Consider the following 576,716-nt stretch of genomic DNA (forward strand, 5'->3'; position numbering starts at 1 on the left):
TTATTAAGTATCAGGGGAACAGAATCCAAATGCTCTTTCTCTGAAAAGTCCAGTGAAGCAAGTTCCTGACAAGCACAATATGCAAAAAAGACAAACCCAAATACACAAAATTAAGAAAGGGAAAAAGCATAATATTTTAATTTCCCTAAGCTTATAATATTAAAAATGTCTTTTGAAAACCTGGAAGATTTTTCTAGAAAAATTACAAATGTTGAAAGTTGAAATCAGTAAACAAATTTTTTTAGGCAAAGCTACAAAAACCAATGCACAACTTTTCAAGGTATTTTTTCTCAAAAAAGCCTAAAATATAAGAGCAACAGATAATTCCTGTGCTACAAAATCTTTTCCAGACATTTTAAAACAAGATAGTTTTCTAGTTAATTTTATAAAAATGCATGATCCTGATACCAGAAGCTGACAAAGATAGCAAAATTTTTAATAAAGAGGAGGATAAAATTTTGTTTTCCAAATATATTGTATGGAAGATTAGTCAGGTCCAAGACTTGTTAATAAAGCAGTGGATTTAATTCCAAATAAATTTGAAATGCACACTCCCTTTAGGAGATTGGCAATCTACAGCATCACATTGCGAACATATGAGAGCTAACATTAAATATTCCAAAATTATTCAAACATAAAACACTTTTAAACATCACACTTATTAATATTTAAATATGCTACCATTAGGCTGGTTCATAGTAGGTCCACATTAAATATATTTTTCCTTCTTTTTAATTTTTTTTCTAACAGTAAATTTCATGACTTCAACAGTAGATGGCATTGACATTGATCGTGATTGTAAACTTCAAGCCTTTCCTAGATGTAACAGTTGCAGAGTTGACTGAAATTGTCATCATTTTAACAATGTGAAAGTAGAGATACAGCTAACAGAAACAAGAAGATATACCAGAGTTTGCAGACATAAAGGGAAGGGAGGGGATCTCTAAGGTCTTCATTTTGTAGAGTGGGGAAAATTATAGTACTCAGTGTTTATTGAATAAGAAATGAAGGTATCAATGTGCTATTTGATGAAACTAGAAAAGTGACCTCACTATGTAGAGATCACTGAGGGATGAGTAAGTTAAGTTAGTTCTAATCTAATAGAACACTGACATAATCAGTCAACAAACATTGCCCGTGATAAAAATTAAGAAAGTGGTGTGTGCATACTATTTAAAGATAATGGAAGTGACCATCAGAAAAATGAACAAACCAAACTGGTTAGAAGTAGTTCCATTGAGGAACAGAAGTGGAGGTGGTGTGGAGGACTGTTTACTTCTAATTTTTAAATCATTTTGCGCCATTTGATTTTTTTAAACCATGTGCATGATTTAGTATCCTAAAACTTCTCTAACATTCATGTGCAAAATTGACTTTCAGCAAAGTTAGTGGAAGACTACAATTTAGGATCTGAGAGAGTCAATTCCTAGGCAGATTGATAAGCCCAGGGTCCCCAAGGAGGAGAAAGGGGTCTGGGGCTCTCGAAGTGGAGATAGGGGTCTGGAATTCTCAAGGAGGAGGAAAGGACAAACTTTTTTTGGTCTACATTCCTTAGTCTTAGTAAATAGCACAGCTCAGTTTAAACTCTGTACTAGGGATTATACAACCACAATGTGTCCTGCTTGAGGACAGTTTCTCCTTCCTGAAAACCTTCTGGCTAATCCTGTTATTTTAAAATGTAAATTATGGGAGTGGGTCTAGTAAGGTCTTTACAACCTCCAGACATTCTTTTGATTCATTGTAATAACTAATTTAAAGGTATATAACTGCATTGCTATCACTAGCAAGGGGGGGTACTCTTTCTGCCTCCATCTGATGTCTATGTTAGAAGATTTCTCTATCCCTTTTATGCTTTAATAAAACCCTATTGCACAAAAGCTCTGAACGATCAAGCCTCATCTCTGGGCCTGGATTGAATTCTTCTCCTCCGGAGGCCAAGAATCCCAGCATCTTTTTATGGTTCAGCAACAGCCTTTCAGATCTAGATTAATACGGGCGTAACATAGCTGTTTAAATTTGATCAACCTCATGTTTAATCTTGGCTTTACCATCTATGAGAACACCTTGCCCTTGGAAGAGTCACTAAAACTGTCTAAGCTTCCTGTGAAACTTCATATCAGTATTCACACCTAACACATAAGTTATTTTGACCTTTGAAATTGAGATAATGTGTCTAAAGCATTTAGCACAGGTAAAGTGAAGTGAAGTGAAGTCGCTCAGTCGTGTCCGACTCTTTGCGACCCCATGGACTGTAGCCTGCCAGGATCCTCAGTCCGTGGGATTTTCCAGGCAAGAATACTGGAATGGGTTGCCATTTCCTTCTCCGCAGGTAAAGAGAGTGCTTAATTAATTAATATTAATTATTATACTTAAAATTGTTATAATAATTATAGCCTGACATGTTACAGTCAATTTATGCTTTCAATCTCCTTTTATGTCTGAGTCTACAAATTTATAGTAAGTGAAGATTTCTTAAATGTGCATGGTCACAATATTCTTCCAGCTGTTTTTAGGTGTTTTATATTGTTTGCCTTTATTACTTGCTTTAGAGGTATCATAATATAATGAAAGAGGCCAGCATTAGTGTGACTGCCTCCACCTTGAGCAAGTTATTTAATCCAATTTAAGTCACTCCATTTATAAAATTATACTGCTAGAGCATTGCCTGTCTGAAGGTTAGAGTGAATCAGATGTTCTTTTGAGGTGCTGGTGACCTCCAGGGATTCATGAATGTACAGTAAATGAATAAAGTGGTGCAATTGTGGGATCCCTCATGTCTGTCAAGGTCTTACCTCTAATATTTGGCCCTGGGGCTGAGGGAATTTTTTTGACCTCTGAAATGGGGTTTGCTTTGTCAAAAAAAAATTAAGCATTTATTTTCTGAGCCATAAAAAATTCCCTTTACTTCTGTCAGGTGCATTTACTCATCTAAAACATCAAGCTTCCTTTTGCTAAATTCACTTTGACCCTAAATGATACCCTCCTATACCATACAGCTGAATTTAGTATGTATAATTCCACTGTTCAATTAATGGGTATGCATAAAAATATGCTTTTCATTGACGGTGTTTTTATGAAAAAGTCATTATAAATATCCTTTATGCTAATTTTTATTTTTCAGGTCATTCAGGACATTGGATAGGATCCTGTTTAGAAATTTACTTGCAAAGAAGTTATTTTTCAGGATATTGCTACAAAGACTTTGAAAAATAAAGAGGATGTGGGAGACAGGATGAGGAACTTGAATTTTAATTACATCTCTACAAAGAAAACTCTTGACAAGTGTACCTACTCACCCATTCAGTAAATATTTGTTATGGGTAAGACTGATACTGAGATAACAAAAGGGATTTTTGCTCACAAATTAGTGCAGCAGCAGCAGGTTTAAAGTAGGCCTTCTAGAAACAAAACAAGTCTATGTTCATTTTAAAAAATAGCAAAATAGGAAATAATCTTGTACTACCAATTCAAATGAAAGGGGAAAATTAATATATATTTAAAAAAGTTTTTTCTCTTCTCCATCCTCACACTTTTCATTTCTGGTTTTTTCCATTCATTGTCCACTCATCGTATTCTCAGGACTGGTATATAAGGGGGGAAATTTAGAGACTATAAACCCTTTTTACTGTGCTATATGATCCTTGAACTATGTGAGTAAGGTGACTGCATTTTTCAGCTGGACCTTTTTGTTTAACTTGATTTCCTAAGAAACACCTCAAAAAGACATGCTGTTGGGAGTGTCCTGTTGGTGTTTTCTGAAGGCTGCTCAGAATTTTGGCATAATTTTAAGACTTTACTGGTGGGGAGGGGTGGATCTACCTAAGTCTGGGAAGGTCAGGGTCCCTCCTAGGGAAGAGTTGTGATAGAGGAAGAAAGACATGACACATGGGAGAGCTGAAGATTAACAATGGCGGACTGCTGAATCTGCTAGTTTTAGTGAGAGCAAGACCAGGAAGTCAGTCAGGAGGAAATGCCTGGCTTGACTTTTTCAGTTGCAGACAGAGAACTATATGGCAGGGTGTACCAGTGGTACCACCCCATCCAGAAACCTTGAGACAGATGCCAGAAGGACACCAAAAGGGACCATACCCACCACCACTCAAGCCATCACTCTGTGTTCCTATCATAATATATAAGTTCATTGTAGATTTTCAGAAATTCACTTTCAAATATATATTAGTACCATGTCACAGTCATAAGTCTGGAGCTACTTATATACTTTAAAATGTGAGCAGTATTAACAATATTTTTTACTCCATTGAATTCATAAAAGGACAGGAAAGCATATAAATTTTATTACTTCACAACTACAGTCACTTAAAAAAATTTCACAGAAAAAGTAGAAATGATGAACAGCAGAAGAGTTAGTAATTCAAAATTTGACTCCTCCAAGATCATTTGCAATGATAGAGCATATAGATAATATATAGATTGATATAGTAATCTATATCAGTTACTATATTTCAAAAGAAAGGAGCTTAAAATGAAATCTTCCTCTACATGTTCTTACTCTATCCAAACATCATCATTAAGTTGGTATTTGAAGGAGGATGTCTCCTAGGTGGGTGGTGCTAGTAGTAAAGAATCTGTCTGCCAGTGCAGGAGACAACAGAGACACAGGTTCAGTCCCTGGATCAGGAAGACCTCCTGGAGTAGGAAATGGTAGTAACCTATTCTAGTATTCTTGCCTGGAAAATTCCATGGACCAGAGGAGCCTGGCGGGCTACAGTCTGTGGGGTTGCAGAGAGTCAGACACAACTGAGTGACTGAACACACACACAAGACGTTTAATTTTTTTTCCTTAAGTATTCTATTATCCTAGGCAAGTATGTCAGTTTGGAAATTACATACAGCCATTAAGTTATATTGACAACTGTTCTACTAGAAGTACAGCTAATATATCAATGGGCACAGGCAAAATTCAGCAGAATGAGTAAATAATATAAGGAATTTGTTTATAAATTAAAATATTTATAATTAACTTTACCATCTACATCTTCTATAACATGATTAATTATATTTGTTATCAGGTACAGTATCAAAAACAAAGTAGACAGCTTTTTGAAAGGAGAAAGAATTCACACATTTAAAACCCTTCTGACTAATATTGGTTTGCAGAATTTCCAGCAATCAGAAAACATGGCTTCAAGGGACCATTTTTCTAAAGTTGTGTTTCCTTGCCTGGCCAATAGCTGGGATGTAGCAAATGATCACTTGTAGTCCAATTCTCCTTCCTGATTCTTGCTGACACCATTGTTCTTTCTCTCTTGGTCCTGAAGCTTCTGTGTTTTGAAACAGAATTTTTCTTTAAAGTGAAAAGCACTGCAGTACTTAGGAAAATGGACATTATGCCAAGCATCATGGTTAGTCCCAGATATATGTGTCTAGAAGAAGACAGAAACTCAGTCTTAATTATTGTAGCTATGCAATTTTAAATAAAATGTAATAACATCCGAAAATATCAATATCAATGAAATCAATCAGTATCAATGAAATCAATCAATATCAATAAAACTATCATGAGGATGGTTTTCTTTAAGAATGCAGATTCAGTGACTACTAAAGGCCTTTCTGTGAACATTTGACAGACTATTGAAGGCAGTAAGCTAATATAAAGCAAATTTTCAGTAGTGCCATCATTTTCAGTTACTGCTAATTATATAATCCTTTCCATCCTCTCTGTAATTTACTTCCTTAGACCAGGAGACTATAGACCTGTTTGCTTAGAACAGTCCCAGCATAAGCTAGCATAAGCTAGTGTTGTCCCAGGGTAATCTGCCCCCTTTCCTTGTCAAAAATATCCAGATTTGAATGATAAATTATATGTTTATCCTCCCCTTGAAACTTGCCCAGATTCACTCCTACAGAAAAACTACAAGAAGTAACATTAAGGAGGAATTGGAGATCTCAGTACACTAGAGGTTTACATCAGTGTCTTCCACGAGAAGCCTTTAGTTCTATTAGATCATAAGACATGAAGGCCTGGAAGCACAGGTTGAATGATTCATGCTGGTCACCTTGTACATATACTCATAGTCTCTGAGTTACATTGTCTTTACAGTAAAATACAGCCTGAGTAAATGTGAATCAAGTGCCAATTTTCCTCATAGATCAGGCCCCTTTCAAAGACCAACATAAATTTCTCACATGTCATCAAAGCCTATTAAGTCAAGCAAATTTATTTGAGATGGTCAGCTCAATTCACATCCAACTTACAGGGTTTAGCACTAAGTTTATTTTTCTAGAGAATACTCAGCTTGTACATTGAAAAAAAAAGTCCTTCTTGTTTTTAAGCCATTGAAGCATTGCTTTAAGCAATAAGGGGACTAAATGTTGGCTGAATTGCTCTGAATGATACCATAGTGAAAAATCCATGCCCTTAACCCCATACACACATAGAGAAAATCTTTTACTTTTATGCATTTCAAGTACTGGAATAATTGAACATCAGTTTGGCAATAAAGACCGGACAGATTTAGAGCCAAATCCAAATCTTGCCCAGGGGGATTATAGCTGACGTAAATGGGACAGTTTGGCTCAGTTTGGAAAAAAAAAAAATAGAATTAAACCCCAAGTGTGACCTAAATCTAAATGCTTCTGAGTTTCAGGGAATTAACTCAGTTGTGTGCATAAACTTTCAAAATCCTACTCTATTCTGAAATCTTCTGTCTTATCTTTTTTAAATGATGGGAGTCAAGATTAAGAATGGGGGAAATGAAAGATAGATAGCCAAATGGTCAGATAATAATAGAATTATTCCATAAAACAGAACAAACTTCTGGATTAGATTCTCTTTTACTTTACAAGTGATGAAACTATGTGAGGATTATTTGTGCCAGTTGCCTCTTGCAAACCTGCATGTGGTAGCAATGAGATGTAGGAAAGAGTTTGATACAGTACCTGAAAGCATTTGAATCATACAATCTACAGGATCCTTTACTTCCACATCTTTTAAATCCCCACTTGAGGCATGAAGTATCAATCAAAACTCCAAAATATATGGGAGATGGGATTCCTGCTGTGAGAAAAACAAATAATTGCCACTAAAAATATATGCATAGCTTTTTGGTTAGCCTACGAAGAATGACTCTCAGAAACTACATTCTGTCCAAAATTCACTTCTTTGGAAATAGCAGGGCCTCTCCAGGAGACCAGAATATGCCACCCCCAAGCATGCCTCTGGCATAAAGGTTATTTTGAGCTGATAATTTTGAGAAATAGAAGTCATAGAAGAAGCTCTGAAGACAGAGCATAAGCTTCCCTTTTGTAAGGAAAATGTACTTTACAAAGGAAGTTATTTGCAAAAGTTTCTCAACTCTTTGTAAAGGCTTCCCTGGAGGCTCAGTGGTAAAGAATCTGTCTGCCAATGCAGGATACACAGGTTTGATTCCTGGGTTGGGAAGATCCCCTGGAGAAGGGAAATAGCAACCAACTCTAGTATTCTTGTCTGAGAAATCCCATGGACAGAGGAGCCTGATAGGGGTTGCAAAAGAGTCAGACCTGACTCAGCAACTAAGCAACAACTCCCTCTTTGTACCAAGATGAGAAGAATTCCAGATTCAAAAAAGAACTAACAGCATAAACTTTTATTTTCCAAAGAGTCCCATAAACAAGATCATTAAAAGCTATATGGTAAAGCTTATATTGATAAAGTTGAATGGTTAATTTGGATTACTTGACATCATAAATAAAAATTCTTTTTATATACATTCTCTAACTGAACAGATTATCACCTAAAAACATTTAGGTGATAACTATTAATAACTTTACATTGCTCCTAATAACGTGAAGACATTCCTCAGTACTCAAATACTTACCACCTTTTGTATGTTTTAAAATTTTCATAATGGCAAAATTTCAGACCTTCACAAAATTAGGATGATATGGTGCAACTTTATGTACCATCACTAACTTTAACAATTTTTCAAATTTTGTTATTTCTGTGTCATATTTCTTCAATCCCTCAATCTATTGTCCATCCAGAAACTTTTTAAAAGTAACATTTAAAGAGATATCTCAGATATTAAATAATTCTCCTTACATGTATTTCAGAACACATCTCTGATAGGATTTTTAAAACATATCGCTATGGGGACTTCCCTGGTGGTCCCGTGGTTAAGACTCTGCGCTTCCAATACTGGGCTTGTGGGTTTGATCTCTGGTCAGGGAACTAAGAGCCCACATGCTGTGTAGGTTGGCCAAAATTAAAAAAAAAAATATATATATATATATATATATAAATACAATAAACATAAAATAAAAAAAACCATAAATTAAAAAATATCGCTATGCCATTTAACACATAACACATATTAAAATAATTTTTTAATCCTATTGAACTCATATTCAAACTTTTCTAAATGTCTTCAAAGCATTGCTTTAGAACAGGTTCATTCTAACCAGAATTCAAACCAAGTAGACACATTAAATTTACCTAATGGTAAATAATAGTGGTCTTTATATCAGCTTCTTTCCCAACTTTTTTTTTATAGTAATGATTTTTGAAACAAGACATTTGTCCTGTAGAATGTGCCATAGTCTGGATTTGACTGATTGTTTCACAGCATCATTTGCTTTGTTCTCCTATCCTTCATTTCCCCAATAATTTGGTAGGGCCTGCACTGACTCAGGCGGGAAAAAGACATAGGTGGTTTGTGTTCAGACAGGAGACACTTTCTGCCTACTTGCCACTCTCTGTAATGTTAAAATGAAACTGAGGTTCATGCTATGCCCTCCATTATTAAGTTTTTCATTCATTTTCACTTATAACTTTTAGCAAATATTGATAAGGTTGCAAAACAGATTTTTCAAAATTGCATTATTTCTTGTGTAAATAATTTAGGATTTCTCTATAAAAGAACTTATCTTCATCATTATTTACTTGGTTACTTTGAAATACAATTAGTAGAAGGAAGGCAGGGTAAATGTTCAATTCTTTCCCGTTTTAAGAATAATGAGTTAGTGTCTTAGTATTCTTCAAAACTACTTAGGTATCATTACAAATTTATATCTTTTTTATATTCAATGTATTTTGAGACACTGCAGCTATTATAATGACTGTTATATATTAATAGAATAGTATTTTTATTTATTATTTTCAAATTATCTCCCCTTGGACCAAAGTCCTCAGATTGTTCCTGTGTCATTTTGATATATCCCTTTGAGAGCTTTCTCACTTTCTTGCACCAAAAGGTATCCCACAATCATGTTATATATTTTCTAATCTAGACCTTGGTCAGTTTTCCGAGGTCCTATGGTTCCTTATTGAGGAATGATATTTAGATACCACGGATTCATTGCTATGGGTGCTCATTTCTCCTGGGTTAAATAGATTCTAGAGTTTTCAGGAGACAGAGTTGTACAATACACCTTATTTTAAAATATGAGTTCATATTGACATTTTAAGTTTAATGAATTTTACTTACAATATTTTATGCTTTTATCACTTTTCTATTATGCTGAAAATATTGATTCCTGATGATATTAACATAGCATCTCATCTGCTTTACCTTAAAATATATAGTAGCTTTAACATCACAATGCTAAAGTTACTATTAAAAACAAAACTATAAAATGTACTGAAGCAATGGGGAATTCATAGTAATTCTGTTTTTCATGTAGTTTAATGTTTTTTCTGTATGGTGTGTTACCCCTGTGATATACAGTTAGTTTTGATTTGTTTTAAGAATTTCTTTGTTTCTTTTAATTATTTAAAACTATATAAAATTTTTGCATTATTTCAAACTAAAGATTATACAACAGTTATATTTACAAAGTCTCATTTCCATCCTGTTCTCTCCCCCTGTTTTTTTCTTTCTTCCCTAACAGGCAACTTAAAAAAATATTATTATTCATTTTTGGTTTATGCTTCCATTGTTTCTTGTTAACAAGAGCAAATATCAATACCTGTGCATGTATATAATATTTTCACCTTTCAATACTTACACCAAATGCATCATACTGTATACAATTTTCTACATTTTGCTTTCTTAAACTTAGTTGCATATCCTGGAGATCATTTGATATGAACTCTGTCCCTCTACAATTTATAAGTTGGAGCCCTAACTCCCAATATGATTGCATGTGAAAGCAAAATAATTAAGGAGATCATCAAGGTTAAATGAGGTCGTAAGAGTGAAGCCCTAATCTGATTTTTTTAATCTGCCATTAAAAAAAAATTATTATATAGTTTCTTTACAAAGTTGTGTTAATTTCTGCTGTATAGCAAAATGAGTTAGCTGTTTGTGTACATACATCCCCCTTTTTTTGATTTTTTCCCATTTAGGTCACCGCAGAGCGCTGAGTAGAGTGCCATACAGTAAGTTCTGTGTTATACAGAATATACAGTATATCTGTATATATATCTGCTATACAGTATATCTGGGCTATACAGTAAGTTCTCATTGAAAGTGAAAGTCATTCAGTCATGTCCTACTCTTTATGACTCCATGGACTACAGTCCATGGAATTCTCCAAGCCAGAATGCTGAAGTGGGCAGCTGTTCCCTTCTCCAGCGGATCTTCCCAACCCAGGGGTCAAACTCAGGTCTCCCACATTACAGGAGGATTCTTTACCAGCTGAACCACAAGGCAAGCCCAAGAATACTGGAGTAGGTAGCTTATCCCTTCTGCAGCGGATCTTCCGAACCCAGGAACTGAACCGAGGTCTCCTGCATTGCAGGCAGATTCTTTACCAACTGGACTATCAAGGAAGCCCTGAGGTTCTCATTAGTTATCTATTTTCTACATTCGTGCATGCTAAGTCCTTCAGTCATGTCTGACTTTTTGTGACCCTATGGCCTGTAGCCTGCCAGGCTCCCTTGTCCATGGGATTCTCCAGGCAAGAACACTGGAGTGGGTTGTCATGCCCTCCTCCAGGGGATCTTTCCAACCCAGGAATTGAACCTGCATCTCTTATGTCTCCTGCATTGGCAGACAGGTTCTTTACCACTAGCACCATCTAGGAAGCCCATTTTATGCATAGGAGTATATATACTGTCCTTACAAAGAGGAAGGGACACCAAAGACTGCTCTCTGTGCACAGAGAAAAGGTTGTGTGAATGCACAGTGAGAAGGTGCCCATCTACACATCAGGAAAAGAGGTCTCACCAGACACCAGTCTGTTGGCACATTGATCTTGGACTTGGCAGCCTTCAGAACTACGAGGCAGTAACTTCCTATTGTTTAGGGCCCTCAGTCCATGGTGTATTGTTATGACAACCTGTACTGACTAATAAACTTGGCAACATTAGAGATTTTCCCCCGTTTGTCCATACAGCTGTAAAGTATTCCCTTATGTGGGTTACTATAGTTTACTTAACCAGTCTCCTATTGATGTACATTTAGACTGCTTGTAGCCTTTTACTGTTATAAATAATGCCACAAAGACTGGACCCTCCATAAGATTACAGTTCAAACTTTTGCGAGCTCATTTTTGGCATCAATTACTAGAAATAGGATTGCTAGGTCAAAAGATAAATCTAGAGGTAATTTTTTAAGTAATTGCCAAATGTTCTTCTCCAGCAATAGTATAATTTTCACAATAGCAATATATGAGTGTATCGATTTTCTATTTGTATTATAATACATAAGAAGCATTTGGTAATTTTCCTGTCTGTTAAGTAAGAATCAGTATCTTAGCATAGGTTTAGTTTGTACTCTTCTTCTTATGAGGGGCCTTGACCATCTTTTTCTATATTAAGACATATCCATTTATTTTTCCATAAAATGGCTGTTATATCTTTTACCCATTTTTGGGCTTCCCTCACTGCTCAGTCAGTAAAGAATCTGCGTGCAATACAGGAGACCCAGGTTTGATTCCTGGATTGGGAAGATCCCCTGGAGAAGGAAATGGCAATCCACTCCAGTATTCTTGCCTGCAGAATCTCATGAGCAGAGGAGCCTGCAGGCTACAGACCATGGGGTCACAAGAGTCAGACGCGACTTAGCGACTAAACTGCTGCTGCCACTTTTCTCTTAGAGCTTTGATCTTTTCGTTTTTAGTACCTAGGCATTCTCCACATAATAGGATGTTAGCCACTCATCTGTTATATAGATTGGAAAAAAACACTATATGTAGTTTTTCATTTGCTTTATGATATTTTTTTCATTTTTAATTATATTTTTATTTTTTGAAGGTTACTTTTCATTTACAGTATTTACAAAGTATTGGCCATATTTCCCATGTTTTACAATAGATCCTTGAGCCTATCCTATATTGAGTAGTTTGTACCTCACTCCCTCACCCCAATATTGCCCCCCACCACTGGCAACCATTAGTTCTCTATATCTGTGAGTCTGCTTTTTGGGGGGTTATATTATCTAGTTTGCTGTATTTTGTAGGTTCTATATATAAATGATACATGGGGCTTCCCAGGTGGGTTGGTGGTACAGAATCTGCCTGCCAATGCAGGAACATGGGAGACATGGGTTCAGTCCCTGAGTCGGGAAGATCCCCTGGAGGAGGGCAGGGCAACCCACTCCAGTGTTCTTGCTGGAGAAACCCAGGGGCAGAGGAGTCTGGTGGACTACAGTCCATGGGGTCACTAAGGAGTCGGATATGATATAGCAACTAAATAACAGCAATAAATGATAGCATATAAGATTAAATGCATTTTCATTTTTATGGGGTCAACGTTATGAATTATTTATTTTACTTAAGATATGTTTCACACTGTGGTTACATCTATGCTCGCAAAAGGAGGTAGGTAGACTAATTACAGCCTGGGATGTACTTCAGACTCAATAACCTTTTTTCTAGATAATCTCTGTGTTAATATTGTAGAATTTGAGCCAACTATGATGGCATAGACCTCCATTTTTATTGTTTTCCCAGGATTATATTGCATCTTTGCATATATCCCTTTATATATCAGATATCCTCTTATATTCCAAGTTACATAAACCCATTTATTTAAAACTCTGAATTTTTATTTTTTTCCCAAGTAGCTCCTCTCTGTCAAATTGCTGTGCTGTGCTTAGGTGCTCAGTCATCTCCAACTCTGCGACCCCATGGACTGTGGCCCACCAGGCTCCTCTGTCCATGGGGATTCTCCAGAAAGGAATACCGGAGTGGGCTGCCATGGCCTCCTCCAGGGATCTTCCCAACCCAGGGATCGAACCCAGGTTGCCCTCATTGCAGGCAGATTCTTTACCGTCTGAGCCACCAGGGAAGCCTAGAGGAACATTAGAGTGATTTCCCTTTCTTCTTTAGAATATAAACTCTTGAAGGACAAGACCTAATCTGACTTATTCACTCTGTTTTCTATAGATTTTAACTAATGAATATTGAAAATTCTGATAGTCATAAAAAATCACTCCAATTACATTTAAGAAATGTTTAACTTTAAGCCATCCTGCTTTAACTGTTTGATCTTTCTACCAGTGATATATCCTAGCATTGAAAGTAGCTCAACAGAATTCCATCCATTTAATCATTTAAGAAATTAGACTTTTGATTTTCTTACTGATTCATTTTTTTGCTTTCCTCTCAGAGGGCTCTTTTATAATAGCAATGGGTTTTTGGAAACTAGATCAGTACTAGAAGAGGCAAGACTGTTATAAAAAAAATGTTATTACTCTCATAAGATCACTTTATTATGGGTACATCATTGATTCTCAATAAATATTTCTGGAAAAAAGGAAGAATATTCAAGGAAAAGAGGGAGGGAAGAAAGACATAAAGGAGGGAAGAAAATTAAAAGAACATGAATCTACTACCTACAGCATTGAGTTATGTGTCATAATTCTGTAAAGATATTTAGAAGACTATTAAAATATACTTATAATGGCTATCATAATTTAAGCATAGATTATACTTACCAAGAACTCTCACTGCTAAGGTGTAGATACCCAGGGCAAAAGACTTAAGTTGTGGTTTAATGCACCTAAAAACAATAAAAAGCACTATCACACAAAAATAGTGCATTAAAGCATATAGTGAAGTCAGTTTATTATAAATCAGTCTTTAGTGAGGTGGATTAGGTTACTTTGAAATTAATTCACATGTCAAAGGATGACTGTTAAGTTTCTCTAAAATTAAAGTAATCAAAATATTGTATATATTTTTAATTTCCCAAAGCTTATATAATAGAAATTGGTTAGGAAAGATCTACAGAAAATAGGGCCAAACATTTACAAATCTTTTTTGTATAATTTTTTTTTTCAAATTTAGTTATTTTTTTTTTTTTGGCTACTGCATGTAGAATCTCAGAATTCAAGTAGCATTTATGGAGAAACCACATATTCTAGCATAGGGAAAGCAAATTATGTAGAAGCCATGTTCTATTATATGCAATGTATTGGGTTTTTAGTTAATATTTCTAAAAGATTAATCTCTTACATGACATAGTCAAACAGTGTAAGGTAAAGTAAAATCAAATTTTATCAGTAAAGTAGCAAAGACAGGGAATAATTCTAACAATTTGTAAGAATATGAGGCACAATAAAGGATTAATGACCTATAGCTAGTTTTTTGGGTTTTGGTCTAAAACCATGGCACCCTATTGAATTAAGTTGAATTAAAATCACTGTGACATGCTGAGTGCTTTTGGTAAGTACTGTGGATCTGAATTTACCAGCCAAGTACAAGATTATCTAAAATAACAAGAGCATCTTTAATAAAATGACTGGATAACTTGAACTGGGACTTCCCAGGTCACTCAGTGGTAAAGAATCTGCCTGTCAATGCAGGCGATACTGGTTCGATCCCAGGCTTGGGAAGATCCCCTGGAGAAGTAAATGGCAACCCATTCCAGTACTCTTGCCTTGGAACTCCCATGGGCAGACAAGCCTGTTAGGCTATAGTACATGAGGTGTCCAAGCTGGACACAACACAGCGACAGAGTATGCATGCATAGCTTGAACTGATGGATTTTAATAGCAATAATCATGAGGATATATAATAACTACTGAGTGTTAACCATGGTAGTAAATTCTTCATAGGCATAATATTTAATCTCTGCTTTAAAATGATCAACAATTACAGCTTTTCTCCTTTAAGCAAACATGGTTCTTTCTGGCATCAAAATAAAGTGTGGTTCATTTATGGGCTAATGGTGAGGAAAACTTGTCCTTTGTTCGCCTGTTTATTCACGAGGCCCAGGTGCCTACTTGGCACTACGTAAGAAAATGTTCAAGAAATAGGTACCTGCTGAGAATGATCCCAGTCTGAGAATTCTGGTGTAATGCTTTCCCACTGAACCTATGCTTCCATTTGAAAACATCAATATCTCATGTTCCCATTAAATCCTTTTATGAGGGATTTCCCTGGTGATCTAGGGAAGGGGATGCATGTTTGGGGAACTAAGATCCTGCATGCCTTGTGCCACAGCCCCAAAATTTAATAGCTAGTAAATCATTTTTTAAAAACCCTTTTATGAAAGCAGATTTGTGGATGTTTGGTCCTATTTTCTATAAATATTCCTAATCAATTTCTATAATATGAAAGTGCAAGTAAAGTTGCTCAGTCATGTCCGACTCTTTGCAACCCCATGGACAGTAGCCTGCACCAGGCTCCTCCGTCCATGGGATTTTCTAGGCAAGAGTGGGTTGCTATTTCCTTCTCCAGGGAATCTTCCTGACCCAGGGATTGAACCCAGGTCTCCCGCATTGTAGACAGACACTTTACTGTCTGAGCCACCAGGGAAGTCAATATAAGCTGTGGGAAATTAAAAATATATATACTATTTTGATCAACTTCATTTAGAAAAAATAATCCTTTGATGTGTGAATTAATTTCAGTTACCTAATCCATCTCATAAAAGATTGACTTACAATAAATGGTGACTTTTCATGTTTAACAATTTCATCAAAATTTGTAGTATCTTTAGGTGATTTTGATCAGTTGTATAACAGTAATAATTGCAATACTAATTCAATGAAAAGGAAACTTTTACCACTGAGAATACTCGTTAGAAAACTAGTATTTTAACATTTGAATTTATGTGTGTATTGCATCGACTTGTGAGAGGAGAGCCAGTAAAAAGTGTTCAAGCATAAATTATATTACAATAGAAAAATTTCTATCCAACCACATTTTTGTATAAAAGCCTAAAAAGAGAAAAGCATAAAAGTGGAACAAGTTTCCTGAGAGTGCTGTAAGGAATCGCAATGACTCCACAGAACAGAGTCGGAAGTCACTGCTGTAGATGGTCACAGTGTGTCTTCTGTTAAAATTGGGGCAGGAAGATTCAAGGTTCACCTCAGAAGCAAGATGTATCCAGGTATCCCGCCTACAGACAAAGTATAGGAGGTGATGACTGCAATCACGAGGAAATACAGGAACATTTTGGCGCATCCATTATCTTTTTGACATCTGCCCACCATGCCTGAGGACTTTCCTAATTTTGAGGCTGCAAGTCCCACACAGGTACAGTTATTAAATATCTGTAACACAGCAGGGAAAAAATCCAATTATTGAGGTAAATAGTATATAGCATTAAACACAAATATTTATTTTAAATGATATTATAGTATATATTTGTAACACAAACAGTGGGGAAAATTTTATTTTTCTGTGTTAGACTGTATCAAGCAAAGTGAACTCGAGAAAGAAAACATTTTAGTACCCAAAGAGCAGATGGTCTACACACTATTGATCCTACAGAACCATCTCTAAGCAAATCTCACCAAATCCAGTGCTACCTTACCTTCTTCCCTACCACATCTAAATCTAAGCCACCATGGTCTATTTGTGCTTGACCTGTCTCTACTCTTACCTGGCTCTGGTCTCTCTTCTGCAATAACCCAACTGAGCCTTTAAAAATGGCAGTCAGATTGCATCAATATTCTCAGCTTTCCAATGGTGTCTCATTGTACTGGGATAAAATCCCAAGTCCTTAGAGCGGCTTCCACACTATCCATGATGCATCTCCTGAATCCCACTCTGATCTCATTGCTCCCTGATCCTCCCCTTCTCTCTCTACTCGTGAGTTCCCATGGGACCCTTGCCAACCCTCAAACGTGGTAAGCCCAGTCAGGCCTCATGGTCTTCCTGTTTTCTCTGCTGGGCAATTCTTCTAGGGAGAATTGGTTGGCAAACACACTTCATGTCTCTGCTCAGATACTTCATCAGAGAGAGCTTTCAAAGCCACCCATTCAAAACAGTACCTCCATCTCTCCACACTGTTATTCTAGCTTGTTTTCCTCACAGCATTTATTACATTTTATCAGGATATTATATAATCATTTAATTCTAAACCACATGTCCTCACTAGAATGTAACCTCTGGCAGAAACTCTTTGCTTTGTTATCATTGTACATGTAGGCTTAAAAATAGGCCCTCAATTTAAGTGCTTAGTAAAAATTTGTTAAATAAATGGGCACAGTTTGAAGATATGAAAGAATATATAGTGATTATGAGAAGGAAAGAAAAACCTTGATAAGTAAAACCCAACTAAATCTTGGATAAAGGGGCAACTTTCATAATCCCTCATCAGTTTATTTCTATAAGTTTCATGTGTGAATGTGTCCATGTAATGAGTTGTCATTTTTATTGCAAAAGACTTTGTGAATTTTTAGGTAAAAAATGAAATGAAAGTGGCATTTCCTTTCAGAAGAGGAGCAGCAATATAGGATTTTTTATTTTGTTTTGAGTGTCAGGTAAAAAGCTTTTGAATCTTGACTTTGCCTCTCACCACTTACATAAGTTTAGGCAGATCCCTTGTATCTTAGTGCTTTAATTCTCACATGAGCAAAATAAGTAAAATAATACCCAATTTCTTGAGTATCATGATGTCTAAATATTCCTTTAAAGTACTTCCCTTAGTCCCTGGCATGCAACATTTTCAATAAATGGAAGCTCCGGTTAAGAAAGACCTTTCAGTGCAACTAGAGATTATCACATTAAGTGAAATAAGTCAGAAACAAAGAAAAGTACTATATGTTACCACTTACATGTGGGATCTAAAATGTGACACAAATGCAGCTATCTATAAAGCAGAAACATGGACATTGAGAACAGCTTGGCAGTTGCCAAGGGAGGAGGGTGTTGGGGAAGGCATAGAGTAGGGGCTGGGGTTAGCAGATGTAAGTTTTTATATATAGAGTGGGTAAACAACAAGGTCCTACTGTATAGCGCAGAGAACTATATTCATATCCTATGATAAATCATATGGAAAACTTTTAAGAATGTATATCTAACTGAATCACTTTGCCGTACAGCAGTAATTAACACAACACTGTAAATCAATTATACTTCAATTAAAAAAAAAAAGCAAATCCAAAGTAAAAGAAAAAGAAAATCCTTCAAGTGGTTTAAGCCAAAGAGTATAGTGGTCAAAGTTGGGGGTTGGGTGGAGGAAAGACAAGAAGGAAAAAAAAGAATAGAATATTAAAGCTCAGATTTCAGATGGGTGGGTGGTCTTAATATCCGTGTTGCTAGAGACCAATCCATTCTTCTCTGAATAAAGTGTCAAAATAACAGTAAACGGAAAATCAACAAGCACGAGACTGTCTATAGAAGTGGTTGCCCAAGCATTCTTAATCTAGTGGATAAGAATACATAAATATGTGTGTGGTTTAATTTTCAGCTCTCTGGGGCTGTCAAATACAGGTAGATTTCATCAGTCACAAGCAGAAAGCCATCTGACCCCTGTGCCTTATACACAATGAGTATAAGAAAGAGTTTGTTAGGGACAGGGCTATAAAGGTGTGATTAGAAGAATGAATCTGTTAATAAAGTACATAGTACTCTTAATTGAAGTACATGATACTCTTCACAACTGGTTTTCTACCTTTATTTCCAACCCTGTCTTCCTCTTACATCCTATAGGAATCCTTGATTCCAGCCATCTACTCTTTTCTTCATTACATAAATTGGCTTGATATCTCAGGCAGAGCTGTCTCAGAACCATCAACCTCCTCTGGATCTCTGAGCCCTGGGTCTAGACCTTTTGGGCTAAACTGCCTTATACTGGCCTCTATTTGTCCTGTCCTCCAAAACCTGCAAGGACCACTGGTTATGGGATCAGGAGAGATGGAGCCCAAGGTAGATGTTATTAAATGATCTTATGACTGGGACTTTCTCACTTGAGGCTAGTATTCCTTACTAGTAAAATAAGAGAACTAGACTACATAATCACAAAGTTCCTCCAGCATGTTTCAGCATTCTCATTCTGATCCCAATTCTTCCAGCAACTGTAGCTCTGCTAGTGATGCTTTTATTTCCTGTTGCCACACAAAACAACAACGGCAGAGTAAACGCCATGGATTCTATCAACATGGTCTGCTCCTGGGTTGCCCCTGAGACCCCATAGGCTTGTATAGTTAAGCACTGTTGCATGCCCAGGGCACACACTTTAGAGAAGCTTTCTTACAGTCGTCTTTCCACTCCCGGTGGAGGTTTGACAACCAGCAAGACAAGCCGATGCATACGTGATTCCATTCTCACCACATATGGGTTCCCATTTTGTCTCTGAACATCTGCATCTTGAGTTGCAATCTGAAAAGAGAGCTCGTTCATGATAAGAGACAGGTTTGGTTCTGGAAAAAAAAATGTAACGATATAAAATGTTACCTCTTAGTAGGCAATACCCTAGTACTTTCAAAAATCAATGTTCTTGGGTATGTAAATGGAAATGCCAACAAAGTTTGCCTGGGAGGAACACAGTTGTCATCAGAAATACCAGCTTCTCATCATTAAATGTGAATTCACTCTTAGACATCTTCCTTTTGATAATTACCTTTAGAGGTTTACCACTTTACATGATATCCTGGTCTTGGCTGATGGGTTTTATTAACATCTACAGCAGATGACACCACCCTTATGGCAGAAAGTGAAGAGGAACTAAAAAGCCTCTTAATGAAAGTGAAAGAGGAGAGTGAAAAAGTCGGCTTAAAGTTCAACATTCAGAAAACTAAGATCATGGCATCTGGTCCCATCACTTCATGGGAAATAGATGGGGAAACAGTGGAAACAGTGACAGACTTTATTTTTTTGGGCTCCAAAATCACTGCAGATGGTGATTGCAGCCATGAAATTAAAAGATGCTTACTCCTTGGAAGGAAAGTTATGACCAAACTAGATAGCATATTAAAAAGCAGAGACATTACTTTGTCAACAAAGGTCCGTCTAGTCAAAGCTATAGTTTTTCCAGTGGTCATGTATGAATGTGAGAGTTGGACTGTGAAGAAAGCTGAGTGCTGAAGAATTGATGCTTTTGAACTGTGGTGTTGGAGAAGACTCTTGAGAGTCCCTTGGACTGCAAGGAGATCCAACCAGTCCATCCTAAAGGAGATCAGTCCTGGGTGTTCATTGGAATGACTGATGTTGAAGCTGAAACTCTTAATACTTTGGCCACCTCATGCGAAGAGTTGACTCATTGGAAAAGATCCTGATGCTGGGAGGGATTGGGGGCAGGATGAGAATAGGATGACAGAGGATGAGATGGTTGGATGGCATCACTGACTCGATGGACATGAGTTTGGGTAAACTCTGGGAGTTGGTGATGGACAGGGAGGCCTGGTGTGCTGTGATTCATGGGGTCGCAAAGAGTTGGACACGACTGAGTGACTGAACTGACTCTAGAATGTTACAATATTTTTTTATATTATTATGCATTTGAAAAAAGCTATCAAAGTATAAAAACAGAATAAACTTCAAGAGCAATTTATGACATTACTCTTACTATGTATCAATATAATAACAAACTCTCATACAATATTCCATCTTGTAGAACTACTATGGATTTGGTTACTCCAAATGTAAAGACAAAAAACCTTTGAGGTATCTTCTAGCAGAATGAGAGGCTATTTAACTAAGCCTCCTACAAAGTCACCCAGGAATATTTTATCTTATTCTCTTCTCTAAGACATGAAGTTTTAATTGAGACTGTTTTGCTGTATCTGAAAGTACAAATGTGTGTCTTTGAAAGCTTAGAATCAGGTCACTATGGATACTGTAGAGCCGAGATTATAGAAGATTAGAGCTAAAAGAACAGAGGGGATGATCTAGGTTAACTTCTCATTGGGAAAATCAGGAAATTCAGGGCCAAAGTAGACAGATTACTTGCTCAAATTCACAATGTTTGTCAGTGACAAACCCAGAGTTAGAACCCTTCCAGGCCTCTGGATTCTAAGTTCTTGTCTTGGGCATCAGACTTAATTTTCATCATTGCAGAAGAGAAACTTTTGCAACATCATGTCTAAAGCTTCTCTATATTGATCCTGAATGAATGTCTGGAATCAAACCAACATTGTGGAACAAAGAAACTCTGGACAAACCCTGGAGAGCATGGTATTTTATATAGTCAATTCTTTTATATTGCTGAAGGTAACATTAAATTTATCACTTAGGACAATCTTGAAGCAGAAATTAATTGCATATATGTTTCCTGAAGGATGTGTTGACAGTAGAGTCATTATTTAAATTTTTAATTATTAGTTTTATCAAATATGCTAGAAAGTTTATATTTATGAGATTTTTCTAAAGATTTAGATTCACCCAGTGATGTTGCCTTTTCTTTGGTTGCTTCCAATAACAAAGCTACTCTTAGAGGTTAAATCTTTGCCATTGTCAAGAATATTCTTAAAAATTTGGAAAGCAATTTCAAAAGAGGTGTTTTAAACAATGATAGCATTATTACATTGTAGTTATAGTCTTTCAAGGTGAACTGCTTTCAGGGACCTAGTATTCAATGAAATTTTTTGTTTGTTTAAGAATATTGAATCTTTTATTATCATCTGAGTATACTTTTAATGTAAATCTCAAAATTTTTCTGTTGTCTACTTCTGTATTTGCTTTTGGCTTAGAGATAGCACAATGCAGTCGAAAAAAACATTATACTGGAAGGAAGTTAACTGACCTTTCTAATCTCAGTTCTTTAAATGATGGTAACAAAACTTCATAAAGGCACGTTAAGATAGAAGTGAGATGATTAAAAAGTAAGGTGTTTTCTAAATTGCAAAATATAAAGTACTTGACCACTGTCCATCCACCATGAGGAGCTTAGGGGTAGGAAATCATGGCACAGGGCTTCTACTCTCTCCAGAATCTTCTTGCAATTCCTGTTTATAACTAACATTCTTGATCTATATTGTTCAATGTTATCAAGGCAACGATACACTCTGTTAAGTCTAACTGTTGCTGTGACAACTCCCAGAAGCAATGTTATATGAACTTTGCACTCACTAATTTTCCTGAACATGTTAGAGGACAAAAGGCATAATTGATGTGGGCTTCCTTTGTGGCTCAGTGGTATAGAATCTGCTTGCAGTGCAAGACATGTGGGTTCAATCCCTGAGTGGGGAAGATCCCCTGGAGGAGGAAATGGCAACCCATTTCAGTATTCTTGCCAGGAAAGTCACAAGGACTGAGGACCCTGGTGGGCTGTAGTTCATGAGGTTGCAAAGAGTCAGACATGACTGGGCATGTGTGTAACAACAGGAGAAACTAGGTTAATGAAGGTATTAGAACATGAACACCAGACAGATAAATGTGCACAGAGGCTGGGGGAGAAGCAGTGAGCAAGAAGCAACTGAATCATCAGGAAACAACATATTGTCAGGATGGTTGACCTTTGAGCCAACAGGTAGAGTTTTAGGCAGCCAGGCAGATAAAATCAGGGAGGCTGGCCTGGCAACCTGTAGCAGCTCAATAACTTTTTTTTTTTTTTTTTTAAAAAAAACAGATGATATATAGATAGGTAGGAGGATGAGCAGAATTGTCTCTGGGAACTCAGGTGCAGAGACAGAGTGATAGCGAGGACTCTTGAAGGGGAAGGATGAAGTAATTTCTTCAAGACCCAGCCTTTAGACTACTCTGGAAACTAAGAAATCTAATCATTACCCCCACACAGGATGGCATAAATCTAAAAGCATCAGTAAATCCTCCTGTGATCAACTGCAAAGAGCTGCATGTTCGTCACCATGTTGAGGGATAGCCATTTTCTCCTTCAATTTCCCTTGACTTGAATGACAAAGACTATAAACTGTAGCATAGAAACCATTCCAGTTTTCTAGGTATCTAGTTTTCAAAGAAAATAAACTACAATTGTTTCCAAGAATGGCGCTTCTATTTTGTACTGGGTAAGTGCTAATCCCTTTCATGTGTATTATCTTGCCTTACAAAACCTTATTATTTCTGGTTTTAAAATACTAACATTGAGGCTAGATTAAATAACTCATACAGTATCACTTCACTAAGAATGGAGAAGCAAAATTCAAGGTCTGTATTTTCTACTATCAGGTTACTTCCCTAAAGAAAGATATGGATTTGGTATTTTTTAACATTTTCAGATTCAAAGAAAATGACAGATTTTGGTGACAATAACAGCTTCACGTCATAAGCATTGTCTATTCTTCCACAATAAAACAATAATTCCTTTTCATAGGTATGTTCTTAATAATTTAATTATCTTATCTTGAAACAAAATAATTAATTTGGTTAAATAAACGGATCTCCTCTGATTACTTAATGAGTAAACATACCCTTGGTAGGAGATAGTTAATCCTGCCACATCAGAGTTTTCACAGCCCAGTGCAAACAGGGAAAGGAATAGCAGGTACCCAAGGACTGATGATCCCAAGTAAAGTTTTGCAGCACCACGAATACTGATTCTGAATTTTTTCATAACTATTCCCCCAGAGAATATTCCAAGGGCCACTGCAGGTATGTTGATGAGCCCTGAGGAAAAAGAAAAATGTGTCATTTTTGTGAACCTCTAAAAGAAATCTGAGTACATTCACCCAAACTTTCTAAGGGATTGTGTGAAACTGTGTAATAATAGTTTTTAACTTATTATTAGACTACTTGATCCATTTAAGTTTATAGAACTATTCAGCCACTAACATCTAGGTTTTAGATTAATGGTAACACAGCTGACAGACCTAGGGTTCTGCCTATCACAATGTCTAGCGTAGGGTTTGAAATCAATAAACACTGAATCAACCAATGAATCTGCTGTTTGTGGTCTATCCCCAGAATAACAGGTGCAATCTGGTGGCAATTAGGTGATTATAATGCTTTTTAAGGCTGTGAATGAAAGAAGAATAGGCACATAGACTGTAAGGAATAAACAAACAAGCACAAAAACAGTCCTGGTTCTATTTTCTGACACCAACAATATTTGCTTTTATTGCCCAGCCTCTTAGTTTGATATGCTTTCTTACAGCATGAACAATAATAACATATTATTAGGCACCTTTCATATTTTTTTAAATTTGCTTACAGTGTACCAGTCACTTAGTTAAGCATTTGATATACTATCTATCACATCTACTCTTCACCACAACCTTAGAAGATAGGCATATGTTATCTTTATTTCAGAAATTTGTTGATGGTGGTGGTTAGTAAGTGGAAAAGCCAGATATGAATCCAGGAAGGCTGTTATTAAGTTAAATGCTTTCAATAACTATGTTAAACTGACTCTCCTTCAAGAGGATTTGGGAGATATAATTCTTCATAAATAGATGTTCAATCTCACTAGTAGTCAAAGAAGTATGACTTAAAAAGCAATACTAGGAAGAAGTTCAACAAAGTGATTAAGAGTTTGGATCCCAAAGACCCAGCTCCATGTCTTTGAATCTCAGTTCCACAATGCAAATAGCTGTGGAACTGCTGGTAATTCTCTGAGCTTCTCTAAAACTGTCTCCTCGCATATAATATGGAACTAATAATAGTGTCCTTAAAGTGATTAAATGGCGTGAAAAGTTATTAGCTTAATATCTGGCACAAAACATCATTCAATTAGGTTATTATGAACATTTCCATCTATGAGGCAAAGATGAAAATGTTGGGGTTGGGGGAAGTGGAACACCTCTGTGTTAGGAAAGATGGAGAAGGAGGCTCTTTGGTTGGATTGTGATTGGTAAATAACTGTAGGGAAAGGTAATCAGGTACCCAATGCTAAACTTCTCCGTGAGTTAGAAACCATTTCTCATATTGTCTACTCATCAATTACTGATGTAAATTGAGATTTTGAGATAACACATTTCTTTCACGTAATAAAAGGGCTGAAGTTTGTATAAACCTTGGCCAGCATCTGCTCAGGTACACAATAATTACAAGTATCCTTTTCTGACTCACACTGAAATTTGTGTTAAAAAATTAAAAATACTGACATACAGTGATAATAGATGCAAAGTAGCTTCCTTTCTTCCTTTCTTTATTTTCTGATTTATATATCTAGTCACAAGTTTCATAGGGTCTAAAACATCAAATATATAGTGATAGTTGGTTAGCTATTACATTATTTTAAAAAATGTTTTCATCATGTATTGATAGATTATTTTTAAAAGGATATTTTGTTTCATCTCTTCGTGACTATGCATTGTTAGCATTAAGGTGATCACATTAGAAATTAACCCACCTAGAAGGCGGCATGATCATGAAATTAGTGAAATTGAAATAAAAGATATTCAGTTTTGCTTCTTCAGCTGAGCTGAGGTTTGTGGGTGTGCAAATGGCAGAGATTGTGCATTGGGCTCCTGAAGAGCTGAACATCAGCTAAGAGGCACCGGCTGTGGATGATGTTGATGATTTTAACTTGAAAGCTTATTTATTTGAATTAAAGAGTATTTAAATTCCATAGTGCTTTACAATTTTTGAAAGGTTCACACAATGTGATTTCAGATAGCCCCATAATAATCCCCCTTTTAAAAAATTCCTTATCTCTATATTGCTCCTACCCCTTTCCCTCTCCCCACTGGTAAACCATTGGTTGGTTCTCTGTATCTGTGACTCTGCTTTTTTTATTTCATTCACTAGTTTGTTATATTTTTTAGATTCTGCAGATAAGTGATATCATACAATATTTGTCTTTCTGTCTGGCTTCACTTTTTAGCATGACGTCCTTCAAGTCCATCTATGATGCTGCAAATGACAAAATTTCGTTCTTTCTTATGACAAATGGGCTTCACTTGTAACTCAGCTGGTAAAGACTCTGCCTGCAATGTAGGAGACCTGGGTTTGATCCCTGGCTTGGGAAGATCACCTGGAGAATGGAAAGGCTACCCACTCCGGTATTCTGACCTGGAGAATTCCATGGATCGCAAAGAGTCGGACATGACTGAGCTGCTTTCACTTTACTTTTTATGACATACAGCTCAATATTTAAAAAAAAAAAACAAAACCCAAACGACCCAATCAAAAAATGGGCAGAAGGTCTAAACAGACATTTCTCTAAAGAAGGCATGCAGATGACCAAAAACACATGAAGATATATGCTCCACATCACTAACTACTAGAGAAATGAAAATCAAAACTACTATGAGGTATCACCTTACACTGGTCAGAATGACCATCATCAAATAACACATGCTGGAGGGGATGTAGAAAAAAGAGAACGCTCCTACCCTGTTGGTGAGAATGTAAACTGGCATATGGAGAACAACATGTAGGTTGCTTAAAATCTAAAAATAGAGCTACCATATGATCCTGAAACTCTACTCCTGGGCATATATCCAGAGAAAACCATAATTTTAAAAGATACATTGCTCTCCAGTATACATTGCAGCACCATTTATAATGGCCAAGAAATGGAAGCAAACTAATTGTCTATCAATGGAAAATGTATAAAGATGTGATATAAAATATATATATACACACATACATACGTACACACACACAGAAAAAAAACATGAAATACTATTGCTCAACCATAAAAAAGAACAAAATAACGCCATTTGCAGCAACATGGATGGACCTAAAGATTATCACACTAAATGCAGTAAACCAGACAGAGAAAGCTAAATATCATACAATATCACTTGTATGTGGAATTTAAAAGAAATATACAAGTGAATTTATTTCCAAAACAAGCTCACAGACATAGAAATAAATTTATGGTTACCAAAGGGAAAAGGAAAGTGAGGGGAGGGATAAATTAGGAGGTTGGGATTAACATATACGTACTCCTATATGTAAAATAGATAATCAAGGACCTAGTTTTTAGCATAGGGAACTATATTCAATATTTTATAATAACCTATAGGGAAAGAGAATCTGAAGAATATATACACATAACGTATAACTGAATCTCTGTGCTGTAGAATCTCTGAAATTAACACAGTATAAAAAATCAACTATACTTTAATAAAAAAGAAAGAAATTTATTTTGTAAAGTACCCATCCTGCCTGGGACATCAGAAGAAATGGCACAAAATACACTCTTTGGCCTGAGCAACATGTTGTGCTAAACTCCACTGACTTCCCAGCCCTCCATCTGGCTTAGAATAGCCTGAGAATAAAGGAATTCTAGGGATATTTCTCCCTCAGAACAGATTGTTAATAATCAGGAATATCCTCTCTAGACTGACCTCTTTTTCAGAGACTTATGTTCTCTTGAAATTTGCAGAGGATTTAAAGTGTTCTCTTGCTTGTAGGTCTCTCTGCTCAAGAATATTTGCTATTTCTGCCAGAGAGATAGCAAGATATTTGCTATCTCTTGTCCTCCCCAACTTCCATCCCTGTTCTCATGCATTCATCTTTTAACACCTCCCTGTCGTTTTGCTCTTAATTCAGATAGCATCATCTCCCAGATAATTCTTTCTGACTTCAAGGGTGTGCTTGCTCATCCAGAGCACCCTGCATGCGTGCATGATCAGTTGTGTCTTTGTGACCCCACTGACTGCAATCCACCAGGCTCCTCTGTTCCTAGGATTTCCCAGGAATACTGGAGTGGGTTGCCATCTCCTTCTCCACCAAAATCCTCTGGGCTTCCCCTAATTAGAGCACCTATCACATCCTCTCCCAGCCATATCATGCCTCCAGAGGATGCATCTGATACCAGGGCGCATGACTTGCTCATCAGAACCCCCTTTCTCCCTCAGTCTGCGGCCCTTGTGTGGGGTCCTAGAGGCAGCCTTGGTACTTATCAAAATTGCCTGTTAGTTTGTTTGTTCATCTCTCTCACCCTCCAATCAAACCTTCAAGGGAAGAACTATGCTCATGATAGAATCCTGTGTTTCTTACATAGGTGGATTTCTCTTAAAATGTGCATAAAACCCATTTCTCCAGAATATCTTTCTCAATTTCAGGATGACTAAATTATAACATGATTCAAAAAAAGATTAGGAGGGCTTTTCAAATATATTGTCAATTTGGTTCTCCCTTTCAAGTTCCCTAGGATCTGTATATCATCCATGCAGGGCCAATTTGGTGGCAAAGTTCCTGAAAAACAGATGAGATGTGCTTCTCACCTCCCAAAGCTTTTTTTCTTTCATCTTAGGTATTTTTGAGCCATTCAATGAGATAGAAATTTCAGTCTGATTTCTTCATTGCTTTCATTCACTTTTTCCACTCACGTTGTAAACTGTGCTGCTCTTAAAATGTTTACCATCTGAATATTTCAGATGGAAATATAAGCCATAATTTATGCTGGCATCTGTAATTTATTTCAATTTATTTTGTATATTTTCTCTTGAATTTAACATTTATATTTATCCAAATATCAGGCAAGCTGAGCTTATCATTGTTCAGTCACCAAGTCGTGTCCAACTCTTTGTGACCCCACGGACTGCAGCATGCCAGGCTTCTCTGTCCTCACCATCTCCCAGAGTTTGCCCAAGTTCATGTCCAATGAATTGGTGATGCCATTCAGCCATTTTTTTCTCTGTCACCCTCTTTCCTTCTGTCTTCAATCTTTCTCAGCATCAGGGTCTTTCCTAACGAGTCAGTTGTTCACATCAGGTGGCTAAAACATTGGAGGTACAGCATCAGTCCCTCCAAAGAGTATTCAGGGTTGATTTCCTTTAAGATTGGCTGGTTTGATCTCCTTGCTCTCCAAGAGACTCTCAAGAGTCTTCTCCAGCACCACAGTTCAAAAGCACTAATTCTTTCGTGGTCTTCCTTCTTTATTGTCCAGCTGTCACATTCATATGTGACTACTGGAAAGACCATAGTCTTGACTGAACAGACCTTTGTTGGCAAAGTGATGCCTTTGCATTTTAACATACTGTATAGGTTTGTCATACATAACTTTCTTGCCAAGAAGTGATCATCTTCTAATTTCATGGTTGACGTCATAATCTGCAGTGATTTTAGAGCCCAATAAGAGGAAATCTGTCACTTCTTCCATGTTTTCCCTTTCTATTTGCTATAAAATGATGGGACTGGATACCATGTTCTTAGTTTTTTTAATATTCAGTTTTAAGCTATCTTTTTTACTCTCTTCCTTCACCTTCATCAAGAGGCTCTTTAGTACTTTAGGATATTTTTAGAGATTTTTTTCCCCAGTGAAGTAAAAGTTCTGGTTACATCATGGACCTTCACAATATTACTCTAATATTAGAAGACAAAATATTAAGATTTGAATGTTGCAAAGAGAGAAAAATGTAAGTAAAAATGTACACTTTCATATACCTGTTCAGTGTAGACAAGTAAACTTAGCCATCCTTCTTGGGGATAATAACAGTTTTTCCCCCTCACAAATTAAGATAGTTTTCCATCACCTCACAAGTTTTTAATGTAACTTTACTTAATTCTAGAACACATCATATTACTATTCTAAATTTGCTATTCTAGCTTAGCCACAAAATAAAGCTTTCTATTATAATTATTTTTTCTCAAAGGATTTTAATTTTTCCTTATTTGTTTAACATCTCCAAAAATTGAGAATGATAATCATTTTTGTCAATTACAGTCAGTATTGTTATATCTTGTCTACTAGTTACTATTTTATTTAATCAAAAAATTTCAAGAAATTAAGCAAAAAATAAATAATTTCAGTCTGAGTTATAAGAAGGGGAAGAAGAGATCATGTCCATGTACCTTCACAGTGATTAAAAAAAGGCTTAAATGAAAGATTCACCTGCTAGTCAAATTTCTTTCAGTAGAAGTTGCAATGGAAATTATTTTAAAGCTCGCACCGTTTATAAAAAAGTAGAATCATTTTGCAATATACTATCTAGTCCCTGAATTTGAAATATCTTTATCTTTCTTTCATTTTCATAATAAAAAAGTCATTAATATAAGAAAATACTATTTCTAGACTTTAGAAAGAATGTGACCAACATATAAAACCACATACAGTAAAATAGTCACTGGATTAGTCAGCCCTTGAACACTTTAGAGAAATTCCTGTTTATTCTTTCATCCATGTCATATCAAATATTTTCTCTGAGAGTAGAATGGAAATGTGTCTTCTTTGGGCCTTTCTCATATTTTATCACAGAAAGGGTCATTCTCCCACAACCCAAAGGAAAAAGATGGAGAAAAGAGCCAGGGGTGGGAAAGAAATGAAAGGGAGAAAGTATTTGTTGAATGAGAATTATGTGCATTTCCAATCCATTTTACATGTCTTTTCCCATCTTTATTTTAACCCAGTGATGCATTTCTTTTCACCATTCTGATTAAAATAAGTGTTAGGGATGTCAGATAATTTACCCACTTCCCTTACTCTGCTGTATCCTATACTTACTAAGGTAAAGTCACACCACTCAGGAAAGTATCCTAGTTATTTCACGCTTATGTTAGTCACTCAGTTGTGTCTGACTCTTTGCGACCCCATGGACTGTAGCTCACCAAGCTCCTCTGTCTATGGGATCTTCCAGGCAAGAGTACTGGAGTCAGTAGCCATTTCCTTCTCCACGGGATCTTCCCAACCCCTTGCGGGCAGATTCTTTCCCTTCTGAGCCACCAGGGAAGCCTAACAACACTGGAGTGGGTAGCCTATTCCTTCTCCAGTGGATCTTCCCAACCTAGGAATTGCATTGCTGGTGGATTCTTCACCAGCTGAGCTGCCAGGTATGCCCTATGAAAGTTGCTCAATTGTGTCCAACTCTTTGTGACTCCATGGGCTGTAGCCCACCAGGCTCCTCTCTCCATGGAATTCTCCAGGCTATAATACTGGAGTGGGTAATGATTCCCTTCTCCAGGGGATCTTCCCAACCCAGGAATTGAACCCAGGTCTTCTGGCATTGCAGGCGGATTCTGTACTGTCTGAGCTACCAGGAAAGCCCATCCTAGTTATAAGGATGTGGAATTACTAAACATTTTCATTTATCTCTCACAAAAGTACCTGAATTATCTATAGATATGTCAGAAACATGAGGAATTAGGGTTCTAGGCAACCTTTGCTAAATGGCTCAAAAAAATCTGATGATGAGTTTGGATCTCAGAGTCCCTTTTAGTATACAGCATAGGGTCATAGATTAAAAGAAATCAGCTAGCCATAGATAAAAAGATAATTATTAATCAGATTCTTCCTGTCAGTTTTCCAAAAATAATTATGCCCAGTGAGGAAATACAACTCAGAAACTCACATAAAATAGTTTCATTCCTGGCTATAACATTATGTATGTATGCTATATAAGCATGAAATTGGGCAGGTCATTAAATCTCTCAGAATCTTACATTCTTCATCTGTGCTAATTACCCTTAAAACAATTTTATAGGTAAAGCATATTTCATTTATTACCCACTTAATAAAGGAATGAGATTACATATAGTTTCATTTCTATTCTAAGTAACTTCCCCCAAATGCCCTTAACTTTCCTTTATGAAATAAACTTTTCAATTTGAAAATGGTAAAAAAAAAAAAAACTTACGCATCATTGTAGTGAGAGCAAAATCAAATGTGTTATGTATTATGCACATATTGAATCTCTAAGTATCATGCACATATTGAATAATGAGAAGTAAACATGTATTAAAGGTGTGTTCCTTTACTACAATTCATGGGGAAAAGATAGTCTCTTCATTTTGATAAGTGAACCTTGACTTCCTTCACATAATACAAGAAATAATAACTTGAAGTGGATTATAACATAAACATGAAAGTTAAAACAATCTACTAGGAGCAGTTTTATTTTTCATAACCTTGGGGTTTGATAAATATTTCTAAAACAGGCTCAAACTAGCACTAATGAAGAAGCAAAAGATTAAAAATGGACTGAATTAAAATTAAGAAGAGCGAAAAGGAAGGTTGAAGTCTATGAGAAAGTATTTGCAAAATACAAAGAATTTGTATCAGGAAAAATCTATAGTACTCCTACAAATCAATAAGAAAATGACTAGCAATCCAAAAAAAATGGGCAAGCCACTCAAACAGAGTTAACAAAAGATAATGCTGAGATGACCAATAAGCTTGGGAAAACATGCTCAGTATTGCTAGTCAGCAGGTTAAGCCACAGGAAGATACCATCAGACCCCATAAGAATGATTACAATGAAAAAGACTGACAATACCAATCAAAAGAAGGATATGAAACAACTGGAGTCTTCTTACATTTCTAATGAGAGGAAACATTTGCACAACATTTTAATGAAATATTTTGGCAATATCTACCAGATCAAAACATACACATGCCATAGGATCCAGCAATTCTACTCCAACATATAGCCAAGACAAAGGACTGAATCTGCCTACCAAATACATGTGGAATGTTTGTGAAGCATTATTTAGAATAGCCCAAAGCAGTAAACAGGCTTTCCAGGTGGCTTAGTGGTAAAGAATCCTTCTGCCAATGCAGGAGATGCAGGTTCACACCTGGGTCAGGAAGATCCCCTGGAGGAGGGCATGACAACTCACTCCAGTATTCTTGCTTGGAAAATCCCATGGATGGAGGAACCTAGTGGGCTACAGTCCATGGGGTCACAAAGAGTTGGACATGACTGAGCAAGCATGCAAAGCCAAAGCAATAAACGACCCAAATATCCACCAGCATGAAAATGAATAAACTGTGGTGTATTCATATAATAGGATATTGCACAGCAATGAGAACAAACCACCACTGCATGCAATAACACGAATGAATCTTGTAGATTTCACTTCCATTGGGAAAAACCTAGACACAAAGGAGTACATAGCTCATTATACTATATATACTCATATACTATACTATTATACTAATTCAGAAACAGGCAAGGCTCGTCTATGATGGTGGACTTCAGAATAGTTATTAGTTTGGAGAAGAATGTTGGGTAGAAGGTTTGAGGGAGCCAACTGGGATACTAAAGTGAGCTACAGGTTCTGGATAATGATTACTACACACGTATTTTTGTGTAAATATTTGTCTTGCTGAGCTTACATTTAAGATCTGTAGACTGAACTGCTGCTTGCAAGTTATGTCTCAATAAACAAACAAAGAAAATATTAAAAGTTTTAAATGTTTCAAACTTTCATTTCATACATTGATTGGCATGGGTGGAATATAGGTTTGAAAAATGCTAAAAAATATTTCTTCAGGTCAACCATTAAATAATAAAATTAGTTTGAACCAATTAATGTTGAATGTAAAACTTCAGTGGTATGTGCTAAGTTGCTTAGTCATGTTTGACTCTTTGCAACCCTGTGGATTATACCCTGCCGGGCTGTCCATGGGATCCTCCAGATCCTCCAGGCAAAAATACCAGAGTGGGTGGCTTTTTCCTTCTAGAGGGGATCTTCCTGACCCAGGGATCGCACCTGTGTCTCTTATGTCTCTTGCAATGGCAGACGGGTTCTTTACCACTAGTGTCACCTGGGAAGCCTCTCAATGATATAGCCTTAGCAGTTAAAATTTAGGGGAAGAGCAGACCAAAGAGTCAATTAAAATTGCATATGCTAAGTGTCCATTGTCTAGGATTTTACAGGAAAACTATATGTCTTAAAATATATGCTTAGCTGTTTCCCCACTCCTCATCCCCCAGGTTTCTTTCAGAGATAGATGAATAGAGCAATATTTAAAATGTTTGTGAAGGAATTATTCTAAACCACTGGAATCTCCTGTCATAAAAGAACATGTCCAAAGGAATAGAATATCAAACAAAACATTAAATGACATCTTCACGGACTTTGGGGCTTCCCTGGTAGCTCAGCTGGTAAAGAATCCAGCTGCAATGCGGAAGACCCCAGTTCTATTCCTGGTTCAGGAAGATCTCCTGGAGAGGGGATAGGCTACCCACTCCAGTATTCTTGGGCTTCCCTGTTGGCTCAGCTGGTAAAGAATCCACTTGAAATGTGGGAGAGCTGCGTTCGATCCCTGGGTTGGGAAGATCCCCTGGAGGAGGGCATGGCAACCCATTCCAGAATTCTTGCCTGGAGAATCCCCATGGACAGAGGTGCCTGGTGGGCTACAGTCCATGGGGTCTCAAAGAGTCAGACACAACTGAGCGACTAAGCACACAGTCCAGGTTTTAAAGGGTACAGTTGCTTGCAGGACCGTGGTTATGTATTTGGCGATTCTGGTTCTTCTTCATTCATCTTTTCATATTTTTCTTTGCCTTTGAATATCTTCCTCCTAAATGGTTGCTCTGCTGTGCTAGAAACACAGGCCTTTTAAACAACCCCAAATGTCAGAAGTCAGAGAAGTCTTTCAATCCTGAGCAAATACAAACTTTGCTTTGCAATGCATACCTTCTAACCTGTTTGAATACTCACCTTTTGTAATCCCAGAAACTCTTCAGGTAGAAGAGGCACTGTTATGAGGTTTCAGCTACACTTGAAAGTCAGATAGCCAGTGTTAACAATCTCCTAACAAAATGCATGTTTAGTCTACATGGTATGCTCATGGTCATTCACACACTGTTCTAAATAATTTTTGACTCAAAGTTGTACCACAGATTTTCTAAATATCTTACTCTGCTAGATTTTTTCACTCACTTTCTAAAATGTCATAAATTGCTTTCAGTCTAAATATCAGAACAACTTTAAAATTACTAAGGATCAACAAGACACAGAGTTAATAATACCTATTGGAAAGCAGGAAGGACAGAGAAGCATACCGATAACAAAGTTGGCCTTAGAGGCTGACTGCCCATACTGTTGCTCAATGTACTTCGGTTTGTAAGTTACCATGCCAAATAAAGAATTGAACTGAACGGTGCTTGCACACAAATATAAGAAGTACACCGGATTTCCAAAAAGACTCTTCAGTGATGGCAGAAAATCTATAAGACAAAAGTAGCATGGAGTAATTAAAGACAGGGTCACACTTGGCAGAAGATGCAGCCATAGCCTCAGAGCTGAATGGTTGAGTCCTATTGTCATGGTTCCCAGGAGCGTTTATAGAGTGGTACACCCACACACTGAATGTTAAGCCAGTGACACAAGACAGAGTTGAGATCTGACCAGGTTCAGATCCAGACATAGGTGCTCACTTCCACAGCCATAAGATCTAGATTATAAATTAGAATCAGTCAGATGAGAACAGATTCCTCTGATGTGGTAAGAGATATGAGTATAAGAAAACTCCCTCCCCATCAAGCTGAAAGTCATAGGCTGGACATCAGAAACTTGAGTTTTTGGTCTCTCTCCTTTGAACTTAGGTCACGGAAGCAGAGAAGAGAATGTGAAACTTTTCTCCAGTTAATTATTAATAGAAGGAGCTTTGGCATTCTCTCTTCTTCCTTTTATGCAAGCCAAATAGAAATTTGAAGATTTTCTGTAAATGTCAATATTGCTGGGCCAGTTGAAGGGGACCAGTCTTTCTCATGGCCACCCATTCTCACAGGAAGGGAATTCACTAGAACTTGTCTGACCTTTGGCGCCACACCACACTCATTCCTTTGATCATTGGTGGGACACATGCAGTGGTGCGCATTCTCAAGTGGGTGGATGTTATCTGTCAATTGCCACAAGCCCTGAAGGTTTTTTTCTGACCACGCAGACTAATGTGAAACAGCCCTCCCAGGAGGGCTGTTTGCAAGGTCTACACGGAGGAGGTGTAAGGGCGGAGATGGCAGCAAAGATTTTTTAATAATCTTCATTTCTTCTTCCTGTGCTCAGTTGCATCCAAATCTTTGCAACCTTATGAACTGTAGCCCAACAGGTTCCTCTGTCCATGGAATTTCCCAGGCAAGAATACTGGAGTGAGTTGCCATTTCTGCCTGTAGGGGAGCTTACTGATCCAGGGATCAAACTCTGAAGTCTCCTGAGTCCCCTTCATTGGCAGACAAATTCTTTACCACTGTGCCACATGGGAAGCCTGGCTTCCTGTATAGTTTCTCAATTTTTTTTTCTGAACACATGAAGTGGAGAGAGTAGTATTGTTTATAGATCACCTCGAAAGTTTCAACAGGAATATGGAAAGTGCCTCAGAACCAAAGAGAATCGGGCTTACCTCTTGCCATTTCCATGATTTTTGCTTTTTCCCCAGGAGGTGTTTCGTAGTCCGTGTGATCATCCATAATAAACTTAGATTTCTCAGAGGAGGAACTGGAGTCCTCTCTGCTCCTGGGTCTTGGTAGAGTCCTTGGTAAACACCAGAAAGGCACAGCTGCCAGAAGGGTGATGCTGCCTGCTATGAGGTAGCCAAGCCACCAGGCACCCACCCACTGCGGGTCCTTTGGGGTGATGGTTATATGATCTGAAAAACAGGCAGGGTGGTTAGAGAACATGTACAGCAAAGCTAATGCATTAAATAAGCCTCTTAAAATCCTAGCACTAGCTCTATCACATCATAAAAATACATAATAATTCATACATGACAACTTCTTTTCTAATCTGAACATATGCCTGATGAACTATGGACGGAGATTCATGACATTGTATAGGAGACAGGAATCAAGACCATCCCCAGGAAAAAAAAATGCAACAAAGCAAAATGGCTGTCTGAGGAGGCCTTACAAATAGATGTGAAAAGAAGAGAAGTGAAAAGCAATGGAGAAAAGGAAAGATATTCCCATTTGAATGCAGAGTTCCAAAGAATGCAAGGAGAGATAAGAAAGCCTTCCTCAGTGATCAATGCAAAGAAATAGGGGAAACAATAGAATGGGAAAGACTAGAGATCTCTTCGAGAAAATTAGAGATACCAAGGGAATATTTCATGCAAAGATGGGCTCAATAAAGGACAGAAATGGTAGGGACCTAACAGAAGCAGAAGATATTAAGAAGAGGTGGCAAGAATACACAGAAGAACTGTACAAAAAAGATCTTCATGACCCAGATAATCATGATGGTGTGATCACTCACTTAGAGCCAGATATCCTAGAATGTGAAGTCAAATGGGCCTTAGGAAGCATCACTACGAACAAAGCTAATGGAGGTGATGGAATTTCAGTTGAGCTATTTCAAATCCTGAAAGATGATGCTGTGGAAGTGCTGCACTCAATATGCCAGCAAATTTGGAAAACTCAGCAGTAGCCACAGGACTGGAGAAGGTCAGTTTTCATTCCAATCCCAAAGAAAGGCAATGCCGAAGAATGCTCAAACTACTGCACTGTTGCACTCATCTCACATGTTAGTAAAGTAATATTTAAAATTCTCCAAGCAAGGCTTCAGTAATACGTGAACCATGACCTTCCAGATGTTCAAGCTGGTTTTAGAAAAGGCAGAGGAACCAGACATCAAATTGCCAACATCCACTGGATCATTGAAAAAGCAAGAGAGTTCCAGAAAAACATCTACCTCTGCTTTATTGACTATGCCAAAGCCTTTGATTGTGTGAATCACAATAAACTGGAAAATTCTGAAAGAGATAGGAATACCAGACCACCTGACCTGCCTCTTGAGAAACCTGTATGCAGGTCAGGAAGCAACAGTTAGAACTGGACATGGAACAACAGACTGGTTCCAAATAGGAAAAGGAGTACGTCAAGGCAGCATATTGTCACCCTGCTTATTTAACTTATATGCAGAGTACATCATGAGAAATGCTGGGCCGGAGGAAGCACAAGCTGGAATCAAGATTGCCAGGAGAATTATCAATAGCCTCAGATATTCAGATGACAGTACCCTTATGGCAGAAAGTGAAGAAGAACTAAAGAGACTCTTGATGAAAGTGAAAGAGGGGAGTGAAAAAGTTGGCTTCAAGCTCAACATTCAGAAAACTAAGATAATGACATGTGGTCCCATCACTTCATGGCAAATAGATGGGGAAACAGTGGAAACAATGACTGACTTTATTTTTCTGGGCTCCAAAATCACTGCAGATGGTGATTGCAGCCATGAAATTAAAAGACGCTTACTCCTTGGAAGAAAAGTTATGACCAACCTAGACAGCATATTGAAAAGCAGAGACATTACTTTGTCAACAAAGGTCCATCTAGTCAAGGCTATGGTTTTTCCAGTGGTCATGTAGGGATGTGAGAGTTGGACTATAAAGAAAGCTGAGTGCTGAAGAATTGATGCTTTTGAACTGCGGTGCTAGAGAAGACTCTTCAGAGTCCTTTGGACTGCAAGGAGTTCAAACCAGTCCATCCTAAAGGAAATCAGTCCTGAATATTCACTGGAAGGACTGATTCTGAAGCTGAAACTCCAATACTTTGGCCACCTCCTGCGAAGAGTTGACTCATTGGGAAGATGCTGATGCTGGGAAAGATTGAAGGCAGGAGAAGAAGGGGACGACAGAAGATGAGCTAGTTGGATAGCGTCACCGACCAAATGGACATGGGTTTGGGTGAACTCCGGGAGTTGGTGATGGACAGGGAGGCCTGGCATGCTGCGGTTCATGGGGTTGCAAAGAGTTGGACATGACTGAGCGACTGAACTGAACATTATTATGATCTTGCTTTTTAAAGGAAAGAAGATGCCTTCAGAGCACAATTATTTCTCTTTTGTTCCTTAGATTAAAAATATAGAATCCACAGTCCTGAAGGGGTTCTCACTCTGCTCTGGGCTTCTGCAGAGGGACCCCCGGACCTATGACAGGAGGAAAGCAACATGCGAGAAAGACTTAGGAGGGTTTAAAGCCTTCTGCTACCTCTCCCACATGAGTGCCATTTTCATCTGATTTACACATTGAATGTCTAGAATTTTACTGAAAGAAAAAGACCCTATATGCTTAGGCCCAAGTCTAGTCTGAGCCACTCAGAATGCTATTTATTAAATGATGATCAGTAATATTTCAGAGATATTCTAGTTCTGAAAGAAGATTTGTATATGCTTTAATAATTAAAACATCAATATTTATTCATTATAAAATTTTGATACTGTTTCTTATTTGACTGAAATGTAAGCATTGACAAATGTATTTTAAGCAAATAAAGTTTTTTTAAAATATATAAGAACGTATGAAACATACTATTGTACTCTATTACACTCTATGAGAATCCTTTGACAATTAGGCTTGATCAGCACTACATTATACTCAGTGAAATGTTTGATTTAGTTATCACTGCATGTTCATTGCTTCCTTTTCACAATTTTCCTTGGTACCTGTCATCATGCCAACATGTTCTTATCTATATCAGTCACCATGACCAGATTTTAAACGTCATGAAGTCAAGGAATCAACTGTTTTGTTCACTTTGGTAGAACATCACTTGAGTTAGAGTAGACATGAAATAAATGTGAGGAGTAATAAATGAATCAACAAAATTTCTGGAATGCATATTCCGGTTATTTGATTAAAAAAGAACAGCTAGCTCAAGTGTTTTGCATTATATTGTAACACATAATAATCACTTGTAGCACACACTAGTGACAAGGCGATTCCAAAATTTTTAAAACTGAAATTTGTTTTCTTGTTTTTAACTGCTTTCTAGGAATTCTTCAGAAAAACAGATAATTTCTATCTATGTCTAGGGCCTACATCTAATAAGGGAAGAAACGAATTAACAGCTATGGAGAGATGAAGTCCTCATTTATTCCCTCCACAAGCATTCCTCCAGAAGGAAAGTTAGTCTCACTATAAAGTTTCTTCAACTAAAAAAAAATTTGTATATTAAAGAAAGGAATTTTAATTGCCAGAGACTTTCAATTGTTGGCCTTTTTGGAAAGTCCAGAAATATGTTATTAATTGATGTGACTACAGTAAATGTTGATTCACCTGAAGCCTGTAAGAAGCCACAGTTGTTAGTCTTAACTAAGCTTGAATGCCTTTAAACTGGGAAAGCAGAAGTGGGAAATGATACAACTGATAAACAAACTATGGTTCATCTGGTTATAATCACCACCTATTTTTCATGTTCCATTTATTAATGTGTGTGATAATTGTATAAGCAGTAAGTTTTCAAGGATTATTTTCATTTTATGAAAGACTACCATCCTATCATTTTATAAAAAGACAATTTGATATTTTTGACACTTTTCCCATTAAAAATTACAGTAACTAAAATAGATGAAGAAATAGAAATAAACTTCCTTACCTAGATTTACAAAGCCAATGTCAACATACAGTTTGGCACATAATGAGCCTAACAGGAAGCCAAAGATTGGTCCTATAATTGCAACTGTCTGCACACATCCTACAAAATACAAAAGTACCATTTCTTTGCTTTTGTACATTAATAAAATTTTAAACAGGAAACATGCATGAGATCCAGTTAGTCACTGAAAATATTTCATCAACTCTTCCCTTAAGTGTGCTTAATTTGTCAACTTTTCAACCTCACTGAATTCGGAAATAACTTCTTCTCAGTGTTGGAAGAAGAATGAGCATCTTTAAGGCATTAATTACCTTTTAGTATGATAATAACACTAAGACTCAGCTAATTTTGGCAAATGGAACAAACTTTACTCCCTAGGATTAGATTCCCCCTAGTGATAAAAATCAGAATTATACTGTTCTGACAGACTTTCGAAAACCTTTTATGGTCAGTTGCTTAATTGACCGTAAGACTTGTTTCAACATTAAAGTTGATTTCTTCCATCTTAATGGGAAAGAGCTTGTGTTAGAGCTTCCAGGGGATCACCTGTGAACACAGTAACTATGCAGCTCATGCAAAGGAGCTTGACTTGAGAGAGGGAAGAGGGGCACTCTGCAATGCTCCTGACCCACCTGGGGAGCTCCAGGTAGCTGGAGCAGATCTCCTCAATGACATCATTTCTAGTAACCAGAAAGTCTGCTATCCTTGCAAAATATCACCCATCTGCCTTTTATTTCATCACAGACTGTATTGCGCATATACCTGGGAGATTAACTGGAGGAGTAAATAGCAGTTGAGTGTATGCATGTATGCTCAGTAGCGTCTGACTCTCTGTGACCCCATGGGCTGTAGGTGGAGGACAGGACATATTGAACAGTCCAGCTGAGCAGCGGGTCCCCACAGTGTCACACTGTGCAGTGGAAAAAGAACCACATCTGGGCTAAGGGCTGAGTCCTCAGTCTTGTGGTCTTTGGCACCCTTCTTAAACTTTCTAGACCTCAGTTTTGTTATTGTTGTTTAGTCACTAAGTCATATCCAACTCTTTTATGACCCTGTGGCCTGTAGCCCACCAGGCTTCTCTGTCCATAGGATTTCACATGCAAAAATACTGGAGTGGGTTCCATTTCCTCCTTCAGAGAATCTTCCTAAACCTGCAATTGAACCCACATCTTCTGTGGCTCCTGCCTTGGCAAGCAAATTCCTTAACACTGAGCCACCTGGGAAATTCATACTGGATCTTTTACAGAATAGAAAAGAGGACGAAGGAGAGAGAGCAGCCTCTGAGCTCCTGGACAGAACAGGGACACGATGACACCTATGTGCATCTCCTGGCTACAATCTTTCTTCCGGTCCCGAGTAATGGCCTAACACATGTGTTGGAGCTTCTGTTCTACATCCTGATCTGTGCTGCAGCTTCCTATTAGAACAGGTGCCCTGTTTTTAACTACATACAGCATTCTTGGCTGTCATCAGAACCCTCTGGAATTCCATGTGACTAGCCAGGACAGAACTATACCTAGCTATAGTTAAGTGAGTGACATCGCTCATCATGTTCAACTCTTTGCGACCCCATGGACTGGGGCCCATCAAGCTCCTCCATTCAGGCACAGTGCCCCCCCACCCACCCCCACTGCCTTAATGAATTTAAATCTTGTCCTTCTGTCTCTGAAGGTGAAACCCTCAGAAGATCAAAGCCCCCAGAAACCAAGACTAATGTGTGAAACAGAACAAATTTAGCGTCTAGAACATAAGAGGCACTCAATAAACGCTGCTTTGATTCACCTGGCTTTGGAATTGCTATATTTTTGTTTTGGGTCAGGAAGAAATCCTGGAGGAGGAAACTGCAAACCCACTCCAGTATTCTTGTCTGAAAAAGCCCCAAACAGAGGAGTCTGGCGGGGTATAGTCCATGGGGTGGAAAAGAGTTGGACATGACTGAATGACCGAACACACATATTTTTGTTTTTGAGATTTTAGCCACTATTCTATGCACTGGGACTTGTTCTAGAAGAGTGACTCAGGCCTGGCTCTTGCCCTTCTTCTGTATCCATAAAGGTACAGGTCATACACCACAGCAGTTGAGCTCACAGATAATTTCTTTTAATTCGATTTTCTTTCCCTAATGCAATAGGTCCTTTTAACTGAAGTTTCTTCACTATCCAAACCCTCAGTGTGAACTTCAGAAAAGTGTGAACTGAATAGAGGAGTTATATATGAAATATAAAACCTTCCACACATTAGTTGAGAATAGAGTCGAGAAAACCAGGTATCCTGCACCCCAGAAAGATGAATGAGGCGGGAATTACCAATGTAAAAAGCCGCATTGTCCTGGCTAGCAAAATCATCCAGGTAGGCAATGCCTAGAGGCTGAATGGGAGTTTCTCCAAATCCACGAAGAAGGTTTCCCAGGAAGACGTAAACCCACATGGAGGAGCTGGCATCAATTTGGCATTCTTAAAAGGAAAACAAACAAGAGGGTTGAAATTCAATCACTATTGAAGTTAAACATTTATTCTGCATGTCTACAAGTTGTCCTAAAGATGCACGAGAATGCAGAAGTGAAATCAGCAATAAATCGACTGATAGGAGTTTGAGCAACATATTTTAGGTAGTGTAAATCCCCCAGAAACTGACAAAGGAAATCTATTGTTCTCCTTATTTCTTATTTTCTTTCTTTTTATCTCATATTTCTACTGAATTATTTGAATTCCTGTACTTCAGTAACATACAATGTCCAGTCTGGGACAAAAATAGAAAAATTTGAACAAAGGCTTTTCTTGCCTTAATCTTTAAACTTTCTATTTTGCAACAGAAATCACCTGCAATTTTATTGGTGATGAAGGTTTATCTGAATTTCAAACTTTATATGGGTGATACTTCAAATTTTAGCATTATTGCCTACAACTAAAATTCTTTGATAGTGAACAGACATGTTAAGGGCTCACATTTCAGAAACAAATTCATATAAAACTTAAAAACCATACTTGGTGGGTCAGACAGTAAAGGATCTGCCTGCAATGCAGGAGACCCAGGTTCAATCCCTGAGTCTGGGAGATGCCCTGGTGTAGGGAATGGCTCTCCACTCCAGTATCCTTGCTTGGAAGATTCCATGCACATTGGAGTCTGGAAGGCTACAGTCCATGGGGTTGCAAAGAGTTGGATATGACTGAGGGACTGACACTCTCATGCTTTAGTGGTATAACAATTCCAAAAAAAGGAGAAGTTTCTGATATTATTTTTAGAGGGAAATTCAAAGCTAAAATGTTTAAAATGCTCTTATAAAAGTCATGTCTTAATATGATCATGTGAAGTAGAATAATTACTCCCCGTCATACAGTTAGGTGACTTTAACAAAAAGTGTCAATATTAACTACCTCCAACAATCACTACTTATGGAAGCTCCCTTTCTGGCAAGCACTGAGCTAAGTGGTTTGCAGACTTTTTCAAATTGAATTATCCTAAGAATCTTATGAGGTAGGAAATATTTTCTCTTGTAGTAATTTTGAAAGTAATTTTTGAAAGTGAAGTGTGGGTTATTAAGAACTGGGGTGAATGCTTTTGTGTGGATGAATCAGACTTTGTGACATAAAAGATTATTGTGTAATCATGTGACATTTGGTTCCGATTTTGCCTTTCCTAGAAATGTAGCCAAGTGACCAGGGATATTTCACTTAACTTCTCTGGATTTTTATTTCACTCTCCCAAATATAATGGGACTTCTTTTTCAACATTGATTCCAGTGTCAATTTCAGCCCTGCCTTTGGGGGATTCTATTATTGTTGATAGAGGAGTCTTGTAGATAAGTGTAGACACTTTAGCTCTGGGCTTTCCAATACAGTGGCCACAAGTCACATGTGGCCACTGTAACTGATTAATTAAAATTACATGAAATTAAAAATTCAATTCCCCAGTCTCACTGGCTATACTTTAAGTACTCAATAGTCACATGGAGCTAATAGCTACTATGTGTATGTGTATGTTTTAGTCACTCAGTTGTGTCCAACTCTTTGCAACCCGATGAGCTGTAGCCTGTCAGGCTCCTCTGTCCATGGGATTCTCCAGGCAACGATACTGGAGAGGGTAGCCATGCCTTCCTCCAGGGGATCTTGCTGACCCAGGGATCGAACCTGGGTTTCCTGCATTGCAGGCAGATTCTTTACCGTCTAAGGCACCAGTGGATACCATAGATATAAAACATTCCCATCACTACAGAAGTTCTGGTAGACAGCTCTGCTCTAAAATATTTGGAGGAAATGGGGTTTGCGTGCAAAGCATCTCTGAGATGAGTCCTCTATTTATCCCGCTAACCCCTTTAGGATATACTTGTGTCCACTGTATCTAAGGTTTGTATATATCTATGACTTTAAGGGAATAGGATTTCATTTAAAGGAAAGAAAAGCATTGATTTATGAGTCATATATTATGTACCTGCCTAATAATTTTGTATCTTTACATTAAAAAACTTCATCCTCCACCCCTAAACCCTACATTTCTCTTTTTAGTATGAAAGGTTTAAATATTAGTTGTATTGTCATTTATGGGCTTCCTGGGTGGTACAATGACAGAGAAACTGCTTGCCAATGCACGTGACACAAGTGATGCAGGTTTGATTGCTTTTCAGGAAGATCCCCTGGAGAAGCCAATGGCAGCCACTCCAGTATTCTTGCCTGGAAAATTCCAAGGACAGAGGATCCTGGCAGACTACAGTCCATGAAGTCACAAAGAGCGAAAACAACAGCACACAAACACGCACTCATTGTCATGTATAACATGTCTTTCCCTTGACTGTCAAAACCAAACCCAAAATATCTTCAATGACTGTACATTATGTACAGACCAAAGTCTAAATCCTCTAGTCTGTCTCCTTGCTTCTTTGTGTGGATCTGAATTAAACTGAATTAAACTTTTGTTGTTCAGTGGCTAAGTCATGTCTAACTCTGCAATCCTGTGGACTTCAGTATACCAGGCTTCCCTGTCCTTCATTATCTCCCAGAGTTTGCTCAAACTCATGTCCATTGAGTCGGTGATGCCAGCTTACCCTCTTTTGCCCCCTTCTTCTCTTGCCCTCAATCTTTCCCAGCATCAGATCTTTTCCAATGAGTCATCTTTTCTCATCAGATGGCCAAAGTATCGAAGCTTCAGCTTCAGCATCAGTTCTTCTGGTGAACATTCAGGGTTGATATCTTTTAGAATTGATTGGTTTGATCTCCTTGCTGTCCAATGGACTCTCAAGAGTCTTCTCCGGCACCAGAGTTCAAAAGCATCAATTATTTGGCACTCAGCCTTCTTTAAGGTCCAAATATCTGTTATATTCTTACATGAACAATCCCTCTGGTCTCATTCACTGATTTATATACATGTATATATTGTATCTATTGCCTTCTTTCATGCTTTGCTTTTCTTCTAGAATACCTTCTTTTCATATAGCAGGATAGGATAAACCTTTTACTTGTATACGACCAGCCCCATTTTTCTCCTCATATTTCAGTATTTCTTTTAATTCTCCTATCCTTGCTTTCATTCAGAGTCAGACCTCTCTGGTTCATTGGCCAGAAAAAGGACATCTCAAAGGAAAGTATCAATGAGGACATCAGGGGAGTGAGAAAGTTTTATGGTGTAGATAAAAGATTTAGATGGATAGCAAGTATATAAAAGAAGGGCTTCCACACTGCCTCTATAGAAGTGGATTCCGCAGCCTAGGAGTAGGAGAGAGATGAGGGTAGGAGAGAGAGGGAGGGTTGAGCCTACTGATGCTAAAGGTTGTGGGAAGAGAGGATTTGAGTGTCCACCAGTGCAGCATCCCAGAGACATGGCAAAGACCTGTGAGTAGATTCATGGACTCCATGAGTGAGGAAACCTGTGCCACCATGGCCAGGTAGAGCCAGGGAGATAACAAGATCCCAAGGATGAAATGCAGTATCACTAAGCATCCTTGCCCCTGCCTCTTCACAGGGCTTCCAATGCCTGCAGTAACACAGAAGAGATGGTTCCCATGCTCCCAAGCATGGCCCACACATAGCCTTGCTGTGCAGCGTAGGTCAGCCATGTGGAACTCTGGGTATGTTCACAAAATTCCCCAAATCCTATCTTGGTGGAAAGTAGAATTATTTCCATGTTTCCATGATGGTCACTTTTGCATCAAAGAGCTGCTATGCTAAAAAGGACACGAATGTGTACATAAGATGACCCCAAGATGACGTATATGAACAAACACTGTGGACAGAAGGATTTTAAATATTTAGGCTGACAGAGGGCTGATAACAGCAAGACCTCCCCTCCCACAATTTCCCCCTTTACCATTACATAAGCTCCTTAGAATGTAAGCTACCCCTGGGGACATGGGTAGAGATTAGGGACAAATTGACTGACATCATGTTTTTTGCCATTTTGATGAAAAGGGGCTGAACACAAAAATTAAACTGTGTTTGGGGAAAAAAATAAATACTTTATATGAGATTTGTACATGTTCAACTTGTTTTACCCTGTTTCACAGTACACATTATTTAGAACTGCTGTAAACTTTCCCAGTCACTAGCAATTAATGTGTCATCTTTCCATAATATTTGATTTTCTGAATATTTTCTTAAGATCTCATCATATACTGCTTTTGTTTTTGCTGTTCAGTCACTAAGTTGTGTCTGATTCTTTGTGATGTCATGAACTGCAGCACACCAGTCTTCCCTGGCCTTCACTATCTCCCAGGGTTTGCTCAAACTCATGTCCATTGAGTTGATGGTGCCATCCAACCATTTCATCCCCTATTGGCCCCCTTCTCCTGCCCTCAATCTTTCCTAGCATCAGGGTCTTTTCCAATGAGTTGACTCTTCACATCAGGGGGCCAAGACATTGGAGCTTGAGCTTTATATTCTATGATTTTTTTAAATGGTACTATAATATCTCAATTTAAGTAGTAAAGTTTTTGACAGCAAAAATCATATACCGCATGCTAAGTCACCTATAAAGACTAAAAGTACTTGTTTATTCAAGTCAAAAAATAATTATCTTACCATTATTTATTTTGGATTGTGATTTTTCCACAACTGGAATTGGTAGTGAATTGTTTGAATCCAGGAGACATGGAGAGATGCTGAGAGTGGAATTGGAGACAGAATACCTTTCATATTTGTACCTGTATAAAAAGAACATTTTCTTAGCATCTTGTGAAAAATATTATAATATATAATAATATAATATAAATATTATATTTATAATATAATATATAATAATAAATATTATATAATAAATATAAACTAGGACACCTGTTTGAATCTACAGCTCTCCCTGAATCTATATCACTAAATCAAACCAGCATTTAACAGTACAGTTTTCTGAAGAGAGTGCTAGAAATATATGTGAAACAGATGTTTCACATATATTACACTATATCTGAACCAACTGCCCAGTGTCATGAAAGATAATAAAAGAATGATTTAGAGAGGCTCATTTTAATATAAAATAATAACTATAAATCACCTACTCTGTGGGTGAAAAAATATCGAACATTCTATAAAATCATGCTTATCTCTGAAAGCAATAATGAACAATTATGGTTATTGATATACTGTACTTGGAGTTGTAAATTTAGTAGAACACTTGGAATGTTGATTCTACAGAACTGAGAATGATACTTGGGCTTTTTGAACCCTTTATCCAGACAGTATCCTATTCTTCATTTTATTAATCTGGCTATAAGTTATTTCTAATGTTCTCTGTTTATAAGATTACTATGGCAGCTGGATTGAGGAGCCAATGCCAGATGGTAAGATTGTGATCATTCCATCTACGGCTCCCTAGCACCACTGTTGTTTTTGTTCAGTTGCTAAGTTGTGTTCAACTCTTTGCAAGCCCATGGACTGTAGCATGCTATGCTTTTTGTTGGATCTCCTTGCAGTCCAAGGGACTCTCAAGAGTCTTCTCCAACACCACAGTTCAAAAGCATCAATTCTTTGGCATTCAGCTTTCTTTATAGTCCAACTCTCACATCCATACATGACCACTGGAAAACCACAGCTTTGACTATATGGGCCTTTGTTGGCAAAGTGATGTCTCTGCTTTTTCATATGCTATCTAGGTTTGTCATAGCACCATACTGCTTCTCAAGTTACCCTTCAGAAGTTGATTTTTCTGCTCCACAAGCACTATTCAGGGCAGAGGTAACTGATGAAAGGAATCACATCACTTTGATTCTCATTTTGTTCAGGCATTATGTGACTAACGGCTAATCATCATAATAATGCTTAAAATAGTAATAGTTTAAAGCTGTTTAATACAGTAAGGTCAAGATATATTGACTTGTTAACATATTCAGGTTGATAAAGGTCTTATCTCATATCATGGCTTCCCTTGTAGATCAGATGGTAAAGAATCCGCCTGCAATGCGGGAGACCTTGGTTCGAACCCTGGGTTGGGAAAATCTGCTAGATGGGGGCATGGCAATCTACTCTAGTATTCTTGCCTGGAGAGTCCCGTGGACAGAGGAGCCTGGAAGCCTACAGTCCATGGGGTCACAAAAAGTCGGATATGACTGAGTAACTAAGCATACAGTGAATATCAGTGTCGCATAACCTACACCTCAATGGGTCTATGAACCCCATTGGAAAAATAAAAATATTTTTGTATATATGTATTTAAGGGAAGAGGTTCAGAGTTTTGGCACTTTTATCAAATGAATCCTTGACCAAAATAGGTTTCCTAAGTTACAAAGACAAGTAACATCTCAGGTGTTGGGTGTACGGATGTTCCTGTGCAATTCTTTCATTTTTTATATGTCTGAATATTTTTATAATAAACCTCGGAAAAATTTAAAAAAAGAACTATTTAATGAGAACAAATTTTAAAAATTATTAGCTACACAGGAGAACATTTAGCATTAAATTCATGGTAAATTTAATTTTCTTTCATTAATATAATTCCAAAGATACCAGGGATTATTATTGGGTTGGCCAAAAGTTCATGTGAGTTTCTTCATGAGATGGTTACGGAAAAACCCTAATGGACTTTTTGACTAACCCAATATAAAACCTAAATGCTCTTAAAATGACTATCAATAGCAATTAGGTAGTATTTTTGAAAGTTTTTAGTTATTTGAGCTTTCTGTTTATCAGAAGTCAACTGCTGCATATAAAATTATTTAGATCTTGAATAAATAGAATTTTATGTAAGTGAAATTTTTGTCACTAAATACTATGACAACTTTTTCAAATTTCAGTTTTCTTAGTTATAAGATGGGGGCTATAGATGTGGTCTGTGCTTATTTAGGCTCTATTGTATAAGGAAACAAAGAAGTGTTTGAACAGGGGGCCAGTGGTATTCAGTTCAGTCACTCAGTTGTGTCCGACTCTTTGCAACCCCATCAGCCACAGCACACCAGGCTTCCCTGTCCATCACCAATCCCCAGAGTTTACCCAAACTCATGTCCATTGAGTCAGTGATGCCATCCAACCATCTCATCCTCTGTCCTCCCCTTCTCCTTCCTTAAGTCTTTCCCAACATCAGGGTCTTCTCAAATGAGTCAGCTCTTTGCATCAGGTGGCCAAAATACTGGAGTTTCAGTTTTAACATCAGTCCCTCCAATTAACACCCAGAACTGACCTCCTTTAGGATGAACTGGTCGGATCTCCTTGCAGTCCAAGGGACTCTCAAGAGTCTTCTCCAACACCACAGTTCAAAAGCGTCAATTCTTCTGTGCTCAGCTCTACATTTTACCAAGAGCTTCAGGCAATTTAAATGTCCATCATGGTTTGAGAATCAACTTGAAGTCTCCTTCTATACCCACCCTCCCACACACACACTTTCCTCTTGCTCATCCTTGCAGCAGACATCATGCCTGACTCCATCCTCCTGCTATAGAAACATTCACTGTTCATTTAACCTGGAATCTTCTTCCCCAGATGTCTATGTGGCACTCCCCTCATCTCTTTCAGCCTTTCCCAAAAGTCATCATCTTGGTAAATCATCCCCCGACAATGCTGCTTTAAACTGCAACCCCTCACCGACTCTTGTGTGTCTTCCCTGGGTTATTCTTCTCTATGGCACTTAACATTTCCAGCATATGTCATTATTTATCTGTTTGTTTACTTTCTATCTCTTTCTAATAAGATCCATGACAGCAGAGATTTTTGTCACTATTCCTGTTACCTAGAACACTGATCAATATATATTTATCAAATTCATGAGTCAGATGAGCTAACACACATAAAACTGAACACAGTCTGTTGGGAGTAGGCCCTTAATAATTGATATCTATAATTAATATTATATTTTCTTGACATCAAGGGAATTTCTGCTAAGCAGAGTATAGTCATCGTTGAAAGAACAAAAACTAACATTTTGAACAGGTGTCCAATTAGTGACTAATGCTGTGAAAGGTTGAAAAGAAATTATTATAATAATCCTCAGTAGGGATAAGTTCATGAGGGAAAGAATTGTGTGTATGTGTTTAGGAAGGGGGGGGGGGTGTTTTGGTTTTCTTTCTTTTTGATTTTTCTCCATTGTCTGGCATGGTACCATCTGAGCTACCAAAAAAACCCACTAGGCAATTTGCACACACTAAATAATTAATGAAAAAATGCATCTTTCAACATATAAAGGTGGTTGATAAGAATCTCTTTATTTTTTAAGCATGAGCCTGATTGACTTCTTAGATATACTTCTCCTCTGATTTTCTTGTATTGGTATATTTGTCATTAACTTGAAGCGACACTCAGCAATGGCCACAGGACTGGAAAAGGTCAGTTTTATTCCAATCCCAAAGAAAGGCAATGCCAAACAATGCTCAAACTACCTCACAATTGCACTCATCTCACACGCTAGTAAAGTAATGCTTAAAATTCTCCAAGCCAGGCTCCAGCAATATATGAACCGTGAACTTCCAGATGTTCAAGCTGGTTTTAGAAAAGGCACGGGAACCAGAGATCAAATTGCCAAAATCCAGTGGATCATCGAAAAAGCAAGAGAGTTCCAGAAAAACATCTATTTCTGCTTTATTGACTATGCCAAAGCCTTTGACTGTGTGGATCACCACAAACTGTGGAAAATTCTGAAAGAGATGGGAATACCAGACCACCTGACCTGCCTCTTGAGAAAGCTATATGCAGGTCAGGAAGCCACAGTTAGAACTGGACATGGAACAACAGACTGGGTCCAAATAGAAAAAGGAGTACGTCAAGGCTGTATATTGTCACCCTGTTTATTTAACTTCTGTGCAGAGCACATCATGAGAAACGCTGGGCTGGGGGAAGCACAAGCTGGAATCAAGATTGCTGAGAGAAATATCAATAACATCAGATATGCAGATGATACCACCCTTATGGCAAAAAGTGAAGAAGAACTAAAGAGCCTCTTGATGAAAGTGAAAGAGGTGAGTGAAAAAGTTGGCTTAAAGCTTAACATTCAGAAAACTAAGATCATGACATCTGGTCCCATCACTTCATGGCAAATAGATGGGGAAACAGTGGAAACAGTGGCTGACTATTTTTCTGGGCTCCAAAATCACTGCAGATGGTGATTGCAGCCATGAAATTAAAAGACACTTGTTCTTTGGAAGGAAAGTTATGGCCAACCTAGATAGCATATTAAAAAGCAGAGACATTACTTTGCCAACAAGATCCGTCTAGTCAAGGCTATGATTTTTCTAGTGGTCATGTATGGATGTGAGAGTTGGGCTATAAAGAAAGCTGAGTGCCAGAGAATTGATGCTTTTGAACTGTGGTGTTGGAGAAGACTCTTGAGAGTCCCTTGGACTGCAAGGAGATCCAACCAGTCCATCCTAAAGGAGATCAGTCCTGGGTGTTCATTGGAGGGACTGATGTTGAAGCTGAAACTTCACTACTTTGGCCACCTGATGCAAAGAGCTGACTCATTGGAAAAGACCCTGATGCTGGGGAAGATTGAGGGCAGGAGGAGAATGGTACAACAGAGGATGAGATGGTTGAATGGCATCACCGACACAATTGACATGGGTTTGGGTGGACTCCGGGAGTTGGTGATGGACAGGGAGGGCTGGCGTGCTGCAGTTCATGAGGTCACAAAGAGTTGGACACAACTGAGCAACTGAACTGAACTGAAGGGACACTATTCTTAATCTGAATGCAACAGCTTTAAGATAAATCATTGCCATCTCTGGTTAAAACCAGGTGGCTTAATTATCTAAGGAGGATTGATAATAATACACGACAAGAATGACACAGCTGTTAGCTATGTTAGGAAGCTTGGCAAGCATTTTACCTGTGTCATTTCACTGAATATCTTCAACAATATTACAAGCTAACTATTGTTTTATTACCTATAATATGTATTTTAAGATGCATAAACTGAGGTCTAGGCAGGCTAGGTAATATGCCCAAGGTCACGTTTCTTCTGAGCTACTGATGCCCTTCAGAATGAGTTAGGTCAAGGATTTATCTAGTTTCTGTAACTGCTTTCAAATTTTTTAATATTTTTAGTGGAACTCTTTTTTTTCCCCCTCTGAGCAAATTGCTGCATGGAGGTTCAATGACTAGAATAGATAACACAGAAATGGATCAAGCAGGGGTTAGGGGGATTGCAGACTATTTCCTCAGCCCTCTCCTTTGCCTCCTCCTCACCCACTGGCTGCATACAATACCTTTGTAGAATCTCAGTGACCTAAGGACACTTCTGTCCCATGGAAAGGAGGTTAGATATGTGTCTAAAGAGTTGGCAGAAATCTTGAAGCCATACAGACAAAGGGGTCACAGAAACCATCCAAATAGGTAGGAAAGATTCTACACAAAGGATTCTGTGAGCTGTCTTTATAGATCGGATATGGATGTCAAAATCAGACTATATTTATATAAGTGACTTGGGAAACCAAGAAAAAATTTGGACCAGATCATTTGTGGGCTTCTCAGGTGACACTAGTGGTAAAGAACCTGCCTGCCAAGGCAGGAGATGTGAGAAACACAGGTTCGATCCCTGGATCAGGAAGATCTCCTGGAGGAGGGCATGACAACCCACTCCAGTATTCTTGCCTGGAGAATCTCATGGGCAGAGGACCCTGGCAAGCAAGTCAATAGAGTTACAGACTCAGACATGACTGAAGCAACTTAGCACACACAGATCATTTGTAAATCTCTCCAGCTTTAAAATGTCATGGTATGGTGGTCTGGAGTGGGCAGTCATCAAAGATTTATCTGATACATAATTTCGTAAAATATTCTCTTGCTTTAAAACCTCTTGCTTGTCACTTGGCTCAGTAGGCAATGGGCAACCACAGAGAAGAGAGGCAATGTGTATATGTATGAAGAAGATATCAGAATGCCTGTTTTAAGGATCCAGTTCTGTAATTATAAGACACCTAGACTTGGAAGGTCACCAGACTCTCTAGGTACGGTCCTTAGCTCTAAACTAAGAAAAAAAGGATAAACTATGCTCTCCTGCCTCATGGGTTATCATGAAGATGAAATGATATGATGAAATCTTTGGAAGTACTAAAGTTGTATGCAAGTACTGATAAAATTACTAACAAAAGTATCAACAGGAAGCATCAAGTTTACAGAATACAAACACTGAACTTCTGTTGAGAAAGCTCTGTGAGACAATATTTGAATACTGAATAGTTATTTCAGTTGGTAATGTATCCCTTAGTCAATGATACCTGTCAGTTTTACCATGATCCAGCATACTGTCTGTAGCATTCATTTATTACCCATTTGACACTCATTTGACGCTTATTACTTTTTCTTTACTTAGAACTTTGCCTCCACAGCTGTATTAAATCATTTGAATGAACACATATTTGTGAAAATTTCCCTTAAATAATGTTGACATCCATACATACTGGTATATTGAAAAACATTCTTTTACGGTTTATTAAATCATAAGTAAAATTGTAAGCATTTTGAAATTTTGCCCAAAGTACATGTAATAAAATAAGATGTAAATTATCATGGTTATCATGATACAAACTGTCATGGTTATTGTAACGATCAGGAATTATTTTCTCAAATTTAAATAATTAATTGTATTCATTAAAAGAGAGACAATACAGTTGTTGGTTAACACAAGAAAAAGATGTTTGCTTTAGACTTACTGCTCCATGAAGAACTGAGGCATTGCAATGAGCAATGTTCCAACTCCCATGATCAGGCACCCAGCTCCAATTATTTTTGGCCTGTGAAGCTTGGCTCCAAAGTAGCTAACAAATGCTATAACTAAGAGATTCCCTTCGGGAAAAAGAATAAAATGTTCATAAATTAGAGAACTTAGAAAGTCATCACCATAACTAAATGACTATAACTGAATGAATGAATGTCTATGGCAAATCGGGCAATGTTTGTTTTGACTAAACCATCTCCCACCATCTTTCCCATCATTTGTCTTTTTTTTTGCTTTAATCTGAAATGACTGTTGAAACAGTCCTGAGATTCATTACTTCAATTATCTCATCCCTTTATCAAAATACTTTAATAACTAACTGTTCTACCTTGTTTTCCTCCACCTTAATTATTTGCCCTTTTAAAGTGTTTTATCAATAAATAAAATTGTAGAAGGCTCCCTATAGTTGCACTCTTAAATTTTCCTTGGTGATTTTGAAGTAAACTTTATGACTCTCTTCATTTGTTAACATTTTCTATTAAAACCTCTATTTGTTTCCCATTGCTCATATAGTCTTGCTTTAGCTGATATTCCCCAAAGAAAAAAATAAACAGAACAGTTTCACTTTAAATGAATTCAAATTATGAAATGCTCAGTTGTGTCCAGTTTCAGACACCATGGACTATAGCCCACCAGGCCCCTCTGTTCATCGAATTTTTCAGGCAAGGATCCTGAAGTGAGTTGCCATTTCCTATTCCAGGAGATCTTCCTGATTCATCTCTTCCACCTCCTGCTTTGGCAGGTAGATTCTTTACCACTACACAACCTGGGAAGCCTGCTTGCTTACACACTTTTTACAAAAATAAAAGGTTCAAAATAGAAATGAAAAATTATTCCACATAGCTTCATAAACACATCAATTATATTTATATAATTATATCAATGTATGCTCAGAATACAAATTTTATTAAATAGAAAGTCTCTGTAAGATATAACCATCTCTTTTTAAAAAATAAAGAAAAAAAAGTTTTGAAGGTAGGACTTAAGGCTTTCTAAAATATCGCCAGTGAAGTAGTCGATGATGGTGATAACTGATTAAACATGCTTTAGGCAAGATTTTCTCATGCCTTGTTGTGTAGAAAAATTACTGGAAAGGAGTGGCAAGGTAAATACCCACAGAAACATTAAAAATGCAGAATCTTGGCAGCTCTCAACAGTTTCTGATTTCATGGATAGGGGAGGGGATGCAGGCCAAGAAATCTGCATTTTTAATATTCATTCAAACGTGTTGATGGGGATAATTCCTGGAACATGCTTTGATAAACATTGCTTAGGGTCTTAGATTTCAAGGGACTTTAATGTTTTAGCTATTTATATTTGGAGTATTTATTTTTTTAAAGATTGTGGTGCTAGATAAAGTAAAACTTAGCATTTCTCCAGCAATTGATTGTGGCGTTTGTTGGGTGGCCTAGGTTTGAAGTTGTCGATGTTTTCAATTTTCCAACAAGAGTGAGTTTCCTCACATCTGTAAGCAATCATCTAATTTACTACTGTCTATTCACATTGCCAGCTTAAGTGCAAAAACAGCAGCAATTTTTATCATTTTGAGGATAGTAGTGAAAAAAGTAGCTTGCTTCTGGCTACAATTCTTCATCAGGAAGAGTTGAGCTCTTTCTAGGTTTTGTATAAAAAAAGCTTAATTCGGTATGAGATCTCTTATTTAATATTTAAGTATTTAGTAGAAGAAACATTGTAACATATATATTGATAATTAGGTCTGTAATTTTGCTAATGTGTCACAGTAAATAAACAAAACTAAATCAAAACCTAACTTTTAGTTTATAGGTAATGTGCCCCCCATCACCACCATTACCTCCTTCCCAAAGTCCCATATCACAAATATGTCACAAAAGAGCACTCATGTTTACGGGCTGTTTCTGTGTTATATAAGTGGGTATGCCAGACACTACAAAATACCATTTGAACTTCTGTAATATCTGTAGGTTTTGCTTCCTTTATTTAGTAAGATTTCTGAGTTCTCACAAGATAGACTTAGAAAATAAATGGTGATATATAATCTTTAAAAAATCAAATTGGATATCAAAATTCTTTCACATCTACCATTACTAACTTCTGAAAAAACAACAGGTCCAGAGAGGTTTACAAATGTGTTTTTATCAAATTTTTGAGTGCTAGATTTTCCTGCTTTCTCTCTTCCTCTCTTTTCCCAAACACAGTACTTCAAATAATAGAAAAGAAAGCTACCTAACTCATGCCTATAAGACTAATACAACCTTGTAATCCAAACTAGATGAAAACAGTGAAAGAGACCAAATGCAGTTTATTCTAGGAATGGAAGTGAGTGAAGTTGCTCAGTCGTGTCCGACTCTTTGCGATCCCATGGACTGTCACCTACCAGGTTCCTCCATCCATGGAATTTTCCAGGCAAGAGTACTGGAGTGGGTTGCCATTTCCTTCTCCAGGGGATCTTCCCGACCCAGGGATCTAACCCAGGTCTCCTGCATTGTAGGCAGATGCTTTACTGTCTGAGTCACAAGGGAAGCCCAGGAGTGGAAGGGTACCACCAAATAAGAAACAAATCTGTTAATTAAAGCTGTATATAAAATAATGGAAGGAGAAAAATTCCATGGTTATATTGTGCTCAGTCACTTCAGTCATGTCCAACTCTTTGCGACCCCCTGCACTCCTGCATCCATGGGATTCTCTGGGCAAAAATACTGGAGTGGGTTGCCATTTCTTATTTCAGGGCATCAGACATATAAAAGCACTTAATATAATTAACCATTTATGATGAGAAAAATGTGGGCAAATTAGCTTTTAAAGTGTATCTATCAAACTGCATAGCTCATAGATTGTTTAATGGTGAAATTTTAAAAGTATTTTCATTAAGGTAAGATGTAAGACAAGGATGCCCACTGTCACTGCTTCTATTCAATGTAGTACCGAGGCCAGTGCAATAGCACAAGAACAAGAAATAATATATCTAATAATGGGAAAGAATGATATAAAATTACCTTCTGTTTCAGACAATACAATTGTTCAGGAAACTCTACAGCATCTATAGACGATCAATTAAAATGAACAAATTCAACAAGATTGCTGTATACTTGTAACATTAGATGTTAATACTCTTCCAGTACCCTAAGAATTACTAAATAAGAAATGTAACAAAAATTCCTTTCACAACAACATAAACTTTAAAAATGTAGGAATAAATATAACAAAAAATAGCTAGTATGTTTATAGTTTGTAAACATAATATTGAAAGCTATAAAAAGATCTAACTAAATGCAGATATATGCCATGTTCTTGGTTGAAAACACTCACTAACATAAAATGCCAGTTATCTGATTTTTTATATAAATTTTATGCAATTTCAACCAAACCAAAATGGGATATTTCAGAAAACTATTCCAAATACAACCAAGAAAAAATTTGATAGATAAGTTGGAAATTTTCCTACCTAATTGCAGAGTTAGTTATAAAACTATAAACAAGAAGATAGTCTTGTATTGAGTTAGGGATCAACGGACTTATGGAAGAGATTTACACTTAAGAGATAAGTTTTTATGTGATAAAGAGGGTATTTCAATTACCTGGGTTAAGTATATATTGAATTAGTGCTGATCGGACAATTTGTTATGATAATATAAAGAGGCTGCTACCTGGCTTTGTATTTTCTTTTAAATTCTATTTTAAGAATGCCTCTTTTGATTCAGCATATAAGAAGCTAGAAGAATCCTCTTCATCCTGCTGCTGCTGCTAAGTCACTCCAGTCGTGTCCGGCTCTGTGCGACCCCACAGACAGCAGCCCACCAGGCTCCTCTGTCCCTAGGATTCTCCAGGCAAGAATACTGGAGTGGGTTGCCATTTCCTTCTCCACCTCTTCATCCTAACACTAAGTAAAAAGCTGAAAAATCAACAGATCTTCTTAGATCTGTCAGACAGGTGGGGTCATAAGGTAAATTGCTGTGCTTCCAATTGGAGAGACCAATAGGCAAATGCAAAGAATTGTGGCCAGCTGGAAAAGAAATCCACAACAATAAATCTCCTTGGGAACAAGTTCTATGGTAAGAAAAACCTGAACTGTACCTGACAAGAGGCTCAGCATGGACAATTCTGAGGGATGAAAATTCCAGAGGGATTGAGGGATTGAGGGCCCCCACACTTCTGTGAGCTTTACTTCAAGAGCTCAATTAGGTTTTCACAGTGATATCGGAGAATAAATTTTTTGTGCTTCCAGCATGGGGAGGGGAAAGGGAACCATTTTGAAATATGCCAGGGCACTCTGTTTATCTTAAGAAAGCCTGCTTTTAGGGGGAACTAGGAACCAAAGTCTAACCTGCTGGGGCATTATCAGAGCCCAGCTGACCTGGGGGAAGGGTAATACCCAACTCTAGCCATTCTAGCTATCCTGTCCCACCAGTGAGGGGTTGGGGACTAGAAAGCACACCTGAAGTCCAGAAGCATAGACTCACTAACAGCCTAAGACACATAGGACCATAGAATGTGTTCTCTCCCTCACATATCACCATCAGATTACTAAAGGCCTATTTATAGCAGTTCCTTTCACCCAGTACATCTTTTCTGGCTATGAAGGAAGACAAAAAAAAGGACATACTGAAAATAAAAAGAAAAACTTTTGGAAGAGGCAGAGCAACCATCAGAACCAGACATGGCAGAGATTTCAGAGTTGGTAGACTAGAAATGTAAGACAACTATAATTAAGATGCCAAGATCTTTAATGGAAAAAGTAAACAGCATGCAAGAACAAATGGGCAGTGTAAATCAAAGAGATGTAAATTCTGAGAAAGATCCAAAAAGAAAAAGTTCTAGAGAATAGAAACACATTAACAGGAGTAAAGAATGCCTTTGACTGGCTTGCTGGACACAGTTGAGGAAATAATCTCTGACTTGAAGATACATCAATAGAAAACACCAAAAGTGAAAAGTGAAGGGCAAAAGACTGAAAAAAAAATTCCAGAATATCCAAGGATGTGAAACTATAAAAGTTGTAACATACAGGTAATGGGAATTCTAGAAAGAGAAAAAAGAGACAAAGGAATAGAAAAAATATTTTAAAAAAATAACGACTAAGAATTTCTACCAAATTAATGTCAGACACCAAACCACAGGTCTAGAAAGCTATGAGAACAATAAGCAGGATAAATGACAAAAAATATAAACTAGATATGTCATTTTCAAACTACAGAAAATAAAATATGAGATAATTTCTTAGAAAAATCCAACCTTACCTATAGAGGAGGAAAATAATGATATCTTACTTCTCCTCCAAAACCATGCAAACAAGAAAGGAGTATAGAAATAATTTTAAAGTGTTGAGAGAAAAAAATCCACCAACCTAGAGTTCTGTACCCTGCAGTTATCCTTCAGAAGCAAAGAAAAAATACTGTATCAGGCAAATATTGAGAAATGGTTCCAGTAGACCTGCCTTGATGAAATGTTAAAAGAAATTATTTAGATAAAAAAGAATAATAAAGTTCAGAAACTCAGATCTCAGATAAAGAAAGGATGAGCTTCAGAGAAGACATGAGTAAAGATGCGCTTCCCTCATAGCTCAGTTGGTAAAGAATCTGCCTGCAATGCAGGGGTCCGGGGTTTCATTCCTGGGTCAGGAAGATCCCCTGGAGAAGAAAATGACAACCCACTCCAGCACTGTTGCCTGGAGAATCCCATGGACAGAGGAGCCTGACAGGCTACAGTCCATGGGGTTGCAAGAGTCGGACATGACTTAGTAACTGAAGAGATAAATGAAGACAAATTTAAAACTTTTATTTTTCTTATTTGTAATAAGTCCAGCAGATAAGAGTTCAAAATTATAATATCAAAAATGTGTTCAGTGATGTATTCCTATGTATGCATGTTTTGTTATATATAAGTGAAATAAAATGATTAATAACAGTGATTCAAAGGATAAGAAGGAAGAATTTAAATCGAAAGATACAATCTAGAAAATATCACATCCAGATAGATTCACTGTGAACTTTTCCAAACAATTAATGAAGAAATTATACTAATTCTCTACAACCTCTTTCAGAAGACAGAGAGGGAATACCTCCTAATTCTTTGAGGGTAATACTGCCCTAATACCAACACCAGAAAAGGCATTACAAGAAAAGAAAATGAACTAAAGCATCTCCTGAACATAGGGGCAAAAATTGTCAACCACATAATAGCAAATCAAATCCAACAATATATAGAAATAATTATACATTAAGACCAAGCAGGACTTATCCCAGGTATTCGGGGCTCTTTCAGCAATAGAAAATCAATTAATGTAATCCATCACATCAACAGGTTAAAGAAGAAAAATCACATGCTCCTATCACTATGTATAGAAAAAACATTTGGCAAAATTCTACAACCAATCATGATTAAAAAAAAAAACCTATATGAACTTGACAGAGGAATGTCCTCAAGTTGATTTTTTAAAAAACTACCAAAAAGTATAGCTAATATCATAACTAATGGTAAGAAATCCAAAGTTTTTCCACTAAGATCAGGCACAAGGCAAGCATGTGTCCTCTTAAAATTGTTTTCAATATTGTACGGGGAGTCCAACTAAATGCAAAAGAACAAGAAAAGGAAGCAAAAGTATACAAATTTGAAAGGAAGAAATAAAACTGTCTTTCTTCCCATAGGACATGATCATCTTTATAGAAAGTCTGAATGAATTAACAAATGAACTCCTGTAACTAATATGTGACTACAGAAGGGTTGTAAGATACAAAGTTAATACACAAAAGTCAATCATTTTCTAGTATGCCAGCAGTGAACAATTGGAGTTTAAAAACATATCATTTACATTAGCACCTCCTAAAATAAGTATAAATTTAACAAAATACATACAAGACCTACATGAAGAGAACTACAAAACTCTGACTAAAGAAATCAACTAACTCAATACATGGAGAGAGATCATATCCCACATCCACAGATAGGAAGACTCAGTATTGTCAAGGCATCAGCTCTTTCCTATTTGATCTATGTATTCAATGCAATCTCAATCAAAACCACAGCAAGTTACTTGTGGATAGTGACAAACTGATTCTAAAGTTTACATGGAGAAGTAAAATACCTAGGCAGCCAGAAGTAAAATACCTAGAACAGCCAACAACATATTGAAGAAAAAAATGTTGGAAGACAGACACCACCCAATTTCAAAACATGCTATAAAGCCATAGTAATGAAGACAGTGTGACATTGGTGAAAGAATGAAAAACAGATACATAGAACATAACAGACAGCCCAGAAAAGACCTACATGAATTATAGTTAACTGGTCCTTGAGAAGAGAGCAAAGCAATACAATAAAGCAAAGATAGTCTTCTCAATCAATGGTTCTGGAAGAACTTGACATCTACATTCAAAAAAACCAACAAAAATCCTGAATCTAGACACAAACTTTAGTTTTCAAAAAAATAAACTCAAAATGGATCACAGATCTAAATGTAAAATGTAAAACTATAAAACTTCTAGAATATAACATAGAAAACCTTGATGACCCTGGGTTTAAGTGTTAGCTACTCACTTGTGTCCCATTCTTTGCGACCCCATGGACTGTAGCTCATAAAGCTCCTGTGTCCATGGGATTTCCCATGCAAGAATACTGGAGTGGGTTGCCATTCTCTCCTCTAGGGGATGTTCCTGACCCAGTGATTGAATCTGGGTCTCCTGCATTGGTAGGCAGATTCTTTATCATCTGAGCCACCAGGGAAGACCCTGGGTTTGGAGATAACTTTTTAGAAATAACACCAAAAGCACAATCCATGAAAGAAAAAAAATGATAAGCTAGACTTTATTAAAATTAAAAATTTCTGCTCTCTGAAAGATAATGTTAAGAGACTTAAAAGATAAGCCACATACCAAAAGAAAATATTTGAAAAAGCCATATCAGATAAAGGACTATTATCCAAAATACACGAAGAACGCTTAAAATCTAACAATAAGAACACAAACAACCTATTTAAAAGGTGGGCTAAATACCTTGACAGAACTCCAAAGATACGCCGATGGCAAATAAACACAGAAAAGAGATATTCAAGTTTGTTTGTCATCAGGAAACTACAAATTAAAAAAAATGAAACACCACTACATATCTATTGAAAGTGAAAGTGAAGTCGCTCAGTTGTGTCCGACTCTTTGCAACCCCATGGACTGTAGCCCACCAGGCTTCTCCGTCCATGGGATTTTCAAGGCAAGAGTACTGGAGTGGGTTGCCATTTCCTTCTCATTATTAGAATGGCCCAAATCTAGAACATTAAATGGTGCTGAGGGTGTGGAGTAACAAGAACTCTCATTTGTTGTTGAGCTCTCATTCCAAATGGTATAGCCACTTTGGAAGACAATTTGGCAGTGTCTTACAAAACTAAACATATTCTTCCCATAAGACCCAGCAAGTATGCTCCAATGTATTTCCCCCAAAGAGTTGAAAACTTATGTCCACACAAAAATCTACACATGTTTATAGTAGCTCTATTCATAATTGCCCAAACTTGGAAGCAATCAAGAAGTCCTTTAGTAGATGAATAGATAAACTAAAGTACATCTGGAAAATGGATTATTATTCAGTGCTAAAAAAATTACTTACCCAGTATGAAAAGACAGGTAAGAATATTAAATGCTTATTGTCATGTGAAAGAAGCCAATCTGAAAAAGTTACATACTGTATGGTTCCAAATATATAGCATTCTGACATAGGCAAAACTTTGGAGTTAAAACAGCTAAAAGATCAGTAGCTACCCAGGAATAGCAGGTAGGGATAGATGGATAGGCAGAGCACAGAGGATTTTTAGGGCATTGAAAGTGCTCTGTATGATACTATAATAGTGGATACATGTCATTATACATTTTTTTCAATCCCATAGACTACATAACACCAACAGTGAACCTTAATGTAAACGCTGGACTCTGAATGATAGTGATGTGTCATCGACTATAATGAATGTCCTACTCTGGTGGGGGATGTGGATAATGGGAGAGACTATGAATGTGTGCAGATAGAGGGAGGGCATATGAGAAATCTCTATCTGCTCACTCTTGTTGAGAACCCAAAACTGCCTTAAAAAGCAAAAGCTTTTACATATTTAGAATAAAACACCTGGGAAAATATTTGTAACAAAGAATTAATATCTAGAAATATTAGTAGGTCTTGATATAGAAAAAAATTTACTTTCCTGGCCATTGTTTGAGAAAGAGTCCTTTGGGAAAAAAGTTTACTTGGGAAGAAACTGAATGTCCAGTATGTGGATATTAGATAATAATGACAACTGATATTAGAGGATAAATGAAATTGTTCTCCAAAAAATGATTGAAGAATTTAAAGCTAGAGACAGAGGGTGGGAATGGGTCCAGAACACTGGAAGGAAGGAATGTGGAGAGAGACAAAGGAGTAAATTAAAATTATGGTCAGGAAACCCACTTTTCTGGAAAACTAGGGCTTGCAATTAACTAGAGCAATCCTGTGATGTTTGGGATAAAGTTTTGCAATGGAAATAAGAGGACTTTTATTGCATCTAATCCAGTAAACAATTTCTATCCTTAGAATGCTCTGGAAGGGTTAATATGAATTTAGACTCAGGGTCCTTTTTCACTTCCTGTGTAACATTCAATTCAGTTCAGTCGCTCAGTTGTGTCCAACTCTTTGCGACCCCATGAACTGCAGCACGCCAGGCCTCCCTGTCCATCACCAACTCCCATAGTTTACCCAAACCCACGTCCATCTAGTCAGTGATGCCATCCAACCATCTCATCCTCTGTCATCCCCTTCTCCTCCTGACCTCAATCTTTCCCAGCATCAGGGTCTTTTCCAATGAGTCAGTTCTTCACATCAGGTGGGCAAAGTATTGGAGTTTCAGCTTCAACATCAGTCCCTCCAATGAACACCCAGGACTGATTTCCTTTAGGATGGACTGGTTGGATTTCCTTGCAGTCCAAGGGACTCTCAAGAGTCTTCTCCAACACCACAGTTCAAAAGCATCAATTCTTCGGTGCTCAGCCTTCTTTATAGTCCAACTCTCACATCCAGACATGACCACTGGAAAAACCATAGCCTTGACTAGATGGACCTTTGTTGGCAAAGTAATGTGTCTGCTTTTTAATATGCTGTCTAGGTTGGTCATAACCTTCCAAGGAGCATAAGTCTTTTAATTTCATGGCTACAATCACCATCTGCAGTGATTTTGGAGCCCAGAAAAATAAAGTCAGCCACTGTTTCCACTATTTCCCCATCTATTTGCCATGAAGTGATGGGACCAGATGTCATGATCTTAGTTTTCTGAATGTTGAGCTTTAAGCCAAGTTTTTCACTCTCTTTCACTTTCACCAAGAGGCTCTTTAGTTCTTCTTCACTTTCTGCCATAAGAGTGGTGTCATCTGCATATCTGAGGTTATTGATATTTCTCCTGGCAATCTTGATTCCAGCTTGTGATTCCTCCAGCCCAGCGTGTAACATTAGTACCCTATATTAATTATAGATCCTCTCCAGTTTTGCACTGGGGTCTGGGAATCTAAGAGTAAGTTTGGACCAGATTCTAAGTTTCTTCAGCTCTAAAATGTTTTTATACTATAACCTAGCATAAGCAATAATCAAAGAAATATTTCATGTATAATTTTCTATCTGTGTATTTCTTCTTCTTTCTGTAAATCTAATTTATTCTTTTGATCTGCATCAGTTTCCTATTTGTACTTGTTTCTTCTTTTGATTCAGTGTTACCTTTACCTTGACTCTCCGTGGCCTTTTTTGTAAGCAAAAATTATTTCTTTTTGGCAGTCATTACTATGTGCCGGCTTTCTCTAACTGCAGCAAGCAGGAGCTACTCTCTAGTTGCAGGGCACAGGGTTTCTCATTGTGGTAGCTTCTCTCATTGTGGGTCATGAACTCTAGGGCATGCAGGCTTTAGCAGTTGTGGCTTGCAGGCTCAGTTGCCCCAAGGCATGTGAAAACTTCCTTGAGCAAGGGTCGAACCCATGTCCCCTGCAGCTTAACCACTGGATCACCAGGGAAGTTCTCTCCATGGTTTCTCATTCTGTTTGGAGTTGTCGGTAGGGCAGGCATCAAAGAATACATCTACTAACCAGACCTATCTAAGGCAGGGGTCCTAATAAACCCCAGGGCCATGGACCAGTGCTAGTCTGTGGCCTATTAGGAAAGGGGGGACATAGCAGGAGGTGGAACATTGGACAAGTGAGTGAAGCTTCATCTATATTTACAGGAAGCTCCCCTTACTGCCTGAGCTCAGGAAAACAAGCTCAGGGCTCCCATTGATTCTGCATTATGGTGAGGTATATAATAATTTCATTATATATCACAATATAATAATAATAGGTATAAAGTGAACAATAAATGTAATGCACTTATTGCAATGTAATCATCTCAAAACCACCCCTCCCCACCATGCTATTCATGGAAAAATTGTCATCCATGAAACTGGTCCCTGGTGCCAGAAAGGTTGGGAACCACCAATCTAAGGAGTTTACACAAGGGAGTGATACAATCAGATGTTTTATAAACTTGTTACACAGATTGCAGCCCATTGATGAATAGCATTAACATTGTATTGGAGCTTGTTAGATATGTGGGACCTTACTTCCCTTCCTGCAGAATCTGTCTATGCATTTTAACAAAATTGTCCAGTCATTCATGTGAATATTAATGTTTGACTAGCACTGATCCAAGACATTTTTTCTGATAAGGTGATGAAAGATGGAGTTGGGAAGCAAAAGTGTGAAGGTCAGATTACCTAATACTCTCCATTCTTGTGTTACATAGGGTGCATGCTCAGTCACTAAGTCGTGTCCAACTCTTTGCAACCCCATGGATGGTAGCCCATCAGTCTTCTCTGTCCATGGGATTTTGGGTGGCCATTTCCTTCTCAAGTTATTTAGGGTAAGATTGAAATACACAGTATGATCAGGCCACCCAAGATAAACTGTTCTCTTGCTCTCTGTACATCCTCTGTCTAACCATGGCTTGCTTCAGTTACACCCTACTCTCATGACTGACCTTCCTATATACTTGCCCCTCCAGCTACTGATTGTTCTAACTTCAGATCAGAACATCTCCACAGAATAGCTCATCAAAGGGGCAATGAGGGCGGCGTGTCTCCTACTGGTCCTGGGAAACAAATGAGCCAACCTGAAACAAATTCCCTCTGTGAATGGTAAGCTCCCCCCTCCTCCCCTGGAGCCAAGACTACCACCGGGTCCTCCTGCCTGCCCTCCTTCTCACACAGGGGGAGGGGGGGATGTTGCTCCAGGGCATTGCTTCCCACGGCTAAGGCTTCTCAGCTAAACCATTGATGTCTCTGTCATCCAGGCTCTATGTCTTCAATTAGAGACTTAGGAACAGGGTGGGGGTGGTGGGGTGGGGGGAGGAAGGCGAGGGTGGGATGTATGGAGAAAGCAACAGGAAAACATATATTACCATATGTAAAATAGATAGCCAATAGAAATTTGCTTTATGATTCAGGGAACACAAACCAGGACTCTGTCACAACCTAGAGGGGTCAGATGGGGAGAGAGGTGGGAGGGAGGTTCCAGAGGGAGAGGACGTATATATACCTGCGGCTGATTCACATTGATGTATGGTAGAAACCAGCCCAAGACTGCAAAGCAATTATTCTTCAATTAAAAATAAATAATTTTTTTAAAAAAGGCTGGGCCAAGTACAGGGTGTGCTAGGCTGTGACCCAACAGAAGGAAAAAAATAATTGTTGAAGAGTTGAAAAATATTTCTTCACTCTTCTAAAGTTTCAAGTGAAGCTGAACCTGGAGTCATTATTATAGCACGTTACTTGAATTTCAACAGGCAGTAAAGACCACAGTGGCTTCTAATTTATTTCAACCAAAGATTGAAGACTCTTAGTTTATCAGTTTAGGAAGATGACTAAGTGGAATTACACTCCTTAAAATACTTCCAAAACAATGACTAAAATCTCTTGGTCTTTTCAAGTCCTAAGAGGAAGTATAGAGTTGGTAGCTAACCAAAGACCCCAGAGAGTAGAATTTTTGTTTCCTGCTTTGCTCTAGTGTTGTTATTATTAGAATTCCTTTATCTTGTTTCTAGGCCACTGGGCAGAAACACTCCTTTTACAGCTTAACTTTCTCTTAAATTATTACAATACATTTTTATTGTAATAATTCAAAGACCTCCTTTGAATTCTTCCAAATTTTGAATCACAGGGCTTCCAGAATATAACTTTTGTAAAGATGTTTCCCACATACTTCTAACTCAACATACCAGCAGCATTTCACCCTCTCTCCTTGAAAAAACTCACTCTGATTGGAAATTTGTGTAAGTCATATGATAGAGAAAGTCTGGGACAGGACGTTAATTGTTTACTTGGAGAGAACAAATTGCCTCTACTATAGCACAGGGCTTCCCAGGTGGCTCTGTGGTAAAGAATCCACCTGCAATGGGATCCCTGGATTGGGAAGATTCCCTGAAGAATGAAATAGCAACCCACTCCAGTATTCTTGCCTGGGAAATTCAATGGACAGAGGAGCCTGGTGGGCTACAGTCACTGGAGTCACAAAAGAGTTGGACATGACTGAGCACATATGTACAGACGGTAGCAAAAGGCCGTGGCAAATTATGTCCAAATAAGATTTTACACATGGAGTCTGATTTTACACATGGAGCAGATAACAACATGCAGTGAGGATGTCCTTCAGTCATGCCTAGAAACTTTGTACTTAAAAGTAAAGTCAGGTATCTGTAATACATACCAATTTCAAAACTACCATCAATAATGCCCACCAGTGAAGAAGGGATATCAAACCTTCTCTCTATCTGAGTGATGGTGCTCTTCAGATAGCCTTCTGCCAGTGCTTTGGCAAAGTAAACGAAAGACAAGGCACCCAAGAACACCTGGAAAATATGACAGGTCACACTTACTCTAAATCCAGCCTGACCTAAAACGGGAAATTTGGTAAGCAAAGAGACAAACACAAACCAAGAAGCATGGAACAAAGTTGTTAATATCGAAGATTTCATTCAAGCACAGTAATAGTCTTCTTCCCACCTCAAGCTCATGGGAAGTTCTAAAAATTCAAATTTTCTTAGAAGTAATAGATTTTCATTTATAATGTATATTGAATTTCTTTTTTCCCTTTCTCCTCCCCTCCCCAAAGGATATTTAAAGGAGTCTTGGCTTTGAAAAGAAGATCCATTGCTTGGGGAAGCAGAAGGAGGAAGGAGCCATTGAAAGGTAAGAAAATAAAAACCATAAACCAGACACTTAACATCTTATCCCAAGTCTATTACTCATGACTGTATTTCACAGGGATGGTGCATGTTCCAGCAGGGAATGTAATAGACTGAGAAGTAGAACTACTATTCCTAGTGATTAAGGTCATATTAAAGTTAAATCAACACTCAGATTCTTATTCAACGAACACAATATTTGTTTGACATCTGACTTGTGTGTTTCGGTAGACCTGGGTCTGTGACGGAGTATCCCTAGGTAGATTATATGGAAAAAGCATTGAATATGTTTGATGTGAAGAAGATTCAGGAACTTGGAGTCACATTGAGTTCCATTTAAAAGGGAATTCTGTCCCTTACTATGTGGGTAGGAAAGTCAAAATTTTTGTTTATAGAACAGGAATAAAATGGATGTTTTGTAGATTAAATGTTGCAACTGCGCATAGCATAGTAACTGACCCATGGTAGATATTTAATAAATAATAGTTTCTTTTACCTCGCTTCTTTCTGTTTAGGAGGGACATTCAAGTGAGCCAGAAAAGTAATACTTAGAAATTTAACCTGCATGATCAAACAAAGATTGCTTTCACTGTCTGGCAAAATGTGATTTTCATAAATTGCATCTAAGATCACTTTTCATTTTTATTTTTTTCCTTTTAAACCTTGTATTTTGTATTGGGGTAGAGCTGATTAGCAGTGTTGTGATAGTTTCAGGTAGCGAGCAAAGGGACTCAGCCATGTACGTATTCTCTCCCAAACTTCCTTCCCAACCAGGTTGCCATGTAACATTGAGCAGAGTTCCATGTGCTATAGAGTAGGTCCTTGTTGATTATCCATTTTAAGTACAGCAATGCGTACATGCTCATCTCAAACTCCCTGACTATCCCTCCTCCCATCCTTCCCCCTGGCAACCATAGGTTAAGATCACTTTTTAAAATGGAAAAAAATTTCTCACTTGTAGTTACAATGTGTAGAAAATATCTGGAGCCAAGAGCATGGACTCCATCAAATTCTCTGACACTCTTCAGTTAAGCACTTAGGGTTGTTAATCACTTAATTGCTTGTTACCTTTAGTTGACCACAGCAGGGTTGTTTTTCCTCTGAGGAGGGATATTCTGTTTTAAAAGAAAGCCTCCCAACAGGTTGCATGGAATTTTTGCTGAATAACCGGATATTTTCTTTGGATGAAGTGTCCATTTTGAAAAAGTTCCTTGATTCTGATCTGTCAAAGTTGATTTTTAAAGTAAAAAAAAAAATATATTTAATACACATCCAATTTTAATTTCCATGCAGTTTGTTAAACTATGTTTTTATTTCACAGTAGATCACAATTCTGTAGACATAGCATTATGTGAAGCTCCCTTATTTTACCACAGTAAGTTGGCAAAGTTTTTCAATTAAAATTGACCAGGATAACTGATTAAGCAATCCTGCTATTGGGAGTCTGTAGCCAGCACTCTTTCTCAATCCCTCCAGTAAGCCTCATTATAGCAAAGAATAAATTTAAATGTTGCCTTTGGAATAAATAAAGAGGGAGAATTTTGCTGACTTTGTGGTCTTGCCAACTAAAACTAGAGGCAAGCAGGAAGTGAGGAAGAGGAATTCAGCTATTTGAATATTGATTCATTGGAATTAAGTCTTCAAAACCTTTAAATCTATTATCTTTGTGGAATGAATAGAAAAGATTGATGCCCCTGGTAGATGCCTATAATACACCATGACTCCTATAGGGCTGCAGCATCCAAAGTAAGTCTTAAAATATGGGTTGGGGGAGAAGGGGACCACTCTGTGTAACATTTTAGTTTGACAAATAAGGAAGCAGCATGATTTATGCCTCAGGCTTAGTTTTCATTCAGGCCCAAGTAGTCTTTGCTGTGCCTTAAAGTGAGTAAGATGCCTCCTTTCCTGGGTCTAATTTCCCACCCTGCTTTGCCCTTACCAAGCTTTTCATAGGTTCATATACACTAAACTTCTTTTCTTTTGATTCTCATCAACATTTACATATCCTATGCCCCGACTTCTTTGAATGAATGAGTCAAGTCGCTTAGTTGTGTCCGACTCTGCGACACCGTGGACTATAGCCTATCAGGCTCCTCTGTCCATGGGATTCTCCAGGCAAGGATACTGGAGTGGGTTGCTGTTTCCTTCTCCAGGGAATCTCCCCGACCCAGGGATCGAACCCTGGTCTCCCGCGCTGCGGGCAGACGCTTTACCGAGTGAGCCACCAGGGAAACCCGACTTCTTTAGGATTCCATATAGCTCACTGCCTGCTTGCTATAGTAATCTTAGTGAAGGGATTTAGAAATAAAATAACTTCTGGATCACCCTAATGTTTATTAGATGATGTATTTATACATTAATAGAGATTTTCTATGTTCTCATCACACTAAAAGAATGACATTAGGGATAAAACAACGTTCTGTGGTAGAAATTTAAAATGATTCTATGTGTATATTACCTTGCCTTTATGTAATGACTGTTCTATGTCTATTCAACCTCATCTTTCATAGTTTGAATTCATAGATAGTATCTCCAGCTGACTTAGTGGTAAAGAATCTGCCTGCCAGTGCAGCAGATGTGGGTTCAATCCCTGGCTTGGGAAGAGCTCCTGGAAGAGGGCATGGCAACCCACTGTAGTATTCTTGGCTGGAGAATCCCATGCACAAAGAAGCCTGGTGGGCTACAGTCCATGGGGTCTCTGAGCCAGGTGAGCCATAGTCCATGGTGCACTGCAGTCCATGGGGACACAACTGAGCTACTGATCACACACATGCATGTGTGTATTACCTTGACTTTATGTAATGCTTATTCCGTGTTCACTCAGTCTCATCTTTCATAGTTTGACTTCCTAGGTAGTATCTCAAATGGAAAAATCAGGAAATGGCAGTGAACAAATTGTATTTTGAGATATGGAGTTAAATAACAGAAGATAGACCTAAAAGATTTAAAAGTGGAGGGGTTTTCTCCAGGGAATGAGAAATGGGTTGAGAAGGGTTGATCAAGGACTTGTTTTCAGTTTTAAACTTGCTATTACACTTTTAGATTATTCAATTTCATAAACATGCGTAAATTTAACTTTTTAAAAAAGAATAAAAGAAAGTGAGGAAAACAAAAAATTTTAAAGCCAGAAAATAAACAAAGAGCAGAGAATTCTAGACAGGAGCCAAAGACAAAGACACAAGAACACAATATTAGTGACATCTGAACACAGATGTTTAGGAGAATATAAAATGAAAATTATGGAAAATATTTAGAAATCACTTTAAGGTCTTTCCCAAATGGATAACTTTCTAGCAAATATAAGTTGCTATATTGATACAAACCAGGAGAAAAACACGGCTAAGGAAGACAGTAACAAAAATACTCTAAACCTATCCCCTAAATAAAAATAGTGAGACTAGATGATGTAACAGGTGTGCTTTATCAAGGAATATCCTGTAAGGAAAATTAGTAGATAATGGAAACGATGCTAATAGTCTCCATTCATTTGACCAAGACAGAATTATCTTATAACAAAATCTCATTAAGATAGCACCAAAAATGAAAAGAATCAACCTAGAAATGCTAAAATCCTAAATAAAATACTAGAAAATACAACTAATTAAAATTCTATAATTAACATTTATATATATACATATATAACAATTGATTAATATTAGGAACTTTTCACCTAAATCATCATATTAAAAATTCAAAAGGTTACATGTATAATATATCAAGACATCACATTGTATACCTTACATATATACAATTTTTATTGTGAGTCATATTTCAATAAAGCTGAAAAATTCAAAATAAAAAATAATTAAACTTCAGAAGATGCAGCATATCAGGTGATAAATTCAACAGGCATTCATGATTTTAAAATTTTTAAGAAATTGAGTAAATAGATATTCTTTTTTACCATTTGATACCAACAACCAACTTCTTATAACCACTGAATCATTAAAACTAACTTTTCAGAATGATATTTTGCCAGAACAGTGAAAGAACATTTGGGAAGCACTGAGTTCAATAGGTATCTTTACTACAAAGATAGCTTTAATTAAACCCCTGTAGAGACATATTACTTATAAAAAATTACCTAAATGTCCACATATTTTGGTATACTTACATAGGAAATCTTTGAAATCATTAGAAATTAGTGTAAAGAAGTGAATATAGAAATATATAACTTTTTATTACAGAGTTGATTTTAAAAACACAATGCTTAAAAACTATATATATATATGTATAAAAAGCTATTTTATAATAGAAACACATACATTCACTGGTGTGTATACATAGAAACAAAGCTACAGAAAGTTTATAAAGAACAGGTTAGGGAGAGAAAAGATGGCAGAGGAGTAGGTAGACAGAGAGTACACCTCTTTTCATGAATGCATCAGGATACACCTTCAGACGCAGATCTTGCACAGCACTGTCTGAGAACAGGCAGGAGTCCTTGACCACCAGAAAGGAATATATAGATCCATGCAAATCTCAGTCATATGAAGGAAGGAAGGGAAAAAGAAGAGAAGAGTGAGCGAACTGGACCTGCACCGAGGGTGTGGGGGAGCTGAAAGCAGGGGTGAGATCCCCACTTCGAGGCAATAGATTGGAACCAAGGGGAAGGCTGTTGGAGAATAGAGGAGCTGACCTGTGACAGTCTGAATGGAGTGAGAATCACATAGACGATCTGTGCGCAGTCCTACATACCTGGTCAAGGCTACAAGTCCTCTGGAACACGCAGCAAGTTGGGCGCTGGAACACAGGGACTGGAGAACAATCCCAGGGTGAGGACTGCTGTTGACTGTGGGGAGATGGCCTGAGGGAATGAGAGGGAGATAGCGGCAGGGAATACCTTTGGAGGAAAGTTGGGCAGCCAATGGGTGCAGGGTGCTACTGCTGAGTCATAGGCAAGGATGGAGCCATCGCTGTAGCCTCTGGTTGGTTTCCTGACCAGAGATCAGGCCTGAGCCTGTGGCATGGGAGCGCTGAGTCTGAAACAGTGGACTGCCAGAGAACTCCAGACCCCAGGGAGTATTAATTAGTGAGAACTCTCTCGAAGACCTCCACCTGTATCCAAGACCTGGCGGCACTCTGTGTAGGATGCCTCACCCAAACAAGGAAGGCAAGAATACAAACCCAATAGTCAGCAGATAGGCTTCCCACAGACACCCCAAAACACACCACCTCACACAGTGCTGCCCATCAGAGGGAAAGAAAACCCTCTTCCCATCAGAACACAGGCACAAGTGTTCGTGAAGCCCAAAGTGAAGCCTTCACAAACCATTAGAACAGCCTCACTCACTGAAGGGAGAGGCCAAAAACAAGAGGAACTAAGACCCTAGAGCTTAGGGAAAGGGACAGTGAAAACTGAAATTGAAGTCGCTCGGTCGTGTCCGACTCTTTGCGACCCCGTGGACTGTAGCCCACCAGGCTCCTCCGTCCATGGGATTCTCCAGCCAAGATTACTAGAGTGGGTTGCCATTCCCTTCTCCAGGGGATCTTCCCAACCCAAGGATCGAACCCAGGTCTCCTGCATTGCAGGCAGATGCTTTAACCTCTAAGGCACCAGAGAAGCCCAGAGACCTAAAACAGAGTAAGACAGATAAAATGAAAAAGAAACACTGTGTGCAAATGAAGGAACAAGGTAAAAGCCCACAAAACCAAATAAATGAAGGGGAAAAAGGCAAACTAGCTGAGAAAGAATTCAGAGTAATGAGAATAAAGATGATGCAAACTCTCAAAAGTAGAATGGAGAAAATTATTTAACACATTTAACAAGGACATAGAAGAAATAAAAGAGTGGACAAAGAGTGACAAACAACACAATTACTGAAATTAAAAATACTCTAAAAGGAATCAATAGTAGAATAATTAAGGCAGAAGAATGGATAAGTGAGCTGGAAAATTTGCTGTTGTTCAATTGATAAGTCATGTCTGACTTTTTACAACCCCATGAACTGCAGAATGCCAGGCTTCCCGGTCCTTCACTATCTCCCTGAGTATGCTCAAACTCATGTCCATTGAATCAGTCATGCCATCCAACCATCTCATTCTCTGTCACCCACTTCTCTTGCCCTCAGTCTTTCCCTGCATCAGGGTCTTTTCCAATGAGTCAGGTTTTTGCTACAGGTGGGCAAAATATTGAAGCTTCAAAGTATTGGAGCTAGAGTATTCAAAGTATTTAAAGTATTGGAGCTGGAAGATAGAATATTGGAGATAACTGCTGAAGAGCGGAATATAGAAAAAAAAAAGAATGAAAAGAATTGAGGATAGTCTCAAGAGCCTCTGGGGCAATATTAAACAGACCAACATTTGAATTACAGGGTCCTAGAAGAAGAGATGGAGAAGGAAATGGCAACCCACTCCAGTACTCTTGCCTAGAGAATCCTGTGGACAGAGGAGCCTGGTGGGCTGCTGTCCACAGGGTCGCACAGAGTTGGACATGACTGAAACGACTTAGTATGCATGCATGCATTGGAGAAAGAAATGGCAGCCCACTCCAGTATTCTTGCCTAGAGAATTCCTTTGGCAGAGGAACTGGCAGGTTAGGTCCATAGGGTTACAAAGAGTCAGATATGACTGAAGTGACTTAGCAAGGGTACAGACCAATGGAACAGGATAGAAAGCCCGGAGTTAAATCCATGGGCACCTTATCTTTGTTAAAGGAGGCAAGGATATACAATGGAGAAAAGACAGTCTCTTCAATAAATGGTCCTAAGAAAACTGGTCAACTATATATAAAAGAGTGAAATTAGAACACTCATAACAACTTACATAAACATAAGCTCAAAATAGATTAAAGATCTAAATATAAGACCAGAAGCTATAAAACTCTTAGAGGAAAACATAAGCAGAACACTCTTTGACATAAATCACAGCAAGATTCTCTACAACTCATCTCCTTGAAAAATGGAAATAAAAACAAAAATAAATACATGAGACCTAATTAAACTTAAAAGCTTTGTACAGCAAAGGAAACCATAAACAAAATGAAGACAGCCCTCAGAATGGGAGAAAATAATTGCAAATAAAGAAACTGAAAAAGAATTAATATTCAAAATATATAAGCAGCTCATGCAGCTCAATATCAAAAAACAACCCAATCAAAAAATGGGCAGAAGACCTAAACAGACATTTCTCCAAATAAGACATACAGATGGCTAATAAACACATGAAAAATGTTCAACATTGCTTATTATTAGGGAAATTCAAGTCAAAACTACAGTGAGGTATCACCTCACACTGGTCAGAATGGCTGTCATTAAAAATCTGCAAACAAATGCTGGAGAACATGTGGAGAAGAGGGAACACTCTTGCACTGTTGGTGGGAATGTAATCGGATACAGCCACTATGGAGAACAGTATGGAGATTCCTTAAAAAACTAGGAATAAAATTAGCGTATGACCCAGAAATTCCACTGCTTGGTATATACCCTGAGAAAACCATAATTGAAAAAGACACATGTACCCCAATATTCATTGCAGCACTATGTACAATAGCCAGGGCATGGAAGCAACCTAGATGTCCATCAACGGATGAACAGATAAAGAAATTGCCGTACATATATGCAATGGAAAATTACTCAGCCATAAAAAGCAATGAATTTGAGTCAGTTCTAGTGAGGTGGATGAACCTAGAGCCTATTATATAGAGTGAAATAAGTCAGAAGAAGAAAAACAAATATCATATATTAACACACATATACGGATTTTAGAAAAATGGTACTGCTAAACATATTTGCAGGGCAGGAATAGAGATTCAGACACAGAGAACAGATTTACGGACACAGCGGGGAAAGGAGAGGGTAGGACAAATTGAGAGAGTAGTCTTGAAATATATATAAATACATTATCATATGTAAAATAGATAGCTAATGGAAACTTGCTGTATAGTACAGGAAGCTCAGCCTGGCTCTGTGACAACCTAGAAGGGTGGGATGGAGTGAGAGGTGGGAAGGAGGTTCAAGAGGGAGGGGACATATGTATACCTATGACTGATTCATACTGATGTATGGCAGAAACCAAACAACGCTGTAAAGCAATTATCCTCCAATTGAAAATAAATAAATTTTAAAAAATAGGTTAACACTTTAGTTTTGACTGGTGGCATTGCAGATGATTTCTTAAAATGTTTTGTACGTTCATATTTTCTAATTTTTCTATAATGAATATATATTTCCTATATGGAAAAATATTTTAAATATTAAAGATATAGACATATCACCCAGCAAGAAATATATACCAGAAAGATTTTAAAATACAAAATAAATAATATCACATTTACCATGTAAAATGCAATTCTCTTCCACTAACTAAACTCTGTAATACACACTGGACTACTGTTTTAGGAGTTCATGTATATTTCTGATCAGTCATAATAGTAAAGTCAGAAATAATAAATTATTTAATAATAAAATACACTATTAGTTATGCTAAACATACCTTTAAAAGCCTCAAAGGGTCATATCTAGAATGCTAATGCTAAAGAGGGAAAAATGCTGAAAATAATATTAAAAACTTGGGACATCAAAACACACTGTCTTCTCTTTAGAGATGTTGACACAAAAATCACTCTCACTAGACTCCAAAGGGAACACAGAACAAGAGAACTCCTAACTGATGTTGTATTAAGGCAAAATAACATCTAGATCAAAATATTGACACTGCATAGATTTACTGAAAAGACATTGTCATCTTGATTGTTAATTTGCATATCCTATCAAGTATAGTATGTTTCAAAGAGGCTACATTATTGAGCAGTGAGCTTTTCATCTGTCTGTGAAAAGAAGAGGAAAGGCGACGCTCAGTGACATGAATGGAGAAATCCTCTGGGCTTCCCAGTGCACTTGCCCTTGCCATCTCTCTCTCCATTAGCAACTGCAGAAGTAGACTGAAAGTAGTTATTTAGCAGGACTTGCAGTTGGCAAATCCTTACTCTTTCTCACACAAACTTGAACAGATTTCTGCAACGTTTCCCTTCAACACTCTGAGTTGGAGTATAACTTACTCTGGAGGCAAAAAAAAAAAAAAAAAAAATGCTAAACAGTTTCTCTTCATTTCAGTTCCAAAAGTGGAATTCTCTGTTCAGAGGTTTGGAAGGTAATCAGTACTCCCATCTTGAAAAAGTGCAGGTGCGCTAGGAAGGTTGTAGCTGGATCCTGCAAATAGCCTGACCGCTGTGCCCTGATCCTGTTAACAGATTCCGTCCAGTGGTCGGCCTCCGCCGACCCCACAGAGAGAGCCAGAAAGGCAGCCACTCCCATCACTGTCTTGTCTTAGTCATCTCCCATGAGGAAAATCCTTGCCCTAGCTTGTCTGGTGGACACCAGGATACCTTCCTTCAGGAGGGAAAATAACCTCTAGGTACTTTCTAAGGAATATGCATTGTTTAGAAAGTTGATCCCCTCACCACAAGTAACTGTGTCAGATGCAGATTTAATAAGTACTGTTTATGTTCCAGGTGATTTATATACTTTGTGCTAATCCTTAAAACAAAGTTAACACTTTAATTCTCACTTTATAGAAAAATCATATGACTCAGAGCAGTTAAGGGACTTGTCCAAAACAACCCATAAAACATGCATCAGAGTCCCAATTGGAACCCAGGTCTGAGTTTCTGGGTTTATCTTCTTTAACCACTATCCTTTCCCATTTCCACCAGCCTTACAAGGGCCCCCACAAGTTTCTTGAGAATGTTATGAGTAAGACATGTGCAGTGCAGAACACAAGGTTTATTGACCTCTGTCCTGTGAGACTCTGATATGATCATCATGAAATATGAAAGCAGAGAACCAGATCTTACCTTGGAGGTGGAGATCAGATGGCCATTTCCCCTCCGTGTGCCCAAGAGGCTGGACCACACTCAAGAACCTGAAAGAAGAAGCAGGTGGATCCTACAGCAGCTTAGAGCAATTTTGTCAGGTGGGGAGAGCCTCGATGGACACAGAGCAGATCAGGGCAAAGTAAAGATACAGGGCATGGTCTCAGCCCTGGCCAGTTTCTTCTCTTTTCTCTTTCCTCTTGGCCTCTTTTCTCTGGCAGTCTGCAGGGAGCAGGCCACGCTGGCAAAGCCACTGACGTGCATCTCAGCTCCCAGGGCACAGAAAGAGCTGAAGCCTTTGAGCCATTTCTTTGCAATTTGCTGCAAGTTTAAGGCCGCACGTGATAAAGCTTTCTTTATGGGAGAGAGTGAAAAAAGAAAAGACTACTTGTGATCTTACTTGCTGATTCCCAGAAAACAGAACTCTGCAGGGGGCAGAGGGTAAGGGAACAGAAGCAGGAGGAGGGACGGAAGTTTGTAACAAAGATCTCTCCTTCTCCTTCCAAGAAGTTTTTAAGCCAGCCGCTCCTTGAGGACATCACTGGAATTTTTTTATTTTTTTAAAAAGGTCCATGGTCTCAACCTCTGTATGGTCTCTTTCCCTATTGGGATTCTTTCTAGAATCTTCAGGGACCACGTATCAAGCCAGGATTAAGTCTCTGCAGAGTTCTTTCCAGAAAGAGTTAATTCTCAAAGAGACATGATCAGTTGCTTAACACCCACAATTTTTATAAATCTTAAAAGTAGGGGAGAAAAAGAAAAACATTGAATTTTTGGCATTCAGGAGTACATTCTATATAAATTCCAAAGAACTCTTTGCACTGAGAAATTTTACAATTCTAATAAATTCTTTTTTCAAGAGAACCATTTTAGAGGATTTTGAGCAGTATTAGCTTGCATGTGCTTTAAACAATAAATGAATTTGTTACCAGAATTATCCAAGATCTGCCATTTTCTTAAATGGCAGTGACCCTGGTCTGGTCACCCACCAGGCTCCTCTGTCCATGGAATTTTCCAGGAAACAATACCAAAGTGGGGTTACTATTTCCTTCTCCAGGGGATCTTCCCCAACCCAGGGACTGGACCCGTGTCTCTTGCATCTCCTACATTGCAGGCAGATTCTTTACCACTGCACTTCTTAGGAAGACCCTGGGCACTTTACTGAGTCTCAATTTCTTCCTTGGTGAGCAGAATTTAAAAAAAAAAAAAAAGATTCAGAGGGCGTTTTTAAGGATTAAACTCCTGTGTATTCAAACATACATTTCAAATAACAGAGTACTGAATGACAAAGTTATCATCATTATGTAATTTCAGTTCACATAATGGTCAGGATCATTAATTAATAGTCAGATGTTATTATAAGGCATTTTACTATAAAAGAAAAAAGAAAGATACAAGGAAGATAAATAAATATTTTAATGAAGAAATGGTGTATCCAGACTCTGTAAGACCAAATACTTTGTTTTAGCAATCAGTCAGCATTTGCCATCAGAAACAGTGAGTAAACATCTAACAAGTTATAGACTTTTCAATGCGTCCGACAGGTGGCCATTGGTTCATTGAAGGGGAGACACTGTTTACAGCCAAAAAGGGCTACATTTTCACAATTCTCCCTCAAGAATGTAACTTGGTCTATTTTCAACTTGCTCAATTTCACTCTCTAATATGATTTCTGAACTGTTCAGTTCATACTTCACACAAAATGTTCCTATTTTGAATGTACATCATACTTATTTTACATGCTATTCAGAGTTTCTCACATACAGCCTTGCATGGGATTATATTCTACTTCCATAGCATAGACCAGGGTTCAGCAAACTTCCTGTAGAATGTCAACTAATAAATATTCTAGGTTTTGCAAGGCCAGTCTCAGTCACAGACACTCAACTCAGTCCCTGTGCTGTGAGGTCAACCATAAATGAGTTAACCATGAATGAATGAGTTTCCTGGGATTGTGCAACAAAGAACCACAGACTGGGTACTTAAAAGAGCAAGACTTCATTATCTCAGTACTAGAGGCGACAAGTCCAAAACAAAGGTGTGGGCAGAGCCATGCTCCCTCTGAAATGTTTCCTTCTCTCTTATACCTTCTAGCAGTTACTGGCAGCCATTGGCATTCTTTGGCTTACAGGTGCATCACTTTAATCTCTGCCTCCATTGTCAACAGTCACCTCCTTGTGTCCCTTGTCTGTCTTCTGTTCTTTAAAGGACACAAGTCACATTGGAGTAGGGTCTACTCTCAGGACCTCATCTTAACTTGATTATATCCACAAAGACTTCATTTCCAAATAAGGGCACATCCACTGATACAGGGGACTAGGATTTCAGTATATCTTCTGACGGAAACACAATTCAATCCATGTTACTTATAGTCTCATTTCCTTCCTTACCTGAGTTTCACACAATTATTTCATTTATTTGTTTATTTATATTAAAGGACAGTTGATTTATAGTATTGTGTTTCGGGTATACAGCAAAGTGATTTGGTTACATATATACATATGCGTGTAAGTCACTTCAGTCAAGTCCAACTCTGTGCAACCCCATGAACTGTAGCCTGCCAGCACCCTCTGTCCATGGGATTCTCCAGGCAAGAATACTGGAGTGGGTTGCCATGCCCTTCTGCAGGGGATCTTCCCAACTTAGGGAGTGAACCTATGTCTCTTATGTCTCCTGCATTGGCAGGAGTGTTCTTTACCACTAGCACCACCTGGGAAGCCTAATATAAGTAGATATACATATATATATATACCTATATTCTTTTTTTTTGGATTCTTTTCAATTAGAATTTATTGCAAGATATTGAATATACTTCCCTGTGCTATACAGTAAATCCTTGCTGTTTATCTGTTTTATATATGGTAGTATATATCTGTTAATCCCATACTTCCATTTAATGCCTCCTCTTCCCCCAACCTTTCTCCTTTGGTAGCCATAAGTTGGCTTTCTATGTCTGTGAGACTTCCTGTTTTGTCAATAAGTTCACTTGTACTATCTTTTAAGATTATACAGTGGTATTAATATCATATAATATTTGACTTTGTCTTATTTCACTTAGTATGATAATCTCTAAACCCATCCATGTTGCTGCAAATGATGTTATTTTGTTTTATTTTATGGCTGAGTAGTATTTTGGTGTATATGTCCACATCTTCTCTATCCAGTCATCTGTTAATGGACATTTAGGTTGTTTTCATGTTTTGGCTATTGTGACTAGATCTGCTATGAACTTAGGGCTGCACATATCTCTTTGAATTAGAGATTTTTCTGGATATATGCCCTGGAGTGGGATTGCTGGATTATGTGGGTAACTTTATTTTTAGTAGTTTTTAGGAAATGCCGTACTGTATTCCAAAATAACTGCACAAATTTACTTTCCCATCAACAGGGTAGGAAGGTTCCTTTTTCTCCACATTATCTCCAGCATTTGTTTTTCATCTTCCATTTTTCCTATCAGTGTCTTATAGTTTTCAGAATACAGATCTTTTGCCTCTTAAGGTTGGATTATTCCTAGGTATTTTATTCTTTTCAATTTGATGGTAAATGGAATTGTTTCTTTAATTTCTCTTTCTGATCTTTTACTGTTAGTATGCTCAGTGGTAAAGAATCTGCCTACAATGCAGGAGACCCAGGTTTGGTCCCTGGGTCAGCAAAATCCCCTGGAGAAGGGAATGGCAGCCCACTCCAATGTTCTTGCCTGGAGAATCCCATGGACAGAGGAGCCTGGTGGGCTACAGTCCATGGGGTCTCAAAGAGTCGGCCACAACTGAGTGATTAACACACACATAGAAATACAAAAGATTTCTGAGTATTCATTTTGTATCCTGCAAATTTACAAAATTCATCGATGAACTCTAGCAGTTCTGAAGATTTCTGGAATCTTTTGGATTTTCTATGTAGGGTACCATGTCACCTGCAAAGAGTGACTGTTTTACTTGTTCTTCTCCAATTTCAATTCTTTTATATCTTTTCCTTCTTCATTGCTGTGGCTTTTGTTGTTGTTTAGTCACTCAGTTGTGTCTGACTCTTTGCGACTCACTGGACTGCAGCATGCCAGGCTTCCCTGTCCATCACCAACTCCGAGAGCTTGTTCAAACTCATGTCCATCGAGTGAGTGATGCCATCCAAACATCTCATCCTCTGTCGTCCCCTTCTCCTCCTGCCTTCAATCTTTCCCAGTGTTAGGGTCCTTTCCAATGAGTTTGTTCCTCACATCAGGTGGCCAAAGTATTGGAGTTTCAGCTTCATCATCAGTCCTTCCAATGAATATTCAGGACTGACTTCCTTTAGGATTGACTGGTTGGATCTCCTTGCAGTCCAAGGGACTCTCAAGAGTCTTTTTTCCATCATCACAGTTCAAAAGTAACAATTCTTAGGTGCTCAGCTTTCTTTCTGGTCCAAGTCTCACATCCATACAAGACTACTGGAAAAACCGTATCTTTGACTAGATGGACCTTATCAGCAAAGTGATGTCTCTGCTTTTTAATACACTGTATAGGTTTGTCATAGCTTTTTTTCCAAGAGCAAGTGTCTTTTAATCCCATGGCTTTAGTTGCCATCTGCAGTGATTTGGAGCCCCAGAAAATAAAGCATGTCACTGTTTACATTGTTTCCCCATCTATTTGCCTTGAAGTGATGGGACCGGATCTCGTGATCTTAGTTTTTTGAATGGTTTGGCAATTCTGAATCTTTTATGTTTCATATAAATATTTGTATTATTTGTATTACTAGTTCTGTGAAAAATGTTATGGGTAATTTAATAGAGGTTGCATTATATCTGTAGATTTCTTTGGATAGTATTGCCATTTTAACAATATTAATTCTTTCAATCAAAGAACGCGGGCTATCTTTCCATTTCTTTGAATTCTCTTTAATTTCCTTTTTTAATGTTTTATTGCTCTCAGTACACAATCCTTTCACCTCCTTGGTCAGATTTATTCCTAGGTTGTTTTCCTATTTGGGGGGTGTGGTTTTAAAAGTGCATTTTTTAACATTCTTTTTCTGATATTTCATTGTGAGTGTTAAAAAAAGGCAAGTGATTTCTATATGTGTTAATATTGTATCCTGCTACTATGCTGAATTCATTTATTAGATCTAGTAATTTTTGTGTGGATTCCTTAGGTTTCTCTCTCTATAGTATTATGTCACCTACATATAATGACAATTTTACCTCTGCCCTTCCAATTTGAATACCTTTCATTTCCTTTTCTTGTCTGATGGCTAGGACGTAGCCATGGATAGAATACATCTATGTTGAACAGAAGTGGAGAGAATGGGGTTTTTGTCTCGTTCCAGATTTTAGCAGGAATGCTTTCAGCCCTTCTTCACTGAGGATTATGGCTGTAGGTTGTCATTAATGGCTTTATGTGTAGATATGTTTCCTTTTTACTCACTTTCATAAGAGTTTTTATCGTGAATGGATGTAGAATTTTGTCAAATGCTTCTCTGCATCTATTGAGATGATCATGTGGATTTTGACATATCTTTTTTAATGTTGTATATTATCTTGATTTGAATATGTTGAACCATTTTTGTGACACTGGTATGAATCTAGCTTGGTTGTGATTTAAAATATTTTTTATGTGTTGTAGGTTCAGCTTGCTAATATTTTGTTGAATTTTTGCACCTACATTCATCAAAGATATTGGCTTGTAATTTTCTTTTTTGGTGGTGTCTTTGTCTGGTTTTGATATTAGGGTGATGGTGGCTCCATAGAATATCTTTTGGAATATTTCCTCCTCTTCTTCTGGAAGAATTTGAGAAGGGTCAGTGTAGGTTCTTTTTTATATGTTTTGTAGAATTTGCCTGTGAAGCCATCTGGTCTTAGACTTTTATTTGTAGGGAGATTTTTATTTTTAGTACAGGCTTTATTCCATTTATAATGATCAATTTGTTCAAATTATTTGTTTCTTGTTGTTTCAATTTTGGTAAACTGTATGTTTTTGGAAACTTGTCCATTTCTTCTAGGTTGTCTAGTTTGCTGTCATGTAATTGTTCATAAAATTCTCTCTCTCTCTCTATTTTTTTCTATTTCTGCAATATCAGTTGTGGTTTCTCATTTTGTTTATTTGGGTCCTCTTTTCTCTGTGAGCCTGGTCAGAGGTTTATCATTTTGTTTTCCCTTTCAAAGTACCAGCTCTTAGTTTTATTGATTTTTTTCTAATGTCTTCTAATCTCAATTTTATTTCCTTCCTGACCTTTATTTATTATTTCCTTCCTTCTGCTGACTTAAGGTATTGTTTATTCCTCTTTTTTCAATTTTAGGTAGTCGGTTAGGTTGCTTATTTGAGATTTTTCTTGCTAGTTAAGGAAGGCCTGTAAGCTGAAAGTCCAATTCTTTGGCCACCTCATGCGAAGAGTTGATTCATTGGAAAAGACCCTAATGCTGGGAAGGATTGGTTGCAGGAGGAGAAGGGGATGACAGAGGGTGAGATGGCTGGATGGCATCACCGACTCGATGGACATGGGTTTGGATATAGACTCCAGGAGTTGGTGATGGACAGGGAGACCTGGCATGCTGGGGTTCATGGGGTCATAAAGAGTTGGTCACGACTGAGCGACTGAACTGAACTGAACTGTATTGTTATGAACTTCCCTCTAAGAACTGCTTTTGCTGCATCCCATAGATTTTGTATGGTTGTGTTTTTTTGTGTGTTTTCATCTCAAGGTATGTTTTAATTTCCTCTTTGATTTCTTTGTTGATCCACTGGTTATTTATAGTAGCATGTTGTTTAGTCATCATGTAATTGTGTTTTTCTCATTTCTTTCCTTGTGGTTGACTTCTAGTTTTATGCCATTGTGGTCAGAGAGATGCTTGAGATAATTTTTTTTTTTATTTTTATTTTTTAAATTTTTCAGTGGGTTTTGTCATACATTGATATGAATCAGCCATAGAGTTACACGTATTCCCCATCCTGATCCCCCCTCCCACCTCCCTCTCCACCCAATTCCTCTGGGTCTTCCCAGCCCACCGGGCATAAAATACTTAGGAGTATATTTACCTAAAGAAACGAAAGACCTATACATAGAAAACTATAAAACACTGATGAAAGAAATCAAAGAGGACACAAACAGATGGAGAAACATACCATATTCATGGATTGGAAGAATCAATATTGTCAAAATGGCTATTCTACCCAAAGCAATCTATAGATTCAATGCAATCCCTATCATGCTACCAACGGTATTTTTCACAGAACTAGGACAAATAATTTCACAATTTGTATGGAAATACAAAAAACCTCGAATAGCCAAAGTAATCTTGAGAAAGAAGAGTGGAACTGGAGGAATCAACCTGCCTGACTTCAGACTCTACTACAAAGCCACAGTCATCAAGACAGTATGGTACTGGCACAAAGACAGAAATATAGATCAATGGAACAGAATAGAAAGCCCAGAGATAAATCCACGAACCTATGGACACCTTATCTTTGACAAAGGAGGCAAGGATATACAATGGAAAAAAGACAATCTCTTTAACAAGTGGTGCTGGGAAAACTGGTCAACCACTTGTAAAAGAATGAAACTAGAACACTTTCTAACACCATACACAAAAATAAACTCAAAATGGATTAAAGATCTAAATGTAAGACCAGAAACTATAAAACTCCTAGAGGAGAACATAGGCAAAACACTCTCTGACATAAATCACGGCAAGATCTTCTATGACCCACCTCCCAGAATATTGGAAATAAAAGCAAAAATAAACAAATGGGACCTAATGAAAATTGAAATAATTTTTGTATTCTTAAATTTGTTTAGTTTTGTGCTCTAGTATGTGATCAATCCTAGAGAATATTCCATGTGCACTTGAAAAGAATGTCGTCTTTTGGTTTTTTGTTTGTTTGTTTGTTTTTTGCTGTTGTTGTGTCTGCTTTTGTTTTTGCATATAATGTACCCAAAATATTCATTAAGTTTAACTGTTCTATTGTATCATTTAGGGTCCCTATTGTCTTGCTGGTTTCCATCTAGAGGGTATGTGCATTGATGGAGGTGGCATGTTAAATTCTGCTACTATTATTGTATTCCCATAAATTTCTTCTTTTACATCTGTTAGCATTTGTTTTATGTATTTGTGTGTTCCTATATTAGGTGTATATATATTGAAGATTATAAAATATTCTTTATTTATCTTTTCCCAGTGTATAGTATCCTTCTTTATCTTTCTTTATGGCCTTTGTTTTAAGGTCTTTTTTGTCTGGTATGAGTATCGCAACTCCCATTTTCTTGTCATTTCCATTCCCATGAAATATTAAATATCTTTTTCCATCCCCTAGCTTTCAATCTATGTGTGTCCTTTACCCTAAGGTATGTCTCTTGTAGACAGAATATTGTAGGCTCTTGCTTTTTTAAAATCCAGTTTGGCACTGTGCAACTTTTGATTGGAGCATTTGGCCCATTAATATTTAAGGTAATCATTGATAGATATGTATTTATTGCCATTTTAAAGCTTGTTTTTTAGTTGATTATGCACTTTTTCTTTGTTGCTTTCTCTCTGTCTCTCTTTCTCTCTCTTTTTTCTTCTGCCTTGCTGATTTCCTTTTATGCTTATGTTCTCTTTCTGGCTTTTGTGAATCTATTGTCCTTTTCTGATTTGTAATTGTACTGTTTTTCAATGTGTTAACCCCTTCCTATATATACACAATTTAGACTGCTCTGATACATTCTAAAACAAACAAACAAATAAATTACATTGTCTACTGTTCTTCCCCACATTTTATGGTTTTGCTCTCCTATTTTACATCTTGTTGTTTATCCTTTTACTGTTCCTTGTGTTTATCATCTGCTTTCACAGATAGGTTTTATTATTTTCTTTTTGATTTGTATACTGGCTAATTTAAGTCATTTGCTTTCCAATTGTGATTTCCTCCTTCCTATATCTTCTTGCTCATTTTCTATTTAGAGAAGACCTTTCAGTATTTCTTTTAGCGTAGGTTTAGTATTTCTGTGCTCTTTTAGTTTTTGCTTATCTTAGAAATCCTTTATTTTTCCTCCTATTATAAATGATAATTGTGATGGATAGAATATTCTAGGTTTAACACTTCTCCCTTTCAGGACTGTTTTTTTTTTTTTTTTTTTTTTCCTTTCAGGACTTTGAATGTATTTTGCCACTCTCTTCTAGCCTGCTGTATTTCTGTAGAGAAATCAACTGAGAGTCTTATGAGTCAGTTCAGTCGCTCAGTTGTGTCCAACTCTTTGCAACCCCATGGACTGCAGCATGCCAGACTTCCCTGTCCATCGCCAACTCTCCTTGCTCAAACTCATGTCCATCGAGTTGATGATGCCATCCAACCATCTCATCCTCTGTTGCCCGCTTCTCCTCCCACCTTTCCCATCATCAGGGTCTTCTCCAATGAGTCGGTTCTTCACATCAGGTGGCCAAAGTATTGGAGCTTCAGCTTCAGCATCAGTCCTTCCAATGAATATTCAGGACTGATTTCCTTTAGGGTGGACTAGTTGGATCTCCTTGCAGTCCAAGGGACTCTCAAGAGTCCTCCAATACCACAGCTCAAAAGCATCAATTCTTCAGAACTTAGCTTTCTTTATGGTCCAACTCTCACATCCTTACATGACTACTGGAAAAACCATAGCTTTGACTAGACAAATCTTTGTCAGCAAAGTAATGTCTCTGCTTTTCAGTATGCTGTCTATGTTGGTCATAGTTTTTCTTCCAAGGAGTAAGTGTCTTTTAATCTCATGGCTGCAGTCACCATCTGCAGTTACTTTGGAGCCCAAGAAAACAGCCTCTCTCTGTTTTCATTGATCCAACATCCATAAATGGCCTCTCCCATTCAGGAGTTATTTCACTTGTTGGCTGGTAAAAATAGTTAGTTTGTCCCTAAGAGAGTGTTTTAAAGCATCTTCTATCAGGACTGCAATAGATGCAAGATTTCAAAGGCAGGGAAAGATCTCTTTCCAATAAGGGAGTAGGACACTCAGGGACCACCAGAAACTGCTGGGAAAATATTTGTCCATTCCAGCAACAAAGAAGTCCTCCAGTGAATCTTTTTGTAATTGTTTTACCTGTAGCACCCCAAATCATATAGGTTTGGGAGGAGAAGGTTCAGAGTAGAAGGTCAGGACAGAGTAGGTAGCCCCTGTGTCAACCAAGAAATTTTTGGACCTACCTGCTACATCCAGTTGCACCCTTGGCTCCAGCCTCATGATGGTTATCTGTGACAGGTGGGCTGGCTGGAGCAGGCTGCTTCAGTCCTGTTGAACCACTGTGAGGGAAGGCTTGGCGCTTGACCTTGAGCCTCTTGGGTACCCAGGGCAGAGTGCCACCCAATGACCAAATTGATGGCACTTGTATCATGCTGTTTTAGGAGATTTGCCATCGTTTGGACACTTGTTGACCCAATGTCCCATCTGCTTACAGATTAGGTATTTTCCTTGTGCCTTGTCCTTGGGATTTGCCATGGGTCTTCCCTGGAGGGTGGCCAGCATCTGGGCAAGCCTTGTCTCTTTCCTTTTCTCCCTTTCCTGGGCCTTGGCCTCCCTCTCCTGTTTTCTATTATAAAAATGTATTGGTGGCTGTCTGGACCATCTCATCTAAAGAGGCAGCAGGGTCCTGCTGCTGTAGCTATTGTAACTTTATCCTGATGTTTGATGCACACTGAGACAGGAATTTGTCCTTTAAAATCACCTGTCCCTCATAAGAGTCTAAATCTGGATTGGTAAACTTTTGAAGGGCCTCTTTTAGATGTTCCAGAAAGTCAATGGGGTCTCATTGAGTTACTGCTGAGACTGTGCACACTCCCACAACTAATAGGCTTCCTTCTATTTCCATGGACTTCCTTAGGGGTGAGTCTTTCTGAAGCTTATCCTACCCAGTATTGTTGCAACCTGAGAGCTGGGCGTCCCCGGGTCAGGGTGCAGATCCCCAGGCAGGCTGAGGGGTGACAGCCTCCTGGAGATCGAATCCCTAGACTGGTCGAGCCATGTCGGCCTCCCAAGAATTGGGTCCCTGGGCAGGTCAAGGCATGTCTACCTCCTGGAACTCTGGACTGGTGGATCTTCTTTTTCTTGACTTGTTTTATGAGTATTCCTTTGTAATTAATTCTTTGTTTTTACCTTATTGCCTTTAGAATTCTCTATTTAACTTTTGCCATTCTTATTATTATCTGTCTTGATGTAGATCTGTTTGAGTTCATCTTGTTGGGATTCTTTGTGTTTCCTGTACCTGGATATCTATTTCTTTCTTTGGGTTTGAGAAGTTTGCAGCAAAAGTTTCTTCAAATACATTTTTAATCCCCTTTTCTCTTTCTTGTCCGTCTGAAATCCCTGTTATGCTTTGATTGGCACACTTTATATTGTTCCATAGTGAAAGTGAAGTCACTCGGTCATATCTGACTGTTTGTGACCCCATGGATTGTAGTCTACCAGGTTCCTCCGCCCATGGAATTTTCAGGCAAGAATACTGGAGTGGGTTGTCATTTCCTTCTCCAGAAGATCTTCCTGACCCAGGGATTGAACCCAGGTCTCCCACATTGCAGACAGATGCTTTACCATCTGAGCTACCAGGGAAGCATATTGTTCCATGGATCTCTTTAATTGCTTTCATCTTCTCATTTGGTTTTCTGTCTGCTGTTATGATTGGGTAATTTCCATTATTCTATCTTCCAGATCACTTCTTTTTTCTTCTGCATTATTCATTCTGATATTCATTGCCCTTAATTCATCTTTTGTATCCGCAAATGAATTTTTAAGTTTTTCTTGCCTCTTCCTTTTTATAGTAATCTGCATCTCTGTTGACAGCCTTTCTTAATTCCTTCAATATTTTCATTGTGCCCTTTTAGAACTTGGTATCTATTACACTGAAGGGGTCTGTTTCGTTGTTTGTGCCTTCAGGAGAATTCTCTTGGTTTTTTAACTGGAGTAATTCTTCTGCTTCATCATTTTGATTATATTTCTCTTAGCATTATACATTTATTAGAGTGACTCAAATCCATAATGCTGAAAACACCAAACGCTGAAAAGGATGTGGAGGAACAGGTACTTATATTCATTGCTGGTAGGAATGCAAAATGGTACAGCCACTTTGGAGGAGAGTTTGGTGATGTCTTATAAAACTGTATTTACCTGTCCCATATGAACCAGCAATGATACCTCTTGGTATTTACCCAAAGGAACTGACAAAAATTTTGTCCACTCAAAACCTGAACATAGATATTTATTGTTGTTTAGTTGCTAAGTTGTGTCTGGCACTTTTGCAACCCCATGAACTGTAGCCTGCCAGGCTCCTCTGTTGATGGGATTTCCATGCAAGAATACTAGGGTGGGTTGCTGCTTCCTTCTCCAGATCTTCCCCACCTAGGGACTGAACCTGCATCTCCTGCATTAGCAGACAGATTACCACTGAGCTACCAGGGAAGACCACACACATATTTATAGTAGCTTTAACTGGTAAAGAATTCACCTGCAATGCAGGAGACCCTGGTTCGATTCCTGGGATGGGAAGATCTGCTGGAGAAGTGATAGGCTACCCACTCTATTCTTGGGCTTCCTTGGCGGCCTGCAATGTGGGAGACCCAGGTTTGATCCCTGGGTTTGGAAGATCCCTTGGAGAAGGGAACAGCTACCCACTTCAGTATTCTGGCCTGGAGAATTCCGTGGACAGAGAAGCTTGGAAGATTACAGTCCATGAGGTCAAAAGGGGTTGGATATTACTGAGTAACTTCACTTTCACATTGTTCATAATTGCCAAAAGTTGGAAGCAATCATATTCTTCAGTAGGAAAATGGATAAACTGTGGTCCAACCAGACAGTGGAATATTATTCAGTGTTAAAAAGACATGCATGCATGCTAAGTCACTTCAATTGTGCCTGACTCTGCACAACCCTATAGCCCATAGCCTGGAGGCTCCTCTGTCCATCAGATTCTCTAGGCAAGAATACCAGAGAGGTTTGCCATGCCCTTCTCCAGGGGATCTTCCTGACTCAGGGATCAAATCCAGGTCTCTTAAGTCTCCTGCGTTAGCAGATGGGTTCTTTACCACTAGTGTCACCTGGGAAGCCCACTGGGGAAAAAAAAAAAAAAAACATGGAGGAATTTTAAATTCTATTTCTAAGTGAAAGAAGCCAAGTTGAAAAGGCTATATGATTCCTACTATACAACATTCTGGAAAAGTAAAATATATGACAATAGTTAAAAGATCAGTTAGAGTTGCTAATGGTTAGAGTTGGGGGGAAGATGAACAGACAGAGCACAGAGTATTTTGGGGGGTAGTGAAACTACTCCATCTGATGCCATAATGAGGAATACATGTTGTGTATTATACAATCAATCAGCTAGTTGAGGTATTGTTTTTCTTTTACTGATGATGTGACCCAAAATTTCAGTCTTGAGGTCCAAGGTTCTTCATTGGACCTGCCTTTATTGGGATTCTCTAGTTTTATACTACATTTGCTGTTTGACATGAAAGTACTAAAATGCTCAATAGAGAATCCTCTGTGCTTGAAGTACAATCTTGCTACTACACTGTAGCAGAAATCATATTTCAACTTGATAAATTGGGATCAATCACTTCCTCTCTTGTTGAGAGAGAAAGTGAGAGGATAAAATGAGTAAATGATAGCATTAATTCTAGATAATGGAAACATCTTGTCCTCTGGTCAGAGTATCCCTTACTCAGAAACCATTTTATTTCAACAAGAAAAACCAACATTTTAAAGCATAGATAGAAAAAAATAACAATAATTAGGTATAATAATGAGAGAAACAATTCTATTCCTTTTTTCTTTAATTCCAATATGTATATATTCTGGCTATAGGATAGACAACAACACATAACGGTAGGTGGTCAAGCGTATAAACTGCATTATGTCATACCACATCTCAACAGCTTATTTTCTTTATTATTCTTTCAATTTATTTTTTTAAGTATAGTAGATTTACAATGTTGTGTTAATTTCTTCTTTACAGCAAAGTGATTCATTTTTATGTTTATATATTCTTTTCCATTATGGTTTATCACAAAATATTGAATATGATTCCTTGTGCTATATAGTAGGACCTTCTTGTTTTCTGTTCTGTATATAAAGGTTTCATCTGCTTATTCCAGACTCTTAATCCATTCCTCCCACAGCCCCCATTCCCTTTGCAACTATGAGTTTCTTCTCTATGTTTGTGAGTCTGTTTCTGTTTTATAAATAAGTTCACTTGTGTCATTTAAAAATATTCCACAAATAAGGGATATCATATATTTGTCTTTTTCTTTCTTCACTTAGCATGATATTCTCTAGGTCCAACCATTTTGCTGCAAATGGCATTATTTCATTCTTTTTTATGACTGAGTAGTATTCCGCTGTATATGTGTACCACATCTTCTTTTTTCCTTCACCTGTCAATGGACATTCAGGTTTTTTCTATGTCTTGACTTTTATAAGTAGTGTTTCTATGAACATATGGATGCAGGTATCTTTTTGAATTAGAGTTTTGTCTGAGTATATGTCCAGGAGAAGGATTGCTGGATCATGTGATAGTTCTACTTTTAATTTTCTGAAGAACGTCTATATTGTTTTTCATAGTGGCTGCACCAACTTTTATTCCCACCAACAGTGTAGGAGGGTTCCCTTTTTCCCACATCCTCTCCAGCATTTATTTATAGACTTTTTAATGATGGCCATTTTGACAGATGTGAGCAGGTACCTCATCATAGCTTTTATTTGCATTTTTCTAATAATTATTGATGTTGAGCATTTTTTCATAGGCCTGTAAACTATCTGTACATCTTCTTTAAATAAATGTCTGTTTAGGTGTTTTGTGCATATTTTGATTGTTTTCTTTTTAATTGAGCCACATGTTCAGTTCAGTTTAGTCACTCACTCATGTCTGACTATTTGTGACCCCATAGACTGCAGCACACCAGGCTTCCCTCTTCCTCACCATCTTCTAGAGCTTGCTCAATCATGTCCATTGAGTCGGCAATGTCATCCAACCATCTCATCCACTGTTACCTCTTTCTCCTCCTGCCTTCAATCTTTCCCAACATCAGGGTCTTTTCCAACGAGTCAGTTCTTCACATCAGGTGGCCAAAGTGTTGGAGTTTCAGCTTCAGTATCAGTCTTTCCAATGAATATTCAGGACTGATTTCCTTTAGGATTGACTGGTTTGATCTCTTTGCAGTCCAAGGGACTCTCAAGTATTTTCCCCAATACCACAGTTCATCAATTCTTTGGTGCTCTGCTTTTTTTATGGTCCAACTCTCACATGAGCCGCATGAGCTGCTTGTAAATTTTGGAAACCAATCCTTTGTCAGTCGCATTATTTGTAAATATTTTCACCCATTCTGTGGGCTGTCTTTTCATTTTGTTTTTGATTTCTTTTGCAGGGCAAAAACTTTGCATTTAATTCAGTACCATTTTTAAAAAAAATTTTACTTTTGTTGCCTGTGAAACTGACATAAGAAAACATTGGTATGGTTTATGTCAAAAAGTGTTTTGCCTATGTTCTTATCTTCCATGAATTTTATGGAAGTTTTATGCTATAAGGCATAACTATTTTGAAATTTTTTGCGTGTATGGTATAAGGATGTGTTCTAACTTCATTGATGTACAAACAGCTGTCCAACATTTTCAGCACCACTTCCTTGAGAGCCTATCTTTTCTCCATTTTATATTCTTGCCCCTTTGGTTGAAATCTAGTTGACCGTACGTGTGTAAGTTTATTTCTGGACTGTATATTATGTTCCATTGATCCATAAGTCTGTTTTTGTGTCATTACCTCACTGTTTTAATTACTTTAACTCTGTAGTGTTGTCTGAAGTATGGCAGGGTTGCACTTCCTGCCTTAATCTTTTTTCTTAAAATTGCTTTGGCAATTCTGGGTCTTTTATGGTTCCATATAAATTTACGGATTATTTGTACTAGTACTGTGAAAGCTTTCATGTGAATTACATTAAATCTGTAGATTTCTTTGGGTAGAATGGCCATTTTAATAATAGTAAAACAATAACAACAAAAATTCTTCAATCCAAAAGCATAGGATATCTTTCCAGTTCTTTGAATCATCATCAGTTTCCTTTATGAGTGTTTTATAGTTCTCAATCTGCAAGTCTTTCATCTCCTTGGTCAAGTTTATCCCTAAGTTATTTTGTCTTATGTGATCTTAAGAGAAATTATTTTATACTCCCTTTCTGATATTTCTTTTTTAGTGTAAATAAATGCAACCAATTTCTCTGTTAATCTTGTATCCTGCTACCTTGCTGAATTCATTTATCAGTTCTAGTAGTTTTTGTGTAGATTCTTTAGGGTTTTCTATATATGGTATCATGTCATCTGCATATAATGCCAATTTTACCTCTTCCCTTCCAATTTAGATACTTTTATTTCTTTTTCTCATATGATTGCTATGACTAGGAATACCAATATTAAGTTAAATAAAAGTGGTGAGAGTAGACATCCTTGTCTTGTTCCTGATTTTAGCAGGAAGACTTTCAGTCTTTCATTGTTGAGTACTATATTGGTTGTGGGTTTGTCATAAAGAGCTTTTATTGAGATATGTTTCCTTCCTACCCATTTTGGAAAGAGTTTTTGTCATGATGGGAGGTTAAGTTTTATCAAATGATTTTCTGCATCTATTGAGATGGTCCTGTGTTTTTTTGTCTTTATTTGATGTGGTGTATCACATTGATTTATTTCCACATGTTGAATTATTCTTGTGACCCTGGGATGAATCCAACTTTGTCATCATATATGCTCTTTTTCATGTGTTGTTGGATTTGGTTTGAAAATATTTGTTGAGAATATTTGCGCCTGTATTCATCAAAGATGTTGATTGATCTGTAATTTTCTATTTTTTTGTGGTATGTTTGTCTGGTTTTGGTATCAGAGTGATGGTGACTTCATAGAATGTCTCTGGAGTGCTCATTCCTCTTCAGTCTTTTGGAAGAGCTTTAGAAGGATTAGTATAGCTTCTTCTCTGTATGTTTGGTGGAATTCACCTATGAAGCCAAAAGTCCTGGACTTTAGTTTGTGGGGAGTTTTAAGTCCAGATTCCAATTTATTTCTAGTAATCAGTCTGTTCAAATTGTCTTTTTCTTCTTAATTCAGTTTTGCTGGGCTGTATGTTTTTGGAAGGGGCTTCCCCGGTAGCTCAGCTGGTAAAGAATCCACCAGCAATGCAAGAGACCCCAGGTTGATTCCTGGGCCAGGAAGTTCTCCTGGAGAAGGGATAGGCTACCGACTCCAGTATTCTTGGACTTCCCTGGTGGCTCAGATGGTAAAGAATCTGCCTGCAATGTGGGGGACCTCGTTCGATCCCTGGGTTGGGAAGATCCCCTAGAGGAAGGCATGGCAACCCACTGCGGTATTCCTACCTTTTGAATACCCATGAGCCGAGGAGCTTGGTGGACTAGAGTCCATGGGGTTGCAAAGAGTTGGACACAGCTGAGTGACTAAGCACAGCACAGCACAAGTTTCTCAAAACTTCTCCATTTTTTCTAAGTTCTTGAATTTTTTAGCATATAATTATTCACGGTATTCTCTTCCAGTTTTTGTATCTCTGTGATATCCGTTATTATTTCCCCTTTTTCATTTCTTATTTTGTTTATTTGGGTCTTCTCTCTTTTCTTCTTGGTTAACCTCCTCAGTGGTTTGTCAATTTTGTTTACCCTTTTCAAAGAGCCAGCTCTTGGTTTTATTGATTTGTTCCCCCTATTTTTTAAAAAGTCTCTATTTCCTATCTGACCTTTACTGATTTTTCTTCCTACTGACTTTTTATTTTGTTTGTTCTTTTTTTATTAATTCTTCTAGGTAGTGGGTTAGGTTTTTCTTGTTTTGAGATTTTTGTTTTTTGAGTAAGGCCTGTGTCCCTACAAATAGATTTCTTTCTAACTACTGCTTTCGCTGCATCCCATAGATTTTGTATGGTTGCATTTTCATATCATTTGTCTCAGGCATCTTTTGCTTTCCTCTTTGATTTCATTGTTGGTCAACTAGTTTATTAGTAGCATACTGTTTATTCTCCATGTGATCTTGTTTTTCTAATTTATTTTTCTGTAGTTGACTTCTAATTTCATGCTGTTGTAGTCAGAAAAGATGCTTGAAATAATTTCTATACTCTTATATTTGCTGGACTCTTTTTGTGCCACAGTGTATGTTCAGTTCTAGAAAATGTTCCATGTGCACTTGAAAAGAATGTGTATTATGCTTTTTTTGGATGTAATGTCCTAAAGATATCAGTTAAGTCTACCTGTTTTATTGTATCATTTAGGATATCCGTTACCTTGTTGATTTTCTTTCTAGAAGATCTGTCCATTGATATGAGTAGGGTATTAAAGCCTCTTACTATTATTATTGTATTCCTGTCAATTTTTCCTTATACCTGTTGTTTTGTGGATTTGGGTGCTCCTATATTGGGTACATATAGGTTGATGAGTGTAATGTTCTCTTCTTGTATTGATCCTTTTATCATTATGTAGTGTCCTTCTGCATCTTTCTTCAGCAGTTTTGTTTTAAAGTCTACTCTGTCTGATGCGAGTATTGCAAGCCCCTTTTTTTGTCATTTCCATTTGCATGAAATATCTTTTTCTACATGTTCCCTTTCAATCTATGTGTGTCCTTTGCCCTAAAGTGGGTCAATACACTATACAGCATGTTGAAAACTCTTGTTTTTTTAATCCAGTCTTCTACTCAGTGTCTTTTGATTCAAGCATTTAATCCATTGACATTTAAGGTAATCAATGATTGTTGTTGGTGTTCAGTCACTAAATAGTGTCCGACTCTTTGCAACCCATGGACTGCAACACCCCAGGCTTCCCTGTCCTTCACTAACTTCAGGAGTTTGCTCAAATTCATACCCTTTGAATTGGTGATGCTATCAAACCATCTCAACGTCTGCCACCCTCTTCTCCCTTTCACCTTCAGTTTTTCCCAGCATAAGAGTCTTCCAATGAGTCAGCTCTCCACATCAGTTGGCCAAAGCTCTATTAGAGCTTCAGCATCAGTCCTTCCAGTGACTATTCAGAGTTGATTTCCTTTAGCATTGACTGGCTTGATCTCCGTGCAGTCCAAGAGACTCTCACAATTCTTCTCCAGCACCACAATTCAAAGGCATTAGTTCTATGGCACTCAGCCATCCTTATGATCCATCTCTCACATCCATACATGACTACTGGAATAAAACAAAGCTTTGACTATATGATCCTTTGTCAGCAAAGTGATCTCTTTGCTTTTTAATATACTTTCTAGGTTTGTCATAGCTTTCCTTTCAAGGAGCAAGCATCATTTGCTTTCATGGTTGCTGTTACCATTTGCAGTGATCTTGGAGCCCAAGAAAAGAAAATTGGTCACTGCTTCCATTTGTCCCCCTTCTATTTGCCATGAAGTGGTGAGACTGGATGCCATGATCTTGGTTTTTTGGATGTTAAGTTTTATGCCAGCCTTTTCACTCTTCTCTTTTACCCACATCAAGAGGCTCTTTAGTTCCTCTTTATTTTCTGCCATTAGAGTGGTATCATCTGCATACCTGAGGTTGTTGACACTTTTCCCAGCAAGCTTGATCCTAGTTTGCGATTAACCCAGCTTGGCATTTTACATGATGTACTCTGCATATAAGTTTTTTAAAAAATGGGGTATAGCTAATATACAGCCCTGGCATAATCCTTTCCCAATTTTGAACCAGTTACTTGTTCCATGTAAGGTTCTAATTGTTGCTTCTTGACCTGCATACAGGTTTCTCAGGAGACAGGTAAGGTGATCTTATATTCTTGTCTCTTGAAGAATTTTCCACAGTTTGCTGTGATCTACACAGTTAAAGGCTTCAGTGTAGTCAATGACGCAGTGGTAGATGTTTTTTTTTGGAATTTATTTGCTTTCTCTATGATCCAATGAATGTTGGCAATTTGATCTCTGGTTCCTGTGCCTATTCTAAAGCCAGCTTGTACATCTGAAAGTTCTCAGTTCATGTACTGCAGATGCCTAGCTTGAAGGATTTTGAGCATGACGTTAGACTAACATGCAAAATGGGTACAATTGTTCGGTAGCTTGAACATTCTTTGCCACTGCTCTTCCTTGAGATTGGAGTAAAAATTCCTTTTTGAGTCCTGAGGCCACTGATGAGTTTTCCAAATTTGCAGGCATATTGAGTGCAGCACTTTAATAGCATCATCTTTTAGGATTTGAAATAGCTCACCTGGAATTCAATTACCTCCATGGTCTTTGTTTGTAATAATAATTTCTAAGGTCCACTTGACTTCACACTCCAGGATGTCTGGAGTGACCAGATCTACTCTAGGTGAGTAACCACATCATTGTGGTTATCTGGGTCATTAAGACCTTTTTTTGGTACAGTTCTTCTGTGTATTCTTGACATCTCTCTTAATTTCTCCTGCTTCTTTAGGTCATCACTGTTTTTGTCCTTTACCATGCCCATGTTTGCATGAAATGTTCCCTTGATATCTCCAGTTTTCTTGAAGAGATTTCTAGTCCTTCTCATTCTATTGTTTTGCAATAAGGAGCTCATGATCTGAACTACAGTCAGCTCCAGGTCTTGTTTTTGTTGACTATATAGTGCTTCTGCATCTTTGGCTACAAAGAACATAATCAATCTGATTTTGGTACTGACCATTTCATGATGTTCATGTGTAGAGTCATCTCTTGCATTGTTGGAAGATGCTCGCTAAGTGTTGAGCTCGCTATGACCAGTGCGTTCTCTTGACAAAGCTGTTAGCCTTTGTCCTGTTTCTTTTTGTACTCCAAGGTCAAGCTTTTCTTGTACTGTGGGTACCTCTTGACTTCCTACTTTTGCATTCCAATCCCCTATGATGAAAAAGACATCCTTTAATGGCGTTCTAGAAGGTCTTGTAGGTCTCTGTAGAACTGTTCCAACTTCATTTTCTTCAGCATCAGTGTTGGGCATAGACTTGGATTGCTGTGATGTAGAATGGTTTGCCTTGGAAACAAACAGATCGTTCTGTCGTTTTTGAGATTGCACCCATGTACTGCATTTTGGACCCTTATGTTAACTACAGGGGCTACTCCATTTCTCTAAGTGGTTCTTGCCCACAGTAGCAGATATAATGGTCACCTGAATTAAATTTGCTTATTCCCACCCATTTTAGTTCACTGATTCCTAAGATGTCAATGTTCACTCTTGCCATTTCCTGCTTGACCACCTACAATTTACGTTGGTTCATAGACCTGACATTCCAGGTTCCTATGCAATATGGTTCTTTACAGCCTCAAACTTTCACTACCGGATCCATCCACAACTGAGCATCATTTCTACTTTGGGCCAGCCTCTTCATTCTTTCTGGAGCCATTATTAATTGCCCTCTATTCTTCCCCAGTAGTATATAGGATATCTTCTACCCTGGGGGTCCCATCTTTCATTGTCAAATCTTTTGGCCCTTTCATACTGTTCATGGGGTTCTCACGTCAAGAATACTGGAGTGATTTGCCAGTCCCCCTTCCAGTGAACCACATTTTATCAGAACTCTCCACTATGACCCGTCTGTCCTGGCTGGCCCTTCATGGCATGGCTCATAGCTTCATTGAGCTACGCAAACCCCATTGCCAAAAGGCTGTGATCCAAGAAGGGGACCATTGATAGATATATATTTATTGTCATTTTAAACCTTGTTTTCCAGTTGATTTATATTTTTCTTTCGTTCATGTTTCTTTTTGTCTTTTTCCTTTGTATTATGCTTGTGTTCTCTTATTTTGGTTTTCGTGAATCTATTATATGCTTTCTGCAGTTATTCCTTTTTACAAGTATGACTCCTTTCTATGTCTACTTTGTTTAGACTAATAGTCATAAAAATTAAAACACATTCTATAAACAAAATCTACATTTTTTACTCTCCTTCCCCACATATATGATATATTTTATGCCTTCTTTTACATCTTCATGTTTATGATTTTGTTCTTCATTATGGTTATCATCACTTTCAAAATTTTTTTTTTTTTTTTAATCTATACTGGTTTATTTAAATGAATTACTTTCTGATTGTGGCTTACTCTTTTCTATGGATTCTTGGTTCTTTTCTACTTAGAGACGTCCTTTCAATACTTCTTTTAGGATAAGTTTAGTATTCCTGTATGCCTTTAGTTTTTGCTTGTCTGAGAAATAGTTTATCTCTTCTATTCTAAATAATAGTTTTGCTGGTTACAGTAGTCTTGGTTAAAAATTTTTCCCTTTCAAGACTTTGAATGTATCTTGCTACTCTCTTCTAACCTGCAACATTTCTACATAGGAGTCAGCTGATAGCCTTATGGGGGTTCACTTTTAATTAACTCTTTTTTGTTATTGCTGCCTTTGAATGTTGCCTTTGTCTTTAACTTTTGCAATTTTACTTATAGTATGACTTGGGGGACTTCTCTGGCAGTGCAGTAGTTGAGACTGTGCTTCCAGTGAAGGGGTTGGGAGTTCAATCCCTGGTCAGAGAAATAAGATCCCATATGCTGCGTGGTATAGCCAATAAATAAATAAATATTTTTTAAAAATTGAAAAAAATATCCTGGTGAAGGTCTGTTTGGGTTCACTTTGTTTAAGATCCTCTTTTTTGCTGATGCCTGGATATGTTTCCTTCTTTAGGTTTGGGAAGTTTTCAGCAATAACTTCTTCAAATACATTTTTGATCCCCTTTTTCTTTCCTTCTGGAATCCCTGTTATGCTTAGACTGGCATGCTTTATATTATTCCATAGGTTTCTTATATTGCTTTCATTGTTTGCATTTGGCTTTCTGTCTGCTGTCCTTAGTTGCAGTACATGGGATCTTTAGTTGTGGCATGCAGGATCTATTTCCCTAACCAGGGATCAAACCTAGGTCCATACATTGGGAGTTCAGAGTCTTAGCCACTGGACCACAGGGAAGTACCTGTCTGCTCTTCTCATTGGGTGATTTCCATTATCCTATCTTCTGGATCACTTATTTGTTTTTCTGTATTATTCAATCTGTTATCCATTACCTTTAGGTCAGCTTTTGTTTCAGCAAATAGATTTTCTAGTTTTTCTTGATCACTCTATGGTTTCTAGTTTCTTTTTAGAGTAATCTGCATTTTATTAATATTCTTTCTTAAGTCTTTCAGTATTTGCGTTATCTCCTTTTTAAAAAGTGCCTTAAGTGAAAGTCTCTCAGTCATGTCCAACTCTTTGCAACCCCATGGACTATAAGCCAGAATACTGTAGTGGGTAGCTGGTTCCTTCTCCAGGGGATCTTCCCTACCCAGGGATTGAACTCAGGTCTCACACATTGCAGGCAGATTCTTTACTGTTGAGCCACAAGGGAAGCCCAAGAATACTGGAGTGGGTAGCCTATCCCTTCTCCAGTGGATCTTCCTGACCCAGTAATCGAACCTGGGTCTCCTGCATTGCAGGTGGATTTGCTACCAACTGAGTCATCAGAGTAGCCTTCTGTCAAGGGTGGTTAGACTTAAGTGGACTGTTTTATTCCTTCTTTCAGGCATTTGCTTGATCTTGTAATATGGAGTGGTTCTTGTATTCGTGCTTACTATATGTGTTTAGAAGAAAAAAAATTACTGTTCTTAGAGGATTGTCTTTATATGGGAGCATCCCAATGTAGCCTATATGGGGTTAATATTTTTGGTGTGAGGTCTGTTTTTAGTGTGGATGCCTTCCACCTCTTTCCTCAGTTTGTGCTGGCTGTTATCCCCGTCATAAGGGGTGCGACTTGTGTTGTGAACAAAAGCCTTTACTGGATGTTGAGTGAAGCCTCTTCTTTGCTGTGTGATTGTAACAGCCCTTTCAGGGGAAGGGTCTTCTCCTTAGCTATTGGAGTAGAAGTCTCCAGATCTGTTTTTGAGCTGCAGTGTGAGGTGGGTGGAATATTGGAGTGCTCCCACTGGGAATGGAGCTACTGAGTATCCCTCCACTGAAGCTGTCTACCAGGACGTGAGCTTTATGGTGTTGTTGCCCATCACCCATTGCATGGGCTCACAAAATATACTGTTTTGGACGCGGCCAGCCCCACCTCAACCATGGGAATGCTGGCAATTGGCCCTGGTGTCCCTAAGGCATTTTACAAAGCCATAATGTACATCTGTAGGCTCAGATCCACTGAGGTCAGATTACTAGGACTGTTTTCAGTAGTCTCACATCTGGACCCTCCTCGGGAGTTATGGAGACAGCCCAGATCCTGGCCCAGCCCTGCCTCCATGTGCATGCACCCATGAAATCTATAGCTTCTAAGATCTGAGCTGTCTCAATCATGGGAGCACCCACTGTTCACAAGGATGTCCTGAAGATGCTGAGTTTCCAAAGCCAGCAGTGGTAAATCTGTAGATCACCCTGGCTTAGGGAGAAGCCTCAGATTTCTGCTCTGCTTCTTAATTTGCATGGCCCCTGGGGACCAGTTCTGATTTCAGCCCTGCCTATGTCTGGGTCACCCACTGGGCACTTGCACATTCTCAGAGCTCATAGAGGTAGCGCTAAGCCAGATGAGAGTGCTTGGAGAAAGAGGTTGCTATGGCAGGCCCATCCTTTCTCTGCTGGAATGTGCACTAACAGTAGGGTTTCAGTGGTTGCACCACGCCCACTGTGAGCATCCCTGGAGTGAGACTGCTATGGTGGGCTCCACAGCTTCCTTCGCGTGCACCTCAACAATGGCCCTTCGCTTCTGTGGCAGGCCCTGGCTTCTTCTGTGTACACTCTGGGTTGCAGCGCTACCACTCTCTAACCCCTTTAGGCTGTCTCTGCACAGCTACCCCCAGTCCTGTCCCGGATCTGTCTTTTACACCTTGAGTTTCAGCACCCGGCCTCTGCCTGTACCAGTAGATGCACGTCTCAGGTTTGGGGATGCAGGGCGGGACCATCTGTGTAGGTCTTCCTCTGCTTTGTCTGCTGCAAGCCATTTCTGTGCTCTCCTCTAAGCTTCTGAAGCTCCCTTTCTTTCCCAGTGTATCTCCACATGGTGAGGGGGTCTTCCCAGGGTGCAAGAATATTTCCTCTTTTGTAGCTCTCTCCCAGTGGGGCAGGTCCCTTCCCAGATTTTTTTTTATTTCCTCCTACCCAGTTATGTGGAGATCATTCTTGCACTTCTAGGCTTCTGAGATCTTCTGCCAGTGTTCAGTAGGTATTCTGTGAGAACTGTCCCATGTGTAGGTGCATTTTTTGATGTATTTGTGAGAGGAAGTGAACTCTGTGTCCTTGTAACCCACCATCTTGATTGGAGTCCCCCCAACAGCTTATTTTCAATAAACTATTCCAACGTTCCCAAGACTGGGCCTGTCCCTCTTTCACCATTATCACTGCTGGCTTTTTACCAGTTTCATTACGGACATGAGCGTCTGTGATTTGGAACAGCTGTGTGTTCCATATGCCTTCCTTATCTTAACTGTGTTCCTCGTTCTTTTCATGATTTGTGGAAGATAAAATTATAGCCACCAAAGATACCTACCCTCTAGTCCCTAAGAAACTGTAAATATGTTAAATGGTAAAGAATCTGCCTGCAATGCAGACTACTGCCTGCAATGCGGGAGACCCAGGTTTGATCCCTGGGTTGGAAAGATCCCCCGGAGAAGGGTATGGTTGCATGACCCACTCCAGTATCCTTATCTGGAGAATTCCATGGGCAGAGGTGCCTGGTGGTGCTATAGTTCATGGGGTCACAAAGAGTCAGACCCGACTGAGCCACTAACACTCATTTCCACATGGCAAAAGGGTTTTCAGGTGTAATTCATGTTAAAGATCTTAATATAGGGAGACGAGCTTGGATGATTTGGATCTAAGGTAATCACATGGATCCTTAAAAGCAGAAAACTTTCAGGAGCTGGAGTAAGAAAGAATGCAACAGCAGCAGCAGAAATTAGAAAGTTGCAGAATATAAGATGGAATCATATGCCACTGCTAGTCTGACGGTAGAATGGGAGCTGGGTGAGAGGGGAAATGCTCAGAGGAACTTAGAAGCGAAGATAAGTTCCCAGAGGAATGTCAGCAAAGAAACGGAACCTCAGCCCTGTAATTGGAAGGAACTGTATTCTGCCAACAAGCTGAATGATTCTAGACACTTCAGAAAAGAGGCCAGGCTGGCAAACCCTTGATTTCAGTCTTGTGAGAGACCCAAAGTAGAGTCCAGCCGAGCCCATCCGGACTTCTGACAGAGCTGCAAGCTAATAAGTTTGCCTGGTTTTAAGTTACGAACTTTGCAGTAATTTCTTATGGCAGAAATAGAAAATGAATATATCATCTTTATGTACTTTGAAGTCCCTGAAGGATAGAGTCCAGGCCTTCTATGAATTCACCTTTGGCATCCGGTGGGGAAAAGCCAGTCACTCTGACAATGGAGAAGGAGCTATTCCATCTCCTGACTGTAACTACAAAGTGTGAAGCAACTTTCCCCTCTCCCGTCCAGCTCTGTCTGGTCCTAGTAGCCCAGATGATCCCAGAAAACAGCACGGGCCACTCAACAACTCTTCACATCTGCCAGATTACAGCAGAGGTGGACCTGGGTCTTTATTTTTTTAAGAGCTATTTATTATTACTGTTATTATTATTTTTTGGCTGTGCTGGGTTTTTGTTGCTGCAAGGGTTTTTCTCTAGTTGCCACGAGTGGGGGCTATTCTGTAGCTGCAATGTGCAGGCTTCTCATTGTGGTGGCTTCTCTGGTTGTGGAGCATGGGCTCTAGGGTACACAGGCTCTGCTGCATGTGAGATATTCCTGGATCAGGGATTGAACCTGTGTCTCCTGCGAGAGACAGGGAGAGAATTGGCAGAATTCTTTACCGCTGAACCACCAGGAAAACACAGGGTCTCCTTTCTTAAGCCAGTAATGGTGTAAGAAAGAATGACCTGGACATGGAGTGGTTCCAGGATTTAAAAGCAGCAAGACTGTTGCTTAAAACCAGTCAAATGGGCAGAAGTTTTTCTAATTACGAAGAACTAATTTTATTTTTTCATTGGTCAGGATGTGGTCCCCATTTCCCAAGCTCCACCTCATGTGGCTCAGTGGCAGCAGGAGTGAGCTGTAGAGATGAACCAGGTGTGGATTAGTATGCCCACATACTGAGCTGCTCTCTGAGGCTATTTGAGGCTGTGACCTTGGCCAACCCTCTCCTCTGGCTTGGATCTCAGGCTTCATTATAATTTACCTATCATCCTTACCCCATCATATAAATTAACTTTTCCTTATCTAAGGCCAGTTTGGTAGCACCTAATGCAAGAAGAAGATGAAAGTTAAGATTGGACTACCTACTTATTATCTCCTTTCTGTGAGGACCAGAGTATCACCAGAAGAGAATTGGGAGAGGGATAGAGTACAGAACTCAAAAAAACATAGTCAATCTAGTCCTGTTGTGTTGTGTGTAGTTGGAAGAATTTGTGTGTGTGTGTTGTGTATGTGAGCGTAGGCATAAAGGGAGAAAGATAAAGTATCTATACAGAGTGTGAAAATACTCTGCTAAGTTGATGTGCCTAAGATGTAGAAATATAAATAATAAATAGCTTGTTCCTTTAAATGGGGGAAAGGTTTGAGGCCAGAGTGAAGGGAGCTTTGAATATAACAGGCTTAGACATTTGAAGTTTGTTTCATAGGTAATGGGGAAGTTGATCTGTATAGATTGAAGGATTGATTCCTTGGGAACTTTGAATAGAAATTGCATTTTGCTTTTGTTTGTTCCAGAGAACTCTATTTGAGTGTTTTCAAATCATTCAAAGTTTTGTAAACTTTTCATCTACACAGAACAAAACCAATTCTGAATCTGTACAACAAATACTCCCATATACTGGACATTCATAGACAGTCTAGGGTAAGTTGTGGCGTTCATGGTATAAATGGCAGCACTGTGTATTTTATAGGACTCGGAAGCTAACTATCAGAAATCTGGTTATCTTGGTTTTGGTGCTAACTATTCAGTTAGAGAAAGGACACAGTAATTTAACATGTTTACAGTTTCTCAGGGATTAGAGGGTAGATATCTTGGGTGATTATAAGTTTAGCTGAAGAAAGTTAGATGAAGATTAATGCAGCCAAGAATTCATCGCTGTTAGGAAGAGGTATGTGACCATGGGAATGGAAGTCTCCAGGAGTCCTTGGAAGTTATAGGAAGGTTAAATGCATCATTACAGTGTAGGCTGGGTACAGGCTACTGCGTTTGAATATGAGAAGAAAGGATGCCTTTGAAACTGAATGGAGGGCTTTGGTTATAGAAATGACTACATCATACATGATACCACAGAATATTTATATTATACATTGTCTTCACATTGTAACATCCATATCAATCATCTGTGACACAATTCTAATAATTTTGAGTATATATTTACTATAACATTTATATATATATATATAAAACCAAGAGGCACTTCCAGTAATTCTGGCCAAAAAGGAGCATCATTATAGTGTCTAAGCTAAAAAATAATAAAAATAAATACAATTTATCTAATTTTTTTTCTGTACAGATTCTACTTTTTACAAAACATTTATCAGTCATTAACTAAGTCACTTAACAAATAATTGTAATAGGACAATACAAAGTATTGCTACATATATTAAGTGCAAGATACAGGTGAGAAGACAAGATTTATTTCAACTGCAAAATGATCACCTAAGTTCAATGCCTCATTCTCTTGTTTTTAAAAGTTGATAAATTTGGAAAGTTATTAACAAACATATTCAGGTTGGTCAAGATTGATGAGCATTACATTGTTAAAAATCATCATGTACAAATGACATCCCTTATAGTGTTACTTTGGTAGTTATTTGAAAATATTGCTTTTTAGGAATACTAAATTAAATTAATCCAATACTCTCTGGTTTAAAAATAATATGGAGACAAATACTTGGGACATGCTAATTTGAACTTTCCAATGAAAGTTTTTGTCAGGAAGAGGTAATGACTGATCAGAGCAACTGCCCCACCAAGAATCACAACATATTTTAACACCAAAACCCAAATCAATTTAACCAAACCAGTCAAAACCCAAAATACTCTGAATTAAAGTTCTTTGAGTTGCATATCTTAATATTATTTTAAAAAGTCAGGGAGAGTCCTGTTTTCATTATTTTGCATTGTGAATTTCAGAATATCTGAAAGAGCACCAATTTCATTTTGTGATTTGTATGACAAAAAAACCTGTAGGAAGAAATATAAGGGGGTAATTGGAATTAGAGATAATTTATTTCCAGTGCTTGTCAACTAACACACTATTCTTGTTGAAATAGAAATGGTATGCATTCTTCTGTGAGAATGTATTAGGAAATGAAATGACATTCATAAATGGCAAAAACTGCACCAGTTAAGCAAATATAGCAAAATATCCCATGCACATATTTTACAGAGTATTAAAATAGTGATTTTTTTTAAAACTAATTAACAAATATATACTTAACGTCAAGCCATTGAAACTCCACTGACAGGTGATAAATAGGTATGTCAGGGTTGTTATTTAAAGATAGAAATACTGTAGTACTGGATTATGCTTATACATAGCTAAAATGAAATATCTGGTATAATATGCATTTTTGAGTCATAAATATGATCAATTTTCAAAAGAAAAGTGATGGAAAATTCTATCAACTAACAACTGATATACACAAAGAAAACATCTTTAGATAATTACTTTCAATTTCACATTAAACTATATGAATATTCTGTTATTATATAGCAAGAAAAATTACTAGAATAAAAAAAAAATCCCTCCCTTCAAAAAGTATTCAAGCAGCTAAGGGCTAGTTCACATTGTAAAATGCGTGTGTAAGTGCTAGTTGTGAAAGGAAGTCAGGGTTGAAATATGGATCCATTAAGTCCCTTTGCTCTAGAGTAACTAAGAACTAAATTGGTTTGCCACAAAAAAGATGGAGAGGGGTCCTGGGATGAGCCTTCAAGTTTTATGCAGTGTTCACTCCCAATCCACTGCTTTTTTTTTTTTTTCGTTTTGGTTTTCAGTACCATTGGGCTGCAAGATGAAACTAGGTGTGGTGCATTAAAATGAGGTGAAAGTACTCTTTCTCCTTATCATGGGAGAAGAGAATTTCTGATGGATTTTTCCTGTGCAAACTTTGAGTTAGACAAGTAAAATTGGAAATAAGTTTTACTTTTCCCCTATAATTTGACCTTTTTTGGTCAAAGAATTTGTGTGTTTCATCTGAAATGGGTATTCCTACTGACACCAAAATTTTAAAGCATTTATGCTTTAAAAATATTTTTTAAATTACTTTTATATTTGTGAATTTCAAATTTTAACCTACCATTTGATCAGTCTTGGCAGATGAATGTAGTGTGTGTGGTTTATTGATTGGTCAGTGCTTGCTCTGTGAAAGATTAGTAAGATTTAATTTTTCTCAGTAATGAAGATAAGTATTTGGGTTCTTAACTGTGTTAGAATTTAGTGAAATACAATCTACATTGGTAAATCATTTATCTTAAAACTAGGACTTCCCTCCTAGCTCAGTTGGTAAATAATCTGCCTGCAGCGCAGAAGACCCTGGTTCGATCCCTGGGTCAGGAAGGTCCCCTGGAGAAGGAAATGGCAATCCACTCCAGTATCCTTGCCTGGAAAACCCCATGTACAGAGGAGCCTGGTGGGCTGCAGTCCATGGGGTCGCAGAGTTGGGCACGCCTGAGTGACTAACATTTATCTTAAAACAACCTAAACCACGACAAGTTGCTAGATAATGCATTTCTCTTTCTTGGGATAATTCAGACTCTATACCCTAAATCTAATTAAATTATGGGAACTAAATTTATTTTTATCTATTTCATGTGTTTATTAGACTCTTCATAAAATATTTTCCTCCCTGAGGCATACAGGGTATTAGAAAAAGAATTAAATATTTTTTTCTAGTTTTCTGTTACATAATAGTAGTTCTGATTATATCAAAACATTTAGCATCTCTACACTATGAAATATCATTTTGTGGGTTTCATTTTAATTGATTAGAAGTGTTAAAGGCTTTGTTTCAAATACTGAAATTTAATATTCTTGATGGTATGTATGATGATTTAATATTATTCTCTTTGAAACATTTTTTGTTTAAATTATGTGCATGATTAAAGAATCACTTCTTAATGTGAAACAATTGAGAAAATTTGTCTGAACGTGGACATATTCAGTATTCTTATCAATAATAAGGCCTGCCTTTTCTTCTTTGCTCCACAACTCCTCAGGGACGTAGAAATCCATGATAGCAATGCCTATCAATATAATCAACCTTATAAGTATGACAGGGAAAATAACTAGCTGCCTTTAGATGCGGAATTTGGATTCATAAGAGCCCTAAGCACGTGTCAAAATTCTGTATAGTCTTACCATATGGAATATAAAAACAACTTATACCAGATCAGTATTTTTTGGATCATGATATTGAGTTTCACCAACTAAATAATGCCTTAATCTTCAGTTTTCTATATTCAGACATATTTAACAACAAAACGTTCAATTATTTTTTGTCACCATTGTTAACCTGCTGTTAGAATGATTTGATAGTGTGAACATAAAGATCAGTTCAGATGAGGTAAAAGCAGCATCATTTTAACAAATGAAATATGTTACATGGCCGCATAAATTAGCTAACATCTCTGGTGCATAATATAGATTGAAAAACACATCCTTGTTCTTCTCAAGCCATGGCTCACTAGTGAGAAACCACAAATACTTATGCACACCTCAATTTAAATTCATTATCTAATGCACTGCTTATAGTTTGACTCAGTGCTTATAGTTAATTACTTTATCCCCAAATTCACAATAAGAATTTGAGTATTTTCTGGAGGAACAAATGAATATAAGACCTAAAACTGGTATAGTTCCCTCTGATTAGAAATGCTAAGCATAGTTTAATTCCAGAATGTCTGTCACCTAGAATGGCCAATTGTTCTATTTTGGCAGGGGGTAGGGAGTGTGTGGTCATGCAGGGCAGCACGTGGGATCTTTCTTTGCCGACCAGGGAATGAATCCACACCATGCCCCCCTGCATTGGAAGCATGGGGTCTTAACCACTGGATCACCAGGAAAGACCCTGGTCTCCTAGAGTTCCATTTGTGTGGACAGACAGTATCAGCAAGCTCATGCTTTTATTTCATAGAGAAATCATGAGAGAAATGAATGACCTAGAACAATGGTTATGCAGTATTCTGCTACATATTAGGACAGAAGGCAGATGAAAGGAATTCAGCTTGGTCTGAGAGTATATAGACATTGTAGTACTCAGATATCGGGAAGTGAGCTATTAGCATTAGAAATTTTATTGATTTTTTTTTCTCCACATTCACTAGCTGATTATTATATGGAGAATTATATTCACTCTAGACTATGAAAGTGTACAGACTCTGTTTTACTGGAGTCTTCTGCCAGTTTGAAAAACGGAAAAATATTAAGCAGGAATCAGACTTAGAATGGAAGAGTAGGATTATAAGACCCTTATTGTGGTTTTCACTATTATTTTAGAAATTTTGTAAATGACAAGGACAGTGGAGATCCCTATAATAACATGAAAGCATCCAAGATACCTCCTAAAGCAGAAAAGTTTTTTTTTTGACTCATCATTTGCTAGTTGTCCATAACACAAATAGTTCACGTTTGTAAAGCACTTGTTTCAAACTTTAGACTTTATTTACAATGATAATTTTCATATCTTTATTACTTAGAAAATAATTTATATTTTTTCATCATTTAAACAAAGAATAGGCCTGAGTCTCATGCCTTTTGCACAGCTTTTACCTTCAGTGAAAGTTCTCTGGGAAGGTGACAGGGACACTGCAAATCTTTGAGAGGCAAGGGCGTGAGGAAATGGCAATACAGACACGCAATGAGCCTACTTGACATACAATGCCTTATCTTTAGTTTTACTGGGACTGCAATGGTTAGGATTTGTTCTGGAATTCCATCAAAACAGAATAGACATAATGGGGATTTTTGGGTTTAGAAAGTAGATATTTTCTTAAACATAATATGAGGAAATTCCTTCACTTCTCAGATGAAGACCAACATAGATAAATCCCTATACAGAGCTACTGTCTTCATTTTCGACTAAGAGCAAAACTTATGTAAATTACAAAAACCAAATTATAGTTTTAAAATATGCTAACATGGCGTTTTCACTAAGAAAACAATATATCCTCAGGGTTGGCTTAGATTGATAACCAGAAAGACATTCTATCAGCATGCAGGAAATGATATTGGTGACATTCAGTATACCTGGTCTTTTACTGAACAGAGAGCAACCACAAACATCAAGGTCACCAATTCCTACTTTTCCTACCAATAACTTCATGGCTGTCCATACAATTCTCCTTCTCCGTAAGAGGGCTAGACATTCCTTCCTTTGTAAGACCTGAGTTTATCTAATGGCACCTATAATTAGGCTCATATAAAAATGTAGTAAATCGCAACAAATACACTGGCACCACAGGAAGTAAGCTTTGGAGTGGAAGGGAGCACTGCAATATTGCTGTTGCCAAGGACAGGGAGACCATCACTAGCAGAAAGTATCTTTTCACGGCCCTCGGCATCCTTTGGGATGTAGGTGGGGGGTGTATGAAAGTCACACACTTGATGAATCTCCATTCCCTTTTTTGAACTGACTTTTAGCTTTAACACATGGGCAATTTATCTTGAAAGAACAAATGGTTAATCTGCCTGGACTGATGAGCACATTTCTGGAATGAAGAGGTTCTCACTGCTTTGGCTATCATTATTTCACGTACTTCAAACAAAGGAAAATCAGGCCACGTGCTTAGACTTCTACTCTGGCAGCCAAGTTGGCTCCTACTTGGGGTTACCGAGCTTTGATGAAACCACCAATACATGGTAATGGATTCAGAAGTATTTTACTGCCGTTCAACCTCCTCAGCACCTATTTCCTTCCCTTTACTTTTATATTTATGGCATTTGGAGTGGGGGAAAAGATTAGCTTTGTTAAGTAATTAGATACAAGAGGTATGGGAATATAAGTGCTTTTCTAAATCCTTCTGTTATTTGCAACGAAAGGAAAATAGTTAAATTTGCTTGGCAAATGTATTTGACTCACAGCAAGTTTTGCAAACATAGGGACAGACAGGCAATACAAGGGGGAAAAAAAAATTCAGTAAGTCCTAAATAATGAAGACCTGGTATTAACTGGAAAAAAAATCTCATTTAGGTAGCATCTACATCCATTTGATCATTTTCTTATTTTCCTACTTATTGGGAAAATTGCCTTGAAACTTTATTTTTGAGTGTACTATCTTTGCCTTACTTTAAGAATGCCATGGATTATTGTATAATCATTGTTTTAGAAGGGAAGAGCATCCATTCATCAGAAACAAAGGCATTTCAATGTAAACACTCTTTTCTATGATTTTAGAAGAAATAAAAAGTAGAAGTTACAAGTTAGATTGACTTGAAGCTAAGGTTGTTTAGATGATGAACAGGCTTGACTATAGTACTGTACTGAAGGAAAAGTACTGAAGCAAAAAGTCTTGGGAAGAAAGGGACATTGATTATAAACATTCAGGATTAAGACGGTCTTTTGCTAGGGAGACACGGATCCAAGAGTTACCCGAAGTTACTTACTAGTGAAAAAACGTTGTTTGCAGCATCCTCATTTAATTGGCATAAAATAACTGTATCAGATGATTATTTAAATTAGAACAGGTAGATGAGTGGGTGTTCATAGACCTCATGCAAATGAACCATCACTCTTACTGGGCTTGGAGATAGCTACAATGTATAAAAATGGTGATTAAAATAGAACTTTATAAAATTGTTTCCCTTTTCCCTTTAAAAAAAGTTAACTATCTACAGAAACACAAACAAATCTTTATATTTACATCAAAGTAACTATTAATGACAAATATATAATAATATGAAATAAAATATTGAAAGTGAGTATCAACTTTTTAAATAGAGGTTTGGCTCACAGCATAAACAAGTGTAGATAAACCAAAAATAAACAGAAAAAGACTTTCAATGATAGGCCCAATCCCCCCAAATCCCTCTTGAGTCCTCCCTGCCAAAAGAAACATGACAATGGGCCAGGTTGCAGACATAAGCCACCCCATCACACCCCTCATGGAATACAACAGGGTTGTCTGTGGAACTTTAGCCAACTAAAAGCCAACCTTCAACAGCCGCCAAGAATCAGGCTTTCACTATGTCAATAAATACCAAACCCTAGGTTAAAAAATTTCCCCTTCATCTCTCACCATCTATCCCAGAGTGGGTTTCTGTTTGCCTTCCTTTCTTTTTCTACCACACATTTTGCAGCAAATTAAGACATGGGAGAGCCCAGTGAAGAGTCATTTCCCAGGTCTTCTCTGACTACCTTTTAGAATTCTCACCTGATGAAAAGACCTGACCCCAGCTCCTTCTGAGGTGTTTCTGTGTAAAGAATGCCATCCCCTTCCATGGTGAATTGATCTTAGGTGAATGACAGACATACTCACAAACAGCTCCTATACATTCATTCGGCGACTAGACTGGAAAATGCCTCAGTCTTCCGGGCTTAAGGCTGGTGACGGCAGGAGAACTAGACCTGTGGCCCTGTCCCTCATCCTGCTAATTCCCTCCGTCTGCAAAGGGGCTTCAGCTGAAGCCAAATAGAGGCGGAGACACTCCAGAGCACACTTCATCCTGTTTGTTCACCTGTGCTGAGCTGTCTGCTGCACCCACGCTGTGAACGACCAAAGCCCATTCTCTCCTCAGGTGCACACAAGCGTACATACACCTGAGCATCACTTCTATCTCACACACACGCCTACAATGTTGGCAGGATGTATCAGAATTCAACCAGCGCTCTGGAACTTTCATCCCTCAGGACTAAGAGCAAACGCTCCTCAGTCATAACTTCATTTGCTGTACTGAGGGCTAAGCCGCACAATCTCCTTTGTGATTTGCTTTCCTTCATTTTTTTCCTTTATGATTTATTATATCACAGTGACCACTATATATCTTAATATGAACGTTACTAAATTGTGGGGCCAGGAATCCCAGCTTTCAGAGTGTCTGTGTGTTTGCATGTGTGTCTGTGAGTATGTTTTACATGGATCTACGTGAGAGATTATATACACACACACGTATATACTTCTTCCTTTTAAAAAAAAAATCCTTGGAAGCTGGTGTTACAATGTGAAAGCTTCTCTGAGCAAGAGTTTTTTAAATCCTGTACCTCACTGTAAAAATAAACACATAAAACGCGAAGAATCCCAAAATGCCGTAGCCATTTGCCCATCTTCTTGTATTTCTACAGTGCTGTGTCTAAGTGTTGTGCTGGCTTGAAAAGAGTCTGTGTGACAAGTAACTCTGTTTGGAGACATAGCTCATTCTATCCATTGTCACTGGTTTGGCTTTGGGGCTGGGGTCTCCTCTCCTTTCTGCTTCCCCTTTTCTTCATCTTCTTCCCTGATGGCCTGGATCTGTTCTGAGGGATGCTGCTGGGGGGACTGGTCCTCTATGCCCGCCAACCGCTGCTCCTCCTCAATGACCTTCTTCCACATCTTGTGGTTCTGCAGGAGGTGCTGAGTTATTTGACAGTAGACTTTCCTCCTCTTGAAAATTTTCTTTCCTGAGAAAGCACCAAATTAGACTACTTATTTGTGTGTTAAGTACATGGCAGTTTTTCCATCTTATTCATAGGAGTTAAGTACCAAATGATATGTATACACTTGACATGTGTATCATCATAATTATTTTTGAGGATGGGGAAATAAGAGGAAGGTGGCAAGAAGCATTAATGTATCATTGAGACGTACTGTGAACAGCATTTAACATCTGGTAATATCCAATACAAGGTTCTGTTTGTATCTTGGAATTATTACTCCCACCCCATTCAGGCTCTCAAGATTTCCACCTAGATTATTGGGATAATTTCTTGTCACATCATTCTTTGCTTTGTCAACCAATTCACCTCATAAAAGTTTTTTTTTTAAAGACACTTTTGATAGTACTGTTATGCTTCCTGTGGACTAAAAAAATTAATTTCGAGCTCTTCAAGCAGCGAGCTTTGAGTCCAGTGGGAAGATAGAGAGTAAGCACATAGGGACAATTATACTGAGTTGTACAGTCTTTGAAACATGGCAGGAAGAGAGGGAAATGACTTAGCTGGAAGGATGTTTCATGATGATGGTGGCTTGGACTAGGATGGGGATAATGGAAATGAAGATGCATCGGTAAATGTGAGATATATTTGTGAGGTATAATCAATAGGACTTGGCAACTGTAAGGGAAAAAGGGAGGAATCATAGACAACCCTGAGCTTTATGATGTGAACAGGTGAGTGACAGGATGAAAGGCGAAAGGGGACAACAGATGAGAAGCAGATTTGAGGAGTATGTTGAAGATGGAGGGACTGGCAAATCTCCAAGCAGAGACTGCAGGCAGCTGTTCTTGTCTAAGCAACCAGATTATAATGTGCCTTCTTTTGAGTGATCATTTTAGACACAGGCTGAGAATTTGGAAGATAGGCAAAGATTCTCACGTTGAACTGTAAACTTCTCCATGGACAGAAGTTTTACTAAGTGAATTATGTTCTTTCTAGTTTCTGTTCCATAGTACCAAGTAAATGGTAAAGTGTTGACATAATAAAGTGATAATAAAGGTAAGAAAAAGTGATTCACAGGAAATTCTGATTTAAGACTATATTAAAGAGTTAACAATACAAGTTACCAGGATGATCTGCAAGCAACTTGAGAGTACTTAATGAAATAGTAATGATTTACCATGTATAATCTGGAAGGAAAAAGAAACAAATAGTAACAACAGGCAAAGCCGATGGCTACAAGATATGCAATCAACCAAAATTTTTGTGGAAATGCTGATGATTCCTTCAATAATTTTATTATACATTTTTTTCTTGTACTTTATAAAACGTTAAGATCAACTTTAAAAACAGTTCAGAAAAAGGACATTAAGTTGCTTTTGAACCATAGAGACACATAAGGAAATTAGTTGAATGAATGACAGGGGGAATGGATACAGGTAGCCATAAGCAAGAATTTAAAAAAATTTTCTATATTATATTATTCATGATAAAAATAAGCTTATATTTACCACCTACTAACTGACAAGCAGGGCTTCCCTGGTGGCTCAGTGGTAAAGAATCCCCTGCAATGCAGGAGACGCGGGAGATGTGAGTTTGATCTCTGAGTAAGGAAGATCCCCTGGAGAAGGAAATGGCAACCCACTCCAGTATTCTTGCCTGGGAAACCCCATGGACAGAGGAGCCTGGAGGGCTACAGTCCACGGGGGCCGTAAAGAGTGTAACATGACTTAGCAACTGAGCACAACACACAGGAACTGATAGGCAGTTTTCTGGATGCTATAGAAACAAACACCAATGAGTCTCAGAGTTTGCCTTAAAGGCGCTTACCATCTATAGGAGAGAGGACCTAGAAGACCGAAACTGAAATACGCATGCTACGTTTTATGATAGACCTATAGAGATCAAGAGAGCCTTAATGTTTCCCTCAGGTTCATTAAACTTTAGACAGATTTCTTCCAGACTCTAGGACCCAGATCTCTTTTTTTCTTAAAGCATCTACTTTATACAACTTGTAATTGCAATTTCTTGCTCTGCTCTTAGGTAGTGTAGATAAATTTCCCAGCCTCACTAGTTTGACAACCCAGGAAACTTTTTTCTCAAGAACCTGAAAGCCAATCCTTTGAAATGCAATTTTTCAGAAATACAGGGTCCCTTCCCTCACATCTCCATGGGAGGGAAGGAGCCTAACTTCAATAAGAATCAATTAACAGACACAAGTGGCCGAATCACATGGACCAACTCCCCTCTAAGGTCCTCCGGTACTTTTATCACCACCTCATCCCAGTGTGTAAAAACTCTCCCGCCTCTGTTTCAATCCGTTGAGTCTAACGTCTCTTTCCTATTACAAGAGTCCTGAAGAAAGTCTTCCTTGTTATTTTTAAGAATATGCAGCACAATTTCTCTCTGACACATCAAAATATGGCAACATCAGATACTCAGCCTGTGAGGGAATAGATAAGACTTTCCCCAAAGGATGTGTAAATTATGAGAACGAAATATACTGGGTGAGTAAGCATTCCAGGTAAGTGACAGGCAGATGGCATGGAGTATAATATCACTTTCTTCAATTATAAGATTCTTAACAAGGGAAATAAATAAACTAAAATTTAAAACAATCTCAACTGTTTCTATAGAAACCAATAACATATATGCATCTATTTAATATTTAAAAGTAAACCTTGAAGATTACTCTTCTACCAAAGTTATCTACTCATCTATTTCTACATCGTTTTTATTGCAGTTAAGTTCAGATCAGTTACTGTTGAGAATCTTTACATGTTAACATTCTTTTTAACCTAATCCTTTGAGTCAAGATATTTACAGGTCAATCACTGGCTGAAGGATAGACTTGAATCAGACATAGGACATACTCTACTGCTCAAGGTGATTATTCAATCTGAAAGTTATACACATTCATGGCAGTGAATTCACAGGGAAGAAGCTAACAAAAGCTCGTTTTTTCTCTTTTTCCTTTCAGGGCAGCCCCCATGAGAGCAGCTGTTCTCTTATTAAGGCTGCTCAATGTTAGCAATAAACCTCTCTGGAATTAAACTGAATAAGGTGACGTAGAAGGGAGTTTGTACCAAATAAATTTGCGTAGATTAGAGTCCGCAGGTGGTCTAAAACATGCCTGTATTGGGAGCCAAATTGTTCAGCACTGGAACCTTTTGAAATGAGAACAAAGGTCCTTTCATTGCTCAAATTCTAAATGCAGCTTAGTACTTCATTAGAAACCTCTTAGTTCACTGTAGGAATCTTTCAGATTTAATTATGATGTGGGGGAAAAAGCCGTCTTTCCCTAGGATACCATATTGAAACATTTTATTCTGTATTTCCTGAGAGATCTACAAGTTATGCAGACTGATGAAATTATCAATGCATATTTAATTTACATTTTTTCTGAAATCTAAATTTTAGGATAAATCAAGTTAACCATCTCAGTCATTATGAATCCTGAAATTAAAATTACTAAGAGTCAGTAATAATAGAGTTAAAACTGAGGAAATCTGAGTTTCATTTCTGGTTCTGCAGAAACTATATACACCTTGGGATGTCTGTTAAACTCCTGAGCCCCTGTAGAATTTTGTAAAATGAGGCTGCTGAACTGGGTGGTCACCAATTCCATTTCTAGAATTCCATGTGGCCAAATTTTACTAATGCTGCCATTTTCTTGGCTATAATGGGAAACTTCAAGGGTAATTTTTCAAAAGCTATGGTTATCAAATCATTGTTGATGGTGTCTTAAATTTTAATGTAAGGTGTCCAGTTGACATTTAGAAGCCATTAGTAAACAGAATCCACAGAATTCTCATTCCCGCTTTAGTGAGCACGATTAAAAAAGGGAATGTCAGGAGAGTAACACATTAGAATCTGGGAGTCAGTATGGCCACCCAACTCTACAGAATAGAGACAGAATGAATATTTAGTGTTTGCTACTAAAGCCAATATTGACCGGTTGAGCCTGTTGAATTTCCTAACGTAGGTTCTTTAATTTTTGATGCATAGATTATGTGTGTGTTGTTTCAATGTATTTGAGTTCAAATAGCAATCAGGCAGGGTCCATGGGAACAAAGCTTTTCCAGAGGCTAAGCTGACCACACTTTCCAATAACATTCAGTGGAAAAACTGCCCAGTCCTTAGTCAGACAGCAAATTACCTGGCTCTCTGAGTGATAAAGAAAATCATGCATGTTTACTAAGTGAGAAAATGAATAAATAATCCATGAATCCCATCTTGGCTCCTAACTTTGAATGCCAAGGTCAGCACAGAATTTTTAATAGAAATCTTTTTATAAGCATCAGAGGAATAAAATAAAATTACCTTGAGAATAGAACACTGAAGAAAAACAACATCTGGTTTTCCTCTCATTTTGTATCAACATTAATATATGGGTAAGAACTTAAGCAAAAATCTGACCAAAAACCAAATTTGCTCCTCTTTACCCAGCCTATGGTTAATAATGAGTTCTTTTTCTCTGCTTTTGTGAGCTTACAACAAGGCACTTACATGAGGGTGAAATAGGTTAATAGCCACATTAGACTATCTCTTTACTAGATGGCCAAAATGAACTATGTCATGCATTTTCCTGACTGCTAAAAACAGGAACAGATGATCATGGTGTCTTTCACTGGTAATATTTTTGGGAAGGGCTTCGAAAACTACCAATAGTAAGATCGTGTTTGATGAAGGTAGGTAGAAACTGCACACTCTATTTCCATGAAAACAGGAACAGTATTTGTGCAGTGTCACTATAAAGGTTATGGGTTTTCCTAATTGTCCTTGTCCCCATGGCAGGCGTAACAGCAGAGAATATTTCAAGAGATGAAGAGATCGGAATGGCTGTTTGATACACCGCGAAACCAATGACCAGATGTGACCACTTCTCACCATCCCTACTCTCACTGCCCTGGCCCAATGCCTCAGTCATCTCTCACTTGGATGATTTCAAGAGCCTCTTAACACACTGCCCTGCTTACACCTTTGCTCACCCCAAACTCCAGAAGATTTTCCATGCAATAGTTGAAGCAATCAAGTTAAAACATTAAGTTGAATCAACTAAGTCTTCTGTTCAAAACCTCTGATGGCTTCCCATCTTATTCAGAGAAAAAGCCAAACTCTATTCTGCAGAGCCCTACCTTCTAACCCTCTAACACCTGGGTCCCCACCGTCTCCCCCTGCTGCTCCCCACCCACCTCCTCCACTTCAGCCTCCCAGCCCTCCTGGTGCTTCCTGAGACCCAGCCAAGGCCCACAGCAGAACCTTGTGTGGCTGGCTTTCCTCTCTCCTTGAAATGAGTTGTCCACAGCTATTTCCATGGATCACTCCCTTGCTTCTTTCAAAGTTTTGGTTTTTTTTTTAAATACCTTTCTTATTTAGACCTTGCATGGCTATCTTGTCTATGATTTTAATCTTTCTGTGCAATATTTCATATTCTCTTTAACTCTAGCATTTATCAGCATCTAACATATTATAGATTTACTGATTAGTCTTCCCTAGTGTCTGCTGACCCCATTGGAAACACAAGTCAAAAAGGGCAAGGACTGAATGATTTTTTTTTTTTTTTGGTCTGATTTGTCCGTGGTTCTATGTTAGGTACCTGGAAAAATGCCTGGCACAGAGTAGGTGCTTAATAAACATTTGATGAGTGACTGATTACTACCTCTTACCACTTCAGCATCTCTTCCCAACCAAACCAGTAAAAGCCTATGTTGGTCTAGACGGTACCTGAGATTCCTTTCACTGCTAACTCATTAAGATACTCTGAAAAGTAGACTTTGACTACTTATTATTATTTTTTTTAATTCATGACAGAGAACATACTTTTGTATGAACATGATATTATAATAGATTATATATAATATATATATATATAATATATATTATAATAATCTGTAATTTCCATTATGATGATGATATTTGGGAAGGGGGGAGTATCCATAATCCAGGCAGTAGACGATGTGAGAACTCAACTAGGTAACTCATGAGAAGCATCAACTTTACCAGAACCTAAGTAAGAAAACAATCCTAGGAGAAAGACATTCGAGAAAGATTCTATGACTTACTTGGAGATTCTTTATTTTCACAGGTTTCCTCTTCATTTGGTGCTTCCTCCTCCTCCTCTTCTGGGTCATCCGTGTCTCCTGACTCATCACTGTCTTCCACCCATTTCCCTGGCATGAGTCCTGCTGAATCGTAGGAGTTGCACAGAGGACCCACGATGTGCGAGATGAAGGATTCCTGAAGGTTGGCCAGCTGAGGAGCAGAACGGTCCATGAAGGGGCTTATTGGTAACCCAAGGCTGGCCTCTTCATCACCCTGGAAATAGGAATGTAGCAACATGGTTAACTAGAAAGGTACAAGGAAAGGATAAAGTACAAATTAAGTCACCATTCACCCGGCATCTAAAATGTGCAAATATGCAAGAACCTGGGCATTGATGTGTGAACTCTCTCTGTCCTTGATTGCTAAAAGATTTTACCCAAATTACTGATTCCTGAGTGAGTGAAGTCACTCAGTGGTGTCCGACTCTTTGCGACCCTGTGGACTGTAGCCTAACAGGCTCCTCCGTCCATGGGATTCTTCAGGCAAGAATACTGGAGAGGGTTGCCATTTCCTTCTCCAGGGGATCTTCCTGACCCAGGGATCGAACCTGGGTCTCCCGCATTGCGGGCAAACACTTTAACCCCTGAGCCCCTAGGGAAGCCCATTAAGTTTCCTATAGGACTGCTTTGTTGCTACTTACTCTTTGGTAATCTTGAGGGTTTGCTTTTCGATCAGGGGAGCTACCAGAAGTGGTTTATGTCTCAGTAGATGATCTCTGTCATCACACTAGTCACTGTTCCTTATATTAGAGTGTAAGTTAGAATGTAAAAGCATCTTAAAAGGCAATGCTGGTCATAAATATCTACCAGATAATCTATTCTGTTTGCCTTTTTTTTTGTCTTGTATGCTAGAAAATTTAAAATAACTTATTCCTCAATTAAAGAGTTAAGAGTTTATCCCAATTTTGGGTTGAATTATGTCTTCTGTGATTATAGTTTCTGATATTATTTTTCTATGTTTAATAGTACTACTATGTAAGTGTTTTTATTTTGAACTAATTCATCTTTCAGAAAAAAAATCAGATTGAAAGCCCAAAATTACCTAGCAACATTAATGAAGGAATTATACCAAAATATCATCACTGGTTATGTCTATATATGTAATGGAGTTATTACAAGTTTCTTTTCTTTACATTTTATCTATAGTCAATACTTCAGGACTATCAATTAGTGCCAAGAAAACAGAATCTTTTCTAGAAATTATAAACTTTTTTTTTTTAATGAGTCCTATCTACAATACTCAAAAAAATTATTTCTTTAAATATGTTTGGTGAAAGGTGATTTATCACTTACTAAGGGGCCTCATCTTATTTCTGGATGACATTGGGAATACAAATTTCTTTTTGACATTGACCTAAAATCTATCTCCTTATAACATCCATAGACTGGCTATAGTCGTGTCTGTTTTTAGGGAATTTTTTTTTTAAATCAAATCCTGTGGTATCTTATATAATTTATCTTCTTTAAGCTGTACAACATCATGATACACCTAATCCTAAATTTGTATGTCAGTCTTTTAAGTATCTAAAGAGAGTTATTACCTCTGTTTTTCCTTAGGGTACATATTTGTACTTCTTTCCTGGCCTTTAGGTCACTATTGATGCCTGTCATTTACCCATCTCTACTACCTCGAGATTCCTCTTATAAGAGACGTTTACAGCACCAAACACAAGGTTTCAAGTATGGTTGGGGTAAGGTCATGTGGGGAAGATCCCTTCATGTTCTGTTGGTAATGTGTCAAATAAAATGCTATTTTTATTAGCTTTTTCATGTACTGCTGTTATAAACTGTTAGAAAAGTAAATGAACTTAATTTGATATATATTCATCCATATAAATTTAAACCTAGCTTCTATTATGATAAAACTGATGAGTATTTCAATGGGATTCCTAATTTTTCTGAGGTCATTCCATTATCTTAACACCTTTTCCCATCAAAATACTTAATAACTTTACCTTAAGAGTTTTATGTTTATAGTTAGTTAAGTCGCTCAGTCGTGTCCGACTCTGTGTGACCCCGTGGACTATAGCCCACCAGGCTCCTCTGTCCATGGGATTCTCCAAACAAGAATACTGAAATGGGTTGCCATTTCCTTCTCCAGGGGATCTTCCCAACCCAGGGATCGAACCCAGGTCTCCTGCATTGCAGGCAGACGCTTTAACCTCTGAGCCACCAGGGTTTGGTTCAATTTTTGTCATTTTTTTAAAACTCAGATTAAATTTGGCCAGTGCCTTTTCTCATGGTATCATGAATATAAAATGACTAATCACACTTTTACAGCCTTTGGAAACTTTAGAGCAGGGGTCCCCAACCTCCAGGATCAAATGCTTGATGATCTGAGGTGGAGCACATGAAATAATAATAGAAATAAAGTGCATGATAAATGTAATGTTCTTGAATCATCCTGAAATCAACCCCCCTACCCTATCTGTGGAAAAATGGTCTTCCATGAAACCAGTCTCTGGTGCCCAATAGGTTGGGGATTGCTGCTTTAGGGAATCTATAAGCAGCCTCAATATGGATTAAGAAAAATAGTTAAATTAGTTACCTGTTCATAAAACTCATTGACAATACCCTCCGTCCACTGAAGGTGGAGCTCTTTACTCTTAGCTGGCCCATTGATATCAGCCAACTTTATACACATTTGACAAACCAGTAGACGATCATTTTCATTGGTCCAATCTATTCCAACTTCATCATTCACCTGTTTGAAGGACAAAGTTTAAATGAATGCACAAGTTGAACGGGAAAACAAATCACAGAATTCTGATCACCTTGTTACTATGTATTCTGATCTGTCTACCATGTGCAGATAGGAATACCAAGTAATGAGAAACATCTCAGCTGTTTCAAATAACGTTATTTGGCTTGTATAAACTAGTAGTGAAATAGCTCACCTAAAAAAATAATAACAAATGATGGATCATTATGGAATTTAAAATAATTGCTATTTAATACTAGCATGTATTATAAATTACTATTAAAATACTGTAGCTACAAATAATAAGAAAATTTCTTGAGTTACTATTTGAGCATTTATTATATGTTTGATGTATTAAATTCTGCTTCAGGTTTTTGACCTTTACTACTACAAGGTAATTAGTATTCCACAGAGATGAGAGAAAAAAAAAAAAAAAACAAAATCACAATGATAGTTAGAATTCTATTATTCTTCTGCTGTACAAGGTATAATATATACCGACAGGACCTCAATATATTAGGTTTCCAGGTTGGGCCCAATGCCTAAATAACTGCTTCTGGTTTAACACTGCATTGCATTTCATTTTCACATTCCACATGTATGAGGTGGCAGCAATGAGTTTTGTTTAACACTCTCATTCCATGACATCTTTTAATGTGGCCAGAAAATGAGGACTGGTACAAATCTAGTTACCTTGGCATTAAATTTGGCAACAAAGTCGAAGTGCTTCTTCAGGTCAGTGGCCAAAATTGCTTCAATGACAAGGAAACGGAAATGCTTAAATTCCACGTGGTCAAGGTTAACTAAGAAGTTATAATCTGGCCGGGACATGAAAAGGTTCCATGCGGCAGCCGCGTGATGATTCTCCAGGACTGAGCGATCATTGTAGAGCACCGCCTAGGCAAAGATGAGAGTCAGGAGTTCAGCTTTTTAAATTAGAAACAAAAGTAAATGAGAATATGCAAAACATTTGGAATCATCTTTTATCATAGAACATATAAATGCAACGTTGTGACAGCTAGTTATTAAGAATTACTTATTACTGTACATTGTTTACTTTTCTTGGTTATTTTTTCTTTTTTTGGTAAGATAAAGTTCATTTCCTTGAAATTTTATTTCAAATTCTTGTAAGTGAAGGGTGGAGACTTAGCTTATTTCAGATTACTCTTTTTTCAAAACACAGGAATTTAACCATAAAATATGCAAATATATTAATATCCCTAAGAGGTAACTCAGTTATTGCCCACATCTAAAATAAGAATGACTTTCTTTTAATTAAACACATGTAACTAATAAAGAGGGATGATATCCCTGAGAAGCTCATAATTCAAAATATTCTTACCTCACAACCAGTCATAGGAAATATTACCCTCTGTCTAGTAATTGAAAGTATATAGTAAATATCTACTTGTTTGAATAACGCTGAGGGAAGCTGTGAAGGAAAAGAAAGTTGCCTAAAAAAATGCCTGAAGTCTAGTGTGGCAGATTGATGATGGAAGGAAAAAAAGGTATAATGACAAAAAGGAAAGACCAAGCACATGAAAATTAATATTGAGGTAAATGAAAATTCATGGACACATAGGAAAACTGAATGGTAAAATGTGCTGGTCAAAGGATATGCTTATATTTAGGGAAAATATATAGTGTATGGAGGAAACAGTGAAAGAAATGTAAGTAGTCAGAAAAAAATCAGGATATTTGTGCTGTATACAGATGAAAGGAAAATTACTTAAAGGAAATTAATTTTAATTAACTAAAGGAACACTCTAGGCTAGTCTATAAGAGAGAGCGTGGAAACAGATAAAAATAGATGAGAAGAGAGTAAAAGACAAAAAGCAAACATGACAAAAAAGAGTAATGGATCAGATTAGTCTCTAGAGCCTTTAGAAAGAAAAATAAGATCATGGGATCTTTAGTAAAATAGGTCCATCCATTTGATTAAACCAAAGTTTAATTATATAGATGGAGATTCCTAAATACTTAGTGATTGCTATTTGACTTAAATTTAAGCACATGACCAGAGGAACTTCTTTAAAGTTGCTGTTTTTGAACTTATTGTTTTTGTCAGGTAAAAAATTTACCTTGAATAAAATAAATCAATCTTTAATTCTTCCTAAACAATAAAGATGCCATAAGAATGATATTTGTTATAATGCATCTCAAAGGAACTGCATTTATATCCAAAGAAGCCTCTAATTCTTAAAGAACCGAGAAAGATTTGGTTCTCCAATCTTTTCAGAAAGAAAACTTTCATATAGGTCAGATATTCTTTATTGAGGAAATTGATTAACATGAATTCAAGCAGTTTTTCTTCCTCAAAAGAAAACTGAGAAAGGATCTCCATAGGTGATAAATGTAGACCTATCATTAATAACTTAGAACAAGGCATCATATCTTTTCAAAATGAGCATGGTCTCTAAGAATTTTATCTCAGGTCTAAATATAGTTTGTTCATATTCGCTTGGTCAATTCACTTGGCCTGCTATAAGTCAAATTTATAAAATTAATGTTCTTCAGAGAAACCTCAAAATTGAACTACTTCCCTAGGCAAAATCGAAAGGTTTACCTGAGGGGCGCTCGTTGCAACCAGGAAAGCATTAGTCCTTCCTGGGTGATCATAGTCATGCATGGCTGCAGCCACATACAAGGCCATCAACTCCAAGGCAGGGATATTTCCAGACAAACATCCGTATTTATCATCAGGCACATTATACATTTTTGAGAATACATATCCCATATGGCCATGTGTAAATCCACTGTCAGAATCTGAGAAGAGATGATGAAAATAATATAGCTTTGAAGAAAGTAGTAAACTGATATCAGTTATGCTCACTTCCTTATTTACAAAGCCACTCTTCCGTTCCCATAGTTTACAATGGAGCACAGAGAACTTAATATGTACCTGAATCGCTTGCTGATCCGTGATCATTAATCACAGTTGAGAGGCCTGGAATAGGTTGTGTCGTGAGATACCAAACAGCATGCAAGACATCCGTGGCATGGATTCTGTTGTGGTCTGTAACCAATGCAAAGGACAGGCATTCAGCTGTGAACTCTGGGGTCCAAGGACTAAGAGTGCCACCTACTGGACAAACGGTTTAGTCCTCACATTTAAATAACCTGGGTGAAAGACAGCCAAACATTCTAGAACAAATACTCTGTGATTCCTCTTCCATTTCTCTATAATATTCACAGTAACAAGAAAAAAAAAAAAGCTTACAACATTCACACACGCAGATGTCTGAAATGAACTAAATCTGTGTTCAGCATCCACCTAACATAAATTTCACTAAATAACCCAACATATATAAACTCACTGTGCGAATCCACTGCAATGTTTACTCTTGTCCTTATGCCCATGTTCCTGTGTAAAACTATGCAGAGGACTAGAACAAAAGACCCATGATACACTCAACCTAGGTCAGACCAATGGTCCATACCACCCAGTGTTTCATCTCTGATAAACAGCACTCAAATATAACCTGTGAATTGAAAATAGTGTTATTCTTCTGTATCACACTTAAAAATGCAAGAAAATGAGTAATGTTTTTTACATGTATTAATAGATAAAATCCACAAAGCAAATCGAAACCAAAATCGATAATGTTCTCTGATCTAGAAATTCTGGTTTGGGAATAAAGTTCTAGGAAATACAGAAAGAGAAAAAATTAAAACCTCTTTGTACAATAACATAAGGGGCTGAGCCATCCCGAAGTGCATAAATCTACAGGGCAACCAAATCCTCCAGTTAAAATGCCCTTATCATAGGAATGGGGCTCTATTTCTACACATGTGATCTAGCCTCTATGGAACCATGACCAAAGGCCCACTGTGTTCCTGGCTCACCTTCTTTCTCAGTCCATTTTTTCCATGTTTTTCTCTTATCTGGCCCTTCAGAATACTTCACTGATATGGTATGATTTATTCTAGGTATGCTAACTTCATACATTTTATTCCTAATGACCAACCATGGTATGATTTCCTTCTATAAGGTAATAGATGACATCTGTGAATAGCACTCAACAGATGAGGAGAAGCAAAACAGAGAGAACAAGCAGAATCATAATGAAAATTTGAGAGGAACACCTGTTCTCCGATCAGGGAAGAAAACAGAAATTAGGACACCTGTGGTGTTGGCGGCACACAGGAGCACGTAGGAAGATGGTGTGTGTTTTCCTACATGTCTGGCAACTTTAAGTGAAGACACATAGGTAAATCTTGGGTAAAAACTCCAGAAACTCAGTGAAGGGTTCAGGGAGGTCTTGAGAGGATGTTTTCAGAAGAGCTTTGAGAAGCAGACCTCCTAGGTTCTGGAGCGGTAAACAGCAAACCTTGTTCACTGTATCATTGCCAAAGGTGAACACTGATATTACCTAGTCTCCAAAGAACACTTCTATTCAAACTGGGGTCTCTGTCTCCATGTATGGACTATCACAAATGATTTAAGACAATTACATTTAAAATCTATATCTGTGCCAGTGTACAAAGTTGATCATGCTACAAGTCTCAGGGTCTAGGACATACCTATCTCTGCTCTGACATTTATTACCTGTGTTACTGAGTCATTTAAAACATTGTCTCATTTCATTATCTTAAAACCATGTAGACAATAATAGTGCCTATTTCATACTACAACTTTGAGAATTACAGAAGGGGACTTATTTTAAAGTGGCTGCTATATAGTAAGCTTGTGATTGATGTAAATATCATTCACGTAAAATACATGATGAAATGGTTGGATGGAATCACCGACTTCACGGACATGAGTTTGAGCAAGTTCCGGGAGTTGGTGATAAACAGGGAGGCCTGGCTTGCTTGCAGTCCACGGGGTCACAGAGAGTCATATACGACTGAGTGACTTTGTGGAACTGAACTGAAAATACATGATTGCTTTTACAATGCAATGATGAGTTAGTGCAGATTACCAGTTTCCTTTCAAAAATCAATGCTGGACTTGTAAAAATAGAATTGAAGAGCTAAAATAAAAGCTAAGCTAAGCCATGGAGGAGGGAGAAGGCAGTGATGACCCACCAGAAGAACATGCAACCTGGTCAGAGGGGTTCCGGGGCTATGTTGGAAGAGAGTTTCTGGGTTAAGTTCTTTACTCTTCCCTTGTGACAAGCTGGGGAAATTACTGTGTGATGTAACTACCATTACTACTACAAGTCAGAGAAACCTGGGCCTGCACCCAGCATTACAAGGTGGGTGGAAGCGGTATCAGGGTATTGACTGTGTCTCTTTGGGGTGAAAAATAGACAATACCAAGTCAGGTGAGCTTGTAGCTCTTGAGTTATACTGCTTCCTGGCCTGTCCTGCATCCCAAGGTCCAAGTCCGGAAGGCTTTATAGGGTGTGTGTGTGTGTGTGTGTGTGTGTGTGTGTGTAGACCCAGGTTTGATCTCTGGGTCAGGAAGATCCCCTGGAAAAGAAAATGACAACTCACTCCAGTATTTTGGCTTAGAGAATTCAGTGGACAGGAAAGCCTGGTGGGCTTCAGTCTATGGGGTCTCAAGAGTCAGACATGACTGAGCAACTAACACCTAACTTAGTTTATAATCATTTTAAGTAGATACACGTATATGTATAACTGAACCACTTCGCTGTACATCTGAAATTGACACATTGCTAATTGATTCTACTCCAACATAAAATAAGAGTTAAAAATTTTTTTCTATGTCTGTTTTGCTTTTTAGAGATTAACATCATCTTGATTTAAAAACTAGGTATAAGAGTATATGGGGGAAAAAACCCTCCTTTTGCTTTTGAGTGTAGGTTCACAAGTGCTAAAGAAAACAATAGCTAAAAAAACCTAACTCCTTTAATATATATAGCATATATTTATATAGCTACAGTTATGCAGGTGTAACTCTAAAAGGATTACATTGTCACTATCACTTAAGCAGGATGGAAAAATTATCTGCCTTTAAGAAGTCATTAAGATATTTATTAAACACATACTCAAACCTACTATGAGAAAATATTGTGCCGAATGCTGGTGGCACTGTTGTTCTTGCCATTAATTCTCTGGGGACCAACTCAGGTGTAAAGACACCTGAGTCAACATAGAGGATTGAGAAGTTTCTATAAGACAGACAAATATGCTCAAAGACTGCTCTTCTTTTTTGACCTTGATAGGCAACTGACAGAGCTGAGGAATAAAATCAGAGCGATCCTTATTTTATCATTATTATTCTCATCCTCTTCATTCATCTCTGCATTTTGGACAAATCTCTTAATAATTCTCTCACCCACCTGGCAAACACCCACCCCCCACCCCCGCCTCTTGGACAACACATAAACACACGTGCACATCCTAATAACATCACCCGCCTTCCCCTTTCCCAGAACCTGCCTAACCCCTCTTCTGTCTAAATAGACTTGTTTTCTCTTTTTCTCCTTTTCCTCAAGCACAGGGTTGAAATAAGCTGCTATGGAAGACTGAGGTTGCATATAAAATTTATAGGTTTTTTAGAACTCAATTTACAGATTTTCTATTTAAAGTTCTCTATGCTCCTATTCACCAATGAATGAAGCAAAGTACTAGAGAATAGAAATTAGACTTGAAACACTCTTTTCCCCACCTTTGAAAAGGAGCTAATGGCGTAACAGTTCTGCCCTTCTAGCTTGTTCCATGGCACCTCAGGGTCTACCTTTAAAATCGGTGGGCACATCACATACAGCTTAATCAAACTGAGCTAAACAAAGGTCGTGCTGTCTCCGCTGTCACGCTGACTCTGGGTCACCCCATGGATGGTAGCCCGCCAGGGGACCTTCCCAGCCCAGGGATCTAACCTGCAGTCACTTCACGTCTCCTGTTCTGGCAGGTGGGTCCTTTAGCAAAGGTTCTGGGCATAAATTTATAAGCTTTCATACTTTCCCTCTTCTCTTGGCAATTGCTAAAAAGTGTAATTAAAACTGTAGTAAAATTTAGTTTCTAACAGTTTAGCTCATTGTCATATTAAGGCTAATCTAGCCCTATTTTGGTTACCTTTAGGCTTTTTTTGTTTAGTTAAGGGTTTATACAGAGACATTAGAGACAGTTCTCTAGGAATAAATGTTAAATTTTTGCACATGTTAATTTTAAATAATGATAAGTACAGCTTTTAATAAATATCCATCTTGGTCTAAATTTATAACCTTATAACATGCACGGTATTATGATTTAAAAGTGATCATGAATTAAGTTAAAACTTTTCTGTGAGAAGATGTAAATAAATTCCCTTTCATGTCTAACAGAACAAGCAAAGATATAACAAATTCTTTTCACATGGAATGAAGAACCTGGTATTTCAGGAAAAATATCTGGTTACTTGCAGTATATAAATAGGTAATAATAAAATTTAGAATCTGCAAACTTTTTACACTTAAATAAATACTGGTCAACTTTATGAGTTAATGGAATACTATCTAGAGAAAAGTTGAAAGATAGAGACTTGAACTCAGTGGAACCTGGCAATAGCTGATTATATTATATGAAAATTTAATATTAGTGTTATTTATAAACTTAAATTTAATTCATCAATTAATATTACTTGTAAATTTAGTCTGATGACTAACTATTGTTTAGTGTTTGCAGTGGCTTCCTTTTGGTAAAAGCTTATTTATGTAATTCCTTAAGCTTCAAGAAATCACTAACACTTAGGTCAATCCCTGGCATTCAACCAGAGTAGCCCTGGGAAAAATGGTATTAAAAAAAGCAAGGCTTATCTTAAGATCCTTTCAAACTACCCTTTTTTCATATCTCTCTCTCCACTTCCATGGCCCCATCTGCCAGACTTTCCCACGGCACCCAGAGCGCTTAAATTCCCCTCTCTACCCCACCGTCCTATTTTGTCTGCATTTAGTCCCGTATTCTCCCACAAATATCATTTGTAGATTTAATCTTGATTCTCCTTTTCTACCACACAACTTGTAAATTCAATAACTCATTCCTCTTTTCTATCACACATCAACTGTGAATTTTTATCTTAACGTAGCATGTGATGGCATTTTCAAAACCAGCATCTTAATAATGGATCACTTGGTTAATGCACTACCCCACCCCTTCTGAACACACTTGTTCTAATCTCCATTCAGCTTTTACTTAAGCTCTCTGCTACTAGAAATAGACATGAGTTCTGGGGTTCCAAAGTTCAAAGTAGGTAAAAGCAAATTTAGAAACTTAAAAGTTAAAATGTGATTTAAGTAACACAAGCTCTAGTCAACATATTTAGCTATTTTTTTCTTTCTATGTGTTTATTTCTAAAGTTCCATGTGATTTCTGTATACTTCTGATTAGATTTACAGCCATTTCTCCAGTTTCATATATTTTGTAGCATGTAGGACAATGCTACTTACATGTTCTGATGATATGGAAATGCCACATATTGAAAATTTACTATCTCTTCTGTGTTCCAGTTCCTCATGATTACAAAGGACAGATTTGTTCTCGCAATATTCAAAGTTCATAAGCTTGAACCCTTGGTTGTGTCTTATCCTTTGGTCTTCACATTTTATCTTGATTTTTTAAAAAGTTCCTAACAATTTCTCCACAACCACTTCCAGTTGCCTTTTCTTTTTCTGTTTTATTCACTAGACCATCATCTTCCTGTCCCTCTATTCCCAGCTAGCCTTATCTTGTACTGAAAAACTTTAATTGTGAGTTAACTTGGCAGATGCTAGAGCAAAGGTTGAGAATTCTACCCAGTAAGAGGAGTATGTTATAAAATGAGCAATAAATTAACATGTATTTATTTAGTACACACTTAAATTGGAGTTACTTATGTGCAAGGTACTATTATTACCCTTTAACAATTATTACATTACTTTATCCTTGCAACAATCCTGTGAAGTAGTTATTATTATATCCATTTTACAGATTAAGAAATGAGGCATTTAGAGGTTAATTAAGACCAGGGTGTCCTATAGCTGATTTGTAAAGGGACCAGGATGCTAACATAAACTACTATCTCCTAATCACTACACCAGGTGACCATATAGGATGCTTACAATGTGTAATTCTGTGCTAGCTCTCAATTCAATGTCCCATTACCCATAGCAAATTTAATGGATTTCAAAAGTATTAATTCTTCTACTTACAAGGAATTTCCCTGTAGCCAGTCTCCAAAGCATGAAAGTAATTCATGAATTCCCTAACTGGAATTTTAAAAGCTTCAAAGAGGCCCATGTCTTCAAAAAGTCTGTATGATACCTGTAAAAGTAAAAGTCAAGGTCTTACAAAACATCCCTTGATGTGTATTAGACATAAAGAGAAAAATGGGGAAAAACCTATACATTCTATCAACCATATTAATGTATTGCCTATAGAAATCCTTACTGGAAACAACAGATCAAATAGATATTGAAGACCTCTATGTCCTAGCCCTATATATAATCTATTTTTAAAGGTAGAGACATAAACCCAAGAAACAGCCAATGAAAAAATCCAGTATATACTAAAGAAATATAACAAGGTACTAAATTGTGTGTGATATCAATAATAAGAGAACGATACTGAGTAAATTGCTAACTGTATAATATATGTGCTAAATAAAGAATGAGAGAAAGCTTTCATCTGGACTAATTTTATAAATTTAAAAAAGCTTTCTAGAGGATAAAGAACTGTGCCTTAATGAAGAATAAGGGAATAGAATTACAAGAAAGAAAAGGTTGTCTTGACTGAAATATATATAGAAAAAAAAATTTGTGGACATGGAAGCAACCTAGATGCCCATCAGCAGATGAATGGATAAGGAAGCTGTGGTACATATACACCATGGAATATCACTCAGCCGTTAAAAAGAATTCATTTGAATCAGTTCTAATGAGATGGATGAAACTGGAGCCCATTATACAGAGTGAAGTAAGCCAGAAAGATAAAGAACATTACAGTATACTAACACATATATATGGAATTTAGAAAGATGGTAACGATAGCCCTATATGCAGGGCAGAAGAAGAGATGCAGAAGTACAGAACAGACTTTTGAACTCTGTGGGAGAAGGGGAGGGTGGGATGTTTCGAAAGAACAGCATGTATATTATCTATGGTGAAACAGATCACCAGCCCAGGTGGGATGCATGAGTCAAGTGCTCAGGCCTGGTGGGCTGGGAAGACCCAGAGGAATCGGGTGGAGTGGGAGGTGGGATGGGGAATACGTGTAACTCTATGGCTGATTCGTGTCAATGTATGACAAAACCCACTGAAAAATAAAAAATTAAAAAAAAAATTTGTTCTAATCCAGTATAAATAAAAATTTTTGAACTATTTTTCCTCATTTGCCATCTCTTTCCTTTGAATATCTATTCTCCTTCTAATTACTTTCATAGCTCTAGAGACTCAAATCAACTAAATATCTTTGGATGTGACTGGTATCTTTGATATGCAAATTGTCAAGAATAAAAAAAAATGATAAAGGCACAGAAGAGAGTAACTGGGAGAGAAATGGTTACTCACATGGCAGGGTGGAGAGCAGCACCATTTATAGTGACCGCACTTTTATCTTTAAAATACAATGTGTAAATCAATGATATTTCAATACAAATTTTTTAAAAAGTGGTCTCGCTTTATGTCACAAAGGCACAGTACTGGTTATAATTCAGGAGACTTTGAGAAAGAATTATTTATCCTTTCAGTTATTTGCATTCTTGCTTAAAATTCTCAAACTACTTCTAAATGTTTGATAACATCATAGTTAAATTTCTATTTTCATTATGAACCTTACATCTACTCAAGTTCACTAATATTCTTTTATTTAGATATTTAATTTCCATCAATATCATATATTATGTTTATATTTGTGTACATACATACATACACATTTATGGGACTTCCCTGGTGATTCAGACAGTAAAGAATCTGTCTGCAGTGCAGGAGACCCCAGTTCAAATCCTGGGTCAGGGAAGATCCCCTGAATAAGGGAATAGCAACACACTCCAGTATTCTTATCTGGAAAATTCCAGTGACAGAGGAGCCTGGTGAGCTATAGTCCATGGGGTCACAAAGAGTTGGACATGACTGAGTGACTAACACACACATACACATTTATATATAACTAAAAAGAGGGATTTATTCATTCAGCATATGTCTACTGTCTCCTTCTGTTTAAGACAATTTCCATATATAATGCATATATATGCATAACATATGTATACACACATATAACATACATGTGTGTATATACACACATATACATATATACACATGCATGTGTATATACACATATGTACACACACACACACACATATATGAAAAAACAAGGAAGCTTTCCTTAAAAGAATTGATGGTCCAGCTGGTGAGGGCAGTAAACTATAGACATAATTAGTAAGGTTCACACTCTGACTGAGCTTCCTGAGTGGCTCACTCCACAATGCAGGAGACGACCTGCAGCACAGAAGACGTGGGTTCGATCCCTGGGTCTGGAAGAGCCCCTGGAGAAGGAAATGGCACCCCACTCCAGTATTCTTGCCTGCAAAATCCCATGACCGAGGAGCCTGGTGGGCTATATTCCACGGGGTCAAAAGAGCCGGCCAGAACATAGCAACCAAACCACCACCACACTATGAAAGGGATGTTATGTGATAAAAGAAAAAGGGAAGCAGGAATAGAGCTCTGAGTCCAGAAGGACGTGGCAACTGCTGTTTTAAATACGGTGGTCAGAAGAGGCATATTCAGGTGAGTTTCAGCAAAGAATTGAAGGAGACGCAGAGTGTGGTACAGGAGTATCTAAGGAAAGTTTTCTAAATAGAAGAGAAAGATGGTGCAAAGGCCCTGAGGCATGTCTGCTAGACTCACAAAACAGCAAGAAGACCAACATGGTCAAAACAGAATGAATGAGGACAGGAGTAAAACTTAAGTTAATGACTATAGAGGGGGATTGCCTGGGTTGCAATCCTGTTCCACAGCCAGATTGACCAGTGTTAGGACTTTTATAGAGTGAGGCAGGGAACGTTGGAAGCGTTGAAGCAGGGAAGGTGTCTTTATTTGACTTATGTTTTCAAAGGAGTACTGTGGCTGCCCATTGGGAATAGAGTATGCATATTATTTACACGTGCTTTTTTCACTTTGAGAAAACTATACAGGCCAGTGTACTTAATTTTGCCCCTTTTTCTGTGTTACATAACATCTCAACCTCCTCTCTTTAAAAATGCAGTAGAAAGTTAAGTTTGTGGTTTCTGTCATATTTCGTAGTTCTTCCAGTTATTTTCTCATTATTATTGCTTTAAGCTATATTTGAGTTCTTGTTTATAAATACCCAGTGGATTTAACTATACATGTTACTGCCAAAAAATTATTTATAATAGCAGCAGCTATTGATACACACATATACTCACTATTTTGTGTAGATATATATGGAATTTAATAAGTTTGATGCCTCCTCCAAGTAGTTTACATATATTAATTACTTACATTAATTAATCTATACAGCATCTAATGAGATAGACACTGTTACTTATTACACTTGAAAGCAGAGGACTCTAAGGCACAGAGAAGTTGAATGACTTGTAAAACATCACACAGCTGACACATTATCAGACCAGAATTCAAGTCCAGCATTATGGCTTCAGACTGTGTGCTCTTAACTGTTTCATATCCTATCACTATTACTTGAAAAGCAATATTGTTAGGACTGTAAATGACTAAAGTTTCCTATTATTTTCTTTAAATATTTTAAAGATGAATTGAAAAATTCAGACAAGATATTTTTAGGGTATGATTTTCAAATAGGAAAATTTTCACCAAGAAGCTGTTAGAAATCAACAGGCAATGATCCAAACTCATAAATAAAGAAAAGTCACTGTTAACTGGGTAAATATTGGTAACCAAAAAAAGTAAATACTCTTCTCAAATCTGAATGATGTCCTTTTAAATTTGTTAAAATAAACATGATAATCATCAAAAAGGCAGGCAGTACATTAAGGCTGAGAAGTCATTTCCATTGCACATATGTCTCTTTAAAAGTCTTTTGAAGTGAAACTTTTGCTGTGTAGTCTCAGCCAGAAGGTGATTTCTTGGAATGTTCAAGTTAATTCATTTCAGCTGTCCTAAAGCCTTATAAAGTGCAAAAAAAAAAAAAAAAAAAAGCCTTTTACACCCTGAAAATTTCATGGTTTTTGTGCTTATAAACTCAAATCAGAGAAGAAATATCATAAAGTTCTACTTAGCAGGGCAAATAAAGTTGGCTTTTCTCAAAGTTCAATAATTGGTTTTTTAGAAAAATAGTGACATTGTAAATCATGTAGTTATGTATTTATATTTGAAAGATAAGTGGAAAAAAGATACAAAAATCTAATTGCTATTTATATCTAATCTTTCCATTGTCTGTTTATATTCACAAGTTAGAAAATGTTTTGTGGCAAAACCTGTCAAGTTCCTCTCTTCTGTCCCTCCCCTAACCCCCATCCCCACCACTCACTGAAATTCAAGGGGGTTAGGTTCCTGCAATACTATTTAGTACAGTCACTTGTACTGGAAAACCAACTGCTATAATGACAACTTTCTGTTGCTCAAACTTTCCATTCTGGGTTTGAAAATATAATAAACAAATGCATTGGGGGGGGGGTGCTGAAAATAATTTGAAATAAAGGTAAAAAGCCTGGACTTCCTATATATAGATACATCAAATCCTGGGCCCAATGTTTACCATATGACTTTGGATGGGCAGTATCATTTCTCTTTTAAGTCTCAGTTTCTCCTTCTGTCAACTAGAGATTTAAAAAAAACAAAATACCTGCATCCAAATTACTCTGAAGACAAAATTGTAAAGTTTTGGGACATCTGTGACATATATACCAAATACAAAAGAATTTGAGACTTTCCTTCCCATACCAGGGATCACACTCTTCAATAGAAGAGAAAAAAGAATTCCTGGCCTGCTGCCACCTCTTCTTGTGGCATCACTTCAGGCATTTTCCCAGGTAAAATCACACCTTCAGAGTTCTGGTATGCAATGAGTTTCAGGGATGGGACACGACACCTCCCTGGAGAAATCTTGAGGCATGAAGTAGAGGCTGACTGAATAAAACTGGGGTCCTTTTAGACCTGCCTTCAAGCTCAGCCAGTGGAAAAAGATGCTAAAGATGCTGCTCCGGATCAAGGAGAAGGGAAGAGAAGAATGGCACTAGTAATTTGCAAAAACACGCATGTATCTTGAGGATATTCTGCCAAACGAAATAAGCCAGACAGAGAAAGACAAACACCATATGATTTCACTTATATGCGGCATATAACAAACAAGATTAGTGAACAAACCACACAAAAAGAAACATATGTAGACATAGGGAACAGAGCAGAGATGAGGGAGCGCAAAATAGGTGAAGAGGGTCAACTGTATGGTGATGAGAACATTTTCAGCGGTGGCACCCAGTAGGGTCTACAGAAGAACAAATACAGTGTGCACATGAAACTTGTATAACACCCTAAACCAATGTTACCTTAATAAAATTTTTTTAAGAAAAAAAAAATGGATAGTACCTCTAAGTCAAAGTTCAAGGGCTACCACTCTGGTTCTCAATGTGTTCATGGTTAGAACAGAGACCAATAGAGGCTATGACCATGTGTTATGGAGACTCTGTTCTTATTTTGAACTTCACAAGCCATCCATCATTTGAACATACCTCTGTGTGTAGCAAGTTGAAGTGTCATTATTTGGATACATATCTAATTTCCCCATTGGAGCAGAAGTTCCTTGAAGGCAGGGACACATTTTTTGTCTTGAAGACTAGCCTAGCATTCATGTTTGAGGAACAGTAGAAGAAAAGTTCTCTCTATTCCTTCCTTTAAACTTTCATGGATCAGTAACCCTCACTTTTTTTTTAAATTTTGGTGTCACTGTTTTAATTTTATTTTATTTTATCTTTAAGTTCTACAATCAGATACTTGCTCAGAGTTCTGAAGAAAGCCCGTGTCCACCACACAGAGTAGGAATCAGTCCAGCAAATGATTTCTCTTCTAGCATTTTGCAGGCAAGGGTTAGTGGTCCTGAATTCTCACCTAAGTCTGATATTAACAAATCTTTTAGTCTTTAGTATCTCCACTGTGATATTTCTCCATTCTCTAAGAACTCACCTAAAACATTTTAAAATAAGCTGATAACTGTCATTTCAAGATAGCTCAGTTGGTAAAGAATCTGCCTGCAATGCAGGAGACCCTGGTTTGATTCCTGGGTCGGGAAGATCTGCTGGAGAAGGGAAAGGCTACCCACTCCAGTATCCTTGGGCTTCCCTTGTGGTTTAACTGATAAAGAGTCTGCCTGCAATGTGGGAGACCCTGGTTTGATTCCTGGGTTGGGAAGATTCCCTGGATATGGGAAAGGCTACCCACTCCAGTATTCTGGCATGGAGAATTCATGGACTGTATAGTCCATGGGGTCACAAAGAGTCGGACACGACTGAGCCTATTGTTCAGTCACATCCAACACTTTGAGACCCCATGGACTACAGCACACCAGCCTTCTCTGTCCTTCACTATCTCCCAGAGTTTGCTCAGATTCATGTCCATTGAGTCAGTGATGCTATCTGACCACCTCATCTTCGGTTGCCCCCTTCTCCTCCTGCCCATGATTCCAACTGATTAAGAGTGTGCATTTTAGTAGGGGCTAGATAATGAAGCCCTCTAATGGAGATAGATAATGGAGAAGGAAATGGCAACCCACTCCAGTACTCTTGCTTGGAAAATCCCATGGACGGAAGAGACTTGTAGGCTACAGTCCGTGGGGTCACAAAGAGTTGGACATGACTGAGCGACTTCACCTCACCTTAGATAATGAAGCAAATCCCTATTGTTTTATTTATTGAGAACAGACATGTTCAAATTCTTAATTTCTGTATGTTTTCTCTCTACCTCTGTGAAATGAAACATTATTTGGGAAATCTTGTAACTGGTCAAACATAAGGAAAAAAAGAAAAAGACTTTTTATGTAGCAATAGTTTTATTTTATATTTCTTGTGATACTTACTGAAAGATGTTTTTCACATTTATATAAACAGAGCTATATTTTATGCTTCTCACAGATTGAGGGAAGCATACTTTTAATATTTTATTTTTGATAAGGACTAAAGTGAAAGAAAGTAAAAGTGTTAGTCACTCAGTTGTGTCTGACTCTTGGGGACCTCATGGACTGTAGCCCACCAGGCTTCTCTGTTCACAGAATTCTCCAGGCAAGAATACTAGAGTGGGAAGCTGTTCCCTTCTTCAGGGGATTTCTTAACCCAGGGATTGAACCCGGGTCACCTACACTGCAGCTGGATTCTTTATCTGAGCCACCAGATAAGGCCTACACACTGTACTACTCAAAAGTTAAAAAAAAAAAAAAAAAAAAAGCCATTGGAAATAATTAGACAATAAGTTAGTGTTTATAAATTGGCAGCTTTCTTCTTTTGAAGGCTTGGTTCAGCTTTCATTAGTCGAATTCTATGAATTTAGATCATTTCTTCACTACTTTTGTATCCCTGCTCCCTCCATTTTGTCTTAGAATATATATATTTTAATTGTAGAATACAATATTCTACTGACTTAAAGTTCTGATTTCTTTTGCTATCCCACCACCAAGGATTCTACAGAATGCTGGGTATTCTCCACCTAATGCTCATCAATGGTGTTAACCATGTACAGAGCTTTAAACAACTAAGGAATATTTTCTCTACATTTAAAATCATATGCATGAATGCATTTCTTACCTGACTAAGAATACGGCCACATTTTCTTCCTATTTTTTCCACCAAATCAAAAATTGGAAAATTCCAAGTATTCAGTTGCTCCATAATTGAGTCCAAGTTATCCATGACAAGAGGTTCAGGAGCAAGAATTGGTTTGTCCTATAATGAAGATAAAAATATTTTAACAATGTGCAGTTTTTCTACACTGTTCCTTCTTTGGTAAGTTCAACAGTGGAGTTTACCTGAAATAAATGACTTTGGGGTGAATGAGTGATCTTAAAAAAAAAAAAAGTCAAAAGAAACAAAATATCAACCCCAAAGTAATGAGAAAAGGTCTTAATGATTCAGACCATGAGTTTTGCATTATGTGCCTGCCTATTGCCGGTTCATCTATGCTACAGAAAAACTGGATGCTTCTTTCATACATTAACATAACTGCTTTTTAGTCTTCTGTGGAATTCTTAAATAAAGATTCAAGGACTTCAGAACACTCTGAAATTGTATGTAAATTTATTGCTATATATTTATGTAAATTCTTCTGAGATGAGGATTCCTGGCTTATATTGAACTCTTAAAAGAAAAAAAAAAAGCCCTGAGTAGGGAGAGGGAGTAAATCACCCTTATTTTAATTGGCCAATTTATATTATTGCTTCAAAATCAGCATTCATCCTATAGAGTTACAATTACTACAATTTTCAGGTATTTTATTTAATTCATGTGATGCGTGGTTTCCAAAAAACATGCACAAATATATGTAAAGACAAAAATTTATAATGGGTACCAAATGACATTCTTAAGAGTTTATTTACCAGAAAAAAAAATAATGAGGATAAAGAAACACCTAAGTTATTTTATCTGACAATTTTAAACTATAAATAGTAGGACGGGATATGTATACATATATATATTCATAAATAGATAGATAGATAGATAGATAGTTAGGGAAGAGCCAGGTAATGCTAGTGGTAAAGAGCATGCCTGCCAGTGCAGGAGATGTAAGAGATGCAGGTTCAATTCCTGGGTTGGGAAGATGCCCTGGAGAAGGAAATGTCAACCCACTCCAGTATTTTTACCTGGAGAATCCCATGGACAGATAGAGCCTGGCAAGTTACTGTTCATAGGGTCACAAAGTTTTGAACATGACTGAAGCAATTTAGTACGCATATGTATAGCTATGATTTGCATTGTTGCATGGTAAAAACCAATACAACATTGTAAAGCAATTATTCTCCAATTAAAAAATAAATAAAAAATAAAAGTAGAAATGGTAAATTAGGTAAAAGAGAAATAATAAAAGCAGCAATGGAAAATCACATTATAGTCAACTGTTTTCTGCTATTTATTGCCTCCCCCAAATGAACCAGACTCAATTGTATGCTTCTGTCCTCTTTATGTGGAGCTCTTTAAATACACGGAATAAGTCATCACTAAAAAATATTTTAATGGGGAGCAAATGTCAATGTCAACCTGGTTTAATATAACAATGAAAATAAACAATGGCTCACTCCCTTAATCAAGGAGGTGCTAGAAAAAGCCAAAAGAAGTCCTAAGATAATAAATAGATTTCATTTTGATTGATTTTTATAAAATTTATCTTCCTGATTGAAACAGTTAATTTTCCTAGGCATATTTACATTTTTAGATTGGGTTAAGAAATATTGTAATCAGATGTGGAGATGAACACTTAAGTTTTTAATCATTAAATAATAGAACTGACCCTACGGGCTGTAGCCTGCCAGGCTCCTCTGTCCACAGGATTCTCTAGGCAAGAATATTGGAGTGGATTGCCATTTCCTCCTCCAGGGCATCTTTCCTACCCAAGGATCAAACCCACATCTCTTAATGTCTCCTGCACTAGGAAGTAGGTTCTTTACTACTAGCGCCACCTGGGAAGCCACAATAGAATCTTGAGACCAATAAGACTGAGATAGAGAAAAATAATACAGATATATATAGGAAGGGCTACAAGATACATATAACCCAAGTAAGACATGATTCAGGGATATATTTCTAAGTCAATTCCTGTCACAGAAGCCAATTTTTCAAGTAAATGAATGAGATAAGTGATGGGTGCTTACTAGGAACATCATGGTCTCTGGAGCATAGGAGCTGCAAGCTGACGTCTTTCTCAGAGCCTCTCTGGGGCCCTCGGTCTCATCTTCATTCTGTACAATATCACTGCTATCACTGTTGTTATTGGTTTCATAATCAGAGGTAACTTGAGTGATGTCATCTGTAATTAAAAGGCAATAGCTTATTATGAAACTTGCAATGAAAAAAGGGGTCCCATTTAAGCAAATAGTCCTAAAACACATAGTACAGATATCATAGTTAGGAAAATACCATTTTCCTGAGCTTACACACCAAGAACATAGGATCATAGGGTGGGCGAAAGCACACATTTTTGTTGTTGTTCAGTTGCTAAGTCATGTCCAACTATTTGTGACCCCATGGACTGCAGCACCCCAGGCTTCCTTATCCTTCCTATTTCCCAGAGTCTCAGCATACACATTCATTTTAACCCAATAAAATAGATGGAATTATAATCTGTGATTTATATGACATTTAATAATCCCTCAATAATAATGCTCAGGTCAGTAGTTGATACTTCTTTGTGATCCCATGGATTGTAGCCTGCCAGGCTCCTTTGTCCATGGAATTCTCCAGGCAAGAATACTGGGGTGAGTGGCTGTTTCCTTCTCCAGGGGATCTTCCTGATCCAGGAATCTAACTCAGGTCTCCTGCATTGCAGGCAGATTCTTTACCATCTGAGTTACCAGGGATGCGAATCCCCAAATTCCACTTTCTCTCTCCCTCACACGCTTTCCTCTTTGGTAACCATAAGTTTATCTTCTATGTCTGTGCATCTACTTCTGTTTTGTAGATAAGTTCACAGGTGTCATATAAACTCCTATGACTTTATATTTCTTTTTCTTTCATGCATGCACCAACACACTAAATTACCAAGCAGCTGACTAGAACCCTAACTCTAGAAATGTCACATGGGCAAGACAATTTGAGGTGATATCCAAGAACAAAGCAACCTGTAGAATATAGAAGCCGCAGCATGTGTCAAAGAGCATGGCAGGTCCTTGTATCCAATCTTGGTCCCTGGAGATCTGTGCTTCCTTCCTTCCTTCCTTCCCCATCTCCACTGTCTTTCATTGCAGTCAATACCAAACTGTGCTAATCAGAAAATGCACCAGGTAATGTCCAGAGTCTGAAGAACATGCTTCTGGGGTAAAGACCTCAAGAAGCTTCTTGTAGCTGAATAAAACACCTGTCTGAAATTTATGGGGTGCTTGCTATGTGGCAGATACCACAGAAAGCACTTTGTTTGTACAAACATGCTGAATCCTCTCAACAATCCTATGAGGCAGGTATTATTGCATCACTGCATTACTATTATGCTCATTTTACAGACAGGAAACTGAGGCACAGAAAGGCTTAAATTGCCCAAGAACCCACAGCTGGTACATCCTACCACCAGAAGCGAACTTATGAAATCTGAGTTGCTATATTCTACTTCTGATGAAATCCAGCTTTGTTTAAAATGGTTATTGCTTTCCATGACCTATGAAATCTTCACCTTTCCCTAAGTCACAAAGATATCTTCCTGTGTTTTCTTTCAGAAGTTTTACTATTTTAGCTTTTACCATTGGGTCCGTGCACCATCTCAGGATAAAAGTTGCATATGGTGTGAAGTAAGGGGTGAGATTCATTTTTTTCCAGCCCCTTTGGCTTGGAAAAGTGGATCTTTTTTGAAAGTTCAACAACTGAATAGGTGTGGGTCTAATGTGGCACTTTCTACTCAATTCCATATGATTCTATTTGATAATCTTTACACCAACACCATACTTTCTTCATTATGGTGGTTTAAGTCTTGAAGGAAATTTTGTTCTTTTTTTCCAAAACTGCTTAAATAGTCTAGGTTTGTCACATGTCCTCATATTGCTGGTGAATAATGGCTTTTATTATGTAGCCTATTCTGATCAGGAGTATCCTGTGGCACATTTTCAAGAACCTGTCTTTCTTTTATCTTTCTCATGCAACTGCTTCTATGTTAGAATCAGACACAGTAATTATAGAAAATATAATTGATAAGTTTCAATCCCAGAATCTGCAGAAAAATGAAGAAGCACACTCAAAGGCCACATAACTCTACAGGAGACCAAAGGTGATAAGGAAACACTCCTTATTCTATCAGCCCCAGTAGAGTCAGGGAAGATCAGGGATATAGAAAAGAGAATATTCTGAGTCTTCAGTGTACCATATCATATAATGGCCACACAGAGAATCCCCCTTTTAATTTCTTCTTGCCTATGTCCCTGGACCTTTGTCCACTGCCATAGCACATCATTCTCGTAGGCAAATAATCAGTATTTGCTGCATGTTAAAAGATGCTGGAGCAGATAATTAAGACCCATTCTTAGATCACTCTATCATCATAAAGTCTAACGTTCGTGTGTGTGTGTGTGTGTGTGTGTGTGTGTGTGTGTGTGCGTGCACACGTGCTCAGCTGTGTCTGACTCTTTGCAATCGCATGGACTACAGCCTGCCAGGCTCCTCTGGCCATGGAATTTTCCAGGCAAGGATACTGGAGTGGGTTGCCATTTGCTACTCCCAGGGGATCTTCCTGACCCGGGGGTCAAACCCTGGTCTCTTGGGTCTCCTGTATTGGCAGGCAGATTCTTTACCAGTAGCGCCACCCGGTTTCCTATCGCAATAACAAAAGCAAGTCCCTAGGGTTACACCAATAAAAGTAAAATAATAATTATTACAATAATTATGGCAGCAAACACTTACTCCTTACAGTGACCCAGAACTGTAATGAATGCTTTATGTACTTTAGTAATTTAACTATCTATAATCCTGTTCCAGTAGGACCTTTATTATCTCTATTCTACTGATGAAAGAACTAAGACACAGAGATTACAGACAGGTCAGAAGCAGAATCAGGATATAAACCAGGCTGCAATGCCTATTTTTTTGTAATACTGCCTCAAGAAAAACTATGGTTTTTACCTCCCAAACTCACAGTAATCTAAGCAGGGTCAATTCTCAGGCTCTGCGATGGAGATCTCCAGAACGTACCCTAAGATAGATGACCCTCCCATGTCCAAGATAAAATAGCATTTCTATAGCATTCTATACATTACAGAAAATGGTGTCTTATTTAAAAATATATTCATTTGTGTATAGACACAATAAACATTTTTGATAGCTTTGCATCAAAACGTAACCCATGATTAACTCTAGGTAGTAGGACTATGGATAATTTTGATTTCCTTCATTGTCTCTTTAAACTAGCAATCTAAAAAAATCAGAAACATATGTTACCTTTTTCTGATCAGAAAGATAAAAATAAAAAAATCTAGCAGAGCAATTTCCACTTTGAGGAACAGAATCCAAAGAAGAATTACCTGTTCTGCTTGGTGTCCGAATGGCTGCCCCACTTCTTTCCAGGGGCCCATCAGCAGAAGTCCCTTGGGAATATGGTCTGCCACAGCTGAGAAATAATGGAACAGCTGTAAGTAGGTCCTTTCTTTTCAGAAAATTATAGGCACACACCACGTATGTATACATTAAGATAAATAACAGTCAAATATTCTGGCACTCTACTTATTCCTTTGATGGAAAAAAATCATTTTGTCTTATGTAAGGACATTGATATGTGGGATACTGTTTTGGGCAGTGGTAAGGAAAGCATGTTAAAAAGCAGAGACATTACTTTGCCAACAAAGTTCCGTGTAGTCAATGCTATGGTTTTTCCAGTAGTCATGTATGGGTATGAGAGTTGGACTATAAAGAAAGCTGAGCACTGGAGAATTGATGCTTTTGAACTGTGGTGTTGGAGAAGACTCTTGGGAGTCCCTTGGACTGCAAGGAGATCCAACCAGTCCATCCTAAAGGAGATCAGTCCTGGGTGTTCATTGGAGGGACTGATGTTCAAGCTGAAACTCCAATCCTTTGGCCACCTGATACGAAGAGCTGACTTATTTGAAAGGACCCTGATGCTGGGAAAGATTGAGGGCAGGAGGAGAAGGGGACGCCAGAGGATGAGATGGTTGGATGGCATCACCAACTCAATGGACATGGGTTTGGGTGGACTCCGGGAGCTGGTGATGGACCGGGAGGCCTGGAATGCTGTGGTTCATGGGGTTGCAAAGAGTCAGACACGACTGAGCAACTGAACTGAACTGAGCTGAGGGAAAGCATAATCAATACAAAGGATCAGATACTCTGTTCAACTCTCATGCTCTTCCACAATCAAGATCATATCTGAGGTGAAATGAAACTGTTGGTAACTTTCTCTCAGGTTATTTAGAGAATCCTGGGATAGTCGGCTACATACTTACAGCAGTGATTTTAGAAGTGCCCATGTGTATTTGGTTAAAAATATCTTTCCCAGTGGAATCACTTTGTGTCTGCTAAAAAGCTTCATGATTAGATTTATTTCTGTGGGTTATGTCCAAAAAGCCCTTTAAAAAATGACTGCAAACATGAAAATTAAAAAAAATGGTAGATTATTTTTATTTTTTGCCATAAAATTTAATTACTTGTTTTCAGATGGATCAGTTCACCTGTTAAGGCCCTATGGAAATGAATAAAGGATACATACATTTTGATAAACAGTGGACGTACACCTGACCACACAGGATGCAAGTTGAGAAAAACAGATCAAGGGAGTATACTGTGGGTAACGGAGAAAAAGGGCTTCCCTGGGGGCTCAGTGGTAAAGAATCCTTTTGCCAATGCAGGAGATGTGGGTTCTCTGGGTCGAGAGGATGTCCTGGAGAAGGAAATGGCTACCCACACCAGTATTCTTGCCTGGAGAATCCCATGGAGAGAGGAGCCTGGAGGGCTACAATCCATGGGATTGCAAAGAGTCGAATATCAACAATGGAGAAAAATGAAGGTCCTTGAGAGATGGGCAGGGTTCTTTAACAGAGGAAGTTGGAGAAGGCAGGCTACTTTTGCTTTCTCAACAGTTTTGACTATTTAATAAATTACAAAGTAATCCCACAAATGGTCTGGCAAATTTCTTCTCTCACTTATCTTGTTTAGAGACTTGACTAGGTTTTAATTCTGTATTTTGTTTCTGGGTTCTTTCATTCTGCCTAATATTATTCATACAAGGGGTCTCAGAGAACTTTTGTTTATTTGCTATTTAGCCACAAATTACTCACTCTAAATGGAAAAGAGAAGAATCATGGTTTATAATTGAATATATTAAATATCTCATCACTTTTTCCCCTTGAATTGTGTTTATATGTGTAGTAGAGATAAGCATTTCCCAGTTAGAGTGTTTTCATCCAAAGCAAATTTATTTTTCAAGCCTTGAATGTCAGTGGAAAGCATCACATACAAAATATTTCTAATTATGAAATCCCGCCAGTCTGATTTAGGGACTCAAAAGAAAATGACATAACCGAAGGAAAAAGCCCATAGATGTAAATGATGGGTTTATGTTCTGGGATGAAACTTGGTAAAAGTAGTTTACTAGTCTGAAGATTTTTCTTTGCAAGATAATACTTGAAAGGAACATTTAAATTAGGAGTTCAAATAGACTACCTCTCCTGCCAGAAAAACAGCTTGTTGCATAGACATCACAGCAGCCAAGAGACCCGGATTCAACGCCAAGCCCTTCAAGTTCAGCAGGAAAAACCACAATAATTAGTCGTGTGTTTCTGGAGCTCTCTGTGCCTACATGGGTGGCTGCCTTGAAGGCAATAATAAAACATGGTTTGAATTATAGATTTATAAAGCCCCAGCAAATAAAACACACACTACTGGATTTATAAACATTACTGAACAAGTAGGCAGTGAAATTCCCTTGTTTTTCTCCAAAACCTCTTTTATAAAAATCCCATTACATTCTTTCTGCTAAGAATACAAAAAAAAAAAAAAAAAAAAAGTCTGCGGTGAGCAAAGCTACGGGAGTGGTATAATACATCTTTTCTGGATCCCTCGGTTCTTTCTATAGGCAACTGATTTCTCACAAGTCTGAGGCTCACAGTGGGAGTGTCTCCCTAGAAATGCTGAAAGCAGATGTCATTGAGTCTGGGGACTCCCTTGGGTTTCATCTGGGCCCAGGACGCACGCCACAAAAAAGTGTTTCTTCAGGGTGTTCCCCCAGACACTAGTTCCATGGGCAATTATTGGGTGTTAACCTAAAGAAATGGGTTCTGTGGTCAAGTAAAGTCAGGAGATGCCAGAGGAAACAAAACTCAAGGCGTTTTCTTTTTGCAGGACTTCTCAGAGCTTCCAATAAAGTGATGTGTGTTGTAAATCACTAAACGGAAAATACGATAGGCCTGTTTAAACACAGAAAAAGATGGGATTAACATCCCAAGGGAATGATTGTATTGAAAATGGTGTTATGCAGAGAGCAGCAGAGTAAGTTTTGAATGGTGGAATAACTTTTCACTCCGGTCCTAACCGCACACAAATTATCTTCCCTTTGAAAGTATTTGTAAAGAAAAAAGAAGCAAAAATAAAGATTATAAAAATAATTATTTAACACAGAATTTATGAACAAAGGGTAAGAATATGAAATTTGTGAGGCTTAAATTTGAATTCACTGGTCAAATCTGGGTCTGTGACCCAGTATTTAATATAAGAAGACCAACATGTAACTTATTTATTCAAACAGTTATCGTCATTCATCTTAGGGGGGAAAATAACATTTTATTCAAGGCACTCTCATAATTATGCTTAATTTTAAAACACTCAACTCTTTTCTACTTAAAAAAATTGCAATGCTTTAAAGCAGCTATTCAAGATGAAGCTATTGCTGAAGAGCAATAGTATGTTAATTGGTAGAGGAGGTATTCCTTTTTTAGTGACAATACAACAAAATAATTAATCTTGCCATGTTAGATCCTTTTTTCTTATCCCCTGTAAGAGACAACACTTTGTCTCTCTGTTTAAACATGACAGGGCAGCACAAGCAATTGCTTCATTGTATTCAGAGATCCATTTGAGAACAGTAGTTAAGTAGTTTACTTAAGACTTAACAATTCTCTCTTTCTTTATTAGGTTCCCTAGTGAAAACAATGTGCCACATGTTATCCGCACATTTTTTAAGTGTCACAATGGGAAATGCAAACTTAAAAAAACGGTACCTTTAAAATCGGTATAAAATTCTCCCTGGAGAACAAGTAAAAAAATATCCCAATAAAATACCAAATTATACTGAATGACTCGATAGGAGTTTTTAATTAGATGTTTTATGCATTAGATGTTTTAACAGCAAGCAGATAAAATATACAACTAATTATTTTATATCAGCACCAAAGACATGTATGGAACATAAGGTCTCTAAAATTCCTAATAATGGAGAAGCACTGAAAAATTAAGTTTCTATTCCAGCGTATTCAGCACAGACCACACTATCTTGTACTTTCTTGTCAACTACTTAGGCAACTTACACAAAGCCATGTGGCCTGTGGTGGGAGTTCCTAAGAGGAAAACCAGTGTTAGTTTTATTATTACCTAGACTCCAGTGAACAACATAAATTCCTTACCTGCTGCATATGACAGGTGGATTCAGGATCTGAGGAGAAAGATCAGGGGCGCTCTGTGTGTAAGTTAAGGCCCGGTGAGAACTTAGGCCTGATTTGGCAGTTGCCTCGGAAGACTCTGGAAACTGCACTGCAGAAATTTTGCTGACAGGGCTGCTGGCGGGGGTCCCGTGGAGAGGTGAAGAACAGGGTGAGGAAAGAGGTGAAATTTTCACTAGGGAACCTGATAAAGAAAGAGAGAATTGTTAAGTCTTAAGTAAATGTCTTTGAAAGTCAAACTTGCAGCTCTTAGCCTTCCCTTTGGATTCCTTTTGACTCAGGAAGGACCATGTGAGTCCTCAGACCACAGGGCCAGCCTTCTCTGCAGACAGGCTGCTCAGCGGGGGCATCACCGCAGCATGAAATATGAGAAATGAATCATCATGAAAATTCAGTGGCAATGCTGGCAAGTTCAGTTAAAGCCCTGGTGTCCTGGAGTAACTTCAGGACAGAAAGATATTATTTTCTAATTTTTATTGGAGCATAGTTAATTTACAATGCTGTGTTAGTACATCAATGTGAATTAGTTATATATATATATATCCACTTTTTTTAGATTCTTTTCCCATATAGGCCATTGCAGAGTATTGAGTAGAGTTCCCTGTGCTATATAGCAGGTTACTATTAGTTACCGATTTTATATATAGCAGTGTGTATATTTTGATTCCAATCTCCCAATTTATCCCCACACCCATCACTTATACTCTGGTGACCATAAGGTTTTCTACATCTATAACTCTACTTGTTTTGTAAAGATGTTCATTTGTAACCTCCCCCCGCTTTTTTTTTTTTTTTTTTTTTTTTTTTGTAGATTCCACCTATAAGCGCTATCATATGATATTTGTCTTTCTGCAGAAAGGTACTATTTTCTCCTTTCATTTTTGTTTCTTCTTGGCATTATGACCTGATGATAATAGTTAAAAATTTCTCATATGTTTGCCTTCTCTTTGGTTATGAGGTTTTTAGTAGCAACAGGATCTGCCGTAGTTTTCAACATTATTGTATGTGGAGCAGAGTTTTTTGGCAGGCATTGGTTGCTTAGTGGTGGTGATGGTTTAGTTGCTAAGTCATGTCTGATGCTTGTGACCCCGTGGACTGTAGCCTGCCAGGCTCCTCTGTCCATGGGATTTTCCAGGCAAGAATATTGGAGTGGGTTGCCACCTCCAGGCAATCTTCCTGACCCAGGGATCAAACTTGTGCCTCCTGCGTCACAAGCAGATTCTTTATCGCTGAGCCACCCCTGGTTGCTTAAAATATGTCAATGAAGAAGATCCATTCTTGAGAGGCTTTCTTAACCATCCACATTTTCAGTGAAACTAACTTTCGTGTGTCAGAAACTGTTTGGATCAGCATCGTTTCTGAAGAAAACATTGAAAAACGTAACATGATCCTTTTCAGATGAAACGATGGCCTCAAGCTCAAATGATAAGTGTGGACATTTGTGCCAAACTGTGTTTACTCTCGGTTGTGAAAATTTTAAAGAGCACTGGCATCGATTTCCAAGTGCTGACGTCTGAGGACCGGGATGATGTCTTTTGAAGTTACTCTCTCCAAATACAGAGAGAGCAGTCTGCCCTAAAACTGAAGGAGAGAGAGACAAAAAACTTCTAAACAGCCTCCTGCTTACTATTTCTCATGACTACATGGCTAAACAGTCTACTGTAAAGCAAATAAAATGAAATCCTTAAAAGTCATTTTTCTATTGCTCATCACTCTGGGGAGATGTACAGCTAGCGATATTCACATCACTGAATAAGATGTCTGGTGACCTGGCAGTTGGCCTAGTTTGCTTCCAATGTCCAGTTCTCTCAAAAGCTTTATTTGTCACACCCAGAGGTTTTCTGGTCCACTGAAAGGAATATTAGGCTTGTTGACAGGCTTTTATAATGTTTAAGTTTCTTGTTAGCACTGCTATTTCTTGTTTTGTCTACTTTAAAGGATAAGAAATTATACTCTTCTTTTGATTAAATGTGGAGGCCAGTTACCCCTCCAAGTCCTTTTCTCAATATTTCTATGGATTCCTGATCAACAGCTCAATGCCAGCCTATGTTGAACAAATGAAACCACTTTGACCCAGGAAGATTAAATAACTTCCCCAGTTTTACAGTGAGAGGAAATAGAACATGGAGTGGGCCTAGCATTCTTGGTAGATTGTGCTTTATTAGCACATTATTCTATCAGAAACTACCCAACGAGGAAGGAAAATTTATTACCTGCTAGGTTGCATCTGTTTTGCTCTTCACAGTCACATACCTTATGGCTTTCATTTTGATTTCTATTTCTATTGAAAAGATTTATTTTACCAAAGAAAAATCAAAGTGTTAGTCATGTTTTGACTCTTTGTGACCCCATGGACTGTAGCTCACCAGGCTCCTCTGTCCACTGGATTCTCTATTCAAGAATATTGGAGTAGGTAGCCATTCCCTTTTCCAAGGGATCTTCTTAACCCAGGGATCGAACCTAGGTCTCCAGCATTGCAGGCAAATTTTTCACTGTCTGAGCCACCACTGACAAACTATCTCATTATGTAATTTCATGAACCAAAAGACAACTAAGTGCACTAGATTTTTAACTCACGGTTTCCCAACCAACCTATCGTGTGCAGCAAATAAGTTACAAGTGTTCTGGAAGTACTAATGGTTGTACATTTTTTATCAATTTGAGTGCTCCAGGATAAATTAAATTTTACTATGATCACTAATATAATTTGATTTTCTTATCATTATTATAAAATAAATACAATTTTCACAAACCTCTCAATTCTTTTCATTTCACCACAGCTATATAACATCGTATTTGCACATATCATTATACAAATATATAAGCTCTCATTTAAGAAAGGTTAGAAAATGTTAGTCTAATTTATACTGTTTATTAAATTAAGGCTGACTGAGTCTCCAGATAATCTTAGAAAAGCAGCTTAACCATTAAGGAGCTGGATACAAGTTTGATGTGGTTTAAAGGTTATCAAGGTATTTGCACAGAGTAAGTATCCCAATGATTTATTCATTTAACAAATATTGATTGTGTGACCCATTCCAGGGAGTAAAGGATACGGTAGTGAATGAAAGAAAATTCCCTGTTCTTGGAGCTTTCAGGGGAGACAGAAACTAGAGAAAGAAGAGAAGGAGGAAGAAGAAGAAAGCAGGGTGAGGAAGAAAAGAAAGTCAGGGAATTTTAACTGATACAAAGAAACTATTATATAGAGTGAAGTAAGTCAGAAAGAGAAAGACAAATATTGCATATTAATGCATATATATGGAATCTAAAACGATAGTACTGATCACCCTACTTGCATAGTAGCAAAGAAGACACAGACACGTTGGATACAGTGGGGGAAGGAAGAAGTGGGATGATGAGAGAACAGCACTGAAACATAAACATTACTATATGTAAAACAAATAGCCAGTGGGAGTTCAATGAAGGGAACCCAAAGTCAGTGCTCAGTGACAACCTAGAGGGGTGGAATGGGGATGGAGGTGGGAGGGGGGATCAAGAGGGAGGGGACATATGCATACGTATGGCTGATTCATGTTGATGTATGGCAAAAACCATCACAATATCATAAAGTAATTATCTTCTAATTAAAAATAGATAAATATATACACACACACAAATAAATATATTTCATCCCCAGAAAACAAATAATGCAGAGGGTAGAGGATTGAGAAGGACAGAATGCACTAAGGGTAACATTTGAACAGAGACTTGATAAAATAAGGAAGACATTTAGATAAGTATTGGGGAAAGCATGTTCCAGAAAGAGGGACCTACCCGGGGGTTGTCAGAGGATCAGTTAGGAGGTCAGTGTGACTGCAGGTTAGCAAAGAGGAAGGAGGGGCAGGGAACATGGTCAGAGAGATGGAAGGGCAAGGCTATGTGGGGCTGGCCAGGTCATGGCAAAGTTTTAATTGCTGCATCATTTTTTTTTTAAAGGAATTATCTTTTTTGTGGTGGTTGTTTTTTGTTTGTTTTGTTTAGTTGCATTGCAAGGCATGAAAGATCTTAGTTCCCTGACCAGTGATTGAAACCGTGGTCCCTGCAGTGGAAGCATGGTGTCTTAACTACTGGATCACCAGGAAAGTCCCAATTGGGTGGCGCTAAGTGGTAAAGAACCTGCCTGCCAATGCCAGAGACATAGGAGATGTGAATTCGATCCCTGGGTCAGGAAGACTCCTTGGAGGAGGGCATGGCAACCCACTCCAGTATTCCTGCCTGAAAAGTCCTATGGACAGAGGAGCCTGTTGCCTACAATCCATAGGGTCACAAACGATCCATACAGTCCATAGAGCAGGACTTGAAAGAATGACAGGGCACGCACAGGCACACCAAAGAGACTCCTGACAGGCGCCTGGCTGGAACTGCTGAAATTCCGCGTTAGGCAATTTCTTAATTATCCTGATAACTAATTGTGAGTTTGGGGATAGTTTCCTAGCACTTTTTAAAAGCAGTTGAAAGCCTGTGGGAACATGATCCATTTCTGTCTCCACACAATATATTTTCTGAAGGCAATTTATGAGAGGAGTGATTTTCTTCATTGTTGATTTTTAATAGCTGCCAGCTGATTCTCCCAGAGACACGCAATTCGCTCTTAAAAATACAAATTTAAAAATCCACTCAACGATTAGGGTTCTTGGAACTCAGGGATTAACAAAATGTAAAACAAATAAGCAGAACTAAAGACTCCAGACTTACTGCCTGGGATGAAATTTAAAATGAACCTTGCAACAGAGGAAAAACACTTTGCTTCTGCAGGGCTGTGAGGTTGCATATTTTGAACTATCTGAACAAGCAGGGGTCTTGGCAACTCCATGAAAAGCAAGAATATTTTTATTCTACAGGTGAGAAGATAAAGGCATAAACATATCAATTTCTTTTTTCTCAAGCCAAACTATTTCTCATAGTGTGCCTTATCTTGGTTTACTTAAAATTTTAAAAGCATAAATGGTTAGGAATGCTGTAGAAAATGGCCATATATTTACATATATTAGTCTTCAAATAGGAGAGATGACAAGTATAGATAATAACCAAATAAAAGAAATGAAAGTGAAAGTTGCTCAATCATATCTGACTTTTTGTGATCCATGGAATTCTCCAGGCCAAGATACTGGAGTGGGTAGCCTTTCCCTTCTCCAAGGGATCTTCCCAACCCAGGGGTTGAACCCAGGTCTCCCACATTGCAGACAGATTCTTTACCAGCTGAGCCACAAGGGAAGCCCAAGAATACTGGAGTGGGTAGCCTATCCCTTCTCCAGTGGATCTTCCCGACCCAGGAATCCAACCGGGATCTCCTGCACTGCAGGTGGATTCTTTGTCAACTGAGCTATGAGGGAAGACTACTCTTTCTTAAAAGGAGAAACTGCAAATAAAATTATTTCACAGAAAAAGGATATTATTGTATGTCATCAGAAACAAATTACTTTATAAGATTATTTAAAGTGTAATCATGTCTAAAGTTAGAGGGATAGAATTGATAACCTCTGAAGTCTCATCCAATCTTATGTTACACAAATACACACACACACATACACATGAAGGGACTGAGATAAATATGCATGCTTTCAAACATATTTATCTTCATTTTTTTTGAATAATTTTAAGAGACTCCAGGAAAAAGACCCAGATCATGAAACACAATTCTTTGGAAGATTCAGACCACTCTACTCTAAAATACTTAAAATTAAAAATTTAAATATAAAAACATAACTTTAAAAAGTTCTAAAGTACCAACTCCTTTGAGTAATTGAGTCTTTAGTTCTTTGCTCCTGAGAACATGAGAAAATGTGTGTCAAGACACAAGGAACTTTGGGCAATCAAAAGAAGATGATAAACAATACTGGAGGGAAATGATTTAAATGAATCCATCTGTTTGTGCTTTAAAATTCTGTTTAATTTTCATTGAACAAAAAAGGGACCAGCCTGTCTGATAAATACATGCCTCTTCTCCACACCCACAGGAAAACAGCTCCAATATTTTTCCAAAACAAAAAGTAAAGTTACACAGATGCAAAAAGGAAAAAAAAGAAAAAGAAAAAAAAACCCAAAATCACAATGCCATAATTCAAGTTCTCTCTCATTTCAAATTTTCTATAGGGAAAACTCAGTCTAACTTTCAGGTGTAGTGATATCTGTAATCATTGCAATAGGATTATCAGAATGATAAAATTTATAAGAATCTGGAAAGGGAACGACTCACTGCAGCTGTGATAAGCATGAATCAGAGAGATTTCAAAAGGAGAATGACAGGCATTTTTACATATTCAGTGGCTCAGAAAAGCAACACAGAAATATAAATTATATTTATATCTCCTGTTTTCAGGCTTTAATCAAAGGACTCATATGTGATTTCATCCATTTATTTTATATTAGTAACTGCATACTAATTGGTTGTGTTTCAACTGTTTAAATGAATACTGATGGATGGAGCCAGAGGACACACTGTTTACTTGATTTGCGCAAAGAACAGATTTCATTAGTCCCATCTCAAAACAGGTCATTTATCTTCCAGTGTTTCTGTACACTAAGTTTACACTTGCATCCCCCTATCTATTTTGCCTACTGCTTCTTACTTTCCTCCTCACACTTTATTTAATTCCATTTCCTTACTCTCTTGGACATATAAAGGGGCTTCTCTTGGCCTCTTTCCACATTTTCTTGAAACCCGGGGCAGGGGTGGGGGCTTGGGGACGTGGGTGTAGCAGGGCATCACGTTCACTTAAATCACATCTATTTGGCAAATCAACCCCAGCCTGCCGTCCATGCAGGGAGATGAGTTCCCAAACAGAAGGGCCCATCTGATCAGGTAGAACTGTACTTGAGTTTCAGTTCTCTTGATTCTCGATGGATAGTTCTCCTCCTTTTGGCAGACTTTCAGGGATTTAAACTGAATTCAGCATACACAGGATACAGGCTACTTTGCAAACATTTAGCTCTGCTGTGAGAGCAGTCTAAAGATGGAACAATGTGAAATCCTTCCCAAAGCAATCAATGACAGAGATGTTTTATGTGCTTTAAGATAAGAATGTGGGAGGGTCTTGCCGTTACTGTGACTCTGTGTGTGTGTGTGTGTGTGTGTGTGTGAGAGAGAGAGAGAGAGAGAGAGAAAGAGAGAGAGAGAGAGAGAGAGAAAGTCAGTAGTATCTGACTCTTTGCGACCCCATGGACTGTAGTCCACCAGGCTCCTCTATCCTTGTTACCTTCCAGGCAAGAATATTGGAGTGGGTTGCCATTCCTTTCTCCAGGGGATCTTCCCAACCCAGAGACTGAACCCACATCTCTTGCATCTCCTGCATTGGCAGGCAGATTGTTTAACACTGGGCCACCTGGGAAGCCCAACTCTCATCTCTACCTTTGTGGTATCTTCTGTGGAGCCTCTTTCGTTTCACATGTTGCCCTTCTTAAGCACGGGCATATTAAGTCAGGAGCAGGACACAGAATCTGAGGTTGTTCCTCAAGTCTGTCTCATCATTTGTTCTGTTATTTCCAGGGAATACACTAACCATTAATTTCTATCTTCTTGATTTTATCATGTTGGTTATCTTAAGAATTTTAATTTCGTGACCCAATGAAGAAACCAAGAAACAGAAAATCGAATCCTGCCATTATCTTATCCTCAGCTAGGGGCAAGACCAAAAAAAAAAAAAAATCCTAATTTTAAGTTATCTCAATTTGTCATCCTCAATTTTTTTCTAATAAGTCTGTAGGACAAAAGAAAAAATTCTGGATTAACTGTGTGTCCTTGGGCAAGTTACTCAATATTTCTGCCTCAGTTTCCTCATCTGAGTCTGTTTCCTGAGCAATATAAGAGTGCAGAACACTTCAATTGATCCTTCATCCCTTGAGTTACTTGTTATTATTGTCTCATATTTTAATTCTTTTCCTTAAAAATCTTTTTTAAAAATACCTACAATCGGAAAACATTGGGTTGGCCAAAAAGTTCGGGTGTTTCTGTAACATCTTACGGAAAAACCCAAACGAACATTTTGGCCAACTCAATACTATTATTTATGCATATGATGTTTGTTTGAATGGAATCATGATTTCCTAATTTATCTGTTCATCATTGCTATTATACCTGACAAATTTTCCTCTGCTCTTCTTTTTCTTTCTAGAATACATCCATCATACACTTCTTTAGTTAAGATCTGGTAGGTTGGTAAAGTTGTGACTTGCCTGAACATGTCTTTAATTTATTTCTACTCTTTTGAAACAGATTTGCCCAGTGCACAATTTTAGGTTGACTATCATATTCTCTCAAAAATTTAAAGAAAACATTTTTTCTGTCTTCTGACTCCGTTTATATACAACAGTTTTGCTCACAAACTGACTGAAGGGACTTTTCTCTGGCTAACTTCAAGATTTTTTTCATCTCTGGCATTCTGTGGTTTCACTATTCTGTGTCTATGTTTAAATTGTTTTTTTCTTTGTCCTTTCCTTTTTAAATGGTTTATGTTTCCTATCCTCTACTAAAACTATGATTATGTATATTAGACTTTCTAATTACTCCTCCTATGGCTCTCAGAATCTATTACATTTTCCAACTTCTCATCTGAGCTTCATTCCGGACACTTTCTTCACAGTCTCTGCCAGTTTACTAATTCTCCAAAATTTTAATAGTCTTTTATGCCATTTAACTTATCATATTTCCCTGAATATATTTCCAAAAGTCATTTAGCTTCCCTGCAATCCCTCATTTCTAGCCTTTATTCCCTCGTGTTTTTCTTCAAACACCTGAGTATTTTTGTCACTTAAATAACTTAATATTTTTTAAAAAATTATTTGGCTACACAGAGTCTCAGTTGCAGCATGTGGGATCTAGTTTTCTGACTAAGGATCCAACCTGGGCCCCCTGCATTGCGAGCATGGAATCTTAGCCACTGGACCACTAGGTACATCCCACTCAACACTTTTAGAGATCTGTACAGTTGTTTTCCTGTTTTTTCTAACTTGTGTTATTTCCTTGTACATTTATAGAGATCTGGTTTGTAAGTTCCAACTGGTTTGAACTTTATATGTTGAAGCTGCATGGCTGTTAACTGCTGATGCTTTCCTCCAAAAATTACCTATACATATTTTGTAGGGAGCCAAGGGGTCCTTCCTGACCTGCCTCTTAGGAAATCTGTATGCAGGTCATGAAGCAACAGCTAGAACTGGACATAGAACAACAGACTGGTTCCAAATAGAGAAAGGAGTATGTCAAGGCTGTATATTGTCACCCTGCTTATTTAACATGTATGAAGAGTATGTCATGAGAAATGCTGGGATGGATAAAGCACAAGCAGGAATCAAGATTGCCAGGAGAAATATCAATAACCTCAGATATGCAGATGACACCACCCTTATGACAGAAGCAAAGAAGAACTCAAGAACCTCCTGATGAAAGTGAAAGAAGAGAGTGAAAAAGTTGGCTTAAAACTCACATTCAGAAAACTAAGATCATGGCATCTGGTCCCATCACTTCATGGCAAATAGATGGGGAAATAATGGAAATAGTGACAGACTTTATTTTCTTGGACTCCAAAATCGCTGCACATGGTGACTGCAGCCATGAGATTAAAAGACTCTTGCTCCTTGGAATAAAAGTTATGACCAACCTAGATAGCATGTTAAAAAGCAGAGACATTACTTTGCCAACAAAGGTCCATCTAGTCAAGGCTATGGTTTTTCCAATAGTCATAAATGGATGTGAGAGTTGGACTATAAAGAAAACTGAGGGCTGCAGAACTTATGCTTTTGAACTGTGGTGTTGGAGAAGACTCTTGTGAGTCCCTTGAACTGCAAGGAGATCCAACCAGCCCATCCTAAAGGAAATCAGCCCTGAATATTCATTGGAAGGACTGATACTGAAGTTGAAAGTCCAACACTTTGGCCACCGGATGCGAAGTACTGACTTATTTGAAAAGACCCTGATGCTGGGAAAGATTGAAGGTGGGAGGAGGAGGGGATGACAGAGGATGAGATGGCTGGATGGCATCACCGACTCAATGGACATGAGTTTTAGTAAACTCTGGGAGTTGGCGATAAACAGGGAGGCCTGGCGTGCTGCAGTCTATGGGGTCGCGAAGAGTCGGACACGACTGAGCGCCTGAACTGAACTTAACTGAAGGGGTCCTTTTGAACTAGGGTCACTTGTTATTGTTCACTCACTCAATCCTATCTAACTCTTTGTTATCTTTGTTATCTTCCACCTTGCTTTTCTGCATTTCTGAGCTCATCTGAATTTACCCTCAATGCAATCTCTATTTAAGTATTTTCCCACACTGTCCTGTTTCTGACCCTCATGAAAGATAAATTCTAATCCTCAGGTCATGAACGATTTGTAAGATACAAAAGAATAATAAATATTTCTAAAGAGCAGAGAGGACCAGATTAATTTCTGGAAAACCAGATTGCCTTTTGTGATTTCTTTCAGCAATTCAATGCCAATAAAATGGTATTTTGTGAAGGAAGTGTCTTCGTATGCTCACCAGTAGAGATTTAAGAAAAGTATTTGTCACTCAGTCATGTTCAACACTTAGCGGCCCCATGGACTGTAGCCTGCCAGGGTCCTCTGTCCATGGAATCCCCCAGGCAAGAATACTGGAGTGGGTTGCCATGCCCTTCTCCAGGGGATCTTCCCAACTCAGGGATTGAACCCAGGTCTCCTGCATTGCAGACAGATTGTTTAATAGCTGAGCTACCCAGGAAGAATAGTTTCAACAGTTACCAGTATAAACTAGGTGATCAAAGGGGAAAGAAAGTACTAAATTTTCTCTTCTAGATGGAAGAAACAACAGAAGTCCTTCCTTAAGTTATGCTGTTTAAAATTAAGCTTATATTCCAAGGTTGCCTCTTAAAATATTAGTGGAATGTGAGTACTGGCTCTCTAACCCTCATAGAAACACTACCATTTCAGGACTTCTGCTTCTGGCTATAATGCAATAATTTGTAGTAAATCCATCTATTTGTTCTTTGAGAACAAATAGAAAAGCTGAATTAAAAATAAAAAAAGTTATCACGGCAAGGCAACCAGCTTGGAGAGATAGGTTTCCAAATAGAAGAGACCCTCAGAAGGGTGAGCCGAAATCCTGCAAGATGTTCTTCCATCCAGAGCATTATTTATTGACCACTGGCAGGGAACAAAAGGCTAAGAATCCAGGCAGACTGATGCAGCTATTAGGAAGGCAAGCCAACAGAGCTTTTAGTAACGTCATAAGGCTGATGACACAAATCCTGGAGTTTGGGGCTGCCATGGCAGTCAGGACTTGAATGTCTAACAGCCCAGTGGGAAGAGGGCAGCTTTCCCCTTGAGCCATTTGGTGAATTCGTGAGCTGTGATAAAGGCAGGAGATTAAGAAGCTAAGCAGGGAGCTACTGAAAAATCTCAGCAAGGCTTTCTACAATGCTGAGAGATGAAAACGTGGAATGAGAACATTCCAAGGAGGAGTTGCTGTTACTGTTTAGTCAGTAAGTCACGTCTGACTCTTCTGCGACCCCATGGACTAGAGCCCACTAGGCTCCTCTACCCATGGGATTTCTCAAGCAAGAATACTGGAGTGGGCTGCCGCTTCCTTCTCCAGAGGATCTTCCCAACCCAGGGATAGAACCTGTGTCTCCTGCATTGGCAGGCATATTCTTTACCACTGAACCAACAAGGAAGCTACCAGGAAAGAAAGGTCAGAGGAAATACCCCAGACTCTCAATAGGGATTTAAGGATGAGGCCAATTTGGAGACAGAATCTGACAAACTATTTCAGTTTTGAGTCATCACAGATTCTGATTAAATAAGGTCACCTTCCCTGAAATTATTCTATAGATACATTCCTACCTGAAACTTCACTGATACCTAAACTCCGTGCCAAAGCTCCTGGGTTCCATCTTGCCTCTGTCTACGGACCTGCTTTTATCTCCCTCTCTGCATTCACAGCCCTCCCTTTCTGCTTGATGGCTTTGCCAGTCGTCATTTAGAATCTTCAGTTGTTGAAGCTTTCCATCCACACGTTGGATCCTATATCTCTTTAATTCTTGAAAGTTTTCCCTCACTTTCTTATCATAGCCTTTAGCACACTGCATATACACCAATAGTTTATACTCTGTATCTGTTTATACGCTCCACTTGAATGTAAGTGAGAATTCTGTGAAAGGAGAAATAGGGTCTGGCTTCATTACGGCTGTATTCCTCAAACTATTTCAGTGTCAGATAGTATCTCTGGACAGTGAACACTCCATACATATTTATTAAGTGACGCTTGAAGGAAAGAAAAAACTGATACTTAGAAGCACAGAGGGTACATTGACACCAACCTGAAAAACCCCATGCAGATCCTAGACAAGAAATCACAGTAAGTTTCATTCTGTACCTGGTTTAAAAGAGAAGGAAAACCTCTCACCCATGTTACTCCTGGGTTTTTTTGGTTGCTGATATTCAAGGTTTTTCAAACGGCTGTCAAAGGTCCTGAATTGTATTTTCTCTGAATTTACATACCTCTTCTTTTTGTATTTTTATATTGGGGGTGTGTACAGGTAAGTGACATGGAGCAATAATTTCTTTGAAAAATTATAATGTGTATAGTAAATGAAGAATTTCCTAGAACTTATAAATATCATACTTCTGGAAAATATTTTTTTAACAGACACTAAAAATAAAATTGAAATTTCATAAGTACTTCATTAGCTTTTATATTAATAAGATAAAGCTTGCCTACTCAATAGTTACACTGGTTTAATATTCATCCAGTAAGTTCAAGATGGGATATTTAGTGCAGCTATCTTAAAAGAATCTGCATCACCCTATAAAGTGGAAATTTCAGTAACTAATTGGTTAGTGAGGGTTTTTGTTTTTAGAAGAGTCAAACCAAACACATCTGAGTGTTGCAACACTTAAAGCTTAGTTCATTCCATGATGGCACACTCAGTGAGTGTCAGCTCTTTCCTCAGTAGGTTCTTTACCTGGTCGATTTTGCTTTTTAGCCTTTACATGGTTAGAGGCAGAAACAGCGTAGGATGAAGTGAAGGATCTGCTTTTGGTGAGAGTCATCATCACTGGGTTTTTCCAAGAATCTGGATTAATAGCACTGCAAAGACAAGGTATAAAGAAAAATGAAAAAACTATCCTTTGATTATTGGGGCAGACCTTACCAGAACCCAACCATTATTTTCATAATAGACGTTCCAATCTGAGTCATGGTCCAGGTTCAGTGACAGAACCACTTGACTTCCAAGTGACAAACTAGGTTATCTGAATTCAGTCTGAGTTACAGGGTCACAGGACACACTCTTCAAGGATACTGGGTTAACCAAGACAAAAAGAGAGCTTTACTGTTCATTCAATTACTCAGTATGCAACACCTTCTCATTCTATTTCCATAATCATGTTCCTCAAAGATCTTCTAAAAACATGGCAAACTAACTTTAAGATGCAGGTGAACTTACATTAGGTATGAATGACATGATGCTTTCTTATATACTTTATAATTTATTATTCTTGGTGTAACTAAATTAAGAAATTCAAGTACTTATCATTCAAAGACAGTATTCTTGCAGTATCTTGAAGGAAAAGATTAATAACTGGACTTTAACCAACCATTTCTTTTACTGGTGATACCCTGTAAAGAATGGAATGATGAGACAAATTCCTTTGTAGATACTAATGATACTAATGGACCTACTACTAAAGGTAGCACTGATGCTGTTTACTAGGAGAAAGGTAATCACAGTGAGTCTTCACTCGAGGGAATGCTTTTAGCAGGATATCCTTGCTCTGTCTAGGTATTATTGTAAATAAACTTGGAATCAATTTAAATAAATTTAAATAAATCATAAATCAATCTGGAAGGTTGGGATAGAGAACACTTCAAAAAATCCATGTAACTAATGGATATAAATTTTAGAGCTGTTTCAAACCAAAATTTATCTGTAGGCACTGCTCAAAACCTTACATTCTGAATCTGAAACATAATCTATTGTAATTTGAGAGAAAAAAATATTCAGGAAGTCATATAGACTGTCTTGGTTTGCTCCAAAGGAAATGTGTGTAGTCTACAGCCATAACACCCTAAAACACTTTGGATCTTGTCTGATCTCAGAAGCTAAGCAGGGTAGGGCCTGGTTAGGACTTGGATGGGAGGAAAAGTATCTGCTTTATGTTTTGGTTTGTGTTTTGCTATCATTGGTGTGTTTTCAAGCATTAGTAAACTTGGTAATGCACAAAATTTATAACTTGTGTGAGTGTAATTGGACAATTTTATCCTTGGCCAATCTTAGATTGGCAGTGTAAGCAGGATGTACCTGGTCTCTCTGGGTGGCTTATTGTAAAAAAAGCAGAAATGGATGGAATTATGGGGTCATTAATGAGTAGAGATTGTCATGTAAGCTATATAGTTAATGAGGTATAATTTGGAGGTGTTCTATAATCAAAATAGTCAAAGTTATGGTTTTTCCAGTAGTCATGTATGGATGTGAGAGTTGGATCATAAAGAAAGCTGAGCACCGAAGAATTGATGCCTTTGAACTGCGGTGCTGGAGAAGACTCTTTAGAGTCCTTTGGACTACAAGGAGACCCAACCAGTTCATCCTAAAGGAGATAGGTCCTGGGTGTTCATTGGAAGGGTTGATGCTGAAGCTGAAGCTCCAATACTTTGGCCACCTGATGCAAAGAACTGACTCATTGGAAAAGACCCTGATGTTGGGAAAGATTGAAGGCGGAAGGGGACGACAGAAGATGAAATGGTTAGATGGCATCACTGACTCAATGGACATGAGTTTGAGCATGCTCTGGGAGTTTGTCATGGACAGGGAAGCCTGCTGTGTTGCAGTCCATGGGGTCACAAAGGGTCGGACACGACTAAGCTACCGAACTGACCTATAACCAAAATGGCATCCTTTGTGCAAGCATCATGATGTGTGTATTGCTTACAATTCTGCATATTAAGTCCAAACCAGAACACGTGCTAAGGTGAAATGACAGGACTTTTAGGGTATGCGGCACTACCAGTTTGAGACCTCTCAAAGGGGAAGATGCTGAGCATTTGCTTGGCTACTGCCTCTGTCCTTTGATTATTAATAAATTTGCTGATGGGAAAGATCTGTTACCTGTGTTCAGTCTTATGTGACATTCTGCTACTAATTACCTCATTTCATCTCTTGTATCCTTTTCAGAGAGATTTTTCTTCAACTGTTGACCCAGGTATTTTAAAATTTCATCTTTTCTCTTTACTTTAAAAAGCATTTTAAAAGTGGAATGAGTTCCAGCAATTATCAAATACAATTAAAGATAGCCTACAAGATAATATTTGTTTCATATCCTTCTTGGAAATCTCATTCTAGGCAATTCACAAATGTCTGGAATTCTGAAACAATAATATCAAAGAAAACTTTGAATCTGAGATAGATAACTATATCAACTATTTCCTGATACCACTATTCCCTGTCAACTACTTTTGCGGGATTGATTGGTGTATGAGACTTACTGTGAAGACATTGTACGTAATATTTATGTGGCCTACCTGTCTTCTCAGCATACTATATAATAAACAGATTGTGACTTTTCTATGTAGGCTTCTAAAAAGATCTTAACATTAACGGAATTTATTTTTTAACACTTTAAAGAGTTATATTATTAGAAGTGTGTTAGTCACTCAGTCGTGTCTGAGTCTCTGTGACCCCATAGATTATAGCCTGCCAGGCTCCTTTGTCCATGGAATTCTCTAGGCAAGAATACTGGAGTGGGTAGCCATTCCCTTCTCCAGGAGATCTTCCTGATCCAGGGACCAAACCTGGTTCTCCTGCATTGCAGGCAGATTTCTTTACCATCTGAGCCACCAGGGAAGCCCTCTATATTATTAAAGCTAGCTCAAAACTGTTTGCTTCTATTTTATATATCTTTAATAAAAACATTTAAGATAGGCTGACTTTGAGAAATTTCATAAAATGCAATAATGGAGCATCTTTAATGTGTGGGAAGTTAACGAACTTCAAGATTAATAAAATCCTAGCCATATATCCTTTCTTAATACAATAAATATTAATTTCTTAACAGACATCGTCAATAAAAATGACAAATCAATATATATCTGTGTATATGTGTATGTATATCCATATATACACATACATTCACACTGTATAAATTACAGGTACTTTCAAATTTATTCCTTTGTGTGAGTCTTCAATAGTTTTCAGCTGTCTATTGATCTTTGCCTTTGTGATTCCTATTTAGATCTTATTAATATGTAACGATTTGAATTCCAGTGAGAAAAATGGCTTAGGGGAACATCTACTTGGCCTTCCCACACTAACACAGCATGCAAAAACTATCTATGTGTTTGCTGTGGGAGACCTCAACCCTCTTCTACAAAAGTGGATTTTATCACCTTAGTTTTACTCATTAAAACTTCATCCTTGGTCTTTAAAAGTCTTACCAGGTCCTAACAGTTTCTTTTACCGAGTTTACCGCCTGCTGTCATTTCCATGGCCAATGTGGAAGGCTTAGGTTATGATTCATTTCAGACTTAAAATTTCTCTCAAGATTACTTTTTTAAAAAAATAAAGCACCTATTGGTATTCTTCCACTTAATTTTATTCCATTTGTCTCATCATTCCTGCTTTCCTGAAGAATTCCTTCTGGTGGGTACCAAGGCTCTGGCTACACATCTCTGAGTGGTGGGGTCAAGATCCTTCAGACTCTCAGTCCAGTGTCTTTTGACTCAGCTGGATTTAAAACCACCCAGGAGTAAATCACCCAGCTATGTACCTAAAGGAACATAAGTCGAGGACAGTTTCTACTTTTCACTTCCTACTCTTGTTCTTCTTTTGATCACTGCAGTCCTCAAAGAGCCTCAATAAAAAGACAGACACGGGAAGGAAGAAATAAAAGGACTGACAGGGAAGAAGCTTCAAAGATTAAAACTCAAGTCAGTTTTGAAATCAGTCAGTTTTAGCAACAGGTCTTCTAACTGAAGAAGGTTTTAACTTTGGTTTATTGGTAGGCCTGGAGATGTTCTGGGGCCATCTTTTCACTATTTTCACCCACAACAAAGGATGAGTCAACCCAAACTAGCTGTGTTTAATGGTGGTACCATTGCTACTTACTGACATATGGTTTTCCCTTAAAGGGCTAAATTCTCTTCAGAATGAATCTTATTAATATGTTTTTATAATGGTGAAAAAGTTGTATTACTCTCAGACGTTATATCAGGACTTTTAATAGGATAGTGAAATAAAGGAAGAGTAAGTTAGTGGAAAAAGCATACCTAGGCAGGACATCTATGAGTACTTCTAGGACAAAGGGGATGAGTGGGATTGTATGCCATTCCTTTTCTATTTTGAAAATAGTTGAGAAGGAGCATTTATTTCATAAAACAGAATGACAAAATCCTTAGGAGTTAAGCTCATAAAAGTTTTTGAAAGCCTCTTCCTCATGTTGATTTCAATTTCAGCCTCTAATCTCATTTAACTAAGAGAAGAGAGGAGTAGGAGAAATGAAATTTGATGAGAAGTAACAAATAATAATAAAAAGAAAGGAGACATTTAAGAAAGCGTGAATGGATTTTTGATAGAATCATCCTATGGATAGTAAATAAAGGAGCATGAACTATACTATGACAGGAATCTTGGCAAAGTGCCCTGGTAAAATAGACAACCTCTCTAAAGATATATACCAAGAACATAAAATTCATGTTTTTAAGCGACAATTACATAGCTATAATTTCCTACCACTTATCAGTATTTGTTGGTGTAAAAGTCAACAACAGTCAATATTTTCATGGGAAAATACAATTAGTGACCTATAATTTTGAATTTCAGGAAATTGTTCATGAAACAGATTAACATCCTCCTATGGTGATGTTTCGAAGTTTCACAAACATCTAGGTGATAAGACAGAGTGAAATTATGTGAATTCATGTAAAAGAAAGAGTCATTCATGCTTGCTTCTGATTCCTATAGGTTTATTAAACCATCAATAATATTTAACATGAAAGAAACCAATTGTGTTTTTAAGTGAGAAAGCAAGAAAAGTTAGCAGTCATTAAAAATTCTTAGGATTTGAAAGGTTTCCATTTCTCTGCCAATTTCAGAATGGGGCTTTATAGTCAAAGCCAAAGTCAAAAGAAAATCACTTCTAGTATAGTCATCACATAGTTCAATAAAGATGTGGTACTTTTTCAGTCATCAGATCATTAATAAAACTGATGTAAATGTTTCAAAAACCTGAAATCATATATGGTAAATGTTCTCATAATTATTATTCACATAAAGTATGCTATTTCTATGCCAAATAGAAAAGGACAGACAGTAGTTTCTCTGAAAGAATTTCTCTCATGATGATGTTTTCTTCAAAACTCTTTCTAGATCTTAGTATTATTTTTTCCTTAGCTTTGGTAATTCTGATTTTTCAACCACTTTGTAAAATTAGAATTAATATTCTAAGTAAATTATATTCTATTTATTTTTATTGAGGTACGATCAAAATATAACATGATATTTGTTTTAGGCACCTAACATAATGATTTGATATTTGTATATACTGTGAAAGGATCACCACAGTGTGCTGTATGCTCAGTTGCTCAGTTGCATCTGACTCTGTGACCCCATGGACTGTAGCTCACCAGGCTCCTCTGTTCATGGGGATTCTCCAGGCAAGAATGCTGGAATGGGTTGCCATTTCCTCCTCCAGGGATCTTCCCAACCCAGGGATCGAACCCAGGTCTCCTGCATTGCAGGTGGATTCTTCACCATCTGAATCACCAGGGAAGCCCAAGAATACTGGAGTGGGTAGCCTATCCCTTCTCCAGGGAATCTTCCTGACCCAGCAATAGAACCAGGGTCTCCTGCATTGCAGGTGGATTCTTTACCAGCTGAGCTATCTGGGAAGCCCAATACGTCTAGTTAATATCCATCTGGTGGCTTAGATGGTAAAGAATCCACCTGCAATGCGGGAGACCTGGGTTGGGAAGATCCCCTGGAGATGGGAATGGTTACTTGCTCAAGTATTCTGGTCTGCAGAATGCCATGGACAGTCCACGGGGTCTCAACACACATATTTGTACATTTTTGTTTCTTCTGATGAAGACTTTTAACATATATTCTCTTAGAAACTTTCAAATATACAATACAGCATCATTAACTATATTCACCATGCTGTACATTCCCACAACTTACTTATTTTATAACAAGTTTTGATCCCCTTCACTCATTTCGGTTACCCTTGACCTCTGCGTCTAACAACCACCAATCTGTTCACTGTCTAAATAAAGTTTAAGTTAAAAACTGTTTGAATATATTTAGTTGCTCTCAGAATGATCTACCTTTGATCTGATTTTCTGCCCTTCAAATAATGCCAGGAGAGCTGGTCTGGTGAACTTGGGGAAATCTAACAATCATTTGCAAATGTTAGGTTGGATACCTTTGATGTAAAAATCCAACACAGATCTCAGTCCAGGTAAAATCTAGTCTATCTTTATTCTGGGTTCAACTCTACCCATCCAAATTTACAGTAGCAGACATCACTTCAAGTCACTGTCCCCATTTGTACTTAAGGCCATATAATGCCATTTAAGCATAATTATCTGATATCAATCCTTATACTGCTCTGGATTTAAACCAAACACTTTTTTCATTTTCAAAGCTGGCCTCAAACCACTATATAATCTGTAGGGCCTCCCTTCCCCTGTAATTTTTTTTGCCATATATTATAAATCTTTATTAATGATCATTTTTCATAATTAAGTAAACAATCATTTTGGATGCTACTATATTTTACTTTATATATATAGATATATATTTTTTTAACTTTTCATTTTGTACTGCGGTATAGCCAGTTAACAATGTCGTAATAGCTTAGGTGCATAGCAAAGGAACTCAGCCATGCATATACTCATATTCACTCTTCCCCACGCTCCCTTCCCATCCAGGCTGCCACATAACACTGAGCAGAGTTTCCTGTGCATGCAGTACGACCCTGTGAATTATCCATCTTAAGTACAGCAGTGTGTACCTGTCCATCTGAAATTCCCTAACTGTCCCTTCCTTCCATCCTTCCCTGCCCCCTGGAAACCATAAGTTCATTTTTTAACTCTATGAGTCTATTTCTGTTTTATAATCTCCTGTAATTTATAATTAATTTTTGATAAGGAACTTCTCCCAGAAACATGAACCCAATAGGAACATCACCTAACCTGGATGAAGGTGCTTCATGCAGCTTGATGCTGGCACTTCGGTCCCTCCGGACAGGGGCAGGCTCCAAAGTGGGCAGGCCTGTGGCAGAAGTGGTGGTGGTCCAGGTTGATGAAACTCGTCTCAGCAAACCGGGGGGCAAACTCCTCCTCAGGCGCTGGGAAGAAGGAACGCTGATTTTATTACCAAGCATATTTCCTATCACTACCTTCTATGTAATATAATGAAAGAAAATGAGTTTTTAATTAGCAATGAATATATTAAACTATATTTGTTGAATATCATATCTCTAAAATTTGGGCACTCAGAAATTTAATAAGGAACTCTGGCCAAAATCAATGAATATTATAAAAATAACATTTTGGGACCATCATTTCAATGATTATATAAAAATGGGATTATGGGAAATGAGAATCATTTACTTTTGGGGCTAATTTTATTGTCATATTCATCCAACAGGGCCTAAATATCTATAAATATTAATATATAACTTATTATGAGCTGCATTTCTATTAACTAGCACAACTGCTGTTATAGCAAAGTGTTTACTGATTTAATTGATTTAATCCTTGATTTAGAAATGACGGGACCTAAGGGTAAGAGTGTAACTCACAAGATGTACCACCTCTCATGGTTAATTTGACTTAAGACAGACAGGCATTTGGGTAATGTCATCAGGACGAACATCTTTTATTTTTTGAAAGGAAAGTATAATTTCTACATACAACCAATAAACCTGATACAGAAGAGGCAACTGGGACAGACCAGGAGTGGATGTGAAGAGATGGGGAAAGGTGCAAGAAAGTGAAGGAGAGCAAAGAGGAACTGGGGGCGCTTCACCAGGCAAACCACTATTTTCCCAGCCCCTCCCAGGGAGGAGAATGCGCCCAAGTCTCCCCAGCCTGCCCTCCACTCTTTTTCTCTGGTCCCAAAGGAAAAGTAGTCTGCTGACTAGGCCTCCTCCCTGACCAGCTCAAGTTTAGTCCATAACCAGGTCTTCGGGAGGGAGGGGAGAAGTCCTCCAGGAACCTGAGTCCCTGGAACTGGGGGTTCCCCTCCACGTCTGGTGCACTGTGAGGATGAACGCCTCTTAACAGAAGACTCTGCTAGTCGACCTGCGATTCCCCTCTTTGTCATTTCTTCTCCTACCATAACCTAAGTGGGATTCGTGACACCCTCAGCACTCAGGCATGACTTTGAGTTCACCAACATGGACAATGACCCTCCAGAGAGAGTCTTAACATTAAAAATGAAAGGGAAGGTAATCTAATACAAATACAGCAATAGTGATGAGGTAGGAGCTCATCATTTTATTTGTGACTGGTGACTCCAAGAAGAAAAATTGTGCAAGCAGAGTTTAACAAAGAGTCTGCTCTTCCTGAAGACAGTAAAAGCTTTGAGAATTAAGTATATGGCACCTTGGGATTCAAGGAGAACTCTGATATTAAATAGTTTCCAAAATCTCTTAAAGATATATACCTTAGGAGGGAATTCAACAGGAAGAGAAAATGTCAAGTGATGTAAATAACAGGATTCTTGTCTGTAAATCTGTCACTGACTCTGTGCCTATTTTGAGACCCAAGGGTGTTAGAAAGTGTTCTAGTTTCATTCTTTTACAAGTGGTTGACCAGTTTTCCCAGCACCACTTGTTAAAGAGATTGTCTTTTTTCCATTGTATATCCTTGCCTCCTTTGTCAAAGATGAGGTGTCCATAGGTTCGTGGATTTATCTCTGGGCTTTCTATTCTGTTCCATTGATCTATATTTCTGTCTTTGTGCCAGTACCATACTGTCTTGATGACTGTGGCTTTGTAGTAGAGTCTGAAGTCAGGCAGGTTGATTCCTCCAGTTCCATTCTTCTTTCTCAAGATTACTTTGGCTATTCGAGGTTTTTTGTATTTCCATACAAATTGTGAAATTATTTGTTCTAGTTCTGTGAAAAATACCGTTGGTAGCTTGATAGGGATTGCATTGAATCTATAGATTGCTTTGGGTAGAATAGCCATTTTGACAATATTGATTCTTCCAATCCATGAACACGGTATGTTTCTCCATCTGTTTGTGTCCTCTTTGATTTCTTTCATCAGTGTTTTATAGTTTTCTATGTATAGGTCTTTTGTTTCTTTAGGTAGATATACTCCTAAGTATTTTATTCTTTTTGTTGCAATGGTGAATGGTATTGTTTCCTTAATTTCTCTTTCTGTTTTTTCATTGTTAGTGTATAGGAATGCAAGGGATTTCTGTGTGTTAATTTTATATCCTGCAACTTTACTATATTCATTGATTAGCTCTAGTAATTTTCTGGAAGAGTCTTTAGGGTTTTCTATGTAGAGGATCATGTCATCTGCAAACAGCGAGAGTTTCACTTCTTCTTTTCCTATCTGGATTCCTTTTATGTCTTTTTCTGCTCTGATTGCTGTGGCCAAAACTTCCAACACTATGTTGAATAGTAGTGGTGAGAGTGGGCATCCTTGTCTTGTTCCTGATTTCAGAGGAAATGCTTTCAATTTTTCACCATTGAGGGTGATGCTTGCTGTGGGATGGGGAATACGTGTAACTATATGGCTGATTCATGTCAATGTATGACAAAACCCACTGAAATGTTGTAAAGTGATTGGCCTCCAACTAATAAAATTAAAAAAAAAAAAAAAAAAAGAGACCCAAGGGAATCAGTTTCTCTTTCTACACCCATTTACTTTCATATCATGCTTAGCCCTATCTTTCTCAGAGAAGTAGAAGCTCCAAGGAAACTTAAAAACACCTAATTGACAAAGTTATCTGAAGGACACAGTCCTGAGTCCAGAGACCCACAATGGCAAGAACACAGATGTTACTGACTAACCATGAGCTCCAGGGCACAGCTGCTTATTCACCAAATAAAGAACTGCTCTGGATATACCTGAGACCACTGAAATTCTGATTATCTTCCTTGGTTTTTTTTTTTTTTTTCGGTCCTTAACATGACTTGTTTTCAACTAACACTGAACTCTAAACTGGAGGTAGAATCCTACTCCCTACAGCTCACTTTTGTAAAACTCTCATATCTTATATGTGAAAAGAAGAAAATACATGAATCACTAAGGCCAACTTCTACTTTAAATAATCGAAAATCAAATAAATTCTTCTAAATTAAAAACTTGTTGGGCTTGGGAAAGACCTGAGAGTACCATGAAGGCTACCATACTAAAAAATCAAAGAGGAAAGGAATCTCACATTTTAGAAGGCAGTGAATTTTTAACAGAATCCACAAAAGTGGGAGCAGGGGGTTTTGCCTGCTTTTATTTCCCACTGCTATTATTTTTATCCCACAGACTAAGGCCTGATATATAGAGAAGAAAAAATCTGAACACATGAATAAAAAAAGTTAATGTAAATCTTTTTGTTTACAGAAAGCTATCACGTATAAGGATGGAAGTCTTCATGTTTACTTTTTATTACTTTGGTCACCATGATTGACAAACACTTCTCAGGGGAAAGAAAGTGGAAGCATTAGTCACCGAGTTGTGTCTAGCTCTTTGTAACCCCATGTACTTAGCCCACCAGGCTCCTCTGTCCATGGAATTTTCCAGGCAAGAATACTGGAGTGGGTTGCCATTCCCTTCTCCAGGGGAACTTTCTGACCCAGGGATTGAACCCAGGTCTCCCACACTGCAGGCAGATTCTTTATCATCAGGTAAGACTTCTTGGTGGGGAGGGGCTCACTGATATGAACCCCTGGGTGGGCCTGGAGTGATAAGGAAAAGGTCTAGGAGAAACAGTTTCACCCTTTCAGGAGCATGTCATTAACACCTACCTTGGGAATAGCCAGCTTATCCTTTTCAGAGCTTTCTTCAGAATCAGAGCAGGTGTAGTTTTCACTGAAGGACACGATGGGGTTCACCCTGGGCTTGTGAATGGCCTGGATGGTGAGCTGCGTGCTGAGGAGGTTGCTCACTGCCCTTAATGACGTGCACACGTTGGGGGGCAGAGACGGGTCTGCCAGGAGGTCAGTGATGAGGCCGTGAGCCTCTCCCATCACGGCAATATCCACAGTGATGCTGGTTCCTGAAGACTGAGACATCAAACACAGGAGGTTGGCTGAGAAAGGCCTGAGGCTGGAGGCGCAGGAAGGGAAACTGGGCTTTTTTGAAAAGCTGGACCAAAGCGACACTAGGCTGATAGTAAAGTAACATTCAGATCACATTTCTGTGTCAAATTTTGCCCAAATTTGCCATATCTTTTTGCTATTTTTGTGTTCATAGCACATTTTTTACTGCTAGACCCTGTAGGCTTTGGAGACAAAAAGACAAACTTTTTTTTTTTTAATGAAAAGCTTCAGGAAACAAAAAAACATATTCATATCAATCATTCCTTATGAAGATCTCAACATTTTAATGTACTTCATATAGTAAGTGTCCATCAATAGATGAATTGAAAAGATGTGATAAGATATATATATATATACACACACACATATACTCACATATATATATATATATATACATACATATATACAATATATATGGTTGGCCAAACAGTTTGCATTTTTCATATAATCTTATGAATTTTATATAGACACACACACACATGTGCATATATAAATATAAGCCAGGCTTCTCTGTCCATGGAATTCTCAATGCAAGAATACTAGGGTGGGTAGCCATTCCCTTCTCCAGGGGATCTTCCTTATGACCCAGAGGTTGAAACCTGGTCTCCCACATTGCAGGAAGATTCTTTACTCTCTGAGCCACCAGGGAAGCTCAGACACACACATATATTTATTTATGTACATATTATGTATAATATACTTATGTGTATTATATACATATATAATGGAATACTACTCAGTCATAAAAAATCTCATTCTGAAAAGCAACATCAATATAGCATAAAATTTTTATTTTAGTAATATTCTCATATGATACTTGAGCCTGGTGTGTGGTAATTATTCAATTAATATTAGAAACACAAAAAGCACCTCATTTTGCTGTTCAGATTCACAAACTGTCCCTCTTCTTGTTGTCAGGAAGAATAGAAATTTCTGTTCTGGAATTCTGTGGCACATCTGTCATATTCTGCCAAACTGCCTCTCAGATTCAGAGTTATTACTCTATCCTTGCTAAAGGAATGAAGGACATAGAACACAGAGGACAGGGATGTTCTTACAACCTGCTGGTCAGGCAGTAATGTAGACAGGAAGATGGGCAGCAAGGGAGCGCATAGGCACGGTCGAGGTTCAGACAGATGGCGCACAGACGACCCTTAACACTGGATTGGTGTATGCGGCACAAGGAGGCCGGAATACTGGCGGGGGTCGCTGTTCCATTCTCCAGGGGATCTTCCCAACACAGGGATTGAACCCAGGCATCCTGCATTGCAGGCAGATTCTTTACCAGCTGAGCCACCGGCGAAGCCCACGAGGAAGCCACCTAACTTTAAATTGAGTAACAGTGATGGATGTGTAGGTTTTGGAACTAGGTTGTTTGCTCCAAATTCTGGCTCCTGACCCCACCACTTTCTGTCGTATGAGTTCTGGCACATTCGTGAGCTCTCTGCACTGTGGCTTCTCCATCTGTAAAATGGATACAGTAGAGTGCCAACCTCAGAAGGTTATTTTAATGATAAGAATGAAAGGGCAGGGACTTTCCTGGTGGTTCAGTGACTGAGAGTCTGCCTTCTAATGCAGAGGATGTGGGTTTGATCCCTGGTCGGGTAACTAGGATCCCACATGCTGCTGAGGAACTGAGTCTAGGTATTGCAACTACTGAGACAGCGCTACTACTAGAGAGAAGCCCGCAAACCACAAAGAAACATTCTAGTGCTGCAATGAAGATTCCAGGTGCTGCGACGAAGACTCAATGAAGCCAAACATAAAAAATTAAATTAAAAGAGGACTTAAAAGGTAGATGATGTACAAGGCACTTACTATTGTGCTGGTTATGTGTCCAATAATGATAATGATATAAATAATAGTAGTAATAATTCTGGAGATTTTCAGTAAGAGGTTATTAGAAGCTAGACTACATAGTTGGGAGAAAATAAACTCTAATCATTCTGACAACAGACTTAAAAATGAACTCCAGAGATATGAAAAATTTAAATGTATAAAATTATTAGATTATTAAAAGGAAATATGGGGGACTATGTTATAGTCTTGGGATTAGGAAGACTGCTAAAAATAATATAAATGGCATAAACTGTCAAGAAAACATCTAACAGATCTGATGAAACACATAAATTTCTCATAAGAAAATATGCTAAAAGCAAAGGTATAAAACAGTCCATGAAAGAATATCTGCTACCCAGAGAAGATGAAACATATGTGAATAAAAGGCCTCTAAAAAAATAAAAGTCAATAGAGAATTCCCTGTTGGTTTCACTACTGAGGACCTAGGTTCAATCCCTGGTAAGGAACTAAGATCCCACAAGGTGTACAATGGGACTACATATATATATATATATATATATACACATACGTATATATATATATATAAATCAATAAAAGATAAACTGGGAGAAAGGGAACCAATATACATACAATTAAAATAGAATTTAACCATCAAATACAAAAAAAGCTACTCGCCTCATGAATGTTTAAGGTACAAATTAATGCAATAAAAGCAATGTTTACTTATTAAATAAAAAACAGTAAAAGATTACATCAGTAACAGGTTGAAGAAATGAGCAGTAAGTAAAAACAATACAATATTTTTGGCAAGAAGTTTTTGCTGAACCTATCAATTTATAGTTTAAATGTACATATTCTATAATCTAGAAAGACAATGTAGACATCTAAAGAAAAACTACATTTACACAAAAATATAAAGACATGATCACAAAGGGCACTGCAATGTTCTGATAACAATCAAAGAGTGTGGCCATAAATGCATATCAACAGAGACATTGTTAAAAAATGCTGCAATATAAACATAAAATATGTACTTTAAAAAATATTTGGGTAGATCTGTAAATGTTTATTTGGAAAAATATTTATAAAACATTGTTCTGTGGGGAAAAATGTATGTCACAGAAAAAGTGAACATGCATTTTTTTGTAATCAGAAAAATATGATAATTATGAAAATACCCAGCATCTATGAAAGGAACTAGCCTTATAGCAATAGCAAGGATAAATTCTGTAAAGTTATCATATAGAAACTATGTCTTTTCAAACTAGAATAATAAGAGTAGTGATAGTAATACTGGTGGATAATAATGGCGACAGCTGATATTTATTCAGCACAAGTCCACAAGGTAAGTACTATTAATTTTTTATTTTTATTAGTCAAAAATCACTTGCCAAATAACTGACTCAAAAATAACTCAGAATCAGATAGCTGGAGCATGAAAACGTCAGGCTGCAAACACATACGCTATTTCCACAGCCCAAGAGCTGAGCTAGCAGGACGAAATAAATACCGAACGTTTTCATTGTACGTTACTAAATATATCTGTAATTATTTAATGCTTTATTTAATCATTGTGCCATGTTTTTCTCTCTCTGTAGGTTTAAATATCTTCCATGAATTGACATGAAAATTTCAGTGTGACATTAATAGTTTTAGGATATATGATTATGTTTATTTCACATATTTACTTACATTGTTAACTTAAAAAACGTTTGTGAGAAATGCCATGGAATTGGTTTAACATTCCCTTTCAGAAATGTATTCTCAAATGCATCTCTATTTATTATGCTTCTGAAAAACTCATCCGGTATGATCTTCTTAAACAGTAATATACATTTCTTTCCATGTTGTTCTAATAAACTTAATCTACTACTTAATCACTGTACTGTTACCCTAGAAAATTGAAAGTTTAAATCAAACTTTGTATTCAGGATATAAAATTTTAAGATGTTTTGACAATAAAGTTAACAGTTTATATTCTAATGGCTAATAATTTAACACATTTCCTCAAAATGGTCTCAATGCATAAAACTTACAAATCTGAAGAAAAATCAGAATATATTCACTGAAAATTATGAATACATTTTAAAATAAATTATTGGTGAGAAAACAAGTCTATTTTATAATTCTCTAATTTTATGTCTTTTAAAACACTTTTTAAAAAGTAATGGATGAATTTCTTATATATACTCGGAAAAGAGCAAATGACTGAAAAATTGAAAAGTAACTTTAAAATAAAAACAGAACTGAAAACTCATCCTTACAAGCAAATGTCAGTATTACATAAGAATTTAGAAAAAAAGTACATTATGTAATTCAATGCTACAATACTATTGCTTTCGTGAAAGCAAAGGTCTTCAAGTGAAAACAAAAGCAATATTCAGGCTAATAAAAAGCAAATTATCCAGAGTGGAATTGGCTAAGAAACCAGACACTTTTACTATTAAAAAAGTCTCCCTACTGTTATAAACTCAGGACTTTTCTTTTAGTTTTATGATTTTAAAATTATATAACAGTTAAAAGTTTATCACACATAAGAAGTTATCATCAGTTTTTGGCTCAAATAACAAGAGGCTTCAATGAGGCATGAAATCTAAACCTAACCATCACATTCGTTTGTCACAAACTCGCCAAGACTAACCACACGTGAATTGCTGAAACACAGAAAGATACATGGGCTGCTCTTTCAATAAACAGAAGGCAAGCTATACAGAGCCATGCACATTCAGGGAGTCATTTTAAAGAAATTTCAGGGGAGCGGGGCTTTGCCTGATTGGTAGTGTTTTTTTCAAACAAAAACACAAAATATGAAACATCACACGGTGACTCATACAGCGGCTATTTCCACACCTATTCAATTTTCAAAATAAAATAATTCAATTTTTAAGTATACCAAATAATGCTCAGTAAAATTTTCATTTAACTGGAGAAATCTTAGATCGTGATAATAAACACTAAAGGTTAAGTTTATATTAAAGCTACTTTAAAGGAAAGTCTTAAGCTAACAGCCTGAAATCATCTTTGAGTGCAATAAATAACCCTACTGAGCATAAAACCACAGTTGAGTCTTTTTATGGTGCACATGATCAAACGAATCTTTTCGTAAAAAGAGTGACCAAGCAATAAAAAAACATTTTACTTTGCATGCTATCCTTATAATGGAAACATTTATATTTAACACTTAAGAAAATGCAAGTATAATTTTCTGGGCCCTATTTAAATGAAACCAAATTCGGATTGCCACCTTTAAATAGAAAATCTGGATTTTCAGTCTGATAAACAGTGGAGTAAAGTGCAGTTTTATAAATCAAACCAAAAATAACCGGTTCTTTTGGTAAATCCACCACTTTTCAAAGCACCTGGTTCTTTCAACATCTTCCTTTACCCCTTCATCTCCTTCCAGTCTATTTCACCATCTCCAGAAAGTCTACCCAATGTTGGTTGCTATGGTAACAATCTAGTTTGCTTCCAAGTTACTTTACTCATCATAAACCAAAGGCCCAGAAAAGCTGGAGTTAGAGATAAGTTAAGGAAACAACAACAAATACACTTAGAAATAACATTAAATGTAACTCCTAGGCTAGGCATGTGTCAACCAATTCAATTACAGAAAATTTGTTTTTATGGTCACTACTTCTGCGGTAAAACTTTGAAATTACACTACTGGTATGATAAAGGGGAAAGATTTGAACATGTGTAGGGGTCAGAAAAAAACTTATACTCTAGGTAGGGTATCTAAATTTCTAAACTACCGTAAACTGCAAATTATAAAAAAAATTGGCAAATAAATCTATTTGGTCAAATGACTAACAGAATGTAAAACAAAATTATGTATATTTAATTAATATAACAGATTATTTGCTGAGGTCCTGTGTTTGGGTTTCTGTCAACATGTTATTCAGTAATGGAGAACTTCTTTTTGTTAAAGAATGTTAAATTTTATTATAATTACATTATTCAAAAATTAGTTTAATTTTAACCAGTAGTAAATGCTTATCATGACTAAGTAATAAACACAGTATAAAGCAAAATTATAAAAGGCACCTGTGAAAAGTCACAGAAATGGAGAATTCTTCAAGGAAAAAATCATTCAGAAATCTTAAAAGATAACTATAAGAACAAGGTAAACATAAACAAAGTAAACAAGTATTATTTCACTTCAAGAAAGTGAAGCTGCCCAATGGTAAAATCAGAATGGGTTTAAGAAAACTGATGTCAACATCAATTAGTGATTCAAAATGATGAAAGAGATTATTTGATGTAGAGGGTAAAGACATTGCATACAATTCTTGACAAAATGTTTTTTGGGATGGCATCAGTATAGTCAAGCTATAGCTCTTCTCCCTATATATTTTGAAGCAAATTTAAATTGATAACAATGCAATAGGCTAAATACATCACTGCTCAAAGGCAGAAGATGTAATAATTCTCCAGTCTTCTGACTCAGTGAATTATTTGATGTGTCACTTGCTTTGGGCATTAATTTATTCTAACTGGAGGAAAATAACTGAAAGTAGCACAAAAGCCACTCTTCATAATTCTACATGAAACTCAAAGATAGCTTACAAATGTGAAAGCAATAGAATAGAGATAATTATCTAGACAACCAAGTCAAGTTGCTGTATTCCTCAAATTACACCAGTTTTTCTTTTTATTCAATATTTTACGTTTTGTGATGGTTTCCAAAACCAACCATGGCTTTTCTTCTAGGAGATACTGTATCCATTGGAGCAATCAGGCTCTCCCCCTGAAAAATCAGAGAACTAGCCTGGATCTTTCTAAGATCCCTCCCAGATTCTTTACTGTCTGAGCCACCAAGGAAGCCCCTCCAATTGTGTAAGTTGAAAGCATTTCTTTATATAACAAACATATACACACATATCAGAGAAGAAAGAAGGAAACAATTTTAAATTATTATTTAAATAATTAACTTTCCTATTTCTTGGCCCATTAAGGGTTTTAAATTATTTTTATTTATTTTTAAAATTTATTTTATTGAAGTATGGTTGATTTATAATACTGCATTAGTTTCTGCTGTATGGCAAAGTGATTCTCATATATGTGTGTGTGTGTGTGTGTGTATTTTTTTCATATTTTTTCCATTATGGTTTATCACAGGATAGTGAATGTTCTATACAGACATATTTTTTTTAAGTATTATGTAGACTTTGAAAATTTATTTCACTGATTGCTAATCCTATTCAAGCTTTACTTCTAACTTATAATTGAGTCACTGATGTTGTTTCCTTCTTATAGTGAAATGTCTAAAGTACAGTGAATACTTATGGGGAATGGGCTACTCAGGTGGCTCAGTGGTGAAGAATTTGCCTGCCAATGCAGGAGACTCGGGTTCGATCCCTGGTTGGGAAGATCCCCTGGAGAAGGAAATGGCAACTCCCTCCACCATTCTTGCTGGGGAAATCCCACAAACAGAGGAGCTTGATAGGCTACAGTCCATGGGGTTGCAAAAGTGTCAGATATGACTTACTGACTAAACAGGAACAAATTATGGGGAATAGACTCTACTCTGGAACTTCCACTCCCAATAGCTGAGTTGTACTTTGCCAAGGGTCAGTTTTGTTTTGGTCCTAAATCTGTTCAGACCAGTTGTAACTGTCACCGCAACTTATACATGCTAATAAAACATCTATAAACCAGTGATATTTGAATAAATAATGGAATAGTTTCTTTAAAAATTAAATTGAATGATTTTAAAGACTGCATAAACAGATTCATAAAGATAAAGCCCTGACATCAATTTCTGTTAAGTAGGGGTGAAACAACTGCAAAGATTCAATAAGAAAATGATAACGTGCCTGAAAAATTCGCAACTCAGATTGCATCTAAGTGCCTAAGTCAGTCCTACTGTTAAAAAAATAAAAAATAAAAAACCTGAGCCTGATAGTCATATGGGTGTGCTGCATGTAAGATAGATTGGGACTCTAATCAATATAGTAAAAACATACACAAAGAGAAACACTCCTGGCTTTTCATAAAAAATGTGTGAAATCCCCGTAGTCACATGTAGAGTTAGATATATATTACTAGAGGTACAGAAAATATGTTTATGATTCTCTGCTTTAAAAACTTTTAAAATTAACAGACCAATTACTAATTAAGAGGGCTCTACACTATTTTGAACCCAACAGCTACTTTCACTTGAAATGAGACACAAGATAATGGTCAGGTCAAACTTATTCATCACTATTCCTGGAACAAGGGAAAGAAAGTGAAGTGTGGTTTATGAATTAGCACATGATATACAAAAAGTTACAAATGTATATTTTTATCATGTATAATTTGGAAGGTGTTATAGGTAAGAAGTTGGAACAAAGATAAAACAGTGGGATATAAAAGGAAGTTTTATTCATTTATCAATATCAAATTTTTATTTTATCTGGTTAGTACTTGGGGACTTTGTGGAGAGGAAACGGAAACACACTTCAATATTCTTGCCTGGACAACCCCATGGACAGAGGAGCCCAGTGGGCTATAGTCCGTCCATAGGGTCGCAAAGAGTTGGACACGACTGGGAGCGCGTGCACGCGCGCGCACGCACGCGCACACACACACACACACACACACACAACACACACATGGTGCCTTTAAGAACACAGGATCTAGAATCAGAATCAGATAGCTTGTGTTTAAACTTCATATCTGGTGTGATTTGGGGCAAGTCACTCATCTCCTTAGCTCTTATATTCTCATTTCTACAAACAGGGTAAAAATAATATCCACTCTATAGTGTTATTGATGATTCAGTGTGATCAGGCACATAAAGAACTCAGTAGAGGGATAAATAGATTCAAGGTATTAGATCGGATAGACAGAGTGCCTGAAGAAGTGTGGATGGAGGTTTGTGACATTGTACTGGAGGCAGTGATCAAGACCATCCCCAAGAAGTGCAAAAAGAGAAAATGGTTGTCCGAGGAGGCCTTACAAATAGCTGAGAAAAGAAGAGAAGCTAAAGACAAAGGAGAAAAGGAAAGATATACCTATGTGAATGCAGAGTTCCAAAGAATAACAAGGAGAGATAAGAAAGCCTTCCTCAGTGATCAATGCAAGGAAATAGAGGAAACAATAGAATGGGAGAAAATTAGAGATACCAAGGGAATATTTCATGCAAACATGGGCACAATAAAGGGCAGAAGTGGTATGGACCTAACAGAAGCTGAAGATATTAAGAAGAGATGGCAAGAATATACAGAAGAACTATACAAAAAAAGATCTTCATGACCCAGATAACCACGATGGTGTGATCACTTACCTAGAGCCAGACATCCTGGAATGTGAAGTCAAGTGGGCCCTAGGAAGCATCACTACAAACAAAGCTAGTGGGGGTGATGGAATTCCAGCTGAGCTATTTCAGTTCCTAAAAGATGATGCAATGAAAGTGCTTCACTCAATATGCCAGCAAATTTAAAAAACTCAGTAGTGGCCATTGGACTGGAAAAGGTCAGTTTTCATTCCAATTCCAAAGAAAGGCAATGCCAAAGAATGCTCAAACTGCCACACAATTGCACTCATTTCACACTCTAGCAAAGTAATGCTCAAAATTCTTCAAGCCAGGCTTTAACAGTACGTGAACCGAGAACTTACAGATGTTCAAGCTGGATTTAAAAAAGGCAGAGGAACCAGAGATAAAATTGCCAACATCCATTAGATCATTGAAAAAGCAAGAGAGTTCTAAAAAAACCATGTATTTTTGCTTTAATGAGTACTCCAAGGCCTTTGACTGTGTGGATCACAACAGACTGGAAAATTTCAAGAGATGGGAGCACCAGACCACCTCACCTGCCTCCTGAGATATCTGTATGCAGGTCAAGAAGCAACAGTTAGAACCTGACCTGGAACAACAGACTGATTTCAAATTGGGAAAGGAATATATCAAGTCTGTATATTGTCACCTTGTTTATTTAACTTGTATGCAAAGTATATCATGCGAAATGCTGGGCTGGATGAAGCACAAGCTGGAATCAAGATTGCCAGGAGAAATATCAATAACCTCAGATATGCAGATGACACTACCCTTATGGCAGAAAGCAAAGAGGAACTGAAGAGCCTTGCGATGAAAGTGAAAGAGGACAGTGAAAAGCTGGCTTAAAACTCAACATTCACAAAATGAAGATCATGGCATCCAGTCCCATCACTTCAGAGCAAATAGATGGGGAAACAACAGAAACAGTGACAGACTTTATTTTCTTGGGCTCCAAAACCAATGCAGATGGTAAGTGCAGCCATGAAATTAAAAGACACTTGCTCCTTGAAAGAAAAGCTATGACCAACCTAGACAGCATATTAAAAGCAGAGATATGACTCTGCCTACAAAGGTCCATCTAGTTAAAGCTATGGTTTTTCCAGTAGTCAAGTATGGATGTGAGAGTTGGATCATAAAGAAAGCTGAGCGCCGAATAATTGATGCTTTTGAACTGTGGTCTTGGAGAAGAGTCTTGAGAGTCCCTTGGACTGCAAGGAGATAAACTAGTCAATCCTAAAGGAAATCAGTCCTGAATATTCATTGAAAGGACTGATGCTGAAGCTGAAACTTTAATACTTTTGCCACATGACACAAAGAACTGACTCACTGGAAAAGACTCTGATGCTGGGAAAGATTGAAGGTGGGAGGAGAAAGGGACAACAGAGGATGATACGGCTGGATGGCATCACTGACTCAATGGACATGAGTTTGAGTAAACTCTGGGGGTTGGTGATGGAGAGGGAGGCCTGGCTTGCTGCGGTCCATAGGGTCCAAAGAGTCAGACACGACTGAGTGACTGAACTGAACTGAGATTGCCTGGCCCCCAGGACACGTTTGAAAAATGTTATATAGCACTGTATCATAATCATTTTTGCCTTGAAAAAGACTTTCTGCAAAAGGGTGCATATTGCATGTGTGTTTGTCTTCTACATATACTGAGTCTGTAGTTTCTTTATAAATGGAGGCAACATACAGATATCACTTCTTTACCAATGTAAAGAAACTCAAACAACAAAAGCAAAATCTTAAATAGTTTCCCTTTTTATTCTAGGTAAATGTAGTCATAAAGATTGTACTCCCTACTCCCATAGACTCTGAGTATTTTGGAGCTGAATTTTAGGCTCTTAGAAAGTGATTGTACAGAAGTCCTGGTTTCATTTAGTATGGTTGACTGCCCTGGTATGATTTATAACGCACTATGAGAAAGGAATTCTGAAAGCAGGCATCTCAGCTCCATTGTTGGAAGTTTTTTTTTTTTCTTCTCCTTTCTATTTAGTCATCTTGGGAGGCACCCTGGGAGGCAAACACAGCACGGGAAGAACATTCTCAGGGTGAAAAGGGAGTTGGGATAAGGGAGGAATAAACAGTATAAGGCATGACAAATAAAGGAGTCACTGGGACTTTTCTTACCCAGTCTTGGTCCTAATGCTGGGAAAAAGATGCCTGTTGGGCTTTGGGGAGCTGTCTCATTCTATTTCTCTATAGCAGTTTGCCACCCCTCACCCTTCAAATCTTTCTCTCTGATAACCAGGAAGCAGTCTCTTATTCTTTAGTGTCCTAAATTCACTTAGGAGATGAGCTGGGTTCAATAAATGATCTTTGGTGTATTACTGGTTCTGACCTCAGAGCCAGCAAAATTGCATATGTGTTTATACTTTCATAGGACCCATTTATAATTTTAGACTTGAAGTTGGTTGGGAAATTTTTTAAAAATGAAATCATGTGAACAGTTTGCAGTAACTCATTGTAGGCTGAACCTTGGCTAAATGTCATCCTAAGGAAGCAGATGTTTGCTTATTTTAATTTTCTGGCAGGGAATATGAGTTGACCTTTGGATTTTCTCCTTAAGATAATATATATGTACAGTAGGAGGAAAACATATAGGGTCCTTCATCAAACTGCTTTCTAAAAACATCTTGCTTGGTCAGGCTCATTTGAGATGTGAGACGCAGAAAACTCTAGCAGTTGCCAGAATTCTTAACTTCCTTCTCCTTTGATGTTCAGAGAACATTCCATGTTACCAAATAGGATGTACATGTACATGGCCTTATGTTCTTACATATTTCCCTATAATCTATCTGCAAATAAGCCCAAAGCTGTTAAAACAGTCCTTCCATTTATGTTTTCTAAGATCTTCAAGATACCAGCAAATTCACCCAATATCCTCAAAAATAACAATGATCACAGAATAGTTTTATTATTTAGGAAATAAAACATAGTTACAACATCGCTTACTCGAGTAAGAACCCGTTATCTCTAAGAAGATAACCTTGGCTGCCATTGATTTGCAGGCTGGTTCTCTCTGTTTCTTCTGGTTATGAAAGATGAGGTGGCTGTCAAAGCTAGGAGGAATTCAGGTAACGGACCATTCCAATGACTGCTCATGCAGATGAACTGGGAAGGCTTGGTTAAGTATAAGTTGCTATGTAAATAAAAGCCATGATTATTTCTGTTAGGGAAAGAAATTGGATTCTCTGATTGATTATAAGCTTGTAAATATTATAGAAAAAATCATTCTCTGACATAAGTATGAACTCTGACATAAGTATAAATGTTGATGGTCTTTTGTTCGTTGAATTTTAAGAATTGCTATTAAACTTTAACATGAAGGTTTCTGTTTGCTCAGCCTAGAAGCAATTTCAGTGAACAACAGATGGCACTCTTCTGCCTTTTAAGAAGAACTCCGGTTGTCTGAACATCTTTTTGAATGGGTGCTGCTCCCTAAGTAACAGAAAGAGTTTCGTTTCTTTTTTCATATTAAAAAAAAAAAAAGAAAAAAACAAAAACAAAACACAAAATCCTTACATAACAGTATTGGTAGAAAGTAAATAAAATATCCTAAATTGTGTTATACCTCTCAGGATCATTGTTAATGTGGAACTAGATTCATATCCTTAAGAATTTGTCTCAATTACAAACATTTCATCTCTGTCATCTTTCTCCATTTTTATAAGCTACCCATGGTAAACATAGTCCATTTTCCTACACAATTTGATGTAAAATTTTTTTTCATGTGTAGCTTTCTACTGCAGTTAAAATAGTCATAAAACACAATCATCAAGACACACATCATAGCACACGGTTTCATGTGCCTGCATGGGTTGCAAAGAGTCACAGGCACGCATTAGCAGTTGCTTTATTCCCATTGTGCTGTCTTCAGATTCTTGCCCATCTTGGTGCAATGGACACTTACTCGATGCTACTGAATTGCTTCTACCACTGTGGCTCAGATGGTAAAGAATCTGCCTGCAAAGAGGGAGTCTTGGATTCAATCCCTGGGTTGGGAAGATCCTCTGGAGAAATGGCTACCCACTCCAGTATTCTTGCTTGGGAAATCCCATGGACAGAGGAGTCTGGCAGGCTCCTCTGTGTCCATGGGATCACAAAGAGTCAGACACAAACAACTGAGAAACACACACACACATAGGCACATACAAACGCGATTGATTCAGGAGATTTTCAAAGCACGCTGCAGTAGCATCTACATTGGTTGCCATGTGAACGCCTTTGGGGGCATCCTGTACTTCATCCATTGGAAGTATCAAAACCAAAAACAAACCGCTGAAAAACCCCTAACTTCTCTTACTGCATTTGTGACAGTTTTCCATTCAGCATTTGGTTGTGATCACTTGATGAAGGTTGTCTTCCTCTTTTTTTAAAAACTGGAGTATAATTGTTTTACACTGTTGTGCTAGTTTCTGCTGCTCGGCAAAGTGAATCAGCTTATATGTATACATATATCCCCTATTTTTTTGGATTTTAGGCTGGAAGTTTGAGGAGGACAATGGAAATGATGATTTTTGCTCACTAATTTAACCCCAGAGTCTCCCTTAGTATCTGGTACTTTCCAGGCATTCAGTGATACTAGAAATGAGTGAAGTCACAAGCAGCATTCTCTAAACATCTAAAAATAAGTAAATTTCCTCTCTCTGGTTCTCTACTTTAAAGAAATGTAAAAAAACAAATTACATTGTCCAAGATATTTTCTTAAAACAAGTAACTGAAATTTCTAGAAACCATCCTAAAGCATGCAACTTTTTAGCACAATATCAGATAAAAATTGAGAGTTATTAGACTAATACTGAGATCATGAATAAAAATTATATTCAACAAAATGATTCTGGAACAACTACTATACAGAAAATAGTAAAACTGCCAAAGAGAAGTAAGTACTGATAAAAGAAAGCAACTTTACATCTTTCTATAATCTGTTACATATACGAAAGGAGTAATTAAGCATAGGATTGAGATATAAGGATGAATATTTTCTGGAAAAGAGAAAAGTCTTAAAATGAATGGAGGTAGAGAAAGAATGGCCTTTAGGGGGACAAAGTTCAGTTCAGGTTGAAAAGGGTGAATCTGTGAATAGCTCACTGACTATAGCTAATAATACTGAATTGTATATTTGGGTGGCCCTAGTTGTTAAGAACCTGCCTGCCAATGCAGGAGATGTAAGAGAAGCAGGTTCAATCCCTGGGTGGGGAAGATCCTCTGGAGGAGGAAATGGCAACCCACTCCTGTATTCTTGCTTGGAGAATCCCATAGACAGAGGAACCTGGCCGGCTACAGTCCAAAGTGTCGTAAACAGTCAGACACAACTGAAGCAACTTAGCACACAAGACAGTAGATCTTTTTCCTTCCATCACAAGGAAAAAATGTGTTACTACACATGGTGAGAGATGTTAACTGATTGACTGTGGTACTTGTTTAATAACACACACAAATATTGACTAATTATGCTATAGATCTGAAACTAGAATAATGTCTTGTGTTGACTATACATAATTTTTTTTTTTTTAAAGAAGGAAGGGTATGTCTGGAGAAGTTTGAGGGAACATAGCAAGTCAGGAAGATGAGCCAAATTCAAGAGCTTTCATGAGCTACTAAAGGCCATGGGAAACACCGCAGGGCGGTGATTTACTGGTGTGTGTGAAGGAAGGAGTCAGGCTGACTTTCGGGCTTTAGGCTTGGGCACCTGGGCAGCTGGATCTTCCCTGATGGCTCAGAGATAAAGAATCCGTCGGCAGTGCAGGAGATGCGGGAGACTCAGATTTGATCCCTGGGTTGGGAAGTTCTCCTGGAGGAGGAAATGACAACCTACTCCAGTATTCTTGCCTGGAAAAAAATCCCATGGATAGAGGAGCCTGGAGGGCTACAGTGAATGGGGTCTCAAAGAGTCAGATACGACTGAGCATGATCATGAGATGGGCAGCTAAGAATCTTTCCCTAGGTTGTTGGAGAAGGCAGAAGCTTTGGTGTGGATGCTCAGATACTCAATTATTAGGAAATATGAGATATTTACAGGATGATTCCAGTCGCACATCAGGAGTGACCCCTGAACTAAAAACATGCATTTGGGTATCAACAACATGGACATGGCCATTTCCCTAATGCTGCCATGGGAATATCTAAGGAGAAGATAGAAGTGGACAGAGGGCAGAGCCATAATCAGTAGCAACTTTTAAAGGGGGAGAGAAACTTCCAAAGAAAAATGAGAAGGGATAACAGAAAACCAAGAGTGTAAAGTCAAATGGGCCAAGGGGATGCTTTGGTCAATAGAGTGGAATGGTCAGCAGAAAGCAGTGAATTTGAGAGATTAAGACATTCTGGAAAAAGATCCACTATTTTAATGTCTGGAATGTCACCCCTGACATTAAAGAGAAGAGTCTCAGTGAAGTGCTGATGGTGTGAGTCACACTGCAATCACCTGAGCAAGGAAAGGAAGATATGAAAATGGGAATAACATAGACAACTCTTTTGTGAAAACTAGTTGTACAGTGGAAGATAGAGATCTGTCCACATCTAGAGGGAAAATGGGCTCCAAAGAGCTGGTGAACAAGTGAGCAGACAAAAATGTTGAGGGGGAGGTCCCACTAGTGTGAGGGGTTTAAAACACAGTAGACAATGTGGGTGATAAACAGATCAAGGGATAAAAGAAGAAAGCAAAGGTTGAGGGGATTAACCTTTTACAACCAGGCATCTTTCTCATGGTGACAGTGAGAAAGAAGAATGTTAGTAGATTCACAGGTGAGACTTTAGAGCCCTTATTCTTTGGCTTTATTTACTCTGTATTAGTCCTGAGTCCCTGGTTGAGAAAGTAAATCATGCAATGTTGAGGTTAGAGATGCAAAAGAGAATGAGGAATGTTTGAAAGAGGAATGAGAAGAGCTGGCTAGATTCTCTAGCGATCCTGAAGGTCTAGCTCAGTTTGGAGACTTGAATTCCAATATGTTTTCTACATACTTTCCAGTGTTGCAAAGTATGAAGATTTACATGAAAAGGCAATGAACTGAAAACAGGAATGGTCTACCAGGTGGGAAAGAAAGAAGACTGGACAGTTGGACTGGAGATCCTGGTGAGGTGGAAGAACAGGTGCAGAGTAGGCAAGAGCAGAAAAGCATGATTCAGAATGTGGGTAAGAGTTTGCATGAGAAAGATGGATACAGGATTCCATGAGTAGACTAATTTCTCAGGCAGGTTTTCTGCTTTTTATTAGTAGAAAATAAGGCTGAAAAGGAACTATGAGGCCAGATTCTAGAGGCCCATGAATGAAAGACAAGTTTTCTAATTCTATCAGCTACCAATTGAGTGATGAGTGATGTCTGAGAAGGAAAATGATGTAATATAAGAGGACACAGGGCTTGAGGAAGGTGAAGGTGCGGCATAGATGGAGATAGGTTAGACCAAGGTTGTCACAGTAATCAATATTTGAAACCAGGATATCTGCATCGTGAATGACTAGGAAGGGAAGAGTAAGAGTAACAATAAGAAGAATCAGTTGTACCTGTAAACTGACTGAATATTGGGGCATGAAAAACTGCAATGTATTCTTCTTTATTCTGTCTGCAATATTCTCTCTGTTCCTGCTTTCAGATATTTCTTCAAGAGATTCTGCCTTCACAAAAAAAATGTGGGTAGTTCACCTGTGAATGTATAAGTCCGTACTTGTTGTTTAGTCACTAAGCCGTGTCTGACTCTTTGCGACTCCATGGACTATAGCCTGACCGGCTCCTCTGTCCATGGGATTTCCCAGGCAACAATAATAGAGTGGGTTGTCATTCCTTCTCTAGGGGATCTTTCTGACCCAGGGGTCAAATCCCATGTCTCCTGCAGGCAGATTCTTTACCACTGAGCCACCTGAGAAGCCCATAAGTCCATACTGGGTCTGACCAATTGTCTAAAAAAAAAAAAAGTTTTCTTTGGATATACCATGGTAGTAGCCCTCTACAATGTTAAACTTCCAAGATGATGAATGGATACTCTTAAGAGCTTCAAATTATTTTAATACAACATAAAATCCTTTATAAATGTATTTTAAAACTCAATACATTTCAGTTTCTATAATTAATAAAAGAAACCATCAAATAAGTAATAAGGCTTCCAGACTTATAATAGATCAAATGTCAACACACTTTTAAATCAATCTTTTTGAGAACTTAGAATTCATTTTTCTAGAGAAATACTACTATACATGGTATCACTTAATCCTAGGTTAGCTCACAAAAGTTTATAAAACTACTTAATAATAAATGTGATAGCATTTTTAAATTTTTCATTGTGAATGCATCCTTTTTCAATCATACAGCAATATTTTAAGAGATAAAATATTTTTTCAATGGCGTGATCCAAAAAGAGGAATATGGAGGCACTGAGATAGTCATTTCTGCCTCACTTATTCAATGTATTTTAACTGAACATCTACTGGGTACCTGGGAGTGTCCACACCCTCAGGCTCCAGAGATGAATGGGTTTGGACTGCTGCTCTCAAGCAACTTGCAGTCTAGTGGAAGATGTTCAAGGAAATGAAAGGGATCAGAGGATAAAACTGGAAACTGGAGGAACCATGTGGATATATTACCACTGACTCTGGTTATTAGGAGAATGAAAGAAATTGTTTCTCAAAATTAAAATGGTCTCAAAACTTCTGGTCATGTGGTTCTCTTCCATACAAACTGAAAATGACTGCTCTGAACTGTATCACCATTCTCACCCGTATCTCTCCTCCAAGTAGGATTTTAAAAAATAATAATAAAAAGCAATTCTCCAGAGAAGACAAGTGTGAAGGGGAAGAAGGACTGGTTATAAAGATAACATGGATGGATAAAGCACTTAGAAGATGACTGTGCCTGCAGCTAAGTTGCTTCAGTTCTGTCTGACTCTTTGCGACCCTATGGACTGTAGCCCACCAGGCTCCTCTGTCCATGGGATTCTCTGGGCAAGAATACTGGAGTGGATTGCCATTTCCTTTTCCAGGGGGATCTTCCCAACCCAGGGATCGAACTTGAGTCTCGTACATCTCCTGCCTTGGCAGGGGTGTGCTTTACCACTGGTGCCACCTGGGAAGCCAGTCATCCCTCATATATGAAAACCTCTTTTTTCCTGGCATTTCCCTCAAAATCTTCAGCCCTTGGAACTCTCATAGCTCCAGTACCCAAGTCTCATCTTGGAAATGTGGGTTTCAGGCCTCCCCAGCTTATACCCCAATAAGATGTAGAGAACTTGAAGTCCCCTTGTCTCTTAGAGAACTTGAGGGTCTACTTCCTGACACCCAGTTTTAAGGGACGGGGTGAACTTATCTGTGAACGACTTTGTATACAGAAAACACTTGTGTAAACTACTAAAACCTGGTAACATCACTTCTTGATTTTCCTGAAGGCAACTCACAACTCTAGAAATTACATGATAAAGGGAATGACTTTCAAATTTTGAAATGAGTGCATTGTGGTTAAATAAACTTGCCCAAAGTTACACAGATAGTAAGTGGCAGAAGTGGAATTCCAATGTAGGAAGTCTGGGTCTATATGACTGATCACAACGCTAAGTATCTTGGGTAACTGTTCCTACATATGGTCACCTACTTTCGATGACCCACTGTTAGTTTTGCAAATTCTTCCTTCAATTAATTATCAACTTGCATTCCCATTATCAAGAACTTATTAACGTCATCAGTAAACTTTTCAGAATTCCTGGTATACTCCCTTCCTTCACATCTTTTCTGAAGATCAAATTAAACTGCTTCCAGAACTAAGTCTTAGGGAAGATCCATGCTATTAATATTTCTCCATCAGGAAAAATGCCATTTGTTCCTTCTCCCTATTTCTCCCTCTCAAGCCAGATCTCTTATAATATTTGCTTCTAGAAGGAGAAACTAGTGGGCTTTGGTGGAGACTTCTGTGGCTACTAGAAAAATCTCTGTCTTCATTTTCCTTTTAGGTGGTAATGAAAATTTTATAATGCATCTGTCTGAAAGTCTGGGTTAATCATTTCAGTTTAAGAAACTGGTTTCAGTTACAATCTGATTATATTCAGAATGTTACGAGAATTCAGAAAATAAACATGATTATCTTTGGATCAGCAGACCCCAGTAGCTCACCAAGATATTTAATAGGCAGACGGACAGAATTATAAAATTTTCTATGAGAAACATTTCAAAATGATACCTGTTCCTCCTCCTATTTAGCAACAATGTGCTGCTGAGGAAAGGAGGAAATCGGGCAAGAAAATAAGTCATTTGGTCATAAGATGAGTCACTCTGCACTTAGGTCATAGATTTGTTTTCTTCCTTGTGGACATAATTGCTAGTTCGGTCAATGCTCCCATATGCCCTAAGTATAGCAATAATAGCATACTTAAGATGTACAAATGATGAACAATTTGTTGTGATTCAGCACAGATCCTTTAAGACAAAGATCTATACAAAGAAGATAGAATAACTTTGGGAGTGATCTTTAAGATAATAATCTTGTAAGACTAATAAAACTTCTGGCTAAAAATGTGGGCTAGCTTTTTTTTTCTGGGGATCAAGAAGAAGGATCCAGGAAGAGACTGCTAGTGAAATTCTTCCTCTTTAGCTAAAATTTCAGTCCACTTTAGTTTTATTTCATCTTAAAACAAGGAGATTAAGATAAAAGTATGGTATAAGAGCTTCCCAATTAGAATATCCCATAGAAAAGAATATGCAAAGTGTTATTAAGGCGAACATAACACAGAAGCAATGAATGTTGTCATATGCTTATTCAGAGGACAAACTAAAGACAGAAATTAATACAGACTGAAGCCTAACTAAAATAGCTTTGAACTTTCTTTCTTCTGGTTTTAATATTTCTAGCAAAGACTTTTAGCCGACACAGTTCAACTTATTATATAGTGTATCATCAGCCACACTCTAGAGAAGATTTTAAGAGGATCTCAGATGACCATCAAGCAGGTTCTGTGGCTGCTGGATCAACTGACAGACTTGACTGTGACTGTGACCCTAGGGACTGTTGCAGCATTTTAACGTTAAGGAGGATATGTCCAGAGACATTGAGAAATGCCTCAATTCTGAGCTCTCTTCAAACCACATGCAATGAACGTTGTGACAACTCTCTATACCAATCATGGTGATTCTAGCCATAAGGGCAAGAATTTGGTCCAGGGTGGGCAGCCCTTAGTCAATGTGAGTCAATGAGACAGGAGAGAAACTTTGTTGATTGCTTCCGGGAAAGGAAATCCTCTACCAAGAAGGAAGCGATATTGCTGCTGCTGCTGCTAAGTCACTTCAGTCGTGTCCGACTCTGTGCGACCCCATAGACGACAGCTCACAGGCTCCCCCATCCCTGCGATTCTCCAGGCAAGAATACTGGAGTGGGTTGCCATTTCCTTCTGCAATGCATGCATGCATGCTAAATGCTTCAGTCGTGTCCGACTCTGTGCGACCCCATGGACAGCAGCCCACCAGGCTCCTTCTGTCCCTGGGATTCTCCAGGCAAGAGTACTGGAGTGGGTTGCCATTTCCTTTTCCAGTGATGTTGCTACCAGCAATCATCTTTGGATTGTAAGTGTAACCAGCTTTAGGATGGAGAAAATAGTGTAGCATTAGCAAAGTGGAGAGAATTAAAAAACCTAGGTCCATCATACAACATTTCTGAGCTTTGAATTCACTAATCCTGAAGACTTTCCTCCTCTGACCTTCCTATTGCAACAGACAATGTATGTGTGACTGTCCTCAGTCATGCTGACCCCCCGTGATGCCATGGACTGTAGCCCACCAGGCTCCTCTGTCCATGGGATTCTCCAGGCAAGAATACTGGAATGGGCTGCTATTTCCTACTCCAGGAGACCTTCCTAACCCAGGGACTGAACTCTTGGCTTCTACATTGGCAGGCGGATTCTTTACCAGTGAGTCACTTGGGAATCCATGACAGACAATAATATTTGTTTTTTTTTTTATTACTATAGCTAGTCTGAATAAAGTGTCCTTTTGCTTATGGTTGGAAATAATTAACACAGCATAAAATTTTACCACATGTATATTGACTAGTAGATAAGTAGGTGGTGATGAAAATAAAATCTTACAATGTACCTGTCTTATAAGTCAGAGGTAATCATTTTGGTTTAAGAAACTGGTTTTACTTAGAATGTTACTATGTTCAGAATGTTATGAGATAATAAAAAATCTGATTATCCTGGATTCAACAGAGCCTGGTAAGGACTGAGAGCTGTGAAGCAATGGACAGTTTCACTCTAGCCCAGGGCCCCACATCTAACGCCAGAACGCAGTACACTATCCACATTTGTGCCTTAACTGCAAACTGCCATATGCCATGGACCTTACGTGACTCATCAAAACACCATTCATAAAATCCTCCTGTGCAAACATACTCTGTCACACATGTGTGGCTCTCTGAGGTTTTTGAAGATAAGAAAAGAACCCTTTTATATTTATTTTCTATTCCCACAGCAACTTTAACCAGACTCAGCCAAAAGGTGCTTCATTAAATTAAATGAACTGTTTCACTCTAGTTCTTTCCTGCAGAAAATAAAACATTTATCAACTTGTTTACTGGGAATTTTAATTTACCTTTATATAAATTTCTAAATAGGGGTAGCATTTCATAATTCTTAATTTTCTGCCTATTGTTTCAGTGAAATACTCTTTTTTTTTCCCTTTTAATATCAGTTCCCTACCTCTGTGCACTTCTAATTTCATCCTGTTACCATGGGCAGCCTATTTTTTCTTTTAATTTGTGATTTTCTCATTTGATCTCTGTTTGCTACTCTTTCCCCTCTTTTCAACATAAGAAATGGTTAGCATTTCCCTTGCTAATGAAATTGTTCTTTGACCCCATCTAAGGTGTAATTCTTTTTTTTTTTTTTAATTCAAATCTATTAAACTATTGGAAAGAGAGATCTCTTTCAACACCCTTTTTAAAGGTATTGAGTCTTCTACTCATGGCAGTCTGATTTCTGTCTCTTCCTGGAAAAATAAAATTATCTATCCAATGCAGAGAATATATTAATTACAACATCTCATGAAAACATTCCTGGCTTTATCCTCTTTCGTCTGGAGCCACAGTCTCTTCCTTCCACCTTGGCTGTGCCCTGACCTGGCTTTCTGCAGGCCCTCTGAGAAGGGACTATCTGCTCTGCTGGCTCTTTTTTCCTCCTTGGAGCTACGCTGGTGGCTCAGACAGTAACGAATCTGCAACACAAGAAACCTGGGTCTGATCTCTGGGTCGGGAAGATCCCCTGGAGAAGGAAATGGCAAACCACTCCAGTATTCCTGCCTGGAGAATTCCATGGATAGAGGCGCCTGGTGGGTTACATGGGATCCCAAAGAACTGGACATGACTGAGTGACTAACACTCTCACTTTCTTTCTCCACTGTTTAACATTTGTTTCTTTATATTGTTTCTCCTTATCCTAATCTAAGCCATTCCTTTCCAGTTCTCCACTGCGTTACAGTGAATATCCATCAATCTGGAGCTCCAACGCCAACCATTTCTCTGGATCTCAGGCCTGTGTTCCTATCTGCTGATTATTTCAGATTCAGTTTTTCCAAAGAGAAGACGTCCTCTACTTCTTCCAAAACTTCCTTCCCTTCTTTATTTCTTGTCTTGATTATCAACACAAACACCCACCAGAACTGACTGCCTTGAGTTTCTTTTCAACTAACTTTTTTCTTCCTCACTTCCAGCATCAAACTGACCACTACATCTGGCAATTTCTACTAAAGAGTCTCTGTTAACTTCTTCCTATAGAATCCCTTCATCTTTGCCCTAATCTGTTTCTTCTTATTCCATACACTGATGGCTGCAGTTTTTTTCCTCCATTTTTTTTTCCTACCATTGACTTATTTTTCCCAATAGAGAGAATTCCCCAGGCAAGAATACTGAAATGGGTTGCCATTTCGTCCTCCAGGGGATCTTCCCAACCTAGGGATAAAACTCTCATCTCCTGTATTGGCCGGCAAGTTCTTTGACCACTGCACTGCTGGGCGACTAGTATCTTTCCTCCCTAATAATTCTGAATTTTCTCCAATGTGCTCAGAAACCCATGCCTATGTTCATAGCATTATTTCTGTCCAGCACTTCATTTCTCTGGTATATTGATGTTCATGATCAAGATCAACACATGCAAACATATTACCTTCATTCTCAAACTGATCCCATGTTAATCACTTGTGCCTTAAAGCCTCTGTATACTTGTCCCAACATCTATCATCATCATCTGCTATTGCTGTTTGTGACCAAATTCCTTGTAAGACTGAATTTGAGGGCAAGAATGATTTTTTAAATTCATTTAAAAAAAATAGAATCTTAGTATTCAGCAGACTATAAAAGCTGAAAAACAAAAAACAAAAAACAAACAAACCCAGAATTCTCGAATGAGTGAGTTCTGCCTTCTAACACAATATGCTGTTCTTACAAATGGTTCTCAAAAGTTTGGAGAATCTGGATCATTCAAATCATTCTGAAGATTGTGTGGACACCTGGCCCTTGGAGTCAGACAAGACCCCCTTCAAGTCCTTACCGCCTCCTACCGAGTGGCCTGTTACTTGAAGCAACTGCCTGCCTGCAATAAACACACCCGACTGACAGGCAACATAGATTCCCATGAGCAATGACAAAAAGGGAGTGTTGAAGAAAGGACAGGCACCCTGGACTAATTTCCTTCTGATGTTCTCTCTGATTTCCATTAGTCCTTGACTACGTGGCCCAGCGCTTATTTTCAGGGCTCCTTTTCATGATTAGTACTGAAGCATAGGTTCATGCTCGACAGAAAACAGCTTGCTTTGTAGTAAGGGCACATTTACATCATGGGAAAATACTAGGAAATAGAAGAAAAAAATAAGAGTGAACAGATTCTGACTCACTGCTAAAATAGTAGTTTGATACTATAGACAGTATATGATTTCATACCATGATTAAGTTCCTTTTATTTATTTCCACTCTGATCATTTATACCTTTAAGGAAAGGTAATTCTGGAGGTCTATAGTCAATCCCTCTGCTTTCTTAAAATAAATACTATCTTTTCAGTTTTCCACTATATTTAGGACATAAGCATACCAGATGTTCTTCGAAGACAATATTCTTTCTTCCTATGGTTTTGATAAGTTATTTTTTTAAAGCCTTTTAAATAAAATCTTTAAGTAGATAAGATTCATCCCCTTTCCACATATAACCCAGATAAGACTGTAATAATTGTGTTTCTTTTTGGGAGACAAAAATATATTTGTGCTGAGATGTTATGCATGAATTGAAGATGTTATACTGAGAATTATATTTGTTGTGAAGCATTTATTAGACTAAACACCTTGTAAATATTAGTAATGATAAGGAATATTAGAAAGGAGCAGCTGGAAAAGAAGAGCTCGTTTCAATGCAATTGCAACTCAACTGCTCATAACAGGCCAGAGTGAGTTTTCAAAAGGAGCTGGCAGATAAAGCCCTGACACTAAGAAGGACATATTAAGCTAAGGGCAAGATGACCATAATTATTAAGATCATTCATGTCTCTTTACCCTGAAATGACACTACCCAGCAATCTTCTGACACCAGTGTCTTCTATCAGCCTATAAATCTAGCCAGGTCCCATCACTTAGACACACTTCAGTCTCTTCTTTGTGAGGACATCCTCTATTCTTTAATCCCATATTCTTTCCCCAATATCCACACCCTAGTCAACTCCCACCCAATCTTTCTCCCAAATATTTTGAAAGAACAATTAGTATTCAGTATCTTTATTTTCTCACCTTTTGTTCATATGTCAATCAACTAAGCCAGGCTTCTGTGACAGATTGTAATTACTCTTGCTATTTACAGCAGGTTTGAACTGCCAAATTCAAAAGATACTTTTCAGTCTCTACAATGCTGGACTTCATAGAAGTTTACAAAACCGGTGATTCTCATTTTCTGAAAATCTCTCTTCCTTCAGCTCCTGTGCTAGCATGCCCTTCCAGCTCTTTCCCTATCTCTCTCAACATTCTTCTTCTGCCTTTTCTGGAATTTCCCCATCACTCCCCTTCCCTCTCAATACTTTAATGCCAGGTTTCACCTCTTAGTCCATCTCTCTGATAATTCTCTGGACTCTCTCTAAATGTGTTCACACAATTTCATGAGAGCCACACCACCTCCTGCCCTAAGCCTCTGTCCAGCATCTCCTTTTCTAATGGACTCCCGGAAGAAGTGCATTGTGGGTCCACAGGGACTAGCATCCAAACATCACCTTATTTGACTCTCCCAACCTGCTTATCGGACTCCAGAATCTCAGTCAGTGCCTCCAACATCTACCAAATCATTCCCACTAGAAATCCTTATCTCCTTCCTGACTTCTTTCATTTCATTAATCAGAGTCCTGCAATGTTTACCTTCTTTAAAGCTTCCCACTCTTTTTCTCACAATGACTACTCCAAAATACTTAGTTCTTAAGTTTTTCACATGTTATTTTTAAATCATACACATCTTGGCAGATGTAGTTGCTTCTGCTATTTTCCCTGCTTTCCATCCCTCACCACTACCTTGATCTAGTTTACTCCTACAACCCCATAGATGGATGTGAGAGTTGAACTATAAAGAAAGCTGGGTGCCGAAGAATTGATGTTTTTGAACTGTGGTGTTGGAGAAGACTCTTGAGAGTCCCTTGGACTGCAAGGAGATCCAACCAGTCCATCCTAAAGCAGATCAATCCTGGGTGTTCATTGGAAGAACTGATGTTGAAGCTGAAATGCCAATACTTTGGCCACCTGATGTGAAGAGGTGACTCATTGGAAAAGACCCTGATGCTGCGAAAGATTGAGGGCAGGAGGAATAGGGGGTGACAGAGGATGAGGTGGTTGGATGGCATCACTGACTCAGTGGACATGGGTTTAGGTAGACTCCAGGAGTTGGTGACGGATGTGGAGGCCTGGCTTGCTGCGATTCATGAGGTTGCAAAGAGTCGGACAGGACTGAGCGACTGAACTGAACTGACAACCCCATTACTGTTTAATTCTTCCAAAAACACTTTTTCTGATTCCCCACTCTGCCGCTAGCTGGGGTAGGTACTCATCATCTGTACTCCTATAACACCCTAATTATATTGAGTTGGCCAAAAAGTTCATTTGGATTTTTCTGTTAAATCTTATGGAAGATGGCCAACTCCATACATTAATCACTGTATTGAAGTTGAAATGATTTGTTTCCATATCTTTCTTCACTACTAGACTGTGTATTTTACTTAACTTTATCTCTAGTACTTATCACGACATATGATACCTACTAGGTGCAAAAATATGTTTACTGAATAAACACATTTCTTTATTCACTGATATGTCTGCTCAGGAAGACTCTCTGACTCTGAAAACAAAATACTGGACAACCAACATGAGTGTTATCATCTGTTTGGCAGTGATTTTTCTCAGGAAAAATGAGTACACTCACATTGTGCTTTATTCATCAGCCTCTCTCTTATGTTAAAATGCTTGAGTTCTTTGAAACCTGACTCTCTGGGTGATGTTAGTATAGAGTTTTTAAATCAGAGGGAAAAAATAACACCCTTTCCAGACCCTCAGCTAGACTCATGAGACTCAATCCAGAACAACGTGACTTCCTGGCTCCCTCTGATAATAAACAAGGCACATGTCTTGGCCATTTGCTGGAAGTGTGGGAAGGTTATGTCTGTGTTAGGATGGAGGTGCTCCTGTGGTTTCTCCCTTGTAAAATGTAATTGTGTTTAGGATCTCAGCATAAGTACTGAGACACAAGGTGCTAAAAAGTTATACACTAACTACGTCTCATTGAAAAATGCAGTTGGTGTCATCGAAGTAAAACTGGATGGTGGTTTGATTCTAAGGCAGCTTGACAATGAATTTTTCAATTCTTTGTCCTGACACTACAAGTTGAGTGAAAGCATTATATGCTTGTTTTACTGTCTTTGAGCTGTAGTGCTGCTCAAAGTATGATATATATATATATATATATATATATATATATATATATATATATATATATATAAAACTGAACTATCCAAACTTAATTTCATGATTAAGAGATATACATGAATCTAGTATTATTTGTTGATAGCTGAGACATAAATGAATCATGGGATTGCTGTTTTAGGAAGCACTTGGGGAGACAAGGGCTTCCCTGATAGCTCAGTTGGTAAAGAATCTGCCTGCAATGCAGGAGACCCCAGTTCAATTCCTGGGCTGGGAAGATCTGCTGGGGAAGGGATAGGTTACCCACTCCAGTATTCTTGGGCTTTCCTTGTGGCTCAGCTGGTAAAGAATCCACGTGCAATGTGGGAGACCTGGGTCGACCCCTGGGTTGGGAAGGTCTCCTGGAGAAGGGAAAGGATACCCACTCCAGTATTCTGACCTGGAGAATTCCATGGATGAGTTCAGGGGGTCGCAAAGAGTCAGACACAACTGAGCAACTTTCACTGGGGGAACGAGTATAATATGGAAAAATGACTGTCACCTAGAGTTACATTCAGGAACATATTGTTTTAATTCTGGCAATGTTTGGGCAAACCTTAACATGTTAGATAAGGGATGATGAGTAACAACCACTGTATTATCAACGATGGCAGCACTTATACCTGGGACAAGTGCTCTGTCCTTTCAGAGTGAACAGGGGGCTAGGACATGCAAAGTAGGACACCGCTATTAACACTACAGCTTTCCTAAGGTTGATTCCTGGGGAAACATGAACATGATGCTTAACAGATCTAACATGACTTGTATAACCTTGAGATTCAGGCCCAAATACACCCCATACGAAATGTGTGTTTTATGAATATATTTCTAATTTCAGGTCTATCTGAACAACACCTTGGTGCTGCCTAGAGCCAAAGATGGTGACTGGTATTTATACCCCGTCCATTTTTAATTTCTAACAACCTTCCCATGTGGACTGTATTTCTTGACACCTTCTTTTTTCTTTTTTCTAGGAGTTACTCTTTGACTTTGGCTTTGTATTCCTTGCTTCTGACCTAATGTCATCTCTCAGACCCAATGTGCTCACGGATACACACAAGATATTGATAATGCTCCTCCACATGTCCCCATCCCCTGAAGTTGAACAGAAGGGGGATCAGAGGAATCCGAAAGAGGCTGCTTAATCTTCACCATCACCTTCCAAATCTCCCTCAACCCTGAAGCAGAACCTGAAGCATGAAATTAACATGAGATGAACACACTCCCCAGTAACTCCATTTGTATTGCTTATATTTGGAAAATACTCTGTGGACATGAGTCTGGAGCAGGGTAAGAGAGGCGAGAGTGGCTGCATTTGTTTCATTTGCAGCATAAGAGGGCATATGGAACACTGCTCTAGGTTCTTCCATCTCTTGAGTCAGTGATCCTGGCATCCATGTTTCCTGTTGCCACTAACAAGACGGCAAGAGATATTTCACTAAACTCAGCTTAGCAGTGTCATTGTAAGTACCGTCTTATCACTGCCAGTGTGGGTGTAAGATTGAGATTATGTAGTACATATAGCTAACTTTTAAGCCTTTCTAGCCCCCAGTTCTCAATTTCCTTGGTATACTAGATGCTTTTCATTTCAGTCCAACACAGACCTACCACCATCAAAACTTTTGCTTTTGAAATATCATATCTTGACTTCAGGAAACAGTTAGGAAGAAAGTGACTTGGGTAATCCATCTCAGAACAATTTTAAAACATCACATCATATACCATGATTAATATGAGTGACACTCATAGTTTAAAATAGTTATAAAAACTTCCTCTGGTCTAAGTATTTCATCCTCTTATTCATTCTCAAGTCAACTATAGAGATCAATCCATCCAATTAACTGTTACAGAAAGAGGTTCACTATAAAAACATATACTTGCTAACCCAGAGACTGACAATTTTGAGAGACAGCAGGTATTAAAACAAAGTAAAACATGAAAATTTCTGGCAGTGGAAAGGGCTGATGGTGAAGAGGATAGGTCAGACTGGCCCTAGGGAGTGGCCCTGGGTCAGTTTCTGAGAGCAGATCCCAGCATTTAAAACCGCCTTTGTTTCTTTCTTCTACATATGAACCCACAGATTTTCTACAAGTTCATTTTTTCCTTCTGTCCTTCCCTATGGTGTGGGGATGACATCTTGGAATAAGATGGTGAAGACAGAGCTATGTGTCTGTATGCTCAGGGCTGCTGTACTGAGTTGGCCAAAAAAATCAGTTGAGTGTTCCTGTAATATGCTATGGAAAAATCCAAATGGATTATTTGGTCAACCCAACATGTTGGGTATTTTTCAGCCTATGTTAGGTATATTTCACAGAAGCTGTGCTTTTGTTCTAGGGCTGGTTGCTGCCCTTTTAGACCCTTCAGGTGCTACTGAGTGTCTCTCCCAGGCTGTCAGGATCCACGAAAGACCTTCCGCAGAGAAGATTTTTTTGAACGATCACATTATAGTCCTAATTGAAGCTGAGTAGCTCACAGCCCTCTGAAGCTGACAGTGAAACATGCCATTCTCAGAGCATGTGTCCCTTATCAGAGCCACTTAAGGTAACAGCATCCTATAAAAAGACCCTCTGGGTCTCTGAAGGGACAGAGCCCTCACTACTCCTACAGTTAGGAAAAGCTTCAGCCCACTTCTGGGAATGCAAATGAATGAAACCCCATGTGACAGCTGTAATAAAAGGCTCCTGTCTTTTTGCAAAACATTCAAATGCCATCTGGCAATTTCGTTGACGTCAGCAGGCTCAGAAAAACAACTGCCCCCACTGCCTTCTTCATTACTGCCTTCCACCCCCATCTTTGCACTCCCCTCCTCCCTGGCAAAAAGCTCCAACTCTGAGTTATGGAGACGGACAGGAGCAGAGTAGCCTTTTAAACAGATTTACTCTAGTTTTGGTCGACTGTTTAAAGAAACGGCTTCGGCATCACAGCAGAACTGGAATCTGGCCCCCTGCTTTCCAAATGTGAGTTAGAGCATGTATAGATCATTACGTTAAAAAGAAATTGTAGAGCCTTTTCTGTTCATGTTTTTGAACTTGAAGGACCTTTCTTCCAAGACTAGAGGTGTTAGAGAAAACTATTAATCTGACTTCTGATTCAACACAGATCCTCTTTGATCATTATAAATAAACAGCCAGTGTTATACCGAGAACAAGTCTGCAGCCGTGGGGTGCAGACACTGGCTTGAGAACTCACACGTCATACATACATCTTTCAACAGTTCCCTAGAAGCTTATATGGACAGACTTTTTTTTCAGTGTTCAAATCATATGATCAAACTATTTTGCCTTAGATGTGCTCCATGGAAAATAGACTTTTCTAAATTGTTGAACATAAAGAAAATAGGTCAATGGAATGTTTGTACCCCCTGTAAAAGAAACAAAGAATTATAGAAGGAACACCATTAAACATGAATCCTATCCAGAACTCCTAATTAAAAAGCAAATCTCACCCTAGTACTTGCACACCGAATAAAAGGACACAGAAATTTTAAGTTATTATTGCCTACTATGACTTCTTTTTCTTTTTTCACAGGGGAGAAGTTCAATACTCACAATACTTAGTCTGTTCATAGAAGTGAGCAGTCACTATTAACATTAAAGAGGAAATGGTTTCATTAGCTAAGTCAATTAATCAGCCCCTTTCAGGCTCCAAATGATTTACTTCTCAAAGTAAACAAATATTTTTTGAATGAGATCCTATAATTTTATCCACATCACTGGTACCTGTTGCCTAGTTAGACTGTTATCAGACGAAAAAGATTTTTGAAAAAACAATTTTACATAGTAAATTAAGGATAAGTCTATGAAGTAAGATGAGCCAATCTTGATATTGCTTAGATCCATTGCTATAGACCAAATTCTTTGTCTTTCCTAAAAGTTTTGCTTTTTCACTTAAAAAAAAAACTTAAGCATTCTAATATTGAAAAGTTATAATTTATCATGAAAATATATAATCACAAAGTGAGTGATTATAAAGTACAGATGTGACTATATTGCTTCTATGCTACATTTTCTTTCAATAGCTCCCACTTATCCATTAAACTCTATCTTGCTCTAGCTGACTTGAGGGATATGATACAGTCCCATTAGCAGAAAGCACAAAGTTAGTAATGGACACACAGGCTTTGGGGTTAGGATGAAAAAAGTAATGGGAGGGTTGTACAATTTGAAAATTTGCTTGTGCTAACTCTAAAGAGGAATGTAGCCCCCAAACTAAGGTCTTGTATAACTGACTTCTTCTCTCCCCACCATTTCACCTCAGCTCCCACAATTCTTCTTAATTTATGAAATCTTTGTGGTTCTTCCCTCTCAACAGACTATGGTTTGCCTCTTACTCATCCTTGAAGATTTTGCAATTCCTCTCCTCCAGGAGGCCTTTGCTGACCCATGTCTGCTCTGCTTTGCAAATGCCTGGTGCACAAATCCTCATTTTAATTTCTCCATGAAATGGTGCATGTCCATTTCCCATAAAACTGTGAACTCCATCAAGGGATGGAGAGAATTCTTTACCCTTGTGTCTTCAGCACCTAGCCTGGTATTACGTGTTCAACAAACACGTGATGGAAGGAATAATAGAAAGAAGAAAAGGTCAGATAAGCCCAGAAATAGAAAGGAAAGATATCATCTCAAGTCAAAAGTGAAATGCCATTATTAAAGAAAGCAGAAAGAAAAAAAAAAAAGATAACTTCTTACAGCGGAAGGGAAAGCTAGGACTTACTGAATATTGATTATGTGCCTAACAGCATGCTAATCATTTTCACATAGTTCCATTTAACTGTCAACAAAAACATGAGACATGGAGAATTGTTATTACCATCCATATATGAGGAATCAGATTCATAGAAATTCGTGAACTTTGAAAGGCCCCTCAGTTGGCAAACAGTGGTGGGAGAATTGAAGAGAGGTGTGGGACATTGTAGCTTTATAAGATATTTAATATCCTAGGTTGTTTTACTTAAAACAGGAGTGAGAATGAGTAAAGGAGATGAATAACCTATTGTGGAAGCTGAGGTGAATCTTCAATGGTCTAAGAAGAAATTCATCAGGGCATAAGACAGAAACCAACAAGGTACATTTGGAAAATACCAACTTGAGGCTAAGCCTAAACTACATTTCAGTTCCAAGACTTCATCTGGACTTCTAACAGCTCCTGGAACAAAAGGTCATTAGTAGCTACTGATTTAGAGGCAACGTCTTTGCTGAACATATAAACTAAACAAGTTTTTCAAAAACACCTGTCACTTGGTAACTCCTGTTTTTTATGAGCTGTGTGTATTGGTTTAAGGGTGGAAAATAAGAAATCCAGAAGGCCCTGGAAGAATCAGGCAACAGAAAATGTCATTTTAGCAAATGGAGAAAGAATGAGATCAAGGAACCATTAGGAGACTTGTACTTTCAAGCTTTTAATAATGGGCAGAAAGGTCTGACATACTTTCTTGAAAGTATTAAATAAAACATAGAAGCAAAGAGTCGCTGTTAGTGCCTTACCTAATCCTAACTTCTTTTTGGTGAATACAATTTTTTCTCATAAAGTAACAGAAAAATAGAACAGACTCTAAAACTGTCCAGAATGCAGTTAACATATTTTTAGAGGAAGAAAAGCAAGGATACAAAAGATGAAGATCACCAGAAAAAGAAGATACTCAAAATTTGAACGCCAGAACAATTCTTGCCTAAGAACTAGTTTGAGTCAATATAAAACATCTCATATTCATATTAAAGCTCTGGTTGATTATTCCTAGGACTATAATGTAAGAAAGGACAACAGAATTTATACAGTGGTCTGATACTTAAAGAAAAAAAAAATTTTTAACCCAGAGTCTGGCCCTCTAACAATATATCAAGATAGGAAGACCAGTTGCTAATAAGGAAGAGTCAATATATATATAAAGTTTTTTAAGGTGCAGAAGTGGGTTCTGATTTGGAGGAATAATGCTGCTAAACTTTACTTATGTAGATGGAAACACTCCAGAGATATAAGAAACCAAAGACCATCATATTCACATTATAATAACCTTATGCTCCACTCCCTCCAAGGAACAATTTGGGATTCCGTGCCATGTCATGTATTACTTGGTGAAATTTCCTGGGCAACTAACCAAAAACCTAAAATTTCTTGACAAAACTATCATGCAATTTTGCGTTGATAACATTTTATCCCACTCATGGCTTCTTGTGAGTATTTCAGAGTTTCTTCAGTTTGATTTCTAAGCTATCTCTCAGAAATGGATTTCTGGAACTGCAAAATGGAGGGTGATGCATTTGTAAGACTGCCCAGCTGTGTGGCCCTACTAGATAAGAGTAACCAGGCTTCCTTTGGATTCTCTTCTGCTGAGAGCATCAAGGACTTCAAAGTAGTCGTTTGTACTGGAAGCCTGTGGTCCTCAGAGGATTTCTCTGAACCTGAGACCGACCTTCAGCAGTAAGTTCTTCTTCTGTCCTTATAAGTCAAATCTCTCTTATACTTCATAGTTTTGTTCATATAAATGAGGCTGACACCTTTTCTGAGCTGAGATCAACCTTCCCCAGTAAGTTCTTCTGTCTTTATCAGTCAAATCTCTCTTGTACTTCACAGCTGTTCTCAGATATGAAGCTACTCTCCAGTTCTATATCATACTAGAATTAATTAATGCATATCTCATACCATTTCTATATTAAACTAGAATACATATCTTACACTATGGTTGCTTTTTCTACTCTTTGTAGATCATAAAAATGAAATCTGTTTTCTGTAGGAACATTCGAAGCTTCTTGAAATGATTTCCATTCATCAACTTAAAATGGCAAACAGAAATAATGGCAGGAAACTGAATGAAAATGAACACTTATTGAGGAGCTATCTTAGGTCAGGGGCTAGTCTAAGTACTTTCTACACATTATTCATTTTAGCCCTCACATCAATCTGGCAAAGAAAGGTACTAACATTCTACTTATTTTACAGATGAGCTCATAATTTAAATAACTTTGTCCAAGGTCATACATGTAGTAACTAATGGGGCTTACTTACTTATCATGGGGACATGATACCAGGGGTCTCTGAGTTCACCTTCCACACTCTGTGAACGAACCATTATAACCTCTGTCCCATCTCCTTACTGAAACCCAACTTAGAAAGTTTATCAATACTCTCATTCATAATGAAATCACCCACAGGAATTAAAGTAGAACAAATAATGCAACTCCTTTCTTCTAGAGGATAGTCTTTAAATCACTGGAAAAATTATACACTTAGACTTCATGGCCTTCTAATTCACAACTATTTAATGAAACCATAGACAATGTGGGATATTAATTATATATATATGTGTGTGTATACATATAGTTTCTATATTCAAGAATTTACACCCTGAATAAAGCAAGGCAAGAGTAAGGGGATTATTTCAGAGCCTGAGTTATTTTGGGGGGGTGAGGTGAAAGGGTAATTCCAGTCTTCTGGCAGGGCTTAGAATCTGGATATATTACAAGTAAAAGCCAGTTTGGGGTCTGTGAGGAGAGAGGGAAAAAGGGAAGGACCAAGGAATAAGTCTGAAATTTTGAAACTGTTCTGGAGAGTTCAAGAGTTCCTTAGGGAGTAGTTTCTCAAGAATGGTTTAGCTTTAGTGATTACTAAAATTATCTTTGTTCCTATCAATGTATTCATATTGTGGGAGAATATTATTTTTAAATGTACTTCCATTTATTCTTTTACCTCCATATTCCACCATGAATTTCACTCAGGGCACTTGTTTTCAACTTCAGTCAAGGATTATAGTAGAACACATATTTCCACTTACAGACACAGGAGCAAGCACAAAAATGAAAAAAGCTGTAGTCCCCCCAAATATTGCTATAAATGTCAATACGCACATTTGCAATGACTCGTTTAAAATTCTAGTTTGTACTATGGAACAATGGTGACAAATCATTCTCAGTTAAATAATTTACTATGTAAGAGTACATATTTGTATTACCATAATATTATTACTACATTATTCTGGAATATTTAAAAACATAAGTTAATGATTGATAATAATATCCCAGAATGTATTCTTTACAAAATTATTATAATTCTTTCTATAATAATAATTTTGTTTTATATCCATTTTTAAAACAAAAGATCACAGAAGGCTATTTCCATTACATCTTAATTTGAAGGGGAAAACCTTTATGTAAAATTGTGTCTTCAGATATCTCTGACTCAGAGAATAGAGATTTGCCCAGATGATAAAAAAAAAATTTTAATTCCCCAAACTAAATAATCCAAATACCTATTTGCAGAATGTAGAGTTAAATCTTTGAAAGGAGCTTCTCTTCTTTATCCTATTAGTCAATGAAACTGAGCTCAATTTTAAAATTCTGGTGTTTCTCCAATTTCTCGATAGATTTCATTTTAAAAACATACATGGACAAATGTGTATACATGCCTAATTCCAAAGGAAGAAAAAATACTACAAGCTCTACAGTGTTGCTCTATTTGCAATGTCTATAGGATATGTATTTAACTGGTTTAGCAACAAATTCTATATGAGGGAAAAGGCAATAGGTGAAGTGCTAGGAGATATATTTGGCTCCAGGCTATGAAGTATGTTGTTCTTAGTTCCTTATAATTCCATCATATTAAAGAGTCATTTGTTGCTTGATGACCCTTCAGCACAAGAAAACAAAAACTGGAATATTACCTCAAAACAGTAAGAGTCTGAAAATACTGGGTCATAAGCATTTCATTCAGAAGGAAATTTTTACCCGCAATTCAGAGTTCAATTTAAAATGTTTGTCATGGTGATAAACTATTTCTAATTTGCCTTTATCTTGCTGGTGATGAAGTTCAATATTCTGAGTGCCTTTCGTAATTTTAAAAGGAAATTTAGAAAGAACTGTCTTCTGCTATTTTTTGCCAAGCTCAAATGAGTTCATTGTAAGGAAGGTTGTTTGACAATCTCTATAATAAACAAACCTAGAGGCTATAATTTTCTTGATAGTGGAACCCTCCATTTGCTTCTGAAAGCTGCAGAAGGGCATGTCATTCTTCTTTCCATTTATTATTCATAATTCACCACCATCTTTTATGTGCTACCGTAGTTTTGAAAATGACCGACCGAAGCAGATTCAGGAGGTTAATTTATACCATTAGCTGTCACTTTAAAGTAATGCTTTCAAATTTGCATGTGTCAGGGAAGAAGCCACGTGTGAGTGTGTGGCGAGGGGTGGAGGACCATTACTTAATACCAGACTGTGTATTTACTCCTCTGACTTAGCATGCACTGGTGCTCTTGGTGTCACAAAAAATAAATAGCAAAACAGAATTTGCAGTTATTTGATTGATAGAAATAGAAACAGAAAAGAATCAGAAAGCCCTTGCCTGTCAAAATGCACAGTAGATCCTTGATTGCTATAATCATAGAGTTAAAATGACTAAATACTTTTGGACCTTAGTATATTTTTAATATTGTCAGGGTGGTGATGGAGTTGAATTTTGAAATGACCCTTTCTTCTCTTCCACCCCCATCAGTAATTCATCCTTCAAAGCCACCAGCTTCTATAAAATTAGCCCTGAAGACCAGCCTAGACTGATATTTTCCTTCTCTGACTTCCACTCACTATAGTCAACCATCAAAATGATCTGTTTTCTTAACTTTTATTTGTTTCTTATTTTTTTCTAATCAAAATTTTAAGTTTTGAAAAAAGGAGTTCCACATTTCTACCTCCCCAACATTCCTCATCTCCAAGTGATGGGCTCATTACAACTGCCACAGAAACCAAGAGCTGACTTATTAAACAATAGTTATGATGGGTGCAGTGATTTTCATTTGATTGAAAAGATACTTCTTCAGTGCTAACTGCAAAACTTTAATTGGTCATATTTTTATATTATTAAATTTTGATCTAATATGCAGTTTCTTCATCCCAAATAATGAGATGTTTCTTAAAGTTCTTACAATTTCCTTCATGAATGGATCAACTCTAAAGCAACCTTTTAAGTAGGTCTTCTTCTTCTTGTCAAAGAAGATTTTGCCCACTCCATTTTCTATTGGGTCACCCAAAAAGTTTGTTCTTGTTCTTCCATAACATCATAAGGAAAAACCTGATCAATTTTTTTGGCCAACCCAATACTTAGCACTTCAGCTAATTTCTCTGCACTATAGATTGAGTCTAAAACCCTGATTTTGGTTTTTAATAAAGCATTACCTAAAGTGCAGTGCAGAACCACTGCATATACACTCCTGACTACATAATAAAAGCCATTCAGAAAGGAGGACATAGAAATGGGATGCTGCTGTAAAAAATCACTAGTATATGAAGCAATGGGTCAGTGACCTGATGGCACATGTGGAGGAGCTTGCTGTTAGAGGCTGGAGCAATGGTCCATGTGATGCTGAAAAGGAACACATGGTAACATTGTTGCTTCTAGTATCTCAGAAGATAGATGTTAGACCTAGTGAATTTGGAGCTCTAGCAGAGAGAGAGAGGAAAATGGGATGCTGATGAGCTGTGAGCTGTATTTGACAAGGGAGAGGTACAGGTGACCTCAGAAAAAACTGGTATCATTTGCAAGGGAGAAGAAAAAAGAATAGGAAGAGGAAGAACAGAGAAGAGGCAACAGCTTCCCATTCTCAGATGGCAGAAGGACAAACCGAGGACACTGAACTAAAATTACCTGTTATGATTCTGCTTTGGTAAGAATTAACCAAGAATGGGGGCTTCCCAAGTGGGTCAGTGGTAAAGAACCCACTTGCCAAAGCAAGAAAAACAAGAGACACAGTTTTGATCCCTGCGTTGGGAAGACCCCCTGGAGAAGGAAATGGCAGCCGTCTCCAGGATTCTTGCCTAGAAAATCCTATGGACAGAGGAGCCTGGCCGGCTGCAGTCCATGGGGTCGCAAAGAGTTAGATACAACTGATCACACATGCATGCATACACAATCAAGCATAAGGTCATCCCACCATTGTTCAAACTCCTGAATGGATGAAGCTGTCTGAGAACAAAATAAAACTAAGGTGGAAGCACTCAATCCATCCTTTCAGTGGGATTAAATAACTCAGAGAAAAGAGAAGAAAGATGCTTTCCTCATGAAAAATCTGCTAGGGCCTCCTAACCAAATCTGAGAGGCTCACATTGTCAGCATCTAAGTTGGGAGTGAGAAGGACAGAGAGAGAGAGAAAGAGAGAGAGAGAGAGCAAATCTAAGTCATATATTCAGGGGGAAAAAAAAAAAAACTCTGTATGTATAGTGATGGGTATATGAAGTCAAATAGAATCCATTTTTAAAGGAGTTATGTGTTTGAGAGGGCCCTCCTGCTAGAAGAACCACCTTTCAATTCTTGATACAACCTTTCAATTATAATGCTCGACAGGTAGCAAGTGATCAAATAAAGGTACTGAGCCCTTGAAGAGGGCAGTCTTGATATATATGCATATAACCCCTCTGTTTGGATTTCCTTCCCATTTAAGTCACCACTGAGTAGGTTCTCTGTGCTACAGTAGATAGTGTACGCTACTATGAATAAAAGAGATAGGCAATGAGAACTCACTGTATAGCACAGAGACTTGTACTTAGTGCTCTGTGGCGACCTACATGGGAAGGAAATTCAAAAGAGAGAGGATATATGCATTTATAAGTCTGGTCTACTGTGCTGCAGAGCAGAAACTAACAACATTGTAAAACGGTGATTCGCTAAAGTAAAGCAACCCTGAACATCCATCAGAAGGACTGATGCTGAAGCTGAACCTCCAATACTTTGGCCACTTGACGCGAAGAGTCAACTCATTGGAAAAGACCTTGATACTGGGAAAGAATGAGGGCAAAAAGAGAAAGGGGATGACAGAGGATGAGATGATTGGATGGCACCACTGACTCAATGGACATGAACTTGAGCAAACTCTGGGAGATGGTGGAGGACAGGGAGGCCTGGGGTGCTGCAGTCCATGGGGTCGCAAAGAGTTGGACACAGCTTAGTGACTAAACAAGAATAGCAACAACAACACTGTAAAGCAACTAAACTCAAGTAAAAAAAAACAAAAGAGAAAACAACAACAGAAAAGAGGGCATGTTTCCTGATAGCCACTTTACAGGGGGTCCCAGGGGAAAATCAGATTAGGAGAACTTCTGAGGTTGGAGCTGGTGGGCCCAGAGAGCAGTAGACAGGGGTCTTCTCCCAGAAAGCAGAACCGAGGTCTAATAAAAGATAGAACTCATCCCAGAATATGGAACCTAAAACGGCTTCCCAATGAGACTGGGGATAGTTTCAGATGAAGAATGCTGCGTGACTTCCTTGCTTCCCTCTCCAAATGTTATTGTGCCAATCGTGTCCACTTTCCACGTGTGACTGTGGACTAGTCGGGGGAGCATGGGAAGGCTGATAACCTGTCTTTTACATTCACAGATCTCTGGATTCATAGGAACCACATGCAAATCTGATACAGAAATGACTGCAAAACACTGCCTGTTATGGTTCAGTTGTGTTCCCCCTGCCCCCCCCCCCGAAAAAAAACACACAATGTCAAGCCTAGACAGTGTGTTAAAAAGCAAAGACATCACTTTGCCTACAAAGGCCCGCTAGTCAAAGCTATGGTTTTTCCAGTAGTCATGTACGGCTGTAAGAGTTGGATCGGGAAAAGACTGAGTGTTGAAGAATTGATGCTTTCGAACTGTGATGTTGCAAAAGACTTTTGAGAGTCCTGTGCACAGCAAGGAGATCAAACCAGTCAATCCCAAAGAAAATCAACTCTGAATATTCATTGGAAGGACTGACACTGAAGCTGAAACTCCAATACTTTGGCCACCTGATGCGAAGAACTGACTCATTGGAAAAGACTCTGATGCTGGGAAAGATGGAAAGCAGGAGGAGAAGGGGTGGACAGAGGATGAGAGAGTCAGATGGCTCATGAGTTTGGGTAAACTCCTGGAGACAGTGATGGGCAGGGAAGCCTGGTGTGCTGAAGTCAGTGGGGTAGCAAACTCGGACATGACTGCAACAACAAAACTCATATGTTGAAGTGCTCACCCCAGTACCCCAGAATGTGACATTATTTGGAGATGAGGTCTTTTGGGTGGTCCCAGTCCAAAATGACTGCTGCTCTTACGAACAGGGGAGTTTGGGGACAGACACAAGCACACACTGTAAATGCCAAGTAAAGATAAAGGCAGAGATGAGTGATGCTTACACATGCATAACAATGCCAAAGATTGCCAAGAAGCCACCAGAAGCCAGGTGAGAGGCATGGGATCAATCTTCTCTCATAGTCCTCGGGAGGAATCAATCTTGGGGATACTTTGATCTTGCAATTATGTCCATAACTGTGAGACAAGGATTATCTGTTTGTCGTACTTTGTCATGGCAGCTAGAAAATTAATACATTTCCTACCGAAGAAACTATTATGCACCACACATAATCTAATTAGTCAGAACTTTCTGGTTGTCTTCCTTGAGAAGGACATAGTGCGTTTTTCTTGACCTGAAGAGAATAATTTTCCTTACCCAGTGGTGGCTAGAAGGTAAGCCAAAGTGGTGTATGTTAACCGTTTCTAACCCCTCTTTCATTTCTGGATACATGGAAGGATTATGATTTCCTGGTTCCTCCGTGGTTACGTGCGGCCAGACCATCACATATGACCAATAAATGATGCATGCATGCATGCTCAGTTGTGTCTGACTCTTTGCTACCCCTCCACAGACTGTAGCCCACCAGGCTTCCCTGCCCACGGAACTTTCCAGGCAAGAATCCTGGAGTGGGTTGCCATTTCCTCCTCCAAGGGATCTTCCCAAACCAGGGATCGAACCTACATCCCCTGCATTGGCAGGTGGGTTCTTTATCACTGTGCCATCTGGGAAGCCTCAATAGCTTCTGAGGTGTTAAGAACTGAGGTGTGCTATGCTCAGGGTATGGCTCTTAAGTGCCAAAGTGAGACCCCCTTTCCTTCTGCTTCTATGACAGACAATGCCGTATACCATAGCTGTTCCACCATCTCTATTCTAAATTGAGGACAAATCTAAACAGAAACCTGAGTCTAAACATGGTGGATGCTGCATGACAGAGCAAGAAATAAGCCTCATGATTTTGAGAGCTGGAGGTCTGCCTATTATTTCACTACCAGCTTGTCTGTCATGATTGATCCTGTTCGAGACTTAAAAATCATAAGGAAGATGGCTTATTTACAGAGCCTTTCTTGGGGAATATAATTAGATGAATAACTGCATCATGCTCCTCTGGAGGAGTGTGAAACTCCCAGAGGAAGTGAAATCTAGAGCACAAGGAATCTGGAAGGATTCCTCTCATTCTGTGAACTGTCAGCTCTCTGGTTTCTCCCTGAAATGAGCAATGAAATGGGTACAATTCTCATAGAACTGCTCCTCTCCTGTTCTGAGAAATATTCTAAATCTACATTTGTTACTAACTTGTTTCTGATATCAAATCGATACTTTCATCCCATCTTTTGAAATTAACTGCTTTGGTTATCTTTATATTTTTCACTAGCTATTTCTCAGTTATAAAAGGAACCAAAGACCTCCCCCCCCCCCCCGCCACTGTTTCTGGTAAATAAAAAGATTGCCTATTTCCACCTTCTCTTTTTTAATAGTGGAAGTGGAAAGTCAAATTCCACTTTCACAACAAACAATATAGCCACAAAACTTCTAAGTAAGAAGGGACATTAGAGATAGTCCAGCCAAATTCATTATTTTTTTTAAAGTAATGAAGCTGGAACATAAAGAAGTTATTTAACTCATCCATTGGAGACAATCATTTAAATGAAGTAATCAGAGAAAGACAAATATCAAATGATATCATGTATAAAGATGTGTTACAAATGAACTTATTTACAAGAGAGAAATAAGACTCACAGTTATAGAAAGTAATTTATGATACCTGAAGGGAAAAGAGGGGAGGCATAAATGAGGAGTTTGGGATTAACAGATATACATTACTATAGATAAAACAGATAAACAACAAGGATCTACCATATAGCACAGGGAACCATATTCAGTGTCTTAAAATAACCCATAGTGGAAAAGAATCTAAAAAAGACTATATATATAGATATCTGAATCACTTTGTTGTACACCTGAAACACACCACTGTCAATTAACTATACTTCAATAAAATAATCAAGGGGGGAAATAAGTTATTTAACTGGTCCCAAATCATGCTGTTAAGAGCTAAGACAATTAGTATCCAAGAGCAGGTCCTGATTCCCAGTCTTACGGAAGGTATACAAAAACACACTTGAATGTGGCAATGCACTGATCCAAAAATAGAGTTCAATGACCTGGTGAGAGGTGGAGGGACTTCATGTAGGAAATCTTCCTTTCATAGCATTCTCCAACAGTTTCTGTTACCTACTCGTTGAATTCCAAACTCTTTAGCAGGACAAACAAGGTGTGTCACAGAGGTCTCTATCTAACACACTGCTTCATTGCTTTCCAACACTCTTGCCCAAGGATTACTTGCTCTCAAGGGCCACTCTGTCCTCTGCTCTGACCTTTCCCTGGGCTCCCAAAGCACTATGGTTCATGCCTACTTATATAGCTTCACTCTAACAAGCTCTTTATCTGTCATTCCCTGCTTGGGTAGTTCTTGGGTAATCTAGGGAGTCCCTGTTCCAGTTTCTACTAGATATGATGGGAAGATTTAATACCTCCCTCCTCTAAAACAACTCTGATGTAATGTAAATGTATTTACTGCAGGGTACCTTATTGCAGGGTGCCATCTCTCACTTTATTTGGGCAAACTCATCTGGTTAAGTTAAAAAAATTTCCAAATCTGCATGTCTAATCTGGCCCTTTCTTAAGAATTTCACAATCATATGTGCAATAGCCTCTCAGATAGTGATAAATTGAATTCACATCTCCAATCCTCACTGAAATTTGCTCTTCTTCCTAGACTTCGTATCTCAGTGATTGATTGAATGATGTCATACACCCAGTTGCCTCAATGAAAAAAATAGGATATCCTTTGCCTGTTTTTAAACGTATCAATATTTATCAAGGAGCTAAATTACTAGGTGTCACATATTTTTCTAGGCACTGAGAACATAACTGTGAAGAAAACATATATGGATTCGGCCCATTTCCAGGTGGTACAAGTAGCAAAGAACCCACCTGCCATTGCAGGAGATGTAAGAGATGAGGATTTGATCCTTAGGTTGGGAAGATCCCCTGGAGGAGGGCATGACAACCCACTCTACTATTCTTGCCTGGGAAATCCCATTGACAGAGGAGAGTGCTGGGCTACAGTCCATGGTGTTGCAAAGAATCATATACAACTGAAGCGATTTAGCACAAGAACACAACTGTGAACAGAGCATATATGGGTTCAGCCCACTCACGACTAGATTATAGTCAGTTCAGTTCAGTTGCTCAGTTGGGTCCAACTCTTTGTGACCCCATGGACTGCAGCACACCAGGCCTCCCTGTCCATCACAAACTCCCAGGGTTTACTCAAACTCATGTTCATTGAGTCAGGGATGCCATCCAACCATCTCATCTTCTGTCCCCTTCTCCTCCCGCCTTCAATCTTTCCCAGCATCAGGGTCTTTTCCAATGAGTCAGTTCTTTGCACCAGGTGACCAAACTATTGGAGTTTCAGCTTCAACATCCATCTTTCCAATAATATATATATAGAACTGATTTCCTTTAGGATGGACTGGTTGGATCTCCTTGGTCCAAGGGGCTCTCAAGAGTCTCCTCCAACACCATAGTTCAAAAGCATCAATTCTTTGGTGCTCAGCTTTCTTTATAGTCCAACTCTCACATTCATATGTGACTACTGGAAAAATCAAGCTTTGACTAGATGGACCTTTGTCAGCAAAGTGATGCCTCTGCTCTTAAATATGCTGTCTAGGTAGGGCATAGTTTTTCTTCCAAGGAGCAAGCAACTTTTAATTTCATGGCTGCAGTCACCATCTGCAGTGATTTTGGAGCACCCCCCCCCCACCCCAAAATAAAGTCTGTCACACTGTTTCCATTGTTTCCCCATCTATTTGCCATGAAGTGATGGGACCAGATGCCATGATCTTAGTTTTCTGAATGTTGAGTTTTAAGCCAACTTTTTCACTCTCCTTTTTCACTTTCATCAAGAGGCTCTTTAGTTTTTCTTAGCTTTCTGCCATAAGGGTGGTGTTAACTGCATATCTGAGGTTACTGATATTTCTCCCGGCAATCTTGATTGCAGCTTGTGCTTTATCCAGTCCAGCGTTTCTCATGATGTATTCTGCATATAAGTTAAATAAGCAGGGTGACAATATACGGCCTTGACGTACTCCTTTTCCTACTTGGAACCAGTTTTTGTTCCATGTCCAGTTCTAACTGTTGCTTCCTGACCTGCATACAGATTTGTCAGGAGTCAGGTCAGGTATTCCCATCTCTTGAAGAATTTTCCACAGTTTGTGGTAATCCACACAGTCAAAGGCTTTGGCATAGTCAATAAAGCAGAAGTAGATGCTTTTCTGGAACTCTCTTGCTTTTTTGATGATCCAACGAATGTTTCCAATATGACCTCTGGTTCCTCTGCCTTTTCTAAATCCAGCTTGAACATCTGGAAGTTCACAGTTCACGTATTGCTGAAGCTTGACTTGGAGAATTTTGAGCATTACTTTGCTAGCATGTGAGATGAGTGCAATTGTGTGGTAGTTTGAGCATTCTTTGGTATTGCCTTTCTTTGGGATTGGAATGAAAACTGACCTTTTCCAGTCCTGTGGCCACTGTTGAGTTTTCCAAATTTACTGGCATATTGAGTGAAGCACTTTCACAGCACCATCTTTTAGGATTTGAAATAGCTCAAGTGGAATTCCATCACCTCCACTAGCTTTGTTCGTAGTGATGCTTCCTAAGGCCCACTTGACTTCTCATTCCAGGATGTCTGGCTCTAGGTGAGTAATCACACCATTGTGATTATCTGGGTTATACTAGATTATACTAGTATCTGAATTATACTAGATTATAGTCTAGTGGTGAGATAAATGGGCCTCCCTGGTAGCTCAGCTGGTAAAGAATCCACCTGCAGTGCAGGAGACCCTGGTTCAATTCCTGGGTCAGGAAGATCCCCTGGAGAAGGGATAGACTATCCACTCCAGTATTCTTGGACTTTCTTGATGGCTCATATGGTAAAAGTGAGATAAATGGGTAAATCAAAAATTATTTCAAATTATGGTAAATATTATAAATAATATGGTGGTGGTAGTACATAATGGTGAACTTTGGAAGGGGGCATAAGAATTTCTAATTTAGAGACTGTGAAAAGCCTCACTGAGGACATGACATGCCTTCCTCTGAATTTCTACACTTGGTCTAGCCTATATTTTATTTGTATTACTGTCAAAGTGTCCAAAATTGTGTCCTGCCTCAAGTCTCCTACTTTTAACTCATCCATTACCTAAGTGCTATGAGAGTGACTTCTTAAATACTTAAAAACATTTTTTTATTTTACTTTCATTTCTAAGAAGTGTTACTAGAGTATAACTGATCTATTAAAAAAATTTTTTTTCATCTATTTTTATTAGTTGGAGGCTAATTACTTTACAATATTGTAGTGGTTTTTGTCATACATTGACATGAATCAGCCATAGATTTACATTGGGAGGGGGGATCAGGATGCGGAATACATATAACTGATTTATAATGTTGTATTAGCTTATAATGTGTACAGCAATTTGAATCCAGTATACATATATTTACATCAACTCTTTTTTAGGTTATTTTCCCACTGAAGTCATTACAGAATATTCAGTAGAGTTCCCTGTGGTATATAGTAGGATAGTTATTAGTATCATATACACACACACATATATATATATATAGTATTATATATATATATAGTATTATATACACTTGAATCTCCCAAATCCTAATTTATCCCTTTATCTGTTGTTCATCATAAATTTGTTTTCTAGGTCTGTGAGTCTATTGGTGGTTTAGTCACTAAGTCGTCAAGTCACTAAATCTGACTTTTGCAACCCCATGGACTGTAGCCTGCCAGGCTCCTCTGTCCATGAGATTCTTCAGGAAAGAATATTGGAGTGGGTTGCCATTTCCTTCTCTAGGGGATCTTCCCAACCCAGGATCGAACCCGGGTCTCCTGTATTGAATGCAGATTCTTTACCAACTGAGCTATGAGGGAAGCCCTGTGAGTCTATTACTGTTTTGTAAATAAGTTCAATTGTGTCATTTTCTCAGGTTCCTTATAAGTGATATCATTTGATATCTGTCATTTTCTGTCTCACTTACTTCACCTAATATGACAAAACTAAATGTAGAACTACCATATGATCCAGCAGTCCCACTCCCGGGCATATATCCAGAGAAACTCATAATCCAAAAACATACATGCATCCCAATGTTCACTGCAGCACTCTTTGCAATAGCCAAAACATGGGAGCAACTTAAACATCTACTGACGGAGGAATAAATAAAAAGAAGAGGTAGTACATATACACAATGGAATATTATTAGGTCATAAAAAGAATGATATAATGCCATTTGTAGTAACATGGATGAAAAAGTGATTTTTAAAAGTGCTGATCATTTAACCTTTTACCTATGTTTGGTATTAGAATAATTTTGTGAAATCTGGATCTAATTATATTAGTCCCCAATCCAAGATCCTTCAAAAACTTCAGAGAAGTATCAGCTGAAAATACAAGGACCTGTAAGATGTGAACTCCCTCAGTCTCAAGCTACTTCCTGCCTGGAAGTCTTTGCTCTGTTCTACTGAAAGATTTTGCTAAACTTTACATGTGCCTGCAAAGTCCTCAACACCCCTTCCCTAGTTTGACCCCTAATGAACTTTCAAGTCAACTCAAATGTAACCTCCTTTCTACCAGGGGTGCCTGGTATAGTTACATCTTTATTATGAGCTTCTGCCATTCTCAGAGCATGCTGCCAGCAAAGTCCCAATCAACACTTCATTGTATATGTTTTATCCATTAGACTAAGAACAGAACAGTTTCATTTTTGTGTCCCTATTTCTAATGCCTTGCACAGTGTCTACCATGCAGAAGAGACACAATGAATGACTTCATGAAATGATAAATGATGATAAGTATCTGCTTTTATTTTCAACTGTGCAAGCATCATGCTTAATCTTACATTTATAGTACTAAACATACGCTAGATACTTGAAGACTATATTCTGAGTGAAAATTCACAGGAGTACTTTATGAATGTGTCCTATAATGGTAATGTAAAGATAAGCCTAACAAAATTAAAAATAACTAATTGTGAACTCACGTGTGGCTCTGAAATTCAAAGACCTAAAAGTAGAAACTAGAAAGCATCCATTCACTTTGTATTTACCAACTTATCCTTTCTTTATTCCTTTGTATAACTCTGTGTTACTCCTTCTAGGTTCCTGAATCTTATATTCTAACAACCGGATGAACTCCATTTGAAATATGAGAAAGTCCATCTCTTCTTACAATAACACATGGCTAAGAAAGAATATATAATATTTTCATTATTGTTGTCCTTATGTAAAAGACAAGAAAACTGTTTTCTGCTAGACAAATAGTATTTTTGTGAATTTCCATAAATTGAGTCAACTTAAAATGAAGACTGTCTGTCTAATCTCATTTCCACTGGTAAATGACTTAATACTCAAAGAATCAGTTCCTCTTTTTTGTTTATTGCTACAGGAGGATTTCGCCCTTTCACATTATGTAAGACCACGGCAATCCTTATTTCCTGTTTTCCAGATATCTTAAGGTTTCTGCCAAGCATCTCATCCCTCTGGTTTTAATTCGTTTGTATACATCTTTATTTCAGGATGTTCACATTTTAATTTTAGTCAATTTTGCTATTTTCTGTTAATCTAACGTTTGGTAGACAATGTAAAACTTATAATACATGAAATAGTGCTCACAATTCAATTACTATATAGACTCATTTTATTCTAAAATTCCTTGCTTCAGAGTGACAGACACTATTTTCCTCCAAACTCCAGATTTTAAAAACTTAAAGACTGGCAATGCTGAAGTTTAAGCAATTCTCTCTGTAACATTTGTTGAATATATTAGTATACTAAAATGCTCAAATTAAGATGTGGCAGTAGTTTCTAAGTGTGAATTCTTAGATTTGTGAATATATGCAAGTGTTGACTTAGTTTCTACCATTTTTGTACATTTGAATTGAGCTGTACATTAAATTAACCTTCTATACAATCAATCTTATACAGAAACTAAATGAAATTGTCTGATAAAATTTGTAATTAGAGCTCATTGGTCAGGTCAAATCCAATACTTTGGGCTGGAAAAAGATAGGAGAGTGAAAGAAAGGAATAACTTCTCTGTGAAAATTGTATAAACTACTAATTTTTACAGAATCTTGTAACATGATGTTACACAGAATAAAGTAGAAAAAGAACTCTTTTCACAAGGATGGAAGTCCATAAATCACTCCAAACAATTTCAGAGGTTAATATGTGTTAAATGCTAAATAATGTAAGAAATTATATATATAAAATATATACAAAGAATTCTCAAACACATCTGAGAGGCCACATGATTACCAGTAAACAGTATTGGGTAACTTGTTAAGCTGCCTTTTTTTGGTTAAAGTTTTTCTTTTTTTTTGTAATTGTCCACTTAATCAGAGCTTTATTTCCTCTCTTGATTTTAACCAGGAGGTTTTCTTTACAGTTTAATCTTAATTAACTTTATAGCTTAATTTTTAATATTTGAGCTCTAATGAAATGGTTAGATAACTATTAAGGAGGCTGAATTTTATTTAATGTAAGTTCACTTTTGTTGGATGCTAAGTAAAAAGGATGCCAATTTATAAAGTTAAAATTCAATTTTAGCAAAGATAACTTAGTTTTGACTTCTTCTGCAAAATATAGGACATACAAATTTATTATTCTCATTGAAAATATCTGAGAACTATTTTATAGATGATATCATATTCATCTTCATAAATTATTTAAGAAGTAGGCATTCCAAATGAGACTAATAATTATCTTACCTATGCAATCAGAGGTGACTCAATAAATAATATGCTAAATGACATTTACAGAAGCTTAGAAGGAAGATAGCTTCTCTGCTGGCTCAGTGGTAAAGAACTTGCCTGCCAATGCAGGAGACCCAGGTTTGATCTCTGGGTCAGGAAGATCCCCTGGAGAAGGGAATGGCTAGCCACTCTAGTATTCTTGTCTGAGAAATGCTATGGACCGAGGAGTCTGGCAAGCTATAGTCTATGAGGTCACAAGAAAGTCAGACACGACGGACTGACTAAGCATGCATGCATAATTTCCATTTTGGAGCTGGGTTATGATGCCATTTCTTGTATATCAAAGAAATCTATGAAATGGTAAACTTAAGCTAATGATCTTTTCAGTGGAATAGTTCATAAGGTACCATCATCTCTCTGTGTCAAAAGATGATTGACAAATGTCTTTCTCTCTTTGGAAAAGAAGGACAAAGAACATGCTACCAAGCAATGTATTCAGAATATTTTGACATAGGTGATTGTGTAAGCTGTTTCCTAAGGGAAAATGAGTAGAGGATGTTCTAGAGCCTAGAATGTAGGAGATCAGGTGAGAGAAGAGGACTGGGTCATTCGTGTCATGTTGAGTGATTAAAGAGCTGCATGTAGAAGTGGTGGAGGTGAGGGCAGTGGAGTGGAGGTGGTTCAGTTCAGTCGCTCAGTCATGTCTGACTCTTTGCGACCCCGTGAACCACAGTACAGCAGGCCTCCCTGTCCATCACCAACTCCTGGAGTCCACCCAAACCCATGTCCACTGAGTTGGTGATGCCATCCAACCATCTCATCCTCTGTCATCCCCTTCTCCTCCTGCCTTCAATCTTTCCCAGCATCAGGGTCTTTTCAAATGAGTCAGCTCTTTGCATCAGGCGGCCAAAATATTGGAGTTTCAGCTTCAGCATCAGTCCTTCCAATGAACATCCAGGATGTTCACTGCTTTAGGATGAACTGGTTGGATATTCTTGTGGTCCAAGGGACTCTCAAGAGTCTCCTCCAACACCACAGTTCAAAAACATCAATTCTTTGGCGCTCAGCTTTCTATATAGTCCAACTCTCACATCCATACATGACCACTGGAAAAACCATAGCCTTGACTAGATGGACCTTTGTTGACAAAGTAATGTCTCTGCTTTTTAATATGCTGTCTAGGTTTGTCATAACTTTCCTTCCAAGGAGTAAGTGTCTTTTAATTTCATGGCTGCAATCACCATCTGCAGTGATTTTGGAGCCCCCCAAAATAAAGTCTGACACTGTTTCCCCATCTAATTGCCATGAAGTGATGGGAACAGATGTCATGATCTTAGTTTTCTGAATGTTGAGCTTTAAGCCAACTTCTTCACTCTCCTCCTTCACTTTCATCAAGAGGGTTTTTAGTTCTTCTTCACTTTCTGCCATAAGGGTAGTGTCAATGCAGGAGACATGGGCTCAGTTCCTGGGTTAGGAAGATCATCTGAAGAAGGGAATGGCTATCCAATCCAGTATTCTTGCCTGGAGAATTCCATGGGTGGAGGAACCTGGTGGGCTACAGCCCTTGAGGTCACTAAGAGTTAAACACAATTGTGCAACTAACACACTTTTTATTTTTTTCGTATATACTACCATGTGTAAAATAGCATAGATAGCTAGTTCAGCTTGGTGCTCTGTGGCAACCTTGATGGGTAGAATGGAGGGTTCAAGAGGTGATATATGTAAACATATAGCTGATTCACTTTGTTGTGCAACAGAAACCACACAACATTGTAAAGCAACCATACCCTAATTTTTAAAAAATGCAAATAAAGACAGCTATAGAAAAGGGAATATATTACTCGCATTCTATGTATTTTCTATACTGTGTTCAAAACATCTATCTTAAAAAATGCAAACTCCTTGATGGCAAGTCTGTATGCTATCCACTGAGCCTAACACTGTGCTTGGCACCTAGGATGTGTTCCAGAACTAATTATATCATTACTTAAATGCTGAAATATCTATTAATAATACAACATAGACAAAAGGGTGATGTCATCTGCATATCTGAGGTTACTGATATTTTGCCCGGCAATCTTGGTTCCAGCTTGTGCTTCTTCCAATCCACCATTTCTCATGATGTACTCTGTATATAAGTTAAATAAGCAGTGTGACAATATACAGCCTTGACATACTTCTTTCCTTATCTGGAACCAGTCTGTTGTTCCATGTCCAGTTCTAACTGTTGCTTCCTGACCTGCATACAGGTTTCTCAAGAGGCAGGTCAGGTGGTCTTGTATTCCCATCTCTTTCAGAATTTTCCACAGTTTATTGTGATCCACACAGTCAAAGGCTTTGGCATAGTCAATAAAGCAGAAATAGATGTTTTTCTGGAACTCTTGCTTTTTCGATGTTCCAGCGGATGTTGGCAGTTTGATCTCTGGTTCCTCTGCCTTTTCTAAAACCAGCTTGAACATCTGGAAGTTCATGGTTGACGTATTGTTGAAGCCTGGCTTGGAGAATTTTGCGCATTACTTTACTAGCATGTGAGGTGAGTGCAATTGTGTGGTAGTTTGAGCATTCTTTGGCAGTGCCTTTCTTTGGGACTGGAGTGAAAACTGACCTTTTCTGGTTCTGCGGCCACTTCTGAGTTTTCCAAATTTGCTGACATAGAGTGAAGCACTTTCACAATATCATTTCAGGATTTTAAATAACTCAACTGGAGTTCCATCACCTCCAATAGCTTTGTTCATAGTGATGCTTTCTAAGGCCCACTTGACTTCACATTCCAGGATGTCTGGCTCTAGGTGAGTGTGAGTGATCACACCATCGTGATTATCTGGGTTGTGAACATCTTTTTTGTATAGTTCTTCTATGTATTCTTGCCACCTCTTCTGAATATCTTCTGCTTCTGTTAGGTCCATATCATTTCTGTCCTTTATTGAGCCCATCTTTGCATGAAATGTTACCTTGGTATCTCTAATTTTCTTGAAGCGATCTTTAATCTTTCCCATTCTATTGTTTTCCTCTATTTCTTTGCAATGATCGTAAGGAAGGCTTTCTTATCTCTCCTTGCTATTCTTTGGAACTCTGAATTCAAATGGGTATATCTTTCCTTTTCTCCTTTGCTTTTCGCTTCTCTTCTTTTCACAGCTATTTTAAGTCCTCCTCAGACAGCCATTTTGCTCTTTGGCATTTCTTTTTCTTGCGGATGGTCTTGATCTCTGTCTCCTGTACAATGTCATGAACCTCCATCCATAGTTCATCAGGCACTCTGTCTATCAGATCTAATCCCTTAAATCTATTTCTCACTTCCACTGTGTAGTCATAAGAGATTTGATCTAGGTCATACCTGGTCTAGTGGTTTTCCCACTTTCTTCAATTTCAGTCTGAATTTGGCAATAAGGAGTTCATGATCTGAGCCACAGTCAGCTCCCGGTCTTGTTTTTGCTGACTGTATACAGCTTCTCCATCTTTTGCTGCAAAAATAAAATCAATCTGATTTCGGTGTTGACCATCTGGTGATGTCCATGTGTAAAGTCTTTTCTTGTGTTGTTGGAAGAGGGTGTTTGCTATGACCAGTGCGTTCTCTTGGCAGAACTCTATTAGCTTTTGCCCTCTTCATTCTGTACTCCAAGGCCAAATTTGCCTGTTACTCCAGGTGTTTCTTGACTTCCTACTTTTGCATTCCAGTCCCCTGTAATGAAAAGAACATCTTTTTTGGGTGTTAGTTTTAGAAGGTCTTGTAGGTCTTCATAGAACCCATCAGCTTCAGCTTCTTCAGCATTACTGATTGGGGCATAGGCTTGGATTACCATGATATTGAATGGTTTGCTTTGGAAACGAACAGAGATCATTCTGTCATTTTTGAGAATGCATCCAAGTACTGCATTTCGGACTCTTTTGTTGACTATGATGGCTACTCCATTTCTTCTAGGGGATTCCTGCCCACAGTAGTAGATATAATGGTCATCTGAGTTAAATTCACCCATTCCAGTCCATCTTAGTCTGCTGATTCCTAGAATGTCAATGTTCACTCTTGCCATCTCCTGTTTGACCACTTCCAATTTGCCTTGATTCATGGACCTAACATTCCAGGTTCCTATGCAATATTGCTCTTTACAGCATCGAACCTTGCTTCTATCACCAGTCCCATCCACAACTGGGTGTCGTTTTTGCTTTGGTTCCATCCCTTCATTCTTTCTGGAGTTATTTCTCCACTGATCTCCAGTAGTATTGGGCACCTACCGACCTGGGGAGTTCATCTTTCAGTGTCCTATCTTTTTGCCTTTTCATACTGTTCATGGGGTTCTCAAGGCAAGAAAACTGAAGTGGTTTGCCATTCCCTTCTCCAGTGGGAGGTGATAATGGCAAGTGATGATATGGTGTTTCAAGCTACCATTTAATTAAATTTATTTATTCCATACAATATTTTGGATTCAATGCCTTTACTATGTATTATATCCACAGAACAACACTACAAAGTACATATTATCTCATTTTCCAGATGAGAATATAATGACTGCTAGTGGTTAGCTATCACATTATGGTGACATGTGTTTAATGGTGGCCTTGGGATCTTTATGATGTCAAAGATCACTCTCTTAACCACCACACCAACCTGTCCATCATTCCAGTTAGGGTGGAATTCTGCAGGACTACACTGCAAAGGTTGTAGTTCTGTGAAATTCCAACCAAATTTTATTATAACCTTTTGCTTTGACAGATGTGCAGCTTTAAGAAGATGAGGTATAGTAAATTTCACTTCTGTGAGCTGCTGTTGGTTAAATGAGAGGTTGTGGCCCTTTTAGAGGTCTTCCAGAGTTCATATTCAGAAGTAATTTCTATCCCATCATAAATAAACTAACCTCCTTAACAATCCTGCTGGTTACATGGTGAAGTGGAAAGGTTAGAAAGTTGTTCAGGTTTGGAGTATTACTTCTTCATGCACTGTACATAATAAATCTAATTTATGGAAGGCAGGCTTGGCAGCAGAAAATGCAGTGGTATATTTCTGTTGGCTGAACCACCATTTTTTTTGTCAGAAAAGCAATTCTGAGATGTTTATTTTCCTGCACATTATAAGACTGTTTGGAAAACCCACCATTCAAAGGTTGACCTTGCTTTTATTTAAATATTTCTGAGGCTCTCAATTTATAACCTCCACGACAATACTGGGCTTATGGTTCTAATGAAAACTAAGGTTTCTTAATTCCTTAAGTAAAAATGAACTTACCTATTTTAAATGATGGTAACTTGTATTGGTATGAAAAGAACTCACTTCTTACTTTATCTGGTAGTGTTCTGATGGACTCATGACAAATCAGATCTTAAATATTTCTTGGTGAGAGTCAAAATAGCACAATAGACTCAAAAGCAGCCCTCTAGAGTCAGACAGATGTGAGATGAAATATAACCTAACTTCTTTCTAGTTCTGACTTTTGGCAAGTCATATAAACTCTTTTGTCTATTTCTTGATTTATATTGGGTTGGCCAAAAAGTTTGTTCAGGTTAGTATGGAAAAACCCTAATGAACCTTTTGGTCAACCCAATAAATGTATAATGTTACCAGAACTCTTACAGACTTCCTGAGGGGCAAAATTTATTTGTCTTCTTTATAGAACAGCTTCAATAGCAATGCTGTAGCCACACAGAGGAGAAGCTCCAAAACTGGGCTTAATAATGATTGACCTTTCAGAACTGTTTTGTAGATTAAAATAAATTTTGTGAATAAAGTATCTAGCACAAGATGTGGCCAAAAAACACATTCAATGATTATTAAGGCGTTTTTGCCTGTGGTTAACTCAAGATATATTTTAAATATTTTATTTCAAATCTTTTCTCTTTTGTAACAGGAAGCGATGAGAAATAACTTATCACATAGGGGAAAAAAATCACCAATAAAATTAATGAAAAAAAAAGGCACAAGGAATTTATAGCTCAGCACATGAGCCTAAGATGAACTGAAACCCAAGTATGGAAAAAGAGGCAGGATCATCATTTTGAGTGGTAACGAATTATTAGTAACAATCATAACATGGGAGAGGTGAAGGGGAGATATTAAAATACTGACATTTCTGGATTCTGTATTTTATGCATCTTAGCAGGATAACTTCTAAGTAAAAAGCAAAATACACACTTGAACTACAGAATGAGAATTTAGCAGTCATGGTGGTAAATAGTTTTGTCTGAAACACTAAAATTATTTATGTATCTTATATTTAAATGATTTGTCTGCTCATATAGTTATTCTTTCAAAAGATATTTATTACTCTGTGCTAGGGTGATAGGGTATTATATATTTTTATATTCTTCCATAAATTTTAACAAAGAACCTTAAGAACTCCAAGTATGCAATCAATGAAGAAGGAAAATAGGGAAAAATGCAGAAGGAAGGACATTATTAATCTTAGACAAAAGTAGATTTAGTACCAGATAAAAAGATTATAAAGTTTCACAACACTTGAATCATTTATGTTTGGGTGAAAAGATTGGGTTTTTATTTGGGAGTTTAGTGAAATGTTTTAAGCTAATAAAATATCCTGTTTAACATTCTGTGATAGTTTTAAAATGCCTCAGAAATCATTTTAGAACGTTGGCTGTAAAATTTTTTCCTCCCAGATCATTTTTTTGTTCAAAATGAAAATTAATATTAACCTGAGAAAATACTTAAGAAGTTAAAGAAGTTTATCACAGACTTGATTTTATTACTTTCGGGTGGCGGATTTCTTGTTTTTAAAAGCATTTCTGTTCTCCTTCTTTAATATAACTTCTGTTGAAAATCCTTATAGAACAAAAAGTCATTCAGATCTTGTTAACAGTAGCAGCTCTACAATTTGGTAAATATTGTCACCATGTATAATCAGTAATAAGATATACTTTTTAAAGTGCAGCATCTGTTACAACAATTAGCATTTCTTCAAAATATGCTTTCCTGAATACTCACTGGAGCTCCAGTTATCCACAAATTAAAGCAAGGCCACATCACAGCCAAACTGTGAACTAGGTTAAATGAAAGTTCTGTGTGCTTCGATTTTACACTGCACACCTCATGCATTCATTCACTGACCCAACATTTCTTGAACAACTTCTGAGTGGCAATCACTGCAGAGGATTCAAACAAGACATAGTTCCTGAATATGAGAAGTTTTAGTCTGGCAGGAAATTCTGCATAGCTTTCTATGATAAATGCATGATGGATGAAAATGTATTATGGGAGCACAGATAATGCTTAAATAAGAGATGGTGCTCAATATCTCAACTGTGTTGAAGAAGGATTTAACACTATAAAAGAGAAAAAAAAGGTATTTAAATTACAGGCAGAGAAAACATGCTTGTAAAAGCACAGAAGAGTGGAATAACATGACGCCATCCAAAGTACAGGAAAAGTGATCTGTTTTGGAAAGAGAAGGAAGATGTTAGGAGAGAACTAAAAGTCAGAAAATAACAGGCCTTGCAGCCTCGTTCTTAATCAAGTGACACAATCAAGTTCAGGTTTTAGTATCATCAATCTGTGATGAGTGCAGAAGTACATTTAAAGGGCTAACCAGAGTCAAGTGTGCAGCTGTGCATGTCATACATTGCACACCCCCAGGGGGCGCTGCTCATGTAGACTGCACTATGAGTAGCTCTCCTTGAAGTTCTGTAAATTTTGTCCTCGTGCCAGAAGAGAAACCAGTATCAATCCTCAGTGACGTTTCCCTGTCTTTCAACTCAAGGATCATCATTTCTTTGCCCTTACATAATCTCATCAAATATTCCTCTCACTATGCTTCATTCAAACACATGACCAATATCAATAAAAAAAAGTAAGCTTCCGTAATCTATAGATGAACAGGCAAGGAACAACCAAAAAAATTAGCTCTAATTCTCAAATTTCAGGCAGGCATGAAACAAAAGAGGTTATTTTAGGCATTGAAATCCTCTCACCATTCATTGTAACTCCTTTAAGTCAACAGTATAAAAATATGGGCACTCTTCATATCACATGGGAAATTTCCTAAAAGGAAGACTTCCTTCTAAAATTTGTCTAACATAATCTCTCATAAACTCCCTACGTTATACTGAATGCATAGTGCTAACCCATGGGATAAAATGCTTTAAAATTGCTCCCCCAAGTGGAAGTGACCATTCTACTCTATTCTATACAGTCCAGATCTGAGCTTAAAACTTAGGGCATGCCTAGATTTGGAAATTTCAATCAAATGAAGAGCATAATTATAGGATTATTTTCTGAGGCACACTTTACAAGACTGAGATTTTAGTATCTTGGACTATTCATCACTCCTGAAACAAATGAAAACACCATATGAAGTTAGTCCATCTACTGTAATAGAAACTATTCTCTAGGTAACAATCTCTGAAGTAAACTTATATTCAGGAAAATCATTACCTTATTTCTAAATTAATTTGAATTGCCTGAAAAATTTCTTGTATTCAATAAAAATCTTACCTAACTTGTGCTCTGTTTGTCCAAACAGTATCTTTTAAATTTTTATTTTTTATCCTATTTTTAACTTTTAATTTTGTATTGGGGTGTAGCCTATTAATAATGTTGTGACAGTTTCAGGTTAAGTAAACAGTGAAGGGACTCCGTCATACATGTACATGTATCTATTAATATTCCAGGGTTAAAGAGAAAAAAAAACCCTCACAATTCCTTCTAGATCCAACACTTTTGCTGATTTGAGAAAACCCATCTTCTCTCCCACATTGTTTCTCGATATTCTGATCTTCCTTCCATGTGAGTGCCTCAGTTTTCAACACCCCTATCGAAATCTGACATTCAGAACTGAATACAACACTGCAGGTGTCATCTGACCAGTACAGATTTTATTGAATTAATCCTTTTGCTCCGTCTGCCAAAACTACCATCAGTAATGAAGCCCAAGGTTACACTTGCTCTTAGAAAAGCCTTACGGTATTGGGCTTGAAGTCAACCCAAATCTTTAAGCCTTTTGCTTCATTTGTTTATAAGCAAATATGCAGGCACTTTGCATACTGGAATTTTATTAAAATTTATGGGTAAAATGTTTTGGAGCTTAATGAGAATACATTCTATACCCTCACCAAGTTACTCACACATTAGTTACATATCCCATTTTTTAATGCCAAAATGTAAATGTATTCTTTGGGCTATATAAATTATTGAAAAAATCTGAAAATCTAGTGTTACTTTAGGATGTTTTACAATACTTATTTTAATTTTTGATTCTACTGTGATCAAAAGTAGAAAAGATGAATACATTAAATTGACCAAAAAGTTGATTTAGGTGTAAGACACAAAAAGTCAGTACAATCTGTTACCCTAACTCCATATAAAGGATTAAATAAACTTTAAAAATAAAGGTGTATAGAATATCTTCACCTTTTAAGCTGCTAAAATAACCATTAAATATTAATAGAAATGTATTGAAAGTAAAACCTTTAGAATATATTGTCAACAGATAATAACATCAGTTTCCAATTTTATAGTTTTTGTACAGGAGGTTAATTTTAATAAGTTAAACTGGTGACCCAATACAGTGATAATTTTAAGAAACTTAAATCTGGTCAAGAAAGTGAATCTATCTGGAATAGAATATTTAATATTAATAAAATTTCTTGTATTCTTAATATCTCCAAATATATAGTTATTTTATTTTTAATACAGGGAATGCTTATGACTATACTTAGGTGTTTATTAATGTTAACATATATTTAGATACATATTTATTTAAATATAGTAGTAAAAAAAAAATGTAGTGTTAGTTGCTCAGTCATGTCCGACTCTTTCTGGCCCCATGGAATTCTCTAGACAAGAATACTGGAGTGGGTAGCCATTCCCTTCTCCAGGGGATTTTCCCAACCCGGGGATCAAATCTAGGTCTCCCACATTGCAGGCGGATTCTTTACAGTCAGTCACCAGGAAGTCCAACATAGTGGTCATATACCAGAAAATGATATTAAAGTAGGTAATACTTGATTACATTTTTATCAATATACTCAGAAAAATAAAATGCATCTTACTTGTCTTCTTGAAAACTAATCTTGCCATATTTCTTCCCAAAGTCTTTAACGCTTTCTCATACTCTTAATTCTTTCCATATTATGTAAATTCCCACACAAGTACTGTGAAATAAGTTTGTCTAAATGTAAATCTAGTAATGAAAAACAGTGTATAAATTATGAAAAGGTATAATAAGAATATTTCTAAGAAATCAGCTATCAATTAAAAATTTATAACCATGTCTGTGTGTGTGTATACATATATAGTGTTCAAAGTCAGGGTGTTTCCTCCCTCATCTCCCCCTTCTCCCTTTTTTCTCATAACATGGACTTTTTAAATGCAACAGTGATCATGTCTCAGGGAGCACAGAGATCTGAAATTTATATAAGGCCTTTAATAGAAACTTATGACACATGATTTGACCAGGCTTTTCACTATTTTTTTTTTTTGCCATTTTTTTGGCTTAACTCCAATGGAACAAACTGAACTTGGCATTGCTATTTCTGTTCAAAAAGAAGAAAAATATATAATTTTACTATTTCTTATGTTTTGGTTTTGGCACTGTGGCTTTTGTTTATGGAAAAAGACAGGGGAGGAAAATGCATTATTTTAACTTCACATGATAAATAATCATACCAAACTGAAATTTCCTTAAAAAGTATTTGTGCTTTTTTTTCATTTCTTATTATTACAATGCAGACTGTTACTAATTCAAAGCAGGCTTGAAAAAAGAAATAATAATATCTTCTTTAGATAACATTATAGATTTAAATGCATGGGAATATGGTTTTTGTACACTGTTCACTGAACTTTGCTGCATGCTGGAAATATTTTATAATACAAAAAGAAAGGCTTAAACTATTTGATATTTTGTAGAAGGAAATGGCAATCCACTTTATTTAATGTAACACAGCATCTCACATGTTTTAGTTATGCACATAATTAAACAATACACTGTTCATTTTGGGAAAATTGTTCACTTTCTATACTGCATCTACCAATCAAAATTTTCATGATCATCAACATAAAATGTTAAAAAGAATTTCCTTTAAACACTGGGAAGTCAGAGGTATTACTTATATTCCTATTTTTCCTTCTTAGTATTTGGCAGAAATTCACTCTAGATAAAAATAGTTATTGTTTTAAAGTAGCTAATAATATCCCATAAAGCACTTATCAAGAAGAAAACAAAATTGTCCTAGGATTAGATTTCATAAGCAGACTTGGTACATTGGAATATTTTTATAAAAAGTCATAGAAAGGCCTAAAAATGCAATAATCATGCATCATACTGTCACATTTTTTAAGAACCAGAGAACTGTCAAAACTCCCAAATCATGATGTTCAAAATCAAAGGACTTTTATGTATGTTTCTAACCTTCTCAACATGGTTGCAAAGTCACGTTCTTATCTTGCTTTATGAAATGGTCTTTTTTCTATTTACTAATCCTGGTTCCCCTGGGTCTCTTTGTATCATATTTGATATACAACATCTTTCCATTTCTCTGTGCATAAAATCCTTTGGGAATGAGAGCTTTTACATCTGTTTGCACTTCTTTATCTTTCTGACTGATCACATTGGTTTACTTTAGAAATTTCTACTCCATCTGTTGGTCTCAGCCACAATTGCCTCCTCTTTATTTTTGACTTCCCCTACTTTTTTCTAACTGCTCTTTTAAGTACGTTTCATGGACACAGTATAAACAACTTTCTGTATTCTTACAGTTAAAATGACTTGAAAAGAAAAGAACATCATTATAAAACTCTAAAATGGAAACAGTTGTAGAAATCCAAGTGTGAATTGTCACCAGAAGTATTTAACCATCAGGCCACAGAATTCAGCAAACAAACTATTTTGATTTAGATCTGATAACCTGCAGATTTCCAATAAGAATAAACTTGAACTTGCAGCACTCAGTTTTCCAGGAATTGGTCATTGCACAAGACAGTACCACAAAAGCAAAAACAAAAGAAAACAAAAAACAAACAAAAATACCCACAATGATCTGGAAAATCAAACATGACAAAAAGCTTCATGTTTGTGACTTTTGAGATAATTTCAGTTCACGAACATCTCTAATGTTATTCCAAGACTTTGCTTTGTAAGTAGTAACACCAGTTCCTTGGATTTACTTTATTTTGTCTAATGGGTGTATTCTATAGAAAATGCAACAATCATTTCAGGCTAAGGAAGAAAGTCTTGTAACCTGCATTCTCCAGTATAAAATTCTGTAAAAAATACAAGTATTTTTGATGACATTATAGACATAAATTCAGATGAGGAATGTTATTGAATAACCATTTGGTTTGTTCTCAGAATGAAAGCAAGGAAAAATTCCTATGCCATGACTCAGACTGTTATGTATAGGAACACACATTTTTACAAATAACTTGGATGTGTGCTACTACTAAGAAATTAAGTGAAGACATTCATTCTCTTCAAGTTTCTATAAATTGCACCAAGAAGATACTGTAAAATCTTCACTTCGTGCTTTTTTGTTTGTATACTAAAATACTAGATGTGCATATTCACCTTAAAAGATCAATTGTTTCCCACAACTATTTCCTATTTCTGTTGCCTTAATTCACCCTTTCTAGTTAACTGACCTTCCAACTGTCATTTGACCTTCCTCACCTCACTCAACTTTACCTCCTGTTTTATCTGATGGTTTGCTCTAGGCAATATATACTGGTCTTAGGTTTCTGTCTCCCATGAAAAATCTCATGATAGTCAGTCTTTTTTCATTGATTTTATATAAAAAGTAGAATAAAAATTTAAAAATCTACCCCTTAAACTTTCCTTTTAGAGTATGTTTTCATAATCAACAAAGAACAAGATCTTGGTCTATGTCAGAGATTGCATAAAATTCCCCATCATGAAATAAAATGATTTCCCTTTGTGAGGTACTACAATTCAAAAATAAAATGGACAGTTTTCAAATCTTCATATCTTTCTTTCAGTAGTACAGCAAATGGAAGGCAAAAGTTGAGAGCTCCAAGATTAGTTTCTAAAATGTCTGTATTTAGTTTGTGTGAGCTCACATGCAAAAATGCATGCATTAATTAATGAATTTTCTAAATGTTTACACCAAGATATCTAAAAAATGCACTATATAACAACAACTGAAAACACTGTGGCTTACAGTGTTAGGTACTATTTTGTTTCTTTCAAAGTTTACTTTCATAATTCAGTAAATTTGTTTGTTGATTAAGCTGTTTACAGCTCCGGCAGATAAATAGCTCTCATCTACACTTGCTTACTTCATTTGTTTTGTTTCATATAATGTACCAGAAGTTTCTGATTTGGCAAAAACAAGCATAAGGCAGGGTAAGTGACATGTGAATGATGTTCACAGTCCTCAAGATAAGAGGGTCATTCGATAAGTATTAAACAACATGTCCACTGATCTACAAACATGGGAGGAAAAAGCATAAATGCCAGTGGCAATTTTCCCTTTTATTTCTTTTGACTTGTTTGATTCCTGTTCATTGAGGTTCATTGAGAGAGATCAGGGCTTTAATAAAGAGTGACCTATTCAAGGTCATCCATCTGTTCAGCAAAAATACATGCTCTGCACAACCCACTGCCTAGACAGAGTCATGCCCTCCCAGGCTGCTCTGCTGACACTTGAATGCTTAAGTGGAAAGAAGACATTTTTCCTCCTAATTTTCTAGGACATGATTCTACTATGAGTAATACCTCACTATGAAATGACTATGATCTTTAAAATTAATGTTTAGTAGACTTAAATATGGAACCTGGGAAGTTTAGCGTTAGTAGATGTACGCTTTTATATACAGAATGGATAAGCAACAAAATGCTATTGTAGCACAGAGAACTATATTTAATATCCCATGATAAATAATAATGGAAGAGAACATAACAAGGAATGTGTGTGTATATATATATGTATGTACAACTGAATCACTTTGCCATATAGCAGTAATTAACACAACACTGTAAATCAACTACAATTAAAGAAAAAGAAACCGGAAAGCTTGAAAGCATATATAATTAAGAAGCATCTTCCCATTTTTCTATAAGACATGTTGAAACTAATCAGTAAATATCTATTTACTAATATTTTCTTGCATATACACGGCAAAGAGATTATGCCATAATCTCAACAGTTCTCAATCAGAAGCAATTTTGCCTCCCAAGAACACCTGATGATGCCTGGAAGCATTTTTCCCTGTATCAGTTGAAGGGCAGGGGGTTTGCCACTGCTGGATTTGGTTGGTAAAGAGAAACACCACTTTCCCTTCTCTAAACAAAAATAGCTCCGCATCCCTTTTGACACCGAGGATATTGTGGACATTTCCAAAAATATCCCAAGCAGGACAGATTTTCTAAGACTGTCTTACAAATTTTCTAAATAACTAGATAAAAGCAATGTCACAGAATGAGGGTTGAGGTAAAACTATCCAACAGTTTACACTATCCAACAGTGTAAATATTATTCTTGGGTAAAATTTTTTAAATTAATTAATTTATTTTAATTGGAGGCTGATTATAATATTGTGGTGGTTTTGCCATACATTGACATGAATTCAGCCACGGGTGCACGTGTCTCCCCATCCTGAACCCCCTCCTACCTCCCTCCCCACCCCACCCATCTGGGCTGTCCCAGAGCACCAGCTTTGAGTACCCTGCTTCATTCATCGAACTTGGACTGGTCACCTATTTTACATATGATAATATACATGCTTCTGTGCTATTCTCCCAAGTCGTCCCACCCTTGCCTTCTCCCACATAGTCCAAAAGTCTGCTCTTTACATCTGGGTCTCTTTCGCCGTCTTGCATATATGGTCGTCATTACCGTCTTTCTAAATCCCATATACATGCGTTAATATAATGTATTAGTGTAAAACTTAAAGTATCTAGAGGAGGATTTAATGGACAATTGTGAAAAACTCATCTTTAGCTCATATATCAGAAAGTTCTGATTTAACAAAAGCAAGCATAAGGCAATGCATGTGACATGCACCTGATGTGCAGTCTTCAAGATACAAGCGTCCTTCAACAAATACTAGAGAAGCAGGTCCTCCCCTGCCGCTCATGGGCACAACGACAAGGCCAGTCCTAACATGCATAGGGCCCAGACAAATATTTGGCATGTGACTCTGTCTATATAAACAAAATTCAAATGAATTTCACAACAATAAAAGCAAAAACTTTTCTTGGAGGGTAGCCAAAAAATAAAATTATTATTGAAACAATTTCTAAACCAGTGGCAATAGTTATTATATTAATAAATGGAAAAGTGAAAAAAAAGGAGAAGGAGATGCAAATAAAAAAACACTATGTTTGGAATAAAAAAAACAAAAAACTAACATGGGCAGCCAGCTTCATCGAGGGCATGAATTATCCTTGGTAACACATCAGGCATTTGGGTGATGTAATAATGAACTCCCAGTCTGCTCATACTAATCCCCTGGAATAAATTATAGGGAAATCTGGAAGGCAGTCTTTCTAAAATGTGTTATATGGAATTAATAGTAATAAATTTATATAACATTATTCCAGGTATGCCTAGAAGGCATTTAAATTACTCTTTATACTCTCCTATTAAAAAAATGATTTAACTGAGAAAGAAATGGTCTATTACTAAATTAGATTTACTTAGAGGCAAATATTAGGTTCATCATCTTCAGTAGCTATTATTAACAGATCCATTCTCCTGAATACCCAAGTAGACAAGATACTGAATGATAATAACTTCCAATCAAAATTCATCCTTGAGACTTAAAATACTCCTAGAAGTTTCTTATTCTATAAGCTTTATAGTTTGGAGCTTCTAGTATGTGATAGATACTTAAAGTCATGCTACCAAAGAAAATACAGATAATTTTTAATTTTTAAAAAATTGATATTAATTTATTGAAACTAAAAAATATTTAGAAAAAAGAGTTCACTCACTTCTCACACTTCCCATTCCTTGCAGTCATCAGTCTGTCCCTTGTATCTATGAGGTTTTTTTAAATTCCTCATATAAGAGAGTTCCTATGGTATTTGTTATGTTTGACTTATTTCACTTGGTTTAGTGCCTTCAAGGTCCATTCATGTTGCCACGAATGACAAGATTTCATTCTTTTTTATGACTGAGTAATGTTCCATTGTGTACATATACTACATTTTTATCCATTCATCCACTAAAAGACACTTTCTGGCTATGGAAAATAATGCTGCAGTGAACATGAGGGTGCATATATCTTTTTCAATAAATGTTTTTATTTTCTTTGAATAAACACCTAGAAGTGGAATTTGGTGGTTATATTTTTAATTTGGGGAAAAACAATTGTCTCCATAGTGGTTGCACTCATTTACATTTCCACCAACAGTGCACAAAAGTCTTCAGGTCTTCTTTACTCTACATCTTGCCAGCATTTGCTTGTTGTCTTTTTTTGATATGTAATTCTAATAGGTGATAATTCAGTGTGGTTTTGATTTACATTTCCCTGATGATTAGTGATGTTGAGCATCTTTTCACGTACCTGTTGGGCATCTGTATACCTTCTTTGGTAAAAATGATGACCCAAATATTCTACTCATTTTAAAATCAAATTGTTTTTGTCTTGCTACTGTGTTGTATAAGCTCTTTATATATTTTGGGTATTAGCTATTTGTTAGATACATGATTTGTAAATATTTCCCCCTATTCAGTAGGCTGTCTTTTCATTTTGTTTATGATTTCTTTTGCTGTGAGGAAGATTTTTAGCTTGATACAGTACTGCTTGTTTATTTCTGCTTTTATTGCTTTTGCTTTGGGCATTAAAAAAAATCATTACCACAATCTAAATCAAGGAGGTTGCCACTTATCTTCTAGAGTTTTCTGGTCTTACCTTCAAGTCTTTAATCCATTTTGAATTAACATTTGTATGTTGTGTAAGAGAGTGGTCCAGTTTTATTTGTTTGTATGTGGTTCTTCAATTTTCTCAACACCATTTATTTAGGAGACTGTTCTATCCTCTTTGTATATTCTTGGCTCCTTTGTCATAAATATATGTGAGGGTTTATTTCTGGGCTCTCTACTCTGTTCCGTTGATCTGTGTGTTTGTTTTAATGTAACACCATGGTGTTTTGATTACTATGCCTACTAAGTCACTTCAGTTGTGTCCGACTCTCTGCGACCCCATGAACCTTAGTCTGCTAGGCTCCTCCGTCCATGGGATTCTCCAGGCAGGAATACTGGAGTGGGTTGCCATGCCCTCCTCCAGGGAATCATCCCGACACATGATCGAATCTGTGTCTCCTATGGCTCCCGCATTGCAGGCAGATTCGTTATCACTGAGCCACCAGAGAAGTCCTTTGATTACCACTTCTTTGTAATATAGTTTGAAATAAGGGAGTGTGATATACTAAACTTTATTCTTCTTCCTCAAGATTGCTTGGCTATTTGAAATATTTTAGTTACATACACATTTTAGGAATGTCTATTATATTCTCTGAAAAATACCACTGGAAATTTGATAGGGATTGCACTGAATATGTAGATTGATTTGGATGTTATGGATATTTTAACAATACTAATTCTTCTAATTTATGAGCACAGAATACTTTCCATTTCTTTGTGTCTTCTTCAATTGCTTTCATTAATGTCTTGTAATTATCTATGCATAGTTCTTTCACCTCCTTGGTTAAATTTATTCTTAGGTATTTTGTTATTTTTGATGCATTGTCAGTGGAACTGCTTTCTTTATTTCTATTTCTAATACTTTGTTATTACTGTAAAGAAACAACAGAATTTTTGGTATTCATTTTATATTTTGAAACTTCAATGCATTTGTTTATTAGTCCTAACAGCTTTTTGATGAAGTCTTTAGGGTTTTCTGACTTCCCTGGTGGCTCAGACAGTAAAGCGGTAAAGCTTACAATGCGGGAGACCAGCGTTCAATCCCTGGGTTGAGAAGATCTCCTGGAGAAGGAAATGGCAACCCATTCCAGTATTCTTGCCTGGAAAATCCCACGGACGGAGGAGCCTGGTAGGCTATAGTCCATGGGGTCGCAAAGAGTCGGACACGACTGAGCAACTTTTCACTTTCACTTAGGGTTTTCTAGATCTGATATCATGTCATCTGTATATAGTAACAATTTTACTTCTTCCTTTCCAATTTGGATGCCTTTTATTTATTTTCTTGCTTAATTGCTCTGGCTAGGACCTTCCATACTATGTTGAATAAAAGAGGAGAGAGTGGGGATCCTTGTCATGTTCCTGTTCTTAGAGGAAAGGCTGATATAGTGAGATGTCAGCTCTGAGTTTGTCACATCTGGCCTTTAGGATATTGAGGCATGTTACCCCTATAACCACCACTGTTGAGAGGTTTTATTTTTACATCATAAACAGATGTTGAATTTTGTCAATTACTTTTCTGCATTTATTGAGATGATCATAAGAATCTTATCCTCTATTCTGTTAATGTGGTATGTCACTCTGACTGAACTGCAGATGTTGAACTATCCTTGCTTCCCTGGAATAAATTCCAATTGATTATGGTGTATGATCGTTTTCATGTATTGTTGAATTCAGTTTACTAATATTTTGTTGAGGACTGTTGCACTTATGTTCATGAGGGTAATGACTTATACTTCTCATGTTCTTTTCTGGTTTTAGTATCAAAATAATGCTGGCATCATAAGACGAATTCAGAAGTGTTCCCACCTCTTCCATTCTTTGGAAGACTTTCAAAAGGATTGGCAGAAATTGGTGCTGATGTTTACTAGAATTCACCAGTGAAACCTTCTGGCCTTGGTTTTTCTTTGTTGGAAGGTTTTAAATTATTGGTCTGTTCAGATTTTCTGTTTCTTCATGGTTCAGTCTTTGTATGTTGTTTTGTATGCCCCTAAGAAATCATCCATTGTTTCTAAGTTGCTCAGTTTGCTGGTATATAATTATTCATAGAGGTAGGCATTTATCTCCAGGAACTGCTTTTGCTATTGGACTGGCCAAAAAAAATTCATTTGGGTTTTACTGTAAGATGTTACAGAAAACCTGAATAAACTGTCTGGCCAACCTAATACATCCCATAAATTGTAGTGTATTATATTTCCATTTCATTTTTAAACATACTAAAAGTCTATTGCTACCTATTACCTTTTTCCCCACCAGAAAATTCAGCTATTTTCTTGTGTTGTACATACTATAATTCAATCACTTAGAAAGACAAGTCAGAATTTCTTGTCTAAAAATATATCTAAATTATTTGAAGACTAAATGTATAAGTTGTGTCTTCAAAGAGTGGTCTTAAGTGTAATTGATAAAGCTTGGTTGCCAGTATATATATTATTAGTGTATATATACTACACACAGACACACACTCACACACTGACTACAGAATCTGTTCATCTCTGCTGACAGTTTAAGGTATCAAAAATTCACTAAATGACGAAAGAACCTGCTAGTCTCTAACTATTGATAAATACAGGCCCACTGGCTCCTAGTACCTTAAAATGTACCTAGTACATTCCCAGTACATTAAAATTCCCAGTATAATTCACAAATCAAAGTGATCTTTTCCCACAAAGATTCTTAGCTAAGTAACAAGGAAACTATTGGTTCCCTCAATGCCCTCTTACCTCTTATAAGCTTTTCAAAGGAGAAGAACTTTCTATTATCTCTCTTAACTTTCCACTGAAAAGCTTTTCTTCAAGAATTTATAGCAAAGAGAAAACAAAACAAGAAAAACACGTAATTGCCTTCTGAGAATTTTGTCCTCTGACTTCATTTGGTATTACTGGGAATGCTGCCAGAAAAAGAGTTCTGCCTGCTGCTGAAGTTTATATATCATTTAGCATCTTCCCTAATTTGGATGATCTAGTATTTGAGACCTTATACTAAAAGAAAAAAAAAAAAGGAAGAAGAAACCTGAATGTGTGAGTGAGCTGACAAATTATGTCACAGAATTATTGAGAATAGAGTAAATAAATAAATGTTAATTAACTTATTGCTGAGTTTGAAGAGTCATATATAATTAAGAGCTGAATTTAACTTGAAGATATTCATTGTTCTATAAGCATTTTATATGAAAGGTACACTTTATTATTTGTGATAATACAATTTTGGAAGATGACATCAAATTTGAGAAAAAACTTCTGTCTAGAAAGCACATAGGAGGAAAGTCAGAAGTTTACCTTTATCCTGGTCATGATGAATGTTCTCAATACGAGCTGATCATTTTTTTTTCCTCCTAGCTAATACTGACTTTAGATAAAATGACATACTTCCTTCCTGAAGGACAAAATTGTTTAGTTTGTCTTTGACTCCTTGAAGGTTACAAACAGTGCAAGACATATATTGGTGTTTTTTACATGAAAAACACCAATATATGTCTTGCAGGCTGCCCCTCACACGTGTGACAGTCTGCTGGTATCTACCAGGTATTTATTGATGCTCACACATCAAGTCAGTCTCCATTTTTGGAAACCTGAAACAAATGTACTCCGTATATTTTCTGCCATTCAAGGTTTTCCACTGTAATATCCCCAAGTTTGTATACTCTTTCTCTACCAAGAAAACTGAAGTCATCAGGTTCACAGTGTTTCCCCAGTGGCTCATTGGTAAAAGAAAGTGAAAATCACTCAGTCACATCTGAATCTTTGTGACTCCATGGACTGTAGCTTACTAGGCCTCTCTGTCCATGGAATTCTCCAGGCAAGAGTACTGGAGTGGGTAGCCAATCCCTTCTCCAGGGGATCTTCCCAACCCAGGGATTGAACCCAGGTCTCCCACATCGCAGGCAGTTTCTTTATTAGCTTAGCCACCAGGGAAGCCCCAGGGGTAAAAGAATCTGCCTGCAGTGCAGGAGATGTGAGTTTGATCTCTGGGTCGGGAGGTTCCTTAGAGCGGGAATTGGCAACCCACTCCAGTCTTCTTACCTGGGAAACTCCATGCACAGAGGAACCGGGTGGGCTACAGTCTATGAGGTTGTGAGAGTTGGACGTGACTTAGTGACTAAACAACATTCCATTTTTGTACTACCTGTCCCTATTTATTGTCTCCTGTTCTGGTATAAATTTCTCTACTTTCTTTCCAAAGCTTCTTTATTAGTGCTTATTGTTGGATCTACCTAATAACTCATTTAAGAACATTGTCAGTTTTTCTGAATTAGAGTAAATGGTATAGTTCAGGGTAGGGACTAGTGGGGGGTAAGAAAAACATATAAATGGGTGTGAAAGGACCACTTTGAGAGAAAGTGCATTCCCTGCCCTGAACTACACTATTTTCTCAGTCCTTAAATAGGTCACTATTGAGAACTTCCAGTGTTTTCTCCTCTACACTGATTCTCTTTGCCATTAACAGTTATTAAGACATTTATCTCACCTTGGCATAAAAAAATTTTTCCTCACTTCTATTGCTATTTATTTTTTTTACTGAAGTATAGCTGATTTACAATGTTGTATTAATCTCTGCTCTACAGCAAAGTGATTCAGTTATACACACATGTATTCTTTTTTATATTCTTTACCATTATGGTTAATCACAGGATATTGAATGGTCCGTGGGGTCTCAAGAGTCTGACATGACTTAGCAACTAAACCATCACCATTCCTTTTTATATTCTTTACCATTATGGTTAATCAAAGGATACTGAATATAGTTCACTGCCATACACTGGGACCTTGTCATTTTTCACCTCTTTCTTAATTCTACTTTTCTTTTAAAACAAAACTCCTCCAAGAGACCTTTCCACTATCTCACACCAAAAAGTGAAAGTTAAGTGAATGTGTTAGTCATTTAGTCGTGTGCGACTCTGCGACCCCATGGACTGTAGTCTGCTAGGGTCCTCTGTCCATAGAATTCTCCTGGAAAGAATATTGGAGTGAGCAATTCCCTTCTTCAGGGGATCTTCCTGACCCAGGGATCCAACCTAGATCTCTTGCATTGCAGACAGATTCTTTACCAACTGAACCCCAGGGAAGCCCCACCTCACACTAATTCTCTTCTTAATTTCTGTATTCTGCTTTCCACCACTGCTTGACTGCAAGTGCATTCTCAGAGCCCACTAATGCCTTGCTCATCACTACACTCAATAGCATTTCTCATGGTTTTTTTTGTTTTCTTGAACCTGTGTTTGTGGTCTCAGCCCTTTTTGGAGTGTAACTTGTCAGCATGCTCACTACTTTCAATTCTGCATTAGTTCTCCTTTGTCTGGTCTCCACTGAGCCCGTGTGTATGTTTTACCTCCCTCCCCAGGCTCCTTTCAGCCTGTACACTGAGCCTCACTCAAGAATCAGCCTTTCTTCTGTTTTCCTCTTTTCATGTTCTTCTTCTGGGATCTATTGCCTGATGTAACTCTATTATCACAAGTATGCCTGGTACTCTTTAGTTGACATCTGCTCTCATATGGCTGTGGTGGTGGATCAGTCACTAAGTCATATCCAACTCTTGTGACCCCATGAACTGGAGCTCTCCAAGTTCCTCTGTCCATGGAATTTCCCAGGCAAGAATACTGGAGTGGGTTGCCATTTCCTTCTCCCAGGGATCTTCCTGACCTGGGGATCGAACCCGTGTCTCCTACCTTGTAGATGGTCTTCTGCGTTGCAGGCAGATGTATTACTGCTGAGCCACCAGAGAAGCCCTTTCATCTGAATACAGAGCCCAAAACAGTATCTCAAGTATCCGTCTGAAATTCCCTTTTGGGATTCCCACCTTCACTTCTCACTCAACAATGAGAACACTAATCTCACTATTTTCCCTGTGAACAGGTCTGGGTTACTGGCACTCATCTGTGAAGTACAGGATTTCAAACTCCTGACCCTCCTTACTTCTTCCTCACCTAATAAAAAAAAGTGACATTCTCCAGATCATTCCTTCACAGGAGTTCCTGCAACGGTCCCTAGCCAGTCAGGTTTTATAAAGCAGTTATAAAGAAAATTCACACATATCCAAACAACCCCACACTTTGCCAGTTCAGACTCTTTCCTCAGGCTTTTTCCTTTCCCTCTGTACACTTCTAAAATCTTATAACACAACCTTGAAGGCTCACCTCAGACACCACCAAATTTTTCCATTTCTACTAGGCATAAATCAACAATCTGCCCCACCTAAACATTTATCATATTTTGTTTATATAATTAATTTTACATCTACCACTCTGCCTTATAGGCAGATTATCTACTCAAGTATTGCTCTATTTCAAACTATACCTTGTAAGCTCTCAGAACACAATAAGCTTGTCACTGGGTTTTCCCTCAGACTGAGACCTACCACAGTGCCGTCCACATAGTAAGTGGTCAAAAACCTGTCTTCAATTAAACTAAATCTTTTCTTTTCTTAAAGAGATGGTATTTGAGTGAGGCCTTGTGGTATTAGTAAAATACTTAGAGGTCTGTATTCAAATGCAGTCAGCAATTCCTTTCAAATGGCTGAAAGGCTTTAGACGTATTGTTCAAGGAAGTAATAGCAAGATAAGAAGAGATCAATGATCTAAAACATAAATACAGTGTCTTTTTTGCCCCCTTTGGTGGGGAATTAGAATTAGAGGTTTTACCATGTGCTTAATTTACCTAGAATTTCCAAATAAACTATTCTGTTGTAATTGGTATCTTTTAAATTTTTGGGTGCGTGTTCTTGCTTTTCAAAACACTTATTTGCTTTTTAATTGGAGTATAATTGCTTTCCAATGCTGTGTAAGTTTTTCTGTGCGACAATCTGAATCAGTTATATGTATACATACTGTTTTTGCTTTTGACATTGACAATTTTTATCTGAGTTGAGAGTCAAGGTGAGATAAAGGGATACTCTATTGTTGTTTAGTTGCTAAATCATTTCCAACTCTTTGTGACCCCATGGACTGTAGCCCACCAGGCTCCTCTGTCCATGGACTATTTCAGGCAAGAACACTGGAATGGGTTGCCATTTTGTCCTCCAGGGGATTTTCCTGAGCCAGGGGATCAAACCCACATCTCTCGTGTCTCTTGCATTGGCAGATGGATTCTCTACCACTATGCTACATGGGAAGCCCCGTTATCCCAGAAACCTGGGGTTTCTTGCTGTTGCTCATCTTTACCTTTGATAGGTCTAGAATTACACATAATTTACCATGTATTCATTACCAATCTGGCAGCAAATTCCGATTTAAAATATTACATGTGTACAGAGGGCGAGTTGTTGGAGAAAATAGAAAGGGAGAAGTAAGAGTAAGGGAAAGTGAGACCTAAATTCTTCTGGGTAATGCTGATTTAGTTGGACTGATTTATATTATCTACTCATCAAATTGATATCAGACAGAAATGAAAACACAGCTATTAAACTTGCCACTAAAAACAAATGACTGACTTGGTTGTACTTTCTCAGTGACCTAAATTAATCTGTTATCTATGAAAACTTAATGACAGCACAGGTCATGTCAACTTGGTAAAACCCTGGGGAGAATTTCATATTTCAAAATGACTTTCCATATGCAGTAATGCACATCCAATTCTCTTTCTCTTAACCATATTTTTAGTGTCATTTTTTATTTGGCATGTTTATAGTCAGGTAAGTGCAGGCAACTAAGAGAAAAGTGATTTTTCTATTTCTTCACAAAGTACCCTAGGAGGAGAGATAATTTTCTCAGTGTAAAATTCAGCCTTTATTCTGTCAGGCAAAGTAATTTTGAAAGCAAAACAAACCCACATTGTCTAATTAGGTCATTAAAAAGCATAAATGCGTCATGGAAGATTTCTCCTTGCCTAAGACATAAAGTAAGACAATGAGAACAGTCTGGTAATATAGAAAGGTTTATAATTTGTTTCTTTTTCTAAATAATAGGTCCTTTCATCTTTCTATTTCCCTAAGATGAAGACAGTTCATTTAGAGACAAAATCTCTAATTAGTTCAGGGTTTACTGTGATTATATTTCAAAATATTTAACCAAAACCAGGAAGATAGAGACAAGAAGAAATACATAGAAAAATTATCAAAGGAAGTGAATAAAATCAAGAGAGTAGGTTGCTGATCAAAATAAGTTCTGCAGAGATGAGATGAATAGAAAATCTCTATTCAGAGGAACACGAACACAACCAATCTGGGATACTGAAAAGCTCTTCAGAGGAATACACTGGTATCTGCCCTTGGGATCTGAAACTAGACTTTAATTACAGCTAACTTAAATAAAAACAAATGGCATGACTGCTGTGCCTCTTCTTCTCTGTCTTTATTTCTTGAGTTTTAGAAAAGCCATGGCTCCAAGTGTTAAGCAACAAAATGCAAAAAAGGAAAAGAAACTTACCTGTGATCCTCGTGGCCCTCGTTTGTGGTCCCATTCTGAATGCCCCATGAGCTGCAAGACAAAATAATAATGACAGTAAATTAAATGATACCTATTTTATATGTCAACAACTTATAGTCTTTCTTTTTTTTCATTTATTTTTATTAGTTGGAGGCTAATTACTTTACAATATTGTAGTGGTTTTTGTCATACATTGACATGAATCAGCCATGGATTTATATATGTTCCCCATCCCGATCCCCGCTCCCACCTCCCTCTCCACCCGATCGCTCTGGGTCTTCCCAGTGCACCAGGTCCGAGCACTTGTCTCATGCATCCAACCTGGGCTGGTGATCTGTTTCACCCTAGATAATAGTCTTTCTTTTATAGAATAATAGACTTTTGAAACCTATGTTATAATGTAACGTATTAAATAGCTTTAGCCTGCCAGACTCCTCCGTCCGTGGGATTCTCCAGACAAGAGTACTAGAGTGGGTTGCCATGCACTCCTCCAGGGAATCTTCCCGACCCAGGGATCAAACCTGCATCTCTTAGGACTCCTACTGGTAGGAGGGTTCTTTACCACTAGTGCCCGCTGGGAAGCCGCAGAGGTCAAGACAATATAGTAATGACAGTAAATTCAATTCAGTTCAGTTCAGTCACACAGTCGTGTCTGACTCTTTGTGACCCCATGGATTGCAACACGTTTCCCTGTTCATCACCAACTCCCAGAGCTTACTCAAACTCACGTCCATTGAGTTGGTGATGCCATTCAACCATCTCATCCTCTGTCATCCCCTTCTCCTTCTGCCTTTAATCTTTCCCAGCATTAGGGTCTTTTAAATGAGTCAGTTCTTCACATCAGGTGGCCAAAGTATTGGAGTTTCAGCTTCAGCATCAGTTCTTCCAATGAATATTCAAGATTGATTTCCTTTAAGATGGACTGGCTTGATCTCTTTGTGCTCCAAGGGACTCTCAAGAGTCTTCTCCAACATAACAGTTCAAAGGCATCAATTCTTTGGCACTCAGCTTTCTTTACAGTCCAACCCTCACATCCATACATGACTACTGGAAAAACCATAACTTTCACTAGATGGATGCTTGTTGGCAAAATAATGTCTCTGCTTTTTAATATGCTGTCCAGGTTGGTTATAATTTTTCTTCCAAGAGCAAGTGTCTTTTAATTTCATGGCTGCAGTCACCATCTGCAGTGATTTTGGGGCCCCCAAAAATAAAGTCTCTCACTGTTTCCACTGTTTCCCTATCTATTTGAAATGAAGTGATCGGACCGGATGCCATGATCTTAGTTTTCTGAATGTTGAGCTTGAAGCCAACTTTTTTACTCTCCTCTTTCACTTTCATCAAGAAACTCTTTAGTTCTTCTTTGCTTTCTGCCATAAGGGTGGTGTCATTTGCATATCTGAGGTTATAGCCATTTCTCCCAGCAATCTTGATTCCAGCTTGTGCTTCATCCAGCCCAGCATTTCTCATGATGTACTCTTCATATATGCTAAATAAAAAAGATGACAATATACAGCATTGACGTACTCCTTTCTTAATTTGGTACTAGTCTGTTGTTACATGTCCAGTTCTAACTGTTGCTTCCTGACTTGCATACAGATTTCTCAAGAGGTAGGTCAGGGGGTCTGGTATTCCCATCTCTTGGACAATTTTCCACAGTTTGTTGTGATTCACACAGTCAAAGACTTTGGCATAGTTAATAAAGCAGAAATAGATGTTTTTCTGGAACTCTTTTGCTTTTTCAAAGATCCAACGGATGTTGGCAACTTGATCTCTGTTCCTCTGCCTTTTCTAAATCCAGCTTGAACATCTAGATATTCATGATTCATGTACAGTTGAACCCTGACTTGGAGAATTTTGACCATTACTTTGCTAGAGTGTGAGATGAGTGCAATTATATAGTAGTTTGAGCATTCTTTGGCATTGCCTTTCTTTGAGATTGGAATGAAAACTGACCTTTTCCAGTCCTGTGGCCACTGCTGAGTTTTCCAAATTTGCTGACATATTGAGTGCAGCACTTTCAAAGCATCATCTTTCAGGATGTGAAATAGATCAACTGGAATTCTATCACCTAGCTTTGTTAGTAGCGACGCTTCCTAAGACCCAGTTGACTTCGTATTCCAGGATGTCTGGCTCTAGGTGAGTGATCACACCATCGTGATTATTTGGGTCATGAAGATCTTTTTTGTATAATTCTTCCGTGTATTTTTGCCAGTAAATTAAAATCGTGCCAGCAAATTCTTGACAGTAAATTAAATGATACCTATTTATATGGCAACAATTTCTACTCTTTCTTTTAAGGAATAATAGGCTTTTTCAAACCTATGTTTTAACAGTAAGGTATCAAATAGCCCTGACTAATATAAATTAACATATCTAAAGTAATACAGCTCTTTTTAAAAATTCTTTTTTATTGTGGTAAAAGTCACATAGCATGCTTTTTAAACCATATTTTAAACTATATATTTCTATGGCACTAAGTTCATTCACATTGTTGTGCAACTCTCACCATCAGCCATCTCCCTAATCTTTCACTTTCCTTAACTGACACTGTACCCATTAAACACTAAGTCCTCCCCAACCTTGCCCCTATCCCTTGCATCTAACAATGCACTTTGTTTGTATGAATTTAACAATTCTAAGTACCTTGTATAGTGGAATCAAAAAGTATTTGTCTGTACCTACTGTATATTAGAATGCATTTTTAAGGTTAACTTGTGTTCTGCAAATGGATTGAAAAATAAAATCAACTTCTGGCTTGATAGCTAATATTTCAATTACTCACTGTTTTGAAGATATTTTAATACCACTGTGTGACTAAACAAGTCTGCTAATGTACAGCTTTCCTAATCTTTGTCAGGAACATTCTAGAGAGATGTTATACCATGTTAAGCTTTATTTACAAGGCATAAACTTCTAGTTTATTAACAAAATATCCTGCAGAAATCTACTAGTGCAGCCTAGCCTACTGTCAAAAATGATAAGAACCAGAAGGCCAAAATATTTCAATAATTTTAAATTGCTTTGATAAATCACAAAAATATGAGAGTTCTAAGGAGCAAAAATTATTTAATCTGAAATATGTCCCCAAAGTTACAAATATAGATTTTTATAAAAACACAGACTATAAGATATTATAGAGTTATTTCCAGGGTTGTAACAGCACTGAGCTACTTTGCTTCAGATCATGATATTTATTTGCCAAAAATAACATTTACCATGAAGAATATTAAGAAAATGCAAGATGTCAACCAAGAGGAATAAAATTCCATGTCTCTGTCTAGTCACTCACTAGTCATGTGTACTAATGAAAAAACTCCTTACCAATAAGAAGCTGTTATGCTAACAAGACATGTTGTAAAGCATGTTTATATATATTAGCTTTTCTTTTCAACAGCACTGACTCCTCAGTAGATAAACAGAAGACAAAGAAACTGTTCATAATAGCAACAAAAAGTAATATGCTCTTGAACATTATCAAGAAATGTTTGATGATCATACACAGAAAACAGTAAAGCTTCACTGATGAACATAAAATGCTCCTGTTTGAGAAGTTAATTCAATAAATTGTGTTAATTTCTACCCAAATAAATTTATAGGTTTAACTCAATTTCAATCAAAAGTTGTCTGCATTTTTTAAAGATATTGAAAAAAAAAAGAACCTAAATTTTATCTTAGAGAATAAACCAAGAATCAAAGTATCAGAAGGGGCAAATATGCCCTAGTGGTTATTAAAGTATATTTAAATAATAAAATTTAATTCAAATTACACGATAATGATTGTGGACAGTTCTGAAATAAATTCAAGTATATGTTTAACAAAAAGAGAAAAAGAAAACACAAAAATTAATGAGTTTTTGATGAATTATTCAACCAATGGAAAAAAGAAAAAATTATGGAGCTGAACCTTATAAGATACATAAACTCTAGGTAGATAAAAAGTTATTTTAAAAAGATTAAACTGTAAGTAACAGAACAAAAGGAAAACAAATACTTAAACTATCTTGTAATAAAAAAAAAGATTTTCCAAATTAAAAAAAGTCAGATCAACTGATCAAGATACCTAAAACCTTCAAGTGCTTTCACAAATGTCACACTGGTAAAATGTCGGCAGTAAATGGTAGGTAAAGAATAACATCTTCAGTCCAATAAGAACTCTACATATTTTAAAGAAACACAACCCTAGTAGATAACTGGAAGAAAGGATAAGGACAATTTACACAATAAATATCAAGTCAAGAGGTTTATGGGAAATAACTAATTTTATTAGAAGTGAAAGAAACTCAATATAAACAATAACAAAAAACTGCTGTTGCCTACTTTATTTGAAAATTGCTTATGTTGAATACTAGGTGAGGATTTAGGGAGATAAGTGTACACATATATTGTTATTATATAGAAAACATATATACTGAGATATACATGCATATATATACAACACACTTATATAGACGCACAACATATATGTTAATTTTAATACATACTATATACTCATGAACTCCTTAATGCCAAATTCAGACTTAAATTGAAGTGGGGAAAACCACTAGACCATTCAGGTATGACCTAAATCAAATCCCTTATGACTATACAGTGGAAGTGAGAAATAGATTTAAGGGACTAGATCTGATAGACAGAGTGCCTGATGAACTATGGATGGAGGTTCGTGATATTGTACAGGAGACAGGAATCAAGACCATCCCCAAGGAAAAGAAATGCAAACAGGCAAAATGCTGTCCGAGGAGGCCTTACAAATAGCTGTGAAAAGAAGAGAAGGGAAAAGCAAAGGAGAAAAGGACAGGTATTTCCATTTGAATGCAGAGTTCCAAAGAATAGCAAGGAGAGATAAGAAAGCCTTTCTCAGCCATCAATGCAAAGAAATAGAGGAAAGCAACAAAATGGGAAAGACTGGAGATCTCTTCCAGAAAATTAGAGATACCAAGGGAACATTTCATGCAAAGATGGGTTTGATAAAAGACAGAAATGGTATGGACCTAACAGAAACAGAAGATATTCAGAAGAGGTGGCAAGAATACACAGAAGAACTGTACAGAAAAGATCTTCACGACCCAGATAATCACGAAGGCGTGATCACTCACTTAGAGCCAGACATCCTGGAATGCGAAGTCAAACGGGCCTTAGGAAGCATCACTATGAACAAAGCTAGTGGAGGTGATGGAATTCCAGTTGATCTATTTCAAATCCTGAAAGATGGTGCTTTGAAAGTGCTGCACTCAATATGCCAGCAAACTTGGAAAACTCAGCAGTGGCCACAGGACTGGAAAAGGTCAGTTTTCATTCCAATCTCAAAGAAAGGCAATCCCAAAGAATGCTCAAACTACCACACAATTGCACTCATCTCACATGCTAGCAAAGTAATGCTCAAAATTCTCCAAGCCAGGCTTCAGCAATATGTGAACCGTGAACTTCCATATGTTCAAGCTGGTTTTAAAAAAGGCAGAGGAACCAGACATCAAATTGCCAACATCCGTTGGATCATTGAAAAAGCAAAAGAGTTCCAGAAAAACATCTATTTCTGCTTTATTGATTATGCCAAAGCCTTTGACTGTGTGGATCACAATAAACTGTGGAAAATTCTGAAAGAGATGGGAATATCACCACCTGACTTGCCTCTTGAGAAACCTGTATGCAGGTCAGGAAGCACCAGTTAGAACTGAACATGGAGCAGACTGGTTCCAAATAGGAAAAGGAGTACATCAAGGCTGTATATTGTCACCCTGCTTATTTAACTTAATGGAGAGTACATCATGAGAAACGCTCGACTGGAAGAAGCACAAGCTGGAATCAAGATTGCCGGGAGAAATATCAATAACCTCAGATATGCAGATGACACCACCCTTATGGCAGAAAGTGAAGAGGAACTAAAAAGCCTCTTGATGAAAGTGAAAGAAGAGACTGAAAAAGTTGGCTTCAAGCTCAACATTCGGAAAACTAAGATCATGGCATCCGGTCCTATCACTTCATGGGAAATAGGTGGGGAAACAGTGGAAACAGTGTCAGACTTTATTTTTTTGGGCTCCAAAACCACTGTAGATGGTGATTGCAGCCATGAAACTTAAAGACGCTTACTCCTTGGAAGGAAAGTTATGACCAACCTAGACAGCATATTAAAACGCAGAGACATTACTTTGCCAACAAAGGTCGGTCTAGTCAAGGCTATGGTTTTATCAGTGGTCATGTATGGATGTGAGAGTTGAACTGTGAAGAAAGCTGAGTGCTCAAAAATTGATGATTTTGATCTGTGGTGTTGGAGGAGACTCTTGAGAGTCCCTTGGACTGCAAGGAGATCCCACCAGTCCACCCTAAAGGTGATCAGTCCTGTGTGTTCACTGGAAGGACTGATGCTGAAGCTGAAACTCCAATACTTTGGCTACCTCATGCGAAGAGTCGACTCATTGGAAAAGACCCTGATGCTGGGAGGGATTGGGGGCATGAGGAGAAGGGGACGACAGAGGATGAGATGGCTTGATGGCATCACCGACTCAATGAACATGAGTTTGAGTAATCTCCGGGAATTGGTGATGGACAATTGGAGGCCTGGCATGCTGTGATTCATGGGGACGCAAAGTGTTGGACATGACTGAGTGCCTGAACTGAACTGACCTGATATACTATTAAATATCCATACCTTTGATCAGTAGATAAAATTTTCAAAATCCAGTAGTTATACTGTGCTAATCACTGCTGTCCAACATAAGGGGAACTATTCAAAAAATTATAGTATATAAAACAAAAGAACATAGCAATTAAAATTTGACTTTTAGAAGCTTTAAAAATTACATGAGAAATGCTCATGGTATAATAAGTGAAAAATACAGTTAAGTAATTTTAAATTACTCATTTTTAATAAGAAAGTCAATTATTATAAGCCTTGGAATTACTGTAATGATTTAAGTATAGTTTGGCTAGCACACGATCCTGGGTGAATTAGCCAAAGACAGTCATCATGTAAAATTGAATGCTTGCATAGGTGATCTGTCCTTAATGCTTTAAATTTTCAATTTGTAGATTTATTAGCATACATCTGCCAGTAAATATTCATTAATGGTAATTTAAAGTTAATTATAAGATTAAATATTAATCAACCAATGAAAAAGTCTGATTCAGAAACATATAAAGTAAGAATATTTAATTAATTATTCACTAGAACTATCAAAACCATTGACACATTTTAGTCATCTTACTGAAATTCTGGGAGTATCTTTGATTCATAATAGGGAGATGGGATGCTTTCTTTGGCAATTATAAAGAGATGGTAAACCTGGGTACTAGAATGATAAAAGAAAAATGATTTCTAAGCAGAAGGCTTACTTTCTCCTCTCTTACTATTTTGTCTAGTTCGTCTCAAGAAAATAGTTTATAAAATGTTGTTATGACCATTATCTTCTCGCTAGTGAATTTAAACTAGCAGCATAATTTGGTAAATTCTACTATGCATGAGTATAAAAATAAAAAGAGGTAAATAAATAACAAACATACTTTGTAATCCACTTATACTAATTTAAGGGAGAATATTTAATGATGACAAGTGCTAAGTCAAGAACATAACATTTCTCCAAGATCAGAACTAAAATAAGAAAACTTAGAATTCACTGCCCTCTGCCAATAACTCTCTTAAGGATGACTTTTTGTCAAACAATAAAAACATTCCAAATGTGACTCAGTTGGGTCTTCACTTACTACACAAGAGAATTTGATAATTTATAAACTAAAACTTATAAACTTTCAATAGTTTCACTCTCTTCTTTAAATAAAATATAAAATAGTAAATATACTAAATGTGTTATGTATCAGACAGAGTTATTTCCTTGCAGTACAGAATAAGACTAATGAGAAAGATTTAGGCCAAAGGAATTCTATTTCATTGTATCATTATATACTTATATTATGTATTAATATCATTGTGTGTGTGTGTGTGTTTGTGTTAGTTGCTCAGTCGTGTCAGACTTTTTGTGACCCCATGGACTGTAGCCCACCAGGCTCCTTTGTCCATTAAATTCTCCAGGCAAGAATATTGGAGTGGGTTGTCATTCCCTTCTCCAGAGACCTTTCCAACCCAGGGATTAAACCTGGGTCTCCGGCATAGCAGGCAGATTCTTTACCATCTGAGCCGTCAGGGAATTCCAATCAATATAATTATTATAATATTTTTAAAAATCTGAGTTGACCAAGCATGTGGTAGTATTTCAAAACGATACTGCTACTACTTTTTTAAAGGTAGTTAAAAGTTACAGTAATCTACATGCTATGCAAAATATTTAAAAAATAATAAACTTTGAAACAGTGAATGAGATGCTGGAATGTCCTCTATTCAATATGAGAGGGAAAGGAGAGTAACAAAAGAGTTTTGCCCCTTTGGACTTGAGGAAATCATACAAGGGCTTTATCACTAAAAACCTATTTTTCATTAAAGTAATTTGAGCCAAAATTTAACATTATCTCAGTGTTGAGTGCATGAGGTTTACTCTAGTATTTTCTCGCATTTGTTTATTAAATGCTGAGAAAGAGGTTGGCGGGGTGGAAGGGTACTGGTTAGGGTGTCAGGACCCTATTCCTGCCCAAGATCATTGCATACCCAGCACAGGTGAGGGGTGAGTGAGGATCAGCTTCATAGTAGTAGATGATAGCCTCTGAAATGTTTACACTATTTACATTACTTATTTTACAGTATTGTCCTCAGATCATGGATCCAAGACTAAAATGTACACCATTCTTTCAGCATCATTTTTTAAAAAGCTATTCATAGTATGATAAACTGCCTGACTTTTTTAATACTACAGATTATTTAAATTAAAATGAAGCATTTGACTGCTCATCAGTATTTCCATTAAAGCAGAACCATAGACTAAAAGTTTTGAAAGTACAGTGATACCTCCCTAGCCCCACTCTCTTTACTAATGATCAGGACAAATGAAAAAAAAATTAGTCAGTTATAATAAATACTGAAGAAGAGAACTTGCATCCTAAGTCAATGAATTGCAGAATTCTGTGCAAATTGATGTTGATGTCACACCAGGGAGAAAGTCAAAACATCCTTTGAATCAATGGGTAGAATCAGTGTTAAGTTGCAGATGTCCACTGTAGTCATTTGATATTATCACGGGATTAGATGAAAAACAGAAACGGGATATGGACAGAAGTAGACTTTGTGGAATCATTTTTTTTCTTTTTGCAATTGAATTCGTATGCACTAAATGTTCAAGGTAAGTGAACAGCAGTGGCCCCCTAGGCTACTCTGGGAAAAGAGAAAGTTTATTAATACGGTATGATACTCTTTTTGGAGGAGGAATTCTTCTGATTTTATAATCTGTTATACAAAGGTTCTAGAAATATAGGAGAGAGAGAGAGAGAGAAAGTAAGACTAAAACGTGAATAATAAATAGGAAATTCAAATATATTCTGTTTGATAAAGAGTACAGGGCTTCTTAATTCAGGAAGAAAAAAATGTCTATCTCTCACCTTCTATTAATATTAATTAATCACCTTCTATTAATACCCCCTTGGCTATTTAACTGTGATTACTCCTCTGGGTAATAATATTTTAATAAACATCTTACCAGGAAATTTGAGGACATACAGGTCACCAAGTTTATGACTCCACATGGCAAACAGAAGGAATTCTCTTTAAAACTGTATACCTTTCCTTCATTCTCAGTTCCCACTAATCAGGATGGGTAAAAGAAGATGCTTATATTTATTCACAGGAAACAAAATATACTTCCTAGCAAAGAAACATAATTTGTTACAAAAAGCATTTTGAAAATCCTAACTTCCTTGACACTAAGTAATTTTCATCCTTATGGAATAAATTCCTCTTTTATTTTTAATAATCAATTTCTACATCACTGCCTTTAGCTAACAGAATGTTACACAGTACTTAGTTCCAAGGAAAACAAAACTGCTGCCAAACATGGAATTTAAAAAGTTCACAGGGGAAGCAAATGAGAAGTTAGCATGGAAACAAAATGGTTTCAACCAAGCAAAGATATTTTTAATAATATCATGAGAAAGGCAGATAGCTGAATGTGTGTTTCTGTAGGCAAAATATTTTCCTTTCTCATTTATATTTTTCCCTGTGCTATGTTCTCCTATTGTTTTGTGTGTGTTACTATAATCATGAATGTCCTTTTAAGGACTTCTTGGATGAAAAATCATCACCAGAGCTATTACTAAAGGGATGAAAGCTGTAGGAAACCACAACTGAATGCAAAATTATATATACATATATACATATATATGTATATTTTGCATATCTTAAAGAGGCAAGAGGTTTCAAATATGAAAAAATATAATGATAGAGGGTAACAGTCACACTGTTATCCTCACATTACTCTCAAGTAAACCATTCTTCTACTTCGTTTGTTGAAAACCCACAGAATGGGAGAAAATATTTGCAAATGATGCACCCAACAAGGGATTAATATCTAAAATATACAAAGAACTCCTACAACTCAAAAAATGGGCAGAAGACCTAAACATACATTTCTGCAAAGAAGACATACAAATGGACAAAAGGCACAAAAAGAGATGCTCAACATCAGTAAGTATTAGCAAAATGCAAATTAAAATGAAAATGAGGTATCACGTTACACAGGTCAGAATGGCCCTCATCAAAAAGTCTACAAATAACAAATGCCAAAGAGGGTGTGGAGAAAATGGAATCTTTCTCTTCACTGTGGGTGGGAATGTAAATTGGTACAGCCACAATGGAGAACAGTATGGAGGGTCCTTAAAAAACTAAAATAGAGCTACCACATCCCCTGCTCCAGTGTTCCTGCTTGTAAAAGCCTATGGGCAGGGGACCCTGGTGGGCTGCAGTTCATGGGGTCGCAAAGAGTCGAACGTGACTGAGCACACACCGTATAATCCAATAACCCCACTCCTGGGCATATATCCAGAGAAAACCATAATTCAAAAAGATACATGCATCCCAATGTTCACTGCAGCACTGTTTATACATATATATATATCAGAATCACTTTGTTGTACACCTGAAACTAATACATTTTAAATCAACTATATGTCAATAAAAAATAAATGAATTTAAAAAAAGAAAATTACTATTTTTGAAAACATAAAAATAATATATACACATTGATTTATATAAGATTATGTATATAGTATAACATATATTTATTATTATATATTTATTCATAGTCTATAGCACATACAGGGAAGTATAACATAAAACTCTCTTTTTATTTAACACTATTCACTAAACAAATATTTCTTGCATGCCTATTATACACAAGAAATTATTCTAGGCATAATCTATTATCAGTGAACAGACCAATATGCATCTGTATTCTCTTGGCTCTTACAGTTTTAATGAAAAGAGATAGAACATAAATAAACATAAACCAGGAGATGATAAAGCTATAAAGATGCCTACAGTAACATAATGGATAGAGAACGGGTGGGAAACTGCGGGTCGGGGCTGACAACAGAGCTAAATTTTATGTAAGTAGACCAGGGAAGTCCTTTCTGAAAAAGTGACATTTAAGATGCTTGCCATGAAATTAAAAGACGCTTGCTCCTTGGAAGAAAAGCTGTGACAAACCTGGATGGCATATTAAAAAGCAGAGACATTACTTTGCCAACAAAGGTCCATACAGTCAAAGCTATGGTTTTTCTGGTGGTAGGAATGTGAGAGTTGGACCATAAAGAAGGCTGCTGCTGCTGCTGCTAAGTCGCTTCAGTCGTGTCCGACTCTGTGCGACCCCATAGACGGCAGCCCACCAGGCTCCCCCGTCCCTGGGATTCTCCAGGCAAGAACACTGGAGTGGGTTGCCATTTCCTTCTCCAATGCATGAAAATGAAAAGTGAAAGTGAAGTCGCTTAGTCGTGTCCAACTCCTAGAGACCCCATGGATTGCAGCCTAATAGGTTCCTTGAGGCATCCATGGGATTTTCCAGACAAGAGTACTGGAGTGGGGTGTCATTGCCTTCTCCTAAAGAAGGCTGAGCACTGAAGAATTGATGCTTTTGAACTGTGGTGCTGAAGATGACTCTTGCGAGTCCCTTGGACTGCAAGGAGATCAAATCAGTCAATCCTAAAGAAAATCAGTCCTGAATATTCATCAGAAGGACTGATGCTGAAGCTGAAGTGCCAATATTTTGGCTACTTGATGTGAAGAGCTGACTCATTAGAAGAAACCCGCTAACCACCCCCCACCCCGCCCCCCACAATCCCTGCAAAAAAAGAGAAGAAACCCTGATGCTGGGAAAGATTGAAGGCAGGAGGAGAAGGGGACGACAGAGGATGAGACGGTTGGATGGCATCACTGACTCAATGGACATGAGTTTGAACAAGCTCCAGGAGATGGTGAAGGACGGGGGAAGCCTGGTGTGCTGCAGTCCATGGGTTCGCAAAGAGTCAGACATGACTGAGCAACTCAACCACAACAACAAAGATCAGGGAAGTCCTATCTGAAAAAGTGACATTTATCAGAGATCTGTATAAAGTGGGAGAGTTGACAGACAGGTATCTGGGGGCAGGGCAAGCAAGAGAGAAGACACAGAAGGTGCAAGACTGTGAGATGGGAGCGGAAGTGGTAGAGCTGAGGAGCAGCAGAGCATCTGCAGCTCAAATTTCATTGGATTTTTTTTAAACATTGTCTAGAAGTCTAGTTGCTTTCCCATGCTGTGTTACTTTCTACTGTTCAGCAAAGTGAATCAGCCCTATGTATCCACATATCTATCGCCTCTTCTTGGATTTCCTTCCCATGGAGCTCACCACAGAGCATCTTCGAAATCATAGGTCTCTATTTGGAACTTACTGCCTTCCTCTGGTATGAAATTGTCCAAAAATGTTCATCATTAGCTCCACTAATTAAAAATAACAAAGTACACTGTCTAGACAAATACTCAAGGACCAAAGATTCTCCCTTCCCCCATCTCTAATTCAATTTTATTCATTACAACAGGATTTATGAAGCATATACCATGGGCCACAAAGGCACCCGTGTATTAGTCAATGTAGTACATAGTATAATTGTGTTGTCCCTTTACACATGGGTTTTGTTTTTCAAGAGTCATAAAATGCATAAGAGCAGGAGTTGCTTTTTAACTGCAATTACTACGAGAAGCCCAGGACTTTCAATTTCATAAGCAAATTAAAGCTCTTCTTTACCCTTGGCATGTCCCCTTTGAATTCTTCCCTAGACATACTTGTTTTATAATCTCCTTAGTTGCTATGTTTTTACTCTCTAGGATTCCATGTGGGAGAATGGGCCTGGACTACTCATTCCCCTGAGTGCAGGGCCCACTGGGGAATCCCCAGGCATGGGAGGGTTGGTGATGGATAGATTCTTGGAGCAGCGCAATTCCTATCCAGTCCTCAATGTTTCTTTACTTGGCCACTTATTACCAGTGGAGTAAGAAGGTCAAGGCTACGCTGTGCTCTATTGTAAGGGAACTGGAAATCTGTAAATTTAATCATAAAGGAGGGTAAATCTTTCTCAATATCATTTGCATGAGGTTTTTTGAGACCCTAAACCCCAGCAAAGGGCCCTGGAGGGTTTGGTGACAATGTGTGGGAGCCTCAGGGACTTTCTTAACAGCTTTGGCCTAAGGCCCAAGTCAAATCCAGACTTCCATGGGCCTCCTGGGAGACTCCACCAGCCTCCATTGGGTAAACAAGATACCATCAGCAAATTCTGTTCTCAACCACAGGCCAGCTTCACCCACTACCACTTTATCACATCCATCCACAGCCAATCCAGTCCACTCTACAAGGAATCATCAAGTGATGGGGACACTGCTGAAGGTCTAAAGTGGGGACAGGACATGGTTACATCACTAAAGTATCCATCAGGTATCTCAGCGGGTGTCACAGAGCTTTTAATTTACTTATTTTTTGGTGGCTGTTACTATGCCTTGCCTTTTACTCATTGGGTTGGGGGTGTGGAGCAGAAATGAAACTTTTTTCAGGCTTAAGGTCTTAACCTTCATTCTTCAGGGATCTTTCCCAAGATCTAAATTTCCTTTTTCATTATTCCCCAATTAATTTAGCTTTCTCCTATTCTCTCCATCTTGACTCTTCAGACAATTTAGCAGAAAAACAGGATTCTTTAGCCTTTACCCTCCTTAGAAAGAACTGAGAGGCTGAAAACAGTAAAGCATTACATGTGACTGAAATCAGGGGATATGTTTTCCTTTCCCAGTTGGTGATAACTACCTAAATTCCATTCACTTGGCAGAGAATAAATCCCTGAACCTAACTCAGCTTTCCAACTCAGCAGCCAGTATAAATTTCATAAACATAGGGGAATGAGAAAACTTCAAATAGAAAGACATATTCTAGAGTTTGAAATCTCAGCCTCTCTACTGACTGTAAGTCCTGTATCTCTTTCTGATAAGGATGATGATGATGTTCCCACACTTTGGGAATATTTCCTTAATTCTATTTCTGTCCCTCTTATCAAAATTACAATCACTACTCTAAACCTATATGTAGCTATTGATGCTGCAAAGCTTCCTTTATTTTTACTTAATATATCCTGACTATCTTGATTACATGGAATTTTTTGCTAATTTGCATTTGGGGTACTAAACTACTAATAATGCAGTCTCATCAGTTTTGGGCTTAACCAGTAGGGCTTCTCTGGTAGCTCAGCTGGTAAAAAACCCACCTGCAATGCAGGAGACCCTGGTTCCATTCTGAGTCAGGAAGATCCCCTGGAGAAGGGATAGGCTACCCTCTCAGTATTCATGGGCTTCTCTGGTGGCTCAGATGGTAAAGAATCTGCATGCAATGTGGGAGACCTGGGTTGGAAAAGATACTCTGGAAGAGGGCATGGCAACCATTCTTCTCTGTAGAATCCCCATGGACAGAGGAGCCTGGCGAGCTACAGTCCATGGTGTAGCAAAGAGTTGGACATGACTGAGTGACTAACACACACACAGTGTTTCCTTATGAGATATTTTAGAAAGAAATGGAAACACTGTAAAATAAACTTGTGAAATTTTGCATAATATAATAAGTACTTGGATAATCCAAATACATATTAACAGTATTAAAGTTTGGTGAAGTATTAAAAAAAAGGAACTCAATTCAACTAATGTTTTAAACATACTTGACCACAGAACACTTTTTTCAAAACAAATTAACAGCTTTCCATGGAACACATTCTGAGAAACTTATAAATATTGCTTAAAGTTTTCTAAATGCTTTTCCAATACATTATTTTATTTCATTATGAAAAAATGGATGTGTATGACTCCTCCTTTATAGCTATGAGTCAACAGAGGTAAAATTAAAATACAACCACTAGGCTAGTGGCTAAATATGGATCAAAATTTAGGTCTGCTGACTATGAATCATACACTATTTTTCTGTAAAATGTTTAACAATGAATAATTATTGCGTTCAAATCAAGTGTCAGGTCTCAGTCAACTTGGTCAACTAAGTATGTGTATCTAAGTGTGTGTATGTAACTAAGTATGTATCTAAGTATGTGTATATAATTAAGTATGTGTATGTGTATCTTTGTGCATGCTCAGTCCTGACTGATTCTTTGTGACCCATGGACTGCAGCTCACCAGGATCCTCTGTCCATAGAATTTTCCAGGCAAGAATACTGGAATGGGTTGCCATTTCCTATTCCAGGAGATCTTCCCAATTCAGGGATCAAACCTGTGTCTCCTGCATTGAAGGAAGATTCTTCACCACTGAGACACCGGGGAGTCACACTAGTACACTGGTAAAGAAAAAAAAAATCTCATAGGATTTGATTTGTCTTCATGGGACTCATGGTGGTAGTTAACGCAGTAGATTTAATTCTCCACAATCCATTTTTCAAGATTGCTGGGAGACAGATCAATAACCTCAGGTACGCAGTTGACACCACCCTTATGGCAGAAAGCGAAGAAGAATTAAAGAGCCTGTTGATGAAAGTGAAAGAGTAGAGTGAAAAAGTTGGGTTAAAGGTCAACATTCAAAACATCTCACCCTTGAAGCATGTATATTATCTAGGGTGAAACAGATCACCAGCCCAGGTTGGATGCATGAGACAAGTGCTCGGGCCTGGTGCACTGGGAGGACCCAGAGGATAGAGGGAGGTGGGAGGGAGGATCGGGATGGGGAATACTTGTAAAACCATGGCTGATTCATGTCAATGTATGACAAAAACCACTACAATATTGTAAAGTAATTAGCCTCCAGCTAATAAAAATAAATGAAGAAAAAAAGATCAACATTCAAAAAACTAAGATCATGACATCGTGTCTCATCACTTCATGGCAAATAGATGGGGAAACCATGGAAACAGTGACAGACTTTATTTGGTGGGGTTTCCAAAATCACTGCAGATGGTGATTGCAGCCATGAAATTAAAAGATGCTTACTCCTTGGAAGGAAAATTATGACCAACCTAGACTGCATATTAAAAAGCAGAGACATTACTTTGCCAACAAGGGTCCATCAAGTCAAGGCTATGGTTTTTCCAGTAGTCATGTATGGATGTGAGAGTTGGACTATAAAGAAAGCTGAGTGCTGAAGAATTGATGCTTTTGAATTGTGGTGTTGGATAAGACTCTTGAGAGTCCTTTGGACTGCAAGGAGATCAAACCAGTCAATCCTAAAGGAAATCAGTTCTGAATATATATTCACTGGAAGGACTGACGCTCAAGCTGAAACTCCAATACTTTGGCCACATGATGCAAATAACTGACTCACTGGAAAAGACTTTGATGCTGGGAAAGATTGAAGGAGGAGAAGGGGAAGTCAGAGGATGTGATGGTTGAATGGCATCACCAATGCGATGGACATGAGTTTGAACAAGCTCCGGGAGTTGGTGATGGATAGGGAAGCCTGGCATGTTGCAGTTCATGAGGTTGCAAAGAGTTGGACATGACTGAGAGACTGAACTGAGTTTTAACATCTTTGAAAACTGTGGAATAAAAGAAAAATTTAATTTCTTGGAAAAGTCTATGTAAATGTTAAAAATCAATCATATATTTCAATATTGGCTACGGAATTATCTTAAAATGTATACTAAATTATATGCCAGAGTTTGTTATGCCAAATTCTTTATTAGTACATATTATTCATTCCTGAATTCACCTATTCACTCTTTCATTCATACACCCTTTCAACAAGTATTTATTGGGTACCCACAATATCTAGCCCTGTGTTCTATGTCCACATAATAAATGTGGCCTACTGCACACCGCATGGCACCACAGGATTTTGAAGTACCCTTAGAATCATTGATAAACTCTAGTACAGTGGTCAGGCATGTGGGTTCTAGAGACTTGATTTACTGGTTCAAATTCCGTATCTGATGCTACAGTCAATTTTACTGGATACATGATCTTAGTTTACTTAATGTTACTATCCCTCAGTTTCCGTATCTCTACTATTTAGATATGCAGTGTGTGCATGCAAAGTCGCTTCAGTCATATCTGACTCTGTGTGACCCTATGGACTGTAGCCTGCTAGGCTCCTCTGTGCATGGGATTCTTCAGGCAAGAAATTCTTCAGCCAACTGGAGTGGGTTGACACGCCCTTCTCCAAGGGATCTTCCCAGCCCAGGAATCGAACCTGAGTCTCTTACGTCTTCTGCATTGGCAGGCAGGTTCTTTACCACTAGTGCGACCTATGGCATCTGGCTCTGTTATGATGGAAATTGCCATATATACACTGCTATGTGTAAAACAGACAGCCAGTGGGAAATAGCTCTATAGCACAGGGAGCTCAGATTGGTGCTCCGTGATGACATAGAGGGGTGAGATGGGGGAGTTGGAGGGAGGCTCAGGAGAGAGGAGATGTCTGCATACTTATAGCTGATTTGCATTGTTGTACAGCAGAAACCAACATAACATCATGAAGCAATTATTCTCTAGTTAAAAATTTAAAGAAAGCTTGAAAAAATGACTGCCAAAAAAAGGCTTAGTATAGTATCTAGTATGTAGTAAGTACATAATGTTTAATGTTACATATTAATTTATTTTTAGTAATTACATAATTTTATTGAGATGTTATTACATTCTAATTCTTTAAGAAAAGTATAGTTCAAAGGATATACATGTGGTGCTGGTGATTGTTTAGTCGCTAAGTCATGTCCCACTCTTTTGCAACCCCATGGAATATAGCCTACTAGGCTCCTCTCTCCATGGGATTTCCCAAGCAAGAATACTGGAGTGGGTTGCCATTTATTTCTCCAGGGGATCTTCCTCCTGATTTAGAGATCTAAATCTCATATCCTGTTTGGCAAGCGGATTCTTTACCACTGAGCCCCCTTGGAAGCCATACATATGGTCACTTTGAGAATCCCATGGACAGAAGAGCCTGATGGGCTACAGTCCATGGAGTCAGAAGAGTCGGACACAACTGAGCGACTAAACACAGCACAGTACTTTCAAATGGGTCATTTATTAATTGGAAAACAAATTTCCGATGCAAGTGATAGGCCTAAAAACAATAAGCAAATAAAATTAAACAAACACATAAAATTCATGTAAAAAGTTCTAAAATAACCACAATAAAGTGCTTTTAAGTACTGAGCAGCAAAACAAAATGTAGTTTTCTTATGAAATATTAAACAAGGCATTAAGGCTTTAATTTACTAACTCTATCAACTTCAGATGAAACCCAGATCGCTGAGTAGCATTGAATGTAACCATAAATCTGCATTTTAGAGCTTGTTCAACTACCAACTGGTACTACCTCTGCCAATTTGGGTAATTGATCAGAAATCATTCCAAAAGCAATTTCACTCATTATTTCTAGCTCTTCACCTGTGGTCTTTAGAATGGATCTTTCTAATATTTCTGTTACCCTATATATTCAGATTCCATTTCTATAACGCCTCATTCAAGGCTATCTTCCCCAGAAAGTTATTAAAACTCAGTCAAACCTCATGACATGAGGGCAACTTAATGAGATTAATCTATCAATAAAAACTTGATCTTTCCTTAGAAGAAAAAATGGAAATCCTAGGGAAAATAATGAAACCTAGATAATATACCTTAGTTGTGGCAAAAACATTAACTCAAAAGGTCTCACACTTGGATGGCTTTAAGGTTTTTTTTTCTTAATCAAGCATTCTCATATTGTTTGTGGTGTAAACAACATGTAACTTCTTAAATTGTAGCATTAAAATTAATAACATGTGCTGAAAAATGGGAAAATTACTTTGATCGCCAAATCACATACTTTTGTGGACGTATAATAATATAGATAGGTCACTACTTAGTTTTTAAGGTGTTACATAAAGCATCAAAACTAATTAAATTAGGGCAAAATTTCCACTTAACCGTCTTCCTTAGAAATGGTCTTAAAAACCAATAGTCTGACTTTAAAAAAATCTCAATAATTCATGACTTAAAAAATTAAGCTCATTTTAAGTCTGATAAATGACATAAAGTACTGACTTCATTTTCATACAATTTCCTCAATGTGAAGATTACTTTTTCCAAAAGTGTTTTTTTTGTTGTTGTTAAAAACTTTAAGTCTTATTTTATTCAATGCTTTACCTATGTTTTTCATCAGTGCCAAGAAAACTTCAGCAAAATGATGAAATTCCAAACATTTTCCATGCTACTAGTCTTTCTCAAACAGCCTCACTTAGAGGGATTGTGGCAAAAAGGAGAGATTATGTGGGCAATATATGCGAACCCCATTATACGTCCCTTGGGTTTCTTCCTTTTCCTCTTAACTTGATATTGCCAAAATGACTTTAGTTCCACATCTGTAATATGTAAGTTTTAATAAAACATGTGCATGTTGTCCTTAGTTCTTTAAATGCTGCTGGAAATAATTTACAATAAAGGCTGAAGATAGTCTCTCGACTCAGTTTTAAGGAAGAGTATATCCACATCCCTGAATGTGATAAAGCCTCTCAATTCTTCATGACTCCAAGACTCATCAGGTATGTTGAAATTAATTACATAGGTTTGTTTATAACACAATCAATGTTCTTTTGCAGACAGAGGTTTCCTTGGAAATATATTCTCTTTTAGGACACATAACATGTGTCCCTAGGGATGAAGGGAAGGAAACTGGAATATAAGATTGCGTGGCAAGAAAAAGGGAACGGCGAGGAAAAAGATCAGAATATGATATAAAATCTTACTTTATGAACCAATGTGGGTAGAATTACAAGATCAAAAGGGATTACTATTTTCGTCTCTACTTTATTCTCACCTCAAGTACTAGAATGGACTCATTCATTCTTTGTTCCTACTGTTTTCTTTTTTAAAGTAACTACTATGTACTAGAGCCTGTATTAAAGGCAAAACACGGAAAATAAGAACTTAAAAGTGAATCTGGAGAGAAAAATAAAAACAAACAAACAAAACATGAGGAAATAGATAAACAGCTACCTAAAAATGACTATTTTTGAAAAACACAATTCTGGGGAATTCCATGGCAGTCTAGTGGTTAGGACTCAGGGCTCTCATTGCCAGGAGCCTGGGTTTAAAATCTGGTTGGGGAACTCAGATCCTGTGAGCCATGCATATGGCCAAAAAAAAAAAAAAAAATCTAGGAAACAAAAACAACAATATTCTGGGCTGCAGAAGAGGAAACTTGATTAATGTATCAATTTACCATTGACTTTGTCCATTTGAATGAATAACATACAGTGCATGGGATTCTTGTATTTTTTTTTAATCTAAATTGAAAACTCCCCTGTGTTTTATTTTATTTTTCCTTTTGTGGGAAAGAGGCATCTTAAAGGAAGTTTAAAATATTTTCTAGTAAACATTTCATTTGCTTCCAGCCATGATCAGAACTATTAAATATTTCACCAAGGTTTGTTTCAATATAAACTATGAGCTGGAAATAGGGAAAGGGATGAATTTTGACAAATAAAATATTTGTACATTATTGCTGGGTCATAGCCAAAATTTTTAATGAAATCACCACAGTAAAACACTTTAATTTCTCATCTTCTGTTGAGGAGTTTAAAACTTAGAATTATGGGATTTAAAAATGATGAGGAAATACATGTGAAAATTGAAGACATTGTCACTGATGGAAGTAACTTGGCGATTTTCCTGTTAGGTTACATGTCTTCTTTTTTGGAAATGGTCATGAAGGAATGACTACTGCAATATGGTTTCTGGCTCCAGGATATGTACAAAATGCCCAAGATAGTATTCTTAGAAGATGGCAAATTCAATTTTTCAGAATCGACAAATTACACAAGGTACAGTCACAGCTTTAGATGTGTAGCCAAAGTGAACCTTCTAACCTGAACTTGTAATGTTTTTCCTCTTTCACGCTGTTATTCTAAACTTCGAGAAAAATTTATTTTTGCAAGTTCTATATACTCAAAGAGCTCATTAGAACTACAAACTAGACCCCTTAGAATAATATAATTTCTAAAATATTACAAGAACACAATTCTGACTGAAAAGCAAAGTCAATCAGAGGAGACTGTGAGAGATTAGGCTATGTCTTCAATTCGTCAGTCAGTCAAAGAAAAGTTTTTAAAACACTTAAAAATGGAATCCATTAAGTTGGCAGAGATTTTATTTTCAGTCTCTCTCCTTTTTGCTGATTTAACAATACATGTCCTGTTATTCAAGTTACTGTACATATTACAGTGTATTTATTGAGTCTTTATAATAGTACATTGTGGTTAAGGGTAGACTCTGGAGTCAAATTTCTTGAAATCAAACCCCAATTTCACTCTTACTAGCTCCATGAATCTGGGTAAGTTATTTTATCATTTCTAGGTCCAGTTCTCACACAGTAAAATGGAGACAATAATAAATTACCAACTCATAATTTTATGAAGATGAGATCATCAATGTAAAACAATTCAATGGCTTCTCATTTTGCTTAGAACTAAATTTGAACTCACTGCTATAATCTACAAGGCTTGAATGCTGTTTATTGTTCCTGAAATGAATTTTTTCATTTCTTAGCACTGTTAGCTCATTCTCATCCTTCAGGTATAATTTCAAACAGCACTGCTTCAGAGATATTTTCCAAGACTAACCAATAAGCCATCTTTCCATCCATGCCTCCATCCATCCAATATCAACAAGTATATACTGAGCAGCTACTCTCAGCCAGGTTTGATACTAGGTCCCATGGATGGAGGAGCCTGCTAGGCTACAGTCCACGGAGTTGCAAAGAATCGGACACGACTGAGCGACTTCACTCACTCACTCACTGGAGTTAGGGAATAAATAAGAAGCCAGCCTTACCTTCATCTCACCCCATTACTCTTCAGCATGACCCTCTGATTCCTATACTTATGGCAGTCTGAAATTATCTTGTCTTTATTTCACTGTTTGCTTACTGTCTGTCTCCATTTCTAGAAAGTGAGTTTGAGGACAGCAAAAATCTTTTGGTCTTATTTGCTAAATGCACTGTGCCTGGCTTCAGTTAAGGGACTGAATAAATATTTGTTTAAAAAATGACTGATTAGTTTACCCAGAAGTAAATGTATAAGGGAAGTTAACTAGCTAGGGATTTAAATGATGAGTTGATTAAAAAATTCTATAGCTGGGAAAATATCTCTGTCTTCAATTGCATTCTCTCTAGAGTCTTCTCACTATAAAAAAAAATCTTGTGAAATATGTTTGTTAAATTATAGTGAATAAAATGCCCTCTGTTTTAGTTTTAAGATTCTGGGGTACCTCTTGATGTAAATGGAGACATTCTGAGTTGCCATGTACCCTGGATGCAAACAAGAGAACACAAGTAGTGAAGACGATTTGTCCCTTTCCTTTTTAACTTAAGATTTTTCTTTCATCCCTTGCCTCATGTGGCCAAAGACTGCTAGTTTCCCATACATATAAATTTTTCTTCTTCACAGAAAAGAATGATGTGTATGTATGGGAAACTATTTTTCTCTGCACAATTTCTGCAGAGATGACAATGTGCCTTGCTTAAAAACATTCCCCGACCTCCCCTCCCCAAGATCAGGAAGCCTTGGGACACAGTGTTGGCCAATCAGATATAAACAGAAGTCATCATGAGAAATGTCCAAGAAAATACTTTAAAAGGGGAAAGGTTTGGCTAGTGTATCTCTTTTGCCTTCTCCCTTTCTACTCTTTCTGCCTGGAAGCATTTTAGGATTCTGGAGATGAAGCAATAATCATCTGACCCAAAATGACCAGGAAGAAAATATAATTGCTTCTGACCCAACATCTTGAAGCCATGAAAATGTCATCACTGAAATCAATTTGAGGAGACATATACAAATGCACACACACACACACACAGACACACGTGCACATACACTTATGGGATAGGAGCAATAATGCCAGACAAAGAATAGGAAAGGCCTTGAAAGATCTACACATTAAATGAATCTGGATTCATTCCAAAGCAAAATTATAACATTCTAACTATATGATTGGTATACAGAGGAATCATTAGTTTGATTCTCATTATGTATTTGATACTTATATGAAAATTCAACCTTGTGAATTTGAATTCAACAAAGATGGCAGACATAATTTATTGATATATCAGTTCCCTTTGCTGCCATATATCTAGTTCTTGAATAAAAAATGACAATCACTATTTTTTCTTTAAGGCCAAATACCCGGAATGATAAGAATCAAGTACAACCAGTCTGGAAGACAGATTAAAACAGTGATTCTGAAAAACAAAAACAGAAAAACACCAACACCAATGTTTCTGAACCTAGTTGAGTTGTTCATGGAAAACAATCATTAGTTGTTAATAGCTGCTTGGGGAAAAATCACCTTAAGGGACTTTAGAAATATTGCTATTTTTAAGATATAATTTCATGTCTTTAATAATATGACCTCAGTGTCAGCAATAAAGCAGATGAATTTCTCAATAGTCTCAATTTCTCAAATATACTTTATCTCAGAAACTGAACGCATTTCTCATGGAGCACCTATGTACCACAGAGCAGAGTTTGGGAAATAATGAAATGAAGAATATTTTTTTTTTCAAAATGCTTCAATTCAAAAACTTAGAATTTCAGAGAAGAACAATAAAAATATGAATATATATATACTTGTAGATAAGTCATGACAATGAAGATTAACCACAAAATCTAGCATCTAGAGTAATCTGTCTGATTTTTGTTTTTAAAATAAACACACACAACAATCACATCAAGAAAGTAAAAAGACAATCCAGAGGGTGGCAGAAAATATTTACAAATCACAAATCTGATAGAGGGCTTGTATGTAGAATAATTGTGCAAAGGATACAGAATCCTGATATAACAAAAAGAATTTAACCCACTAAAAAAGTGGGCAAAAGTCTGAACAAACATTTCTTTAAAGAAGATAAATGAATACCCAACAGGTATACATGAAAAGTTAGTCAACAATGTGAGCTATTAGGGAAAAGCAAATCAAAACCACAATGAAATACCACTTTACACCTCCTAGGATGGCTATAATGGTATGTAAAACACACATACACACAGAAAACCACTACTTGTGAGGATGTGGAGAAATAAGGGAGCCCTCATGGTAAAGTGGTGCAGCCCATCTCGTCTTTTCACTCCAAGGTATATATCTGAGAAAATGAACACCTAGGTCAACACAAAAATTTGAACATGAGTGTCCATACAAACATTATTCATAATAGCTCAAAAATGCAAACTCAAATGCCCATTCATTAATAAATGGAGAACCAAAATGTGATCTACTCATCCCATGCAATTCAATTTGGCAATAAAAAGGAATAAAGTGTTGATATAAGCTGCAACATGGAAGAATCTTCACAGCATTATTCTAACTCTAAGAGATTAATCACAAAGGGCCACAAATAGTCCCGTAAGAAAAGTCCAGGATAGGAAAACTGATAGACAAAATAGACTAGTGGTTGACTTAGGTTGGATGTGGTAGGGAAGCAGACAGGAGAGGGAGGTGATTGTGAAGGTAGAAAGTGTTTCTTTTGGAGATGCTCAAAATGTTCTGGAGTTTGATGGTGGTAAGGATTGCACAACTCTGTGAACTATGAAAAACCAATGAGTTTTATACTTCAACTGGATAACTTTATGGCATCTGAATGATATCTCTATAAAACTGTTTCTTTCTTTTTAAAAAATAAGCAAACACACCTCTATGTACACACACATTCCACATTAAGGAACTACTTAAGGAAAAATTATATGTATTGGATTCATCTCTATTTAAATTTGAGGTGTATTATTGAAAATACTGCAAAACAGAAAATTAAAGTTACTTCTTTATGTGTAAGTTATTTTAACTGTATTAAACAATAAGTTCAAGCATGACTCGTTTCTAACAGCAAGTGATAAGCATATGCCTGGTGATTGCTGTTCCTACTACTAGCCACTCTGGAATTACTTAGGAAACTTTCCACTTAGACTGGTTCTACCTACAGAATCTGAACCAAGGGGAGGTTTTATAGGTACCAACATTGTTTTTGTTTCTAAATTGATTCCAGGGGTAATTCTCCACTAAAGGGATACAATACCTTACATTTGGGGATTTGCTTTTTTAAACTGTGATTTATGCAGTTATTTTCGTTTTTTCTGTGAGCAAAATGCCTGTCAAAATATTTGAGTATCAGTGACAGCCTTAATGGAGCTTCCCAGCTGGTGCTAGTGATAAAGAACCCACCTACCAATGCAGGAGGCATGAAAGACACTGGCTCAATCCCTGGATTGGGAAGATCCCCTGGAGTGGGGCATGGCACCCCACACCAGTATTCTAGTGTGGAGCATCCCATGGACAGAGGAGCCTGGTGGACTACAACCCATGAGGTTGAAAGGAGTAGGACACAACTGAAGCCAATTCGCATGCATGACACCATTAGCAAGGGTATTTGAAACTTATTTTAATAATCTTCTTGTAATAATAATTCTTCAGATATTTAATACTTGGCCCAACATGTGATATTCTATACATATTAATGTCAATAAACATATAAGCCAACATTACATGTCAAGAGCTGTTAGATGTTTTGTGTACAATGAAGACAGATGGAATTCTGATCATCTCATTTTAGCAGAGGAGAAAGATACATAAGCAAAGCAAGATAAAATATAAGCACATATTTGTTTTTCCTACTACTGGCTGACTCTTTACTGTGTTGCCAGGCACGCAATAAGTAATTTTTAAGCAGGTCAAAGGCTAACAGAGTTTTGCCAAGAGAATGCACTGGTCATAGCAAACACCCTCTTCCAGCAACACAAGAGAAGACTCTACACATGGACATCACCAGACGGTCAATACCAAAATCAGACTGATTATATTCTTTGCAATCAAAGATGGAGAAGCTCTATACAGTCAGCAAAAAGAAGACTGGGAGCTGACAGTGACTCAGCTCATGAACTCCTTATCACCAAACTCAGACTTAAATAGAATAAAGTAGGGAACACCACTACACCATTCAGGTATGACCTAAGTCAAATCCCTTACGATTACAGAGTGGAAGTGAGAAATAGATTCAAGGGATGAGATCTGATAGACAGAGTGCCTGAAGAACTATGGACAGAGGTTCATGACATTGTACAGGAGGCAGTGATCAAGACCATCCCAAGAAAAAGAAGTGCAAAGAGGAAAAATGGTTGTCTGAGAAGGCCTTAAAAATAGCTGAGAAAAGAAGAAACGCTAAAGGAAAAGGAGAAAAGGAAAGATATACCCATGTGAATGCAGAGTTCCAAAGGATAGCAAGGAGAGATAAGAAAGCCTTCCTCAGCAATAAATGCAAAGAAATAGAGGAAAACAATAGAATGGGAAAGACTGGAGATCTCTTCAAGAAAATTAGACATACCAAGGGAACATTTCATGCAAAGATGGGCTCAATAAAGGACAGGAATGGTTCGAACCTAACAGAAGCAGAAGAAGAGGTGGCAAGAGTACACAGAACTATACAAAAAAGATCTTCATGATCCAGATAATCACAATGGTGTGATCACTCACCTAGAGCCAGACATCTTGGAATGTGAAGTCAAGTGGGCCTTAGGAAGCATCACTATGAACAAAGCTAGTGGAGGTGATGGAATTCCAGTTGAGCTATTACAGATCCTAAAAGATGATGCTCTTAAAGTGATGCACTCAATATGGCAGCAAATCTGGAAAACTCAGCAGTGGCCACAGGACTGGAAAAGGTCAGTTTTCATTCCAGTCCCAAAGAAAGGCAATGCCAAAAAATGCTCAATCTACCACACAATAGCACTCTTCTCACATGCTAGTAAAGTAATGCTCAAAATTCCCCAAGCCAGGTTTCAACAGTACATGAAGCATGAACTTCCAGATGTCCAAGCTGGATTTAGAAAAGGCAGAGGAACCAGAGATCAAATTGCCAGCATCTGTTGGATCATCAAAAAAGTTAGAGAGTTCCAGAAAAGCATCTAATTCTGTTTTTTTGACTACCCCAAAGACTTTGACTGTGTAGATAACAACACTGTGGAAAATTCTTCAAGAGATGGGAATATCAGACCATCTGACCTACCTCTTGAGAAATCTGTATGCAGGTCAGGAAGCAACAGTTAGAACTTAACATGGAACAGACTAATTCCAAATCGGGGAAGGAGCACGTCAAGGCTGTATATTGTCACCCTGCTTATTTAATATGTATGCAGAGTACATCATAGGAAACGCTGGGCTGGAGGAAGCACAGATGGAGTCAAGATTGCAGAAAGAAATATGCAGATGACACCACCTTTATGGCAGAAAGTGAAGAACTAAAGAGCCTCTTGATGAACATGAAAGAGGAGAGTGGAAAAGTTGGCTTAAAACTCAACATTCAAAAAACTAAAATCATGGCATCTGGTCCCAACACTTCATGGCAAATAGATCTAGAAACAGTGACAGACTTTATTTTGGGGGCACCAAAATTACTGCAGATGGTGACTGCAGTCATGAAATTAAAAGACATTTGCTCCTTGAAAGAAAAGCTATGAACAGACTAGACAGCATATTAAAAAGTAGAGGCTTTACTTTACCAACAAAGGTCCATCTAGTCAAAGCTATGGTTTTTCCAGTAATTATGTATGGATGTGAGAGTTGGACTATAAAGAAAGCTGAGTGCCAAAGATTTGGTGCTTTTGAACTGTGGTGTTGGAGAAGACTCTTGAGAGTCCCTTGGACCACAAGGAGATCCAACCAGTTCAATCTATGGGAAATCAGTCCTGAATATTCATTGGAGGGACGGATGCTGAAGCTGAAACTCCAATACTTTGGCTACCTGATATGAAGAACTGACTCGTTGTAAAAGTCCTTGATGGTGGGAAAGATTGAAGGCAGGAGGAGAAGGGGCTTACAGAGGATGAGTTTGTTGGATGGCATCACCAGCTCGATGGACATGAGTTTGAGTAGGCTCCAGGAGTTGGTGATGGACAGGGAAGCCTGGAGTGCTGTAGTCCATGGGTCGCAAAGAGTCAGACATGACTGTGCGACTGAACTGAACCGATGCATTATTTTGTGAAGTCCTTGAAGTCATATAATTTCCCATCTTGTTTAAATGATGGAACTGTGACATACAGAGAGAGTGCCTTACTATGTGGAATCTGCCAACGGTCCCACAGGAAGAATGCGTAAAGCAAGGTCTACCAGTCAAGCCCTAGCTCTAACCCTCTATGTTATACTCCCCACATATCACAAAGGAATAAGTTGCTAATGGAATCACAAATATGGAAGCAATAAATTCTTCCTTGAGAGGCAAATGCAATAGTGAGAGCTGAGCTAAGATGCTAAGATGAGAGCTAAAGACAGGATGCAATGCCTGTGATGGGTTTTTGATACAAACAGGAAATTACCAAGGCTTCTAGACAGGTTACAGTCAAGACATACAGATGTTTGTACATGAAGTTAAAGGGTTCAGAGTACATTTTAAAGGCAAAAGAAGGCATCGAACACATTTAAAGTAGCAATTTTATGGTCATTCCTGTGCTTTAGGAAAAGACAAGTCTATAAACATAGTTGCAAATTATTTGTATGATGGAGTAATTTGTGGGAAGGAGATAAATGGCAAGATCACTTAGGAGAGGGGTCCACAATTATTTTGGCACCACGTATTGGTTTCATGAAGATAAGTTTTCCATGGACCAGGGTAGGGGAGTGGTTTTAGGATGATTCTCATGAGGAGCCCTCGAAGTAGATCCCTCACACCTCAGTTCACAGTAGGGTTTGTGTTCTTATGAGACTCTAATGCTCCGCTGACCTTATAGGAGGAGGAGCTTGGGCAGTAATGTGAGCAATGGGGAGTGGCTATAAACACAGATGAAGCTTTGCTCGCTCACCTGCTGCTCACCCCCTGCTGTGTGGCCTGGTTCCTAATGGCCACAGAGCAGTACCAATCCATGGCCTGGGGGTTGGGGACTCCTGACTTAGAAGACCCCTACTAAACAAAGAATTAAAATAATATTTTCAACTTAAAGCCCATTCCCATTTCAGCCTTATCCCCCACAGGAACTCTACTCAATTCAACATGCATTTGAAATAGGGTACAAGCATCTGACTCTTTCACATTCAATGAAGATGACCATAAAATGTCACATCATCTATTTTCACCTGAGGCTGCATCTGTTTCAACAGCTTCAATTAACCAAAGAAAATCAAAGCCTAATAAATTAGAAACCCAAAGAAAGGAAATAGAGAACAAAGAGAGAAAGGACAGTCTTGCTATTTTCTCCCTTTAAAGTTAATTTAAATCTCAACTGCAACTTGAACACTTTTAAAGGATCCTTGAGCCATAAATTATATCCAAGATCTAGCATGGTTGACAAGCACTCAGAATTACACATCTTTGTTTACACAATTAGTGTAAGGGCTCTTTCCACTGAGAACACTGCACTTTAATTATGAATGTGAATATGGATGAGACAATAAAAAAGTTAATCTCATGATATGCATTACCCATTAGAGGTAGATCATTCTCTCCTTATCAATTGAGTGGCTCAAACAAGGGATCAAGACTTTTTGAAGTCAAGGATACACATGCTTCAATGAAGAGAGCTATAAATATATTACCAATGTACTGTTTACTAATTCCACAATTATTAAGTACTTACTATCAGATGCTGGGTTATATAAGAGAAACAAAAAACTAGATGATTGTCTACTTCAAAGGAACTGTCATTCACTGGAGGGAAAGAAACATGTAAATAAATAATTAAATGTAATATTATAACCCTTAAACTATCTGTTCCTCAAAGAAATACTGTATTAAACCATTTCATATGTGATTTGAAGGTTTCAAAGGATTTTGACAAAAAGAAAGAAATGGTGGGCGATCAAGGTGTTTGAAGGATCATCCCAAGTGAACAGAATGTGAAAGTGCATGGATTACATGTTCTGGAAAATGGGACTAGTCCACTGATGGCCTGAATGTAGGATGCACCACAAAAGATCTGGGGCTTCCCTGGTGGTACAGAATCCGCCTACAGTGCGGGAGGCCTGGGTTCAATCCTTGGGTTCGGAAGATGCCCTGGAGGAGGGCATGGCCACCCACTCCAGCATTCTTGCGTGGAGAATCCCATGGACAGAGTAACCTGGCAGGCTATATATAGTCCATGGGGTGGCAATGACAACTGAAGTGACTAAGTACACACAAAAACGAGGTGCATGTAGTCGGGTGGGCAGCAAATTTTGAAGGGCAGAATATGGCAGGCTAAGAACTTGGAATATTTATACCATGGGTTTAAGACTGTCACTGCTTTGCTCAGATTTCTTCTTGAGACAGAGCTCATCTAAGAAAGTGTATACAGATTTGGGGTCAGGTGAAGGCGGGAACCTACATGAAGACCAGTTAAGAAATAAGTCTATAATCTAGGCAAGAGATAAGGAGGAACTGAGCCACAGAAATGGAGGAGATGGGGTAGAGGGATAGAGATTTCTGAAGTGGAATTTGGTTAACATTTATACACTTCCCTGGTGGCTCAGATGGGGAATAATCAGTCTGCAATGCAGGAGACATGGGCTCAATTCCTGGGTTAGGAAGATCCCCTGGAGAAGGGAATGACTACCCAATCCAGTATTCTTGCCTGGAGAATTCCATGGGTGGAGGAGCCTGGTGGGCTACAGTCCATGAGATCACTAAGAGTTAAACAGAACTGCACAACTAACACACTTTTTTTTTTCATATACACTACCACGTGTAAAATAGCATAGAGAGCTAGCTCACCTTGGTGCTCTGTGGCAACCTTGATGGGTAGAATGGAGGGTTCAAGAGGTGATATATGTAAACATATAGTGGATTCACTTTGTTGTGCAACAGAAACCACACAACATTGTAAAGCAACTATACTCTAATTTTAAAAAATGCAAATAAAGACAGCGATAGAAAAGGGAATATATTACTAGCATTCTATGTACTTTCTATATCGTGTCTAAAACATCTATCTTAAAAAATGCAAACTCTTTGATGGCAAGTCTGTATGCTATCCACTGAGCCTAACACTGTGCTTGGCACCTAGGATGTGTTCCAGAACTAATAAATTATATCATTACTTAAATGCTGAAGTATCAATTAATTATACAACATAGACAAAAGGGTAATAATAATACAGTGGTATAGTCTGAGTTCTACTCTCAAGTGAATACCCTAATTTCCTCAAAACAGCATGGGACACTTAATTCAGTTTTACAGGTTGATTTCAGGAAGTTTCTATGAAGAAGAAACTAACACACAGATATCTGACCTCAATGTGCCTGTTCAACCCAACTGTTTGTCTCACATGTCAGTACTGCTCATATTCACATGGAACATTAGTTATTTGCCTGTCATTTCTAACCACATCAGTGCTGTCAATTTAAATTTGTAAACTCAAGAGATCAGAGACTTTGTCTAACTCATTTTATACACAAAACAGCACAGTTAGCTCTTATTGAAAGTTGGTCATTATTGCTACTTACCAAAATAAAAGTAAAAAAATTTCAAATATCTATACAGCACACCAACTAACTACTCAGTGTTAAGTGAGAACGTGACTAAGGCCTGGCATCCTTATCTGCATAGTCCTTATCACAGATTTTGCCACAATTTGCCTTCTTGTCCAAAGCATCTATTATTACTTTCATTTATAGTACTTCATAAACCTTTGGCTGACTCTAGATATATAACTATGTTGTTATTCAGAGAGTATATTAGCAAATAAACAAAAACTAGTCAAAAACAAAGCTAGTTAAGGTATTCAGTGGATTTGCTTCATATTTTGTTGTTTGCTACTTGTATCTCTGAGAGCAGAGCCTAGAACTTTAAGGTATAAATTTATCCATTTAGCAATCACAGAATACAAATCTATCAGGCATGGGACATAAGAAAATTTTTAAACAAGCTCTTATTCCATAGTTTCAAAAAAAACTAAAAAATTAGAAGTCTAAGACAGAGAATAAACAATTTAATGATTATTCAAAATTTTTGATATAAAAGAAATCCTCTAATAATAGTCTCTCTGAGTATTCAATTAACTTCTCAGGTGTTTTAGAAATTCCTATTCCTGTCAAAATTGTGGCATTTTTATTTAATAATGGCCTATAATCATAACTGTCAATAATTCCCTAATAAAGCTATACAATTTAAGGTTCAAATAAATTGTCACAGTGGATTTTTTCCAACAGGACTAACTTCACATTATCCTTAAAGATTTACCATAGGGCTTCCCTGGTGGCTTAGAGGTAAAGAATCTGAATACAATGCAGGAGACTTGAGGGAGATGGGTTTGGTACCTGGGTCGGGACAATCCTGTGGAAGAGGAAATAGCAACCCACTCCAGTATTCTTACCTGAAAAAGTCCATGGATAGGGGAGCCTGGTGGGCTACAGTTCATGGGGTTTCAAAGAGTTTGATGTGACTGACTGACTAAACAACAATTAAGCTTTACGATATGAGTGACTTTCAGAAATCCATTCAATTTCCCTTAGCTTCAATTCCGAAGTAAATGGGGGGCACTACTTCATCACCTCAAAGGGATTCTATGACAGAGCAAAGGAGAGAATAAACACAAAAGTGCTTTCTTATCCAATGTAATGACTGTGAGTCAAACAAAAAAAATCTACTTAAAATTGTGAAGCAATTCCTAAAACAATTGATTACATGTTTTGTAAATTTGATACGTGGTCAAGCATCAGAAATATAAGGTGATCTTTAAGATTACTCCTCTTCACATCAAATAAACATTATTTTGCCCTATATTAATGGAATACAGAGATAATTATTTATAACATGTTTAATCATCCTGAAGGAACAAATAAATGAGAAATATGTTCACATAGATGATGTTTTTGAACAAGAGGGATAGTGATTTTGCTGAAATTGTTTTCTTTGTTGTTGTTTAGTCGCTCAGTGGTGTCTGACTCTCTGCGACCCCATGGACTGTAGCCTGCAGGCTCCTCTGTCTATGGAATTTCTCATGCAAGAATACTGGAGTGGGTTGCCATTTCCTCCTCCAGTGTATCTTCCTGATCCAGGGATTGAACATACATCTCCTGCATTGCAGGCAGAATCTTTACCACTGAGCCATCAGGGAAGCCCTTTTGCTGAGATTAGTAGAACAAATATCGGAGGACTTCTGTTTTGGAATGTTAGAATAAACAGAAATAGGTCTAATAGGATGAAGCTAAGAGGAGAATTGTGTATGGGTGCCAGAAATATATCCTGATAAAGAAAAAAACTCTGCTAGCCTTTGGGGACTTCAAGTGGCCTAGTATGAGTGACATTTCCAAGGATCAGACCTCTGGATTATCACAAGGGAGAGTGCTTTTCTTGGCTGAAATCTGAATGAGACAACAATAAATCTCTTCTTTCTCCAGATCTCCATTCTGATACTATAAGCTTTTAATTAAACCCAATAAGAACCTAGACAGAATGGAGGTATTTAAAAACATGGTCACTTTCTACAAAATGGACACAGCCCTATTTTAATTAATATACACAAGATGAAAAGGCCTGGGGGAGAACTTGATTGATTCACGTTCTGTTTTTTAATTTGTTAAACTCAGTGAGGCATGGACATTTCTCTTTTTAATTTACTAATTAATTTTAAGTTGAAAAGAAGGGGGGGGTGTTAAATGGGATTTTTCCATAATACTGATTATTAATAGAATGTATTTTTAGTCATTCATATTGATTGGTAGACTCATTCAATCTCTGAAAAATTATATTTGAATCTACTACTTGGCACTCACATTAGATTCATAATCTCACAAAATGTATACTCCGAGTCTTACATGCACTTTCTGGAGAAGGGTATGCCCATGAGATACAGTAAGTCAAGTTTCGCTGACTCTCTAATTTCTTAACTACTATGGACTTTGATATATTTTAGAAACTATGGCTTCAGTGTTCACCCAAAGGAAAAGATGTGATAATAAGAGCATTCTCTAGATTTCACTGATCATTGTGAGAAGTGAAAGGAATGGCTGAAAACCTTGTACCTCAAGTTTAATTTTTCAGTTTTCATAGATGTAGGCTGAGACTGAAATTGTTAGATTTCAGGAAGCTGTTATAAATAAAATCATTTATGCACAAAAGTAACTAAAAGTGGGCAATAATAAAATGATGGTCCCTCGCAACAATTTGTTAAATATGCTGCATTTAATTTTACAGGAAAATAAATGAAATGGATTATTTCTAAAGGCAGGCACTAGACAGTCAACCTGGGATACAGAGAGAGTGGGTTCCTGACTGGACTACCTAACTGATATCCTCTAAGACCATACCCAGTAATACATGGGATGCATTGCTTTCTAGGTTCACTGTAAACAAGGTGTCGCAACTTGAGCGGCTTAGGATAACAGAAACGTGTTATCTCAGAGTTCTGAAGGCTGGAAGTGTGAAGTCAAGGTGTCAGAGGGGCAACACTCTCTGAAATCTATATTGAAAGAATCCTTCCTCGCCTCTTCCTAGTTCTGGCAGTTTACTAGCAATCTCTTACATTCCTTGGCTTGTAGGTGCATCATTTCAGCCCTCTGTTTTCACATGGCTGTCTTCCCTCTTTGCGTGTCTGTCTCTGTGTCCAAATTCCTATTTTTTATAAGGACACCTGTCATCCTGGATTCTTTGTTGTAGCTTAGTCTCTAAGTGTGTCCAAATCTTTTGTGACCCCCAGAGTGTAGCTCGCCAGGCTCCAGGCAAGAATACTGGAGTGGGTTGCCATTTCCTTCTCCAGGCGATCTTCCCAACCCAAGGATCAAACCCATGTCACCTTCTTGGCAGGCGGTTTATTTACCACTGAGCTACCAAGGAAGCCTTCATATTGGTTTGAAGTGAAAGTGTGAGTCGCTCAGCCATGTCTGACTCTTTGTGACCCCATGAACTGTAGCCACTAGGCTTCTCTGTCCATTGGATTCTCCAGGCAAAAATACTGGAGTGGGTAGCCATTCCCTTCTCCATATTGGTTTAGGTCTCCCCTAATGATCTCATGCTAATTTGATGATGATGACTCCTGTAAAGACCCAATTTCCAAATGAGGCCACATTCAGAGGTGCTGGGGGTTGGGATGTCACCATACTCTGGTGGGAGACACAATTCAACTCATAATATAGGAACCTTAGTTTTCTCAAATATAAGGTGTGGGAAGGATAGATTACTAATGGAGTTCTCAACCATTTATGGATGAAGCAATTGTTTTATTTCTTCAAAATAAAAGAGATACTTTATGAGTGGTATTGACAACATGTGTTGACCGAAACATCCTGATAAGAGCTGTGCTTCCTTCTGCAGCTTCTAGAAAAACCTGAGAGGAATCAGTTATGTTCACTGGTTGAACATATAATTCCCCCATAGACTTAATTTAGAGATTGAGGATGGCTGAATTAGATGATCTCCATTTAACTGACTTTTACAATTCTACAACGGTTTTTAGACTTGCATTTTTATAACACAGATGAAATGATCAAAACAAGATAAGCGTCTCTGTCTTGCCCAAGAAATTTTAAAATGAAAACAGGAAAGTCAGGAAAAAATCATTCTCATAATTCAGAACACTTTTCATATTACTATTACGAACATCTTTCCTAATGTTCTTCATCTTTTCAAAAGTTGAGTTCATTCTCTGCATATACTATGGTTCTATTAATATACCCTTCTCAGAATATACATAATTTGGTAAGTCAGAAGCATCAGCAATACCTGTTCACCAGATGTTATATCCCAGCTCAGCCTACCTCTGCTATGATGTGTGTTCTAGAAAGATCATGGGCCTCTGCCTGCCTCAGTTTTCCTGGGTGCTAAATGGGGATGTTAACACAAATACTATCAGGTATGTAAAGTGAGCATGGGCTTCCCCAGTGGCTTAGCAGTAAAGAATCCACCTGCAATGGAGGAGACTCAGGTTCCATCCCTGGGTGGGGAAGACCCCGTGGAGGAGGGCATGGCAACAACTTCAGTATTCTTGCCTAGAGAATCCCATGCACAGAAGAGCCCAGCAGGCTACAGTCCATAGGGTTGCAAAAAATCAGACAGGACTAAAGCAACTGGGCTTGCATGTATAGTGAGCATACCTTACATAGCAATAATTTATTACTAAGTTATTACAGGTACAATAAGGACTAGGAAGATAATAACCCCAGCAAAGATTTTGAACATGACCAATAGCATCAAGGTTGCAAAGGAGATAGTCCACCCTGGAAGAAGCAGCAGCTTCATTCATTTACCTTGGTAAGCCACGAGCTAGAACTTATCTCTTCCAGTGCATGTAATTCAAACTGTCATCATGCCTTCTGGGGAACTGTACAACTGCCACTATGAGAAAATCTCACAATATATTATTCAACACCAGTGTGTGTGTGTGTGTGTGTGTGTGTGTGTGCATGCACAGATCACAAAACATGAGCATGTTCTTCCTGCTAGTAGCTGGTGGTTGAGAGAGTGAACGCAATGAAAGCAGGACAGCTAATGAAAAGACAGAGACAGAGCAAATTCAGTGAAAATCAGTGTGACAACCTCCTGGGTTGCCAACCATTCCCAACCTCAATTTTCAGTAACTGAGAGCTACTACTCCCAATGAAAAGAATAACAACAGTAACCAAAGGCAACTACTGCAGTTGTCAGGGCATTCCAAAGCCTACAGACCCTTTGATGGCTGGGTTTCACCCTGCTCAGAAGGACTTGTTGGTCCTTTCTCACAAATTCCCCTACTTTCCATCACAGCCTGGGCCTTGGAGAATAGAGTGCTTCCAGCTGCGCAGACAGAGCCTGAGAAAGTTTTCCAAGGTTGGTTCTTTTTCTTTTTTTCTTTTTTTTTTTTTTTTTTTTTTGCTTTTAAAGTTAGACACACATAAAATATCTGCTTTGACATTTTAGCCACCTCAACATATGAAACGATGGAGTTGAAACAGTAAAATAACAATGTAATAAAGGGGGGCAGTCTTGCCCCTGGCATCAGGTATTATAAACATCAAGGAGTGCCAGTGTAAACCTTTATTCAAAAGACTGGCTTCTTTGTCAAGCAATGCCTTTCTTCCAAAACATCCTCGCTGCCATATGTCTGCACCCAGCCAGCTGCAGATCTAATAAGAAAGTTCTTATTCATGTTGTATAATGTTTTACAGGTTTGCCACGGGGGTCACTCGCTGTGAGTTCTTTACGTCAGAGTCGGAGCTCTCTAACAAACAGAGGGGAAAGGTTCCAAGAAATGTAGGTTGGGAGGAGGGAGGACCCAGAAAATAGAAAGGAAATAGCGCATCAAGCTCACAGCCTTTCTATTTATCTTGCCCTCATTTAATGCCAGAAGCAATGTTTTCATTATTAGGGAAGAAAAAAGAGAGAAAAAAGGGGCAACTATTAGGTTGGATAAACATTATCATCAAATATAAGATTAGAAATGTTTAACGATCTCCCTTCTGACTATCTAATTTAGAAAGGGAGGATGCATTAGCTATTTCAGATGTTGGGTGGCTATTTAATTATGCTCCTGCTGTTGCATTCATCATGTTAAAAAATACAAAGAAAAAGATGTTTCTTAATGGCCTTAAAACATGAAGATCTTATTAGGTTCATAATTTACTTCACTGGGGGACCTGGATACATCATTAATTAAAAATGCTACATTATCTAATAAACTCATGTTGACATGAAATGAGATGCAACAAGTGAAAAAAAAAATCAGTTTGAGACTGGCACTTAATGTTTTCAGAAAGTAAATGGATGATAGCTTTTTCTGAGAGTTCACCGCCTCAAGTACCAAGTGCCTTGCTGTGAACTCATTAAGTAGATGTGTGGGATCATTCATAAAACAGAGATCTCTTTGCCAGATGCTCTGAGGTTTAGAAAGACATGACACGCACTCATATTACTTTCTTATGTTGACTCGATTTAAAGGTAATACTTTTTCCTTAGCAAGTTTGATAGGAAAGTACATTTTGAGCAAACTTTTAGATACTGGATACAGTTTTAAAATTTAATCAAAAAGAAATGAATTTTTTGAAATCAAACACAATGCAGTCTTAATAAAAAGGAAATACTACTGGCTCATTAAAATACAGAACCTGAAAGCCAACAGACAGGTGCCTACAGTGTTGCTGGCTAAAAGTCAACTTGAGAATAATAATTATCTTAGGGAGAAAAGTAATCTTACTGGGGCAAAATAGCATCAACTAAATAGAAGGTAAGAAATTTCCACAAGGTGCCTAAGCAATGTGTCATGCAGTGAAGATGTGAATCAAGTATCAAGTGTGATGCTCATTTCACAACAAAGACCTTGGACAACAATCTCTGCATGAAATCTGAGGACAAAGAAAAGTGGCATCAAGAGTTACTAACATCATACCAGTTACTAACATCATACCAGTAATGTGAATTTTATATTAGCATTCACAGCCTTGTGAATTTTGAAATCAACTGTCAGAGTAGAAGGCTGTTTTCTTTTACTTGGGAATTTTATTTTTATTATTTATAACTACTCAGCAAAAGCAAAAATCTCCAAGTGGGAAATTGTTCTTAGGCTCCTGATACTGATAAGATAGCAATTTTTAGTAACTCATTTTCTTATTTTACAGTTGCCAAGTCTCCTGTTGTCTCTCTTCCAATCATTTATTTTCTCTGAGTCTGAGAAGTACCCTTTAGTGAACTTAGCAGAGGCCCCAACCCCTCCAAAAAGGACCAAAGTTATATTTTGCAAAGTCTGTCAAGTTTTAATATCACCTTTCACTGTATTCAAATGTAACCAGTAAGCACTAATATTACATAATTGAAGAGCAACATCCTGTTAAGACTAAATCTTATAGGCTAGTGATGGTGTTATATTTTGAAATAGTGACCCTGACACCGAAAATTCTTTTACTTTTTTTTAAAGTTCCATGGTGCTTCAATAGAAAAATCTTAGGAAGGTATGTTGAAAGTTCTCAGTGACAAAGTGAAATAGATATCAAAAAGACCCCAGAGAAATCAGGATATTTGCACTCTGAATGAGTTGAAAAAGGAATAATAAAATTATTACTCTAAAAACCACTTTTTAGTCCTTCAAACTTTATCTGGTTGGCAACACTGAAACATAAAATTAAACTGGGCCCAGCAATCCCACTCCTGGGCATGCATCTGGACAAAATTCTTATTCAAAAAGATAACATATACCCGTATGTTCATAGCAGCACTGTTCACAACAGCCAAAACATGGAAATGACCTAAATGTCCATCGACAGCTGAATGGATAAAAAAGATGTGGTACATATATAAAAACATACATACAAAGAATACTCTTCAGCCCTAAAAAAGAGCAAAATAATTCCATTTCAGCAACATGGATGTACCTAGAGATCACCATACTAAGTGAGGTAGGTCAGAAACAGAAAGATAAGATGCCATATGATAACACTTACAGGTAGAATATGAAATATGACACAAATGAAATTATCAATGAAACAGAAACAGAATCAGGGACACAGAGAACAGACTGGCAGTTGCCAAGAGACATGAGCTTGGGGGAGGGATGGGAGGTTGGGGTTACCAGATGTAAGTTTTCATATATGGAATGGATAAATAATAAGTTCATACAAATGTTTACTTTCCATTCTTTAAATCTTCACTATCCTTTACTAACGCTTTCCCCCAGTGTTAGCTGCACCCCAGGACTTGGTCTTCAGACCACTTTCCTCCTCCATGTACATTCGTTCTCTTGCAGATCTCATGGTAGCTGATTTCTTTAAATACCATTCCTATGATGTTGATTTTTCCAGTTAGTATGTCCAGCTCCTGGAATAGAAGGCTCACATACGGCTTCAAGGATCACCAATGTGCCACTGAAACTCAACATCTCTGAAGTCAAATGTGTTATTTCTCCCCCAAATCTGCTCTTCCCTGCCCCTCCCCATTGCCGTGTCCCCCATTTTACCAGGAGGCACTGCCAGTGAATCATCAGTTGCTTAGGCCAACCACCTTCGTGTCATCCTGCAAACTCACACGCATCTCCAATGAATTCAACAGTAAATTCTGGAATCTCTACATTCAGCACATCACAATTTCAACCACACAACTCACCAAACCCTCTACCTAGATTACTGCAAAGCCTGCACTCAGATATTCTCACATTTGCTTTCTCCCATCCTTCCAGTGCTTACACAGCCCCTCAAAGAACCTTCCCCTGACCACACCAGGCAAGACTGTACCCATGTATACTCTGTCCTCTTTCCCAGCTTTCTTCCCTTCAAAGAGCTCAACACTTTCTTATGTACTTAATCATCTTTCTGATCTGTATTTTGCTGTATTTCTCAAACTCTCACAATCACCAGGAAGGTTTATGAAAAGGCAGATAACTGGGCCCCATGCTCCTGCAAAGAGTTTCAGATTCAGTAGTTCTAGGCGGTGTCTGAGAATCTCCATTCCTAACCATTCCCAGGTAATGCTGATACTACTGGTCCACGGATCACATTTTGAAAAACACTGCCTTGCAGAATGTGAGCTCCTTGAAAGCAGGGCCATTATGTTTTAGTGTTTTTTTGTTTGTTTGTTTGTTTGTTTGCTTGTTTTAAGAAATGACTTCTATTTAATTTACAAACTTTATATAGCTTATTGAGATAAAATAAGACAAAACAAAGCAAAAAACAGTGAAAATAAGATATTATACTTTCAAGGTCTGTGTCCTTCCAACCTTCAGTAAGAATTGTGAAAGTTGCGTTTATCAATTGGAATCACAAACCAAAATTCTGAATGGTGCCCTGACATTTTATAGAAGGGATCAACACTTATTCCCAGCATGTGGGACAGCATCTGATCTAGTATGTATATACGTATGGATGATGCTCAATAGCACTTTTTGAACAAATGAATGACTGATTCTAGAATAAACCTGTTTCAAGGTAACAGACACTTCCATGGACAACTGATCCTAAATAATTAATATCAAAACATTCCTAAAACAAAATGTCATATAAATGCACATGTATATCTTTTCAAAATAATCTGTTCATCAAATTGGAAATTCAGGCATTACCAAACATTATGAAACACACTGATAATAAAGGCAGTGATACACATTCAATAGTGAAGGGTCCTAAAGTGACAGCCAGGAGTGGGTCAAGGAATGGATTTGAAGCAAAGGGAGAAGAAATAAACCAAATACACCAAACGAAAAAGGAAGGAAAAACATACTTCTATGCTTGGGACAAAGTATGTTCTCACGTGAACAAGAAGCAGGGGCCTTGCTCGAGTCCCAGCCATGGGAGGACATGAAGAATGTTCCATCAGAGAGATGGGGAAAGAGATGCATCATGAGTCAAGATCCCCCCCTTCCTGGCTCCTCTCCCTCAGTCTCAATGTGGCATGAGTTTCATGGTTGCCAAGAACAAAGCAGAGAAATCCTCACCCGACAAAACACATGCTAGGACTTATCAGAACAACACTCGGCTCTGGTTTCTGCTTGCCTGATTCTGATGACATTGTTCATTTTGCCACAGGGCTATGAGGTGGAAGTAGGTGATCCTGAGCACATGAAGCCAGGAAGCAGCAGTTGCTGTTGTGCAGTCAGAGTTGTATCTGACTCTCTTGCAACCCCATGGACTGCAGTTCACCAGCTCCTCTGCGCATGGTATTTCCTAGGCAAGAATATTGGAGTGGGTTGCCATTTCCTTCTCCAGGGAATCTTCCTGACCCAGGGATCAAACCCACATCTCCTGCAATGGCGGGCAAATTCTTCACCACTGAGACACCACTGAGATCTAGTATGTATATATGTATCATCCATACGTATATACATACTAGATCAAATTCTTCCAGGGAAGCCCAGGAAGCAGCAGAGAGATCGTCAAACCTTGAAAAAATGACTCAGCAACTGTTGTCCTGTTACCTTAGGTTTTCACAAACATACATTAAAACAAACCAACAATCAGAAAGACAATATAGAAAAATCTTTCCATCCTATTGGCATACTTGAAAAGCAATCAAAATCATTTCCTAGATATGCAGGTGTGTCTCTTGGCTTACCATTTATGGTGAACTTTGACTTCTATGTAGGCTGATAGCCAGCACACACCAGAGTAAATTCAACTACTTCCCAGCAACTGTCCATTCAGGAAACAATAAAAACCAATTGAACTAATTGGTTCTAGAGATCTAATGTTGACTATAGCTCCTGAATTTTGGGACAAACCATGATGTCTTTGGGGCTCGCCAGGCAGTGCTAGTGGTAAAGAACCTGCTTGCCAATGTAGGAGATGTAAGAGATGTGAGTTCAATCCCTGGGTCAGGAAGACTCCTTGGAGGAGGGCATGGTAACCCATTCCAGTATTCTTGACTGGAGAATTCTATGGACAGGGGAGCCTGGTGGGCTATGGTACATAGTGTTGCAAAGAGTCGGACACACCACATACACAGGATGTCATTGAGCTTCCCTGGTAGCACTAGTGGTAAAGAACCTTTTTGCCAATGCAGGGCTGGGAAGTTCCCCTGGAGTAGGAAATGACATGTACAGATGTGAGAGCTGGATGATAAAAAATGCTGAGCACCAAAAAATTAATGCCTTCGCACTGTAGTGCTGGAGAACTCTTGAGAGTCCCTTGGACTGCAAGAAGATCAAACCAGTCAATCCTAAAGGAAATCAACTCTGAAAATTCATTGGAAGGACTGAAGTTGAAGGTGCAATACTTTGGCCACCTGATGAGAAGAGCTGACTCACTGGAAAAGGCCCTGATGCTAGGAAGGACTGAAGGCAGGAGGAGAAGGGGACGACAGAGGATGAGATGGTAGGATGGCATCACTGACTCAATGAACATGAGTTTGAGCAAACTCTGGGTGATGGTGAAGGACAGGGAAGCCTGGAGTGCTGTGATCCACGGGGTCGCAAAGAGTCAGACGTGACTGAGTGACTGAACAAGAATCACAGGAAATGGGAACCCACTTCAGTATTCGTGCCTGGGAAATCCCACGGACAGAGGACATTGATGGGCTAGAGTCCATAGGGTCTCAAGAGCTGGACATGACTTAAGGACTAAACAGTAACAAAATGATGTCATCACCTAGTCAAAACTAATGCTTTCAAAAGCCTCCACATAATTTACAGGAAAAAAAAAAATTCCAATGTATTTGTCAGGACACAGGGATTTTCAGATTTCCTGTCTCTACCTCTTTAGTCACTTCTTATATTCTGTGCTTCAGTGACAGCTCACTACTTTAGAGACTTCTCCAAACATCTGGGCTGTGCTGTTTATTGCTGGTAGTAATGACTTATGGTGCAATGCATGGGATCTGGTGCTAAACAAACTCAGGTTTAAAGCTTGGCTCCCTCACTGAATAACGAAATTATCTTGAGTAGGATTCTTAAATTCTGAGTCTTAGCTCTGTTGTCACTCAAATGAGTTTAAGGACACCTACCTCACGGCACACTGGGAGAACTGAAGTGAGATGATGTCTCTACAGTTCTTGACAAAGCCTGGAGCACATCAAGACTTATCTTCCTGACTCACCACCAGGCCTGCTTCTGCTCATCTTTCAGTCTGCCTCAAATGTCATTTCCCCGGTGCAGCCTTCTCTGCATGTATCCTCTCCATCTAGCCCTCAGCCAGAAAAAAGTCACTTCCTCTGCTCTTCAAAGCCACACTGTACATACACCTCAATTACTGAACTATTTCTTTTTGACAATGCAGCACATTTATTTTATTCTCATCTTCATTAATAGTAGATTTTAAAAGACACATATGTCCACATAATATTTATGTTCCAAATACTTAAAGTTAATACTTGCTACAAAGTAGTGATAGTCGCTCAGTTGTGTCTGACTCTTTGTGACCCCATGGACTATAGCTACAAAGTAAGTTCTCGGTACATGCAGAATAAATCAATAGCTGTAGAGATCAAAGGGCAAATTCATACAATGGGTTCTATTAGTACATAGTAAAAGATGAGTTTTATATAGTATATCACTGTCTTATCATTGTTGGACATACTTAAGATTGAAATATATGTTCCTGGTTTATTTGCATAAAGATTTATCAGGAACCAAATGCATGCTAGGCACTGTAGATATCAGAGACAATGAGACATTTCTTCAGACAGTGACACAGCTTACAGGGTGGCTAGGGATACTGTGCTCAAAATTCCAGGGGCAGCCCTCAGAATTTGCTTACTTCAAGTGTTGCATAACACAAACCTCCTGATTCACTCTCTAATGTCTACTTGCTTTAAGAAAAGGACTTTCAAAATAAAAGCAGGGAGAGAAATAACTATCTCTCAGGCTTCCCTGGTGGCTCAGATGGTAAAGAATCCACCTGTCAACACAGGAGATGCAGGCTCGATCCCTGGCCAGGAATAACCCCCGGAGTAAGACTTGGCAACCCACTCCCAGTATTCTTGCCTGGAAAATCCCAAGGACAGAGAAGTCTGGTGGGCTACAGTCCATGGGGTCGCAAAATAGTCAGACATTGACTTAGTGACTAAATAACAGACAAACCAAGTATGAGAAAGTCAAAGAACTGCTCCCTAAGAAGCTACTTTTATAAATTCCAATGCTAAATATTCATAAAGCTTTCTGTGCTCATGAAGAAGTCAGTGTGCACTCCTACAGTTATGAAAAGTGCATATTCCATTTTCTTCTAGAGCAATACAGTCCAATACAATAGCTATTTGCCAAATATGGTAATTTATATTAAAATAAATAAAATAAAGTTTCAAAGTTAACTTCTCATTTGCATTAACCACATTTCATGTCTTCAATAACTACATACAACTGGTGTTATCCAGACTGAACCCAGTTATATAACCCTTTTTTTATCAGAGAAAAATTCAACAAAACTGTATCGCACCTACAGAATTAAAATGGAAATCTGTTTCTGAAAAATCTGATGATGCCCCTCTGTTCTCTTAATCCATTATTAATTGGTTTTAAAGCAACTGATAACTATTATCTTTTACATGGAAAAGGAAAAAAATGAAAAAAAATTCAGGTCTGAAACATCTGGTAATCTTTATTTACAAACATAGAAACACTCCAATACACTATTAGACTTTTTTTTTTTATGGTATCAGTTTGTTGAATTTTAAAGAGTCCTCTTCACATGATCTCTGTTGCATTTCCTTTTTTTTTTAAAGCTAATATTTTCATGTTAGTCGCTCAGTTGTGTCTGACTCTTTGCAACCCCATGAACTATAGCCCGTCAAGCTCCTCTGTCCAAGGGATTCTCCAGACAAGAATACTGAAGTGGGTTGCCATTACCTTCTCCAGGGGATCTTCCCAACCTAGGGACTGAACCTGGGTCTCCTGCATTACAGACAGATTCTTCACTGGCTGAGCCACCAGGGAATATTTTCATAGGATTAAGGAAAAGGCTGAAGGTGGTTATATTGAATATTTCAAAATCTTCTCCCAAATAGATCCCCATTTTTGTCAGTGTTAAATATCCATGGAAATTTTAAATTTGAACTCTAAAAGTTCAGTCATTATCATTGCAAGGATTAAAGAACTTTCAAAAAGTGTCCTGTAAAGATCAACTTATTCTTAATCTTCACCCATTAAAAATTTCTGTGCCTGTAATACATCTGAATATTCTCAAGATAGATCTCTCTTTGTAAGTCTTCTGATGAATAAACAACCAGTTTCCTTTCTGAGAACTGAAACACTGGAAGATTTTGCCTAAAATTTACCCTTGTGAAGCAAATTTACTGTCTCTCTCAATTCTTAGGGAGATGTAAATATTGGGTCAGCCAAAAAGTTCATTTGGGTTTTCCATTTACTCCAACGATTCTTTTGGCCAACTCAACGTTTAGCTATTCAAATAATATAAAGGAATCGCCCATGCCAAGGATAGAGACCTCTCATTTATCTTCAGAAAACCACAGCTGGTGTTTCTTAAAGTGCGGTCTTAGACCAATCATGTTAGGGGTCCTCTGATCAGGAGGGTGTAACTAAGCATAGATACCTGTGCACTACTACCTAGGATCCCAGGTTTATTAAGTCATAACACAAAGGTTGGAGCCTAGGACTCTGCATTTGACAAGTTGGCAGGAGACTTGTGTACACATTCCAGCGTGACAACCATTGCCATGGAAAAGGACTCTGCACTATATGTCCCCAACTTACTGAGCTTGAAGAATGAGGATTCTGATACTTAAAGTAGTTGCAAAGGTTTGCAACCGCAGACCTGTGGGATCACAGCCCAATGACCATATACGTAAACAAGTACTATATACATATTTTTTCCCAAGGATATCCAATAGAATTAGGGCATAATCAATAGTTTTCTGAAGTGAAGAGCTATAAGAAAAAGAGCAGAAAATCAGTAAGAAGTTTATTTATGTCACCATGGTACCTATTATACAATTAAGAAAAGCACCACATATGTGAGTTCTTATAGCCACACATTTATATAACCAAACAATCCAGACACATTCCAAGGGCAAGTTTACCCTCCTTTCCCCCCTGTTAAAAGAGCTACTGTAACCTCCAGCCTCCAACCCCACCTTTGTATCTACTGGCCAGGAACCAGGGCTAAATCTTATTTTGTTAGTTCTGTTTTATTCCTGGATCACTTTAATTATTAGAGAGAACTTGTTGTATGGATGGATGAATGTATCAATGATAAACAGGGACAATAAATGGCACCTGGTGCTCTGAAAGAGCTCAAACAATTTTCAAAACTATTCGCTATTCCTAGTCCTGCATTGTGATGTATGAAACAGAAGAAAAGAACTCATATTGTTGATGTAGACAAACTCACAACCTTGCCACTGACTAAATGCCTCTGAGACACCAAGCAAATTCTGTGTTCTCTCTGGGTAATAACTATGTTGATTTTTAGTATGTATGTTCAGTTGTTTAGTTGTGTCTGACTCCTTGCGACTCCATAGACTGCAGCCCACCAGGCTCTTCTGTCCATGGGATTCTCCAGGCAAGAATACTGGAGTGGGTTGCCATTTCCTCCTCCAGGGGATCTTCCCGACCAGGGATTGAACCTGCGTCTTCCTGTGTCTCCTGCATTGGCAGGTGGATTCTTTATCACTATATTGGAAGCAGAACTGGCCATGTACATTACCTGATTACTCCACTAGCACTCTGAAAACTAGTTAGGTGAATCCCAGTTAACTTTTACATTTCCACTTATTTTAAGTGCTACCCTACTAAACAGGAAACAAATTAATTTCACCAACAGCTCACTAAGGGACCTCACATTGAGCAAGACTAGGGGATATCACCATCTTTATAAATATAAAAATCTGTGTATGCATTTCTGACTGCTTCAGACCAGACTATTTGACAACTCTACGGGTAGATCTGAAGTTAGAGGACGTGTCAGTCACTCAGTCATTTCAGACTCTTTGTGACCCCATGGACTGTGGCCGGCCAGGCTCCTTTGTCCATGGGATTCTCCAGGCCAGAATACTGGAGTGGGTAGCCTTTCCCTTCTCCAGGGGATCTTCCCAACCCAGGAATGGAACCTGTGTCTCCTGCATTGCAGGAGGATTCTTTAATGTCTGAGTCACCAGGGAAGTCCAAGTCAGAGGAAACTGATAGCAATGCGAAAGCTTTCTGTCCATAGCAACGTAAAGGATCCTGTTCATAACAATGCAAATTAATTTTATCTGGTTGAATACATAAATCCCTGAAAGTTAAATCCTCATTTGAACTGAGTTTAATACCTTCCTGATCGCCTCATTAATTAGCTAAATGTAATCTTTGACTTATGTTCATTTTATGTTTCATGATTTTATTATTGTGAAAATTATACTTTAACATAGGAAAAATGGTCTCTAGAGTCCATAGTTATGTTTCAATGGGAATAAATAATAAAATTCATTCTATCATGAATATTTGATTATTCCTTTTAGGTATGAGATTACTAGGAAAAAAGTCAAGGATTATTTCAGATTTTCCTTCTGAATTTCAAGTTGATAAAAATTAAGCTACAAACACTAACTCTTCAACCACTTTTTGTGATTCAGTTCTTTTGTTATTGTTTTATTTGTTTGTTTTTAGCGAACAGTAAGAACCCTGTTAGCTCTTCACTTGTTAACTTATTATCAGTACCTGGTAATTTATTAGAACAAATCACACAATGATGGGTTAAAATAGAATCTAGAACTCTATTGATAAGGTTGATGTTGTCCTCCATGTTTATACTTATTTTCTAAAGCTAAAAAGCCTTTACTCTGAACTTCATACTTTCTGTTGGGATTCTCTACCCAAATGTCCCTCATAACCGCAAGCTAAAATTCAAATGAATTCATCTCATCAAACCCTCTAGTCACTCCTGTCAAACTTGTCTCTTCTCTGCATTATTTCTTGTACTTCCCTTCTAGCCATCCAGTGTCTAAATAACAAGCTAAATACTTTCTGCAGTTCCACTGTCGTTCACCTTATCGGGACTTAGAACCCTACTCCCATTCCCATTCCAGCAGTCAAGTACCCATCACCGGTCCCACGGTTAATGTCAATTATGTTCCAAAAGATTTCTCCACAGCCAGTTGCTCCATCTCAATTTTGTGGTCCGCATGGATCATTGAGAAGGAAAGATTTCTTATATCAGAAGTATAGCTTTGACTCTGGCTATGTGGGTTGGCTCTCGCAGACGGGATAAAGGATCCTGAAACATGAAATGATGACCCTCACCATCTGGCCTTGTTTCCTCTGCAGCCTCCTTCCGATCACATGAGCCTTCAAAATGGATGTTCCAGCAACAAACAACAGGGTAGGGTCAAATATTCCTGGTTCTTTCTGCCTTGAATAGTTTTTGCTACCTTTCCTCGATCCCTAACTTCCACCTTTCTGGCTATCTTTTTAAAAATACAGTTCAAAGCATTATTACTTATACTCCCTTAAACAGTTTTCTAGGCCCTTGCCTATTTCAAGGATGCAACTATTCAAACAACTATCCATGCAACTATTCAGACTTACTTTTATTATTGTACTAAAAAAATCCATTGTAATTAACCTGAATAGGTTTCCAGTGACTTATGGAATGATAAACTCCTTGAGGACAAAATTCAAAACCTACTACAAATTTTTAAAATCTGTTACACATATTTGAGTTCACCTCAGCTAAATATTTAAGAACAGAAAATACATTTCAATAGTGCAAACACTATGTAAGCTTACATCTCTTTTAGATTCCTGCCTTGACATTTTACAAAAAAAAATCAGAAAGAAAATTATATAAGTACTTATCACTTAACAATGCCAATATTCTTAGTGTAAAGGCTCTTCTGTTGTCATTATCAAGCAACACCCTCCAAACAACTAGTAAATCGATAAATGGAACAGGAGATATTATTCTAAAATCTTTCCCCAAAACATCACCATCAGAGTGACACAGAGGTAGTGTAAGTGACATAAAAGAGATTGTCATAAATATTACTCAGGTTATTTTTTCTCAGTCCTTTACATGTCTTATACTTTCTTTTGCCTGTCCTTTCCATCACATAGTAAACTATGAGTTTTATTCATGTTGGTTGGTAGACATTAAACATTTCACCAGATCCCCTATTTTATCTCATCTTAGCTCCCTCAAATATTTCTAACATAGTATGTTAACATACTTTATTGCTAAATTGCATACATTTACGTTCTAAATATAAATATGTTTTCACCAGATGATTATAAACATGGTTTGATTTTATGATAGTGAGGCCCAGATTTTTCAATATATTAAATTGCGAAATGTAAAACATGGAAGATTAAAAATCACTGCTCAAAGGCATACATGATAAAAGAGAAATTAATAAGTAGGAGATGAACAGACCTTCAAAAATATCCTTTGGTAAGATGGAAATGACCCTATGTGATTAATTCTGGAAAAAAACCACCATATTTATTCCAAAAAATCTTAAAAAACTAAAAACGAATAAGAATCTGGTGACCCTTACTATAAATAATGCTATATTATTGAATGGATATTTTTATATCATGATAGATGTTTCCTAAATAATGATAAATAATATTTTTTCTCTCCTAAACAATTTATTTGGAATCTGGCACTTCTGAATTTTCCATTACTCACTCTTAGGACAGCAGATCACTACCTAATGTGATGGAATTGAAATTTACAAAGCAATATCCTCATTTACTAAGCACTGATAATGGTAGATGTGGGCCTAATGGACTCAGAAATTCCTGGACAGTCATTTTGTTTAGCTTAAAATATGCTCTAATCTCCCAGATACTGTATTCCATAATTAAACTCATTAAAGGATTTCTTGGTCCTAGCCCAGGGCTTTACATGTGGCAACACTGAATAAGTATTTACTGAATAAATACATGAAAAAATCCAGACATAAATAACATCTATCACCCTCCTCTTCATACTCTGAGTATGCTTTCCTTCTTACTTTATAGAACATATAAAAGTCATATTATGGAAACTGCCTCAATTTCAGACCCTCCTTCCTACCAATACACATGCACCATATCCATCTCTATTGTCTACTTCCTAACTCAATGGAAACAGTGCCTGTCTTCAGCCACTGTTAAGAGATCCATCTAGGGGTTAGATTCCCTCTTCCTGCTTCTTCAGGTCTAATTTTACCAGTGCTTTGCCTGAACCATCCTAAGCTATAAATCTTTCCATCTCAACTTTCCCTTTGGCAAACATGCTCAAGTCTCTCCCTTCTATTCATAAATATAGATTTTTATCTCCAAATCTTCCTTAGCTATTTTTCTTTTTGTATTTCTCATTATCTGGTACCTTGAAAAAAATATAATCTAAATTATATTTCTCCATGTCCTCACCTCCACTCTACTTCTCTCTCCACTATTATCTGGCTTCTATCACTCATACAGTATAATTTCTACCTAGTCTTCTAATTCCAATGTGTTCTTTGTAATTTATATTAATTGAACATCATTTAGTTGATCTAATATCTTAGTAAACCAACAGAAAAGGCATATACATTATTCAACTAAATTTGCTGAAAATTCTGTATCACAACTTAGAAAAAACCCACAATTAGCTTATTTGCATGGAAATTACCATTCACATAACTGAATTACAAAAATGTTCTAAAACTACTTCAAATCAAACCCAAAAATGTAGAAGAAAATGATAATTAATTCGTTGTTGTCTGAATGAAGAAAGGCTCTTTAAGAATTTTTAAAATAGAAGGATAATGTCTAAATATAAAATGGTAAAACATTTACATTTCAAAAATACATTAAATAAATGTATAAGACAAGCACTACTCTATAATCACATAGAATAAGGATTATTAATATTTAAAATGTTAATAAGAACATATTTCACAAGAAAGAAACAACAATGGCTGTTAAACATAAAATGTTCAGCTATAAAAGTCACAAAATAAATATGAATTAAATAAATGAACTATTCTTTCTTTACCTATCAAATTTGTAAGTAATTCAAATACAGCTTCCAACCCTAGTAACTGTGACTTAAGAGCAGCATTATACTAGCGGCTGCTAGAAAAGCCATCATTATATATAAAGTTTATCATTTCATTCATTTCTAGGTTTTTGAAGCTTCACCAAAAATAGTCAAGACATTTTACAATCAAGGAAAACATTAAGTGCCACCTAGTAACAAAATAACCAGAAGAAATAAAATTGTAAGTTCAGGATCAGACACTATAAAACAAATGGATTAGGCTGAAATACCTCCTGAAATTATCACAATTCCCTCTCATAACAGTTCTCTAACCACTTACTCATATCCAACTTTTTAACAGAGAAAAAAAAAAAAAACCTATTCATTTAGTTGAAAATTAAGCTATAAAAGCAAATACTTCCGGGATAAATCCTTCACACTAAGACATAAATGAAAACCTCTGGAAAATAGGTTTTTAATGACTGAAACAGAAGGGAATGCAGCAGGAACCCAAAAAAGACAAAGTGGACTCTCTGTGAGCGGGGAAACAGATGGTTAACTTGAGACCCGGAACACTAAACACAGGCTCTGCCTGATACCTAAAATTATGCTTTACATACAGACTCTTTCAGAGGCCCTTGTCCTGGATATTATGCTATAGTTCTTGCCTAAAAGGAAGCAGCTGTGGACACAGATGTGGCCTTACTCTGTTATTCAAGCCCCCACTGGATAAAAGCAGGTTAATATAGCTTTAATGGTGGCAGATTAGATATTTGGCCTGTTTGTTAGACGTAATTGAATCTGTGTTTTTGAGAACAGCTCTTGATGACGCACGATGTCACAAATCCAATCTAAGAAGGACAATTCAAGATTTGGTGACAGAATACATATGTACTAACATGAAATGAATAAAAAATGCTGGGTATATAGGCAAAAGACATATGTAGATAATTTATGATGGAACTTTATGTTTTCAGTTGGAGCTACATTTCCTTATCTTGAAAAGATGGCTTCAATTGAATGTCTACATTTGTGAATTGGGGATGCTTAGGAAAAACAAGTACAGGGCAAAAATATTTTTAAAATTAAGATTTTTTTTGAGGGGAGAGGTGGTTGTCAACTACCTGGCTAAGTATTTGAAGTTATTCAGATTGATGCAGATTTTGGAGATCAAATTTGATCAAGTTTGATCAAAAAAAGCAAGAGAGTTCCAGAAAAATATCTACTCCTGCTTTAGTGACTATGCCAAAGTCTTTGACTGTGTGGACCACAATAAATTCTGGAAAATTCTTCAGGAGATGGGAATACCAGACCACCTGACCTGCCTCTTGAGAAATCTGTATGCAGGTCAGGAAGCAACAGTTAGAACTGGACATGGAATGACAGACTGATTCCAAATTGGGAAAGGAGTACATCAAGGCTGTATATTGTCACTCTGCTTATTTAACTTACATGCACAGAGTACATCATGAGAAGCGCTGGGCTGGATGAAGCACAAGCTGGAATCAAGATTGCAGGAGAAATATCAATAACCTCAGATATGCAGATGACACCACCCTTATGGCAGAAAGTGAAGAACTAAAGAGCCTCTTGATGAAAGTGAGAGAGGAGAGTGAAAAAGTTGGCTTAAAACTCAACATTCAGAAAACTAAGATCATGGCAACTAGTCCCATCAGTTCATGGCAAATAGACAGGGAAACAATGGAAACAGTGAGAGATTTTTTGGGGGGCTCCAAAATCACTGCAGATGGTGACTGCAGCCATGAAATTAAAAGACACTTGCTCCTTGGAAGAAAAGTTATGACTAACCTAAACAGCATATTAAAAAGCAGAGACATTACTTTGCCAACAAAGATCCATATAAGTCAAAGTTATGGTTTTTCCAGTAGTCATGTATGGATATGAGAGTTGGACTATAAAGAAAGCTAAGCTCCGAAGAATTGATGCTTTTGAACTGTGGTGCTGAAGAAGACTCTTAAGAGTCCCTTGGACTGCAAGGAGATCCAACCAGTCCATCCTCAAGGAGATCAGTCCTGAATATTCATTGGAAGGACTGATGCTGAAGTCGAAACTCTAATACTTTGGCCACCTGATGCGAAGAGCTGACTCATTTGAAAAGACCCTGATGCTGGGAAAGATTGAAGGTGGGAGGAGAAGGGAACGACAGAGGATGAGATGGTTGTATGGCATCACGGACTCAATGGACATGAGTTTGAGTAAATTCTGGGAGTTGGTGATGGACAGGGAGGCCTGGCATCCTGCAGTCCATGAGGTCACAAAGAGTTGGACATGACTGAGCAAGTGAACTGAACTGAGGTTGATACAAGAATCAGAAAGCCGATGATCCCAATGAGTTTTTTATGTGGCAGTAACACCAATCAATCCAAGGCAGTGCAATTTCAAAAGCACCACCATTATCTTAACTACTTAATCTATGCGGCTTTCCAAGTGTTTTCCAAAATACAAACAGAATACTCTCACTGCTCTTATGTCTAAATGGGTTCTTTTTAAATAAATAGTATGGGATAAAATGTAAACAATTCTAAGAGTGCATTTTTCTGAACTAATTATTGTTTACCCTTCCACCTGTATTTATTGAGCATCTATTATGTGTCAGACACCATTCTAAAAGCTTGAGAAATATCAGTGAACAAAATTTTAAAAAAGCAGCTCCACAATCATGCTTTCCAGTCAAAGGGACAGAGAATAAAGAATGAATGTAATAAATAAATTCTACCATGTAAGTGAAGATGATAGGTGCTCTTGGAGAAAGAAAGAATAGGATAAAGAGGATTGGCAGTACAAGTGGTGGAGGCTTCAATTTGAAATGGAGGAACTGGTTGGGCTAAAATGTTTGTTGGAAAGGCAACACGAGATTCATGATTTGAAGACACAGGCATGGAGGAAATGAGCTTTGAGGATATCTCAGAAAACAAGGTCCCACTGTATAGCCCAGGGAACTCTGCTCAGTGTAATGTGACATTGAATTAGAGAGGAGTGTGGGGAAGAGTGGATACATGTGTATGTATCCCTTGAGTCCCTTTGCTATCCACGTGAAACTATCACAACATTGTTAACTGGCTATACTGCAATATAAAATAAAAAGCAAGTGTTGCAGGCTGACAGAAGAGTCCATGCAAATACCCTCAGTGGGAATGCATAAAGAATAGTAAGAACAAGTATAGCTCAAGCAGAGTAAGTGGGGAGAAAGGCAATAAGAGATGAAAGTGAAAAGAAAGTGAAAGTGAAGTCGCTCAGTCATGTCTGACTCTTTGCGACCACATGGCCTGTAGCCTACCAGGCTCCTCCAACCATGGAATTTTCCAGGCAAGAGTACTGGAGTGGACTGCCATTTCCTTCTCCAGGGGATCTTCCCAACCCAGGGATTGAACCTGAGTCTCCTGCATTGCAGGGAGATGCTTTACAGTCTGAGCCACCAGGGAAACTCTGGTAATAAGAGATGATGTAATGACAAAGATAAAGAACACCAACTGCCTAGGACCCTGAGCGTGGTTGTAAGATCTAAAACTTTTACTCTGACACGAGGGGTCACTGTTGAAGGGCGTCACACAGAGGAGCAACATTGACTGACCGATTGATACTCTACCATGAATCCACAATAAGTAAAGAAGCAGACAGCAGTGCTGAGAGGCTTCTGTAGTGGTAGGGACTAGGAACGATATTGGATGCACAATCGTTGAAGCAGAAAAGATGGTGAGAAGTAGTCAGATTCTGGATTCTTCAGCAACTGGACTTGGTAGCAGATTGGGACTGATGTGTAGGAGAATAAGATGGGTCAAAGAGCTACTCCCCACGTCCCCAGGAACTCTGGCAGAGCACCTGGAAGATTGGCATGCCTGTGTGCATGCAAATTGCTTCAGTCATGACTGAGTCTTTGTGACTCAATAGACTATAGCCCTCCAGGCTCCTCTGTCCATGAAATTCTCCAGGCAAGAATACTGGAGTGGGTTGCCATGTGCTCCTCCAGGGAATCTTTCCAACCCAGGGACTGAACCTAGGTCTCTTATGTCTCCTGCATTGGTTGGCGGGTTCTTTACCACTCGTACCACCTAGGAAGCCCTGGAAGGCTGGGATTAGGAAGGCTGAAGATGGAGCAGATTTAAAGGAGACTATTAGGGGTTTTATTTGGGACACATGGAATTTGAGATTTGTTTAGATATCTAAGTCAAGAGGTCATTTATTGCTGTTGGATATATAAGTCTGGAATTCAACAGAGGCATCCAAGCTGGAATTATAAATTTAGAAGCTGTAAGCCTGAAACTTAATTTCTAGTTAACAGAACAAGAAAAGCAAAGCATTCATTGGTCACTTAACATAGACCAGGCCCTATACCATAAACTTTCACATTCCTTATGTCATTGAATTCTTGTAACTCCCCTGGACTTCAGACTAGGCCATTTTACAGGCTAGTAAATTAAATTGAAAAAGTCTAAGTAAACTCTATGAGACTAACCAACTTTCCTTACAGCTATTAATTTTGGAAGAGGCAGAACTTGAATTCATATATATGCATTTCCATTAGCTATATAACCTCTTAAAGGCCCAATATGGACAGAAATGTATCTTACATTCCAGCTTTAATAAAGGAAAAAAGGAATCCAAAAAGGAGATGCAGAACTGTGAACAAATACACTCTAGTATCAGAGTGTGCTGGTTAAGTGGCTAAGTCATGTCCGACTCTTTGCAACCCATGGACTGTAGCCGGCTAGGCTCCTCTGTCCATGGGGTTTTCCAGACAAGACTAGAGTGGGTTGCCATTTCCTTCTCCAGAGGGTCTTCTCCACCAGGAACTGAACCTGGATCTCCTGAAGTGCAGACAGATTCTTTACCAACTGAGCTACCAGGGAAGCCCCAGAAGTCATTCAGTCGTGTCTGACAATTTGTGGCCCCATGGACTATACAGTCCATGGATTCTCCAGGCCAGAATACTGGAGTGGGTAGCCTTTCCCTTCTCCAGGGGACTTTCCCAACCCAGGGATTGAATCCAGGTCTCCCGCATTACAGGTGGATTCTTTACTAACTGAGCCATAAGGGAAACCCAAGAACACTGGGGTGGGTATCCAATCCCTTCTCCAGTGGACCTCTGGCAACCGGCTCCAGTATTGTCTGGAAAATCCCATGGACAGAGGAGCCTGGCAGGCTAAAAAGTCCATGGGGTTGCAGAGAGTCAGATATGACTTAGCAAGTAAACCACCATCAGTACCATAACAAATGCCCTTAATAATGTGAATTAAGTTTAAAATTAAGTTTAATAATCCTTTGTAAAGAAAGAATGAAAATACACAAAATATTTCAGAATTTGAATTAAAATGTTTAAAACATTTTACAGTTTTGCTTCTTAAATAAGTAAATTGTCTTCTTGAAAAGTAATCAGTTTCTCACAAGTCACTCTATTTTAATATGCCACAATGAGCCCAAATTGTGTACATATATATTAAACATTAAGTAATCTATTTTTTCAAAACAGACTATAAAAAGAATGGTTTATTTATTTGATATCATATTTTTAATTGTAAAATTCTATCTTTCAAATCACTTGGCTTTAAAGGTTAGTACATTACTTCCCTTGTATTTTTAAGTATATAAAATATATACTTCACAGTGAAGGTGTTACCTTTTAGAAAAGCAACTTTGAAGATGTGATGAAGGAACTCGAGAAAGAAAGATTATATGGAAGACCCAATGTCATTACCAGGGTCCTTAAAAAGGGAAGCAGAAGGATCAGTTACTAGTAGGAGATATAGGATGAAAGAGGTCAGAGCGATGTGATGTAAGGAGGACTTGATTTATCTTTGATAGCTTTGAAAGTGGAGAAAGAGGGTCATAAGCCAAGGAAACTGGTCAGATTTTAGAAACTAGGAAAAAAAAGGGCATGGATTCTACCCAGAACCCAGAGAAAAATATGCAGTTCTGGGCAACACCAGGATTTTAGCCCAGTGTGAACAGGATCAGATTTTGAACTACTGAACTGTAAAATAATAAATGGGTATTATGCCTCTTGAGAAACCTATATGCAGGTCAGGAAGCAACAGTTAGAACTGGACATGGAACAACAGACTGGTTCCAAATAGGAAAAGGAGTACATCAAGGCTGCATATTGTCACCCTGCTTATTTAACTTATATGCAGAGTACATCATGAGAAATGCTGGACTGGAAGAAGTACAACCTGGAATTAAGATTTCTGGGAGAAATATAAATAACCTCAGATATGCAGATGACACCACCCTGATGGCAGAAAGTGAAGAGGAACTAAAAAGCCTCTTGATGAAAGTGAAAGAAGAGAGTGAAAAAGTTGGCTTCAAGCTCAACATTCACAAAACTAAGATCATGGCATCTGGTCCCATCACTTCATGGGAAATAGATGGGGAAACAGTGGAAACAGTGGCTGACTTTATTTTTCTGGGCTCCCAAATCACTGCAGATGATGATTGCAGCCATGAAAGTAAAAGATGCTTACTCCTTGGAAGGAAAGTTATGACCAACCTAGATAGCATATTAAAAAGCAGAGACATTACTTTGCCAACAAAGGTCTGTCTAGTCAAAGCTATGGTTTTTCCAGTGGTCATGTATGGATGTGAGAGTTGGACTGTGAAGAAAGCTGAGCACCAAAGAATTGATGCTTTTGAACTGTGGTGCTGGAGAAGATTCTTGAGAGTCCCTTGGACTGCAAGGAGATCCAACCAGTCCATCCTAAAGGAGATCAGTCCTGGGTGTTCACTGGAAGGACTGATGCTGAAGCTGAAACCCCAATACTTTGGCCACCTGATGCAAAGAGCTGACTCACTGGAAAAGACCCTGATGCTGGGAGGGATTGGGGGCAGAAGGAGAAGGGGACGACAGAGGATGAGATGGTTAGAAGGCATCACCAACTCCATGGACATGAGTCTGAGTAAACTCTGGGAGTTGGTGATGGACAGGGAGGCCTGGTGTCCTGCGATTCATGGGGTCGCAAAGAGTCGTGCACGACTGAGTGACTGAACTGAACTGAATGCTATCAAGTTTGTAGCAATTTGCAGTAATAGAAAATGTATACAATTAGCTTAAAGGGTATGTTTTCTTTATAAGTGAAGAGATATTTTAAAATTCATTCTTGAAGCATTTACTGAAAGTCTAAGATGTGCCAGGCTGAGGAACCTGGGATTAAAAGTCTGAGATGTACTCTATACAGTTGGAGGTGAATAGTTTTTGGCATGTGAATGAATTGGCTTGTATATGCACATGTTTCTGTGGGTACACAAATGTTTATATGCATATATATGGCAACAGAGTAACTAAGAAAAAGAGGAGATTTTAGAAATCACCTTAAGCCAAGTATATAAGCCAATGAGGAAACTATAGTTCAGTTGGGCTATAAAGTTTGGCATCTATTAATACTTTCTCATATCCAACTAACACTTCTTTTCCTTAGCTAATAATGTGGAAGTTAAAGACTTTCTCCTAAGATTCTTATATGAACAATCCCTAAATTTCAACTGTGGATCAATCAAAGAGACTTGTGAAGACAATCAGCTGTCTTAGCATTTTCTTCTTAACTCAAAATTTTCAAGCTAAGGAACCATTTTATCTTTTCTAATGGTAACTATAAATTATTACAGACTCCATTACATTTGAAAAACTGCAATTTAAAGATAATGAACCTCACAATAGTCTACAAATTCTGAAGAACTGTAAAAAATTATGTCTATTATAAAATTAGTATCCAAAATAAGCTACCACACATGGGAATGTATTGATATAAAAATTATGACACTTCAAAAACATGCATCTGAAAAACTTAGTTTCTTAATAATATCAATTATCCCATATGCCTCGAGGTTCAAAAATACAAATTCAAACTAGATGACACCTTAAGATAGAGAATGATCCAAATGTATCTATATAACTTGTCTAGAACATCACCCATGCCTCCTCTTAAACATCAGTTTTTTACCCTTTATTACACCACCTCTTATAGGCAGAAGGGAATGTCAAAAAATGAAGTAATGAGTTGGGATTCTGGTGTTTCCTCAATCCCTAAGGAAGAATAAAGAATACAGAGGAAATCAACTAACCAATCAATCTCAGGCTTAGTTTCTTTATAGAAGTTAGAAAGATTAGAGAAGATGATGTCAAAAGTTCTTTTATAGTTGTGTAATTCATTCATTCATTCATTCCATAGACATATTCTAATGGCCTTCTGTTGGTCAGACCTCCTCTAGGTATGGAAAACATTACAGTGAACACAGCAGAAAAAGGCCCTGACTGATCTGACTCGGATAAGGAAGACAGAAAATAGCCAAACACTTTTGGGCATGCTGCTTCAGAGAAGGTGCTGTTCATAAGCGATCTTTGAATTGATACCAGAATAAAATGAGAAATTAAGCCACAGCCCCATCCATGGTACTGGCTTTCTATTACAGGCAGGAGGACCCCTTCTAGTGGCCCCTTCAAAACTTCACTAGCTAGGCCATCCTGTCAACTAGATATATGTTCTGTGTGATTTCTGGACTCTCAATCTTAACTGGAAACTTTAAAATGATTGTTAAAAAAACATGTAAGTGATTATTAGAATTTAGCTGATCCTTACTGTTTCCTAGACACTTCCATTTATAGACTGAAAACATATGGGGGATGGAGCAAATCATGTTATTACCAAGTGCTAAATCCCAAATAATAATTCCTACAAAAATACATGAGATAAAAAAAAATACATGAGATAGATATATAGACATATATATATCTATGTATAGATACATACATGGGCTTCTCTGGTAGCTCAATGGTAAAGAATCCACCTGCAATGCAGGAGGTATAGGAGATGTGGGTATGATCCCCGGGTTGGGAAGATCCCCTGGAGGAGGTCATGGCAACCCACTCCAGTATTCTGGCCTGTAGAATTCCATAGACAGGGGAGCCTAGTGGGGTACAGTCCATAGGGTCGCAAAGACTCGGACATGATTGAAAGAAATGAGCACACGTGCATATATATACACATATACACACATGCATATACACATACTATATGTATACACACATACATATATGTGTATATGCACACAAGCTATATATATATGCACACACATATATGTGTATATACACACATATGTGCATGCATGCTAAGTCACTTCAGTCATGTCCAAATCTTTAGGACCCTATGGACTGTAGCTCGCCAGGCTCCTTTGTTCATGGCTTATCCAGACAAGAATACTGGAGTGGGTTGCCATGCCCTCCTCCCGGGGATCTTTCCAACCCAGGGGTGGAACCCAGGTCTCCTGCACTGTAGGCAGATACTTTACCATCTAAACCACTGGGAAGTCCATGTGTATATACATATATATGTATTATACACTCATAATATATAGGTGAGGATAATGTTAGATTAATATTATTTTGTAAAGTTTCATTTACAAACAGATGAACAATGATTTGTATTCCCTAATTTTTTAAAGTTCATTCCACACAAATTGCAAAGTTTAACAAATACAGAGGTTACTGAAGTCATCATGGAGGCTCTAATCCTATAAGAGGATGAGCTGCTTAAAGTTACGCGAATTACTTAGTATAAGACTGGAATAATGACAACTTAATGCGCTAAATCTGTTACGTCAAAAGCAATAAAGCCGTCATTTCCATTACATTATGTTATCAAAAATCTAACAACCATTTCAACTTTATTGCCATTGCATCGAACTAACATAGATATTGAAAAACAGTCTGGAATAATCATTTAGAATATTTAAGATCACTGCAAAATAGTTTCATTTTTGTAAATACTCCTTTGGTATATTTTTCTAGGAAAATAAGAATAGTAAAATTTCATTTCTTAATACTATGAATAACTCCCAACCACTTCCACTGAATGAACTAAATACAAAATTTTATTCCATTTAAAAACCCCAAAGTTGATATAAAAATGTTGAGGAGATAATTTTATACATAATTAGAGGAGTGATATTGTTCATACTTGCTTAAAATACTAAATCACGTATTCCTTCATTAAGGTAATTTCACAGAAATTTACTTAGCGCTTTCCAAACAATAAACCACTGGCTTGGCACTGAGTTTACATAGATTGTAGTAGTATAGACATCTTTCAATAGATAAAGAAAATATTATGTTTGACTCAATGAATATTTTCTCATTTCTCACTTAATTATTCTATCTTACTTTTAAAAGTTAGAGAAACTCTCCAAGTAAGATACAAAGTTAGAGAAGCTCTCCAAGTAAGATACAATATGTGTATTTTTAAAGACTTTGAGGAAACCCATTTGAATGAATATTTTGTTATATTCTTCTGCTTAGCAAACTGACTGAAGAACAGCCCAAAAAACAAATATAGAAAATAATTCTGAAAGAAGAAAGGTAAAAAGAATTTTGGATCATATCAAACAGAAAAATATTCAAAGTCTGACTCTACTACAAAGCCATAGTCATCAAGACAGTATGGTACTGGCACAAAGACAGAAATATAGATCAGTGGAACAGAATAGAAAGCCCAGAGATAAATCCACGAACCTATGGACACCTTATCTTCGACAAAGGAGGCAAGGATATAAAATGGAAAAAAGACAACCTCTTTAACAAGTGGTGCTGGGAAAACTGGTCAACCACTTGTAAAAGAATGAAACTAGAACACTTTCTAACACCATACACAAAAATAAACTCAAAGTGGATTAAAGATCTAAATGTAAGACCAGAAACTATAAAACTCCTAGAGGAGAACATAGGCAAAACACTCTCCGACATAAATCACAGCAAGATCCTCTATGACCCACCTCCCAGAATATTGGAAATAAAAGCAAAAATAAACAAATGGGACCTAATGAAACTTAAAAGCTTTTGCACAACAAAGGAAACTATAAGCAAGGTGAAAAGACAGCCCTCAGACTGGGAGAAAATAATAGCAAATGAAGCAACAGACAAAGGATTAATCTCAAATATATACAAGCAACTCCTGCAGCTCAATTCCAGAAAAATAAATGACCCAATCAAAAAATGGGCCAAAGAACTAAACAGACATTTTTCCAAAGACATACAGATGGCTAACAAACACACGAAAAGATGCTCAATATCACTCATTATCAGAGAAATCAAAACCACAATGAAGTACCATTACACGTCAGTCAGGATGACTCCTATCCAAAAGTCTACAAGCAATAAATGCTGGAGAGGGTGTGGAGAAAAGGGAACCCTCTTACATTGTTGGTGGGAATGCAAACTAGTACAGCCACTATGGAGACCAGTGTGGAGATTTCTTAAAAAACTGGAAACAGAACTGCCATATGACCCAGCAATACCACTTCTGGGCATACACACTGAGGAATCCAGATCTGAAAGAGACACGTGCACCCCAATGTTCATCGCAGCACTGTTTATAATAGCCAGGACATGGAAGCAACCTAGATGCCCATCAACAGATGAATGGATAAGGAAGCTGTGGTACATATACACCATGGAATATTACTCAGCCATTAAAAAGAATTCATTTGAATCAGTTCTAATGAGATGGATGAAACTGAAGCCTATTATACAGAGTGAAGTAAGCCAGAAAGATAAAGACCATTACAGCATACTAACACATATATATGGAATTTAGAAAGATGGTAATGATAACCCTATATGCAAAACAGAAAAAGAGACACAGAAGTACAGAACAGACTTTTGGACTCTGTGGGAGAAGGCGAGGGTGGGATGTTTCGAGAGAACAGCATGGAAACATGTATATTATCTATGGTGAAACAGGTCACCAGCCCAGGTGGGATGCATGAGACAAGTGCTCGGGCCTGGTGCACTGGGAGGACCCAGAGGAGTCGGGTGGAGAGGGAGAGGGGAGGGGGGATTGGGATGGGGAACACATGTAAATCCATGGATGATTCATGTCAATGTATGACAAAACCCACTACAATATTGTAAAGTAATTAGCCTCCAACTAATAAAAATAAATTAAAAAAAAAAAAGAAAAAAACGAAAAATATTCAAAGTCTGAGTGAAAACTGGTGAGGGGACCAATTTTAGATCAATTTTAGATAGTGGGATTTTTTTTTTTTTTTTAACACTATGGGCAAATATTTTAAATTTCAAAATACATTGTCTTCTTTTAAACAGTATATTGAAGACTGCTCCTTATTATGTGAGTATCAAAATACATTGTCACTAGTCAATGGCCATTTGCCTTTAGTCAAAGATAACAGATGATACACATTCCAAGTGAAGTAAATTGGACTAAATTTTAGTTAGATTATTTTGTTCATGCTGCATTCCACTATACAACATATATACGAACACATAGTTTCTGTTTTCAATAGGTCCCTTCACTTATAGGAAAACACTTCAATGTCTATGTACTGGATTTCATTTTGATTAAAATATACTCACGAAACAGAATGACTGAGAATTGTTTGACTAAAAGAATTTGTGTCAGGGCTTCCCAGGGGGCTCAGTGGTAAAGAATCTGCCTTGCGATGTACGGACAGTAGCTCGATCTCTGGTCTGGGAAGATCCCACATGACACAGAACAACTAAGCCCGTGCACCGCAACTACTGAGACTGTGCTTTAGAACTCGGCAGCCGTAACTACCCAGCCCACCCACCCTTGGCCCATGCTCTGCAACAAGAGAAGTCACCACAATGAGAAGCCCGTGCGTGGCGACTAAGAGAGTAGCGCCCTTTGCTGCAACTGGAGAAAAGCCAGCGCGGCAACAAAGACCCAACAAAGCCAAAAACAAAAAAATAAAATAAAATTATTTTTTAAAAAACAAATTCGTGTCACTTTCATTAGACTGAAAAGAAATTGTTGCCTGGCTTCTACAGAAGTGGCAGAGAGACGCTGGTCAGGGGCACAGCTTGGGTTCTAAGGCTCTGTGACTTAGGCAAAGCAAGCGACCTTAGTGACTTCATGCTGAACTGAGTTCTCATCTGTAAAATGGGAAGAACAGTAGTTTGAAACAGGTAGGATTGTTGGGAGGACTGATGAATACATGGGTAAAATGTTCTATACATACTTGACACTGGTTATTACTCTGTAAATGTTATGTGTTAATAATGATGGTAAAGGAAACAATGATATGAACAGGAAGAATATATGCAGGTTGCATGCATTTGTCGCATTCATTGAAAAGTACCCTAAGGATCTGTGTACCTTACTGCATATAAATCATACCTCAATAAAATAACTAAAGAAAAAGAACACACATAAAGATAGGAAAACAGGGAGAGAGAAAAGATATAGACCACTCGATTCTATTAAACTGAACAAGTTTAACAAAAGTCATTTGCATGAAACTACATCTTTGCATTAGTCTAGCTATACAAATACCAGCATTGACTCTTATACCTGTCTTATATATTAAAAAATCAGTTAATCTCACTTTTCAAAATTATAAATTCTGAAATAGACATAGGAACATTTTCAGGAGTATTCCATAGTCAATCTGTAATTGCCTATGAAAGCCTTTACTTTTATTGCTTACCTGCAACAATTTTGTAAGGGTTCATTGAACAGTATAGTAACAAAGATGACTAAGAATGATCTCAAGCAAGTGCATGGCAGCCAGTGAGAAGCTACTGCACATCAAGCATAGTGCCAAGCATTTGATATACCTTTTCTTATTATAATCTTACCAGAAACTCTACAGAAGTGGATTCTGCAACCTATCAACAAATATGGTCTGTGGAACAGTTAGACTAAGGACAATGTCTAAGGTTTCCTGGTATCAGAGCATAGATTTGGAACCCATGTCCAACTCCACCAGCTGGATTTTAATCACTACTTTCCGAAGGGCCAGAAGTGCAAAACACAACTGTGTGCCAATTTTCTACCCAGATATCTAACAGAAGTGTGAGTTTTGATCCATCTTTTGCATGTGTCAATGCAAGGGGGCAACCATTTACTTTAAATTCTTGCTTTTTACTGCTGTTGCTTTTACATATCTGTATTTAAAAGGAAGAGAGGGAGAAAGGAAGAGAGACATTGTTTTCCATCACGATATTCTATATCAGATATACAAATAAACAAAGTTCAGTCCTATTGGTTCAAAGTCCAACAGATATAGACAAATAAAACTTGATGAAATCAAGTAAAAGCCTTATAACTTGATTTTGAAATAAATTTAGATATAGAAAATAGTCCCAGAGCATATCCTTCTATCAGGAATACCTCATATTTTAGTTCACAAACTCCATGGTGCCCACCAAACTAGGAGACTTGGGATTTTTTATTATTTGATGTTAGGGTAAATTTTGCTTTAATAGGACAGGCAAAGTTATCACTCTGTATAATGGAGATTGTGGAAAATGCTTACTACGGACTAATGGGAAAACTATAGGACGTAAGTTATATTTCTTGTGTTCAGTTTCTTTTAGTTTAGCATACAACCCTAGGAAGTCTTTTCTGCTACATCACATGGTTCTGTATAGTTCATTGGCTCATATTCAACGAATTGGTAAATGTGGGGTAGCAAAAGATATATGACTTATGTGAAGCTTTTTTCCCCAGCTGGTTAAAGTTTAGCCACCAATTTACAGGGGCAGAACACAATGTCTACCAGCACAATGAGCAGAACAAGACACATTCTCACCATTTACTCCCACCCCATTCTTTGTTCACTTTGATTCATGGGTCTCTCTTGGAATTTAGCAATGTGTGTTTCCCTGATCTTGATGTATTTTGCCCTTGCCTCCACTTCGAAGAAGGCACAAATTTTCATTTCTGTCCAACAATCTACCCTCACCTTTTTTTTTTTAAATTAAGGTAAAGTTTTATACTTAATATACTATTTCTTTCTTTATCTGTACTAACCTGTGGTTCTAATGCCACTAGGGATTTGTTTAGATTTACTATTTTTCTGTTAGCTTTCTGGTCACAAAGTTGCCCAAGTTCTAAGTGGTCTGTTCCACCTCTTTTACTCACGGTCATATTTTTTTCATTTATTGTTGGGTTTTTTTGTTTTTGCTTTGTTATTTGTTTAGTTTTTAGGGGCACAGTTTGCAAAACCTAGGTTTCATATATAACATGATAGCAGAAATACCTGCCCAAGGTTTTAACTTGTCAATGAGGAACACTGAAGTATAGAAGTCTCTTAAAATACATCCATTTAAGAGACTATAAAGAATTTACTACATTTCAAATAATCATACATATATAGACATACATATAGATATATAGATTTAAATCAAGACAAACTATGTTTCTAGAATTGGCAGGTATAAAGTACTTTATCAATTATACTAAAATCACATTAAGGTATGTTTTTAATCTTATGAAGATGTTTCCTAAATAAGTATTTTCTTTAAGGAACTATTGCTGGCAGCTTCCACCACAGCAGCCTGCTTGGCCTCCTGAGAAGAAGTATCTGACACTATAGTTTCCATGATAGAACAGATATGTTTCAACACATAAAATAAACAACTGTGATAACATTGAAACTTTCAGATAAAATGCAGAACACAATTCAAGGATAACTCTTCTTCATGGAACTTCTCTTACGTTTCCTGGGCCAATCCCCTTATATGTGGCAAGGATGGTATTAAGGATATAGACAGTGAGATAAATGATTATCTTCTGGAACCCTTCCAACCTCCTGTGTCACATTCACGTATATATATGTGTGTGTGTGTGTGCGTGTGTATATATCTCACATACATACATATATATATGTGTGTATGTGTGTGTGTGTATATATATGTCACATTCATATATATATGTATATGTCACATTCATACATATACATGCACACACACACATGTATCCTATATGCAAAGTCTGGCAGCTGTGGTTGAAGAATGCTTTCCTTGAGTATATAGCTCAACTCAACGAGAGACAGTTTAAATTCAGAAGCAATACCTCTTTGGTCCAATACAGCAAAGAAAATCAAAAATTGTGTTTTTGGAAACAAAGTATACTTCTTAAATCCTCAAGTCAGGTACACAATTTTGGATGAATTCCAACAACAGAATACAGACACCTGACTGAAAAGAAAGAATCAAAGTAAATTATCTGTATGGCTCTAAAAGGACTTGGCCCATGAGATGACAGAGGTAATCCGGAGGGCACCACGCGACCTAAGGACTTTAGGAATCACAGATGCCATGTCAGATTTCTGAGGATTAGCTGTGTGTGTGTGTGCGTGCCTGTGTGCACACGCACACACATGCCCACATGCTCACACAAGGGGAAGGGGTTGGCTCCATTATAGTGACCTGGAAGGCCAAGACATTTTAACAAGTATCATTCTGATAAGCCAAACACGCCTTCATCCATGGTAAAGAGGGTTGCCCCTCTATACTACAACTGTGAACAGACGACTGTGAATATCAGCAGGTTTGTGTGTTTATCACTTCATCACTTCATTTATTCTTTCATTATGCATCCATCCACCAGTTAAGAATATCAAGTACCTGGTGTCGGATAGTCAGTTCCTGCTTCCTTCCCCACAGACAAGGCAGGCACCATGAGCAAGTCCAGCACAGCTGTTTTCTGTAACTTTTAATCAGTTCCCACTTCTCACCACTGACTCCAATCCAAAGGAAAGGGGTCAGAACCCTAGCACAGTATTTTTTAACCTCTGTTGATTTTTATAGACATCAAGAGTGACAAACAGGAGCAAAATATTAATCAAATTCAAGCTATTCTTGTAGTCTGACGATCTAATGAGGATAAAAGCAATACAATTTAACATGCAGAATTCCTTCAATGCATAATAGAAATCCAACAGACCAAAATTTTCATCTTGACAGTGAAATGCCTGAAGAGTTATGCTCTCATTTTTGTTTTAATGATCAGATAAATGTTGTCCATTTGGTTTCTTAGCAAAGAAATCCAATTAAAAACTTAGCATGCACTCTCCTACACTTCTCGTGGGAGTGTAAATTGGTACAACCTTCTTGAAAAGCAATCTGGCAATATGTATGGAAAGTTTTAAAATGTTCATACCATTTGGCTTAATAATTCCACTTCTAGGAATATTTTTATAAAAAGATCTACAACTTAAGATTTTTTTTAAAAAAATCTATTATTTGTAATAGGGAAAATTAGGTAACAACACAAAATGTCTAAGAGAGTAAGCTATATCATAGCCATAAACTGGCACACAACCATCAAAGATGTTTTTGAATACTTAATACCTGAAAAAAGAGCTTGTGAAATAGACTTAAATTTAAAAGGATATTCAAAATTAAACATTCTGTACTGTTGCACCTCTATGTAAAATACAACAAATGATTGAAGGTACATAAAACTTTAATTGTTTATCTCAGAGTCATAACATTATAATGATTTTTTCTTTAACTTCTTTGTATTACCCTAGCTCTAATCGCTGAGCTTGTGGTTACAAAGGGAAGTAATCTAAAATCTGAAAGCATTTCAAATTTGGATGGATATTATGCTAGATTCTAGGGATAAAGGTTCAAGCCTGACTCTTTACCCCCACTCCCTACCACCGCATCCCCTGGTCCAAGCATCTACCTACTGTACTTTCTGACTCTATGAATTTGACTATTCTAAGTAACTCATATAAGTGAAATCAGGCAGTATTTGTCTGCACCCAGTGTATATTGGGATTATTTTTAAGGTTAACTTAATATATGTCCTACAAACAGATTGTACCATCTTCTTTCAAGGAGACGAATGATGGTGAGAGTTGCACAATGTGAATGTACCTAGTGCCACTGAAATGCACAGTTAAAAACAGAATAGTATGTTTTATATTACGTGACTTTTACCAAAATTTAAAAAAAAAAATTAAAAAGGAAAGTAAAGGTTCAAATCTGAATCCAGAGACATAGATTATCAGAGTATGTGTTAAAGACCACAGAAGAGCTGCAAAACAGGCAGAAAGGCAGGGAGAAGACAGCAGAATCTCGTGTAAGTGTGAAGTAGGTGGCACAGTTGGTAAAAAAGATCCGCCTGCTAAAATAGGAGATGCCAGAGATGCCGGTTCGATCCCTGGGTCATGAAGATCCCATGGAGGAGGGCATGGCAACCCACTCCAATATTCTTGCCTGGAGAATCCCATGAGCAGAGGAGCCTGTCGGGCTACAGTCCATGGGGTCACAAAGAATCAGACATGACTGAGCAACTGAGCATGCAAACATATTTCTATCAGGCAGAGTTAGGGCAAAAGATACAGCATGGAAATTCATAAAACATTCTCTTTTCCTCTGTCCATTTTTCTCAAATTGAATATTTTAGACAAAAGATGTATCTGAATAAACACATACTGTACAATTTATTTACAACAATCTCATGCATCCTAAATCAGTTTCATGATGAAACTGAGTGGGACTGTATTGAGGACAGCTTGCCACCAGAGCCAATAAAACGCACATTTCATGCAGAGCTGTTTAAAATCTCATTTGTTCTAATTATCTTCAGTTCATCCTTAATAAACACTGAGTGGAAAAATTTTTTTCTCATTCTAAATTTTCCACTACAGGGCAAAATATTCTTAAGTACTGCAGTGCAGAATGATATGTATTGCTATCCACTTAGAAGCAGAAAAGTAAATAAATGTTACTTTTTCTTCATACTTGGTTAACTAAATTTTAGAAAATGTACTCCATTGTAAAGGGAACGTTTATTTGTCATGTAAGGATAAAAAAATTCTAGGTCAAAACTCTCTTTCTCTCTCTAAATATATATATATATATATATATATATATATATATATGTAGTGTGTGTGTGCATGTATATATACATATATATAGTGTGTGTGTGTGTATCACGGTCATAAGACATATTATTGCATTGAAAATGTATATACACAGCATTAGATTTGAGGCTGCCCCTCACAATTGTGTTTCTCTGACCTAAATCCAGTGAAATCAACAAAATTAAAAATTTGCCTTTGAGTTTGTATACACGATTATCAACATTTTGATACAATATATGAGGCCTGAGTGTACTATAGTGTATTATACTATCAAGAAAATAATATTTAAAAAGTCATTCTTCAGAAAAGTTAAAGGTCATGAAAAGCTATAAGGCTTTCTTTCTCTATAGAGTTGAATGGGGTGAGGACCTAGGAACATGAAAGGCTTCAGCCACTTCCGGAACAGCTGTACTCATGTCACTCATTCACATTCCTTCTCATCAGAGTGGCCTGAAGATGATTTTATGTAGATGGTTCAATTGCACGAAACACACTTGCTTCTTCTGAATCTAAAATGAGCAGTTAAAAGGTGAAATGCTCCTACGGTAGTGTGCATAACAGTGACATAACAACATTGTCCACATCTCCATCAAAACAGCAAAGCTTAAACATATCCTGGTATAGTCAGAAGAAGAAGGCGACAGAGGATGAGGTGGTTGGATGGAACCGACTCAATGGACACGAGTTTGAGCAAACTTCGGGAGAAGATGAAGGACAGGGAAGCCTGGCGTGCTGCAGTCCATGGGGCTGCAAAGAACCAGACGTGGCTGTGCACCTAAACAACGAATGGTACAGTCATACCGCGGAATACTCTGAAGCCAATAATAGCAGAGTTCAGGAGGGTGTGAGTGAAAGTGAGTGCATACGTGTACAGACAGAGAAGTAACTGTATTTTATGTACGATCATTTATGTATATGTATGCATAATGTATATGTATTGTTTTCATGTATATGTATATACACAGAGAGAGAGAGATGATCAAGATATACTGCTAAAGCAAAAAAATCAATTTTTCTGAATAGCACATGTAAAATGAATTCATAAAGTAATGATGGTGCAATTAATAATACTTGCTTAACCCATGTCTACCCAGGGAGTACTCATCTATACATTTCATTCATAATAACTCATTTATCTCTCACAATAACCCTGAATTATTGGTTCTATTATTTTCCCCATTGAACTGATAAGGAAACTGAGGCAGAGTAACCTGCCAGTACTGCTTCTCAGGTCACAGAACTAGTAAGTATTTTTGTCTGTAATACTCCATCTGCTCCTCATTCCCAACTCAGCTTCCTTCTCTGCTTTCAGGGACGTGACTGGCAGTCCAGTGGTTAAGACTTCACCTTCCAGTGAAGGGGGGTGTAGGTTGGATCCCTGGCCAGGCAGCTGAGATCCCACATGCCTTGCAGGCAAAAAAAATCAAAACACAGAAAACAGAAGCAGTATTGTAACAAATTCAGCAAAGACTTAAAAGAAGAAAAAAAGAAGCTGATTTCAACCCATGGCTTCACTTGGACTCCTGCGTCTATGGATTTAGCTGATGAGAGTGACCCTCAAAGGTGAGGTGGAGAAAGGTGGTAGAAGTGGGAGCTTCACACCCACCTCCAGTGCCTTCCTTCCTGCTCACTGCTGTGTAGTGATCCAACAGCGTCTGCTCTCCTCTCCTTGAGACCACAGTTTCTGCTCTGTAACCATTTCCTACAGCTGAACTACAACACTGAATTACAAGAGCTTCCTCTCTCCCTGTGATTTCTAGCCCAGGGTAGGGGGTGCGGTAGGGCATTCCCCTTTCACTAACCCAGGTTGCCTCACCATTCCCTGCTTCCCTTCACATCTCTATAACGAGTCGCTTCCTCAGAGTCTTCAGTCACTTTGATTGCGTCTTTCCTGCCAGAACCCTGGCTCACGGAGCAGGAGTGAGTGTGAGTCACTCAGCTGTGTCTGATTGTTTGCAACCCCTCTGTCCACAGGATTTCCCAGGCAAGAATATCAGAATGGGTTACCATTTCCTTTTCCAGGGGGTCAGGATTCAAATCCAGGCAGTTTTATTCCAGAATCTGTGCTTCACCTCTATCCACCATGCAATCCTGCCTCCTCAGTAAGGCAGTATGTGTGTCTTTTGTAGTATTAAAAGGCTGTGCACTAAAATATTGCTAGGAGTTTTATCTGGGAAGTAGCATTACAGGGGAGCATAAACTTCTCTATTTTATAGTTCTATAATATTTAAATTTTACTTTATATTTTTCCAATAAATATGCAATAGAGTGTTATATAATAACCATTAATGAGAAGACAAAGGGATTTGATACCACTTATTACTACTGACTATTACTTAAAGAAATCTGGTACACCTGTAGAGTAAACCTTCAAGGATGGATACCCACTTCAAAGTTAAAATTTTAACTTTGACTACAGGCTTTTTTATAATATTATGGAAAATCATTCTCTAGCAGAGATCTAGACAATATGCTATGCACTGTTACTCTTGAGCTGCAAAAAAAAAATCCTTGAATAGGAAAATAGAACATTATTATTTCTCATATTTGGTAATGGCCAAAGAGATGCTGAGAACTGGCTCTTCTGATGAGATGAGAACCAAAACAGAGAAACATTTAATATTACACTTTTAATACTCCAGAATTTAATAATGATGGAATCTTATGGCTTCCTTTGGGGCATTATTAATGTATAATAGAGTAAACATGTTTCAGATTTCATCACACCTGTATGAACAGACTATATAAGTAATATTTGATAGGGAGCTGGAGTTTAAAGTCACATTTCAAGCTCAATGTACATATGCACCTCTCTGCTTAGTCACAATGCAGAGAAGTCTTCTATGTCCCTCTTACATGTTGCAAATGCAACATTCCCGCATCACTTCTTCAACGCTCATGGAGAGTTTCCCACAGAACAAAGGGCTTTAGGAAGAAAATGGGATTCAATTACTAACAGTCTTGCCCCATCACTAGATACTTCGGAATACTTCCTTTCTGAATGTTCAAAGATAACTGCTATAATTTTCTGATACATTAAAAAAATTCAGTCTTCATGTTTAAATCATAATAACAAATATATCTTCCTGAAATCTATGGAGCTCAAGCAATCAGTGCTTGATATGAGTACCTAACTTCAAATTAACTAATTCTATTCAATTAAAGACATCATAAAAAACTAATATTCTCCTTCAATTCTTCCCATCTTTCAGCCCTTCTTAACATGAAATGTGAAATCCATCAGTTGCACTTGTGATACTTCCTAAAAGGCAAATTTAGCTTAACAGAAAAAATGTAAATCCAGAAGCCCCGCACATCTAGGTACAGGAAACCTCCAGATGTCATTCAAATCCAACTCTCCTACCAGGGATTTAGTAATGAATGACTGCCAGCAGGAAATATGCCACAGCCCCTAATCCTTTAGCCTCCATGACGTCAAGACCTCAAACATGTGGAAAAAATCCAGGTCATTCATTATTAGAGCGTAAATGTTAACAATCAATGTCTCCAAGCTGTGGACGTTATTCTGCCCTAAGACCCATCTGTCATCAAAATCTAAATCAGTGAACATTACTCTCAGACTTTTTCTCACTAGAACAAAAGCTATGTTGGCTATAGGTGAGGCAGAACTTGGAATTAAACTATAAATCTTACGTAAATGCTGTATCTTGAGATCAGATACAATTGTATATAAAACAGTTCAGTTAAACATTAATACACCTAGGCACGAATTATTTCCCCTCCTCTGTAGAGACTGGTGGAGAGCTACACATTAATTTTACATTCTTACAATTATATGCAATATATGTTAGTTAAAGCAAATGGTTCATTTGTCTTATTTTCATGGCTATCGTCATTTAATTACACTCAATACATTTTTTTTTCAATCAGAAATGGCAATAAGTGAGAAACAGCATCTCAGATTGCTCTGAGAAACTATTCAAAAGAGGTAAGGAAGCAGCCAGCATTTATAAGGAGTTTTTGTTGTTAAAAAAAAAAATCAGAAAGCTACTGCTTATCACAACAGACATCTCAAGTTAATGATTTTAGTGCTTTTCAATGTGTAGGAAAATTCAAGAGTATGAGTTTACTGAAATTATTCCTTTCATATATATCTTAACTGCCTAGGGTCAGTATCCTATTTTTTCCCATCCTGAATCCCCCTTAGGGTACACTGTCCTGGATGCTACAGTGACTGATGGCAGGCAACATTCTTTGTCCACACTGCTCCTTTAAGTTTTACGCATTTCTATATATGTACCCAAAAATAACTAATAAAGATAAAACCTGCTGTCAGGAAGAAAAAATGGTAATAAGGTCCTGGCACAGGTACAGCTATCTTTTTCATGTCCACCTCAAGGTCTGCTCATATTTTCAGGAGCTGACTGCTAAGCTCAGTAGCTATGTTACTCTGACTATAGATCACAGCCAAATGAAAAGCTAAGTAGGGGATTCCCATTAATAATTTATTATTAACTGCTAGAAAAGACAAAAAGGAATCTGTTTTTCTCTTCTCTTGCCTATACACTAAAATGAAAATAAAATGCAAAAGGCATTAATGAAGGAAAAAATGACAAAGAAAATAACTGCTAATAAAAACATACACTTAGAAGGAAACAGGCATAAGTTCATTTTTTATTAAAGCATAGTTGATTTACAATGCGGTGCTAATTTCTGTAACAAAGTAACTCAGTTATACATATATATACACTCATTTTATATATTCTTTTTCATTTATCCCAGGAGATTGGATATAGTTCACAGTGCTATATACAGTAGAACCTAGCTATATATCTATTCTAAATGTAATAGCTTGTATTTGTACGGTGTGCCCCGTTGTATCCGACTCTTTGAAACCCTATGGACTGTAGCCCACCAGGCTTCTCAGTCCATGAAATTCTCCAGGCAAGAATACTGGAGTGGGTTGCCATTTCCTCCTCCAGGGACTCTCCTGAGGATCGATCCCTTGTTTTCTGTGTCTCCTGCATTGGGAGACAGATTCTTCAACATTAGCATCACCTTGGAAGCCCCAGGTTGCATCTACTAACCCCAAACTACCAGTCCATCCCTCTCCCTCCCCTAAATGAGCTCTCTCCCCTAAAAATGAGTTCACTTTTAGATAGCCATGCTTAAATTCAGAATGTGTAAATGAATTTGAAATACTGTATTCATCAGAAATTCCCAAAGAATTGATTAGTTCCTGAAGAATTATTAGCTAAAAGTGGCTACTAAAATATAATATATCAGTTTGACCCTGGATACTTCAGACAAAATAATATGATTAAATACTGAGAATGATACTTTTGGCATTAAATAGCCAGTTCCTCTAAAAAGAGAGAATTGTCTCATGGGAATAAAAACAGAGATGAATTTTGAAAAATTTTTGAAGATTAGGCTACTTTGGCAAAGCTCTATAACTGCAGTGAAATAGAAGCTATAAAGGTGAATGCTAAGAATTCTTGTTCACAGACTATGAACACTGTTGCACGCATTGCTCAGATGGTGTGGCTAGTCTCATCAACCGAAGCAAGAAAAACTGCAAACTTCAGAGTCAGGATTGGACTTAGGGTGGCTGTGTGTTTGGGGAGTGGAGGCAAAGCGTGTAACAGAAAGTAAGTGGCCTGGGATACAAGACAGTGAAGAAGGGATATAGTGTCCTCTCCCAGAGTAAAGAAAGGGACAGAAGGGGAAGACTGGTTTTGATTTACTTTTATTTCCTTGTTTTTGTGTTTGTTTATGCATTTCATAATGCTCACTGGTAACTATGTGGACAATCGTGATGTCAATAGGAAGAAAAATACACATGGTTGATTGTCAATTACATCAGTTGAAAAAATGGAAAAATGCAAAGACAATAATTCCAATTGATGAAAATAAATACACAAGCTGCATGGAAAAATTATGAAACACTATGAAATGGGGGGGAAAAAAACAAGCAAAACAAAATAAACGACTGGGTTCCTGACCAGCTCAGCTCACACATCTGGATACCTCTGGATTCCACTGTCTTGAAGCCATTTTATAAATCCTAAGTAACAGAAAACTGATAGCAATGCAAGTTACTGTCCGAACACTGATCCTAAGAGAAATGCATGCTCTGTCCATTAGACTGCAGCTGATTCTTGCCCTATAGACAGTGATCAGTTTTCCATTTTGAAAAAATTGATTCCATCATACTCTATCTGACAATGAATGTGGGACACTTTTACTTCTCCTATGAATCAGTTGCCATATCTTATCTGTTCCCTCCTTAATTAGATAAATGAAATATTTGGCAGGTAATCATTTTATAACTGTGTGAGTCATGACTTACATTTTTTATTTAAAAAAATCTTTTAGATCTATTCATAGGCATGTGTACTCACATTCACAGACCTGTACATCACCAATAATATTTAAGAGTAACTACATTATGGTTGAATTGCAAGTACTCTCCCCAATATACTTTTCTGCATTTTCCAAAATTTGTTTAATAAGCATGGATTACTTCAACAATCAGAAAAGAGATTATTAAAAAAACCTTAAACATACTAAAACCTAAAAAAATCCTCTGAGAGTTTCTACACATAGAGCTTGATCTCAAACAAACATATGTTTTTAATATCTGTGATTAGGTGACCCCTCAAAAGCAGCCAGTTCCTAAAACACTATACGATTATATTTTCACTTTTAAAAACAGGAAATACATATGTACCAGGAGCCTAGAATTGCTAATCCCAGTAAATATATATCACTATATCAATATAAATATGAGGGCAAATGTATTTTAAAGGCCTGACAGAAACTGGGTAAAATTAGAATTTAGAGTTGTGATATTTAAAAAACAACAACAACTATACCTTGCATTTTATTTAGAGAAATGATGAAATACCAAAAAAAATCACAACCAGGAGTATCTAGGTATTAGTGGGGTAAAGTCCTTCATCTAGTTGTTCCGGCCACAACTGCCTCAGTTGTTTCAGAGTGTCATCAAAATTTATTAGATTATTTATTTTTTGCTAACACAGAAAAAAATAAATCTTTGCACTCCATAGCCTGCCATATTATAAAAGAGATAAATGTATGAAATTAGGATGCATGCATGCTAAGTCGCTTCAGTAATGTTTGACCCTTTGTGACACTATAGACTGTAGCCTGCCAAGCTCCTCTGTCCATGGGATTTTCCAGGCAAGAACACTGGAGTGGGTTGCCATTTCCTCCTCCAGGGGATCTTCCCCAGCCAGGGATCGAACCTGGATCTCCTGCATTGCAGGCAGATTCTTTACCACTAAGCCACCTGGGAAGCCCTGAAATTAGGATAGTAATGAGCAATAACTCTTAATGGTAAAATTAAAAAAAAAAAGCATACAAAGGAAAATAAATATCATATATTCTGAAGACAGAGATTTCATAGCAAAGGCAGAAAAGCAAATTCTTATAGTTTAGTAGTTTTCATAAAATATCAATATCAGCACAGGCATGACAAAATAGGAAACTTCATTTTTTAATCATCATGAAACTTCAACATGTTTTCTCACTAAATAAGTCAATACACTCAAGTGGACTTTTTGTCTCACTCTGAGCACTCATAACAGAAATAGAATGCATTCAGAAAATTAAAAATGTATCACAAAGGAGCAAAGTAATGATTCAAGAACTATTATGGGTTAAATTGGGCCCATCCTGTCCCCCCAAAAGATACTGAAGTCCTAATTCCAGCACTGTGAATATGATCTTATTTGGAAATAGGGTCTTTGCAGATGAGATCATTAGGGTGGGCCTTAGGTGACTCAGTGGAAAAGAGCACGCCTGCCGAAGAAGGAGACCCAGGATACGAGGGTTTGATCTTTGGGTTGGGAAGATCCCTTGGAGGAGGAAATGGCTACCCACTTCAGTTTTCTTGCCTGGAAAATTCAATGGACAGAGGAGCCTGGCAGGCTGCAATCCATGGGGTCACAAAGAGTCAGATACAACTGAGCAACTGAACACACATGCATGCATAATCCAATATGACTGCATCCTTATATGCAGAAAAAATTTGGACTCAGGAACAGACACACAGAGTGAACATGATGTGAAAACATAAGCAGACCACTGCCTACAAGTCAAGGAATGCCTGAAACCTCAAAAACCTAGGAGGTAGACATAGAACAGTCTCTGCCTTCAAAATTCTTCCAAGGGACCAATCCTGCAGACACTAGTGGTGGAAGGAGGGGGTGGGATGAATTGAGAGAGCAGCATGGAAACATATACATTACCATATGTAAAATAGATTGCCAGTGGAAATTTGTTGTATGATGCAGGGAGCTCAGATCAGGTGCTCTGTGACAACCTAGAAGGGTGGGAGTTTCAAGAGGGAGGGGACATATATGTACCTATGGCTGACTCATGTTAATGTATGGCAGAGACAACACAATATTGTAAAGCGATCACTTTTCAATTAAAAATAAATAAATTACAATATATTCTGTCCTGCAGAACTGAGAGACGATAGCTCTCTGCTGCTTAAGCCATTCAATCTGTGGTACTTTGTTATAGAGTCCCAGGAAATGAATACAAGAATTGACATTTGTCTAATTTCACACGCTTCTTATGATCTCAATGTGTTTGTTCAGTCGCCAAGTGGTCTCCAACTCTTGGCGACCCCATGGACTGCAGCATGCCAGGCCTCCCTGCCAGCCTGTCCATAGCCCGCCAGGCTCCTCTGGCCATGGAATTTCCCAGGCAAGAATACCGGAGTGGGTTGACATTCCCTTCTCCAGGCCATCTTTCCGACCCAGGAATTGAACCTGTGTCTCCCGCATTGTGGGCTGATTCTTTACCATCTGAGCCACCAAAGATAAAGTATGATCTCAATAGAATACGATGACTTTTTGCTATTGCTTGAAGGGCTTTGCTAATAGTTCAGATGGTAAAGAATCTGTCTACAATGCAGGAGTCCTGGGTTTGGTCCCTACGTAGAGAAGATCCCTTGGAGAAGGGAATGGCAACCCATTCCAGTATTCCTGTCTAGAGAATTCCATGGACAGAGGAGCTTGATGGGCTACAGTCCATAGGGTCACAGAGAGTCAGACACTACTGAGTGACTAACACTTCCACTTGCTATTGCTTAAGCACACTAATACTGACTGAGCAAGAGATTTTCTGAAGATTCAGTCCTTTCTTCCCAAATCAACCTCCACCAACACACACACACACACACAAGGAAAAGAGAGCAAATATCTTTGAATAAACAGTACTTTTTTAAACACAACTTAGAACTGACTGATTGCAACTTGGTACCATCAATTACTATTATTAATGATGTTCATTAATACAAATTGTTTCACATTTACTGCCACACTTAAATATTAAGAACATATCAAAATTTATGTTTTAGCTTAGGTATCATAAGAAAACAAACAATGAAATAAAGAGTGGTTAAAGACAAGGCAGAGAGTTAAAACAAAAGTAAATCAAAAGTTTTCTGAAATGTTTATTAAATTTAATGGAGCTCATTATCCATTAACAGATATCAACATTAAAATGAGAAAGCACAAGCATGCTGAGTTCTACTGAGAAACCCCTTTCTTGCAAAGATCAGAGGTAAACAAAAAGTCACATTTCCCCTTACCCCCAAAGACTGGAAACTATAAATAAAAGTGTCATTGATTTGGGGAAAAATATAGAGACATAGATAGGAGCATAGACATAGAGCCAATGCAGGAGACACAGAGACATGTGTTCGATCCCTAGGTCAGAAAGATTCCCTGCAGAAGGAAATGGCTCCAGTACTCTTGCCTGGGAAATTCCATGGACAAAGAAGCCTCATGGGCTACAGTCCATGGGGTCACAAAGAGTCACATGTGACTGAACATACACACACACACATCTGTATCTACTTCAGTTTACTATAACTAACAGTGTTTAATAAACAAAAATTAAAATGTAAAGGAAGATATTATATATTAATAAAAACAAGAAACTTTGCTACTGAGTCAGATACTATGTCACTACAGCACAGTATAACTATTAAGCATAAAATACCTTTGAGAAATGAGAAGTTTCAAGGTAATCACAGTAACTAGCTCCTTGCTAGGTTTAAATATGGGTAATAACTCAGTAGCTAAAAGGGAGTGGGGAAATATAAATTCACATCTGTTATAGAATTAAGTCTGCATCACCAACTGTACAAAGAAATTAAGAAATACCTAGGTAACATTTAACAAGACTCCAGCATACACACACAAGAAGATCTTTGAAAATACTTCATATAAAAAGCATGTCTTTAATAAAGAACACCTCATAGCTAAACAATGAGTCAAGTGGGTATGTGAAATGTAAAGAAACAGTCTAGGAGGTTTTATGCAGCAAACCTAAACATTCAGAGCTCTCTAGACAAGACTTACATGAAAGATTAAGAGTGTTATGTACTTTTTAGATCAAGGTTTAAGAAATTAAGATTATTTCTACACCTATGCATTCACAGTTCTATTTACAGGATGAAAAGCTATGAGAAATAAAAGATGTTGAAACCAAGAAAAAATTTGTAAGTTCTTTTTTTGTTGTTGTTTTGTTTTTTTTAAGTCTTTACTGAATTTGTTACATTATTGCTTCTGTTTTATAATTTTGTATTTTGGTGCCAGGAGGTATGTATGATCTTAGCTCCCCAAATAGGGATTGCACTTGCACCTTCTGCATTGGAAGAAGTCTTAACCACTGGGCTAGGGAAATCCCCCCAAACTGAGATAAATGTTAGATGTTTATCATTCCTCCAGTTTTTCTTCCTTTTTTTTTTTTTTTAGTTTAAAGGAGATTGAATTTTAAAGCATGGAAAAGCATGAGTTATCCACAGCAACTAAGCCAGAAAGTAGATTTTTAAATGATGCAGGAGAAACGGAATAAAATACAGGGAGATAGAAGAGGACAACGCATATTTTTACATTTTAATTTAATTGAACACATTAAGATAAATGTATTCCTATGTATTGAAAAGTCCAAGTTTTAATTTAAACCATAAATATGGTTATGATGCTGGTTAACACTCAAAGCAAATACTATTTAAAATTTAATGGGTATCATTTTTTCTCATTTTCAGGTCATTTGTCAGAATCCTCTCTAGCTTACAGTGTTTGGGAGATTTGAGATAACAGACTAATGTCTGGGCATCAGATCTTCTCATCAATGTGATATGAAAAGGATGGTTAGGCCAGAAAGACAGGACAAATCACTTATGCTTATAAAAAAAATCAAGCAAAAACTTTTGTTTGCCTAATTTCTACTTCATATCATACTTTGCACTTTCTAGGAAAAAGAAATCAAGCCTTTTCCTTCCACAGAAACATTGCTTTTGAAAGACTAGAAGCAACCGACTAAAAATTAAGCAATTTGTTGCCAATTAAACTGTAGGACAGCTGCACCCATTTAAAAAGAGCAGCTGTTGAAGAAATAAAACTACGTTCTCTGCATCAAATGACAAAACATTAAAAAAAACAGTGACATTTGATTAAATGGATATTTATTAGATACAGCTCCATATGGCTTTTACATAGATTCTTCTATGTAAACATCAGCTTCTTCTTTTACACGGAAAGTTGAGAAGTGCTTATCTCTGAAATACTCACTTAGCTTCCATTTTGTCCTCTGAGAAACAATTATTTTATTTTAATGTGTGTAATATCCAGGCCAGCTTGAGTATGTGTAATTGGGCTCTAATATTTTGCATTTTTCAACTCTGAGTGTCAGAATCTGCTTCTAAAACTAAAATCTAAAACTCAGTTTTCTCATCCTTAACTTCTACTTGCTTTTTTCTTTCCCACATTCTCCAAAGTAAAGCATGATCTTCTCATTTCAGAAAATATAGACCTACAAGAAGAGGGAAGTTCTCTATGCCATGGTTGTCCTGTCATCTTGAAACAAAAATATTTGTGCTTCTGTATGGGTTAGAAATATTCTTCTATATCAGGATTTTTTAGAGCTTCCCTGGTAGCTCAGACAGTAAAGAACTGCCTGCAATGCCAGAGACGTGGGTTTGATCACTCACTTGGGAAAAGCCCCTGGAGAAGGGAATGGCTACCCACTCTAGTATTCTTGCCTGGAGAACTGAATGGACAGAGGAGCCTGGTGGGCTACAGTCCATGGGATCGCAAAGAATCAGACATAACTAAGCAAAAAAAGAACACATGTGCAATGTATAAATTTAGTCATTAAAATAACAAAATATTTTTTGTTTTCAGTTAAATGATCGATTATGTAGTCATAACACTCAGAGCAACAAGGAGAAATAAGGTAGTGCTTTCCAAACTTTCCAGAAAAAAAAAGGTCATTTGGGAGCTTGTTAAAAATATATATTTACCAGGTCACTTCTCTGGAGTTTCTGAGTCAATTGTTTAAGCCAAGAATGTGGGTAGAGTTCGGGGAATTTGAGAAGAGATGCTGTGAGCAGTAAAAGGGATTCATCTTAATGTTTTAAAAAGATACAAATAAAGAAACACTATATGTATTTATTTTTTGCAAGCTGCTTCATTCTGCCACTTTATATATAACTGGAAAAGACTCATCTCACAGTTGGATTTGGTCAGGCTTAGATTTATTACAGGTTTCCCTGGTGGCTCAGACGGTAAATAATCCGCTTGCAAAACATCAGACTCAGGTTCAATCCCTGAGTCGGGAAGATCCCCTGGAGGAGGGCATGGCAACCCACTCCAGTATTCTTGGCCAGAGAATCCCATCGACAGAGGAGCCTGGTGGGCTACAGTCCATGGGGATCCCATAGGTTTAATACAGCAAATGTCTTGTTATGCAAGTGACCAGGACTGGTAGTTGGTTAACAACAACAAAAAATCAGTCAATGCAGTTGAGTTATGTAGAGCAGGAAATCATTTAACCAAATTCAATATACATATAATATATATGTATATATATTTGGTTTTAACTTGAAATATTCTTTATTCATACACTTATTCACCAGTCTTTTATAAAGGACAGGACTATAAGGTACAGGTCTCCTATTTGGTATCCCAAGTCATCTTTAAAAAGAAGATAACCTAAACATCTGTAACGCAACAAGGCTATTTGACCTTTACAGTTCTCCAAGTATTTCACAATTATATCAGCTACACCTAATTTGGAATTCCCTGGTGGCTCAGTAGTAGAGAATCCACCTGCCAATGCAGGAGACACAAGAAATGGTGCATTCAGTCCCTGGTTGGGACATTCCCCTGGAGTGGAAAGTGGCAACCCATTCCAGAATTCTCGCCTGGAGAATCCTATGGACAGAAGAGCCTGGTGGGCTACAGTCCGTGGCATCACAAAGAATCAGACTTGACTGAGCACCACAAGGACGATGACAACATCTCATTCAACATACAAGCTATATCCACTTGGTCTTCGTCAAGTTTTTCAAAGAACGTGTTTAATGTTTTTAATAAAAATAGCAACTATGTTTTGTTTATATTTCAATAGTTAATATACTTTTAATTAAATTATATGATTACAGTAGTAAGTAAAGGTGGGAACAAACACACTTGCTGGAGCAGCAAGTGGAGGTTTGGGAACAGCTGATGAGCATCAGTTTTTATTTTCAACAGACTGGACAGCACTGACTAGGTATATAAGTTGATTAGGGAGAGGTCAGTGAAGAAAATTTCCCCTATGGTTTCATTTCATAGCTTGAATGCTGTTCTGTTTTCACTGTCTGTGCTAGTTTTCTTTCAATAGCTTCCTTTAGTTAGTTTCTCCCCCTAGAACTTATCTTTGTAAGAATATGGTGGAAAATGTTATTCACGAATAGTCCTCTCTTTACTCTTCTCCCATGGTTTTAAAGCTGAGTGGAATAGCTTCTGGGCAAATCAATGCTTAAAAAAAGAGAGAGAGAAGTTATGCAATATAAAACAAATATTTGGAGGAAAATTTTCCATGAGACAGAAATGGTGAATAGACCAAGTTACAGAAATTAATTCCTAATAGACTTGCAATTAATCAAGTCATTTCTTTAATAATAAATTCTGTTAACTTTGCAAATACTCTTAGTTCTTAAGAACCAACTTTTAGCAGACATAATTGGTCATATTAAACCACACCAGACCTAATATAAATAGCAGTTCATCCGTAAGTGGAATACTTTTCAATCCTGGATGCTTTATTATGTGACTGATAAAGAAATTCAGTAAATAACTTTAAAAGACTTGAAGTCATAGGGCTTCTGTTACATAGCTAACAAATACCATTCAAGCAAGGAGATGTTCAATTGCTTTGACTTGGCTTTCTACCTTGTATTTTTCTACAATTAACTCTGTCATTTTACAGCATTGACACTAATTGCCAAATTCATCTTATTGCTTGGCCACCAACACATCTCCAAGAAGACCCAAAATGCATGTTCTCTTCAAAGATAGTGGGGTATTTGGCCTAGCAGCTATTAAAATGAGGCCAGAAAGCAAGAGCAAGAACTTCATGGACAAATGAACTTATCTTTATTGCCAGCCCTGTTGCCAAAAGAAAAAATTTCCTCAGATATTCGCTCTTGTCAGCCTTGATGAAAAGGACTCAGAACATGATGATGAAATCTTGACAAAACCAAGTCCTTTAATCATCCAGGGACTTCAGGTTTAGATCCCGCCTTTTTGATTTTGCACTCTTGTATAATTCCCAGCCTCTTTGCTGCACTACACTAGTAAACTAAAAATCATTTGAAGGTTTCATTATACAAAGTCCAACTATTACAGAGAAAAAAGATTTCAAGTAATGGCGAGAATCTTCTAAGCAATCCCAGCTGCAGAAATCTCTGATCCAAGAGTCCTCTGTGTAATCTGAATCACTTTCCACCCACAGTTTTTGCCATGCTGGCCTCAGGAAAGCATTTTCTATATGTGCTCATGTTTGGTCATAAGTTCAAAGGACCAAGATTTGGATGATATCATGAGCAACCAAAATGTTTTTATGTGATGAAATTCCTTTTCCTTCCTTTTGACTCCTAACTTGGGGTGATTTTTAAATTTTGACCCTCAACCAGAGATATGAGGTGTGTCATGGTATATCACAGGAGAACAAATGGAAAGGAATTTAAGTAGAAATAAATATATGAACTTTGGTATGGATCGAGGAGGAGGATGGTGGCAATACAATCATATTATGCCCATAAAAACAGAGCATCCATTAGGAATCACTGTAATGAACCTTTTATAGCACATAGTATTGGATATACTTCTAATAAAGCAAAAGTACCATTTTCAATGTTTCAAAACTTGTGTTAACTATGTCAGCTACCTTAAGACTTAAAACTTTTTAAGAATGAAAAATACTTAGCAGGAACAGAAACCAGGGTTCCACTATTTCTCTGAAGAAGTACTGCCATGTCACCTGAAAAATCAGAGGTCAAACTCAGCTAATTGCCATTTTTCCAAGCAAGAGTATAGGTTAAAAAACCTGGCCATGAGATACTAGGAGTTTTAGTAAATGTTGAAAATTCACAAGCAAACATTTTCAAAGGAGTGTAATTAGTTCTAGCTCTTTTATGAAGATAGTGAGGAAAATGCATGAGAAAACTCAAAAGGCTGACTTTTCAATTAACCGAAAGCCTAGGCAAAAATTCACACGCCAAAATTTGGACCTGGAAATGATTTGCGAGTCCTAAAAAGAGGAACTTTTTACATTTGCATTAATAATACTAAAACACAGCCCCTCTAAATATTGATACTTTCCTGGTGCTTATAAGGATTTCATAGCATATCATTACTCCATTAAAATTTGCTCTGATAACCAAGAGAAGAAATGTCACTTAAATTATACTTCAAAGTAGGTAGTATATTTAGATGTAAAGTATTCTTTCCTGGAAATTTTTACAGTTACAATCAACATTTGTATAGTACATTTGTAGGCAATTTTTAATATTGAGAACTACATCCAATATTTATTGAGCTCGTATTGAGTGTCAATAAGACACTAGACAGCATATTAAAAAGCAGAGACATTACTTTGCCAACAAAGGTCCATCTGGTCAAGGCTATGATTTTTCCAGTGGTCATGTATGGATGTGAGAGTTAGACTATAAAGAAAGCTGAGTGCCGAAGAATTGATGCTTTTGAATTTTGGTGTTGGAAGAGACTCTTGAGAGTCCCTTGGACTGCAAGGAGATCCAACCAGTCCATCCTAAAGGAGGTCAGTCCTGGGTGTTTATTGGAAGGACTGATGCTGAAGCTGACACTCCAATACTTTGACCACCTGATGCGAAGAACTGACTCATGTGAAAAGACCCTGATGCTGGGAAAGATTGAAGGCGGGAGGAGGAAAGGGGACAACAGAGGGTAAGATGGTTCGATGGCATCCTCGACTCAATGGGCATGAGACTGAGTAAACTATGGGAGTTGGTGATAGACAGGGAGGCCTGGCGTGCTGTGGTCTATGGGGTCGCAAATAGTTAGACATAACTGAGCGGAACTGAACTATTGAGTGTCAAGAACTATGATGTGTACTAAAAATATAAAAAAAGAAGGAAAGAAAGAAAGAAAGAACAAAAGAGGGGCAGAGAGAAAGAAATATACAGAGAGAAAGAAAAGAAGGAAGGAGAGCAGGAAGGAAGGGGAGAGAGAAAAAGAAAGAAAGGGAATAAAGAAAAAATAAGTAATCAGGGGCTCACTGGAGGCAGTAATTGTAATGAGTAGAATTATGGGCTCTGAATCCAATATTTGTGATGCAATATAAGTGTTTCCAGAAGCTTGATCTGATGGAGGTGTATAAAATGAAAATAGCTACCTAGGGTGTTTAGGTCTCATTATAACTATCACTATATTTATTTTCTCAGTATCCTCTTCGGAGTCATTGCTCCTTCCAATTTAGCAGGCTGCCTCTAAACATGGCTCCCCTGTTTATTCATACAGATCAAGCTGTCAAAAGTAATAAACCATCCCTATTCCTAAGAGCACTTTAAAATAAAAATTTACATGAAGCATAATTCCTGAAGTTAATTATTCCTCTCTCACAATTATCATCAGGAACACTGCAACTGTTGACAGACTATTTTGGAAGAACATGACTCATTGACAGAATCTTAAAGCCTTACACATTTTATTTATTTGTTTTCAATTAATTATTTGAGAATCGAGCACTTCCGAGATTTCAAGAAGCCAACTTTGTGGCTTCTGGCGGAAGATTAGATCTGGAAAGAACTGCTTACTTTGGTGACAAAGGAGAAAGGCAAGCTGTTGGAGAGATGAATCATGAAAAGCCTTTTCAAGTTCCATTTTTTGTTGTTATAAAGGAAGGGTGGGGGTAGGTGGGGAGGACTAAGAGGTTTTTCAAAACTGATTCTGTTGTTGTTTAAGGGTCTTCTTCTCAAAGACAGAGAAAAGGAAATCTTTCTAAGTTTTTCCCCTTACACTTGAGCGCTTCTTTAAATCAAGAATATCTTAATTACTTCAAAACATGCAACTCTTTCCTTTAGGACTCCATAACTTACTAAGTTACTTACAGAATTATACATAATTCTGCGTGGGAATGTAAATCATGGGCATAAGTAACATAGCACAGACCTGAGAATGAAGGGATGTATATTCTCTAAACACACAACAAAAAACACACGCTCATTTATTCTTTGCAAAATATTTCAAAAATGCTGTTCGATTATTCAACTGTATATGGCATCACTTCAGGTAGGATTTAACTGACATAACTCTATGTGGCAAGTTAATTCATAACATATTCAAGGACATTAGCTCAATAATCATAATTATATGTTCATATGTTAAGGGTTAGTCTCCTGCCCAGGTTATGAAAAAAAAAAAAAAAAAAAGACTTGAAGCTCTGTTAGAAGTCTCTTTGCTAGAATTCAATGAAAGAAAGCTTACATCTGAAATGAATTCCCCCAGTGGAAATTACATTGTTTCTCCTCCTCTTGAATCTCAGAATCAATTAAAGGAAATATTGGTAACAAAATTTAATGATCTAAAGAAAAAGTACTTTTCCCAGGTTAATATAAGCAGTATTTCTCTTAGGAACATTTATAGCTAAAAAGAGACGGTAATGTTTATAATAATAATTTAACTCATCAATGCTAACCACAGGTTTAAACAGCTTTTAAAAGCACATATAACTACTGTGTGTGTGCACACACACATAATTGAGAGGAAAATTAAGATATTAATAATTGAGAGAAAAATTAAGATATTCTGAACAGTAAATTTTATACTAGAAATAATCCCTTTAAGAGACAACTGTCAGGTTTCAATACTAATAATAGGAACTAGGTTTCTAAACAATAAGGTCCAGCAACCAGTACAGCACATGAACTATATTTAATATCCTGTAATACACCATAATGGGAAAGAAGAGGGAAGGAATGTGTGTGTGTGTGTATTCAAATCACTCTACTGTATACCAGAAATCAACTATATTCCAATAAAACAAGAAATTAGCTTTTATTTAATATCAAATACTTTGGTATCAGTATATAGAGAACAGAAAAAAATAGGTTCCACAAATTGAGAGCGGTATTATTTTTACAGATGCTTCCCAGGTGGCGCTAGTGGTAAAGAACCCATCTACCAATGCAGGAGGCGAGACAGATGCGGGTTCTATCCCTGGGTCAGAAAGATCCCCTGGAGGAGGAAACGGCAACCCACTCCAGTATTCTTGCATGGAGAATCGCCATGAACAAAGGAGTCTGTTGGGCTACAGTCCATAGAGTCACACAGAGATGGATACGACTAAGGAGGAATGTGTAGAAAACCTTGTCTAAGTGTCATATCCACAACCAGAAAAAAATAGATGTTCTTCTCAGGTAATTTTGAAAGCATGATATCTATTTTAGGTATATTTTTAAATAAACAGGGGAATACCTCAATTTGTTTTCTATTATTAAGATGCTGGTTTAGAAAAAAGAAATGCAAGTCAAAGTCCAACACATGTGGATGTAAATTCCAGCCTTGCTGTATACCATGGATGAGTGATTAACCTCTGTAAACCTCCATTTTCTCACAAAGAATGTGAAAGTAATAAAATAAATTTATGAGGCTGTTGTAAGGGTCAAATCAAATAGTAAATATGCAGTGCCTAGCATGGTAAGAATAACTGAAAGCAATTATTAATTGAATAAAACTGTTCTGTTTTAGTCAAATCTCAACCACTTGTATTTTTGGCACCTTTTTCTCCCCACAAGAACTTAATTCAGCCAACCATCTCTCGACTAGCAAGCTTAAAAGATAACTAGCTGGAAACATAGTACTGAATTCTATTAGTAATATGCATTATTACTTCAGAAAACTGTGTCCATATCCACAACTTACTTTGAAATTCATCAAAAAATGTAGAGACATTAGTGCACAGATAAAGGACTGGAGAGCTATTATGGTATGTGCATAAGCAAGCATTATAAAATGTCCACTTTCTGCCATAAGGGTGGTGTCATTTGCATATCTGAGGTTATTGATATTTCTCCTGGCAATCTTGATTCCAGCTTGTGCTCCCTCCAGCCCAGCGTTTGTCATGATGTACTCTGCACAGAAGTTAAATAAGCAGGGTGAAAATATAAAGCCTTGACGTGCTCCTTTTACTATTTGGAACCAGTCTGTTGTTCCATGTCCAGTTCTAACTGTTGCTTCCTGATCTGCATACAGGTTTCTCAAGAGGCAGGTCAGGTGGTCTTGTATTCCCATCTCTTTCAGAATTTTCCACAGTTTGTGATCCACACAAAGGTTTTGGCATAGGCAATAAAAGCAGAAATAGATGTTTTTCAGGAACTCTCTTGCTTTTTTGATGATCCATCGGATGTTGGCAATTTGATCTCTGGTTCCTCTGCCTTTTCTAAAATCAGCTTGAACATCTGGAAGTTCACAGTTCACATATTGCTGAAGCCTGGCTTGGGGAATTTTAAGCATCACTTTACTAGAGTGTGAAATGAATGCAATTGTGTGGTAGTTTGAGCATTCTTTGGCACTGCCTTTATTTGGAATTGGAATGAAAACTGATCACCCTTATGGCAGAAAGTGAAGAAGAACTAAAGAGCCTCTTGATGAAAGTGAAAGAAGAGAGTGAAAAAGCTGGCTTAAACTCAACATTCAGAAAACTGAGATCATGGTATCCAGTCTCATAGCTTCATAGCAAAGAGATGGGGAAACAGTGAACACAGTGGCTGACTTTATTTTTCTGGGCTCCAAGATCACTGTAGATGGTGACTGCAGCCATGAAATTAAAAGACGCTTACTCCTTGGAAGAAAAGTTATGACCAACCTAGACAGCATATTAAAAAGCAGAGACATTACTTTGTCAACAAAGGTCCGTCTAGTCCAAGCTATGGTTTTTCCAGTGATCATGTATGGATGTGAGAGTTGTACTATAAAGAAAGCTGAGTGCCGAAGAATTGATGCTTTTGAATTGTGGTGTTGGAGAAGACTCTTGAGAGTCCCTTGGACTGCAAGGAGATCCAACTAGTCCATCCTAAAGGAGACAAGTTCTGGGTGTTCATTTGTAGGACTGATGGTGAAGCTGAAACTCCAATACTTTGGCCACCTGATGCGGAGAGCTGACTCATTTGAAAAGACCCTGATGCTGGGAAAGATTGAGGGCAGGAGGAGAAGGGGAAGACAGAGGATGAGATGGTTGGATGGCGTCACCGACTCAATGGACATGGGTTTGGGTGGACTCTGGGAGTTGGTGATGGACAGAGAGGCCTGGCGTGCTGCAGTTCATAGGGTCACAAAGAGTCGGACGTGACTGAGCAACTGAACTGAACTGAACTGGTGGCTCAGAGGTAAAGAATCCACCTGCAAGGCAGGATACATGGGTTCAGCCCCTGGGTCAGGAAGATCCGCTGGAGAAGGAAATGGCAGCCCACTCCAGTATTCTTTCCTGGGAAATCCCATGGACAGAGGAGCCTGGTGGGCTATAGTTCATGGGGTCACAAGAGTCGGATATGACTTAGTGACTAAACAATAAAATGTTAATGGTAGAATCTAGCTGACATGTACATGGTGTTCAACATAAAGTTCTTTTAGCTTTTTAGTATGTTTGATGTTCTCCATATACAAAGTTGGGGGGGCAATTAATTACCCATCACACCTCACTGAAACCTCTGAATCTTGAGAAGTTCTAAGGTTTCATTCTACATAAATGAATGGTGGGGAGAATTTACTGCCTTCTTCTTTCAAGTCAAAAATAATACTTGGATTGTCGATGTATGACGCAGGGAACCCAAAACTGTGACAACATAGAGGGATGGTGTGAGGAGGGAGGTGGCAGGGGGAATCAAGAGGGAGGGGACACATGTATACCTATGGCCAATTTATGCAGATGTATGGCAAAAACTATCACAATACTGTAAAGTGATTACCCTTAAATTAAAAAAAAATATATATCAAAAAAAGTAATGCTTGGAGGTTGTTACTAATCTATTTAGAATTTTACATAAAACAGGAAACCTTTCTGGCTAATGTATGAATCATACGCATGAAATCAATTATTTTTGTATGATGTAAAACATCTGGTCAGCTGGTCAGGAGGTCTCCTCTATCTCAAGCTGACATTGTTAAAGAACATGCAAATACTGGATGGTACTGGAGAGCACGTGTTCTAGAAAAGTGAGTCTTTGCTTTTTTTATATTAACTTTTCGGAACCAGGCCATGTGTCTCTTACTCTCAAAATCATGTCTCCACTGTCCTCTGCCCTACTTCCCTCCCACCAAGCTCAGATGAGCGGGTGGACACCATCACTTGTTCTTTGTTTAAAAGAGAAGTTTCTAGCAGAAACTCAAGGTTCCTTTTTTTTTTACCTCTTGTTTATCTAGCTAGATATTGAATTATTCCATCTGACTTGTGGCCTTAATGGTTTGTCTATCAGAAATGCTATCCTTTATGACTTGGTAAAAATAAAGCATTTGTTCAACAATGGGTGTGTTATTTCTGATCAAAAATTGGAAGGCTGGAATCCCTTACTTGCAAACTGCATGATAATTATCATGATAATCAGGAGTATAAATCTGGGGGCACATAGTATTTGTTTCTTGCTGTGGTATTTTTAAACATGTGGAAAACAGATATTCGTGGTGAAATATTTAACTCATGCTTTTCTTGTGGCAGCTCTAAATTTCACAGGCAATCCCTAATCAAATGCATTGTCCTTTTTTTTGCTCAAAAAAAAAAAAAAATCCAATGAACTTTGGAATTCTTGAAAATTCAGTAATATGTCTCTGTAAGTCAGAGGTGAGCATATGGGTGGAATTTACCTACACTAAAATTCCTGGACAATATTACTAGAAGACAAGACAGTTTCTCCATGTTCTGTTGGTTTTGGTTTTATGTTTTAATTCATAACCAACAGTGACTCTGTTACACCAAGGAATGTTCAACTGCCACTTCATTGCTGTTGGTAGAAAGGATTATAGGATATTCAGTCATTATATTATTAAGAAATTTCAATGTATAATTTAATAATTAGAATGTCAATGCCAATAATATAATTATTTATTTATTATCAATATAAATTAAATATATATTAATATAAATCAATATAAATTATTAATTTATTATAATAAATTATAATGTCAATGTCAATAATAAATATTGACATTTTCAGCCCACAGAGTCAAAGCAATTTGATGGAATTTGCCAAGGGTATAATATTGTTGATATATCTTTTTGCTTTTTGGAGAAGAATGTTTCTTCCAAACCCCAACACATTGCTTTAAATCCCAGGAGATCAAGCATATATTCAAGAGACTTATCATCCATCCTTTCTGGTCCCATCTTTAGGGCAGGAATAACTGGAATTACTCATTATACTGGTAGTCAAGTTATTCTGAATGCTTCTTAAAATTGTAAAATTTTTTTATCTAAGTTCCCTACTTGGATAGAGGAAGGATCAAAAATAGTTTCTACTAAGTAACTGACATTGTTTCATCTAATAATTATGAAATAGCAATCCATTGGGGTCTTGCTTTTCACATTCACTACTAGGAAGTTTAGAACAAATTTAGGCTATTCACAGAAACTAGGTAGGCTTTGATAATTTTTTGTCAAATTCTTGTTCTTGTCACAAATCTCACTTCTGATGACATATGTATGGCAGTTTTATTTAGCACATACTTTTAGCTCATACATTGCTTTGTTATATTTTATGTGTTCATATAAGTAGTGATATGGTTGTAAATGTTTTAACAGTGGACTCTCCAGACAGAAGGGGTATATGTGTATATATGTGTAGTATAACAATGATATAAGAATGTATAGGACATATTTGATAAGTAATAATGTATATATTCTTATTGTAGATTTCATAAAGTCAGTCGATTTTCAGAGAATACTTTTGTGTTTTCCCTAACTCCTATATCCTTAGCCACCTATGGCTGCATTTTCCTTTTTTTTTTTTAATTTTCAATTTTTATTAGCATGCATCCTCCCTAGCCAAAAACTGCTAAGATTCAGCCACGTTCATTCTTCTTCAGTACTGTATGATGTGCAGTTCACTGCTGGAAACCTTTTAGGAAGATCTTCAAAAACTGACATGAATATGTAAAAGAATGAATCCAGGATTTATATAGATATATAGGGTTAGGCAAAAAGTTCATTTGGGTTTTTCCATAAGATGATGAACTTTCTGGCCAACCCAAAATATCTATATAAATCCTGGATTCATTCTTTTACATATTCATGTCAGTTTTTGAAGATCTTCCTAAGAGTTTTCCAACAGTGAACTTAGCATCATACAGTACTGAGGGAGAATAAACATGGCTGAATCTTACAGTTTTACAGTTTTGGGCTAGGAAGATGCATGCTAATAAAACCCAAATGAACTTTCTTGCTAACCCAGTAGAAACACACATACACAGATGAATCAAAACCAGAAAGCATTTTTTAAAATCTTTACTTCTCCCATGCCCCATCCCCTGCCTCTGATAACCATCAATATGTTCTCTGTAGGTTTTTTTGTTTGTTTTTTTTTTTTTTAAGATTTCACATATGAGAGATCAGACTGTATTTGTCTTCTCTGTCCGACTTCTTTTACTTGGCATAATACCCTCAAGCTCCACCCAGGCTATGATAAAGGGCAAGATATTTTTCTTTTACATTTAGTTGCTAAGTCATGTCTGACTCTTTTGCGACCCCATGGACTGTAGCCCACTAGGCTCCTGTGTCCATGGGATCTCCCAGGCAAGAATACTGAAGAGGGTTGCCATTTCCTTCTTCAGTGGATCTTCCAGATCCAGGGACTAAACTTGCGTCTCCTGCATTGGCAGGCAGATTCTTTACCACTAAGCCACCTGTGCTTCTTCTTTATAGCTGAGTAATATTCTACTGTGCGTGTGTGTGTGTGTGTGTGTGTGTGTGTGTGTGTACACATCTTTATTCATTCATCTGTCAATGAACACTTAGGTTATTTCCATTTCTTGACTATTATAAATAATGCTGAAATGATTTACAGCATTTACAGGGATGCTGATAACTTTCCAAGAATGGGATTTCATTTCCTTTTGATATATGCCCATAACTGGAACTATAAGTGAATTACAAGGTAGTTGTATTTTTAATTTTTTGACACAGCTACCTACTGTTTTGCACTGTGCCTGCTCCAATTTATATTCCCATTAATAGTGCACAGAGTTCTTTCCTTTTCTATACATCCTTACCAACTCATTATTTCTTGTCTTTTTTGACAGTGGCCATTCTAACAGGGGTGAGGTGATATAGCTCACTGTGGTTTTGATTTTCATTTCCCTGATGACTAATGATGTTTACAGTCTCTTCATGCACCTGGTGACCATCAGTATGTTTTCTTTGGGAAAATGTCTAGTCAGATTTTCTGCCTATCTTTTAATCAGACTGTTTTTTTTTTTTTATATTTAGTTGTTTGAGTTCCTTATATAATTTTGATATTAACCCTTTATCATATAACTTGCCAATATTTTCTCCCATTCAATAGATTGTCTTTTCATTTTTCTGATGGTTTCTTTTGCTGTGCAGACTTTTTTAGTTTGATGTAGCCCCACTTATTTGTGCTTGAGCAATCCTTGCATCCTTGAATTGTTTTTATATTCTAATCACAGAAGTTAATAATCTTCACTTATTATGATCATGACATTCATACAATTCATCCCACAAAACTCAAATATAAAAATCAAATATTATGTAGCACGAACTACATAACATACTTGTCTCCCCTTTACCACTTTGCATAGCTATTACCAAGATAGAAATTTTTTTGCCCAATATAAGAACACTAGAGATCTATTAGAAGGGCGTGACATCAGTATTTTGTTTGTCAATTATAGCAGTGCTGTGCTGGTACTTTTCTAAGTCTTCCCACAATCTTCAAAGTAAGAACAGAAGCCAGAAGAACAAAATCTTACTTTTCTGTCTCAAAAGAAAGAGTAAGTCGTATAAAATGCAAATGATTAGAGCAAAGAGATTTAAATTAAGAAAACGACCAGATGGGACTTCCTTGGTGGTCCAGTGGTTAAGAATCTGCCGGCCAATGCAGGGTACACGAGTTTGATCCCTGGTCCAGGAAGATCCCACATGCTGCAGAGCAACTAGAGACCACGCTTCACAAGAGAAGCTACTGCAATGAGAAGCTATGCACCACAGCTAGAGAGGAGCCCCCGCTGGCCACAACTAGAGAAAGCCCATGCAGCAATGGAGACAGTGCAGCCAAAAATAAACAAGTAAATTTTAAAAAAAGAAAACCACCTGATTTTTAAAACTCAATAACTTCTACCATGAACTAAAATGCAAACTGAAATACTTAAGCAATTCTTGTGCTTATGGTTTCTTGACTCCGACTCACTCCACTCCTATTTCCACTTCCATGCTTATCAAGCATCAATCTTCTGTATTCCCCTCCAATGGTTCAAAGAGCATCAGCTTTTCAGTTTCTTCCTTTATTGGCAGTAGAACCTGTGTGGCCTGTGTGTTAGCCCATTGACATCCTAACTTATTTTCACATACAAAACCAAAAGCTTTTTTTTGTTACTATAAACTTAAAGTTAATGAATCATCAGGCAAAGAGATTGCAAAATGCCTTTGCATCACTTCCTTCATTCCTTACTTAGATTTTGTCACAGAACAGAACTTACATGGAAAAGTAAGTGTGAACTCACTGGAGATCTCAGCCCCAGGATTTTGACACTTTACTAATTTCTATGCAGGAGTCCAGAAATTGGAAAAGATACATTTATAAAAAAGATACATTTATATATATATATACACACATACATTTTTACATACATATTTTTACATATATATACATACATATGAATGTATGTATGTATGTCCCTACATTTAGCATAAAAAGTAGATGATAGAGAAAGAACTTTCCCTTATTAAAGGGCAGAACTGTTTTGTCACTCATTTCTGATCAACAGTGATCTAAAGAGATAATTAACAAATCATTCAGGCAATCTAACCTGTGAAGATTCAACAACATAGCACACTCCCATCTAGTCCAAAGTTAAAAAAAAAAGCAGAACATAAATTTATCTACTATAGTCAACTAAAAAAGGGCCCCAAAGATAGTATACCATAATCCCTAGAACCTGTGAACTGTTATATGACAAAAGGGACTTGGCAGGAGTGATTAAATTAAGGATCTTGAGATGGCAAGATTGTCTTGGATTATCTGGGTGGCCCTAAATGTCATCACAAGGTTTCTTGTAAGAGGGAAGTGGAGGGAAATCTAAGAACAGAAGCAGGAGGCCCTGTGAGGACAGAAACAAGAGGCTAAGTTGTTGGTTTTGCATGTGGAGGAAGAGGCCAAGGGCCAAGAAACACAACTCGAGAAGCAGGAAAAGGAAAAGAAAGCGACTTTCCCCTAAAGTCTCTGGAGGGAGTGAGGCCTGCTGAAACCTTGATTTTGCACCAGTGAAACTGATTTCATGCTTCTGACCTCCACAGTTTTAAGTTTAAAGAGAATAAATGTGTCTGTTGTTTTAAGCCACTGGGTTTGTGATCATTTGTTGTAGAAGTCATAAGAAACTAGCACAACTACATTAAAACACAAAAATAATATCTGTCATCCAAATCAGCTTTGGGCATCCCCCCCAGACAGTAAAGAATCTGCTTGCAATGGGGGAGAAACCTGAAATGAGGGAAACTCGGGTTTGATTTCCAGACTGAGAAGATACCCTGGAAAAGGGAATGGCAACCCACTCAGGGCTCTTGCCTGGAGAATTCCACGGGCAGAGGAGCCTGGCAGGCTACACTCCATGTGGTCACAAAGAGTAGGACATGACAGAGCCACTAACACTTTCAACTTAAAGAGAATGAAAATTCAAGGAAATACTAAGAAAAAAGTGCTCTCAATATGTATCATCAACAGATGCTCTGCATCTGAAATACATTAAAATAAAAAACTCATGAAATAAGACAAACCACTAAACATAAAGGAGAAAAAAACAAAGAGGCCTCTAAATAAATGAAAAGAGGTTCAAACTCAGTGAAAATCATGAACAGGACAATTAATACCACAGTAAACTTCATTTTACATCCACCAAGTTTGTTGGTTTGCAGAACAAGAATCCATACAATCTGCCAGGGAGAATGTACAATGTACACGCTTACATCCGCTTTGGAGGGTGGTTTGGTTCCATCACGGAAAGCTGAACAAGCACATACAGCATGATCCAGCAATTCACTCCAGCGTGTACATCCAAAAGGATACTTGTTCATGCACACCAGAAGCCACATACAATTTTATTCACACTATTAGAGAGTAATACTCGAAGCACATTGGGAGCAATCTAAATGTTCACCAGTACCACAGTGAGTAACTATGCTGTGCTCAATACCTTCACACAGTGAACTAAAATGCAGCATGAAAATGCATGAATTATAAAGGTATCAATGTAGTTAAATCTCAGCAACAACACTGGGGGGAAAAAGAAAGTCATAGAAACATATACACAGTATGATTCCATGTTATAATATTCAAAAGTGGAACGAAATATTTTTAAGGAATTCATACTACAAAGAAAAATAAGATAACTGTTTTTACAGAGCTTAGGATATGGATTAACTCTGCAAAGGAGAGAGGAGGAAGGGATCAAGGTAGAAACCCAGGGAGCTATAAAACCACTGGTAATGTATTTCTTAAGCCAAACAATGGAATGAGTACCAGTCTTCAAATTGAATACATATACTGCTTCCGGTGCACGATATTCACAATTATAAGTTTTTATCTATGAACAAGGATACAACTCACCAGCACTGTTATAAAAACCAATTAGATATCATTTCTAAGACCTATCTCCCTATTTGCATTACTCATTATTGACTATTGAAAATCTATAGGTCTTACAACTGAACTATATGTAAGATCACATACAACCCTGCACTGAGTATCGCCTATAACATGCTAACACATTTAAAAGATTTACCATGTTAGCAAAGAATCATTTAATTCATTTAAAAATGTAAATATGAAAATATACCCTCTATATGACTGAGTGACTGAACTGAACTGATAGTATCTTTGGATAGTAAATGGCTTATGTGCCCAAATATTTTGCCCTTCAATCCAAGTCAATTTTTAAAAGTTCCCCCCAAAAGATTAAAAGCTAACATTCCAACATCTTAACAATTTCAGAGGAAGCCCTGATAAGATTTAGGCTTTAAATCATTCTTTTATTTTTGTTCAGGGTACAGAGAGTCACTAGCTACTTACTGTTTTTCTGAGACATAGTTCTTAAGATGAGTTGCAGCTGTGATAACGTGGTCATTTCGATGAATAAAAGCCCTGAGGGATGACTAGATTCAAAAAGATTTAACTGAAGAGAGGAGGATTTGGTATGCAACTGAATAGCTGTACCTTTAGGAAAAAGAAAAAAGAAGTGGTATCCAGATTTCCTACTGATTAGAGTTTGAAGTCAGAGTGAATGGGAGGGGTTGCTGGAATGTGCAGAAGATAACCTTCCATAAAACTGACATCAAAGATGCCAACTATCAGGCAAAGATTTTACACTAAAGACCCTGAAAGAAACAGATGAGAAATATATGACATTGACTAGAGATTTTCTTAAAGACACTTTGAATAGCTTTATGCAACTACAAAGGAATTCCTTTCAAGTTGTCTTTTCTCATCCACTCTTCCAGGAAATATGTTTTTGTTTTTTTTTTTTTTTTTAAAAAAACTCTTAAACCCCAATTCTGAGCTCCTCAATCAGAATCTCAGAATCTCTGGAGTTTTACTCAAGAACTGCCTACATTATGCTAACATACATTAAAAGGTAAGGCTCCACAAGGGTCTTTTTAAAATTAGCTTGAGACTGTGTAATTAAAATGAAGACATAGTCATGTGTTGCTTTTCTATTTCTTTACTTATTTATGCCAGTTCTTTTAAGTAAATTTGTCTCAAACACAAGAATGATTTTGCGAAAGTTCATGTTTAAATAGCAGTCACTCCTTTTAGGGGGTTCTGTTCTCAAGGTGTTTCTTTATCTGTTTCTAATTGAGGCAGTCACCTAATGTTTTCAATAGTTTGCCTGGAAAGGGAAATACTGATAATTCTTACAAGAAATTATACTACTTTGATTATTTGAAATGTTGATTAAAACTTACCTCATGCAGTAAAACTCGTAAATATGGAACTATTCTAGATCCAGTAGTTGTTAACTGATTTTTTTCTTTTAAGATATTAATAAATTTTAACACTTTTCTGGGGAAAAGGGGGGTTAGATAAAGACGTATTTGTCTCTTTTAGTGTTCAGTGTAGGGCTAATATTCACCAGCAGGAACATAAGGCTGCTAGTGGTCTATGTCCTTTCTGACTCACCATGTCAGTGTCAAACAGGTAAAATATATATGTATATATATTCTAAATATTATCTTTCCCCTTACTTCCTGGGTACCAAATAGAATAGCTGGAAGACACATAAAAGACACCAATTAGCTACTTTTTGAATGAGAAGCCTAGAAAAACAGCCATAAGAGAAAGGCATATCTCATGTTAAATATTATTTCAGTATAAAATCTAAACTGTACTACTTCTTCGAACTGTGCAGCTTTAAGTATGTCATTCCAGTAGTCATGTACAGATGTGAAAGTTGGGTCATAAAAAAGGCTAAATGCCAAAGAATTGATGCATTTGAATTGTGCTGGAGAAGATTCTTGAGAGTTCCTTGGACTGCAAAGAGATCAAACAAGTCAATCCTAAAGGAAATCAACCCCAAATATTCATTGGAAGGACTGATGCTGAAGCTCCAACACTTTGGCCACCTGATGCAAAGAGCGGACTCATTGGGAAAGACCCTGATGCTGAAAAGATTGAAGACAAAAGGAGAAGAGGCAGCAGAGAATGAGATGGTTAGATAGCATTGCTGACTCAGTGAACATGAGTCTAGCAAATTCTAGGAGTTAGTGAAGGACAGGGAAACCTGGCATGCTAGAGTCTATGGGGTCACAAAGAGTCAGACACGACTTAGAGACTTAAGAACAACAACAAAGAGAGAACAGAGCATGACTGGATGTGACCTGTAGAAACTGGGATTTGTAGAGCTGAAACACAAAGGAAATTGGTTAATTTATCCCAGTGGCTTTGTCTCGCTGCATGTTCGACTCACCTGGGAAGCTCTTTAAAAGCCCAAATGCAGGTGGGATGATTTGAGAGAATAGCATTGAAACATGTATATTACCATATGTGAAACAGATCACAGTCTAGGTTTGATACATGAGACAGGGTACTCAGGGCTGGTGCACTGGGATGACCCTGAGGGATGGGATGGGGAGGGAGGTGGGAGGGGGTTCAGGATGGGGAACACATGTACACCCTTGGCTGATTCATGTCAATGTATGGCAAATACCTCTACAATATTGTAAAGTAATTAGCCTCCAATTAAAATAATAATAATAATAAAAAGCCCCAATGCCTGGTCCTATTTTAGAGCTAACAGATTCAGGAGGGAAGCTTGCATTGGTCATATTTTAAGAGCTCCAAAGGAGATTTTATCTTCAGGCTGAATGGTTGAAAACCACTAGTAGGTAAATTAAAAATTAGATTTTTCTCTACCCAAAATGCATGATGCAAAATTCTATGGAGATTCTGAAGAGTTCAAATGCTATACTGCTCTGCAGATCTGTTGAATCAATCTCCAGGATGAAGCCTGGTATCTGTATGCATGAGTCAACTCAGGGTTGCCATAATTACCATTGACTGATGGCTGAAACAACAGAAATTCATTGCCTCACAGTTCTGGAGGCTAGAAATCCAACATCAAGGTGCCAGCATGGTCAGTCTCTGATGAAAGCTCTTTCCTTGGGTTGTAGACAACCAACTTCTCACTTGACCACACATGGCTGGTGGGGGGACAGATCTCCAGTGTATGTTCTTATGAGGACACTAATCCCAACCCGAGGACTCTACCCTCATGTAAGTCTAGTTACCTCTCAAAGCCTCCATCTCCAAATACCATCAAATTTGGGGTGATGCTTCAACATAAAAATTGAGGAGGGGGGAACACAATTCAGTCATTAGCACTGCATCCTACATTTTAAGAATTACTGTGATACCCAGTCTAGGCTGAATTTGAAGATTCAAATATCAGAGACGGTCACGTGATTTAAGTAGAAAGAACTTTTCTACCATTTCGCCACTCACATCCCTAAATTGTACCCCACTCCTCTCTAAAAGGCTTTTAAGTGAAAAAAAAAATCTTGTAAACTGCAAACATCATGAGAAATGCTGGGCTGGATGAAGCACAAGCTGGAATCAAGATTGCAGGGAGAAATATCAATAATCTCAGATATGCAGATGACACCACTCTTATGGCAGAAAGTGAAGAACTAAAGAGCCTCTTGATGAACGTGAAAGAGGAGAGTCAAAAAGTTGGCTTAAAACTCAACATTCAGAAAACAAAGATCCTGGCATACAGTCCCATCACTTCATGGCAAATAGAGGAAGAAACAGTGGAAACAGTGGCAGTCTTTATTTTTCTGGGCTCCAAAATCACTGCAGATGGTGACTGCAGCCGTGAAATTAAAAGATGCTTGCTCCTTTGAAGAAAAGTTATGACCAACCTAGACAGCATATTAAAAAGCAGAGACATTACTTTGCCAACAAAGGCCCATCTAGTCAAGGCTATGGTTTTTCCAGTAGTCATGTATGGATGTGAGAGTTGGACTATAAAGAAAGCTGAGTGCAGAAGAATTGATGCTTTTGAACTGTGGTGTTGGAGAAGACTTCTGAGAGTCCCCTGAACTGCAAGGAGATCCAACCAGTCCATCCTAAAGGAAATCAGTCTTGAATATTCATTGGAAGGACTGATGTTGAAGCTGAAACTCCAATACTTTTTCCACCTGATGTAAAGAGCTGACTCATTCGAAAAGCCCCTAATGCTGGGAAAGATTGAAGGTGGGAGGAGAAGGGGATGACAGAGGATGAGATGGTTGGATGGCATCACCGACTCAATGGGCATGAGTTTGAGTAAACTGCGGGAGTTGGTGATGGACATGGAAGCCTGGTGTGCTACAGTCCATGGGGTCACAAATAGTCGGACATGACTGAGCAACTGACCTGAACTGAACTGAAACTGCGACATGGTTTCCTGCCCTTTTATATGTTGTTAAGATAGGCAATACAGATTACCTACCTAATAATCTGAGCTTTGTAATCAGATGGTTCTAGATTCATCTCCTAATAACAACGATCATACTTGAAAGCAGAAAAGGCCCTGGGACACCATTCTCTTCCTAAATGCCAGCCAACTCAGACATCATTTTAGTTTCTCCCTCTTTTACACTGAGCCTCAGAGCCCTTCTTAACATAGCATTTCAACTCAAATAGAAACAGTGCTCAAGAGGAAACCTATTTTTCATGCCTACTCTAAAAGCTCCTATTTTATGCCATGAAGTTCACCAATAAATTTATTTCTTTCATTAGATAAGCCATTACTTCTTTCACTACACACTACCTACTTAATATATATATATATACTTAATATAAATTATATAAATAATATATATACTATATATTTTATGCCATCAACTCCATCAACAAATTTATTTCTTCCATTAGACAAGCCTTTGATATGTGTATACACACACATACACAACCTATTTAAATACTACCTAAAACAATGTGTCAGTCGTGTGTCAGTCGCTCAGTCATGTCCGACTCTTTGTGACCCCACGGACTGTACAGCCTGCCAGGCTCTTCTGTCCATGGGATCTTCCAGGCAAGGATACTGGAGTGGGTTGCCATTTCCTTCTCCAGGGGATCTTCCCGACCCAGGGATCAAACCCGGGTATCCCGCATTGCAGTCGGATGCTTTACCGTCTGAACTACTAGGGAAGCCCAACCTAAAATAAAGGATGATACTAAATGATTGCTGTTATGAAAGTCAGAAAAATGTTGCAAAGACACCAGGATTGAACAAACCAGGAAAGAGATTTTTTTCCAGCTTTATTGGAGACAGTTAACACATAATATTGTGTAAGCTTAAGGTGTATGTTAATTTGATACACTGATATATTGTGAAATGTCTACCATTGTAGTATTTGTTAACACCTCCATCACCTCAGCAAATTACTATTTCCTTTTTGCAGTGAGAACATTTAAGATCTACAGTCTTGGCAAATTTCAAGTATATAACTCAGTGTAATTAACTAGAATCCTCATGCAGTACATTAATTCTCCAGAACCTATTCATCTTTGAGTTGAATAAGTTCATCTAAGTGAAACCTATCTTAAAACTTTGTACCCTTTGACCAGCGTCTCCCACTTTGACCACTACTACTTGACAACAGCCATCATTCTACTCTCAGTGAGTTTGTCTTTTTTAGATTCCACATGTAAGTATGATCATAAAGTATTTTTCTTTCTCTGACTTATTTTACTTAGCATAATGCTTCAAGGTACATCCATGTTGTTGCTAATGGGAGAATTCCCTTCTTTCTCATGACTGAAAACTGCATATATACCATATCTTCTTTATACATTCATAGACACTTAGGTTTTTTACATATCTTGGATACTGTGAATAACACTGCAAAAAATGTGGCGGTGCAGATATCTCTTCAAGATCTTGACCTCATCTCCTCAGGATATATACACAGATATGAGACTGCCAGATCATATGGTAGTTCTAAGTTTAATTTCTTGAAAAACCTGTGTATTATTTTCCATAGTGGTCATAACAATTTACATTCCCATCAACAGCGCATGAGGGTTCCCCTTTCTCCACATCCTTGCTAACATTTGTTATCTCTTTTCCTTTTTGATGACAGCAATTCTGACTTGTGTGAGTTAACAGCTCATCGAAGTTTTAATTTGCATTTCCCTCATGATGAGTGACAAGGAACATCTTTTGAATGTCTTCTTTGGAAAAAAAAAATGTTTGTTCATTCGCCCTGCATATTTTTAACTGTGCTATTTGCTTTGCTATTGAGTTGAATGGGTTCTTTACATAGTTTGGATACAACTCCTTATCAGATACATTATTTGCAAATTTGCAATTATTTTCTCCCATTTCATAGGATGCCCTTTTATTTTCCTGATGGCTTACTTTGCTGTTCGGAATCTGTGTGGTTTAATGTAGTCCCATTTTAAAATATTTGCTCTTGTTGCCTTGTACTTTTAAGGCCATATCCAAAAACTCATTGCCAAGAGAATGAGATGAAATTTAAGATATGATTTCCAAGAAGAGGTGGAGAATGAAGCAAATTTAGAAAAGAAGATGATACAACTTTCAAAGGCAGTTTTTGGCAGAGAATGTCATTTAGAGCTCCCTTAAAGCCCGTAAAAGAACACTTCTGCCATGGAAATATCTATCCTGTCTGCCTTCATTCTTCAAAATGACCTTTAACTTCAAATTTGGGGCATTATTTACAATCACAATACTGCTGAGTGGTTTTAAATAATTTCCTCTGTTTTGACTTCTTAAATAACTTACTACTTCTTTAGTTTCTCCCACTTAATATTTTCTTTGAGATGTCATCAGAAATATATGCTGTGCCTAAAATTATTATGCTTCTCAAGACATTATTCAGTATGTAATGTCTTCTTAAAAATATATAAGAAGTGTTTATTGGAAGGGAATTTTAGGTGTTTTTAAACTCCAACAGTTCCTAAATACCTAACTACTTATTATCAACAACATAGTTTTTGAATTCGTTTATCAAGTTCAGAACGAGTCAATCAGTTTCGATGCTGAATAAGTAACCTGCAGATATGTATTTCAGGAACGTGACCATGGAGACAGTGTCAAAGGCTGAACAAAGGCTGGGAGTCAAGAGGCTAGAAACAGAAGCCTACGACTAACAGCTAGGTGGGAGGTGACTAAGATGAGCTAAAGCTGCAAGAATAGAAAGGAGTTGACAGACACAAAACTGACAAGATGTTACAACATATTAAAAGTAAGGAATGAAGTTCAGAGGGCAGGCAAAAATGGATCTCGGACATCACACCCAGGTAACAAGAAGGATACTATTAGGTTACTGATTTCCTAGCTACTAGGAAAATCTGAACACTTCAGTCACTCCCAGGCTTGAAAAATGACTTCAAAGTCTTTCAGGGTTAAACGTGAACATATGTCTCAAAATCTGCCAGACAAATACAAATGAAAAATAATCATGAGAATGGTGTGGTGTGATCTCTGCTTTCTCAGACTTTATGATTATTGGTCTTTAAGCATCCCATTATTGGGTTCTGAGATGTATACCCCCTGAGCACCAAGAATCTGGACTCACTTCCCAGTTCATGTGGAAGTGAGAACTCAGATCACTAGACCATGTTAATGATACGCTTAGTGACAAAGCTGGCAGCCTCACAGTGCACAAAAGAAGCTATTTGGTAACCTCTCCTCTAGGGTCATTTAACATAATAACTCCAGCCAGAAAAGATGTCTGAAACGTTGAGAAGGTATTTGTGATCCCTCCATCCTTTGTGCATAGAAATCCTACAAAATTCAACTACACTGCTTGGCAATCCACCACTAACATGCAGTGAACACACACTTTTTAAACATTGATTTTTCTAATTTCTCTCAACAGTATCTAGGTTAAAATTCATAACAGCAACAGTGAAATAATGCTCTTAAACCTTGCATACTAGAAGCTGTGTAATGGTGATAGAGGAAGTAGAGGGCAAGATTATCAGTATAATCTGTCATGTTAGGCAGACCTTTGCTCAATGTCAATGTCAGTTGACTTACCTCTTGCATCTTTACCTAACTACGATTAGCAGGAACTTACTAGGATTCTAATGCCAATGCCAGGTAATTTATCTTTATCATTTCAATTAATCTTTACGGTTAATCTTATAGATCCACAATAAGGCAATTTTACAGATGACAAAATACGATCCAGAGAAATGAAGTAACTCTCCCCAGACAACAGGCTAGTACTGAACTTGATCACCTGCCTTTTTAATTTCCAGACAGAAGGCTAATGACAAGAAGAAACAAACAAAATATGTATATATATATACAATATGTAATTTGTAATTAAAATGCAAGACAGCAATATTCTGAGACAGCTCAGAGTATAAAAGGGAGTACTCAGAAATCAATTGCAAATGAAAAAATAAATATCATAATGAATTTATGAATAGAGACTAGTAGAACAAAGTTGCTATTTTGAAACCTAAATAATGCAAATTGCTTTGCTTGAGTTCAAAGGACAAAAATCACAAAGCTGGCTGGCTACAAAAGGCAGATCTGCTATGACGTTAAATGAATGTTTCAAGAAATGTGCTTACCTATTAATCAACATTCCACTGTTTAATTAGCCCAAATATTCAGATTAAAGTGAATGTCCTAACTACACATAAGGAAAGTCTAAAATCTGGCAAAAAGATGTCAGAAGATATACATCTTCAACACTCTTAAGAGAAAATCACACACAGAAAAAGTGAATCTAAAAAAGAGATTTTTAAACATTCTATTTTATATAATCAAATTAATAACTCATTTTTTGAAAATATTGAATGTGGAAATATATATGACTATAGAGTAAGGGAAAACATAGGAAATTATTATACAAAGCTTTAGGGTAAAAAATGGGTAGACTATGTAATATTGTACATCAACTGTACTTCAAAAAATAAAAAGGGGTTGGGCTAAACTGTCTTTAAAATTCATTTCAGAATTCAAGATTCCTAGATACCCAAACAAAAGAAGAAGAGAATGACCACTGACCTCTTTTATTTGCTTCCTTAAAGCATCTCTTCCAGAGACTTCACATAATCTATCATTTTAACCAAGTCTATCCACTATTTCTCAAACCAGAATTTTCAGAAAAACAACCAACTTAGAATTTATGTTTGCCAGCTGTTGTCTTTTACTCCCAATTAGATAAAAGTTGAGTGTACTTATTAAAACAACACTCAGGTCAAGTAGTTCAACAACCAAGAAAAAACTTTGGAAGGCACAGTTAACAAAAGCAGCCCACTCAACAATGAGAAAAACAAGTCTCCAAAAAAGAGAATGAAATGTGCGCTCATTTCGGCAAATTTTGAACTCAACTCTGGAGTTCAAATGACTATTTGTTTTTATCCTCATAACCACAGGATGAGAAGCACACACTGAAGTTCTCTTCCACATTAAATCTAAAAAAGAGATGGAGAAAGACAGGTCCTTTTAGTAACTAGACCAGGTGGTAACTATTAAGAAGGAGAAAGAAGATACATTTTATCCTCAAATTCAAACTTCATCACTCTCATACAGAGCCACACTTAGCTAACTGTTAATAGACTTATTTCTGTATTCAAGTTGGATTTGTCTAGAGTATCAATTACACACGAAACAGTGAGAAACACAAAGATAAAATCGCCTCTTACTAGGAGATATTTTAAAATAATGTTCTAGGGACTTCCCTGTTGGTCTAGTGTTTAAGACTCCCTGCTTCCAATGCAGGGGGCATGGGTTTGATCCCTGGTCAGGGAACTAATGCTACAGGGTAGGGCCAAAAAACAAAACTAAAAAAGAAAACAGGGGAGCTAATTATATTAAAAAAAATAAAGTTCTAATCATAACCTAGTTCTAAAATAATTTCCTTAAAGTGACACTTACATCAAGGCCACTCATTATATCACATTAGAAGTCACCTGAACACAACTCAACTCTGTTTATTAGATGGTGCACCAAATGGTACCTCCTCATCTTATTGGAACACCTGAGAATTACTGCTTCCCACTCAACAAAAATTCTTAATTCTAGAGCTTTTACTTTGGTTGAACTGCTTTATAAAATTGAAAAAGAATTAAAACCCCGTTTATTTGTTCATTTAACCAAAAGAGTTTCATTCACAGATTTTAACTGTCAGTGCGAAGTATTTGGACTTCACAGAAGCATCCCGTTGCTCTGCTTGACTCTCAAGAGTTTGGCTGTCCAAAGCTGAACTGGGAGCAATTTCCCTGTTGCAAAACACAGTTAAGTGTACTGGACAGAGGGTGGGGCCTCAGGACTCCCAGTGACTGTTTGGATGGATCTCTAGGGAACATGCTTTTCAAGAGTCAGGAGAGAGAAAAATAAATGGGCCAGAGGGTCAGGTTTTAACCTGCTGACTTACTTCATTGGCTCTTCACACACAGCAAAGGCCTCCAGAGAAATTCCATTGAAATATGTTTTTTTTTTAATGATCTAAAAATCGCAAAATCACTTTGATGAGTAATTTTTTGGCACATATTTGCATTATTTATCATGTTTTCTTCTGGAACATCCCTTTCAATAGTCTCTCAAGTTCTAAGAAGTAGGAACCACTTGTCCCATTTACTCTCCTATTTTATCTACCTCTAGGACTTCCAACTTTATTGACTATTTTATTCAGGACATGCTGCCATTTTTCAAATAAATAAAAGTATTAAATATATTTAACATTCTAGAACATGTAAGGACTTAACTGGGGGGCAGTTAGTGGAAAGTAAATCATATCAATTTTAGACATGTGTAATGTTACAATTTAATATGACTAGCATAAATGTTACTCTGTGGTTGAAATAGACTGTAGAAAAGAAAAAAATGAAATATTAATGAAAAGAATAAACTGTGGAGAGCAGTCTCCAATTTTATTGACTTCTATCTCTATACAAGGTTTGGTGAACTAAGAAAAACACCCAGAATTTTTATAAGCTATACGTCATTTCAAATTTCTAAAAAAATTTTAAACAGGGAATCATGGTAATGCATGGCTAAGTTTCTAATTTCTTTTAAGGTTCTTTTATATTCTCATATGTTATTAACTTTTTCTTAATAATACTGAGATTTGATTGATGGTATAAATGGAGTATGAAATTTAATAGGTTCCTAAGGTGGTTAGAGAACTTCTCTGGAAATATTTGATTTGCTTCAAGGTGTGATGTTAACGAGCCAGGTACATCTGGAGAGTTTTGGATAAACCTTTTACTCACACATGAAATATGTCTGTGCCTCTCTCATTTCACTTAATAGCAGACCAGCTATTTATAGTCCTACAGTACAGTCTTGAGGAAGAAAGAAAACTTGTATCACATACTATCCTGGTATGAACTTAGGGTGTATACAAAAAAAACACAAAAACCATGTTTTGAAAGTAATCACAATTTAACCCATGGTAAACATCTTAAGATTATCAACATACAGAATAAAATCTTACAGATTTAGAGTATATCTCATGGACCTAGAGAGTTACACTGTCACTATAATCAAGAACAGAAAAGACAATTATGGTGAAATTTAGCTGACTAATGGACAAAATGATGATATACTCAATATTACACTTACAGACTGAAAAAGCGAACCCTGAAAAATATTTCAGGTATCAGTTTACCTGTTGTCAGTGGACCTTTTAAGTGACTATGTTGCTTCCTAAGTACATGAACTCCAGGACTTGGTGATGGACAGGGAGGCCTGGCGTGCCGCAGTCCATGGGGTTGCAAAGAGCCGGACACGACTGAGCGACTGAACTGAAACGATGTTTAATGTAATGCTGATAAGACCAATCAAATTTCTCATCATTTCAACATAATTACAACAGGGCACATTTTGGGGGAGATGCCTTAAAGTAGGAAAAGGCAACCCACTCCAGTATTCTTGCCTGGAAAATTCCACGGACAGAGGAGCCTGGTGGGCTACAGTCAACGGAGCCGTGAAGCATCGGATGCCACTGAGCGACTGAACACACACACACACACACACACACACACACACACACACACACACACACACACACACACACACACACACACACACACACACACACACACACACACACACACACACACACACACACACTTATAGGAAACAGTCACTCCAAGAACAGAGCCATCTAGTGGCAAGTGCAGAACCAAGAGTATTACATCAAATTACCAATGAGCATAAAAGCACGAGTAAATATCATCACTAGCTAGGCTGAAACAAATTTAAAATGATCTGCTTTTTGGAAAAGAAAATTAAGTGAAAAACCCAGCTAAAAGTGTATAAACTCCTTCTTTAGTAAGGTTCTTACCTGTAAAAGAGACTAAACCAACAACTACACACATGCTCACACACAAACAATGCACATAGGCGTGCTCACACAACAGAAGGAATTGTGCTAGCATATTAACAGTGTCCAGGTCCAGGGTAGTGGGTCTCACTGCGATGTTTTGTCCCCTTCTTGAGGCCTTTCTGTATTTTCCTCAACGAATAAACACTACTTTTGTAATTAGAATTTATAATATGTCCAAATACTCTGAGCAAACACTGAAACAAATGTAAAAATTAAAAATAAGGGTAAAGCCAATAATCTTTGAGAATATTTGATGTTTCCCATTTCTTAATTCTACATATTTGTAGCTCATTGATATACATGAACTGCTACCATTTGATACATTTACCATGGGTATAGTTGATTCCTCACCCGGGAATAAGTTACAGTATTCTTAGATATAAGGCATAGAGCTTTGCGCCAAGACTTGATTGAGCAACAGGTAAAAGTTTAATGTATTATTGTGGCATTTTAAAAACACATATAATCGACTTCCCTGGTGGCCTAGTGGCTAAAAATCCATGTTCCCAATGCAGGGTGCCTGAGTTCAACCCTTCATCAAGGAACTAGATCCTACATGCAGCAACTAAGACCCAGTGCAGCCAAATAAATAAATATTTAAAAATAAAACACATGTATATTACTTGCCAGCATACTTAGCACTGCAAATAACACAGAGGTCAAAAAGGAAAATTTTTTTCTTTTTGCAGATGCAGAAATGGAGACTGAGAGACATCATATTATTCATCTCCAGCTCTGCCATTAATAAGCTAAAAATCTTCTGATTCCTAGTCTATTATTCTGCATACTGTAACAATTTTGATGCCTGGAGTTTACATTACCTGTAAACTACTTTTATATTTTTTCTCAAAAGTTCTGATTGATGGCAACAGCAACTGTTCTCATTCCTATTCTCAGACGGACATAGGTAACACACAATAGCTGAGACAATTTATCCTGGGTATAACATGAATATAGGTTTTACTCTCCTACAATATGTTGATATTTTACCAGAGTTTTTTTTAACTAAATGAATACTGAATTCTAAGAAAGCTTGACATAAATTTTTAAATACTGTAAGTTGAGAATGAAAGGAAATGCTGAATATTGAAAATAATTTTTTCAAATCATTTTAAAATATATTAAAAATTGCTTTAACCAAAACTAAAATTAATAATGAGTCAAATGAATCAGAATGTTGTATAGAGCAACTTTGAGAAGGACACACTTCTGATGAGAGAACTAATCCTAACTCAATTATAATCTTTATGAACTACCAAAAAGTAGCTTTAGTTTTCAATCTTTCCAATGTTCAAAACTGACTTGGAAATTTGGGGGTTAAGTACTTGTCAAATAATACCTTTAATATATTTTCTACCTAAAATTACAAGTCTACAAGTCACAGGTGAGATCCAGGGCTGGTAATAACTCTTTTTTTAGTGGTAACATAGACTATACCCTACATGAAATACACAGCACCCAAGTAGAGAAATACAGCAGTGAGGAGGCAAAAGAAGTACTTCATCTCTTTCCCCGATTTTCATATTCCTTTTAATTCTACTTTAATTGCTATTTTAAAAATCTTCCATGACTTCCCTGGTGATACAACGTTTAAGACCTTGCCAACCAATGCAAGGTGTGCGGGTTTGATCCCTGGTTGGGAAGCAAAGATCCTCCATTCCTGTGGCCAAAGAACCAAAACGTAAAACAGAAGCAAGGTTATAACAAATTCAATAAAGACTTTAAAAATGGTCCACGTCAAAAAAAAAAAGTTTAAAAATAAAATAATAAATAATAAAAATGAAAGTTTTCTGATACTATCTATATACTGGTATTTTACACTATGAGTGGGTGAATGAAGTTGCTCAGTCGTGTCCAACTCTTTGCGACCACATGGACTGTAGCCTAGGATCCTCAGTACATGGGACTTTCCAGGCAAGAATACTGGAGTGGGTTGCCATTTCCTTCTCCAGGGGATCTTCCTGACCCAGGGATCGAACCCTAGAGATATGTAAAAACAATTTTTGCAGTAATACAGGGTATTACTAACTTGTAAATTGACATTTTGACACGCATTTGCATTTTGTTCACTTGGTGAACCAACTTGTCAAAATTCATTTAAATTTGCTACAAGGTTACTTGAATAGGAATTTTGGTTTAAAAAATAATCAGCAATCAACAATCATTATTATTATCCCTTTTAATTACTGGGTTAAACTCAAATTTTAACATAGATTAGTTAGGGAAGATGGAGAAGGCAATGGCACCCCACTCCAGTACTCTTGCCTGGAAAATCCCATGGACAGAGGAGCCTGGTAGGTTGCAGTCCCTGGGGTCGCAAACAGTTGGACACAGCTGAGTGACTTCACTTTCACTTTTATGCATTGGAGAAGGAAATGGCAGCCCACTCCAGTGTTCTTGCCTGGAGAATCCCAGGGACGGGGGAGCCTGGTGGGCTGCCGTCTATGGGGTCGCACAGAGTCAGACACGACTGAAGCGACTTAGCAGCAGCAGTTAGGGAAGAAAGTAGGTAAAAATGATTATTTTAATCTACTTTTTCAAGATAAATCTATCCTTTTATGCTTTATATCTTTATATAAAAGTAACTAGAAAGAAAGAAAAGATGGAAACAAACATACTATGTGTCACCAATTCCAGTATTCACATAGCAATCACCTTTGTTATTTGACTATATTACGGACCAACCCACCCATAATTCAGTACACATAAATTCAAATTTCCTTCAGTTGAATTTGTTTTTTACAACTTTGCATTGCTTCTTAAATGGAATGTGTGAGTGTGTGTGCTAGTTACTCAGCTGTGTCCAACTCTGCGATGCCATGGCCAGTGGCCCTCCGGGCTCCTCTGCCTTTCCCCAGGCCAGAGCACTACAGTGGGTTGCCTTTCCCTTCTCCGGGGGATCTTCCTGATCCAGGGATCAAACCTGGGGTCTTTGGCATTGCAGGCAGATTCTTTACCATCTGAACCCCCAGAAAAGCCCCACTTAAATGTAAACTCAATAACAAATCAATAACATTTTACGTAAGTAGAAAGTTACCATTAAATTAAATTCAATGAAAAATAATACCAGGCAGTTACATTCCAGCAAGATGCTATTTCCTGTAAAACTCTCTCAGGTATGTTCTCTGTTACAACTGGAGATGAGTAAGTACTGAGGGGATATTGAAGGCCTACCAGCCCCAAACAGATCTACTCCCTTTCTTTAAAACAAACAAACAAACAAAAAAAAAAAACTTTTAATTTTATATTGGTATATAGACAACTAACCATGTTTTGATAGTTTCTGGTGAACAGTAATGGGACTTAGCCACACATACACATGTATCCATTCTTCCCCTCTTCATTAATCAAAATTTTGAACAGAATTGAAAACAAATAACTTACTGAGCACATAATATCTATAAGCATTTCTAGTTGCATCTAAAACAAACTTTCATACAACTACTGATGTGGACTCTACATTTCAAGAAATACTGTAGTATATTATACTAGACATGAACGAATGAGATAAAAAGTTTTAGCTTATCAGTAATGATGATGGTTACACTAATAATACACTGGCATTTGTCTGTGACCTGAACGTTTCAGAATGGGTACTGGTGGACATGAATGGGAGCAGTGAGCCAAAAAAAACAGTGGGAACTGAAGAACACCTCTGAGATCAACCCCTTGACCCCACTTAAACAGATGAAGATGAACAATACAACTACTTGGGCCGAAGTCATCCTTTCAAGTTGCCAATGTTCTCAAGAGATGTTGCTAATAATAACGAAAAGACTACTGTAATTACTTTTCATATCAAACTATGAAAATAGCATTGTATTTGTTCTAATAGATTAGTGATGTGAATTCTACTCTAATAGGAACAACTTTTTTCATGTTCCTCCAAAAGCTGAAAGATTGATCTCATTTACCAGGAATTAAAATTTCCTGTATCACATTCTTCTTATAAACTATGCATTCATTGTTTCAGAGAACTACATTTCTCTTTCTTGCTAGCATCCTATTTCTCCAACCATTCATTTCCTAGCAACATTTTGCCTTAAAAAAGGATTCTGCCAAATGAAGGCACTGATTAGGTATTTGAAGGTGGAAAGAAGAAAAGTTCTCTTTTTTTTCCTCTCTATTTTTAAGCAAAGAAACAGTGGCAGAGCACTCCTGACAGCCACTCCAAGAGGCTGTGGCATCCAGCCTTCTAGGGGCAGAAGTGTTAGCAGTCGACTCAGAGGCATCAGTATTGCTACAATAATGGCAGCAAAAGCAGCAGCCCTCCCTCCAGCGACTCAATGTCAAATGCACTTTCCTGGCCTCTAGCTCCAGTGGCTCAGCAATACAGAATCCACCTGCAATATCAAAGGTGCAGGAGACTCGGGTTCCATCCCTGAGTCGGGAAGATCTCCCGGAGGAGGGCACGGCAACCTACTCCAGTATTCTTGTCTAGAGAATCTCATGGAGAGAGAGGCCCGGTTGGCTAGAGTCTGTGAGGTCACAGAGAGTTAGACATGACTGAGTGATTGAGCGCGTGTGCATGTGTATGTACACACACACACACACACACACACACACACACACACACACACAGCCCTGAGAGGTAACAGTTTCCAGTTTTGGTGGAAGCAACCTTTTGCTCCCTTTGGCACCTTTAGTGCCTTTATTATCAATGTAACCGATTCCTTTCAATCTCTCGCTACTTAAAGTGAGTTCTCCCCACACTGTTGGTGGGAATGTAGACTGGTACAGCCACTGTGAAAAACAGTATGGAGGTTCCTCAAAAAACTAAAAATACAGGTACCATATGATCTAGCAATCCCACTCCTGGGCATACAGTCATGCAAAACTATAATTCAAAAAGATGCATGCACCGCTATGTTGATACCAGCACTATTCACAATAGCCAAGATACGGAAACAACTTAATATCTATCGACAGATGAATAGACAAAGAAGATGTGGTATACATACAATTGAACATTGAAAGTGAAGTCAAAGTGTTAGCCACAACACTGTAAATCAACTATACTTCAGTCAAACAGAAAACATTACAGGACATCCAAAATTTAAAGGAAATTATGCTAACAACTTTAAAAATGTCTTCAACATTTTTACTCTAAGTATCTTTTAGTATATTGTCTGCCTCTGATACTTTCTATTAGATTTTGTTTGCAACAAGGTGTCATGGGAGGGGCATGGTATTTGGGGTCAGACTACACTACTGTCTTTGTCTGACCACTTCTTACTGCATAATGTTGTTGCGAGTCCACCTCACAAGAGTGTCAGAATTTTACATGGAGTTACATATGCAAAAAATAGGGTGCCCTCATCCTTTTTCCATCTATTTCTTCTGTTTAAATAGCAACTCAATGCATACTCAAAGTCATAAAATTACAAATAAAAATACTTACTATAAAAATTTTTATAAGTACAAGAAACGTTAAATAAGGGAAAAAGTCATTCTTAATTCCTCCTTCTGACAAGGAAGCACTGCTAGCATTTGATATATTTCCTTCCCCTTATAACTATGTACTTTTATATAGGGGAACACTACTTGTCGTAAGAAAGAACAAAAGAGAATGCTGTTTACAGCAACATGGACGGACCTAGAGATTATCATACTAAGTGAAGTCAGAGCAAGAGCAATATTGTATGACATCCCTTGTATGCAGAATCTAAAAAGAAATGATACAAATGAACTCATTCACAAAACATAAACAGACTTACAGACTTAGAAAACAAGCTTATGGTTACCAAAGGAGCAAGAAGGGAAAAGGGATAAATTAGGAGGTTGGGATTAACATATATTGATATATACTACTATATATAAAATAAACATACTATATAGCACAAGAAATTCTGCTCAATACCCTGTAATAACCTACATGGGAAAAGAATCTGAAAAATCATATATATATATATATATATATATATATATATATATATATGTATAATTGAATCAGTTTGTTGTACACCTGAAACTAATACAATATTATAAATCAACTACACAATACAAAATTAAAGTTAAATAAATAATACATAAATTTTAAAAAGAAAAGAAGAGCTCTGTGTTTCTCATAGTAAAGACAGACTGTTTCTTATTTACTTTCAATTATAGCAAAACTGCAGGGAAGTACCTTGAGTTTCAGCACAGTTCTATCTTCCTTATACCTGGTAAGAACTCCTCTCAGATCAGATAATAGGCTGTTAATCACAGTTTTCTGCATACATCTTTCTCTTTGTTTCTCAGGGCACATTAGTAGGAAAGTGGGAAGAAGACACGGACCAGATGCCATTTATAAACTATAACCCAGTTCACTCAAGTCTACACAAAAAGATGTTCCCAGCATCACATAATTTATCCCCAAACATGATTTTGGAAGTTAATGTTTATACCAATTGATGAAATTCAGCATAAGTCAAAGGACTACTTTTGAAAAAAAAAAAAAAATGAAAACGGTGGCAACAAATTCAATACAACATTGAAAAGAAATGGAAATACCAGGTGAAATCTCCACACAAAAGGCCACCCATAGAAGGTGACCTTTTATCAACAACCTTGAAGCAAAGCTACAGTATCAGCAGGCACTGCACTTTGGACTTCCGCAGTAGCCCAGCTAAGTGGTCAATAAATACTAAATCCATCCATGTGAAGATGAGCAAATACGGGAAGACAAAAATTCACTAACAGATTAAAATATCCAAGTTCCTGAAATCCAGAAGGAAAAAATATTTGGAAATATTTTTGAAGACAAAGATGTCAAAGATCACATCTGTGAGTTAGTAAAGTTAATCTCTAACGGAATCACCAGATAATCATAATACCCAAATGTATAAACGAAGAACACTGTGAAAACTTGTGGAGAAGATGGGGTCAGGATGCAGCAGTTTTAGGGAAATGAGACTCACTCTTCTAAACGCTAATTTATCTGACATGTTTACTCATTTAGTCAGGGCACAGTTTAGAAGTTCTTTTTTTTTTTTTTTAGTTTTACAATATTGCCATAAACCAACTATGACAAATCTAATGACACTGTAAGTTATTTTTTAACGGATATAAGAGCTCAGATGATAAAATGTCCTAACATTTAATCTGCCAAAAGTAGATTAACCCTTAGAATACTGTAGAATAGAGACATGGCACACTTTTTTTACCATTCAGTTCAGAGTTTATAAAATCAGTATCCCATTCTGGACCTACCACTTAGACATTTTCAAAAAACAATATCATTTTATATATATATATATATATAAAATAATAAAGCATATGTATATAAAATAATAATGATAAATCTCCTAAATAGAGAAAACATACATGAAAACATATATTCAACAGGTGTGTTAATGTATGAACTTATGTGCATGCACAAACTCAAGTATATACAAACATACCCTTAACTCATGTATGATTAATTTTAATTCATAAATGAAATACTCTAAGTATAATACTATCAGAAGTCCTAAAGTAATCTAGGTTGCCTATATATATATGTATATATATATCTCTAAGGTCTAAATATAGAATTATTATGATTAAAAACAAAAGAAAAGAGAGAAATTAAAATTTTCCATCCTCAGAACTAGCAAATAGAATTTATTCCTTTTAGCACTCTCCATTTTAGGAGAGGGATTCCTTTTCCACTCAAGCACTTTATCAGAATTTACTGGAGGCTTTTATCTCTATGTGAATTTCTCACTTATTTGTTGTTATTGTTGATTTGTTTTTTGCTGAAAGTAGATGCATCTCTGGGGATGAAGTGACTGATTCAGTTCAGTTCAGTTCAGTTCAGTTGCTCAGTCGTGTCTGACTCTTTGTGACCCCATGAATCGCAGCACGCCAGGCCTCCCTGGGAAGGTGGTTTTAGCATACAACATAACTCAGGCCAAAGGAGGACAAAGCTAAAACTAAGGTTAATTGACAAAAGCATTTCCATGCTCAGTCAGGGAGCGAGAACATTTCCAGAATGGTCCTCAGTTGGAGAACTCAGACAAAAGCATAAATCCTCTGCTTGATTCTAGTGGGCAAATCCATGCCTGTGACTAAGTGTGACTCTGTAAAGAAGGAACTATAAAAGATCATTAAAATTGTATATTAATAAACTGAAATAACCACATTAATTGTTCAACTACCATGCAATGCTTACCAACTCTACCCGTGGACATGCATATGTCTAGTAGAATTTTCAGTTAAATTTTTGGTAAGGACTCTTTGTTACCAATATATCAACAGTATGGTCCTAAACTTGTCAGATTTTTAATCGTTCCAACTCTGGCCTGTGACTTATAAATTAGCTTATTAGATTTATAGCTATCAACTGAGGTTATGCGGGGTTTGTTTCATTCTACACTGCAGAAAAATGCATCTTTTCAAAAAATTTGGAAATATAATTTCCTAAGAAATTAACTTTAAAGTATGGACATCATGGTTTAAATGTGAACTATTCATATTTGCTGTAATGTAACTATTCATCATTTGTTGAACTCCCCAAATTTGCTTGTATCATATCTCTTCTTGGATGCTGCCATATATTACATAAGCAAAAAAACTCCCAGAGAACAGAAGACTAAATTTAGAACAAACACTACCAAATTGAATATTTAAAATTCTACCTACTTCCATATTTTAGTCACATGACTTACTTGTCACTTAGCAAATTCATATGGAGCAGAACATAGTAAACATCTTCATTTTTCTCTGTTCAAAAATGTGGATTCTCTCTCTGCCTGTTGGAGAAGACAACCACCTACAAAGTTTGCCAAGGTGTCCTGGACATACTATTTAAATGGGCAGTTAAATTTTTACTTAACTCATATTTGTTTCATATTTTCCTCCAAGTATTTTCATCACAGAAAAAAACAATCATCTGTTGTGGTCAAGTGTCAATTTCTTTATCACTGAAAATGTCACACTGATTGAAATCTTTACAGGGATCTATGATATTTTGACTGAGGAAAGCTTTAGATATATCCCACAGTAATAGTTTCTAAAATGTGGTCAGGCAGATTCAAGAGGTAATATCTAAAAAGATTATTTTACTTTTTATTTTTTTCTTCCAACATTTTCAGCATTTTAAAACATTTGCTTACACCTTATGCCACAGGACAGAGAAACAAGAGAGCAACAAATTGTAAGATGTTTACCTACATGTTTATAATGAGTAAGCTTACTGATTTATAGCATAAACATACAGAAATGACTGGAGTGTATTTTAGAAGCAGCTTACCATTTCTTAGTAAATGTTGAGTGCCAGGGCTCGCAAGAAGTCTTACCCATGCATTCTTTCATCTTCATTTATTTGGCAAGAGTCTGCCACCAGCCTGCTATGTGCTGGGAACCCTGCTAAGCACTGTTCTTAGGCATGACTAAGATAAACCAAATCTTCCTCTTATTGAGGCTGGAACAGGTGGGCAATAAGGAAATAACATGACAAGTCGTAATATGGACAATTCAGAAAACACAGTCAGGTAAAGACAGAATAATGAGAGTCGGTGTGTAACAGCTGTTTACCATAAGGTCACCTGGGGCAGACTACACTGATGAGGAAAACCAGAGAGGAGACCTTAACAAAATATTGATGTAAGAATAAACCTCAGGGATGCTGAAAGGAAGTGCAGCCCAGGTGGTGAAAACAGTAAGTGCAAAAGCCTGAGTTAAGGACAGGCTCAGCAAGATCCAACAAGGGCAAAGGGCTGACATGACAAGAAGAGAAATGAGGAAAGTGTTAGGAGGGAAGGTCAAGGACACAGCAGATAGGCAGGTCACAACTGAGCTCATTGGCCGCACGAAGAACCTGAAATTTTATTCTCAATGAGAGGTGAGGCAATCACAAGATTGCAGAGAAATGACATATCTGACTCACCTTTCAAAGGATTAGTTCTAGTGCCCTGTGACGAATCAACTATAAGGAAGTGAGGGCGGAAGCAGAAGTCTTGTAGAAGTCTATTGCACTAACGCAGGTAACAGATGGTGGTACTGAGACCAGGGTGGTAACTGTGTAGGTAAGAAGTGGTGAGAGTCTAGCTAACTTTGAAGTTGGGTGGAATAGGATTTGCAGATAGATCAGATGTGGGATGTTACAGTAAAGAGCTAAGAAGGATGAAGCCAAAATAGGTACCCAGAGCCACTGGATGAGTACAGCTGGATAATCAATGTATCACAACAGGGTTTCCTGAATATGACCCCTATTTAAATTCTAAGCAAGAGCAAAAAATATCTAACATTTTACAGTCTTTCCTCTCTGGCTTCTTTAATCAAAATGTTGAATTTTCTAATTTACTTAGTTCTTAGATACACTGACCAATATTGATTCTCTCTTTCCATAGTTTTTGCTGCCTATATACCTTTACTATGGTCTTTCCTGATGGCTCAGACAATAAGGAATCTGTCTGCAATGCAGGAGACCTGGGTTCAATCCCTAGGTCAGGCAGATCCACTGGAGGAGGAAATGGTAACTCACTCCAGTATTCTTGCCTGGAGAATCCCATGGACAGAGGAGGCTGGTGGGCTACAGTCCATGGAGTCACAAAAAGTCGGACGCAACTGAGCAACTAACACCATACCTTGACTATAAGTAAAGGAATGGATGGCTGGATAGACAGACAGAGATAGACAGAGATCTATCTATAGTTACTGATCTGGAAAACAAAAGCCCATAAGCCTTTCATCCAACTTTCTTCAGGCTGGTTTTTAACCCCTTGCATCTGCTGATTCAAACCAATGATGTGGACGGGCGACAATTAAGAGCACCATAGTATTTTTTCTAAAAGTTCCTGAAGACGGAGGCTGGAAACTCTAAAATCTTACCAAGATAGCACCAAGGAAAGCAGGCAGTCCACAGTGCCATGAGAAGAAAAAGCAGGGTCTTTAGCTGGAGAATCAGCTTCCCAGATGGCTCAAGTGGTAAATAATCTGCCTGCCAATGCAAGAAATGAGGAGATGCGGGTTTGATCCCTGGGTCAGGGAAGATCCCTTGGAGGAGAAAATGACAACCCACTCCAGTATTCTTGCCAGAGAAATCCCAGGGACAGAGGAGCCTGGCGGACTACAGTCCATAGGGTCACAGAGTCGGATACGACTAAATACACATGCTTTCTTCCTTCACTGGTGAATAAGGCGCATGATTCCATATTCAGAGCCCGTTACCTAAACAAGGTAAACTGGTACAAGCTGCTGAGGGAATGTAAGGTCAGAGGTGATCAGTGGCAGGAGTCAGGCATACTTCCTTTCCACGTGTTTGCTGTCTATGGGTGATGACAGTCATTAAGTTAAAGCCAAAAGACTCTGAGCCCTTGATGGGTAGTTTGCTCCTTTTCAGACTCTTCCAGCATTTCCCCAGGTAAGTTCTGCCGATCATTAACCACATCAGATGCTCTGAGACTAAAGATGATTCTCCGATCAAATAAATGTAGGAAATGCTCTACCCCATGTTCTTCCCATAGAAATGTACAATGCTTCTTCATTAAAGGTTTCGTCAAGTTCCATGATAATCAAGCCACTAACCCCTTAACCAGCATTTTCCCAACTTATTTTACCCACAGACCAAGAAAACAAGGACCTTAATTAGGACACGAGAAGAGGATTCAGAGAGAGACTGCATAAGAAAACTGTCAAAACTTCGTGAATAACTTAATGAATGGATGACGGGCAAATGTCAAAGTTGACTTCGATATTAATACCACTAACTTGATGACCAGGTAAGGGGCGGGGTGGGTGGGAACGTCTCTATTAGAACAACTGACTCCAATTTTTTTTTTAGGTTATTTTGACTCAATTATACCCAGATATTTATGGTTTGCCATGTTCCATACATGAAACCAGCATCAGGAGCAAGAATCATGACAAGACAGGGAGCATTCTTGCCTTTGCACAACTTAGTCCGTGGGAGCCATTCCAGTCCGTATGAGAACCCATCTGATAAGCACAGAGGATGCCCATGATTCAGGAGCAATAACACGCAACTTGAGTTCGGGAATGTGGAAACACTCCAAGAGGAAGTAGTTATCTCAGCTGGGCCTTGAAGGAGCATTGTTAACAGGTGACAAGAGAGAGAATACTGCTCACACACAGGGCGGGACAAGACAGATTCACAAAGAAGGTAAAACACCCTGTGGGTCAGGTTGGAACAAGGTAACAACAAGAAATTGAATAAGTGTTTGAGTGTAGCACACAAGAAGAAGTAAGGAACCAGAGTTAGTCTCTGTGTTATATCCACCTGCTATGTATTATAGGCACACATTATTGTTGTTTAGTTGTTCAGTCAGGTCCAACTCTATGAGGCCCTATGAAATGTAGCCTGCCAGGCTTCTCTGTCCATGGGATTTCCCAGGCAAGGATACTGGAGGGGATTGCCATTTCCTTCTCCAGGACAGGCACAGATATTTTAAGTAAATATAAAATATGAATATTCCCAAATGAACTCCAGCATTCTTGGAGTTATTTTGTTATTTTCTTCATTGAAGTATAGCTGATTTACAATGTTGTATTAGTTTTAGGTGTACACCAAAGTGATTCAGAGATGCATATATACACACACAAGTATATTTCCCCTACACTATAGTTTTGTACGTGAGAAAAATCTTCTAGACATTAGATCCATGTAATGTGGTGAAACTGAAGAGAGAGAAATTAATCCCCTTCTGCTTTGGGATCTACTGACATTCAGAAAGATCTTTTCTTCTTGAAAAAAAAATTAAAAGCCATTGGTGAATTAGAGACCCCTGAAGAGTACCAAGGAAAGCTGTGGGTACACTGCAGTCTGCAAGTTTCTTGAACTGGGAGTTTGAACCATATTCTGAAATACCTGGTATTTTACAATTATTTCTGCCCTCTATGGCCTTTTTCAAGAGATCAAGGCATACTTCCAAATATGAGAAATTTTTAATGACATATTTGAAGGGATTAAAAGGTTACATTTACATTCTAGATTGAAACAGCAAGTTCTGTAAAATGACACACACATCTCTTTGCAGGTTACTGAATTCCCCACCTTCACACTCTGACTCAGCCTGAGTTAGAAACTGTATCCTGCCTTAAACATGTTCTCAAAGTCCAAGGCAGATACTCATGTGCCCAAGTTAACAATCTTTCTTTGCCACCACCCTGCTGTTTTGCTGTATTTCTTACACCCTAGCAAGACCTGATCACCTCAAACTTTTGACATGAAATTCCCATTGAAATAGAAACACATTTTCATATGTAAGTATTTATTTGGAGGATAACTGCTTTACAATTTTCTGTTAGTCTCTGCTGTGCAACCTGACTCAGCAATAAGTGTGTGTGTGTGTGTGTGTGTGTGTGTGTGTGTGTGTGTGTTCCCTCCCACCCCCGTGAAACAGAAATACACTGGATGTATTCAAACTACAAGCACACGCTTGCCCTTGTCCAGCTACAGTCTACGTTTCATGTTACTCTTCTGAAGAGCAGGTCAGATCATGGCCCTTCTCTGAGATGTCACCTCTGGACCAGAATAAATTTCTCAACATGACCTCGAAGGGCCTCCATGACGTCCCATTGCTTTGTCTACAACCACTTGCCGCACCACTCTTGGCTTTGCTCTGCGATTGCACTGTCACCTGTGACTCTTGCCTCATAGGACTGATTCCACCTGAGACGTGATCTACTAGAATGAAATTGAAAGTGAACAGAAGATTTATGTACTTGCTCACTGATATCTGAAATGCTTACGATAGTCTGGCACATAGTAGGCACTCCATAAAGAAGGCTGAGTGTGAAGAATTGATGCTTTCGAACTGTGGTGGTGGAGGACACTTAAGAGTCCCTTGGACTGCAGGGAGATCAAACCAGTCCATCTTAAAGGAAATCAGCATAACTATTCATGGGAAGGACTGATGGTGAAGCTGAAGCTCCAATACTTTGGCCACCTTATGTGAAGAGCTGACTCACTGGAAAAGACCCTGATGCTGGGAAAGATTGAAGGCAGGAGGAGAAGGGGGTGACAGAGGATGAAATGGTTGGATGGCATCACCGACTCAATGGGCAAGAATCTGAGTAAACTCTGGGAGATGATGAAGGACAGGGAAGCCTGGTGTGCTGCAGTCCATGGGGTCGCAAAGAGTCAGACATGACTTAGCGACTGAACAACAACAATAAAGAAAGAAAGAATTAAAGGTCACTAAAAAGTTTTGACAAATGGAGAATTAAAGGATAAATAGTTGGGGTTTGGGACACAGACTCAGGGGTACTGCCCCAGCTCCTTGCCAACCTCTTTCTCAGGCTTACCACAAAGTGAGGTGATGTCTAGCAATTATCCCTCTAGGGAAGGATCAGATTCGAGATAACAGTTTGTAAGTCAAGCAAAGAAGTTGAAGGAGAACACAATAATATTCCTCACATGCCACATCTCAAAACAGTCAATATGCTGTTCCCCACTTGCAAGGCACTGCATAATAAAGGCTTTCTGGAAGGATGACCATTTTTACATTACTGGAGAGGAGAAGGATTAAGGGATATGACATTTTCTCATGATGTGCATTTATGTGACCAGACAAAAGAAGAAAGTGTTACTGGGTTGTCCTGGGGGGAGGAGCAGGTTCTTCAAGTTTTCACCACGTACAAACCCCTTTATACACTTTGGATGGGAAGGGCTTCACTTCAGGCAGGTTGAGAAGACAGGGTGGAGCGGGACATGCTATTTTTAAGCTATTTGGTAAGAATGGCTGTTTTTCCCTCTGATATTCTGGAGCCACTCGAATGGCATGTCTCCACACACGGCTGTCTGGATGATATCAAAGGCACTGCTTTGAGTGAGAGGAAGAGGTCATTTGTTCATCTTCTCACATGCTGCTACTGCTGCTGCTTTTTTTTTTAAAAAAAAAAAAAAAAGCTTTGTGACCTAGAAAGGAGATGGATGGTATGAATGATGCACGGACTGCCGAGAGCATTGGGCGTCATCAGTCTATTTATACCTCCAGGAAGGAAAAAATGAGTACAGGCCAATGACTCTACTCCATGGACGGAGTAGGCAAAGATCATCTGGAAGAGACAATAAACAACGCAGCAAGGAAGGCACGGATGCTGTCAGTGAGAAATAAAAGGTGAGGCCGTATGCGCATCTTCCTTGGCGTTTTCCAAAATCTGGTTTGCTTCCAGAGAATGTCAAGTTGCTCCCTGCTGTTTCCCACTACTGTGGAAAGCCTCCTGAATCTTAGGGAAAGACAATGAAATTTGAAAACCTGGCTTCACTCCATAGGTGCATACATGCTCACATTTGGCCATAATGGGCAGCCATTTGGAAGCGCTGTCAGTTTACAGGGAATGTTTTTCAGGCTTAACAAAGTGTTTGGAAAAGTCTTACAGATACTCGTGTGACTTGACTCTGAAAGCGGTGGGAAAATGAGAAGATTTACACGGATTTGCACAATCTGGTAGATATTTTTTTTCCCCCCAAGGTATGTCATCAGTTCCTCTGAAATGGTGAAGTATTTATAGGACAAAGCAGGGGAAAAGCACCCAGGCGCAGCTGTGAACACTTACTCCTGCATGAGTGGAAAATTTAATGCCAGGCTTTACCTCTAGAGGTTGTTTCTAGAGGAAGTAGTACAGTGTGGGACCCAAAGGGAAGCAAAGTTGTAAAATTTACTCATTTTGCTCTTTTGTCACCCATTTACTCTTGCAATTGCTACCAGCTGAATTTGCTTTCAGTGTTATTTTACCAGCTGTGGTGATGGGTTTGCTGACAACTGGCGAAGGTATGCGCTGTTTTCTAAGGCTGGAGATTAGGTACTTCTGAGTGCAAAATTTATTGTTCAGTGTGGACTCAAACATGGAACCTGGATTCCATCATAAACCATGAACTGATTTACTTTGAATATACCTGGTGGTGGTTGAGTTGCTAAGTCGTGTCCGACTCTTGCGACCCCATGGACTGCAGCCCGCCAGGCTCCTCTGTCCATGGGATTCTCCACGCAAGAATACTGGAGTGGGTTGCCATTTCCTTCTCCATGAATATACCTAAGGTTCATAATAAAAACAGTTCATAATAAAACACCTCCTGTTTCTCTAATGATCCAAGTCTTCTCACCATCTCTGAGGCAGACAATTTAAGGTCAGCTTCACCATTCCCTTTCATTTGCTGAAATCACATTTGATCTTAATCCACGAGGCACGCACTGTCATTTCATCGCAAGCACTTCTTTCATAGCCTGACCTACAAAGGGAGTGAGGCTGTAATTTTTCAGATCAAAGAGAATTCGTGCTTTCAGATTTCATAATTTTTCATATTTCATCATTTCAATATGCACGAGGCAGTTTTGGAACTGATAAATGTCAATCATTTGTTGCCCAGTCGGTATTCTTACACCACTGCTACATATTGGAAACAGTGACTGATGGATAGTCAATGAATTTAGATAGGATAGTAAACTTCCCTGATTGACTTGACTCCTCAGAATGTAAATTGGCTGATAAAAACCAATGCAACCAACTTGCTTTCTTTTTTTGTATTTGTTTTGCTGTTTGCATGAGCTTGCAAGTTTAAGAGGTATAGCTACTTATTGTTCACATGTATTCGGTGTCAGGAAGGTAAAGGGAGAGGTATGAGGTCTATTAGAGAGGAGACAATTCTAATGCAGACGGGAAACTAAGGGACTTCCTGGCAGTCCAGTGGTTAGGACTTCGCCTTGTAATGCACAGGGTGCAGGTTCAATTCCCGGTCAGGGACCTAATAGTCCACATGCCTCACAGCCAAAAAACCAAACAGAAACAATGCTGTAACAAATTCAATAAAGACTTTTCAAAAATGGTGCACACCAAAAAAATCTTTAATCAAAAAGGAAAGAAACTGATATTCCTGATGAAGAGAATGGGAGTTGCTGGGGGAGAAGGGAAAGCCAGGCAGAAATGAAAACTCAGCCATGGATACTTTAAATAAATAGGTACTTGACAAATACACACTGGTCAATTATACAATAGAGAGGAAATGAATTATGGGATGTATCATCTTCAAAATCTCCCCTACATGCACCCCACCACCAAGAACAAGAACTTAATTTTCATGCACTCAGTAATTTTAAACATTTCGTGTCCTTTAACTTTCTACCACATACACTAATATGGCAAGGTTCTCCCTCCGTATCTTTCTTCCCTCAGACTGCCACAAAGACCCTGCCTTTAATTGAAGAGAAGCATGGTACCTCCAAAATCAGTTGGATTTTTGGGAGGGTATGGAAATACAAACCTTAGGGGCGGTTCTGAACAATTTGGCAAATTTTCTGAGGCAAAAGAAAGATGTTCCATAAGAAAATTCTCTAAGTGAAAAAAGCAGACCCAAAATTCATGCCTACTTCTCCTTTAAAAGAAGAAATTTTGTTTTCATGGAACAGCATATTTTATGATTTACACATTAATCCTTAATTTATGCCGATGTATCTCTTGATCACAGCACAATTACTGTGAGAAAAAGAAAGCTAAGGGTTCTACTCAGAAATATTCAACTCACACACAAGAAACGGAAGGAGATATTCTTGTTGTGCTAGAGAAACAAAATACAGGAAGAAGCAATTACTAGCCAAATCTTGCGGATCGCACAGATACTGCTTTTGGAGTTCCTCATTCTATATTTGTATCCTTGATTACACTGACAGTCAGTATTCATTCCAGAAAATAATGAGGTATTTCCTAAGAAGCTAATATTCACAAGTAATTCTGGTATAAACATATACTTAATTTTTCTTTTCACCCATATCCTTTCACATACCTATAAAGACACTCAAGGCAGGGATGAAGACTTCAATAATATACTTTAAGAATATCCACATAAAGGATAGAGTAAGATTTCTCTCATTAAATGTCCTTCACTTCAATTTCTATATAACTTATTCTTGCAAAAGGAAATAAATAGCAATTAATGTTGACAATTACTAGCTGTCCATCAGAGCTGACAATTGAAAATAAACCAAAGGAGAATATACATGAAAAATGTTATGTTTTTGTAAATTCAACAAATCTTTACAGGAGTACTTCAATATGGAATTCTCAAATTCTGCTGCCTTTGACTGATGAATTCTGAATGATGATCATGGCCTCCCAGAAAAAAGGATCCTTCAAGCACAACATGTCTCAAGATAATTCAACCTATTTGTTATGACACTGCCTGTTTCTTTGATGTTATCTGTGGACAAGATGGCTTTATCATGTATTTTTGTACCACAGCTGGTAAGAACTTACATTTATTGAGTTACATGTAAGCATATATGTCAAATTCAATGCTTCCAACTGAAGTAAAGGTTTCAAAAGGCACATAATCACACGTCTTAGGATTTTTTAGTTTTAACTTCCAAAGTGCTAGGTTTGACTACATGTTTTCAAACTGCTAATGGACATAAACTTCAAAAGAACTGGCCTACAATTTCTAATTGTTAACACATTGCAGTGCTGTTGACTAAATATTACCATTTGCCCTCCAACTTTTCCACCATATGAGAGGATCATGCTTCCCTCTCTCCTTGATGTTCAGTTAGGCCATGTGAGGTCAGGAAAATGTATTCAGCCTGGGCATGAATCACTTCCAGGCTGAAGTCTAACAGCCAGTAGGTGATTTACCAACCCTGTTCTCTTGCCCTGTGATTGGGAAAGCACACGTCAGGGGGACCTTCCTTCAGAAGTAACGGTGAAAAGCACAGTCTTCCTGCCAAGCCACATAAGAATCAAAAAGTCTCTTTTGTTATAAGCCATTACCATTTTGGTGATTGTTGTTACTGCCACCTAACTTAGCCTATCCTGACTGCTGCACATACCTGGTTGTGATGATATGGTATACAAAAAAAATATAAAAAACAACCTACATTAAATCATTGTAAAAGCCATTTTAATATGGATATGGAGTGTCAACAGTTATATTCCATTTTGATGTAGAATTGCATGTTGGGAAATTCTCAAATGTTATATGAATGACTTAGTGACTGGAGCAACAACAATATGAACAAGAGAGCTAACAAGTGGTTCAATATTTAATAATCAATGCAAGCAGAGGAAGGGGATAGGGGAATCCAGAGGTGAGAAATGCATCCAGATGGAGGCACTATCCTAGGAAATATAAAGGAATTAGAAGACAAGGAGATTTCGGAGAATGGAAAATAGTTTCAAATGAAGCTATAGAAACGGCAGGGGCTTGTACACTATGGGAAGGATCAGGAAACAAATGCTGTAGGCCTGGAAACCCTGTAAGCTTGCAAGAAAAGGCACCAGATGATCAGGTCTATAATTTTCAAAGGTTTCTCTCCATAGTTTGAAGGCAGGGTTTGAAGAGAGGAATGGGTGGAGACAGGAAGGTCAGATGAGGCAAAAAGAATAATTGGGAAGAAAACATTACTCAACAAGCTTAAAAATATCCCATGAGTGACCATAGCTTACAGAATCATTCCCTGTAGTACCAGATGTCCTCCAACATCAGGGGACAGAGCTAGTGGTCAAGGCCTCAGTCTTTAGCTTCAAGTTCAACTTCTGCCAAATACCAGTTATATAATGTACTGGTTTCTTTACCCATAAAACTCTACTTATTGGACTTCTCAGGAAGATTTAAATAAAATAGTAATATATGTAAACCCTTTTTTAGTCAAGTACTTGGTTCTTAGTAAGGGTTAACTAGTACTAGTAATCAAGTGCATTTTATGACCATAACATACGTAAGCCATTACTGCCTAATACTGTATTTTTTTCATTCTTCCTCTGCTAATGATGTTGCCTTTGTTTTTTCTTTAACATAAATTTACTTATATTAATTGGAGGCTAATTACTTTACAATATTGTGGTGGTTTTTGCCATAAACTGACATGAATCCACCACGGGTGCACATGTGTTCCCCGTCTTGATGATGTTGCCTTTGAATGTGTCTATGCGCAGTCTCCACCTGCTCAAATTCCACTCACCCTTCAGGATCCAACTCAAATACCATCTACTCAACAAAGGGTTTCCTGAATGAACGCTCCCCACCTACTAAGAAATAATCATTTCCAGTTCTGAACTATAACATGATTTCTAACTTCTTCACGGCACTTAATTATAACCTATCTGCTGGATAAAAGATTCACAACATAAAGCTTATTTTTCTTAGCTAGTATCACTTCTTTTCTATCCCTGTTTATTTCCAAAGGTACTTAGTTGTGATGCCTTGAATGTATTGAACTTCACTGTGGAATAATTTAAGGAATTATACCAAATTCTAGCATAACCTGATTAAGTTTTTTAGTATGATATATAATATTTTCATTCACAAAGTTCAGAAACAACTATTTCACAAAACTGGTAATTTTCTCCTTTCTTTTATCTATAAATCAAATGTTAGATAGGTTGATTATTTTAAAATCCCATGGAATGTTATTGATAAATCCTAAAGGAAAATTCACAATCTCTGATGGAAAACCCCTGGTTCCTATATTCCAGGAACAGAAAAAGAAGAAATATAACCTTTCACAACTGGACAAATAGCATTCTTCACTCTCACAGTCCTCAAGATGTCATCAGGCAGAGAGAGAACCTTGTAAACAACTAGCCACTGAGAAACAGTTTGTTTTTCCCCCAGATTGAACCAACAAATAAGCCCAGTGTTCCTTGATACCTTTTATGTCTGCTGTGATAAACAAGCATTCAAGAGGTGTTGTGTAAGTGATGGGATTTATTGGGAAATAGATTTGCACTTGAAAAGCAACCAGTCCAATAATTTGATCACTGTATCCTGAAAAATACACAGCCTGGTCCAGGTCTCTTGGGTTAAGTGATCAAATAAAATCCAAAGGGACTTAGGGAACAGTTCCTGCTTACCATCCTGTTGCAAATTTTCTAAAATAGACTTTGACCTTTAATCTCCATCCCGTGAACTTTTTTAGAGCCTGCCAAGTAACCTGTGGGATTATAGAGCCATCTCACCAATTTCTTTTCCATTACAAATGAATTTGGAATTTAAGTCTTTTGGAAAGCAAAGCTTAAAAATGAAATCCTAAACACTCCTTCGGAAAACATAAAAACTGGGCAGTATCATAGACACAATACATCACATTAACTTTTCATATCTCACCACACATGTCAGCTATTTCAAATGTCCCTTGTGTAGGTGACTCTATACTCATGAATCGAAGCTTAATTAGATTTCTTTTGATCCTACACTATCCTATGATTTTTTTCTTTTTTTTAGAGTGTCCAATAATCAAGCAAAAAATTGATTTTCAAAGTATATCCAAATAACTAGGAAAGTTATACCTTTCATATAATTCATTAAGCAAAAAAAAAAAAAAATGTTGTCACAAAGCAAAGTTCTATTAGATAGTGCTAGCTGTTTGTCCCCATTTTTTCCAGGCCGGCTTATGCAACATCCTGATGCTTAAAACCATTCTGCATGGAAAATCTGTCTCTAGGGTCGAGGGGTGGGGGCAGGAAAGAGTCCCATTTTCTTTTTAAAGTTATAATTTGAAACAGATAAATGATAAAATAAACTTCTTGTACTTTGCAAACACTTTGAATTATGTACTGCAATACATACTACTGTATTTAAAATAGATAGCCAACAAGTTCTTACTAAATATAGCACAGGGAACTCTCTTCAATAGTCTGTAATAACCTAAATGGGAAAAGAACTTGAAAAATAACATATCTATAACTTTGAATCATTTTGCTGTATCCTTGAGACTGACACAGCACTGTTAATCATTAACACTCGAATGTAAAATTAAAAAAATTTTTAAAAACTACAAGGTAAAGGCAGTAATAGGCGTTTGAAAGTAAAAACTCAGCAGACCCTCCTTTTTCCCAGAGCATTTATAATACTGTAATATCAAAATATTTTGCTTTGCAAGATAAGTAACCCACAATTCTCAGTGATCTATTTTTATGTGTTACAGTTTATACAGAAAATGGAGTTTTTCTTTGATTTTCTTCAAGTGTTACTGTAAAAATTTAATGCTTATTAAGAGATGATGAAAAGAAGTTTTTTTTTTTATTAATGTAGGTAGGGTCTCAGTACTATGGGTATAATAAAACTTCATTTATGTTTCTCCTCTTTCTATTGACTAGAAGTTGACAAGTACGTAAAATTCATATTGGATGTTATATATGAATGTTATGGCAAAAACTTAAGAGTATCTTTCCAATTTGGCCCCGAACTCTCCAACAATTAAATCTTATGGCTTTCACCCTTTCCTTCTAAAACTACCTGAGGTGGATAAGGCTTTTAATGTCTAATCATCATTTTATGGAAATGATTATATAAAAATTACATTTTGAAACAGGGAAGATTTCTACTTTCTAACTTTTGAAGTTGACCTAAAGGCAAAACATTTTAAGTGACAAGAGAAGCCAAGAATCAGGGGTCTGACTCAGGGATTAAAAGCAGCAACCCACCTGGAAGCAAAGCACATCTCGTCTGGACCATAGCCTCACTGACAGGAGACATGCTAACTCAGAACACAGCACAGCTCATATCCTATGTTATGAAGATATGACAGAAAGCTAAATCACTCTACCATTTCTGTATCATAGTACCTGTCTGAAAGCACATGTTTATCTGTCCTGAATTTTTACATTGTGTTTGAGATGAATAACTTTGGAAACATATTTTCTTATATTACTAATACACTAAGTGCAATGTCAACATCTGAAAATAATTATTTCTGTGTCTTCACATAAGCTTGGAATGCTGACAAATGAATTTGGCCTCAGACATAGCATAAGAGCCATGACAATTCCGCCTTAACATTATATACTGCAGACTTCTTTAAGGGAGAATTACTATATGGTTAAATCTTATAGTAAGCACTCAAAAGCAGGATGTGCTAAAGATAAATTGAAATTTTAGGAGTCAGAACATGTGGGGAGAGTTAGGAGTTTCCTTTAAAGAGAAATAGGAGTAACTTGGTGAATTCTGGAGAAAATGAAATTAATTCTTTCTAGCAATTTTCTCTACATCCCATAACAGAAATCCTTCTTTACTACATGGAATCAGTTATATGAAAATGTAAGAAAAGTCTTTAATGGGACCAATAGTTTTGCATGGGTTTGTTTTGGAAGACAACTACAATAAAAAAATTACCTGTTTGATGAGTAGTCTTATTGGGAAAATAATCCTTTTTCTTTATATAAAGGAGGATTAGCTAAAATTGAAAAAAAAAGAAGCTTAATATAAGCAACATAGTGCTAACCCTCAATTTAGTTCATTTCAGGCTTTTGAGTTATGGGCTTTTTCAAAAGGGTATCCATCATGATAAAATGTAAGCTGTGTGACTGAGTATAAATATCCAGTCTCTACACTAAGCCTACCGCCTGTAATATGACTAGCATACAGTAAGGACACAATCAGTATTTGTTGAATAAATGAGTGAAGGCTGAATGAGGTGCAGCACTGGTTCCCAAATGTTGGCCATGACAAAATTTCACTCATCAGTAGCAAAATTGGATAAATAAGGCCTGAAATCATGTCATCAACCATCTATCCATCTCCAGAATTAAAGCTGATTTGCCTTGCCTCAACTAACACTCTCAATTTTTGTTTGCCAAGTCCAGACCTAGAGTCAGTACACAAAGGAACGGTACAGCATATAACTCAAAAAAAGGTCATCAATTTCGCTTAGGATCCCAGGCAGAAAAGAAAGAAAAAGGGAAACAAAAGAGCAAAGTTGTTAACACTGAAATCAGAGAAGAGGAAAGATTAAAAAAAAGTATTTCATCTATCCTGCAAAGAAGTGTGCTGTTCTAAGAGAAGAGCTTATTCAGTTTTATTTAATCTTAAACCTTGCTAACATTGGAAGTGAAGATTAACTTGCAATTATATAGAAAAAGTCTGGGTATTACAAACAGACTCTGAAAAACTAGTTCCTATTTTCAAATATGCATGTGATCTTTATCAAGAATTTAAACCACTCATGGTCTCAATCAACTTCATTCTTTCTTTTATAATAAAGTTTTGTTTTTTTTCCAAAATGCCCGCCCTGAGTCTCTGAGAATGTGTGCCTCGTGGAACTGAGACCAGACAGAGTAAAGTAGCGCTGACTCATCAGCCTCCAAGAGCAAAGGTGACTAGAAACCAAATCCTAGAGATGAAATCATTGCTCTCCTGATAAATTCCCAGTTCCTCTGACTAAATATTTCCCTCCTTAATCCCGGACACTATAACTGCCAGTCATTTTGGGTCTGTTATTCCAATATGAAAAGTCTAACTTAAGCACCATAAAAGTCTTGGGAAAAAAACATTTTTGAACACTGGTAGGCTCAGGGGACTGACAATGGAATATGAACCTTTCACCCCAAAGAGGGTTTCTTGGGAACAGAAAGCAACATATTATTTTTTTTCTTGTAAATAACCCTCCTGTGCCCCCACCACTTTCCCAGGTGGTGCTAGCATCCAGCATCTGTTGACAGTCAGTGTCCCTGCAACATCCTGAAGAGTCTTTTGAATGATCAGGATCAACTTAGAAAGAAATCTGTCCATCTGGGCGCTTGAGAAAATTTGCATAAAATCACCTAGCGATTTGTTTAAAATGCAGACTTTGATTCAATGACCATCAAAGGTGGGGCCTAGGAATCTGTGTTTCTAGCAGCCCCCAGCTAATGGTGATGCTGTTAGACCCATGAACCCACCTTTGAGGAGCCAGGATCTATCCCACCTTGACCTATGCTGTTGAATTTGATGATCTGATTGACACCACAAAAATTCCACACCAAAAATCTCAATATTGCCCAATACCAGAAACACACACACTTATGTACACACACAAAAGTATGCAAGCACATACACTGAGAGAAAACAAATTTCAGTTTCCATTATTGAACTTACTGAGCTGAGCAGAGAAGATACCTGTAATTATTATTGCTGAAAGGGAAAAAATAGACTAGTCAAGTTAAGCAATTTACTCATGACATCTCATAACTAGCAGGAGTCAGATCCAGTGATCATACTCAGATTTTGTGTCTCTCCCCCAGGAGATCAAACCAGTCAATCCTAAAGGAAATCAACCCTGACTATTCATTGGAAGGATTGATGCTGAAGCTGAAGCTCCAGTACTTTGGCCACCTGATTCAAAGAGCTGATTCATTGGAAAAGACTCTGATGCTGAAAAGATTGAGGGCATGAAGAGAAGGGGCAACAGAGGATGAGATGGTTGGATGGTATTACTGATTCAATGGACATGAGTCTCAGCAAACTCCTGGAGATGGTGAAGGACAGGGAAGCCTGGTGTGTTGCAGTCCATGAGGTCACAAAGAATCAGACACGACTTACAACCTCCAAGTCTAGAACTTTTCCAACCTAACAGTGCCTTTCACATCGCCCATCCCTGCTATGTCCCAGCCAAGTTTTCTTTGATGTTTATTACACTATTGTTCCCCTAGCTGTAGAACTAACAAAGTTCAATCCATGTTCTATGGGACAATTTGGGGACTCACTATTTCAGAACAAGCTGCAGTCTCAATGACTTTTTTTTTCAATCTGGAAAAACTTCCTGGATTCTGATGGATGATAGAGCTGGATTAGAAGAATTAGCATTCTCAAGATCTCTGACTCTTTGTGACCCCATTATACAGTCCATGGAATTCTCCAGGCCAGAATACTGGAGAGGGTAGTCTTTTCCTTCTTCATGGGAACTTCCCAACCCAGGGATCAAACCCAGGTCTCCTGCATTGCAGGCAGATTCTTTACCAGCTGAGACATAAGGGAAGCCTAAGAATACTGAAGTGGGTAATTTATCCCTTCTCCAGGGGATCTTCCTGACTCAGGAAACAAACAAGGGTCTCTTCCATTGATTCAACAGCAGAGTGCTATCTTTGATCAAGCTGAATATAAATGCTAGTCACAGATCATCAGTGTTAGTAATGAGTGAAAATGTTCCAAAATTAAGAATCTCACAGTGATTCCCCAATAATAAGGAATGCAACTAGGATTTGCTTTGACAGCGAGAAAGGAGCAGTACCACCTGCCTCTCTCTGCAGTTTAAGTTCAAGAACCTGGGTTATTCTTTTTTTTTTTTTTTTCAGTTTTTTTAAAAAATTATTTATTTTTAATTGAAGGATAATTACTTTACAATATTGGTTTCATTTCTACCTTGCATTGACATGAATCAGCTATAAGTGTACATATGTCCCCTCCCTCTTGAATCTCCTTCCACCTCCCACCCTTTCTCAGGTTACAGAGCCCCAGTTTGAGTTTCCCGAGTCATACGGTAAATTTCTATTGGCAATCTATTTTACATATGCTAGTGTATATGCTTCCATGCTACTCTCTCCATTCATCTCACCCACTCCTTCCTTCCCCTCCACACTCTTATCCATGTCTGTTCTCTGTGTCTATGTCTCTATTGCTGTCTTGCAAGAGCCTGGGTTGTTTCTGCTTTGCTGGCTGCTGAATCCCAGCACCCAGAACAGCGCCTGATACACAGAAGATGCTCCACAAACATTCTTTACATCAAACGAAGAACTAAAGTCTTACTATAACTATACACAATGTGTTAAATGCTAAAACCAGTTTCAAAGTACTACTTATTTCTTTCATATTAATATGAACCAAAAGTCGATTTTAAATATTTTAATCCTTTGAACAACTAGAGACACTCAGTTCTTCACCAACTTATGAAAAAGTACTCTTTAATATCTTAAAGATATAATCTCAATGCAATATATCGCATACCATAAAAGACTGTATCTAACCAAGCAAGAGAAGGCAAATGACTTAGATTTATTTCAAGCCTACTTTTGTGTTATCATAGGAATTTAATTTCTGAGTTTCTCTTACATCTTGGATTAATCAGTATTTTATGAAAGAAGCCTATCACAGGCTCTTCAGAGCAAGATGAGTCTCCCTTTCTTGCTTTTGTTCAGTTGCTCAGTTATGTCCGACTCTTTGTGACCCCATGAATTGCAGCATACCAGGCTTCCCTGTGTCTTTCTTAAACATCATATTTCATATGTATTTGCTTTACCTTTGTTTGCCACTGGACTATACTCTATCTGGTGGCTCACATAGTATAGAATTTGCCTGCAATGCAAGAGACCTGGGTTCTATCTCTGGGTTAGGAAGATTCCCTGGAGAAGGAAATGGCAACCCACTGTAGAATTCTTGCCAGGAGAATTCCATGGACAGACAAACCTGGTGGCAGGCTACAGTCTACGGGGTTGCAAAGAGTCAGACATAATTGAGCGACTAACACTTTCACTGTTTTCATATTCTGAGGACAGGAATTTGATCTTGTTTTGCTCACAACTGTATCCATTGCCCCCCGTCTGCTTGTGATCCTCACCAGGTCTAGGAGTTGCTAAAAACTAGCAAATATCCTTTAAAAAACAATTCTAAACAGCCTCTCTGGCCCTTCCTTCCCATAAAGATGAGAACAGAAGTTTCTTCAAGAATTTTAATAGGACCACACAAATTCAAACCTCTAGGGAATCTTGACTGAAACACATTATAAACCTACATGACTAATGCATGTCTCCCCTTCTGGTCCATGGATGATTTGGAGCCCATACCCTAGTCACGAGCAAGAACGAGGGAAAGATAGTAAAGGCTAGAACATGAGACAGAAAATGTCAAAAAAAGGAAAAGGTCACTCAATATTCAATATTTGATGAGTTAACATATCAAATAATATTAGGTACTTTGTTGATACAAGAATACCAATGGTCTACATTCTTTTAACAATGGAGGAACTGTGAACCTCCTCCATCAGACTTACTGAGTTTAAGGAAGAACAAATCAGATTCAAGTTAACGGAAAATGGAGCTCAGATTGGAAAAAAATAGCTGATCACTCAGCTTTTCTATAAGTAATTCTTATTCAGTATTGGTCAGAGAGGAGGAAGACAACCCTACCATTGTGAGTGTGAGGAATTTCATCTATGCATACAACCGGTCTAGGAAAAACTCCCATTATCTGTTAAGTCATTAAATAGGAAACAGTCTATGAACAAAGAATTTGAAGGCAAATTTGTGACAGAGAAAACATATATGTTATCTAGGTAGATACAGAAATCTTTCTTTTCAGTAGCCACTCACCTGAATCTATCTTTCCAGAAGCCCATACTTTCTGCAACCTTACTAAAATTATATTTTGCGTAATTTTTAAACATTTTTACCCTGTTCTTAGAATTCTAACACTGAAATATGGTACAATACTTATTAAAATTTTACTTAATTGGCTTTTAGATATATTAAAAAACCCAAGTTCCAGGCTAAATACATTGGAAATAAACAAACAGCTATCCATGGACTTCTCTAGTGGTCCAGTGGTTAAGAATCCACCTATCAATGCAGGGGACACACGGCACGAAACTGCTTTGGGAAGATTCCACATGCCACGGAGCAATGAAGCGAGTGCTCCCCAACTACTGAGCCTGTGCTCTGGAACCTGTGAACCACAACTACTGAAGCCTGGGCCCCTAGAGCCCATGCTCTGCAAAAAGAGAAAGCCCCTGCAATGAGAAGCATGCGCACCACAACTGAAGAGCAGCCCCTACTCATTGCAACTAGAGAAAGTCTGCAGGCAGCAATGAAGACCCAGTGCAGCCAAAAGAATTAATTAATTATTTTAAAAAACAGCTGTCCTTAGAAAGTAGTGTTGTTTGTCTAAAATTTCACATTATTTATTTTAAGTCATCCTGCATATAGACTCGCCAAGCAGACTCAGAAGGTAACAACACATGTCACTACAACCAATACAATTTCTAAAATTATACACCACTCACACATCCTATTTCAATCTATTTTTTTAAATCTACTTCATAATGGATCCTCAGAGTTGCACATGTGTCTCTTTTATTACTAGGAACACAAAATCTCCAGCCTTTCTAAGGGCAAAGTTTCTTGTCTGTTGATCATGACCACCACCTCTTTCCTCCTCCTTAATAGATTACAGATTTGTTGAGGCATCTACAACTTTCTCACATAACTCAAGTATCGCAGGTCTCCTGTGTCACACACCAAGGTCATGTTGGCTAGGGAGTCATCTCATTGAGGGCCTGGTTCAAAAATGATAAGAGGATGACTTCTAGGGGCAGCTGGAAAGATTCTACCTCATCAATATCTCAACTTCAGTTTGCTTAAACAAGACCCAGGAATACGTAGCTCCGTTTTACCCACTTAAGGAGGGCAAAGTCAAAAAACCCCATGGTGCTCGGGCCTGGTGCACTGGGAAGACCCAGAGGAATCGGGTGGAGAGGGAGGCGGGAGGGGGGATCAGGATGGGGAATACATGTAAATCCATGGCTGATTCATGTCAATGTATGACAAAAACCACTACAATATTGTAATTAGCCTCCAACTAATAAAAATAAATGGGAAAAAAAAAATCCCATGGAAAATAGAGCCGGAACTCATTGATAAAGTCAATCCTGACACCTTCTAGGCTTCCATTGTGAGACAATATACTTTTGTTACTATCACATCTATCATTTGGGGGTTTTCTACTTCCCGTACACAAACGCACAGTAAAGATATTAAAACACACTAAAAGCATACTAAGAGAAGTGCTAATTGTGTCCGACTCTCTGCAACTCTACAGATTGTAGCCCCCCAGGCTCCTCTGTCCATAGCATTCTCCAGGAGGTAACCCTGGAGTGGGTCTTCAATTCCCTTCTGCAAGTGATCTTCCTAACCCAGGGGTCAAAACCAGGCCTCCTACATGACAGGCGGGTTCTTTATCCTGTGAGCCACAGGGAAGCCGCATTCTAAAGGATACATTTTAATTATTTAACAACCCTTTGCCTAAATTTCAAAAACAATTTTAACTAGCAAATGACATTGAACCAAGTTGAATATTGCTTTTGGAATATAATGTGGATTTTTTTTTAAAAATGTGGTTTAGAAAGTAGGTTAAATAAACCAAGGAATTCGCCATCTGAACTTTTATAATATGGAAAAGGGAAAGAAGAGAAAAATAATTGAAGCTATTCCCTTTTTGTTTCTTTAAGAAACATCCCAGCAAATTACATAAATCTCAAAACATAATGAGATTCAACAGTTGATTGGAGAGAAAATTCTTCAAATTACGGCACAGAAAAGAGTACCTGTATTTGGCGACTTGGTAAACTGACTAGATCCACCTCTGTGTGACTTTGGACAAATCATTTAACTATCTTAGGCCTTAGCTTGTTCATCTGTAAAGAAAAAACATCTTTTCTAGGTTCAAATGTTTCACTAACACTGGCATACTGTCACTGCTTTTTGCAAAAATCTGCCAAGAAAAAAGATACTGCACTCATAAGTGGCTGTATTTTAAAAGTGCTTACACAGATGAATACTTAAAGTCAGATCACCAGGTCACAAAATTTTTGTCTTAAAATTTTGGTTTAATTCTCAGCAAACAGCAACTTATGAACCTTATAGCAGTTTCATAATATGTTATTAAACTAATGCATAAAATGGAAACATTTTATTTCAAAAAGTGTATATACAACTGAAAAGATAAGGCACATAGATTATCTTTGATCTCTCTTAGTTTACTTTATGCTCTTCAAGTGAATTTCAAAGACCTGAAGCATAATCTAATATGGAAAATTTAGATCTATCATAACTACTTGTATATCCAAATAGTGGCACTGTTTTGCTTTGTTTTTCCCCGACCAGTCACTATCTGACAGGCCCAACGTCCTAACACTGAGCTTATCTGATCTAAATTAATCCTCACAATAACCCATGTTCCCATCTTAAACAAAAAAGAAATAGTCTCAGAAAGACTAAATAAATTGTGGTCATGAAGCTAGATAAATCTTTCATCTCTACCATTACATATACCATCCTCATTCTCTCCAATGCTAAGGACTTTTCTTAACCCCATAGGAACCAAGATGCCAGAACAAGATTTCAGCCATCCACCACAAAAATATCACCTTATAAACTTTTATGGAAAAACTGTTTTCAGAAATCAAATAAGACTTTGGTGGGGTCGGTGGGGAGGGGGGGTCATTGATTTTGCTTCTGAGCCTTATATCCTGGTGAAGAGCCAGTCTAGCTAGCTACAGAGTGAAGCTTCCTGTAGGCTCATTTCATTTCTGTATCTTTGATCTTCAAACATAAAATCAAATTAGCTGTTTTAGACAGAATTACAGAATGGTAAGCAAATGAATAAACAAACTTCACAGTAGAGTTGTCAAGTTGCTTGCAAAGTTGTTGTAGACGAATAGAAGTTTCCTTCTACAAATGAGATAATCTGGGGGAGACAGTATTACTGAGAACTTGAGGGATAGAATAGAGATGCAAAAAAAAAAAAAAACTTCCAATGAATCCAGACTATCTAAGCACTGTGGTAACAAGAACAGCACAGAAAACATGACTTGCTTGCTGTCAAGGAGTAAATCTGTTTCAGTCCTGGACGAGAACATGGTTCAAAGGTAGTTTTCCTACTAAATGATCCCTGCCAGCAGAGGAATAGAAAAAGGCCATGGATGACTTTTTCTACAACACAATTCTTTCAATAACTGTGCTTTTATACACACACATACACACACACACACACACGAAGGCACCTGGTGGCTATGGTCCATGGGGTCACAAAGAGTCAGACACAACTAAGCCACTAACACACACACACACATATATATATACACGTGTGTGTGTGCGTGTGCGTGTGTGTATAAAGAGGGAACGTAGGCACCCAGGGACTCAGTTGCCACCAATGCGTATATATACACACTGGGGACCTATTTTTCAAAATATCATTATTTTAGGACACAACGTTAAGTTTCTATGAGTAGCCCATCACAACTTTGTTAACCTCCAGGGTTTGGCGGTGTAGTGCTTTGCCTCTGTTCTCTTGTAGTAAAATAACACGGCTTCCCTGGGGGCTTAGAGGTAAGGAATCTGCCTCCTAAAGCAGGAGATGCAACAGACGCAGGTTTGATCCCTGGGTTGGGAAGATCCACGGGAGGAAAGCATGGCAGCCCACTCCAGTCTTCTTGCCTGAAGAATCCCATGGACTGAGCACCCTGGCAGGCTACAGTCCATGGGGTCACAAAGAGTCAGACACAGCTTGGCAATTCGACTACAACAGTAAAGTAACACATCTGAACCCCGAAACAAAGGATGAAAAATTGAGGTAATTTGTCTCCAAAACAAAATGGACAATTTTCTTTCAGACAAAAGAAAATCTTGTAAAAGGCAGAAGTTCATCCAATGTATGGTGTGTACCAAGAACCAGGGGATTGGGACCTCCATGGCAGTCCAGTGGTTAAGACTCCGTGCTTCCAGGGCAGGGGATGCAGTTTCAATCCCTGGTCGGGGAACTAGGATTCTACATGCCATGCAGTGCAGCCAAAATGTTAAAAAACAAACAAAAAAAAAAAAAAAAAAAAAAACTAGATTATATCAAGTGATTTTAACAAAAACTGGCTTGACTCAAAAAATATCTGCCTAAAAAATCTAGTTTGTGAATTTGCTACACCAAGAACCATGAGCACTTCCTCCCAGAAAAGGTACCTCCGTGACACAGAGGAAAACAAGATAAACATTCATTCGATACAGTCAAGAAGTTCTTGAATAGAGGCATCTTTGTAGGGGTTTCAGTATATGTGGGCATGAACTCAGTTGCAATAGGAGAGGTGGCAAAAACACAAACCCTAAAAGGATCGTTTCAGTAGAACATTTAAATGTTAGTATTGATAGTAAAAGCTCTCAATTGTGTTCTCTTTATTCCCCCATCATTGGTATGAATACCATCTCCTAAATTTTCAGCAAGATCACCTTCTTCTACTTGTATCTTTTAAAGAAGTTTTTCACAAACTTTTCCAAAGGTAAGGGAGTAACTAAATTAAATCAGTGTAATGTTTAACTTCAGCCCATTTTTCTCCAGCATCAGGACAATAAGGGGCCCAAAATTTCACACTGTATTTTTATAATCCCTTAAATGAAAATACATACGTGTTTTCTATTCCTTTTCAGATAATATGCTCTTTTCATAAAGAAGGAATAACAGCAAATATGAAGAGTAGCTTGGCAATTACCCACACTCTCAATTAACAGGCCCTGTTACTGTTTATCTCCGGAGAGTCAGACATGGAAATTTCCAAGGCTGTAACATCAGTCAGGTCCATTAGAGGGAGCTACAAGGAATCTTAGTTACAGGACTTAAATTCTCAGGTGAGCTGCTGACAGAAAATGCAAGCAAGCAACCCAAGAATAGTACTGTAGGGTATTGAATACCTCAAGCCTCTAGATTCTTGGCTTCAAACACATGTAGATCACCATACCCTTGCACGCCAAGTCCATCTGTGTTCATCTGTGGTAGAGCTTAGACTTAGGGAGATTACTGGGGAATCAGTTCTTCTGAAAGCAGCGCTACAACTCATTTACCAGGATTTAGAACAACTGGATGTTCACTGACAGTTTCCTGACAGCTTTGGCCAGTAAAGATGATGCCACCAAGTGTGCACAGAAGAAATTCAGAGTGATGTTGAAATAGGTAGCATCAATAATCAAAATCTTCATACACAAGAATTATGATTAATATTTTCCTATATCTGTAAGCAGTTCATCCTGTGTGAAATGCTTAAACATCGAGAAAACAAATGTCTTAAACTAGTAGCTTTTTTCTTAAGTTTCCCATATTTGAAACTATTTAATCATGTTCTGCTTTCCAAGCCTTGAAATCAGACCCTAAAGATTAAATAAATGCTCACACATTCTTTCAAAGCAATCAGATTCTGCTTTTTATTGAACACAGCTAACTTATAGTCGAAGCAAAATGACATCATCCTAAACATTCCATGAACTTTTTCTTTAGGGAAAAAAAAATCAATTTTTGATAAGAGCTAAGGAATTGTAAGAATTTTCAAAATGATTCACACTACCACCTCCCCAAATGCTTTAGTATTCTTTAGTTTTCTGTTTGATTGTCTTCAGGGTGAAAGTAGTCCCACTTCAAGATAAATGGCTGGAGGGCTAATAAATTATCTATACAGTTCTCGTGGTCATATATGCGTATGCTAAAATTATTTCATGATTTTAGCAAAATTTGAACAAATGACTTGACATATTTAGATGACATAAATCATTCCTTCCTTTCCCCTTTCAGGAGAAGTTATTGCTGACATCACTTTTTTTTAAGGGTATGTATTTATTTATATTTGGCTGTAACAGGCTTTCTCTAGTTGTGGCAAAATGGGCTGTTCTCTAGCTGCTGTGTGCAGCTTCTCAACGTGCTGGTTTTTCCTGTTGCAGAGCACGGGCTCCAGAGTGCAGGCTTTAGGAGCTGTGGCACATGGGCTTAGTTTCCCCAAGGCAAGTGGGATCTTCCCAGACCAGGCATCCCACTGGTGACCCCTGCATTGCTAGGCGGACTCTTAACCACTGGACCACCAGGGAAGTTTCACTTAAAAAACAATATTGACCCTGCATCAAGCCCAGCACTAGACACTTTACATGCAGCACCTCTAATTCTTTCCAAAACATTGATACACAGACATTATAACCATTTTGCATTTTATAGATGAAGAAATCAGGGCTTTGGAAGTTTAAATGATTTGAGGCAAGGCCAAGATTTTAGCAACTTGCAGAGCCAACATTCAGTTCATCTCAATCCAAGGCACATGAAAATCCACTCTAGCTCAACTACTATTTTGCTGTTGAAGACATAAGTACAAATGCACATCTCTCTTGATCATTTTAGTCACTAAACTAGAGTCACAGAACTACTAACAATGATATGTCATTCTCCAAGATTTAAAATTTTGCTGTACAGAATTTTTTTATGGCTGACAAGAGTTTGCTCACCTGTTTGATTACTCCACCTGGGTACAATCACCTTATACTGTGTATCACTCACTCAGTCGTGTCCAACTCTTTGTGACCCCATGGACTACAGTCCAGCAAGCTCTTCTGTCCATGGGTTTCTGCAGGCAAGAAAACTGCAGTGGGTTGCCATTTCCTTCTCCAGTGGATCTTCCCGACCCAGGGATTGAACCCGGGTCTCCTGCATTGCAGGTGGATACCTCATCATTTGAAGTACTAGGGAAGCCCTACAATCTCCTTATTTCCTGGGAAAAGCACTAGACTGCTGCATTAGAAAATGTGGGCCACCATCATGACCTGACCATTGATTATCTGTAAGTTTTGCAGCAAGTCTCCAAATTATTCTGATGTACAAATGACATCCATAATCATCCTTGAGATGTTTGCAGCTGTGTTTATGATTCAGATAGTAAGCCTAACACTTCACACAAAGGTCCTCCCAGAAGCCACAACTAGAATAGCAAATATGCATTTCAATATCAGTATGATTTGTTGTTGCAGGGCTAACAGAATTGAAAAATGCTAGAGGCCATTTCTTTGTGATAATATGGAGAGGTAAACGATGTTAGAATTCAATGATTACTAAAAAATAAAGAGGAAAAAAATGGAAAATTACACCACGGGCACAATTTATGGAAAGCAATTCACAGCCTATTAGGTCAGAAAATTCCAATCCTAGATTTATGTTTGATTCTGTTTTCAAAGCACATGCAATAGATTTTTTTTTTTTTTTTTTTCAGGGGCAGGGTCAAAACCGGTTGGCTGTAATGTCAACTGATTTGATTCTCTTCTGTTAGGGGCAAATACTTCAGGATGAAATGTCATAAAGGTGATTTTTGGCTGCAAAAATTATAAATACTTATTCCTTCCCAAAGGTCAGACACTATAATGAACTTTGAAAGATAATGAAACAGTGTGCTAAGCCATAAATATTCAAACCCGTGTTGAGGTACTCAAGTCACCTTAGAGGAGTTTCTCTTTTACATGTAATGCTCTTTTGAACTGCTTTTGTACAAATATGTTTACCTAAGCAAAGCGACCCTAGCAAACACTTAAATACCATATGCTACAAGTCATGGAAAGAAAAAAACGTTGAACTACAGTTCACATAAAACTGAGACCTCAAAGGAAGGTTATTTTAAAAATGTACACAAATAAATTTTTAAAACATTTGGGGACATTTTGGAGTTCAAGCCTATAACCATAAGCCAAGAAACAGTGTTGGCATTTGGCTGCTGAACGGATGAGGGAATAACATAAGAGAATCTATGTCTAGGATATATGAAACACAGATTTGACACTTCAGTATTTGAAACAAAATGAGAAATTGAAGTGATAGAGACAAAAATCAAAAAACAGAAATATCAGGAATGACACACAAAATTAGTAACATAAGAGAAATACCCTGTGCTATAGAAATACAGAGTATCATAGGAAAATATTATGAACAGTTATATACCAACAAAATGGAAAACCAGTCAATTCTAAAGGAAATCAATGCTAAATATTCATTGGAAGGACTGATGCTGAAGCCCCAATACTTTGGACACGTGATGTGAAGAGCCTGATGTCACCTGATGTCACTCACTGGAAAGACCCTGATGCTGGGAAAGACTGAAGAAAAAGGAGAAGAGGGTAGCAGAGGATGAGATGGTTAGATGGCATCACGGACTCAATGGACATGAATCTGAGGAGATAGTAAACAATAAGGGAGTCTGGTATGCTGCAGGTCACGGGGTTGCAAAGAGTCGGACACAACTTAGTGACTAAAAAACAACAAAGAAGAAATGGATAAGTTTTTAGAAACATATAACCTGCCAAAACTGAATCAAGGAGAAGCAATCACTTGAACAGACTGATCACTACAAGTGAAATAGAATCTGTAAATTTAAAAAAAACTCCCTGCAAACAAATGTCCAGGACTGGATGGCTTCACTGGGGAAACCTACCAACATACAAAGAAGAACTTACACAGATGCTTCTCACACTCTACTGGCCAAATATACCAACTTCCTCATTTATAATCCTTCTCTTCCAACATGTCCTGCATGTAGTAGGTACTCAGTGAAGGGTTTACTCATCTTAGGTGAGCCTATTACAATACTCAGGACAGTCCCCTTTCCACAGGGTTATTTGGCTAAAAATGACTCTAGCTTAGAACATAGCTTCTCAAACACAGATGTGACCAGTACAATTGTCTTACATTCAGAATGCTCTTCATTCCAGACGGCCCACACTGCTATTCTCTCAAATTTTAATCATTTTTTTTTAAAAGGCTAAGCTGCAGCACTCTGCCAAAGAATAACTTGAAACAATGATTGAAAATAAGATAAAATAGCCCAAAAAAATCATTTAAAGGAAAAATAAAGAAATCAGAAGTCAGACCCCTATATGCTATTTTTCTGACCTATGTTCACCAAAGGCAATATTAAGAAATACAACTTAATTATACTCAAAAACCATTACTTAATGAAATGCTTATTCATTACTATCAACTAAAGTCATTTTCCTCAAAGGTCCTAATGGAGATTTTGAAATGGCAGAATTATAATCAGAGGATAAGAAAGAAAAGGTTTCTAAAATCAATGTTATTTAGTGTCAAGAAATTCTACAAATCCCAGTCACAATCTTATAGATGAGATTACAATTTTTTAAAGAAAACTTTTCAGTAATTAAACCCCTTAGATGGCACTCATTTAACACATTTTGAAGCAGAGGAATAGAGGTTTCAATTTGCAATCTTAACTCTTAAATGCACAATAAGCTCACTAATTGTGCACTATCACCTGGAGTTGGCTCAAATTCACGTTCACTGAGTCAGTGATGCTGTCTAACCATCTCATCTGCTGCCCTCTCCTCCTTTTTCTTCTGTCTTTCCCAGCATCAGCTTTGGAACATCAAAAAAAAAAAAAAAAATACCCTCCAAAATGTATGGATTGCAATTAATCTATGTATCAATTCTATTCTCATCCACATTAAAAAAAACAAAATATGTATCAAAATTTAAACATTCAAAGAAGATGGTTTGATTGGTGATGTTTCTTCACAATTTAACAGATTACAACAAGAGGCCAAAATTCTATGGGAGGACATAGTCCATCACTGGGTCCTTAGTATAGTAATTCAGAATTTAGGATAAAAGTATCAACATTAGATGAGGCAGAAACCACAGATAGGCTGTGGAAATAATTCCTCAGATATATCCATTTCTGATTCAAAGGAGATGAAGAAATTCTTTCTCTGAATAGTTTGTAAGGATTACAGAATATTCTAGTTTTATTTTTTAAAAACTCATGTTATCTAACACTGCAAAATAAAAATATATGAACATGCCCTTTTACTTTTCTATTTAGAGAATCTTTTCTGAAAAAAAAGTAGACAATCCTTCTTTACTTTACTTTTTAGTTTTTCTACCCTCTGCAGAAATATACACATTACATGGTTAAGTTTATTCAACTAAATTTTAAAATACTTGACTTCTATGAGAAAGATGCAAAATTATTAAGTCTATTTTATTACTTTTCCCAAAGAAATTATAATAAAAATCACTGAAACTGAACTATGTAATGTCTGAAACTTGGTAGTAAAAATACAACAAAGGCAAACATTTTGGCAAAATGAGTTTAAAAAAAGGCCAATGTCTAGCACATACCTAACCAGAAGAAAAGCATATATTTGAAGACATAAGAATGAAATATCACAAGAGAAACACACCTATAAAATATAAAGTCAGTTCCCAAGGATACATCATAACTATCTTGTATTTTCCAGTAATATATTAATTTCACTCAATCTTTAAAGAGAACCCTTACTGTACTGGTATGAACCTCAAATAGTGTTCATACATGAAATTCAAAGGTATCCAACATTCCCACTCTTCTTAATATTTGCACCTACCTAGAGATCAGGGAATTCTATAGATTTTCTCTATAGGTTTTCTTTGATAAGAAAGAACTATTTTCCTCTGATCACATCCTCAGACCATATAATACTCAACCAGTCTTTATCAGTTACTTTTGTTGGCATCCATATAAACAATTCTGAATAACTTACTAAACCTAAGTTAAAAGAACTTATGAAATTTGGGAAAACACCGTATCACCAGTGTTCCTTGATCAGTGTTAAATAAGATTTCAAAACCAGCCTGAAAAAAAATTAACCAATTACATAGATTTTTTTTTACTCCATTCATGCAATCATCTTACAGCCTTAAAAATCTTAAACGAATTTTCCAAGAATCATTGCTACCCAAGCCCTGTGAGGATATGAATGCATCAATTTGATTTTAGTTATTATTGGTAATGGAATCTAATCTGTGACAACATACAGTAATTTTTCATTCAGCACTCCTGCAAGACCCAGCATCAGTACCCATTATTAAGGGGCACAAACTATCCTAGACCCTTGAACACATCGGTTGGGGACACCAACCCTCCACGCAGCTGAAAGTCTGTGTGTAACTTAGAGCCAGCTCTCCGTAGATTCAAGAAACTGCAGATCAAGTGATACTGTAATATTTACTATGAAAAATTTGCATATAATTGGACACACGCAGTTCAAACTTGTGCTGTTCAAGGGTCAATTGAACTCCCATTATTGGACTCTCTAGGTGTTAAAAAAAGTTTTCCCCCTTAAGGTAGAGTTAAAACATGCATGCAACTTTCATTATATTGATTCTACTTTTGCTTTCTAGAGCAATATACAAATCTGTCTTTTTTTTTTTTTTTAATGGCAACCTTGTAAATAATTGGAGACAGGTGTTTTCCTTTCCTTTAGTCTTCTCTAGGCTACACAGTCCCACTTCCTCTGTTTTCAACATGATTTCCAGACTTCTGGCTCTCCAGCTTGTCAATGTCTTTCATAAAATTACGGTGTCTTGGACAGAAAACAGTCTTCGAACTGTGATCCAGTCAGTGTTAAGTACATCAAAGATATGACTGCCCATCATGTGGACACTTCTATTTATACTACCTAAGAAAGTTTTAAGGGGTACCTCTTTTCCTTTATCTTTTTTTTTCCTTTTATGCAGCTGTATCATATAGTTGGCTCATATTAAAATTTTAGTCAAGTATAATCTCTAGATATTTTTCACAAACTGAAAGTTTTCATATTCAATTCTCACTTTGGGCCAGCAACCACTTATCCCAGTAACAGGCAGAGAATTCATATGTGTAGCTGCCTGAGAGAAGGATAAATATCTGGACAATCCATTATGTTTTGTTATAAAGCCAGTGGCCATTCTCATTGCTTAAGTTTTATCAATGGTCACCCGATACCAAGATCCAACTCATTGGAAAAGACCCTGATGCTGGGAAAGATTGAGGGCAGAAGAAGAAGAAGGGGATGACAAAGGATGAGGTGGTTGGATGGTACAATCAACTCAATGGAAAGGAGTTTGAGCAAGCTCCAGGAGATAGGGCAGGACAGGGAACCCTGGGGTTCTGCAGTTCATGGAGGTCAAAAAGGGTCAGACACCACTGAGCGACTGAACAAAAGTCACTCTTCTCAGAGCTTTAAAAATATTAACTCATCTTATCTGGACAATAACTCTTCCAAGTTCATACTATTATTATACACATTTAACAAATGAAGAAACTGAAGGGCAGACAATTTAAGTAATTCGCCACAAATCACATAGCCAGCAAGAAAGTAGCAGAGGCAAGATTCAAAACCAGGTAGTCTAGAAACAGATTGGGGCACATAATCATTATATTACGCTGGCTCTCTTGACCCTAAATAGATGTTTAGAACAAAAGGTACTGTGTCATATACTTGGGAGGCAAACAAAATAATATATCATGATATTTCTGTATGTTAGTCTTAGCTCCATTAAAAGGATGATAGACAGACACATACACAGACACATATATAGAACTACAATAAGCAACACGGAATAGTATAATTATGACTGGTTTGCATCGTTGTAATGGAGAAGGAGATGGCAATCCACTCCAGGACTCTTGCCTGGAAAATCCCATGGATGGAGGAGCCTGGCAGGCCACAGTCCATGGGGCCGCAAAGGGTCGGACACGACTGAGCGACCTCACTGACTTACTTAAGGCAGAGGCCAACACAGCATGTAAAGCACATATCCTCTGATTTAAAAAAATGAAATATTCTCTAAATATGGAAGACAAGCAAGGTAAAAATTGAAGCATGCAATTTTTAGCAAGGACTATCAGAGACACCTCATGATGGAAAGATAAAAATCACTCAATTTCTTTAGCATCCATCTTCTACTGGAAATAATTCTACCATCATCATGTGTATCACCAACTTGCTTGGGGTTTAAAGACAAAACTACCCTAAAAACATGCATTACCACCAAACAGGGATCACCTAAACCAATCTAGGACCTTGCCTCTCTAGGTACTCTAAATTGGTATTTTTGGGGAACTCATATATCTTCCTGCTACTGCACCGTAATCTAAAACACATTCTTTTGATAGTACTTTCAAATGAATAACCAAGGAGCCCTTACACAGACTCTTGTTTTTGCTTAAGACTAAGGGCTATATACCAGTAAAACTTGAAGTATCTCTTCACTAGAATTTCCTAAGCAAACTAGTCATCATTTGGCTTTGGAGTGTGGTTGCTGCCCTGCTTAAGGAGACAGAACAGAACTTGAATGTGGCCAAGGACAGAATTCAGGATGGAATTCTACTGTCACCGCCTCATGATCCATTGTCTTGATATGGCTGTTCTATTGTAGATATTCTGGTTTCTTTAAATTATAATCATCATTAAAATTTATCAAAGTTTGTTGCTGGCTGTTTGGTTGAATCTACAGTGTGAATGATGAAAACTTGCTTATTTTTTCTACGATCTTCTGATTAGTAGTCTACACACAGCAGTTTCAATGTAAATCATCCATAAGGCAGCTGTAAACATTATTCCTCATCACTCTTCTAAAATGTTTATTTTGCCACGGGTAGGAGAACATCACTGTTAATTCATCCCTGAGTTTATGTTAATAATTTGCAACAAATGGATTTCTTAAAAAAAAGAAAAAACTCCTAAGTATATGTTCTAATTCTTAGTTTAGAAAGTCAGCAGTTAATATACATTTCTCCACATCTATTTGTACCTATCAAACTATTTTCCTAAGGACATTAAAACTTGTGATCAGAAAAATAAATTAAAAGGGGAAAGAAGGGAGAAAAAAAAAAAAGAAAAAGCAAAAGGTCTAGTTATAGAAGTTAATCCCCCCTCAAATACAAAAGTGACAAAATGCTTTGTTTCACTCATGCTGCCATTGATCACTACCCATTCCTCTTTCGTCTCCACCCTTGCCCTTCATAACAATTAAGAATGGGCCACTTATTTTATAGTCACTCTATAATACAGCAAGAAATAACATGGTTACTCTAACACTATTTAAAATTTCAAGCAAAAAAATGATTCATCCTGTTAAAGCATTACTTTGGTCATACCTATGGTCTCTGAATTCTGTATTTACCATCAAGCTAAAAGATAAAAAATCCAGCATTTTCTAGTTTGTTTCCTCTCTCATCAGATTCCCCTTCAGTGAAAGAAAGCGCCGCTTCTTCATCCTTGCAATGAACATGATGCCTCTACTCACACCCTAGTTATTTCTTACTAGGTTATTATATGTTCTATCTGCTCTTTCTACAGCTCTAGCACCCAAAGGAATACAAACACCCACCTGCTCCCTCCACGTTTACCAGCACTAGTCTCACCTTGGCACGTGATCGGGCAGAAGTGCCTATCATCTCAGTCTCTGGACCCAGCCTGTGCCCAGGAGGTTACAGAAGCTGGAGAGCTGTCTTTGGCCCAGTCGCTGCAAACGGCATCAGACTTATGAGGAGACACAGTCACGGAGGTGTCATACGGAAGATGAAAGCAAGGGAGAAGCAAAACACAGACCAGCCACTCACCTGCATTACAACCTTATGCATGAGCGTCCACTTAACCTTTATAATTATTTCTAAACCAGAATTAATGATTCTGAAAGCCTGTTTTGGAAGGAACACCTTTGTTTGTCCAGGTGCACGAGGCTGTTTCCCTCCGCCACAGAAAAACAAGTTCAAGGCATTATGAAAAGTGTGCACTTAAAAAGAACACTTTCATCTCAGCGGTCTGTGTGCAGGAAACATTTCAGGATTCACATCTCAAGAAAGGAGTCAATGTAAATCCATGGCTGATTCATGTCAATGTATGGCAAAAACCACTACAATATTGCAAAGTAATTAGTCTCCAACTAATAAAAATAAATGGAAAAAAAATGAAAAAAAAAAAAAAAAAAGAAGTCAATCGAGGAGGATTTGAGTCTATGAGTGTGTACATTGGGTCTATGGGGAGAGGAAAGGAGGGATATTGATGGGGAGAGGTGGAATTCCTGATAGAGATGTAATGTTTGATCACCATTAATTTTTGTAACTTTCACATCTATGATAATACAAAATTTTATAGGGCTCTATTTATTTATTTTTTGCCATACTGAGTGGCATGTGGGCTCTTAGTTCCCTAACCAGGGATGGAACCTATGTCCGTTGCAGTGGAAGCGTGGAGCCCTAGTTGCTGGACCACCAGGAAAGTCCCAGGGCTCCATTTAAAATATGACTATATTTCATACATATGTATTCTTCATTAAAAATCTGATAAATATGCAGAAATACATTTTGATAAATGAAAGGCCACGTTTTCTTACAAACCTGCATATAGACAGTGACATTTTAATTTGGTACTGTGTGAAACAGTGCCTAACGGAAATCAACCCTCCTTTCATTGGCTACGTATTCCCATGATTTCTAGCATTCCAAGTCTAACTATCATGCAATGGAAATTTTAAACAATTGTTTTTGTTGCTGTTCAGTCGCTCAGTCACGTCCTACTCTTTGCAACCCCATGGACTGCGGCATGCCAGGCTCCCTGTCCTTCACTCTCTCTTAGAGTTTGCTTAAATTCATGTACGTTGAGTCACTGATGCTATCTAACCATCTCATCCTCTGCTGCCCCCTTCTCTTGCTGCCTTCAGTCTTTCCCACCATCAAGTTATTCAAACTATTATTGTTATATAATTATCGTAACAAATTAGAAAAAGCTATCAGGATTGAAAAATTATGATCTCTAGACAACATGTGTTATATCTTGACAGTCAGAACTGTAAAAGACAGGAAATTTTTAAAAGGTAAACACTAGACTATTAAATCAGATTTCAAAAATCTATAGTAATTTAAACTGAAACACCTTTACAGTTTTAAGAATTATCTCCAAGACAGGAGTTAAACATGCTAGTAACTAAGACTGCCTTTTAAAATTCATATATTTCTAAATATATAAAAATATTCATATAAGTCTTTCCTTTGGGATAACTTAGCAAAACTGGCCTGTTTTTATTTTCTTAGAGGGAGGAGGTGATAACAATATTGGCAAATGGGATATTTCCTAAATATTAAAATAAGTCTAGCTGGAGCTACTATTACATCCTTCTCTACATATAATATAATTTTAGAAGATGACCTTAGTGAAAATAAGTCTTTATTAAGTGGGTCTTCTCCTGAAAAAAATATTTTCTAAAGCAAGACATTGTATATATTATAATGGAAGCTATATTATTACTGTGTTGTTCAGTTGCTAAATGTGTTTGACTCTTTGTGACCCCATGGACTGCAGCACGCCAGGCTTCGCTGTCCTTTACCATCTCCCAGAGTTCATTCAAACTCATGTCCACTGAGTCGGCAATGCCATTCAACCATCTCATCCTCTGTCAGGTCCTTCTCCTGATACCTTTAATTTTCCCAGCATCAGGTGCTTTTTCAATGAATATGCAGTAGGAGAAAATATTCATTTTTATGCAAAAGTATTAATTAAGTATATAACCTAAAACTTGCACTAGAATTCTCTCTTCTAATACTATGTCTAGTTATCAAAAAACAGGCACTCGAGGGCTGAGTTGTCATATTAATATACTGGCCAGCAAATTATTGCTGCCCTAAAATTCAAGAGCAAACGCAGCAATAGCTCTAAAAACACAAGTGAAGCAGACACATTTCAATGGTCATTATTTGGGAAACGCATGCTATTATAATTGGGCTTGCCAGGTGGTTCAGTGGTAAAGAACCTGCCTGCCAAGCAGGAGACACAGGTTCGATCCCTGGGTCGGGAAAATGCCCTGGGGAAGGGAATGGCAACTCACTCCAGTATTTTTGCTGGGAAAATCCCATGGACAGAGGAGCCTGGCGGGCTACAGTTCATGGGATCACAAAGAGTTAGACATGACGGAGCATGCACACAATGCTATTTTATTAGTAAAACTTTATAATTTAGCTGGGAAAGGAAAACACAGCTATGACACAGTCTGAGCCAAATTATCCTAGACTGGCTATTCTCAGAGCTTGGATTTCCCAAATATTTACCCACTCTTGATTTTATGTTGCTCATTACCAATCTGTGTTTTTAGGACTTCAAAGGCCAGCTATTCCAAGGAGCAAGAAGCTAGACAGACATGAAACTTGGATGCCACGCTTAGGAACACAGAGTGCTCCTTCCTGCCTAGCCACAAAACCAAGCCTCATTTCACCTCTCCCACTTCCTGTTAATAGCAAAGGTTAGAAACAGATTCTGTTCCCAAGCACAAAAGTCAGCATGTCTTTTTTTTTTTTTTTTATTACTAATAAAACTCTGAGCAGCACACACAGGTACAAGTGTTTTATGCTACTTGCTTATTCTCTACCTGAGTTATAAACCCTTAAGACAGATGGCAGTATAATTGTTAAATTCTACAGATTAATTTGGTTGCAATTAAAGCAACAAATCTCATAGTCAGTAGAATATTCTCACAGTCTTGAGCTGTTAACCTAGTGTGAACACAGATTTACATCTGATAGGGACATGTATAAAAACATTAATTTGATCATCAACATTAGAGCTACTACTGGTAGAAAATGTTTCCTGAGCAGACAAATATGAAAATTATATTTACACAAAGGCAAAAATAAATGGCAGAAAGGACAATTTTGGGGGGAAAAAAACAGACAAGTATACAAATATATATACCTAAAATCAATGCTATAATATTCTAAGGTGGGTAATTTAATCTCAACCAGTGGAGCCATAAGTTTATCTAATGTAACTTTTCTATTGAACATACCATTTCTATTATGGTTTTTTCATTGCAAAATCCCCTATTTCATTCCAACCAAATCCAATTTCCACTCACTTAAACATCTCCCATGATCAAAAGAGTATTTATTTTTGTCCCTAGAGTCTACTATTTGGGATGATACACTCATATATATGCCCTTCCCCTATTCCTATTAGAGTCCAAATGCTTGTTAGATTGAGGACATATGAATGAAGTATGAGACATTCATGCTTTTATTGCCTGATAACTTATCTGGAATCTGATAGCAATGTGGAATGACTAAACCTTAACTCAGAAATATCCAGAAGTTTATGTTTCTAAAGATAAACCTGAAGTGCATCCACCATGGGGACTTGATTTAGTACCAGGGCAGCGAATTCTCAGGGACTCTGCTCCATACAACAGTGAAAATAGGAACTTGTGCTATGAACTTGGCAGTGCTTGTGAAGTCTCCTGTAAAGGAGCCTTCACCTGGGGTCTTGCTGGCCACTGGGATACAAGAAAAATTGTCTTGGATGCTCCCAAATCCCAGTCAGTGAGGGCTCCTGACTTGACCTTAACTCTTGGCCAAAATTCCAGCTCCTTGTAATTATCAGTTGTTTTCCATCTTCTTAGATGCTAGTTTATTCCAGAGTTGCTTCTACCCCACATCATGTCAACTTCAGCATGAAGCTCAGATCATGCTTGCATGTTAAAAATAATGTAAAACTTGCAAGCAATCATGCATGAATTTATGAGACTTGATTGAGTTTGTAGGATGGAGACATGAGGGATTTATGCACTGAGGTTTACTGCCAACTCCTGGTTCCTCTACTTTCTTCTTCTCATACTCTTTGGTATGTTGCCAAGAAGATTCTAAAATATTCTGTCTCTATCACCAAGTATTTCCTCACTTCTCTGAAGCCTTGGCTCCATCTGACACCCAAGCCCTTGGGAATGGTAGAATGAGGAAAGAGTGCTATTTTCTCTATAGCTGCAACAATATCTAAATATTTTTTCATACTTTTTTCAAGGAGAAATGTTGGTGACAGTTGTAAAGTTGGCACAACATTCTTCACCTGATTTTTAATTAAGTTCCTAAAACTATTTTCATGCCACTATCTTTCTTCATTAATATTAAAATCAACCAGAGGGTTGAAATTTAATTTCAAAGAAATTACTAATTAAATATGATATTCAGGATATTATCATGAGTATTCAAAATAAAAAAAACTTTTCATATTTCATCATAAAAATGAATGGAACATATGACTTAAACTTTTGTTAAATCTAACATTTTGAAAGTGCATCCGTGTAACTAAATAAAAAAATTTTACTTGCTATTAATAGAAAAGCAGTGAAAAAAGTCACCTTTAGTGGATAACTCTTTCCTCTCAATAGTAAGCCCAAAGGAGATGTCACAGAGTATTTTAAAAACCACTGCTGAGGATTTTTAAAAGAAAAATTCTTCCAATTTTAACTGTTATACTATAAACCCTTACTTTAAAATGCATATTACTTAGTTTAATTCAGAATCCCATACATAAAACTGTATCTGGAAGAAATAATCAGAAAAGCAAACTAGGATTTACACAAATATTTACTTCAGTATTACTTACACAGACAACATCGAGAGATAATCAGCCAGCCTAACAAGATAGAAATGCTTAAATAAAACATGACACACTCACTGACTATTAAAAAGTATACAAGTGATATGAATGATGCAAAGTGATACAATTATAAAAGTGATAAAGTAGTCATACTTTTAATGTTGTAGAAAAGAAAATATCATTAATTTAAAAATACAGAAAACCAATCAATAAAAACAGTGTAATCCTAATTATATAGCTATGAGAACACTGAAAAAAGAAATGTGAGGAATTGATAAAATATTAACGATAATATTTTCTCTTTAGTTCTCTATTTCAGAAAGGATTTAGGCTAATGAATCTTTTTGAAATGTAACTGTGTCAAATATTAATAAAACATAAACAAAATGAATCAGGAGAATGGACCACCAGAAAAGATGAAGAGGAATGCCAAGGTCTGCTGGTGGTGAGTTTGGTTCACAAGAGTACCATCAAGACTGGTTCACAGGACATTAAGGAGAATGAAATAATGCTATTTGCAATAACATGGATGGACCTAGAAATTATCATGCTGAGTGAAGTACCTCAGAGAGACAAGGAGAAATATCACATGACATCCTTTGTATGTGGGGAAGAATGGGGGGGAGAGATAGGGAGTTTGAGACCAACATGTGCACACCTCTGTATTTAAAATGGATAACTAACAAGGACATACTCTACAGCACATGGAATTCTGCTCACTGTGGCAGCCTGGATGGGAGGGGAGTTTAGATACAAGTATGTGTATGGCTGAGGAGAAGGAAATGGCAACCCACTCCAGTGTTCTTGCCTAGAGAATTCCGTGGACAGAGGAGCCTGGTGGGCTCCATGGGGTCGCACAGAGTCGGACACGACTGAAGCGACTTAGCAGCAGCAGCATGCGTACGGCTGAGTCCATCTGCTGCACCCGAAACGATCACAACCCTGTAAATCGGTTCAGTCACTAAGTCATGTCTGACTCTGTGATCCCATGGACTGGAGGCTGCCAGGCTCCTCTGTGCATGGAATTTTCTAGGCAAGAACACTGGAGTGGATTGCCCTTTCCTTCACCACGGGATCTTCCCGACCCAGGGATCAAACCCAGGTCTCCTACATTGTAGGTGGATTCTTCACGAACTGAGCCACCAGGAATCAGCTAATTCTCCAATATAAAATAAAAAGTTAAAAAAAAAGAAACAGTGTTCAGGGCTCAGCAAAACCATACCTGAGCACTAACAGCAGATGTAACAGTCACTCGATGCACAGTCCTCAAAGCAACTATAAGAACAGTTAACCTTTAGTGGGTGCCTATTATGTGCCAAGCTTTGTGCTCAGCAATTTACACACACAATATAAATTGTTAAATGAGGCTAAATGTTCTTAAAACAAAACATTTAACTCTCCCAGCCCCTCTAGAGTTGACATCATTATCACCCCCATTGTGCAGGAGATATTTTGAAGGTTTAAAAAAATATGCTATTAACTTTATCAGCAACCCTTGTTAGACCTGATCTTTAGGTTCAAAAAGGAATGAACATGTTATAATGAATCTTCAGTTTCAGATGCAACTGAAACACACACCAACAGAGAATTAATTTGTTTTAAACAGCACGTGCATGTGTCCCCCTAAATTTGGAGGAAAACCTGGAACTTTAGAAAATGATATTTAGTCTGCTATTACTGGTACATAGTGACTGCTTTGCTTTTCAAATGTTTAATCCTGGGCTTCATGAACATTCAGCCAACCACACACACACACACACACACACACACACACACACACACACACACACACACACACACACACACACACACACACACACACACACACACTCAATACAAATGTGGCTTGCATGCATTGATTATTAAGTTTCTGAGTTTATCTTCAATTCATTAATCATTTTATGCATTGATTGAACCATTACTGATTCTTCTCTGAATACTTAAGAATGTATTAAGTACCTCTTGGAAATAAGGATAATAGACATAACTTCTAAGAAAGGAACTCAAATTAGTTATCAATATTCTCCATAGGAATATGAACCTAATGACAGGGTTTGTAAATACATAACATATGCTATAAATGAATAATATATATACATGTGTGTATATATATAAAAATAATTTAGATCACTTATTATCATATCCTGAAATTCAAAGGAGCTGATGTTCGCAATAAGACCATCAATCTGTTTTAAGTTCCTGATTTTTTCTCTGTCCACCCACAATTTCACATACATTCGAAAGTCAACTTGGGAAATATTTATGCAACTAAAACTCAGACTGTGCTTTGGATATCACTGAGCCATGGATGCACACCTTAGATCAGCAAGCAACTTTGGTTTTATATTTCTTCTTCTTTTATTGGAGTATACTTGATTCACAGAGCTGTTTTAGTTTCAAGTTTATAGTAAAGTAAATCAGTTGTAAAGATACAGATATGCACCATTTTTAGATTCTCTTCTCATAAAGTCCATGACTGAGTAGAGTTCCCTGTGTATACAGCAGTTTCTAAGTTATATTAGTTATCTTTTTTGTCTTATTTATCTATTTTACATATAGTAGAATATATATGTCAATCCCAATCACCTAATTTGTCCCTTGCCACACTTAATGCCTGGTCACCATAACTGTATATCAGTTTTCTATATCTGTAACTCTATTTCTGCTTTGTAGATTGCAGCACTATTTAAATAGCCAGGACATGGAAGCTACCTAAATGTCCATCAACAGAGGTATGGATAAAGAAAACGTGGTACATATATACGATAAAATATTACTCAGACATAAAAAAAATTAAAGATTGCCATTTGTAGCAACATGGATAGAAACAGAGATTATCAGAATAAGTCAGAAAGACAAATATCATATGATATCATTTATATGCAGAATCCTAAGAAAGGATACAAATGAATTCATCTATATTCTAAATGAAATAGTGATCAGGCCCACTGTGTACTGCTTTGAAATCTGCCAAAATGAGCCCTTTTGGATCAGCGTTTCCAAGGCAGGTAATTACCACTTCTGTTCATACAAGAGGAGGTTAAAACCCACAGATAGTAAATATCCACAAGCAAGCATGTATCTGGGTCTGGACTAAACCCTACTCTATCTAACAATGAAACACTTGCTACCTCTTTGGGTCCCCATCTCTCTTCTCACCTCATGAGCTTCACTCACAATCATTTTACAGAACCTCAGAGTCATCCATTTGTCAACATGTTTCCGAGGAACGAGGAATTAAGTGAGGAGGATGAAGGCTTATTTAGAGTGAACTCAATACTTCATCATAAAAAGATCACCTTGTTTGGGGGTAAAATAAGCATAATCACCCCTATGGGAAACCTGATGGATTGTAACTTGGCCATAACTACAATTCAAACACGTGTTTCAAATGTCAAAACAAGGATCAAAGCCAAAGGAGAGCCGAAAAAGGAGCGTGAGAAAGTCTGTGGGTTGGGGTAAGGGTTAGGGAAACAACCGCTGTGGGCATGATACAAAAAAAGAGGAAAATAGCAAGAGAGAAATTAGAAATAAATAGAACATAACTATCTTTACATTCTGTGGTTTAAAAAGAACTTTCTTTTTAAAAAAAGATATTTTGGAGGGTTAAAAAAATATGCTATTACCCTTATCAGTAATCCTGTACGGTTTGATCTTCAGGATTCAAAAGTAATGGGTTTTTTATAGTCAGAATTTCATTACATTTGACATACTTTTATACATGGTTTATATTTGCTTATGAGACACATTCTTTTTTAAATCAGCATTTTGTTCTTAAAAAGAACAATTGCTGCCCTGAGTTCAAACCATGATAAAAGAAACCTACTGGAAACAAAGAAGAGTAGCTTAATTGTGTTTCTACAACCTACAATTATCTATACTAGGGATCAAGACCATCCCCAAGAAAAAGAAATGCAAAGGCAAAATGGTTGTCTAAGAAGGTCTTACAAAGAGCTGTGAAGAGAAGAGAAGCAAAAGGCAAAGGAGAAATGGAAAGATATACCCATTTGAATGCAGAGTTCCAAAGAATAGCAAGGAGAGATAAGAAAGACTTCCTCAGTGACTAATGCAAAGAAACAGAGGAAAACAATAGAATGGGAAAGACTAGAGATCTCTTCCAGAAAATTAGAGATACCAAGGGAACATTCCATGCAAAGATGGGCACAATAACAGATAGAAATGGTATGGATCTAACAGAAGCAGAAGATATTAAGAAGAGGTGGCAAGAATACAAAGAAGAACTATAAAAAAAGATCTTCATGACCCAGATAATCATGATGCTGTGACCATTCACCTAGAGCCAGACATCATGGAATGAGAAGTCAAGTGGGCCTTAGGAAGCATCACTATGAGCAAAGCTAGTGGAGGTGATGGAATTCCAATTGATCTATTTCAAATCCTAAAAGAGGATGCTGTGAAAGTGCCGCACTCAATATGCCAGCAAACTTGGAAAACTCAGCAGTGACTACGGGACTGGAAAAGGTCAGTTTTCATTCCAATCCCAAAGAAAGGCAGTGTCAAAGAATGTTCAATTACCACACAATTGCACTCATCTCACACATAAGTAAAGTAGTGCTCAAAATTCTCCAAGCCAAGCTTCAACAGTACATGAACCGTGAACTTCCAGATGTTCAAGCTGGATTTAGAAAAGGCAGAAGAAAAACAGATCAAATTGCTAACATCCGTTGGATCATTGAAAAGCAAGAGAGTTCCAGAAAAACATTTAGTTCTGCTTTATTGACTGTGCCAAAGCCTTTGACTGTGTGGATCACAACAAACTGGAAAATTCTGAAAGAGATGGGACTACCAGAACACTTGATCTGCCTCTTGAGAAAATCTGTATACAGATTAGGATGCAACAGTTAGAACTGGACGTGGAACAACAGAATGGTTCCAAATAGGGAAAGGAGTACATCAAGGCTGTATATTATCACTCTGCTTATTTAACTTATATGCAGAGTACATCATGAGAAATCCTGGGCTGGATGAAGCACAAGCTGGAATCAAGACTGCTGGGAGAAATACCAGTAACCTCAGATATGCAGATGATACCACCCTTATGGCAGAAAGCAAAGAACCAAAGAGCCTCTTGATGAAAGTGAAAAAGGAGAGTGAAAAAGTTGGCTTAAACTCAACATTCAAAAAACTAAGATCATGGCATCTGGTCCCATTACATCATGGCAAATAGGTGGAAACAGTGGCAGACTTCATTTTTGGGGACTCCAAAATCACTGCAGATGGTGACTGAAGCCATGAAATTAAAAGATGCTTGCTCCTTGGAAGAAAAGTTATGACCAACCTAGACAGCATATTAAAAAGCAGAGGCTTTACTTTGCCAACAAAAGTCTGTCTAGTCAAAGCTATGGTTTTTTCAGTAGCCATGTGTGAATATGAGAGTTGGGCTATAAAGAAAGCTGAGCACCAAAGAATCGATGTTTTTGTACTTTGGTGTTGGAGAAGACTCTTGAGAGTCCCTTGGACTGCAAGGAGATCCAACCAGTCCATCCTAAAGGAGATCAGTCCTGAATATTCATTGGAAAGACTGATGCTGAAGCTGAAACTCCAATATTTTGGTCACCTGATGTAAAGTACTGACTCATTTGAAAAGACCCTGATGCTAGAAAAGATTGAAGGTGGGAGGAGAAGGGGATGACAGAGGATGAGATGGTTAGATGATACCGACTCAATGGACATGAGCTTGAGTAAACTCCGGGAGTTGGTGATGGACAGGGAGGCCTGGTGTGCTGCAGTCCATGGGGTCACAGAGAGTCAGACAGGACTGAGCTACTGAACTGAATTGATCACAAAGAAAAATGATTAGTAAGTGAATCACTATCCTTTAAAAATGTACAGTTTCTGAAATCTGCATGGTTTATTCAGTCAGCAAATATTACCAGTTTTTTGCCAGGCACTGTATTTCTCTGGATTCGGTGAATAAAAGAGAAGCTCCACCTATAGTCCAAACCAATAAGGCTTATGAAAGCAAGTACCTGATATACTTCTAAACTTACAGAAGAATCAGGCTGAGCAACCAGGGAACCAGGGAGAATAATCTAGAAGCAAAGTCTAGGGGATTATTCGATTATTATTTTTTGTGTATGTAAGCAGGGACACTATATATACTTTAACAAATTTGATTACTTGTGAAAGATCTTAAAATTTCTGCCACAAAAGGTGTTAAGTATAAACATATGGAAGAAATTGTTATACTCTTGCAATGTATAAGTCAGTGAGGACAAAACACCAACATGAGGCTGAATTGGATTTTAAAAACCTACACTAAAAGGCTAACTTGAGACTTTTAGGCCATGACTTACAGCAACTATATCACTAAGGTTAAGAGGACCTCTTGACTCATCTTTATTTTGACTATATTGGAAGATGTCCAAGTCATTTCCAGTTATGTGGCTTTAAATCTATACTTACCTGTCCTAAATGCACCTGTTTCTAGATATCTTTCTAGATATCAGTGTTTTCCAGAGTACTTCTTTTCTACAGACTTCCAAGCAACTGTGTCCACTTTCACGGACTTACTGGCCATCTTCAGAAAGATAATTCCAAAATCGGTTCCCTAGTCCAACTTGAGTGTCTCATCTACAGCACACATCTCAGTAATTTTCTGAACTCTTACTCAGTATCATAGAAATTTAGTTTTATGTGCATATAGTTGACTATTCAGCATAGGGGGCTAGGGGTATTGTCCCCATGCAGTCAAATATCAGTGATCCCTACTTCAAAAAAACAAAGAAATTGATAAATGAATCAAAGGCAGGAAGCTCAAACAATTTGGAGAGCATCATGCTCTGGCTATTTTGATCCCACATATTGTGATATCTTATAAAACACAAACTTTCCCCCACACTTAAATGTTCTGTAAAATGAAAATGCAGATATTTATTGAAAAAAATACAAGTATAAGTGGAGCCACACCATTCAATCCTATGTTTTTCAAAGGTCAACTGTATACACCTTCAGTAATGTTGATGGGTTACCAGGTATCCATGCAGCACTGGTTATTCTGGCTTTGGGATTGCGGCTGTCAGTCCAGATTTCCCCATGTGTCACTCTTAAACCAGGAGCTGTCTCAGTCCAGAACACTACTTGCACGAGATACAGTTACTATAATGAAGGTGTTGGATCTAGGCTGTAGTTTGTGCTACAAAATGAACAAATTAGGTCTCAGTGACTCCTCTTGTGTTCCTGTTAATAAAGCATCTACAAATGAGGAAGCCTAGGGCAAGTGTGAAAACAAAACCAAATTCCAAACGGAAACAGCATCCTGAGTTTACAGTATCTACCCTACCCTATACTCCTGGACTACACTTCTGGGCCTTGTTGTATACCTTGTTTCTTCACATCAGGAAGGAGACCAATTCCTTGGGCTATAAATTCTGTAATATATTCCCTTTGGACAAGAAATGCTGGAAATGCATGCTCATCTGTAATAAACTGGATTTTCAATATTCAGGTTTCATTGACATTTTTACACACGGCAGACTATCTTACATACTGTTAGGCAGGGCAGGAATCAATGTCTCTATCAGAACAGATCAGGAAACCAAGGCAAAGAGAAGATAAGAAACTGCCCAAGGGTTCAGCTTGGGTTGTTTTGTGATTTTCATACCCATACCTCTACAAAGTCACAGGGTCTTCCTCTCACTGTTACATTCAGACATGCATCCCAGATGACCTGGTACTATCTTCTGATTATTTCCCAAGTATAAGACATAAAAAACCTTACAGCAAGTGTTTAATGTGAACAAATCTGAAATGAAATAAAGGAATACTATATTCATAAAAATATATTTTTAATACAGTAATACCCTACATAAAGTAATCCCCAACGAAACTCTTGGAACGAGTTCCATTCCAAAAATACATTCTTAAGGGCAATTTGTAAGTCCAACAAAGTTAGCCAAGGTACCCAACTAACACAGTCAGCTATATAGTACTGTCCTGTAATAGGTTTATAGTGCTTTTCACACAAATAATACATAAAAAACAAACACAAGAAATAAAGAAAACATTTTTAATCTCATAGGACAGTACCTTGACAAGAACAATAGTTGAGTACAACAGTTGGGCACGTTTGAACTTGAAGTTTCCTATGTAGGGAACTTACTGTATACATACTAAAAGACACTTTCCCAAAGATTCCACCAATCCCATACGCAAGATATAATTCCCTTGCTGTTCTCTCCCACAGCAATCAGTATTCTACATACCTTTAATCACATTCACATACTTGTAATTACTTCCCTGGTGGCTCAGATGGTAAAGAATCCTCCTGCAAGGCTAGAGACCTGTGTTCAATCCCTGGGTTGGGAAGATCCCCTGGGGAAGGGAATGGTGACCCATTCCAGTATTCTTGCCTGGAGAATTCCATGGAGAGAGGAGCCTGGTGGGCTACAGACCATGAGGTCTCAGAGTCAGACACAACTGAGCAACTTTCACTTCACTTCAGACTATAAAATCCATAAGGGCAACACAGTGTTACTTGATCATACCTATTCCTAGCACAAGGCATAACTGGTGACTCAATGCATTATTACTGAACTGAATTGTGCCATATCTGCTTGATGCCACATACTCAGAAAGAGCTATATGCCTACAGACTTTATAAATGTACTCCCTCACTCTAATTACAGTATTTGATCTTTACAGCTAGTATGATGCTGTTTAATATTAACAAAAAGGAGGGAAATGAAGGCCAAAGGGATAAGTCTCACTCTCCTGAGTTGGAGGAAAAAAATGGGTACCACTGAATGCTCTTAAGTTTAAGCTTCAGAAAAGGACTAGAAGAGTTCAAGAAGACAGAGCAGCCCAAAATAAACAAACAAACAAACAAGAACTAAACAAGATTCTTTACACAACACCCCATTTATCTACAAAGAAGGTCTAAGCTCTAATAGCATTTACAGTCAATATCCTAGTGCCAACATCAGAGTTCAGGTAGGGATTTGTTTTTTCCCTTTTTTGGGTATGTATCTAATGATAAATCACCTGCAGATATATCAAACTCTTCTCATTTTGGAACAATGTGGGCTAAACATAGATTAAATCAAATGATTCCCTTGTGGGTTTCTCAGGGGAGAAAAAAGTACACTAATTATTGTCTTAGATGTTTCCACACTTAAAAGTACTGGCAAGTAAATTAAGTGTGGGTGGTTTAGAAACAACAGTGAAGTAGAAAATGAAAGCTTTTATAGAGTGCCTATAATGTATTCTGTTACTGCATTGTTAACATGAAAATGCCACTAACACAACAAATACTTATTGCCCACTTAATGCATGTTTGCACTCTGGTTGCTAAGGTGAAGCTAGGAAAAAACAAGCATCAAGCTTCAAAAAACTGAAATCTAGTTAGCAAACTACTAACCAGTACAAAATAATCTACAGTAAATATGTGTAAGCATAAGCCTATAACTAAATGAATTATAAACAGGGCTAGAGCAGTTGTAAAGTTTTCATGAAGAAGGGGAGCTATACAGAATATGTGATATTTGGACAGGTCATGAAAGTAAACTGAAATTTCCATCTGATAGGAATTAAAGGCAAAAAAGAAGAGACAAATATAAACACTGAATTTTGTAGAGGAAGTTAAACGACTCCCTGATGGAAATGAAGGTGCTTGGCAAATAACGGTGGTACATAAATTAAAGCACAGGGTAGTGAGATCGTTAAAAGCACTGAATCTGACCAGATCAGGAAGGACTCAAAAATTAAGGAGAAGGGGCAAGACTAGATGAGGAGTATCAGGAGGAAAAGTGTAAGGTTTTTAGCAAAAAGGGGCTATTTAGGACCTCTGGGGTGTAGCAACCATCCATGCAACTCCATGCATGGTAATCCTGTGGTCAAAACCAGGTGAAAACTATGTTTGAAAAGATGACTCCGACATCACAGATGATGGCTGTAAGCAAGCAGAGGATCACCAGAGATTCGTTAAGGCATCATGTCAGAACTCAACTGCAAAGTGAAAAAGACTTTTTATCTCTGTCTTCAAAGACTGTCAAAGAAGAAAGAAAGAAAAAAGGTTAAATCAGAATAATAATGTCAGCAAAAGAAATGCCAAATTTCTGACACATGCTGCAACATAGATGAACTATGAGGACATCATGCTAAATGAAATAAGCCAGTCAAAAAAAGACAAATACAAATACTGTATGATTCCACTTATATGAGTTATCTAGGGTAGTCAAATTCATAGACCCAGCAGGTATTACAGATCATGGTTACAGGGGCTAGAGGAGGAGAAAGCAAGGTTTATTGCTTAATGGGTACTGTTTCAGCTTTTCAAATGAAAAAATGTTCTGCAGATTGGACTGGTGATGGTTGCCCAACAATGTGAACACATTTAATATCATTAAACTATACATTTAAAAATGGTCAAGGTAGTAAAATTCTATGTTCTGTGTATTTAAATTTACATATACAATTTAAAGAAATAATTAAAAGAAAAGGAAATTCCAAAATTTGGGGTCAGATTAAGGGAAGGGAGAGAATTCTGAATGACTCTTAGATCACTAGCTTAGAAGAGGGAGAGAAACCAATAAAATAAGGGGCTCTATCCTGACAGAAGGAAAGAGAATCAGTTGTCAAATATGTTTGATAGGAACATCTAAATAAAAATGTTTCGCAGACAGCTGGAGACAACAGATAAGCCTCTGTGGATAGAACAGGAAATATGCTGGTTTTTATTTTAGTGTCACCATGTTGCCCAGGGATGGGGGAGGGGCTTGGAGTCAAGCATCAGGTTTAATTCTGAGCCCTAGATTTTCAGAGCTATTCTTAAAATGCGCTGTTATGTTCTACTTTTTAACATTCTTCTATCTCTGAATTAGGATGGTCTTACAATGAACATTGTCTTTTGATAAAAAACAGTAGTTGCAATAAAAGAAACGAACTCAGTATAGCTTGAAAGAAAGTAAAAGTGAAGTCACTCAGTTGTGTCCGACTCTTTGTGACCCCGTGGACTGTAGCCCACCAGACTCCTCTGTCCCTGGGATTCTCCAGGCAAGAATACTGGAGTGGGTTGCCAGTTCCTTCTCCAGGGGATCTTCCCGACCCAGGGATCGAACCCAGGCCTCCCGCATTGTGGGCAGATGCTTCAACCTCTGAGCCACCAGGGAAGAACCTTGGGGCAGGGTTATTCATAGACGGAGATGGGTAAAAACACACTGCAGCCTCAGGCAAGGAGAAGAACAGGGAAGCCCCAAGGAGCTTCAGATTCCTCTCTTTACCCCCCGAACCCGCCCCCTCTCTGTGTCTGTTTCATCCTTTCTGCAAATGGACTCTTCTGAGCTCCTTAGTCCTTAACGGGTTTTGGAAAGGAGTTTTTGCATTTTGAAAAAGACTGACTTAACCCACATGTGGCCCCAAGACCAAATTTTTGCTTGAGCCCAATCAGTCCAGTCAAGATAACCAGGTCATACCAAACAGGTATGGCTTCCAGAGGATGGCTACTGTTAGCACAGCCTTATTTATACTCCAGTAGGCATCAAGTCCCACTACATCCCAGGGGAGAGGAGAGATATTAACAGACAGCTGAGTTATATGGACACCTTCAGTCAGGTGAGAAGGCTTCAGAGTCCTAAGAGGCCAATGACAATAGTCTCACTATTTAACTTTATCACATAAAATAGTAAATAAATACTAAAGAAAAGGGGGGGTCAAAGTTACAACTGAGCAGTTTTTGACTTAACATAACCATCCAATGTATGTGTGTGTGTGTGCTCAGTCATGTCCAATTCTTTGAAACCCAATGGACTGTAGGCTGCTAGGCTCTTCTGTCCACGGGATTTTCCCAGCAAGAATACTGGAGAGGATTGCCATTTTTTCCTCCAGGAGATCTTCCCGATCCAGGGATGGAACCATGGGTACTGTTGTCTCCTGCATTGTAGGTGGATTCTCTACTGCTAAGCTACTGGGGAAGGCCGACAATACTGTAGTAATGTTTCATTAAATGTTTTGCATAAGACACAGTCTGTGTTATCACTTAACAAACATACAGAGCTGGAATTTAATTCTTCACTTAATGGATGGAAAGCCAAAGCTAAGAAATTCACTAACTTGTCCACAATTTGCACCAATGTTCCTTTGGATTCAAAGCCCTTCTCTCTTTTTCTTTTCCTCTCCAGCTTTAGAAGCATTATGCTGAGAAATAAAAATTGTATATATTTAAGGTATACAACATCATATTTTGATATATGTCTACATTTTGAAATGATTTCTATTATCAAATTAAATATCTATCACCTACCATTTTTCCCCTTCTCCATATTATAACCATCACTTTGTATTGATTTGAACATGGTGTGCTTTCTTTCATTCAAGTTATTCAAGCAGTAGCCAAATAAACATGTGTCACAAAATACTACATGAATATTAACTGTTTCGGGTGAGAAACTTATCTGGCCTCTCTGATTATTTCTAACTATAATAATTCATAAGTTTACTATTTTGGATGAACAGCTACAGGTAAATAAAGGAAGTTAGAAGACACCCTCAAACCATACACAAAAATAAACTCAAAATGACTTAAAGTCTTATATATAAGATATGACACCATAAAATTTCTAGAAGAAATTATAGGCAAAACATTCTCTGACATAAAGTGTACCAATGTTTTCTTAGGTCAGTCTCCCAAGGCACTAGAAATGAAACCAAAAACAAACAAATGGAACCTAATGAAACTTACAAGCTTTTATATGGCAAATGAAATCATAAACAAAACAAAAAGACAACCTACAAAATTTGAGAAAATATTTGCAAACAATGCAACTGACAAGAGCTTAATTTCCAAAATATACAGACATCTCATTAAACTCAACAACAACAAAAAAACCACCTAATCAAAAAAAAAAAAAAAGGCAGAAGATCCAAATAGACATTTCTTAAAAAAAAAAAATACCTACACATGACCAACAGACATATGAAAAGATGCTCAACATCACTAATTATTAGAAAAATGCAAAGCAATGGTGGCACAATGAGGTGCGACCTCACACCAGTCAGAATGGCCATCATTAAAATGTCTACAAAAACAAATGCTAGAGAGGGTGTGGAGAAAAAGGAACCCTCCTACACTGTTGATGAGAATGTAAACTGGCGCAGCCACTATGGAAAACAGCATGGGGAGTCCTCAAAACATTAAAACTAGAATTACCATATGATACAGCATTCCCACTCCTGGGCATATATCTGGACAAAACAGCAATTTAGAGACACAAGCACTCCTATGTTCACAGGAGCACATTTCACAATAGCCAAGACATGGAAACAGCCTAAATGTACATCAGCAGATGAATGGATAAAGATGTAACATGTTTATATTTATACACACACACATACATATATAAGGGAATGTACACAGCCATAAAACAGAATGAAATAATGCCATTTGCAGCAACATGGATGGAGCTAGAGATTATCATACTAAGTGAAGACAGAAAGAGAAAGACAAATACTATATATCACTTATGTGTGTAATCTAAAATATGACACAAATAAACCTGTCTACAAAATAGAAACAGACTCACAGACACACAGAATAGATTTATGGTTGCCGACAGGAAGGGCATGGGGGAGGAATGAACATGGGGGAGTTTGGGGTTACCACATGCAAGCTATTACATATAGAATAGATAAACAACAATGTCCTGTTGTATAGTCTAAGAACTATACTCAATATCATGAGATAAACCATAATGGAAAAGAATATTTTTTAAAATGTGTATATAAATAGATAGATATCACTGAATCATCTTGCTGTCCAGCAGAAATTAACACAACATTGTAAATTAACTAAACTTCAACAACAAAGGTACAAACTATTCAAGGCAGAATGTTGCTTGTGGATTCAAGCTGGGTCTTTGACCTTTTTTTCCTTTTTTTTTACATTAATTTGCTCTTTTAAATGTGAGATCTTTTTTTTTTTAATTTTTATTTATTTATTTTTTTTCCAGTGGTGACTTTTAACAACCATCTAGACTTCAAATGATCCAGTAAATAGTACTTTAAAGCTTCAGTTTTCAGATGCATCAGTCCAAGAATCTAGGGTAGAGTAGGAGGAATTCAGGTAGAGATGATGAGAAAAATCTGGCCCCCACATACTTCAGTGGTTGGATCTGGTTGGTTGGTTTTAATCTATCATTCATTGAATTTGCACAGGATTTCATAAGAAACAAATGTTCCATTTCCAAGAGGAAAAAAGGAGGGGAAAGGAGGAGGGAGAAGAGGCAAGAGAGAAGGGAGAGAGGGAAGGGAAAAAGAGAAGGAAGAAAAGGGGAAGGATTAAAAATAGTGTCACTTTTTAAGAGCTTTCCAGAGATCTCACTCTCAATGAATTCATCATTCCATTTTGAGAAACTATGCAGTAGAAATAACATACGTACACGTATTATCATAGATTTTAACTTTTTTGTGGCATTTAGAAAAGACTTTTCTAAATGTAGAATTAGAAATTATTTAATGAAATGAATACTGTGAAAAGAGAAATAATGGCAATAAATTATATACTAAATCAGGACTATATATTTTCCTTTAAATCTCAGTTATATAGACTAAAAATACATTTCAGAAAAACTCCAAATAAGGGAAAAATAGAAACAGATGTTACATTAAAATAATTACTTGTAATTCCATTTAAATATTTGAAATAAGAAAACTGACCCATATGAAAAGAAACTTTTTAATATAATCTATCTGCAAATTAAACTCAGCTTGAGCCAATTTTCCACAAAGGAAAAAACTGATGCCTTTAATAATGAATATTTTCTCACATCTATAGAGCCAAACAACAGTGTAAACAACAGAGTAATATATCATCATTATGAATATAAATGTTTAACTATAATTTCAGTTTTCATTTAAGGTATATAAGTGCTATATTAGTATTTTATAAAGGTAGACAGATACACACTTAATTTTTAAAATTTAATCCCTACTTTTATAGATTTCTAAGATACTTCTATATATGCTATTTTTCCAATAAAGTTTTACTCAGAAGAAAATACATCTGACTACACTTCAGTACCAGAGGAGTCAGAAACATAATGAAATTCCACAAAAAACGAAAATATTTTTGTGTTCACTGTTTTTCTTCATGTAGTTACTAAGAAGACAGACACAATGCTAGACATATGGAAATTAAGTAGAAGCAGTCTTTAAACAGCTGTAATTTTACAAAAATGAAAACTTAAAACTTAAGTACTCCAAAAGCAATTAAAAATCTAATTCCAAACAACAGAATCTTTGAGTTGTAAGGAATTAGGAAGCACAGGAATATCTTCCTGTGTGTATCCAATCTAATAAATTTGGCCCAATAACACTGCCAATCCCTTTCTTTATTTGGTAGTCTTGGTAACCAGGTACATGACATAATAATAGACCTCATCTTGCTAGATTTAGAGACCCTACATTTATAGACTGAGAATACCTACTTTCTTTACAGAATAAGAATACAAACTATCTCCTGTCTCCATTGCCTGTCTAATAATTCAACTATCTTAATTGGAATATAATTACTTAGTTGCCACAGACAGTGTTCAGAGAATACGTATTCTAAACCCACACATGCATGCTAAGTCACTTCAGTCATGTCTGACTCTTTGTGACCCCATGGGCTACAGCCCACCAGGCTCCTCTGTCCATGGGATTCTCCAGGCAGGAGTACTGGAATGGGTTGCCAAACCCTGGGACCTTCCCAACCCAGGGAATCTCTTCCCAACCCAGGGATCGAACCCACGTCTCTTACATCTCCAGGATTGGCAAACAGGTTCTTTACCACTGGTGCCACCACGGACCAACTTAAAAAAAAAGGCCGGAGGAGGGGGAACATTAAGTGCCTGCTAGATGCCTAGCACTCTAGTAGATACAGTAATCAAATTATCTCTAAAATTAAGGAATAACCTTATCAGATATGAGTTATGAGTTATTCCCAAATGCTGAAGGAAAAGGCTCTCTGTTGCTAATTAATTTCCCCTAAATCATAAAGCTAATCAACAACTGCCTTGACCCCAAAGTTGTACCACCATAACTCCTAATGCCAGTAAGGCAGAGAAGATGCTTAAGACAGGATGTCTATGACGAGGCCAGAGAATAAGACCACACAACAGAGTAAGGAAATGCTCAACTGTAAGGACTAGGAAGAGGAGTTTAAGTCGATGAGAATGAGCTGCATAGGTTCAGAAGGTTTTGTGAAAGAGGTGGGTCTAGAAATAGAGCATGAAGGATGAATGGGCTTTCAGTAAGTTCAAGTGAGAAATTAAGTCATCTGGAGGACTGGCAGGGGATAAAGGTGGGAAGGAAGCTGGCGGGCTCCCAGGAAATGGGGTGAACATTGATAACGGCGGTACATACAAAGAGGCTGAGGAGGCCTGAATAGTCCCCAGAAGTAGACCCTCATGTAATGGAATCATCCAAAACAATGTAACAAAGATGGAGAGAAAATCCCTGCCTGAGCAGGGAAGGATTAACAAGAAGTCATGGTTTAAGTAGCCTGGATCACACTTCCTATTTCTTCTCTTCCATGTTCTCTAGCACTTCTCTCGCCTCATCCCAAAATCAAAGCTTTACACAGAAAACCCGATAGTACATTCATTCTCTGAATAAAAGCTTGTCAGAAAAACAAATGTTAGGGAAAGAGATAAAGTACCGGAAAACCCTAGCAATTCGTGGTCAGGCACTAATCAATACACAGCCACATATTCCTCAGAAAGGATTTTGTGCTAGTTCCTAACACCCACCATGAAGCCCCAAAAATGTATAAGCTACACAGACATGGATGAGCAATGCTGTTTGGCAAGTAGCCAACAGTTCGAGGAACATGAATCATGCCTCTTAAGGAAAATATTTTAGGTACACACAAACATGGTGATCTGAAGCTCACAGGTCAAAGAATATGCATTTGTCTGCTCGTTAGTGCCTGACGATTTCCACGCGAGAAATACTAGTAAAGACAAATTACCATTTCTCTGTAAGAGAAAGAGTACATTTCAATACATTTATTTTGTGACCAATAAATCAATAAAATTACGTAATGAGTGTCTATCCTGTATATAGTAACTTACTAGGTTCAATTCTGGATAAAGAAAAAAAAATAAGAGATTTGCTTCCTACCTCAAGGAACCTACAGCATTATATTTTTAACTTGGAAATTACCCACGTTGTCTCCTTCCTTTTCTATACCTACAATTATATGGCTTCCTACATAAATGTGATTTTATTAAGTCCAGAATTCAATTAGCTTTAAGCAGGATGAAGCTTCAGAATTATAGTTAAGTCACTTTTGCCAAAATGTAACTCAGTAAAAGAGCAGGCGGAGAAGGCAATGGCAACCCACTCCAGTACTCTTGCCTGGAAAATCCCATGGACGGGGGAGCCTGGTGGGCTGCAGTCCATGGGGTCGCTGAGTCAGACACAACTGAGCGACTTCACTTTCACTTTTCACTTTCATGCATTGGAGAAGGAAATGGCAACCCACTCCAGTGTTCTTGCCTGGAGAATCCCAGGGACGGCGGAGGCTGGTGGGCTGCCGTCTATGGGGTCGCACAGAGTCAGACACGACTGAAGCGACTTAGCAGCAGCAGCAGCAAAAGAGTACAAGAAATATTTCCCTTCTGAAACAAAGCAATAAACCAAATGAACTTATTAAAGAAACAAAAATGTTACTCAGTTATCAATGATGTTCAAGAAAATAACACCTATTCCTACTAACAGGACATATGATTTCTCTATTTTACTTTCTCCCCAAATTCAACCACTAGAATGCTCAAAAACTACCCTACATTTTTCTGTCTCTTAAATTATTTTTTTTTCAAGAATCCAGAAAATGATGTCATGTTAGATATGCAAACCTACCTGCCAAAAAGAGAAATTCCAGGAAAAGTCTTTCAAAGGAAATGATTCATTAGGGAGTTCAAGGAGAAAGCTAAATATTGAACTTTGACTAAATTATTAAGTTTCAGAGTTAGAAAATTAAGAAATTAGAGTGCCTACCACATATACAGTGTCCCTCTTGAAATATTAATAGATACCTGTAAATAGTTACATACATATAAATATATGTTAGTCGCTCAGTCATGTGTGACTCTTTGTGACCCCATGGACTGTAGCCCACCGGGCTCCTCTGTCCGTGGAATTCTCCAGGCAAGAATACTGGATTGGATTGCCATACCTTCTCTCGGGCATCTTCCCAACCCAGGGATTGAACCCAGGTCTCCTGCATTTCAGGCAGATTCTTTACCATCTGAGCCACCAGCCCACATGTACATATATAGATAATTGAAATTAAATTCCTGATCCTCCAAAAAATGTAAATAAAAATTTATTAGAGTTGATCATCCTCACCTTTTTCTGTTATGTAAAGCTCAGATTTGAAATAGCCTTGAGATAAAAACAAGTGTTATTATTTTTTGGTGTTATTTAAAAAAACAGACAAAATGTAGGTTGTTATACTTCTAACTTCCTTCTTGATTACAGAATTATCATTTTGAGCATTCCGATGTTAAGTGTCTTCATTTCTTTCAGGAAGCAACTCCAACAAACTCTTTCACTCAAAACACAGTTGTAAATCCAGCTATAATGGAGACAAGGCTCCTGAATGATAAATGCAACTGTGGGCACAAATATTAAACTCTGTTCTACAAGGGAAAAATATATGGTCACCCTCAGGCCACCATCTAGAGCTCATTGAATGCAACAGTGGATAAATAAGGCCATCAAGTTAACAAGAGTGGTTAAGTGCTCTCTCTGCAAACTTACAATCTTCCTTGGAGCAGAATCAGATATCTGCTAAGCACTTAGGAGAAATAACTCAGAGGGAGGGAATAAAAGTTTAAAGAGGCGCATATAACAATATGGAAGCATGGAAGGTTAAGCCATTCAGTATTGAGAAAATATCTTTATAAGTATTTTAATGGTCTCTGAGGATGTTACTGTACTGCTGCATTTTAAAATAATTCAAGTGGATAATGAAGACCTTGAGCTTGCAAGAAAAATTTTAATTAAAGTCAGTGTGCACTAGGTACCCACCCACACACTACGAAAATGAAATAAATAAATTTGGTTCCCAATTTACAGCAACAATAAAAATGTATGAGATGGCATTCTTTAAGGAGAGAGAAAAATAAGGCATTACTGTACAATGAGTAGGAGTTAGATGTTATTTATTTCTATATAACCTTCTTCCAATACAAAATGCTCTTTTATAAAACATATTTTGTTTGTTTTTGGAGTTTTAAATATAATATATATGGGCACCCAAGCTTGCATTTCTCCAAAATGTGTGCTAACCCATAGTATCACAGGATAAAGTATTTAACTCTTGTAGCTCAGAGTTAGAATTATATCAACATAAATCTATGCCTCTGAGTTATACCCTTAAGACTAGGATATAGATCTATTTTTTCAAAGTAGCATCTGAAAATACCTAACTTTTATTTAAAAAAAAAATAAAAAAGCAAAATCTCTTAATTCAAAAGGATTCATACACCTCAATGTTCATATCGGCACTATTTACAACAGACAAGACATGAAAACAACCCAAAAGTCCATCACAGACAACTGATTTAAGAATGTGCGGTATATACAAATACATACACACAGGAATACTACTCAGTCATAAAGAAGAATGAATCACCACTTGCAGCAACATGGATGTACCTAAAGAATATTACACTTAGTGAACTCAGAGAAAGACAAATACTATAAGATATCACTAATATGTGAGATCTAAAAGTAGTACAAATGAGCCTATCCACAAAACAGAAACAGACTTGCAGACATAGAAAACAAATTTATGGTTACCATAGGGGAGATAAAGGTGGAACAGATTAGGAGTATGGGATTAAAAGATACAAACTACTGTACATACTCACGGTACATAAAATAGATAAGCAACAAGGATTTATTGTATAGCATGGGGAATTGCATTCAATATTTTATAATAACTGATAATAGAATATAATCTGAAATATACATATGTATGCATCACTTTTTGCTATATATCTGAAACACAATATTGACAATCAACTATATTTCAATAAAAAAAAACTACTTCATTTTTATAAAAGTGCAGAAATGAAGAAAAAATGGAATGTCCATTACAGTTTAAAAAAACAGCCTAATTTGGAATGACTAGGTCCAAAAACTTTAATGTGTTTATAGTAGAACTTATAAATCTCCATTATAAATTTCTTCCATAAATGTGGAATAATAAATTTTTTCAAAATTGCCACACTAAAAAAGAAAAATATCAATGTCTGGGTACCATCTCAGGCCATCAGATGAGAATATCTGGGGGTGGAGCTTGCTTAGTAAATAACTCATCTTAAATTTCCTGAAGGTGAGTCCAAGGCACAAACAGTGTCTAGAAACCCTGAATTCAGTTGCTCCAGAGGTCCTTTTTGCTCCAAACTGCTTAACTTGGGGTCCCGTCTTGCCCCACCCCCAAGACTAGGACTGGCACAAAGTGCCATAGATATTTCCTAAGCCTACCTCTATAAACTTCCAAATGTTATCCATAACATGCAGATAACCACCAAATTCCACCCTATTGTTGTCAAATAAGAAAAATGCACACTTCTATATTTTTCCAAGCACTATATTCACATAAGTTACGATGCTGATTCATCTCTTGACCATCTCCGTGGATCTACGATAAAGAATGTGACCCACAGGACAAGTGGACTCAATTATACCCGGACCCTCCCCCCACGCCAAGGACCCCAATCTCACTTATAAGAATATTTACAATCCAAGGTGGAAAATGTAAGTGCCATTAGAGAGGAATAGGTACGGTGCTATGGAGATTCAAGGAGAAAAAAACTTCCAACCGGGATGACCAGAAAATACATCAATGAAGCAGATACAAGATGGGCAATATTTTATTTACATTCCTTGGAGATCAGGTTAGAGAGACAGGCATTTTGTGATAACAGGAATGGAAATAAAAATGTAGACATCCTCCATCCATGAAATCATTGCTTGCTCAGAAAAATAGAGATCTGCCTACCTACGGGAAGAGAGAGGGAAAGAGAAAGAGAGGGAAGGGAGTGTAAGATCACCTAAGCCCACACTACAAGCAATTCGTGGTGTTGGAGAAGATGCTTGAGAATCCCTTGGACAGCACGGAAATCAAACCAATCAATTTTAAAGGAACTCAACCCAATCCATTTTAAAGGAAATCAACCCTAAATATTCATTGGAAGGACTGATGCTGAAGCTCCAATAGTTCGGCCACCTGATGCAAAGAGCCAATTCGCTGCAAAAGACCCTGATGTTGAGAAAGACTGAGGGCAGAAGAAGCAGGGGACAACGGAGAATGAGATGGTTGGATGGCATCACCAACTCAATGGACATGAGTTTAAGCACACCGCAGGAGATAGTAAAGGACAGGGAAGCCTGGTGTGCTGCACTCCACGGGGTCACAAGGAGTCAGACATGACTTAGTGACTAAACAACAAAATAAACAATTCAAATTATTTAGAAAATTGATGTGACAAAGGAAGCAAGCAGTTTGAAAAGGCTGAAAAGTAGAAACGGCAGATGAGAGGAGGTCATAAAACCTAAGTTAAGAGGTGTTCATTTTATTTGAAAGGCAACTAAGAATTATAAACTGTTTGTTATCAAAGGGTTAACATGCTTTTATATTAATAGTAGCATTCAACAAAACAACTGTCATTATTAGACTTGACCATCAGGAAGACACTGCAATAGTGCAAGGAGTGAATTAATATTCAGAAAGCAAGGGGTGGGAAGATCAGTTGAGAAGCTCCCGCAATAGTCCATTCAAGTATTATGTGCCTATAAACTAGGATAGCCAGAGTATTAAAGGAAAGGAAGGGCTGGACAAAATAATTATCTTTGAAGAAAGTTATATCCTGGAAATTCCGGTGATGCCTTTGCTGGCTAGTGCAATGGAAACAGGAAGCCTTCCGAGCCAGACAGACCTGGACGCAAGACCAGGCTCTGCATCTGATAAACAATAAAATCTTGGGTAAGTTACTTAACCTCCACAAGCTTCAGACAGGAACAACAATACGTTATTTCTAATGCTGTAATGAGAATGAGTTGTGATATCTGCAAAATGTTTAGCATATTGGGGAATCAACGATAGGGAAAAGAGCAAACCAGTAAAAGAAACAAAAATGTGGATTAAGATATTATCAATGTTAAAGAGTCAATGAACTTTTACACCAGAGCTCAGCTACCCTCCTCCATGTTCACTATCTACCTGGCTGTCCCTCTCCAGATAGCAGGAAACATTCTCCAGTATCGCCCTGGCTCCAGGTACCAACTCCTTATTTTAATCACAGAGTTCAGGCAGACACATGCCAGAACACAGAAAACAGCCCTTCCGAAGGTAAAATCATACCTGCAGCCCTGCTCCTGATTTCATTTGTGTTTGGGACAGAGAAAGGATCAGAATTCAAAGTATATACTAGGGCTTCCTTGGTGGCCCAGTAGTTAAGAATCCACGTAATGCAGGGGATACCGGTTCAATACTTAGTCTGGGAAGATCCCACATGCCACAGATGCCATGGAGCAACCAACCCCGAGCCACCACTACTGAGCCCGCTCAGGAACTACTGAAGCAGATGCATTCTAGAGCCTGTGCTCTGCGACAAGACGAGACATCACTGCAGGGAGAAGCCCATGCACCGCAACTAGAGAGTAACCGCCTCTCGCTGCCACTAGATAAAGTAGGTGTTCAGCAGTGAAGACCCAACCCAGCACAGCCAAAAACAAAATAAATATATATATTTTTAAATCATCTACTAATGGATGTCTCAAAGTAGTCATGAACATGAAGGGACTCAGGGAGAACTGTGCAGACAATGCAAATGGAGGATTCTGTCAAAGCTTTTAAACTAGAAAAATGAACATGCAATTCCCTCTAATTCAATTGTTTTTTTAAAAAATTTGCCTCACTTGGAATGACAAGACTAAAAATTAAGATGATACACCATTGAGTGTTTAAAGTAGTCTTCAAAGAATATTTGTAAAAGGTCTGCAAAATATGGTGAATCCATCTTTACAACACTTATGAACTCAGAATACTAGCATACGGGTTTTACAGATGAAACGTTTTAATTTTAATTTATCTCCTCCTTGTTGGGGGAAAAAACAGAAAAAATAGAAGCACTGAATTCTCTTGAAGCATGTGTTATTTCTGCCCATAATTTTTTTGTTAACATATAGGTTTCTTTGCTTCTCGAGTAGAAAACAACTGAAATCATAGTATTTTTAAGCTTTCTGAATCAACTATTAAAATGTCTGACTCCTATATGTAACAACCAGCCAAGCAATAAAATTTCAATTTTAACCCCAAGTTTACAGTTTCTAATTGATGTGCTAAAATTCCCATGTGTGCCTTTTATTCTCTTCCTATAATCTTTCACCTTTCCATGAGGAGTTGATGGGTTAGGATCAGCTTAGGAAAAGTGTCCCAGTTAAACGAATGCAGTTAAGTCACCCACATTTGCTATGAATCCTTTGCCAGCTTGATAGTTTTACATAAAAGGTTTATGTGACTGCCATTTTTAAAGTAACATAAAAATCTTTACATTTGTACATCCATGTTCATAGCAGTATTATTCATAATGGCCCCAAAGTGGAAGTAATCTAGTTATCCAGAAATGGATAAACAAAATGTGATCTACACATACAATATCATTCAGCCTTAAAAAAGAACCAAATTCTGACACATGCTACAATGTTAGATGAATACCGAGGATGACATGATAAGTGACATAAGCCAATCCAAAACCCGCTGCCTCATCTATACTCTGTGATTCCACTCATATATGACATACCTTGAGTAGACAATTCATAGACACAGAAAGAAGAATGGTAGTTGCCAGGGGTACTGAGTGACGGAACTGAACGGTGAGATAGAAAGGGGGAAGAGTTATTGAATTGGTGCAGAGTTTCAGTTTGGGAAGATGGAAGAAGTCTGGAGATCCTTGCTCAATAAAGTGAATATACTTAATGCCACTGAACTGCACAATTATAAATGCTGAATTGTTATATTGGTATTATGTCTATGCCACTGCATTTTTTTTTAAATCTTCCTCTAGTACTGAAACTTCTTAGAGATATTGGAGTTCTAGGAATGAATATGGAAAAGTTTGGGCTCCAGAATGATATGTCCAATCATTTATGCTGAACCAACTTGTCCCCATGTCCACATTCATTCCCTTAATTTATGCATTCAAGAAGCACTGTTTTCACATAGACTGGAATAAAGACTACTAAAAGAAAAGGCTTTTATTAGGAATCTACATCATTTTAAGGAATGCAGAGAAACCTAGAGTAAAAAGCAAATACAGTTCTTTCAATGATCCCCTTTCTCTTTTCAAAAAATAAACGTGAGGCTTCTTACAATTCTGACGTGCAGTACAGATTTTCAGAACAGCATTGGCAGGGTGAGGTCACACAGCGGTAAAGAATTTGTCTACCAGTGCAGGAGATGTAGGAGATGTGGTTCGATTCCTGGGTCGGGAGAATCCCCTAGAGTAGGAAATGACAACCTACTCCAGCAGTCTTGCCTAGAAAGTTCCCTGGACAGAGGAGCCTGTGGGCCTCTTTTGTATCTCCTCCAGGATAATACGAAGTTTCTCCTCCCAGCCTCCCCTCTTCTTTCTTTACCACAGGGTACCAGGTATTTTCCTACTTCCTCTTAAGTTGGGTTAGCCTTAGTAATTGCTCGTGTAAAAATAAAGGTCAGAGTTTCTGCTCCGGTTAAAGAAAAAAAATTCTTAGAATTAGATAGAGATGGGTGGCACTCTTGAAAAAAATGGACCTTTTCACAGACAAATGGATATCAGCAAGCTTTAACAGAATGAATTAAAGAATCAATTTTAGTTTAATCAGTATTCACCAAGTCCTCTACCTGTCCTAAATCTCCCTGTATTCAATCAATACTCTTGTGAACAACTTTCCATTACTATCATTCATTTGCAACCTCATCTTTTCACAATTGTTAAAATTAGTTTTGTTGGTATTTAAGATAATTAACTGTTGTCCTTTTGATGAATTTGCCTATTTTAATAGTTTTGAATTAATCAATATAGCTTATAGGCCATCTTTATTTTTTTTGATATATTATTTTATTTTATTCTTTTTTTAAATTTATTTTTATTAGTTGGAGGCTAATTACTTTACAATATTGTAGGTTTTTGCCATACATTGACATGAATCAGCCATGGATTTACATGTATTCCCCATCCCGATCCCCCCTCGCTCTCTACCCGATCCCTCTGGGTCTTCCCAGTGCACCAGGCCCCAGCACTTGTCTCATGAATCCAACCTGGGTTGGTGATCTGTTTCACCCTTGATAGTATACTTGTTTTCAATGCTAGTGTCTCAGAACATCCCACCCTCGCATTCTCCCACAGAGTCCAAAAGTCTGTTCTGTACATCTGTGTCTCGTTTTCTATTTTGCATATTGGGTTATCGTTACCATCTTTTTAAATTCCATATATATGTGTTAGTATACTGTATTGGTCTTTCTCTTTCTGGCTTACTTCACTTTGTATAATGGGCTCCAGTTTCATCCATCTCATTAGAACTGATAGGCCATCTTTAAAATAAATAATGAAGATGCAATTATTGTCTCAGCCAATTTCTAAAATACCTTTATAGGGTAGTTTTATTTATTTTTTTTTTTTAATTTTTATCTAACAGCACCTAAACTTTAGAAATTAAACATTATAATTTACCCAAAGCCAGACAGTTAATATATGGCAGAGCAGGGATCTAACTAATCCTAGGCTTCCTGAACATTTTATGTGTGTGTATGCTAAGTCATTTCAGTAGTATACAACTCTTTGAGACACCATGGACTGTAGCCCACCGGGCTCCTCTGTCCATGGGATTCTCCAGGCAAGAATACAGGAGTGGGTTGCCATGCCCTCCTCCAGGGGATCCTCCCGACCCAGGAGGTGAACCCACATCTTTTATGTCTCCTGCATTGGCAGGTGTGTTCTTTAACACTAGCTGGTCTATATTCCTCTTAAACTACAGCAAGCAGAATTGGTCAAAATTCTAAAAAATTCCAGTAGAATTCTGGAACAGAAGGAAGGTTCAAGAGGGAGGGGACATATGTATACCTATGGCTGATTCGTGCCGATGTATGGCAGAGACCAACACAACACTGTAATTATCCTCCAATTAAAAATAAATATATTTTCTTAAAAAAAACATATCTTACAAGAGAGCTCAAAAGAGGCAGACAACTCTCTGAATTGAGATCCACCCAACCCTTAGTATTTCTTCTTTTTTCAAACAGGAATTAGATAATGGTCTAAATGCCCTCGTTACAAAATTTTAAATTTTTTTCTAAAGTCAAATTTATAGGCACTTATACTTTCTCCTGTTAAATTTAATATTCTTATTTTTTTTGCCCACTGTCTAAATCAAGCACAGTGTGAAATTTATATCCAATCATCTAAACTTTGATCCATACCTTCCAGTTTCAGACAACTGGAAATTTAATAAATACGCTTCCTGTGTTTTTACTCAAGTCCTTAATAAATTGCTAAAGAGTACCCAGGCAAGGAAAACATTCTGGCTTTGGAGATGCAAGTTATAAATTCCCCTGTCCTCTTTTTAACTCACCACCCAGACCAAATTTCACTGGCTTCACGGACAGCACCACATGCCAAAACAGAAGATAAAGGCATCAATATGACAAGCTTTATCACGCCAGTAAAATTTTAATGGGTCCTACAGCTTCACCACTTTTAGAAAGGTGACTACAGAGGAAAATCAACTAATGGAGATAAATCAGCAGAAAGGGAAACTCTACAAACTAGAAGAGAAACATTTTTTAACAACTATCATATTTTCAACATTTATATTGGGAAAGTCTGAGAATTTTGTTGTATGTTTGCAATGCTTATTTTCTTAATTATAAAAAATATGTTTTTTGAAAAAAATTAATCAACATAGAAGAATATAATTTTAAAAAAGAGAGAAAAGATCCTTTCTTCTTTTCAACAAATCCCACTGGTGACGTGTGCTAAGAATTTGGCATTTTTAAATGTCCATTTTCTGTCTTGAAGATTGCACTATTATAGATCTTTCAGGTGGTCAAGTATTCCTTTCTAGCTTTTCAGACACACATAGAGATATATAGACAGAGATAAACATGTCTAAAGACTATAGAGCTTCATTAAATTATTGGGAAATCCTTATGATTCATTCCAAAAAAATCATCACTATTGATACTCTATCTCATTCCTCATAAAACCATACCAGTACTATCCTACCAATCCCAAATTACATTCTAAACATAACAGTGGCTACTATTCACTGATGTGTTAAAGTCTTCCAGGTTACAAACAAAATTTACCAGAGCAAGTCTGTAATGTAGATTTCATCATCCATATTTTATAAATGAATATATTCAGTCTCAGAGGTATTAACCATTTAGGATTAATTATACATACTTAAGGTCAGACAGCTAGCAACTGGCTGAAGTGAATATTAGAATCTAAATATGATAACAAAGATGGCATCTTAATCACTGTACTCTACTTGAATCCCTCCAAAATCAATAGATCTTGCTATTTTCACACAGAATAAAAAATTATAATTCAATTTCCATTTATTTCATCTACTTACTTATATGGAGTATTAATAAAAATAAATGCTCAATACTCTAAAGTTTGTTTTTTCCCCCAATTTGGGCACTATTTACATTTTAGTTCAGATAATTCTTTGTCTGAGCTTGTGTATTGCAGGATGTTTAATACACCTGGCTTCTGCCTACTACATGTACTCCCCATCCCCACTCGCAAAGTCCCAACAACTAAAAATACCTTCAGACATACTTGGCCATATGTTCCCTGAGGGGCAAAATTAGCCCCATTGATAATCAATGCAATACTCTATTTAAAACTTTGGAAACCCAGAGTAAGCAAAATAAATGACTCGAGTCCCAGTATATGTTATTCACATTTTAAAATATTTTCTTTCTCGGAGATTACCATTATAGAATTTGGCATTTCTGGAGGTATACGTAGGGTTCTACTTAATAGCAGTGCTTTTCTGATAGCTCATATATTACACAAATCAATGTTTAACTAAATTAGATAAAAAATATTTCAGGTGCGACTATTTAGCAATCTATTTCATTCCAATGTTAAGTAAAGTAAACCTTCACTTATGCCCAAACAGGCAAAAAGAGGTCTATTATTTATCTCAACTCATGAAAAAGTAATTCAGATCATCTCTAAGGCAGAGACATCCTTTTAGAACATTCAGTGTTCTAGCTACTCTCTGCCACATTTTTTATAATTTCCCTCTAAGTTACAAGCATGCACTCATAAACTATAGAAAATAAATAATGAAGCATAACTCTATGGGGGAAAAAAATTATGAAGTAGTCTGCCGTTCAAGGTTAGAACACCAGTAATTAAAGTCAAAAGTAAAACCAAATGACCTGTAAAAATCGAGGCAAACATTGCCTCCCGCAAGAATATTTCACTGATGTCAAAAGAAACTCCTGAAAGAGGCCCTTCCTCCAAGCTGTATTTATTTAAATCTCTTCTAACAGGAACTTTGCTCAGGAAAGTAAATGTTCACTTGGTCCACAAATGAGGTTCATGCCCTTCTTGGATTAAGTTTATAGAGCTGTGATTTGCAGACTCTTTTTTTTCTTCTCACTTCAACATACCTGATGGATGTAACACACACATCAGTAACTGAGGCTCACTACAGCATTGATTCAGGATGTGGGGAGGTCTCCCTAGAGAGAACATATCAGAATCAAGGGCAGGTTAGAGTTTGAAAAAGTCTACCACGTGACACCTTTGTGAAGACAAAGGGCCATTGTTCCTGCCATCTCAAAGGGCTCGCCTAGGATGAAAAGTCATTTCACCGTTGATAGTACCATCTTATGTGGATAATATTTCCAAAGGTAACCATAATTTGATGCAACCTATCTTTAGCCAACTTTTTCCAGCTACATTTTAGACTTACATAGGAGGGTAGTTACAAATTTGTCAAATTGTTTTTATATTTCTATTAAGTATTCTGTACAAAATCATGGACAAAACATCACATTGCCATATTAGTTCTTTTTGTAGCTTTTTTTAGCTAGAAAAGTTACCTTAAAAATTTTTTATTTTACATTGGAGTATAGTCAATTTACAATGCTGTGTTAGTCTCCGGTTTACAGCCAAATGATTCTACCTATGGTTTTGTACCAAAGAGAACTTCAGACATTATTAAATTTGCTGTAGATTTCTATTGTGTTAAAGATTTATTTTGAATAAAGAGCAACTAGATAAATGAAACTATTTAATTCTCTAAAATCTGTCCAAGTTTTATATACAGCGTTTGTTTCTCCCACTTTCCACTGTTTTAGCTGTGCATAAATCAACAGAAGATTCCTAATACAGCAAAAATCTTGACTTTTTTCTTGTTTTCATCTAAATCCAGCAAGAACAGATGGTCCAAAGTATCAAATGTACAATGCAGGGACTTCCCTGGTGGCCAGTGGTTAAGACTTTGCCTTCCAATGCAGGGTGTACAGGTCTGATCCGTGGCTGGGGACCCAAGATCCCACATGCCTCGTGGCTGTTGGATGTATGAGACAAGTGCTCAGGGCTGGTGCACTGGGAAGACCCAGAGGGATGGGATGGAGAGGGAGGCGGGAGGGGGGATCAAAATGGGGAACACATGTAAATCCATGGCTAATTCATGTCAATGTATGGCAAAAACCGCTACAATATTGTAATTAGCCTCCAACTAATAAAAGTAAATGAAAAACAAAACCAAACAAAAAAAAACCCACAACATAAACAGTATTGTAACAAATTTAATAAAGACTTTAAAAATGGTCCACATCAAAAAATAAATAAATAAATAAAGGAGAGAGACTTAAAGAAAAAATGATACTATACAGATAGAGTTTTATGTTAATTCATGTGATGGCCACCAAAGTTTTAGCTGACCAAAAATTAAATATACAGATTACTTTACTGACCAAAAAGAGCAAGGGTGGTCTTAGTATTTGTTAAGGGGTCTTCTTATTGAGAGGAGTGGTGTATAGGGTAGGTCTAAAGAATCATACTGCCTCCTCCTGCACCCACATTTTGATAAGGTTAAGGTTTAGAATTGGTGCTTAGGCAAGTATATGTTGCAAAAAAAAAAAAAAAGTGCATAAATCATTTAGGTACAAAAAAGGTGACAGTCACACTCTGCTTTGTTCCAGTTAGACCACATCTAATGGTAAAGAATCTGCCTGCAATGCAGGAGATCCAGGTTTGAGTCCTGGGTGGGGAAGATCCCCTGGAGAAGGGAATGGCTACCCACTCCAGTATTCTTACCTGGAGGATTCTATGGACAAAGGAGCCTGGCAGGCTATAGTCCACGGGGTTGTAGAGGGTAGGACACCAGTGAATGACTAACACTTTCACAACCCCCAGACTACTGTGCCAGGTTCTGGACTTCTCCAAAGGAGAGGAAAACAGAGGGGGAAGGAGAGGGGAAATGGTGTGAAAGGGAACTTAGCTCCCCATCAGGGTAGTGACTAAGCAAGAGCATAATGAGGAACATTTGTTAGGGATTCCATAAATTTGGCTCTACCGTCAATGTCCCTCCAAACTTGTAACAGCAGGAATGTTTATTAAGAAAAAGATCGCATACATAAACAAAAGAATTCCTCCAAAAATCCACTATGGTATATAAGGACAAGTTTAGAAGAATACTGAGAATGATGAAAATTTTATCAGAGAAGGGGGTGGCAGAGGATGAGATGGTTAGACTGCATCACTAACTCAGTGGACATGAATTTGACAAACTCCATGGGGTAGAGGAGGACATATTAGTCTGGCGTGCTTTGGTCCATGGGGCCGCAAAGAGTCAGGCATGACTTAACAACTGAACACCAACCAAGTATTATATAAAAACAAACCTTATAAGCATCTAGAATAACCCAAGAAAAACATCAAAGTGAAACTCAACCAGATAATTTTACAAGATTAACTGCTCTAGACCATCTAGACAGTCTCAATTGATAAAATAATATTTAATTAGTTATAAGATCCAGCATTCACTTGTTTTGAGGATAAGAATCTTGTCTTGTAGTATTAAGGTTTGATCGGGGTTACAACATACTACGATAGCAGAGATTCTCAGAGGGTTACTCTGAAGCTTCAGTCTGTACTGACTTTAGTTGGTCTCTTTCCTTGGTAAGATCAGTACTAAGAGTACAAAGTTGTCTACCCTAAGAGACTGAAGACCCTGTTTATAGTCTAGTTGGAAATAGGGTGACAGCCTTGTGCTGATTAAAATGACTAAGGTTTCAACCTCTATGTTTGCAGTTGTAGCCCGGACACAAGAGGCTTCTGTTTCTAAGAAGCACATACATACTGAGCAAGAGAACATGTTGAGCAAATCTGATACTAACAGTTTTGTGAATGAATGAAACTGGGAGTCTTCAAGCATACAAAACCACATGAGGATGCAAAATTAACACACATAACTGTGTCCAAATCATAGCCACACTTCATCATCCCTTCCTCACTCAGAACCTAAAACAAACAAAAACTGCTCTTCTGATGCTTTTTGTCTCAAAGAACTGACAAGGGATTAATCTCCAAACTACACAAACAGTTCCTGCAGCTCAATATAAAAAAATAAATAAATAAACAGTCATAAAATGGGCAGAATATCTAAATAAACATTTCGTCAGAGAAGACATACAGATGGACAAAAAGCACAAGAAAAGATGCTCAACGTCACTGATTATTAGAGAAATGCCAACCAAAACTATAATGAGGTGTCACCTCATACCAGTCAGAATGGCCAATATCAAAAAGTCTATAAACCTTAAGAGCTGAGGATTGGATGGAGAAACGGGAACCCTCCTACACTATCTCTATGAAGAACAGTATGGAGGTTCCTTAAAAAACTTAAAAACAGCTAACATATGATCCCATTTCTGGGCATATATCCCAAGAAATCCAAAATCTGAACGAATACATGCACCCCCATGTTTATTGCAGCACTGTTTACAATAGTCAAGACCTATGTGCAATCTAACATCTAAATGCCCATCGACAAAAGAATGAATAAAGAAGCTGTGAAACATATATACAATGGAACACTACTCACACATTGAAAAGAATGAAATAAGCCATTTGCAGAGACATCGATCGATCTAGAGATTATCATACTAAGTCAGACAAAGATAAATATCATATAATATCATTTATATGTGGAATATAATTTAAAAATTATACAAATGAATTTATTTACAAAGCAGAAACAGACTCACAGATCTCAAAACCAAACTTATGGTTACGAAAGCGGCAGAGTGGGGGGAAGTGATAAACGAGGAGGCTGTTATGGACATACACACATTACTACATATACAATAAAAAACTAATAAGGACCAAGTGTATAACACAGGGAACACCACTCAGTAATCTGTAATGACTTAAATGAGAAAAGAAATTGAAAAAGAATGGAGATATATATATATACATATATATATAACTAATTCACTTTGCTATACAGCTGAAACAAACACATTATAAATCAACAATATTGCAATAAAAATTAAAAAAAAGAAGAACAGCATCACAATCTTCCCAGTTTCTCAGATTTATAATGTTAAAGACTCTTCATGCCCACTGTTCACACCTGCCACCACCAGTTACTGTCTAATCCTGCCAATTACAGCTCTTCATTTTCTCTTCAACCACCTTTCCTTTCTACCACCACTGTCCTAAGAAATCTTCCAAAAATTAAAAAATTAAAATGTACAAGTAAATATATAAGTAAATAAATAATAAAAAACAATGTCTGTAACCAGGACTTTTTTTAACAGCCTCTTAAATATCTCCTGTGTTCAGTTTGCACCCATTTGATCCACTACTGAAGCTCCAATACTTTGGCCACCTGATGTGAAGAGCTGACCCATTAGAAAAGACCCTGATGCTGGGAAAGATTGAAGACAGAAGGAGAAGGGGACGACAGAGGATGAGATGGTTGGATGGCATCACCGACTCGATGGACATGAGTTTGAGCAAACTGCGGGAGTTGGTGATGGACAGGGACGCCTGGCATACTGCACTCCATGGGGCTGCAAAGAGTCTAACACAACTGAGGAACTGAATTGATTCATTGTTTTTAAAATTATGTTTAATGTGTTCACATTAGTCTCCAGCTAAAACCCTTTCAGTAACTTTCACTGCAGACAAAATAATGTTCATCTTTCCCAGCCTAATTCTGAAGACATTCGTTTTTCCTTCCCTACCCCCAACCTTATCTGTCTTGTCTCTTAAAAAGGTCCCACCACACTCACCTCTCCTTCCCACACAAAAGCTGGGCTATCTGTTCACGTGTTGTTTCCAGAACATAACATTGCTCCACACCTGGCATTCAGCTCCGAAACAAGCTTTATCCTATTCCTCCCTCCTTCCCTCTGGACATCACGCCCACAGGAGAAAAATAGCAAAACATTCCTTTAAAGATCCATTCTTACTTTCTTCTTATTTAGATATATTTCATATTGTACCAAACACCATTAGAGTAAGCTTCCGATTAACATAAACATGTGAAAAAAAGGTTAAACGTAAATCAAAAGGAGAAGTCAGAAAGGAAAGGAAGATAGAATATTACCAGAAATCCATGTGAAGAGGGTGATGGCATTTGAGCAATAAATTTAGCTATGACCTTTCTGGAGGGCAAAGTTCCCGGGACTTTCTGTATTTTAAGGCATCTATCACTTGCCACTGGAACCATTTGTTAATGTAGTATCTTTATTATAAGCTCAGGGAGGAGATGCAAGAGTAATTCATTGTGAACCCTTCCCCAACCACCCCCCACCCCCACCCACCAGAGTGTTAAGGCATTCTTCAAACATTCTAGAATAAAAAGCACGAACAGTGTAAGTTTTCCAAGGGGAATTCTCATAAACCAGAGATCTGCAGTCCCAGTTTAGGGAATAATCATGCTAAAGGTGACTTTCCCACTAGGAACAAGAAGCATTCACTGGTAATGACTGGCTCTCTGCTCTTCCTTACAGCTAAATTCCCCAGTGTAAATTAATCACCTGACATTCGGATTGATGAGTTACAGTTTTATTATTAGTGTGTCTCGGCAATGGATAACCTCGGGTTCTATGGAAAAAGCTCATCTCTGACCAGCAAGGCTGAGATATGGACTCCAGCCAAACACAAACTTCAGTGCCAACACTCTTCCACACTCCCACCCGCCTCTGCCCTGCCAGAGTCCACCAACCCACCAACCCACAGACACTCAGCAGAGAAACGCCTACCGGTCTCTGTCACCTTAGCTCAACCATCTCAAACAGAAGCAGTTAGGGCTAATCTGCTAATTCTTCTTTAACAAAACAATAAAAAGAAGGTGCAACGCATGAGTAAAGTTATTTTGATCTTTTCAATGAATTCTATCATATTTATCTCTGGTTCTGTCACATTTATTTCCCGAAACATTTTTGGAGGGGGTCAAGAGACACCACTGTCTATTTTTTTACGTCGTAACAGAAACTAATTTGCTATTCTCCAACTTATTTCCAAAGAAATGTATAGTTCTTCAAATGAGAAAACAAGTTAATAATCCTACAAGTGGAAGTAATTTGTGAAATATTACACACTGCTTTCTTTTCCTATTCATTTATTTAAACAAGCAAAAGCAAATGGAAATACACAAAGTTCCTCAGCCTTAGATAGGAAATGCAAAAAATAATCAACAAATCCTGACAAGCAAGACTGATATTAATCAACATTACACACAGAGTAACTCAGATGCAGAAAAAGCAAAATACAGAAACAACCTATTATATGTCTGCATATGAGTTATGGATAAAATTTTAAACTACTCTAAAATTAAAGTGCTTATAGTTTATTTACGGGCTATGCATAAACTATTACAAAAGTCATGCTATGTATTAATAAGCACTTTGGTAAACTGAAATCTTTCAAGTTGAAAAAAATTTGTTTGTTACTTTAAAAAACAATTATTATAAAGTTGATTTTTATTTGCTGGTCTAATAATCAGCAAGGTAGGCCCAATACTCTCCTTATATATGCTTTATAAAGAGTTTTTCCTCCTTATAGTACCCAACTCATTTTCGTGTTGATCTCAACATATCAAATTCATGATTAGTTTTGTGGCCACCTTTAAAATGAAAATAGGTCCCAAATATGTTGTAAAAATTGAAGCATGTTTCAGTGCATGTGTGCATATTTCAGCACACTTATATGTATATTTTTTCAAAAACCCATACTATCAGGTTAAGTTACACAAATTGTGTGTATGCCAATCTATAATTTCAGGGACCCACATTACAGGATAAAATACCAGTTGAACTTCCAATCTTATAAGAAGCTGATGCCTTTCCCGCCACTTGGGTGAAGAACTGGGAATGCAACAGGATTTTACTTCTGAACATGTTTTACCCAGTACTGGAGACCACATTACAATTCATCAAAGCACCTGGAGTTCCGATTTCCATGACTGCAAGTCCACAGACCAATACTGGGTAAGTGACTCTCAAAGCACTCTGTGAACATTTCCGGGGAAAAAGGTCAAATGACTGTGTTTCTTTATATAAAGTTTTGTTTCTCTGATTATAAAATAAGTATCCAGGGTTAAAAACTGAGACAATATTGAAGAGAAAAATATACCAAAATCATCCACCTCATCCAAACGAGAACAAACTTTTCAACCACTTTCTTTTCAGCTACGCATTTGATAGTTGGAGTTGATAGCATGCTGCATCCTCCATTTCATTTCCCGATTTCCCTCTGCATTCATCAGAATATTTTCCAATGTGATGAAAAGCTCTTCACTTCACAGGCTTGAAATTTCCTTATCTTTTGTGTCTCCCAAGCAGTATGGAAACTATTTCATAACCAGATACTAACCATAGTGTAGGGCTAGCAAACTCTGAAAAGTTACAAGGCAATCAACCTATCGTAATTTAAATATTTATACAGCACCTATCACTGAAGTGCTCTGTAGGTTGACAAATGGTCTGAGTTAATATGAAAACAAAATAAAAGTATTTCCTCTATAGGAAGGTCTAGAAAATATTGGCAAGATGCCTTCAGATAAAAATGGGATTTGTCAGACTATTGAAAGACTAATAAAATGAGAAAGTCTTGCATCTTTTTTTTTTTTTTTTTTTGCTATATGAAACCTCAGGATATTAAAGCATGTGTTACAAAGATACCTGTTTAAAAGAGACAACATAAGAATAACACTTAAATATATTAAAAATGAATTTTATTCACATTTATTTCAAAATTTTAAAAATGTTTGTAGAATAATAAAATTTCAAAACTAACTTTTATCCAGCCAAATAATATAAAACCCAAAAAACTACTAGGTTAGCCAAAAAGTTCATTTGGGGTTTTGTGTAAGATGCTAACAGGAAAACCCAAAATTTTTAGCCAATCCAGTAATGCTTTATGAAGTGTTTAAGATACTTCACTAGCATTTCAACATTAGGAGATCTGATGGTTTTCGAGAAAGGCTTACAATCTGAATGTCCTCTGGAAAGCAAAGATAGAAGATAAAATTGAAAACAAGAGGAAAAAAGTCAACTCAGAGTATTTTAAAAGCAAGAAATGATTTATGTATATGTGTGTGTGTGTGTATGTGTGTGTGTATGTGTGTATATATATATATACATTCCCTTAGTATTTGCTTTTTAGTCACTAAGTTGTATCCAAATCTTTTGAGACCCCATGGACTGTTGCCCACCAGGCTCCTCCGTCCATGGGATTTCCCAGGCAAGAATACTGGAGTGGGTAGCCACTTCCTCCTCCAGGGAATCTTCCCAACCCAGGGATCAAACTCTTGTCTCCTGCATTGGCAGGTGAATTCTTTACTGCTAAGCCACCGGGGAAGCCCACCATCTAACACTACCTCCTGATATAAATCCCAGTCCTTCCTGAATTAACGCAATAGGGCTTCCCTGGTGGCGCAGACAGTAAAGAATCACCTGCAATGCAGGAGACCTGAGTTTGATCCCTGGGTTGGGAAGATCCCCTGGAGGAGGAAATGGCAACCCACTCTGGTATTCTTGCCTGGAGAATCCCATGGACAGAGCAGCCTGGCGGGCTACAGTCCATGGGGTTGCAAAGAGTCGCATACAGCTGAGCGACTAAGCATAGTACTCAGCACATCCTTCTAACTGATCGCCCACCTTCCATCCTACGACCCATTTCCATTTGGCACAAAGAGCCTGAGAAAGCCTACTGAACATAAGTTTGATCATATCCTATCTCTGCTTAAAGCAGCTCAATGGCTTCCCCCTTCTGCTCGGAGCACCAGTCTTGCAATGACCATCTCCCCCCAGCCCCAATCATGGCCTATTGATCTTCTGGCCCTCCCCATCACCATTCTGACATCTTCCCTATCACAAAAGTAAAAGCAAGAACCTTCTATGACCAAATTGGATTGCCCAGAGCAGAATTCCTAAATTGAAACCAATGGTGGTAGAATGAGATGATACACGATTCCTGTCGAGGTCAAACCTAAACCACCACCTCATTCAAGACTGAAAACTCATTCAACAGGTAGGAAAATCTGGAATAAAAGTGGTCTGAGTGTTGAGTCCCTGGGGAAGCTGGTAAAAAGAGGGAGCAGCTACAGGAATAGTCTTTGATGAAATAAACACTGACTGAGGCTCATTACTAAATGAGTACTGAACTAGCTGTTTTTCACAGATTACAAGCAGGAAGTCCCTGTTATTTGAGAATAATGGTCTCATAGGCAAATGAAAAGGAAGGGTATGACTAGAATTATACCACAAAAATTAAACTAAAAACTCTTAAAACAAAAAGAAAAAACAACTAGTTTGTTTTTCAAAACAAAATATGGTTTATAATTGTGGCAAAAGCACAAATCAAATTGCTGATGGCATTATATGACACATGATTGCACAACCGGCTCAAAAGAATCATCAGTTATTTTTACAAACATGTTCAAAGACTCTATCAATTTTCCTACATATCCTCGCTTTATCCTTTTTCACTCACATGTTTACTCCTGAAACACCTGTCACCATCTTTGACAAGTTTTTCTTTTCCACTATTAACTAATCTAACTCTCCAGGCTCTTCATTGGTCAGTGGCTTTGATGGTAATTTAAGCAACTCTCTAATATTCTGATTAACTTCAGTAAACCTGATTTTTATGTTAGACTTCCAAGGTTGCTTTTTTGTTTTGGTTTTGGTTTTTTTAATCAAATGCAAACCTTCAATGACATGGCCCTAATGGATATAAGTAGATACTGTTCTGTTCAGGCTTTCCAGTTGGTACTAGTGGTCAAGAACACCTCTGCCAATGCAGGAGACACAAGAGATGCCGGATCAATCCCTGGGTTGGAAGGATCCCCTAGAGAAGGAATTGGCAACCCAGTCAGGTATTCTTGCCTGGAGAATCCCACGGACAGAGATGCCTGGTGGGCTACAGTCCAGAGGGTCACAAAGAGTCTGATACAACTGAATCAACCTAGCACACATGCACCATTCTTTTTTTTTTTTTTAATTTTATTTTATTAGTTGGAGGCTAATTACTTCACAACATTTCAGTGGGTTTTGACATACATTGACACGAATCAGCCATAGAGTTACACGTATTCCCCATCCCGATCCCCCCTCCCTCTCCACCCGATCCCTCAGGATCCTCCCAGTGCACCAGGCCCGAGCACTCGTCTCATGCATCCAACCTGGACTGGTGACCTGTTTCACCATAGATAATATACATGCTGTTCTTTCGAAACATCCCACCCTCCCCTTCTCCCACAGAGTTCAAAAGTCTGTTCTGTACTTCTGTGTCTCTTTTTGTTTTGCATATAGGGTTATCATTACCATCTTTCTAAATTCCATATATATGTGTTAGTATGCTGTAATGTTTTTTATCTTTCTGGCTTACTTCACTCTGTATAATGGGCTCCAGTTTCATCCATCTCATTAGAACTGATTCAAATGAATTCTTTTTAACGGCTGAGTAATATTCCATGGTGTATATGTACCACAGCTTCCTTATCCATTCATCTGCTGATGGGCATCTAGGCTGCTTCCATGTCCTGGCTATTATAAACAGTGCTGCGATGAACATTGGGGTGCACGTGTCTCTTTCAGATCTGGTTTCCTCGGTGTGTATGCCCAGAAGTGGGATTGCTGGGTCATATGGTAGTTCTATTTCCAGTTTTTTAAGAAATCTCCACACTGTTTTCCATAGTGGCTGTACTAGTTTGCATTCCCACCAACAGTGTAAGAGGGTTCCCTTTTCTCCACACCCTCTCCAGCATTTATTGCTTGTAGACTTTTGGAGAGCAGCCATCCTGACTGGCGTGTAATGGTACCTCATTGTGGTTTTGATTTGCATTTCTCTAATAATGAGTGATGTTGAGCATCTTTTCATGTGTTTGTTAGCCATCTGTATGTCTTCTTTGGAGAAATGTCTGTTTAGTTCTTTGGCCCATTTTTTGATTGGGTCATTTATTTTTCTGGAATTGAGCTTCAGGAGTTGCTTGTATATTTTTGAGATTAATCCTTTGTCTGTTTCTTCATTTGCTATTATTTTCTCCCAATCTGAGGGCTGTCTTTTCACCTTACTTATAGTTTCCTTTGTAGTACATGCACCATTCTTATTGAACAAGGTGAGGGGGGGATTTTGACAAAAACCAATGTCTGCTATTTCTATTAACTTAATCTTCACACTTTAAGAAATGGGATGTAGTCTTCCTATGTTCGATAGGATTATTCATGTTCAGAAAGTTGAAGGACCTTGTATACATTACAAAGCTTCAGCCTGTCTCTGTCCAGAGCATATACTCTTTCTGCTTAACATTTGTAGGCTGATATATTTTTATTTAAGCTTTGTAACAGCATATATGAGATAGGTGAAAAAACTCTTTCTTCTGCCTCACAGAAGAAACTGGTCTGCAGAGTATCAGATAACATCTCTGAGACAGCCTCAATGGGGAAATCAAAGTGAAAATTTTATGAATGTCATAGGTTAATGGGGCTTCCCAGGTGGCACAGTGGTAAAAGAATCCACCTGTCAGGAGATGCACGAGACCTGGGCTTGATCCCTGGGTGGGGAAGATCCCAAGGGAAAGGAAGTGGCAACCCACTCCAGTATTCCTCCCTGGAAAATTCCATGGACAGATGAGCCTGGCGGACTACAATCCATGGAGTTGCAAAGAGTCAGACACAACTGAGAATGCGTGTACGCATAGGTTAATAAACTGCAATAATCTGTCTATGTGTATATACGTAGATGTTTAAATGTTTTCCTCATGATACTCAACCAAGCTCTTTTTAACTGCTTAATCAGATTGCAAAAGTCCCAAATTTGTCTAGTTTTAGTAGATAAAAATTTATAGTTCTGTTTCTTCACTAAGGCAACCTAAATTCTCTAAAACTCTAGATTTCTGGACCCCATTCTACACATAATTAAATCAGAGTATCTGGCCTTAGGACCTCGGAATTATCATTTTAATAAGCTTCCCAAATAATTATTCATATTAAAATTCAAGAACTATAGCATTTGAAGACACATATAGCAGCTTGACTTAGAAAGTGCTAGATAGGGTATAATGGTAAGTAGGTGAGGTCAGGCTATCTCCTACAAGGATTTTGAAAGCATCTGAAGGAAGAAATCTATTTATCTATCTATTTTACTATCAGAATTCATAAACAACAGTTTCATTAATCAGTTCAGTTCAGTTGCTTAGTCGTGTCCGACTCTGTGTTACCCCATGGATTGCAATACACCAGGCTTCCCTGTCCATCACCAACTCCCGGAGCTTGCTCAAATTCATGTCCATCAAGTTGGTGATGCCATCCAATCATCTCATCCTCTGTCATCCCCTTCTCCTCCTGCCTTCAATCTTTCCCAGCATTAGGGTCTCTTCTAATGAGTCAGTTCTTTGCATCAGGTGGCCAAAGTATTGGAGCTCTGATTAACATGGCATTATAATTACATAAGATTAGCACCAAGGAAAAAGACGGTAAGAATTAAGATATACCAAAATACTTAGAAGGTAACAAAGAGTCAGTGTGAAATAAAGAGTGCATGTGTACGTGCTAAGTCACTCAGTTGTGTCCAATTCTTTGAGACTTTATGGACCATAGCCCACTAGGCCCCTCTGTCCATGGGATTCTCCAGGCAAGAAAAATGGAATGGGTTGCCATGCCCTCCTCCAGGGGATCTTCCTGATCCAGGGATCGAACCCGCATCTCTTAAGTATCCTGAATTGGCAGGTGGGTTCTTTACACTATCACTACACAGGAAATAGTCAATCTTAAATAAGACATATTTATCTGCTGACCTTTTTCATCAGTCTTGTCACAGAAGAAGTAAAAGTTCACACATGATTGCCATAACACTACATTTAAAAGTCAAAGTGATAAATGCACTAAAACCCTAAAAAGTAAGAATCTACATCTTTGATAGTAATCAATGTCTGGAAAGTTCATGAATAGCACTATGACCTCTGAAAAATGATCAGAGTTTTAGGTCTAAGTTAAGAACAGATCCCAACAATGCATGACTGGGCAGGAAGTGACACCCCAAGGGTCTCCTCTTTCCAAACCATAAGGAGTTCTAGATTTTGGGGGCACCGTCATTACATTCCCAGAAGAACATTCAATCAATGTGTGTGTATATATATATATATATATATATAATTTTTTTTTTTAAACAGAGGAATTCTTTTGATTTCAATCTAGTCTTCTTTCTACACAAGCAAAATGGTAGCTTCCATTTCTTTCACTCATTTATTATGGGCAATTTCCACTTCTGAATACTACTTTGGTTTTTAGATAATTTACTTAATCAGTGTTCAGTTATATTCTGATCCAACATTCCCAATCGAATTCTCACACTTTTCAATAAGGACTAGTTAGTGGCTTACAGAAATTCAACTGAATATATTTAAAAACTCTTGTCATTCTCTGGAGTGAAGAAGAGCTAATCCCATTATTATTCAAGTAAAAAGAATGAGAAGTGGACAAAATGAGACCTTAATAGCTGCTATAATTTAGGCCCTGCTTATCTAGCAAAAACAATTTCAATTGTAGCACAAACAAATCATTAAGAGTAAAAACAGACACTATTCAAATGGTTAGCTTCCTGTACCAAAATGAAAATAGAGTAAAAGGTTTTGCTCCTAAATTTCTTATTCTATTTTACATTTGACAAAAATGTCAGATAAATTTAGAAATGGCTCCTTTACCAAAAGAATATATCTTGTATATTTCAAAAGATGAATTAATCTATAACTAAATTCTCAGTTTGTCATTTATGTTTTCAAAGAGAAACAACATTCAGATTTTAAATATAATTCAAAGATACCTGAAACTCTCAAAGTTTTCAGTAGTGGTAGCCTTTCTAAAAGATCTATGAAACCATTTGACATCTACAAACTAAAAGAAACTTGTTTCGGGAAAAGAAAGTTGAAAATAACTTTTTTTTTTTCTAAAGCTGTACTCCTAGTTCATTTAAAGCCATGATAATCTGATGATAATCTGCTTAACATACTCAGAAGAGAAATGTTTGCTTTCAATGAGAGGAGATGACAATGTCTCTATTAAGAGTTAAAATACAGCAACAAAATATTCTTAGTTAACTTAAAACCTCCTTTCTGTTTTAACAAGTTCTATTAAAAATTAGGTATGCCATAAAATTGATTGGATAGATCATCATTCTGATGAAACCTTGTGAACTGTTGATTTTTAATGTGAACTGTTGATTTTTAAATTCCTCTGGACTCTGAAATTATGCTACCAAACTTCTAGATTATTCAGCACAATTAGACTAACATTACAGTTGGATGACATTTGAAAAAAGCTAATTTCACAAAGTCATCCCTGGAAGGAATGGGCTCAAATTATATTTTGTAACTGAGCGCAATTAAAAGATAAAAAGGAGATAATAGTTACTTTACATGAGAGTTTTCAGGAAAGGCAGCAATTCAGTAAGAACCTCTAACAAGAATATAGACTAACTATAAAAAGGTGTAGCTGAACACCTACCAGCACTTTGTAGAAAGCCACAGGAACAAATGTCAAAGTGGATTCTTTCTCAATTAAAGCATTAGTTGTACATGAAAAACACTTGAACTTTTATTTTTCTGAAAAACATACCCTAATTTCAGATACTGTTCTGAAGTTCATACCACATTGGTCTTGAGGGTGGTTTGGTTATTTTCAGTTGGAAGCGAGCTAAAAATAAATATCTAGGACTCATGCTGAGTAGGGTTTCCTACCACGAAAGGCACAGGCAAGTTCAGCTCCTTATCTGACATACGCCAGAGAATTTTTTTTAAGTTATGTTTTGAATTTTTATTTATTTTTAATTGGAGGAAACATCTTTACAATGTTGTATTGGTTTCTGCCACACAACAATGCAAACCAGACATAATTATACATATATCGCCTCCCTCTAGAGCCTCCCTCCCTTCCTCCAACCCACCCTTCTAGGCCATCACAGAGCATGAGGCTGGGCTCCCTGTGTTACATAACAGCTTCTCACCACTTATCTATTTTACACATGACAGTGTATCTATGTAGACAGCCTTCAGATTGGGAGAAAATAATTGCAAACAAAACAACTGAAAAAGAATTACATCTCCATAATACATAAGCAGCTCATACAATCTAATATCAGAAAAACAAACATCCCCATCAAAAAATGGGCAGAAGACCTAAACAGACATTTTTCCTAAGAGGACATACAGATGGCCAATAAACACATGAAAAGATGCTCAACATCACTCATTATTAGAGAAATGTAAATCAAAACTACAATGAGGAAACCACACCAGTCAGAATGGACATCATCAAAAAAATCTACAATAATAATAGTAACAATAATACAAAACAATAAATACTGGAGAGGATATGGAGAAAAGGGAACCCTCTTGCACTGTTGGTGGGAATGTAAATTGACATAGCCACTATGGAGAACTGTACAGATAAACTTTTTATAGTAATAAAAGTACAAATATTTTTAAAATGTAAATTCACAGACTAGTGAATAGGCTACCTTTTTCTACAGAAGTTTACTTCAATAGGTTTAATCACTAGTTCAATCTCAGGAGATTGGCGGATAAATATTTCAGAGTAAAATCATTTCTTTCTTCTCCATCCCTTTATTCCACTAGCTGGTGCCTATAATGAACAAGACACTGCACTGGAATTTTCTAAAAAAATATTGATGGCTGACTCAAGGAAGGGAAGAAGGGTTGATTCCTTTTATAATGAAAATGCTGTGACATGAGTGTGACTTCTTCAGTTCTTGAGCCTAGAAAGCAGATTTTTGGGGAGCCCAGGCAGCTCAGGGTGTCTCTCCTACCTCTCTGGGAGACTTGTGGAGTCAGGTGTTTGCCACCACCCAAATACAGGGTTGTCTTGTATGACAAGGACTAGCACTGCCTCCTGAAGAGCATTTCCTAAGCAGACCTGTTAACTTCATCCTCTGAAATACTTAGTTTAAAAATAAGAACCATTTCCTTTCTCTGTGCTCAAGCTAGTTTAAAAAATGTCCAAAGGAGGCTGACTCCACAGGGGTCGCCCCCAAATAAACCATTCCCCCTGCCAAATAATATTTCTATGACTTCAAGCTTCCATTAGGTTTATTTAAGTGGATTATATCTGAAGAGGAGGAAACACTTGCCACAGACACAACATAAATATTCAGTTATTTCACCTAACTTCAGAAGGTGGAAAAATCCTATTAAAATTCTATTAAATTTAAACCACAAGCTTCTTGCATAAAATTATTTCAATATTCTGACAAGGTACAGTGGGGTGTGGGGGATAGAAAAGCATTCCTTAAATTTTTAAACACACTCTGAGTGAGAAGAACCTATTTTGTTAAAAAAAAAAAAAAAAAGAAAGAAAATGCATTGCTTGAAAAAATATTTATACACACACACACACACACACACACCCAGGACATTATAAGAAAAGAAGACTGGCCAAAAAGAAAAAAAATTTACAAGCCCGACCTCTACATTAAAGTAATTTCAAAATTACCCAGGGTGAATGACTAGTTATATTAAATACAAACTCAAGTAACAGTTACGATTACTATAGTTTTTCATTATTTAGCTAGTTATTTCAAAGAAGGCTAAATTAAGCCAGCTTCACCAGGAGTGAGATTGAGTCCACATTATTTCTTTTTAGATAAATGTGCTTCTTTGTAAATCATGATTCTGTTACCTTTTGTTCTTTTCAGATTATCTCCTAAGTGATACATGAAAACCTACCTACCTCTGCATTTTTATTCTCTAGTGCAAAGATAAATAATGTCTTACTTTAAAAGGGAGAAATTCATAAATTGAAAAACATACGATAAATAACACATACAGATTATAAACCAATATACACAAAATAAATGCCTATTTTAAAAATAATTCTATACATCTATGTATATAAAGGATGATGCCATATATCAAAAGTTGTCTTCTCATCAATTTTCAATGTAATACTGGAACTATGCCTGGAGTTAATGAATTCATAGAGTTTGAGGAAAGGAGATGGAAAGAAGGTGAAGAAGGTGACTTTTTTGGAGTTTAAGGGGGGCAAGGGGCCTCTTTTTTTTTTTTCAATCTTTGGCGGTGCCATGTGGGGTATTAGATACCCGACCAGTGACCTAACCCCTTCAGTGAAGGCTCAGTCTTAACCACTGGACTGCCAGAGAAGTTCCAGCATGGTGGAAATTTTAAAGTTTGCCTTTTTCATCTGTACATTTTTATAGGTTCATGCAGTTTGAAATCACGCAGCGCTTCAAAAGCCACCTAATCTCAATTCCTAGTTTAGAAATTACACATTATCAAAATTTCCAGTCCTCTCTAGACACAAAATAGAAGCATTTTCCTTTTGTATATCTATGAGAGTGGTGTTTACATAAGCAATAGCAAGGAGTCATCAGCCTTTTACAGACACTGTTAGAATCTTCATCCATTAAAGCTACTAGTAGGTTTGTCACTTAAGTTTCCTAAGTTACCAAGATAACGACATGCATCATAAACATAAGCACTTTCATTTCTAAAGAGACTTTAGATAACCTAATAACAGACTATATCACCATGGCTGATCACATGTTCACACTGTATCCATAAGCCATCCCTCTTAACGAATCACACTTTGAAAGGCAAATTCATAATTAGATGGTAACACTGATTCTGTGTTATACATCAAGTTAACAAAAAGGTTCCTCATTAAGGACTCTTAAACTCTCCCTTCGATTAAAATCAACATATTTTAAAATATGTGCAATAATGTCAAAGGAGGAAAATCAGACTGACTTGCCAACTATTGGAGCACCAGGTGATACAAAAATGAGCTATCAAGATTATATACAAATGTGAACAGTTGTATATTAAGTGCTATCATAAAATCCACAAGGATTTTCCATTATAATGGAAGAGGTAACATTAGTATTCAAGTACTTCACCTCTTTAAAAACGTTCCAAAGATTAGCCATCAGCCACATGTGTCTAGCAAGTACTTGAAAGGTAGCTACACCAGACTGAGATGGGCTGTTAAGTGGAAAACATACACCACAAAATCAGACTTTAGCACAAAAAAACAGAAAGCAAAACATCTTGATTTATACATTGATTTTATGTTAGCATGATATAATGGATTAAATTAAACAGTATTATCACGGATTTCACTTAGTTGGCTTTTACTTTTTTATTTTTACTTTTTTATGAGACTACTGCTGCTGCTGCTGCTAAGTCGCTTCAGTCATGTCTGACTCTAGAAAACATGAAATTCAGTAATTTGCTCCTGTTATATTTCTATTGGACAATGCTTATCTATAATGTTTATAGGACTGTTTTCATCAAAGCCACTGGGTGACACTGTTTCTCCATTAAATTGATGCAAGTAAAGCAATTTCCTGGCAGAGGAAAAAGTCTTGCACATACCCAGGCATGCACACATGTATGCACACACATAATCACACTCAACAGACATCATGTGCTCCTTATAATTATCCATATTCTTAGGATGAAAAAACATGAATACACCTAAGTACTTTTATTATCATCTTAGCAGGGCTTGAAATACTTAAAATCTGTAATAATCATTCAGATTCCTCAATAACAAATGACAGCTCTAATCAAATCAAATAAGCAGAAGTTGTTTAGTTTCTGACTTTTCCCAAACAGCTTTCTATCTTCTAAATGGTAATGCTTCTCATGAATGCCTCTAAAAACTTACATCCTATTTACTTACATTTTAATGGATTCCCACAGAAACCATGAAAAATAATTTAGATGAACAAAAACCACCAGCTGTTTTTGCTAACAAAGAAATGCTTTACCCACGTGCAGATTCCATTTCACCTTAAAGTTTGAAATCCTGAACATTTTTAAATCAATTAACTAAAAACTAAAATGAAAACAAAAATCAATATTTAAACTACCACCATTCACTCTTCTTTGATGAGATAAAGATTCCACAAAGTAGGACTTTGCCAAGCAATTGATATTCATTTCTGGGACAAAGTCTTGAATAATACAGTCTAAAGGTTGCCTAGTAGATGACGAGAAAACTCACCTTTGTAAGGGCTCCAGAGTTTTGTGTTATGTGTACATTCAATGGGTTTTAATCAATCTTCTAATCCTGAATGAGAATTTGTAGTTGGAATCCAGTGTAAAATCACAAGTGATTAGTAGGTTCAAAATGATCTGCCTAACTCCTTTTTCACTGTTCCCCAGCAGCAGATTCAAGACCAACAGAGAACTGGATAAAAGTCAACACTTAACCTCAGGTTGCTACATACATGCTGATTCTCCCTCAGTTTCCTTTTCTCTGAAATCAGACTAATTCTAGTCTCCTAACTACAGCCTGCACTGTATTTAAGCATTTTAAGATCTCGCTGCAACAAGTTTCTTAAGCCTCAGGATACACCTCAGGATAGGAAAGTCACCCTTGTGTTAGCTTGAGGTGTATGTAATGTGTCTCCAATCCTGTATTATCTTTATTTCAGAAGTCCTATTAATGTATACTAAATTACTTTCCACTTCAAAGAAACAATTCCCCCTTGCCTTCAAAACCTAAACCTGCTCAAAACCTAAAACAATTATGCTTCACCATTGTGCATTGAGGACCTTCTGAAAAATCTATGAAAACATAAAATTTTTCCCCAGAGAAATGAAAGGATAAACTTTTGTGTAAAATTTCAGAGATAAGATGAACGGTTCTGGCTCTATTTAAAATCTGCTCTAACATATTATATGCACTGCTTCAGTGATTACCTAAGAGGTCATTTCCATACTTCACTGTGATTTCTCCCTTTCTTATGTTGGTATCTCATTATCCTAACTAGGCTCTAAGCTCTCAAGAGCCAAGGTGCTGCACTGTACCTGTATAGAATGTGTATGCTTTTTAGCACAAGGCTTACTAATGCACAGACAAAATATGTTGACTTGACATTGTGTAGGATCACTGACCAAAGACTTTAATGAATAACATTAGCTAAGGATAGCATCTTCTTCTAAAACAGTAGACATTTTGGGAGAACCCATACGGCCAACTAATATCTTCAGCAATCAGTATCTGACAAAGTTTTCTCTGAACTATGACGTCTACACATCTTTTGAAGATTTTTTCCCCCAGAAATCAAACCTGTGTATTTTATGTTGACAATCGTGCGAGTGTACCTTCTCAAGTGCAATGCTGAGATAACCCTAGAATAGCCTTATAGAAAACAAAAACAAAAAACTTCTTTAAAAAAATACTATCAATAGTAAAAGTATATACTGCGAGGTAATTCCTACAAGGATTTCAATTTCTATGTAAAGGAAATAATGTTCATTTGAATATTAAGAGCACAGATCTAAGTGCAAGAACATGGAGGTGTCTCTGAATCTCCTGGTTTATTCTGAATTATTTGATAGAGCTTCCTTAAAAATAGGAATGTATTAACAGGAAATAAACACGAATTGAGTTTTCAATCTGATACACTTGAAGCTTCTTTTAAAGATAAGTATCACACCCAGAAGAGGAAAGGGAGGTAGAGACTCCAGGGAATAGGAGACACGTGGCCAATGAGAGGCGTACCAGGTGGCGCTAGTGGTAAAGAACCCGCCTGCCAATGTAGGAGACTCGAGAAACACAGGTTCAATCCCTGGGACGGGAAGACTCCCTGGAGAAGGTAAGGGCAATCCGCTCCAATATTCTTGCCGGGAGAATCCCGTGTCCAGAGGAGCCTGGCGGGCTACAGTCCACGGGGTCGCAAAGAGTCAGACCCGACTGAAGCGACTCAGCACACACGCATACACATGGCCAATGAAAACAATTCACCAGAAACATGTAGGAGTGTGTCTAATTTCACAAAGCTCAAGAAACTTGCCCTATGCAAAAAAGGGTTTCTGAAAAATCCAACTCTGCCCCCTACACCCTAAATAAACTCCCTCTTTTACTAAGATTAAATAACCCAAGTTTTCAATCAAGTGTACATAGACTACTGGGCTGTTACTGGCACAAATCACATTAATCAAGAATCTTAAAATATAGCATATATGCAGATTTCTAATTTTGAGGTTCACAAACATCCTACTTCAACATAATAAATGAGGACTTATTGAAAAAGGAAGTGAACTTAAATTTGGTGAAGACTTTTATTCACCTAGAGTCCTGAAGAGATTCTTCTCAGAGCTGTATTTCCTAACAGAGAACAGCAAATTCACACAAATGTCACTACAGATATAATGAATGTTTTTCATGCCAGTGTCACTCAGCCTTGCCTGCCTGAGCCCCCTCCCCCTAGACTTTTCAAAATGTATTTCATACACAGAGTCACTGTTCTGGTTGTTTATTTAATTAACATGACAGCCCAGCATACACAGCATTTCTTTCAGTTCTACAGTTTTAACTTTTTTACACTTTAGACTCAATACAGAAAGAGTGAAATTACTGTTTGCCTCCTTCCAACCTCTGTAAATTTATATAGATTCACTGACTATTTCTGTCCGTTAAAACACTTTTTCCAGTATGCTTTAAATATCTATATCCAAAAAGTAAAATCACAATTTTGTCCCTACACACCAAAAAATTTTCTGCCCTCACCTTTCCCAAGGGATGAGAAAATCTTGTTTTTCCTTTTTAGGGTTTTCAGAAGTTGGCATTAATTAATTTTAATTCTGTCAGCAGGTCATAAATAATCAATATTGTTCTTTATATTGCCATATGCCAAGTTATACTCCTGAAATGTGATAGAAGCTACAATTGGATTTAAAACTTATGATTATTTCTGAAATTTATTAAATTTGAGAAATATGTTCTGTTATCCTGAAATATATTTAGGAGTTTAAAGAACAATTCATTCTATATTTCAGAAGAAATACTTCTGTATTTTAAAAATACACAGTAAATGCAAGAAAGTTGTACTTTTTACCAAAGATGTAAGGCAGCCTACCATCGAAAACTACACCTACTGCTGTATCCTACTCTTTTTGCTTTGCTGTTTCTGTTTTTGGCTTTTTTTGCTTGTAAATATCTTTCTTATATCAGTAATGAAAAATGTGATTCTACTTTTGATAACCACTAGACTCTTATAACAACTATTATATTCCTATAAAACATGCTAAAGATCTTTTTGCTAAAGATGTTTAATTAACAGCCTTAAGGCCCTATGTATAGTGTGAAAATATTTTGATTTTTAATCTCACAAAATGAAGTATACAGCTGTACATTTCTGACTGAGAGTATACCCACCACAAAGAATTTTGTCATGAACTGGTACAAAAGTATTAATGGTGAGAGGCATACAGCTTGTGTTTATTTTATGTGAAACTGTAGGCAAAGATATTAAATCCTTCTCAACATGTAATTAAAATAAAATTGCATTGGTTTGACTTCTTTCAAAAATCAATGTGTAAGGTGCTCCCAGTAATTAGAGGGAAAGAGCCAGCCAATTATTTTGAGTATCAAGAAAAGAGATACCCTTTCAAATACAATATCCAAGTGTTACAAGTGCTGAATTAAAATTTTATGTTGAAAAATAACATATTTAGTAATCATGCATAATTTCTAATAATTCAAGAAATTCTAAGAACCTTAGTGTTTGGAAGGCAGGATGATACCTGCTCAGGGATATAAACATCCACTTAAGAAAGATACATACACCTTAATGGAATCATCTGCCTTCTTAACCAAAAAAGTACAGTTTGACTCACTGATCTACAAAATCTTGAACCTGCTGGGTCAGTAGAAGTGACTTAAAAGCCAGGCAAATGTTACCAACTCTGTTCTTTCCTGAGAGCCTACTCCTTCATTCGCATCTCACAAATACACCCAGTGTCCCATTAATTCTGAGACTGAAGACTAGATCGATCTCCTTTCTTTGGCTGAAGCTGTACTTATGATCAATGCTGCAAAACTCAGTTCTGTATGTAATAGTTGATCTGTTGTCTTCATGATGGGGAAGGGGAGAAGGCAGGCAGGGAGGGAGGGAATTCTGTCATTTGGTTTGCCTTATGACAATTTTATCATCTATTCTCCTTGACCTTTCAGAACTGAGTCATTGCCGAGAGATAGCTCCTAAGCTAGTGGCCGCTATCACTCACACGGAGAAGAAAAGGTTGGAATTCTCTCACCTTTAAACCTCACAATGAGCAAAGTCCAAATGAAATTCTCCAGAGGACTCTGCCAGCTTCTCTGTGTTTTATGTTCTTACACCTCTACTTGAAATTCACTTGTTGCCTGAGGACTGTCTTAAAGAGTAGACATTCTTTCAGAGAAGAACTCCTAATCGGGTAGCATTCAGGGCCGTATTATACATGTGTTTTATAATTATTTTGATTCTTGATTTCATAAAGCATGCGGATGACAGTGGTACACTTTGCACCCTTAATCAGAAGTTTGCTTCCTTGTGATAAAACAGATAAGCCATTTACTATATAGCTCCTGAACTTTTCACACAGTTAGGCTAACGTATGAGATATTGCCCTGTCTTATAAGATCCTAGTGCATTGTCAGTTCCCACCCACCCCCCACAATTATGCTCAGCAACAGCTTTAAAGGGTCATATATAAAAACTAGCCTTAAGTAACATGCACACACTTATCCATGCCCTCATTAAAAATTCAAGTAAATAAATTTCTGCTAAATGTCACCTTGCTTTCCCATCAACCATAAGAGATAGTCTCTCATTTTAGGAGAGTCTTCATAAACACAGCCTTTAAAAAAAAAAAAGGCAACCAAAGAAACTGATCAAAATATATTATGAATATACATGATCGACCACATTCATCTGCAAAACATGTGAAAATTCAAAGCTCAGTAATTTTCTTAGAAGTCTGCAGGCTATTCAAATCATCCATTTGTCAATTCAAACCAGAGAAAACCAATAAAAATCTATGGGTTAATTAACACTGCTGGTTAATTCCCCTAAACAGCTTCTCATCTTAAATCCACCCTTAACTCTTAAATGTTAATAAGAAATTTCAGAAATAGAATTTCAGAGGTTAAATGATATGAATTTGGAGTCAAGTTAGTTATGCTTAACTCACAAATTTGCCTTAGAAATTAAGTTTCAATTTTGCAATGATCAGGTCACATTTCCCTGTAAGTTAAAGAAAAGTGAATTTGAAATACATTTAAACCAGCAGTGTTTTCATTTAAAAGATGTTCTATCAGTGACTTTAAAAAGAAATTAAAATGTGTTTTCCTCCAATTGGCTTATAGAGAGCTTACATTATTCTGGTGATGTCCAGATTTCTACCAAAACTAAGTATCAGTCAGTGGCCTGTTTTTAACTTCACCCTTAGAGTAAGCTAAACCCAAGAAATATTTGCTTTATCTAAAGGGAAAGCTAAATAAGTACATTTGTTTTAAAATAAACACAGAGACTACAATATTGTCATCCATTCTGCTAAATAATGTCAAACAACCACATTCTATGTAATTAACTCCATTTGAGAAAAAACTGGTCATCACACCATATGGTGACTGCTATTTCTTAGAAATACCCAAATGATTATCCACAGAATAACCTAAAGAGAAAAAGCTTACTACGTCTTAGGGTATTCTCTCACTCCCTAAAGTTGTCCCCTCATAGTACCACAGGTAGGCATAAACTTAAAAGAGAAAAGTGTAAATTTCCACTTGCTATACTTAACCAGCTCTCTACCACCTCCTCCCCCAAGTGTCAAATCAGCTTGAAGCAGAGAGGTGAACACTGAAGTTCTCCTCAGATACAATCTGCTTTTAAAAGAGGGGTTTGTTCTTTTACACCCTTTATAGCAACTGTATTCCATGATCTCAAAACAATGATAATAAGGAAATAAGTCCCCCAAATTCACTAAACATTATCTGAGATAACCTCACTCATAATTCTAGATTCCTCCTCCTCCTCTCTGAAAGATTTATATTACCAGCAATTTAGAAATAGTTTCCTGAATTATTATTTCCTGTATAAATCCACTTGAATTGCTAAATATTCACTAAGTATGTAGGTACTCAAGAGAAATTTGTTTCAAGTTGACACTAACAGCGCAGTTCACGATTCTGACAAATTCTGAAGTTCAGACATATTGTTCCCCAAATTGAAGTTTATGGTTATAATACAAAACACATCAGCATGGAATAATGTATGTCCCCAAATTACATTTTAAAAAGCAAACTGGGCACCACCAAACTCAGCCTCTTCAAGTAAAACTTACTGCAAAACGAGAATATACCAGCGCCTCACCTTCAAGCACTCCTTGCTTCAACTCTAGAATACTTTTTACTGACTTTCATAAATGTTTACCTGTCTCCTTAGAAGAAAGAAATTTTATGAAAAGAAACAGAAAGAAATTCTATAAAAAAGAAACAGAAAGAAATCTAGCAAAATCCTCGTTTTCAAAATCACCCACTTAAAAAAACAAAAAAAAAAAACAAAAAAAACCTTAATTCGAACATTTCTGCTAAAAGAGGAAACCATGAGAGCACTTAAACGTATAGACAAGTCATCCGCCAGGTGTAGCACATCTAAAAGTTGGCTCAGCTGTGAAAGACCCTGCAAAGACCATCTAGTTTTATTACTTATTCGTGTTCCTGTTGTTCAGGTTATAAAATATTGTGCGAGAGGGCGAGAAAAACTCGCTGGTTTCCAAGTCTGAAGTTAGGGCACTTTGCTGGGCTGTCTTTTCCTTCTGTTCCCAGCGCTCCAATTCCCTCCACTTTGTGGCGGATCCCGAAAGCTTTCAAGTTTTCCCGAGAGGCGAGTGAGAGGGGGGCTGCAGGTCCTTACCTGTTCCCGGGGGATGCAGGGCAGGGAGGTCCTCCGATGGGACTTGCTGCTGCAGCCGGACATCTCGGCGGACACCACGGAGCTGGACCGCCTCCTCCTCTTAAACACCGAGATCTCTTCCTTGGTCCCAGCAATCAGCTGGGACCCGAAATGCTCCCTCGGAGCCGCCCCCGAGTACTGCGGCAAGATCTGCTCCACGTACCTGGCCAGGAGGATTCCCAGCACGCCGGCCAAGTACGCCAGGTAAGGTCTCCAGGCAACCTTGAACCTCTCTAAGGAAATGAGGGCCACGGTCCTGACCGCGCTAGTCAAGGCGATCATGAGGACGCCCAGCCTCAGCCTCAGCACCAGCCATGTCGCGGCGGCCAAGCAGCTGAGCACCACCCCCGCGGCGGGGAGCGAGAGTAAGTGATCCTCCCCGACGCCCAGCCCAATCTGGACGAGCGCTTCCCCCCCGCAGCAGACTGCCAGCAGCGCGACGGCCAGAGGCAGGCGCACCCCGGCGCGCAGGAGGTACAAGCCCATCCAGAAGAAGGCACACAGGAGACTGAAGAGCAGCGCGGAGGGCTGCAGCCAGGGGCCGAGCGGCGCGCCGCCCCCGGGAGCACCTCCCCGAGGCCCCGGGAAGACGCCCCCTCCTGCTGCCTGGGCGGCTTCCTCCTCCTCTGCCGCCGCCGCCTCCTTACTCCGCTCCAGGTCACAGCCGATCTCCCCGCGGACCAGCCTCACCAGCAGAGCCAGCAGAAAGGACAGGGAGCCCGCGCACAGCGCCGAGGAAAGTTTCCGCGAGCGCCGGAGCGGCCGCAGCACCCGGGCGCCCCAGCAGCCTCGGCAGCCCACGTCCCGGGGCGATGCGGGGCCCGCCGCTGGGGCCGGCCTCGCCTCCCGGTTGCCCGGCGTGGCCCCGACTCGGGCGGCCTCGCCCGGCACGGCCATGGTGCGCCCTCTTCGCGGAGTCCCCGAGGGCCCCCCCGACGCCCCCACCCCGCCACACGCACACACACACACCCCCACACACAGGCGCGCGCTCACGCCCGCTCTTCTCGCAATCCCACCCTCGGAATCCCTGCTGCTCCCAGGCCCGCGAGCACTGAAAGTTTCAGCTTTCGAATAACTCCTGGAGAAGGCTCGATGCTCCAAAGAGACGCCTTCCAGTGAAAAGCTAGCACAGGCAGAAGCGATCAGACTTCCTCTTTTTCTCTCTTGGAAAAGCTTTGCAGCATTCTCCGCTCCACCCCCACCCCCGACTTCGGTCCTCCGGGGTCTCTCCCGACTTCAGGATTTTAAAGATCGCCCGAGGCGTCCGGCGTGCGGGGGTCGCAGCTGGAGTCGGGGACGCGAAGCAAGCTCGCAGCCATCCTGGGCGCTGCTGCACGCTAGGGGTCCGCAGCCGACGGAGGTCCCCCTTCCTCTCCTTAATGCAGCTCTTTCTCCATCACTCTTTCTTTCTCCTCGGCCGATCCTCCCCGACCCGGCCCCAGGAAGCGAACCGCCATTCCCTGGGGCAGAAAGCACAGCTTTCCCTGCGTCTGTCGGTCCAGTTCATGGCAAAAGGTGGCGAAAACGGAAAGGGGGCTGAGAAATAACCAAGAAGTTGTTAAGTCCCGTTGGAGAGACACCCAGTCGGAGAGACGAGCGGCTGCCGCAAGGGAAGGGAGGGAGGGCGAGCGAGCTGGAGAGGAAGGGAGGGTGGGAGGGAAGGGAGGGCGAGAAAGGAGAAGGAGATTTACAATTTTTTTTTTCCTTCTTTTTGGTGCGAAGTTGTTGGTGATTTGCAATTTTGCAGAAGGGAGGAGAGTGGAGACGACTGATTAAAACTGTATAAAAAAGCAGGCAGCTGGAGTGATCTGCAATCCCGCTGGCTTTCTTTAAGGCAACTCCCTAGGAAAGCGTTCCCAGCCCTGCTCCCGCCCCTCCCCGGAGGAGGCGCTCTTCGTAGCTCGAGCTTCTTTCCCCGGATCAGAGCCGGGCTGCGCTGCCAGCATCCTGGGGAAGGAGTGGCTTAGACCCGTCCACCGCTGGGCTCGCAGCCTCTCGGGGCTCCAGGGTCTCAGGCTGGCCCTAACAAGAGCTGCCCAGGACGTTAGAGTGAAAAAAGGATGGTGCTTGGATACTTAGCTCGAGAGGGGAGTCCGCAGACTTCCCACTGTCCTGAAAAATGACAGCCACATCTACTGTCTGAGTGATTCAAAGATACTTATAGACTCAAGTCAGGTCCAACTGCAAACCAGCGTCAGGTGGCATTGTAAGGCCTTAACTGCTCCTGCTGGAAGGTCTGTTTCGACAGAGAACCTAGCCTTTCCTGTCGGTCCAAACAATGGAAAATCTCAACAAGTTACCTAGACCCGAATAGCATTATTATTGTTGTTGTTACTTAAAAAAATACAGTGTATGAGAGTATTAGTCAACAGTTGTTGATGATGGATGTTAAATTACATTAAGTGGCCCTAGCCTCAGAGAAATGTACAAAGCTAGGAAGCTCAACCAATCAGAAATATTTTAAAAATCTCAAAGTCGGTCTGGACGAGGAGAGGGTGATAAGAGGAGGTAGATTAACACTAGGAAAGATCTTAAAAGACTGCCTATGGTGAAAGAGTCTACTATGAAAAAGCCTTGTGAGAAAAAAAATCAGGACCCTAGTTATTCATGTTTATGGGCTGCACTTTCCTACACTGTATAATGTTGAATTTGAGAAACTAAAAAATTTTAAGCCAACTGTTTTGGCAGATTATAAAAAAAAAAATAGTATCTTTTAAAAAGTCCATCAGTGTGGGAAGTTGGTTTTTTTAAAATATTGAACACAAGACCAGCTCACTCTTGTTCATTTTTAATATGGCATTTGCCAGTGGTCATGTATGGATGTGAGAGTTGGACTGTGAAGAAAGCTGAGCACAGAAGAATCTTTGCTTTTGAACTGTGGTGTTGGAGAAGACTCTTGAGAGTCCCTTGGACTTCAAGGAGATCCAGCCAGTCCATCCTAAAGGAGATCAGTCCTAGGGTGTTCATTGGAAGGACCGATGCTGAAACTAAAACTCCAGTACTTTGGCCACCTCATGTGAAGAGTTGACTCATTGGAAAAGACCCTGATCCTGGGAGGGATTGGGGGCAGGAGGAGAAGAGGACGACAGAGGATGAGATGGCTGGATGGCATCACCGACTCAATGGGCATGGGTTTGGGTGGACTCTGGGAGTTGGTGATGGACAGGGAGGCCTGGCATGCTGAGATTCTTGGGGTCGCAAAGAGTCGGACATGACTGAGCAACTGAACTGAACCTTAAATGTAATTTGCCCTCACTAATAATAATAAAGATAATCTAATTTTGTCTTAATTATCTGAACATTCCAGGGTAAAGTGTGTTTAGAACCTGGAGTATCTGGATAATTGGCTCAATGAAAGTGAAAAAAAAGTGAAAGTTAGTTGCTCAGTCATCTCCAACTCTTTGTGACCCCATGGTCTGTAGCCCACCAGGCTCCTCTGTCTGTGGAATTCTCCAGGCAAGAATACTGGAGTGGGTAGCCATTCCCTTCTCCAGGGGATCTTCCTAACCCAGGAATGGAAACTGCATCTCTTGCATTGCGGGCAGATTCTTTAATGTCTGAGTCACCAGCGAAGCCCAAGTGACTTAATATGCTATTGTATTTTATGTGTAGAGATGAAGCAATCTAAAGAAAAGGCAAAGAAGATACCCGAAAAAGAAAATTCGTGAGACAGGGGAGAAGATAGCTTAAGACGTAAGCTTGACTTTGTTGGAAACAGCCTGCTTTAGTTTGGGGCAGATGTTAATACTTAGATCAGGGTGTAAGTGGATATGAGGAACTGTGACAATACAGCTTCTCTCCATCAGATGTCCAGAACTGTGTTACCACATGGAAAACAAGTTGGGCAGCTAGTCAATGGCAGTGGGCACCATCTGTTTAATAATTAAACAGGAGTAGCGATCTCTTTGCCAAAGACAAATGAGCCCCTAGCCTGCCTTTTGAGTTTTCTTTTTTAGACATATGAGTCATATGCCAGAGCCTACCTGAAACATTTGAGTGAAAAGCCTTGATTGGAATATTGTGATGATATCCACTGCCATCAAGAAGAGCATATTAAAATGAAAACCTGTCAAGATCCGGGTATATATCAAGATTAGCAAGAAAGGAATAGTGAGAATTTTAGAGTATTTCCATTTTTCCCTGTACTCTACCGCCACAAGTGTCTCAGTTCTTTAGGAAAAAAATAATAAATCACCATAAAAACTGAAGTTTTAAGAGATGGAATGTGGATATCAAAGCAACATTGTGAGCAGAAGAACATAAGAATGGCATCTGTTAATGGCAGCAAAACAGAAACATTGGGTCTGTATGTTAATTGCATTCTTGAAATGTTCAATTGTTTTATGGAGGCAGTGTCCTGGTTTCTCCCAATTCTCAATAAGCCTCACAACCAGAAAGTTATTTTTTCTACCAAAAGAAAAGAAGCTAGATTCCACCTCTCCTGGCATTACCATCCAGAATCTGGAGGCAGGGAAATGAAAACAATAAAATCTTCTTCTTAGGTAGATGCAGAAAGTTGCAGAGCTATACTACCTGAAAGAAGTGTCTAGCACTGAACGTAACATAATTCAGTTCAGTTCAGTTGCTGAGTCGTGTCCGACTCTTTGAGACCCCATGAACCGCAGCATGCCAGGCCTCCCTCTCCAAACCCAACATATAAAGTGGACATTGAGCAACCACATAGAAATAAAAGTTGCCCATTTTCTCCAGACAGTTCAGTTGCTCAGTCATGACCAACTCTTTGCAACCCCATGGACTGCAGCATGCCAGGTCTCCCTGTCCATTGCCAACTCTCAGAGTTTACTCAAACTCATGTCCATTGAGTCGGTGATGCCATCCAACCATCTCATCCTCTGTCGTCCCCTTCTACTACCGCCTTCAATCTTTCACAGCATCAGGGTTTTTTCAAGTGAGTCAACGCTTCACATCAGCTGGCCAAAGTATTGGAGTTTCAGCTTCAGCATCAGTCCTTCCAATGAATATTCAGGACTGATTTCCTTTAGGATGGACTGGTTGGATCTCCTTGCAGTCCAAGGGACTCTCAAGAGTCTTCTCCAACACCACAGTCCAAAAGCATCAATTCATCTCTTAGTTGTCTTTATAGTTCAACTCTCACATCTACCCATGATGACTGGAAAAACCATAGCTTTGATTAGACAGACCTTTTTTGGCAAAGTAATGGCTCTGCTTTTTAATATGCTTTCTAGGTTAGTCATAACTTTTCTTCCAAGGAGCAAGCATCTTTTAATTTCATGGCTGCAATCGCCATCTGCAGTGATTTTGGAGCCCCCCAAAATGAAGTCAGCCACTGTTTCCACTGTTTCCCCATCTATTTTCCATGAAGTGATGGGACCAGATGCCATGATGTTAGTTTTTTGAATGTTGAGTTTTAAGCCGACATTTTCACTCTCCTCTTTCTCTTTCATCAAGAGGCTCTTTAGTTCTTCTTCAATTTCTGCCATAAGGGTGGTGTCATCTGCTTTTATGAGGTTATTGATATTCCTCCTGGCAATCTTGATTCCAGCTTGTGCTTCATCCAGCCCAGCGTTTCTCATGATGTACTCTGCATATAAGTTAAATAAGCAGGGTGACAATATACAGCCTTGATGTACTCCTTTCCCTATTTGGAACCAGTCTGTTGTTCCATGTCCAGTTCTAATTGTTTCCTGACCTGCATACAGGTTTCTCAGGAGGCAGGTCAGGTGGTCTGGTAGTTCCATCTCTTTCAGAATTTTCCACAGTTTGTGATCCACACAGTCAAAGGCTTTGGCATAGTCAATAAAGCAGAAGTAGATGTTTTCCTGGAACTCTTTTACTTTTTCAATGATTCAACAGATGTTGACAATTTGATCTCTCTTTCCTCTGCCTTTTCTAAATCCAGCTTGAACATCTGGAAGTTCACGGTTCGCGTACTGTTGAAGCCTGACTTGGAGAATTTTGAGCACTACTTTACTAACATGTGAGATGAGTGCAATTGTACAGTAGTTTGAGCATTCTTTGACATTTCCTTTCTTTGAGATTGGAATGAAAACTGACATTTCCAGTCCTGTGGGCACTGCTGAGTTTTCCAAATTTGCTGGCATATTGAGTGCATCACTTTCACAGCATCATCTTTCAGGATTTGAAATAGCTCAACTGGAATTCCATCACCTCCACTAGCTTTGTTTGTAGTGATGCTTCCTAAGGCCCACTTGACTTCACACTCCAGGGTGTCTGGCTCTAGGTGAGTGATCACACCATCATGATTATCTGGATCATGAAGATCTTTTTTGTATAGTTCTTCTGTGTATTCTTGCCACCTCTTCTTAATATCTTCTGCTTCTTTTAGGTCCATACTAATTCTGTCCTTTATTGTGCCCATCTTTGCATGAAATGTTCCCTTAGTGATGGGTTCTCATTCAAGAAGGTGACAATACAGCCAAAGGATCATGAAAATGTGGTACACAGAGAAAGAGAATATGGAAAATTGAAAGAAATATTCAAAAGACTCACTAAAACTCTCCACTTAGCCAAAGTCAGGGATGTTTCCATGAGTACTTTGTGAAGAAGATTTAGAAATTAACCCCACTGCATATCACTTGCATTTTGCCAGATATAGTTATCATTAAGGGAATTCTTTTAAATTTAACAGTTTACACCCCACAGTATGGGTTCACTCATTCTCCACAACACATGTGACCTCTGTGTACATATATCCAATTGGTAACTAAAATATGAAAAGCTATGGCCAGAGGAGCCTGGCAGGCTACTGTCCCTGGGGTCGCAAGAGTCAAACACAACTTAGCAACTAAACCACCACCATCCAAAACACAATTCTTAACTTTCAGGTCCCTCCCTACCCTATCCTTCTATTACCAATCCCCAGACACCCAGCCTGTTTCTTCTCAATCCTCCCCTACCCCAAGAAAAAATTATTACCACCTAGCTAGTTCTCACACCTCTAAAGAGGGTATTACCCTCTATTCTTTCCTCTGTTTATCTTGCCCTTGTTCTTGTCTATTAGCAAGTGCACTTGATTCTATTTCTAAAGCACAACCCGAATCCATTAACTTTTCACCATCCCTCTTTGATAACCAACTCAAGACCCACCATCATCCCTGGTCTGGACAGCTGCTATAAGTTGGTGATGCTCTTCTACCATTCATTTTCTACACAATAGCCAGAGTGATCCAATGATGTCACATTTAAATTCGATGATGTCACTCCCTCCTTAAAAGCATCCAAAGGCTTCCATTGAACTTGCAGAATCCAAAATTCCCCAATAGCCTGCAAGGACCTTTATGATCTTTCCAAGATACTCTCTGTGACCTCTTGTCCTACTCCAGCTTTACGTCACTCTGCAACACTGTCCATTAATAATTTCTTCTATGATAAAAAATTCTCTGCACTTCAAGTATGGTAACCACTAACCATGGGTAGCCATTGAGCCCTTGAAACATGTTTAGTGCCACTGTGGTGGTGGTTTAGTCACTAAGTCATGTCCGACTCTTGCAATCCCATGGCCTGTACCCCAACGGACTCCCTCTGTCCATAGGATTTTCCAGGCAAGAATATTGGAGTGAGTGGCCATTTCCTTCTCCAGGGGATCTTCCTGACCCAGGGATGGAACCCAGGTCTCCTGCATTTCAGGCAGATTCTTTCTCGACTGAGCTATGGTTTTTTTGTATTTAACTGTCCACTGAGAAACTGAATTTTTGTATTTAATTTTAATTGCCTCATGTGGCTAGTGGCCTCTGAAGGAGAGTACATCTCTTGCTCCTCAAACTATCTTGCTGTTCTTTGTCATGTCAAATCAGGACCTTGGCATCTACAGATGTTCACAGAACTGGCTCTTTCTGCCCTGTCAGTTCTCACCTCAAATATTGACTGCTTAGAAAGGTTTTTTCCCCAACCATCTTAAAATGTCTTGGGACTCCGTTTGCACACGCACATTTTTCAGTCACTTTCACACTGACCTGTCTTGTTTTATTTGTAGGACTTATTACTACCCAAAATGTTCTTGTTCATTTATTTTTTTCTTGTTCATTGTTGTTGTTAAAGACAATCTCCATATACTTTTACATATAAATGCTCAAGTGGGTAGATGCCTCAAGATCTGCATTGAAGATTTGGTTGCCCAGATTGGACCCATAGGCAAAATCATGCAAGCAAGTGCTTTCAACAGAAAGTTGCTTTTTCAAAATTGCTCAGTAAATCACTCATTTAGAAGAGAAACATGTAATAGCCAATGTTCTGAAAACTTTGTACTGCTTCTCAGATGACATGTCCATCATTTACAGCAGGTTTCTGACAGGCATGGGGAAAAGTCATTTAAATACATGCTTTTGGTTGCAAGTCAGATGAGAAATCCAGAGCCAGGAGTTTTCTGAATATCAATTACTACCTAAAGAGTCATAGCTCACATTGTAACCTAACTACTCCAGTTAACACTTCTTGAGTGGCTGAATTTAAGTTTAAAAATTAAAACAATTTGGAAAAAGAGGCCTTATTAACACATCATTCCACATCCAGTTAGGGAAAAATGTAGAAAATTGAGTTTTGGGGATGCAATTACATATTAATGCTCAAGTGGGCAGATGCTTCAAACTCTACATTGAAGATTTGGTTGTTCCAATTAGAAAGTTAAAGTCGCTCAGTCATGTCCGACTCTATACAGTCCATGGAATTCTCCAGGCCAGAACACTAGAGTGGATAGCCTTTCTCTTCTCCAGGGGATCCAACCCAGGGATCGAGCCCAAGTTTCCTGCACTGCAGGTGGATTCTTTATCAGCTGCACCACTAAGGGAAACCCAAGAATACTGGAGTGGGTAGCCTATCTCTTCTTCAGCAGCGCTTCCCTACCCAGAAATCAAACCAGGGTCTTGGGCATTGCAGGCGGATTCTTTACCAACTGAGGTATCAGGGAAACCCCATTAGACGTCCAAATGAGACTCATAGGCAAAATCATGCAAGCAATGCTTTTCACAGAAAGTTACTTTTTAAAAATCTGCTTGATAAGTTACTCAACATTTTCCCTCCTGCTCTGTGGAATGTTGCCCCTCTTTTTCTTTCCCAAAGGTTTTAAGTAACCTCTTTGGATGTACAATAGTGAATTGGTGTAAAATCCCTAAAGAGTGAAAGCAAGATGTAAGAACAGGTTTCCTCCACAACACTTATTCAGGGAGTCAGACTGTCCACAGCACAAACCACTGGGACAGTTCACTTCAGCTTCTGTATCCTTTGCCTCCCCAATGTCGGAGAGTTGGGCTTTCTGACATCACATTTTGGGTGTTAAAGGCTGGCTCAACCTTTTCTAAACAAATCATTAAGGAAATCAGAGAGCTTTCAGTACAGGGATTCCCAACCTTGTTCACATGGGAGCACATGCAGAAAACGATAACATTTTGTTGTCACGTTGGATTAAAGGAACAAAGCTTTTTGCAGACAAAGACTTCAGGCCTGGATCCTGAGAGATTAAAATCTCAGGCATACCTCTAAACTTTGGCACATTAGCTGGGAATTTATGAGACATCTAGTAATTCATGCACTAATAAAATGTGTAATTCAGTTGTATTCTTTATGAAGGCTGTTAAACACAGGGTAAATCCAAAGATCTCAGTAGCTTGTCAACTACAAGAGTCACAAGTTTTAAGATATCTTTCATATCACTTCCCCATAAATTCCCTCAGTTGGTCTGCAACACAAATCCATGATCTTGATCTAGTTGTAAAATTTGGCAATGAGACACACTATGTTTGATTTATAAATAGATGCGATCATGGTTAGGCCTAGAATCCAAATCTTTCCTACCATTCATTGGTGGGTATCCATTATCCATCAGGTCCACATTTGTTACCCTGGTTGCTCACATTAGTAACTGATCAGTAACATCAGTAACTCTTTGTTCTAGACATGCAAGTTCTATCACACTTTGGAAAGTGAATTAGTATATAAAAATGAAAATATATATTCTGTTAGAGCTTTAAAAATAATGATAAATTGTGTGTGTGTGAAATCAGCATACTTTTCCCTCATTGAGTCTTATCTTTTACATATATATCAAAAGGTGATGTTCTATTCAAAGGGGGAAACTTGAGCTTTCATTTACAGCATTCTTTGTACCCTCCATGTCTCAATCTTAGTAGATTACAAGATTATTAAGGAAGAAGGAACTCACAGTGTACAGAATACCTGAGTTAAGCAAAAGAGTGTGAATACATTTATTGTATATCTTTTTTTTACAGATAGCAAATATGGATAATACGAGTTTTAGAGCTTTAAGACTGCTTATATTATTAAAGAGATTTATTAAAATAGATTGTTTCATTTCTCTGCTTTAGTATCATAGGCAAAACAAATTTAATTGAACCTTTGTTTGCCGATTCAAAATCTTGTGGTGTCTCAGGCCCATTATCATGAATAGTAATTTTCAGTTGTATCTGTGGAAGTAAATGGTGGTAGAAGGAAAGGAGTGAATGTGAACTGCTTTCTGTTCAGTAATAATTATTTAAAAATAACCCTCATTTCAAAATAAAGCAATATGTTGGCAAAAGCCTAAGAATAATACTATTTTATGAAGAATAATGAATTTTGCTTAAAATGTAAAAGGAATGTGTAACAGTATGAAAAAGAAAAAAAAAAAAACTTCTTCTTGGGGAGAGGTAGAAGGAAGGAAATATAGTGCCTGCCAAGTAAATGACCAATAAATTGTCCAAGACTCAGCTCTAACTTCATAAGCAAATACCTCAGTTCTATAGCCGGTACTGATATGTAGACCATTATAAAATGGAGGACTTAAGCATGATCTGTGCTTTCCAGTAGAGAATATTTATAGAGAAAAATTTGAGGGTTGCTTGATAGAAAGGAAAATGTAAGTATAGGCTATTTCTTTTGATGTTCCAATATCACTGAATTTTAAAGTTACTTTTTAATTTACCCTCAGAAGTTATATCCCCTGGAGAAGGAAATGGCAACCCACTCCAGTGTTCTTGCCTGGGAAATCCCACGGGTGGAGGAACCTGGCATAATACAGTCCATGGAGTCTCAAAAGGGTAGGATATGACTTAGCGACTAAACAACGATGACAACAAAAGTCATACTAACCCCCACATTTTTGTTCATGTGATAGTCAAATACCAGGACAAAAATTACATATAGCTCAGAAACATCTGTGGCCTGTAAGCTTAATCCTCTTTTATATGAAATCTACCAGTATTTTTAAAGGTTAACAAAGCACTTTGAGCTTCCTTATCACTTGGGGGGGAAACTGACATGCTCAGTCCTTCATTAAGTCCTGCCTGACTCTTTGCACCTCCATGGACTCCTCTATCCATGGCATTCTCCAGGCAGGATTACTGGAGTGGGTTGCTATTTCCTTTTCCAGGGGACCTTCCTGACCCAGGGATTGAACTGGCATCTCCTGCACTGGCAGATTATCTACCACTGAGCCATCAGGGAAAATTATAATCAGTCAAATGTCTAGAATTAGGTGACTGATGGAATGAGAGATAAAGAGAAAGAATAGAGATAATTAACTAATTGAAAATCTTACCTGAATAATCCATCAAGCTACTCTCTTTTCCTTTACAACCAACTTAAGGAGAAAGCATAATTAAAAATAGAATAAAATTATAAAGTAAATCTAAAACTCCATCATAAAAGATTAAATTATGCAATTCTGGAAATATGCTAATATAACACCTATACTGTGCTCTTCAGTTTTTAAAGTAATTTTATATTTATTATCTTAATTAATCTTCACAATGTATGTGTTAGTAAAGCTTATATTACCATCCCTATTTTACACAAGAGGGAACTAGAACCCAGAAAAACTGAGATTTGCTCCAGTTAATAAAATATCAAAGACAAAGAACTCAGATCTCCAGATTCTTGATCTCAGGGCTTGTTATGAATTAATACTAATAAGGACTTCCCTGGTGGCTCAGAATGTAAAGAATCTGTCTGCAATGCAAGAAATCTGGGTTCGATCCCTGGGTTGGGAAGATGCCCTGAAGAGGGAAATGGCTCCCCACTCCAGTGTTCTTGCCTAGAGAATTCCACAGACAGAGGAGCCTGGCAGGCTACAGTCCATGGGGCCATAAAGTGTCAGACACTACTGAGCGACTTAACACTTTCACTTTTTTTTCATCCTCTAATGTAATCTAAGAATTTAGAGGTCACCATCTGTCTCTCACCTAATCAAAATTGTAACAATCTGAAAATTTCCAAAGAGGGAATATCCCACTACTTTTTGATTTTTAATTGGGATATAATTCACACACCATAAAATTTACCTATTTAAAGTATACAGTTCCATGGTTTTTAGTGGATTCAAAAAGTTGTACAATCATCACTGCTATCTAATCCCCCAAAGAAATTCTATTCCCATTTATTGCCACTCTTTATTCCCTCCTTCCCCAGCCCCAGCAACTGCTAATTTACTTTCTGTCTCTATGGATTTCTGTCTATTCTGAACGTTTCATATAAATGAAATCGTATAATATGTCATCTTTTTTGTCTGACTTCTTTCACTTAGCATGTTTTCAAGGTTCATCCATTCTGTAGCAGGTGTCAGTACTTATTTTTTGTGATCGAATAATATCCCATTGAATGGGCATACCAAACTAGTATTTTGAATACTAGTTCCTTAAACTCTCAGTGTTTAAAAAAAAATAAACGACAGCAAGATGCAGCCTTTCCACTCTGTACAATGATTCTTTCATTGTGTATATTAGTTGAAAACAAGGATCACCTGGGTAAAATAGCGTGGATAAAAAAATTAAAAATATGTAGATAAATCCCCAGGGAATTATGCTGAGTAAAAGAAGTCAATTCCCGAAAGTTACATGATATGATCTGTCTTATGTAACATTCTTGAAATGAAAGAAACTATCAAAATGGAGAACAGATGAGTGGTTGGCAGAGGTCAGGGAGTGGGCTGAGTGGGAAAAGTGTATGTGGCTACAAAAGAGCCTTAGAGGGGTCCCTGAGCTGAATCTGCTCTATATCTTAACTGTGTCAAGGCCAATATCCTGCTTGTGAATTTGTCTTATACTTTTTCAAGATGTTACCATTGGGGGAATTGAGTAATGGGTACATAAATCTCTCTACATTATATCTCACAACTGTAAATGAATATAAGAAAAATGTATATGCTGCATTTTCTCTGATACTACTTAAAGGAGAATCACTATTATTTTTTGTGTGCTTAGGTATGTCATTTAAAAAAATCTTACTGGTTTTCTCTGTTTTACTGTTCATGCATTAAAATTCTTTTGATATTTGGTTAAATTTTGAAATAATTGTAATATATCCAATGTGTGCATTCTCAGTTGTGTCCTACTCTTTGCGACCCTATGGATTGTAGCCCACTAGCCCCCTCTGTCTATGGGATTTTCCAGGCAAGAAAACTAGAATGGGTTGCCATTTCCCCCTCCAGGGGATCTTCCCAACCCAGGGATAGAAGCTGTGTCTCCTGTGTCTCTAGCATTACAGGTGGATTCTTTACCACTGAGTCATCCAGGAAGCCCTGGTTATATATAATATAAAGTAAAATAAAACTATAAACTAAAAAAATAGAAAGTATAATAATTTACTATTTTTATAATTATAAAACAGTATATTCTAAAAAGAAATGCTTACAAGTATTTAGTATTTTTATTCTTTGCTTCCAAGGATAATTAGCATTGTTTGTCATGAAATATACAAAATGGATGGAGCAGATAATAGCATCCTAATTGGATAAATATAGAAATAAGCACAGATGCCTCACTTTAGATACTCCACAATTCAGTCTGGATTCTATGTCTGGTGATGCCATGATCCAGCAATTAGTATTTTTCATCTTGAAGTCAATGTAGTTGAATAATACCGGAACTTAACTAGTTATTCTACACTCCTTACTGAGCCAGAAAAATCTGCTAGAGGAATGATAGGCTACCCACTCTGATATTCTTGGGCTTCCCTTGTGGTGCAGCAGAATTCACCTGCAATGTGGGAGACCTGGGTTTGATCCCTGGGTTGGGAAGATCCCCTGGAGAAGAGAAAGACTACCCACTCCAGTATTCTGGCCTGGAGAATTCCGTGGACTGTATAGTCCATGGGGTTGCAAAGAGTCGGACATGACTGAGAGACTTTCACTTTCACTTACATTTACAGTGTTCTTCTAACTCATAGCTGTATTGTATCTTATAAAATCTATGGCTATTTGTTATATTGCCTGTTAAATTCTTGCACCCTGCCCCTGCCCACCCTGCAAAGGGCAATCTTATGTATGACTCTGGAATGTCTATTTGCCTTGAAAACAACAATTATGCTGAAAGAGTATAGCCAAAGGGTCAAAATTCAGCATTTAAACAATAATCACCTGTAGAAACTGTAGAAAAAGAGTAACCAGTGTCTACAAATTATTATTTACTCTTAAAACGTAAACTCAAATACTAAGAGGAAAATGCTAAAGTCTATTATTTCTCCCACTAATATGGAGTTCAGAAAAGAAGGCAACATCTGGGCTTCTTAATGTAATCAATATCTCACATTCACATACCAAGAGGGAAGTATCATGTTAATTAATCTGAGTTGTTCTCTGCTTGAAACTGTGAGCCTTTTTTTTTTTTTCCCAATCCTGCTGGAACCACAGAGCTATGGTAACTTTCCACAGAAATGGCACATTACCTACAGAGCTTAGGCTCAATAATTTCCTTTAACCGAAATCTAGAAATGGGCATTCTGAGCTTCGTAAGAATAGTAAGTGATTGTAGAAGAAAGTAATGTGGTTCTTCTTCCATCCCAGAAAAGGGTGACTCTAGATAAACCTAGGAATGTGTAACTTTTCTCTGATAAACACTCTCCTCTCTCTGACCAAATCTTTTACTGATTTTCTTTTTGTCTTTTCTAAGGATCTTGGTCTACTTACTATTAGGAAAAAAATTGTATGGTCTTGCTATGATTTTTGTAATTATAATGTGAAATTATGGGTGACACATAGCTAAATGAGATCAGGAAAAACTTTCAGATTACTTTAAATTAAAACAATTATTATCATTTCCTATACAACTTATTCCATTTCCTCTTCTAAATATCAGTTATTCTGGAGACTGAAGAAAAACCCAGGGAAAGAATCCTCAAAATACAAGTTATTTCATCACCAGATATAAATCCTATGAGCTTATTAAAAAAAGGGAATTATCTCTCATCTATAAATACATTTATGCCCCAATAAGAAAGTCACTCAAATAGGTGTATTTTGTTTTGCTGCTTCCTGAAAGAAGAGTTCTGGATATAATTCTGAATCAATCCATCTGAATATTTTCCCATAGAAATGTTAATCATCCTCCTGAAATTTCCACGCATATTTTATTTCTAGAATTTACAAAGCCAACATAGCTACCCAACTGGAACCAGGTTGCAGGACACAAGGATCCATCCTTAACCTTATAAAAATGTCCTGGAATTTTTAATGAGCAGAAGTGGTCAGAACCTCAGTCTTACATTGCATCCAATAGACGGTTCTCCTGCGGCACAAGGCTCCGTAACTCATGGCCGGGAGCTGACTCTGGACCACCTTGGGATGGACGAAGGCCACCAACTGAATCACCGCCACCACATCCTGCAACATCTCCCATCCAAGTCTTCCCTGGGCCCACCCCTGCCGAACCCCCAAGGTCAGAGGAGATCCCAGCTTTAGAACATTTCATTACAAATTTTAAATTTCCATTCCCTGGTTTTCATATTGCATTTCAAGATCAACATCCTTATTATTAGAAGTATACTTTTTGCTTTAAAATTTTATAACACCTTTTTCCATGGAGACATTCAAAGCAGGCTACTGAACTTCATTACCACACAGGCAGAAATCCTCACAACACCTCTATGAAGGAGGTGTTAAATGAGAAAGAGTGAGAGAGGTCACCATTACCTCCTCTCACACAAGCCCAATCCTCAATAATTAATGAATGAAAAGACATCTTGAATCCAGTGGTCACTAGGAGTAATTGGCGTGTATTTTCTCAGCTGCCTCTAAATTAAAATGGTAATAATTTAACCAATATATCTGGGCTGAAGGCTAAAATAAGTTTCCTCTTGCACCCAAGCAGTAGGACTAAGTGGGATCTGAACAGACGACTCTCTGTTACCACTTGATTGCGGAAAACTCACACGTTATGCTCAGTAACTGAGGACTTCAAGTCTTGCTCACACTTACAACTAACAGCCTTTCTCTTTCCTCATTGAAGAGATTGTGAAAAATTAGGAAGACACAGGTTATATTTGACTTGCTTTATTTCCTTTTCTCTGTCCTCAGATTTACCTTGCACAATTTTTTTGTGTGTCCAAATGACAGTATAAAAGAAAGGACAAAATAAAAGATGGAATACTTTGAGTGATAAATCAATACAGTCTGGCTATCAAGATAAAATCATGTGATATAATGGATAGTTCATAGTTTAGCATAGCAGTTCTTTGCTTCATATCTATTGTCTCTCTAGCGGGTGGGTTTTCCCCCACACTAGCTAATAAGCAATTCTTGGACCCCCAACTGGGTGGTCTATTCAACTCAATTGTGACACTATCCATACAGAGACAATATCAGATTCCAAAGTTAAGGGCTCAGTCGTGTAAGATTGCCCTCCCTCCCATAGCCTCCACCCCACAGTCCACTCCGCTACCTCTTCAGAACCAGGCAAAAGTATTACTGTGCTTACGACAAACTGGCTATAGATCAGAGGTTCCAATGACCTCCTCCTCAGGTTCAGTTTATTTGCTCGAGTAGCTCTAGAACTCAGAGAAACAATTTGCTTACTAGATTTTTTGTTGTTTAGTCGCTAAGTCATGTCTGACTCTTTTGCAACCCCATGGACCGTATTGCAGCCCATCAGGTCCTTCTGTCCACAGGATTTCCCAAGGAAAAAAAAAAAAAAACTGGAGTGGGTTGCCATTTCCTTCTCCAGAGGATTTTTCTAACCCAGGAATCAAACCCACGTCTCCTGTATCTCCTGCATTGGCAAGTGGATTCTTTACCACTGAGCTACCAGGCAAGCCACTTACTAGATTTCCACTCCATTATGAAAGGAGCAGCTAGATAGAGGCAAAATGCAAGGCATGGATAAAAGTCTCCAAGCTCCCAGCCCCTCACAGAATCAGCACTCTCCCCAAATCTCCATGTGTCCACCCATCTGGAAGCTCTCCAAACCCTCTCCTTCTGGGTTTTTCTGGAGGCAGCATTACATACACATGATCAATTAAATGATTCAACCTCCGAACCCAGTCCCTTTCCTGGAGGTCAAGAGTAGGAAGGAAAGTTTCAGTCTTCTAATCATGTGGTTGATTCTCTTGGCAACCTGCCCCCATTCTTAGGTGGGGCCCAAGAGTCAACCCAATACCATAACAAAAGATACCTTTATAGCTCTCATCTCATAAGAAATTCCAAGAGTTTTAGGAACCCTGTGCCAGAAACTGGGGTGAAGTCCAAATATATATTTTTTATTTTAAGTCACAATATCGCAGACCCCTTTAGTGTCAATGCAGCAGACACTGTCGGCTCCCATCACATACTCCATGGTTGTACATACCAGCGACTTACTTCTGATCTCTAACTGGGGAATTATTCTGGTTGCAGAAAGCCCTATCTCACAGATGTCATGCAAGCCAGAAGATGCAAGCCTGACAGAATGGTAAAATGAACTCATAAGGTGGAGACAAATGGCGAGAGGAGGATGGCTGCGGCACAGCCCTCCATCCTGGTACACAACTGAGGATTCATTACACCTACAACTTTGGTTGATGTCTAGACACATTGAATGTCTCATGCTAGTAGACCTGCAAGCAGTGAAAGGTGTTACTCTACTGCTTATCATGGGAGGAGAGGTTGATGCTACAGAGGACAGAGAGAAATATGACTGGAACTCAAGGGAGTCATTGAGGAAACTCTTGGTACTTTCCATCCCTGGGGATAATCTGACAAGATCAAGTCACTTTAAGGCTGAGAATCCTCATGGAGGATTTGTATCATGTCTGTGATACATCAGGCAAGAAACAGGCCAGTGGAAGTGCTGCCTGAGAGTGAGGACACTTTAAACGGGTGGTAGAAGAGGGAGATTTGTTTTAGAAATTATATGTATTATGTGTGTATGTGAATAAAGAGAAAGAGAGTGAGTCTGGCCCTTTGTAGAATCTGTAACAGAGCAGATTAATTTCAAGCAGGGCATAAGTGGGTCTGGGTCGTGCATGGGATGGACTGTAGCAGATATTTTTTAGTGTCCTACTCACCAGCACTCCTGTTCCTTGAAAATGCTACAGCTGCATTTTGCAAACAATGTACCTTGCATGGGGTCACGAAGAGTTGGACATGGTTGAGTGACTAAGCATACAAACACTCCAATTACCTGAAGAAATGCAGTCATCAAAAGCATCTTATTGAGACCAGCCATCAAAGAGAGTTGAAATTTGGAAAGAATAAATGTTCTGTTTTGAATTGAAAGAGAAAGAAATATTATCCATTGGTAAATTTTTGGCATCCACACTTCCCAGCAGTCCTGTGTGTAGAATGGGTGAGTGTGAAGATCAGTGCAGTTACTATAGGAGGTGCGGCTTGCTTACACAATCGTTTGGTACATACTTTTGTGACTTGGCCAGAGAAGAAAGAACTTGCTAACAATGAAAGTCATTTGAAAATGAAAAGATCGACAACTTTGAGCGTTGATGATGTTTCTTCACCAAGGGAGTTTTAGCCAAGGACAGACAGTCATTTAGTAAGATTTACCAGAGTCAACCATCAAGCACAGGAAAGGTGGAGACTGGGGGTGAAGTTTGTAGTCAAATGCAACCAAGAGGGAAGCATTCAGTAGATGAAAGAAAGAAGGTTAAAATAAAAGTGAAGGGACCATTCATGTTGATCAAAGCTGAATTCAATGGACATAGAGCCCTATCACCCAAAATAAAGTCTAAGGAAGCTCCCAATCTCCATATAATAATGGAAAGGAAAGCAAAACACTGCTTACGCAGATCTGGTATTTCTTTTACTGTAAAGGCGCACTTCTCATCTTGCTCATAAGAAGACCAGTGTTGCAGATTGGCTGTGACCTTGTGGTCCTCTGTATGTTTCTAAACCTCTCTCTGACCCATTGGACTCTTTAATGTTTACTGAGCCCATTCTCCAAATGATGTGTTTTGTCTCCTTTCTCATTGCAGTGCTCCCTTCAATAAAATATCTTAGATCTTGACCTTCATTATTTTTTTATTTTTTATTTTTTTGGTTGCAGCATGCAGGATCTTAGTTCCCCAACCAGGGATCCAACCTGTGCACCCTACAAGTAGAAGCATGGAATCTTAACCACTGGATCATTATGGAAGTCCCTTTTATAATTTTTTTTTATTTTTTAAAAACTTTTTAAATTAAAAAGAATTTTTTAAACTAACCCTCTTATTTAATTTTCTGCACTTTATTTGCTTTATTCCTCCCTGGCACAGGATTTTTGGGTACCATCTTAGTCACTTTGAGCTGCTATTACAAAAATATCATAGACTGGATGACTTACACAGCATTTATTTCTTACAGTTCTGGAGGCTGGAAGACCAAGATCAAGGTACCAGTTGATTCAGTATCTGGTGAGAGGCCACTCTCTGGTTGCAGATGGCCAACTCTTTGCTGTGTCCTCACAAAGGACCGAAGAAAGCTCTCTGGAATCTCTCTGTGGTCCTATTAATGAACGTTCGACCCTCATGACATAAATCATTAGGTCTCACCTCTTGATACTATCACCTTGGAGTTAAGATTTGAACCTATGAATTTTTGTTATTGTTCAATCGCTAGGTCATGTCTCCTCTTTGTTACCCCATGGACTGCAGCACACCAGCCTTCCCTTGGTCACTATCTCCCTGAGTTTGCTCAAATCGTGTCCACTGAGTCAGTGACGCCATCCAACCATCTCATCCTCTGTTGCGCCTTCTCTCTTGCCCTCAGTCTTTCCCAGTATGGGGGTCTTCTATGAATTTTGGGGTGGGACACAAATATTTAGTCCATAATACACACCAAAAATCAACCAAGAGGTCACCATGGTGCGGCCTTAGGACTCTTTTACTCGCAAAGCCAATTCAGCTTTTCCGATCCCAGAAAGACTGATTCAGGTAACTATTGAAAATATATTTTCTAAATAAAAGATTTTATTTCTATAAGTTCTCAGAGTCACATAGGAAGGGCTTCCATTTACTACAGATTTGGTCATTTCTAGCTACATTTTAGAGAGTTGGCTAGGATTATACTTTTGAAACTCATCATTTTGCTCATGAGAATGGCCATGGCAGAATACATCGCGTTATCAATTTTTTTAAAGCATTTAGGCAAAAAGGGTGACCTCTTTACCTCTCAGGCACTATGGAAGATTTTAAAGAAGTTCATACTTGATAGAATTGTTTTTGAACTTGGGTTGGGACACATTGGGAATTAGAGAATAAAGAAAGCAGCAAAATAACACATCACACAAATTGTCTTCTGGAAAAGTCCTTAGGAAACATATACCAGATTCTTTGGGAAAAGGAGGCTGTCAGAGACTAAATCCATAAATCAAATAGAAAAGAAAAAAAATGTGCTACTATGGGAAGAAAAGGACCAAGTCTGTAGGGCTTAATCTTATCGTGGGAAGGTATTTCTCTTTACTTTACCACAAATACCATGGAAAGGAAGTAAAAGCAAGACTACGTTGTAACATGAGTGATGTCACAAGGGGAAATTCATCATTAGATGTGAACCAAGAGACACATGACAAGCACAGGGGATAAAGGAGGAAGACGGGAAGAAGTGCCAAGAGTTGTGACTCTAACATGATAGTTTCTATAAAATAAAATTTCATCATTATTTTGTCCCATATTCTTTAATTATAACATCCTATCTATGCCCCCAGACTGATATGTCCTGGAAAAATCAGGTTATAAATATAAATTTTAAAAGTTATCCTTTGCCCATTTTTAACTGTCATGTTAACTATCAGTGAATCATCATGTCTTTACATCCTGCCCCCCCACCTTAGTACCTCCTTCTAAAGAAGGAAATTGTGTAAAATGTTACAGTAGCTCAACAAAAACCACAGGCAAACATCTAAACACATACACTGTAAACACTTCAAAGAAGAAAGCTTAAAATTTAGCATACAATTTCAGTTCTAGGAGTCATCCATTTACTTGGAAAAATGACATGGTTTAAAATAGATAAATATTTCCCATAAGAATCAACAAAAATACCTCAGTTATATTAAGAGACATTCAGCAAAAGAACAACGATGGTAGATTCAGTCAATATGCTGTGTGCTGTGCTTAGTCAGTCGCTCAGTCGTGTCTGACTCTTTAAAACCCCATGGCCTGTAGCCCGCCAGGCTCCTCTGTCCTTGGATTCTCTAGGCAAGAATACTGCCATGCCCTCCTCCAGGGGATCTTCCCAACCCAGGGATCCAGCCCAGGTGTCCCACATTGCAGGCAATTTCTTTACCATCTGAGCCACCCTATATATCTGTGCTAAAGAACTATAGATTATGAAAGAGGGATTACTCTCAAAATAACCTGAAGATTGCAAACCAGTTGGAAAAGGGGCATTCTATGATGATTCAATCCTCAGCACCAATTCCCACTAAAGCTTTCTTTTGCATCCTATTTCTCTGATCCCAAATCAAGCCTTCTTAGGAAAGATCTTTTAAATATTCCAGAAGAAATGAACAATTCTTCACCTGAATGTTTATTTCTCTCTTCCTGGACTGTGGCCTGAATTTGGTTTGGGAAAGAGGCACAGTTCAGATTTTTCCACAGGCCTTCTTGACCTACACAAGTCAGCTTGCTATAAACCAAACCCCTGCAGCTCTCCTATCCTGGCAGAGCTAGGAAAGCCATAAATATTTTTGGCAAAGCAGACCCTAAAATAAGACAAGGTTTTTTATTTCGAGATCACATAACATTGGTCAAAGTGGCATAGTGAGGCAAACAGTTAAAACATATTTTTAAAGCAAATATGCGGTGATATAGAAATAGTTCTCACACTAATCCATGTCAACGATCACTTGAAAGTTTCAAACGCTAGGCTGTATAAGATACGTTGTTTCAGGTGGGGATTATAAATGGCACTAGATTCTGTTGGATGGAAGGAAAAGGTGCTGACATGCCCTGAGTCACTCAGAAACCCAGCTCCCACCTTGTCAGGCTTGAAGTCCTAAAGGTTTAAGAACAGCATCTAACCAGTGGTTTCCAAACTTTAGTGCATTTCAGGATCAACTGGAAGACCTGGCTGGGTCTTAGTCCTAGATTCTGATTCATTAGGTCAAAAGGTGAGTTCCCAAATTCCTTTTTCTAGCAAATTCCCAAGTGCTACTGATTCTGCCAGCTCCTGGAACACACTTTGAGAAATCTTGCATTAGACTGACTGGGATACCACAGGAACCCTTTAAAGGAAAAGGAACCTTAATCCCATCAATCTGCAATTTTCCATCCTGGTTACTTGTGCTAAATCTACTCCAATCTTATAGCAGTCCCTTCCTTGGTGAATAGCTGATATTCAGTTTGTTCATGGGTAATGATGTGTGTCACCCAAGTTCAGAATTTAGAAGGTAATTGGGAGAAGTCAGAGTAAAGAGTAAATCACAGACCCAAAACTCATACTTACTGTTTTCTCTCCCCATGGGCTTTATTACCACCCCAAAATCTACTGAATTGGACAAAACCACAACCAATCACTAGCTTGCATTGATGAGATTTGGTTCTAGCTGACATTCTTTTTTCTCAGAGTGATCCCATTTTCTTAGCTAGTCCACAGGATTTACTATAAAAGTAGGACTAAGAAATGCTAGAATGTATCTTTTTTTAAATGTCTTATTATTTCACCTAAGAAATAAGGCAACATAAAATATGAAAAAATAAGTTCTTGATTTACTTGGGCAGTGAGTACTCTGGCAGGTTGGATTGTTTTTTCCCCGAGTCCTCCCTACCCTTTCCTGTGAGAGGCTTACATATTCCAGCCCTTTGCCTTGTGTTTGCCCTCCTCGGTGAGACCAGCTCACTTTCCACCAGACTGATACTTGCCTTGGTCATGTGACTTGCTTCCGCCAACAGAACACAAGCTGGAGGGATCTGCACAAGGCCATGGGTTCTATCAGTGTTCTCCCCTCTATCATTAAGCTGACATTTACTGAGCAGGGATTGCACTTGCATGGGTGTGTACCGTCTCTTCAGTCACATCTGACTTGCTGACCCCATGGACTGTAACCCACCACGCTCCTCTGTCCATGGGCTCCTCCAGGCAAGAACGCTGGAGTGGATTGCCTTGCTCTCCTGCAGGGGATCTTCCCGACCCAGGGAAGATCTGCGGCTCTTCCAGCCTGTTTTTAAATGAAGATGATGTAGAGCAGAGTCCCAGCTGACAGATATCACAAGTGAGAAATAAACTTCTATTTTTCCAAGACTGAGATTTGGACTTTGACAGAGCATGTAACTTAGCAAAAATACAACATGAAAACATATAATACGTAAAACAAGAGGGAAACTTTAATGACCCCTTTATTGAGAAAGTGGTCATGGAAAATATGGAAAGGGTGGATGGAATTTACATAGTCTCACTTACAATTGATAAACCTGAAATATACAGAGGTCAAATGATTTGCCTAAGGGTACACGCATAAGTAAATGGACTACTATTACTTTCAAGAAAATGGAAGAGAAATAACAAAAAGTGACGGCCATGTTTGAAGCAAAGTGCTCATTTGTACAGTCCAGTGAAGTCCAACAGACAGATATTAGAGTTCTATATTCTAACATAGAGTTCTAAAATCAATTTCTCTTAGAAACTGACTGCCTCAAATTTAAAATATAGTTAGCTTAACCAGCTGGAATTTTCATTATATGACAAGTGTGGGAGACAACACATAGGTCTCCAGTGAGGTCCCAAGCAACCAATGCCCAGACCACTTCATAGATGCACAATCAATGTGAAGCTGAATACATCAGGTTGTGTCAGAAAATATTTGAATTATATAGCAAACTTTCTTTGCTCTAATTCTTTGTCCACCAAAAAAAAAAAAAAAAAAAGTCTGATATTTCTATCTATCTCCACTTTTAGCTTGCTCAGGGGGAAAAAGTATGCTGGTCAGGCTGAAGTGAGTATTTAAGTATTTTTTAAATTTTTTATTTAAATTTACTTTTAATTGGAGGATCATTGCTTTACAATGTCGTATTGGTTTCTGCCTTACATCAACATGAAAATCAGCCATAGATACACTTATGCCTCCTCCCTCTTTGACCTCCCTCCCACCTCCCACCCCATCCCACCCCTTGAAGTTAATATTTAGCTCAGCTATGATTTTCATTGCAAAATGGAATCTCCTTTTTCTGCCTAGATTCTTTCTTACTTTCTAATAATAGTAATACATAGCATTTCCTTTGAAAAATACTGACTCCTTCCCCTTAGGCTCATCTTCAGTCTCAGGACCAGCTAACATGAATCAGCACGTGTTAGCTGATGATTCCCTGGCCTGGTGACCGGTTCATGGATGCGTACGTGGCTCTGTGGGGGCCGTGATAACAAGATCCAGGGTAGCTGGGGAAGAGAGACGCTCCCCGCTTCCACACGGGATGTGAAGTCTGGAGCTACACTGCTCAGTTTTTAATCAAGAATAGTGAGCATGTCTGGCAGACATAGAGAAGGGACTTGTGGACACAGTAGGAGAAGGAGAGGGTAGGACAAACTGAGGAAATAGGACTGACTTACATACACTATCGTATGTGAAACAGACAGCTAGTGGCAAGCTGCTGGGCAACCCAGGGAGCCCAGCCTGGCGCACTGTGACGACCTCGTGGGTGAGATGGGGTGGGCTGGGGTGGGAAGGAGGCTCAAGAGGGAGGGGATGTGTGTGTGTGTGTGTGTGTGTGTGTGTGTGTGTGTGTGTGTGTTAGTCATCAGCCGTGTCCAACTCTTTGCAACCCCATGGACTGTAACGTGCAAAGCTCCTCTTGTCCATGAAATTCTCCAGGCAAGAATACTGGAGTGGGTTGCCAATTCCTTCTCCAGGGGATCTTCCTGACCCAGGGATCAAACCCAGGTCAATCAGACCATTGTAGGCAGATCCCTTACCATCTGAGCTACAAGGGAAGCCCATACATATACATAAATACACACACATACACACAGTTATGGCTGATTCATGTTGTTGTATGGCAGAAACCAATACAATATTGTAAAGCAATTATCCTCTAATTAAAAAAAAAAAGAATAGTGATATGTCTGAAATGAATCTAACACATGGAGGGAAATCAATTGAAGACAGAGAACCAGGTTAACTATGAGATTGCTTGAGCCTCAACATCAAGTCACCCAAACCTCAAATCTCCAAAATTTTGTGGTTATTTAAACTGATAAATTCCTTTCGTGCTCAGCTTGACATTGGGATTTTTGTCACTCAAGCTCCAGAGTTTGAAATTATAACACACTATGTTAACAAAGTGGGCATTTTTCAGCCTCTTATGAGTTTGGAAAATGCAAGTCAGCCTCTCTCACATTCAGAGACTCTGGGTGACTGACAAGCTTGTTTTGGCTGGGATGTCAAACTCTGAGCCTAGGTAAACTGACCAAGGTAAATGTCACCTCTGAGCCTTACTAACAGCCCACTGTTTTTCTCTTTTAATTCAAGGTTATCAGGCATCCAATCTCATCTTGCTTTTGTCTTTGCACTGTGTACAGAGTACTGGGGAGATTTATCCTGGTTTATTTTAAAGATAAACTCAAAAGAAGAAATCCTTATATTCATGATATTTGGGGTTAAACTAACAGGTACATTATGAACAGCTACATTTGCCCAGTTTGGTATTAGTGCATTGTATCCTGACAAGAATAACTTTCCTTATAGAATTCTCTAATAAAGGATGCTACCCTGGTATGTCCAACATTGGGGCCAAAATCATGCCTGCAAGCTACTGGGTTCAGATTCTATCATGAACGGTATCTAGGTTTCTTTATCTTAAGGTTCTATGAAGAAAAATATAAGGGTGACATTTAGATTTTACTAACATTTAAGGATAAGTATATGTAACAAAATAGCAATAATATTGAGTCTGGAAATTCTTTTCTAATCCTGTATTATTAGCTCGGTGAAACTAGTAAAGTGTCTCTATTGAGGTCCAGCAGAGAGGAATTTTCATCTGTTGTCAATTTGCCATTCACATCCTTTTTACAACCTGGCTCTGTGATACTAGGGGCTTCCCAGGTGGTTCAGTGGTTAAAAAACAAAACAAACAAACAAACAAAAAATAGTGGCCTGCAAAACAGGAGACACGAGTTTGATCCTTGGATGGAGAAGATCTCCGGGAGAAGAAAATGGCACGCCACTCCAGTATTCTTGTCAGAAAAGCCCATGGACAGATGAACCTGGCAGGCTACAGTCCATGGGGTCACAGAGGCGGACAAGACTTAGTGACTAAACAACAACTGCTGTATTGAGCTAATCACTTCTTTGTATCCAAATCCTTATTGCTTGCAGGAGAAAACTCTTTGTTCCTATCTTTGATTGCTTTTCAGATTTTAATGCAGAGTCTTCTTAAACCTTATATACTTGTTGGTGAAAGCAGTTTCGCTCCTCCCGGTCGGCTAACTGGCTACTGCAAGTGTTTATTATACCGGGACTGGCTTCTGTCTCTATCTGAGCAGCCCGGCAGCTTTCTGTCTTCTCTGAGTGCTCTCTGCCGCCTCTATGTTCTGCCAGCGCTGCAGCCTTCGCGAGTATATTATGCTACTGCTTTTGGCTGGAAGAATAAATTCCAGCTTAGGTCCAAGCTGAAAATGAATCCCCCACTCGGCAAAAACACGGGCTCTAGGATCCTTCCTGTGTACCCCGTTAAAAACCCCTTTGGCTGCAGCAGCCTGGAGTTTCACCATGGGACCATTTCATGCTTAATAGCAGGTTCTGCACTAGGCAGAACCGTGGGAAAAACAAAGGCAGCCGGCCTTGCTCCCGGCGTGGAGACGTGCAAACTCCAGCCTGGGAGGCAAGGTTTGTTATGTACACAGAAACACACATGTGTATGAGTGCATATGTACATGCACACATCTTGAAATGAATACAGCACAGCATACAAGATTATGGAGGTGATCGCCAGTCGGTGAGAAGAAATCAAGGTAATTTTAATCAGTTGGAAAGACTTCATGGATAAAGCCAAACTTGAGCTGCGCTTTGGGCGCCAAGGAGGGCTTAAATCGTTATGTGAAGCCTGGACCGGCCAAAGGCTGGACTCTAAAAGTTGAGAAGTACAAACAATCTAGTTAAAACACCTGGCTTCACAATGGCTTGTCATGATGTGGGCCACATGTGTATACACCAAATTCTTTCCCTTGAAAATGGCTTATTTTGGCCCTGTAAAATTCCAACCTATATATTTTGGGCTTTCATTTGGCAGTGAATACTTTTAAAAGTTTCTAAGGTCATGTTTGCTGAAATCTGAAAGAGCAGATTTTAAACCTGATTGTCCTTGTGTGAAAAATCACTAAAGCTCTTTAAAAGTTTCAAAATCAGCATTTAAGCAATTCTATCAGTTTTCTAAGTGAATCCATATGGGTGCAGTTTTGGGGGTTTATCTATCTGTTGGTAAGATGCCTTTATTATAAACCCAGACATTCTGCAAATAATTCCCTAATGCATTTTAAATAAATAAAATCCAAATTTTGGCTTTAAGCACCAATAAAATCAGGAATGCTTCAAAGCAAGAAATTCAAAGTTGAACTCAATGTGTCCATGAGAAAACTCCACTATTCAAAGGCATTTGAAAATGATTCGGGAAAGGTGTAATATTACTATGTCAAGCCCATTTGATTACTTTAGATCATATTAGAAATAAAACATCCAAGCCATTTGTCGTTGATTTTTCAGAATGTGTTCATGCACTTTATTTGTTCCTTGAACGTATTTATAAATATTTTCTGCATCGTACTAGGTCGCTTTTAAAAGTAAGACTATCTCAAGAGTTTGTTTTATAGAGAAGTGCAGTGAAACAGGCGTGATTTAAACAATTTACTTAAAAAGAAGTATTCTACTTGTAAAGTCTAAAAGCAGTACTTTAAGATTTTAACACAACAGCCTGATTTTACTTGGTCTAATGTCTTGAAAAAACAGCATGGCGAGAAGGGTTAAAGGTGAACTTGCTACTCACTGATTCTAGAAATGACTAATTCACTGTACCAAAGGGAATCTCCCACAAGTCTATAGTGTAAGTTTATTTTACTGGTTTAGTGCTGATTTCAGCATCAGCCTCCTGCTTCTTTCTCACGGATGCAGTAATGTAAATGAGTCAGGAAAGGATGCTTCCTATGAGAACTATTTTTTTCTCAGTAAGAAGGACGGTCAAGGAAAGCCTTATGCTTTCCTCCTAAAGTTCACAAGGCTTTTAACTAAGATCCTCTTGCTGATTAAGTTCCTTTTCATTGACTCTAATTTAAGACACTTGTTTTTTTTTTAAACATATTTTCCAGAAAACATCTGGTATATTACAGCCTGTATCTACTGCTGCTGCTGCTGCTAAGTCACATCAGTCGTGTCCGAGTCTGTGCGACCCCATAGACGGCAGCCCACCAGGCTCCGCCAACCCTGGGATTCTCCAGGCAGGAATCTAGAGTTAGAAACAAGGTAAAACAAATTTAACTTTCTTTTTTGTCCTTTCATGGTTATAGCATCACTCTTATGTACACAGAGAATGTCTAAGAATATTATCTGCATAATTAGAGATTATTTTTAGCAAACTGAGGTAGTGTTCTAGGGTACTGATTAGCATTCAAACGTAAAAACTTTTCAATGTTTTATCATCATAGGTCATTAAAATATGACATTTGAAAACAGATGGAGCAAAATATTTGTGTAATTAGCATGCAAACATAAAAACCTTTCAATGTTTTATCATCATAGGTCATTATAATATGACATTTGAAAACAGATGGAGAAAAATATTTGTGTAAAACATTAAGTTTATAATGCTGGGCCTATCATTCTTGGTAAGTATAATCAATTGTGCAATAGACCTTATAAAGATATCTTGCGTGCTAAGTCACTTCAGTCATTTCTGACTCTTTTCAACCCCTTGGACTGTAACCCTCCAGGCTCCTCTGTCCATGGCATTCTCCAGACAAGAATACTGGAGTGGGTTGCCATTTCCTCCTCCGGAGAGATATTTTAGGGGTACAGAAAGCTAAACCAGTCAAGTTAATTGATGACCCATAATTTGTAAAATTTCTTTTATTTAATTGAGATGTAACTGACATACACATTGTATAAGCTTCAGGTATACAACTTAATGCTTTAAGGTTTGTATATACTGTGTAAGGATCACATAAGTCTAGTTAACATCCATCACCACACACAGTCTTTTTCTTGTGATAAATACTTTTAGATTTACTCTCAGCAACTTTCAAATATATAATGAAGTATTATCAACTGTAGTCACCATGTTCTACATTATATCCCAAGAACTTATTTACTTTATAACTGGAAATTTATATGTTCTGATGTTCTGACTGCTTTGACCCATTCTGCCTACCCTGCCACACCCGATCTATGATAACCACCAGTCTGTTCTCCATATCTATGAGTTCAGTTGTTTGTTTTAGTTTTTGCATTTTTAAAAGCTTTTTATTTTGCATTGCGATGTAGCCAATTATTGTGATCATTTTTGTTTGTTTGTTTGAGGCTTTCCTTCATTTAGAAAAAACTCAAAGAAGTCATTGTTGTATTTCTGTTACTAAGCATATGAATTCAGTATTCTCCCCTTATGAAAAAAGTAAATATGAAGTTCTTGAAATTGAGACAATTGTTCAAATATAACATCTTTAAGGTATGAGCAAAAAAACTCCTCTTGAAATAGTAATGCCTTTTCCACTACTATACCCTTCATTTTTAGGACACTTAAATTTTCTTAACCAAGCTTCTTATGACCTTATCTAAGGTTGAGTCTGTATATTAAGGAACCACTTGAGTACTATTACAACAAAGGACCAATTTAAGACTATTTTTCAAATGTACAAGTATAACTCATAGAAATGTTAAATAAACACGAGTCAAATATATTATTTAACTTAATATTTAGTGAGGGAACCAGTAAGATGTTATAATTAAGTCAAAGTGAAAGTTGCTCAGTCATGTCTGACTCTTTGTGAACCCATGGACTGTATAGTCCATGGAATTTTCCAGGTCAGAATACTGGAGTGGGTAACTTTCCCTTCTCCAGGGGGTCGTTCCAACCCAGGGATTGAACCCAGGTTTCCCGCATTGCGGGCAGATTCTTTACCAACTGAGCCACAAGGGAAGCCCAAGAATGCTGGAGAGGGTAGCCTATCCCTTCTACAGCAGATCTTCCCAACCCAGGAATCAAACTGGCGTCTCCTGCATTGCAGGTGAATTCTTTACTAACTGAGCTATCAGGAAGTAACTAAGTCAAAGGAGAATTTAAAGAACCATCCTATATATAGGCAAAAAGGAATGCTAAAATGAAATTACAAATAGATGCAAAAGTAACCTATCCATAGGGCAACAATCAGTTGCATTCCACCAGACACATTTCACTTGCATTTCTATGGATAAGAATCACTTGCACTATTAGCAGTATTATAGAATTTACAGAGTTATGAAATAGTTCAAAGACAATAAAATATGGAGGTAACCAAGAAACATAAGCTAAATAGATACCCATTATTATAGGCAGAGTTCTAATATGGCCCTCATAATTGCTGCCTCTGAGTTTTTCCTATGATTGTGCTATGTTACCTGGCAATAGAGTTTTTGCAGATGTAATTAAAGATACTAATAAGTTGACTTTAGGATAGGAATATTATCTAGGTGGGCCTAACTAATTATATGAACCCTTTAACAGATGTGTTTCTCCAGCCGGTAGCAAAAGGGGAGGTCAGAGATTTGACATATAAGGAGGATTTGACAAGCCATTGCTGACCTGAAGATGGTTGTGGCCATGTGGAAATGATTTGAGTGTGACCTCCAGTTGCAGAAAATGATCTCCAGTCAATAGTCAGAAATAAAATAGGAAACTGAACCATGCAACTGTAAGAAACTATATTCTATCAATAACGCAAATAAGCTAGGAATAAAATATTTCTCCAGAGCTTTCAGATGAATACTTATCCTACTTGACAAATTATTTTAACCTTTGATACCCTAAGCTGAGAACCTAGTCACATTGTGCTGGACTTCAGATCTACAGAATTGAGATGATAAATAAATGTTCTCTTAAGCTGTTAAGTTTGTGGTAATTTATTAAGTAGCCATAGAAAACTAATATACACGAATTGTCTTTGTCTGTTACACAGATACTTACCACAGCAGTAATAAGTATTGTTTAAGTCTATAAAAAGAAAATAACTATCCATGCCTTGCAAATTTTTCCCTTGAAGTTTGTATTATTAATAAATTTTTCTATCAAAAGCTTTAAAAATTTGGAGATATAAAGTTATACTTGAGAGATAAGTTGAAAATGGACAAGTTTCTCATTTAATCACATGTACTGTATACATAGGACTTCCCAGGGGGCTCAGTGGTAAAGAATCCACCTGCCAATGCAACAGACAGGGGTTTTTGATCCCTGGGTCAGGAAGATCCCCTGGAGTAGGAAACGGCAACCCACTCCAGTATTCTTGCCTGGGAAATTTCATGGACAAAGGAGCCTGGCAGGCTATAGTCCACGGGGTCGCAAAAAAGTCAGACAAGACTTAGCGACTAAACAACAAACAAAAACTGTTTATGGAATCCACAAAGCAAGCCATACCCAGATTCCACATTCCTCTTTACTCTCTGGCCATGATTTAAAATTTAATAAGCACCGTCTTTGAGAGTAGCTGTTTTTCTAAACACTGCATTGCATTAATAAATACTTTCTTTCTAAAAGAAAAGCACTTGTGAACATATTGACTGCCGTCCTCTCCTGGGGAGAAGGCAGCTTACTTTCTATCACCTGCAGAGGCATTGGAACGAAAGCATAATCATTTGTATTGAGATTCTGAATCATCTGTGCCAGGTTTCAGGCCTTTCACCATGGATTGGCTGGCCTTTGGGAGCAGGAAAACAGAAGAGGAAATGTCCATGTTTGAGCTGGCATGTACTGTGCAATTTTATCCAGCACTGACAAGTCCCTGCTGTTGGAAACCTGTAGAAGTTGTGCAGTTTGTAACTACTGGCCAAATAATCGTGCTGTGTACATGAAAGAATAGAGAAAAGATGAAAAATTTACAAAAACACATACACATCTTCTTAGAAATCAAGGTGTCTCATTCTGATTTGACTCCTGAAGCTGTCACATAATATACGTTTTTAAAAATCAGATGGATATTTAAGTTCATTTTTAAATGTCTGTTGTGTGTGTGTTTGAGAGAAAGAGAGCTCAGCTGCACCTGATTCTTTGCAACCCCATGGACTATAGCCTGCCAGGCTCCTCTGTCCATGGAATTCTCCAGGCAAGACTACTGGAGTGGGTTGTCATTTCTTTCTCCAGTGATCTTCCCAATCCAGGGATCGAACCCACTTGTCTGAAGTCTCCTGTATCAACAGGTGGATTCTTTATCACAAGTGCCACCAAATCTCTGTTTTCATATTGCAATATGTCAAGGCCATCTTGCAGCATATTTGAAAGAGTATTACGTGTTTATTTTTCTTTCAAACAGAATTTTAAATAAAGGCATAATTCATTTTAATAACTGATTAAAGTTTCTCTCAGGTCTTTTATATTTCTTATTTATTAAGGTCTGGAAACATTACCTTCAACTTCCTCAATGAATATAAAGCAAGGTGCATGAGATGGAAATAATTATCAGTAATTAGTTGGTGCTTCAACACAGCAGTTTTAGGCTTTTGAAACAAAATTAATCTAGAAAATTGCTCTACTTTTTAAATGGCATGTTTTTAAATGCCATGCATGCACTATGGTTGGAGAAGGAAATGGCAACCCACTCCATTATTTTGCCTAGAGAATCCCAGGGACAGAGGAGCCTGGTGGGCTGCCATCTATGGGGTCGCACAGAGTTGGACACGATTGAAGCGACTTAGCAGCAGCAGCAGCAGCAGTATGATTGACATATGGAAACATGCCCAGTTACAGACACTGTACACACAGATGCTCCTCACTTCGTGCAGCAACTGTGCTCAAGAAAAGCTATGTATATAAATCACACCTTTTTTAAAATTAATTATTTAGAAACTCCTTGGGAGTTTCTACTTCAAGAACCCTTGTACTGATTCGTTTTGTAACAAAAAATAATCTTGCCCAGAAATTATCCCTTTTGAAAGTACTGTGTCTGTCATAAGTCTTATATCAGTAGAGAGAGGCAAAATCAAATTTAAGAACTAGGACTTTGAAAGCAGAAAGAAGTTTCAGCTATTTTTTTTTTAAAGTAGTGTTTAGAAAAAAATATACTCAATAAATGTTAGCAGTGTAATTATTTTTTCTCTTTTCTCAAAGATATTTTTTTCTTAACTGACTGAAGGAAATATATATGTGTATATTTGTCTCTCTCTCTCTCTATATATATATATAATATATATATATATGTATATATGTATATATGTATACATATATGTATATGTGTATATATATATGTATATATTAAACTGACAACAGAAGATGAGATGGTTGGATGGCATCACCAACTCAATGGACATGAGTTTGAGCAAGTTCTGGGAGATGGTGAAGAACAGGGAAGCCTGTGACCATGGGGTCACAAACAGTCAGACACGACTGAGTGACTGAACAGCAATGAATAACAACAACTGATCTATCCTTCCATTGAATAATGTCTAACTTAAAATTTGGAATTCTTAGCAGAATACTCAAGTTCTCACCAGTTGTAATTATGCTGAGTTGAAAGATAAGTAAGGAAGAGGGTATAGTGTGTTTATCCAGGTCTAACCAGAGAGGTAAAGCAGAAAATTTTCTACATTGCTTATGTGATGAAAACCAAAATTAATTCTGTTTTTTTGAAAAGCATATGCAATACATATTTGTATACTGAACTATTATTTTTCCATTTTAGAAATTTGCTTTGCTAAAAATAAAAAATATTCAGCCCAGATGTGTACACTAGTTACCTATTGCTACCTCAGATATGCAGATGATACCACTGTAGTGGCAGAAAGTGAAGAGGAACTAAAGAGCCTCTTGTTATGGGTGAAAGAAGAGATGGAAAAAGTTAGCTTTAAACTCAACATTCAAAAAGCTAAGATCATGACATCTGGTCCCATCACTTCATGGCAAACAGATAGGGAAAGAGTGGAAGCAACGACAGATTTTATTTTCTTGGGCTCCAAAATCACTGCAGACAGTGACTGCAGCCATGAAATTAAAAGACACTTACTCCTTGGAAGAAAAGCTATGACAAACCTAGACAACATATTAAAAAGTAGAGACATCACTTTGCCAACAAAGGTCTATATAGTCAAAGCTATGGTTTTTCCAGTAGTCATGTATGGATGTGAGTTGGACCATGAAGAAGGCTGAGCACCAAAGACTTGATGCTTTTGAATTGTGATGCTAGAGAAGAGTCCTGAGAGTCCCTTGGACAGCAAGAGGATAAAATGAGTCAATCCTAAAGGAAGTCAACCCTGAATATTTACTGGAAGGACTGATCCTGAAGTTGTAGCTCCAATACTTTGGCCACCTGATCTGAAGAGCCAATTCATTGGAAAAGACCCTGATGCTAGGAAAGATTGAGGGCAGGAGGAGAAGGGGGAAACAAAGGGTGAGATGGTTGGATGGCATCGCCAATTCAATCGACAAGAGTTTGAGCAAACTCTGGGAGATAGTGAAGTACAGGGAAGCCTGGTATGCTCCAGTCCATGGGGTGGCATAGAGTCAGACACGATTTATCAGCTGAACAATAACAACAACAATTGCTGCTCTAACACATTACCACCAATTCAGTGGCATAAAGCAATACAAATGTATTATCTTACAGTTCTGGAGGTCAGAACTCCAAAACCATTTACAGGGGGTTAAAGTCAAGATGTCAGTAGGCTGGTTCCCTCTGAAGTCTCTAGGAGAGAATCTCTTTCTACTCTTCTCCAGCTGCTAAAGGCTGCCTGCTTCCCTTGGGTAATGGCCTCCTCCTAACAAGCACTTCTTTCCAACCTTAACTTCTTCCATCACCACATCTCCTTCTCGTCACTGACCATCCTTATAATGACCCTTGTGATTACAATGGGCCCCCCTGTATAATCCAGAACAATCTTCCCTTTTCAAGGTTCTTAAACACATCTGCAAAGTTCTTTTTGCCACATAAGGCAATATATTAAATATTAACAGTTCTGAGAATTAAGACCTGGGCATCTTTCGAGGGGGTTATTATTTTGTCTACAACGCAGTGTTAGAAGCTCATTTTAGGGTATTAATATCAAATTTGTTACTCTGTTTCTCCTCCTCACTGCACAAACAAAATGCTTTAATTTCCATCTTTGGAATTATAATTAGTCTGTAAGAATGTCCATCTAGCAGTTACTGAAAACATTCTATCTACCAGGTACTAGGCCAAGTGCCTTGCATCTACATATTTAATCCTTACAACAAACCTGTACTATTAATTTTAGCTCACTGTACACATAACCAGATTGTAACACAGACTGTTCAATTCCTTGTTCGAGATTCTAAATGTAGCAAGTGATGACTTGGTATGTCAGAGCCAGTATGATTCCAGAGTTTTTCCTCCTAACCCCAACTTTACTCCAGCTCTCTTTAGAAATTAGCAAAGAGGATTCTCATGTGCAAATTAAAAGTATGTATACAAGGCATTGTGTGTATGTGCTCATTTGCTCAGGCCTATCTGACTCTTTACAACACTTTGGACTGTAATCCACCAAGCTCCTCTGTCCATGGGATTTTTCAGGCAAGAATACTGAAGTGGGTTGCTATTCCCTCCTTCAAGGGATCTTCCCAACCCAGAGATTGAACCCAAGTCTCCTGCATAATGCATTAACTATGCCAACTAGGATGTGGGCACATTCAAACTAGTTACTGAAGTTAAGGTGAGGCCCCTCCTTAGAAGGCTGATGGTGTCTGTTTGCAACTGAGACAGCATATCAGATGTTAATGTTATTGAACCAATTCTCTTCAGTTTAGAGCATTAATCTATGAAAACCAAAGACTCTCGAAGCCACTTTTACATTTATTCATGTATGTGTACATGGTTGTGTTGGTAGGATATCCATACCTGAATATCAGTTAGTTTAGTCAAATTGCCTTTCTCCCCAACACTACAAGTTGAGTAGAGCACTTTGGAGGTAGTAAAGATAAGAATTCGCTTTATCAGGATGCACCTGAGGGAAGTGGCACTCTTAGAGAAAAGACCACAAGCCACTTCTCATCCAAAACTGCTTAAAATATTTAAATTCCTAAGAACCTCATTAGCAAAAATCATTTCTTCCTTTTTTCATTTTGCCATTATAATTAAATAATTTAAATATTTTTCCATTGGTGGACTTTTTCTCCCCTAGTTTTATTGAGATGTAATTGGTATATATATTAATAACACTGTATATGTTTAAGGTATATGGTATAATGATTTGGCTTACAACATGAAATGACTATCATAAGTTAACTGAACATCCAACAGCTCACAGAGATACAAAATTAAAGACATAGAAAATAATTTTTGTGTTGTGATGAGAACTCTTAGAATTTGTTCTCTTAACAACTTTCATATATAACATATGGCAATGTTAATTATGTTTATTATATATCACTAGTACTTACTCATCTTATAACTGCAAGTTTGTACCTGTTGATTGCCTTTACCTAATTTCCCTTCTCCTACACCCTGCCTCTGGTAAACACAAATTCAGTCTCTTCCCTTGCTAGATTCTTAAAGCTCCACAAAAACCAGAACAATGTCTGTCTTATTCTGCATCAGGGCAACTAATAGCATATATGGTGCATATGTACTCAATATTTATTGATAGATGGAGGGAAAGGAAGAAAGAAGAGTGGAAAGAAGGAAGAAAAAAAAAAGGTTCACTTACTAGTTGAGCCCAGATAAGAAATAGTGATACTTTGGTGCATATGTGAAAGCTAAAAATGAGACATAAGTAGTCAGAGTATCTCTCAAGTTTAGAATCATAATCCAGCTACACAGCAGGCAAGGTTGAGAAGGCAAGCATTCATTGATTTAACTCCCTATATGGAGCTTGGCTCATTCTGTTCAGAGTGGGGATGACTTCATGAAGCATTTTTTGGCCTCCAAGGAAAAGAGAAAAATAAATTTTTGAAATACAGCATTGGGGTAAAAAAGGCATTGTGGGGAAGTTGGACAGGATGAGAGAACAGCATGGAATCCCCATCAAAAAGGCCCACATCTGATTTAACAGTATGGTAGCTGTTTAGTTTCCTCCGACATTGAATGGTAGGCACATTAAGAGCATGCCTTGTGTTTTTTATCTTTGAAATTCAGCATTTAATAAATACTTAACAAATGAATCATGGTGCAAATAGACAAAGGCCATGGGGGAAATAAGCCAGGTAAGATGGGCACAGAAGCTGAAAGGAAAAACTACATAGTGGTACTCAACAGGGTAATCATCACAGAGAACTGATGCTTGGCCCAAGTCTTGAAAGATAAGGAGGGGGTTCCCAGTGTAAGAAAGAGGGAAAAGTGTTCTTTTCAGATGAAGTTGGCTGTGCAAGGGAGGGAAGGCTTGAGAGACCAGTGTATTCTGAGAACCACACATGATTTGAAGAGGAGGGAGTAAATAGTAGAGGATATGGTTGACCTGAGAGATGTGACAAAGAAGATGCTGAGGCTGAAAGAGTTTGAGTCTTCGACTCCCATCACTGGGGGTAATATATAAGGTTAACCAGGCAGGCTTCCCTGGTGACCCAGTGGTAAAGAACCCGCCTGCAATGCAGGAGGTACAGGTTCAATCCCTGGGTTAGGAAGATCCCCTGGAGAAAACAATGGCAACCCACTTCAGTATTCTTGCCTGGAGAATCCTATGGACAGTGAGCCTGGTGGACTACAGTCCATGGGGTTGCAAAGTGTCCAGCTTGACTTAGCATGCAAGCAGGCAGGCAGCCAATGTGACTGGGTCACTTCCCCCAGCTGTATAGCAACTGGATTATAAGAGGGTTGGGGAATGGAGATTGTTTTAGATTAAGAGAAAGGTAACTGCAGTAGTTTGGTGGAAGAAATCATGAGCATTCAAGTCAATGTACTTTCACAGAAAACTTAGAGGTGAGGATGGTGGTTAAGGTGAAAGTTTAGATAGAGTCACTGATGTCTCCCAGATTTCAGACCAGAGCATCTAGGTGATGCCATTTGCCAAGTCAGGCGAGAAAACAGAGAGAGACTAGAGTTGCGGGTAGGGAGTAAGGAATATTGCTCAGATACTCTGAGCTTGAGATGACAGCAGCATTATTAATTTCAGCTCTATGGCTCCCTTCTCAGTGATTTACATGTGATCGTGAACTTCAAATGAGATGATGTGTATAAACATGTTTGGGGAAAGCATTAAGTGCAACATTATTGTGTGGATTAGCATTTATACCTTCTTTTTTATTTTTACTACAGTTAGGAGAGTAAGGCTTTTGGATTTTTTAAAAATTTTTCTTCTTTTCCCTAAACCAAGAAAATTACACTGTAAAAACTTGAAGAGATAATAAATCAACAAAGTGTTATCTATTACTTTTTAAAAATGACTTAATGGGACTGCATATTTAAATGATTCTAAAATAATACCTTTCTCTATAGCAGGGGTCCCCAACCTCTGGGCTGTAGAATGGTACTGGTATGTGAATCTGCAGTTCTTTATGGTTTTCAGTCTGTACTATGAAATAAGTAGCTTTCAGTGCTTCAGAAGAACATATTGTTCTAAAATTCTAGGGTTTCATGTTATTCTGATAAACTCATTGAAGTTAACCTGGTATAGGTAAACTATTTACCATGGAGTAAGATGCTCTAGGGTAGAAAATACTGTTGAATTATAAATGAGACTCTGAATACAAAAAAGAGTGAGTTCTACATTTTTCTCATCTGAAGGCAAAGGTAATGGAAGTCCACAAATGCAGCAAATAGAATGATCTTGTGTAGTCAGGCCCTCGGGAATGAAAATGAACCAAGAAGGAAGGCTAGTAATATGTATTTAAGAATTAAGAAACTACAGTAAAGAGTCAATGAAATACATCATTATTTAAGCAATTGAGTGGAAAGAATTCTCAGTTTAGAATCAAGGACCCAGGTTTGAGTGTTGCTGTGTGGCTTGTGTGACTTTGGGCATCTCTGTAATCTTCAATTTCCAATCAACATTCTATGGCATTTATATATTTTACACACATTAAATATGCATTCTAAAGTGATCATTATGGAGACTTCCATGGTGGTCCAGTGGTTAAGACGCCATGCTACCAACGCAGGGGGTAGGGTTTAATCTGTGGTCCGGGAAATAAGATCCCACATGCTTTGCAGTGCAGTCAAAAATAAATAAATAAATACATAAATAAAGTTATCATTATTATTATGAATCATGAAAATTAGTACGATGTATATCCCAGATGGCTCAGTGGTAAAGAATTTACCTGCCAAGCAAGAGACATGGCTTCAATCACAGGGTGGGGGAAGATCCCCTGGTGAAGGAAACAGCCACCCACTCCAGGATTCTTGCCTGGAAAATCCCATGTGTAGAGGAGCCTAGTGGGGTCACAAAGAGTTCATGGGGTCACAAAGAGTCAGACATGACTGAGCAATTAAGCAGCAACAACATATCAAACTATATATCAGTAATTTTTAATTGTGCTTCATTGGATAACAATGTTTTTTAGCAAAAATAATTAAAGTGAGAGCATGTTTTCTAACTGCAGTAATGAACTGTCAAAAGTACATATGTCACTACTCTAATTTTTATTAGCATAATAGCTATCACATGCCAAATATAAACTCTTGCTATCATAATAAATTGTAATGAAATAGGATAATAATGGCATTGACACTCTACTTATGAAGTTCTACTTATCATACAAATTACCTTGGGGAAAAAAATGAATCTAGTCAGGTAACACTTTCTTGGTAGTCTTAGATAAAATAGGACTCCCAATTTCTCTCCTCCAAAATTATTCTTATTGGAGCAAATTTCACTACCTTAAACATTATATTTAATTATGTGTATATTTTCTGTCTCCAATAGGGTACAAACACCAAGTGAGAGCAGACTTTTATTCAATACTGTATCCCCAGTATCTTGACCAGCACAGAGGAAGCCCACAATAAATATTTGTTGGATTAATGTATTTCTTTCTGCTAGATATTACGTTATATCAATGTGTTTTCTATTTAATTCACATGTTAATCCTTTAAAATAGATAGTTGTAGTACAATATACTTAATTAAAGCTTCCTAGATGCTTTATTGATGCTTTTGAATTGTGATGCTTGAGAGTCCCTTGGACTGCAAGGAGATCAAATCAGTATATCCTAAAGAAAATCAACCCTAAATATTCATTGGAAGGACTGATGTTGAAGTCCCAACACTTTGGCCACCTGATGTGAGCAGGTGACTCACTGGAAAAGACCCTGATGCTAGGAAAGATTGCAGGCAGGAGGAGAAGGGGCTGGCAGAGGATGAGATGGTTAGATAGCATCACTGCCTCAGTGGATATGAACTTGAGCAAACTCTGGGAGATAGTGGAAGATGGAGGAGCCTGGCATGTTATTGTCCATCAGGGCACAAAGAGTTGATGACTTAATGACAGAACAACAACAACAACAACAGATGCTAAGAAATATTCTCAGGACTTCACTTAAATAATTTCTTTCTCATAGAACCTATAAAGTATCTGCATTTCACAAATAAAGCAATGGAGACACAGAGAAATTAAATCACTTGCCCAAAGTCATTAAGAGTGGCTGAACCAGATTTTAACCTAGCTAGTGTGGCTTTAATTAACATACTGTTAACTATTACTTTATAAGCTTTTCCATTTTTTATCTTACATCTTAGATAGCTAAGGCTGAGAGCATTGTATGGGAGCCATACTGTTTCCTTATATATATTTTATATTCATGCTGTATTTATGTTAATCATTGATTAAAGAATATCTCTTCATTACCTGTGACTGCTATGACATAATACAAAATGAATATGGAAAAATATTGCAGATTATGTGTTTAAAAGTAGCCATGGTTAAAGTCACTGAATTGCAGGGAGTTATCATGAAGGAAGACCTTAATGTTACTCATTTTCCAATTGGTCATCTTACAACTGAGAAACTGATGCTCAGACAGGTCAAGTGACAGTCTGTGGTTACTTAAAATGTTAGTTCTCATGCCAGTCTGAAGTTCCTTCCCTTGAGCAGGATGACTTTCCATTGAGTAGTTCAGAGGACATACTTTTTCAACTCCTCCCTTTCCACCATAACATAGATTGTTATGGTGTTAACACTATGTAAATAATAAGTGGGACAGAAAATGAACCAGACAGGAGGGAGGAAGGCAATGGTCTTGTCACCTCCTGGTGTTTGATGACTAAGCTGTGTATCTTCATGGAAACAGAAACTATGACAAAAGCCATTGTACTATCATTTGTCAATAGATGTTTTCAGATCTTAAGATTATTGAACTTATTGTAATAGCTTCTCCTGTACCATTTATTTGAATGAAGAAGTCAACTTTACCAGCAGTAGTGATTGTAATTTTTACTCTTCTTGTTGTTGTTTAGCTTGAAACAGACGATGAAAGTAGACTTAACACAAACATTTAATATCCACATGTCAGCTTTTGTAATGGGCATTCCTGCTTCATGCATTCATGCAATGTGTGTTTATCACCTTCCTGCCAATGCCAAGGACTGTTCCATGTACCTATGACTGTTCCAGACATAGAGTGTTTGAACAAGCTAGACAAATAACACAGCACTTACTCTCAGGAACTAAGAATCATCAGGAAAGATAAAACAGAATTGTGGGAATAGGGAAACTACTTTTGATAGGATGGTCTGAGCAGGACCCTTTGGTGAGCTAACATGCAACAGAGCTGGATGGATTAAAGGACTGAGCTACAGTAAGCCCCCTACATGCAAACCTTCAAGTTGTGAACTTTCAAAGATGCGAACATATGTTCCATCAATATCAGGCATGAGTGAAATTGCAACTTGCCCTCTGTCTTGTATTACTGATGATCCTTCAGTTCTACCACCTCCCACCTCTTCTCCCTCCTCCAGTCAGCAAATCTTCTTGCCTGTTCACTCAATTCCAGCCACTGTATGCCAGCTCTACTACTGTACTGTTCAAGGGAATGTAATGTAAGATTGAAAATATTTTATTTTTTCTTTTTTTTAATGCATTATATATGTGAAAAGTATTATAAACCTATTATGGTACAGTACTACATAGACAATTGTGTTAGTTGGGTACCTAGACTAAATCTGTTGGACTAGCAAACAAATTGGACTTTATGAACACACTCTTAGAACGGAACTCATTCATATGTAGAAGGCTTACTATATGAGAACATCTTGATAAGTGCACCGGGTATGTTGAAAATAGGAACAAGCAGGAAGACCAGTGTGACAGAAGCAAGACAGCAGGAAAACCAAGGCAGACAGTCCCTGAGGTGTCCAGGAGCCAGACTAGAGAGAGCCTCGGAGGCCATTGTAAGAATTTTAGGAGTTCCAGGAGCCAGACTAGAGAGAGCCTCGGAGGCCATTGTAAGAATTTTAGGAGTTTCTTTTTTTTCTTTTTTTTTGAGGGACTGGTTCTTTATTTCAAAAAGACATTTATCAATTTTTAGTATCAAAACAGTTACACTATTGGTTTTTATTTCTCCCAGTTGGTCCCCGAAGAGACCACACCAAAGGAGAGAACATTTTAAGCCAATTAAAGCTGCAGGATCCACACCTAGCAGACCTCACTGAAACCTCATCAAAAAAGGGGGATTGGGTAGGGAAAGAAACTTTAAAAGATCAGCACACTGCGAGCCCACAGACTGTAGAGAGCTCTCGCAGGCAGAGGGGAGACCAGTATGCCTCAACCCCAAAGAAGCAGAGCTCCAAAATAATATAAAATTTTAAAAGTTTTGTACATAAACTTTTCAAGATTTCTCCAGCACTAACCGATAGAAAGCACAGTGAGATGGCACTTTTGGAGACAGCAGCCTCAGACCCAGATAAGGGTGATGAGATGAATTTCATATGGCTAAATCAGTGGCAAAACATAATTTTCTTTCCTTTCAAGGAGGCAGAAGAGCACATAAGTGGTCACTTCAACATAAAGGGCATGTGATCCATTCTGTGAGCAGCTGGGAACAGGGTAGAGCTGGGACAAGGATTTGGTCTCAGAGGTTTCTCCATCTTAATTGTTTGGTCACTTCTGATGAAAAAAGAAAAAAAAAAGTTGTCCAAAGATACCATAAAGCTGAAAACCTGAACAGCATTTTTTTTTTTTTTGCTAACTCCTCCTGGAATTATCTTTCTGGTTTGGCAAGTCCTTTTTACAGAGCAATGAGGTTTCCCCAAATGGAGCCTTTCTCTGGGCTGCTAGGCTCTCAGCAAGGCAGGCCCAAATTTTTTCCCTTTCTCTCTGGAGAAGGCAATATGCATTAACCTGAAACGATACCTTCCAGAAGTGAGAAAGGGATTAGACTGCTGCTTCAGAACTGCGGAATTATCTGGAATGTTTTTTACAAATGGTTGTTACATCAACAACAAAAAAGATAATTACAAAATGTGTACATCACAACATGCTTTTGCATTGTGTTCCCTTTCCCTTAAACGTTGTTCCCAAAGGTGCTCAGCCTCTAGCCCAACTGGAATCTCTGGGGAGAGGCAGAGACAGTTTGGCCGAAAGGACACAGGAGTAGGGGGGTGGGAGAGGTGGAGAAAGGAGAAAGCAGCCTTCCAGTTAAAGATCAGCCCTCAGTTTAAAGGTCAGCTTCGGGCAGGCAGGCCTCAGCGGATTCGGGTGAGAGAGAGGAGCAGCGGCAGGGCGGGACTGGGGTGTTCTACATCTCATCCAGGTCATGCAGAGTCTGGTCCAGCATCCTTTGTGTACAGAGGTGCTCCTCTTTGGTGCATTTCAGGTTATCTTCCAAATCTTTAATTGTCTTGGCTACCGATCTCTCAGCAAACTCAGCATGTGTCTCTGCCTCCTTGAGCTTATCAGTAAGAATCTTTATCTCTTCCTCATAGGTGTCTTCTTTTTGAGGGGACTTTTCTTCAGCAGCACTCAGACACTTCAGGTTCTGGTCCATCAGTCTGATTTGCTCATCCGTCTCTCGGCAACGGGACTCTGCCAGCTCGGCTCGCTCCTCTGTGCGTTCCAAGTCTCCCTCAATAATCACCAACTTACGAGCCACCTCTTCGTACTTCTTGTCTGCCTCTTCTGCAATGTGCTTAGCTTCTTTGAGTTGGATTTCCTAGAGTTCCATTTTTTCTTCATCTTTTAAGGCTCGGTTTTCAATCACCTTCATACCTCTCTAGCTTTCATCAGCAGCTTTCTCAGCTTCCTCCAGCTTTTGCAGGGTAGTGACCAGGTGCTCTTGAGCTCGGTCCAGCTCCTCTTCAACCAGCTGGATCCTACGGTTCAAGGAGGCCACCTCAGCCTCAGCCTGTTCTCGGGCCCGCCTTTCCCCATCCACTTCCCGCTGGAGGCGCTCGGCCCTCTCCTCTACATCATCGGCCTGCTGCTGCAGAACCTGGATCTTGCGCTTCACCGCCTCGATGGTGGTGATCCTGGCCGTGGTTCCCACCCAGCTCCTGCTTGCCTTCCGATTCCTGCCTCCTCCGCTCGGCGGTGCAGCCGCTTCTCGAGGGAGTTTCTTATAAAATAGGACTGGTCCTGTATTGGTCTTTATCTTTCTGGCTTACTTCACTCTGTATAATGGGCTCCATTTTCATCCATCTCATTAGAACTGATTCAAATGAATTCTTTTTATTTTTTTTTCATGGTTTGAAAGACTGGATGATTTTCTTTCTTTTTTTTTCCATTTATTTTTATTAGTTGGAGGCTAATTACTTTACAATATTGTAGTGGGTTTTGTCATACATTGACATGAATCAGCCATGGAGTTACATGTATTCCCCATCCCGATCCCCCCTCCCACCTCCCTCTCCACCTGATTCCTCTGGGTCTTTTTAACGGCTGAGTAATATTCCATGGTGTATATGTACCATAGCTTCCTTATCCATTCATCTGCTGATGGGCATCTAGGTTGCTTCCATGTCCTGGCTATTATAAACAGTGCTTTGATGAACATTGGGGTGCACATGTCTCTTTCAGATCTGGTTTCCTTGGTGTGTATGCCCAGAAGTGGGATTGCTGGGTCATATGGCAGGTGAGGGTGGGATGTTTCGGGAGAACAGCACTGAAACATGTATATTATCTAGGGTGAAACAGATCACCAGTCCAGGTTGGATGCATGAGACAAGTGCTCGGGCCTGGTACACGGGGAAGACCCAGAGGGATGGGTAGAGAGGGAGGTGGGAGGGGGGGATTGGGATGGGGGATACATGTAAATCCATGGCTGATTCATGTCAATGTATGACAAAAACCACTACAATATTGTAAAGTAATTAGCCTCCAACTAATAAAAAAATAAATGGGGAAAAAAATAGGACTGGTCTATCTTGGTCCAATAACAGGCAGAACTGGATTAATCCAGCTTCAGATTTTACAAGCGAGTATGACATACAAGAAAGGAGCCCATCAGTGACCCAGAAATGATGATGGATTCCTGGAAGCAGAACACAAATGGCCGCTGGTTGATACAGAAACATGAAAATTCACAGAGGATGAGGCCTCCTGGACAGAGATATCAGAAAAGAAAAAAAAACAAAACAGTTCAAACATTTGGAGCAAGAGCAAATAGTCACTTGGGAGCCCTGAAGGAGCTCCCATCTCAGAATCAACAAACGGAGAGAGAAGTAGACCATAGAAATTAATTTAGCAGCTGCTCTCAGATCACTGGAGGGAATTGCATCGCTTACCCTCTTTGACCGCCTGTGTATTCAGCATAGCTGACACTGATTGCTTTTGGCTGAGACTAAAACTTCAAGAACATCTCTCAAAATAAAGTGGCATTACAACTCCTAGATTTTGGATCTAAGAGAGAAGCAAAGGGACATTTAAGGTATATTAGAGTTGCCGCAAGAGATACAAGGAAGAAGGGAAGAAAAATACACCAAGAAACCCAGGCATTAAACCCACCACCACCCACATAAAGCTCTCCTCATACAGAACGTTGTAGGGATAACTAGTCAACTGACCTCCTCCCTGCCCTCCTTAAAGGTCTTGATTTTTGATACGTATCATCTCTTTACACAAAACTCTTAGTCAGTCTCCTATCCATGACTTTGAGGAATGATGGACAGAGGTTAAAAGACGTGGAAATGCTAAAATATTTCAGGGAATGGAAGTCAATAAGGAATGTGAATTACATTAACATCAGACTTCTCATCAGCAATCCTTTCTGCTAGAAGATAATGAAATGGTGTCTTCAAAACTGTGATGGAAAAATTATTGAGAGTCTATTTTTACATTTCCAACCAAACTGTCAATTAATGACTAATGCAAAATAAAGTTCTTTTGTTTACATTCAAGGACTGAAAAAACTCTTCAATTATTTCCCTATAGGAAAAAGAAAAGCAAGAAAATATCTATTCAAGCAGAATAATAAGGAAACTTAGGATAGAAGATGCTGTGGGTTACAAAATGATTGACAAGTGACAAGTCCAGAAAAAGATAAGATGGTAGGAGAAAAAAGGAGATCCCCTGTCTTTGATGAATATTCATTTTCAAGGGGCCCATATTTAAATATATGGGGTTCTATTTCCTTTACTCTGAGTTCAATTGAAGTAATAAATTTTGCTGTGGATCTGCATACAAGGATACTTCAGAGACATTGTGGCCCTGGATCATGGAAATAAATCAAATATCACAATAAAGCAAGTCACATGAATTTATTGCTTTACCAATGCACATAAAAAGTTTTGTTCACACTGTACTGTAGTCTTAACATCTGCAAAGCAGCAAATCTAATATATATATATATATATATACATACACACACACACACAGACACACAGACACACATAATCTTGGAATCTTGGACAGCAAGGAGAGTCAATCCTAAAGGAAATCAACCCTGAATATTCACTGAAAGGACTGATGCTGAAGCTGAAGCCCCAATATGTTGGCTACTTGATGGGAATAGCTGATTCACTGGAAAAGAACCTGATGCTGGGAAAGATTGAGGGCAGGAGGAGAAGGGGATGACAGAGGATGAGATAGTTTGATGGCATCATTGACTTAATGGACATGAGTTTGAGCAAACTCTGAGAAATGGTGAAGGAAAGAAAAGCCTGACATGCTGCAGCACAAATAGTCATATTCAACTTAGTGACTGAACAAGAATATATAATCTTAAAATACTTTATTGCTAAAAAAAAAAAAAAAGGCTATCCATGATCTGAGCCTTCAGAATTGCAGTCTTTTTGCGAAAGTAATATCAAAGGATCACTGATCACATGTCATCATAACAAATATAATAATAATGAGAAAGGTTGAAACATTGTAAGAATCACCAAATCCTGTTGGGAAAGAAATGGTGCTGATAGATGCAGGGTTGCCACAAATCTTCAATTTGTAAAAACACAGTATCTGCAAAGCTCATTAAAGCAAAGAGCAATAAAACAAAGTATGCTTGTAATCATGATACTATAAATGGTACTTATTGACTTATCATCAAATTTTCTTAGAAAATCTAGGAAAACAATTTATAATTACTAAACTAAATGCAAGCATATAAATTTTTATCATATAATAGTAAGCTAACAAGAATCAGCAGGTGAAAGACATGTCAAATGGGGGAAACTAGAATTTCCTTATCTTTTGCTGGCAAGACGACTTCAAATAAAAACATCAAAATTGATTTTTTTAAAAAAATTTCTAAAAGGGATGAAAAGTTATAAAATTAGACCAGAAAAATAAAGATAATTCTAAATTCTGGTAAAATAATTCTGCAAGTAGGGTAGCATGAGGGTATTACCCTCAGTAGTATTTTTCTGTAATGTTATTATGTGCATTCACTATTTTAAAATATATTTAGCTATTTAAAAAGTTGTGCTATTTGAATTACCAATTTCTAGTCCTTTTGTAATAATTCTCAAGGAAAAACAGACGGAATTGTTTAACCAGCAATTCATTTTCTCTAGAAGAACCAATTGGTTCTTGTGTACTTTCTAGTGTAAGAAATATTGCTAAAAGCTAAGTATGCTGTCAGCATTCTTTCTTTCAACAAATGTTCTAAACCAGAAATCAAATCATGCATCCCATGGAAAGTTTGGTCTGTGAAAATGTTTAATTTATTTATGATAGATTTTGCTTATTTTTTTTAACTGAAATGTCACCAACATTTAACAATCACATAAAATTCCATAAATCTGGCATATCTTACAAACTCAGAAAACTTTGCTAACATTGTCTACAGGCTCCCCTCTGGCAACAAGTGACTGGAACCCATAAAATCAAACCCATTGGTTTGGCTGGGGTGGTGATATTTAACTTATGCATTCACCAGAATCACTCAGAATTCCAATTCTAAGTAGATTCTAGGTGCTGGACCTTAGCTTCAGAGTTTCTGATTCTCTAGGACTGGGGTCGGAGGACCAAATTTATATCTCTAACAAGTTCCCAAGTGATGGTGCAGCTCAGGGAACCACACTTTGAGAACCACTGGATTAGGCCATGTTCTCATGGTGGTCATCATTACTCTTAACCTTTCTAAGTCACTTACTAGTGTAATCTGGCTGGCCACTAGATTTGTGCTTCCCGGTTCAAATCTTACTTGCAGTCATTTCTCTAATGAACAGGCAGTATTCCTCATTTGAGAAAAGCCCTTCTGTCGCAATGAAGGGGACCCACTAAACATTTGGTCTTATTTGAGCATATGGCATAAAGTGATCTTTGTTGAGAATCCCCTGGTTGGTCCAGTGATTAGGGCTCCATACTTTCACTGCCAACGGCTCAAGTTCAATCCCTGGTTGGAGAAATAAGATCCCACAAGTTACGCAGCACAGCCCCCCAAAAAGTAACTTTTACTGTTGTTTTTATTTTTTTTAAAGAATTTTTATTTTTGAAAAGTTATTTAAAAGAATAAAAATACTCTATTGATTTTCTTTTATATATCCTGGCTTATCTTCCATTCATGTAAAGTTGTATGCGCCAGGCTCTAGTTGCCAATACACTGGGACTTGTGTCCCTGATCTTCCTTGTACTAGCAATTGTGCCTTGAATGACAAACTCCATTTGTCTACATCTCAGCTTTCTTACCCACAGGAGAGAGGATGCAATGTTAATGGTATGACTTGGGGAGGGTTAATAGAGCTGATGTCCATAGAGCTCCTAGCTGAAGGTTGGGTACCTCATAGTAACTGTGAAATTGAGGATTCTGACAAAGACCATGCTGTTTAAACTCTATTCTTTTGACTTTGGACATGTTAGAAAATGGGTATTTTTCTGGTGATATAATATTATGAAATATTTTTGAATTAGTTATGTATAAGGTAATTTCTAGGGTTCTTGGTTTGCTACAAGCAAATTTAACACTTAAGTGAATCATCCCAATAATAGGGAGCTCTGGTATTGCATGTGTGCTGTGTGCTTAGTTACTCAGTCATGTCCAACTCTTGGTGACCCCATGGACTGCAGCATGCCAGGCCACCCTATCCATCACCAATGCCTGGAGTTTACTCAATCTCATGTCCATTGAGTGAGTGATGCCATCCAACCATCTCATCCTCTGTCATCCCCTTCTCCTCCCACCTTAAATCTTTCCCAGCATCAGGGTCTTTTCCAATGAGTCAGCGCTTCACATCAGGTGGCCAAAGTATTGGCGTTTCAGCTTCAACATCAGACCTTCCAATGAACACTCAGGACTGATCTCCTTTAGGATGGACTGGTTGGATCTCCTTGCTGTCCAAGGGACTCTCAAGCATCTCTCCAACATCACTGTTCAAAAGCATCAATTCTTTAGTGCTCAGCTTTCTTTACAGTCCAACTCTCACATCCATATATGACTACTGGAAAAAACATAGTTTTGACTAGATGGACCTTTGTTTGGCAAAGTAATGTCTCTGCTTTTTAATATTCTGTCTAGGTTGGTCATAACTTTCCTTCCAAAGAGTAAACATCTTTTAATTTCATGACTGCAGTCACCATCTGCAGTGATTTTGGAGTCTAAGAAAATAAGTCAGCCACTGTTTCCCCATCTATTTGCCATGAAGTGATGGGACCTGATGCCATGATCTTAGTTTTTTGAATGTTGAATTTTAAGCCAACGTTTTCACTCTCCTCTTTCACTTTCATCCAGAGGCTCTTTAGTTCTTCTTCACTTTCTGCCATAAGAGTGGTGTCATCTGCATATCTCAGGTTATTGATATTTCTCCTGGCAATCTTGATTCCAGCTTGTGCTTCCTCCAGCCCAGCATTTCTCATGATGTACTCTGCATATAAGTTACATAAGCAGGGTGACAATCTACAGCCTTGGCGTACTCCTTTTCCTATTTGGAACCAGTCTGTTCCATGTCCAGTTCTAACTGTTGCTTCCTGACCTGCATACAGGTTTCTCAAGAGGCAGGTCAGGTGGTCTGGTACTCCCATCTCTTTCAGAATTTTCCACAGTTTATTGTGATCCACACAGTCAAAGGCTTCGGCACAGTCAATAAAGCAGAAATAGATGTTTTTCTGGAACTCTCTTGCTTTTTCGATGATCCAGCGGATGTTGGCAATTTGATCTCCTGTGACTGCTATTTTGCATAACTGAGACCAAACTATATAGACAGCCAAAATACTCTCCATTTTACTTCTGTGAGAAGAAAGGTGATGGAGAAACTGGCAAAACTGCCAACCAGCCTCATGGATATACAGTAAATGGCCAGGACATTCCAATGAAATGATAACAAACATCAGAATTAATAATATTAAGATTTTTGAATGGTTTTCTAGACACAAATGCATTGTATGATGAGAAATGGGGGAAAAACAGTGGAATTGAACAAAAACATTGAGAAGATGGAGAAGTACCTTGAGTATTTGAGGTCATGAAGCATAAATATGAGTTCCATTCTGATACAGGGGACATGACTTTTCAGTTTTAGTCTTACTTTTAAAAAAATTATTGAAGTATAGTTGACTTACAGTGTTCTATTAGTTTTTTCTATACAGCAAAGTGAACCAGGTATACATATATTCAGTCTTTTAAAAATTCTTTTCCCATATAGGTCATTACAGAGTGTTCAGTAGAGTTCCCTGTGCTTTACAGTAGGTTCTCATTAGATATATATTTTATATATAGTAGTGTGTAGGTTAATCCCAATCTCCCAGTTTTTCTCTCTCTACTCTAGCCATACTTTTTTTGAGATGAGCAATTTATCAGATGCCGGGGTTATGCTAAATAGTGATATTATTAGAGCACCTTGCTTAAAGACCTTTAAAAGTGTTTTAAATCATTGCAGTAAGATGGTAATGAAACCCCGTATTCATCTTAACATGTTTCCAATGGAAAATATTTTGTTTTGAGTGCTTATTTGTTTATTGTTCAGTTTATTACTTTTAACTTGATTAAAATTTTTTTGTTGTATTAAACCATGTAGAATGAAAGTCTTTGGGTAGAGATAATGCATTTGGCTTCCAAATGGAATTTTATAAAACAAAAGTCATAATAATGAAAGTCTTAGAATTTACTCATTTTCCCACACTGCTGTATTTAGAAAAAGATATATTTCAAGTTTAGTCAGCAACATATTGAAGTTCAATGTTTTAGCAATATAATTATCTAGCTTGTATGCGATGATGAAAGAACATATTATTTCAAGTATATTTCCCTCTTTCTGGATTTGAATAGTACTTGAGCAGAGTGTAAAGATCCTTAGAATCACTTTGTGACTAATTTACTTACCCTTAGAGAAATTTTGATGAAGCTAAGTGCTTATTTTTACCCAGGGCTGAACATGGATTGTAAATGAGAAACCTCCTTATTAGACACATGAAACAGAAAAATAGCATACAAGAATACTAGCTGATGTATCAAAGTTCTGAATTGTAGCATTGGCTTTAGTAGTCAATACTGTGTGACCTTAGTAAGTCACTTTATCTCTACAGACCTTAGTTTCCTCATCAATTAAATGAGGGTTTTAAAATAAGTGATTTATAAAGACCCTCCCAGTGCTAAAATTGTTGATTCTAAGTAGGCATCAACTGGGGCTTCCCCAGTGGCTCAGCAGTAAAGAATCTGCCTGTGATGCAGGAGATGAGGGTTTGACCCCTGGGTTGGGAAGATCCCCTGGAGGAGGGCTTGGCAATCCACTCCAGTATTCTTGCCTGAAACATTCCATGGACAGAGGAGCCTGGCAAGCCACAGTCCACAGGGTGGCAAAGAGTCGGACATAACTAAAGCGACTGAACACAGCACACATACACAAGCATCAATTATTTTCAACATATTTCATCAGTTACTTTCAATATGTAGCAAATATGTAGCAATGATTGTAAAAGAATGTAAGCTGGTCTCCTTAAAACTAGGATATTTACTTGGAAAAAAAAATGTGCCATACACCCTATGGTCCACTACACGTGCCTTTCAGACTTCAAAGACGTGTGTGTGTGTGTGTGTGTGTGTGTGTGTGTGTGTGTGTCTTTTTTTCGTCTCCAATTGATATGTCATTCCACCTGGTGAGAGGAGGAATATCTGGGTCAGGATCAGTTGGGCTCAGTGCTTTTTACCCCATCCCTGTTGCTTTGAACATGACTCTTTCCTACACTTGTTCAGGATTTCCAAAGGGACTGTATTTCTTCCCTGTGCTTCATGTGTTTTGAAATATATGTTGATTCAAAAGTGAAATATATTTTTGTTAATAAATGAGATAATCGCCTTTAAGAAAAGTTCATGTTCCTGTTTGCAAATCTGACTTAAAAGCACAAAGCTATCCAAAAAACGGCATCATGGGAGATAAATAAGTTTTAAAAATCTGATGTACAACATTGTGTCTATAGTAAATACTGTATTGTACACTTACAAACTGTTAAGAGAGTAGTTACCATGTTGTGTTTTTTCTACAATACAAACATTTTTAAATGATGGCAAATGCTGGTAGTTTTCATCAAGATATAGATCTTTCTCACTTAAAATAGTAAATATCACAACTATTATGATAACTACAAAAGTCTCACCCACTATTCTTGCTTATTAACATCATATATAGCATTACTACTCTAGTTCAGTTTCTTTCTTCTTCTTCATCAGCTGGTAACAGGGAACTCCTTGGGAACCTCAGGCACAGAATGAATGAGACCTTGGCAGTGACAAATAGGTAGGCTCACTGAGGTTCCTAAACAACTTGCCTGGAGGTACCATTCCAAATGGCATGTTGCCACCTTTAGTGGGTTGTGAAATGAATTTAGTAGGTTGAAACCAGAATTTGAAAATTAAATAGAAGAGAACTAAAAAAAAAAAATCACAGTATACTGCATGGGTATGTATATGTATCTTTAGTTTTGCAGAGCTTTTTTTTTTTCTTTTCGAAATACAGTTGGCCTTTTTATCTGCAGTTGCGAAACCCACAGATACAGAGGAGGGCAACTATCCTCATTGTACTATGCCACTTTATATAAGGGATTTGAGCATCTGAGAATTTTGGTATCCACAGGAGTAGTGTGGCTCCTGGAACCAATACCCCAAGGATATTGAGGACTGTATGAATGTTAACAGAGGAATGGTACAGATGACAATATTTCTTACTGTGGATTTTTGTCAAAACAGTTTGAAATGTCCTCTTCTTAATAATTAAATGGCATTGAACATGTCTGAGTGAGTGACTGAATAAATACAAGGTCAGCAAGTGTTTAAGTCATTATGCTTAGTTGGAGTGCCACATCCCTAATACACTGAGTTCAATCATTCAGTTAAGATCCAAACCCAGTAGCAAGCCAGAAATTATTTCTCAAAAGCGGCACAGCTACTTGCCATAAAGAAGCTGGCTTTGCTTGAAAATGGTGAGGCACTAACCTCTAATGGGGCTTGGCATGATGTACACAGCATCTTGATCAGGGAGGCTCCGTACCTGCTGGATCCGAGGTACCTAGCTGCTGTAGAGACACTTGTATCACAGGCTGGCTAGTGGAGAGTCTTCTCTTGTTCTGAGCACCACTGAAAGCTGGCAGCTTCTCTGGCCACCTGGTAAGAGGGTCAGCTCAGGACACCAAACTTGGCAGAAACTGCCTCCAGATTCTAGAGGGCCTCGCTGATAAAGTTTTCATTTTCCAGTTTTCCTTTGTCCTTGTGTTTTAAGCGTATCTCCTCTAAACAACATATAGATAGAATGCTAACTCCCTAGTAATTTTAAGCATCTTTTTTTTCTCCTTTAAAAGACTAATTTATATATTTGTATCCATTGGCCTATTTCAATTATCTTTACCATCTTATGTTTTTATTCATTTCTTGGAGCTCATTTTTGTCTGTTGGTCAACACTGGATGAAGTCTGTATTAGTTTACCCAGCAAACTGTCAGAATCTGGGTTTTCTAGTATGAATATCATTATTGGCACACTGATCTAAAGTTATGCCTTTTTCACACTTTGAACACTCTAAAATTTCATTTCATACATGTTCCTGAGCTTGTTTCTAATGTGTATTAGAAGAGCTCTTTAATTCCTTTATGTGGACATTTTCCCTCCAGGTTTGGATTTGACTCCTGAGGGCATGTTGAGATATAAATGGAGTGGGAGGGAAGGGGGCGTGGCTGCTTTCTTGGGTACCGAAGACTCAGAAAGTGGTGAACTTGGGTTCTCTAGTCTTTTGATTTTCTTCTAAATCCCCATTTTAATTCTCAAGGCCTCATTTGTTCCAGATCAATCCCCTTTTACATAAGAAATCTCTCCAGGTAATCTTACTCTGAGCTTGGTTTTGAGCTTCTTTGTTTTTTGGCCTACCCCAAAGGGCAACCCACTCCAGGGTTCTCACCTGGAGAATCCCAGGGATGGGGGAGCCTGGTGGGCTGCCGTCTATGGGGTCGCACAGAGTCGGACACGACTGAAGCGACTTAGCAGCAGCAGCAACAAGTCTTTAGTCATAAGTCTTAAGAAATTCTTTCACTCTAAGAGTAGAAATTCTCCTAGAAATCTATCTTCCATTTCTAGTGACATGGTGGTTTAACAGACTAAAGTAACACTCCAAGTACAGAATAGGAAAAAGGATTGAATCAACTAAACACACACACACGCAATCACCTTTCTATAGGTACACATAAGCTAGCTGGAAAGTAAGGTGAATTCTTAGATGCAAACTGCACAGGTGTTTCGGGTATCTGAAAATTCTTAACAGGGTATAGCTTGAATTTTAACATCCTATATAATAGGCAAGAGACAAAAACCAGGGCATACCCAATGTCTGAGGTTAAAACAGAGATGCCATTGTATAAATCAGTGCCCCCAAAGTAATCCCATCAAGAGGTTAACTAAAAATCTTCTTACTGAAGAATACTATTTTGCCTGCCTGAGTTTTCACTCTGGATGGTGGTGGTGGAGGAAGATGGGGAGGAGAGGGTGGTTCCTAATGGTAAGGGAGCCTTTACACAATTTAGAACAGAATATCTGATGGTTTCAAAAAGCCTTAAACTGAATATTTAAAGCCATTGTGCTGGTACCCTCAACTGCCTAAAAATTAAAAGAAACAAGTGCATTAATTTCAACCTCAGACCTCAAAGAATTCCAATAAACATCCAAGAAACATAAACCTATGATTAAAAAAAATCACAAAATAACCCAAAAAGCAAGCTGCTGAGGAAAAAGTCAGCTGAAGGGACAATTTCAGAATTAAACATGTAAGAAGTTTGTAAAATTATCATATGAAAATATAGGATAACTGTGTTTAGTATGTTCCAAAAATGTTATCAAACTGTGACAAAAGAACAAGTGATCATAAAAAATGATAAGGTACATTTCTTTTAAAACTGCATAATATTTCTAGAAACAGAAAGCATTATAACATATTAAGAATTCAGAATGAATTGAACACAATGAAATTATAAAATGAATATGTTTAATGGCAGATTAGACACAAGTAAAACCGAAATTGGTAATCAGTGAGATAGAACCAAAGATTACACAGAATAAACTACAGAGAATCAAAGAGATAGACAATATGAAAGTGAGGTTAACTTTGATAGGGATATATTAAGTTCATTTGTATACATCTTACTGGAATTTCAGGATGAGAAGCTGGAGAAAATGGTTGTTGTCGCTAAGCTGTGTCCAACTCTTTACAGTACACCAGGCTTTCATATTCTTCACTATCTCCTGGAGTTTGCTCAAACTCATGTTCTTTGAGTCAGTGATGTCATCCAATCATGATATACTCTGTCGCTCCCTTTTCCTCCTGCCCTCAATCTTTCTCAGCATCAGGGTCTTTTTCTAGTGAGCCAGTTCTTTTCATCAGGTGCCCAAAGTATTGGAGCTTCAGCTTCAGCATTAGTCCTTCCAGTGAATATTCAGGGTTGATTTTCTTTAGGACTGACTGGTTTGATCTCCTTGCTGTGAAGGGACTCTGAAGAATCTTCTCCATCATCACAGTTCAAAAGCATCCGTTCTTTGGTACTCAACCTTCTTTATGGTCCAACTCTCATATTCGTACATGACTACCAGAAAAACCATAGCTTTGGCTATATGGACCTTTGTCAGAAAAGCGATACCTCTGCTTCTTAATATGCTGTCTAGGTTTGTCATAGCTTTTCTTCCAAGGAGAGAATGGTAGAAGTGGCATAGTCAAGAACACAGAGGCTGAGAATTTCCAATATTCATGAGAGGCATCAGAACTGAGTCTTAGGAAACCCAGTGAAACCCAAGAAGTATAAACAAAAATTTTGTTATTATATTGTAAAATTGCAGAATACCAAGGGAAAAAAAAGAACTTAAAGGAATTTGGAAATAAATTACTGATAACCTAAAGAACATTAAGAATTAGTCAACAACTAGGCTCTCCAAATAAGCCAAAAGATAGTGAGATAATGTCTGTATGTTAAGAGAAAGTAACTATCACTTAGAATTATCTTCCCACTTTTTCAAGAATGAGAGTGATATGAAGACAAATTTTATATTGTACAAACGAAAGTTGAGGATTTGTACACAAACATACATTGCTAAGGGAACTTCTAAACAATGTACATTAGAACTATGGAAAATGATTTTAAAAGGAAGATATAAGATGCAAGCCTGGTGATCAAAGACAATAGAAACATGCAGTTAAACAAAACCAAATACTGACTAGAGAGAATGATAATATCTAATTTGGGGGCTAAACAAAGAAAATATAACTAAAATACTGGAGGGCTGAAAATATGGGATAAATGGGCCAAATAACAACTACAAATCAATCTATTTTAAACAAATGAAAACAGAGTAAAATTTCCAGAAAAAAGGAAAAGATGGGCAAGATGAATTTAAATATCCAGATATTTTATTTCACTGAACTAATAAACTGGATTAGAGAGGCATTATTATTTCATAGCCTACTAAGAAAGAAAAGTCAAACACTACCTTTTAAACCATGACACTGTGTTTTAATGTTAATCCTCTGTGTTGAAAGTTTTCTATAACTCATGAATTAGTCACACCAGTCTCTTTGCTTTGAAATAGTTTTAATTTATTCTGAAGGATTTGGGATGGTTTCCACCACCAGTTATATTTATTAATGTGATGTACAATCCTTTTGCGTGTATTTAAGAAACAACCGTTGACATCAAAGTTAGTGGTGAGAAATGAAACACTATCCCACTAAAACCAGGTACAAAGTAAGAATATCCCTTTTAAGCACTCCTTTTCAACAACCTACTGGAAATCTTTGCTAATGCAATGAGGGCAAGAAAAGGAAATAATAGGTATACAGATCAGGAAGAAAATGTAAAACTATTTTTGTTCACAGACAACATGATCATCTATGGAGAAAATCTGAAAGAATTGACAAAATCCTTGAACTAACAAGCAGTTATAGCCAGATTGCAGGATACAAAGTTAATATACAGATGTCAGTTGCTTTCTTATGTATCAACAATAAACAAAATGAATTTGAAAATAAAAACAATGCCATTCACATTTTCACCCCCTCAAATGAAATATTTGGGTATAAATCTAACAGAATATGTGTAAGATATGTATATAGAAAACTATAACAATCTGATAAACAAAATTAAAGAAGAACTAAATAAAAGACAAGGCACCCCTTGTTCATGGATAGGAAGACTCAATATTGTGCAGATGCCAGTTCTTCCAAACTTGATCTGCCTATTCAGTGTGATCCCAATCAACATCCTGGCAAGTGATTTATGGGTCCAACAAACTGATTCTACATTTATTATAGAGAGGCAGAAGACCCAGAATAGCTAACACAATATTAAAGAAGAACAACAAGGTTGAGAGACTGCTACTGCCTGACTTTAAGACTTACTACAAAGCAATAGTAATCAAGATAAAGTGGTACTGTCAAAAGAAGAGACAAACAAATCAATAGAACACAATAGAAAGCTGAAAAATACACAATCATAAATATAGTCAACTTATCTTTGACAAAGAAGCAAAAGCAATACCATGCAGCAAAGATAGTGTATTCAATAAACGCTACATGAGAAATCAGACATTCACATACAAAAAATTGAATCTAGACATAAACCTTACTCCTTTACTTTCCTTTAAATCAAAATGGATCATAGATATAAATAGAAAACACACAATGATAAAACTCCTAAAAGGGAAGATAATATAGAAAAGATACTAGATGACTTTAGATTTGTCAATGACTTTTTAGAGATAATGCCAAAGACAAAATGTAAGAAATAACTAGTAATTTTAAAGTTAAAAGTTTGTGCTCTGTGAAAAATGCTGTGAAGAGAATGAGAAAGTAAGTCATGGACTGTGAGAAAATATTTGCAAAATATACATCCAACAAAGGACTGTTATTCAAATTATATAAGAATTATTAAAACTCAGCAATAAGAAAACAACCCAATTAAAAAATGGGCAAAAGATCTTAAAGGCTTCACCATAGAAGGCATGCAGATGAAAAACAAGTGTATGAAAAGATGCACCATGGCATATGTTGTCTTGGAAATGCAAATTAAAGCAACAATGAGATGGGACTTCCCTGGTGGTCCAGTGGCTAAGATTTTGCACTCCCAGTACAGAAGGTTTGGATTCAATCCCTGATGGGGAAATTAGATCCCACATGCTGCAACTGAGACTTTGCATGCTACAACTAAAAACCCCGCGTGTGCAACTAACAAATAAAGATCCCGCATGCTGAAACTAAAAGATCCCACATTCCTTCAACGAAGATCGAAGATCCCATGTGTTGCAACTAAGACCCAGTGTACCCAAATAAATAAAAATAAAGATTAAGGAAAAACAACAACAACAACAATGGGATACCACTATAAACCTACTGGAATGGACAAAATCTCAAACACTGGCAAAATCATATTCTGGCAAGGATGTGGAGTAACAGAAATCTCATTCATTGCTGGTGGTAATATAAAATTGTATACTTAGTTTGGAAGACAGTTTGGTGGTTTCTTACAAAACTAAACATACTCTCACCACGTGATCCAGCAGTCATGCTCCTTAGTATTTACACAAAAACCTGAACACAAATGTTTGTAGCAATTTTATTCATAATTGCCCAAACTTGAAAACCATCTACATGCCTTTCAGTAGCTGAATGAATAAATAAACTGTAGTCCATCCAGACAATGAAAAATCATTTACTGCTAAAAAGAAGTAAGCTATCTCAAATAAACAACCTGACCTTACACCTAAAGCAACGAGACAAAGAAGGACAAACAAAACCCAAAGTTAATTGAAGAAAAGAAACCATAAAGATCAGAGCTGAAATAAATAGAATAGAGATTAAAAAAAACAAACAAGCAAAAATAAATGAAACTAAAATCTGGTTCTTCAAAATGAAATTGATAAAGCTTTAGCCAGATTCATTAAGAAAAAAGGGAGAGGACTCAAATCATAAAATTAGAAATGAAGAAGGAGAAGCTACAACTGACACTAGAGAAATACATAGGATCACAAGAGACTATTACAAGCAACTATATGCCAATAGAATGAACAACCTAGAAGAAATGGACAAGTTCTTAGAAAGATACACTCTTCCAACACTGAACTAGGAAGAAGTATAAAACCACAAGACCAACCACAAGTAATGAAATTTGAAACTGTGATTGAAAAAACTTTCCACAACACAACTCCAGGCCCAGGTGACTTCATAGGAGAATTCTATCAAACATTTAGAGAAGAGTTAACAACTATCCTTCTGAAACTATTCCAAAAATTGCAGAGGAAGGAATATTCTCAAACTCAGAATCTATGAGGCCATCATCACCCTGATACCAAACCCAGACAAATGATATACTGTTCAATGAAATATTATGCTGCCATTAAAAACAATTGAAATAATGCTCTTTGCAGCAACATGAATGGACCTATTGATTATTATACTAAATAAAGTAATTTGGGAAAAGACAAATATATGATTTCACTTATACGCTGGAGAAGGAAATGGCAACCCACTTCACTACTCTTGCCTGGGGAATCCCATGGATGGAGGAGCCTGGTGGGCTATAGTCCATAGGGTCACAAAGAGTCGGACACAACTCAGCGACTTCACTCACTCACATACGTGGAACCTAAAAAATGATCCAAATGAACTTATTTAGAAAACAGAAACAGACTTAATTGACTTTGGAAACAAACAAACTTATGTTTACCAAAGGGGAAAGGTGCTTGGAGGGACAAATTAGGAGTTTGGGGTCAACATATACACACTACTAAATATAACCTTATATAATCTATAAGAACCAGTTGTAGAGCACAGTGAGCTCTACTCAATATTCTCTGATGACCGGTATAGGAAAAGAATCTGAAAAGGGATGGATATATCTATATGAATAACTGAATCACTTTTCTGTACAGCAGAAACTAACACAATATTATAAATCAACTGTATCTCAGTATAAAATAAAAATTAAATGAAAAAACAAGCTATCAAGTTTTAAGATACGGGTATTACCAAGTGAAAGAAGCCAATGTGAAAATGCTACATAATGTGTGGTTCCAACTGTATGTCACTTCACAAAAGGCAAAACTACTTAGAGAGTAAAAATGTCAGTGGTTGCCAGGGCTTTGATGAGGGAATGAGTAAGTGGAGCATAGAGGACTTTTCAGGCTGTGAAAATACTCTGTGTGATACTATTATGATAGATTCATATCATTTTATATTTATCCAAATCCACAGAATATACAATACCAACAGTGAATCTTACTGTAAACTGTGGCCTTTGGGTGAAATGATGTGTCAATGTAGCTTCATCAGTTGTAACAAATGTGCCACTTCAGTGGAAGATACTGACGATGAGGAAATTATGTATGTGTGGGGTCAAGAGGTAATACAGGCAGTGTCTGTATCTTCCCCTCCATTTTGTTGTGAATTTTACAATGCTCTATAATTTTAAAGTCTTAAATAAAAAATATTCCTATCATAGTTTGAGGTACAGATCTAAGGTGATCTTCAAGGAGATCCAACCAGTCCATCCTAAAGGAAATCAGTCCTGAATATTCATTGAAAGGACTGATGCTGAAGCTGAAACTCCAATACCTTGGCCACCTGATGAGAAAAACTGACTCATTGGAAAAGACCCTGATGCTGGACAAGATTGAAGGCAGGAAGAGACAGGGATGACAGAGGATGAGATGGTTGGATGGCATCATTGACTTGATGCACATGAGTTTGAGCAAGCTCTGGGAGTTGGTGATGGACAGGGAAGCCTGGTGTGCCGCAGTCCATGGGGTCACAAAGAGTCGGACACAACTGAGTGACTGTGAACTGAACTGAATATTGCAAGAAAAATGCTTATACTTAAGTATGTATATTGCTACTGCTAAGTCACTTCAGTCATGTCCGACTCTGTGCGACCCCATCCCTGGGATTCTTCAGGCAAGAACACTGGAGTGGGTTGCCATTTCCTTCTCCAATGCATAAAAGTGAAAAGTAAAAGTGAAGTCGCTCAGTCATGTCCGACTCTTCGCAACCCCATGAACTGCAGCCTACCAGGCTCCTCGTATTTTTAGAATATACGAAATCTGACAAAAAATACTTCCATAGAAACTATAATGATAATCTTTAACATAAAAACAAAAGTCAAGGCAACAGAAATCAGAGAATCAAAAGATAGTTCTTTGAAGAGATTATTGCATATAATAAATATAGAAAGAGGATTTAACTGTGTAGTCCTGGTATAGAAGAACAAGCCATTGGTACCAAGTGGAGGGCAGGCCCAGTCATTATATACATGGCTATCTGATTAATGGCGGAGATAAAATATCCAGTTAGCTGGGAAAGAATAACTATTCACAAATACTGCTAGGACAACTTTCTATACATATAAAATAAATTTTGAATTCTGCTTTTCATAAATACAAAAGAAATCCTTTCTGCGCAGACAAACTTACTTGTTAAAGACAAAACTTTCATGAAAGCATAGAACACATCAGAGTAGGGAAGAATCCAAAGTTCAAGTCTAAAAGATAGGATTAAGATATTCAGATACATTAAATTAAAGAATTTCTTATTAAAAGACATTGTGAAAAGGCAAACAAACTATTCTTGTCAAAATACATGATCAAGAAAAGCTTATATCCAGAATATGTAAGAATTACCCCTCAAAATATGTAAAAGCAAATAATATAAAAGTGGGGAAATATAAAAGAGGCACTTGATAAAAGAAATATAGGTATCCAACCTTATTAAAGTGTTTGCGGTGTTTAGTTGTTCAGTCATGTCTGACTCTTTGTGAGCCCATGGACTGTAGCCCCCCAAGGTTCCTCTGTCCATGGGGATCCTCTAGGCAAGAATATTGGACTGGGTTGCCATGCCCTCCTCCAGGGGATCATCCCAACCCAGGGATCAAACCTAGGTCTCCCTCATTGCAGGCAGATTATTTAACGTCTGAACCACCAGGGAAGTCCTACCTTATTAATAGGTAAAGAATTATAAGATAAAACAAATTAAGTTAATGCATATCCATGATATAGATAAAAGTTTAAAAGACTTGACAATTCCAAATATTGGAAATCATATAGTGGAACAGGAACTTTATAAAGTACTGATGAAGGTATAAATTAGTTCAACAAGAGAAAGCAGTTAGGCATTATCTAGTGAAGTTGAGGTTATGTTTACACAAAACCCAGTAATTCTATTCCAAGAAACATAACATAGAAAACTATTTCAATATGCTTATCAAGTGATATATACAAAAATGTCAATAGAGGGAGAGTTTGAAACAGGTAGGAAATAATGCAAATGTACATTAATGAGAGACTAGATAAGTAAATCATCTTAAATTCATATACAGTTGACACCAAACAACACTAGTTTGAGCTGCATGGTCCACTTATACCCATATGAAATAGATGGGGAAACAATGGAAACAGTGAGAGACTTTATTCTGGGGGCTCCAAAATCACTGCAGATGGGGACTGCAGCCGTGAAATTAAAAGATGCTTGCTCCTGGGAAGAAAAGCTATGACTACGTAGACAGCATATTAAAAAGCAGAGACATTACTTTACCAACAAACGTCCGTCTAATCAAGGCTATGGTTTTTCCAGTAGTCATGTATGAATGTAAGAGTTGGACTATAAAGAAAGCTGAGTGCCGAAGAATTGATGTTTTTGAACTGTGGTGTTGCAGAAGACTCTTGAGAGTCCCTTGGACTGCAAGGAGATCCAACCAGTCCATCCTACAGGAAATCAGTCCTGAATATTCATTGGAAGGACTGATGCTGAAGCTGAAACTCCAATACTTTGGCCACCTGATTGGAAAAGACCCTGATGTTGGGAAAGATTGAAGGTGGGAGGAGAAGGGGACGACAGAGGATGAGATGGTTGGATGGCATCACCAATTCGATGAACATGAGTTTGAGCAAGCTTTGGGAGTTGGTGATGGACAGGGAAGCCTGGCATGCTGCAGTCCATGACCAAAGAGTTGGATACGACTGAGCAACTGAACTGAACAGATATTAGAGTATTTTCTTGACTTTTGTGACAATTTCAAAGAAACTCACAGATGAGTCAAATAGTCTAGAAATATCAAAAAAGAAGAAAAAGTTAGGTATGTGAAGAATTAATAAAATATATATAGATACTAGTCTATTCTATTATTTACTATCATAAAATATATACAAATATATTGTAAAAGGTTAAAATTTATCATAACCTATGTGCTTATAGACTTTACATGATGCAATTCCAAGTACAGAGAAACAGAAACAAATATAAAGATGCAATATTAAATCACGACTGCATAAAATTGACTGTAATGAACACTAATACTATAATAATTTTGTAGTATTTCCTGTTGCTTTTGCACTGAGCTCAAGTGTTGGGAGTATCTGCTTAAAAGGCCGTGTGAGGCTAATCATGTCCACGTGAGCAGTTTGTCTCTCCAGTAGACTGTGAACTGCAGTAAAGAAGTGATCTCTTGAGGTTCCTGAGTATTTTTCATCACACTTAGTGCAAAAGCGTAAACCCTGAATAACACCAGGGGACCCATCAAAGTACCACTAGTGATGCTGGAAGCACTCCCAAGAAGCAGAGAAAAGTCATGACATTACAAGAAAAAGTTAAACTGTTTACTGTGTACCATAGATTGAGGTCTGCAGCTGTGGTTGCCCACCATTTCAAGGTAAATGAATCCAGCATAAGGACCATTGTCAATAAAAACAGAAATTCATGAAGCCATAACTGCAAATATGCCAACAGACATGAGAACTTTGCATTTCTTGTGAAATAACTTTTTATCTTATTTTGAAAGTGAAAACCTCATATTGAAAATGAAGCTTTTATGTGGATGCATGATTGCTATACAAAAGGCATACCTATAGGCTCAATATGATTCGAGAAAAAGCAAAGTTATCTACAACAACTTAAAGCAAAAGGAAGGTGAAGGATCTAAACCTGAAGATAATTTTCAAAATTATGTCAAGGTATTAGGAGAAGCATCTTCTTCTACCAACAGGCAGCAAAAGAGTTTTTATGCCATTAAGAAACCTCATTCTTGTTAAGGAGAAATTATATCTGCCTGACTAGATTTTTCATGCAGACAAAAATGCCCTATTCTGTGGGGCAGGGGGGAGGGGGGAAACCACAGAAGACATTTATTAGTAAGGCAGAGAAGTCAGCACCAGTATTTAATTAGGAAGGGATAGACTAACTCTACTGTTTCGTGCAAATGCAGTTGGGTTTATGATCAGCACTGCCCTTATCTGTAAAGTTGCTAAGCTCCAAGCCTTAAATGGAAAAGATAAACACTAGCTGCCAGTTTGTTTGTGGTACAAGAAGAAGTTCTAGTCAATGAGATTCTTTCACTGGTTCCATCTATACTTGGTCCCTAAAGTCAGAAAGTACCTTGATAGCAAAGGACTGCCTTTAAAGGTTCTTTTCATACTGGACACACTGAACCCTGGGAGTTCAATACTGAAGTTTTCTACTTGCCTCCCAACACAATGTCTCTAATTCAACTTCTAGATCGGAGGTCAGGAGGACCTTTAAGGCTCATTACTCACAGTATCCTGTGGGAGAGACTGTCAATACTATGGAAGAAAATCTTGACAGAGAGAACATGAAAGTCTGGAAGGATTATACCATTGATGATGCCATCATGGAGTTACAGAAAAATCTGAGCAAATCAGCAGCCAGAGGCAATAAATTCGTGCTGGAGAAAATTGTGTCCAGATATTGTGCCTGACTTCACAGGATTGCTGCAGAGTCGATCAAGGAAATTATGAAGAGACTGTGGATGTGGCCAAAAAGAAAGTGGAGAGGAAGTGAAGAGTTTCAAGATATGGATCTTGAAGAAATTCAAGAGCCAATAGACACCACACTAGAAGAATGAACAGAAGATGGTTTCATAGAGAAAAGTTCTTCCCAACCAGTGTCAGACAATGAGGAAGAAGATGTAGAAGAATCAGTACTAGAAAACACACTGACCTTACATACTTTGGCAGAAGAATTTATTGAAGACCGCTTTTGACTTTTCTTCAGAAACGGATTCTTCTACGATATAGGCACTGAAACAAAAGCAAATGGTGGAAGAAGGATTGGTACCATATAGAAACATTTTTAGAGAAATGAAAAATTACAATATATTTCTGTAAATTCACACTGCCTGCGCCTACCTCACCTGCCCTCCTACCGCTCCTCCACCTCTGCCAACTGAGTCAGCAGAACTAACCCCTCCTCTTCCTTCTGCTCGGGCTACTCAATGTGAAGATGACAAGGATGAAGACCTTCATGATGAGTCACTTCCACTTAATTAACAGAAAATAATCACTATGCTGTACAGTTAATATACTTGTGTGTTGTGTGTATGTTTGTGTCTTTATGTGGAAATCTAACAACTATGCAACAAGAATTGTATGACAATTTTGTGTCATCATTGCCTAAGTATTCATTGTGTGCAAGACTTGTATTGAAGTAGATACCCTGTCCTTACATAGATATAAGATGAGTGATATTAAATATAAAATTAATAATGTTTTAGCTTTCTTACTGTTTTATAACTTAAAAAAAAAAAAAAAAACGACATGACTGTACAGTTTGTCTCTCTTGTAACTGGAGAAGCTATTATCAGCCTACCAGCACAGGTGAGTGTTTTTTTAATGTAACAATATTTCCAATAATGTATTATGAATGTTACTGTAATACCATATGCCATAAAAAGTTTACACTGATTCACTCATTAGTGTATAGGCTATGGTACCATGAAGCAATCATCTCAATTGCTCTGCTGCTGCTGCTGCTAAGTCGCTTCAGTCGTGTCTGACTCTGTGGGACCCCATAGATGGCAGCACACCAGGCTCCTCTGTCCGTGGGATTTTCCAGGCAAGAGTACTGGAGTGGGGTGCCATTGCCTTCACCGCTCAATTACTCTAGGCTACCACAAAACTATCACATTGATTCTTCGTTATCAGTGAAGGAACTGTTATACCTGTAAATAAATGCAGATTTCTTTTTCACATAATTTTTTTCATTTTTTATGTCTAGTGTTGGTAATACATAAAACATCTACAGTGTACTGTATAAGTAGCTACTGACAAGTGATTCATCTTGCAAACAGATGATGTCAGTATCAATAAATATAGTAGAATATTGTATTTATTTAAATGTATTTTCTCCTTCTTACAAGTTTCTTAATAGCATTTTCTCTAGCCTACCTTATTGTAAGAATATAATATTTTATATATATATATATCTTACAAATTACATCTTAATTGACTTTATGTTATTAGTAAGGCTTCTGATCAACAGCAGGCTATTAGTAGTTAAGTTTGGGGGAAGTCAAAAATTATACATGAATTTTCAACTGCAGGGGAGAGTCAGAGCCCCTAACACCTGAGTTGTTCAAGGGTCAGTTATAGTTGTAAATCATACATTATTGAAAATAAATGAAGCAGGCTATCAACATGAATGAAATTCAAAATATAACATTTAGGGAAAAGTCACTAAAGGACATATTAAAGAGTAAGTTATTATCAGCATATAAAAGTAAAGAGCAGACAAAGCTAACCAGTATTTTTAGGACATACATATATGGTAAAACCAAAAAGAACATCAAGGGAAATGTTAATGAAAATTTTAGAATTGACTCCCAAAAAAGATGGGGAGAAATGGAAATGGACTTGACCTGTGTCTAATTTTCCAGTTTTTAAGGTAGGTGGCTTGTATATACTGATTTGCCTTATTGTTCTTTTTAAAATTGTACATATCTGTCAAGTAGTTTGTTTTAATGTATTTTCCACAATAAGATCATTTAAGTACTCTAATTTTATGTCTGAGTAAAGAATAAAAGAATTTGAGCTTGATTTTATCTATATGATGTTCTCAAAAATAGTCACCCTCCCCAGCTGTTCTTCACTAATCAAACAAGCTTTATCCTAAAAAATTCATCACTACTTTAGGAGTAGTAGCCCTTCTGCTTTACTCTGAGGTAATCACAGCAAATATTCCACCACTGCATGCTAGGGGTTGAAGTTCTAGAACACTTATGAGACTGTCCCTAGATTCTGCTGCATCTTCAGTTCAGTTCAGCTCAGTTCAGTCACTCAGTCGTGTCCAACTCTTTGTGACCCCCTGCATCACAGCACGTCAGGCCTCCCTGTCCATCACAAACTCTTGGAGTTTACTCAAACTCATGCCCATCGAGTCGGTGATGCCATCCAGCCATCTCATCCTCTGTTGTCCTCTTCTCCTCCTGCCCCCAATCCCTCCAAGCATCAGGGTCTTTTCCAATGAGTCAGCGCTTCACATCAGGTGGCCAAAGTACTGGAATTTCAGCTTCAGCATCAGTCCTTCCAATGAACACCCAGGACTTATCTCCTTCAGGATGGACTAATTGGATCTCCTTGCAGTCCAAGGGACTCTCAAGACTCTTCTCCAACACCACAGTTCAAAAGCATCAATTTTTTGGCGCTCAGCTTTCTTCACAGTCCAACTCTCACATCCATACATGGCCACTGGAAAAACCATAGCCTTGACTAGATAGACCTTTGTTGGCAAAGTAATGTCTCTGCTTTTTAATATGCTATATAGGTTGGTCATAACTTTCCTTCTAAGGAGTAAGTGTCTTTTAATTTCATGGCTTTAATCACCATCTACAGTGATTTTGGAGCCCAAAAAATAAAGTCAGCCACTGTTTCCACTGTTTCCCCATCTATTTTCCATGAGGTGATGGGACCAGATGCCATGATCTTAGTTTTCTGAATGTTGAGCTTTAAGTCAACTTTTTCACTCTCCTCTTTCACTTTCATCAAGAGGCTCTTCAGTTCCTCTTCACTTTCTGCCATAAGGGTTGTGTCATCTGCATATCTGAGGTTATTGATATTTCTCCCGGCAATCTTGATTCCAGCTTGTGCTTCTTCCAGTCCAGCATTTCTCATGATGTACTCTGCATAGAAGTTAAATAAACAGGGTGACAATTTAGAACCTTGACGTACTCCTTTTCTTATTTGGAACCAGTCTGTTGTTCCATGTCTGGTTCCTACTGTTGCTTCCTGACCTGCATACAGGTTTCTCAGGAGGCAGGTCAGGTGGTCTGGTATTCCCATCTCCTTCAGAATTTTCCACAGTTTATTGTGATCCACACAGTCAAAGGCTTTGGTGTAGTCAATAAAGCATAAATAGATGTTTATCTGGAATTTTCTTGCTTTTTCAATGATCTGGCGTATGTTGGCAATTTGATCTCTGGTTCCTCTGTCTTTTTTAAAACCACCTTGAACATCTGGAAGTTCTCGGTTCATGTATTGCTGAAGACTGGCTTGGAGAATTTTGAGCATTACTTTACTAGCGTGTGAGATGAGTGCAATTGTGTGGTAGTTTGAGCATTCTTTGGCATTGCCTTTCTTAGGGATTGGAATGAAAATGGACCTTTTCCAGTCCTATGGCCACTGCTGAGTTTTCCAAATTTGCTGGCATATTGAGTGCAGCACTTTCACAGCATCATCTTTCAGGATTTGAAATAGCTCAACTGGAATTCCATCACCTCTGCTAGCTTTGTTCATAGTGATGCTTTCTAAGGCCCACTTGACTTCACATTCCAGGATGTCTGGGTCTAGGTGAGTGATCACACGACTGAGATTATCTGGGTCATGAAGATCTTTTTTGTATAATTCTTCTGTGTATTCTTGCCACCTCTTCTTAATATCTTCTGCTTCTGTTATGTCCATACCATCTCTGTCCTTTATTGAGCCCATTTTTGCATCTTAGACTTAACCAAACCAAATCCCTCAAATTTCCTGAAGCTTTGTTTGAAACCTATTCTTAAATATCAACTCCCATATCACTCGGGGTTCTAACTAACCTGACACAATTTTTCATACTTAAATTTGCTGATGTTTGCCAAGCTTAGAAAGATACCAAAGAAAAATAACTATTACATATTTTGAAAAAACGATACATATACTATCTTCCAAGGACTTAAAAGAAATTTAAAAATTGGTATGAATTTCAAATAGGCCCTGGTAGAAATAGGGAAATTAAAAAATCATAAACAATTTTAGATAACCATCTGCAAAAGTGAAAGACTATTAAACAGAGTTGACAAATTTAATAGCCCTTATAAATTTCTATCCTAATGGATTTGCTCTGACACCCTGAATAAATTGTAATCCACAATTACTATAGCAGCTATGTCTCCTTGACGTTGCGTTTTGAAAACAGGCATACCCAACTCTGGCTAGGAACTGACTTATTTTAAACAGTGAAAGGAAAGTCTAGGAATAATTCATTTAAGTTAGACAAAGAAAGGGACATCTCAGTGTTACATGAAAACACATATAGGTTCAGTTAATGGAAAAATTTTTTTTCTTTCTTAATGTTGATCACAGGAAAGCTGACCTGACAAAGAAACAGGATTACTGATATACTGTTGTCTCTGTCCCAGCAGTAGATAGAAATATCAGAAAGATCTTTCTAATATCCTATCTTCTTATAACCACTGGACATGGTCCATCTCAGATAAGTCTTGATCGCTGCCCTACAGCACTGGCTTCTAAGCCCTGTTCCTTCTCTCTGAACAAGAGCAGATACAATTAAACCGAATCCATTGAAGAGAAAAGGAACCACTTATGGAAATGGGTCAGAAGAAAGAAAAGCATGGCAAATAAGTAAAGCTTGGTTTTCTCAGACTGAAGTTTATAACTCTTTGTATTTAAAGTGAGAGGACAGGGCTACCATGCAACTTTAATTTGTAATACTGTAGATTAACAATTTCAAAACTTAAGATGTTGCAGAAGTAGTTACTGTAATTATTTCCCATCGTTCTTTACTAGGACCTGAAGATGCCAGATCAGTCAGTCACGTGCTGGGCAGCTTTTCCTGTGTCCTCTTATTGCACAAACACATGTAATCTGTGGGTGGTATTTAGCTGTCCTTTGTCCTGATGGGCTTAACTCTTCTACTTTGCATGTAAAAAGAAAACCTGAGTAAATCTTATTTAGCTATGAACCTTATACTATTAAGTCCTCAGCCTGCTTCTTTATCTAATAGCAAGGGATGTAGAAAACTCTTTGATACGGGCTCCTAAATAGGCTCCACTGCTTCAAGTTTCCAAGGCTGTTTTTTTACCATCTGTTGAGACTAAACCTGCTATTCATCCTTCACCTAACTAAGATTCAACTGACTGCATGCCTGTTGATGCTGTATATGCATTATCTCAGTTGGTCTCTCACCCACACTCAGAAGTAAGTTCACTCTCTACTTAATACTTGAGAAAACTAAAGCTTACTGGGGTTAACTTGTCACGTGGCTCATAAATGGTGAAATCAGAACTACTCCTGATTCCCTTGGACTACAGGGGTGACCATGGAAATGAAGAGCAAGAGGCTTAAACTTCAAAGAGATTTCTCTGCAAACATTGACAGGATTCAGTTGTCACTGGATCTGGGATTGAGACAGGGAGTAACCAGGGGTAAGTGGAGGCTTCGGATGTGGTGTCATCAATAACTAATAGCAAGCAAGAGCTCTCAAAGGCAACTTGATGGGAAAGGGAGTGAGTTTGGTTTAGGCGGGCTGAATCTAAGTACCTATGGGACATTCAGGTGGTGTCCACGTAGTTAAACAAGTTCATATTGTAGTCCTGAAATAAAATCTAATGAAAATATGAAGCAGGAACTTAGGAGGGAAAGTGCAAAATAAAATTAGGGTTAAAAAATCCTTTTGGCTCTAAAAATAGCATCAGTTCTGTTCAGTTCAGTCACTCAGTCATGTCCGACTCTTTGCGACCCCATGAATCGCAGCACGCCAGGCCTCCCTGTCCATCACCAACTCCCGGAGTTTACTCAAACTCATGTCCATCGAGTCAGTGATGCCATCCAGCCATCCATACACATATATAATACACACATTTATTATATATGTGTTTAATAAATAATATGAAATGAAATATAACATTGAAATATGTGTTTCAATGTAATATATTGAAAAATAAATAAGTGAAAAATTTAGCCACATTAAAAAATGCCTAGTTTTCTAATCAGAATAGATACTAACATTATAACCAATAAAAATCTTTAAATTTAGTTAGCTTATTTGAGTTATTTTCACATTTTATAAGAAATCCAATAGCTCATATACACAAAATTTAATTGGGAAAGCAAACGCTATATTAATCTTAAGCTGAAATGAAATAGAACATTTGGTTATGAGAAGATTCTCAGAATTTGTTATATATTGTGAAGTCATTACCAAAGTTCATTTGATTAAGAAATTTTCAGTGAGTGCTACAACCACTATTTAAGATGATGTGGCTATCAATTTTTTTTTCTGTTTCTCGATCTTGTGTGCCTATCATATATAATTTATTTGCTGGTATTTACTTTTTATTATGGTGCATTTTTATTGTTTTTAATGAGAAGGATTTCCATAAAAACTTTTATGGGGCTTTATAAAAATAAATGTTCCTCTGTTTTTTTTTAATCTCACATACACTAAGAGAGAAAGAGAGAGAAGGAAAGCATAAAAGAAAAGAATAAAATCTGACCTAATTTAAGCTCCGGCTCAACTTTCAAAACTATAAGGCATTAAATACACTTATTAAATTAAATAAAATTGTTCAAACTTCTTGACTTATGTCACTATGCCATATGTGCTAATTTCATTTAATTGTTCCCAGTTAGATATCAATTTTTTTAAAGGGAGTTAAAGAAAAATAAGAATGGAAAATTCTTAACCTGGATAGGTAATAGTCTGCTTGCAAATTGTTCATTTATGTCACCAAAGGGAAAGGGGAGCTCACATTAATACTGTATGCTAATATGCTTCTTCTAGCTTACCCCACATACTTTAACCCAAATTGCTATTAGTCTACAGAAATGTCACAAAATATCTGTACAAGCTAATTTTCAGAGTTTTGCATGAAAACCTTGGGAAACATAGCCAGAAAATGGTCTCCCCATCATGGTCATTCACTAGATGACCTTCAGATCTCTTTAGCTTTGAAAAGAAACCTCGTCATTGCTTTTGAATATCCAATTGCCAACTATACTATGGCTTTTTGTTGACTGGGATAAAAGGTATCAGATGATTTTGTTCCTAAAATATGTAAGTGTTCTAAAAATGCTTAGCTGCTTTCGGTTGTATATGAAGTGACTCAAATGTAAAATAAATCTCTCCTCTCTAATGGCTATTTCATTTATACAAGACATATTCAAAATAACTACAGAAACCCATAATCTGTCCATTAACTACATGGGTCACTTTCTTAGCTTTAAACAAATTCTGGTTTGTTAGCACTTAGTGAGTTTGTTTCACTAAGTGTAAGTGACATGAGTATTTAAAAATCTGCACTGTGTGCATGCTCAGGAGTGTCTGACTAACTCTGCGACCCCATGGACTGCAGTCTTCCAGGCTCCTCTGTCCATAGATTTTTCAAGCAAGAAAACTGGAGTGGGTTACCATTTCCTTCTCCAGGAGATCTTCCCCATCCAGGGATCCAACAGGTGTCTCTAGCATCTCCTGCATAGGCAGGCAGATTCTTTACCACCGAGCCACCTAGGAAGCCCCCATTTAAACATCTTGTCCTACCACATTTCACAGATGAGGGAAACTCAGGTCAGTGAAGAGTAGTAACTTCCCCTTGGCCCTGTAGTTTACGAGGTGACAAGAACCAGAACTTTCTCCCATGTTCACAGCCTCCCAGTTCAATGATGTTCCTCCTGGTCTTATTTCTTTAGGATCTAACACACAGGAGGATAAAACTCTCACCCTGAGCATTGGCAATAATGATCAGTTGGGTAATCTTCCAAATTGCTATTTCTCTAGGGAAATGAAGTGTTTCCTCCAGAATTGAATAATTGAAAATAATAATTGAAATTATTGTCCCTTTGGTGACATAAATGAACACACACACCCCTATATATACACATGCATATATTCTTTGCACATCCATATAGAACAACCCTGGAAAGGAAAGACGCACTGAGACAGGATGATACCTGGATCCTTTACCGCAGGGCTTGCACCTGACCAAAAGTTTCTTCAGGCAGCAAAATACAAAGAAACTATAAGGGACTGAAATAGCCCTGCATATGCTGCACAGTTGGGGCAAATGATGGACAAGAAGATACAAAAAGACCAAAACCCAACTGCCACTTCTGAAGAGCAGGAGCAAAAGCCAAGTACTGCGCATGCCCCCCTGCACTCAACACTGCCAAAAGGTTGGGCAAATCACCTAAGCCACCTCTTCTGACCTGATCCTGGACATACACACTACCTCACCCCATATAAGGAAACCAGTTCACTTCACCTCCTAGAGCTCCATCTCTAGGAAGGAACCTCTAGGTTTCCTTCCTCTAGTGAGGGAACCTGTTACTTGTTTTCACTCCCCACTGATGCTATAGGGCCTCAATAAAATTCATGTCAATGTATGACAAAAACCACTACAATATTGTAAAGTAACCAGCCTCCAACTAATAAAAATAAATGAAAAAAAAAAAAAAAACAAAACCTTGCCTGGATTTCTTGTCTGAAAGTGAAGTGAAAGTGTTAGTCGGTCAGACACGTCCACAACACTTTGGACTGTAGCCTTTGTCCATGGAATTCTCCAGGCAAGAATACTGGAGTGGGTAGCCACTCCCTTCTCATAGGGAGCTTCCTGACTCAGGGATGGAACCTGGGTCTCCTGTATTGCAGGCGGATTCTTTCCCTCTGAACCACATTTCTTGTCTAGTTTCTTATCATTTCTATTGGTTAAGGAAGGCCAAAAATGCTGCTCAGTAACAACACTACAGTCCTGGTCTCGGAAAAGAGCATCAACAAAGGCTAGAGAGATTACAAATCAAGTGCACAGCTTTCAGTGACTAAATGGACCCACAGAAATGAGGAAAATGAATTTTATTTCTGAATCCACTCTTCTGTGCATTGTGACTCATGCTTGCTAACACTGAGTCACTCTGTGATGAAAATACTAGGCTTGTTCCTCTCCAACCTTACCAACACATATAAAACAAATGTCATCAAGCATGTGTGAAAACATTTCTTTGCTGTTTCTCTTTCCTACTAGATTGCCAGCTCCATGAGTGTGGAGTCCATGTTTGTTTCAATATCATTATAACTGCAGTGCCCTATGCATAATAGGTACTCTGTATGTATTTTATTATGTTTTATTATTATTATTATTTTTGTAGCACTGTGCAGGACACAAGATCTTATTTCACTGACCAGGGATGGAATCCCTGCCTCCAGCAGTGGAAGTGTGGAGTCTTAAGCACTGAACTGCCAGGGAAGTTGGGTGATCTTTCAAATTGTATTAAATGCACAAACAAAGAGGGATCTGTGTCCTAAAAGGAATAGAGGCTATAGACTCTTGCCACAAGTCTAAATTCTCTTCTCTGTGTCTACCTTTGTCCCATGCCCAGAAGGTTCTTCTCAGGAGTTGTTCCAATGCTAATGGCAGCACACACTTGAGTCTCCCATGCAAATGAATTCTTAAGAAGGAAAGTAAATATATTCCTTTAAAATGATATTTTCTGAGGAAAAACATCATTTCCCTTCACGAGTTTACAAATGGTAACTTTTGATAGTGCACTATCGATTCATTGCCTTTTAGTGAATTTTATTTCAAAAGGTAGTCGATTTGTGGATGACAAAGGAGTCTGTATCTTTGAGCCTCATGTTGTAATTCTTTGAACATAAATGAACATTCCCAGAGAAAACACATTTTGTCTTATTGCTATAGAGGCTGTGGAGTTTTTTCAGGAGCTGAGTAGTTTTGAGGCCTTCTGAATGCAGAAATTGCTTTTTAAATTATGCTAAAAGATTTCAAACTATATTTATTTTGTTACAGAGATGTATCCCCCTTCAATTGTAAATCAATTACCTCCAACAAAAGCTTGTTGTCAATGGTGTTAATTACTGAGTTCCTCATAATTCTTTAGTACATGGAAACAAAAAAACATTTTCTATACCAAATTGTCCAATGGAGTATTTAAATTTGATTTTGAAAGCTTCTCTTTGTTTCTACTCAGTAAATAGTTACTTTTCTCAGTGAGATTTAAAAAAAGGAGTATATTTTTTAAAGTTTTTTTTTTTTTTTTTGCTTGAAAGTTATTGAGGTGAGTGGATGTTTTTTGTTGCTGTTGTTTATTTTTTGTCTTATGAAGTTTGAAGATTGATTAAGCAAGCAAACAATTTGGGCTCTTAATATCAAGAAATTATACAGGAGAATAAGCTCACCATATTTTAAAACAACTGAAATGTATCTCAAAGCTAGCTAAGATTTTCTAAGCCTAATTTGGAAGAAGACTCTTGGAATTGGTCATCATCATTTACCAAAGACTTTTTTGAGTGACCAGCTAGCATAGAAAATCCTTAAAAGGGTTGCTTACAAAAAACTATACCAAATATAGTTTGCCCAAGAAGCTACTAACCCTGTTGATATTCAGTTAATCATCAATACAAGTAAGAGAGTCATTTCAATAAAAGACCAAATTTTGCACCCTTCTGATTTTAAGAACTTAAATAGCTTGCTCAGTCTCACAGTATGTACTTTCTCAACTGTAAAACAGGTTATTGATATATTTATAGGATTTGAATGGACTAAAAAAATGTGTTTTTGGATGTGACAGCATTTTCTAAATTGTGTGATTCACAAATGTGTGCAAACAGCAAGTTTTATTTAAAGACAATGTATGCTAAGACCACAAACACAGTTTACACAGCAAATGATACAGCAGTTCAGAGAGGAAACAAACAGCTGGTAGTGGCAGGATATGTTTTCAATGAAGTATATTGAAAGGTTCATTTAAACTTAAAATTAAGTTAGGCAAATTATGGAAAAACACTGCCTGATTATACTTTTAAATAAAGAAAGTCTCTTTATGACCAAGTTAACAATGCAGTGTTGTTGTTTTTTTTCCTCTTTACATTTGCGTTAACTGAAACCATGTCTAGATTGGAAAACATGGTTTGAAATTCAGCCTCATCTAAAATATATTTTCTTTCACAAACGTATCTTTGCTAAATTCAGCAGGAAGTTTGGTGCTGACACGTGATCAGCAGAGAGACAGAGTGTGACCAGCAGCTGATTGGATCTGAGCCCAAGAACAGCCATCAGATATTAACCACTTTGAGTCACAATCTTGAGTGCATGGAATGCATCTGATTGGTCATTTAGTTTCCTGTCATCCAATCAGTTCAGTTCCCTTGCACAGAAAGTTCTATTTAAGTTTTCTGTTTTGTAAAGTTCTTGACTGAAATATCTAAATTAGAACTGATATGGTTATTTCATTTTCATTTTTTTCCTGCAATTCAGTTGCTAATCTCATTTAGACTTTTATATATCATTTTCATATTTTAATTTTTAAATCTTTTTTTTTCTGTGCAACTACCATCCCTTCCCAAATAGCAGTGTTATTTTATTATTTCACTATCACTTTTCAGATTCTTTTCATGTTATGAAAAGCCAGTCTATACTTTTCCTTCCATTTTGTAGGCATACACTTAGATGGGGGAAAAAAATAAGATACAAAGTAGCTTTCATGAGTACCTTAATTTTTTAAAAGAGGACTTTAAAGAGTGTTTTAATATGATATTCAAAAGTGGATGTTGAGTCATGCCTTTGGTTACCACAAGATAAAAGAACAAAAGAAGCAGAAATTTAATCAGCATTTATCAGATTTTTAGAATATCTCTTACATGCAGTAGCTGTGTCCAATACAAATGAGACCAGCCTAGTTTTATTCTGTGGCAGAAGATACTTTTAATTTCCCTCAGGTCGTCAAAAAAAAAAAAAAAAAAAGCAAAAGTTTTGGAGTCTGATAGACCCGGATTTGAATCCAAGTACCACTGTATGCTGTGCATTCTTGAATAATGATTAGTCTCTCTATATTTCATTTTTCTTGTAGAGAAAATGGAGGCAATGCTGAACATGTTGTGAAGAATAAGATGAGGTAGTACATGCAAAGTTCATGACAGCGAACCCAGGACATATTATGTATTCAATAATGATGAGTTTTCTAACTCATTTTGCAAAATAAGCTTTTGTTATCATAGGTCACTGCAATTGCAACATTAGTTATTAAAGCATAACCTAGCTTATCCACAACGCTACTATACTTAGTACCTAGAAATGGGATGATAAATACCAAATAAGCTGCAATATGTGGCACTGACTAGGAGGCTGACAGTAAAGAAAGTAACATTTAAGGATGGAAGAACAATAGTCCATAATACGCTCAACTGAAACAGCTTAGAAGGTTGACAAGGTAGGATGAGCTTGCAAAGGAGAAGCTGGAGAACAGAATGTCAGTGCTATTCTTAGTCGCCATTGTCTGCCTATGGCAAAATATAAGGGAGATGCGGCCTTAGGAAAGAGCAGACTGATTTGCAGATAGGAGTGAAAGAACATAAAGGGAGGTTACCATGTTAGAATCAAATATGGATGAAGAGACAACTAACTTCTCAAGCTTAAACAGAAGAAACATAAAATTAAGAAATACTCTGAGGGATGGCTCAGATCGTAAAGCATCTGCCTGCAATGCGGGAGACCTGAGTTCAGTCCCTGAATTGGGAAGATCTGCTGGAGAAGGAAATGGAGCCTCACTCCAGTATTCTTGCCTGGAAAATCCCATGGACGGATGACCCTGGTAGGCTACAGTCCATGGGGTCACAAATAGTTGGACATGACTGAGCGACTTCACTTTCTTTTCTTTCTAAAGGTTGATTAAAAGCTTGACTTTGTGGTAAGAATCAAGACAAAGGTATACATATCCACTGTTAAAACTTCTGAATAGATTCAAGTGGTGGTCCCAAAATTCTTAAAATTGGACAAGATGACTCAGTGAATAGAGACTAAAGTTGTAATTCTCCCACCAAAGTCTTATATTTCCAAGGTATCCATAGTAAGTCAAAAAAGAGAGAGACGAGGGAGAAGAAATCAAACAAAAAGTGCACATATATACATAATACATATATGTGTGTGTGTAGAGAGAGAGAAATATGTCTAGTAAAGAACAAAGAACCATGACAAATAGTACAGGGAAGTAACTGGAATTTGATATATAAGAAACCAATCATTTAAAGAGGCTTTATAGCCATAGAGCGGAGAAGGCAGTGGCACCCCACTCCATTACTCTTGCCTGGAAAATTCCATGGACAGAGGAGCCTGGTAGGCTGCAGTCCATGGGGTTGCAGAATTGGACACGACTGAGCGACTTCACTTTCACTTTCCACTTTCATGCACTGGAGAAGGAAATGGCAGCCCACTCCAGTGTTCTTACCTGGAGAATCCCAGGGATGGGGGAGCCTGGTGGGCTGCCATCTATGGGGTCGCACAGAGTCAGACACAACAGAAGAGAGCAGCAGAAGCAGCATAGCCATAGAGTCTGAACTAAGAAAGCCTTTTTCAAAGCAGAAAATTATCGTTCAGTCTCTACATTTCTATTGTCAGTTAGTAGGCTAAGTAAGAATGTGTCTAGCTTCCCAAAAGAGACTATTTTTTCAATGTTCACTGTAGATGGGGCCAAGGAACTTAATGAGAAAAAGAAACAAAAACAAACTTGCAGAGAGAAGAAATAAAGCCCATCAGAGAAAAATGGACCATAGAGTCCTCCCAGGGAACAGAACTTGACAAAACTCAGGGATATTCTCATCGTGAGGGCCTAGAGGGAGAAATAACTCCAGAAAGAGTGAAGAGAAAGAGCCAAAGCAAAACCAATACCCAGTTGTGGGTGTGACTGGTGATAGAAGCAAGGTCTGTTGCTATAAAGAGTAATACTGCATAGGAACCTGGATTGTTAGGTCCATGAATCAAGGCAAACTGGAAGTGGTCAAATAGGAGATGGCAAGAGTGAACGTTGACATTTTAGGAATCAGCAAACTAAAATGGACAGGAAGGGGTGAATTTAACTCAGATGACGATTATATCTACTACTGTGGGCAAGAATCCCTTAGAAGAAATGGAGTAGCCATTATAGTCAACAAAAGAGTCTGAAATGCAGTACTTGGATGCAATCTCAAAAACGACAGAATGAACTCCAAAGAATTTCCGAGGAAAACCATTCAGTATCACACTAATCCAAGTCTATGCCCCGTGCATTAATGCTGAAGAAGCTGAAGTTAAAGGGTTCTATGAAGACCTAGAAGACCTTTTAGAACTAACACCCAAAAAAGATGTCATTTTCATTATGGGGGACTGGAATGAAAAAGCAGGAAGTCCAGAAACACTTGGAGTAATAGGCAAATTTGACCTTGGAGTGCAGAATGAAGCAGGGGAAACGCTAACAGAGTTTTGCCAGGAGAATGCACTGGTCATAGCAAACACCTTCTTCCAAAAACACAAGAGAAGATTCTATACATGGACATCCAGATAGTCACCACAAAAATCAGATTGATTATACTCTTTGCAGCTAAAAATGGAAAAGCTCTATACAGTCTGCAAAAACAAGACTGGGAGTTGACTGCAGCTCAGATCATGAACTCCTTATTGCCAATTTCAGACTTAAGTTGAAGAAAATAAGGAAAACCACTAGACCATTCAGGTATGACCTAAATCAAATCCTTTATGATTATGCAGTGGAAGTGAGAAATAGATTTAAGGGACTAGATCTGATAGGCAGAGTGCCTGATGAACTATGGATGGAGGTTAGGGACATTGTACAGGAGACAGGGAGCAAGACCATCCCCAAGAAAAATAAATGCATAGAAGCAAAATGGCTGTTGGAGGAGGCCTTACAAATAGCTGTGAAAAGAAGGGAAATGAAAAGCAAAGGAGAAAAGGAAAGATATACCCACTCGAATGCAGAGAGTTCCAAAGAAGAGCAAGGAGAGATACAAGAGCCTTCCTCAGTGAACAGTGAAAAGAAATAGAGGAAAACAATAGAATGGGAAAGACTAGAGATCTCTTCAAGGAAATTAGAGACACCAAAGGAACATTTCATGCAAAGATGGGCACAATAAAGGACAGAAATGGTACAAACCGAACAGAAGCACAAGATATTAAGAAGAGGTGGCAAGAATACAAGAAGAACTGTACAAAAAAAGATCTTCACAACTCAGATAATCATGATGGTGTGATCACTCAACTAGACCCAGATATTCTGGAATGTGAAGTTAGGTGGGCCTTACGAAGCATCACTATGAACAAAGCTAGCGGAGGTGATGGAATTCCTTTTGAGCTATTTCAAATCCTAAAAGTTGATGCTATGAAAGTGTTGCACTCAAGATGCCAGAAAATTTGGAAAACTCAGCAGTGGCCACAGGACTGGAAAAGGTCAGTTTTCACTCCAATCCCTAATAAAGGTAATGCCAAAGACTGTTCAAACTACCGCACAATTCACTCATCTCACACGCTAGTAAGGTAATGCTCAAAATTCCAAGCCAGACTTCAACAAGCAGTACGTGAACCATGAACTTCCAGATGTTCAAGCTGGTTTAAAAAGGCAGAGGAACCAGAGATCAAATTGCCAACATACACTGGATCATTGAAAAAGCAAGAGAGTTCCAGAAAAATATCTAATTCTGCTTTATTGACTATGCCAAATCCTTTGACTCTGTGGATCACTATAACTGTGGAAAATTCTGAAAGATATGGGAATACCAGACCACCTACCTGCCACCTGTATGCAGATCAGGAAGTAACAGTTTGAACTGGACATGGAACAACAGAGTGGTTCCAAATAGGTAAAGGAGTACCTCAAGGCTGTATATTGTCATCCTGCATATTTAACCTCTATGCAGAGTACATCATGAGAAAGACTGGGCTGGATGAAGCACAAGATGGAATCAAGATTTTCGGGAGAAATATCAATAACCTGACATATGCAGATGACGTGACCCTTATGGCAGAAAGTGAAGAAGAGCTAAAGAGCCTCTTGATGAAAGTGAGAGAGGAGAATCAAAAAGTTGGCTTAAAGCTCAACATTCAGAAAAATAAGATCATGGCATCCGGACTCATCACTTCATGGTAAATAGATGGGGAAACAGTGGCTGACTTTATTTTTCTGGGTTCCAAAATCACTGCAGATTGTGATTGCAGCCATGAAATTAAAAGACGCTTACTCCTTGGAAGGAAAGTTATGACCAGCCTAGATAGCATATTAAAAAGCAGAGACATTACTTTGTCAACAAAGGTCCATCTAGTCAAGGCTATGGTTTTTTCTAGTAATCATATATGGATGTGAAAGTTGGACTATAAAGAAAGCTGAGCACTGAAGAATTGATGCTTTTGAACTGTGGTGTTGGAAAAGATTCTTGAGAGTCCCTTGGACTGCAAGGAGATCCAACCAGTCCATTCTAAAGCAGATCAGTCCTGGGTGTTCATTGGAAGGACTGATGTTGAAGCTGAAACTCCAATACTTTGGCCATTTGAGTCAAAGAGCTGACTCATTTGAAAAGACCTTGATGCTGGGAAAGATTGAGAGACAGAGGAGAAGGGGATGACAGAGGATGAGATGGTTGGATGGCATCACCAACTTGACTCCGGGAGTTTGTGATGGACAGGGAGGCCTGGTGTGCTGCAGTTCATGGGGCCGCAACGAGTCAGACATGACTGAGCGACTGAACTGAAATGAACTGAACTGATGCAGATGACACCGCCTTTATGGCAGAAAGTGAAGAATTAAAGAGTCTCTTGATGAAAGTGAAAGAGAAGAGTGAAAAATTGACTTAAAGCTCAACATTCAGAAAACTAAGATCATGGCATCTGGTCCCATCACTTCATGGCAAATAGATTTGGAATACAATGGAAATAGTGGCAGTCTTTACTTTTTTGGGCTCCAAAATCACTGCAGATGGTTACTGCAGTCATGAAATTAAAAGACGCTTACTCCTTGAAAGAAAAGTAATGACCAACCTAGACAGCATCTTAAAAAGGAGAGACATTACTTTGCCAACAGAAGTCCATCTAGTCAAGGCTATGGTTTTTCCAGTGGTCATGTATGGAGGTGAGAGTTGGACTATAAAGAAAGCTGAGCACCAAAGATGATGCTTTTGAACTGTGGTGTTGGAGAAGACTCTTGAGAGTCCCTTGGACTGCAACGAGATCCAACCAATCCATCCTAAAGGAGATCAGTCCTGAACCTTCATTGGAAGGACTGATGCTGAAACTCCAATACTTTGGCCACCTGATGTGAAGAGTTAACTCATTTGAAAAAACCCTGATGCTGGGAAAGATGGAAGGCAGTAGGAGAAGGGGATGACAGAGGATGAAATGGTTGGATGGCATCACCCACTCAGTGGACATGAGTCTGAGTAAACTCTGAGAGTTGGTAATGGACATGGAGGCCTGGTGTGTTGCTGTCCATGGGGTCACAAAGAGTTGGACACGACTGAGCAACTGAACTGAACTGATCCAGGTTAAAAAAATTTCCAATGGGTTTATACTGATTCTAAACCATTATAACAAGTATAAGCAGCATACATGTCCACATTTTGTCTGCAGATTTCCCTCCACCACATTGTACTTGTAGAAACTTACTGATGCTAATTCTGATTCCTCTTTTTATCAATAGGTACCAGCACCTGCCATACACACAGAGCAATAAAATGGTGTGTATGATGATTATAAAAGGTGGTCCATGTATAATGCTTGTTTTCCTCTTTTTGACTTACTTCACTCTGTATAACTGACTCTAAGTTCATCCACCTCACTACATCTGACTTAGATTCGTTCCTTTTTACAGCTGAGTAATATTCCATTATATAAGTGAACCACAACAACTTCTTTATACATGCATCTGTCAATGGATATCTGGAATCTAGAAAAATGGTATTGATGAACCTAACAGAGAATGGAACTGTGGACAAAGCAGGAGAAGGTGAGGTTGGGACAAGTTGAGTAAGTGGCACTGACATATATACACTACTATGTGTAAAACAGTCAGTGGGAAGCTGCTAAATAACATGCACCAGCCTGGTGCTCTGTGATGACCTATAGGGGTAAGATGGGGGTGGCTCAGGTGGAAAGGGAAATTATGACCGATTTGTGTTGTTATATGGCAGAAATCAACACAAATTTGTAAGGCAATTTTCCACTAATTAAAAAAGTGTTCCACAAAAATGGTACTATTGAGCCTTATTTCAAGTCAGATAATACAGATTTAATAAATGAATGCTTGCCACTGATTACCTATTCTTCATTAATGAATAATGAAACTGCCTCCAATTTAGACTTTCTATAACTTAAATTCCTCTTGTTTAAAATATCAATAGCTGTGCCTGTTACCTTTTCTGCTGATTTTCTTAACACTGAATTTTAATCATGTGCCCTCCCTACTCATAATCTTTCAATGACTCCCCATTACCCTCCAAACGATGGACAAACTCCTTACTCTGGAATTCTAGGCTCTTCTCCATGACACCTTCCTCTAATTTTTTCAACTTTATTTTTTGCTTCTACCATAATTGCACAGAACTGCCACCAAAATGGGTGGTGCCTTCTGTCACAGAGTAGAGACCAATTCCAACTACCAGGAAAATAAAAAGGAAGACTTTTAGGCTACAGATCCGTTTTGGACCCTTAGAGATAACAGCACTCCCTGTCTTACACTGTCAAAGCAATTTGACCCTCATTAGGTCCCTTTTCTGATAAATCAAGTCTTTGTTTTAAATCTTGTTCCTGATGGTGCTCACCCAGCACTGTTCAACTGAGTTGGGCTACTGGACTCTTGCCTTTGGAAACTTGCCCTGCCCTGTGTTGACACCATGGCATCTATCCACTTCTGACTCCTGGTCTTTGCTCTCAGATTTCTTTCAGCAATTGTATAGTTCCTCAAGCTTCAGCCGATCCTGACAGCTCTTCATGCAACTTGGCCCCGTCGGTCATTCAGTCATCCTTCCCGTCCTTCTTGGCTTCAGCAGCTATTAACCCAGGTTCCTTTGGTGGGGCTCAGTGGTAAAGAATCCACCTGCAATGTGAGAGATGCAGGAAACCGGGGTTTGATCCCTGGGTGGGGAACATGCCCTGGAGAAGGGCATGGCAACCCACTCCAATATTCTTGAGTGGAGAACCCCATGGACAGAGGAGCCTGGCAGGCTACAAGAGGGTTGCAGTGTTGCTACAAGCTTGGCAGGGTTGCAAAGAGTTTGACATGACTGAAGCAACCTAGCGTGAGCAATGCCCTCAGATAGGGCTTGGAAACACCCTCCTCTGGGAGCTTGCAGCCAGTCCTTACCCTATACTATATGCTATACCAAACTAGCCTAGCCATGTACTTTTGGTGTCTGCCTGTATTTCCATCTACCTATTAGGGTTCTGTAGGGTGAGAAGATACTGTCTATTCTTCTAGATATATCCTAAATGTCATCTCTTCTGTGAAGCTTTCTTTATGTCACTCCCCTGGATGAAATCTAACAGTTATCTCTCTGTACTCTCATAGAGCTTTTTGCTTCTTCTAATTGATATTGATTCCATCATTTCAAAATTCCAGACCAAGCAAATGCTTAATCTTCCCTTATGGCCCAGCTCAAATGCTACTCTTGTATCTCTCTGGCTTTCTCCCTATTCACACCAGAAGGAAACAATTCCTTCTCCTGTTTCCTTGACGTTCATGACAGATCTAAGTTCCTTAATGGTAAGATCATACTATGCTATTCTTTGTATTCTTTATACTCAGCTCAGTAAATTATCAGTAAGTTTCTGTAAGACCTTACTGATGACATGGAGTTTTAACTATGGTATTTCATTTGATCCTCAGAATGACAAATAAGGAAAGAAGAACAGCTATTATCTTCGTGTGAGAAGGAAACTGAGGCTCAGAGTAGTAAATCAGCTTAGTCCAATCTTGCACAGATGCAACTAGAACCAGATCTTAAACAGACTTTAAGTCCATTTAACTTACCACTATTCATTCATTCATTTATTCATTCATTATCTGGATATCAGAGTTTCAAACACAAATGAAACATGGTGTTCCTCTAAAAGACTCACCTATTGAAGAAGATAAAAAATTTGATTCATGCAGTGGTAGGAAAAAACTTAGAATTGTATCATACTACATATATGATTGTGTACCCAGTTTAGATAGGGGTGGAGAAGGGCCTGGGAACATTTTTAGATGGGATAAATCCTCAACTAGTTCATAGAGGATAAGTAGCTATTATTCAAATGAGTAAGTAGGGATAAGATTTCTAGACATGAAGAAGGTATGTGTAAAGTCATGGACTTGTGATAGGAGATGGCCCTTCCAAGGAGTTGCAAGCATATTGGAACATCTGCTGTGAAGAATATGAAGAATGGGCAGACAGAGAGTTGACACACTTCTCAGAAGAGACGGCATCTAAATAACAAAGTGTTAAAGCAGAATAACTCAGCTTGTATTCCCTGCCCATGAAGAACAACAATATTTTTTTAAAAAGCAAATCTATCTTGGTCATCATCAAGATTTAAAACTGAATGTAAATAAAGAAATAGTGGTTTCCTCTCTCTCTTGTTTTTATTGTTTAGCCGTTAAGTTGTGTCTGACTCTTTTGCAGCCCCATGAATTGTAGTCCACCAGGTTCCTCTGTTCATGGGATTTCCCAGACAAGAATACTGGAGTGGGTTGCCATTTCCTTCTCCATGAGATCTTAGCCACCCAGAGACTGAACACACGTCTCCTGCATTAGTGGGCAGATTCTTTACTGCAGAACCTCCAGGGAAGTGCTCCTCTCTCTGGGAATAGATGTGTTCATGGACACATACATACACACACACACACACACACACACACACATATATATATCCATGAGCTTTCCTAATGGCTCAGATAGTAAAGAATCTGCCTGCAATGCAAGAGACCTGGGTTCGATTCCTGGGTTGGAAAGATCCCCTGGAGAAGAGAATGGTTACCCACTCCAGTATTATTGCCTGAAGATTTTCATGGACAGAAGAGCCTCACAGGCTACAGTCCACGGGGTTGCAAAGAGTCGGACACGACTGAGCAATTAACACATACACATATATATGCACATTATCACATACGTCATATTGTATAATGTATCATTATATTTATTTTTATATATTTACATATATATCTGTGTCTTGAGTTATTCTTGGCAAGAACTTGGTTCTATCACAAAATAACTCTTCCATAGCTAAAAGATTAGAATGATATTTGATATCAATAAATGAAGTGAGTAAACAAAAATAATTTGGCCCAAGTGACATTTTTATATGAAATTACTGGAAAGAATATACTTATATTATTTTCTAATACTGCCAGATCTCTGCAGAATTATACATAAGAAGTAGCAATTATTAGAGTACAGAAAAGAAAGTATTCTCCCAGTGTTCAAAAAGAACATAAAAATAATTTCCCTCAATACAGGCCATTAAGCTTTAATTTTGATCCTCTTTAAAATATTATTATGGATTATAAATTATTTTCCAGCTCTCATAAAGGTAATGCCTTGAATCCAGCATGGGTTCACTTAGAGTAGGCTATGCCAAAGAACTTATTTGCTTTTTAATAGCCTGACCACACAGGTAGAAAATAGAAGCTCTCTGCTAATACTATAGTGTAGAATATCTATATTCAATCAAAATAATTTGAGTAGACTCTTATAATGACTTTTTGGACATGCATGACATAATTAAGTATAAAATAATTTGTCCTGATTGAATTCTAGCCAGAGTATTGATTAATAGAGGTGAATATTCATTTACACTGTAGTGTTTAGAGACATGACTTTGATCTACCCTGTTCAACAAGTTTGTCAGTTATTTTAACAGCTTAGAAGTTAAGCCTATTACATTTTTTAGGCATATAAAGCTGAGAAATCTTAATTTGGTTTAAGAAAAGCAGGATTCTAAAAGTCTTCTAAGTAATATACACTAGGGCTTCCCTGATGGCTCAGTGGTAAAGAATTCATCTGCCAGTGCAAGAGACACAGGTTCGACCCCTGATCCAGGAAGATCCCACATGCCACTGAGCAAAGTAAGCGTGTGTGTCACAATTATTGAGCGTGTCCTTTAGAGTCCAGGAGCCACAACTACTGAAGCCCGCATGCCCTAGAGCCTATACTCCATAAGGGAAGCCACCGCAATGAGAAGCCTGCGCACCACAACAAAGAGTAGCCCCCGCTTGCCACAACTGGAGAAAAGCCCGCATAGCAAAGAAGATCCAGTACAGCTAAATAAATAGTATGCAAAAACCAAATCAAAAAATAATAAAGACTGTAAGGACCAAATAATGAATAAGAATCAGTTCAGTCACTCAGTCTTGTCTGACTCTGCGACTCCATAGACTGTAGCACGCCAGGCCTCCCTGTCCATCACCAACTCCCAGAGCTTGCTCAACCTCATGTCCATTGAGTCGGTAATGCCATCCAGTCATCTCATCCTCTGCCATTCCCTTCTCCTCCTGCCTTCAATATTTCCCAGCATCAGGGTCTTTTTATAGCTCTATACCTTGTAATGTAACAACTGTCCTATATTATAAACATTTTCATATCTATGAATGAATAAGAATAAATATAAGTAAAAATGTGAACCTGTATTTTAAAAAAGTAATTGAGTATGTATAAAATGGACATTTCATTTTTATTATAAAAGTCTCAAATACTTTGAAAAACATTGTCAGAATTGTAATATAAGAGCAGGCCAATGAGATTTATATGTCATATTTGCTTACCTTCACCTGTTTTAAGGTGGATATCAGATTTTAATTGAAATACTAGCAAAGTGTGATACATCTAGAGAAAGATGACTTACAGGGTGGTCAGGAATTGTTGAAAATTTGGACTCAAATTACTTGGAATTATAAATCCTATTTTCCCATCTGACAGTTCTTCTCCATGAAAACTGAGGAGAGAATATAGAAGAGCTGTTATGAGGGAGGAAATAGACTTATTTGGACAGGAAAATGAGGGTATATAAAGCATAGTCTTAACTTGCTGGAAGGTGCCACTTTTCCCTAAGTATAGATGCTGAAAGCTAAATGGGCTATCTTGTTATGGAGAGCATGAATTTATCCATTTTTAATTCATCTACTCATTTGATAGCTACTGAATACCTAGCCTGTGTCAAGCATCATGCTTTGTATTAAAGAGACAAAGTATAATTAGAAACAGGACCTGCTCACAAGGAGATCATAACTTAGAAGGAACGGAGTGGGAGAAATGTGATAAATAGAAAAATAAGTAATCAGAATATAAAAGGTGTTATAGTAACACACAAACTCTAGTACTCAGCAGGAGAAGGAAATGGCAACCACTCCAGCGTTCTTGCCTGGAGAATCCCATGGACAGAGGGGCCTGGTGGGCTACAGTCTATGGGGTTGCAAAGAGTCGGACACGACTGAGCAGCTAACTCACACACACAGAGTACTCATCAAGGCATAAGAACGGCTGGAATTACCAATTTTGTCCCAGGAATAAGGGAACATCTAGGAAAGATTCATTATAATAAAAAATATATATATTAGCTAAGAATAGATTTTTCTACATGGTACATTCTATACTAAATGCTTTGCACCCATCATCTAATTTAATCCTCAAGACCTTACTATAGTCAACTGTTTTTTCATCTTACAAAATAGGAAATCAACACACAGTAAGTATTGTTTTTCCCATTTTACAGAAAAGGAAACCAACTTTGCCAGGATTACCTAACTACTAAATGCAGAGCTAAATTATAAACCCAGGAAATTTCACTACAGGGACTGTATTCTTTACCAGTGTTTTCCAAAATCTTTGTTACAACCAACTGTTGAATCATGAAATCAATTAATGTCTCTAATATCATTTTTGCAAATTACTAGAATAGAAAATATCTGAGTAAGGATGAATATTGTTTTAATAAACTCTAGTTACAGAAGTTTATATACAGATGTGTGTATTAAGCCACAATATAAAATGTATTTCTTATATGTGTATTAGTTATCAACTGCTGGATAACAAATAACCCTAAACCTTAGTAGGTTAAAAGAGCAGCATATTGCCTCATAGTTTTTGGTGACTCAGGAATCTGGGCATGACTTGGCTGGGTTTCCTGCCTCTGGGTCTTTCATAGAGCTATGGTTTTCTCAACATTTGACTAAGGGTATTCACTTCCCAGTTCAGTTGCTTGGTGGATGGCAGGATTCAATTTCCTCTAGGCTGTTGGACCAAGACTCATTTCCTCAGATGCTATGGGCTGGCAGCTTCCTTCAGGTTTTCCCCATGTGACCTTTCTATAATCTTGTGATGACATGGCATCTGGCTTCGCAGAGCAAGTGAGAAAGCATTAGGCCCAGGGGCTGTCTGCACCAAAAGAAGGTTAAGAAGATGGAAGGAATAGTTTTCTGCCACTTAATCACAGAAGTGACCTCCTCCTACTTCTGCCATCGTGTATGTGCTAAAAGCCAGTTACTAGGTTCAGCCCACACTCTGAGGAGAGATTCCTCACAGGCATGAATTCCAGGAAGTGGGTATCAATGGAAGTCATGCCAAAAGCTGCCCAACATGAGCAAACTGTAGGTATTAAGAATTATTGTTCAGTACCTTCAGTCAGGTCTGACTCTTTGTGACCCCCTGGACCATAGCCCACCAGGCTCCACCATCTATGAGATTTTCCTGGCAAGAATATTTGAGTGGGTTGCCATGCCCTCATCCAGTAAGAATTATTAGATTGGTACAGAAGTAATGGCAGTTTTGGACCATGAATTTTAAATCATTATAATTAGACTCTAACACATCTTTATTAATCAAAATAGGAACCATTACAATCAATATATTTTTTGCCAATGAGAAATGTTTGTTTATTCCTATAGTGTAAAAATCTGTGCTTCAGAATTCAGTGAACTCTTGGAAACCATTTTCTTCTTCCTCCTGGTTTTGGAAATGTTTTCCCTGGAAAAGTGTTTGAGATGCTTGAAGAAGTTGGCGAGAGGTCAGATGAATGCGGCTGATGAGGCAGAACTTGGTAGCCCAATTTTTTCAACTTTTGAATTGTTGGTTGTGTGATGTGTGATTGAGAATTGTCTGGAGAAGAATTGGGCCCATTTGGTTGACTAATTGCAGTTTTTGGTGCATCTCATTGATTTGCTGAGCACACTTCTCAGATGTAATAGTTTTGCTGGGTTCATAAAGATGTAGTGGATTAGATGGGCAATAGACCACCAAGCAGTGATTATGACCTTTTTTGGTGCAAGTTTGGCTTTGGGAAGTGCTTTGGAGCATCTTCTCAGTCCAACCACTGAGCTGGTCATCACTGGTTGTCTTATAAAATCCACTCTTCACTGCAAGTCACAATCCAATCGAGAAATGGTTGATTGTTGTGTAGATTAAGAGGACAACACCTCAAAATTACAATTTTTTTCTTTGCAGTCAGCTCACGAGGCACCCATTTATCAAGCTTTTTCACCTTTCCAATTTGCTTCAAATACTGAACAACTGTAGAATGGTTGACATTGAGCTCTTTAGAAAGTCTCTTGTAGTTGTAAGAGGATCAACTATGATAAGGCTCTCAATTGGTTGTTGTCACCTTGCAACGGCCAGCAACTGTGCTCCTTATGTTCAAGGCTCTCATCTCCTTCGGAAAAGTTCTTAAAGAACCACGGCACTATATGTTCATTAGCAGTTCCTGGGCCAAATGCATTGTTGCTGTTGCAAGTTGTCTCTGCTGATTTACAAACCATTTTGAACTCAAATTAAAAAATCACTCTAATTTGCTTTTTGTCTAACATCATTTCTATAGTCTAAAATAAATATAAAATACACAGCAAGTAATAAGTCATTAGCAAAAAAAAAGTGAGATGTGCATTAAAATTATGTATAATATAACCACAATTATTTAAGAATGTATTCCAATTATTGTTCATCAGTCATATAGTTGTGTTCCACTCTTTGCAACTCCATGGGCTGCAGCATGCCAGGCATTCCTGTCGTTCACTCTGTCTCCTGGAGTTTTCTCAAACTCATATCCATTGAGTCCATGATGCCATCCAACCCTCTCATCCTCTGTCGTCTCCTCCTCCTGCCCTCAATCTTTCCCAGCATCAGGGTCTTTTTCAATGACTCAGCTGTACTTTGCACTTGGTGGCCAAAATATTGGAGCTTCAGCTTCAGCATCAGTCCTTTCAATGAATATTCAGAACTGATTTCCTTTAGGATTGACTGGTTTGATCTCCTTGCAGTCCAAGGGGCTCTCAAGAGTCTTCTCCAACGCCACAGTCCAAAAGCATCAATTCTTCATCTCTCAGCTGTCTTTATTGTCCAACTCTCACATCCATACATGACTACTGGAAAAACCATAGCTTTGACTAGACAGATCTTTATTGCCAAAGTGACACCTTTGCATTTTAATATGCTGTCTAGGTTTGTCATAGCCTTCCCTCCAAGGAGTAAGCATCTTAATCTCATGGTTGTAGTCACTAGTGATTGTGGAGCCAAAGAAAATAAAATCTGCCCTTGTTTCCTTTTTCTCCCTATCTATTTACCACAAAGTGATGGGACTGGATGCCATGATCTTGGTTTTTTGAATGGTGAGTTTTAAGCCAGCTCTTACACTCTTCTCTTTCACCTTCATCAAGAGGCCTTTTAGTTCCTCTTCACCTTCTACCATGAGAGTAGTGTCAATTGCATACCTGAGGTTATTGATATTTCTCCCAGCAATCTTGACTCAAGCTTGTGATTCATCCAGCTTAGTATTTCACATGATGTATTCTGCGTATAAGTTAAATAAGCAAGGTGACAACATATAGCCTTGATGTATTCCTTTCCCAGTTTTGAACTAGTCCATTGTTCCATGTTTGGTTCTAACTGTTGCTTCTTGACCAGCATAAAGGCTTCTCAAGAGGCAGGTATGGTGATTTGATATTCTTATCTCCTCAAGAATTTTCCACAGTTTGTTGTGATCCACAGAGTCAAAGCCTTTAGCACATTCAGTGAAACAGAAGTAGCGGTTTTTCTGGAATCTTGCTTTTTCAATGAACCAACAGATGTTGCCAATTTGATATAATTCCAGCTTGTACATCTGGAAATTCTCAGTTTGCATACTCTTGAAACAGACTGAAGGATGTTGAGCATTAGCATGCTAGCTAATTCACTTGTAGCATATGAAGAGTGTAATTGTGTGGTAGTCTGAACACTTTTTGCCATTGCCTTTCTTTGGGGTTGGAAGGAAAATAGACTAATATTGGTTTTACAATATCAAACAGCAAAGTTCAACAATGCAAAACCTCAATTACTTTTGCACCAAGCTAATACATGCCTTATTTCTTTTATTTATTCCTTTATTCTAATATTCATAACATCTCCACACTCACAAAAAACAAAATGTAGAAACAACCTAAGTGTTCAGCAGCTGATATATATTGCCTTACTTCTTTTTCATAACTAAACTTAAGGAGTGGTATGGGAGTGTTTCTTTCTCTTGCAGAAGGTTGACATAGAGAAGCTTCACTATTCTGTCCTTTCAAAAGTCTTGAAAAATGAGTCCTTTCCTCACAGCTTGGACAGCGATCATTTCTAACATGTACTAGTATCTACAACATGGCAGGCAGTGCTAAAAAAACTCTCATGAGTATTTTAGCTCATTTAATCTTATGTAGTAGTATTGTCAGAAAAGGAAATGGCAACACACTCCAGGATTCTTGCCTGGGAAATCCCAAGGACAGAGGAGCCTGAAAGGTTCCAGTCCACATCTTTCCGGTAAAGAAACTAATGGCGAGGGAGGGCACAGAGTTACTGAGTGGCCGAGCTGGGACTTGATTTCAGGGAAAATGGTCTTAGTTATTATGTATAATAGAAAGCCTCCCATTGGATGTCTTAAAAGCTAGACCCAATGCCTCTTCTCCACCTTATTTTCTTCGACATTTCTGCAGTATTTGTTCTGTTGACAGCCCCAAAATTTCTTGACATTTCATTTCCCTTGTCTTTCAGAACACTATGATATCAAAACTATAGATGGATGATTCCTTCAACTGATACCAGATCATATCAGTTGTACTGATGTACTTTATACATATGTAGTTTGTCTCTTCTAGTAGACTGTAACCCATTTATACATACAAATCAGTCAAAATGATCTGACATTCCTTACATGCAATATCTAAAAAGAAATGATACAAATAAACTTATTTACAAAACAGAAACAGCCTCACAGACTTAAAAGAATGAACTTATGGCTGCCAGGGAGGAAGAAACAGTTAGGGAGTTTGGGATCAATATGTACACACTGCTATATTTACAGTGGATAACCAACAAGGTCGTACTGTAGAGCCCATAGAACCCTGCTCAATGTTATGTGGCAGCCTGGATGGGAGCGCAGTCTGGGGGAGAATGGATATATGTAGATGTATGACTGAATCCCTCTACTGTCCAGCTAAAATTGTCCCAACATTGTTAATTGGTTATACTACAAAAAAAAATTATCTGTGGAATTGGTAAAGTGAAGGCATAATAATAATCATTTGTTGGCTAACTTTAGAAACTTTCCATTTACACTGAACTAGATATTTTGCTCCTATTGTGTATTGTCATTTTATAAATGGGTATGTCGAAGTTACTCCACGTCAGCACTATTCTAAGTGCTGGGTAAACAGCAGAGAATAATCTAGACAAAATTTAACTTTCATAGAACTTGTACACTACTCATACACAAAAGGAATGAATACAAGAATCGGACTCTGATTAGACAATGTACAGCCAAACAGTGGGAAGCCATAAATGCACAAAACACCAGAGATACGCTTGCCAGAATAAATGGAACAGGTTTAGTTGTCTTTCTTTATGTTTAAAACCATGATATTCTTACTTAGTAAAGTTCTGTGCCTCTACTGAATGTTCAAAATTGTTCTAGGCCTTGCTATAACAGACACATCATGGCAAACAGATGGGGAAACAGTGGCTGACTTTATTTTGGGGGGCTTCAAAATCACTGCAGATGGTGACTGCAGCCATGAAATTAAAAGATGCTTACTCCTTGGAAGGAAAGTTATGACCAACCTAGATAGTATATTAAAAAGCAGAGACATTACTTTGCCAACAAAGGTCCGTCTAGTCAAGGCTATGGTTTTTCCAGTGGTCATGTATGGATGTGAGAGTTGGACTATAAAGAAAGCTGAGCGCTGAAGAATTGATGCTTTTGAACTGTGGTGTGGAGAAGACTCTTGAGAGTCCCTTGGACTGCAAGGAGATCCAACCAGTCCATCCTAAAGGGGATCGACCCAGGGTGTTCATTGAAAAGACTGATATTGAAGCTAAAACTCCAATACTTTGGTCACTTGATGTGAAGAGCTGACTCATTTGAAAAGCCCCTAACGCTGGGAAAGATGGAAGGCACGAGGAGAAGGGGACGACAGAGGATGAGATGGTTGGATGGCATCACTGACTCAATGGAGATGAGTTTGGGTAAACTCTGGGAGTTGGTGATGGACAGGGAGGCCTGGTACGCTGCGTCTATGACGTCGCAGAGTCGGACATGACTGCAGGACTGAACTGAACTGAATAACAGACACCAAAAGGAAATGAAGAAGGTTCTCATTTTTATCCTTGGCTAAAAGTGCTTCTATTGCCTACCTTTTCAAGAAATAAAACATAGAACTTAATGTAATAATTTTCTTTCCAGAAGAATTCAGAGCCTGTTTTCTCTTGCAGCCTCGCACCTTCTCGGGTTTCCTGACTTCTGCCAGCACTATTTTCATATGCAATAACTTAGCTTCTGGGCAATCCATGTTTTCCCCAGCCAGTGACCCCCTCCTGTTTTTTACTTCACTAATTCTTATGGTTACCCTTTTGCTTCACTAAGCTGTTCTCAGTTTCAACCACCTCAGCACATTCTGAAATTATCTCATTATAATAGTCCAGAAATCTGTCATAAATTAGGATTCTATTGTGGTTTAATAATTAACTGCAACCATAGAAAGAATTTCACACCAGATGAGGAAAAGCATTTTGATCCTGCCAGGGGGGCCTATTTTCTTATTCATTTGCAAATTTCCCAGGTCTTTTCTGGAAGGTGGTTTCTAAATCCTACAAGGTCCAGCCTACACAGCTAACTGGGGCCCTCATGAGGCTGTAATTACCCTTAAGTGATTTGTTTCTTTATTAATAATCCTTGCCAAGTAATATTTTGGGGACATCAGAAGTACCAAAGCTATCCAGTTCCTTTTTAAACTGGAAAAGAATTTGTGCTGCCACCCACCCACTAGTTTGTTAATAAGGCTTTGATGAAGCTTACAAGTTTTTCAAAGATAGTGTCCTATTTTGGATGAAAAATGCTTCCTTAGGCACTGGGGAGGTCAGTATGGAGACCACCATTGGGGTCTCTTTGTTTGTTTCCAACCATTCAAAGAACTGAATGTAGTAATATGGAGAAGAGAACATTTTTTAAAAATTTTATACTGGACTATAGGGAAGGCAAAAGGAGAAGAGGGCAACAGAGGATGAGATGGTCATATAACATCACCAACGCAATGGACATAAATGTGAGCAAAGTCTGGGAGATAGTGGAGGACAGGGAAGCCTGGTGTGCTGCAGTCCATGGGGCTGCAAAGAGTCAGACATGACTTATTGACAGAACCACAATAGAGCGGCCCAGTGGTAAAGAATCCATCTGCCATTACAGGAGATGCAGGTTCAATCCCTGGGTCAAAAAGATCCCCTGGAGAAGGAAATGGCAACCCACTCCAGGATTCTTGCCTGGGAAATCCTATGGACCCAGGAGCTGGTGGTCTACAGTCCATGGAGTTGCAGAGTCAGACAGGACTGAATGACTAAATAACAGCAACAACAAATAGTTGATTTAGAATGTTGTGTTAGTTCCAGGTGTAAAGCAAAGTGATTCAGTTATACATATACATGTATCTATTCTTTTTCAAATTCTTTTCCCACTTAGGTTATTACAGAATATTGAGCAGAGTTCCCTGTGCTATACCATAGATCCCTGTTGGTTATCTCTTTTATGTATAGTAGTATGTATACATCAATCCAAACACTTTAAGGAGTACTCACTATAGAACAATGATCAAAATGCTTGCAGCGAATACACGAAGAAGAAAAACAGAGGATGAGATTAAGCTTTTAAAGGTCTATTTACAAAGGAAAGACCTGCAGCACTAGAAATATCAAAAGAGAAGTTGATATTAGAATTATATTTTAAGACAACTGTTCTCTTTTCATGCTTACATCCAATGATCTTGCTGTATGTGGCTATTTCCGTATTAAAGCAGATCTATATTCAAGATAATCACTTTCTAGATTGAGGACTTTATTGAAATCATACTTCAATATTTTTTTGTCAAATACATTTTAAGTATCCAAAGTCCATTTAAATTCAGTTTATATTACACATTATAAACACGTTTCTGGATGGATATAAAACCAGTTGGTAATGTGATATATTTTTATAAACTATTTTTTCATGAGAAGAAGTAAACTTTATTTTATAAGCAGATGAAGTTAATGAAAAATTATGGTCAACTTTGATATATTTACTTTTCCTAACCCCCAAAACCTCATCATTTAGAATTTAGACAAGTTAACTGCACTGAAGAAAAAATGGCCTTGGTAATATTATACGATCTAGTATGTGGCGTTAAAAGAAGAGACAATAGGTTTCAATGGAGTGTCATAATTTTTTTTTCATTTATTTTGTTATAACTACTGTATTCTTTTGAAAGATGTATAATAAACTGAATTTATATAAACATATATGGTTTGGCAATCTTTATCAGGCCTTTCATAGTTTAGAGAATATCCAAATGAATCTTTGATTATAGAAAGTACATCTGAATTCTCCTCCATTTGGGGTTGCCTTGTTGTTTGTTTTTTCTGTATTTATTGCTGCTCTTTAAGTCTCCTGTGAAAAGCCCTCCCTCTCTCCTGCCTTTTTTTATCAAGCTACCAACGGTATTTTTCACAGAACTAGGACAAATAATTTCACAATTTGTATGGAAATACAAAAAACCTCGAATAGCCAAAGTAATCTTGAGAAAGAAGAATGGAACTGGAGGAATCAACCTGCCTGACTTCAGACTCTACTACAAAGCCACAGTCATCAAGACAGTATGGTACTGGCACAAAGACAGAAATATAGATCAATGGAACAGAATAGAAAGCCCAGAGATAAACCCACGAACCTATGGATACCTTATCTTTGACAAAGGAGGCAAGGATATACAATGGAAAAAAGACAATCTCTTTAACAAGTGGTGCTGGGAAAACTGGTCAACCACTTGTAAAAGAATGAAACTTGAACACTTTCTAACACCATACACAAAAATAAACTCGAAATGGATTAAAGATTTAAATGTAAGACCAGAAACTATAAAACTCCTAGAGAAGAACATAGGCAAAACACTCTACGACATAAATCACAGCAAGATCTTCTATGACCCACCTCCCAGAATATTTTTTTTTTTTTAACTAAACAAATAGTAGCAACATCTTCCAGGAGAGTTTTATGATCAGGAAGTTTCCAGATTTCTCTGATTACGGGAATCTTCCCATCTTTCTCTCAGGGTTCCACGGCTGGTTGTGTCCACATAGCACAGTGTTGAGAGAAACCAGGAAAGAGAAAGAATATTTCTTGACTAGCTTCAGAAAATATTTCCTTGGATTTATTTTTCCTTTAACTGGCTGGGATCTGGAAAACAGGACTCTTGCTTCTCTGTAAGTTTCAGATTTCAATTGTTGCTCTCCCTGACATTAAGAATCTTTCTACATGTCAGGCTAAGGAAACAAGAGGCTGAAAACTTAAACAAGAAAGGGGAGAAAACAGGCTGAAAAGAGGCTCAGGAAGCTGTCACAGCTCACAAATGAACCCAAAATGGACTCACTAGCTCAGGAGATGCCTCAAAATTGTACAGATCTCAGTGATTATTACGACACAAGATCTGGGCCAAAGCTTTAATAGTTAGAGTTGATGAAAATTTGGAAGGATGGACTCATAATAACCAAACCCCAAAGAGGCTAATTAGAAACATAAAGACCAGTTAAGTAACTAGTTAATTAAGAGTAGATCTATCAAGAAAAAGGGGTATCTCCCCACCCCACTTATCTTGTCAAAATGAAGTTCCTGTATCTCTCTTTATAAAAGTAATATATGAACATTGTTTTAGTGGGTTGAATTGTGTTCCTTCCCCAAATTCATACGTTCAAATCTCAACCCCACTACCTCAGGATGTGACTGTATTTACAGATAGAGTCTGTAAGAGGTAATTAAGTTAAAATGAGGTCATTCCAGTGAACCCTAATCCAACATGACTGGTGTCCTTATAAGAAGGGAAAATTTGGACACCGGCCCACACATGGGAAGACCACGTGAAGACACAGGGAGAAAATACCCATCTATGAGTCAAGGTCCATACAGTCAAAGTATGGTTTTTCCAGTAATCATGTACAGATGTAATAGTTGGATCATAAAGGAAGCTGAGCACCAAAAAATTGATACTTTAAAATTGTGGTGCTGGAAACAACTCTTGAGAGTCCCTTGGACAGCAAGGAAATCCAACCAGCCAATCCTAAAGGAAATCAACCCTGAGTATCCATTGGAAGGACTGATGCTGAAGCTGAAGCTCCAATACTTTGGCCACCTGATGCGAAGAGTTGAGTCATTGGAAAAGACCTGGATGCTGGGCAAGATTGAAGGCAGGAGGAGAAGGAGGTGACAGAGGAAGAGATGGTTGGATGCTATCATGGACTCAATGGACGTGAGTTTGAGCAAACTGTGGGAGATAGTGAAAGACAGGGAAGCCTAGCATGCTGCGGTCCATGGGGTTTTAAAGAGTCAGACACAACTGAGTGACTGAACAGTGGATAACAGTGAGCCAAGGAGTGAGACCTCAGAAAAACCAGCTCTGCTGACAGCTTGATCAAGCAGCTGGCTTCCAGAACTGAGAGCAAATAGATTTCTGTCGTTTAAGCCACCCAATTAATCATATTTTGTTATAGCAGCCCTAGCAAACAAAGTCAACTGTAAGGAAAAAAATCAGAAACTTAAAGAAATTGATGAAGTTAATAAAGAATACATAATAATTCCCCCAAAGTTGTGGTTACAGCATTGAACATATCCTTTTATATACTCTCTGGTGTATATATGACTGTTTTTTAAAATATGTGATTTTACTCAATATAATTTATAACATGTATTCCCACTATTTCTATCTGTACAATACCTTTAATAGCTGGATAATATTTCATTGCATGCTTTTTTTTTATTATTATTATCTAGTCAAGCCTTTGGTATTGGACATTTAGGTTGTTTTCAATACTTTTGTATAAATAGTCCTTGGTTGAAAACCCAGTGCTACAACTTTATGATTATGTGGATTTAAATAATTTAATTAACAATAAATTTGGGGAAAAATAACTTCATTAAAAAGTGGAACCATCAATTCTGAAATATATGAACCAAATTACATAATTGAGTTTAGTATTTTCCTCTTCAAAATATTTTCTTTTTTGGCTGATTCAAATTTTTAGCACCATATCATGCATCTGGGTCATGTAGATGATATTCTTTGCCAAAGCCTGATTGCTTGCACATTATTTCAGGATTAATATCCTACTTTGTATTTCAGAGCATTCATCACACAAAAATTTAAAACAGGCAATGGATAAATTATTAATTCCATTTTTCATTGGAGGCTTAATCTAAATGTTTTCCTCAGACCCAATGTTCTAATAATAATTGAACGGTCATACAACTTAACCTTGAAATTTAGACTTGGATCATAGGCATCTATAATACTCTAACATAAATTAAATATGATCAAATTCATTTTCATATTAGTAAAAGGGAAACTGGCTAATAAAGGACAGAATGAGAAATGAAAAATTATAAATATTTGAATATTCAGTGATGTGCTTATATCAAACTTGTCCTCACTTTCTTAAGTAACTTTAGCTATTATTATAAAATTGAATTTTTTTTCATTTTATCTTATTTCAGATTTGGAGATTACTTGAAATCAGTGACTCAGTGGTAAAGAATTTGCCTGCCAAAGCAGGAGATGTGGGTTCCATTTCTGGGTTGGGAAGTTCCCCTGGAGAAGAAAATGGCAACCTATTCCAGTATTCTTGCCTCCTGGGAAATCCTATGGACAGAGGAGTCTGGTGGGCTACAATCAATGGGATTGCAAAAGAGTCAGACACAAGTTAGCAACTAAACAACAACAAAACTCAATCTCTTAGAGCAAAATTTTGCCTTAGCCATGCTTGTAGTAATTAAGGGAAAAAAATCAGTATTTTATTTGGTTATGTATATAAAAGATATGAATTTTTTTCTATTATTTTCTTTTTAGATGATAAAATAAGGGTTTTTCTTTAAAATTAGCAAGATAAAATTTAACCTATACTTCTGTAAAATGGGGCAACTTGAATGTTCTTATGTTATTTACTCAGTACAAATAAAATTAATGTAAATACTACTATCCTACTACCACCATGCTACTTAGAAGAGTGGGTGTCTATACAACAAGGAATTAAACTGGAATTTGCATATATAAATGCACTTTATATATTTTTCTTGATTAGTAGAACTCACCTTTACAGTCTTATTTGAAAGAAATAAAAACAATAATAAAAGGCTCATCTTTCCCACCTGTTTAGGAAGAGAGTGGTGCTTGAGTCACATTGAGAACAAGGAAACTCCTTGGAGGCTGAGTGCTTCCCTCCAGAAATTGTTTGAATATTAGGCATCTCAAGGTAAATGCGGTAGGTGCTCATGAAAAGTGAGAGTGTTAGTCGCTCATTCATGTCTGACTCTTGCAACCCACGGACTGTAGCCCTGTCAGGCTCCTCTGTCCGTGGAATTCTCCAGGCAAAAATACTGAAGTGGGGAGCCCTTACCTTCTCCAGGGAATCTTCCCAACATAAGGATCTAGCCCAGGTCTCCTGCATTGCAGGGAGATTCTTTACCATCTAGACACCAGGGAAGGTGCTCATGAACTTGGAGCCAAAGTTTTGATCAGGTTTGAAAAAAATGAAAGAAACAAGTGCACAGCACAGAATTGTCCCCAGTACATTTTGCCTAAAATATAGCTATTACATTAATAGAATCTATTTTGATTGGTTTCTAATTTCTACAGAACTAAACATGCTATGGGAGTCAGGGCAAGGTTCAAAGAGTATAATACAAAAGTTCGAGTTAATTAAGTTTGCTACTAGGTATCCCCAGAAAGAGCCTAACTCTTTGCTGTTGCCTGCAGATTTATACTGGGATTTTTATTTTGTTCTGTTTAGTTATCATAGATTTTCATTACTTTTTAAAAAAAGCCAACAGTTCAAAAGTGGGAATAAAAAAGTAAAAAAAAAAAAAAGCTCATGAAAATCCCTCTGTATGTAGAGGTAACATGTACTCAGATACTAGAAAAATTCTCTCCATGCATATATGTGGTTAGCAGATATTTGGTTCTATTCAGAAGATCCATAAGCAGATTTGGTCCACCACAGATGGTTGTGGACAAAAACCTTTTGACACATGGACTAGATGTTTTAAAGGCATTTTGGATTGGACCAAATGTCCTGTAAGGATATAAGTAAATACAGAAATATGCATGTAATTTTACATAAATGGGATTTAGCCTAGGGGTTAAAAGTATGGACTTTGCAGAATTCCCACTTCACAGGGTATTATAAGAAATAAATGAATTAAAAAGCAAAGAATTGTATCTGGAACATAGTAAATGCTCCAAAATATTTACTATTATCACATACAGACATATATAAGGGTCATAAGCTTGAAACCCCTGAACCAACTCTTCAAAATAAACATTAAAACATGTATAAATGTAATTAATAATGATTTATTAACAAATATGAGTAGGATTCAATATTTACCTGAGTCAAAGTATTGGTAGGAAGAGTCATCTAGATACATAACAGTCAAGTGGTGCTAGCTGTTTTTCAGGGGGAGATAGGCAAGGTATATCCTTGAATGCTCATTCCATTAAAAAATATACACATTAACTTAGAAAGAACATTAGGAACATCCTGACCTCAGCGCCTGCATTTTTAACTTACCACTAACCTATTGATGGCAATCATAATGATAATAAGACAATTACTAGTAACAATCATTAATAGTTAATACTACTTGATACCTTACTCTGCAATAGGCACTATTCCAAGCACATGACATATATTAGCTAATTTAATTCTCACAATAATCCCATGAAATAGGAACCATTATCCCCATTTCAGAAATGAGGAAACTGACATGACAGAGTGAAGAGTTTCACAGAACCACTCCCCAGTGAAAATGATATGAAAATGTAGCCATTTGCAAAACAGAAATAGAGATACAGATGTAGAGAACAAACAATGATACCAAGGGGGCTAGGGAGAGTGGGATGCAATGGGAGACTGAGATGAACATATATACAGTAGTATGTATAAAATAGATAACTAATGAGAACCCACTGTATAGCACAGGAAACTCTGCCAGTCCTCTGTGGTGACCTAAATAGGAAGGAAATTTAAAAGATAGAGGATATATTTATTCATATGGCTGATTCATTTTGCTGTAGAGCAGAAACTAACACAACATTGAAAAACAACTAACTATACTCTAATGTGGAGAAGGAAATGGAAACCCACTCCAGTATTCTTGCCTAGAAAATCCCATGGATAGAGAAGCCTGGTGAGCTACCGTCCACGGAATTGCAGAGTCAGACATGACTGAGCAACTACACCAGCACCACCACCATACTCCAATACAAATCAAAATTAAAAAAAAAAAGAACAACTGTTTTCAAGTGAGCCTTAATTAGGCATAGTAAATAGAGACTATAAAACTGGATTAGAAAAGAAGACATCAAAGGAAGTTTGCTCTATTCTAATCAACAAGAACATTCACCTGTCTGGAGTGAATATTGCACCAAATGCATGTACTTAAAATGTTAGAAGCACTGGTATAGTCTACGACAATTTTCCTAGACTAATATATTATTAAATCTTTAAAATATTTTTGTCATCCTGTGAAGATAAGTAAACAATGGGAAATGTGCATAAGTTAAGAGATTTGCAAGCTATTAACCAGTGTCACAAATTTCAAAGATGATCGTTGATTAAAGTATGGAAGTACTGAAGTATTAGTCCCTCAGTCATGGACTGACTACAGACCCCATGGACTGTAGCCCACCAGGCTCCTCTGTTCATGGGATTTCCCAGGCAAGAATACTGGAATGGGTTGCCATTTCCTTCTCCAGGGGATTTTCCTGACCCAGGGATTGAACTTGGGTCTCCTACACTGCAGGTAGATTGTTTCCCTTCTGAGCCACCAGGGAAGCCCAATCATTGATAGCAACTGTTTTCAATTGCTTCCTTTCTTCCTCACACATTTTTTGAAACTGATAAATACTTCAAACTAAACACAGCCAATTAAAACTTCTGGAAATGACCCTATGAAAATACAGCAAATGAATAAACACTTATTGAAAGAAATCTATAAAATTATGTAAGATAAGTTAGAGTTTGTGGTGTTTGAACCAAAGTCACTCCCCCACACCTCGCTCCCATCTCAGCAAGGCAAAGACACCACTTCAGAGCGGAGCAGCCAACAACACAGTACTTCTGCTCAGTACTGTTTCTGGCTGGAGGGCTTTCTTCCAGGAAGGAGCAGGATGTCAGTATTTCTCATCCTACCCCCAGCTACCTGTCCCTGAGGCTAAGTTCCAGGTGAGTGTTGTCCTGAGGTGGCTTTTGTCCAGCCCCCCTACTAGATTGCAGAGTCTGCTACTGAGAATGTTGAGGCCGGATCACCTTCCGTGGCTTCATGAAGTGGGGGTTGCATGTCAGAAAAGACAAGCTAAGTACACCCCGAGCACTGCTTCCCCTCCACCTAGCACTCAGGAGCCACAGCCAGAACGTCAGTCCAAGAGAATTGTGCTACTGGCCCCACCCCCAGAGCCCCAGCTCAAGCACTTTGTCTGGGAGAGAACTGGGGCATAAAACAGAAAGCTAGCTCCTAATTTCTTCCCAAAGGAACTGACTTCATTTGCAACAATCTGAAAATAAAAGTTAAGAAAAATTCCTTTATATTTTATGTTTCTATCATAAGGAATACAATACTTAACAAGAGAAATGCAAATTTTATACTCTGAAAACCCAAAATTGTTGGAAAATTAATAATATCTAAATAAATGGTAAATACATTTCATGTTCATCGATTGGAAGGTTCAATATTTCTAAGACGGAAATATTTCTCAAATTAATCGACAGACTCAATGCAATTTTGGCAGAAACCTACATGACTTTTTTTGGAGAAACTGGCAAGCTGACTGTAAAATTTATCTGAAATTGCAAGGGCTGCAGAATAGCAAAACAATCCTGAAAAAGAAGAATAAAGTAGGGGGACTTACTCCTACCTATCGTAAAACTTGCTAAAAAGCAACAGTAATCTAGACAGTGTGATACTGACATAGGACAGACATATAGATCAATGGAACAGGATATTCCAGAAAAAAACAAACAAACAAACATACACTGATGGTCAATTGCCTTTTGACAAGAATGCTGAGACCATTCAAGACAAAAAGATTAGTTTTTCCAACAAACTGTGCTGGGAACAACTGGATAGCTGTATGCAAACAAATGAAGCTGGATCCTTATCTTACACCATCTTCAAGAACTAACTCAAAATGTATCATAGTATTAGATCTAAGACCTAAAGCTATTCAATTTAGGTTGAAAGAAGAAAACACAGGGGTAAAGTTTCATGATCTCAGATTTGGCAAGAATTTATAGCTTTAATACCAAAAGTCTGATCGACCAAGGGAAAAAATAGATAATTTGAACTTCATCAAAATTTTAAACTTTTGTGCTTCAAAGGATATCGTCAAGAAAGTGGAAAGACAACCACAAAATGGCAGATTGAAAAATGCTTGCAAATCATACATTTGATATGAGATCTGTATCCAGAACATATAAAGAACACTTGTAACTCAATAATAAAAAGACAAAATACTCAACTGAAAATTGGGCAAAGGATCTAAATAGACACATCTCCAAGTCAAATATACAAGTGATCAATAAACACATGAAAATATGCTCAGCCTCATTACTCAGTGGGGGAATGCAAGTCAAAACCATGATGAAAGATACGACTTCACACCCACTAGAATGTGTAGCATAAAAAAAAGTCACATAATAGCAAGAGTTAGTAAGAACATAGGGGAATCAGAACCTTGATACAGTGCTCATAGGAATATATAATGGTAGAGCCACTTTGGGAAATAGTCTGGCAGTCCCTTGAATGAGTAAACATAGACTTATTATATGATCCAGGCATTCCACTCCTACTATATGTGCAAGAGAAATAAAAACATACGCCCGAAAAAACTTTTTATAGCACCATTACTGATAATAATGTTTATAGCAGCAGTATTCATGATAGCCATAAAACAGAAATAACCCAAACATTCATCAACAGTTCAGTTCAGTTGCTCAGTCATGTCCGACTCTTTGCAACCCCATGAACTTATAGTTGGACTATAAGTCCAACTCTTACATCCATTCATGACCACTGGAAAAGCCATAGCCTTGACTAGACAGACCTTTGTTGACAAAGTAATGTCTCTGCTTTTTAATATGCTGTCTAGGTTGATCATAACTTTCCTTCCAAGGAGTAAGCGTCTTTTAATTTCATGGCTGCAGTCACCATTTGCAGTGATTTTGGAGCCCCCCAAAATAAAGTCTGACACTGTTTCCACTGTTTCCCCATCTATTTGCCATGAAGTGATGGGACTGGATACCATGATCTTAGTTTTCTGAATGTTGAGCTTTAAGCCAACTTTTTCACTCTCCTCTTTCACTTTCATCAAGAAGTTCTTCACTTTCTGCCATAAGGATGGTGCCATCTGCATATCTGAGGTTATTGATATTTCTCCCAGTGATGGATAAATGAAAAGTGCTATACCCATGTGGGAGAATATACAGTTCAGTTCAGTTCAGTTCAGTTCAGTCGCTCAGTCATGTCCAACTCTTTGCGACCCCATGAATCGCAGCACGCCAGGCTTCCCTGTCCATCACCAACTCCCGGAGTTTACTCAAACTCATCTCCATTGAGAATATTACTCAGTCATAAAGAGGAATGGGATACTGAGACATGTTACAGCACGGATGAATCTTAAAAATATTATGCTAAGTGAAAGAAGTCAGTCATAAAAAGCCACATATTATATGATTCCATTCATGTGACACATTCAGAATGGGCAAATCTATAGAGACACAATGTAGATCAGAGTTTGCTGGGAACTGAGGTAAATGGGGAAATAGGTGGATAATATCTAAAGGGTACAAGCTTTCTTTTTTGAGACAGGAAATGTTCTGAAATTGTATATGATGATAGCTGTGATCTGTGAATATACTAAAACCCACTGGATTATGTACTTTTAATGGATGAATTGCATTGTGTGATGGAATTTTACAGATCAACTTTGCTAGGCCATGGTACCCAGACATTCTAGATGTTTCTGTAATAAAGGCATTTTGTAAAAGAAATTAACATCAAAATCAGTAGATTTTAAGTAAAGCAGTTTACCCCCTCATAATGTGAGTGGGCCTCATCCAATCAGTTGAAGGTCTTCATAGAAAAAGACTGACCTTGGAAAGCAAGAAGGAAGTCTGGCATCTTTGGACTGGAACAGCAGCTCTTTCCTGGGTCTTGGGCCTTGCATATTTTGAACTTGCCAAGCCTCTGCATGACTCCACATGAACCAATTCCTTAAAATCAGTCTCTATTTCTCTCTCTCTCTCCCTCCCTCTCCTTTTCTCCTTCTCTCTCCCCAACCCCATCACCATCCTGTTGTTTCTTTTCTCTGGAGAAACCTAATACTTATGGTGTGTGACTCTATCTCAATAAAACTGTTTTAAAAATAAGGAAATTCAGGAAGAGTGAGGCTAATGAGCTGCCCAAGTTTCCACAGCTGGAAAGTAGCGGAATGGAAAGCCTCTCTTTAGTACAACCTGCCATACAAGGTGTTATTTGTGCTCTTGTTAACTTTGGGCCAGGTGTGGAATGTTGTTGTGAAGTTTGTGCAAAGTCTAGGACGGAAGCATTCTTGGTACAGACGTGGGGGTTGCTGCGTCAGGGCAGCTGAAGAGGAGGAATCGGGCTCCGTGGAAGGGATGAGATTCAACAAGCTAGCAACTGGCAGGCAACAGACTTTAGTGTATTAGAATGGACCCAGTCAAGTTCAATTGGAACTGAAAAGAAGTCCACATCAACATCATACTAGCCCTGATCCCTGGAAGGCTGGTTATGAGTGACATTCTCCTTGGAGCAAGTACTTATCACATGGCAGCTTTATTATTAAAAACTTACTACTTCCCTCACTGAAGCAAGACAGGGGTGCCAAGGCACCAGGAGATGATTTCTGCCATTGACTGCAGAAATACATACATATTCTTCATACGGTCAGAAAACACTACTCTAGCAATGAGAAACAGTAAATTACTTCATGTTTTAACCACTTGGTAAAAATTATACACTTTTTATGGACTTCCCTAGTGACTGCTTTTGTGAACAAAGTAAGCAGATCATCATATTTTCATCCATCATCATTATGATCAGAATGTAGTAGAAATCTCCAATAAGACAGGGATACCCTCAGAGGCCATTGAGAGATTCTAGGCTTGTTGCTTATATATTAAATGGTCCTGATACCTTCTGAGTTGTTATGCCTGGTTTCAAAAAATTAATTTTTCAATATCTCACACATTTTCAGACTGTTGCCTTCTCAGCCACGATGCTTTTTGGTTTTTGTTAAGTCCTTCCTCAACTGGGGACTGGGAGAGCAAACCTAACCTGTTACAATTTTGAGTCATGGGCCTTATTTTGTTTTTTTCCTTTTCAAATTAAAAAAAAATTATTTGGCTGCACCAGGTCTTAATCACAGCACATGGGATCTTTAGCTGCAGAATGTGAATTCTTAGTTGCAGCATGTGGGATCTAGTTCCCTGACTAGGAATTGAACTTGGGTCCCCTGCCTTAGAAGTGTGGTGTCTTAGCCACTGGACCACCAGGGAAGTCCCCATGGGCCTTAACTTTAAAACATGTTTTTTGGTATCATTTATGTTGTCCGCTCAGGGGCTTTGGCCATCTTTTCCAGAATTCTCTCTGCAGTTTTTGATAGACAAGGCTCCAGATAAGATGAGCTTTGCTCATAGTTATGTAGCATTGCTTGGTTGATGTTTTCAGGTAAAGCCTCACAAAGTAGCAAAGCAAGTATTTAGTCTATGGGGGATTGACCGGCGTGAACTGAATTCTCAAACAGATTTCATTATTTCTTATATTTATTTAAGACACTTTACAGAATACTGCAAAACACAGACAATATGATAGGTATGGGGGATGCAATGGCCTCTTGAAATCCACAGTAAAGAAAAGGATAAAGACATTCATTTATATATCTATGGAATACAACTCTTATAGCAATCAGTATGTTCATGCTTTCCTGATAGCTCAATTGGTAAAGAATCCACCCGCAATGCAGAAGTCCCTGGGTTGATTCCTGGGTTGGGAAGATCTGCTGGAGAAGGGAATGGCTATCCACTCCAGTATTACTGGCCTGGAGAATTCCATGGGCTGTATAGTCCACAGGGTCGCAAAGAGTTGGACAGGACTGAATGACTTTCACATACTTTACAAGATTTCCATGATCAGGGCAGCTGAAAATCAAACAATTGATGAGAAAGTTTCCTGATGTTTCTTGAATCTCTAGAGTCTTCTGAGGCCATTTATCCTGACTAAAACTTATCAGAGTATTGCTTTTTTCTAGAAATTAAAAAATAATTAGGATGTTCTATTTTTTCCTTCTATTCATTCATTTATTCCATACAAGCCCCATATATTGATATGTCATTTTTATAATTCCCAAAGGTACTGGGACAGGGACAATGAGGGCATGAAATCTGGCCTGTGCTTTGCTCACCAAGCTGTTCCCTGTGGGATTGTGACCCCTGATGGGGACAAATTTGTCCAATTCATCCGCCCTGAGGGGAGGCCCTTTTAAATTCTTCCTGCTCAGAGGTCTGTGTCCTGAAGTCTTGTGCTTGGGCTTAGATATAAATCAGATATGTGACCTAACCCTTAAATGAGCATGAAAAGTAGAAATGCTTGATATACTCTTCCTCTTATTTATACAGTGTTGAATAAACCCTGATAGACCTATTCTAATTCAGCTCCTTTTTATTCAGTACTCCTTATCAATTATAAAACATTTCAGTCATCCCAGAAGCTCATTAATTTTAATAGGTTGCAGATAGATGACAACTTGTTTTAGCTGAGTCCCATTCTACACTGATGCTTTAAAGAGATTTATACCCTTCACTGAGCCCTTTAGGAGAGGCCAGAATCAATAAGACGTTTCTAACATAATTTAATACTGTGGATCACTTCTCAGATAGCCTAAGTTTGATACGGACTTCAGCTTCAGAAGGATATAGTGTCCCTAAATTTTGGAGTCTGCTTGAGGCTGCTAGCTTCCCATGCCTTGACAAATCTTCCTCTCCCTCCACGTCAATAGCCCCACAAGGGGGAAATATTAGAACTTCCTGCGTCATCTCTGCTGACTGTTTGCCGAGCTGCTGTAACTGTTCCATTCATGGAAAATATTGCATTTAGAAGCAGACAGTTCCATCTTCTAAATGTTCTCTTAGGGTCTTCTTTCCCTCAAACTATGCCATTATCTGTCCACTAATAAGACTTAGCAACTAAACAACAATACTGCTTCTGGACCTATTCCATGGGGTACATGCACAACAAATCTAATTGTAAATCAACTTGAAATGCCTTCTGGTATTGAAAAACTTGAATATACCCATCCACCTAGTCTTTCCTCCAAACTTCTCTTCTTTCAATAGATATTAAAAGTAATAGGTTATTTAAAAAATACAGGCTTGAGAGAATATTTCCATTAAATCTTATGAATTAAACAAATACATAAGTCTTTAAGATGAGGCATTTCAATCATTTAAATGGTTAGGCAAAAAAAAAAAAAAAAAAAAAAAAAAAAATCAACAAGTTCTTATCTAAAGCCCTGAAGTTATAGCAATTTAAACTACAAATCAGTTCCGTACATCAGCTCTATGTACAGGCATGAATATTTTGGTGTAATTTATTGGCCCACTATAATCAAAGGACTAAAATGATTACAAGAATTCTTATGTTACTTGCCTATAAAATGCATGGCTTAGATAGACAGTCAATGGCAAGAGCATGTATTGGAAACTTTACTTCTCTGTGAATTAGTGATTAACATACACTCCTAACAGAGAGACAGAAGTTCGTTTTTCTTAGCTATTTTAAGAAACTTTCTCAAATTCCATCACTGGAAATTTTTGTCCCTTTTATCATTAAAACTCTATACATCTGTGCTTCTTACGATATTGTTGAGAGAAATATCACATATTATACTTCTAAATAATTATAACAAAAGCAATATTTATGAGTTACATCAAATTACTTACTTTTATTTTTGTTAGCCTAATGCATTTAACATTTTGTGAGTGTAAGAGGGGTCTCCCTGAACAAGATGCTGCCATAGGAGGGAAGTATGCATTGTCATTAGATTTTATTATCAACACAGCACAGTCAGTTGTTAACACCAGTCACATTCAGTGGGTTTATGCCAATTCTTTTTCAGTCTCAATCCTTCTGCAGCTTAGAAGAACTTAGCAACACACTAGAGCTACTTAGGGAGAAAAACGCTCCATACATGAATCTATTAGAAAATGAGGACTGTGCTCTAAAAGAAGTTGCAGTTGTACTATTTTACTTCTTAAAATATTTTTTCATTAAAAGACAGATTAAATATTGTAAAAGTGAGGAGGCAAAATATTTTGGACTCAGATTCCAAAATATGAATTCTATTCTGGAGTTATTTGGTATTATTTGTTAAGATTGTTGTTGAATGAGTATATGCACAAAAAGATGCTGCAAAGAAATTTGACTGTGTGGTCATGCTCCCCAGGGGAAAGTCACACATTTTTCTGAATTAAAACTTTGGCTCAATGTGTATAAATATTTGGATATGCTTTCCTATCACACCTTTTAAGCTAATACTGCAATCACCACCATATTAAAATAATTAATCACCAAAGCTTATAAGGCTGTTAAAAGCCTTCGGGACAGCTTAAAGTCTTTCTCTGAGATACACTTATTATTTAAGTTGCAAAAGTCCTAGATCCTACTTATACCGCTTGGAATATCAGACTTCAGTAAATTTGTTTTCATGCATTCTGTGCTATAGCAAGAGCAGATATTTTGTGCTTGAGTGTCCCTGTACCTTTGGTCACTTAAAGCCAATGGGAGATTGTTACCAGATGTGTGACATTTTAGGGTCTAGTTCTTGTTCACTGGAAGGAGGAGTCAAATATCTCATATTGGACCATGGGACATATTCTAACAGATGCTTTTTCCTTTTACAGATGCTTCTGATTTAATTCATGTATTAGATGAAGCCTATGTTTGCTGTTCTAATGGCAAGGATGTCAGAAATTCTTTCTGAAGTTAGGAGATGAAAGCCTGCAAGAATGGTTTTAATCTCTAGGTTTGTTTACCAGAGGAAAATATCATGGGAAAAAACATTCGACTCATCATCTTCACACCCTATATATTCCTGGGAAATGGAATGAGAAAACACTCTCAGTTTTGCTAATACTCTGATTCTATTCTTAGCTGTTAACAAGCAAGATGTGGAACATAAATGCCATGGCAGAACTGCTAACAAAAACAGGGTCAAGGTCTTTAATAGCAAGAGAAAAACTGGAACAAAGCTCCCTAAGCCGTGTTTATTCAACTTTGGAGTCTTCCAGTTCAGAAAACACCTTCTCACATGGTCATCTGCACCCCAGATGCTGGCGCACGTACCGTCTCAGAGGACAACTATTCCTGGGATTCTACCAAACTCTCTCATACATGTGAAGAACGGGTACTATTCTCCACCTTCACAAGCTGGAGAAGATGGAGTACACCTTTGATTGCAAAATAAGATTTTCTATGAGAGGAAGAGGAGATGGAGACAGGATCTACGTGGAAAGAGGTCAGCCAGTGTCAGGGACAGGAAAGTGATCAACAGTTGCTTCCACATCACACTGTCCAGTCGATAGATGTGACTTAAAGGAGGAATAGAACTTCATATGGACAAATAAATGAGATTGACTCTGTGGGATTAGGTCCCAGTTCTGCAATTTACTGTCTGTGTAACATTAGGAAGGGTTTCCCTGGTGGCTCAGATGGTAAAAAAAATCTGCCTGCAATGTGGGAGACTGGGCTTCGATCCCTGGGTTGGGAAGATCACCTGGAGAAGGGAACAGCAACTCACGCCAGTACTCTTGTCTGGAGACTTCCATGGACAGAGAAGCCTGGCAGGCTACAGTCCATGGAGTCACAAAGAGTTGGACATGACTGTGTGACTGACACACACAGCACAACCTTAGGAAAGTCACCCAACACCACACAGCCTGAGGCTCCCCCTCTTCATTTTATAAATTTAGAAATAAAGATTTTAAAATAAATACATTCTAATTATTTTTTAAAAGCACATACATGACTCCAATTTAAATTAATAAATTTAAAAAGTAAATTAAAATTTTTTTAAAAAGTAAAGTAAAATTTATTAAATTTAAATTTAATAAATTTAAATGAATCAAATAAGAAATAAAGTCCAACAGCATCCACAAATACACATATCTGACATATTTCTAGGAGGTGGCTATTGCTTAGCTGGGCATATCCTTTCATTTCTTCATCAATAAACTGGAGATGAAAATAAGTGTATATCATAGTGTTTGAGAATAAAAGGAGATAGCTATGTAAAATGCCTAGACGGCTGGGAAGTTTTGTATTCCTTTTCCCTTTCTTTCTAATTTTACTTGTTTTACTTAATCTGATGCTTGTTTATAACCAGACCAGTTTTCAAGTCCACAGGGTATTGTCTTAGCCAGATGTTGCCAAAAACAACCCAGGATTTCAGTGTCCTGTTAGCTGCAACATTTACTTCAGGGTCAAGTGTCTGCAGATTGGCTGATCTTGACTAACTCAGGCTACCGCTGGGTCAGGCACTCTTGGCATTTCACTTAGAGCTGGACCAGGTAGCACAGATGTAAAGAATCTGCCTGCCAATGCAGGAAACTTGGGTTCGATCCCTGGGTCAGGAAGATTCACTGGAGAAGAGAATGGCAACCCGCTCCAATATTCTTTCCTGGAGAATCCCATGGAGAGAGGAGCCTGGCAGGCTACAGTCCATGGCACTGCAAAGAGTCAGACACAACTGAGCACACACACGCAAGCTAAGTAGCAACAGCTGCGGAGCATTTTTTCCCAATGGGGATGGCAGAGGCTCAAGGGGGACAAGTGAAAGCATGTGATGCCTAATTTTGAGAGAGAGAACGACATATAACAAACGTTTTTAATTAGTTTTGTTTTCCAGCGAAAGGTATGACTTTCCCCTCTCGTTTCCCTCACCCCTTAAGAAGGCTTTATGGACTATGTCTTAGTTCTCTGTGATGTTCTGATGCTTTATTCCCAAATCTTGAAAACAGCAGATAGAAGTGCTAATATCTACTCCAAGCCTGATGTTAGTAGACAACAGAGGCTGCTTGGGAGGACAAGTTAACATGTTAAGTTAAACATGAAAGATGAGTAAGTGCAAGGGACGAGGGTTGGATTCCTGGGTCAGGAAGATCCCCTGGGGGAGGAACTAGCAACCCACTCCAGTATTCTTACTGGGAAAATCCCATGTGCAGAGGAGCCTGGAAGGCTATGGTCCAAGGGGTGGCAAAGAGTCAAACAAAACTGAGCACATGAGCACACACAGGATGACAAGGTGTTTGCCAATATGGGAGAGTTGCCATTGAGCAAAAGAAAAGATAGTTGGGGCAGGGAATGGGTGTCTGGGGGGAAAGAGTGAATCAAGGCCAGTGGTTGGAAGCGGGAGTCCCAACCAATGCCAGAAATGAAGAGGGTAGACTGATAAGAAGCATATGTTAATCAAGGGATGAGGAGGTAGCTTGGATTGTTCAAAATAATCTTGTTTTTTTAACCATCCAACTTCAAAAAGAAAAAATGGAAGGAATAGGAAAATAAATGAAATTATGTGCAGATGATCAAAAGAAGAGAATTCGATTTTTAAAATAATTTTACCGGGGTATAGTTGCTTTACCAATTTGTATTACTTTCTGCTGTATGGCAAAGGGATTCATCCACACACAAACACACACATAAATTCTCTCATTTGGGGATTCCCTTCCCCTTTAGGTCATCTCAGAGCATTGAGTAGCGATTCCCTGTGCTATACAGAAGTATCTAATTAGTTATGTGTTTTAGACATATTTCTGTGTACATGTCAATTCCAATCTCAATTCATCCCACTCCCCTTTCCCCCCTTGATGCCCATGTTTCTTCTTTACAGCTGTGTCTCTATTTCTTGTTTGCAAATTGGTTCATCTGTACCATTTTTCTATATTCCACATATATGTGTCAATATACAATATTTTTCTCTTTCTGAGCTATCACTCCCTATAACCTAAATGTCCATTGACAGAGGGATGGATAAAGAAGATGTGGCACATATGTACAATGGAATATTACTCAGCCAGAAAAAAGGAATGAAATTGTACCATTTCATGGTACATGAAATGTGCCATGAGATGTGGATGGACCTAGAGGATTAGACATTTTTAAAAACTTGTATTGAACTCCTGTTTCCAAATTTTATGAACAGTTTAATCTGTTTTATTTTCATCCACACTTATAGAGAAGTGAGCAAGGTAAATAAGCACATTGTCTTCTATTAACTTCTGCTGCCTTGTAACTACATGGCCATCGTGACTATAAAAACAGGTTTCTCCCTTCTGTGACCTAGACAGTAACTATGACAATCTTTTCTTTCTTTTCTCAAAATTGTCAATGATAAAGGTAAAAACATCTAAGTGTTCACTTAAAAGCATCAATTCTTTGGCGCTCAGCTTTCTTTATATTCCAACTCTCACATCCATACGTGACTACAGGAAAAACCATATCCTTGACTAGACAGACCTTTGTTGGCAAAGTAATGTCTCTGCTTTTTAATATGCTGTCTAGGTTGGTCACAGCTTTTCTTCCAAGGAGTAAGTGTCTTTTAATTTCATGGCTGCAGTCAGCATCTGCAGTGATTTTGGAGCCCAAGAAAATAAACTCTGTTACTGTTTGCCTTGTTTTCCCATCTATTTGCCATGAAGTGATGGGATCAGATGCTATGATCTTAGAATTTTGAATGTTGAGTTTTAAGCCAGCTTTTTCATGTTCCTCTTTCACTTTCATCAGGAGGCTCTTTAGTTCCTCATCCCTTTCTGCCATAAGGGTGGTGTCATCTGTGTATCTGATGTTATTGATGTTTCTCTCAGCAATCTTGATTCCAGCTTGTGCTTCATTCAGCCCGGCATTTCACGTTATGTACTCTACATACTGACAAAGATTTATCTAGTCAAAGCTATGGTTTTTCCAGTAGTCATGGATGGATGTGAGAGTTGGACTATAAAGAAAGCTGAGTGCTGAAGAATCGATGCTTTTGAACTGTGGTGTTGGAGAAGACTCTTGAGAGTCCCTTGGACCACAAAGAGATCCAACCAGTCAATT

At 37.7% G+C, this 576,716-nt stretch overlaps 2 protein-coding genes, 1 non-coding gene and 1 pseudogene across 3 annotated transcripts; all 4 read right to left on the reverse strand.

The window, feature by feature from the left end:
* Positions 1–5,210: 5,210 nt before the first annotated feature.
* On the reverse strand, positions 5,211–69,443 carry SLCO1C1 (solute carrier organic anion transporter family member 1C1). Its single transcript, XM_065921937.1, is given in 15 exon segments — positions 5,211–5,384; positions 6,805–6,857; positions 6,860–7,018; positions 13,821–13,885; positions 16,201–16,385; positions 19,316–19,481; positions 23,427–23,622; positions 34,641–34,805; positions 35,978–36,223; positions 39,945–40,043; positions 42,251–42,397; positions 46,952–47,073; positions 53,995–54,127; positions 67,769–67,910; positions 69,315–69,443. Coding segments are annotated over 15 exon segments (2,181 nt in total).
* A 36,766-nt stretch (positions 69,444–106,209) lies between these two features.
* On the reverse strand, positions 106,210–461,209 carry PDE3A (phosphodiesterase 3A). The gene is made up of 16 exons (XM_065940638.1): positions 460,118–461,209; positions 247,795–247,845; positions 173,415–173,672; positions 169,625–169,779; positions 162,402–162,526; positions 149,439–149,658; positions 145,332–145,417; positions 141,987–142,141; positions 139,930–140,067; positions 132,353–132,464; positions 126,178–126,291; positions 125,842–126,041; positions 123,969–124,172; positions 123,123–123,278; positions 120,536–120,788; positions 106,210–114,497 (listed from the first exon to the last, which is right to left on the reverse strand). Exons 1-16 carry the CDS (start codon positions 461,051–461,053, stop codon positions 114,268–114,270), a joined length of 3,393 nt encoding a protein of 1,130 aa, XP_065796710.1. The 5' UTR covers positions 461,054–461,209; the 3' UTR covers positions 106,210–114,267.
* TRNAC-GCA (transfer RNA cysteine (anticodon GCA)) lies at positions 325,274–325,344 on the reverse strand. Its single transcript has one exon. It is a non-coding gene; the product is annotated as a tRNA-Cys (tRNA).
* Positions 461,210–504,094: 42,885 nt separating the features above from the next.
* Positions 504,095–504,571, reverse strand: LOC136159563 (tropomyosin alpha-3 chain pseudogene; annotated as a pseudogene).
* Positions 504,572–576,716: the final 72,145 nt, after the last annotated feature.

The sequence above is a fragment of the Muntiacus reevesi genome, chromosome 1, assembly GCF_963930625.1.
Source record: "Muntiacus reevesi chromosome 1, mMunRee1.1, whole genome shotgun sequence".
In the NCBI taxonomy this organism is placed as follows: domain Eukaryota; kingdom Metazoa; phylum Chordata; class Mammalia; order Artiodactyla; family Cervidae; genus Muntiacus; species Muntiacus reevesi.

What these genes read in the sequence shown, in the direction of transcription:
- PDE3A (XM_065940638.1), bottom strand. Translation starts at nt 461,053, where the DNA reads ATGGCCGTGCCGGGCGAGGCCGCCCGAGTCGGGGCCACGCCGGGCAAC. An exon ending in CCTGCATCCCCCGGGAACAG is followed by an intron (nt 247,846 to 460,117) that starts GTAAGGACCTGC and finishes TTTGTCTTGCAG; the next exon opens with CTCATGGGGCATTCAGAATG. An exon ending in TCAATGAGTTTTATGAACAG is followed by an intron (nt 120,789 to 123,122) that starts GTAACTAATTTA and finishes TCCTATTTCCAG; the next exon opens with GGTGATGAAGAGGCCAGCCT.